The 576716-nt window shown below is 44.4% G+C and overlaps 6 protein-coding genes and 1 long non-coding RNA gene across 12 annotated transcripts; 4 read left to right on the top strand and 3 right to left on the bottom strand.

Annotated features, from left to right (window-relative positions):
* Positions 1–4958: 4958 nt before the first annotated feature.
* Positions 4959–40574, bottom strand: TTC21A (tetratricopeptide repeat domain 21A). Of its 2 annotated transcripts, XM_035129909.3 has the most exons (29): positions 40340–40574; positions 38928–39057; positions 38473–38586; positions 37777–37943; positions 34420–34542; positions 33386–33543; positions 29983–30067; positions 29503–29601; positions 29010–29205; positions 28216–28313; positions 26523–26720; positions 25428–25557; positions 23948–24105; positions 20678–20890; positions 18402–18640; positions 16377–16449; positions 16004–16114; positions 15241–15379; positions 14318–14424; positions 13790–13978; positions 13059–13169; positions 11781–11862; positions 11356–11506; positions 9914–10078; positions 8482–8677; positions 7721–7945; positions 7463–7583; positions 5634–5701; positions 4959–5132 (listed from the first exon to the last, which is right to left on the bottom strand). In XM_035129909.3, the coding sequence occupies exons 1-29, from the start codon at positions 40364–40366 to the stop codon at positions 5055–5057; spliced, it is 3951 nt and encodes a 1316-aa protein (XP_034985800.3). In that variant the 5' UTR covers positions 40367–40574; the 3' UTR covers positions 4959–5054. The 2 variants fall into 2 exon arrangements, with proteins under 2 accessions (XP_034985800.3, XP_088509592.1); XM_088653466.1 differs by lacking the exon at positions 37777–37943 and having other exon boundaries at positions 40340–40392.
* Positions 40575–40717: 143 nt separating this feature from the next.
* Positions 40718–58985, top strand: GORASP1 (golgi reassembly stacking protein 1). Its single transcript, XM_035129913.3, has 9 exons — positions 40718–40878; positions 47054–47134; positions 49005–49208; positions 49845–49931; positions 50993–51123; positions 52763–52907; positions 53358–53493; positions 54045–54194; positions 54977–58985. Exons 1-9 carry the CDS (start codon positions 40816–40818, stop codon positions 55246–55248), a joined length of 1269 nt encoding a protein of 422 aa, XP_034985804.1. The 5' UTR covers positions 40718–40815; the 3' UTR covers positions 55249–58985.
* Positions 57908–92392, bottom strand: WDR48 (WD repeat domain 48). 3 transcript variants are annotated; one of them, XM_088653467.1, is made up of 20 exons: positions 92319–92392; positions 84436–84576; positions 83190–83268; positions 82678–82760; positions 81926–82055; positions 80834–80922; positions 79066–79167; positions 78405–78629; positions 77141–77215; positions 75060–75162; positions 74368–74465; positions 73269–73376; positions 71389–71485; positions 70309–70404; positions 69225–69330; positions 68650–68736; positions 67285–67372; positions 62046–62122; positions 61739–61931; positions 57912–60182 (listed from the first exon to the last, which is right to left on the bottom strand). In XM_088653467.1, exons 1-20 carry the CDS (start codon positions 92364–92366, stop codon positions 60087–60089), a joined length of 2121 nt encoding a protein of 706 aa, XP_088509593.1. In that variant the 5' UTR covers positions 92367–92392; the 3' UTR covers positions 57912–60086. The 3 variants fall into 3 exon arrangements, with proteins under 3 accessions (XP_034985802.1, XP_088509593.1, XP_034985803.1); XM_035129911.3 differs by lacking the exon at positions 68650–68736 and having other exon boundaries at positions 57908–60182; XM_035129912.3 differs by lacking the exons at positions 57912–60182; positions 61739–61931; positions 62046–62122; positions 68650–68736 and adding an exon at positions 66610–66715.
* A 9772-nt stretch (positions 92393–102164) lies between these two features.
* Positions 102165–145635, top strand: LOC118092094 (sodium channel protein type 5 subunit alpha-like). The gene is made up of 25 exons (XM_088654246.1): positions 102165–102219; positions 103578–103812; positions 104351–104479; positions 105511–105602; positions 106199–106399; positions 107485–107551; positions 109793–109943; positions 113245–113439; positions 115637–115822; positions 116243–116345; positions 120655–120884; positions 122520–122678; positions 123604–123996; positions 125622–126002; positions 126287–126391; positions 130801–130915; positions 131596–131750; positions 133475–133648; positions 134683–134814; positions 135659–135898; positions 137454–137510; positions 139512–139653; positions 141519–141619; positions 142978–143248; positions 143800–145635. Exons 1-25 carry the CDS (start codon positions 102165–102167, stop codon positions 144927–144929), a joined length of 5199 nt encoding a protein of 1732 aa, XP_088510372.1. The 3' UTR covers positions 144930–145635.
* A 26384-nt stretch (positions 145636–172019) lies between these two features.
* LOC118092095 (sodium channel protein type 5 subunit alpha-like) lies at positions 172020–219536 on the top strand. 2 transcript variants are annotated; one of them, XM_088653465.1, is made up of 25 exons: positions 172020–172127; positions 172807–172935; positions 176143–176234; positions 181641–181880; positions 183435–183498; positions 183956–184097; positions 185346–185543; positions 186118–186297; positions 192030–192431; positions 193357–193483; positions 194372–194610; positions 195507–195716; positions 197633–197986; positions 199400–199849; positions 201054–201188; positions 202012–202132; positions 202417–202571; positions 206886–207059; positions 207326–207448; positions 209267–209551; positions 210862–210915; positions 213135–213272; positions 215104–215208; positions 215902–216172; positions 216772–219536. In XM_088653465.1, exons 1-25 carry the CDS (start codon positions 172030–172032, stop codon positions 218001–218003), a joined length of 5718 nt encoding a protein of 1905 aa, XP_088509591.1. In that variant the 5' UTR covers positions 172020–172029; the 3' UTR covers positions 218004–219536. The 2 variants fall into 2 exon arrangements, with proteins under 2 accessions (XP_088509591.1, XP_088509590.1); XM_088653464.1 differs by lacking the exon at positions 206886–207059 and having other exon boundaries at positions 201057–201188.
* A 5148-nt stretch (positions 219537–224684) lies between these two features.
* LOC118091630 (sodium channel protein type 5 subunit alpha-like) lies at positions 224685–520126 on the top strand. Of its 2 annotated transcripts, XM_088653462.1 has the most exons (28): positions 224685–224974; positions 307636–307961; positions 309544–309662; positions 319345–319434; positions 326829–326957; positions 338718–338809; positions 357988–358212; positions 370303–370366; positions 377363–377504; positions 381548–381745; positions 384716–384895; positions 386696–387082; positions 397320–397452; positions 401430–401668; positions 402641–402814; positions 404294–404650; positions 432245–432712; positions 458217–458363; positions 462551–462674; positions 471378–471532; positions 472076–472249; positions 489077–489199; positions 504138–504419; positions 511436–511489; positions 512383–512524; positions 515784–515884; positions 517359–517629; positions 518309–520126. In XM_088653462.1, the coding sequence occupies exons 2-28, from the start codon at positions 307695–307697 to the stop codon at positions 519532–519534; spliced, it is 6063 nt and encodes a 2020-aa protein (XP_088509588.1). In that variant the 5' UTR covers positions 224685–224974; positions 307636–307694; the 3' UTR covers positions 519535–520126. The 2 variants fall into 2 exon arrangements, with proteins under 2 accessions (XP_088509588.1, XP_088509589.1); XM_088653463.1 differs by lacking the exons at positions 224685–224974; positions 307636–307961; positions 309544–309662; positions 489077–489199 and adding an exon at positions 488100–488222 and having other exon boundaries at positions 319350–319434.
* Positions 511272–529296, bottom strand: LOC118091631 (uncharacterized). Its single transcript, XR_004693414.3, has 3 exons — positions 529163–529296; positions 515459–515546; positions 511272–513975 (listed from the first exon to the last, which is right to left on the bottom strand). It is a non-coding gene; the product is annotated as an uncharacterized LOC118091631 (long non-coding RNA).
* Between the last annotated feature and the right edge of the window lie 47420 nt (positions 529297–576716).

Genomic DNA, 576716 nt, shown 5'->3' with positions numbered 1-576716 from the left:
CAATATACAACCTTGTCGTACTCCTTTCCCAATTTTGAACCAATCAGTTGTTCCATATCCAGTTCTAACTGTAGCTTCTTGTCCCACATAGAGATTTCTCAGGAGACAGATGAGGTGATCAGGCACTCCCATTTCTTTAAGAACTTGCCATAGTTTGCTGTGGTCGACACAGTCAAAGGCTTTTGCATAGTCAATGAAGCAGAAGTAGACGTTTTTCTGGAACTCTCTAGCTTTCTCCATAATCCAGTGCATGTTTGCTATTTGGTCTCTGGTTCCTCTGCCCTTTCAAAATCCAGCTTGCACTTCTGGGAGTTCTCGGTCCACATACTGCCTAAGCCTGCCTTGTAGAATTTTAAGCATAACCTTGCTAGCGTGTGAAATGAGCGCAATTGTGCGGTAGTTGCAGCATTCTTTGGCACTGCCCTTCTTTGGAATTGGGATGTAGACTGATCTTCTCCAATCCTCTGGCCATTGCTGAGTTTTCCAAACTTGCTGGCATATTGGGTGTAGCACCTTGACAGCATCATCTTTTAAAATTTTAAACAGTTCAGCTGGAATATCATCACTTCCACTGGCCTTGTTATTAGCAATGCTTTCTAAGGCCCATTTGACTTCACTCTCCAAGATGTCTGGCTCAAGGTCAGCAACCACACTACCTGAGGTGTACGAGACCTCCATATCTTTCTGGTATAATTCCTCTGTGTATTCTTGCCACCTCTTCTTGATGTCTTCTGCTTCTGTTAGGTCCTTACCACTTTTGTCCTTGATTATGGTAATCTTTGTACGAAATGTTCCTTTCATATCTCCAATTTTCTTGAACAGATCTCTGGTTTTCCCCATTCTATTGTTTTCCTCTATTTCTTTGCATTGCTCATTTAAGAAGACCCTCTTGTCTCTCCTTGCTGTTTTTTGGAAATCTGCATTCAGTTCCCTGTATCTTTCCCTATCTCCCTTGCATTTTGCTTGCCTCCTCTCCTCCGCTATTTGTAAGGCCTCGTTGGACAGCCATTTTGCTTTCTTGCATTTCCTTTTCCTTGGGATGGTTTTCATTGCTGCCTCCTGTATAATGTTACGAGCCTCCATCCATAGTTCTTCAGGCATTCTGTCCACCAAATCTAAATCCTTAAACCTGTTCCTCACTTCCACTGTGTATTCATAAGGGATTTGATTCAGATTGTATCTTACTGGCCCAGTGGTTTTTCCTACTTTCTTCAGTTTAAGCTGGAATTTTGCTATAAGAAGCTGATGATCTGAGTTACAGTCAGCTCCAGGTCTTGTTTTTGCTGACTGTATAGAGCTTCTCCATCTTTGGCTGCAGAGAATATAATCAATCTGATTTCGATGCTGTCCATTTGGTGATATCCATGTGTAGAGTCGTCTCTTGTGTTGTTGGAATAGAGTGTTTGTGATGACCAGCTTGTTCTCTTGACAGAACTCTATTAGCCTTTGCCCTGCTTCATTTTGAACTCCAAGGCCAAACTTGCCAGTTGTTCCTTTTATCTCTTGATTCCCTACTTTAGCATTCCAGTCCCCTGTAATGAGAAGAACATCCTTCTTTGGTGTCATTTCTAGAAGGTGTTGTAGGTCTTCATAGAATTGGTCAATTTCACTTTCTTCAGCACCGGTAGTTGGTGCATAAACTTGGATTACTGTGATGTTAAAAGGTCTGCCTTGGATTCGTATCGAGATCATTCTGTCATTTTTGAGATTGCATCCCATTACAGCTTTTGCCACTCTTTTGTTGACTATGAGGGCCACTCCATTTCTGCTACAGGATTCTTGCCCACAGTAGTAGATATGATAGTCATCCGAACTGAATTCGCCCATTCCCTTCCATTTTAGTTCACTGATGCCCAGGATGTCGCTGATGGAGTACTCTGTTGTAACTGTAAAAAATGTATAAATATAAAATATAAAAAGACTCTTAATTTGGCTCTCACTTTTTAATTTTAGGATTAGGAATTAATGGGGGTCCTTGTCACAATAGTGGCTCAATGAGGGGTCCTCGATAAAATTTTGTTGGGAACCCCTGTGCTAGGGCACTAAAAAATGACTTTACTGTAATCTAAATCTCTAGCCACATTCACTAGATTTCAAGCCCTACTGCGATAAGGAGGTTCTTCAGGTCAGGATTGATTCCTTCAAGGACACTACTGAGAGCGCAGGGGCACCGAGGCCTCACTTTTTTAAAAGATGGATTTGAGGGTGTCCAGTAAACATCCTCTTAATCCATTTAGAGCTGACCAGTTACAAATCAGATTTGGGAGAGTCCACCTTTCACTAAATATTATCAATCCTGGGATCATATTTGGAAGCAATGCAACGAATCCTCATTAGTTCAGTTCCCCATCATTCCCAAACACACAGCAGTGGAGTAAAGTATAACTCAGCGTGGCACCTGCATAGATCATTCAGTGTTGATGTTTCTATTTTATATTAATATTTAAGATGTACTTTTGTGTAGTGACATCTCCACCTAGTGGCACGAGTTGGAAAGGGCACCCTTTTTTCACGCTATGCAGACATTTGTGCGCATCATCTTTGAAGCAATTTTAGTGGGTGAAAAAGAATAGAAAAACTGTTTTGAGGTGTTCAATCCTTTCCCCAACTGCTCTCTTCCCACTCCAAACTGCCCTCAAGTGATTTTAGCTCCCATGTGCTTTAAAGTGTGTACTTGCCCTTGCAAGCACATTTCTTCCCCCTCCCCCAGCCCCTGCATGACACATGGCTACTTCCCAAAGCAGGTTTCTGAGTTTAAAGAGACATAAGGGTACTGCAGCATGTGGTTTGGCCTTTAGAAAGCCTTAAACTGTAAAGCATGGGTAGGCAAACTAAGGCCTGGGGTTAGATCCAGCCCAATCGCCTTCTTAATCAGCGTGTTTTTACATGAGTAGAATGTGTGCTTTTATTTAAAATGCATCTTTGGGTTATTTGTGGGGCATAGGAATTCGTTCATCCTCCCCCCCCAAAAGTCCGCCCCCTCCACAAGGTCTAAGGGACAGTGGACTGGCTCCCTGCTGAAAAAGTTTTCTGACCCCTGCTGTAAAGGTTCTGCGACTGGGATAAATGAAACCACTCAGAAAAATGTGCAAAATGTTATCATGTTTGCATAATTTGTTGGGGTACATAATTTATTGTGCAATCTAGAATTTGATTCAGAAGGAAATCTCTGACTTCCTGAATGGCAGGTTGGGCAACAGATCTAGGGAAAGAAAAGAAATGGAAAAGGACTGGGACCTATGCTAACGCACAAACTTGTGCATGCTTACTTGGAAGTAAGGTACCTCAAGGCAAATCCACTTTTTAAAAAGCAGCTTCGCTTTATGCAGTTTGGAAAGTGATGGGGAAAACGCACTGAAAACTGTGGAATGAATTAATCATTAATTGGTTTGGCTGGTAAGGCCATTCTTCTAAGATTTTGTAACTGTCCACCTAAAAGTGTGAATGTGATTAACAGGTGTCTGAAAATGCATGTATCTTACAGGTATGTTTATTGAAGAGATGGGATTGGCCACAGCCTCCTGTATACTTCCTGACAAACATCAGTTGTTGTAGTGTACTGTGCAGAAGGGCCTTTGGTATGCTTGGAGAAGTGAATTTTCTGCTTTCCAAATGGCCCCCGTGCTCAATTCTTAAAGCCAGAAAGTAAAACAGCAAGAAAGCGGAGCTTAATTTAAGGGCTGAGAGCCGCCTCCTGTTGGATTCCAATGGCATTGCCTCAGAGTTTGGGGACCTCTGGTTAAGAACTTAATTCGTTCCGGAGGTCCGTTCTTAACCTGAAACTGTTCTTAACCTGAAGCACCACTTTAGCTAATGGAGGCTCCTGCTGCCGTCGCGCCGCCAGAGCACGATTTCTGTTCTCATCCTGAAGCAAAGTTCTTAACCCGAGGTACTATTTCTGGGTTAGCGGAGTCTGTAACCTGAAGTGTTTGTAACCTGAAGCGTTTGTAACCTGAGGTCCACTGTACAAACAACAATCTCTTGCAGCTTTGGGCCCCTAAAGCTGCCATCTGATTTCCTTTTTAACAGATCATGAGAGGATTGCTCAGGCTAAAAATGAAGTTGAATGGCCACACTTAATATCAGTCATGACAAGTTTGAAAGCCAGGATCCAGTGCCAAAGCATTTGTCCTCTTTGGCAGTGATGGTTATAATGTCCAGTGGCGTAGTAATGGGGGATGGGTGTGTGTGATGCCCCGGGCGGCAGGCTGGGCGGGGGGCAGCAGGCTGGACAGGGGTGACCACCTCCGATGGCCACCGCTGCTGCGAGCGCCCCTCGCTGCCCACGTGGAGGCGAGGCCGGGGCGCGCTGATTAAAGAGCTCCGGTGGCTTCCGAGCCCGGCTCCTCCACGTCTCCTCCCTGCTGGAGGAGCCACCCTCTGCCAGCAGCGCAGCCCTCACCCGCCTCCACGATGACCCTGAAGAAAGCCATGCAGCAGGCGAGCAGGACCAGCCCCATCAGAGCCAGCGCAAACTGGCTGTGAGGAGAACTGCCTCGAGCGCGGTGAGGACGGGCAGAGGGAGAGCCAGAGGGAGAGGGGGAAGCCTGCTGGATGCAGCCTGCCACTGCCTGCTGTGTCACCACGCTGCCGCATCGTATCCCTCCTGTGCGCGCATGTGTCGTGCGTCATGACGCACAATGGACACCTTGCCCCCCAGCGGGGTGCATTCGGGTTTGCCTAGGATTCTTCAGGGAAGTCATGTGGTTTAAATGTAAGGTGTGTATGGATCATCAGCCAGCTTGACAGGCAAAATCAGCCAGCTTGACAAGCAAAATGCAAGGCACTCTGCCACGGTCATTGGTCAGGGGACCAAGGCAGCCCATTCAGACAAAAGTCACAGTTTGAATCCTAATTGGATAGGCTTATTTAGCAATCGTAGCTAAAGCCAATTTCCTTCCCAGTAAGCTACTTTGGCAAAGGGCTACTGCAGCTTGTAATACTACCAATTAAGCTGCTTTAAACTGCACAAGACAACTTTATTGAAAATTATGGTGTTATGTTCAAACTCCACTGACAGTTTTTGATAGCGCAGGAGTGATGTAATCAACGCTCTAAGGTTTAATTGCTGTTTGAGCCTTTTCCAAAATTTCTTCTCTAATTTTTGGATATTCTGGGCATGCCTTCAGAACCTTTAATAAACAAGAAATTAATGATTAGCTTTTAAAAAATGTTGTAAATAAATATATTAATACATTTTAAAAATTCTCTTAATATTAATCAACCACAATTTGGCAGCTATCAAACTCTGTATCTGATCCAGGCTAATCTCCATGAGATCAATGGAGCAAGTTAGTCCTGAATTAAGTCTCACTGATATCAATGACAACTAAGTGCAACTTACTCTAGATCCAGCCTTGTGTTCCTAGGAACACAGAAGCTTGCAGTTTTTCTCAAAAAGATCAAGGAAGGCAGACTAGCTCCTTGAAAGTTAGTTTTCCGCAGTTATGTGAAACTGCAAGAAAGTGTTGGACATACCCTCAGTTTTGTGCTGGGCGGAGGGGTTCCAGAGCAAAATCATAGTGGTTTGCATGACTGCAAAATCAAGAGCAATAGGGTTGCCCTGAGAGTAAAAACTGAAAATGCTGGTCTATAGCAAGCACTGCTTACAGATTTATGTTTGGAGAACTTACATCATGGCACACATCTATTGCTTCCACGTATCTCTTATCTTTTAGATAGTTGAAAGCAAGTTTAAATCCTACAGCAAGAGAGGAAAAGGTTAGTGTTCTGCTTAATATCAATTGCTAACTAAAAACAAAATAGTATATGATGGACGCAGTGAAATGATTTTGTGGGAAGGTCAGGTAATGTTTTCAGTGCTTTTTAAAAATAATCTGAAGATAATTGCTATGAATAACATCAGAAACCTATACAATGACTAGTTAATGTTGCAACACACGGTTGGGAGCTGGGCTTTACTTCAACCTAGGTATACACAGGATTGCACTGTAAGAATCATAAACCTGGCAAATTAAACAAACAGAAACTAGATCAAAATAATATTTTATTAAACTGGAGAGTTATAAAATGTACTGTTCAATATGTATATATACTTTCAAAATAATTACAACCACATAATATTAGTGCATACACCCCAGTTCTCCATGCAGTGAGAAGTTTCAGGAGTGCAGCACTCACAAGGGATGGGTTTCCTTTGGAAAGAGGCCACAGGAGGCTGGTGACAGTTGTAGCGTTTGTGTTTATTTACAAATATGTAGTCTGAGCATAAAAGGAGACACACCTTTAACAATCTGAGGGGTGTCCCAAAATCATCTTAGATTTCTAGGGGAACAGCTTGCATCCTAAGATGCTTGCAGAGCTCAAGCTCTCTCTTCTTAGTCTTCCTTTCTCCAAAACTGCTCCAACACACACACACACACACACCCCCCACACACAGAGGACATCATCCCCAGTCAAAGGGCAGGGCCGGCTCTAGGCCCACCCCGGTGGCGTAGGGCGCCAGGCCACCAGGGGCGCTGCTGCGCCCGCTGAGAGGCGCGGCTGAGGCTGCCCCAGGCGCGCCTCTGCTGTTCAGCGGCTTCAGGCCGCTCTCTGGAGGCGCGCGGGCCTGGGGCCGCCTCCGCAGGGGCATCGCAACAGGGGGCGGGCAGCGCCCCCTGGCCCAGGGCCGGCCCTACGGCAGGCTGGGTGGCGCAGTGCAGCAGCGCCCGCCCACCCACCACACTGGGAAACGGGGCGGGGGCGGGGCACCGGAGGGATCCGTCGCACCACGACGCCAGGGCGCCGGGCATGCTTAAGACGGCCCTGTCAAAGGGGGTAGGTGGGAAGACATGTCCCCTTCCAGAACAATCCTGTCCTATGGCCTCCTCATTGACAGACACTAAACTGAGATCAACCAGGATTCAGGGTCTAGAAAACACCAGCTGAGATTGAGGAAAACTTAGTCCTCTTCCCAACTGTGCAGGAGTGGAGAGGCGAGGGTGCAAGTCCAAGGCTCACTGTAGCTCTGTTCTGTCTGCACACATTTAGCTATGCTTGCTGGACTTCCCTTTTCTACGTAACTATTTCAGGTGCAGGAACCAGGGCCAGCCCTACGGTCAGGCTGGGTGGCGCAGGGCGCCATGGCGCTGGCCCACCAGGGGGGCGCATCGCAGCTGTGCCCACCCACTGGCCGCTCTTCCGCGCAGCAGTGCCCTCGGCAGCACTGTGTGCTGCGCCTGCCCACCCGTCGCGCAGCAGCGCCCTCGGCAGTCGCGCTGTGCCTGCCCGCCCGCCTGTTGCGCTGGAAAACGGGGCAGGGGGGGCGCCGGAGGGATCCGTCGCACCACAGCGCCAGGGCGTCAGAGGTGCTTAAGACGACCCTGGCAGGAACCGTGTCCTCCTTTGCATCTGGGTATCCTAACTCCAAGCACTCTCTGCAAAGGGAACTTTATAAATTCAATCCTAATTGCTTCAGCACACAGAGATATAGAACCAAAGCAATAACTTTTTTACTTACCAACAGTAGGATTTGCTTGGTGACTATGTTTCCAAGCTAATTCATAATTGGTTGCAGCATCTTTGTAGGCCTTTTCCTTTTCTGCGATATATCCCAGGCATTCATAAGCTTTAGAGCACGACTTAAAAGAAAAAAAATTCAAGTGCAAAAACAAATCACTCCTGGGCTGTTAGTATTTTCTTTAAGCATTTTTTTCCTCTAAGAGCACAATCTAGTGGGAAGTGCTTCTGCCACTATACTAGACTCCCAGCCTCTTACCTTATTGTGCCGCAAGCAGCGCTTCACTAGCTCAATTGCACAGTCAAACTTCCCACATGCAGTGTAGCTGTCTGCCAACAAAATCCAACACTTCTCTAAGTCTTCAGCTTCTGTCAAACTCCATTTTGCTTTCATCAAGCGCTTCAGCTGGTTCCTGGCTTTGAGTGGCTGCTTAAGAAGCATGTATGCTTGAGACACTGCTAAAACGGCTGAAACGCTGTCCCTCTGATTTAGATATATAAAAGACAAGATTTGTTTTTAAAATGAACAATTCAACTAACTGTCATCACTTTTCTTTTATAATTACAGATCATTTTGCATATGAAATCTATGAAGTAAGAGAACACCAGTGTCTCGGCCTTCTAACAGTGAGGAGCCTACCAGACTATGGGTAGCAACAGATTATGCATCCCGTCTGAATAAACTGAAGATTTAGGTGCATTACGTAAATGGGCATAAAGTGGTGGTGTGAAGAAAATATATGTGCGGGGGAAATACAAAGTTGCTGACTCACGCTAAAGAAACTGCATGGTGCAGCTTGTCATTATACAGCAGCCTTCCCCAACCTGAGGCCCTCCAGTTATTTTAGACTACAACTCCCATAATCCCTAAGGAGATAGCAATATACTACAGTTTCTGGTGTCAAACATCCATAGGAATATCCAGTGCTTTTTTTTTTTTACTGTTAGCCAGCAGCCACTACTATGAATTTAAATGGCCCCTCCAAGTTGCTTACCACACATGGAAAAAACTACTTTTACCTCATTTTGGCACATTTCAGTAAATACTTTCAGGGCCTTCTCCACATTATGTGTCTCTCTCGTGGCCATTAAGCAGTAGCTCTGTAACATCTCTACTTGATTCTGCCCTTCTTGTGAGTGAGGATAAAACTCCTTGAGAAGCTTCTCGGCTGTACGTATGCCATGTTGTTCAGATTCCTTCTTTTCCTTCAGATTACTAGCAAGAAGAAAACAATTTCGGTTTCCTAGGCTATCAAAGACCTCCTCTTTACTCTATAAGAATACAGTGGTGCCTCGCTTAACGAATGCCCTGCTTAATGAAATTTCCGCTTAACAAAAGGATTTTTCGAGCGGAGGTTGCCTCGCTAGACGAATTTGTTTTATGAAAAATTCGTCTAGCGAATTGCGGTTTCCCATAGGAATGCATTGAAATTCAATTAATGCGTTCCTATGGGCAAAAAAAAGTTCAAAAGAATTTCAATACATTCCTATGGGATTCGCTAGACGAATTTTTCGTTATAAGAAAAGACCCGTGGAACGAATTAAATTCGTCTAGCGAGGCACCACTGTAGTATGACCATTATCTGATTTAGATTAAAGCATTTACATACACCTATATCCTAATCCAGGGAACTGCTATGAGTTCAGCAGAAGGCTACATACAAGTTGCTTCCTCCCTCTCCCAGTATTCTGTTACATCTATTCATCTACAAATGAAATGCATACGAAAAAGGAACACCAATGCCTCCGGAAGGCAGAGGAAGCCCCAAAGAGGCCGGAGGTGCAACGGGCTTTGTTTAAGCTGCTCAGCATCCCCACCTAACAGCCGCTTTCCCATGCAGCCTCCAGCCAGCCCCAGCAGAGGCATAGGAAGGGGAGTGCGGTGGGTGCATCCGCCCCTTGTGTCATGACTGAGGGGGGTGACAAAATGGCAGGTGAGTGGGCGGCACACCTCGCGCCCGGTGGCAGCAGCTCTTCTGACCCGGCGGCAGAGAACAACACTCCTCAGCAGTGGCGAGGCGCACCCGGTCGTAGCAGCTCTGTTGCTGGGTCATATCTGACCCGGCTGCAGAGAGCAGGAAGAGAGTGAGCAGCAGCTTCCCAACCCCTCTCCTACCCTGAACTGTGGGGCGTGGGAGGGCACCTTCGATGCCCTGCCCCCCTCGGGAGCGCGCCAACCCGGGGCAGTGTGGGCATATGCTCTGCCGCTGGGCCCCAGAGTTTTCAATTCTAGTTTTGGATATTTTTGAATACAGTATTTTTGGTATGGATTGAAGAGGGAGCGGCAGAGAGGGCTTTTAAAGGGTGTTTAGAGGTGCTCCCTACTTTACATGATTTCACTTAAGTGCACAGGGGTCCAGAATGGAATCCCTGTGTAAACGAGGGGATGCCTGTACTTCAAGTTGATTTTAAGAATGTGATTTTTATATTCTGTTACAGGACTTTTCCTTACCTAGTATCCATTGTATTCTGGTTTCCTAAAGTCTCTCTGCCTATTATGTCATTGTCAGGATTTAGGCATATCTGAATCATATGGCCAAGGGCTTTCTGGCCCCAGTCACTATCCTTACGTGCTTTGTTGAAGAACTTCAGTGCCTGATTGGGTTGCATCATGTGCCTGTTTGTGGGGAGAAAGTATTAAAGACCTGGGTGAAATATGAAACCCTTAAACCAGGCATCCCCAAACTGCGGCCCTCCAGATGTTTTGGCCTACAACTCCCATGATTCCTAGCTAAGAGGACCAGTGGTCAGGGATGATGGGAATTGTAGTCCAAAACATCTGGAGGGCCGAAGTTTGGGGATGCCTGCCTTAAACTATCAGTCTTGTTAACAAGCATATACCCACATATTCTTTTCCCCTGCCAAATCCAACCTAAGGGTTTAGTGCAAGGTGATGGCCTCAATTCAATAAAGAGTAAAGTGTAAGCTGCAAGCAATCATAGGACTCAGATGCACTTAATTTTGTGTTAAACTGGCCAGAAGAGGCAAGAAATTTCCTATTGTGGGACCATGAGAAAAAAAAAGGAGATAGGCTTTATTTAAGCCAAAGGAAATTCTAGGCACAACAAATTCAGTGTGTGCAATTGAAAAGTTTGTAAAAGTAAGAGCCGTCAAAGTCTCAAGCATACTTCCTAAAACAAGTGGGGAAACAAAGTAGCTCACAAGTTTGAAAAAACAAAAAGGATACATTTATTAAGGAGACTGTACAATGAGTTTCCTTGGTTTATTTGTGCAGAGCTATTGCAGAGGATTTAAGGACCGTATCAGATGATGCACAAGAGATTCATAGTTAGGAACTTTCACAATAACAAAAACATAGCAGTTGCAAGGACCTGGAACTGGAACCACAGCACAACTTTTTAGAAAACAAAACATCTTCCCACCTGTACTATTTTTCTGATGCAAACCACCCCTCCCAGCTCTCAGGTAAGGATATTTCTAGACTGGTTTGAGGGCTTGTCAATCCTTAAGCATGCAGTTTTTTCATAGCTTCCACAGGACAGCCATTGGGCCTCAAAACACTGGCCATTCTTCCCATTTAATCCAGATTTATCCATTAAGTTTTTTATTTATTTAACCAAACTTGTGGCCAACTACCCATTTGCGAAATCATGACTCATTTGCATTCTTAAGCCCAGGTCTGGAAGCACCCTATGTTTTCACTCACAGAAAGAGGACAAATAGCAACTTGGAGATGGAGAGTACTTGCAGTGCAGAACAGCACAGGAGGAAAGAGCCACTAAATTGTCTCCCACAATGCTATGGTTTTGTTCCAAATTCCCTTCTCCCAAGTAGCTTCTAAGCAACAATATATCTTTATCATGGATCACCCTCATCATTTCTGGTTGGGCCCTTGGTCTGTGACTCCCATTAGTACTGGTTTCTATGATTTACCAGCAATAAAGTCCCATGCAGTAGTTATAACCGGGATCCAAAGCTGTTCGAGGTGATTTTCTCTTGGCCAGTTCAAAAAAGTGTGTTGCTTCATCAAGTTTACCACTTCTTCTCAGTAAATCAATCAAATTCTCCATGACTAAGAAGTTATCTAAAAGCACACAATTTAAATATATATATATATTTCCAACTTATTTCACAGATAATTTGTTCACATATAAGAGTCTGAAAGAAGCAAGCAACACTCTGGTGAGAAATAAATCTGCATTTTGTCATGCACCCATGCAGACACACAGACACACACATACCCTTTCATCAAAATGCTCCTGGTTTTACTGTATTTATCTCATGAGATGCTTTAGAGGCCCTTTTTATGGCCACCCCCCAAAAAAAACACCCCCCAGTATATAAATGCGACAAAATACCTGGAGATTTCTCCAGAACATTCCGGTATAGACTTATAGCTTCTTCGTATGCCTCTTTTCTGAACATAAGGTTGGCCATCATCTAGAAAAGGAACAGCTATTTCACACTCAGACAAAATGGTATCAATGCTTCAGAAAGAGTAAGATTTATGACTTTTCACAAGTCATAAATATGTTCATGAAAATCCAGCCTTCCAAGATGGAGATGGAACAAGGAGGACTCTTAATCTTAGCCCTGTGTTAGTATCAGGGTGATTCAAGGGATTAAGGGATGATTCAAATGTGATCAATTTCTTACATGGACAGCACTTCTCAACTGTAAAACAAGTGAAAACCATACACATTCACGTGTGACAGGTTCCACTGCTTATACACATATTTCACTGCTTATACACATAGAATGCATGCACAACATACCCAGGAAAATATGAATGTTGTCACAAAACATGAAATACAGTAGCTCAGTTAGTTAGAGCACAGTGCTCAAAATGCTAATGTTGCAGGTTCTGTGCCCATATGAGGCAGCTGCATATTTGGTTGGACTAGATACGCAGGGTCCCTTCCAATTCTACAAGTCTATGATTCTATGTGGTTTGTATTTTTCTTCCAACACATATGCTATCAAAGTAAGTTGTTCATCATGTTTACAAAGGCCCTAAGTTCCCATGCGTATGTGTGACAGACTTGACCATGTTTATTTATGCTTGTCTGTATGTATTAATTTCTTCTTCCCCACTCATCGCCCTTATGATCTGAAAGTGTATTTCTATAACTCCATCTGCAACCCCCATCCTTAGCTGCTGATTGGCAACCCACCAATAAGTCTTCTCTGACCTGCCATTTTCATACATACAAAATGGACAATACAAAATCAAATTAAATATCTCTTTAGACAGTGATTTTCTTCAGTAGTGGTTCCCTGCACTGTTAAGGGCCTTTCCCAAAGCAAACTCTGACATAAAATAGCTCCTCCTGCTCTTTAAAGCACCTGTAATAGATGCATGAGGTGCAGTATCCAGGAAGGGGAAACACTGTTTGGTATTGGAAAGACATTACTATGTTTGAGCATGCTCTGTGTCACTAATATGTTAGTCAAAATTGTGCAGTTTAAGACCGATGTGAATCCTTCTATCCCTTCCACACAGCAGCATAGGTGTGTAGAAACAGTTGGGCTTTACTTCAGAAGCTTTTCAAAACCCCTCCTACCTGGTGGCTCATAAAGATATACAGTACACCAGCAAAGCTTAAGTTTAGTGGAAGGCAGAATAACAGTGTTACCATTGTTCCAATTTCATTGCTCTCATCATCTTGAAGCAGGAGAGTACAATAGTGCTCACACTGTTCTGTATCATCTTGCATCAAATACAGCCGAGCTAATTCCAACATTATCTGAAAATAAAACGGAAAAGTATTTTAAGCAGCAATGGAACTTTGGTAATGATAATTTTGGTACTGATCATTGTGGCAGATGTTTGTAGTCCTCATTCCATAGAACTCACTGTCTATAAAATGGGGTTTTTCAATAATAATAAAAAAATAAGGACAGATAACTGGTGATCAGCATCAGTGGGCCTCAGCATGCCAGTATCAGCCCATTTGCCAATGCCCCCAACATCTGACACTCTCTGGGTGGTCACTGCAGGGCCCTGGACTTGGGTCTGAAGGCTTAGGCCTCACTGTTTAGAATTTGCACCTTCAGTCCTATGTAATCCAATGTTCCCTGTTTGATCCACTAACATGTTTTGAACACACACAATAGGACTTTGTTGTAAATTGCTTTGAGTTGCCTTTGGCAAGAAAAAGCAACCAATACATTGAATAGATAACAAGATGAATCCTAGTCTCTTTGAAAGTTGAGGCATAGATAAGCCGTGTTAAATGTTCTGGAGCATGCAGATAATCCCAAAAACCAGAAAGGCTGGGTAGGCAACGCTTTACTCAACCTTAGTACAGACATTCCTTTGCATTCCTTTCAGTTGGAGACTGAAGATCATGTTTACCATGTTTACCTTGCTATCAGTTGGAACGCAGGATAGAGCTTCCGTGTAGTACTTCAAAGCTTTTTCATACTCCTTTTCTGCTTGGTAGAACTTGGCAAACTGTACACAGATCATTAACAACACCTGTTTCTGGGAAGGAATCAATTCAGGCTGCTCTACACGGACACGCTTCAGTATCCTTTGCTGGATGTCATATGCCTTAAAAATGAACAAATATATCAAGTGAAGGCATTGTGGGATGTACCCATCCTAGAATCTTTATAAGATATTGTATACAAGAATGAGGACTGCTGAATAAGCATTCTATTTAGTGCTTTGTACTACTTCCTTCCAGTTGGTCTACTTCTGTATCTGAAGTATACTGTAAGATACACAGTCTTAAGCTGTATTAGAATTAGTTAATTAGTGCAAAAAGTTACTACTTAATTTAATCTTGGGTTAAAAACCCAAGTCTATTTATTATTTATATTTATTTCAGTAACCACTTTAGAATCATCCCCAGGAGTACATGAGGCTTATACAACATTGGTTTTCTACCGTGTTCAGAGTATCCAGAACAACTTCTCCTCTTTTAGTTGTCTCACAAATCTTTGCTAGTAACATCAGGTTCCTAACATCCTTCTTCATTGATGGCAGATCGTCAACTGCAAAATTAAACAAAGCAATCATTATTTTATACCGGTATGGTGTTTAGACCAGGCACCCCCAAACTTGGCCCTCCAGATGTTTTGGGACTACAACTCCCATCATCTCTAGCCCACAGGACCAGTGGTCAGGGATGATGGGAATTGTAGTCCCAAAACATCTGGAGGGCCGAGTTTGGGGATGCCTGGTTTAGACCATCAGTAAAACACTGGCTATGATTTTCTACTGTGCAAAAGTTTAATGACCAACAATACTCCTAGGCAGTAGCTAGAAAGAAAAACATTTTACTGGAATTGTTATGGTTTAAGGGCCAGACAAGTAATTTTGTACAGATGTGCTGAAAGAACTGGTGACACCTTAGGAAACTGAACTGATATTGCCTTGGAACATAGAAGCCAACTTCTAGGGGCTGAGGGGTCTTTGCCCCCCCCCAATAAAAGATTTGAGGGGGCTGCTCCCACAAAGTTGATGGGCATTGCCATTCAAATGGTGTGTTCTCTCTAGAGAATACTTGCATCGTTAGCATTTGACTGGTGTCAGGCATACCCAAAAAGGAGTAATACCGCACACAGTGACATGAATTATTATTCATCCCTTGTGGAACAAGTGTCAACGCACTGCTCTGCAAACAGTAGGGTTGTTTAATATGTGGTCATAAACAAGTGGCCAACCAGGATCTTTCAATGTGACAGCACTAGGGTGTCATTTTGCTGGGGCTGTTCCTCTCCACATGTCTAGGCATGCAGAAAATATGTTTATGCTTTAAGTCAAGATGAAAGCTCCAGTGGAAGATTCCAAGAAAAGAGAGATGTTACCAGGGTCATGATCTAGTGCTTGGTTTAGAACTTTCTCTGCTTTGCCAAATTTTTTGAGCTTCAACAGGAGATCGGCAAGATCATGGCACAAGAAGTCCTGCTCACTCATCTTTAGAGCAACTTCGTAGTAATTGACAGCCTGAAATAAATTAGTACATGTGAACAGATTAACTTCAACTATGAGCTACAAATAAAAAACATATTTTGTGATTTTTTGCAAGTCTTAGAGCTGTGCTATACAACCAAGAAAAGTGCTGCTCATACTGGTTTGTACCATTCTGCTGCAGATTTAATGCTCTCCAATGTAAGAAAAACTTCCTTCATGGGAAAAAAAATCATATCACGGAGAGGGATAGGTTAAAATACATCTCCCTGATAGGATTTTTAAAAAGGGAAAGCATTCAAACACACAGCCACCTACCACTAGCCTGATGTGACATAGCCCAGTAAGAGCTATACCAAATTCTTCTGTTTGTGTAGCTTAGATCTATTTTTTATTTTATTTTGAAACTGAGTAGACACCCCCATTTGTCTCCTGGGATACACATACATAGTTGAATCAATGTATAAATTCCTTACCTGGCACCTTGGAACTCTGAAACCAAGCAGACTGATCCCAGGCCATGTCTCAAAATACACATCTGAATACGGACCCCTATAAAAACTCTATTCATTGGACAGATCAAGAGAAGACAGCAGGCTGCTTGCTTCCCTGGCTTGGACCTGAACAATTTTTAGCAAAAAGAACAATCTATTTCTCAACCTTGTTATATTGATGGGTGGACACAAAGGCTTTCCCAATTTTCCTTGCTACTGTTGCATCCAAAGGATTCTTCTTCTGAGCTGCTTCATAAACTTCCAAAGCTTTCTCAGGCTATAATAAGTGACAGAAAAATTGCAGTTATTTTTGTAATATTAATAGTTATTTTTGGAATTTTTTGTTTGTTGTTCTTCAGTGATGAGTAGCTTGATCCTATGCATGTTTACTTGCAAGTCAGGCCTACTGAGTTCAACAGTTGTAACTGTCAAGTAAAAATGCACAGGACTACAGTCTTAGTTTCAATTTCATTTGGGAGTTGGGGTAGCATTTTAATTTGTTTAGGTATAAAATTTGCATTTTATCACTGTACACTAACCTCTTGAATATTCATGTAGGCATCCCCCAAGAGAAGGCTTGTATGAGGACTTGGCATATTTTCACACAACTCACTAGATTAAAAAATGGAATGTCATTTAAGAAATGACAAACAGACTCAGTATACACAAGATGATTTTAGAGCTTCACACTTTTAAATTGGCACAGCAGCTTTAACTGTAATAGTCCCTAAAATGGATACAGCTACAGATTATGAACCCCCAAACAACACCAGAATAAAGCTAGTGAATTACTCTTCAAACATAACCTGTGTTTGCAGGATCAGATATATGTGAGGTCACTTTGCACCACATCCTGAGGAAGTGAGCAACTGGTGCTCCACTTATAGTACATTAAAGCCTCATTCATATATGCATATACATAATTCCACTTCCACCTGATGACTGTCTGCTGAATATGTGAACTGACTCTGGGGGAAAGTGTTATGTTTAAGGTCATACAAAAATGATCAAAGGGCTGCAGCACCTCCCCTTTGAGATGTCCCAACATTTGGGACTTTGTAGTTTCAAGGGGTCACAAAGAGTTGGACATGACTAAATGACTAAACAAGTTTCGAGGGGGGGGAATAAAGATGGGTATATGATAGAGGCACTGTACTCTTTTAAGCACTAGCTAAAAAGCATTCTTGTTTCGAGAAATCTATTCAGATGCTAACAAAGTTGAGGTGAGTTTTAAACTGCTTTAGTATTTTCACTTTTTATACATTTTAAGTATATTTTTCTTTATTTTATTGTTTTACCTTTTTGTAAACTGCTTTGTGTGTGTGTGTTTTTATTTACAATCAAGCAATATATAAAATTTATGAAATAAAAAAAATGATAGAGGGGTATAAAATTACACATGGTTAGGAGAAAGTAGGTACTGTAGAGATAATTTTTCTTCCTCTTTAATAATACTTGAACCAGTGGTCATCCAATAAAGTAAGATATTGTGGGACCCAGGTGGCGCTGTGGTTAAACCACTGAGCCTAGGGCTTGCTGATCAGAAGGTTGGCGGTTCGAATCCCTGTGACGGGGTGAGCTCCCGTTGCTTGGTCCCAGCTCCTGCCAACCTAGCAGTTCGAAAGCACATCAAAATGCAAGTAGATAAATAGGAACCGCTACAGCGGGAAGGTAAACGGTGTTTCCATGTGCTGCTCTGATTTGCCAGAAGCGGCTTTGTCATGCTGGCCACGTGACCTGGAAGCTATACGCCGGCTCCCTCGGCCAATAATGCGAGATGAGCGCACAACCCCAAAGTCAGTCACAACTGGACCTAATGGTCAGGGGTCCCTTTACCCTTTACCTTTATTGTAAGAGTAAAAAAGCACATATTCCTGTTTCCCAAGTGCTAAGAGCTCCTAGCAATGGTGCTGAATCAGAAGAAGGCATATTTGAAAGGTAAGCAGATGGGGGCTTTCCTCCCTAATACATTGCTGTGTTAGGAATAGAGGTTTGCCTGAAGAACAGATAATGTTTTTCCTCTTCATCACACATACTCTCCAACATTTCTCCGCTGAAAAGAGGGACGCCCCATTCCATGTTGTTGTTTAGTCGTTTAGTCGTGTCCGACTCTTCGTGACCCCATTCCATAATTTTACTGTTCGTACCCAAACCATCTGACTGGGTTGCCCCAGCCACTCTGGGCATCTTTCAACATATATAAAAACATAATATAACATTATTTTTTTAAACTGTCCCTATACAGGATTGCCTTCAGATGGCTTGAAGGTCAGATAACTCCATACCCTCCAACATTTCTCCAGTGAAAATAGGGATGTTCTAAGGAAAAGTACATTCCGGAATCAAATCAGAAACTGGGACGGCTTCTCTAAATCAGGACATCTCTGGAAAATAGGGACACTTGGAGGGTCTGCATCACAGTGCTGTACTTGGAGAAGGAAAAATCTTATAGTCTGATAGTCTCTTGAATAAGCCTTGCTCTAATGCTCTGTATTCATTCCTGCCCCTCAAGCAAGATATGAAAAAGAATACTTGCAAAAAGCAAAATTAACTTGAAACATTACCAATAGCATCCAATATACAGTCTCTTATCCTTTCGGACTTGAAGGTATATCTGAGCCATTTTTTCCTTAACCTCAGTGTAATACGGCTGGCATGGTGTCACATTCCTCAGCATAGTTAGGGCTGAATCCACTTCCCCTTTGCTGAGAGCCAAATCTACATTAGCAACCATGACACGGGTTTCTTCTGAAGTCCCATTAAATTCAATAATGGCATCTTGCATTATCTTAGTAGCTTCATGCTAGAATGTTAAAACAATACATGGAAATTCTTCAAAAACTTAAATGCTACATAGAAAAGGTGATGCTACTGCTGCTAATAATTATAGGAATTAACATTTATATAGCAGTTTTTGAACACTCAAAACCCTCCATATACATTAATCTCAGTCAACTTTACAACAACTCTGTAAAGCAGATCCGTATTACTATCATCATATTGCAGAGAACTGAAGCTGAGAGTGGTTTACCTATTATTTTTATCATTGTATTCCTTATATGCTTTCCCCTAATACCAGGCAATTTACTGATCTATTTGAGTTCCATGAGCAAAGGCTCAAATATTCAGAAAGAAATCATTTGACTCCCTTTCATGATAGTGGACTCTCCTTCATTGGAGGTTTTTAAGCAGAGGTTGGATGCCCACCTGTCATGGATGCTTTAGTTAAGATTCCTGCATTGTAAAGGTAAAGGGACCCCTGACCGTTAGGTCCAGTCGCAGACGACTCTGGGGTTGCAGCGCTCATCTCGCTTTACTGGCCGAGGGAGCCGGCGTACAGCTTCTGGGTCATGTGGCCAGCATGACTAAGCCGCTTCTAGTGAACCAGAGCAGCACACAGAAACACCGTTTACCTTCCTGCCGGAGCGGTACCTATTTATCTACTTGCACTTCGTGCTTTTGAACTGCAGGAGCAGGGACCGAGCAACGGGAGCTCACCCCATCGCAGGGATTCAAGCCGCCGACCTTCTGATCAGCAAGCCCTAGGCTCTGTGGTTTAACCCACAGCGCCATCCACGTCCCGTATCCTGCATTGTACCAATCTGCAATTCTATGGTTTTGTCTAAATTGCTGCCTTTTGAAATGGGAGTTCCAAAAGACAATGGTATAATGAGCTGCCTGACGGAAGTCCTTCCCGTTCTGTTCTGAATCTGCTACCAGTGAATGGGCTCAGGACAGATAAGCCCATTAGGTTTTGAATAAAACTGCAGGATCTGATTCAACCTCTTGCAGAAATCATTTCCAATAATCTTCCCTTCAAAGAACATAAAAGAACATCTGAAGTTATGTAATTGCTAGTTTCTCCAGTTTATTTTTGACCAGTTTACTTTTAAATTGAGTGAGTTCATCAGGTTTGCTCTTTACCCCAGAGGGTTTTGCTTCCTTTAAAAATATTAGACACTAGCTGTACCTGGCCACGTGTTGCTGTGGCTCAGTCAGGGCCCCCGTTTCCCAGGAGAGGTGGATGATGCAACAACACCCCTCTATCTGTTGCCCCCGGGAAGTGACATCATCTTTCCCCGATGCCATGTCAACCTCCACCCCGACCCCTCTCTTCCCCCCCCTCACATACCTACATTTTGGGGAGGGTCTGGGCGGTTCCCCTGCCGGATCTTGATGGGTGAGGGGGTAGGTGGTCGAGGTGTAGTCCCTTAGGGGAGGTGGACATGCCAAGGGCGGGGGGGAGAGATGAGAGGTGGCAGTGGGGAAGGGAGAGGATCTGGCCCCCGGTCTCCCAGAAGGAGCCGGCCAACGTATGGAGATGTTGGGGGGGGGGTCTGTCCATTTTCCCCACCGGATTCCAGCGGCCGAGGGGGCAGGCAGCCCAGCTGCAGGTCCTGACCGAAGGCGAACATGTGGAGGCTGGTGGGGAGAGGCGAGGCGCCGGCGGGGGAGGAAGAGGATTCTGCCCCCGCTCTGCCAGAAGGAGCCATCGGCCACCCGCTCCCAGCACGCTCTGCAAGCTGGCGTCGGAACGATGCCATCGCGTTCCCCACAGCGTCCTGGGAGGAAAGAACGTACTATAGGGTCTGTTCCTTTGACGTCCAATAGAGGGCGCTATTTTTACACAAAATCATGTTTTTTACCTGTGACAGATGTGACATCTATACAATCTAAGTATATACAAACACTCCTGTATTGGAATGCAACATTGTGTCAAAATTTCAATGCAATCATTCAAGCGGTTTCGGAGCTTACTGTTCGTACACACAAACAGACATTTACATTTTTATTTATATAGATTACATTTACTGAGTAGATAATATATAGAACTTCTTACCAGTTCCCCATTTAATCGAAGAGCTTCAGCGAGTTCCAGATAGATGGAGACTTGTTCACTTATAACTATACGGGGGCCCTGGCCTTTCTTAGCTTCCCGTTTCATTTGAGGTAAACTGATAAGCATTTTTAAGACTTTTATGGCTTCAGGATACTCCCCAGCTTTATTCAGTGCTCTAGCCCTGATGAAGTGATACCATGGAGAATCACGAAGCTGCCCAAAATATGAAAAAAGTGACATTAGTAAGAACATCCAATGCAAACCTCATCCTGAAAGTATTAGTTTTCAAATGACTCAGTGGGTTTGTGTTAGGGATGGTGAAGTACCGTAGTTTTGCTTGCAGTGACTGTCTGGGGTTTTTTCCATACTGGCAGTGCTTTTTTTTTTTATGTTTAGCGTTACTCACATTCCATCTGAGACTCAGGAAACACTGTGACAGGAAATGAGGCCACCATCGGGGTTAGCTGCCCAGAGTGGCTGGGGAAACTCAGACAGATGGGTGGGGTATAAATAATAATAAAATTGTTGTTGTTGTTGTTGTTGTTTTGATGATGTTGTTATAGCAACGGAACTGATTATTCACCATGCTATTGAACAGAACTGACAATTCACTGTGCTGGAGAAAAAACTATTTTATTTATTTATTTTTTAAAAAATAGTTTCTTCTCCCGTTAATATTCACAAAATGTTTAGGGGTATGGGTACCCCTGCGCCCCCTCAGAAAAAAAGCACTACATACTGGTTTTGGTTTACTTAGATTTTTTAAAACATGACAACATATGACTGGGGAGGGCGGGGTATAAATAAAAATTTATTATTAGTAGTAGTAGTAATAGTAGTAGTAGTACCGTAATACTAGTAGTAAGTTACTGTTAAGATCAACTGCTATGATCAACTTTTGATTTAAACTGTCTGCTAACTGGGTACTGCTGAAATGTGAATTCTCTTCAACTTGGTCTCATTGTTGAAGTGATTATGTCATTAACAACCATTAACATTCATTGTTTAACAGTTGATCTGCCTTTCACATTTTTGCCCCGAGTTAAAATGGGAGTCTCATGTATATAAGATCTGCAATAACATCATTGTTATTGTCTGTATCTGAAGAAGTGTGCATGCACACGAAAGCTCATACCAAAATAAAAACTTAGTTGGTCTTTAAGGTGCTACTGAAGGAATTTTTTTATTTTACTTCGATCCAGACCAACACGGCTACCTACCTGTAACATTATTACAGTATAACATTATATTAAACGGCCAATTTTCCTAGCATCGTGTTTATACATTACTTCTCATTATTAATTTTAGTTTTGAATGTTGTTGTTTTTATCAATAATTTTGTTTTATTCTTTCTGCAAACTGTTATGCTGCCTTTACCACCAAGCAGTAAAAAAGTTGTTGTTGTTGTTGTTATATGATGTGATGATGATGTAATCCATGCAAAAAATACAAACTGCATTCATTTTGTTCATTTTTCTGAGCAAAGTGAGTAAGTTGGGGGGGGGGCGGAATCATAAGCACACCATGCAAACTATGCTTTGAACAATGTGAACTGCGTTTTGTGGGGTATGGCGGAGCATTCATTTGTTTGAAAATATAAATTCTATCCTAGCTAGCTGGCAATGAATAAAATGACAAAGAACAGGAAGGGTAGGGAGTGTCTGTCACATCCATCATCACTTGAACATACAATAACCCTGGGTCAGGGTAAGTACTTCAATGGGCAATGAGTTTTCAGTCAGCTCTGAAATCATTATTAAAAAAGTAAACAATAACATTATTTTTGAATAGGTTAAGGACAGACAGGAATAGTTTAAAATCGCAAAGTGAGAACTGAAGCAAAACAGTACAGGTATATTGAACTGTAATCTGAACTGGCACCAAGTATCAGATTACCGGTACATCCGTAATGTGTGTGCATCTGCAAAGTAGCCCAATTTCTAGAATAAACCATCTCTGTCACTTGAGATTTATTCTTCTTGGTTGATTCCACATCCTCACTAGAGCCTGTTCAGCAAAGGTCCCTAGAAACATCAATTAGAAGCTTCCTCCTGTTCAGCGGGGGACTGAACATTTACTGATTAATTGTTCCTTTAGGCTTTAGGCACTAGAAAGGAATGACTGACAAAACTACTGGAGATGGCAAAACTATTGGAGATGGCAAAGTTAATGTGTTTAATTAGAGAAAAACCATTAGTGACATTTATTAGAAATTTCTTACGGACTTTTTGCATGAAAGAGAAAATGAATATCTGGATTTGAAGATTGAAAAAATACTGGCTTATAGAATATAGTATGCTTGGATCTTAATGAGTAAATACTATATTTATCTTTCTTTAATCTCTTTTTTCTTTCTCTCTCCTCTTTGGCTTTCCTTCTCCTTAATTCTTTCTTTTCGTTTTCTTTTCTCCTTTCTTCTCTTGTTTTTTTATATTAAGTAGCTGTTTTATTTCAGTATATTTTAAAAAGATACTTTGTAATGGGTATGTATTTCTGCATATCATTAAATCACTATCAATATATAACAACACACACAATAAGAACAATTAAAAGCAGAAAATTCAAACTATGTGTGGCGCACAAAGTTACTAGTTTCTTTTTAAAAATGGGCATTTCTTTTAAATTATGACATAACATAAAGGGGAAAAAGGAGAGAAAATCAGAAATTAATTTATTTCACCCTCCTGGGAGCAGGAACTAAACCTGCAATCTTAATCCCATTTACCTAATCCTCATTGAATTATATAGGTCTGTCTTCTTAGCAGACATAGGACTGTGCTGAAAGTAGCAATTAAGAGACAATTTATTATTCATGTTGTGTTGTACTGAACAGGAACATTTAGTTGCAGAAGCCACAAGAAGGAAACTTCTAAGTAAAAGCAAAGGTGCCCCCAAAAGCTTCTGTAATGCTTTGCCAGTCCATATTAAATTAGCTAGCACGGAGGTTGCACTAGAACATGATGATGGGGAGTCACAAATCAGTTCTCAAAAAAGATCGGAGAACAGGACAACACTGAAAACAATGGAATACAAAGAGTTGGCAATTATGTTTTTGGGAAAGGAAGTGAATGCAGAATTATAATTCCAGAAAATAGTGCCCAAACTACCTGTCCTCTTTTTTGCACGTGTGCTGGTCACATGCATGTAGAGTAACAAGGAAAAGGCTTGTAAGCTTGGTACTCACAAGCACAGACCCACAGGCAAGGCCAGAGTAAAGGGGAAGACTGTTCTCACAAGCATTTACATTGTTCCTTTTGGGCTCCATCTTACCTGAAAATTGTAGCTGACTCCTATTTCAAGTGAATGGACACATTCTTTGATGTTTCCTTGAGAGAGGTGGATCTGGGCCATAAGAAGATTGGCATCTGTTGATGTTGGATCCAATTCTAAACAACGCTGCAGAGTACCCTGGGCAGTTTCTAGCTCTCCTGCAAAATAGCCTAACATGTTGTTTTGCTCTCAACATGCCATTTTTTTTTCAAAAACCATGTTATACTTTACTTAATCTTATGCAGGCCTTTCTGAGCAAGCACAACAGTTTACTAATTTGATCCCATGCTATTCAGTGTTGTTAAGGTGAAGACAGATGGAATATTTTTGGAGCAGTAATGAACAATGGTGATTATAATATGGACTGTTTCGTCTCCCGAGATCTGAAAACTTGGTTCTCCATGTCTGTAGCATTTTCAGTTTGAACTAGAGTAAAAACATAGTTCCTATGATATCACCAACCAACTCCTGGAGCAGTTTTGCAACTGTTTTATAAACATTTACAGGTTTTGTTTTTAATAAAGCAAAGAAAAAGTTTGTAAACAAATATACACTTTTGTTTAAAAAAAGTAGACAGCCTGCTCAAAAGCATGAGGGAGCATGACTGATGGATGAACAAGCATCTTATATAGGAAGCTGCTGTACATCCAATCAGATCAATGGTCCATCTAGCTCAGTACTGTCTACACCAGACTTCCTCAACCTTGGCCCTTCAGATGTTGAGACTACAATTCCCATCATCCCTGACCACTGGTCCTGCTAGCTAGGGATCATGGGAGTCGTAGGCCAAAAACATCTGGAGGGCCGAGGTTGAGGAAGCCTGGTCTACACTAACTGGCCGCAGCTCTTCAGGGTTTAAGATAAGAGTTTCCCCCTCAGGTATTGAACCTGAGACCTTATGCATGCAAAGCAGATGTTCTACCACTAAGCTACAGTCCTTACCCAAATGGCATACATAAATACCAGGTTAGCTGGAATGACATGCAAATTACAAAGCTGGGTTCACACCCTGAGTGCTCTTTTAAATACTGTCTTCTTCATATTTATTGTTCGTGAGAATTGAGATTTGTGCTATCCCCGCTCCAGTAGTGCAAGGTGAGCTGTGAGCTCTCAGTTGGGAACTGGACCAACCCCTCATTTTTAATGTTGTTTTGTTCTCTTGGGGATTGCAAATCTAGTGTATAGCTCTGACTCTTTCCCTTTGTCTTTGATCTTTGTATCCCCAAGTCAAGGATCAGAACCATTATTGCTTCTTAGCTTAATAAGAAGCTTGGAATTTTTAATTCTGTTGTACAGGTAGTTAAATTGTTTTAAATTGTTTGTAATATTGTGTCTTAATTGCTATAACCCACCCTAAGGTGAAGGGCAGGAAACAACAATAATAGTCAAAAGCTCATTCCCTGCAACCAACTCCCAGCAACCTAAAATCCAGAAGCATTTTTTACTTTTTTCTTGAGTAGACACTCAGAACTCAATTTACCTGATAAATATTTAACCTGTGCCATTAGATAAAGAGGCTCGATCATTCCAGGGGTGGCTTTCACAAGTGGATTCAAAATTATAGTTACTTGCTTAAGAAGTGAAGATAAAACTTGACCTGGTAACCGAGGCTACAGAGAGAAAGTGAAATTGCAATATTTTCCAAAAAAATAAAATACAGGGTAAAATTAATGTATTCGGTAAACAATCCCAAGTCTAGCCCAGGGGTCATGCTACTTATGAACTTCAATCTGCCTACCCATTGCATAAGATTTCTATGAACATATCCGAGTGCTTATGGGAACATTTATATAGTTCCTGCTGCTGCTATCAGTAATAATAATAATAATAATAATAATAATAATAATACCTTTGTTATCAATGTACAACCTGTGTACACCCCCCCCCCAAACACTCAATCTCATTGCACTCTGTAATTGTTATGTAGTGATTTGTTATGAGTTATTGTGTTGTCATTTTTAAAGGGCTGTGCCTTTTTATAGATTCTTTTTAGCTTTATTTTTGTTGTAAACCACCCTGTGGTTTGTGAGAATTGTAGTACAGTATATAAATTATCTAAGTAAATAATTATGGGCACCCCACAACTGCTTGGGAGAAGTGGGGAGAAACAGCAAGGCAGCTGGAATGTAGCCAGCAAAGGAAACAGAAATCTCACAAGTATCAGACTGGGAAAGATGCAGTTTTTACCTCCTGTTTACTGAGAGTAGTGGTGCGTTTGTGAATCCTAGCACAGTCTGCCTGCCTCGTGCTGGTAAACAGAGAGAGGTTACAGTGCTCAAGTGCCTGCCTCTCCCAACTCCACAAATAACTCTGCTCTGGACAGTACAGTCTACATTTGTAGCGTTTGTACAATCTTGCTTTGCATAGCATCCTGAAATTACAGGATAATTTTAGGTGTACCTGAAAAAGAAGCAGGATGGCACCCCACACAATCACATCCTACTTCAAACACTGACTATAAGTCTCCAGCTCTCTTCTCACAAGCAAATCCAACATGTAAAAGGCTGCCACCTTTCAACCCCCAATAAATCCTACTACTTAGCAAAACGGGGAGTGCAAAACTCAAGTTTTCTACCTGCTTGGGACAGAAGACCAAATATTCTTTCACAATTTCAATCATAAACATGGGATTCAGCTTTTCGTAGTATTCAATGCTTAGAGGAAGTCCATGCAAAGCAGAGCAATGAAGTTCTGCAGCTTCGTTGAGAAAGGCACAGGCAGCCTGATCATTGTTTTTCCTTGAAGCAATCACACCTTGAAGATAAGCTAGAAGCTGTGAGAAAACAGCACACAAAAATTTTAATGAACAAGAGATTTATTTTAAGATTAACCCTTTAAATAATCTATTAGAATCAGTGCAGAACTGCAGATGTACAAATAAACTAGGGTTTGGGAACTGGGAGGGCAGGATCAGCTCCCTCCTACTTCATGTGTGGAGAGGACCCAACCCCTCTCTTTCTGGCTTAGGTTGATGTGTGGCCATCATTAGCTCAGGCTGGATTTTAACTCAGGAAGCACCTAAACTTGCTTTGTTGAACTAGTTTCAATCATGGTCCTCAAAATGAATTTAGAAGCATCCCTGTGTTCTTCTGATCAAGGTTGGCAAAGACTGTAAATATTAGACACTTTCCCAGTCCTTAGACCAGGGGATCCCAAACCAGGGCCCTGGGGCCGGATGCGGCCCAATAGCATTCTAAATCCGGCCCGCAGACGGTCCGGGAATCAGCATGTTTTTACATGAGTAGAATGTGTCCTTTTATTTAAAATGCATCTCTGGGTTATTTGTGGGGCCTGCCTGATGTTTTTACATGAGTAGTAGAATGTGTCCTTTTATTTAAAATGCATCTCTGGGTTATTTGTGGGGCATAGGAATTCGTTCCTATTCCCCCCCCCAAAAAAATATATAGTCCGGCCCCCCACAAGGTCTGAGGGACAGTGGACCGCCCCCCTGCTGAAAAAGTTTGCTGACCCCTGCCTTAGAAGCTAATATGTTTTACATCCACACAATCATATATGGCAAAGTCATACAAAAGTGCTAAACAGCAAATATACTTATGGATTTGTCATTATGCACATAAATGCATTTACTGTACAGCAGCCTACCTACAGTGCCACCTAAGATGCAGAAATTATTGTGTGACAAGAGTACAATTTGAGGGATTGCAAAGCAGGCATTGTATCCATCCAAAAATAGCAGAGAATGTATTTGCCATGCTATGGGGAAATTACAACTCTAATAATGTACTGGGAAGACTAGCTGAGTGGCATATTTTCTCTAAAAGAAGCCAGTGATGAGAACAAGATCATTCCCTGACCCACCAATTAGGCTATTCTAGCATTCCTTTACATCTTGCTGCATTTCAGCAAACTAATGTGCCAAGCCAAAGAGGTGCTGGGAACAACTGCAGTACTAAATGATCTCCCCATGGTAGGACTTCTGAGCACAGCCAACAAGAAGGGAGCTGAAATGCAATAGAACAACTTCTACCTAATAAAACTGGTGACCTGAGGTAGGTGGGGATAAACATGACCAGTGGCATTCTTTGACTAAATTCATCCCAGGGTCTGCTAGCTGCCAACCCTTCTGAAATTTTTGGAGCCTACCGGTAGCAACATTAAGCAGGGTGGAAAATACAGTAGAAGAGACTGCAGTGACCACCACCTGAAGAAACACACAATTACATGGGGTTGGGCAGGCGTTCACCTGCATTTGACAATTCATGATAAGCGTATACATAAGACATCAGAGTAAATAAGTGTAATCTAACTGAAGATTTTCCCGTAGACTGCTGAACTTCCTTTAGAAACTCCAGTTGATTCTCTGCTTCTTCTATTTTTCCTCCAAGCACCTGGCACCATATAGATCCTGAAAAGTAATTATCAGCAATAAATTACACATTCATAAGTATGATTAAGTATGTCTTGAGCTATCAGTTGTTGCCAATTTACATATTACTGCCTATAACAGCTGGGCAGGTCTGAGCTAGAGGTTGTAGCCAAATTACTGTACATATTACTAGCTTCAAGTCCCATGTCCCTGTCTGGATGAATCACACTCTTTATACATACTGAGCTCTTCATTAAATGCTACACTCTCATTCCAGCCTTTCTCCATCCAAACTATAAAGTGAGAAAATTCTCAGGAGAGATTGCTATGGTCCTAACAAGACGGTCTATGTCTAAGATCATAAATCTTTCTGGGCAGTGGATCTACTTTGCACAGTGGGTGAACAAATGCATATCCTCCTCTGCCTCCAGCATGCACATAGTGTAGCATCTCTGATGTGAAAAATCTTCATGTAAGACTGTATGGGAGAATTATCAGGCCAACGCACATATGGCCCCACACACTGAGCATCCCATCAGATGTAACTATTGTATATAGCAGATTACAGATGTGTATCCACTCCTCCAGAGTCCAGGTAACGCCATGCACCAGATCTAAAAGTGACTTGAGGTTGGCACATGGTCCAAAGATTTTTATTTTTTTTAGGTTGAAGAAAGACAGATACTAAATTAAATTAAACTAAACTAAACTAAAAAAAAAATCTCAACAGCCTACCTGTCATTGAATCTGCAGTGTTTTCATTCAACTCTGAGGCTTTTGCATACCATTCAGATGCTTCCTTCCAGCTCCCTTGAAGGATTAGGAGATATCCTAACTCATTCGCATAATGTGCATTACTAGATATTAGGTTGCTACCTGAGTCTTTAACAAACTCATACACTTCCCGGAGAATATCTTGATTCTTTCCGCACTAAATTTAAAGGGCAAAAAATTAATGTCATGTTCATGAAGTATATATATGATCAAAAATGCCATGTGGTGGGATGGAAGTATTGAAAATGCATAATTACATTTGTTCATTATGGGGGGGGGGAACTAAGCATTATCAATTTATACAGCTAGCTAGTAAATTAGATTTCCCCACACATTTGTAAGATTTTCTTGGGGGGGGGGCATCCACTTCAAATGGTGAAGGCACCAAAGATAGGAAAGAAAACAAATTATTGCTAAGCAAGATAGGTCTTAGTAATGGTAAACATGCCCTTACCAGTCTGCTGATTACAAGGATTTTTTGAAGGTGAAGTTCGGGTCTTTGGGGCTCCTTCAACTCCAAAGCAACAATAAATTCTCTAAGCATTTGCAGTGCCTGCATTAAAAAGTTTAATATTTTAAAATAAGAGACACTGCCACTTATGTTATAGCTAATACACTGAATGGCATAACAAGTAGTGAGTTAGCCAAAGGTGAAAAACTATGTACACATTTTAAACATGTTAGGCACTTGATTTTAAAAACAAAATCTGGGATTTTGAGCCCAATTCTTCACATTATGCTACATATTAGTATCTATGAAGGAAACATATCCTCAAGTACAGATATGCTTAATATAAAGAGCACAAAAAGGCAACATTACTAATGATACACATGACATCATTGCAGGCAAAGAGCACCATGAAGACTATGTCTGCTTTAAAATTCTAGGACACCAATTTTATATTCCAAATGTCAAAAAATATATAATACTCACCAAAACTTTATTCCCAGTAATAGCAAGATGATTTACAACCATGTACTGGAGTCCATCTATATCATTTGGATCCTTGCTTAGGATTCTTAAACAAGAATTTGTTCAAAAGTATTAGAGAGAAAGGTAAATTATAGCATAAATGACTTATTTATGCTATTTTACTTCCAAATGTATTTGATGTTATAAAACTGAAAAAACCATATAAAACACAAAAATACAATACAAAAAATTCACATAAAACACAAAAATACAAACAAAAAACAAAAAAGGCATGTGTCCTGACATTTTTTACTTCCTCATGTCCCTCCTTGCTGCGTTTCATTGTATATCATCCTTAGTAATTTCTATATCATACTTCAATCATCTTATTTTTACCTTAACTAACAAATTTCACCTCTTTTTAATTCCTTAACAGCATTTCAATTCTTATTTAACACTTATATCTATATCTAAATCTTAATATACTACAATACTTCTACAAATCCTCCTCCTCTACAACCTCCCTGTACTTCCAAATCTTATATTACACATTTCCAATATTGCAATTATTTCTTAAACTTTGAATTTCTTCCAATCTTCTTCCACCAACTCTTCTCTCTGGTCACAAAGTCTCCTTGTCAATTCAGCCAGTTCCATAAATTCGATCATCTTCATCTGCCATTCATCCACTGTATGTAGGTCTTCACTCTTCCAATTCTTAGTTAGTAAAATCCTCGCTGCTGTTGTGGCATACAGAAAAAGCGTAATATCTTTTTTTGGTAGTTCCTCTCTGACTATTCCAAGTAAAAAAGCTTCTGGTTTCTTAATAAAGATGCTTTTCAACACCTTTTTCATTTCATTATAAATCTTTTCCCAGACGTTCTTTACTTGGGGGCAGGTCCACCACATATGGTAAAAGGTTCCCTCTGCGTTCTTGCATTTCCAACATTTATTATCATGCTTGTGATAAATCTTAGCTAGTTTTACTGGTGTAAGGTACCATCTATACATCATTTTCATCATATTTTCTCTTAAGGCATTACAAGCGGTTAACTTTATATTCTTCTTCCATAACCTTTCCCAATCCTCCATCATGATATTATGACCCACATCTTTTGCCCAATCAACCACAACAGATTTCGTTTGTTCATCTTTAGTATGCCATTCCAATAATAAATTATACATCTTTGAAAGATTCTTTGTTTTAGACTCTAACAGTTCCGTCTCCAATTTAGACTTTTTTGTTTGAAAACCTATTTTATTCATTTTGAACATTTCATTTATTTGATGATATTGTAACCAATCATTTACATTATTCTTCAACTGTTCGTATGTTTTTAACTTAAAATTATATTCTTCAACCACCAATATATCTTTATCTTTAACCACTTGGTTTCCATATTCAATTTTTTATGTGCCTTAGCTTCTAAAGGTGAAATCCACCTGGGTGTTCTCCTTTCTAACAAATCCTTATATCTATTCCACACATTATATAATGATTTTCTGATAATATAACATTTAAAACCTTTGTGAACCTTAATCTTATCATACCACAAATATGCATGCCATCCAAATGCATTGTCATGACCTTCTAGATCTAATACGTCGGTATTGTCGAGTAGGAACCATTCTTTCATCCAGTAAAAGGCTGCTGCTTCAAAATATAACTTTAAATCTGGTAGGGAAAAACCTCCTCTATCTTTAGTGTCCCTTAACAATTTGTATTTAATTCTTGGTTTTTCCCCCTGCCAGATAAATCTTGATAACACCTTATGCCAGACTTTAAAACACCCTAGATTATCAATAATTGGTAATGCTTGAAACAAAAACAACATGTTTGGCAATACATTCATTTTTATCACAGGTATTCGGCCCATCAAAGATAATTTCAAATTAGACCATGTCTCCAAATCTCTCTTAATTTCGTTCCACAATTTTTCATAATTATTTTAAAACAAATTTACATTCTTCCCAGTCATATTTACTCCCAGGTATTTCAGCTTTTTAACAAACGTCAAACCTGTGGCATCCTGTAAACTATTTATTTCTTCTGGTGTTAAATTTTTATCCAATACTTTGGTTTTTGCTTTATTCAGTTTGAACCCTGCAAGCTGTCCGAACTCCTGAATTATTTCCAGTGCTTTAGTTGCACTGGTCTCCGGGTCCTGTAAAGTTAATACTAAGTCATCAGTGAAGGCTTTTAATTTATACTGTTTTGATCCCACTCCTATACCTTTCACCTCTTTGTCTTTCCTTATCATATTCAGCAAGACCTCCAAGACAGTTATAAAGACTAGAGGGGAAGGTGGGCACCCTTGCCTGGTACCTTTTTCAATTCTACTTTCCTCTGATACCACATTGCTCACAATGATTTTCGCTTTTTGTTCTGAATAGATTGCATTTATACCATTAATGAACCCTTGCCCAACCTCCATATTTTCCAAAATTTTTATCATAAAATTATTTATGCTATTTTAATTTCAATTAGGCCTATTATTGAAAGAAAGAAAATCTATTATTAATTAAAAGCTACATACTTATTGCTACAGAGTCACACTCAGATAAAGGAGAAAACAAATTTAAGGTTTAGAAAGACAAAAAAAATGGATTTTGTGACTTATCTGCTGAAAGTGGAGAGTTAGATTTAGAAGACTCAGGAGCACCAGGAAGGCACAGAACACAGTAGCCAACACAGTCTGTAACTGTGTAGGTACTGGGGACACCTACTGGCCATTATGTTAAACATCCATAAGAAGAGGTATCTGAAGAAGTGTGCATGCACACGAAAGCTCATACCAAAATAAAAACTTAGTTGGTCTTTAAGGTGCTACTGAAGGAATCCATAAGAAGAATTATGATTATATTTTAAATAGCCACTTTATAGGGAAAGAACTAAAGGTCAATGGAGGAGCACAAGCTTTGCATGTAAAACATTCCAGGTTCAATCTCTGACATCTCTAGGACTAGGAAAGACTCCTATCTTCCCAAACTGCTCCCAAACAGATGCTTTAACTGACAGCTCTCATCATCCCTGACCACTGCCATCTCTCCTATTAGCCAAAGACATGGAGAAGCAGGTATGTCTCCTGTTGCCAGCCATGGAGATCCTGAGACTCCCTGGTGAAGCTGCTTCCAGAGGATTCTCCAGAAGGGTCCTCAGGGTGGGTTCCAGCCTGAGTGCTAGCAGATAAGCCCCTGGTGGAGTCTAAGGGAAACATCAAACCACCCACCAGGCAGGAGTCTAAAGATTCATACCCAGGCTGCAGGGTCACAACCAAGTATGTGCCTGCGAATCCAAAGTCACCGTGCTAGTCAGTAATACAGGACTCAGTGAGAGGCAGCTTCCTATATAGAGGTTGGCCAACCTGTTTACAAATGAAATGGCACGTCTCAGTTTCTTCCATTGCTGAAAATCACCTCCTACCGTTTACTTTCTTCTGCAGTTTGCTCCCAGTCCTGTGATGCTAAATGTAGTCTCATCTTGATGACAATGGCTGGTGTAAATAAAGGGAAAGTAACTACTAACTGGCTAATTATTTCCAGAGCTCCAGAGTAATTCTGTTGCACCATGAAATATTTTGCCTACAGAAAGTGGGAAGGGGGGTGAGAGAAAAAATACATATCATTTGGAATAGGCACTTGAGTGGATGTATGCCAACACTGTGGACAGTTCATAATGGAGTCACATCACATTCACCTATCCTGGATTTTGCCAGCAAAATCAATCCAATACAGTTTTGTAGTCAGAAGACAGCTGCCCAGTGAGAGATGCCTATGGCAGAAGTTTCCTTTTTAAAAAACGAGTATGGAGTACACATGCTGTCACCACTGCATCTGAAGAAGTATACATGCACACGGAAGCTCATACCAAAGACAAACTTAGTTGGTCTCTAAGGTGATACTGGAAGGAATTTTTAAATTTTGTTTTGACACAGAGTTAGTGACAGATATGACCACTGATTTCAATGGGCTTAAAGTGCACCTAGCTCTGCATAGGATCAAGTTAAAGGATTTTGGAGTTGGATTTGCAATACCCCAAGCAGGGCCGTCGTAAGCATATCCGGCGCCGTGGTGCAAAGCTCCCTCCGGTGCCCCCGTTTCACAGTTTTTTTAAGGGAGGACAGCACTGCCGGCGGGGCTGGAGGAGGCGGGCAGCGGCTGGAGGGCGGCTCCTCTGGCAGGAAAGAGGTGAAGGCTGGACGCGGTGCCTCCCTGCTCAGCTGGCCGCTTTGTGCCGCAGTGGCCACATCAGACAGAGGCTCTGGGCACGGTATTGCTTTGGCATGGCGAGCGTCCAGTCTCCGCCTTTTCCCTGGCACCCTTCAGAATTTGGCACCCCGGCACCCTGTGCTACTAGCCTCTATGGGTAAGATGCCTCCAGGGGTATAGTTCTAACCACTTGGTTATCCTCTCTAAAAGGAGAGAGAATGATAGCAAAGCTAAAAGTAAATTATCTACCTTTCCCAACATCCCAAATATTTCTGTATTGTCTTGAATCCCTTCATCCAAATATTTTATAGCCTTCTTAGCAGCATGAGCTTTGTCACTGGTAACATATATCCATCCTTTCAAAACTAGTCCCTGCAGAGGTGGAAAAAACAAACACCTCCTCAGCAAAGTAATGAAACTCTTCAATTACAGCATTAGTATGCCAATAGAATGTCAATTTAATAGTTCACATACCATTACTTTTTTCAGATACAAAAATTAAACGCAATTAGAAACCAAATATATAAGAAACCTTAGGGCACTGGTATTTTCTGAAAAATGTAACTATGAACAAATACCATCCTTTTGCCAAGACAATTCACATTCTGCTGTTTCCCCACCCACCACCAACTGAGCAGGAAGAGTGTGATACACATGTTTGGAACACACCGATAATTAAGGTTGTAGGTTTTGTATTAGAAAGTTCTCCCTCTCCCAGAACCCAGAACTAAGATTTGAAAAGTTCTTGGAGCCAGAGGCCACAAGACTCATTAGGACTTATCTTTGAATGATTCCAGAAAGCAATCTTGGAAGAACATAGTACTGTGAAGACCTCTACTAAAGCAGCAGCAAAGCCTTCATTCCCCCATATTACCAACCCCTGTACTTGCTTCCCTTCCAGCATCCTCAGATCCAAAGGATACTTTCTAGAATTCTCCTGCATCCTGCTGTCATAGAATTATAGAATTGTATAGTTGGAAGTGACCCTGAGGGTCTTGTTCAACCCCTGCAATGCAGGAATCTCAACTTAAAGCATCCACAACAGATGGCCATCCAACCTCTGCTTAAAAACCACCAATTAAGGAATGTCTGTTCCAAGGGAGTCTGTTGCAGTCAAATAATGGTTACCTCTGAATATGGTCTGGCAAAGGTGATACCCTTTCTGCACTATGAGCCATACAAGGATCTCAGACAACAAAGCCTAACAACCTACTGAGTAGTTGGCTGTATACATCATATCAAAATAGTCACATCACTTTTAAAAGTATTGAAATGTTTTTTATTTCTTTTACATTGCAGTCCTATGAACATCTATCCATAATTTAGTTCTACATAGTTCAATGGGGCTTACTTCCAGATAAGTGTGTACAGCACACTTTTTTGGGCTGTTGGGGGCTGCATGGATGTGCCAGAGCCAGTGGTGGAAGAAGCCGTTCAAACTCACATATAATTGTGGTGGGGAGGAAGGAGCACAGGAAATAACTTTCCCCATGCTGCTTCCTCATCACAACTGCACCCCTAGCACAGCTGCTTGGTTGGCTGAGAGTTATGCAATTTATATGAGGAACACACATAGGGATAACTGTGGCAGACTAGGGGGGATTTGGCAGAGACAACAGCTTGGGAGTTTGGACTGGACTGGACTGAAGACCTATGAGGGCCACCGGCAGGTTGTGGATTATCCTTATCCACATGCGGTATAGAGGATTGCAAACTATAAACATTTGGTGATAAATTACTCTTATTTAACTTGCACAGGAAACAAAATCTCACTACAATACACAGAAGCAAATCCACAACAATATACAAAGTGCCCTGAGGGATCAGATCAAGGGTTCCTCTGAAGCTGCATTCTGGGCTAGTCAAAAACACTTGGAAGTCCATAAGCAACTGCATTCACCTCCTGTATGTTCCCAGCCTTTAGGAACTTTAATGTTTCGTTTAGCTTTTACAGCTGGGTGATAACCATTGATAAATGGTAAATGCCATTAATTTCCCCAACCCCTTTCAAAGCTAAGTAGAAAAAGGGGTGTTTTCATTTAACAAACAAAACCAATTTTAATTTAATTTGCTTTTGCACCAAAGTGGAGAAATCCACTTTGTTAGATTGGGCTTCATCACTTTCAGTCCAATCATAAGCTGTCTAGTGAATCTAGGGTGTTGATAGTTAAGATTTTTTAAGAATGAAGGAACTCGTATTAAAACATGGAAGTATCAAGTTGTTATCCTCCTCTGCACACTTGACAGGGAGTGTGCATTTAACTCACTGGGAATTACTGCTGTGTATACGTTAATACTAATACTAATAAATTTTATTTATACCCCGCCCTCCCCAGCCAAGACCGGACTCAAGGTATATACCGCATTTTTTCGCTCCATAGGACGCACCCAGTTTGGAGGAGGAAAACAATAAACATTTTTTTGCTTTCTTGAATTGTCCTAGGCATAGCAGCCAACTCCTAGAGGCCTAGGTGCCTTTGCCCCCCCCATTAAATATTTGAGGAAGCTTCTTTTGCAAAGGGGGAAAGCTCCATTTTTTAAAGGATCAGCTCAAAGTTGTGCATCTTTTTTGCAAAGGGGAGAAAGCTCCATTTTTTAGGATCAGCTCAAAGTTGCTGAGTTTCCTTGCAAGGGGAAAAATCCTGTTTTTATGGGGTTCAACTCACAGTTCTGCAGCTTCTTCTATAGGAAAGGAACCCATTTCTAGTTTCCAGACAGATAATCTAATCAGCCAGTCACATGTTTCCCTCTGCAGACAACAATTGAGGCCTAGGCAAAGGGCTGGGAGGGGCCGGGAAGGGAGCTAGCTCTCTTATCTCCCTCCCCGATCTCTTGCAATCAGCTGCTGAGCCATTCCTTTCAGCTCATTCCCTCTTGTTAGCCTTTGGCTCTTTCTTAAAAAAAAAAAGCACATCTGCCTTTAGCTCCTGGGCAATTTGGCTCCAGGGACCATGCATTCGCTCCATAAGACACACAGACATTTCCTCTTACCTTTTAGGAGGAAAAAGGTGCGTCTTATGGAACGAAAAATAGTGTTCCTTTATAAGATAATGCAGTTTATCGACTGATTCACGTTGATGCGAAAGAACAGGTCGGATTTCACAATAAGCAATGAGAAACACAGTGAAGATTAGGTAGTACACTGGCCCCAGTCCAGAAGGCTGATCACATATATTTCAACTGACTTCCTCAACTGAACAGATGGTTGGCACTGTCAGCTTTGCCAGCACTGAACATCTGTCACACTGGGAAGGGTGAAGGAGATGTCTAGAGTCACTCTCTGGCCTTCCTGAAACAGAAGTGCTGACAGTTTGGTGCTGTCAGAACTGACAATGTTTACCATCTGTTTGAGAGCCAGTACACATTCCAGGGTGACTATGCATACAACCTTGAGTTCTGGATGCAGATATGTCCCTTCTCCCAGCTCCTTTTTGTGTGCTTGAGTCCTTCTGATCCAGAAGGGCAATGCATGAGGAAGTCTGTCTTTGAACAAGGATGACATTTGCAAGGTTATAACTATTCTTTTCTGGCATACATTCTATGGAGTATTTAATAGGTCTGGCACATTTCAATGTTCAGTGAACAGCCTGATCTACTCCACTTTACCTCTCTTGCTCCATTAGACACTTTCAGCATTCTGTCAACATACTCCTTTGCTTTATCATTTTTATTCATTAGCCACATAAACATTCCACCATAATACAATGCATTACTTCCGGCGATCTTCCGCGCTTCCTTTAATTTGGTTTCCAAGTCCAAAACAGCAGAGGTATCTGAAAGTAAACAGGACGGGTGGTGGTATATGCTACCTTGTTATCCACTTGTCTGGTTTTCACGTATCACACAAGATGGGCCAACAAAGAGGCTCCTAGGGCTGATTCAAGGAAAACAATTTGGGGATGAAAGTTACATCATGAAGTGTGCAAGGTATGAAATACTTATAGAATTGCAGGTCTTTTTTCATGTTATGTTCTAAACGTGAATTAAGTCAAATTGCATTTGAAACTGATGGAACTTAAAACTCTAGGTCTTGCTTGCTATTCCAAAAGTGTACTTAGGGTAATTTTAAGTGTAACTTGCAAAACTGTGCAGTGAAGTTTTCCAGTTCTCTCCAGTTCTTCTGCCAGCCTTCCATACTCAAGACGGCAGGATCATACCCTATTTTTGATTTATTTTTTCACTACCCCCCACCCTCAATTTTTGTTTGATTGATTTTAATACTTTTAATGGAAATACCAAATCTCTCATTTCTGGCAACTTGTAATGAATGGCACAAAATGTATTTAATAGCACAGAACTTACCAACGTTTTCACATCTTTTGTGTGCATAAATGATACCCATGAGGCAACATAAGGAAACATCTACATGGCGCTTCCGGGCATTCTCTAGTAGTACAATGCCTTCTTGAATTCGGCCTGCAAGGATGTAATACAATTGACTCATGGGAGTGCCATATTTTTAGGGTGGGTTATTAGAATGGTAAAACAATACCAGAGATATATGCAAGCATGGTGCACTTTCTGTTTTCACTTGCACACCACAGTCTGGGGTCAGTTCCTAACATGAAACTTAGCGTTTCCTAGCCTTTGATATACTCAGGTTTCATCTTTTTTAAAAGTTTCCAGTTCTCAAGTTACCTCAGAATGCAGAACTCAGATGCATTAAAAAAAACCTCATTTAGCTCAATTAGGCTTTTACACTGTATTTTGTTTTTAGAAAGATGTACTTTCAAAGTTTATTGATTTAAAGTATTTACCAAGAAGAATTGTTGCAAAACCCTTGAAAAACAGCAGCACTGGGTCATTAGCATGTTTTGCCAGTTCAATGTTTGTCACTTGAACAACATAGTTGAAGTATTTTTCTTGAGCATAGTATAGAATTTTAGCCTTGAGGGGGAGAGAAAGAGAAAATCATTGCTTGCTTGTTTATTATGCATTTCATAAAAATTATATGCCAGTTTTGTAAAATTCCTCAAAGCAGTTTAGAAAAAGAATAAAACAATAACATTATTAGTAAACAATTAAAGCTTTCAAAAAATTAAAACCAACATTAAACTAAAAACACATCAGCATTCTAGATAACTGGGCAGGCTTGCCCAAACAAATGTGTATAGTATGTGCTGAAGAGTACAGTGAAGGCACCTGCCCAGTATCAATAGGCAGGGAGTTCCAATGTGTAGGTGCAGCCACACTAAAATAATGATTTATTACGGATGTGGAATGGGTATTATGTGGCACCTGTAACAGTGCTAGTTCCCCAGACTGTAGTGCTTGACAAGGCAAATATAAGGTGTTCTCACAGCTAACAGGTCTCAAATTCTTTAAGGCTTTGTATACTAAGGGTCCTGACCCTGTAGCAAATTGACAACCAGTGCAGATCTCCGAGCACAAATGTTATATACTGGGAAGGTCTCACTCCTTTCAGCAATCGCACTGCAGCATTCTGCACAAACTGCAGCTTCAGGTTATTATTATAATTAATTGAATTTATATACCGCCCTATACCCGGGATCTCATGGTTGGTTTCTGCTTGAATCCAAGGTTGTGGCTATGGGAGGAGCAAGACCTTTCTGTTGTAGGCTCAGGTTGTATATGTGTGCCAATAAACGGTGTACAGTCATACCTCATGTTGCGTCCGCTGCGGGTTGCGTTTTTTCGTGATACGCGCGTGCATGCGCAAAAGCATTCTGTGCGCTTTACGCATAAGCGCTCTATCGCGCATGCACGAAAAACGCCACTCGGGTGGCAGACTTTTCGGGGTGCGAATGGCACCCCAGAACGGATCGGGTCGCAACCTGAGGTACCACTGTATCATAAAGACACCGCAATCTCCGCTGCCCCAAAGGCCAAGGAACCCAGACCCTGGGTAATCGTCTTGGACCGCTGGAATCTCGCCCCGCTCTGGTGGGGAGGCTCAACACAATGGATACAGGAAAGTGCATGGTGTAAGCAGTGCTCCCTCTTCACTTTAACTTCACAACACCCCTGTGAGGTAGGCAAGGCACAGCAAAGGAGGGGGCGGGGCGGCGGGCTAAAGTCCGCGTAAGAGCCATTTGGTGATCCGTCTACAGGAAAGGCAGGAGTTTAAACCTCCCACGAATTAATAACGGGGGCCTGGCACCAGCCACAGCCAACCAGCCCTCTCCCTTTGGGATGGGAAATGGAGTACCAAGGCCTGAGGGTCTTCGTCAGCCATGGCCGCCGACAGCAGCCGCCTGGGGGACGTTCGAAACGCCAACCGCCGCCACGGCACGCGCCGCCTTCCCTTCTCAAGACGAACACCTCGAGCAGCCAACCGCCGCCCGGCGTGAGTGGTTACCTGCGGCCACGCCCCTTCCCGCTCCCCGTTGCTAAGCCGCGTCTCGCCCTCCGGATCCTCCTCGTCATCTTTCTCGAGGCGCGAAAACCCCTCCCCTCCCTGTGGTAGCCTGTCCGGGCGGGCCGTCACGTGGAGGGGAAGCCCTCAGCCTATAGAGCGCGAGCGCGTCGGCTACTCTGTGGTCAGCTGCGTCCCTCCACCAACCTCCCGCCCTCCCTGCGCATGCTCAGTCGGCGCTGCAGCGTTGGAACTTGGCGGCGGCGGCGGCTGGGGGAGAATGAGGATGTCGTCGCCGGTGTCGCCTCCGAGCTCCTGAGGTGGCCCTCATGGGGCTGGGCTCCAGCTCCGAAGTCCCCGACGGGGGCTCCGAGGGATATCACGTGCACGGGGTAAGGGCGAGCTCCCCGGACGCGGTTGCTGAAGCAGCTGGAGGAGGAAGGAAAGCGAAGCTCGGCTTATATTCGTGACGGGGCGTTCGCCTTCCTCCTCTCATTTGTTGTCATTCGGTATTATTACTCCCTTATCGCACGGAGCTCGCAGGCTCCGTCGGCGGTTTGTTACGGCCAGGTGGAACCTCCGCACGCAGAGGCAGTCTATCTGAGCGCCAGCGTCATAAGCGGAATCCTGCTGGAAAAGACCCCCCAAGTAGTAGTAGTAGTAGTAGTAATAATAATAATAATAATATATTATTTGTACCCCACCCATCTGGCTGAGTCTCCCCCAGCCACACTCTGGGCGGCTCCTAATCGAGTATTAAAACAATATAGTATTAAAAACTTCCCTAAACAGGGCTGCCTTCAGATGTCTTTTAAAAATAGGATAGCTGCTTATTTCCTTGACATCTGATGGGAGGGCGATCCACAGGGCGGGTGCCACTACCGAGAAGGCCCTCTGTCTGGTTCCCTGTAACCTCACTTCTAGCAATGCGGGAACCGGCAGAAGGCCCTTCAGCGCTGGATCTCAGTGTCCGGGCTGAGCGATGGGGGTGGAGACGCTCCTTCAGGTATACAGGACCGAGGCCGTTTAGGGCTTTAAAGGTCAACACCAAAATTCCAGCATTCGACTTCTCACAGTGACCAACCAGAAACCCACAAGCACAGGGCCAGGCGGGTAGCACCTCTCTCCCAATGTTCGTTCCTTCCTTCCTTCCTTCCTTCCTTCCTTCCTTCCTTCCTTCCTTCCTTCCTTCCTTCCTTCCTTTTCCTTTCTGTGGTTACTAAGGTGGAGGCTTCATGTAGCCATTGTGGTTGGTAGCCATTGACAGATGAATCCTCTTGAGCACTCCCCCACCCACCCAATACCCCTGTAAAGTCATCAGCCATAGCTGTCTCTTGTAGTGGTGAAATTGTTTACTGATTTCCATTAGTTATAGGCTGGCCTATAACATTAAAAAAGGTCTCTGGCTCACGGAATAAAAGCAATGCAATAACTGCACTAAAAATACAACTAGCGCAACATTAAAACATCCCCCAATTAAGATGGCCATGCATTTCTTGAATTCCATGTGAATTCCACACATGTTGTCTTGTGTAAAAGAAACATGTGCTTTTATCTCTAGTAATTGATGGGTGTATCTTGAGTTGTGAGAAGTGTTAGAAACTGAGATGTGAAAGCTAGGAGCTAAATGGCACCTTAAACCTAGGTTATGGACACAACAACAGAATGTCTAGACATACTTTTTTATAACTAGAATACAAAGCTGAAAATGAATGAGCTGCACCTAAAATCTTACATTCATTTTTCACATGGTCTAGTCCTCATCTGAGGACTGCAAAAAAGCCATGCTTCCTTTGCCCCTCCCCCTGCCCCCCAATATTCTTAAGAGGGTCTCTTTTTTCTGGAGGGAACCTTTAAAACATTTTAAAAATGGGGAATAGGAAAATGCTTTCACTAGTCAAGGGATGAAGTGCTATTTCCTTGTCCAGCACTCTCTTCCATAGTTAATTATCTTTGCCCAATGGCACCCCTTGGTACATAGCCTGACTATCCAGTTATGATGCTCTTTCCTCTTCCGTTTGTGTGCAAAACTATTTGGTTCCTTTGGAAACTAAGAGCTCTGGATAAAAATAAACTGTTAAAAATAACTTCATGCAGATGTGCATTGCATAATTCTAACTGAATGTATATTCCCAAAGGAGCTAAGCCTTGCCCCTATGTTTTTTAAAAGTCTGCTGAAAACACTGTTGCTCCAGTGGCCATTCTTAAAGTAAAATCTCTAAATGTGGGTGTTCATTGTGGGATTAGTGCTCCTCATGCATGCAAGTTTTCTTTTTTTGCTTTGCAGTGTCCACACAACATTGTTTGTATCAAACTGCCAACCTGTATCCCCCCTTCACAGGGAAATTCTGGTATTAAAAAAACAACAACTCTTTGTTGCCAACATGCCATTTGGAATATCTCTCCACTACTCATTTGCAGTATTAAGTCCCTGTTTGGAAGCACTGTATATATTAACCTTCCAGCTGCTTTTACTACTTCAAAATGGTACATTCTGATTCTTCTCTTACCATTCACTATACCTTAAAACAAAATCTGTAAGCCAGTTTGAATGAATGTTTAACATAGAAAAATGAGATATAAATACATTGTTGTTGTTGTTTAGTCGTTTAGTCGTGTCCGACTCTTCGTGACCCCATGGACCATAGCACGCCAGGCACTCCTGTCTCGCACTGCCTCCCGCAGTTTGGTCAAACTCATGTTCGTAGCTTCGAGAACACTGTCCAACCATCTTGTCCTCTGTCGTCCCCTTCTCCTAGTGCCCTCAATCTTTCCCAACATCAGGGTCTTTTCCAAGGATTCTTCTCTTCTCATGAGGTGGCCAAAGTATTGGAGCCTCAGCTTCACGATCTGTCCTTCCAGGGAGCACCCAGGGCTGATTTCCTTAAGAATGGATAGGTTTGATCTTCTTGCAGTCCATGGGACTCTCAAGAGTCTCCTCCAGCACCATAATTCAAAAGCATCAATTCTTCGGCGATCAGCCTTCTTTATGGTCCAGCTCTCACTTCCATACATCACCACTGGGGAAACCATAGCTTTAACTATACGGACCTTTGTCGGCAAGGTGATGTCTCTGCTTTTTAAGATGCTGTCTAGGTTTGTCATTGCTTTTCTCCCAGGAAGCAGGCGTCTTTTAATTTCGTGACCCAAGAAAGTAAAATCTCTCACTGCCTCCATTTCTTCCCCTTCTATTTGCCAGGAGGTGATGGGACCAGTGGCCATGATCTTGGTTTTTTTGATGTTGAGCTTCAGACCATATTTTGCGCTCTCCTCTTTCACCCTCATTAAAAGGTTCTTTAATTCCTCCTCGCTTTCTGCCATCAAGGTTGTGTCATCTGCATATCTGAGGTTGTTGATATTTCTTCCGGCAATCTTAATTCCGGCTTGGGATTCATCTAGTCCAGCCTTTCGCATGATGAATTCTGCATATAAGTTAAATAAGCAGGGAGACAATATACAACCTTGTCGTACTCCTTTCCCAATTTTGAACCAATCAGTTGTTCCATATCCAGTTTTAACTGTAGCTTCTTGTCCCACATAGAGATTTCTCAGGAGTCAGATAAGGTGATCAGGCACTCCCATTTCTTTAAGAACTTGCCCAAGTTTGCTGTGGTCTACACAGTCAAAGGCTTTTGCATAGTCAATGAAGCAGAAGTAGACGTTTTTCTGGAACTCTCTAGCTTTCTCCATAATCCAGCGCATGTTTGCTATTTGGTCTCTGGTTCCTCTGCCCTTTCGAAATCCAGCTTGCACTTCTGGGAGTTCTCGGTCCACATACTGCCTAAGCCTGCCTTGTAGAATTTTAAGCATAACCTTGCTAGCGTGTGAAATGAGCGCAATTGTGCGGTAGTTGGAGCATTCTTTAGCACTGCCCTTCTTTGGAATTGAGATGTAGACTGATCTTCTCCAATCCTCTGGCCATTGCTGAGTTTTCCAAACTTGCTGGCATATTGGGTGTAGCACCTTAACAGCATCATCTTTTAAAATTTTAAATAGTTCAGCTGGAATATCATCGCTTCCACTGGCCTTGTTATTAGCAGTGCTTTCTAAGGCCCATTTGACTTCACTCTCCAAGATGTCTGGCTCAAGGTCAGCAACCACACTACCTGGGGTGTACGAGACCTCCATATCTTTCTGGTATAATTCCTCTGTGTATTCTTGCCACCTCTTCTTGATGTCTTCTGCTTCTGTTAGGTCCTTACCACTTTTGTCCTTGATTATGGTAATCTTTGTACGAAATGTTCCTTTCATATCTCCAATTTTCTTGAACAGATCTCTGGTTTTCCCCATTCTATTGTTTTCCTCTATTTCTTTGCATTGCTCATTTAAGAAGACCCTTTTGTCTCTCCTTGCTGTTTTTTGGAAATCTGCATTCAGTTTCCTGATATAAATACATACAATACATATAATAGAAAGGGGTTGGGCCACATTAATTTCACATAGGCCTTATTAAAATCAATGTGATGGGTTGGTTGTGGCTTAAGTCCCATTGGTTTTAATGAGAATTAAAGGAAATCAGTCCTGAGTGCTCACTGGAAGGTCAGATCCTGAAGCTGAGGCTCCAATACTTTGGCCCCCTCATGAGAAGACTCCCTGGAAAAGACCCTGATGCTGGGAAAGATTGAGGGCACAAGGAGAAGGGGACAACAGAGGACGAGATGGTTGGATAGTGTTCTCAAAGCTACCAACATGAGTGACCAAACTGCGGGAGGCAGTGGAAGGCAAGCGTGCCTGGCGTGCTCTGGTCCATGGGGTCACAAAGAGTCGGACATAACTAAACGACTAAACAACAACAATAACAACTTATGTGCAACTGGATCCAATCTCTGTAGTGCTTAGCTATGCTTGCAGTTTTTTTCTGGTTATCACACAGTCTTTAGCAAATCACATTTGTACACGTTGTCATTCAGTAAATCTACCACAAACAGCTTCTGATTGTAGGTGAATAATCTCGAGAGCACAAGAACTACATTGTTTTATTGTTAAAGCTGAGCACGTCTTTCTACCTGACAGTTGGTGTCTGGCTGAGAAATTACTTGTGTAAGCCACACTGTGCTTCCTGTAGGTGCAATAAATATTGGTATTTCCTGGTTGCAGTTGGAAGCTGGTGGGCTGTGCATTTCTTTGTAATGTCTGCCCAGCCCATCTGTGCAACAAAAGGCTTATATAGATAAAATTGAATTGTGAGGTAGACCAGTCTGGTGCTCCCAACTTTGCCTGTAGAGCCTGAAAGCATATCAAGCATGAAGGCAGCAGCAGATTGGTATTTCCCAGTTGGTGTTTTGTACATAGTTTATACCTGGTCTCCTCTTTGAAGGAAGAGCTTAAAAGTTTCTCCCTGTGACTTGCACTGCATAGTACCGTACTCTCTCTCTGCTGTGTACTTTGTCTTCCATAGGTTACTTCTTTGACTGTTGTGAAACTGCATCTCTTAGGTGCATGCTTTATTTGGGGAAGTGATGTAACTGAGTGGTGGAGTGTAACGGATTAGCCCCAGGATGGAAGATTTATTACACCCTGGATTAGAAAGAGTTAATCCACCTCCAGTTTAACTGAAAGCACATCTTTAGGAGGCAGGACAGTGCCCGGTTTGGCCTTTGGAAGAGGGAGAGGGGGAGTGTGGTGACGAAGAGGGAAGAAGAAGGGTGTGGGGCCAGAATAGTGGTGGTTTCGGTTAGGCTTAGGATAACTTGAAGTTACAAGTCTGACAGAGTTAATGTATAACTGTAACTAAGCTTGTAAACTTATGCATCGTTAAGAAAAGAAAAACCTATGTTCTCAAGAAAATAAAATTCATCTTCTTTTTGTGCCAAAGAGTATCGTCTTGGTTATTCCAGCAGCGTATTAAAACTCACAGAGGTGGAGACTCAGAAAAGGGCAAAACTTACCTAAGGAAAAGGGGATAGTTTGTGTCCTAGAGTCACACGGGAAGGGCAGTATGGTGAAAACCTAGAGTGCCACAACTTTGCCAGGGTGATATGGCAGACTGATACAGTGGGGATGTGAGATCAGGCCACGAAATCTGGAATTAGACTCTCTTTACTGAGAAGCCCAGAATTGAGGGGTTTATTTTAAGGCGAAAGGAATTGAGTGGGGATTGCTTTACTCCTGTACCCTTTCATCTCATAATCTATTGGCAACGTCGGCAAGGGGGTTCGTCGCATGGAGCACCAGTTTCAATTCCCAGCATCTCCAGGTATCACTGGGAGATACTCCTGTCTGACACCCTGTGGAGCCACTGACCATCAGGGTAGACAATACTGAGCTAGATGGACCGAAAGTCTGCCTTTCAAAATTCCTTTTGGCTTCAGTTTGGCTAGGGAGGAGAGGGGTTCTGAGCAATACATCTAACCTGTTTGTTAGGATGGTTGGTTGTGGTATTTTCCTTTTGCTCTAGGCCAGTATAACCTCTCCCAACTGCCGAAAGACAAGTCTCTTATTGTCAGCTCATAAGCATGCTTGGTATGAATACTTTTTGCATTACATAATTTAGAAAACGTGTGCTTACACTGACATTTTTTTCATTTGATTAATCTACTGTATATGTAAAACTCTGCCATTTTTCAGGTTCAGGAAAACTCCCCTGCTCAGCAGGCTGGACTGGAGCCATTCTTTGATTTCATCCTCACAATAGGACACACCAGACTGGTAAGTAGCTAAACAAAAGTCACTGGTTTTTTTTTAATGCTGAGCTCTAGCAGGTAAGTATGTTGCTGATGTACTATAAATAAATGCATCCCAAAGCATGACCTGAAGGTACATGAAGCTGCCACTTAAGCTAAGTAGATCTGCTCAGTGCTTGGATGGCAGATATCTGCCCCCCCCCCCCAAAAAAAAGCAAAAGAAGAGGAAAAGCATGATAGCATGTATTCAAGATTGCCTTGAACTCTGTGGTGGAAGAAAATTGGTGCATATGTGGAACTAATGAATTAATAAATGAAAACTAGGAGTCAGCAAGTAGAACTGCCGGATAGGCACAGACCACTTGGGAGATATGGGCTGCGGTTCTGCCCAGCTGCTCATGTTTCCCTCTTGGGAGGCCCTTCTAAAAACATAGAAGGACTGTACACTGTTGTAGGTTCATTTGCTTGGAAGTTTAGTCATAAGGGAGGCTGCCCCTATGCAGGGCTTGGTTGGTCATAGTACCTGTGACTCAGAATGGCAGAGTGCGAACTTGCAAGCAGGTCCTTCCCACTGTTGGCCATGGAAGCATCTGAAATGTCTGGCTGTGAGTGTCCTGTATGAACAAAGGTTTCAGGTTTTTTTACTAACCTGTGCTTGTGAGTTTGCATGAGATTAAGGGTGGTTCTGTGATTAGGTTTCTTTAAAAAAATCCGAGTAGCAGAATTCCATCCTTTACATATGTCTGTTTGTCTTGGAAGTTCTGGTCGTGGATGTAACGGACAGGCCATATTGGGGTCTGGATTGGAAAGGAGATTTCTTCCGAAATCAGATATGTCCCAACTTCTCCTCTAGAAAATGGCTGGGTACACTTGCTCAAGTTGGGATCTGTGCTGCAAACATCTCTAGTTCATCAGAGCTGGTGGGTGTGTTGCACTGTGGAGGGAAGGGAAGGAGGGTGTTGACCTGTCACCATGTCACAAAACTAGTTTTCAACACTTGTTCAAATATCAGCCTGTAAATAATTAACATGTTTGAAGCTGCTTGGCCCACATACATTATGGCTACAAAACATACTTTATGTTTCATTGGATAAAGGCATGGCAAATGGTGGTGCTTATTTTTTTGCACATTTCTTTTATGACCTAATCATGCTTGATTAGAAGCAACTCCTGTTTATTTCAGAGGGATTTGCTTTAAAATAAGTACCTCTATTGTTAAATGTCCTAAACGGTGCATGACTAAAAGCTCACAAATGGGGCATAAAGGCCACAGCCCTCCTCCTGTTGTAATCCCCAGAACCTGGTATTCAGAGGTACTGGTAAATTGCCTTAGCTATATGGGACCTTTGTTTTCAGTTGGAGGTGTTCTTTTAAAAAGTACTTTCCAATAAACTTAACAGAATTTATTGCCTCAGGAAGTGCTGAATTTATTTTTATTGCTGTTCTCCTCCTCCAGTGCATTCTTTTGGAAAAGCAGGCAGGAGATATGTTTAATGAATTAATAAAATAAATTCATCTTAAGTTAGTGGCCATAGCACATCTTGTGGCTGTCAGTTCCATAAGGTATTAAGAAATATCCACTTTATGGAAGGCAAGTTGATACTTCAACCTCAATTTCTGCAGCTGCTGGCCTGTCCCTCCACATAGCCTCTGTGAATCTTTAAACTGGTTTCAGCCCTGTTTAGGGAAGTTTTTAATGTTTGGTGTTTTATAGTGATTTTGCTATTCTGCTGGGAGCTGCCCTGTGTGGCTGGGAAAACCACTTATAAAATCATTTTAAAAATTAACAATTTATTTTGTTGTTGTTGTTGTTGGCAACCTAGCGGTCTGTTGACTACTGCCCAGAAGCAAACCTCTTACATTTCCTTTCCTTCCTTTTTTTTTTTTTTTTTGAGAACAAAGAAGGGGACATCTTAAAAGATCTGCTGAAAGCCAATGTTGAGAAGGCTGTGAAACTGGAGGTGTACAACATTAAAACGATGAAAGTGCGTGAAGTGGAGGTGGTCCCCAGCAACATGTGGGGAGGGCAGGGACTCCTGGGAGCCAGTGTGAGGTTCTGTAGCTTCCAGAGAGCCAGTGAGCAGGTGTGGCATGTGCTGGTAAGTAGGAAATGATGGTTGTGCGTTGTCACTTCCTTACTCTGTCACTTTGAATTTAGGGTTTGCATGTTTTATCCCAAGAAAGAATCCTTCAGCAAACAGTTTTGTGGCACCTTAAAGACTAACCAGTTTTATTGTACAATATAGTGTTAGCCTTTAAGGTGCCACAAGACTCTTTGCTGTTTTTGCTGCAACAGACTATCGTGGGAACCCCTTTGGTGAGCGGATTTTGAGATGGTCAGCTCTGGGCTTATTTTCTTTGTCCCCCTCCCCTTTCACAATATTTTTTGAGTAAAGGCATTGTTTGTCAAACTTCCTCTCCTGCAGGGAAACATTTCCACATTGACTTGTCTGCACATTGCAGAGCATTCTAGGGTGCACCAGATGGTGCCCATTTCCCCCCCCCTCCCCAAGAAAAAGCGTTTTCCTAGCATGCACTCACCTCTGCCATGATGAGTGGGTCTGGTAACAGTGGACAACTTTCCTGGAATTGGTCTGCTATTATCTCATCTCCTATTGAAGATGAGCTTGCAAGGGTTTCTGGGAACATTGTTTGCAAACAACTGGATGTAGGCTTTTTTGCTGCTTGATTTGTTGACTAGGCGTAGGTAACATAACTGATCAATGTCTCTCTAGGATGTGGAACCGGCTTCCCCAGCAGCCCTGGCTGGCCTGAAGCCGCACACTGATTATATTGTTGGATCGGATCAGATACTGCAGGAGGTAAAGTGAGTCATCAGTTGCACCATTGGCTGAATGGGGGGGTGGGGCTAGACAGTTTTCAGTGATTGCTGCTGCAATCTCATAGGCACTTACCTGGGAGAAAGCCCCATTTAATTCAGTTTCAGAGTAGATATGCCTATAATTGCACTATGATCATTGTAGCAAGTATTCCCCAGGCTTAAGCCATTCTAAACATGCAGTCTCCTTCCCAGTTTCTTTGCTTTGGGACTAGATATAAATTTCTCTGTGCAAAATGTGTAGCTCTGTCTTTAAATATCCACCCACTTGTTCTCAAGGGTTTGGAAAGGAGCCAAATCGAAAAAGCACTGAATTCAAGTTGAGGTTGCAAAGGAAGAGTTCAGAGTTTGTTACCAATCCTCCCATTTGAATTTGGCTTAGTCTGTCTTGCACTTGACGTCCGGTGACAGCATGGCTTGGCTGAAATGACCTGGCACACTGAACTAGGCCCATGGGCTGGGGAGTTCTGCACAGCTGAGCTAACGGTGTTTTGCACAGAGGATTGATGGCAATAGCGGAGAGGAGTTACATCCACTCCTGCCCAGTACCATTTCATGGGTGATCTTCCTACTTTCTCCAAGCACCTTCTGCCCCCCTCCTGCATTTGCACTTGTGGTGTCAAACCATTCTGCCCTACACAGCAGTAATGGTGTAACCTGTGGCCCTCTAGATGTTGAACTCCAGCTACCATCAATCTTAACCTGCATGGTCAGTGGTCAGGGATGAGAATTGTAGTCCAGCAACATCTGAAGGGCCACAGATTCTGGCTTTAACTGCTTCAGATCTTGTCCTCTTTTCTGCCAACCATAGCACATGGAAGCTTGACAGATTAATGCAAAGACCTGTTTCCTGCTGCTTTGTACTTTGGCAGCTACCTATAGGAGACCTTGTGAGGGGGATAACCAAATAACATGCTGCTAATTCTAGCTAGTCATTCTTTGTCCTACACAGCAACAGGACACCTGGAAAGCATGTAATGGCGGGCAGGGAGAGGTTCTAGAATGCAGCTGTTGGGTTGATGAGTCTTTCTCCCCCACTCTCAGTCAGAAGATTTTTTCTCACTGATTGAAACCCACGAGGGGAAGCCGTTGAAACTGATGGTCTATAACACAGAAGCTGATTCCTGTCGAGAAGTATTTGTAACCCCCAATGGAGCCTGGGGTGGAGAAGGAAGGTATGGATTTGTGAGTGACAGGATAGTCTGTAAATGAGGTCAAAGCTTACTTATCATAGTATGCTTTCCTGTACATTGTTGTGAAGATGTTTAGCTCCATGGGATCTACAGTATGGGAGAATTATGCACCCTAGAAAGCCATTACAGTTTCTGTGTTTCGTGTTATCACTGTTGAACACTTGCCTTGGCACCAACACAACACAGAAGCAGCAGTTCTCACCCAGGGGTTTACCTTCTTTGCATTTTAATGCAATGTAAAAGACAGATGAGGGTCCAAGGTGTGTGTTGATTGATGTGTCAGGGATGGAGCAGAGGAGGGTTAGCAGGCAGCCTAGAAACAAAATCTGAGGTGGTGGTTCAATAAAAGGTAGGGTGGTAGTTCAGAAATAGACCAGTGATAAAGATGTGCAACCGAGGGGCCATATTTTCTCTACCGGTCATAGCAACTGCACCCGGGCCCCTGATCCTAGCTGCCATATTTCCTTATGGTCCTTTCCATGTGGTTCAGGTGTGAGCTAATTCACATTGATACTGAGCCTCAAGCAGTGTGGAGGGACCTTTTGTGAAATACAGGTGTGTATGAACTGCCCCTAATGGTTCCCCACCCCACCCCACCCCAGTCCCTGCTTTTGAGCTAAGAGCCAAGAGGAAGTGTGCATGTGCTGGATTTTGGAGTTTCTACCCCCTCATCTACCTGTAGTTTCCTGCAAGTTTAGGGCAGACTGTCTCCTTTTCCTATCCTTTTGCCATTCAGGCTTCAGTAAGTAGGGGACTCGGTTCATGAATATGTACTTTAGTTCTCTGTGAATAACCAAGGGGCAGCCTGGCACCCTTTATAAACAATTCCAGTTTACTCAGCTTTCATTTCCTAGGTTACTGCAGTACATGAGCTGAGGGAAGTTTGTCATCCCACAAGGGAGTTGGGGAAATCTGGCAGTAATTTTAACACTTGATGCCCATTTCCCAAGGTAAACAGCACCTTTATTGGTTATGTGCCACTCATTCTATTGACTGGACAGAGCCACCTGTCAATCAGAACACACTGGGTCAAGAGTCTTTAAAACTGGAATGTCGCCAGCATTCCATTGCCCCTCTGACCATCCACAGTGCTCTGCTACTTGGGAAGAGTCCTTTTTGTAAGTTGCTGCATAAGGATAGAGAGACCTGAAATGTTTCTTTCGTGCAACATTCTGCCTTTTCCCTTTTGACACCCTAAAACCTTAACAAAAAATCCTATTTAAAGTGGCTGCTGAGGTCTGGTGTGATTGCTTACCAGACACCGTCCCTCCCCGCAATGCCTAGGTCTCTTTGGTGCCATGGTATTTATTTGTGCTGAGGGAAAAGTGGAAGAAAGCAAGCTGCCCTACTTCCTGGGGGCGATTGCGGACTGGAAGCTTCGTAACTAATATACATCACTTATAGCCTCAAGACTTGTCTCTGCCCCAAAGTTAGAGGGACCAAGGAGGGCTGCACGCTCCAGTTTAGAGAGATAGGAGCTGCTCCTGTTCGCAGGGGAGGGGTATCTCTTGGGCTCTCCTTTATTCTACATGAGTCAAATGGGCGTCTGTCAGTTACTTTGAAAAAAAATATTCAAGGGTACAAGCTTGTTTCTTGTTCTTTCATTTACCTTCTTGTACAGTTTAGGGTGCGGCATTGGATATGGCTATTTGCACAGAATTCCAACACAGCCTTCTATACCAAAGAAAAAGGCAGAAGCTGGTCCCCCTTCTCCTTTGCCCTTGGGAGACACACCTCCTGAACCACCAGCCAATGGCTATACAGAGGTAGGCATTTCACAGTGAAAGATGACTGCAGGGTTTGTGGGTGCTGCTATTTTTAATATGCAAAGGGAAGGGCTCAGCTGCTGTAATACTCCCAGGAATTATGGGCAGCTCACATACCTTCTCTCCACCTACTCACTTTTGTTCCTTTCTCCAGAGGGCCATGACGTGTCCCACTTACCTGCCTGGAAGCTAGGTTACATTCTTCTTGAGCATCTGTGTACACCATTGTGTAGGGTTTGCTGGGCTGATTGGCTTGCATTGCACTTCTGGGTCAGAGGGTAAAGCAGCCTTTCCTCCTTGGAAACTCTGCCTAGGGTGAGGTTATAAGCCTCTGTGGCCCTCTAATGAGGTCATGTCATCTGCCCCCTTTGTAGTTGCTTTGCTTAGGGATAATGAATGTGTTCCTTGTTCTGAAGCATGCAACTCTTTCTCTTTTATAAATTATTTCAGGCTCCTCTGTTAGCACCAAACTCCCAAAGCGAAGAACCTGCAAGCTTAGAGTACAGCACAGATCAAAGTGTAAATATGTATTCAGTAGAAAATTCTCTTCAGCCTCCTCCTCCTGTGCAGAGAGTCATGGATCCAGGTAATCTGTTCACCTGTTGACCTTTAGAGCATAAAAGTTGAGTGACTGGTTTTCATATGCAGGTTCAAATGTGCAGAAATTCTGCAATGAAGAAGAGCTGTGTTGACTATGACTTTGCAGATTGTAGTCTGCTCATGGGGAGAGGAACAATGTAGGGCACTGATGGGAATACTAACTCGACGGTGCTGCTATCCATCTCCTGCAGTGACAGGATCCTTAGAATCTCACCTACCACCCCATGAGTCATAAGCCTACGAACAGAGATGGCTGTGGGAGGTTAGGAATACCTTTGCCCAAGGCACTTATCAAAGTAAGAATGACTTCATGCCGTGCTTCCAGAAGGGTCAGATAACACCCTCCACTGATTCCAGCATATTTGTATCAGGCTGTTCATGGCTAACAGAGGGGTAAGCAGAAGTCTCTTGGTGGCATTCTAAGTTACAAGGCATTTTGGTGGTAGCTAGGAACAGGAAAGAAATTTCACCTTTAAACAATTTATTTCTCTTGTAAATTATTGGCTGTACTTTTCTCTCTTCCCCATTGCTTTCCAGGTTTTATAGATATGTCTGGAGCTTCTTTTCCTGAACTAATTGACTTAGTGAAAACAGTCAAGGTGCCTTCCTCTGCTTCTTTCAACTTGCCAGACACTGTTGCAGCAACTGATAGCTTAGTATCTAACAACGGAATTGATTCACACTTTGGTAAGCAAGCACTTTGGTAATTCAAACACAAACATCATTTACTTTAAATGTTTGTGTTTAAACACAAAAGATTGCAGCATTTACTACATGATCTTAGTAAAACTTGGCAATTTTTAGTCTGCTTTATAGTGTTTATAATGAGAAAGTAAAGGTAAATAAGAAGTATGCAAATCCACAACCAACATATTGATTGTGATCAGCTTTAATACGTCCTTACTAAATTCTGGTTACTGACAACAATTTTTTACAAAAATAAAAAAAGAATCTTGTGGCATCATAAAGACAGGACAATATGAAACATTAGTGTATTCAGGGTAGCCCTGTTGAAATCAATGTTAGAATCAGAGAAGAAAAAACAAGGGTGCCTCTGAGACTAGGGATTTGTTTTCAGTGCCAGGATCTAACTGAGCTGAATATTGTTTCATGCAAAAGTGCACTTCTGGTTCCTTTCTTCATTCCAACAGATCAATTTAGCTGAGAATTTTTTTGTTATAGTTAAAAACCATGCCCATCTTCTGCAAGTCACAGAGCAGTCTACCGGTACATTCATCCTGATCTGCTGTCCTATTTTAAATAAGCTAGTTAAAACCTGGTCTGATGGTTGGGTAAGCATGGAAGAAGACACAATTGCTCATAATTTAGCAGGGTTAATTCTGGCGAGTACATGGTAGCTTAGTTACTGGTTTCATCTTGCTTTCTTCAGTCACCTGCAGGGGCTTCATGTTTTGAGAATTACAGGCATTGTTTTTTTCTGTAATTAGATTTTGACTTCTGCTTTTCAGATCAGGCCTCTATTCCAGTTTCAGAAGATTCAATCTCTTATTCAGAGGGCCCGAGTCCTCAGCCAGAGTTGGATGCAGCGCATTCAGTTTCTGCTTTGCCATCCCTTCCTGCGGATATCTCTGTAAATGCAACATCTAAAGCTGATGGTGGTGCTCGAGAAACACTTATGCTTTTAGATGGGACTGAGAGCCTGCAAATGACCAAAGCGTTACAACCTGACAGTGAAGATGAAAAGGCCAAGGAATTGACAGAAGAAACTGTACAGATCTAGAGCTAAAAAGTGACAGCACTTGCTATCAGCTGTAAGGATATTGGTACCAGACAATAAGGCTTTTGATGCCCAGTGACACCCATTGTGATAGCAACAGTAATACTGCAAGAATTCAAGCTGTTTCCAGGGGCCTTGAGCCAGCCTGTCATTGTCTGATAGGTTTCAACATCTGCAACTACTGCTCAGCAATAACACTGATTATTTGACTTGGAATCAGTTCTTTAAAAATGCTGTTTAGTGTGAGGTTTGCTGTCTGCCCAAAAGCTAACAGCAAGACTTTTAGTTTAGTTTTTGTTTTGTTTTTTTAAAATGCAGCTAGTAAGCAAACAATGGCTTGATTTTAGCAGACCCTTTTAGCCCTCTTTCTAGGTTTCAGTTTTAATTGTGACAACTGTTCACCTTGATTTTATATGTCAAAATATTTAATGTTAAAAATTCCCAAATAACACTTCACAATTTGATTCTCTTTGGGCACCCATGTAGAAGAGTCTAATGTGTTTGCAACTTTCATGGCCATAATCCAGCACTTTCCTCTCTCCAGGTTACAGTGCTTCCTTGCAGAAGAGCTGCTGCAGTACTCCATCCCTGACACATGCAGGTGGGCTGGCATAGCCCCCACAATCCTCCTCCTCTAGTCAATGCCACATTAAAGTTATCTGGGAGACAGGGAGGTGCATGCAGACCTCTCGACTATACACATGCCAAAGAGGTAGGAAATGAACCCAAGCAGCTACTTTATTCTCCTATTAGGTACCTTACTTGTTAGAAATCTCTCTTGAAATAATAGTTTCAAGGTGAACGTAAGCAATTTATAGTTTTACACTTGGGGTTAGATGTGGCTGAAATATTTCTTCTGAGCCTCTGCAAATTAAAAGTGGTGATTCTAAACATGCATGCATGGTAAAATAATTGAATTTTAATTTTTGTTTTCAAATTAAGTGTGTTCTAATGGCAGGTATGTGTTGACTTGAGCAAATAAGCTACTATCATGTAGGTCTGCACCCCTGATGGCGAGACTGTTGCTTTTCAGGGAGGCTGATTCCTCTCCTGAGCTCTGAATATGGCTTTATTCAATATGAATAACTGGTGTTCTATATCACACTAGATGTGTTGAATGGTATATTTCAAAATGGTTTTTGATTCCCTGCTTCTGTTTGTTGAAGATTAAAAATAAACCATTTTTGGAAAATACCTGTTAAAAGTACTCCCTGCAGAAGTGAAGTTGCCATTTTGGTCCTGCTTATTATTCACTAGCTCCCAGAATAATGTGCAATCCAAACTCTCAATCTGCCACAATAGGTGTCTTGATGTAGCTCAACCAGAGCAAGTCCCCACCCACTGTAACCTCAGTTGGTGCAAAGTCATCACCCCCAAGGAAAATGACATTGGCAAGGAGATACATCTATTCCAAACCCTTTTCAGGTCAGTCTCGTGACCTAGGGTCCAGTCCTCAAAACTCCCACCCACACCCAGCCAGCAGTAGCACCTTCCAAAGTGTTCTATTCAGAGTTTGGAATAGGAACAACAACTCCTTAGAGCCAGGATTGCCTTGCACACCTTATATTTCATGGTTACAGAGCTTGGAGAACTAGGCAAAGATTTTTATTTTAAAAAACACCTGAGAACAAGGAGCAAACTTTGGTACTTAATGCAATAAGTTCCTTCCCTGTAGAGGAACGGGATCCTGTGTGGGTTGTCAATGCTCACCTCTCAACTGGCAGGAAGCCAAAATTTTGAGCAGGTAGGTGGTATACCTGGTGGGCAAGAGTAGACCCTTTGCCAGTTCAATTTGTGCTTAAGCAAGTAACTAGTCAAAAATAAGCAATAGAAGAGGAAGAGGGGAAAAACAAGTCCCAAGAGGCCCCCTAATGGTTGGTGTTGTAAGGGTAGCACAGATGGAGAAGAGAAAAAACCCTGGTATGGGCTTAGGAGTAGGAGGAGGTGGTAGGGAAATTGGGGTACGGGAGGTTGATCCTCAACTACGTATCCAATAGCTCCCCCCCAACTATCACTTGGGAGGGGTCACATCCAGAATACTGTTGAGGTAGCTGTGCTCCTGGTGAAATGGGATGTGATGCCCAAAAGAGCCACTAACCCAGGGCCCTGGTAAAGAGTGACCTGCAGTTGAACTGGTGAGGGGGTTGCTCTGCGCACCAGGCATACCCCCTTGAAAGTTTGACTTCCTGCCAGTGGAGAGCTGGGCACTGACAACCCACACAGGATCATCTTCCTCCACTACTGAAGAACCAGGAAAAAAAATTAAATGGATGGTCCCAGTTGTTGAGCTTAGTATTTGCCAACACAGACTAGCAGCGGCTCTCCTGAAATTGTTGGGTCTTTCCCAATCTATGTAGAGATGCCAGAGATTGGACCTGGGACCTTCCGCCTGCATAGCTAGTGCTCAAACACACAACCACAGTTGAAAAAAGCAGCACAGCAACAAACTTTGTAGCCTTACTTGAGGACTAAGCAGAAATACTCAATATACATACATATCTGATAATGCAGTGCAGTTGATAGGGCAAGTGTGCAAAAGATCCACAGTTGTTCTGTGCGCTAATTTTGGTTTCAGGAACTTTGAAGAGCTTTCTGGCAATACCTCTTTTTTTGGCCAAGGAATTTATGATCACATAATTAAAACAAAAATGACCAAAGCTGCTTAGGAATGTTAGCTAAAGTTTTTTATTATTATTTCTATACAATTGTTCAATACATGTTCATCCTTTTGGCATTACAGGCCCTCTGTCAACCTTTCCTGAAACTACATTGCTGGGATTGTAGAAAATAAAAAGTTTAGAATCTTGGCTGATTTTTTAAAAACACACACAAAAGGGAGGGGAAGAGGGGAGAATTAACTTTCAGTGAAGACATGGAGAGCACAAAATTGAAAATTAGATCTATAAGAACAAAGCCCCTCTCCTCCAATATCAATCAATTCAGGACAAATTTACAGTTGTTTAAACCAATGAATTTACCAACTTCACTAAAGTGTGCAGTGTAGCACAGAGGTGGCAAACTAGATTGCTGTACACACAAATGGGATTTACAAATGGAAAATGATGTCAAGCTGGGAAAGGTGCATGCAAGCTTAATTCATAACCAGACCTTGTTTAGAGCAGTGCTTTGTGTCATCTGGAACACAAGCGACAATGGTTTAGGGACAACACAAAGCTCATCTTTTTGTAACATGGCAGTTGCTTTGACAATCTGATGTGTATAAAAGCAAGTGCTCCATGGGGTACTTACCACCCCAAGAAAAAAACGAAGAGAAAAATGTCCAAAAGGTGCTGTAACGTTGCACTTTGTCTTTCTACCACAGTTGGCGTGGGAGGGTGGGGGAAAGGACACACATAATCCTCGAAACACCCATAAAAGGCAGTCAAATGACTCGTAAGTATCAGGCTCTGGATATTTTCCTCTTGGTTGGTGCAAAATTCATTTGTGGATAACTACCAAATAGCATGGGAAATATTCACAGCATGCCACCGGCCTGCGTGTTGCTCAATTTTAAGCAGCTCCCATGCTGCAAAAACAATGCTGGCATTAGGGCTTCCAGTTGTCTTTCAACAGTGAAGCAAAACCAAGATGTTTTGCAGGCTATAGCTTACATCTAGCTGCCACCATTAAGGAAAAGAGGAGTGCTCATCTGCTAGCAGGCAGGGACCTAAACTTTACTATACTGCCTCTTTTAAAAAGGCACTTGTGCTTCTGTTTCAAATAAAAACCACTTTACAATATTTTGTTATTGGGATGTTTGTTTTCCAGTTGAACTTTGAATTCAAACTCAGCTTTTCTTGCCCAGAAGATCGAAGTGTTCCCCTGCTCCCGCTTACAATAAGTTAGATTCTACAAGAGTATGAGAATATGAAAAAGCTGTAAAATGTATTTATTTTTTTTAGAAATGGTTGAAAAGAAAAGCTAAGCTGTATACAGCTTGCAACATCAACAAAAACATCCAAAAAATGCATATAAAAACCATAGGAGGAAAATCTGCAACTCCTTTTTTCCCCATCACGACGATTACTACAAGTTTCTAGAATATGCCACGATGTTAAAATGTAGAGCACAATTACTTGGAATTGTGATCAATGAGCCACCTTAGGGGGGAAAACGGAACTCCAGAAGTTACATATTTAAAACTCTAGTTAAAGGGCTTGAAATATTCCATTATGATGCACTGCACCATTGTACTGACCCTATAATCGCACAACCTACTGATTTTTGCTCCGATCACAGCTGAAAGACAATCAACAAGCCTCAAGGGAGTTAACCCTTTTGGCTTACGTTACAGAGACTGTTCTACTCAACTGTACAATAGAGTTTTTTTCTCTAGGAAATCTGTCTCGAGAAGTGTCCAAAACTGACCCTTCATGAAAAAGTATGCACTGTATACATGGAATGTATTAACAAAGTACAGCACATGCAGTTTTTTACACGGTGAACGAGTTTAGCAACGGCTGAGAAACCTTTTTCACAACAAGCTTGAGCGGATGACGGTATGATAAACCTTGGAAATGAAAACCGAAATAAGAACCCCCACAGACAGCTGCACTGGATCACCTGGTTGCTGTACACCTCACAAAACAGGAACCACTCAAGGGCTTCCCATGCCACTCCCACTTGTACCTTGGTAAGGACAGGCTTTAGTTTTAGGTCATAGAGATTTGTCTATATTACAGATTTATTAGTCACTTCAATTCATGTAGATTCTGTCCACACTGAGGCATTAGAAGTGTCAGATCTACCTTAGGGTTTCCGTTGGCTTCTAGAGCGCTACAGCTGGAACCAGGACAGGAAGCTCAAGTAAGTTAATAAACTGGTTGGGCCCGCCACTTGGCTCACGTCGACTTCTGGCGGTAGTGGAGAGTCAAGTCGCCACCACTCTTCCATATGAAGTGTTTGACGGTTCGAAGGTCCATATTTGGATCCAATACCTGTTCACAACAAAACCAATTCGGTTTTTCCATGAGACTCTGAGTTTCCCAACACATATAGACATCCATTCTCTCCCTCCCCCGCCCCCCTTATGCATCACTTGGATGGTATACCTGTATGTAGCTAGGCATACAAGCACAGGCTTCAGGATAGCTCAGATGATTAGAGTGGTGCTGATAACACCAAGGTTGCAGGTTCGATCTCCATAAGGGACAGCTGCATATTCTTGCCTTGCAGGGGTTGGACTAGGACCAGGACTGGCCAACTCCCAAGAGACTGCGATCTACTCACAGAGTTAAAAACTGGCAATGATCTACCCCCTTTTTGGGGGTTCAGGTCAAAGTTGTTGAGTTTTTTCAGGGAGGAGGTAAAATGATGAGCTTTTTTAGGGGAGCCACAGTTGTTCAGCTTCTTTGGGGGGAGCCAATGTTCTAGCAGTGATCTACTGCAGACATCCCGTGATCTACCGGTAGATCACAATATACCTGTTGGACATGCCTGGACTAGGTGATACTCAAGAGTCCCTTCCAGCTCTATGAATCTATATCCCACCATCTGTTATGAAAGTAGCAAATATCCATGTGTTTCTCCTCTCAAGCATGCATCTTTTATTTCCCTGTCAGCCATTAGAAGGCTTGTGCTAGGGCTGCAGCCCAAATTTTGGCCACAGAAGCTCATTTTATGCGCAAGAAGCCCCCAAATTCAGCAGTCATCCAGGTACAAAGGCTGTTGGGGCTTTGCAAAAGCAGCAACATCATCTTCCTTATGACAGGTTTTTCCTGTTAAGGTTGCCTATTTAGGCTACATTACATTACCCAGAGGATGTACAAAGGCATTCAGATTCCCAAGTCTGCTTTAAGGCAGCAAAGCACAAACTACTAATAGCCATGGATGATGAATGTAAACTTTAAGACTCTTGGAGTAAAGTTCACACATTATTCAAAATGGAACTTGCATCATGGTAGCCAAGAAAGATGAACCATCATTTCTAAAGCACACAACTAAAGGAAAATACTTTGCAGTATGAGAAATGTACTGACAGAGGCTGTCAGACACCACACCTTGTCTACTAACTACTTGTGTGAGACCGAGGAACTCTACTTGAGGATTTCAAAGCAGTTCTCTGAGTGCCTTTGGGACTCCAAATTAATTTTACAAGAGGGAATTTGCCTTTTTGGGTTGTTTCCGCCCACTTGATGGCTGAGGCTCTCTACTGCAAGATGACATTCAAAGTGAGGTGTTGGTACCCACTGGAGAATCTTCTCCCACCCTGGAGCAGTGGATTATTTCAACCACTGGGAGACAACACAGGACAAAAGCAAACCTGTTTTTGTTTGAGCCAGTTTTTGAATTCTCAGAATGTGACAGGTTGTGTGCTCCAATGCCACAAACACAACCCCGGCTTTTCTTCTCCAAAATCATTTTATAGGACTTCAAGACCCCGCTACCAGCCAACATATCCTGCCTTCCTTCCAAGGAACTCAGAATGGCATACAAAGTTGTGTTCACTACACTGAATTCTTAAAACCACCAGAAAGGTAGGCAATGGGGATACCTGGTCCTGGCACAGAAGTTCAATTTTCTCTTCTGCTAAAACAGCAATATCCTCCTCTTTTTCTTGTTCCCCGGCCTTTTCATTATTGGAAGAGCTAGTTGTCTGAGATTCATTGTCCAGATTTATTATTTTTTCATAAACATGCTCCATCACCTTCCTAACTTGCAACATGTCACTGGCTGACAGTCGATCCCTGTGGAAACAAAGTGTATTTGGAGTTGAGACATGAAGTCTTAGCTGATTGTGGCTCCTTATTTCATGCTCCTGGAAACCAAGAGAAGTTTTGTAATTTATTTTATATACTTACTTCTTTAACGTTTTTGCTCCAGAAGAGGAATGAGGTTGGAGGTAGAAAGGAATCTTATTAAATTTTGGCATATTCTTCTACAAAATAAAAAAGCAGAAACTGTAACAAGCACAAATAACAAGCACATAAATGTGTAACAAGCACATTTACTTACGCCTTAAATGATGAATTAATCTTATTTGCATGAGTTTTTCTATGTCATTGTTCCCCAGCTTGTTTTTTTATAGCTAAAACTAAACGATGTTTCACTGCCTTAGTTAGTCACAAGAGAAATTTCAGTAGCATTCCTGCCAGCTTAAGCGCAACTCAGCAAATGGAATCATTTTGTTTACTTTTGGATAAGGAAACAAGAGAAATAAAATCACAACTAAAGCTGTAAATAAGACGCATCATTTTTAAACCTGCAAAATGCTCTCAGCATATTCCACGTATCTGAAACAGAAACATGGCCTTTAACAGTCAATGCACAAATACAGGAAATTAAGATTTGTTTCCTTGGTTCTGCTTAGCATAGAGATTAATCTGATTTTGTTTTTAACAATTTTTCTTTTTGTGGTTTTTTTCTTCCTTTTTTTCTTTTCTTTCTTTCTCCTTTTCCTCTTTTTCTTTCTTTCCCTTTTTAAAAAAATTTCAATAAAATAAATATGAGTCTAAGAATTATATCATGGAATATAAATGGTTTAAACAATAAAAAAACCGGAACAGGGTGGGACATTTCTTAAAAAAACAAAATTATGATGTAATTTGTCTTCAAGAGACACACAAAAATAAAAAACATCTGAGGGTATTAAAGAATGAAAAATTAGGAATGGAATTCGTGACGGCAGATGCAAAAAAGAAGAGAGGTGTCGTATTTTATGTTAAAAAGAAATGGAAACCAGAATAATAATGAAGGTAGAATAGTGATGATAAAGACAATCATTGAAGGTGAAGAGTGGGTCTGGGTGGGTCTCTACGCACCAAATGGGAGTAAAACAGCCTTCTTAGGAAAATTAGAATCTCAATTAATGAATTATGTTGAAAGCAAGATTATAATAATGGGGGATATGAATGGAATAATCGACCCAGAATTTGATAAAAGCGGAAGGAATATGAAGAAATATAAAATGAAATTACCTAAGAAATTTATGTATTTGAGTAAAAATCTTAATTTATTAGATGCTTGGAGATATAAAAATCCCATTAAAAAAGAATTTACGCATATTTCAGCAAGACATCAGACCACAAGCAGAATAGACATGATTTGGATATCAAAGGAATTATCGTTAAGAATTCAAAAGGCAGAAATTAACCCCCGAACTTTATCGGATCATAACTCAATGACTTTAATATTAAAGGAAGAAGAAAAAGAAAGAAATTGGAGATTAAATGTTTTTATGTTGAAAAACATAAATGTAAAACAAGAGGCAATTAAAAAACTTAAAGAATATTTCAAGCTAAATAATAATGGTGAGGTGGACCCAAATATAGTGTGGGATGCGGGGAAGGCTTTTATGCGTGGGTATTTCATAGAGCAAACAGCCAGAATCAGGAAAGCCGAGGAATTAAGGAAAGAAAATCTATTGCAAGAAATAAAGAGAAAAGAAAGATCCCTTTATAAAAATTATGATAAGAACATTGAACAAGAATTAAGATTATTGAGAACGGAATTCGAAAGGACAATTGATCAAGAGATTGAACGGAAATTAAAATTCTGGAAATATTTTGAGTGGGCAAATAAACCGAGTAAATTATTGATGTGGCAGATCAAAAAGAGGAAAAATGAAAGAATAATAACTAGAATTAAGTCAGAGGGGAAATTTTTTGACAAGACTGAGGAAATTATGAAAATATTCCATAAATTTTATGAAACCCTATATCAAAAAGAAGAGGTATGTAGCCAAGAAATTGATGAATTCTTTAAAAAATATCAATTACCACAAATCCCACCAGAAAAAATGACATTCTTAAATAAGGAAATTACATCAATTGAAATAATAGAATCAATAAAATCTATGAAAAAAGGGAAAACCCCTGGTCTAGATGGGCTCCCTATAGAATATTATAAAGAATTCCAGGAAATAGTATTAATTCCGCTCAAAGACTTAATGAATAAAATACTGACAAAGGGAATGGTTCCTAAATCTTGGACAGAAGCACAAATTACATTAATACCCAAAGCACAAACAGACACAGATTCACCTAATTATAGACCGATCTCTCTTTTAAACTGTGATTATAAAATCTTCACAAAAATTTTAGAAGAATTTTAGAAGATTTTAGAAGAATTAATACATAAGGATCAAGTCGGATTTGTAAAGGGAAGGTCCGCCAAGGACAACATTAGAAACATTGTAAATATTCTGGAATGCCTTGAGAATAGGAGAGATAAGCGGGCAGCTCTCCTATCTATTGATGCGGAGAAGGCCTTCGACAGAGTCTCCCGGATATTTATGATAAAAACAATAGAAAATCTGAATTTGGGAGAACAAATGGAGGAAGCAATAAAAGCAATCTATAAAGTCCAAGAAGCCAGGATATTAATAAATGGAAGATTAACCGACAGGATAAACATCGAGAGGGGCACCAGACAAGGCTGCCCCTTGTCACCTATTCTTTTCATATTAACATTGGAAATTCTATTAAAAAATCTGAGAGAAGAGGATAGTATTAAAGGAATAGTAATTGGCAATAAAAAATTCAAAGTAAAGGCTTTCGCAGACAATATAATTATAACCACCGAAGATCCAATTCAAAGTATACCTTCAGCAATTAGTAAGATAAATGAATATGGCAAATTAGCGGGTTTGAAAATAAATTATGAGAAAACAAAAATGTTGGTGAAAAATTTGGAAGCTAAAGAAAAGCAGGAACTTCAAGAAAAAACAGGTTTAAAAATTGACAAAAGATTGAAATATTTGGGCATCCAAACAACAATAAAAGGGATAGATTTGGTACAGGAAAACTATAGAGAAATTTGGAAAAAGATAAAGGCAAATTTGGAAGTATGGAGAAAATTGAAATTATCATTAATGGGCCGAATTTCATTGATTAAGATGTCTGTCGTCTCTAAAATGAATTATCTATTTCAAAATTTACCGATTTTGGGGAAAGAAAAAATCTTCAATGAATGGAAAAAAGACATTGTGAAGTTTATCTGGGATGGGAAAAGACCGAGGGTAAGATACACAATCATGATAGACCATAGAGATAGGGGAGGCTTTGGACTCCCAGATCTCGAGATCTATCACAATGCGGCGGCTATTGCATGGATCAAAGACTGGATGGAACTTAAGAACACAGATCTTCTAGACTTGGAGGGCCAAGGGCTGGCATTCGGCTGGCACCGTTATCTGATGAAAGATAAAATAGAAAAAAAGAACATCTTTATGTTTAACATAATTAGGAAATCCCTGTATTTAGCGTGGCAGAAATATAAAAGGTTTTTTGAGCCTAAGACCCCTTGGTGGGTCTCACCTTTAGAACTAGTTGCTGTTAAAAGGACTAATATGGATAGTAATTGGCCCACATATAAAACTTTATTGGAAGAAAAAGAGAGAATTTTAAAATTAAAAGAATACTCTGAAATAAAACATCACCTGACCACCTGGCTGCAATATTTTCAAATAAACCAAAGATTGCAAATTGATAGGAAATTGGGATTCGATAAGGAAATGTCAAAATTGGAGGAGATACTATTGGTGAATAAGAGCAAACATATAAAAAATTTATATCAGATAATTTTAAAATGGAGGACAGAAGAAGAGATGACAAAGGATTTCATGATTAAGTGGGGTCAAGACCTGGGAAAACCTATCCCAGTACAGAAATGGGAAAATTTATGGAAAAAAGATTTGAATTTTACCCCCCAATTATGATTTGAAGGAGAACATCTTGAAGATGCAGAATAGATGGTACTTGACCCCACTTAAAATGTCTAATATATACCCAGGGGCCAGTAATTTATGTTGGAGATGCAAAAAGGAAGTCGGATCATTTATCCACATGTGGTGGAATTGTAGTGTAATTAGAGAGTTTTGGAAAATGCTATATAAGGAATTAAAGAAAATGTTGAAATACTCTTTTAAAAAAAGGCCGGAAATGTTCCTCCTGGGAATGATACCAGAAGACATCCAATCAAATGATAGATGTGTAGTCAGCTATGCTGTAGCAGCGGCTAGGTTATAAGTCGCAAAGAACTGGAAAACCCCTGGAATCCCAAGTAAAGAAGAATGGCAAATAAAATTGTTTAACTATTATAATTTAGCGAAAAACTATGAAGAAATCAGAGGAATGAACTCAGAGGAAACTATTAAAATTTGGAAATCGTTTATTAATTACATTAGGAATAAATTGGAAAGACTGAACATTATCTCAGATGTCTAACGACTCTGTCATGAACAAAGGATCGATATAATATGTAATTACCTTAGTGCAGTATATATATGTATATATACGTACAACTGAATGAATTATGGTATGTAAATAATATGTGGAACATAGGGATAAGCTCAAAACAGGATGAGAAGTGTCAAGGGAGGGACATGAGGGAGGGAAAGAACAGGGGAAACGACGCAACACGATATTTGTATAGCGATGGCATGGTTTTATTGGTTTTATTGGTTTGTATTTTGTTGATTTTTTGTGATATCAATATTTTTTTTCAAAAAAATTTTTTTTGGCATATTCTTCTACAAAATGAAAAAGCAGAAACTGTAACAAGCACAAATAACAAGCACATAAATGTGTAACAAGCACATTTACTTACGCCTTAAATGATAAATTAATCTTCTTATTTGCATGAGTTTTTCTATGTCATTGTTCCCCAGCTTGTTTTTTTTTTATAGCTAAAACTAAACGATGTTTCACTGCCTTAGTTAGTCACAAGAGAAATTTCAGTAGCATTCCTGCCAGCTTAAGCGCAACTCAGCAAATGAAATCATTTTGTTTACTTTTGGATAAGGAAACAAGAGAAATAAAATCACAACTAAAGCTGTAAATAAGACGCATCATTTTTAAACCTGCAAAATGCTCTCAGCATATTCCACGTATCTGAAACAGAAACATGGCCTTTAACAGTCAATTTTTTATTTTATTTTTAATGAAGAACAAAACTCTACACCAGTTTTGGTCTACAACTCCCACCAGCCCCACTGAAGTTGTAGTTGAAGGCACATGTTGAAGGCACCAGTTGGCGAAGGCTGCTCTAGATTCTCTCTCTCTCTTTCCTGCAAGTCTGGAATATTGAAGAGGAACTTACATCCACAGTGATGTCAATTACCCATTGTGGCACTGTTTCGTTAAGGAGCATGGATTCAGTCTCACCCCCGGAATCCCGACATAGCAACCTAATTGGAAAGAGTTTCAAAATTTGGTACATTGATAGATTAATGGGGGGGTGGGAAAGAATCATTTAAGATGTCATCTCTGCACAAAAACCAACAGCAAGTGTATGAAAACAAGGAAATACCATTGGAAGTAACAAGGTACATAGTCTGATAGACAAAGGCAAATGTGTTTTAAGATATACTGGGATGAATTTGTGCCCGCGGCTAGTGGCACATGTCTTGCATTGAATTATACTTGGGAATGCTTGAAGTTACATGTCTGAATTCGCTTCCTTAGCACAGGCAATTAAAATCCAGTCCAAAACTACCAACTGCCTCATCTTACTAAGATACCTTGAATTGACGTCAACTTTTGGGACAAAGAGCAAGGTTAAGTCTAACAATAAATTTTCCTTCTTGGTCAAGAATGGGTTAACTCCTGTGGTATGTAAGAAGACAGCACATAAAATGTGGTATCAAGAAGGGAGGGAGGGTCCCACTCCACAGATTTTAATTTTGGCTTCTTAGAACCTATGGAATTCTTCAAATGTTAGCTTGTACCTAGAGTCCATCTGCATGGCTACATACCAGTGTGAGAGATAAAACAAAAACCAACAGTTAAAGGTGAATAAGACATCCCCAGGAAGTCCTAAAATAAATAAGTAGCCAAGCAGGGCATGCAAAAAAAAAAGTAGAAAAACACTTGGGGTATCATAAAGGAACCAGTATTCTCCTGTGACAAATCCTTCAGTGGGACAGACAAAAACAAAAGGGTAGCACTCTTTAACAGAATAGTCCCTTTCTTCAATGCGGCAGAATGGAGAGAGATGCTAGATGAATGGATAAAACCTTGGCTCCCCTCTGCCTTCCTCTCCTTTCCTGATGGGATCCACGCCACTGGGATCTGGATCAAGTATTCTCATCTACTACCTTTACTAACTTTTGCTGGCTGGGAGCTCTCTGGAGCAGTGAGCAAGTCCAGACCATCAGCTTCATTAGCTAATCAGCCTTGCGGCTGAAAGCCCTCCCAGTGACAACTTGCTTCCCTATTATGTCCTTTCACGGCTCCTGCTACAGAGGGGGTGACTACTGAGAGGCACACTATTTCCCATACCTCTCCTGTTGCTTGGGGAGGGAATTAAGGGGTTCTCCCCACTGCACAAATTGTGCGGATCAGAAATAGTATTTCACTAGAGAGAGAGGGGAAAAATTTGCTTCCTAGGAGGCTGCAAAACTGCTGATTTCCAATGAGGTGTCAAGAAGATTGGAGAGGGAGAGTGGTTGTGGCCACTTCTTACCTCGTGAGGAATAGTCTGCCTTCTGACATGGGAGCACAGGAGGAGAACTCATTCTTGACTTCTTGTGTAGTGAGAAAGGGTGCGAGCCTTTGGGATGGCACCATGAACAATATCTTAATAAAGCGTTTAAACTCCTTGAGACAATTTATGAAAACATGCCTTGCTCCTTCACCGTTTATATGCAGAGAGAATAAAGGACATTTGAAGAGAGGAAAGTGCCCTTGACAATCAACTTGCTTTGGGTTTAAAAGGTAATGCTGCTTATTATATTTTTTCTTAGTGGTCCTTACAACAACCCTGTGAACACAGATCCCCTATGGCAGATGGACAAGCGGAGGGGCTGACTGTCTGTGGCTCCTCTAAGGCCATCTAATGGCAGAGGTGAGATTGGAGTCACAGCACTGTCACTAAGTCGCACTATCAAAGAATTCAAGTTTCCTCATCATTTGCTTTAACTTTTCCAAATCCTGTCGCACGGTTTACAACTAATAAGCCAGCACCCTAAACACAAGACGGCAGATGTGCTCCCCTCTCCACCCCAACTTCCCCAGAATTCTTTTTCAGAGTTTTTGTACCTAAACAAAGTGCGTCCTCCAGCTTCGCCAAAAATAACTGGCGTGTGTGGTGGCACTTGGAAGTATCCGTTTCCTTTCTGTACTCTGTTCTCCTGCTCGCCGTTCACTATTATAGGAAGGGGAGAAATGGACCATACTGTAATAAGACCATACAGTAATTCAATTCAAAACAAGCATATTCCATTTTCATCACCGCAAGAGATTTTTGAAATTTGTTTCATTTTTTTTTACTTTACAAGATTTATGCACCGCTTAAAGCCTCAAAGCAATCTACAGAAAGAATAAAACAAAATTATGAGCAATAACAGTTAAAAAAAACTAATTAAAACATTTAAATAAAATAAAATCAAGGATCGGCTAAAACCAGATTAGCACACGTCAACGTATCCGGATAGACTTGCCTAAACATTTTTTTTAAAAAAAAAGCAGGAGCTAAAAGGAGTACAGTGGTGCCTGTGTGGTGTCACTAGGAAGGGAGTTCCAAAGTGCAGGCTCTGCTACACTAAAATATCAATTTCTTACAAAGGTGGAAAAAGTATTATGTGGCACCTGCAACAAGTGTCAGTTCTGCAGAGTGAAGCAGTCAATTGGGTATATATAAGATAAAGTGATCTTGCAAGTAAACTGGTCTTATATACTAATAGTAAAACCTTGAACTGTAAGCAAATGGGCAAGTCTCTGAGCGGATGTGTCATATGCCGGCAGGGTCTCACCCCTGTTAGCAATCATGCTGCAGCATTCTGCACTAGCAGCAGCTTCCGGATCCAGCACAAAGGAAGCCTCACATAGAACACAGCGCAGTAATCCAATCCTGAATTAACCATTGCACAAAGACTGCTGTGGCCAAGCTCTCATACCAGTTGCAGCTGTGAAAAGTGCTTCTAGCCACTGGGGCTATCTAGGTCTCTAGCGACAAAGCTGGATTCAGCGGCCAAGAACTGGCACCCACCCACCTTTTCTCTTGCTAGTAGGATCAGATATGGATTATACTTCCTATTTACATATCAAAGCTTACTATACGTACAGGAAGGCATTGAGAAAGGAAAGTCTAACCTTTCCACACCGCTCACAAAGAAACACTCACCATGGTTCATCTCATTTTCATCTTCATCCATAGGATTGATGTGGGTTCTAGGCCAATACTCTAAGAGAGCTTGCAGTAAGAGCCCTCCCAGGTTCACTGCATTTTGTAACACAGAAAGGAAAGAAAGCAAGAATTTGTCACCGATATTTATAAAAGTGAGAAATGAATTTTTTAATTAAAAAATTAGCATGTTGTTAGTATTAGTTACAGACATTTTAAGGCTGCCATCCAAAGAACCATGCAGCTGGTTCCACATACCCATGTTTTTGCCTTGTTTTTCTGGACAGAAAAACAGCCCCTCCCAACATAAACCTCTCTGGAAACCGAGGGAACTTTCAAAAGCAGGTTTATGATATAGCATGGGACTTTGCTATTCAAAGAGGCAAACCCACAGGACGTGCTCAGGTCCTTGTATGCACTGAGGTAGCTATTCGGTTCGGGACCTTAGTTCATCCTTTCTAACTGAAAGCTCAAAAGGAGCCTTCATTGAAGGGCGCTTGTTGAAAACTGAAGTACTGATACTGCAAACTGGTTTGCCTGCAAGATCAGGGTAATGGCTTGCATCCAATGAAGTGCTAATTAACTCACTCCACCAGCGCAAGGATATATGCTTGTGCAACAGATTTTCCTCCTCCCCACTAAATCTGTTCAGGGGGTTCCTCCAACCGTCTGGAGCAGATTTAGCGAGGGCACTGGACACACACAGGGGGGAAGAGGGGGTGACGTGTAAATCCCCGAGCTTATGGAATGAGTTCATTGAATACCACCCCAAATTTCCAGTCCTTGCAGAGGATGAGCTGGTGACAGTCTCACAGAATACACTTCTAAAAGTAGTGCAGAATTGTGGACTAAGACAGGCTAGGCAATTTGAGCCTTGCAAGGGTTAAGTTTCCAAAGAAAACCAAGCCAAGACAAATTACCACAGCAAGAAGTCTAAATTAAAAAGAAAAAGAAAAAAAATATCTCGAGCATTTGATGGGGCATAGGGAGATCGCCAAACAGGTTTATATACACTTTTCAGAAACATGGTAAGTACAAGGAGTTTTGGTGTTTAATGAAATAATGTCAACGCACACTCACATTTTGGATCAGAGCCATCTGGACTGCTAAACCCAGCATCTTTTGCTGAGACCCAAGCTGCAAAGCAGTCACTCTCATCTAAAGTAATTGTCAACATCTGTCAAAACAAGACAGTTGGGAGGAATGCAGTATGAATACTGTATTAAGAACAAAACCTACACATTCAAACCTACAGAAAACTTTGACAAGCACACTTTGAATATACAAAGATTACATGCAGATGACAACATCTGTCATCTCATCATTACATTAGTATCTGTGTATTAGTTTTACAAGGCCATACAGCAAGTTCTTTGAACAGTTGTGCACTACATTTCCACAATAATTAGTATTCATCAACATACTAAATACAAATTCTCAAACAAATGTGTGCCTCCTTTTCAACTGCACACAACAAAAGAAAAAGGCTTCAAACTCTAATGCTGCTGAAAATAAAAAACAAAGACATTATCAATCCCATGGGGATTGGTCATCCAATCCCTGCCAGAATTGAGAGGGAAGATAATGGGAAATGATGTCAAGCCTTGCTTTTGGCAAGGATCTTCCTCTGTAGCCCAACTTAAACCCGAAAGAAAAATGGTATCATAGTAATTGACAGGTGATTTGATAAGGAAGTTTTGAGATTAAAAAGTGCTCGTGTAAGACATTTTGCACACCTTTTGGAACTAACAATGCAGACTCCAAAGAGGAGTTACTTTCAAGAGAACTCCCATCTCAAACCAAAGGCATATGACCAATGTGCTTCAAACCACCACTCTTCCTCAGGGACTCTCTTGAACATCAGATTGCAAACTGGTATCTGCACACTATTTCAACCTCTGCTTAATTTAAAACAGACACTTTTTTTCTTGAGCACCTAGACATTTTGTCCCTTCCCGTTGGAGGAAACACATGTATACACTATGCATAATCCAATTTCATATATTTAATGTTAAAATTGAAGTGACTGTCACATGCCATATTAGTTTTGAAAAAAGGGAGAGCCCAGGAGCACATGATAAGAGGTGTGTAACATTATGTATAGTGTGGATTGGGAGAAGTTTTTCTCCCACTCTCTAGAATTTGGGAACATCCAACTAAGCTGAATGCTGCAAGATTCAGGACAGACAGAAGACAGTACAGTCGTACCTTGGTTTTCAAACAGCTTAGTTCTCGAATGTTTTGGCTCCCAAATGCTGCAAACCCAAAAGTGATTGTTCCGGTTTGTGATCTATATTTGGAAGCTGAACATCCAACGGGGCTTCCGCAGCTTCCGATTGGCTGCAGGAGCTTCGCACTTTGGTTTCCAAAATTTTTGGATGTCGAACAGACTTCCAGAATGGATTCCCTTCGACTTCCAAGGTACGACTGTACTTCCTTCTCAAAGCATACAGTTCAACTATGAAATTCGCTCCTCCACGATGTAGTGTATGTCATCGACTTGGGTGGCTTTAAAATATTCATGGAGGACAAGGCTATCACTGACTACTAGCCATGATGGCTATTTTCCACCTCCACTCTCAGCAGTGTGTCTCGGTATAGCAAATGCTGGGTATCACAAGAGGAGAGAGAGAGCTGATGAGCTCACGTCTTGCTTGCAGGCTTCCCAGGGGCACCCGGGTGGTGAATGTGAGAACAGTAAGCTGAACTACATGGGCCTTTGACCTTATCCAGTAGAAGTCATTTTAAAAAGGTGCATAAGACTTTTGCCGAGCCTAATTAGGCCCACAGTCTCCTAACCACAATGTCTCAGCCCAATGTAACACATAGGCCTGTTCTAAAAATTACATTGTGGCTGTCACCATATACCATATACTGTATATATATTGCCTTAAGCTCCAAAGGAAGGATGAGATATAGATCACCTCAACAACACTGAAATTAATTAAAGTGTGCCTTACCCCAGTTTTTAAGTCTACTGAAAACCAATTTGGCACGTAAACCATTTTAAACCTTTTCTTAATTTCTTCTTCAAAGTCCACTTTCCCAAGGTCTTCTACTTTACATGCCTGTATGTAAGACAACAACGACAAAAAAGGTTATGCAGCACAGACGTAGCACATATCATCATCAAACTTGCACTCCCTGGCAGAGAGTTCGTTTTGAATGCTCTCTCATGTTCATTATGAGTTGCATCCAATTGTGCCACTCAGACCAATGGCAAAGAGCTCCATTAGAGGAATGGGGAGGAAAGGAGCTTTCAACATTTCTTCCACTCCCTTGTAGCCCTCTGAGTCCCCAAGTCAGGTCCGCAATCCTCCAAAATAGTTTTATAGAGCAGGCACATGCCCTACTTCCAAGAGACTGCGATCTACTCCCACTATAAATAAACTGGCAGTGATCTACCCACTGGATTGACCAAAGTTGTTGAGAGCTTTTTTGGGGAAGGAGAGCAATGGATCAAAATTCCTTTCCCCCACCCAAGTTCCCCTGATGGAGCCGCCTTGCTGTCAGTTGAGTGATACAGGTTGATACAACCACACATTTCCTATTTCTTTAAAATACACACCCAATGGGGCTTCAAGAAAAAGCAAGGAAACCTAGCTCTCTTAAAACACTCTAGCAGTTACTGTAAATTACTGCTATAAGAGGCATCACTACTGACCTTTCTCCAGGAATTTACTGCCTGATAGGTTGGAACGGTGGGGTTTATTGAAGGAGAGAGGAAGAAATGTGCTCTTAAGATAATTTAGAGCTTCTGTTTTTAAGCAAGGGATTAATGAGTTTATTGATTTAATCAGGAAGTACTTCTCTTTTTACAAAAGCTAATGGAGATCTATGAAGAAGCATGAACTATAAAAAGGGCCAAAAACCAGCTGTAAAAGATGTCTCCACCCGAAACGGCCCTTTTGTTTTTCCAAAGCAGCACCTGGTGGATCCCATCCTAAAGGGGATCTACCAGCCCAAGCTACATGGGAAACATGGATCCACTGTATATGAAGAAGCAGTTAATATAAGACAACCTAATCTCACATATTTGACCAGTCACTTGGCACCTACCTTCAACACGTCCCAGTACGCCACATTGTTGTTTGTGTCTTTGGTTAATATGTGTCTTTTGTCATTGAGAATGTGGCACTGAATAATACTAGCACCCCCTAGGGAAAAAGAAAAAAGAAAGGGAGGGGGAACCCAAGTAAATCAGACCATCCATGCAGATCTCTCAGTCTGTAAAAGTGTGTAATTACAGAAAGACACACACAAAGCCTGTGTGGGAAAGAATCAGTCGAAAGAAAAAAAAGAAGATGCCATTTTGAATTTTTCATTACTCAGATGGAACTGGAATAATTAATACAGTATTCTGCATCTCTGGAAGCATCATGCAGAATTTTATATGGAGTCTGGGTGCAGTACCAGGTGCCTAAGCCTGAATTGGCAAGTTTTTACTTTAAAGTTGGGGGGGGAGAGAGACACACACAGAACAAAACAAGGTTCCCATCAGTCATAGTGAGAGATAGTTTCTGCCTGACATGACCCAAATGCCGAAGAGCGGTACTTCTGTACTTTGCAGGACTCTCTAGCCCCTTTTGCTTAGTCCCAACCAATGTAGATGACAAAACCCCTGATGCTTAAAGGAACAGATTGATCATTTACACAAGATTTTGCAGAAATACTAAATCTGGATCAAGTATTGTCGTCTCTGCCAGCCCCAAAGCACTACTTTTAAGTAATTCCCCCACTGTTAATCGCACCTTTAATAACTTGGTCAGGCTGTGTACAAAGGGGTGTGATTGGGTTGGTACAGTCGTTGTCATAGTCCCCTGAAGCTCTAAAGTTGTGAATTCCTTTCAGAGTCTAAAAAATAAATAAAATGAAAGCAAGGGGAGAAAAAGTAAAAGGATCATAATTAGATTCCACTACACAACATGGCCTATGCCCCTTCTTCAAAGGATCTTTCTCCACCTTGGGGGAACTATTTGTCCAGTTTCCATGATGGCCCTTGTGAAAAAACTACAAATATTCGGACAACACCATGCCACAAGTAGAGGTCCTGATGAATCAAGGTGCAGAACTGTTCCAGAAGGCAGAAGCAGCAAGCTTCACTCATGCCACACTCTTCTATGCAAAGTACTTAAAGCAGATGAGTCAGTAGGTAAAATCTAATGTTAGTCAGCCTCAGAGTAGGCCATTTATTTAAATGGGTCTACTTGTGAGTTTGACCAACACTGGATATTGCCCAGTGATGGGTGCATGTATATTTTGGTAGGGTGGAGAGAGAGTTCCATTTATAGATGAGGGATTCCACAACTTTGCTCAAGTGAGCTTCCCAAGATTATCAAGGAAGGATCAACTACCGTGTTTCCCCTTTTTTAAGACACCATCTTATTACTTTTTTTTCCTCAAAAAACCACAGGGTGGCTTATTTTTGGTGGGATGTCTTACTGGTATTTTTATTACGAGTCTGAGGGAAGGGAGGTGTGTGCGTCCCTGGCGCAGCCCTCTCTCCCCGGCCCTGGGATGTTCACGAAGGGCTGCTCTCTCTCTCTTCCAAGGTGGGGACTCACTTAATAGCAATCTGCTACACTGGAGCTTCTTAAATCTAAACCAGTATAATGGGGTCTATCTGTGTGATACAGTCCTAGCAGTAGCCTATACCTAAAGCAAGTAAGGATCTCTACCAGCCAGATGTCCAAGACTTAAGTCCCAACAGTCTGAAGTTCCAACAATGTAGCACTTTGTAGTGCTACGGTATCACTGATAGCAAAGAAGCTACCTGCTGAGAACAAAGAAGCCAGCTAAGCAGCAATTAAGATTGCTGACTTGGTAAATGGTAGCAATTGAGAAGCAATTGAGCCAGCGAGGTGAGTTAAAAATTTTGTGGGTAAAGGAAGCACATGTTGTTAGGACCGGCAGTTTAACTTTTGTGTAGGGCAGGGTTTAGCAGCTCTGTTTAGCAGCTCGCAAACAGTGAGAAGGAAAAAGTCCTTAATAAAAATAAAAGTCCCCAAGGCAAGGACTGCGATCCAGACTACTTACAAATCCTTAAAGTGGCAGCTCCACAGACAACCAAGCAGCATAAGGTAGAAAGAAAAAGAATCCTCACTGCAGCAGGCTTTTTAAAAGGCTGCTTTATGCCTTCGGTAAAAGCAAGGAGACAACAATCAGACACGGGAGATTCCCATTAAGAGGAAATCAACAGGCAACTCATGGGTGGGCACATTGAATGGAAGGGAATTTAGGGAAAGGTGGGGAGAAGCGAGAAGTGGGCCGTGTGTGTGTGTGTGTGTGTGTGAGAGAGAGAGAGAGAGAGAGAGAGAGAGAGAGAGAGAGACAGACGCGCGCACGGAGGTCTCTCCCTAAAAGGGAAAACAGCCTTTGCATTCTTCAATCACCCCTCTTTTCTTCCTCGTGCCTTCATCTCCTCCCCACCCCACTTTTCTCCTCTTCACCAAGTAGAGCTTACACAGCTTGGCTAAAAAAAATATTTCCGAATCCTTTTATTTAAAAAAAATGCTCTCAGAAATGGGGAGGGAAAATCACGAGGCTTCGGCAGCCAGCAGCTACGGCTCTTCATGCATTTTTACAAGCTTTTAAAGAAAATATGTGTCTGTGGAGCGACAGCAAAATGGGGAGAGATTTTTAAGGGGGGGAGTTGGCTGGCGGGAGGGGGGTTATTGCTATCAGTATGTCTTATTTTCGGGGATAGCTTGTATCACGCAATTGCTTAGAAATCCTGCTACGGCTTATATTATGGTTACGTCTTAAAATAGGGGAAACACGGTATGTACAACTAGGCATATGTAAATTTACACAGGTTTAATTCATTTCTTACCCACTTATTCACAGATGATTTTGTTGTTGCAACCCAGAGTGCTGGAGGAGGGTCAGCTGATCGATCTAACTCCATCTGAACAATGAAGAAATAAGAAGTGTTAAATCATCTTTCTATTGCTGCACACCCATACAATATACAGCATACTCCTTTATACCAAGTGGAACATAGAATCATAGAATTTTAGTGCTGGAAGGGGCCACATGTTTCACTAGGAGTAAGAAGGAACAGAACCCAGGGCAGAACTAGGCTTCAGATTAAAAAAATATATATATAAAAAATCAACAGTTCCAGTACAATTGGCAAATTTGCTTTTGAAATTCAGGTGTCAGGTTTCTATATGCATAGTGTACAGATGTATTTAAAAACTGAATTTACAGATGAGATTTATCACAACACACAGTACTGTTCTAACACCTACTATATGTTCCTGCTTATCTTCCTCAAACTTGAAAACCCATCTCACAGAGATAAAGGCTCCATCTCAGAGGGCAGCATGATATTTTTTAATAAAGCTTTACTTTCTAGATGTGCTTTCCGAAGACTGAGCAGATTTCAGCAACCCTGTATTTCTAGTTTGGTTGTACACTGTCATTACTCTATGATGGTGAGTTAACATATCCAAATTTAGAAAAATAATAGTCTATATTTAAGCCACAGCCATAGCAAAATTATTGATTTCATAAAACAATATAAATAACACAACACTTGTCATTAAAAAAAAATCCACCACATGTTTATGTTAAAAAATGCCCAGTATTTATGTCTCATCTCCTTACAGATGAAAACAGTGAGGAAGGTCCCCATTTGTGGAATACTCTCTCCAGGGACGTTTGGCTGGCACATTCATTATACACCTTTAGGTGTCAGGTAAAAACATTCCTCTTTAACCAGGTCTTTGGCTGGTTAACATCCTCAACCCTTTTAAATGTGTCTGTGGGAGGGGATGGGGGAAGAGGGGGGGGTTACTGTTTTGTTGTTCTTATTTTTATTATTTATTTTGTGTTTTTATCTTGTTTTTATGCTGTGGACTGCCTTGAGATTTATGGATTAAGGATGGTATACAAACTGAATAAATAATAACAATAACTATAACAATAACAATAACTCTTCACAAATGATGTGCCAAGCTGTATTATGCATCTGTACAATTGCCACCCAGAACAGTCAAGCTGTACCTGATGGAAACAAAAGTAGGTTGCAGCTGTACTGATAGTAAGTTTCACCAAGATCTATATGGGGGGAAAATGGTTATGTATATTACCTTAAGGACAGGTGCCTTTTCTTCACAAATGAGCACTCGAATATCAGGATTTCGTAGATCTGTACAGTATATCTTTCTGTCTCTTCCACCTGAATATACGTGAGTGAAGGCTTCATTGACTTGAAGTGCCCATACACCCTCATCATGGACTCTGTATGTAGCTATACATCTCTGCTGACCAAGGGACCAGAGTCTGATAGTCCCATCAGAGCTGCCAGAAAGACACTGTAACAAGAATGGTTGTTCAATTTAAAACAATTACATATCCAATAAAATAGTGAGTAAATGTTTAGCTCTCTAAAGTCAACATGCAAGTCCAGTTTTCCTTCCGTTCAATCTGTTTTCCCTATAGAATGTTACAGTTTCATTTGGCAACAGAAATAACATGCAAAAAAAACTTATCCATGCCAACAATTTTTTTAACCCCCCCCCCCAGTTTTAGCTTGTTGCTTCTAGCAAAGTATTTAAATACAATTGATATTTGCTCAAATATGAAACAAAAATGCATTGTGTTTGTTTCAACACATTTCTTATTAAGAACTCAAAGCCGATCTTGCAGAATAAGCAATGCAAAGGGCTGGGAGGATATCATTGCACCACAGAGAGAAATCTTCCCCATACAGCTAGTTGCCTTCACAGTAATGTGATATCAAATGCATACCTGTGTGCCATCTCTGTTCAATAGCAAAGCTTTAACATTGTCTGTGTGCCCCTTGAGTTTCATAAGCTTTGCACAGGTTCTTGGATCCCAAACCCTTAATACCTGTTGATGAGAAAAAAAAACTCTGATATGTTACGATAGTATTGTGATCCAAACTCATTTTCTCCTGCCGATAAGAAACTAATTTTTACAGGGCCTTCAAACTAAAGCCGATTCAATTTAGTTTTCTTGAATAGGCACCAGACTCTTTCACTCTTTTAGAAAGTACAGTGGTACCTTGGGTTACAGACGCTTCAGGTTACAGACGCTTCAGGTTACAGACTCCGCTAACCCAAAAATAGTACCTTGGGTTAAGAACTTTGCTTTAGGATGAGAACAGAAATTGTGTGGTGGCACCAACGGGAGGCCCCATTAGCTAAAGTGGTATCTCAGGTTAAGAACAATTTCAGGTTAAGAATGGACCTCCGGAACGAATTAAGTTCTTAAGCCGAGGTACCACTGTACAACAATGGCAGGCTCCCCACTACCCAAAATAATAGCCTCACGATTCCCAATGCCTGGAAGGTAGGGGAGAGAAAGAATAGCTGGGTTCTGCTAAATGGCCTCGTACTATGACAGAGGTGGGGAACCTCAGGCCTGGGGACAGAATGTGGGTCTCTCAATGTGGCTCTCAATATGCCACACCATCATGGGTCCAGATCCATGCCTACTCAATTGCTTTTGCCTTGCTTGAAAACAAGCTTGAACTATGATGATGCCTCCTGCTTGCCTAGATGGAGAGATGGGTGGGCAGGTGTAGAAACCTCTGACAAGTGTGCCTGGAATGTAGCATACTGTCCATAGGTAAGAGTCACATCCAATGATCTGCACACCTTGGCCTCACCCACCACTGGCATGAGGCTCCCAGAAGGTCTCCCGCAATGGAATGGAATCCTATAGCAGAAAAGGGTTTATTATCCTTAACTGGAGGCAGCAGGGGTCAGCAAGATGTCATCCTCAATAGTTTCTAAATGACTACTATTCTGTGGGTGTTTATATGTGTGTATGTGCATGTACATGTACAACGTTGGCATCCGCCTGTTTCGAGAGACAATGGAGTGCTCTTCCGGCAATGAAGTCAAACCACTGTGTTAGCAGCACTGAAGTGACCTTCCCAGGGGGCAAGCCTGGGCAGTGTGCATGGAGGTCCTGGGCTGCCCAGATGACAAGATCCCCCTCTCGGCCTGGCTGATGTGGTCCAAAGGAAAGCAGAGCAATACATTTGGCACAAGATTGGCTGCAGGAGTTGCCAGAAGGTGTGCAAGGTGCGTTCCACCATCTTAGGGACTCTGTTCCAGATTTTCTTCCTTTTCTTTTTCCAAAGATATCCACAGACATGTTTTGGGGTGTGTGTGTGTGTGTAGGGATAACAATTGTACTGTAACTACTAAACTCCCCTCAGCCCATTATATTGGAGGAAGACTTTCAGAAGGAAGAGGACCAAGTGCAGGCACTTCAGCACCAGCATATGGGATAAACTTCTCCAGCAGCTTAGTGGAATAAGGCTGTATTATAAACCCTCCAGCTCCAATAAGTATCCTGTTGGATTAGACAAAATGCCTGCCTAACAACATCAAGTGCAGTCTTCCCAGAGCATGGGAATGTGTAATAAAATAATTGTTCAGGACAGATATTCCTGTTCATACATTGAAACACTGAAAGATTTGAAATTTATATAGAAGTTGTGTGCAATCTTTTCACCAAGCTAGTGTGTCTGTGTCTTGCTTACCTTTTCAGTGGACCCTGATACAATTACTGTTCCCATCTGATTCATGGCAAGACTGTAGATAGAATCTTTGTTCCCACTGAGGGAAGAAGCTATTGAAAACAAATCAAACATCATTTTGGATGAATATTTCAAACTGAGAAAGAGCAAGAACTTGGAGTAACCAGATTAAGTAGTGTCCGGCATTAAGAATTTACATTTTGCTGCCACAATACATTTTTCAGCCCATCATTTCCTCTCTTTATAATGGTCACATTATACTTTGAAATGATCTATTGGGCTGCTGTTAGAGCAACACAATACCCTCTGCAATGTGTTTTCACCATATTAAGGGCTGTAATTTGAGGTAAACGTTTTAAAAATCCAATTATCATCACACATGGTAAGATAGCTGAGAGCTAAAAGGTTGTACACCTTTACCCCAGTGGGAACACTAAGATCCCAACAGAGAACTTGATTTTCTCCCATACAAGTACAGTAAGTGGCTGACAGACACTACGACACACTGAAACAAGTGCATTTGACATTGTTACAAACTCCCCCAACCCACCCACTCTCAGGTGGCCTGGCATCTACTCAAACAGAGGCCCATGAAACATTGTAGACAACTTCTGCCCAGGTTCCAGGAATATATGGGTCCAGCTAGTGTCCCTGTCATTAATGGAAACACTGACTTGTATTTTATTTACTTCCTTCTATTTATATCTCATCTTTCTTCCATTATGGGAGCTAGGGTGGAATACATTCCATTCCTGGGCAGTCACCCACCCAGGTACTGACGTAGCTTCACCTCACGTGTCTTCAGAACGTATCCTTTTATATCACTTAACTGATATTGTTAAGTTTAAAAACTGACTTTTGAATGCTGGCTGAAGCAATTTCTAACTGCCTGTTAAGGCTTACTATGTCAATTTTGTTTCAGCAGTGAACTATTGCTCCAGAATATCTATACTCATCTGTTTTCAACCCATTCTCTCTACTAAAATCAGTTGTTCAAATCAGCTGTGGGGTTACAAAATATCCCCCTCCATGGCAGTAAAAAAAAAAAAATGCTTTGCACAGCTCAGCATAAGCTTAAATCCTCTGGGTACTTACTCGTGACAGTGTTATTTGAGGCAGTCAGTGCTGTTAGCGTATTTACATCCCAGAGGAATATCTGTCTGTCCAGCCCAGCAGATGCCACCAATTCTTTATCTTTTGCATACGCCAAGGCTTTCACATAATCCTAAAATAAGTAAATGGATATGACAAAAAGGCACTTTAGAACACTGGCACTACTGATTTGACACTTGCAGTTATTACCGTATTTTTCCGCCTATAAGACGCCCCCCATGTATAAGCCCCCCCTATTTCGGGGGACTCAGATTTATGAAAATGGCCTCAGCACTATCTGTGTATAAGACACCCCCTAATTTTTGACATTATTTATTAGGGGAACGCGGGTGGCGCTGTGGGTTAAACCACAGAGCCTAGGGCTTGCCGATCAGAAGGTCGGCGGTTCAAATCCCCACGACGGGGTGAGCTCCTGTTGCTCGGTCCCAGCTCCTGCCAACCTAGCAGTTCGAAAGCACGTCAAAGTGCAAGTAGATAATAGGTACCGCTACAGCGGGAAGGTAAACAGTGTTTCCGTGCGCTGCTCCGGTTCGCCAGAAGTGGCTTTGTCATGCTGGCCACATGACCTGGAAGCTGTAGGCCGGCTCCCTCGGCCAATAATGCAAGATGAGCGCCGCAACCCCAGAGTCGGTCACGACTGGACCTAATGGTCAGGGGTCAGGGGGAAAAACCTAGTCTTATACACAGAAAAATACGGTATTTATTATTTATGGCATTTCTATGCTTCTTGTTACCTTGTGGGTCCTTAGTGTTGACATGCAAAATCCCTTATGTGCATTCCATACTTTAACAGTAGTATCGGATGAAGCAGATATCACTACAAAGGAAAAAAAGTTGCAACAGGTTATGTTTCTGTGGTAAGTAGCAAAGAGAATCTGTCCATCCTTCAAGAACTAGAATTTCCTTGATACAAGAGCTGGTATATTCATAGCTCTGGAACTCCCTCTGGTGGGACCCACAAGACCACCTCCCGTCATAGCAACTGGTGCCAGCTAAACATGTGCCAGGCATTTTCCTATTGATTTTAATTAATTTCCTATGATATTTCTGCCATTTCATCATTAATGTACTTCAGTTCTTTTGTAAAGCAAGAGTCTATAAACCTACTAAGGTACTTCACAGGGTTGTTGTAAGATTACTAAGACAGTGCATGTCTTTGAGAACACAGAAAAACACCATATAAATTAGGATTTACCAATATATATGTAACTCAAAAGAGTCATCTAGTGTTTTAAAAGGCACTTACATGTTTTGCCATTGCAGCAGAGTACAATATCATTCACCCAGTCCGTATGATGTTCCATAGATGCTATATAAGGGTCTTGCTAGAATAAAATACAAAAGAAAGAAGAGCAGTAATTAAACACTAAATCAAACCATGAACCATAACTTTGATCTCAAGATTACTAGATTAAGGAAAATAATTAATATGATCTAGCACAGGCATAGGCAACCTTGGCTCTCCAGATGTTTTGGAACTAAAACTCCCACGATCCCTGACCACTGGCCCTGTTAGCTAGGGATCATGCGAGTTGTAGTTCCAAAACATCTGGAGAGCCAAGGTTGCCTATGCCTGATCTAGCATCACCACCAGATTTCAGTTACAGCAGTGGGAGGGGAGGAGAAATCGCTCATCATTTGACAATTTTGCTTTCAAACATTTCATTTTCTCTTGCTCAGGCATAGAAAAATAGCTTGTATGTTATTACGGCATCCCAGATTCTTAAAAAACAAAACAAAATCATTCTGACAGGGTGGGGGTGGTCAGAGCAATTATTTTAACAGCATAATTGAGTTAGTGAATCTCACTCAGGATGCTCAAGAAAGAAGTCAGAATTTAGCTCTCAACAAACCACTCTAATTATTTTTTAGAAGCTATGTGCTAAAACTCCAGGGAATGAGAACACCTTTTGTGTCACCCCAAGTCCTTTGGTCTCTTCACTTTCTGGATGGGACTGGACTAACTCACTATTAGCCAGGTACCAGAAGTTTGGTAAGACCACAGCAGATAACAGGAAAGTAAGGAGTGAGGCAATGGGTCACTCAACCAGTTTCAGAAATAGGACAGCAATAGTGGAAACTTGTCAATGTACCTGTACTTTGAGAATTTTAGTTGCAAGTCACTTTGGGAGCCAAAATTGGTTGAAAGGGGGTATATAAATACAAACAAGGGAATTTTGTTTTACACCAAATTAGGCAAATGTTATTGTGACTGTGCTTTCTTGTCTAAAAAAAATGAAGATGCTAATGTATAAAATACTTGGTAAGAATGATTTGCAGTGTTTGCCGATACAACACAAGAGGTGTCCTTTAACAGTGTAAGATACTCTTCATTGGCTGCATCTAACATTCTATGCCCATCTTTTAAAGCAAAGCTTCTGTGTTTGAAGAAGTGTGCATGCACACGAAAGCTCATACCAAAATAAAAACTTAGTTGGTCTTTAAGGTGCTACTGAAGGAATTTTTTTATTTTACTTCTGTGTTTGGTTTACCTTGTGCTGGTTGACGCTCCATATCCTGATGATGGAGTCTCGGCCTGCTGTAAAAAGTCTGTTTAGCGCTGGGTCCAGCTGCAGTGCATTTACCCCATTTCGATTGTATTTCTCCACCTCATCTCTAATTACATAGGAGACCTAAGATGTGTTGACAGAAATCCAATTAAAGCATTAAGAAGCCTCAGATAGAAGTATGTTGTTTTGCCCACTCATTTTCAACAAAACTTTCCATTAATTTAAAAAAACATCATCAGGAACACATCAACATCCAATGCACCATACACAAACAACTAAGATATTAGAGAAACGGGAGACAGAGAAAGAGAGCGCCTTTGCCCCAAGTCCATTAAATAATACTGGAAGAGGGAGGAAAGATTATTCCTCATCTTTCTATTATTTATGGAAATGACATAATGGAGCAAGAAAAATGCATGTGCAGTTGACAACAGCAAACACATTATATTTAAACAGAGTTAGCAAATGTTGACTGGTTTTGCACTACTATATGATCACACTGCTCAGCTCTTCTGAGTGGGAGAACTGCATACACCAAGGGAGGTAGACTTCAAGCTTGTGCGATCTACCATGTCTTTTCATTAGAATCCAAGGTCCATTAATTTGATCCAGCTGCAAAATAGTGACCTAGCCAAGTGGATATAAGTAAAGAATTAAGGGCCACAATGAGTCCTGGAATTTGCAAGCAGTCCCAGAACTAAGCTCTCAAATCCTTTCACAAAAATATCCACACCTGGTTTCCTGTGAAGCTTTCTTTTCCAGCAATCTATCTTAGCAGTGGTTTTCAACCAGTGTGCCGTGGCACTGGGTGCCTGGAATGATAGTCAGGGGTGCAACAGGCAACACTGGCCTCTGTCCCTCTTTCCTTCCCTCCTTCCTCTGATGCCCTCCCAAAGGCTTGCACAGCTGTTTGCTGCAGCAGTCCTGGCTACAAGCTCCCCAGGCGAATGGTGCCTCTGGGGCTGGCCAGGGGGTGCTTCCTAGACCCCTGTATGGCAGTGTGGGGAGGCACCTCTCTTTGGGGCAGAGGGGGGCAGTTCAGAGACTAGAGGTGGCAGCTGCGGCTACCCAGAGGACTCCCAAAGAGAGGAGGCTAAGGGGAAACGCCACAAGGGAGGATGTTTGAAAAAGGGTGAGAGGCTGCCAGAATGTAGTTGGTCAAGGGAGCCATGGACTCAAAAAAGTTGAAAACATTTGGCTTAGGGAGATTTTTTTCTGTTGTTGCTAGGGTTAGACAAACCAGTAGATGCTGATCTACCTTATTGTCACCCTTGGCTTACAACAACAGTGATAACTAGACTAAGACACTTCTTATGCACGCTTATTCAGAAGATTCACCCAGTTCAACAGTTCTTACATCCAACTTAAAGCATAGAGGATTACAACTCAGAAGGTTGTAATCCTTCAATAAACCTTCTTCACTGAAGGTTTCTAAGCAGAGGTTGGATGGTCACCTGTCATGCAGATGACAGTTGAGATTGCTACATTGCAGGAGGTTGCATTAGATGACCCTTAGGGTCCCTTCCATCTTTGCAATTCTATTAGCCTAAGACAATTCCACTCACAAAAGCTAGCTCATTGTTTTCCACAAGAAACTGAGCATTCATGTCAGGTCTACAACTTGAATGCTAAATGTACTACTTACAAATACTGTATTAGGAATAATCAACCCCCAAAATTGAGTCAAGAGCACTAATTTCAGCCCAATGACAGAATGATTTCAAGCGTCAAAATATGCTTGTGTGTGTGTTTTCCCCTCTGGAAAATTATACAAGTTATAACTTTTGTGCAGTAAAAACAGCTCACCTCTGCAGGAGTTAGATTTCAAAGGATGATTTAGCATTTTGCAAGCAGATGGTACTGGTACATAAAATATGTCGTTCACACAAAGTTGTACACTAAGTTTTGCAATTCATATGCCTGAAGTATTCCATACTAGTGTAGAAAACAGATTATTGTTATCCAGGATTAAAAATTGCAAACTCTACTCCTTTCAGCTTTGAGAACAGGCAAATAATATGCACCAGAATCTTGATGAGTGCCTCTCAGTTCAACTTTCATGGAAGCAAAGGCACACAGGGGGATGAGAACCAGGGGACAGTTCTCAAATAGAAAACTGCATCTAGGTTCTATGTAGCATAGGTCAACAAGAAGTATGGCTCATGAGCATTTTTTTTGCTTGGGGCTCAGACAGGTAAGTGAACAATCCCCTAGAATCCATCTACACAAATGTTGCCCAGAGTTGTATGCAAGGATCAAGAAGAATAGACATTTCTGCACATTCATCAAGATTGTATTAACTGAAACATCTAACCACAGAGAGAAAGACATTTGGCTGTTTTTTTTTAAACAACCAATTGCTAACTAAGGGCTCATACAGCATGGTCTGGAGGCACATGAGGCAGCTACCTTGCCCAAGCAAAGATAGGATGGGTCTGATTGACACCTGGATGGAAGACCATGTAGGAATCCCATGAACGCTACTTTGAGTTCCATGACTGAAGAAAGGTGGGCTATACATTGAATATATATAAAAAACATCATTGGGGCCCGTTCACTAAAGCCTTTTCGGTTATTCAGTAGGCAATTTAATTCAATAAATGATATTAATCCTATTCCACCATTTGCAGTTAACCATTGTTGTTAAGAAGCCACACAGAGAATACCAACATTATAAAGGGCACTTCACCACCCACAAGTACAAAGAAGTACTGCTAATTCTGAAAGGTTGGGAATATAAGTAGCAGCAGGAATGACCATGCTATGCAACACTGGTTCCACCGTGTGGGTGCAATGATAATCTCATGCAATTTGAGAGAGGTTGAAGTCTCAATGCAATTGCCTATTCCCCCTCTAATGACTGGGAGATGCCTTCTTCATGGAAGGTCATGTGTACTGCAGCAGGGATGGAAAACCTGCTCCCATTAGCCTATTATCTACTGCACTTTGTTGGCTTCTACAGTGGTACCTCTAGTTATGAACTTAATTTATTCCGGAGGTCCATTCTTAACCTGAAACTGTTCTTAACTAGAGGCATGCTTTCACTAATGGGGCCTCTGCCGCTGGCACATGATTTCCGTTCTCATCCTGGGGCAAAGTTCTCAACTCGAGGTAACTCTTCCAAGTTAGCGGAGTTTGTAACCTGAAGCGTTTGTAACCTGAGGTGTTTGTAACTCGAGGTACCACTGTATTCGTATTTTAAATTGTTGTTATCCACTCTGAGATAACTTATAATGATACAGATTGTTTAACTTTTCTCTCTCCTTGCCACCTAAAAATATGGGAGAAAGGGGGTGGCAGAGAGAAAAAAATGAATGCCACAACCTCTATGAGCTCCACCCTGACCAGCATGCAGCCTTTGACAGATTAGTTACTTTTGAAGCAATATGGTATGGCACATGAAAGGTTCCTCACCCCTGCTCTCTAGGTTTACCTGTCTCAAAGCTGAGAAACTTCAAAACAAAAAGGATCACGGGGCATTAGGCAGGTCCTCACAAGCATCGGTTTGCTTTGATCACAACATCTGGAGTAGTTGAAGATATGTGCCCATGTGGTCTGTATGCTACCATTATTTAATTCCTATTTTATTTATTACTACATTTATTTTCCACCTTTCCTCCAAGGAGCTCAAGGTGATGTATCAGTAGATGCTTCCCCCCTCTCCTCATTCTATTCTCACAATATCCTTGTGACATAGGTTAGGCTGAGAGAGGGTGACTTTATGGCCAAGCAGGGATTTGAACCTTGTCTTCCAGGTCCTAGTCCAACACCACTACACCATATGGGCTCTTATTGAAGGAAATGCAAATGATCTAAATCTTAGCCATTTCACACAATTTCCAAAATCTAAAATTTGCTGATGGATTTAGCAATTATGTTTTATAGTTACAATTACTACTATAATGGCATATTCCGTAATAGGGAAAGAAGCCATTAAGCCCCATTTACTTCAGCGTAAGTGTCTGAGAATTGTAGCAAATTGCTGGTGCTGAGAATATGCATCAGTAATGTGCAATTTTCTTATTATTGAGACCTTACGTCACCTGCTCATTTAAGGATTATGAGAAAGATATTTTAAATACATTCCTGTATTATCCAAAGCTTTGGTTAGTAATCAGATCTGCCAGAGCGCTAGAAAAAACGGCTAAAGTAAGACCAAAGACTCCAAATGCCACACTACTACAGTGGTACCTCGGTTTGCGACCGCAATCAATTCTGCAGAGGCGTTCGCTCACTGAAGGCACGCTTCTGCGCGTGCGCGAAGCACCGATAGAGCGCTTCTGTGCACGCGCACACTGCACAGATCACTGCTGCGCATGCGCGAACTGCGCAGATTGCTTCTGCGCATCCAACGCCGCGGAACCCAGATGTAAACACTTCCAGGTCCGCGGCATTCGCTCGCTGAAGCGTTCGTAAACGGAGGTAGTTGTAAACCAAGGTTCCACTGTACTTCAATTCCTCTAGCATGTGCAGATGGTTCTGGAGAGAGGCAAGAATTTATCTCATTTGTGCTGTGGAAGGAAACAGTAGGAATAACTCCTGTAATTTCTCATAGGAATGCAAACTTTGACAACGAAATGCAAGAAGAAAAGAAATTTTAAAGGAATTTCACTATATTGTTTTAAAATATTAATAAAAAATATGTTAAGTACTTCAAAAGCAGAATACAGTCCAAACTGTGTCCACAGCTGGTTAAAGACAACAAAGGAGTTAAAGATCTGTTAAAGTAGAAGGAGATTTACAGAGAAGCCAAATGATTTGCATCTGTATTCACAGCTGAACGTATAGGGCAGATACCTATGCCTGATCTGACGTTCTTAGGGAATGTAAAGAACTGGGATGAATGACAATTCTTAAACTCTAGGCTTTATCAACAAATAAAAAAGTAAGATATCATTGAGTTCATATGAGAGTTCTTAAAGAGCTGAAATGTAAAATTGCTGATCTTTTAACAAAAATATGCATCCTGTTCCTAAGATGGCTTCAGTGCCTGATCACTGGAAAATGGCTAACATAGGTAACTACTTTTATAGCTGATTTTATATATGCTGTAAGCCGCCCAGAGTGGCTGGGGCAACCCAGCCAGATGGACGGAGCATAAATATTTATTATTATTATTAACCATACTTAGCATGGTATGTACAATTCAGGAGCTGAACTTACAGAGGTAGAAACAATGCAGAAAAGGACAACTACAATGCTGCAGCAACTCCATTATAATTAATGTACTACTTATATGCCAAAATGACTTTGAAGTGGTTTCCAACCACTTCAAAACAATGCATTATTAAAATATACAATGCTATTAAAACACCCTTAATTAAAATATATAATAAAACAGTTTAGAATCTTAACATTACAATTAAAACAGTTAAAAAACAGTTAGAACAATAAATTCACAATTAAATTCAGGGTAATGCTTGGCTAAACAGGTGCGTTTTCAGGAGCTGGTAGAATGTCAACATTGATGGTGCCTCTTGTATTTCAGCAGCGTGGGCATTCCACAAATACAGTTGCTACCAGTGAAAAAGCCCATCTCTATGTTACCACAAGCCAATGATAATCAGGTCATGGCAAAACTAACTGGGCTCCATTAGCTGATCTCCTTATGTGCAACCTCTCATGACTCGGGTGTAATGGAAAAGCAGAGCTGACATCAGCATACTGATGACACTGTGACCCAAACCTCCTGATGACTGCTCCCAATGGCTTCATATGGATGTTAAAAAGCCTTGGGGGCAGAGGTTACAATGTTGGGGTGAGTTTTGGATTTAGAAAAAAAGATAGAGGTTTATAATTAATTAATTAATTAATTCTTCCCTTAGAACCAGGGATGACTCAGGACCACAATACCTCAAGGACCGCCTCTTCCCATATGAACCTAACCGGTCCCTGAGATCATCTTCCAAGGTCCTCCTTCATGTGCCTCCTCAAGAGGTCTGGAGGGTAGCAACACGAGAACAGGCCTTCTCTGCAGTGGCTCCCTGTCTATGGAATGCTCTCACCAAGGAAGTTTGCCTGGTGCCTTCATTATATACCATTAGGTGCCAGGCAAAAATGTTCCTTTTTAACCTTTGGTTGATCTAATTTACATCCTATGCCCATTTTAAATGTGTGTGTTTGGGAGGGGGGCTATTGGGTTATTGCTTTTGGTTACATTTTATATGTTGTGGTCTTGTGAACCGCCTTGAGACATCCGGGTATAGGGCGGTGTATAAGTGAATGAATGAATGAAGAATAGAAGCAGAGGTCATCCAATAAAGCTGAATGGTGAGAGATTAAGGATAGGCAAAGGGAAGTACTTCTTGAAACAACACAGTCACACTATGGAATTTGCTGCTACAATATGTGGTGATGGAAATTAACTTTGACAACTTTAAAAGGCAAGGGGCAAAGGAACACATCCTTCTATATCAAGGCATTTCAGTTTCTAAAAACTCATTGCCATATAGGCAACTGGATTCCATATTGTGATGTCACTGTGTTGTTGGAAGGATGACGGATAACTGAGCCAGTCATGGCCAATTGTTATCAGCTATTGTGCTGCATGGCAGTAAGGATTTGAATCCAGTTCTCCCTGATACTAGCCTAGCCCATTACATGACAAGTCTAGCCAGAGTGGATCAACAAGGCCCACAGCCCACATTAGCCAGTCTCTGTTTCCATCTGCTACAGAGGTGTCTGGAACTTATCCCCAACACATATACTTAGGAAGCTGCCTAGTAATAATCACATTATTTGTCCATTTAACTTGGTATTGTCCAAACTGACTGGATTTAAGACAGGAGTCTTCCCTAGTCCCACCTGGAGATTGTGAGAACTGAACACAGAACCTTTTGTATGCACACCAGATGCTCTACCACTACTGAGCGACAGTCTTTTCCCCAAGCTACAACTGAAGCCACATTTCCCCTCTGTGTAAATTTTAATTGTAAGTCATCTCTGAGGAACCAATCTTGGCCAAAAAGTACAGTGAGCCCACAGACCAACACATAAACACTACTCAAAAGGAGATAGTAGACATTATTGGTAGAATTCCAAACTGTAGCCTCAAACTGCCAGCAGTAAAGATCACACCTTTTCAATGCTCTCAAAATTAAAGGACTACCTTCATGTAATATTTAATTAACATTTAACTTTCACCTCTACTCCAAGGAGCCCTGGGGCATGTACATGGTTCTACTCACCCCCACTTTATGTCACAACAACCCTGTGAGGCAGGTTCGACAGGGACACAGTGACTGCCCCAAAGCCACCCAGTGAGTTCTATGCCCAAGTAAAGATCTGACCTTGGATCGTCCCAGCACTAGCTACTACACCTACACGGGCCCTAAACCTATTCGCTACGGTGTGCGGAGAAGGTGTTTGGGCTTTGGTGTTTTTAACACCTGGGGCGCAGCTGGCGGAAATCGCGCGCTGAAATACTAACACCCACAGGCAGAGCCCTGAAGCGGTAAAGGCCAAAAGCATCACAATCTCGTTATTTCCGACGCGCGGGACAAGACGATGACCACGACGCCAAGCACTTCGCAAAGGGGTTCCCTAAAGCAGCTTCTTCCGTTCTCTTCCGCCGTTAAAGCGTCAGCAGCTGAGGACGGGGGGGAGAAAGCCAGGGTCTTGCGGCAATTTCTCTAGTTCCCAGAATATCTTTCCCAAGATGAGGCCGCTCCGCCCTTCATCCCTCCCCCACCCGGCTTCTTCCCGCGCTTCCTCCAACCTGTCCCCTTCCTCATCCCGGCCCACGCGTTTATCGCCGTTCTCCCCGGCCTTTCTCCCTCCAGCGAGGCCGCGGGAACCCCGCGCTCTCCTCCTCCGCCCTTCGGCCAAGCCTCCCCCTCCAACCGGCACCGTTTCACTCCCTTCACCTGCACTTTCCGCCGCCCCGCCGTGTTCTGTCGGTGATGAGCCGCCATCTTGCATGTTGACACTCTGTCGTCACGTCCGAGCAGGGGGTGGACAGGGAAAGGAGAGGCTGGAGGCACCCCGGAAGTCCCGCCTCAGGAGGCTCCTTCTGCTGCTGCTACTGCTACTGCTGCAGCCGCACCCCTTTCAAATCTCGGGCAGCCAGGCGAGTCACAGGAGGAAAGGGACAAAGGAAGTTAGTGGAAGGGGCGTGGCTTGCGCGGTTGCCATGGCAGCCGTTATTGTGAGGGATGGCGACGAACCGGGCGAGGAGGGTACTTGGTCTCGCGAGATTTGCGGGGGCTGGTCTAATCAGTAGGGAGAGAAGATGACAGTTGGAAACGTTGCTCGCGCTGCTCGTTCTCTCTGCCCCACCCCCACCGAGATGATAAAAGGGCGCGGGGTTCGGCTGTGTGGTACCTCAGTCAGAGCTCGGCTTTCCCGGGCTTTCTCACGTTTGCCCATTTCAGACATATCACATTCCGTTCCCCGTTGCCCACACGTTATGGTTATTCACCTGTACGTTGCTGGGTGCATTGATTCACCTCAGAACCAGCAGGGCGCTGCACGCTTATGTATTTATTTTGGTGTACAGTATTAATCGCCCAACCCCATGCCTCAGGATGGGCAAAACAAGCGCCCCTAACAATAAAGTTAAATTGAACTCCTCGAAGTTGCCTCACCATTTCATTACTTGAGTACCCAAAGGTCAGCACAAAGTCACCATAAAATAACTCCCCAATATTATTGCTCTTTGCTGACTATACTGTATTAACATTATTGCAGCAATTATTAAGTCACTTTTTACAGTGAAAAGGCTGTGTACACATTACCAGTTAGAAACACAGCTAGCTCGTTCTTTTTCCTCAGATTAGATTGAAGCTGGTTTGGAGAAGAATGCACCGAAACAGTAGTTCAAAAAACCACAAGATAGATACAGAATATGGCTAATTGTACACTGCTTTGCAAACTAGCTGACTTGAAAGAAATAAAAGACAACAGTTTAAAATTGGGGCGCAGGGGTAGAAGAACCATGACAATGCAAAAGAGATAAAATGACCATCCAGCAGCACTTTAAGAAGGACCAAGTTGTTCCCACCACACTAAATGATGGAACAACACCATAAGAGGCAACGTTAATTAACCAAAGGCCAAAGCAAATATAGGTCTTAGCCTGGCGTCCAAAAACTGACAAATATAGAGCCAGCCAGGCATGTCTCCCTGGAAAGAGCATTCAACAAGTGGGGCAGCCACAGAAAGTGCCACCTTCCATACATCCCTCAGGTGGGGCATGCAGAGAAGGGCCTCTGATGAAAACTTCAGGGTCAGGGTTTGTTCATGGGGTGGGAGAGGCAGTCCTTGAGGTATTGCGGTCCTGTGTATGGTGTACTGAGAAGGAACCCAATGCAGGGCAGGAGAGGGAGGCAGTCTTGTGGCATCTTAAAGACTAAGAGGTTGCCAACATAATGCCCACAAGGTCCCCTTCCTTCAACAAAGTGCAGCTTGTCAGAAGCACTGGGTTGTAGCCAAGACAATTAGCTGCAGTGTGTGCTTGGTTGTCGGATACCCACAAAGGTTTCTCCAATCTGCAAGTGGGCTCCAGAAGATTGCCCACCCCCAGTTACTTTCGGTATAACCTTTCACAAATCTTCCACCAGATGCAAAGTTGAGGTATTATAAAAGATAAGAATAAGAATAATTTATTATTGGCCAAGTACATTTCCCAACATACTTGGAATTTGTTTCGGCTACATTGCAATGGAAACATACACACTGTTCCACTCACAATACAAATTAGCAAAGAAACCCACCCATAATTGACCTCCCTTTCAGCTTGTTGTTGTCGTTTAGTCGTTTAGTCGTGTCCGACTCTTCGTGACCCCATGGACCATAGCACGCCAGGCACTCCTGTCTTCCACTGCCTCCCGCAGTTTGGTCAAACTCATGTTCGTAGCTTCGAGAACACTGTCCAACCACCTCATCCTCTGTCGTCCCCTTCTCCTTGTGCCCTCAATCTTTCCCAACATCAGGGTCTTTTCCAGGGAGTCTTTTCTTCTCATGAGGTGGCCAAAGTATTGGAGCCTCAGCTTCATGATCTGTCCTTCCAGGGAGCACTCAGAGCTGATTTCCTTCAGAATGGATAGGTTTGATCTTCTTGCAGTCCATGGGACTCTCAAGAGTCTCCTCCAGCACCATAATTCAAAAGCATCAATTCTTCGGCGATCAGCCTTCTTTATGGTCCAGCTCTCACTTCCATACATCACTACTGGGAAAACCATAGCTTTAACTATATGGACCTTTGTCGGCAAGGTGATGTCTCTGCTACACATCTACAAATTTAACAATTTAATGGCACAAGGGAAAAGACTGTTCCTGTGCCTGGCTGATTTTGTATATGAAGACCTGTAGCGACGTCCAGATGTCATTAGCTCATACCAATGACAAACTTGGGGAATGGTCACTCACTCCTAGTGTCCAGGGAGAATGAAATGCATTTTCTGATATTATTTGTATAAAGGACTGACCTGTTTTTGCCATGCAGAATGCGGAAAGGCATAACTGGGTGATTATGACATATTTCACAATGGAAGAGGAGCAGCAGGGTAAATCCCTGATTTGGATGACATCACTAGATCTCTACAGCCACAGCAGACACTGCAACCTTCTAATAGTTTGACTTCATCCCCAAATGCTTACTCCTCCATTGTCTCCCAAGACAGATGGATGTCAACAATTAGATCCTGTAACAGTGTTGCCAACTTGAGATAGGCCGGACACAGCTTAGAAGAAGCTTCCTTCTTTTTGCATACAATGAGTTGCTAATGAAAAGGCCTCTTGCACCCTACCTCACCCCATTTAATCCTGCATAGAGACCATGAAAAGGGCTTAATCTACTGATTTTAAGGCATCTACTGATCTTACGGCATGGGCAAGAAGGCACTGCTGCACCTTGCTCACTAGAAAGAGAGTTACACAAGCAAATTACACTTCTGCTGTGGCACAAAAATAGGTTAATCATTAACATATTTTTTTTTTGGAAATAATTGTTTATAATACCCCATAGTTTTTTTTTAGTCATATTTGCATTTCTGTAGCACGGCCGTGATTAATTTGATGTTTAGAACATTAGCCATGGACTGAATGGGCACAAAGAGATGGCAAGGATTATTGTGTTATGCAAATTTTCCCATTTATTAAGTGCATATTTGTCCATTTAAAAGACCAAAGAATACTTTAATGCATATTTGTCTTAAAATGCAGCCTTAATGTGTACTTGTCTTAAAAGCTGTTCACATCCTGTTATTCTCTAAACAGTTAGGCATTTAAAATATATACCATCTTGCATCTTTGTATGGTACAATGGAAGGAAACAGGAACCACTTTTTATGCTGGAACATACTTTATCAATTAAAGTGTAGATAAGAGTCAGGGTTTATCATCAGCTTATCCGGGAAATCTTTGTTACTAACTTCTGTGGCCATAAATGCCAGCAAACATTTGTGAGCATTATGGGGGAAACAAAAGCTGTGTTCTCTATTCCAAACATGTTTAGAAACAAACTCTCAAGGAATGTGGTATTTACCATTTCTGTCCATATAGATCATAATTTTTTATTAATATGTTGAAGTCAAATTAGTAGACAAGATTATGACTAAAATAATAAGATGCAACAGTGTAAACTTTTAAATCACCATCTTATATATAACTGTTCTCTTTTCCCCATCTAGGTTCTAGGCCAGGCTTCTCAACCTCAGCCCTCCATATGTTTTGGCCTACAACTCCCATGATCCCTAGCTAGCAGGACCAGTGGTCAGGGATGATGGGAATTGTAATCTCAAAACATCTGGAGGGCCGAGGTTGAGGAAGCCTGATCTAGCATAGCTGCCAAGTTTTCGCTTTTCTCGCGAGGAAGCCTATTCAGCATAAGGGAAAATCCCTGTAAAAAAGGGATAACTTGGCAGCTATGTGATCTAGGCTATGGAAAACAAAGCAGACAATTTACTGTAGTTGGGTCTGTTGCCTGCTTGTGGGAGAAAAGGACAAATCAAGGGGATTGTTCTAAGAGAGAGTCTTTCAAGTACACAATACCCTACCCACTTTCTGTTGTTTTTTCTTTTATATTTACCCCATGGTACTTACTAATATTGCACTGTATTAGCAACAAATAGCAAAGTATCAGGGAACCATAGTCTTCTAAGAACAAAAATAAAATAGCAAGGTATAAACAGAAACATAGCCTGTAATTTTATCTTGGTTTTCAAAGACATTATGTCGGGCTACTGTGCTTGCTGAATGACCAGAAAAAGTGCTCTAGCTTGCCTCTTTTCCTAGCAGGGGTTTATACAAAAACCAGCAGGTCCATATTTTCATGTTATGGAGCTAAAAACAACTGAGTAAGACAGCAACTGAGTCCTATTCAAGGGCTGGAGGCTATTCAACAAGACAAGAGTTGGGTGATTCAATATCCATATAGCAAATGATGTGTTTATTTTTTGGTAATTTTCTTAACAATTATATATATTGCAATCTTGCATTCTAATCCATGGTCTCAGCGGAATTTACATTTCGTTATGTGTGTATAGGATTGTGTAATTAGTTTATATAGTGCTGTTAATTAACAGTTGAATTGCAGTGTACCAAGCCCAATGTAAGAAGCAAGGCTCTATAGACGCTTATGGGTATCTCCTGCCATGCATTCAGAACCACACTTACAAATGAGGAAAGGTTCTGCTCAGCTCTTTAAATCTCATCCTGCTACCTTCCTTCTATAGCATACAGATTAATCTCTATATACATCAAAGAGATCTTTTAAAGCAAGAAAAGAAATATTCTATTAAGATCAAAGTAGTTGGAATGGCACTGAAACTTAATGTTACATAATAGAAAATATTGGCTCACTAAGTACATACAGTACGGTATTTAGGAGAGTGCAAGACAGAATGTTACCTAATTGCTCATTTCCCTTGGTTCTGGTGAGCAAAACCTTTTTGTGTCATTAGCTTCACAGTGTTTCAACAGATGAAATAACTTGTGCCTTTTAAAAGTTGATAATGTGGAATTACTACCATCTCCATTTACTTCCTCGTATTATTTTGTTTCCTGTATAATCTCTTGGGATCCGATTTATTTATCTCAAGCCAGAAAGCATGCTCCTCCTTCACATTCCCATTCCATCACAAGTCTGTACAAATTACAGTTTCAGCATAAGAGAAAGCAAGGAAGAAATTTCTAAAGAATAATGTGGAATCTGACAAAGTAAGGTGAACTGTTTGCTATTTTGGAAAAAGATCAACTTGGGGGAAAGTCTGTTATATTCTATTGAGATGAAGTGAATCTGATGCTGTTACACAGAAAAATGTAAGTAATCATGTTGGCAATGAGAACGAACTGGAAAATGTGAGAAAATTACAGGAAACTGTTGAAAATGTCTTCATTTTTTATTTCATAAAAGTATGGTTATTTGGATCTGATAGGAATGCTGCTATTATTATTATTATTTTTAAAAAAGTTCTTGCTTAAGAAGAATTATGTAGAATTCTGAGAAGGCAGTATGAATTCACTGATTCAATGTATGCCTTACAGGCATGGCACATAAATTTTGTGGTCAGGAATAAAACATCCGGGAAACATGCAACTGGCTGTTCTGCTTTCATTGTTTGTGAAGGGTTTAGAGTTGTACTAAATTGTACAGATTTACTAGATTCTTACAGTAAGAAAGAGATGTGTTATTACTGTCCACCTGCTCTTGAGCACATATCCTTTTCCACCCCTATAGTTGGCAAAACACCCTGGCTTTCTTATGTTCAGCTGTAAACTCTAGGATTAAAGCTGAATCCATCGTATTGGTGGAGTACTAATGCATCTCTCTGCAAGCTATCTTTTTCAAATTCATTGCAAAAACATTTATTCTTGGTTTTTACTCAAAATTATTTTATGTTTTGGGACTCAGCTTTTTGTTTTGAAGCCTCTCTAAGAATCGGTGGCTGAAGCACACCCATTCTGTTGTGTTTTTTTAATGCATTTACTCTGAAGTATATTATTCTCAGGGCCGGCCCTAGGAAGAGTTCCAGTGGCGCGGGGCACCAGGGTGCTGCGCGGTGAAGCCGCGCGAAAGCCATGCTGCGCCCTGTGAGGGCGGGGGGCGCCAGAGCGATCTCCGCCCCTCAGCGCCAGGGCGTGCGACCTGCTCGAGACTGCCCTGATTATTCTGTCCCCTGTTTCTGAGTTGCCCCTTGATATGCATCTGAGGGGCAAAAGATAACAAGGAAGAAATCAAACCAGCATGCCATTTCAAATAGAAAGGTGGCATGTCAATCCACAAGTGTGTTTTACGTTTTCATGGGTGCCATGCTCCAACTTGCTGTTTTGAGTATTCATTATCAGTCTTGGTTTTCTGAAGTATCATTTAATTGTTTTACCTGAAAAATTGTTTTTAGTTTACAGCAGGGTGGTCCAACACATGACCCAGGGGCCACATGCAGCCCTTGAGGCCATTTTTTGTGGCCTTCAACCTTCAGGACTTCTTAAAATGGCTCGATTAGCCGTCCTTTTTTGTTTTTGCTGTGAGGTGCACATGAAAACAAACAGCAAAGGCATTTGTAATGTCTCCCTCAACCCCAGGCTATCCCTCCCCGCCTCTAACATTGCCTGGGGCTGCTCTGTGTATATATAGGCAGCAACAAAATAATCATAGCAATAATAATGTATTAATGCAAGAGAGGTATTCCCCCCACACTGGTATTGGACAACTGGATACCTCCACATATATATTTAAGGCTACAGACTGCACAGTATGAATTTACCTGGGAGTAAGTCTCTGCGAATTTAACAACATTTTCTTATGCGTAGGCACACATAAGGCTTGAACATTCTGACTTGAGCAGGGCTTAATCCCAGGTCAGCAGGCACAGAGTTGTGATCCTGTTTTACAGATCACAGCCTAGCAACCTGATTTAGTGCATACATACGGTACTAGGGAGTAGGTTTAAGAGTGCATAACCTTAAATATATTTATTGCTTATACATTATTATGTATTAACTATATCGTGAAAACTTTAATTAACAATCTGGAAATTTAATTCAGTGTGTGGCCTGCCAGGTTCTGTGTCAAAGTACTTTTGTGGCCCACGGGGTCAGAGAGGTTGGACCACCCTAGTTTACAGTAAGGTTTCTCACCAGATAATGTGTGCCACTAATTCTAGTGTCAAATTATGTATAAGTCTAGCAACCACATATTCTTCATTACTTATCTGCCTTGTTCACATGTAAAATGGTGGTGAGGCCTGATTTTCTTCCATAATGGTAGGTGCAACATTTTTTCTATGGAAATTTTCTACTACTATATTGCTCCACAAAAAAGTGTTTTTAACTCAGCTGCTGGTTCTCTCCCTCTGGAGAGTGTGCAAAGCCTCGCATTTTGAATCTAAACACCCAGCTGATACTTTTGTTAATTACCCACACGTGTGTCAGATCTATTTTTCACCTTCACATACAAGTCTTCAGATGCACACGAAAGCTCATACCAGTGACAAACTTGTTGGTCTCTAAAGTGCTGCTGGAAGGAATTTTTTAATTTTGTTTCGACTACGTCAGACCAACATGGCTACCTACTTGTATTTAAGCTGGGAGTTTATCCAGCTAAGTCATATTCAGAGTAGGCGCTTTTACATTAATGGACTTGTTACAGTACTAAAGTTCTGAACTAGCCTAATTCAGACATCTTTAGTTATTATATAAATATGCATGTGAAATGGGAATGGATTGGAAAAAGTGGTGTATACATTTTAGAAATAAATAATTTGCACCACTCTAATGTATTGTGGGGTCCATTAAATATTGTTTATCATCTGTGCAGTTTTGCTGATACCATGGTATCAACTGACCCTCCCAAATCTTCTGTTATTATGGGACTTTTACTATCTGTGTTATTCCTTTTGTAATCAGAATGTTTGTTTGTTCCCAGTGCAAAAAGATGCCCAATTTTTCTTTTTCAACGGCTAATAATTTCCTTCGGTTTACTCCTGAGACCTTGGATCAAATTAAAAAGAGAATTGCTGAGAAGGAAGCAAAGCATGCCCAGGCCACAGAGGAGGGCAATAGTCAAGAGCAAGAAGAAAATATTCAACCACAGCTTGACCTGAAATGTTTTAAAAAGCTACCTATTCTATATGGAAAACCCCCTCCTTGGCTCATTGGAGAACCACTGGAAGATGTTGACCCCTATTACAAGGATCGTGAGGTGATAAAGTTTCTTTAAAGTAAATTGTAAGAATGTTTGTTACATAAAACGTTTTCGTTAAACCAAAACCAAAAAAAAGCTGCAGTTTCTTCTTGTGTAGCAGTCAACGTAGAAACTACAAATGAATTTCAGAACAGGTCTGAAAACATTAATTGATTTAATAAATATGATCAAATCTTTAAGCATTGTATCTGGGATTTAATTAAAAAGTCTATTTGCTATAAATGTTCATGCACATCTTGGACAGAATACCCATTTAAATGGTACCATGTGCACATTAAAGCAGATCTGTGGACAGGAGCCTAAATGTTTCAAATAACAAGCTGTAGAAATGTTTACAGTTATGAACATTTAACTTTTAATTTTTATGGCACTTACATGCACTTCATTATGTTCAACATTACAGCCAGTAGACCCAGGCAAAATATATTTTTCAGTGAACCTGCTATGAATAAGCATACACAAGATCACAGTCAGAATGATTTGCCGTGCATTTGAGATAAACTGCATACAAAATAATCTCTGCTGAAGTGCTCCATTTGTATTAATTCATCAAATTAAGATTTTAATGGAGGCAATAAAATCAGTGTCTTTGTTATTGTAATAATGCAGCATATTTGTCTTATGCTGGATGAGACTGTGTGCATTCTCCCATCTGGTACGAAATGAGGATGCAGTGTCACCTTATTTCATTTGTAGCCGTGCCTGCTGTTTTTGTTTGCTATCAGCAAGCAGAAGTATATTCAACCCACTGGCCTCTTAATAAAAATAGAGGTAGAATCATTCCATAACTTAAGCAAATGAATAAAACAGCAGAGCAACATCAACTTCCAAACTCCCATTATTTCTTTTGCAAATGAATTCCATGGCACAACCCTGATCTGAATCAGGGGCTAATGGTTAATTTCATTGGAAAAAGCAGCAAACTGAGATCAAATCACTGATGATCTATGTCATCCTTGTGTGTTTAGCCTTCAGTGAATGGCTACCACTACCCAGTCTTTTATGCATGCAGCTCCTTGTCATAATGATGGGTCTCCTGAGTGATGTATAAATAGAATGAGTTGTACTTCTGTGTTTGTCTCCTTTCATCTGAAGTCCATATTGTTCTCCCCAGTCAATCTTTATGAGGTTGCAGTGTGTTTCTATTTATAGACAGCAGGTCTATCATGAGCATGTTATATTTTAAAAGCATTTCCATCTATTTTACAGACTTTTATGGTGCTATCAGCCAGGAACAGAATCTTTCGGTTTTCTGCCACCAAAGCCTTGTTTTTATTCAGTCCTTTCCATCCACTGAGAAGACTAGCTGTGAAAATTTTGATACACACATATCCTTCCAATGTGTTTCCTTCATTCTAAATCTCTTATACAGAACCACAGAGAACTGTTAGTTATGTATATAAGCTTTAGATACCTATTTGGACTGCCTGTATTAATTTATATGTTTAAATCAGGATTGATGGAATATTATTATTGTTAATGTCACCTGACGATGTTTTTTATTATTATTTGCTTTTCTCTTTTTTCTATTATACCTCCAAATTAAAAACTGAAATAAAAAAAGAAAATGAGCTGGTGCAAATGCACCTTTAGGAAAACTGACCACCAGCCATTCTACTGTGGTGAGTCCATACAATATGAGAATGAGCCACTTTTTTAGCTGGCCCTGTATATTAAGATCCCTTGTCTTGCAGTCATGTCTCATACTATAGCTAAATGATCAGAGCTAGTGTAACATGATCCCTTCACCTCAAAACAAACAACCCAAAATTATAAACAGCAAATGCCCCAAGTGTGCAACTGTAGGCTAGAAATTGGTTTGCTTATGCAGCTTTGTTCCATATTCCCTTCGCTGCACCCAAAATAGCTATCTTTAATATCTTGGTTTATTCTGTACTGGACACACTAGCCCTGTTTTGAAGGTATGAAATGTGTAGGTTGAACTCATAGAATCATAGATTTGGAAGAGACCACAAGGGCCATCCAGTCCAACCCCCTGCCAAGCAGGAAACACCATCAAAGCATTCCCGACAGATGGCTGTCAAGCCTCCGCTTAAAGACCTCCAAAGAAGGAGACTCCACCACACTCCTTGGCAGCAAATTCCACTGTCGAACAGCTCTCACTGTCAGGAAGTTCTTCCCAATGTTTAGGTGGAATCTTCTTTCTTGTAGCTTGAATCCATTGCTCCGTGTCTGCTTCTCTGGAGCAGCAGAAAACAACCTTTCTCCCTTCTCTATATGACATCATTTTATATATTTGAACATGGCTATCATATCACCCCTTAACCTTCTCTTCTCCAGGCTAAACATACCCAGCTGATAAGGAGGGGAGCTTTCCTATGCTCAACATCCATACAGGCCTGAATGTTGTGGGGTTGGGCATATGGTGAGCTGGCCTGCTTTGGACTATGACTAAAAGTGGCAACCATTGCCCCACTGGCGTATGAAGGGGGGGCACCATTTGGGGAAAGGGTGCAATCGCGGCCACCCCCCCTGGGACGCACGGCGCACAACCGTGGACGTGCGCCATGCCCAGGCGGGGTGACACGCCACGCCCCCGCGATGCTTGCCACGCCCCCGCGTGCAATGCGTCACCCCTCCCAGGTGCGCACCAGCCACGCCCCCGCGGGCTATGCTCCCGGGGCTGCTGCATGTTGCTCTGCCACTGCATTGTCCCCCTCCCTAAATCTTCCTTTGTACCTTCAAGAGTTCTTGTTTGGGTTAGACATGGATCTTGTTACCCAGAGAATAAAGGGAAAACTGTCTACTATTAAAAGGGTGAAAGGAGATTTATTCCAATCAACCTCAAGTGCTTGAAAATGTGCATGGGAACTACCTTGTATCAGGCCTGATGCTGACTATAGCCTAAGGTTCATAACAGTTATTATGATAAATAAACAACAAAAAAGCAAAGTTAAACTAAAGAAAATGCATTATTTTTAGATTTTTCCTTTTAATTTAAGAGCATGATAGTAAGTAGCATTAATCACATTTATTTTGGTTACTCATATTTTACCACAAACTGTTGACTGTTTATTTATTTGTTTATTTAATATACCACCTTATACCTGGAGGTATACCCCTTATTTTTCAGTGAAACACTATTTCCTTAACACACAATGTACATTATTCATAGCATTCATAACATGTGTGGTTCTCGTTAACTGTATTTTTATGACTTTAAACAAGCAGCCAGAACATTACCATATCGCTGAGTAAGTATCACTCCACACTTCATGTACAATCTATGAACTGAATGAGAATCAACCCATTAGAAGGCAGGAATGAACACAGAAGGGATGCCTGCTTGTAAGTGGGAAATACCAGAGTTGTACCTGATATTCAGATATGTGCACTGAGGTCTACTCAGGTGTAACTTGAGTGGGGGCGAGGAAGCGACTTAGCAGCAAAATAATGCTCATTTGTGCACAAGCCATAAGTCTCCTGTTATGTTGTCTTGCTTTGGAACTGCAAAAGTAAAGGGAGGGTGAGTCAAATAGCAGCTCATATGTGACTGGTGGGATGTATTTTGTTTTCTGGACCATACAATGTGCAAGCCTTATCCAGCAGTTGGCTCAGAGGTGGAAATAAATAAATATTACAATCGTATAATGAAATCTAACCACACCTTTGCCTATAATGCTATCATAGCGCTTCAATTTCCCCTTGGGCTTCATGTGGGAAGTAGCACATGAATAGCCTTGATCCCCTCCACACTGCTAATGATTTTGCTTCTCTGGCTTTGATTTTCAGGTATATTTTCACAACTACTTATACAGTTGAATTTGCAATAAAAATAGTTGCAAGGGGATTTGTTTTGAATGAATTCACCTATCTTCGAGATCCCTGGAACGCTCTGGATTTATTTGTTTTAATTATGACGTAAGTTTCAGTGTTCTTTCTTTGCAGTTTATAATTTTTCATACAGGTGAAAAACTACAGCTAGAATTCTGCTAGCTTCGCATGTGAAGATGCTGCTGACCTTGGGAGCATTTAAACATATAAGGTGGGAATCGCCTAACAAGTTCTGTCATTGCAAGCCCCGTGTGAGGGCTTCTGCTTGCGTAACAGGGCTTTCCCTTCCTTTCCTCCTCCTCCTCACAACTCTGATGCACCCCAAAATTGGCTCAGGAAATCTGGGGAGAACCCCAAAACAGTGGGGGAGGGGAAGGAGAGGAGGATAGTTACGCCTGGCAACCTGCACTACTTGCATTGACAGAATGTTCACCATAGGATGATGCTGAATTCCACCCATTGTGGGTGTAGTTTGACTTGTTAATCTACTAATTCTAGCTACTATTACGACTTCATGTTGTGCCCTTTTGGATGAGGAGTGTATTGGACTTGTGTCAAATTTTAAGTATATGTTGTGGAAATATCTGCACAATTTTGAACAGTTTATGAATGGGCCAGTCACTTAAACTATATATGGAGGTTTGTTTCAGTATAGGCAGAATGCTAGTACAGCGTGTGGTGTGGTGGAATAGAATGGTCTGTGGCCCTGCCGTCCCTGAGTTTGCATACACACAAAATGGGACTTTGTGCATGCACTTTACCACTGAGTGAGTATGGCCCTTTCCCAAAAAACAATATATACACATGAAGCTTCTTTATCCTAAATCAGATGATAGGTCTTACTAACCCACTGCTGCATGCTCTTGGCAAGCAGTAGCTCTGCTTGAGTTTCCTGCTCCTTGAGATTCCCCCCCCCCGGAAGTGTGGGAGATTGAGCTGTGTACTACCACACAGTTGTAGCCCACAGGACACACTAATAGCCCATTGTATAGGGGAAACAGGGATTGGCGGGGGCAAGCAAGAATATGTGTGCAGAATACAAACTATAGCTACCAGTAGCATTGTCTTATAAAATGATTAGTCTGTCAATATCTTTTTTCATATTTTGTAATTTTCAGGTACGCAGCTTTGGCTTTTCCTTTTAGTAGCATTTCAGCTATCCGAATTTTCAGGGTTCTGAGAACTTTAAAAGCTGTTTCTGTAATCCCAGGTGAGAGGGTCTTTTTCTTGCTTTGTCTATTTGTTTAGTTACTAAATTTTTATACCACCTTTCACTCAAGGAATTCAAACTAACCCAAATAAGAAACAGTTAAAAACAATCTATTATGAAAATTCAATGAAACAGTAAGTCACAAAAGAGAAAAGTTCTGACAACAACACAATTTATAGATTAAGGTTAACAGATTTTTTTTCCATGAATCCAGGAACACTTTTCAACTTCAGTAGGAAATGGAATGATAGGATTTTGTCAGGGGGCTGATTTGTAAATCCAGGAACTGTCCCTGGAAAACAGGGATGTCTGGTAACCTTATTATAGATCAAAGCTGAACTTTAAATGGTACCAGAAGACTGTTCAAACTCTGGTGCACTTCCAAAAACAAATCAGGAGACAGACACTATCAGAAGGTGACACACTATTATGCACTCCCATCTCCCCATCCATAAAGCACATTGCAAAAGTTGGACTTCAGGGCTGCTTTCCAAAGCATAGACCCTAAAGATAGTAGCTGAGAAACATAATTCAAAAGGGCTGTAGTTTTTGTCCTCTCTTATCAGTCTGTATAATATTTACTCTTCTGTTCATAGGCCTGAAAGTCATTATAGCTTCACTTCTTCAGTCTGTCAAGAAGCTTGCCAATGTGATGCTGTTGACAGTTTTCTGCTTGGCTGTCTTTGCCCTGGTTGGCCTCCAACTCTTCATGGGCAACTTAAAACATAAATGTGTCCATGCTTCTTACTTGACTAAGAACATCAGCAAGGAGGAGTCATGCACATTAAAGGATTCAGGTAAAAACACCCCCGTTTAAATCTGTAGCATATTGCTTTCATAACCCTGGTACTTTTTGTACTGCCAAAACAGTGTTTTACTTTCAGATCATTCCTAAACTGGCATTTATAAACTGATACAATAGCATCCCATGCACCATATTATTAGGTGGTTTTGAAGTTTCATCAAACCATGTTGAGTCAGATTTAGACTTTATATTTTGCTAGCATCTTTATTTGTGTAAGAAGTAATAGCAACAACAATAATAATAATGCTGTCATATGACTTGAGCTGAATTCTGTACGACACACACAGACCAACAGCACAATTCAGCCAAACATAGACCTGGATTATTATTATTATTATTTTTAATGGTTCTGGAGAGAGAGTTCTAAAGTTGTGGAGCTACCACTTAGAAAGCCCTATTCCTAGTACCTCCCCAGATTATCTGGGCCTTGACATTCATTGGTTCCTCAACCAATCCTCCATCTGCATCTTTCTAACTCAGCCAGCCCATGACATAGCAACTTCCAGCTTGATTTCTCTTCTCTTTCATCCATGTGGGATATAAGGGGGAAGGATATTGGAATTCACTTATTGAACTTAGTCTATCTAGCCTTGGCATGAGTAACCTAGCCTTATTGATGAACTCCTCTGAGGAGTCAAGGACCCCAGTGCACCCCATGGTAGTGATTCTGCCTCTTTTGGAGCAATTGCCTTCAGGGAGAATGAAAGAGAGTTTCAGGAGACATCATGAGGGGCAATCAGAACGCTACTGAGATGGATGACACTCTGGTGAGGTGGGGCCTTCTTCTGGCTCCCTCCCCAACTGGTGACTGAAGGCAGATCTCTTCCCTCCACTCCATGGAGAGTGAATTTTCTTCTTCTGTCTTTGGGACTGGTGCTCTTTTGGGGGAGCCACCTGGGCTTCAGTGTTGACTTATGTGAAACAATGCAAGTGTATGTGGGTTGGTGGGCCAGATGCAGGTTAGCCACCTGATTGGGAGTTTGTTATTTAGCTGATAACTGCATCCATTGTATTGTGAGGTAGGAAGAGACTTTAAATGACCACTATTACTTTTGCTTCCAAAATGTTTGCTTCCAGACGTATACCAGAAAACGAATTCTTCTTCTGATGTATTGCTGCTGTGTGGATACACCTCACACCCCAAGTAAGTGTATCTGAGGACCAAACTAGACAATATGTTAATTGTTAAAGGTAAATGGCCTCAGCCCTATATGCTTAAAGGAGTGTCTTCACCTCCGTCATTCAGCCTGGACACTGAGATATAGTTCCGAGGGCCTTCTCGCGGTTCCCTCACTCCAAGAAGTGAGGTTACAGGGAACCAGGCCTTCTTGGTGATGGCAACCACCCTGTGGAACACCCTCCCATCAGATGTCAAGGAGATAAGTAACTATAAAACCTTTAGAAGGCATCTGAAGACAGCCCTGTATAAAGACGTATTTTATGTTTGAAATTTTACTATGCTTCTGTATATGCTAGAAGCCACCCAGAATGGCTGGGGCAACCCAGTCAGATGGACAGGGTACAAATAATAATAATAATAATAATAATAATAATAATAATAATACAATTAACAATTAAAACAATTAACATGCTTAGTTTTAAAATTTAAACAGCTGCCATGCATGACTGCCATGCATTTAATAATTTCCTTCTATGCTGCAGACCTGATAAAAATCACCCCGACTCTGTTGGTGGAGGAGTATATCTATAGTGGATTTTTCCTTCATTCTGAAAGGCAGAATTTATGCAGATGAAGACCCCCTAACAGTTCTAGTCCCTGTCTTCATTGGCCTAATAAGAGTAAAAACAAAACTCTACTCCTTACCCCAATTCTTAGCTAGGGAGGAAAGTGTATCAATCATCTCTTTCCCTTCCCTTCAGATTCTGTGTGGTGTCCCCTTCTTCCTCTTCCTATCACTGAGCATAGGCAGCTGCTATCCTTTGCTCACCTTCGGTTGGTGGAAGGAAACAAAATAAACTTTGTGCCTTTGAAAATGGTCCATACTTTGCCTGTGGTCCATTCTGGAGAAGCACCAGGGGCTTCCCTGGCAGGAAGGGGTCAAGAAAACTGATCCACCTCCAACACACTCCACGTAATCAATGTAGCTTATTGACAAGTCTCCCCCTTCAATAGTAGATGGATCTGACTTCTGAAAATGTATTAGAAGCAAAGGAAGAGTGATGCTAGATCAGGCCAAAGGTCTATCTAGAAACAGAGTCCAGCATGTCTTTCACAACAGCCAACCCAATGTCTTTGGGAATCATCCTCTCCTGAACTGTTTTCAGAGGCATGCTGCCTCTAATACCTGATGCAGGAGAGCCATCATGACTAGTGATTGGGTCAGATCTTCCACTGGGGAGAAAAAGGAAGAGGAGGAAGTATGTAGGAGAAACTTTCCTTGTCACTCTCATCATATCTAGAAGAGACTCTCCAAGAATGTGGAACAGGCTTCCTCAACCTCGGCCCTCCAGATGTTTTGAGTCTACAATTCCCATCATCCCTGACAACTGGTCCTGCTAGCTAGGGATCATGGGAGTTGTAGGCCAAAAACATCTGGAGGACCGAGGCTGAGGAAACCTGATCTAGAAGAACATTTACATGTCACATCTATAAAGTCATCTGGACAGTCTTCCTAATACAGTATGGTAAAAGTGGGAGAAAGTCTTACACGCCAAAGCAGGTTTCAAGGAACATGTTATCTTTGTACAAGCAAGCATTCACCAGAGACTATCCCCAACCACTCATAGAAAAGCCTCTGACCTTTTCTTGGTCCTCTCAAAATAAGGTCACAGACCACTCAGTTTGCCTACCTTTATCTTTTCCTCAGAGGTGCAACACAACTTAACTCACAAGCAGTGCAAAGGTTCCCCTCATGGGATCTCCACAAGCTTATTCTGGGCTTTAGGTAAAATAACAACACCTCACTGAGCCACTGAAATAAGTCTCTCAAGGTCACTCCTTATCACAATTACATCTGCCAGGTGATTGTTAGAACTAGGGGTACTGTCTATTAAGAAGCAAATCCTTCACCCAGACCCTTTTGCCTCCACCCTTTATAGTTACTGCTCCCACATGGACTTTGAGATAGGATGGTCTAGTCTCTGTCCTATGCCATTATGCCTTTAATAGCTTTCTCTGAACATATAAAACTTTTCTGTAGCAGGGGAATAAAATTATAACTTATCACAGGGGCCAGCAAAAATGTTGATAATGTTGGTTTGATTTTAATAAAATCTGTTCAGTATTGATGTTGAGGTTGTAACAAAGCCTAGAAGATTAAGTATGTTTGAGAAAGATATGAATGTCCAGATTCCGCTTGTGAGGTAAACAGAGAGATCTTTTACTTGAAAGTTATCAATAACATAATGTATTCTCTTTTATTAGTGAAACTGAATGTAAAAACGGAACCTATTATTGTGTGAAACATGGAGAAAATCCTGATGGTGGATACACCAGTTTTGATCATTTTGGATGGGCCTTTCTATCATTGTTCCGACTGATGACACAGGATAGTTGGGAAATCCTCTATCGGCAGGTAAAACTTTTTTTTTTAAAAAAAGTACAGTACTATTGGTATCTACTTGAAGGGTAGATGTCCTTTAACATAGCAGGGATAGTTGGGTTATGGCTCCACCTTCTGGTCAAGTCAGAAATGAACACTTTGTAAGTAGACTGGAAGTACCGTGATGCTTCCATGGACTTGCCAAGTGGGATACAGGAAACATACCCTTCAACATTTCTCAGATGAAAATAGGAACATTTTTCACTCCCTCCCACAACTGACCCTTCTCAAGCCCCTGCCCCCATTTTTTGTGCCTCCCCCCATGGAGAATTTCCTATCTGAAGAAGCGTGAATGTCAGCACCACTACACCAACAGGACACAGCACACACACATACACACCATCCTAAGAAAACACCTTAATCCATTTTTTTTAATTTTTTTATTCTTTGGTGGAGTTACAAAAAAACCCACACACCAATAAATACATTTTAGAAAAGGGCAAGATTAGGCACAGGTGCGCAAAGCTTTAAAAATCATCATCACCATCATCATCATCATCATCATCAATACCCCTTGTGCCCCACTCCTGCCCAGGACAGCCATGCCTCAGAGCTGGCACATCACACAGGGCTGAGCCTTGGTGGTGGCAGCCTTTTCTCCACTTCTCCCATTCTCCAGCAGCTGCTATGAACTGCACAAAGGAGGAGGCTGTCAGTGGCAGCCAGGGAGAGGCAACAGGGTGCTCCTTCATAGCTGCCACTGCTGCCGCCACCACCACCGCTCGGGACAAACACTGGCTCATTCTCCTCTCCGAGCTCAGCCCTCTGAGGATATAGGAACACTAGTATCATGAAGCCCGTTAAATTAACGGGTGCTAGAATTAATTAGCGGGCTCCCCCCCCGTGACTCACCCACCGCCACCACCTCAGCCCCTCACTCAGTGCCTTTCCCGCCCCCCACCCCAGCCAGCTGCCTCCTCAGCTTCCTCTCTCCCTCCCCATTTCCCACCCTCTTTTTCTACTCCTCCCCCCCCCTCTCTCTCTCTCTCTCTCTCTCTCTCTCTCTCTCCCCTCGCTGGTCCCAGCTGCAGCAGCCCTTCCAACCCCCCCCCCAAATCCACACACACTTCCAGGGACTAATTCCCCCTTCCCCTGCGGGTGCGTCCGCCCTCCCGCCCTCCTGCTTTCGCCCCTCAGTAACAGCTAAACAATCCTTCAGCCCAGCAGCCGCATCACTCGCGGCTCGTGCGCTCTCTCTATCCACACACACCTACCCTCCCTTTCCCTTTCGCCGGCACACGCCTGCCCCCTCTCCTTCCCCTCTAACGGAGAAGAAACCAGGAGGAAAGAGAGAGATCCTTCCGTAGCGCAGCAGAGGCAAGGGGAAGCCGTGCACTTTTTTTTGTATGGTTGTGTATATGCAAGCATGTAATCTCTCTCACGGTCCTGGTTTATCCCGTCCAAAGTCTCTGTGCTCCAAGTCCCAATGGCTGTCCGTGGGGCACATGCACAGTAGCGCAAACCCACGGACACAGGGACTGGATGCAGAGACACTTGCATATTATTATATACTAGTGTATTTCAGCCCGTTCAATAACGGGCGCTAGAACATCCTGGGGTTCGGAGAAGCGCTTGCACAGCGCTTCTCCGAACCCTGGGACCTGTCCTTGCTGTCGGCGGCAGGGGGACAGGAACAGAGGAGGAGAAAGCGCTGCTTTCTCCTCCTTCCTTCCTCTCCTCCAGCCGCCGACAGGAAGGACGCGGGACACAAACGCCTACCTCGCCGCCGCTGCTTCGCGGCCTCCCGCCGCTCCTCTCACGGGCCAGGGAGGGTTGTGAGGAGGAGACCTCCGCCGGCCTCCACCCTCACTTCCCTGACGTGCCCTGCAGTGATGCGGTGTCCGGCCGGGAGCGGCGGTTGGAGGAGGCAGAGGGGGGGAGAGTGCGCGCGTGCAGTCTCTTCGTCCAATCCCTGTGTCCCTGGAGCACATGTGCATTAGCGCGGAAAACAGGACACAGGGAATCTGGACGCAGAGACACTTGCACTTTATTATATAGGATAGGAACAATCCAGGAAAATTGGGACACTTGGTGGGTATGAAACATAAGCCCAGGAACTTAAGGAGAAACTTAGAAGCAAGCAATAGAGATCAGCAACAGAAAAAAAAACCCATCGGGAACAGAAAGCCTACTTCCAATACTAACACTGAACAGTTTAATAGGGGGAAAGACTTATAGTCTTTTTTTTAAGCGCATACAATTTACATTGAAGGTAAACTGAAGGAAATCTATGCTTCATGTTGGTACCAACCATGCTATTTCACTTTGGCTAGCAGGGATGGTATGTTGGGACACAGCATAGCTAATCCCAATAGGGTGGGCCCCTTGACTGCACCCGTGCGTAATTTATCATGGAGAGACCTGCTGCAGGACCCTCCTTCCAAATCCAGCCTCTGCCTATGCATAGTTATCAATTGTGTAGCGATGAATGAAAGTGTTTGGAGAAGCCCATGCAGCTTCTGTACAAGCCTTATGTAGTGAAAACCGCAGAAGCAACTGCAGCCCTAGTGGAATGAGCGACCAATCAAAGGGTGGCTTCTGTAAAGCTGTCAGAATCTTATGAAGGGAACCTGTGTGCCATGGAAGGACACTTCAGCATAGCACCTCTAAGAAAACATTTAACTAGAAGTATAGATGGAAGGAGAATTAGGTTAAGAAAGAATAGCAGAAATGGCTACAGCCTGCCTCTTCGTGGTATTTGTGTGAAGGCCCTTCCAAAGGCCATTTTGCAGGAATGATAGTCAGCCACAGATGTCCTCTTAACAGATACCTTGTTCTTGATGCACCAAGCACGAAGGATGCAAATGCTCAATGCCAATGAACATCATGACTGACAGTTGAAATGACCTCCTATGAAGTCACTGTACCTTTCCTTCTTCCTTCTCCCATATCATCCATCCCAAGTTTTGTGGTTGATGTTAGGGGGTTAGGGGGAATCCTTCTCATATCTTTGGTGGGCTGGGCCTGCTATAGGATGATGCTTGAGGGAGATTTTTCTGTTGTTATGTGCATGTGTGCGTCCCCCAACTCAGGATTCCCCTTTTCACGGAAGCCTTGATTGCAGAGACTTTGATGGGTATCCACTGGCAGGTAAAAACAATTTTATTATCTCAGACTTTTGGAGTTAACTAGGAGACAGCAGTGGTTTCTTGGCCTTATGCCTTTGCTCTATTATTATTCTATTAATTGGATTATTTTAACATTTGTTTTTATTCTCTAATCATTGTTTTGCTGAAAGACAATACACGATGAGTTATGTATTTCATGTTTGCAGGTTATCAGAACATCTGGAAAATCTTACTGCATTTTTTTTGTGATAATCATCTTTCTGTGCTCATTTTATCTATTTAATTTAATCCTGGCTGTTGTAACAATGGCATATGAAGAGCAAAACAAAGCAACACTTGCACACACAAAGGCAAGGGAGATGTTACTTCGTGAAGCAAAAGAATTACTAAAAAAGGAAAAGGTTTGTAAAACTTTTTAAAAATTATTATTATATACTTAGCCTAATTGTTTTTATTGTTGTTGCTGTTGTTAACAATAGAAATAAAATATGTATAATTCTATTGTTGAATCTTCAGCCATGATAATTACCACTTAATTATGGCTGAAGTTCCAGTAACAGAATTTAATATTTAATACTTATTAAATTTCTTTAGGGGAAAAGGAAAAACATTGTAACATTAACATGTGAATTAAATGAAATACATTAATAGTTTTTATGATGGCGGCAGTAAAAATATTGAAAGCTCTTGACTGCAATTGGTGATACAATGGTCTGGAGTGTGATTCTCTACTTTGCACTCTTTTTGCTGTTTGTCATAGACTGCCCTTTTTATCTATTTACTTAGAAAAATAAAATATTGCTTTCAAAATAAATATTTTCAGAAATTTACATAGTACAGGATGGCTTGCAAACATGGGCACAGAGCAATCCAAACTCTGGGTATAGGGTAGTATATAAATTCAATAAATAATAAAACTACAGGAAGCCCAATGAACTGTTTAAACCCATGTAATCTAAGCCAGGGTAAATTATGCTGGTGTGATTTACCCTTATTCTAAACAGCATTCAGGAGTGGGGCTATGAGCTGGCCCAAGCCTAGCAGAATGAAAACAAGCTTCTAAATTATGCCAATGTAACTTCCACAGGGTTGCTAGGTCATGTGATAGAGCTGAATGGATTTTGGAATGCCAAAAAATATCGCCTTTTCTGGACTTGCCTCAGCCAAACATTGGCTGAGCTATATCTCTGGCTGAGCAGGGACGAGGGATTTCAGCTGGCATAGCTTTGCCTATTCCAAACTCTGCTCATACCTGTAGATCTTGGGTTTGTATTTCTTGCTTAATTAAGCAAAAAACTTTAAGAATACAAAAATATGCCTTGAAGAAATATCTTCAAGGAACGATATGCCTTCTAAAGTTTAAAAGTATCTTCAGGAATTCAAAAATGAAAGTTGTTTGGAGGAAATATCCAATAATTCAAAATGAAAACTTTAAATTCAGGGTATGAAGTTTGAAAGTAGCTAGCTCAATATCGGCTTCAAAGAATAGTAACTAGCTCAATATCGGCTTCAGATGCCTGTAAATCAGAGGTGGGAACCTTTTCTGGCCTTTGCACCAAATTCGTATCTCCTTTCCCTGTGGCAGACAAAATCTGACAGGTGGACAGGGCAACTATCTGTCAATCAGTACAACATCAGGTCACGACAATATCAGGTGATGTTGTGCTTTGGAGTCCCAGTTCTTGGGACTACAAAGCACAGAGCAGCACTGTTTGAAAGCATGTTTGCTCTTTGCAAAAGGGGTTTTGAGGCATTTCCCCAGTCTCCTGTTTGAGCATTCATCACAGTAGCTTTTAAAGCAGGAGCGTGATGATGTCTGATAGCCTCTTTGCTGTTTGTTCCCTGCTTCAGTTTGAGCCTCTGTAGGAAGTGTGCATGCACACAGAAACCTTAACCACATCTGGGAGTGATAATATCCAAGTTAGAAGGTCCAAACTGCTCCTACCTCATGGTTCTGGTTTCTTCAGAGCAGGGGACTTAATTAAGTTGCTCTCCTCCATTGCTGAAGTTAGTGGTGGTTCTGACTATCTTGGTCTCAGTGGTGGAAAGAATAATCTGTCCCTGAATGCACTCACCTCCAGAGCAGCAATAGAATAAATAACACTATCCCAGTCAGGTAATCAAGGCTACATCTGTAATATTATATGTGGATTGTGATAGGGCCTCTTTTGCAAACAGTAGTGCAAAAAGTCTGTATACTGCTCTTGGGTTATGTTCTTAGGTAGTATACTATAAATGCTCTGTTTTGGAGCAGAACTGGATATTGTTGCTGAGATAATGTTTCCAATAGTCTTAAATGCTCACAAGTTACTTACTAACAGTTCTTACAAACATGCACAGAGCCTGTGTTGCAAAGATTGAAAAATATACGCCTGATCACAGGGGCAAAACTATCAGTGACCTCCTCTAAAAGAGTGTTTTCTTCTCGATGTTGGTTTGGGGAAGGAGATTTTGTCTACAGATTTGGTCTCAGAGGAGGCCTCTCTCCATGCTAACTGCCTTCCTATTTTCAAGAAGAACAGGCTTTACAAGATAAAATCCTCATTTTGATTACCAGTTATGGAGTAATTGTGCTTACTTGAACATGGTCTATTCCAGGAGTTGGCTTTCCAAAGACAAATTGCATCCTTGGATGAAAACACTGAAATGTCAAGTGTGGAATTCAAAAAGAAAAAAATGGGGAAAAGCAAGAGGAAGAAGAAACCGAAAGACAAAGAGCCAAAAACTTATGGAGAAGATGAAACCCTGTTTTATACACCACCTGATAAAAGTCAAAAGGAGCTTGTAAGTTTTAGCTGCAACAGCTTTGGTGGCATCTTTTTGTATGTAAATTGTATGTAAATTTGGAAGTGCCTAATAGAGCTTTATTAAATACAAACCCCAAAATTTCGGATCCCCTCCAAAACTGATGCTAAAAATTTCTACTCATTTTTGCAAGTTTTTCTCTTCTAGCATTTCCATGACATCAGAAATATAATGTTGCACACCGCCCCAATCATAACAGTAATTTACAAATTAGCTAACTCTGGCACTAGCTATTTTGAGAAGGACTTATGCTGTTAACCAGCTTTCATTTTTAGATTTCTTTAAGGGCACATTATTCTATCTGCTGCTACATTAATTCATTGGGAATTGTTTAAGTAAATGGAGAGATAATCGTGTCACTTCAAATATTCACTTTGGATTTGTTTTCTGCACCCAAAGAAGGAGCTGTTGATGTCCTATCACCTACCTGTTGACACTCTTGATGATCCATTTCAAAGACAACGGTTAACAAGTGCTGCTAATGTCATCAGCAAAACCATGGGTGAGTTAAAAATAAATAAAATAAAGTTTTAAAGAGGTTGGGGTAACTTCTTCAGTGTTTTTAAGTATTTTGTAAAAGATAACCATATCCAAATCAGTATTCCTTAAAACTTGAGAACAGTATATATTGAAAATTATGCTGAAAAACTAGGAGAGTAATTGTCTCAGGAGTGAGGGCCACTCACTGGAAAGCCCTGGTTCACACTGCCCCTCAAAATCTTCACATTTAAATAAATAATGAAAAATGTTTGCAAATTGGGGTTTGTTTTTGCTTTGCTGAGCCTTTAGCATTTATTGTCATCATATTTTCATATTAATTTCAACAGTCAGTAGAATATATATTAGCACTTCACTCATCATAGTTTGGACCAAATTTGGGACTCATGGCTTTTCTTAGCTTAGTTTGTGTTCATGGTTTTTGTTGTTTACTTGGTTTATGATGACACTGAGATTGTAACTCCCGTATGGGTATGTTTTGCAGCCTGGAATGTCAACAGTGAACTTGGTTCTGATGTTGATCTTTACTATTCCATCTGAAAAATTGGCCTGCAAATTCAAATTATCTGCTCCCAGAATAAATGACATAACAGAGGTAGTAAGGAAACACTAGCTACTTTAAATGAATTCAGATCTCCAAGGCTGGATGAGCTGCATCCAAGGGCACTAAAGGAGCTTGTGGATGTAATATCAGAGCCTTTGTAATCTCAGACCTTTGAGAATTCTTGGTGAACAGGTGAGGTCCCTGCAAACTGGAGGTGGACAAATGTAGTCCCCACCTTCAAAAAGGGGGAAAAAATAAGACCCAGGTAACTATTGATCAGTGAGCTTGACATTGATACCAGGAAAGGTCCTAGAACAGATAATTCAACACTTGGTCTGTGAGCACTTAGAAAAGGATGATGTGATTACTAAGACCCAACATGGGTTTCTCAAAAATAAAGTCATGCTAGATGAATCTCATTTCTTTATTTGATGGAGTTACAAGCTTGGTGGATCAGAGGAATACTGTGGACATGTGTATCTTGGTTTCAGTAAGGCTCTTGACAAAGTCCCCCATGAGAGTCTTGCAAGGAAGCTGATAAAATGTGGGTTGAATGAGGTAACTATTAGGTGGATTTGTAGCTGGTTGACTGACCAAACCCAAAGAGTACTCATTAATGGTTCCTCGTCATCCTGGGAAAAATGTGGCACCACAGATGTGAGGGACAGGGGATATCGCGAAGTCCCTCCCCTCCTGAGTTCAAGCCCATCCCCGAGTGCAGGGGAAAGCAGGGAGAGTTCCGATTCCAGTGGGGAAGCAGGAAGTCGTGTCCGAGGCTCAGACAAGGTAGCGGAGCCAGGGTCCCAGGTGGGACAGGAAGGGGCAAGCAAGGGGGGCAGACCCATCCCCCCAACTCCGGAATTGCGCAGAAAGCGGAGAGGGAAGAGGATGGGTCTACCAAAGTTGTTATGTTGGAGAAAAACGCGCCAAACGCCATTCGGAGGTTCTGATTCAAGCTGAGAAGATGTGTCCTTGTAAATAGCATTGCCTTCAGCACTGTAAATACGCAGCACCAATAAAAGATAAAATGCAGAGCTGTGTAGAGTCGTTACTCTGAAGTAGCCCGCTCCGGCCACGGTGACAACAGGGTTCTGTTTTGGGCCCGCTGTTCAATGTCTTTATAAAAGACTTGGATGAAGGAACTGAGGGGATGCTCATCAGATCTGCAAATGACACAAAACTGAGAGGGGTAGCTAAAGCTGCAGAAGACAGAATCAAAATTCAAAACAACCTTAACAGATTGGAGAACTAGGCCCAATACTTTAATTTAAATAGGGACAAATGCCAGGTACTGCATTTATAGAAAAATATATCACCAAGGACAAGTGCTCCACAATAAGTATAGACAAGCAAACAAATATGGAAGTAGTATTTTTCTTTACAATCACTCATGTATTTGATAGAAGTAACATCAACTCGTAAACACCTGAACGCTGTTCCGGTAAACTCATTGTTTCGTCCCACAAGGGGCTTAATCATCAAGCTGATAAGATAAAACAAGATTATAGTCAATATCTATTTCTGTATGGAATGGTTACATTTAAATGAGAATACATACATATTACCTGTACAATGAGGTCTAGGTAGTAAACAATCAATAGCTTAGAAAACTGGGCAAATCTATAAAGACAGAACAAAATGACAAAATTATTAACCTAATCGCAAAAGGTGAAGTTGTATGGAAAATCTGTAGAACATACCTGTTCCTGTATTCATATCTCCCAATAGAAGAACAGAAAGAGGCTCTCCAGCCTTCTATTTGTTAACCTTCCTTGGGGAATGTTGGCAGGGCTCACATATTTAAAGGTAAAGTGGGGAACCGCCCACAGGCTCAGATGAAGTCAAATAAATCCTGCAAACTCTGAGGTTGAATTTAAACCCTCTTTGCTTGTCTATACAGTGGTACCTCTAGTTAAGAACTTAATTTGTTCCAGAGGTCTGTTCTTAACCTGAAACTGTTCTTAACCTGAGCTACCACTTTAGCTAATGGGGCCTCCCGCTGCCACCGTGCCGCCTCCGCGCAATTTCTGTTCTCATCCTGAAGTAAAGTTCTTAACCCGAGGTACTACTTCCAGGTTAGCGGAGTCTGTAACCTGTAACCTGTTTGTAATCCGAGGTACCACTGTACTCCTTATTGTGGAACACTTGTTCTTGGTGATATATTTTTCTGTGACTTTGCATTGTGCTATTATGGTATATCACCACCCTGTGTCTTGTCTGTTAAGGTACTGTACTTAGGCAGAAAGAACCAGAAGCACAAATATAAGATGGGGGATACCTGGCTTACTAGCAGTACATGTGAAAAGGATCTAAGGGTCTTGGTGGACCACAAGCTTAACATAAGTCAACAGTGTAATGCAGCAGTAGCAGCAGCAAAAAAACCAAAAAACCCTTATGCTATTTGAGGCTGCATCAACAGAAGTATAGTGTCCAGATCGAGGGAAGTAATAGTACCACTCTATTCTGCCTTGCTCAGACCACACCTGGAAGACAATGTACAATTCTAGGCACCACAGTTTAAGAAGGATGTTGACAATCTGGAATGTGTGCAGAGGAGGGCAACCAAGAGGATCAAGGGTCTGGAAACCAAACATTATGAGGAACGGTTGAAGGAGCTGGGTATGTTTAGCCTTGAAAAGAAGAGATAGAGAGGAAATATGATAGCCACCATCAAATATCTCAAGGCCTGTCACATGGAAGAGGGAACAGGCTTGTTTTCTCCTGCTTTGGAGGGCAGAAATTAAACCAATGGCTTCAAGTTACAAGAAATGAGATTCCAACTAAACATGAGGAAGAACTTCCTGAGTAAGAACTGTTCAGCAGTGGAACAGACTCCGGTGAGAGGTGGTGGACTCTCCTTCCTTGGAAGTTTTTAAAAAGAGGTTGGATGGCCATCTCTCATGGATGCTTTAGTTGAGATTCCTGCATTGCAGGGGGTTGGACAAGATGACTCTTAAGGGTCCCTTCCAACTCTACAACTCTGATGCTTTGATTTGCATTCAGCACCTCAACATCTACAAGAAATGCATACCTCTCAGAGGCATGACTTTTGCCCAAATTTATTGTGCAGTGTAGTCTGGAGTTTTTCCAATGCTTTCTGGGGTTCCTCTGTTCAAGATCACTCTTCTACAGTGTGCAAAGTTTCTTGCACACAATTGTGTGTTCGTACAGTCTGCTGCTGCATGTTAGGATTTGTAGGATGGTGGTGTACTGTAGTGTATCCCAAACTGGCATGAGAAATCCAACAGAACAGCACTATGTCATCTCAGTCACAAGTTCTATTGAATTCAGTGACTGTCTTAGGCATGCAGGGTTTGGATTGTTGCAGAGTAAAAAGAAAGAAGAGAAAAAGATTGAAAGAGTGAAAGAGAGGGATTTGATGGAACCTGTGCAGATGCTTTTCAAGTCAAGCCAAGAAGAAAGATGTGGTCCCCTTTAATCAATGGACTGACAGCACTTGAATGGATTGCTTATAGATGCAGACTTTGTTTGGATAAATACGAATATTCATATATGTAGTAGGACAATAGTATTACTTACATATCTGTATAATAATGTATGGAAGTGTGCATTTAGTGTGCTTCATCTTTTTTCTTATTGCACTTTTTATTTGCCCTTTTTGTCTTTTCTCTATTTTGTACAACTGACATTTCCTTAATATTTTTTTTAAAAAAGTCGTGTGAGTGTAAAGAATTACCTATGTTTTACCTGAAATTGTTCTCATTTCATAACTCAGTGTGCCTGTAATTATGTTCCTTTTGTTGTTTAGAATGGGAAGAATCAAAACTGGAATTCCCTCCATGCTTGAAAACTGCTGCCCATAAGTATCTCATCTGGCAATGTTGCCCACTCTGGTTGCAAATAAAGAAAATGGTGAAGAAAGTAATGATAAATCCTTTTACTGAACTATTTATTACACTGTGTATTATAGTGAATACTGTTTTAATGTCATTCGAAAGAGTTCCAAAAACAGGCAAGATGGTTTCCACAGGAAACAAAGTAAGTGAAAACAAATCCTTATTAAGCTACTGTACATTGCAAGAATTACTTTTTTATTCTTTTACTGTTGGAGAATTTTGGAGTGCCTTTGAACTAAAATTTGTGCCTAGAAATTATGTTTTGTGCATACCTAAAGAAAAGTGTTCATACAATTCCTTTCTTCTCTAGTGGGTACTAGGACACCATTCAAGTGGGATTGTGTTTCACCTATTGCTTGAGGCAAGAAAAGCATTGGAGGATGGATGGCGGCTAACAGATTGAGATTGAATCCTGACAAGACAGAAGTACTGTTTGTGGGGGACAGGAGGCGGGCGGGTGTGGAGGACTCCCTGGTCCTGAATGGGGTAACTGTGCCCCTGAAAGACCAGGTGCGCAGCCTGGGAGTCATTTTAGACTCACAGCTGTCCATGGAGGCACAGGTCAACTCTGTGTCCAAGGCAGCTGTTTATCAGCTCCACCTGGTACGCAGGCTGAGTCCCTACCTGCCCACTGACTGTCTCTCCAGAGTGGTGCATGCTCTAGTTATCTCTCGCTTGGACTACTGCAATGCGCTCTACGTGGGGCTACCTTTGAAGGTGACCCGGAAACTACAACTAATCCAGAATGCGGCAGCTAGACTGGTGACTGGGAGCGGCCGCCAAGACCACATAACACCGGTCCTGAAAGACCTACATTGGCTCCCAGTACGTTTCCGAGCACAATTCAAAGTGTTGGTGCTGACCTTTAAAGCCCTAAACGGCCTCGGTCCGGTATACCTGAAGGAGCGTCTCCACCCCCATCGTTCTGCCCGGACACTGAGGTCCAGCTCCGAGGGCCTTCTGGCGGTTCCCTCACTACGAGAAGCTAAGTTACAGGGAACCAGGCAGAGGGCCTTCTCGGTAGTGGCACCCACCCTGTGGAATGCCCTCCCACTAGAGGTCAAAGAGAACAACAACTACCAGACCTTTAGAAGGCATCTCAAGGCAGCCCTGTTTAGGGAAGCTTTTAATGTTTGATGGATTTCTGTATTTTAATGTTTGATGGATTTCTGTATTTTAGAATTTCTGTTTTGTTGGAAGCCGCCCAGAGTGGCTGGGGGAACCCGGCCAGATGGGCGGGGTATAAATAATAAATTATTATTATTATTATTATTATTATTATTATTATTATTATTATTATTGAGTCTCTTACCCTCTCCCTTGGAATGTCAGCTGAAATATCAGTTCATTTCCCTGCCTCACTTGAAGCAGTTTTATATTTCCCTTGCACTCTATTCTGGCCTGTTATTTCACTCATTGTTGTTGTTGTTATTATTATCTGTCAGTTCTGTCTGTGCTTGTAGGTTAGAGTTTCCGTGTGAATCTCATAGTAAATTGGAGAGAGTTAAATTCTGCCCCTGCCATTATGTACTTTGATGTGTGTGTCCTTTTTCCTTCATACCTTTTCACCCTTAATTAATTACATTTGTGATCAGCCACTATTTCCCACGTTAGTAGTTTTCTAGTGCTGGTTGGGGCTAATGGAAGTTGGATTCCAGTATCATCTGGAGGGCCACATATTAGCCACCCCTTCTCTAAAGGCATAACGGGTAGCTTGAAGGATTATGAATTTAACATATGGCACATTTATTGTGTTCTGACATAATTTCTCTTGTAGGTTTTCACTGCTATTTTTGCAACTGAAATGATCCTCAAAATAATTGCACTTGATCCCTACTACTATTTTCAAGAGGCTTGGAATATTTTTGACTCCCTTTTGGCTATTTTAGGCATAATAAACTTGGTCACGAGGCTTCCCCTATCAATTTTCAGAATGGTAATGATGAATCTCCTGTTATAGTCACTATTAATCTTCCACATTAAATCTATGGAATCTAGGGCTTACTTTCCTTGACACGTTTATTTATTTATTTATTGTGAGTATATGTGGCAAAATCAGTAATTTCAGTAAATTATGAGCAGATGACAATCAAATTGAGGAAACACTTATAGGGTTTGTCATGAAATTTCTGAGATGCTTTAAAATACATTTTACCTGTTCAAGAGAGAATAAAACAGTAAATTATATTGGTCACACCCATACTAGACATTTACATCACACTATTTCTCCCAAAGAATCATGGGAATCGTAGTTTATAATTCCCAGCACTTTACCAAACTACAGTTCCCATGATACTTTGGGAGAAATCATATGCTTTAAATGCATTGTATAGATATGACCATTGTAATTTAAATCTCATTTTCTGCTTGGTTTATTATAATGTGTGACAATGAATCCTAAAACAACATTTTATTTTAATGAAATAAAAAAGGAGCACAATCATAGACACACCCTTTTAAGGGTTTTCTTTTGAATACAGGATTGTCATGAAATAAGTCTATTTCATTAGAGATGTGTTCTGTGAAACAGAGTGCATGCTTGAATGCATCATACTTTAGAAGAAGAAATTTGCATGTTGAAACAAAGTTCCATCCTCCTTCTTTGGACCAGGAACTGCAAATTCGATGCATATTAGATGCATATTCAAATTCAGGCTTCATCTATCTGCACTACATTATTTTTGAATGGTCGCACATCAAAAAGTGTATTTATAGCTTCCTTTTGATGCAAATAGGCTTAATTACATACAAATCATGCTGGTAGAACAATTTCTTAATTTTTAATAATACTGGAAATCAAGACTTAACTTTCTCCCTTTTTTGCTGCTATTCTCTCCCTATTCTCTGCCCCCACCCTACAGCTGAGAATTTTCAAATTGTCAAAGTTTTGGCCAGCATTAAATAAGCTCATGAAAATAATGTGGAAATCAGTGGGCCCACTAAGCAACCTCACACTTGTTCTGATTTTTACCGTATTCATTTTTGCTGTGGTTGGCAAGCAGGGCTTTAGCCAAAGTTATAAAACATTTCGAGAAAGATGTGAGAACGAAACTGAAACCTGTAACAGTGACATTAATGCCACCAATAAATGTAAATTACGATGGCATATGGAAGACTTCTTACATTCATTCCTTGTTATATTCCGAATTCTTTGTGGAGAATGGATCGAAACGATGTGGGACTGTATGAAAGCTGCTGGTGAAGGATGGTGCATTTTTCTGTTCATGCTGGTCCTGCTTTTAGGAAACCTAGTGGTAAGTTTTCAAAGAATTTCCTTATTCTATGGGACCTATTTAAAATTATTTCTTCAGTAGGATTGTTTTCAAGAACGTTCTACACAATTTAGCTACATCAGGCAGTGGTAAAACCACTCCTTAAGAAACCTTCCCTGGATTCAGAAAACCTAATTAACTACTGGCCAGTTGCTAATCTCCCTTTCCTGAACAAGGTTCTGGAGCGAGTGGTCGCAGACCAGATCCTGCCGCTTTTGGAAGAAACTAATTTTCTGGATCCATTTCAATTGGGGTTTAGGCCCGGTTTGGGCACAGAAACTGCTTTGGTCGCCCTGTATGATAACCTCTGTCAAGATAGAGACAAGGCATACATGTCCCTGTTAATTCTTCTTGACCTCCCAGCTACTTTCAATACCATTGACCATGATATCCTTCTGGAGCGACTGTCCAAACTAGCGGTGGGTGGCACCACATTGCGGTGGTTCCGGTCCTACTTAGGTAGACATTTCCAAATAGTGCTGCTTGGGGAGTGTTCTTCAGCCTTGTGGAGCCTTGTGGGGTTCTTCAGCGTTCAATTTTAACCCCTATGCTGTTTAGTGAAACACTGAGCGGAGTCATCCAGAGGTTTGGAGTATGTTGTCAGCAATATGCTGATGACACACAGTTCTACTTTTCCTTTATATCTGCAGACGAGGCAGTGGATGTGCTGGACCATCGTCCTGCCTCAGCAATGGATTTCAGTGGTCCTCAACCTTGGGCCTCCAGATGTTTTTGGCCTACAACTCCCATAATCCCTAGCTAGTAGGACCAGTGGTCAGGGATGATGGGAATTGTAGTCTCAAAACATCTGGAGGCCCAAGGTTGAGGACCACTGGATTAGATGAGAGCCAACAAACTGAAGCTCAATGCAGATGAGACTGAGGCACTGTTAGAGGGTGGCTCCCTAGACACCCATTTTCCTGTTCAGGAGATCAGCTGATAGCAATGCCATTAAAAACACAAAGAGAGTCAAGTACTGGGCCATTAAAAACAATTCACCATACAGATGTTGTTGGCCTTTTCCCCAGCTGAGAAGTGGACAGAAACAGAAGACTTGAGAGGGGGAGGTTGGCATGGGTAACAGGGGACGTGATGTCACCACAGGGAAAAATATGTTGTTTTAAAATAGAGGTTTGGGAGCTGAGATTTTGGGAGGGGGGGGGGCAGAACTCCATGCAGCATTGGCTGGAGGAAGCTGCATACAGAGACCTGGGAGCATGATTGGCTGTTGCTTTGAACCCAAGCTTGCTGAAGCTATGGGAGAAGCAATGAGAGGTACTGCCTCTGTTGGATATTCACCATTTGATGGATTGATCCATCACCCTCCACCAAAACTCGGATTGCAAATGTGTGTGAAATAAACCATATTTCATAAAGACATGGCAATCTCCCCTGTGCCTCATTCCCAAGGAACACAAACCGTGGTTAAGTGCCAAGACCCATGGAATCCTCCTACCGCTCAGCAGAGATTGGGGTGGCCTGTACAATACTGAATGAGTGGGAAGTCCTTTTCCCCTGGGAAAAACAGGAAGCAGTCGAAATGTGTTACTTTCCAAAATATCCTTCCCACTCTCATTGTTTGCTTCATCTGGTCACTTTTCATTCAGGTCCTCAACCTCTTTATCGCTTTACTGCTGAGTTCCTTTAGTAGCAGTGATTCAGAAACTGAGGTAGATGAAGAGCAAGCTAAGCCTCATGTGATCCTTGCTCACAGGGGGTTGCAATTTGTCAAACATCTGCTGTGGAATCGATGTTGCAATGCGCTTGTGCAAAAGCTGAAGAAAGCAAGAACCAAGACCAAGGAGGTGACCATCCAAAAGGACGGTGCCACAGAGCCAAGAAAAGGGATCCAGGAAAACTATGCTAGTGGTAAACGTTTGGTGAAGCTGCCAGTGGATCATTTTATGACAGACATTAATACATTTGCCTGCGCTCCCCTTGCTGAAATGGAGACTTTTGATGAGGAAGGAATTGATTGTAGCAAAGAGGTAAGAAACAGGCCCCAGACTGCTGGCATAGATAAGCCTAGCCAAGAGGGTTGGCTATGGTGAATAAATCATTCCAAGTATACACCATTACTATATGCCTCCATTGTGGCTGATCCATGTTACAGATATTGGAAAATTATACATTATTAAGTTTATAAATGTATTTGTTAACTGATGGACTGTATTCCATTTCTGTTTGTATACAAAGGCTTTGAAAATTAGTAGTCTAGCTTCTTGTGTGAGGGGTTAGGAACAAAATATTTTACTTTCATACTTTTCCCTAGGAGAACAACTTGCAAAAGAGAAGAGAGAAATTCAAAACGTCAAGACAAACGCTGTCTTCTCATATTTCCGAAAGTACCAGTGTTTGGTCTTTGAATGTTCCTAAGGTAAAGCAAATGAAAATTATCATTACAGCTCTATGGCTTGCTGAGAGTGGCATTCTGCATTTCCAGGAAATTGGTATATTCTACTTTTTTATAGTGTATTCCACTTTTATATTGCAGAAGTATTTTTGCTTCTCCCCCTGAAAAACAAAGGAAACCTAGTTTGGGGGTAGGTCCTTTCTCTGAGGCAGGGAAAGCAGTCTTCATTTCTATGTCTGGAGAAGGGGACTCACTGCTTGATCATCCTGTGTTTGTATGGGTTGGTGAGCTGTAGAACAGCTCACCATATTTTATAAGCTTTTGGCAAAAAAGGAGCATTTCTCCTAATATGGACATTTTTGTAAGCAACTTCACCATATATAATGCATTTTTATATGCTATTTTCACAAATACAGTCGTACCTTGGTTGTCGAATGCCTTGGTACTCAGACATTTTGGCTCCCGAAACCTGTAAACCAGGAGGTGCATGTTCTGGTTTGTGAACATTTTTTGGAAGCCGAACGTCCGACGTGGCTTCTGCGGCTTCCGATTGAGTGCAGGAAGCTCCTGCAGCCAATTGGAAGCTGGGCCTTGGCTTCCCAACTATTCCAGGAGTTGAATGGACTCCCGGACTGGCTTAAGTTCAACAACCAACACTGTATTAGCAGTGGAGGAAGCTGCTCGGGCGCCTGGGGCGCTGTGCCCAGAGGCGGCGCGAGCTGCACATAGGGGCAGGGTGCACTGCGGGGCCTCGGGAGTCTGCCTACCTCCTCCCACTCAACCACCCTACAGCTGGGGGGGAGGCAGGGGGCAGACCGTTTGGGAAGCACGGAGCCTGCATGCGCCTAAGCCACCGCGTCTCTCCCAGGAGCGCACTGCAGGTCCCGCAGTGAGTGCTGCCCGGCATTTTGTCACCCCCCTCAGCGGTGACACCTGGGGTATTTCGCACCCACTGCACCCCCCTTCCTCTGCCCCTACATTGTATATGCATTTTAGTACACTTATTTTTGGTTGGAGAACTGCCTTGCAAAATTTGGAGAAATGTGAATTTACTGAAACCTGATCTGATAGGAAAAAATTACCTGAAATCACACACAATGAACAATAATGATGGAGAAACTCAGAAAATGATTACTAGTTCGACAGAAACATACCATAGCATCTAAAGGATTGAAAGGAGAGGAGAGACTGGGAAAGAAAATCAGATGGATGAAAGGCAGGAAATGGACTGGGGAAATATAAAGCAGAACAGTCCTATTTCTTTGAATTTGCATGCATTTCCTGCCTTTGGATGTCATGTGGTAATGATAACGTATAGTTAAAGCTATGGTTTTCCCAGTAGTGATGTATGGAAGTGAGAGCTGGACCATAAAGAAGGCTGATCGCCGAAGAATTGATGCTTTTGAATTATGGTGCTGGAGGAGACTCTTGAGAGTCCCATGGACTGCAAGAAGATCAAACCTATCCATTCTTAAGGAAATCAGCCCTGAGTGCTCCCTGGAAGGACAGATCGTGAAGCTGAGGCTCCAATACTTTGGCCACCTCATGAGAAGAGAAGAATCCTTGGAAAATACCCTGATGTTGGGAAAGATTGAGGGCACTAGGAGAAGGGGACGACAGAGGACGAGATGGTTGGACAGTGTTCTCGAAGCTACGAACATGAGTTTGACCAAACTGCGGGAGGCAGTGCAAGACAGGAGTGCCTGGTGTGCTATGGTCCATGGGGTCACGAAGAGTCGGACACGACTAAACGACTAAACAACAACAACAAAATGATAACACACTTAATGGACTGTCATCCAGTGAGAAGGTCCTGTGCTTGACCTCCAATATCGCCAAACTGGGCTGGGAAATCGTACTCTTTCTAAAACTCTGAAGAGCTGCTGCCAATCTGTATTAGCCAGAATACTTCCTGGTGAAGTAATAGGCCATTAAGAAAACAAAGCAAGTGGCTCTGCACCAGTGGCCTAATGGGTGGTGCCCCCTCATTTAACTGGCTGGTTCTTAGGAAGACAAAGGCGAGAGTTGAGAGTAGAGTTATGTGAGCTAGAAGCTAGAGGCTAGAAGCAGCAGGCTAGGAAACCAGAGGGAGAGTCATGCCTGATTTCTGTTTGAATCCGTGAATATGGCTAAGGGAGAAGCAAGACTCTTGGGGTGTCGCTGCTATGAACATTGTAGGCTGAGGTAGTAAATATGTGTAATTAAGCCATATATTGTAAAGACACCACAGTCTCAACTGTCCCTCATCTGAAGGAAACACGGACCCAGCTATGCGCCTGAAACCCCTAGAATCTCACACTGCTCGAAGATTGAGATGGCTTGCAACAGTATTACTATTTATTCTTCTTTTGTTGAAATGCAGCCTCGGGGGAAACAAATTTGATTGCACCAGCAGAATTGGGGAAAGGGAAGCTTAACCTTCTCCTGCAAGCTTTTTTGCAATCAGCTTATTCATTAAGAATTATTCTAGAGACCATGCTTCATCTACAAAAGATACCAGGATGAAGTATATAAATATAAAACATGTCCAATATAAAATAATTAAAGATAACCTAATAATAAATAAAAGCACTAGAGACAGTTTAAAAAACAAGTGGAACAGACAAACTTTAAAATGGCAGGGCCATTAAGTGAGTTTTGAACTTAAGCCAAAATGTTTGTAATAGTTGTGCCAGTTGTACTTCAATAGGGAGAGGAATTTGTTTGGATTCACATTGAAATATGACTTTTAATTCCTGAAACAATACATGCACCAAAACACAGCTATCCTTTGCACCTCTCAGCATCTTGCCTTAACGACCATCTTTCAGTCAGCAGCAACTATAGCAGCTCTGTTGACAAATGGGGTATCATTGAGAAATGCTAAGTGTCTGCTTAGTCCACACCTGATACTTACCAAGCATTACTTGTACCCTTTTAAAATGTGGCTCTTTTATTGGGGGGGGGGGTTCTTAGTGGATTGTTGTTTTTCTTCTGATTATATAGTATGTTGTGATCTTTTCTGTGAACTGCCCTGAGACCTCCGGGTATAGGGCAGTATATAAACTCAATAAATAATAATGGTATTATTATTACTAAATAGGCACATGCCTCTGTTGAGACATCTTTTGGTAGGTGTGTTTTACAGCATGTTGTCCTGCAGACCTAAACAATGTAGTTTCCCCACCCACATTGCTTCTGCTCTTATGCATCCCACTTGATGGACTATCATCCAGAACAGGGGTCGGCAAGGTTTATCTTGCCTGGGCTGGGTTGGTCCCACAGAGATCCCTTCATGGGCCGGATCGCTCGTGTGCCCATGATTTTCGACATCTGCGTCTGTGCAGTCACGATTTCAGGCGCCACAGAAGTGAGTCCCTGTGCTGCACTGAGGCAGTTTAGCACAGCGCACGAGCGGGCATCTCATTTTGGGGACGGCTCGTGGGCCGGTCAAACGGCCTCCACGGGCCGCTTCCAGCCTTAGGTTGCTGACCCCTGATCCAGAGAGAAGGGACTGTTGGTCTCACCTGAAAGGTGTTTCTCCCGGATAGTCCATCAAGGCCTCGTCCTACATGTGCAAAAGTGTAGAAATAACGGAGGACAGCATGAGAGTTGAATGCATGTGAGCTGTGCAGGAGCAAGCAAGCAAGCTGCCGGCTAGCCTTGCAGAGCCTCTTTTTATTAGCAGAAGTCAGCAATTGGAAACAGTAGTGAAACCACCCTGAACTTAACATATTTCCAGCAAGCCACATTTCCAGCGTTAGCAATACACGTGCCACCCAGGTGCTTCCCCCAAATGTTCCCCTGATACTCGAAAGTCTGCTTCACTTGCCACGCTCCAGCCAAATGAAACATTAAGCAAAGCTTTCTGTGAGGGAGGCAAAGGTCAGAGAGTGGGATGGTGGCTGGACACACTGTGGTGTGTCTTATGCTGAGGTGGGGGGGTGCCCCCACGCTGCATCCGCATCCCCACACAAAAGGGCAGCTGCCAGTCTGCCATTTATTTCTGCATTGCTTTTAATTTATTATTAAACTGGTTGAAGTTGTTTGCTTAATGCATTTTTTTTACTCTATATCATCAGCATGTGTTACTTTAATGTATTTTTTATATTCAGGATTAATTTTATGTGCATTTTGTATTTGTGCTTGTGTTTTCTCTTTATTTTTCTGTCCTGTTTTGAGTATAATACATGCTTCTGGTCTTGTTATGAAATGTACTGGGAAGATATAGAGCTGAGCAGTCCTACTTCCTCATATTTGCATTCATTTCCCTTCAGATGCTAGGTGTTGATGATTGCCCACTTGACGGACTATAATGCTAGAGAAACACCTTCAGATGAGACCAGCGGTCCCTTCTGCATGCAAAGCATGTGCTTTTCCATTGAGCCACCACCCTTCCCCATCACTGGTCAGTTACATTTAAAGGATGCTGTTTTTTCTTGTTTTGTTTTCAGGTTCAGAGCGTGGATCTTGAGAGCAGCTGTTCTGAGGCCAGCACGGTAGATGAGAGGTCTCCCATCTGCATTTTGCCTGTAACCAAGAAGGAGCCTGTGGCCTGTTTTCCACAAGGTGACAGACTAGCTTTTTTTGGCATATAATATGATTTTTTAATTTATAATTTATTTGTGATAGCCAGTTCTTTTTTGGGCAAGGTGATCAACAGAGCAGTAGCTGCCCAACTACAGATGAACCTAGATGAAGCAGATTATCTAGATCCATTTCATTGTGGCTTCAGTCCTGGACGCAGTACTGAAACAGTCTTGGTTACTCTGATTGATGAGGGAAGAGCTAGGTTCTATCTTGTCCTCTGTGTGCTTAACATCACTCAGAAGCCACTGGGAGGAGTCATCCAGGGATTTGGGGCACAAAGTTGAGGATATGAGGATGACACTTATTGGGATGGATCTAAGGAAATTCATTTCTGATCTACTCTTGATCTAATTATTCTGGCCTTTATATAGGGACCAGCCATTGGCAACAGGGAAGCTGGTACTTTTTTGCAACTTTATCTTCTCATGAGCAAATATTCCAGTGTATTAGTTCACAAAGAAACTCTTCCTCGGCACTCTTTGGATGTGCTGCTTGTACTAGTTACATAGAAGGCCACCAACAGAATGTTCCAGGGACAGGAAGAAAAGAGGAAATAATTTGCTATTTTCTCCTGCAAACATGCTGAATGATAAAAGACTGGTTTCCTACCGATTCTCAGAACACTGATAATTTCTGCATTTGATTTCTCTTTATTTCAGTGTTGGTCAAGTTCTTCCCGTGTTGCACAGTGAATACTGCTAAATTTCCAGGCAACACTTGGTGGAAGTTTAGAAAAACCTGCTACAGAATTGTAAAACATAATTGGTTTGAATCTTTTATCATATTTATGATATTACTGAGCAGTGGTGTTCTGGTAAGCTTACTATGATATCCTCAAAATAAGAGTAATATTAAGTTTTTGGCCTTGTGTTCAGCTCTGAATTTTCTTTTTTCCTATAGTTGCTAAAATCTGTTTAATAGGATGATAGGTGATTTTTTAAAAAGTATTTCTTGATATTATATAATCATACCTAGTGTATTCCATTTTATTGGTGGATGAGTAATAGTGCAAACATTCTTAGATAAACAATGGCCAAAATCCCAAGAACCATGCAGCTAGCTCCAAGGGAACTTTTGACTTGTTCTTCTTGAACAGTAGCCCTTCATTTTACATGACAATCCATTTTTTAAAGTGGATAGGAGGTTCTATCAGACAAAATAATGCTGGGCACTTAAAGCAGCTCTTTGGATTCCAACTGATAAAAGTGAGGCTTGCTTGGTTTTTTAAAGTATTTTTTTAAAATATATGTTTATATTTTTAAGAGTATTTTATAAAAGATCCCAGTTAATTGATTGCTGGGATTTTGTTCAGAACTCTCCAGATATACTGCACTAGGTTTCACTGGTATGATCTAGCTGGAATCTTTACTAATGGTATAGAAACTCAGGCATGCTGGGTATAAAGCAATAAAGCATTTTTATTCCAAGCCCCCACAACAGACTTGGCATATGAAAAAAAAGTTCATTTATATGGGCCATATATGTAAACTCAAATGGATCTCACCTAGTCCTTAGCTTCTGTTGCATCGAAGAGTGGTATGCCACACCCAAACTTTGTACAGTCTGGTTTGTTCCTCCAAATCAGGATTTTATATAGCCACTAGCCAAAGTCCAGTTGGCCACATGGACAATCTGCTATTTCAAGATACAGGTAGGTAGCCATGTTGGTCTGCCGTAGTCAAAACAAAATAAAAAAATTCCTTCCAGTAGCACCTTAGAGACCAACTAAGTTTGTTATTGGTATGAGCTTTCGTGTGCATGCACACTTCTTCAGATACTACTCTTCTAATGTGCTACTCGAGGGATTTTTTTTATTTCAATATAAACATCCTATTGGTAAACAACTCCATATTTGTGGATCATAGTATGCTCAATTTTGTAGCTTGAGATGTCCATATAAGGGATTGTGGCATGCTTCAATTGTGTGCAAGGCACATGATACAATGTTCCTGTTATATAACAATCTAATGCATACTTACCCCTTAACCTATATTTCCCCCAATTATTCAATCTTTGACACATAATCCCAGCAATTATGCAATGCTCATGCCTTCTATATATTGCCTATTAGGCCTATGGGGCTTTCCAGTTCATGACTAGGGTTTTTCCTCTTGCAGGTATGTGTAATCAGTTGGGTTCAAAGCAATGGAGAGCTATAGCTAGATTCTTACATCCAGTATAGGCATAATTATTAAAGACCCCTAGGCCAATGCTATGGTCCTAAGAATCATCTTTGATGTCAAAATGTCAAAATGCCAAAATGCTACACTTTGACAAATAATTTAGGCCTACGATTTCTACATTGTCATTTAATTTTACTACATACTTGGCAAAAAATGTTGTTGAATCTTGAACATGGGAGCAGGATTCACATAGTGAACCTCAATGTTGCAGTACTTCTTAAACTTTAATCAGCTGGAAGAAGTCCTCCTCCAATGAATGCCAAGTGAGTGGGCTCCACTCTTCTTCGCCACATTGCACAAATTTTAAATACCCCACTACTGAATTCTAAATCGCATCTGATTTCTGAAATACTAGATCTTTGAAGACATCTACCTTGTTGAGAGAAAGACCATAAAAATCATATTGGAATATGCAGATATATTTTTCTTCTACATCTTTTTCCTGGAGATGCTTCTGAAATGGGTGGCTTATGGCTTCAGAAAATATTTCACCAATGCTTGGTGTTGGCTTGATTTCTTTATTGTATGTGTAAGTATCAGATTTAATCTTACTGTACTGCATGTTGCTGTAATGTACAGTTATGTGAAGTAGCTACTGCCTCTGAGATGTAGTAAATGGGGCCAGCCTCACAATTGGGTGAAGTGAGCAAGCCACCCCGGCAGGGGCGTACCCAGGATCAAAACTGGGGGGGAGCGCAAGAGAGGGGGAGAGAGAGGGAAGGAAGGAGGGAGGGAGGGAAGAGAGAGAAGGAAGGAAGGAAGGAAGGAAGGAAGGAAGGAAGGGGTGAGAGAGAGAGAGAGAGAGAAGGGAGGGAGGGAGAGGGAGAGAAAAAGGAAGAAAGAAAGAGGGGGGATGGAAGGATGGAAGGAAGGATGGAGCTCCCATCCGCCCCCCCAGCTCAGGCTGCTCCTCCCCCCTCCCACGTTCCTGTCACTGGCTGCAGCCGGGGAGGGGGCGAAAACAGCCTGATTTCCATAACTCGCAGCGACTTTTCCCCTTCAGTTTTTGGAGGGAAAAAGTGCGGGTTATGGTCCGTAAAATACGGTAATTTTTTTTGCTTCTGGGGGCCCCAGCTGCCCCCCTGCCCCTCGCTGGGTACGCCCATGCACCCTGGGCAGCTGAGCTTGGGATTTTGTGCCTCAGGTAGCAAAATAATGTGGTTAGGCCTAGGAACACTATGTATTTTGACTTGCTTAACTCCACATCAAGAATGGCGCGTGGGGAACCACTTAAACAAAATTGTATCCATTTGGAAATAATTTGTATAAATGAGTTAACATTTGAAAAATCAATAAAAATGATTGGCAAAAGAAAACCATAACTCCAAAGATACGTTTTACAAGTAAACACACGGCAGTCTTGAGCAGGTCGGCGCCTTGGCGCTGAGGCGCGGAGATCGCTCCGGCGCCCCCACCCTCGCAGCGCGCAGCATGGCTTCCACGCGGCTTTGCCATGCAGCGCCCCGCCTGCCGGCCCGGCGCCCTGATACCCCGCGCCACCGGGACTATACCTAGAGCTGGCCCTGAGTAAACAGCCCGTGTTTTTCCTTTTCCTTATCACAGGTTTCCTTTCCTGCAAAAACAATTGGAACAAAGGGAAGAGATCTGTGTGATAGCCGTATCTCCACAAAATCTCTCAGAACTTTAAGAGCCTTGAGACCTCTTCGTGCATTGTCCAGATTTAAAGGGATAAAGGTACTAAATACAGTTTTTCTGTTACATGTCCCACAAAGCTAAGGTTGTGCTGAGCTGGTAGTAGGGATGGAAAAATATATCCCATTCTGTTCCATTCTAATCCATCCAATCCCAGTCATATGTGGGTAATCTTGAATTATGTTATACCCTGCTTTTCCAGTTAAAATATAGAGTTTGGGATATACTCGCCATATAATAAATACGACCTGGCGTATAAGGCAACCCCCGACTTTTGAGAAGATTTTCCTTGGTTAAAAAGTAGTCTTATACACAGGGATATACTGTATATAAAATGATCTAAATTCCCTTTTAAAAAATCAACACAGGAGCACAGGAGCAGGGTATAACATAATTCAAGATTACCCACATATGGACTGGGATTGTAGTATTTAGGACTCTGTTTTTCCTGTTTTAACACTATAAAGCTGCTTGGACATGAAGTTATTTCCTGCATCATTTCAAAAAGTGTTTTGAAGCTTCTCCAAGCACACACAATTGGTAAAATGATTGACAGGCATCTTGCCTGGTACCCCTACTTTAAAGGCGGTCTTTTAATTTTGATTTTATGAATGGAAAACTGAGTTAGTGACTTGCTCAAGACTACCTATTGACCTGGGATTTGGACCCACTTCCCCATAGCAAATTCTAGCACTCAATTCACTCTAGCACTATTCACTCAATTGGTGGTGCTCATTTGTAAACCAGGAGAAAGATCCATACTTAATTGTGTAATTGTCACGTGATTATCAGATTGCTCAGTTATGTGCTATCATTGCTTAGAGCCATTGGTAGTCTGATTCTATTCACTGAATAACTGATTGTGTGTTTCATTTTCTCATTTAAGGTTGTAGTGAATGCACTCGCAGGAGCTGTCCCTTCGATCGGGAATGTGCTGCTTGTCTGTGTTGTGCTCTGGCTCCCATTTAACATCCTAGGAGTACAACTGTTTGGAGGAAAATTTTCGAAATGCAGTGATGCAGCTTTGAAAAATAAAAGTGTCTGTGAAAGTCAGAATTCCAAATGGACTAATATGAATGTCAACTTTGATCATGTTGGGATGGGGTATCTGGCTCTCCTCCAGGTGGTATGTTCAATCACACATAGTTTCTTTGGCAAGAGAACAACCTTGGAAAGCCACATATGTGTAGTCAAAGAATAACAGATTATTGAAATTAGAAGTGATAGAAAATTTCTAAAGAATTCAGAATTTGCTTTTGAAATTCAGTTTTGAAGGATTATTTTTAAAAAAGAAAAAACACACACGAGAGCAACCTTAAATATTAAGAAATATTGCTGATAGCTGTTAGACTGCACATTGAGATTGCCAGTTTGAAGCTAATCCATGATCTGAAGCTGAAACTAGCTCCATGATCCAGGGCTTCACAATGTCTGTGTTCTAAAATGCTACAGAGGATGCAGTACGTATTATATTTCTGAAGTATATCTCTCTCCAATAGAAGACCAGTACAAACATGAAGTGTAGAGTATGCTCAAGGGGAGGGATGGTAGTGTGAGCATGCTAGCTCCGCCACTACTCCAGTGTTGTTCCTTGATTTGTGAAGGGTGACTGTGCAAAGAGGGAAGGCTCCTGTATCTGGAGGCTCTCAATGTATTTTGGAACCCTCAATTTTCAATGTTCCAAAATGTGCATTTTGAAGGGGATGTTTCCTCTGGTCTGGTATTTTAGGGACAACTAAAACCACTGAGCCTCTTGGGCTTGCCAATCAGCTCGGCGGTTCGAATTCTCGCAACGGGGTGAGCTCCCATTGCTCAGTCCCAGCTCCTGCCAACCTAGCAGTTCGAAAGCACGTCAAAGTGCAAGTAGATAAATAGGTACCACTCTGGCAGGAAGGTAAACAGCATTTCTGTGCACTGCTCTGGTTTTGCCAGAAGCGGCTTAGTCATGCTGGCCACATGACCCGGAAAACTGTCTGCGGAAGCGGACAAACGCCAGCTCCCTTGGCCTGTAAAGCAAGATGAGCACCGCAACCCTAGAGTCGTTTGCGACTGGACTTAATTGTCAGGGGTCCTTTACCTTTACTTATTATTATTATTATTATTATTATTATTATTATTATTATTATATTGACAATGGAAAGTCTGTTTCTGTGCCCCTGAACAGCGTAAGATAACAAAATAAAAATATATTTTTATATAGGCAGGCACCTTCTATGCCAACTTTTAAATGCTTGCTGAAAACCTTTTATTCCTCCAGGAATTGCCTATGCAGGAAATTAAAAGTTGAATGGATAATAACATAGCAAAATTGACTTGCGAGGTGGTGTGTTGTTCAATAAGAGATTGAGTGTTTTTTTGGGGGGGAGGCTTGTTTAATTTCATTGTACACAGGTTGTAGAATGACAATAAAGGTATTATTATTATTATTATTATTATTATTATTATTATTATTATTATCTCCCACATGCTCTGTTGGTGTTTGTACAGTGTCTTTATCCATGTATGAGGTAGGCATGTGGATAGACAAATATGGCTGCACCTGTCAAGTCTAGTGCATCCCTTAGCATACTCCTCAGGAGAGGGTGGCAAACCAAATATGTGTTAGACTGTCAGACAGACTAGGAAAAACAATTTACAGAATACTTCAGTAACTTGATTTGTTTATATACATATATTGCCAGGCAACCTTTAAGGGCTGGATGGAGATTATGTATGCTGCAGTAGATGCACCTTCACAAGTAAGCCATGAAAAGTTTCAGCATTTGTTCTTTTTAGATGCTTTGCTGCATTTTTATCGACAGGTTGTATCATTCTATGTACTTTTAGAATTGTTGCAGCTTTCACCCCAAAGAACCTTGGGAACTGGAGTTTGGTGAGGTTGCTTACAGTTGCAAGATAGAGATGGGATGGAGGACATTTCTCCTTGCAGACCACATTTTAAACTGTTTTTCTCCCAGTGGGTGTTATTCCAGCCTGAATTAAAACACCTCATTTTTACACTCAAAAACGTCGTTTTTACACTCAAAAATGCTTACTTTTAGTTTGTGAAATTAAAATTATTCAGCCCTGAAAGAAACATCTCCCTGCATAATTCTGAGCAAGCTTCCTGAGTAGAAGGAAGCAGGCTCAGAACAGTAACTCCTGGAGAGATGTTGTAGACAGCTTTCTCTGATAGTGAGTAATTGCAAAATCACAACCATGAACTGGAAGTGCTTCATCCTCTGATGATTATAGCCTTTTTACCATCTAGAACAGTGTATCTGAAATTTTGCCAATACCCTCGCAGAAAGGAAATATTAGTTTGCTGCTGTCACCATCAATTCCTCTGCCTGCAAATGGGTTCTGTGGTATAATTAGTCAAATTTTCTATGACTTTTTTATTTTAATTTCAAACTGTCTCATTTCCCCAGTAAGTTCCCCAGTAAACCAAGTTCTACATATCTACGGGAGAGGACACTGGAGAGCAACTGCCAATAGCCATATTCAGTCATCCATTCCAGAAATCAGGGGTGCCAACTTGAATAAAATATGCAAAGTAGGGCCCTGCCCTGTATAATCAATCACATGATGCGGTACTTGAACACCACTTGAATGGCAGTGCCCATCAACTGGGGTGGCAGCCGGCAGCCCCCTCAATTCCCCTGGCTCTCTAATTCCCCAGGTTCATCACCCACTATTCCACCATGCATCCCGAAGCATCCAAATAAATACCTGTCAAGCTAAAGACCTATATTGCTTCACTGACTTCTGCAAAAATGACAACCCCATATCAACACAGGAAATACCTGTCAGGAGTGAACATAGACCATTAGTACCAAAATGTATGGGAAACCGCCCTATTAGAAAAGTTAACCAACAAACTTAAGCTAGCACAGGGGCAAGCAAAGGAGGACGCCTTCACCCCACTGTGGTACCCCCTTATCACACAGCACAACAAGACAATGACCTATGCCCCCCCAACAGCATATGGTTAACCTGACCCAACAACCTACCCTCACAAACACAAGCACAAACAAACAAGCCCCACTGCAATCAACTGAATGCAACCAACCTGGGCTCTGGATGCCAACAAAAACAAATAACTATATAGATAAAGGACCTACTATATAGATAAAGGAGACGCTGACACAAAAACCGCGCACAAACACTATACAGCAAAATGAAAAGATCATTATCTCCCCAACCCTCTCCCTCCTATCTTCCCTCCCCACAATGCCTAGTACAATAGTGTCTCATACTGAATGTAAATGAACTGTGAAAAGGACTCCATAAATTGAAAGTGAAGATGCTTTATGTACATTTCCTTGCTTATTTGTTTTCTATCACAAAAAATATTCAATAAAACCTAATTTAAGAAACACGGACACATCTTTCACATTACCTCCTGAATCCCCAGAGCACCTGGGAACCCAGCAGGCTCTGTAAATCTCTGGAGGTGACCCATTGTAATTGGTCCTCCACCATTTTGGATATAGCTAGCTGTATGTCTAGTCATGATTACCTTATTTCAGTAACCAGAGTATCAGGGCACTAGTTCAGGTGTAGAACAGTGAATAGTTCAGCATGTGTCCTTTTATACATTGCCTACTGTGTCTCACAAGGTGTATCTCATTACATAGCATCCATTTATGCTTTTAAACAAATCAAACAGGGCAATGAAATAATCATTCATGATAAATTAAGAATTGACATAATTAAGTCACAAACAAGACGTTCCTTGTCTTTCTACTTTATTTCAGGAAAATGAACAGCCAAGTTTTGAAAATAGTGTGTTTGCATATATCTATTTTGTGGCATTTATCATATTTGGATCGTTCTTCATGCTAAACCTCTTCATTGGAGTTGTTATTGACAATTTCAACCAACAAAGGAAAAAGATAAGTACACACATGAGTTACAAAATATTTCACTCCCATAAAAATTGTATAATAGTTGGATAGAAATGGTGAAAGCTTTGTGTTCAGTACAGTGTTGTAATAGACTGCAGCGGATAATGTCCAAGACATTGTTAGTCTAAGGCCAAAATCAGAAAGAACGTAATCCTCAGTACCACTTGTCCTGGTCAGGAGATATCAGATTACATTACATGGGAACCAGAACAGAATCATAGAATTGTAGAATTGGAAGGGATCATGTGGGTCATATAGTCCAACCTCCTGCAATGCAGGAATCTTTTGCCCAACGTGGGGCTCAAACCCATGCCTCTAAGATTAAGTGATTAAGAGTCTCATGCTTTGCTGACTGAGCTACCCCACAGTAGCTTGCCTGGCTGGGTCATAAGGAAATTCTTTATTACATTTATACCTTATCTTTCCTCCAAGGTGCTCAAGATTGTGTACACTGTTCCGCTCCTCCCTATTTTATCCTGTGCGGTAGGTTAGTCTGAAAGATGGTGGATATCTCAAGGTCACCCAGTGAGCTTCATGATTGAGTAAGGACTGACACTAAAAAATGGATTTCCTTGTGACTGATTAACAGAAATCAAGAAAAGTAGCTTTGTTGCTTAGTCATTTAGTTGTATCCGACTTTTCATGACCCCATGGACCAGAGCACGCCAGGCACTCCTGTCTTCCACTGCCTGCCGCAGTTTGATCAGACTCATGTTCGTAGCTTCGAGAACACTGTCCAACCATCTTGTCCTCTGTCGTCCCCTTCTCCTTGTGCCCTCCATCTTTCCCAACATCAGGGTCTTTTCCAAGGATTCTTCTCTTTTCATGAGGTGGCCAAAGTATTGGAGCCTCAGCTTCACGATCTGTCCTTCCAGTGAGCACTCAGGGCTGGTTTCCTTCAGAATGGATAGGTTTGATCTTCTTGCAGTCCATGGGACTCTCAAGAGTCTCCTCCAGCACCACATTTCAAATGCATCAATTCTTTGGCGATCAGCCTTCTTTATGGTCCTGCTCTCACTTCCATACATCACTACTGGGAAAACCATAGCTTTAACTATATGGACCTTTGTCAGCAAGGTGATGTCTCTGCTTTTTAAGATGTTGTCTAGGTTTGTCATTGCTTTTCTCCCAAGAAGCAGGCGTCTTTTAATTTCATGACTGCTGTCACCATCTGCAGTGATCATGGAACCCAAGAAAGTAAAATCTCTCACTGCCTCCATTTCTTCCTCATCTATTTGCCAGGAGGTGATGGGACCATGATCTTAGTTTTTTTTATGTTGAGCTTCAGACCATATTTTGCGCTCTCCTCTTTCACCCTCATTAAAAGGTTCTTTAATTCCTCCTCACTTTCTGCCATCAAGGTTGTGTCATCAGCATATCTGAGGGTGTTGATATTTCTTCCGGGAATCTTAATTCCGGCTTTAGTAAAAAAAAAGTAGCTTTAGGAAGGAGTATTCATAGACCCTGAAAAAGAGGGTAAGGGGTATCCATCTAGAACATTGAAACTTCTGGTTCTCTCATTGTTTTGCCACAATTGTGATGCCCTACAATTCATGGCATAGAAAACTTGTGGAACTGTTTTCATTTCATCTGGACCTTATATTTTAGACAGTGGTGCTCATAGTTGGTGGTGGTGGTGGTGGAAGCCCCATGAACCACCACTGATTTTGAAGCATATCCAGTCATAGTCTTCACCATGAGCCTCCATAACTGTTACTACAGATGGTAATGTAGTAAATAGCTTTACCAGTTAAATTTCCTGTAGTGCTAGAAAGTACTTACAGTAGTTGGATTTGCATAAAAGCTTGATATCTTCAGGCAGAAAGATGCATTTTGTATTTATTTCCTTATACCTAGGTGGAGAACTCATTTTTATGTCAGATGAACAGAAGAAATATTATAACGCATTAAAAAAACTTGGTAGCAAGAAACCACATAAGCCCGTTCCACGGCCGCAGGTAAGACAGCCACTAACAATAAGTGCATTTCCTTGTTTGGTTTTGGAATTAACTTGGAACTACCTTTCAAAATCTAGTATAACAAGTTATTTAGTGGTCAACATTTTGCCTTTTGCTTTCATAGTGAGAATTCTTTACTCAGTTCAATAGGTTTACTCTGTGTAAGATTAAAGAAGTTAAGCAAAATTAGAAAAATTGTTAAATTTTGCTATAGTAGCGAAGAAAATGCATTTTTAAACAAAGGCTCATATAACTTGACTTGCTCTTTTAACAAGCATTATATCAGTGATTGCTACCAGTTTTATTTTGTTTAAAAATGTGTAATGCAACCAGATAATTCGCCACCATCAAAATATAAACAGGAAAATCACATCAATTTTATCATTACGTTTGTATGCTTGGCAAGTAATCCCCAGATTCCCAGCTTTTATTATTTTTTGAGGAAGTTTCTAGGATTTTTGGAATCTGAGATATGAGGCACAATGTTCAGACACTATTCTTCTCATTTTTTATTAGCAATTTGACTGCTCCACCTTTTCAGGGTTTTGCTTCCTCACCCTCACCCCCTGGAAAAAAGCGGGAGAGATGTACTTGTGGGATGTGGGTACTTTTCCTGGTACTGGGGAGTGCTCTCTGTTGTTAGACAGTGGAATCAATATTGTGTATGGGAAAGCAGTACTATGCGGACTTCACAGTCAAGACCAGCAGGACATAGCTGACTCCACATGTTAAGCCTGAGGTTATCTGGGGTGGGGAGGAAGCAGCAGCAGTGACGGTACCCTTATTTTGTGTTACGTCATGTCCCCCCCCCCCATGGCATGTTGTGCTATGCCACATTCTAATGGCAACCATTTTGTGACTGGTGCCCCAAAAGTGCCTGCTCGTCTGAAAAGGTTGTTGATTCCTGCAATAGCCCCTTTTCATATTAACCCACACAATCCAGATATGAGAGTCACAAGAAGAGAAAAGGACCGAACAAGGTATTTAGTCCAGAATTCTAGCTTGTGCAATTCAATAAATAGTGAAATAATGCAAACTAGGGAACTATATTCTACATGTAAAACATGTATCTACATATCTTTATTGAACTACAAGAAAATTACTTTGCTCAAGCATAAATCTGTCCCTATAGCCTCTTAAAAGACAATTTTCTGGTTCTCTTGCAAAAGAATCCTTCTCTCTTCTTCTTTCACTCATTGCTATCAATTAGATTATAATATAAGCAAATACAAGTTAAAGCAAAATTTTAAAAACCTCTGTGAGAAACAGCCAAAAAGTACAGTTATGTCATTTGCCTCAAAGAAAAGGGGAAATCATTAGTGATGCCAATGCTTCTTGCTTTTCCCCTTTTGCCACAGAACATGTACCAAGGACTTCTTTTTGACATTGTAAACAAGAAAGCATTTGATATTTTCATCATAAGTCTAATTTTACTGAATGTGGTGATCATGGCAGCAGAACATGAAGGCGAAGGGGAAGCTGTTAAGACCCTTCTTGAAAATATAAATCTTATATTTGTCGCTATTTTTACTGGAGAGTGCATCATCAAAATGTTGGCTTTGAGACTATATTTCTTCAAAGACGGTTGGAATATATTTGATTTTGTGGTTGTGATTCTTTCAATACTTAGTAAGTAAAAAAAAAAAGTTCATGTACAACAGGGTTATTTCTTGTCAACAATAAGCAAATGCAAAAATGTGAGCTTGGGCCAAGTCTGCATACCTAAGAAGTTGCCAATTGTATTAAATTATGGAGATCAAGGAATCTGTGTGGTTGCAAGAATGTCATGTGGTGACCGTGTAGAATATGGTCTGAGAGATGGGTGTCCAGATTGAGTAAATAGAAAAGCTCCATTTGCCGAATCCTCATGCTTGCTCATGGATCCAGGGCCTGCCTGCTCATGAGATGGGCTAATACAGGTGGCAGAACACCAAGATATGTTGACCCTATAGCATCCCAGATGCCACTTGTAGTGGTAGTGGCAGGAGATCTTGTGTACTTTGTAAGATCTTGCACATCTCGCTGGAGCCAGCCATTGTTGTCCTCTAAACAGGCATTCAAATAACTATTATTTTAGCACGGCCTAAATATAGACCTAAATATTTAAGTTTGGCTTAGCTTAAACTGGAAATAAAAATGCATTGTTGCTGGATTTTTCAAAAAAATTATTATTTTAATAGGTTCTGCAGCTGGACAACTTCGAAAAGCACTTGATTTCCCTCCTACAATCCTGAGAATAATTCGAGTAGCCCGTGTTAGTCGACTACTGAGACTTATCAGAGGAGCCAGAGGGCTTCGGACCCTCCTTTTTGCATTACTGATGTCCCTCCCTTCTCTCACTAACATTGGACTTCTCCTTTTTCTGATCATGTTTATTTATGCTATTTTTGGTATGTCTAACTTTGCCTGTGCAAGTTGGCAAGGTGGGATTGACAACATTTTCAACTTCCAAACCTTTGGCAGCAGTATGCTTTGCCTCTTCCAAATAACAACATCTGCTGGCTGGCATGACCTCCTCAACCCAATGCTGATCACTGACAACATCACTTGTGCTCCCAATTTAGGTGGAAATGGTCCCTGCGTAAACAGGAGTGTGGCAATTGCCTATTTTGTAAGCTACATCATTATATCATTCCTCATTGTAGTCAACATGTACATTGCTGTCATCATAGAAAACTTGAATGTTGCCACGGAGGAAAGCACAGAACCTCTAGGTGATGATGATTTTGAAATTTTTTATGAGATTTGGGCAAAATTTGATCCTCGCGCAACCCAATTTATTTCTTACTTCGCACTTTCAGACTTTGCTGATGCTCTGGCAGAACCCTTACGCGTACCCAAACCAAACATGCAACAGCTGATGTTAATGGACCTTCCTATGGTGAACGGAAATAAAATCCACTGCTTGGATATTTTGTTTGCTTTTACCAAGAGGGTATTGGGGGAATATGGGGACATGGGTCCACTGGAGACCCAGATAGAAGAAAAGTATCCAGAGAAGATTGCCAATGAACCCATTGTAACGACTCCCAAGCGGAAAGAGGAGGAATCGGCTGCCATTATCCAGAGGGCTTTCAAGATGTATCTCCTTCACCGTGCAATGAAAGAAGTCTCTCAGGAAACCCCCTTGGAACGCATACATGAGGAGGAAGGTACCTCTGCATTCACACTTAGTGAAAACGAAGACAGTCAGTCGAGTAACTCCCACAGCCCATCTCCCGTATCTATTCCTCCATCTTACAGTAATGTCACAGGCACCACTAACGACAGTCTTCAAGTGGAAATCACAGACACTAGTGAACCCAAGTGATTTACAGTCCGCTATTTTTCTTGTCGCAATATAATTTCCCAGGAAGTGTAATGCTACAAAAATATTTCCATCATCATAGCCACCTTTATTTAACACTTTTAACTGTGAAGCTTACCCATTTGTGTATCCTCTTGATGCTCTTAAAAGGTAAAGGTAAAGGTACCTGTGATCTTAGGTCCAGTCGCGGACGACTCTGGGGTTGCGCACTCATCTCGCTCTATAGGCCAAGGGAGCTGGCATTTGTCCGCAGACAGCATCTGGGTCACGTGACCAGCATGACTAAGCCGCTTCTGGCGAAACCAGAGCAGCGCATGGAAACGCCGTTTACCTTCCTGCCGGAGCGGTACCTATTTATCTACTTGCACTTTGACGTGCTTTCGAACTGCTAGGTTGGCAGGAGCTGGGACCGAACAATGGGAGCTCACCCCGTCGCAGGGATTTGAACCACCGACCTTCTGATTGGCAAGCCCTAGGCTCTGTGGTTTAGACCACAGTGCCACCCACATCCCTCTCTTGATGCTCTTAGCAGGAATAAATATTGCAACTGGAAAGTCTTCAATAATATTTAAAGGAGAAAAGATTTGTATGTTTAGCTTTATTAACGGATTAGTTAGCATGTTATTTTGGTAGCTGTTGGGGCCACCATAAAAAAAAAACACATGAGCCATGGGCTCCTCTTTATCTATGAATGCTTTGCGGTCCCCCCCCCCCAAATTCAAAAATACATTTTGGAACCAGTAAAGAGCCCATTTGCCCAGAATAGTTTAGCATGAGACATGGGCCTCGTGGTGCAACATGGCTACAACAAACTGTCCGATTCAGCTCCTTTGCAGAGAAAGATAAAGCAAAGGTGACCTGTAGCCAGTAAAAGCTAGTAAACCATACCTGGAGGTTTTTGTACAGATCAAGGAGCATCACCTGACTCTATTTTGTGACTGGACTCTCCTGTTCATTATTTGGCCAGCCACAGCTTGCTGGTAGTGCACAGATTCAATCCCTGAATGACATCCTTCAGGTAACGAGTTCAAGATATGTTGTGGTTGTTTAAGACTGAGCTTTGTTTTAAAGAAGTATGCGGAGTCGGCATGGTGAAGTCAATCCATTTGAGTATAAATTAATTCTTATTGAATATATCACGGCTACCCCTCCCATTACATGCCCACACAGGGAAGTAATTTTTATACCACGTAACTGTTAAATTGTGTGTGGGAAATTATAATTCCTGCAAAACACTACAGCGACCACATATTTCTACTCATACGAGTCTGGCTGCATGTGTTCACACAATGTTTTAAAATAAGTGGGATTACTTACATCAGTGTGATACATATGTATGCATACTGCACAAGTAAGCAAACAAATGTACCTGCCTAATGTATATTATAAAATGATATTTCACAAACTATAGCAATTAAATAAAAACAGTTGGATTTTCAGATTTGTCGGCTGTTCTTGGTGGGAAATGTAGGTGCTGGTAACTCTTGTTCATATACTGATTCACACAACATTGTCTGGGGCAAGGGGCAGGAGAATAGCAAGGTTACAGAGTCAGATTTCTACAGAGCCCTGGGTGTACATGAACTAGATGGTCTGGAGACACAGACTTACAAGGGGTATGGGGGAGCTGTCCATTTAGAGAAGACTAGCACTAATTCTGGAACACAACTGCTGAAACCATTTGAGAAGCTTTCCATACAGATAATAAGCCAAGAAACAAGGAGCTGGATAAGACAGATGTTGCACCAGCGAGGCAACAACTGAAGCCTCTTGTATTAGACCTTGCAACCCAAGCTTTGCCGTTGTATCAGTTGGCAAGTCCTGACAGTGGGGGAAAGTCTATTGCCTGGGGGAAATGACATCCATAGAGTAGCTCCCTCTTACAGCATGAGCACATCCTTCATTTACTTCCAAAGTCCCTTCTTAACTAACTGCACTGGTTTTGGAAGCAAAATGAAGCAAAATGCTCCAACTCTAATCTTCTCCACCAGCAAGTAGACACTGCCTGTATCACTTCTGTGTCTGAATCCCAACAGTTTTCAAAGCACAGTCCCCTCTGACCCTTCCAAGGACTTTGGGATGCTCCAAACCTGCTATATGTGGCCATATGCTTTTTTCCACCTTTCAAAAGTGGTTGTTGAGTGCTTGCTGTGAAATATGTTGTAAAAAGTGACAGCTGCACAACAGTCAAAACACCTTTAGGTGGCAGTACCTTCTAATATTTTAAAATATTAAAAGCTTTTAGTGCCCACCACACCACACAATTTCCCAATTGCTGAAATAATGATTTGTGAAACTTTTTGCTCCACCACTGATTTTGGTAGTGGTCGCTGCATTTATTTACTAAACTTGAAAAGTCCCCAAGAGGCAAATGTCCCCACTTCCATCCTGAAGTCCCCTGCACTAGCTACACCCATCATTAAAAAATAAGACATATTTTCACTACAAAATTATGCAAATTTTATATCACTTGCATTTTAATTGCTTCTCTCTTTATAATTTTTTTCAAATAATTTTTATTGCAAAGTAAATACATCAGTACCAAGCCATACATCCTATATAATAAAGTCCAAGTTGTCCCTGCGTCCAAGTTGTCCCGTGTGTCCCTGGGTTACTGCGCATGTGCGCCAGGGACACAGGGATTGGACGGAGAGACAGGACGCACACACGCGCTCTCTCTCCCCCCCACCTCTGCCTACCGTTTACTCCGCTTTGTCGGGGCGCTCTGCTGAGCCCAGCTGGGCAGCGGGCGCCCAAGAAAAGGCTGTGATTCGGCCTCTTTCTGTGGCGGCGGCGCGTGGGGGGCGGCGGCTGGCCCCCCCACAGCCGCCACTTCGTTGGGGTGCTCTGCTGAGCCCAGCTGGGCAGCGGGCGCCCAGAAGAAGGCCGCAATTCGGCCTCTTTCTGTGGCGGCGGTGCGTGGGGGGGGCGGCTGGCCCCTCCCACGGCCGCCGCTTCGGCGGGGCTGCACACCCGTTCCTCTCTGCTTTGCACACTAAAAATCAATAAAATCTGTTCTAGCGCCCGTTTATTTTAACGGGCTGAATTCCACTAGTAAAGAATAATATAAAGAAAAAGAAATAAAGAAGAAAAAATTCAAAGAAAAGTAGACAGTAAAAGAATAAAGAAAAGTATAATATTTCAATACAATAAACACTAATTTACAAAATAATAGTAATAGACTTCCATCACTCTCACAACACTTCCTTTCACATTTCATATTTTATCTGTATTTCAGTATTATTTTCATCTTAATATATAGATAAGTATATATGTCTGTTTCCCCTTTTCCATTCATGAGGTCATTCTAGACATAGCCAATTTTTTAATTGCTTCTCTCAATGAATTTTGGGAAATGTAGTTGATTAAAGGTTGAAAATTCTTTGCTGGTTCCATAGTACCAGAATTTTGGTGGAAAGAGGAGATAACTAGTAAACATAGTAGAGTTCATGGATAAGTTATGAACTGAGAAATTCCTGGCCGATAGCATCTACATGTGACACAGGAAATCCATAATTCACATCTTCCAAAAAACAGTCTGTCTGTCTAAGAATTTACATTCCACCCTTCTAATGCACCATACAGGGTGGAATTTAATGCTAGTTACAGCCTTCTAGAAGCAGGCCCTGATCCAGGAGTGCAACCTGCTAAATTCATTTCTTTAGTTATGGTCATCTGTACCCCAAACAGCATGTTATCTGTAAATGTATGTATGTCATGGCAGTCTGACAATTCGTTTCATGGGGCATGTGTGGCTTGCCTACTTTAGAGTGGATGCAGGCATCATGCATATTACACTATGGATACAATGTCTACTTTAAAGGAGGCAATCAGAAGCAATATGCAGAGCGTAGTCCTTTCCCCCATCTCTCTTATCTCTTGCCAAGAGGATTGTGCTGCACAGAAACGAGCTGAACATTTGTTTCTGCCCTTTCCTGAAAGATTACTCAAAGGGGGGGGGGTCCAAACCATTTATTGAAAATAGGGTTGCCAGCATAGCTGCCAAGTTTTCCCTTTTCTCGTGAGGAAGCCTATTCAGCATAAGAGAAAATCCCTTTAAAAAAGGGATAACTTGGCAGCTATGGTTGCCAGACTCAATAGAGGACAGGACTTCTGTGCCTTTAATTGCCCTGCTCTCTTTTGAGTCTGGAAACCTTAAAGAGAAACCAGCAGACCCTTTGTTTAATTTCCAAGCAAAGGGTCTGCTGGTTTCTCTTTAAGGTTTCCAGACTCAAAAGAGAGCAGGGCAATTAAAGGCACAGAAGTCCTGTCCTCTATTGAGTCTGGCAATCCTAATTGAAAACGGGACTTCTGTTTCAGCATAGGCATAGAACATTGGCCTTTCCCCTGCCCTTTTAATTTATTTCATCGCATTTATGTAGCACTTGATTGTAAACAAACAAACAAACTCAAAACAGTTTAGAAAAAGAAGTAAGCAATAAAATTAACAGTAAAAAAGTTTTAAAAACTATCTACCCCCCCAAAAAAAAATTCAAATCAATTATACACTAAAAAGCAGGTTGAAATGTCAGCATTCTACATATCTGGATAGGCTTGCCTTAACAAAAATGTTTTAGCAGGCACTGAAAAAAGTAGAGCGAAGGTGTCAATGGGCAGGGAGTGCTGCTACACTAAAAGATTGATTTCTTAAAATTAGGTTTTACACAAAATAATTGGAAGCTCTCTTTCAATGTATCATAGCTGTGGCCTGTTTTACACACATATGTTCATGTGATCTCTTGTTCTTTGAATGCCTGCTTCCCCTACTACCGTACTAGTATTATTATTAATTAGCTTCTGTATGAACAGGAAACACATCTTTCTCTCCTGGAAGCTATTTGCACAAAGAAAATCAAGCCAGATCCCAAGATCCTCTCCCACAGATAAATGCCCAGGTCTTTGCTTTTGGAACCTACAAGCCTTTCCAGTAACCTGAACATTTCATTGGCGCATGTTTGATTGTTCTGGAGTCACATTGTTTCAGTGGTACTTTTGTTCTTCGAGGGTTTTTTGGGGGGGGGAGCGTAAGCCATCACAAATGGACAGGAGAGGCAGGATATAAATGTTTTAAGTGACACCTGATGAATTTAAATGTGATTTTAGAACTACTGTATGCTTCAAAGGGTTGCTTGATGCTTCTCTTTAATCCGCACCCAGCCACTCACATTGCCTTACCGTATCTCTAAAGGGTCCCTGATGCTTTCCTGACATGCAATAGATTGCTTTCCTTCTCTAAGAGAAGGAAAGACTCACCCCTCCTTGCTGCTTTCTGCTTAAGTAGGTGTTGAGCAAATTACCCCACACTATTTTAGCATGCATTAGGCCATTAAAGAGCTGAGCATTCCTTTTGTAACCAAATGATTTCACCTTGCGTTTGTATTTCTCATTTCCTGTTACTCTTTAAAGTGAGTTCCTGTTATCCTGTACTTAAAATGGTTTATATGCAGATGTGTAACTTCTGCGAATGAACATACAGTGGAACCTCGGTTTATGAACACCTCGGTTTATGAATTTTTGGTTTACGAACGCCGCGGACCCATCTGCAACGGATTAATTCACTTTCCATTACTTTCAATGGGAAAGTTCGCTTCAGTTTATGAACGCTTCAGTTTATGAACAGACTTCCGGAACAAATTACACCCATGCTTCGGGTTAAGTACGCTTCAGGTTGAGTACTCCGCGGACCTGTCTGGAACGAATTAATCCACTTTCCATTACTTTCCATGGGAAAGTTCACTTCAGTTTATGAACGCTTCAGTTTAAGTACTCCGTGGACCATCTGGAACAGGTTAATCCACTTTCCATTACTTTCAATGGGAAGGTTCGCTTCAGTTTATGAACGCTTCAGTTTATGAACAGACTTCCGGAACCAATTGTGTTCATAAACCGAGGTACCACTGTAATGCGTGTATAAATCAATTCATTGGAGTAATAAGAATAAGAATAAGAATAGGAATAATGTGATCAAATCACTTTCTGTACATTAGTAATAAAAGGTAAAGGGACCCTTGACCATTAGGTCCAGTCGTGACCGACTCTGGGGTTGTTTCGCTCATCTTGTGTTCTTGGCCGAGGGAGCCGGCGTACAGCTTCCAGGTCATGTGGCCAGCATGACAAAGCCGCTTCTGGAGAACCAGAGCAGCACACGGAAACGCCGTTTACCTTCCCGCTGTAGCAGTACCTATTTATCTACTTGCACTTTGACGTGCTTTTGAACTGCTAGGTTGGCAGGAGCAGGGACTGTCACGGTCCGGGCTGCTTATGAGCGAAGTCCCAGCAAGGTGCGTTGGGACTGGGGGCAAGATGGTAGGCACAAATGTCTGAAGAGCAGAGGTCCAAGGGTCAAGAAGCACAAGGGAAGAAGTCACAGTCCGAAGGTCAAAGCACAAAGTCACACAGTCCGAGGGTCTAAGCACAAAGTCACAGTCTGAGAGTCAAAGCACAAGTCACAGTCCAGGGGTCAGAGCACGAAGTCACAGTCAAAAGGTAAGGAGGCACACGGCGAGGCAGAGAGCGTGTTGCTGTGGCAAAGAGCTGAGGGGAAATGCTGGCCTTATATCCCCGGCTGGCTCTTGCCACCAGGTGCAGCGAACAGCAAGTGGCCTCACCTGTGCGGCCGTGCCGTGCCTCTCCGGAACAAGCCGAAGAGGATCCCAGTCCTGCAAAGCCCTGCTGGTCCCAGGGCCTGGCTCCTGCACCAACTCCTGACAGGGACCAAGCAACAGGAGCTCACCCCGTCACGGGGTTTCGAACCGCCGACCTTCTGATCGGCAAGCCCTAGGCTCTGTGGTTTAACCCACAGCGCCACACGTGTCCCTAAACTAGTAATACTAAGAACAATTTCCATTTAAGATCTATTATCCTTTTTTGCAACCAGATTACATTATTTTTGTCAAGTGAGCTTGATATTGCTTTCTTATTTTTGATTCTCAGAGCTCTTAACATAATTCAATTAAATCACCAAGTTGAGCAGAATAAAGAAGGGTACTGTTTTCAACAGATGGTAACGGAGAGCAAAACAGGCCCCACAATTCATGATGTGTCTTATTATAGGGAGTTTATTACTGAATGTAGCCGGCCAGTTTCTGATGAAAGTCACTTCCAACCAGTTAGCTTTGTAAAAAACAGAGTTAGAAGATTCCACCCCAGTATGATTGGTTATTGCTGTTATTGTTTCTCCATTACCTTCCTCATCGTTGGAGAGAAAATGGGACCCCCATCCTCTACTCCCTTACTGGACGAAGAACCTGATAAATTGCTATACTGTATATAGTTACCTCCCAGTTATTCCAAGAAACCTCCCATGACATACTGGTAGTTTATTGAAGTTAAATAGACTAGAAGAAGTGAAACAGAGGGACATATCAGAGGCAGGTGTTTCCCACCTGTGTGGACCAGAAAACTGCCTGCTAAAAAAACAGCAACTACAGATGCTGCTAAAACTTTTATAATCTCTGACATATTTACAGAGTCCTTTGGGCGAGGAATGTATGTATGTATGTATTTATTTATTTATTTATTTATTTATTTCAGCATCACTCCTAGTTTAGATGGGGGTGCCCAGCATCGATTTGGAGGTGGTTTCCATATTGGCCAGGCCATCCTTTCTGCAGGAACAAGCCAAGTAGTACTTGCAGTGACATTATTTTGAGAGGCTCCTTAGTCATCAAGGAGAAGAAGAGAAGACTGCCCTTTCCCCAAAACCATCTGCTTATATACATTATTTACACAATGGGCTTTGCGTGATTGGCTACTTCAGGGCTACAGCTGTGGGCCAATCAGTTTGTGGATTGACTTCTGCCAGCAGCCTGATTGGCTGCTCCTGCAGGCCAATCAGGTTGTGGATTCACTTCTGCCAGCTGCCTGATTGGGTGCTCCTGCAGGCCAATCAGGTTGCGGATTCACTTCCACCTGGAATTGGATTGGGTGGCTCCTGCGGACCAATCAGACTGCTGATTCTGGATCCTATTGTTCTATGATTCACATAGCTGCCAAGTTATCCCTTTTTTTAAGGGATTTTCCCTTATGCTGAATAGGCTTCCTCGCGAGAAAAGGGAAAACTTGGCAGCTATGATGATTCAGCTCAGTACATAACAACTTGGGATCCCCGGCAATCTTGCAGAGGATTCCCGGGGCATCCTTCCAGTTTGGGGTGGACCAACCTATTTGAACGTATCTTTGGAATGCATTTGCCAGTTGACTGACAACTCAATTCAGCTGTAGAGTGAGATTGCCAGCAGAGGCCCTTAGAGAAATTAAGAGACACGTGGATTCCGACTGGGGGACTTGCTGGATATAAGACTCATCGGAATATAGGAAGCTGCCTCATACCATGGGCATAGCCAGGGGAGTGCAGGGGAAGTAGCTGCCCCCCTAAATCAAGTAAATAAATAAAAAGATTTAACTCAGTTTTGCCCCCCTCCCCCATAAATCCTGGCTACACCCATGCCTCTAACTGGCCTCTCTCTCTCTCTCTGGCATTTGTATGCCACATCATAATGCAAAGTACTCTGAATGCTTCCATATTTTAAGGGAAAACCTGAGTTATTGAGAAGGACTGGGTGAACAAAAAGAGTATTCACTAAACAAACTACAACAAAAGGACCAGGCAAGGCTCTCATAGAAGGAAATCCCATAACTGGGGTGGCAACATGGCAAAGGCCCCCTCCCTTTGTTTTGGCACGGGCACTCTGAGCACAGCCTCTGAAAAGGATCCTAAGGTTCAGGTACGTACGCGTGGGAGAACGTAGTCTTTCAGGTAATCTGGTCCCAAGCTGCTTACAGGTTTAAAGGTGAAGACCAGCACTCTAACTTGGGCCCAGAAATGGAACGGAAGCAGTGCAGCGGACAAAGGAGAAGTATAATATGGTCAAACTGCCCAATCCCACAGAATAATCTTACAGCCGTATTCTGGATCAAATGCAGTTCCTGGACTATTTTTGAAGGCAGCCCATATGCATATATTGAAATTGTGTAAAAGGGAAGTATTGGCTCTTCAGCATCTGACCTTGGCATCTACCTATTTTGGCTCATGGGGTCTCAGGCAAATGTCTGTCCCATCAACTCCTACCTGATCCTTTTAACCAAGGATGTAAGAAATTTAGCTCAGGACCTTCTGTCGTCACTGCTACATAGTCCACACCACACATTACATAGCAGAGACGTAATTTGGATCCCCCAGTGCTTAGCAAACCCTTAATTAGCTAGCAGCAGCAAAGCTAAGAAAGATGTGTCTTCAATCTTTTCCCCAAGTCCTTTTTGCAATCTGGCAGCAGGAGAGGGCTGTTGCCTTTTGTGCCTTGTTGGTGTGATCCCCATAAACACCTTGGTCTGATGCAGAAGGCCATTTCTTATGCTCTTACTTTTCTTGTGTTTGCATTTGAGAAACCCTGCACTTTCAGAAACATCTGGAATGGCTTTATCTCTGATAGAACTCCATAGCTTTCCTTTGTACGGGCTTTGCTGCAAATAGCCATGCATTAGTTTTAATGAGCCCTGCTCTTTGCAAGCAGTAAGCATATACTATACAAGACTGAAAGGTTTCCCATCTTTAAGAATTAATTCCCCTATCAAATGTCCATTACCATCCATTCAGTATTTACTTGGTCCATTTCGTTTAAGCTGCTCTCTGTGCCATATCTACCCCCAAAGGGGATTGCTTAGCCTTTTAGAGTCGTTCCTCTGTTCCTGCATTCTGCAAACTCAACCCAAAATGTCTTGCTCTCTCTTTTTGTTGGAGTGGTGGAGGACAACAGTTGGCTCATCTCCGTTGTCCAAAGATCAGCCTTATTAATATTTGTAGTTCCCTGTTCTCAGATATATGCTCCTCAGGTATACCCAGATTGCGTCCTTCAATATGTGTCTACTTGTACTCTCATTTCATCAGCGGACTCCCTGCTCTGTAAATTCTGCCATCTAACATTTGGAACAGAGCATGCAAGACGGGACTTTTTTGGCTGTGGCACCTCAATTGTGGAATGCGCTGCCTCTGAGGCTCACTTGGCTCTATCACGGTTTGATTTGTGAATTGTGAAAATATGCAAGGCTTTGGGGAAATTACTGTAAATCGGAATATACAGCCTGCTGTTGTTGTTTTTCCTGCTGGCCATCTTATTACTGTGGTTCTTCAATACTCTCATTGCAATATGACACCATGCAACCATACCTTCATTTTTACACTTTTAAAGATATTCTGTTCAGGCTGTGATTGCTGTGCTAAATTCCACACGCAAAACCCCCATAAGAATGCCAGTATCTGGCATCAATAAGAAGTATGGTGGGGATGGTTACATCACAAAGAAGCAAATCTGATTGAGCACGTTGCCAGGGCGCCCGGCACTATAGTGCCACAAAAGCAGGACCAAAAAAACCATCGCCACCCAACTCCTGGCACCGATTGCTAATGAAGCAGTATGACTGCCCTGAAACTTTTGCAAGTATTGAATGCAGGCAGGGCCAGCCCAATGCATTTTCGCACCTGAGGCAAGCCACAAAATGGCTCCCCCTCTCTGCCAGGGAAGGGTGAGTGAAGATCTACGTCAGGGAACAGGGGAAGAATAACAAACTACATTGGGGTCTGCTTTCTCTGTGGCTTCTGCTGCTTGAGGTGGTCGTCCCACCTTGCCTCATGGGCGAGCCAGTCCTGAATGAAGGATCACATATAAGTACCCTAATAACACCAACAACACAAATAATCATGAAAGCACAATAAAAAGGATGTATAGAGGGACCCTTAATGTTTCTTCCATTGACTATTACACGTGTACCTTGTTCTTCCAAAGAACTCAGCACAACGTGCAGGGATTGTTTTATTTTATCCTATAATAACAATCCTGTGAAGGTCACTACAGTCATACCTTGGTTTAAGTACGCTTCAGTTTGAGTACTTTCAATTTAAGTACCCCGCCGACCCATCTGGAACAGATTAATCCACTTTCCAACACTTTCAATGGGAAAGTTCGCTTCAGGTTAAGTACGCTTCAGGTTAAGTACAGTGGTACCTCGGTTTATGAACACAATTGGTTCTGGAAGTCTGTTCATAAACTGAAGCGTTCATAAACTGAAGCGAACTTTTCCATTGAAAGTAATGGAAAGTGGATTAATCCGTTCCAGATGGGTCCGCGAAGTACTTAAACTGAAGCGTTCATAAACTGAAACATGGGTGTAATTGGTTCCGGAAGTCTGTTCATAAACTGAAGCGTTCATAAACTGAAGCGAACTTTCCCATTAAAAGTAATGTAAAGTGAATTAATCCGTTCCAGATGGGTCCGCGGCGTTCATAAACCGAAAATTCATAAACCGAGGTGTTCATAAACCGAGGTTCCACTGTACGGACTTCCAGAACCAATTATACTCATATAGTACTTCGGGTTAAGTACGCTTCAGGTTGAGTACTCCACGGACCCGGCTGGAACGGATTAATCCACTTTCCATTACTTTCAATGGGAAAGTTCATTTCAGGTTAAGTATGCTTCAATTTCAGTACTCCGCAGACCGTCTGGAACGGATTAATCCACTTTCCATTACTTTCGATGGGAAAGTTTGCTCAGGTTAAGTACGCTTCAGGTTAACTACAGACTTCCAGAACCAATTGTGTACTTAAACCGAGGTACCACTGTACATCATTTTTGATTGGGGATTTCAACCTGGGCTACCCTAGTCCAAATCTAACCACCATATTGGCTATCCAGTCATCGAGTTCTCTGCATTGTTGCTACCCATTTGGAACACTGGGTAGTGTTTTTCTGCAGGGACTGAATTAGAGGAGGAGTCACCCAAAGAGTGCTGAGCCACACACCCCTCTGAACCATAGTCTTCTCTCATCTTTGTACTGAGCTGTAAACTCATGGGATAATTGCAATGAGAAGCCAATTTTATGCCGGAGAGAAAAATCCGCAGAGAATTTCTCCAAAGAAGCCTTTAGACCTGTCCCTTATTCAAAGGCCTATATTCATTATTCCTTTTCCTCAAGTTAAAAACACTTGCAGAGATAATTATCCAGCCAATCATGCAATCAATGCACCATCAGGCAATTGCCCAGTTTGTCATTACCTGATTATAATCACTTTCCAAGTATGGATGCAGGAACAATTAACAGCCAGTTTTCTTCAGTTCCAAAGTTTCAATTCCCAAACATGCAGACAAAAATAGTCCCATGAAGTACTCCTTCTTGTTGTAGCAGCATAAGCCATAGCAAGCTGGCAGTGCCACTCATGAGAACAGCATCGGTCTGCATGCTTGTGTATCGGGATTGAAACACACAAAGCTTCATTCCGCTATTAATCTTTCAGGCTGAATTCTTTAACCATGATAATAAATGTTGGAGATGTAATAAAGAAGTAGGCTCTTTCTACCATATGTGGTGGATGTGTCCACTAGTGAATGACTTCTGGAATAAGATTTATAATGAACTCAAGAAAGTGTTGAAAAACACATTTGTTAAGAAACCAGAAGCATTCCTAGTGGGCATTGTAGGAAAGGAGATTCCCAAGAAGAATGTATCTTTTTTTACGGTATGTATGCCACCACAGCAGCGAGACTTTTGATAGCTAAATACTGGAAGCTACAAACATTACCAACGATTGATGAGTGGCAGACGAAGATGATGGAATTCATGGAACTGGCTGAGATGACCGGACGAATCCGCAACCAGGGAGAAGAAGCGATGGAAGAAGAATGGAAAGATTTTAAATTGTATTTAAAAAAACATGCTAAAGTAACATTTTAGACTAGAAATTAAGTTGTAAATAAAACTGTGGAATATGTGAAGATGTTATTTAGAGGGAAAGAAGACGTTTTTACAAGGTGAATATTTTGATATAGAATTTGCTACTTAGAAACGTATATAAGAACCACAGGGACGGGAACCCGAGGAGGTCCCAATATACATTGTGAGGGAGATAAGATATAATGCTTTATATGTTTTTGTTTCTTGCTCTGCTTTTGTATTTGTATTCTTTTTTCTATTTTGCTTTTCCCCCCTTCATTGTCTTTAATGTTTTGTTAACCTTTTTTCTGGAAAATTAATAAAATATTATTATATATAAAAAAGAATTCTTTAACCTAAGACTGCCAGAATTTCAGGGTTCTAGATTCAGGTAGGTAGCTGTGTTGGTTTGACGCAGTATATAAAATGTCCAGTAGCACCTTAGAGACCAAGTAAGTTTGTTCTTAGTATAAGCTTTCGCGTGCATGTATAAACTAGAAAGCTTATACCAAGAATAAACTTAGTTGGTCTCTAAGGTGCTACTGGACTTTTTTAAAAAGAATTTCAGCAATCAGCAATTGCTTACTAAAACGTGTTCAGATTAGTTCAGTGGGGCTCAAGCCCCACCAACGTGCCTAGATCTTGGTCATCTAGCACACAATCTGCAACGAAAAATGCCTGAGTTAATTTCCAGCTTTCTAGTTTAGGAAAACAAGGTTAGTAAAGGGATGTGACAGTGGTATATAAAACGGTGTGGATGAGAAACTAGAGAGGGAAATGTCCACCTTCCTCTCTCATAATGCTAGAACTTGGGTGCCATCTGATGAAACTGAATGATAAAGGATTCGGGACAGACAAAAGAAGTACTTCTTACACACAGGACATAGCTAAATTATGGAATAGATGCACAGACTCAAAGGCCAGTCAAGTTATTTTGACACCTAAGGCAGAAAATCCCACAAATATCTCTCCCCTTCCTGACACTAAATGTATGACAATCATAAATGAAGCAACTAATAATTTGCTATCCCTTTCATTACACCACAAAAACAACTGTATGGAGAAACCTTCCCCCCATACCTAATTAGGGCTGGCCCAGATAAGGCAGCTTCTTATGTCCAGGCACACTGTAGGACGCTACCACTTGGAACCATTCTTCTGTAGCCACCCAGAAGTCAGATTAAAAAATTGGGTAGCTAGAACTACACCTTGAAAAGGAGCAAACTGAATATGGCCAAGGAGTCATTTGATTGGTCTGGTCGTGCTGCCTCTTCTGGGTGCTCTTAATTTGACAAAATATAAGCCAAGACAGTGATGCCAAGTGGCTGAGTAAATCTATCTCAATGCCGTGTGGATTAATTCAGCAGCATGGTCGAGGTTTCCCCAAAGCTTTCCTGGAGCATCAGTCCAATCTACCCTACAACGATACCTGTGGAGAAAGTGTGGTACAGCGGCCAAAGTGTTGGACTTTGACTGCAGAGAACAGGGTTCAAATTTCTGCTAGTCTTTGAAGCAGGCTAACCTTGAATAACCCACTGTTTCTCAGCTTCACCTCCTTCACAGGGCAGTCATGAAAACAGGATGAGACAAGTCTGGGTACCTCTCACCTCTTTGGAAAGCCAGGAGTCAAATGTGAAAAATATATCCAGAAGTATTGATGCCCCTCCCCAAGAGAATGGTCTTCATCTTCAACCACAATGAACCCTAAGCAAATGCAGCCAGTTCAATATTTTCACTCCCATTCTCCTTTCTCCTCTTCACCCCATGGACTGCAAGAAGATCAAACCTATCAGTTCTGTAGGAAATCAGCCCTGAGTGCTCACTGGAAGGACAGATCCTGAAGCTGAAGCTCCAATACTTTGGCCACCTCATGAGAAGAGAAGACTCCCTGGGAAAGACCCTGATGTTGGGAAAGATGGAGGGCACAAGGAGAAGGGGACGACAGAGGACGAGATGGTTGGACAGTGTCCCCGAAGCTACCAACATGAGTCTGACCAAACTGTGGGAAGCAGTGGAAGACAGGAGTGCCTGGCGTGCTCTGGTCCATGGGGTCACGAAGAGTCGGACACGACTAAACAACAACAAAATTAGAATTTAGGTCCACATTATCCCGTAAAGTGCCATGCACAGCAAGGGTGAAGACTCATTTGCCCAGTCAGGGATCCTAGAGTCTTATCTAAAATGGTTGATGATCTAGTTTAGTATCCCAGCTCAATCATCCTTCCTTGAATGTTTGCTGACCTGAATAATGAATCCCAAGGCTCCGTCATCCCATTTCTTTTCCTCACATCCCCAGATGTACTTGCTATGAAACTGTAAGTTTTGTTCAACTTTGCCAAATGGCCAATTCACACAATTGGTTAGTGTTTGCCCCTTATCCGCTAGATGTTCCATGGTCCACACTGCCATGCTTAGTTTTCTTTAGAGGAGAGAGTACAGTGGAGATGTAAGGAGTTAGCAAGAACAAACTTTCTAAATCACATAATCTTTCTGATCTTCAGTTCTCCTTTTCTTGAATGTTCACACCTTGCGCTGTCTACTTTCCTCTTCTTGCACCCTGGTTCACCAATGGAAGGGAGTCCAGTACAAGATATTGTGAATTCCCTAGTGTAAATATACTTTGTTAAATTCATTTAACATGGTAGGCGGGCGATATAAAGAGATTTTTTGTGGCTCTTGTGCATGCCTGCATGACTTTCTTCATTTTCTTTTGTTACCTGTTTAATTTGCCCTGAGCTTTGGAAATGATTTGTTGAATGGTGCAGGAATCTGAAGCTGGTGAGAGACTCAAAGAGCCCAAATGTGCTGAAGCTCGTTGCTTATCCCCTTGGATCCTTGGGTGTAGAATTTTGAAACATTTCAAAAATTCCAAAAGCATGCTTTCTAATGAGCTTGCCTATCCTTTTAAAATAAACTCTTTAAAAAAGATCCATTGGTGCAAGGCGATGGTGTATAGCTCCATCAAAAAAGAGCCTCACACTCTGCAGGTCTAAAATAATGTCTCCAAGGAAGAGCCAAAGAGGAGCCTTCCCAACTCTGCTTACTCAGGTTACAGTTTTCCCCAGGAGAATGTGCAAAACCGCATTAGCCACTTTCAGCATCTAAACAAACACTCACTCTTCCCTCCCTTTCTCAACACACACCCCACAGACAAATGACTCTCTCTCTCTCTCTCTCTCTCTCTCTCTCTCTCTCTCTCTCTCTCTCTCTCTCTCTCTCTCTCTCTGAGCTCTGACACAGTGGAGAAGAAATTGCTCAAAGAAAAATGGTAAAAAGGTTGCAGCAACAATGAATGGGATTTTTCTCATCGTTGGGAGACACTGGGATGAAATTGGTGTCCATTTGGACTTAAGTAAAGCCTAGAGACCTCATTTAGAAAGCCAGGAAAAACATGTAAGTCTCTTTTGTGGTTTATAATTTCCCTCCTTTCCCCAAGAGGGATAGGGGATGTTTAGCACCAAGAACCTTTGGGCATTTTGGCCCATTTTCGATAACCAAAGCTCTTTTTAGATTCATCTGGGGTGAATTCTTTATTTTCTTTTTAAAAAACCTCCAACTGTAAAAAACTTCTTTGTTTCATGGAGGAAAGGAGAGAGAGAATCATAATTTGCTTTTGAATATAGTGTTATTGATTTCCAGTTCCTTGGGGTTGAATTAAGGATTGGAATAACATGTAATTTCCTTTACGGGTGAGAGGTAATCAACTAAATTAATTGACCTATTGTTAGAATTTGGAAATCTGATACCACCGGGTCATTAATGGATTGATCTAACCAACCCAGAAAATGTTCATTATATATACCTATTAAACAGTAGACTATTATTATTATTATTATTATTATTATTATTATTATTATTAAAATGGGTTTATTTCAGGAGGCAATAAGATTGAAAGGTGGGGTGAAAGGTCAGAATGTTATTTTAATGTGTAACTCAAAGTATACTGTGAATTTAATTGTATGTGGTTCTAGTGTTAACAAGAGTAAGAATGAATTTTTGCATGCTCTCCAGCTCTTCAAAGCATCTTTTATTAAAAGAAAAGAAAAGAAACAACCACAACTTCAGAGTGTTCCATGTGTAGGTACACCATAGATAAGCTATTATGACAATTGCACTTACATTTTCATCAGTTGTCTAATAATTCCTAGCATAGAGTATGGTTTGTCTATTGCCAGTATTTATTGGGTGACATTATCTGTGAGCCTCTACTATGAACCCAATGTATTGATCGTAGATGGCTACAATCAGTTCCAACCTAACTGATGTATGTGTGAACTTAGATATTCTCTTCCAGAGTTATGCAATCTCTTTCACTGAATTTTCTTTGCTGTTCTGTTGTACGGTCACATGTTTGGAGAGATTCTTTTGGGACTCTTCACAATATGCTTGGGATTACACCAAACAGAATGGTGCTGTATTATTTGTAAAACTGGCTAACTCATGGGTGAACTCTCAAGTCCAAATTGTTTAAGAATGTGTTTTATATCGCCACGCCTCATATAAAAACTTTTGCTTCTCTCCACTACGAACACTGTCTGTTTAACCACACTTTCTGCTTGAAGCTTTGTAACCAATTATTGATCCCTAAGAGAACAGGACCTCTTATGATATGACTGTTAAATCTCAAGAATTTTTGCAAGTTTTTTTTTTTTAAATTCCATCCCCAAAATCAAAGTGTATGCTGTCTGTTGGAGCACACGTAGAATTCTAAGAGGTTGATGAAGCAGGATTTCCTTTTAATTTACTTAAAAACAAACTGGAAGGAGACCATACCAGCAGAACACATAACCGGCAGAATGAAACAGCAATGCAGTTGTTTGCCCATTGATCCTTTTTGGCAAGGATTTAATTAACACGTTTTTTGATATGTGTTATGAGCAGTGGCACGTGAGACAGCATGGCAATGGCAGCGCTGAGTTTATCTGGAAAGGTATGGTGTCAGGTGAGATGGTGGCATAGGACCTCTGGGGTGGTGGCCCCCAGGTCACCACTACCAGCCCTGCTGGGAGGATTCCACTGCCTCTGGCCACTCCCTCCCAAAGCCACTGCTGGTTATAGCCTTAACAATGCTTCCTATTGGTTTGAGATAATGCACAATTGGCTGAGAACTTTGGATATACTGTTTGAGCACAATGGCTTAACCAGGGCTTCTGTAAATGAGAATGTTGGTGAGAAATATAAATTTGATAAAGAGGTGTCTGTAGCCAAAAATAATAATACCAGAAAAGCCATTCCTCTTAACAGCAAAGAGGAAATAAGAATAAGGCATCAAAGTTCATGATCTGTTTACCTAATGACGAGACATTCCTAAATTTCAAGGAGTCAGCATCTAATGCAAGTGTTGTCAACCTGGTCCCTACCACCCACTAGTGGGCATTTCAGGATTCTAGGTGGGCAGTAGGGGGTTCTACGCCACAAGCTGAATCCTCCATCCATCGAGCACTGGTGGGTGGTAAGGAAATTTTACCATCAAGAAAGAAGAAGAAGGATTTGGATTTGATATCCCACTTTATCACTACCCTAAGGAGTCTCAAAGCAGCTAACATTCTCCTTTCCCTTCCTCCCCCACAACAAACACTCTGTGAGGTGAGTAGGGCTGAGAGACTTCAGAGAAGTGTGACTAGCCCAAGGTCACCCAGCAGCTGCATGTGGAGGAGTAGAGACGCAAAATCGGTTCCCCAAATTACGAGTCTACTACTCTTAACCACTACACCACACTGGCTCTTGAAATCTAATGCATTCTCTCTGAAAGATGCATTAGTGGATGGTAGGTACAAAAAGGTTGACTACCCCTTCTGGGTCAAATTCAGCCTGCAGACAGTACCAAGTCCAACAACTGTTAACTTATGTTCCTTCTTCTCCTTGACCTTTTGCACGAATCAGGCAGCAAGAGGAGGGGCAAAGGAATTATAGGTGTAAAATGTACTCACTGAAGGGCATTGCCAGCACATTTCACTGTGATAATTTGAGTTTGGGGCTCTTAGCTTATCAGCCCTAACAGCTTCTTCATAATGTTCTTTATCAGCAAGCTAGTTGTGAAGCAATGTGCAATTGCCACATGAATGGTAGAACAAGAACTGTTCAAATTTCAACTGCTGAAAGTCGAGTAAGCTAGAGATGATGGTAGACCAGCTTTTCTATGCCATGTTACCACATATTGTTTAGACAGTCAACTTTGTTCTGATCTCTGGTTTATTCTTCTGAGCTGCCAAATCATTCGTTAGTAAATATTCTAAACCAGGGGTGGCCAACTCCCAAGAGACTGTGATCTACTCACAGAGTTAAAAACTGGCAGTGATCTACCCCCTTTTGGGGGGTTCAGGTCAAAGTTGGTGAGCTTTTTTTGGGGAGGAGTAAAGCCCCGTTTATAAGGGGTTCAGGTATTCAGGTAAAAGTTGCTGTGCTTCTTTAGGAAGGAAAGCCCTGGGGGGGGGTTCAGGTACAAGTTGTTGAGCTTTTAATAGGGGAGCAAAAGTTGCTGAGCTGCTTTGGGGGGAAGCCAGTGATCTACCAGTGATCTACCACAGATGTCCAGTGATCTACCAGTAGATCACGATCTACCTGTTGGACTTGCCTGTTCTAAACATTCCACTTTAGAATCCGAAGGTCCTGAACAGCCACGCAATTTCATCTTCTGTGTCTATGGTTCACTTTAGAGGATGACAAATGCTCAGCCTGCGATGGGTTTTCAAAGAGAAAAGCTCTTAGAAGAGGCTGGCAGACCGAGATGATTGCTTCGTAATTTAGCATCAGGTTTCCCGAAAGGTTTCCGTGCTGGTGGTGGCTCTTGGAGATGGCAATCTAATTTTGTTATGGTGAATCAGCATAGAATAAGCAATCGCATTTGTATTTCATCCATCCTTCCTCCAAGAAGTACTGCAGAGTGGGTTTCCCTATAGCACAGGTGGGGAGCCTGTGGCCCTCCAGGGGTTGCTGAACTCTCCCGTCATCCCTCACCATGGGGCAGGATGACTGCGGCTTGTGGGAGTTGGACTCCAACACCATCTGGAGGGCCTACTGGAATTCTTTGGGCCTTGCTCAAAAGCAATTCAATGAAAGTGATTGCAGCTGGATAGGGAAAGCAGGGTCTTCTCTCTTTTTTTTCTGATAAGGCTATGGGATGATGTTCCAGAAGACATTCCATACCATACTTCCCTTCTAACTTGTCAAAACGTTTATGAAACGTTTTGGAGGCTATTTGAGATTAGGCTATTTGGTTTTATTGTTGCGTCTCGGGGTTTGGCTTTCAAATGAGATGATGCTGATGTTCACTGCTATTTTTCCTGGCTTGCCAGGAGCACATGGTTTTAAGGGTGTAAATAGAGAAAGGCAACTCAGTCTGTTTCTGGTCCATGTTATTTTTGCATGTGTTCATGAATGTTCCACCCCAGTTCTACATTAATTTGTGATAAAAAAAATCTTCATGAAAATTCATTTATAAAAACACATTTTAAAATGATTTTCTCCCAAAATATGCATTTTTGAACATTATTCTTTTGAGTTGAGAACTAATTTAGGACATTCAGGAAGTATGAAAGCTGGTGGGTAATTGAGTTCTGAGCTGCACATTAGTTTGGGAGGTGCAGATTGAGAACATACCTATCAAGAAAACCTGGTTTCTGCACCCTGCATAAATTAGGTATGGCAAGAATGACTGCTGCTGTGTGCTTTTTTAGTGTAAACTCCATTGCCTTACATATTTAAAATACTCTCGCCACCACAAGAACTCTTACATGGAACCACCTCTTTCATCCTGAAACCCACCCATTATTTGCAAACTTTATCCTTTAATTCCTTTAGTTCTCAACTTCATCCAAAACAAAGTTTTTTAAAAACTGTATTGCTCTCTCATAATCCTTGCCACTTCCATTCCATTCCATTCCTCCTCCTGCTGTTTTGTTAATGATGCTTTCACCTACTTCCTTTGCATATCCCTGTTGCACCCTCTCCCACTATCTGAATATAGACAGATAAAATTGTTTTTTTAATTACTGTAAAAGTAAACCCCAGCACACCTCACAGAACTCTGTATGCATGGGGGCCCTGCTGTCCCAGGGAGTTCCCTGGGACACCTTTCTCTCCCTTCCTCTACTTTTGGTTCTGAGCAGATATAGCAGGGGTTGGAAGGGAGATATGGTAGGAGATAGGAAATACGGAAGAGAGTGCCCAGACTGGGGTTGGAAAGAAACTTCACAAGTGAAACAGCCCTTCAACGGACAGAGAAGATTGAGTGCTATCTCGAGACAATTAAACAATTGTATTAATATTGAAGACAGCAAGAAGTGCTTAACTGTATGGATCAAACCACTCAGATTTCACATGGGGTAGAGTGAAAACAACAGTGTCCAAGTATTGAAAATCTAGTGAATTTCCCCATTTTGCTACTCAAAAATTGTGCAGAATTTGTATTCATAAGTGAGGTTTAACTGCAATGTTTCAAGTACAAGTGCTTTTAGCCTTATGGACTTTTTCTTGATTATTTTGGCAGGCATGAAACATTAAGTCTCTGAGCTGCCAAATACTGTCATATAATAAATCCCACTGTATACGGACTATCTAATGCTGTCAGACGCTAAATGCCACTGCACGTGAATTACTAACTGCTGTCAAATAATGTATAGGATTACATACCCACTATCAGTTACTGTCAGACATGAAATAAGGAACTCAAATACAGTACAACAGAAGATCCAATGTAGATATCAACTACTTGGAGCATATGCAGCAAATATTAAATCTCTCGGATGATAGCAAGAAAATATTTAACATAGGAGAAATGTCAGGGAGTGAATTTATATCATGTCAAAAACCACGATCATCGTGTTTTGTACTGAACTCAGGTGCCCCAGTCTAAATATTTAAGGGGAACAGTATTTTCAGAGCACGTCCTTCTGCTTGCCAACAAATCACTGAATTCATTTTTAAATTGTATTGAAATTATGTTTTCGATTATAAAAAAAACTATACTGTATTTTACTTTTTGTGAGCCTCCCAGAGAACCTCTGTTATTGTGTGGCTGCATAAATGAAGCAAGTACAGTGGTACCTCTACTTACGAATTTAATGTGTTCCAAACACACATTTGTAAGTCGAAAAAAATTGTAAGTCGAATCCCATAGGAATGCATTGGGAGAAAAAATTCGTAAGTCGAAGCAACCCTATCTAAAAATTCGTAAGTAGAAAAAATCCTATCTAAACCGCATCCAAGATGGCGGACGGAGCTCCATTTGTAAGTAGAAAAATTTGTAGTAGAGTTATTTGTAAGTAGAGGTACCACTGTAAATTAATAAATTATTGGTGAGGGTTGGGAAGAGATCCTGAAACATGAAAATGCAGGAAGCTGGAACAGACCTTTAACCCAGCATCGTCTTCCCTTTAGTGGCCAGAAAGTTCAAGGAAGCCCACCATCAGGCCATGAAGCTGGCAGGCCTCACCTAATGTTGAGTTGCTTCCCAAGAACTACATCTTTCTTTAAAGGTACAGTGTTGATGAACATGGAAGTACCATAGAACTATGAGGCTTAGTAGACCTCTCCTCCTCCATGACCACCTAACTTCTTCTTTCAAGTAATTTAAGCGGCTGGCCATTACCACGTCATGCAACAGCAAACTGATTATGTGATGCATTAAGAAGCACTTCCTTTTATTTGTCAATAATGGCCTACCAGTCAGTTTCAATGGATGATCCCTTCCACCCTAAGTTCTAGTACAGGCATCCCCAAACTTCGGCCCTCCAGATGTTTTGGACCACAGTTCCCATCTTCCCCGACCACTGGTCCTGTTAGCTAGGGATCATGGGAGTTGTAGGTCAAAACATCTGGAGGGCCACAGTTTGGGGATGCCTATTCTAGTATGATGGGATAGGGCATGTGCCTCCACCTCCTCCGGAAAGCTGCCCAGAAGGCAAAGATGGTTCCCCAATTCTCCTGTGGTGTACAGAGAGAATTCCCTCTCTTAGGCCCTCTTGTATATTTAGCAGTGGATATTATGTGTGTAGAAACAGCAGGATCAAGGGCCAAATGTTTCCTTGGTGTGGCTTAATGGGCTGCCAGACTGGGAAGGCTCTGGGAACTCTATTTTCCTCTCCCCACAAGGAAATAGTGTGGTGGACTATAACCATATGTTTTTACCAAGACAATAGCTAAGTTCCTCTATTTGATTTTTTGCTGCCAAAGTACATTACAGGACCCTGCCCTTGCTGGAGACCCACAGAAGTGAAATAGATTGCTTGCCTCTTCTTCCCTTTGGCAAGTGACTGTACTGTTGAAATGGCGACGAGATCGCACTGGCCTATTTATTTTGAATGTTTGTAAGTTATACCAATAAAGGTTTGATGATGATAAATATTGTAACCTAACTTTACATGATGGTTCTTGAGATCAAGGAGCAGGTTTTCCATCAGTGTTTGGATACAGCTGGATACCATTTTGAATTAAGCTGGTGGACGGAACTTTTCAAAACTGCCCTGGTTATTTGGTTTCTTAGAAATCCTGAGCAATGCTGGGTATAAGGCTGCTAGCGTATGTTATAATAGTGTACAGTATAACATGTTGCCTGGCAGGGCTCTTCGCATGAGACAAAAATGCACACTAAGGTTCTCAGGGTGCTAAATTCTGCATCCAGTATTAAATGTCTAGATCCATGTGGCAACACTGAGGATTCTCAGAGCAAAATGACATTGTTGTGCATATGGTTAGGTTTTCAAAACCAAATTGTGACCCTTTTATGCTGGGCATGCTTTGACAGAAGCACCACAGCTGCTAACAAGCTACTATTGGGCAGGTGCCTGCAGCATTTGGCAAAGGGTGCAGAGCAGCAATTATAGTATTCCCTATGTGCTCTGCGGAGGAGTGCTATCAATCCATACATAATTCAAACTAGCTTTCCTTTGCCCCCATATCATTTGTCTCGAACAATGGGAACAGCAGTAAATCTCAACAGATTTCCTTGGTGGTTGTATTTGGAAGAGGATATATTCAGGGCTGATGTAATATGCACTTGAAGAAATATCAAAACAATATGCCAAGGAAACCCAAATTTTGCATCCAGAGAACAACATCTCTAGAAAAGTGTAGTCCTTTCTTCTTTTTTTGAGGGTGTATGCAATTATTTCCCAAACTTCCACAATTCTTTGCCTTTTTGTTTCCTGACTGATAGTTGCTTTGATACCATTTTTAATTGGTCTATATCTTAGGAACTTTATTCCCAGCCAGTCAGAAATCCCATAGTGAACATGATGTCATGGTTAGCTTTTAATCCATGACAAAGTCAGTCAAGAATGAGGGCAATCTTCGATCAGTATAATCCTGGGATTCAGAAGTATACCGCCTCTAAAGAGGGAAATCCCATTGAGAGCTCTTGATAGAACTACAATGACTTTGTTTAACCTCTTTTTAAAGCTATCTAAGTCACTGGATTGGGACCCAGGTGGCGCTGTGGTTAAACCACTGAGCCTAGGGCTTGCTGATCAGAAGGTCGGCGGTTCGAATCCCTGTGACGGGGTGAGCTCCCGTTGCTTGGTCCCAGCTCCTGCCAACCTAGCAGTTCGAAAGCACGTCAAAATGCAAGTAGATAAATAGGAACCGCTACAGCGGGAAGGTAAACGGCGTTTCCATGTGCTGCTCTGGTTTGCCAGAAGCGGCTTTGTCATGCTGGCCACATGACCTGGAAGCTATACGCCGGCTCCCTCGGCCAATAATGCGAGATGAGCGCGCAACCCCAGAGTCGGTCACGACTGGACCTAATGGTCAGGGGTCCCTTTACCTTTACCTTTAAGTCACTGGATATCACTTTTGGGAGTGTGTTCAATGGGACTTATTTGCACCTGAGTCATTGTCTTTTATTGAGATCAATGGGGATCTTCCAAGAATACCTCTGGGGTATGAAAGTTAATTTCTGTGGCCATTTCTTTCTTTCTGATCTTTTTACACTTTACGGGAATTGTTTATAGTCAGGATAACATTTGAGGCTTCCCCTTTCTGCAATGAAAAGTTTCCTTTGTTTTATTAAATTGTAAGCGAATGTGCACTTAACGTGAAACAATTCCTTCCTATGCCACATTAACAACACTAAACCACTTTTTATGACTTTAAGATTTCAGTTGGTCTCCTTATCTAGTCATCTCCTGCTTTGCTTTGCTGTTCAGAAAGTGTTTCCCAACCGTGTGGCCAAACACAGATATAGCTCAACAGTGAATTTTGCAACGAGGAGTAAGCTTTGCTTATGAGAAGAATGCAAAAATGGCTGACTTGACATTGCTGGGAGCTAACAACTTTCGCCGCTTCACTCCCGAATCCTTGGTTGCTATTGAGAAACGCATTGCGGCCAAGAAAGCATGCAGAGACCCACCCCCTGCAGAGAAGCCACGCCCTCAGCTTGACCTACAGGTATTCCAGAAGCTGCCTGCCCTGTATGGAAACCCTCCTCTGGAGCTCATTGGAGAACCTCTTGAGGATCTTGACCCCTACTATCATGATCATAAGGTGAAGAAATGTTTAGTGGCTCATAGGCTTTGGTAATATAATGAGAAAGGGGCAAGGGGGAAACCGCATTATTGATTGGATTTACTTGAAAGAAACAAGGTGATTGTAGGAAGGTGGAGAGTTGTGTGCTTTTAAAATAATTCTAATAGAGCTTCATTAACATTGCAGATTTCCTTCTGACAATGTATTCTCCTCGATTACTAGCGCAGTGTTGAGCAGGCTTTAGCCTTAGCTGATAACTACAATCCTGGAGAGAGACTGAGAAGAACCCCCTATTGGCTGTCACAGGACTGCAGCATCACAATTTAGTTTCTCCAGTTAGCACTGATCAATCTGCAGTTATTCTACTAGGTTTTCATTCGCTTTCCTGTGCTTTTTTATAGTTCCACCCTGTCATTTTTTAAAATATGTTGTAAGCTGCCTTGCACATGGTTTGAACTTTGGAAAGACGGCATACAAATAAATGATCGATTGTAACATATCCGTCCCTAGAATCCTCCTAGCCCTTCAGGGTGAGCAAGTCGATATGAAGACAGGGGAGCCTATTCCTCCAACAGCTTTCACAAGTCTCCTGCTTTTCATGAACAATCTCCAGACACTTTTTTTGTAGCCTACTTTTTTTTTAAAAAAACAAACACCTCCCAAATTCATTACCCTTAATTGATATACTTAGGGACAGAGCGCATCATGTGATATTAGCATTAACTGTCATAGAACAATGTTTCCAGTTAATGTATTTCCACCCACAGACATTTATGGTGTTGAACAAAGGGAAAGCCATCTTCCGATTTACAGCCACGCGTGCTTTGTACATCTTTAGCCCTTTTCATCCAATCAGACGAATGGTAATTAAGGTTTTGGTACATTCATATCCTTTACGTGAAGAAGAAGTGCAAGAGCAACAGACCTCTCCTGTTCATTGTCCCTTAGCAAGTGCAATTCAGAGTATGCGGCCTCTGACCAGGAAACATCCATTTATCTCTCATGGCTACTGGCTATTCATGAACCAATCCTCCATTCATTTATCTCTTTTCTAGCCTTCTGATCCAGAGGCCACCACGTGGCAATGGATTCCATTATGGCAGGGTTAACCAACAAGGTGGCCTCCAGATGTTTTGGACTTCAGGTCCCATCAGTCTCAGACAGCATGGCTAATGATCAAGATTGATGGGTGCTGTAGTCCAACAACATCTGGAGAGTATAACATTGGCTAACCTTGCATTAAGATGATGGTGGTTTGTGTGTGTGTAAAGAATCCCTCTTTGTTGTTGTTCATGACAAATGTGCATCTAACCAATTTCACTGGGTGGCCTTGAGTTCCAGTATTGGGAGAAATATCTTCTCTCCCAATGTCACATGGCTGCCATTAAGTCAAATTCTGTTGTAATTCAGGAAGAGAGACATGACGTGTATCCACACCTGGAATACAACTCCTTGTAAAGCAGTCTTCCCTATAGCATGATATCCTCCAGATTCTTTAGACCAGTGTTTCCCAACCTTGGGTCTCCAGCTGTTTTTGGTCTACAACTCCCATCATCCCTAACTAGCAAGACCAGTGGTCAGGGGTGATGGGAATTGTAGTCCAAAATCAGCTGGAGACCCAAGGTTGGGAAACACTGCTTTAGACTACAACTTCCATAATCCCCAGGGCCTTGGCTATGCTGTGGTGGGGCTGAAAACATCTGGATGGTACTATGTTGTGGAAGGCTGTCACAGGGTGTGTGAAAAGTTGTGCTACTTCTACAAACCTAATATTTTTATGGGGATAATACTAGCAGTCTGTGGGTGCTCAACATTGCATCAAGGGAAGGGTGGGGGACCCCCCCCCACATTTGAAGCTGAAAATCCGCAGCAAATGCTAGTGTGAAGTTTTTCAATTGTCATTTTCCTTAACTCCTGTTACTTACATTGTTCACTATGTTTATTATGGTCACTATTTTCACCAATTGTGTCTTCATGGCTCTTGCGGATGTGCAGTCAAATAGCAGCGAGACTTCCTCCACGAAGTATGTTGAGTAAGTAACTTTGGTGATATCGTTCCCTCTATTTCTACTATATTCTCCTAATACAGGACCTAAAAATGCAGAACACACTGTGGGAAAATGTGTCTTATGCAAGGATTAATTCATATGCTCCTCGTCTGAGTTTATTTCAGGGACTATTTATCTAGGGACTATTACACACAGCTAGGGTTGTCAGAGAATTCTAAAGAAAATGGAAACAGGAGCAGAAATAGCTAATGTTCGCTTATTCAATGCAGTGAATATGACCAGCATTGAGTGCTGTTGCTGCTTTCAGTCCACAAACAATATGTAATGGAAAAGCGACTTCAACACTGATTTTAAATTCATAATCTAAAACCATGTATCCAACAAAGTAATATTCAGAATTCCCTCTGACCAAGCTGCTATCACTTTTTTTTTGTAGCAAATTGGTTTACTCTTAGTATGCCTTTGTTAAGGTCAACCCACAGTCTTTTTCTATACTTAAACAAAAAAAGAGTTATTGCAGTTTATTAGTCCCTTATAATGCCTTGAGACAGAAAAGGACCAAATATCACATGAATGCTCACTTTCCATTATTCTATGGGGAGTTAAAACTGAAAACATTGGGGTAAGCCAGAGGAATATACCTTATGATTGCTACCTTACTTTCTGTGTTGACCTTGTTTCCCTGTATACTTTCACTCCCCAGGTATACTTTCACGGCCATTTATTCCTTCGAATGTCTAATCAAGATATTGGCAAGAGGCTTTTGCTTGAATGAATTCACCTTCCTTCGAGACCCATGGAACTGGCTGGATTTCAGTGTTATTGTGATGGCGTAAGCATCAGGGTTTGCTGCAATTAAATAATTTCCTTTCAAGAATTTGGACAGTGGTGGCTAAAAGGGACATTTAAAAAAAACACCCAACATAGCATGAACTTATTCCCCTTCCATGTTTAGAGTACTTACTATATTTTCCTATGTATAAGACTATATTTTTCCTCACATTTTTTAAGTTTAAAATTGGAGGTTGTCTTAGACACGGAATGTTGCAATTAATTATTTCTTAATTTGGGGCTCAAAAAATGGTGGTTGTCTTATACACGGGGGCGTCTTATACACGGGAAAATACAGTAAGGTTAGTCTTGACTCTGGTCTCTGAGCCTAAAAGAAGTTTGAATTAATTTCTGGGTAAAAAGCACATATAAAAGCGTTTAGAGGAAAGAGAGAAAGCTCTTATCGAGGCAGCTGCCATTCATATCACGAAATGCTTTCTAGTCCTCTAGATTTCGCTCATAAAGGTTTTGTTGTGTTGCTGTAAAACTTGGGGTTCCCCCAACCGCTGTAATCGTTATTCATCAGCTTCTGCAGCCTAATATTCTTGCAGGCATTAGGACCAGAGATTGGCTTTCTCAGGAAGTTGAATTTTGTTCCCCATTACCACATTCTGCACTCTCTGTATATTACAGTATGCCCGGTCCGTCTCCATGCAGCTCTAAAAGGACAGTGCTTTGAGAGCCTTGCCTGCAGGCAGCACTAACACACCATTAATTGCAAATGGCTCCTAATAGAGGATTGCAGCTCCCTGGAGGAAGCGTGTGTCTCGCTTCCATCCTGTTTGGTACTCAGCAGGCGGAGAGCTGATCCAGTCCGCTGGTCCACTCTCCTCTGAAGATAGATACTTCCTCGCTGACTCCCATGTTTCTTGAGGTGTTAGAACTGGTAATTCTACCACAAACTTTGCAATCGTCGGCCCCAAAATGTGTGGTGAAATTATCCTCCTCACCATTGCCTTGCTGCTTGCTGAGGTGGTACAAGTGACCACGCTACCCTGCAGTAGGGGATTGGCGAACCTGTCAATTTTAGTTTCTCTCAAAACGCCAGGATATTGGTTACTTTCCCCAGAGCTGTCCTTTTGTGCTGAGAAATGGTTTCATATTTGGACTTCGGACTGTGGAACCATATTGTAGTTTAAGCCCAGAAGATCTTCTGAGGGGAATAAAAGGGAGCACGAGCAATTTACAGGCCTCAGCAAAATCTGCTCATTGTCCCTCAGCCTGAGGTAAAACTTAAGTTCTGAGCCTGTCTAATACCGAGACAGGGCCATGATTGGCCAGGAAGTGCCCAGAAATCTTTGGAAAGAGATGTGAAAGTAGCAGTATTCCTTTATAAATCTGAGGTAAAAGGCCACCATCTGAGCCTAATACAGGCACCCCCAAACTTCAGCCCTCCAGATGTTTTGGACTACAATTCCCATTTTCCCTGACCCTTGGTCCTGCTAGCTAGGGATCATGGGAGTTGTAGGCCAAAACATCTGGAGGGCCGCAGTTTGGGGGTGCCTGGCCTAATACCTAAAATAGAAGACTGCCCAGGAAATGTCCCAAGCTCTTGATAGGAACGCTGGGGTAGAAAAGTAAAAAATACATCAGTAAAATAGTCACATGTCACTTGAATACACCGAGATAAAGGCCACTGTCTATGGATAGGCCTCTGTGTGGGCCTGAAGAAAAACCAAAGTTCTGGTCTTGACTACATGGAAGATTGCCTAGATGTCTTCTTTTGAAGGAAGGGGTGGCCATGGGGAGAGAGAAAGATGAAACGAAAACAAAATCAGGCCCCAAAGGCTACCTCCTGCTATAGGCCTCAGCCTGAAGTAAGAGCCCCTCAAAAAAAGGCTCATGTAATGATTACAGCGGTACCTTGGTTTGCATATGTCTTGGTTTGCATACGTTTTGGATTACAAAAACGTCAAACCCAGAAGTGCGTGTGCTGGTTTGCAACCTTTTTTGGATTACCACCCATTTTGGGGGGATTATGAACTTTTTTTTTTTGAGGCCCTATTGGTCAAAGCGCGCCTTGGGTTACAACCTGTTTTGGTTTACAAACGGACCTCCGGAACGGATTATGGTTGTAAACCAAGGTACCACTGTATTTGCAAACATTTAGCAGAAATGAAACTAGCCCTGGCTAGGCTGAGCCAAATTTTTCCTACCACCTCCAAACTGATTGTTGCTAATTAATATGAATTTTAAATTAAAATTGATTTTAATTTTAAATATTAATTTTAAATTAATATTAATTTATATTATATTATATTATATATATATTGTTGCATACACAACAAAGATCCTTCCGGATCTTTGTTGCATATACAATGCTTTGCACAGTAGAGACGCTAATGCTGTAGACAAGCTCCTGGATTTTAAGCCTGCATTGCAGGGGGTTGGACTAGATCAGGGGTCAGCAAACTTTTTCAGCAGGGGGCTGGTCCACTGTCCCTCAGACCTAGTGGGGGGCCGGACTATATTTAGGAAAAAAATATGAACAAATTCCTATGTCCCACAAATAACCCAGAGATGCATTTTAAATAAAAGGACACATTTGACTCATGTAAAAACATGTTGATTTCCGGACCGTCCGTGGGCCGGATTTAGAAGGTGATTGGGCCGCATCTGGCCCCCGGGCCTTAGTTTGGGGACCCCTGGACTAGATGACCCTGAGAGCCCTTTCCAACACATCAATTCCATAATTCTAAGGACATACTCCTCTGCTTCTGCCAGGCCATTGGTTTTATGGAGAGTGAGAAAAAACTTAATGCCCCCTCCCCTTGCTGATGCGATGGCTGCATCAGACTTCATAGGGGGCGTCCCTGTGCCAGCTCTTTAGAGGGCATTTTAGCCCTGGGCAGGTGGCAGTGCCACTTTTGAATGGCAGCTAATTGTACCTGCAGTGGCCATGTAATCGATTGCGATGTTCATTTACCCAGAATGTAAGGCCTCCCCAAGTTATACACCTATAAGCCAGGACATGAATTTGGGGGTAAATGTAAGATGCTAAACAGCTGCTGCAAACTGGAAGCCAGGCTCTGCTTCCATTCAAAACCAGCTGTCTGCCCGCCACTAAAATGCCTTTCATGGGCACAGCGAGGAGTATGTTGAGCAGAGGTACAGTTGGGTCAGGCAGGTTAGGGGACCAGTGTTGCTGCTGTAACCGCTCCCCAAAGTTTGTGTTTTTTAAAACTTATTTCACATTTTGATTTTACAGACTTTTGGGAGAGTTTATTGACATGGGCGGTGTTTCCGTTCTTCGGATGTTCCGGGTGCTGAGAGCTTTAAAAACCGTTTCCATTATCCCAGGTATGGAAAATCTCTGAATTATTTCTAACAGCGATCAGGTTGTATTTGCCCTTGCAAAGTTCAAATCCATGGGTCAATGGCACATCAAATGCATATATTTCAACGTTATTCATTTATCAGAGACAACAGCATTGCCGCTGTTCTTTTGGGGGGCACATATATGAAGGCTTGCTAGCTTTTTGACTGTATGAGTTGCTAGAGTTCTCATTTTCCAAGCTTGAGCCTCACCCCATGCCCATTTCTCTAGAGGTGAATCTCTAGGTGAGGGATGGTGCATCTTGAGTCCCATGCATATGCATCAATGCACCTAGATGCATTTTTCTTATTGTAATGCATTTCAAACTGCTTTTAATGTTCTGTTTTAAATGGTTGTAGCCTGCCCTGCAACCTAAGGGTGAAGGATGACTTTATATTATATTATAATAATATAATAATCTTGTAACGCACCCTGGGACCTGTTGGTGATGGGCAGGTAATAAATGTTGGGCATGCACATTCATTTCACATGCTGTACCTGCCGATGATTTTGAACTGTTCATGAAATATACTCGGAGTCCTGTAGTGACTTCATGCTCTTTATTGCAGCTTGTGAAACAGTGAATGAAATGTCAACCCCCCCCCCCAACCTCAGGCATTTATATACATTATTTACACAATGAGTCCCATCTGATTGGCTGATTCTGCTTCCCTCCTGGAGCCTGATTGGTCTTTTCCTGCAGGCCAATCAGTTGTTGCATTCTAGGATCCTACTTGCCTATTTTTCTAGGATCCAAGCTTAGTGCATAACAGTTCATATCATAAAAGAATAGTGTTTCCCTAGAATATCAATAATGAAAAGAAAAAAAACACTCTCTCTACTTTGAAATTAGTGTAGCAAGAGAGGCAATCTGAATGTTTAATACAGGAACATTGTGTAATAGTGGGGGATAAAACTGGACTTGACATGATTTTTTGTATAATAGACATATAATATGTTCACAAGTGTACCTATTTTTATCTGTGAAATACTAGATACATAAATATACATGTATCCTGTACTGTGTTGCAAGTTGCTCGTAAACTGAGATGCTTCCAAACAGGCTTAATTTGCAAATGGGGTATTGGCAACTGTTTGTTGTTGGGTTGTTGTTTACTTACTTACTGGATTTTTCCTGGAAAGGGAAAATCTGGAATAAATGGGAGAATTATGGGTTAGCCAATGACATTATGCAGACACTGAGGAAAAAACACACACCCCTGCGTGGATGAGGAGCATGCTGGGGACGGGGAGGAACCTGAAACTTCCATGAGGGCAAAACCAAAAAGACCTATCGTATTTTTCTGTTCACTTCAATGTGAGTGGGTGAGTGAGCTGATTTTGAAAACACCCCTAAAATGTTGTTTTGAAAACTTCCAAATACAGATGTCTCGTAGGTTATTTTCCTTAAGCGGATGAAATACCTTCATCATTTGAAAGTTGTTGTTGTTGTTGTTTTAAAAAAGTTTGCTTGCTGTACCACCTGTAGAGCAAATCAATTGCTTCATGTCCTGTTGCAAACAGTTATGGTTAGTGATTGTTCATTTGATATTATTTTTATACAAAGCAAAACATACTGGCTGGCTGCCCATTTATAAATCATACAAACTGTGCTGAAAATTCAAACCCACTGATTACAGATCTGGATGCTGTATAGGTTTGCTACCAACAATGAACAGATTTTCTCTGTTCCATCCATCTGTTGTTTTTATTTATTAAATGGAGCACATAAAACAATTTACTAAGTGCTGTACACAGAATATTTAGAAAGCATGGGTTTATTTGCACGACATTCCACTATATTTCACTTTGAGTTTATCTCAGATAAGTTCTAAAATTAATATCAGAACTGGTGTATGCTTGTATCGTGCATTGGTGTTTGGCACAGTTTTCACTTCACACTGAATGTGCATTGATAATAATAATAATAATAATAATAATAATAATAATAATTTATTATTTATACCCCGCCCATCTGGGTGGGCCTCCCCCGCAACTCTGGGCAGCCTCCAACAAACATCAAAATACATCAAATATCACAGATTTAAAACTTCCCTAAACAGGGCTGCCTTTAGGTATTTTCTAAATGTCAGGTAGTTGTTTATCTCTCTGACCTCTGATGGGAGGGTGTTCCACAGGGCGGATGCCACTACCGAGAAGGCCCTCTGCCTGGTTCCCTGTAGTTTTGCTTCTCGCAGTGAGGGAACTGCCAGAAGGCCCTCGGCGCTGGACCTCAGTGTCCGGGAAGAACAATGGGGGTGGAGACGCTCCTTCAGCAACATATATGCATATTGATTATATCAGCACCATCTGAATCAAATATACTGCTGTAATTTAGGGGGCAATCCAAACCCCATATGTTTACTACAGGGGCAGGGCTTAATGGATGCAAGCTGTAAACCATAGCAAATTGTGTATTTGCAGCAATCTGAACAGTATCCAGAGTTCAGAAATGAAAGGATGACAATTTGTTAATGCACAGTGAGGAATTTTGGTTGGAGAAAATTAAATAATGACAGCTTTAATGTGGCAAATTATAAGCAGTCTAGTCATTCGTCCCATTGGTTGGATAAAACAAAGACATGAATGGACTTTTTGCTATCAATGTCATGGCGCAATCCTGGGCATCTAATTACATTACTTAATAATTTTAGTTATTAAAAACAGCCCGCTAATGCCTATAGATCACTTACTATCCTGCACAGCAATTTCTGCTTTCAGAGTATGACACACCAAAGCTGTGTTTATATACAGTATATATATTTTAAAAAAACTACCAGTTTTGTACTCAGCCATTGCTTAGGAATTCTAAGAAACAAAAAAGTAGTTTTGAAATCAGTGGGTAAAATCAGTGCAATTTTGAAAAGTTCAGCCTGCCATCTTGATTCAAAATGGTCACCAACTATATCCAAACATAGACGAAAATGTGCTTCTTGATCTCAGAAACCATTGTTTCATTATTTTTAGAGGTGCCCAAATGCATAGTGAACAGACAAGCAACTTTCTAAAAGTAAACAGTGAATGAACAACATTGGGTACATGTCAACATATATAGACATATTTCAGACAATAAAGATGGACATGGCAGTGTATTATATTTTACTATTACTAGCAGCTTCTTTTTTTAGTTCTAGGGTTTATAAGGTGTTTTTGAGAAGCATACTTGCTGTTACTTTATTCCCTTAAAAGATACCTCTTTGTCCCCTCAAAACATAGATGTTTTGAAACTGAGCTGCTTGAAATTTGCTCAGACAACCCTGCCTTCCCCCAAGCGGTATCCATAATACATTTTCTTTCTATTTGTTTTTATCGAAGCTACCAAAAACAACAACAATAATAATAAATAATAACTTTTTATTTATACCTGCCCTCCCCTGCCAGGGCCGGGCTCAGGGAGGCTAACACCAAATATAAATTACAATAAAACATAATAGAAAAAACAACAAACAACAACAACAAACAGTTAATTAAAATTCAGCTTAAAATGCAGCCTCATTTTAGTAGTAGCCCATAAATCAAGACCATAAAGGGAGGAAACATCAGATATTTACCTGAGCCAGCTATCCATGCTCGTCCTACATGGGCCAGCAAAAAAGCCAAGGGAAAATTTATATACCAAATCCCATATAAGGGGTCAGAGTGAGTCTAAGCCGAAGGCCAGACAGAACAGCTCCGTCTTGCAGGCCCTGCAGAAAGATGTCAGATCCTGCAGGGCCCTAGTCTCTTGTGACAAAGCGTTCCAGTGCTGAAAAAGCCCTGGCCCTAGTGGAAACCAATCTAACCTCCTGGAGGCTCGGGGCCTCCAAAGTGTTGTTATTTATGGACCTTAAAGTCCTCCATGGGGCATACCAGGAGAGGCGGTCCTGTAGGTACAAGGGTCCTAGGCCACATAGGGCTTTAAAGGTCAAAAAGCGCTTTATATTATCAGATATAAAGCGAGTTGTGGAAGGGCTGGGAAGAAGTCCCTTGAGGTGTTGGGTTGAGGCCTAGGCCTTGTTAGGAGCTGATTAATGGGGGGGGGCATGGTTATTTAGATAGGCATAATTTGATTGGCAGGAGGGCCCCCATTTAACCCAAGTCTCTTTCACTTTTGAGCCACTCTTGCATTGGTGCTTGAATCTCCCTCCCACCCGCTGCTTTCTTTCTTGCAGGTGTTAGCCTGACCTTGGTTTGCCTGTCATGGGGTCGCCTGTATTCAGAGGCCCAGTAGGAATTTTGCCATTTGGCTGATTAGGTTTTAGCCTAAAAAGGTAAAGGTAAAGGGACCCCTGACCATTAGGTCCAGTCGTGACCGACTCTGGGGTTGTGCGCTTATCTCGCATTATTGGCCGAGGGAGCCAGCGTATAGCTTCCAGGTCATGTGGCCAGCATGACAAAGCTGCTTCTGGCAAACCAGAGCAGCACATGGAAACGCCGTTTACCTTCCCGCTGTAGCGGTTCCTATTTATCTACTTGCATTTTGACGTGCTTTCGAACTGCTTAGCAAATCGTCACAACTTGTTAGGTTGGCGGTTAGGCTTTTGGTTATTGAATTTGGTGGAAGGAGGGGTGTGGCACTCGGATGCCTACCCCCCTTCTTAATGTTGCTCCACAAAGAAGTATTCCATTAAAGGAATCCTGGGGCTTTCGCTCTAGTCCTTACATCCCCACCATAGCCGGGGATGGTGGGCCAATTACAGAGTACGAGCCTTGGGGAACATTCTTGGTCGAGAGGGGTGAATGTTTGGACAAAGCTACCTCCTTTCCCCATGGGTGTTTACTTGACTTCCCTATAACCTTGGGGAAGTCGGAGCTGGTGCTGTCCCAAGTGGACAGATGGTGAGTCCTATCCCAAATGGACAGGTGATCTGAGTCCTGTCCCAAGTGGACAGATGATGTGAGTCCTGTCCCAAGGGGGCAGATGAATATGGTCCTTCCCAGAGAAGGACAAATGGTTAACCAAAAGCCTAAGGCAACACTCTAATTAAAATTGTATTCAAATAAAGTTGTGGCCAAAATAATGCCAAAAACCCAAACCTAAAATATTGTGTGTGTTGTGAGTTATTGGGGGATTTCTGTCAGCCTCGTCACACAATCAGCACCTTAAACCTGACCCTGTACTCCATCGGGAGCCAGTGCAGATGGTAAAGCACTGGATGAATGTGATCCTGCGGCAAAGACCCCATAAGGAGCCTTGCCGCAGCATTCTGAACCCGCTGGAGTTTCTGGGTCAGCTTCAAGGGCAGCCCCGCGTAGAGCGAGTTACAATAATCAAGCCTGGTGGTGACCATCGCATGGATCAAATCTATCACATAGATGAATGAGGGGCAAAACTAACTCTAGGTCCATTTGGACACTCCAAATTGTTTTGATTTTGGAATTCATATGTCATTCATTTCCCCCCTCTGCAGGTCTGAAAGTCATTGTAGGTGCCCTTATCCAGTCTGTTAAGAAACTTGCGGATGTTATGATCCTGACTGTTTTCTGCCTGAGTGTGTTTGCCCTCATTGGTCTTCAACTCTTTAAAGGACATTTGAGACACAAATGTGTCAAGAACTACACAGAATATATCAGTCAGAGCATATCCAATGAAACATCCTTTTCATCTAAACAGAACTTGACTCCGTATGAGAAGTTTACCAATAGCCCAGGTAAATGCTGTCCTCGGGTATTTGCAAGATAATGGATTTATTCCATCTTCTGTCTCCAGTAAACAAAACACATGAGTCTGCCACTTCAGATGGTTACTCCTAAGAACAGTAAGATTTATAATTATCAGATAAGTGCTTTGGTAGGTTTGCCATGTGGGTGGCATTGGGATAAATCCTTTTTGGATTATTGCAATCTTACTTTCAAACTCCCAAGTGTGCTTACATGAGTGTTGCGATTGTAGCTGAACCCCATGCCTGAACTTGCACAGGATGGGAGTCCAAGGAATTGAGGTGGTAACTGATCAAGTACTAAGTCATACTGACAAATTAAAAATGAACAAATCACCAAGTCCTGGTTGCATCCACCGAAGAGTTCTTTAACAATTCCTACGTAAAAAGGCTATTGTCTAACAAAAATAAGAACATAAGAAGGAGGCCCCTGCTCAATTGGGCTTTCAAATTTCAGTGGCGCCCTGTGCAATGCCGAAATTCAGCATTCCCTGCCTCTTGCCTTCTGTTCTAAGTCATTATTGCAGCACCCTCTTGGCTCAGTAGCCAGTGTGGGTGAACCTGTCTTGCTCCCCTAAATTTGCCTCTGCCATGCTGGATCAGGCAAAAGGCCCATCAAGTCCAACACTCCGTTCTCACAGTGGCTCACTGTGTAACTCTTAAGTGCCTCACTAAGTGTAACTCTGATACCCAGCAACTAGTATTTACAGGCACAGTGTGCCTCCAACAGTGGAGGCAGAACATAACCTCATGGCTAGTAGCCATCAAAAGCCTTAACCTCCTGAATTGATCTAATTCTCTGTTAAAGTCATCCAAGTTGGTGGTCATCACTACATCTAGAGTGCGGGAATACCATAAGTTAACTATGTGTGAAGAAGTATTTGTTTTGCCCTGCCTAGAATCTCCCAATGTTCAGGATGCTAGTCATCCAAATGTGCAGCAGTTGTGTCAAAGGCAAAGGTAAAATCCAGTATCATAATGCCATTATTCAAATCTGTGGCGTGACCACACTGGTAACCATATTGTGCACAAATGATGCCCCCTTGCTTGCCCCCACTGAAGCCTCGCTTACTGGGGTTGCATGGCTGCAGCTTCCAAGTTCTGACAATATTGCATGGAGGCAGTGTTGTTGTTGTTGTTGCCAATTTTCCTTAAAATTAGCTCCAAAACGTCCTTGTGATTTTGCCAAAGCTCAACAACTTAACAACTTTGGCCAAAAAAGCTCAACAACTTTTGTGTTCAGATTTTCACTTTTTGAAATATGGCAACCCTAGTTTAGTTTAGTGCACGAGCAACAGGAAAGCTTGGGCTCCTGCACTCTTCCTTTCCCTCCCCTCCTTTAGCACAGATGTGATTAGAAGCACCTACTTCTGGTTTTAAACTAAACCGTTTCACATTATATCAGAAATGGAGGAATCGTGATTAGTTTAAACTGTGGTATGTTGATGAGCCAGGACGATAACCATGGGTTTTGATAAAACGACTGGCTGTTTTAGAACCTCTACTTATCTGGAACCATATTTATCCTTGACTCTTTTGTTGCAGTGAATTACATATATAAGAATGGCACTGAAGAGTATTTATTGTGCAGCAATGCTTCAGATGGTGGGTAAGTTTACATAATACCTGTTATGAGTGTACTTAATATCTGTTATTCACTCTGTATATTTATTTACTTTCTGCTTACTTACCACCCTTCCTCCCAGAACTGTGGCCCACATTCTCAATTCAATTTTTGTGTGTTCAAAGTCAAATGTGACCTTCTCATCATTTTTGCATGTGGAACTTTGTGAATGTGCTCCTGTGTGGTGAGATCTGAGATTTACCATTTTCAGTTCAAAGCTGCAGTTCTGTTGCAAGGGTGGGGAATGATTTCCAGCCCGAGGGCCACAAATTCCACTCTGGCCAACCTACTGGGAGCCACAGCTCTGTTGAATATAGGAGCCATGTTTTTGAAAGAAAAAAATATACACATATTTTCAAGTTTCTCCATATATTGGCGGAACTTTCTCTTTCTCCATTAATGCTGGAGAATTTTATCACTGAAACAAAGTTGTTATCTGCAGCTCCTGCCCGCCAAAATACGTATGTCTGAAGGTTGGAGAAAATCCTGACTTTGGGTACACAAGCTTTGATACGTTTGGCTGGGCCTTTCTTTCCCTGTTCCGCCTCATGACGCAGGATTACTGGGAACGCCTCTATCAACAGGTATATGCTTCAATTCTTTTGAAACAAATTGCATGGGGAAAACTGCCATAGTCGTTTGAAGCGGCTTGCTCTGCCTACCTTTTACAGCTCCCTTCTTAGCTATATAAGTAGCAGAATGATATGCTAGAGTCTACCAAGTGGAATTCTGGGACGATAATATGAGATGGCAATGTTGTCACAAAGTCCTGAGCTGGTAGAATAAACTGTGCCACCTTAGAGCGCAGAAGGGGGGGTCACAGTTATGAATGTTCCTTCACATAAAAACATGTAAATATTTTTAGCCATCTGTCAAGGTTGTTGTGACTACTCCTGAGTAACGACCTTCCACATGCTTGTCTTTCAGAAGGTTTTATTAGTGCACATTATTTACAGTGTAGCGAGCTGCTGGTTTCATGTCTCCTCATTCCGAATCAGAATCCGGCACTGCCCCGTTCCGCGATTTGGACCAACATAAAAGCCTCGGGACAGTGAATCTCCTCCCTTTTCTCCTCCTCCTCAATTCAGGTGTCGGGGGGGGGGGAAGAGTCTGCGTCCTGCCTGATTCCTCTCCTCTCTTTCCCTCTCCCTTTCTTCCTGCCTGTGGAGCAGGGGCTCTTGGATGTTGCCAGAGGTCTGGCACTCCCTTTCCGTCTCCTGACTTTCCTCATCCGCCCCTTCGCTTTCATGACTGCTTGGAGATGGGCTGCTTCTGATGAGGGGGGGGGCTGTTCCCTATAAGCCCTCCCCCTTACACCATCTAAGGGTTCTCTTGGGTCCAAAAGGCAGGAGACTGAGAGGAGATATGATAGCCACCTTCAAATATCTCAAGGGCTGCCACATGGAAGATGGAGCAAGCTTGTTTTGTCTTGCTCTGGAGGGTAGGAGCCGAACCAGGGTATTCAGTTTACAAGAAAGGAGATTCTGACTGAACATCAGGAAGAACTTTCCGACAGTAAGAGCTGTTCAACAGTGGAACAGACCACCTTGGGCGGTTGTGGACTCTCCTTCCTTGGAGGTTTTTAAGCAGAGCTTGGATCATGTATAGCATAGAATTTCATGTGTCATTTTTAGATTTAATGTTGTTTCTTTTGTCATCTTTATTTTGGTTAACAAATTACTGTAATTTTCTTTATAGTGTGGTTCATGTTTTCTATATGGTTTCAAAGGCCTTTTCCCCTTTAACATATGGAAAACTGGTGATGAAAACCTTAACATTTTGTGTTAACATCACAACCAAAAGAATGATTAATATATTATTTCTGACTACAGACTCTCAGAGCTACTGGGAAGATCTATATGCTGTTTTTCATATTGGTCATATTTCTGGGATCATTCTACCTGGTCAACTTGATCTTGGCCGTGGTCACGATGGCCTACGAAGAACAGAGCACAGCCACTATTGCTGAAACAGAAGCAAAAGAAAGGAAATTTCGTGAAGCCATGGAGATGCTGAAGAAAGAGCAGGAGGTTCATATATTGCCCCATTGCTAATCTACAACTACCTCCATTTCCCCAGAAACATAGTTTATAGCAGTAGTTATAGATAGTATGTATACAATAAAACATAAAACAATACAAAATGATAATTAAAACTACCAACTAATCAATTGTTTTTTTAACAGCTGCATAGGTCTGCTGGCATAAAAAAAAGTCTTTAGAATGGGGAAAGCATAAGTTGAACATGGGATGGGATCTAACATGGTCAAAGCAAGAACTTGCCACTTAATTATGATGCTTCCATAGGAGGTTAAGCACCAGCTTCCATGTTTCATGTGTCCAAAAACTAGGAACTTAGACTTAGACTTGAAACATAGCTAACACCTACTGGGCAAGAAAAATTATTTAAGAGAAAAATCCTTTTAGAAAAACACTGTGATTAACTTTAAAATCATGAAGCTTGTGAGTAATTTGGATATCCATTGCAAACTGTTATCTGTGAATGGGAAGTTGTCATACCAAAAAGTATTTTTATTTTATTTTATTATTATCTCATATGAAGACATAATGGTACAATGCCCACTTCTCTTTTTCTTCATTCTAGGAATTAGCTGCGATAGAAAACGACAGCATGTCTCATAGCTCATTTGAAGTGTCACCTATAGGTTCTAAAGAGGTCAAAGAACGAAGCAACAGAATGAAAAAGTTGTCTTTGGGGATGGAAGATTATGGGGAAGATCCCAAAACCCCAAAGTCACAGTCTAGTGACAGCTATTGGAAACCGGTAATTATTTCATAAGGCTTACACCAACCATTATTTCTTTTCACTTTTTAATTGCATTCTAACTTGTCCTCATAGTTGGAGGAGTTTAAATGAAGGAAGAAAAAAGGTTTTAACTAAGACACTTAATTATAAATCAGCATTTCCCAACCCAAAATCTACATGACTGTTTTTAGAAAAATTACATTTTAGAAAGTATATATATTCTACAACAGTAGGAAACTAATCTATGCGTAAAGCTTTATATGTGATGTATTTGTTTTCTTCTACTCTTAGCAGTTCTCAGTAATAGGTCACTAGTAGGTCGCAACAATAAAAAATAGCAAATCCAGCTGTGACAAATTGAAGCACTTTTAAAATGTTTATTTCTGCCCAGCTGGCAAAGAGTTAACCCACCTCCAGCCTGACTGGCATAGAACTCTGATGGGGGCGGGACTGTGCCCGGTTTGAAAGGAGGGAGTGTCGGTTTGGTCAGTTAGGAGGGAGAGGGAGGAAGGTGTGGTGTGGTGTTATGTGGTGGCTTGTATGAAGACAGTTAAGAGGCTAGGAAAACTTAAAGTTAAATGTTTGACTGAGTTTATTTTGTACAACTGGAACAAAGCTAATTAATAAATGACACGTTAAAGAATCACTTATGTTGTTAACACAATAAAACTTCATCTCTGTTTTTGCCAACAAGAGGTCCGTCTGTATTTTTCCAGCGAGGTACCAGGACTCACAGCCGTGGTGACTCAAGAGAGGGCAAAACTCACCTCAGGCAGGGAGGTGGCAGTTTGTGTCCTGAAGTTACACGGAGGAGGCTTAGACGGGTAACCTGAGGTGCCAAGGAGTTGCCAGAGTGCATAGGGCAAACTTCTACAGTGGGGAATCCAACTGAGGGAGACCCTGTACTGGAGGCAAGAGGTTATTCCTGGGGGACAGCCTAGAGTTTCTTAAGGTACCAGGTCACGCAGGCTGGAAGGCTCTCCTTACTTAGAAACCCATTAGTAAAAGGGGTTTATTTTTGAGGCGGCAGGACCAGAGGGTGGGTGTTTTCCCCTCTGGATTCCTGTGTCGCAGTGATAGTAAGGCAGAGTGGGACCAGGGTCGTCACATTTTTGGTGGCAGCGTCGTGATCGAAATTCAAAGCTCACGCGCCTAGTTTGGTTTGAGTCTGTCAGGATTTTCCTGTGAGGAAAATGACTCACGTAAGAAAACCCAGAGAGGCAAAAGGAGATGAAAGAACGGAAGGGGCTGAGGGAAGCCCAGGTTCTGAGGTAGAACTGATGAAACTACGAATTGAGATGGCCCGAATTGAAGCTGAGAGGGAAAAGATGGCATCTGAGGAGAGAATGCAGTCAGAGAGGATAAAGGCACAATTAGAACAGGACAGAATGAGGCTTGAAGAGATACGTTTGCGATCAGAATTAACTCAGAGTCCAGTTAATAATGATAGTATCGCAATTAATTTAAAAAGGTTCCCCAAATTTGGAAAAGACGATAATGTTGAATCGTTTCTATTTACCTTCGAACGCGTTTGTGTGGAATTTCAAATACCTGAGGAGAACTGGATGCTTTATTTAAGACCTCAAATTTGTGGAATACTAAGTGAAATTTATGCTGACCTGAGGGAAGAAGAGCTGTCAAGTTACCAAGTATTTAAGCAAAGGGTCAAGGTTCGATGTGGGCTCACGGCTGAACAAAGCAGAAAGGCTTTTCGTGAGGCAAAAAAGGAACATAAAGAGACTTATGCCCAACTAGCTAGCCGCTTAGATAAATTACTTGACAGATGGATTCAAGGGAGTGGAGTGAAGGACTTTGATGAGTTAAAACAATTAATTTGTTTAGAACAATTTTTTAAGCAAATCCCTAGCAATTTACGTTGGTTCTTGAGGGATAAAAAACTGAAAACTGTGGCACGGGTTGCAGAGGTCTTAGATGAACTACAAGGAGATTTCAATGAAATAGCATTCCCAAAACACTCACAGAAGGGTAATCCATGGAGAAACAGAGAAAATAAAGACAGGCAAGAAAATTTTCCTGTCAGGGAATCAGTTTCTGATAAGACAGGGTCAAAGAAAATCACTTGTTTTTTCTGTAATCGTGAGGGCCATGTACGTGCCAGGTGCCCCCTGCTGGTTAAGACGCAAACTACACCTTCTGCAGCTAAACAAGTAAAACTGGTAATGCAGTCTCAGGAAAATAGCTCGCCTCAGACAGAAGACTCAGAGAAATCAGACAGTCCAGCTGAGACTACTTCTAAGGTCTTACAGGTCTGGAGGGCTGAGCAGGAGTGCAACCAAGATTACATGGAGCCAATTGAATTAAATGGTCAGTTTTTTTTAGGTTTGAGGGACACAGGAGCAGAGGTCTCACTGGTCAAATCACAATTTGTTCCAAAGGAGCAGTACCTCAAGGGTCAGTCCTATAGTTTAAAAGGCATATGGGGCCCACATTTTGAAGTACCATTAGCTGAAGTTGATATTACCTACAAAGGATTTTGTGGCAAATGGAGAGTAGGAATCCTAAATGAATTGGAGGTACCCTTTTTAATAGGGAATGACCTAGCTAGTCAGAAGCACCGTATTCAAGTGATAACTAGGTCACAGTCTCAAGTCACTGAGAGTAATCCTCCTGCAGTTATAGAGTCACCCATAGAGCCTGGTGAGGGTGAAGGGCTGATTAGCGTGCCAGTGGTCCAGGAGCACGGTGCCCAATTCTTGAGTGATCAAAAAGAGGATGAAACTATAAAAGAGCTGTGGGGTAAAGCACAAAGTCCTACTGCAGAAGTAACTGTGGAGAACCCCTGCGTATTTACCACCATTGAGGGAAGACTGTATAGAATTTCTAGGAGGAGGAAAACTGCTGCTGTTTGGGAAAGGAAGAAACAGTTAGTGTTGCCAAGAGCTTACCGGTTGCAAGTGCTACAAATGGCACACGACGCACCCTCAGCAGCGCATCTAGGCATTAGGAAGACTAGTGATAGAATCCAAGCAAGATTTTACTGGCCTGGGATGGGCAAAGACATCAAAGAGTATTGCAAGTCCTGTGTGATCTGCCAAAAAGCAGGCAAAAGAGCGGACAAAACGCGAGGCTTGTTACAGTCTATTCCCGTAATTACTGAGCCCTTTTCCAGAGTAGGAGTGGACATCCTCGGGCCTATCTCCAGAGTTACAAAAAGGGGGAATAAATTTATTTTATGCCTCGTGGATTATGCTACGCGCTATCCAGAAGCAATACCTCTAAAGGACATTGACTCAAAGACTGTAGCAAAAGCCCTCATGTCGGTGTTCTTAAGGCTGGGATTCCCCAAAGAAATTATAACAGATTTAGGGACATCCTTCACGTCCAAGACCATGGAAGAGCTTTTAACTCTTTGTGGAATTAAGCATGTTAAAACTACGGCTTATCATCCACAGTCGAATAGCTTGACGGAGAAATTTAACTCAACCCTGAGCCGGATGCTGAAAACCTATTCCATCAATCATCCTAACGACTGGGATGAGAGGCTGCAACACTTCCTATTCGGTTATCGCGAAGTGCCGCAGGAGAGCACAGGGTTCAGTCCTTTTGAACTCCTATTTGGACGACAGCCACGAGGACCCCTAGACTTGATGAAAGCAGCGTGGTCAGGGGAGGAGCAGATCGACAGCCCTGATGTTGTGACGTATCTACAGGAGCTGCAGAGCGACCTTCAAGAGCTACGGGAGCAAGCTGCTCACAACTTGCAGCAGGCACAGCGTCGACAGAAGCAGTGGTATGATGCACACGCAAGAGACAGAACTTTCCAGCCTGGTGACAGTGTGCTCGTGTTAAGAACAAGACGTCGAAAGAAGTTGGAGATGTCGTGGGACGGTCCCTTCAAAGTGGTCGAGAGGATATCAGCGGTGAACTATTTGGTAGAGTTAGATGGGGAAGGGAACCGATGTAAAAACTTTCATGTAAATTTACTTAAGCCTTATTTTGACAGAAATAAGTTGGTGTTGCAAGTAAAGGGGAAGGTGACACAAGGAATTCATCTAACTGGGTGGGGAGAGCTGAGTAAGGGCACAACTCTAGCAGAGGTGTCATTCGATGAAAGTTTGACCCCAGAGCAAAAGGAGCAGTTAAAATTAGTCCTTGCTCAGTTTGCTCAGATCTTCTCAAACATCCCAGGGAGGACCAGCCTAGCAACTCATGTAATAGACACAGGGTAAGCACATAAGTGGGAAGGAAAACATCATAGCGGACGCTTTATCCAGGTATTTTTGTGAGGTATAGAATGGTGCAAATTATTATATGAAATGGTGGGAACCCTAGCAAGACATTTGTGCCAAGGTGTTATAATCTAACACATGCCAAACATGGTTTATCTGTGTACAAGTTTATGAGATGTTAATTTAGTTGACTTTGTAATATGAATGTTAAAGAATGCATTGATGTATTTTTAACCCCAAGCCCATTGCTTTGGCATTGCTCTAGTTAATTAAGAGCAAGCCGACGCAATGTCTTTGTGGTGGGGGGAGATATGTGACAAATTGAAGCACTTTTAAAATGTTTATTTCTGCCCAGCTGGCAAAGAGTTAACCCACCTCCAGCCTGACTGGCATAGAACTCTGATGGGGGCGGGACTGTGCCCGGTTTGAAAGGAGGGAGTGTCGGTTTGGTCAGTTAGGAGGGAGAGGGAGGAAGGTGTGGTGTGGTGTTATGTGGTGGCTTGTATGAAGACAGTTAAGAGGCTAGGAAAACTTAAAGTTAAATGTTTGACTGAGTTTATTTTGTACAACTGGAACAAAGCTAATTAATAAATGACACGTTAAAGAATCACTTATGTTGTTAACACAATAAAACTTCATCTCTGTTTTTGCCAACAAGAGGTCCGTCTGTATTTTTCCAGCGAGGTACCAGGACTCACAGCCGTGGTGACTCAAGAGAGGGCAAAACTCACCTCAGGCAGGGAGGTGGCAGTTTGTGTCCTGAAGTTACACGGAGGAGGCTTAGACGGGTAACCTGAGGTGCCAAGGAGTTGCCAGAGTGCATAGGGCAAACTTCTACAGTGGGGAATCCAACTGAGGGAGACCCTGTACTGGAGGCAAGAGGTTATTCCTGGGGGACAGCCTAGAGTTTCTTAAGGTACCAGGTCACGCAGGCTGGAAGGCTCTCCTTACTTAGAAACCCATTAGTAAAAGGGGTTTATTTTTGAGGCGGCAGGACCAGAGGGTGGGTGTTTTCCCCTCTGGATTCCTGTGTCGCAGTGATAGTAAGGCAGAGTGGGACCAGGGTCGTCACACCAGCCCATAAACCAACTAGCAGCCATAGAATAAATCAGCTGCATTGTCATCTGTCTGAATAAAGGTGTTACAAAATGGTAATCCTACCTGGTGGTCCTGGTAGGTTCACATGGTGGTAAGTATGAGAATTAACAGAGGCTTATAAATAGCAAGTTCTTTGGTTCCTGTGACTGGTAAGGAAGCCATAAGTGATTAACGGACTTATGTACTAGTGGAAAATTTTGTGAAGTAGTTAACTGGGAGACGGGAGTGTATGTGCAAGACTGAGATAATGAGAAGCAGACTATCACTCCTAACAAGCTGCCACTTCTGAACGCAGAGTGCTCTTTATTAACAGGAAGTCACAAAGCCAATCATAAGGTTTTCTGCTGCACTTGGTAGGATTTCTGTAAGTGACTCTTACACCCAACATTAAATGCATTTAGTACAGAGCATGTCAAAGTCTGCATCACTCTTGCTATTTTTTCCTTCTTTTGATCCCTGCAGTCTCTCATTAGCCACAATTACGGTCCTAGTTCAAACCCAACCAAACGCCGACCAAGCCATGGAAGTGTATTCAATTTCCTTGTATCTGGCCGAGATGCTGGTTCAAGGGCTGAGTTGGGGGAGGATGAATCTAGCAGCACTGGGGAGACGGAGGTCCAGCACAGCGCACTGCTGGCTGCACGAATGGGAAGGCGTCCAAGCATCCAAAGTCAAACCAGCTACAGTCCTCGCCTGCCAGCTCCAAACTACATGCAGCCCGGCAGATGGGCCACTGGAGACGATTGCAATGGGATGGTTTCATTGATGGGGGGCAGTGGAACAAGGCCATTTAACATGGATCCCATTTCCAGTGAAGGGTCATTACTTCCTCCGGTTATGGAAAATCCTGGCAAAGGGGATCCGGTGAGTTGAGAATGTAATCAGACAGGTGCAATTTTCTGATTGGTGGCTTCCCCCCAGTTGTCTAGGCTGCAGTAATCAATTTTTGCTATACAGTATATGTTTTCTGTACCTAGAGGAGAAATGATTCCACCCCTAAAAATTATCCTCAAATTACTTCCCTACAGATGATGGTGATTTAAATTTCTTCCCCAGCCTTCATCATTAGTCCCAGGGCAATTTGCAATGCACACGCACACACACACACTATTAAAAAAAGCCCCAAACAACAACTAAGATGATTATCCTCTAACCACTTCTCTGGGAGTAAACCTCATTGAACTCAATGGGATTTACTTCCAAGTAGGCATTCATAGAATCTCACTGTAAATGTATTTGTGAATAGTGGGCATGGAGGGTGGGGAGCATTACCAAAAGGTTTGGGGGCAGGGGAAGACCTAAAGAAGAAAGAGTAGTAAGAGCTAAGAGGTGTGAGCCCTGTGGTATGAATAACAGCAAGTATTTTCTTTCTGCACCATGGTGCATGCATTCTCTTTTAGCTAAGGACTGCTGTGCTGCTCTAAAGCTAAGATTCCAAAGGGACATTGGCACACACATATTGAAGACCAACAAATGAATGATGACAGAAGCTTTCATGGACTACTGTACAATCTGCTTCATCGAATGCATGAAGTGTTGTCCTGAGTTGCATGTAAAATGGTTGAGGAAGGAACTAATACGGTAAATAGTGAAGTGAGAGGAAAATGAAACATAGAACTGAACAATAATACTCATTGTCACTCGACATTTCCCCCAGATGTATTAACGCTGTGTGGTCCACTGAATTTTGCAATAAGCATATTCACGTTCATATCTGTTTCTCTTCCTGCCTGAGATCAAAGCACCTAAAGGTTCCATAACTAGACATGTTGTTTACATCTTTAAACAGACTGCTTCTTGTGATGAAGCCAACAAGAGGTTCCAGGCTCAGCGTCTCTCAGTAGATTATTATAATCACCCACTTCAAAGACAAAGGGCAGCAAGTGCAGTCAGCATCATTACCAGTGCGCTGGAAGGTATGTTGTTGCATATTCATGGGTGCCAATATAGTGGTTGGTTACCAAGGTTAAGGACATGCTTTAAATGCCACAAATGGGTGGATTTAGCACTTGTACCTGGGTCTATGTATTGTTTCTGTGTTGCATATCACCTTTAAATAGGAATTCAGGGCTGGCCCACCCTTGAGGCAAGATGAGACAACTGCTTCAGGTGGCAGGAATCACGGGGGTAGCCGATCCCAATGCCGACCTTTATTGCCCCTTTGTTCCTGATGTGGGAGTTGGGGCTATGGGTTTGTTTTGTTCTGGTTCTGGTTTTTTATATGAATTTTGTGTTTTTACTTTGTATGTTTATGCTGTAAACCGCCCTGAGATTTTCAGATAACGGGCAGTATACAAATTTTAAAAATAAAAACCAATAAAATAAAGTTAGATCTTCTCTCACGCTTTCCCCCCCGGTAGGGCGGGAGGTGCCATTTAGGGATTTTCAAGGTAACTAGCTAGCACTTTGGGACCAGAAACAGATAGGAAGCTAGTGAAATTGGAATAGCAATACAGCCACATGAGCTGTAGCTCAGTGCATGGCCTCTATGTGGAGAGCCCCAGGTTCGTCCCAGGTGTCTTCATGAAGAGCTAGGCAAGACTCCTGAAAGCCACTGAGCCTGCTGGACAAAGCTTCTGACATTATAAAATAGTTTCCTATGGTCTTACAAAGAGCTGGCCCATGAGATCAATTACAATAGTCCTTGATCATACATTTTAAAAAAGAATTCTGCTGGAGCATCAAAAGATTCAATAGGAGTTGTTATCACAAGTGCTTATTGATCCCATTTCCTATCATAGGCGTGTGTTTTTAAATCTTTTTTTATGGGGGGGGTACCTTACTTTATTGTGTTTAATGTTTAGAACTTGAAGAATCCCATCAGAAATGCCCCCGCTTCTTGAAGAAATTTGCTGCAAAGTATCTTGTGTGGAACTTTTGCCCATTGTGGTTGAAGATAAAGAAGAATGTGGGCGTTTTTGTTATGGATCCATTTACGGACCTCACAATTACAGTTTGCATTGTGATGAATACTCTATTTATGGCGCTAGAACACTATAAAATGTCCCCTGATTTCGAGGCCATGCTTGGGATAGGTAACAAGGTAAGCGAATTCTGCCAAGCAGGATGTTCTGTATCAGCATGTAATAAGCTTTTATGCATTTGTTATTATTATCATATTGATTTTTTAGAGCATTCACCCTTCCTTAAAGGGTATAAGGTTCAATGACTCTCACCTATCACTATCTGAAGAACATTCTTTTATTAATTTATTTCTGTTAACTATGACAAACTGGTTATATCTCTTGGTATTAGCATACCTGGATATTTAATAGATTCGGAACAAATCCGGAATTTATATTCCTTGGATGAATGTGTAATCAGGTATTGACTTATTGGCATCAATTCTGATTTGGACCAATTAATAGAGTAACCAGATACTTTACCAAAAGCATTATTGTTTGCATCAAGATGGGAATACTAGCCTGAATAGTAAGGAATAAACAAAAGAATATCGTCTGCAAATAAAACTAATTTATATTCAATATTATGAATCTCACAATGTCGTCTACGGTAATAGCGCAAGCCAAAGGAAAGGTGGCAGACATACTGCCATTCACTTTGACTCTAGGAGTGGCTGCCAGGACAAGCCACATGCTCTTCTTATATGCCCAGGGAGCGGACTGAGCCCACGTCCCAGGAGTGGCCTGCCCCCTTGCCCACTCACAATTGGCTGATTGAGTGAGCTGGCAGGATCTGTTGCCTGGGCAGCAAGCTCAGCCCAGGGACCTCCTTTGCTGCCCAGGAGGCAGCCCAAGGGGCCTCCCTCATCTGATTGTGAAGGGTGGTGGAGGGAGTGCCAGACCACAATAGCGCCCACCGGGAAGGGTTTGCGGACTTCTCAACGTGCCTGTTTGTCATGTGAACTGTCCCTAACCCAGCATGAGGAGAGAGGATTCTGGAACATACCGATTTGACTTCTCCACTTCTATTTTGCAGATTTTCACCGGAATTTTCACTGCAGAAGTGATCCTGAAAATCATTGCGCTGGATCCCTATTATTATTTTCAGCAGCGCTCAAATATCTTTGACAGTGTGATTGTCTTCATAAGCATCATTGAACTGAGCAGTGAACCCAAAGAGAATAAGGCATCAGGGAAAAAAGGCAGCAGGAAAGGAAACTTTACAGTTTTACGGACCTTGAGGCTGGTAATTCCTCGCTCTCTCTTTTTCTCTCCCTTCCTATCTTTTTCCATGGACATATAGGACAGGATTTCCCGCGAGCTACATCTCTTGCAGAAGATCACTATTGATTATACATCTGTGGAGCACTGTGAGAGAATTAACTTGCTAATCTCCAGATGTGCCCTGTGTGAGGGATGTTATTTTCAGATAGATGAAATGGAGGGCAAGAAGCAGCAACTTCCCCAAGGCAATCCGGTGCATTCAGGACCAGGGAGGGAGTTGAAAATACTTGCCTAAGGCCTAGTCCTGTGCTGTGCTGCTTGGGAGAGACATGAAGGAGACAAGCTATCAGTGGCCACTAGCCACGATGGCCAAATATTACTTCCAGCATCGCAGACAGCATGCCTCTAAATACCAGTTGCTAGGGGGAAATGAGTGGGAGTGTGTTACTGCATTCATGTTCTGCTTTGGGGCTTCCCATAGGCATAGCCTGTTTGGCTGCTGTGGGAACAGGATGCTGCACTAAAAAGACTTTTGCTTTGATCCACCAGGACTCTTCCTATGTTCATTTATTCCTGGAACATTTATGCAGCATGGCTGCTGCTTCAGAACATAAGGAGAACCCTATTGGATCAGACTAAAAGTTCATCTAATCCAACATCCTTCTCTCTTCAACGGCCAACCAGAAGGCGATAATCCTCTTCCTCTCCCACCCCAATACCTCACATTGAGTGGCACAAATTGCCACTTTTTCTTCTTCACTAGGCACCCAACTTGGAATAAAAAGGTGAGAGGAGGCCTCAGGAGTTGAGATGGAATCAGCCATCACTGATTACCAGAATTTTTAAGAGCAAGATCTTGGTTTTGTAAAAAAATAAAAGCTGTCATGCAACAAGCTCCAAAGTCTGATTGTTGTTGGGGTGTTTTAATTAGCTGGAGAAAACCTAAATTCCAGATAATCTTCTGTACCTCCTGGCCCCATCGCCATGGCTGCAACCCAGCAGTCTTATTAGGTTAGGATGCCCATACCTTTGCACTCAAACTCACCCTTTGCAACTAAAAGTCTTGGGCTCAAATCTGCAGTTAACAGTGAACAACCGCTGTGATAGAAACTTCAGAGAGTCACTGTCAACCAGAATAGACAGTACTTTGCTAAAATGTCTAATCCAGTATAAGGCAGCTTCATATGTTGATGCAATTTATAAACAAAGTTTTAGGTAAGAACTACAACTCAGTGGTAGAGTTCATGCTTTGTGCATGGAAAGTCTTGTGTTCAGTCACTGAAAGAGTTGGGTATTAGGGTTAGGGAAACTCTCTGCTGGGATTCTGAAGAGCCAGAACACACTGAAATTGTGCCCCAAGAAATGCAGATTTAATTTTTTTTTTGCATTCAGAAGGTCCAGATTCAATCCTTAGCATCTCTAGTTTTTGTGTTTTTAATTGGCACTTAGCAGAGCTACATACAAGTAGAATAGAGGACAATGGATCACATGGACCTGTGGTTTGAATTAGTGAAACACAGTGGCTATATTTGTATGTCATGGTAAACTATGGTTCATTGTGATATGAGTAAGCTGTAGCAAGTCTCATGATCAACTGCAAGGACCTAGAAGCTTCTGCTTCTGTTCTTGATCAACTACAGCTTGTCATTCTGTTTGAACCTTAACTGTGGTTAATCATAACTATGCTCTGTTTGAAACAAGCCTACTTCAAATGATGAGTTTTGAACATGGCTTTTAAAAAATAATTGTACTTACGGTTAGCACAGTTTAGGAGTCGGACATAATAAATAACAACATGTTTAAAAGAGAACAAAAAGGCAAGTTGAAGCTGAATAGAAGGATAAACAGAGTTAGAACTGAAGGTTACAAAAAAATAGAAACTGCCAAACTGTTCTGTCCTTTGGTTATCTAACAATACAATACCTTCCTCCCCAACAGATGCGAGTCTTCAAGTTGGCGAAGTCTTGGCCAACCTTAAATACCCTTATTAAGATAATTTTAAACTCAGTGGATGCTCTGGGCAACCTCACCCTCGTTCTGGCCATTATCGTCTTTATCTTTGCTGTATTTGGAATGCAGCTATTTGGGGGCAACTATAAGACTCATTGTAAGAAATTGGCCGATGACTGCAAACTACGATGGCATATGCAAGATTTCTTCCACTCCTTCCTTGTTATTTTCCGAATTTTGTGTGGAGAATGGATTGAAACCATGTGGGGTTGCATGGTAGTCAATGAGCAATCACTGTGCTTACTTGTCTTCTTGATGGTCATGGTGATTGGAAATTTAGTGGTGAGTTTACAGATACCTTTTGGTTTCCTTCCTCTTTTTATCAAAAATTTGCTTTGCTATTAATGAAATGGGGAAATGTGTTTGAAAAGTCCATCCTCATGCTGTATCTTTAAAAGAAGTAAACGAAAAATTGCAAGAACTCGGGCCAGAAAGGATAATTTCAAAATTATCCTTTCTGGCCCGAGTTCTTGCAATTTTTCGTTTACTTCTGGACTTTACCAAGAACTCCAATTTCTACTGTATCTTTAAAAGAAGACAAGACAAGTATGTGGAATGGTAAAGGTAAAGGGACCCCTGGCCATTAGGTCCAGTCTTGGATGTCTTTGGGGTCGTGGCGCTCATCTCACTTTACTGGCCGAGGGAGCCGGCGTACAGCTTCCGGGTCATGTGGCCAGCATGACAAAGCCACTTCTGGCAAACCAGAGCAGCGCACGGAAACGCCGTTTACCTTCCCGCCAGAGCGGTACCTAATTATCTACTTGCACTTTGATGTGCTTTCGAACTGCTAGGTGGGCAGGAGCTGGGACCGAGCAACGGGAGCTCATCCCATTGCGGGGATTCGAACCGCCAACCTTCTGATCGGCAAGCCCTAGGCTCTGTCCTGGGCTTCTTCTGCCAGGTTCTTGGAATCACAAGGTGTGTGTGTGTTGTACTCAGGTCCTGCTTGCAGGTTTTCCATGGGCATCTGGTTGATTACTGTGCAAACAGGAGGCTAGACTAGATGGGTCATTGACCTGATCTAGGAGGGCCCTTCTACTGTTCTTATGTTCTCACATCTTTCAGTCTTTTCTCAAGCCATTGGGAAATGAAATGAAATTTCATAATACAGTAAGGAGACAGGAGAAGGAAGTAAAGCATCTTTACCTGCCTCTCACTCTTACCTGGCTTTGTAGGGAGATTTTCTGTTCCAATTTGTCAATATTTGTTCATTCCACCTATGCTCTAAAACTAGTTTGGGAAGAATTAACAAGAATGAAAACAGAAGTATCATTTTAAGAGTAGACAGTGCATACAACTAGGGTAAAATGTGCATTAAAAAGCATATGTTAATTAAGCTAACATAAAAATGCATTATATTACAGAAAATCGATTTCCAGAAATGCATATATTAGGCAAAATTGCATACAAAGTGTGTATATCACAATAAATTTGTGCTAAATTGCTGATGAATTTTCATGGTTGCTGTTTTTAAGTAAACCCCCCCCACATGTCAATTGATGTGGAAATGTGGAGAACTGACGAAATGAGAAACTGGGAGAAACCAAAATTGACAAATTTTGCCCACCCCTGGCTGTTGGTTAGTTTCCTTGTCACGGCCACGCCAGAATTGGTTGTTTCCATCTCTCTTCAGAAAAAAACAAAACAATCATGCTAGAAATGTTGTTAAACATTTGCTCTTCCTGTTGCTTTGAGGTGCTCAATTTGTTCATTGCCCTGCTGCTGAACTCGTTCAGCACTGACAACCTCCTCCAACTCCCGGAAGACGACCGAGAAACGAACAACCTTAAAATTGCCTTTGCTCGGATCCATCGAGGGTTGCATGCAGCAAAACAGGCAATGTTGGCTTTTTGTTTCAAAGCTCTTGGGTACAAGCGGAAGGCCGCTCAGAAGAAAATAAAATGTGAATCTGAGAAGAACGGGCTGGAGCTTAGAAAAGATCTCCCGAACTTCAAGGAGAGTCATGGTAACAGAGAGATCGAGAAGAATGGGGAGAGGTGCTCAGTTATTATCCCGGATGATTTCATCAGCAACCCCAATGTGTTCGTCTGTGTTCCTATTGCTGCCCCTGAGTCCGATAGCGAGGGTTCTGAAGATGCTGGTGAGAAGCAGGGGGCAACCATGGAGACGGAATATACTGAGAAGGTAAGGAGTCAGCTGAAGGCCATATTTCCATGTTCAAGGAAAGGCGGACAAATATTGCAGCAGGCAGAAATGGAGACAGCAATATTAATGTCAGTCCTCAATATTCTGTCCCACTTTCTGAACATTCTGTCACACTGTAGAATTAATGAGAAGCAGAACCAATGATGTGATTGGGCTGGTAGAAGGTCACCTCATGAGGAACAAGAAGCTGGTTTAGCTTCTGCCCTAACAGTGTTATCAGCTGCATTCCCTCAACTTTGCTCATAGGCTGTTTCAATGCAGTCCTGTGTGCCATTTTCCTCCTCCTCCTCCTCCTCCTCCTATCATCATCATCCCCGTATTTCTTTCAATATGGAATACACCCTTTTTTGCTCTTAATTGTTCACGTCATTTCCTAGCACAGCTTCCCTGCACCCCCGCGCATCCCCATGAAATTTGACTGATCACATCCTGAAACATCACGACGCTAATCTAACCTGGTAACTTTTGTAAACAAAACCACATGGGAGGCTGCAGCCAATCAGATTAAGAGGCAGTGGCTGAGGATCAGGGCGGAGAAGGAAAATGGCACTGAGAAGAAGCAATAACCAGGGAAACAGAAGTGCCTTTCTCTTGTGTGCTGTAGTTACTCCACCTAGAGACCTGGTACAGGCCACTCATAGACAATGTGACCCAATAGGCCCACCACAGCTCACCAACAATGAACCGTGGTTCAGGAAGTGCTTGATAAAGCTGTTGGCTTTGCTGCCTGCCGGAAGGCCAACTATATGTGATGTTGGGAGATCAGGGGCTGTGGGGATTCTGATAAGGAATGTAGTGGGAGGGGAAGAGGCCTTATCCTTTTCCTACATGCTTGCATGAAAATGTCCTCTTCCAGTGCTATTTGCCCTGCGAGGCACAACATACAACTACATTATGGTTACCTGTATGTTTCCCTCTGCAAGGCAAATACCAGCTTGGGCAAGAGGTTTTCACTGGGAAATGGGTGCGGGGGGGGGGGGGAATCACAGTCTGCCACAATTAGAATCCACTCTCCTACAGCTGACATTAATTTTGTTTGAGTCACAGAAATACATCTCTCTTTAGCTCCCATGGCTTTAACTAACAGTAGGAGGGAAAGGTCTCTCTCCCCCCCCCCCTGAAAAAACAACAACAAATACAAGTGGCATGGTCTTGAGTGCAGATGAATGTGGCTTATCTTCAGCAGGAAAACCAGCTGCGATTGAGAGGAGAGCGGAGCAAGAGTTCCGATGCCTGGAGCCGAACATCTGAAATCTCCTCTCCTGGGGAAATAAGTATGCATTGGAAAGCTGGGTCCTCAGCACCAAAACAAAAAGAGGTAAAAGTTATTCACCAATACGAAAGGCAAAAGCAGATAATGATAATCCAGATGATGAAATGCCCTGATTGCAGAACTGGGTAAAAAAAAAGGTTGCATTGAAATTGGGACGAAACAAACAAAGTCACAACTCTAATAGAAACGTCACCATTCAATGTGTTGAATTGAAACTCAAGCAGGTTGTTTTGAGTATCTTCCTTTGACTGTGTGCATCTGATGTTTGGTTAGTTAGTTAGTTAGTTAGTTAGTTAGTTAGTTAGTTAGTTAGTTAGCCTGCCTGCTTGTTTTGAGGGGTAAGGCATGCTGATTCAGGGCCTCTGAACCCCTCTTTTGGTGCTGAAATGGATATTATAGATCAGAAATTTATATGTGTTACATTAATACACAGCAAGCGTGTCACTGATTTTGTTTAATTTAATACCAGGCACCAAAACCATACCATGTGGGGAGATGAGGTTTAATCCTTTAACCCTTATCATTGTGGCAAAAATACATCCCTCCCAGTGCAAAAATTAGCCATAGGGGAAACAAATCCTCCTATTGACTCCGGTGACTCCCGGTAATTGTTGCACTGTGGTACAGGGAGGATGGGTTTGGTCAGGATTTCACCTAGGAATTGAAAGGTTAAATCTCCCATTCCCATGCACCGTGGTCCTGATGTGAAAATCACTCCTCCCAATATGCCTAACATTAAGTTTCTTAAAATCCACATGTGGCTGCTAACTACATTAATATACAATTCTAGCTGCACTCCTGTTAGGCAAAACCCACAGACAATGCCTGGTAAAAAAAGAAAATTCAAGGCTATATTTTTCTTTTGCAGAGAGCTGACATTATCAGTTGCTCAGAAGGCAGCACTGTGGACCTAGCAAACTCAGAAGAATTCCTGAAGCAGATCCCTGAACTAGCTGAGGACATGGAGCCAGATAATTGTTTCCCCAAAAGTAAGGATGCACTTCATCAATTTATTCTAGGCAGGGCTACATAATTTCAGAATCACTGGGCTGCAACTCAAAATGGCCAGCCTGTGCTTCTTGTCTTCTCTTGTATGCTTCCACTTGTTGACAAGGATGTAAGCGAGAGCAGTGATGGGGAAGGGGGATCACCAGCTTTCATTAATTGCTAAAATGTCCAGCTCTGTCAGCTCCCTCAGCAGTACTGTTTAACTTGTACAAGGGTTGTACCAACCCCATAATGCGGGTTATTATTTATTGTGTGTCTCTTTCAGAATTTGCTCAGCGTTATCCTTGGTGTATGGTGAACACTGAAAAGTTTCCAGGCAGATTATGGTGGAACCTAAGAAAAACATGTTACCGAATTGTAGAGCACAACTGGTTTGAAAGCTTCATTGTGTTCATGATTCTGCTGAGCAGTGGAGCTCTGGTATGTTAATCTGATTCTCACACGCAAAAAAATGTGGCTTAAGTGGCACACTGGACAGAGCAGAGAAAAGAAAGATTATATTTCTAAACCACCACCCCATTCCAAGATGAAATAATGCTGGCAAAACACAGGGGGGCACATTTTGTTGATTTGGGGGTTGGAGCTCTAGCCAGATGGTCACCATTGATCGGTACAATCCTATGTATGTCTGCTCTGATACGTCCCACTGAATTCAATGGGAACTCACTTCCAGGTAAGAGTGCATAGGATTGCAGTGAGAATGAAGCCTGACTGGGTGCTTAGATCAGGTTTTCAGTTTGGGGAAATACTCATGCAGCTCTATCACCACCACCACTGGATATTTATTTAATCTTATTAGACTGGGAACACTGTTTGGAGAGGGACCCAGGTGGCGGAGAGGGACCCAGGTGGCGCGAGAGGGACCCAGATGGCGCTGTGGGTTAAACCACTGAGCCTAGGGCTTGCTGATCAGAAGGTCGGCGGTTCGAATCCCTGTGATGGGGTGAGCTCCTGTTGCTTGGTCCCAGCTCCTGCCAACCTAGCAGTTCGAAAGCACGTCAAAATGCAAGTAGATAAATAGGAACCGCTACAGCGGGAAGGTAAACAGCGTTTCCGTGTGCTGCTCTGGTTTGCCAGAAGTGGCTTTGTCATGCTGGCCACATGACCTGGAAGCTATACGCCGGCTCCCTCGGCCAATAATGCGAGATGAGCGCGCAACCCCAGAGTCGGTCACGACTGGAGCTAATGGTCAGGGGTCCCTTTACCTTTACCTTACTGTTTGGAAGGCCAAATTTACCTGAGATTATGGTGGACCCGTTATTCTTTTACCAGCATGGCACATGCCACCATATCAAGATTCCTTTCTGTACTGTATTTCACCAGTCAAGTGTTTTAGTAGTTTTAATGTGCTCATTATTTTAATGAATTATATGATCATGTCACCTGCTGGTTAGTTGTTGTATGTAGGGCTGCCTATACGTCTGGGTTTCCCCGGACATAGTCAGGATTGGGCCCTCGGAAATTGTGTCTGGGGAGAATTTCCGATAAGGGGTAAAATGAATGGGAAAACCCAGACGTATGGCAACCCGATGCAGCCTCCCCAATAGCTCCAGTCACAGATGCAGCAGCGAAAGGAAGGCAGAAAAGGAAGCAAAGTCCTAAGTGAGGGGGGAGGGGGGGGACACACATGCCTGGCTAGAGCCTGGCTGGGCAGGCGCCCCTCATTTCCGTCGAGGCAGGCGGACCAACTCCTTGAGGGGACCCACACATCCAATCTGGCCCTTCCCTTGCCCTTGCAGAGTGCTGAGACAGACAGAGCTGCGGGCAGGGAGCTCCTGGTGGGGCTTGGGGTCCCTGCAGCTCCTGGGAAGGTTGCCTCAAGTGAGGGTTTCTGAGAGGGGTCGGTGCTGGGACACTTCACTATGGGGAAACTAGGAGACTCCAAATGTGTGCACGCCAGCCTTCAGGGAAAAAGGAGTCCAGCTGCAGTGCCACGCTCCACTTTGCCCACCGATCAGGGGCAGATGGGCCTTCTTTGCTGGCTGCCTCACTGGCCCAGGACGGCCTCACCCCGGCAGGCAGCCCGAGGCCCCTGTTGAGCCTCCCTGTGGGACCGCCGAGAGCACCCTGGCTGTCCTTTCTGTGCCCTGTGCCAGACTTAGCCACATGCCCGGCTGGAAGCGCAGCAAGGCAACCTGGTGAGGAATGCAGAGGCCTGGGATTGGCTGGAAATTGTGCCCCATCCCATCTCCCTGAACCCCAAACAGCTGGAGGCTCTGGGGAGCTGTGCTCACCCCATGCCGTGCTTGTGCCAGCAGCGTGCTGGGGCAGCTTCGGAGCGAAGAGGGCAGCACAGTCTTGGCGCCTCGGCTGAGGCCAGCGCGCCAGTGGCCGCAGCGGATTGCCTCACCACAGGATGCAAGTCAAAAGTCAGGCAGTCCCTGCCAACACGTATACCATCAATTTATTTATGGCAAATTCCCCCCCCCCCCCAAGCTCATCAGCTTTGGTGTCTGGATTTCCCCCTTTTTAAATATGGCAACCTTATTGTATGCCACTCTGGAATCTTCAGTGAAGAAGAGCAGCCAATAAATACAACAAATAACTAAATAAATATTGATGAATACATGTGCACATTCTCCTCCTGGAGAGGAGGAAGGCATTACATTATAGAAATGTAGAATTGGAAGGGAGCATGAGGGTCATCTAGTCCAACCCCCTGCACTGCAGGAATCTTTCATCCAATGTGGGGCTCGAACCCACAACACTGAGATTAAGAGGCTCATGCTCTACCGACTGAGCTATCCCATATAATGGCTGGAAAGAACTGAAAACCACTAAAAAATGTCACATTGGCAGTGGTCCAGGCGAAATCTGGAAGTCAGCATGGAAGAATAGCAGGTTTTTGCTAATAGATTGGTATTGTTCCACAACCTGGGTAAGATAGTTTGAAACAAACAAAATCCAGGAAAAATTCAGGTGCAGAGAATTTTAAGTATCTCTACTTTATTGTAAGCCACCATGAGTATTTCATGTTATGGGTTGCCAGTATTGTAACATGCATTTAGTACATGATTGCCTGGGATCACTCATTTGTCGTGTCTGTGCCCCCCAGTTCTCATGGAGATATATACCGTGTTTCCCCCTTTTTAAGACACCGTCTTATTACTTTTTTTTCTCAAAAAACCACAGGGTGGCTTATTTTTGGTGGGATGTCTTACTGGTACCGGTATTTTTATTACGAGTCTGAGGGAAGGGAGGTGTGTGCGTCCCTGGTGCAGCCCTCTCTCCCCGGCCCTGGGATGTTCGCGAAGGGCTGCTCTCTCTCTCCTCCAAGGTGGGGACTCACTTAATAGCAATCTGCTACACTGGAGCTTCTTAAATCTAAACCAGTATAATGGAATCTATCTGTGTGATACAGTCCTAGCAGTAGCCTATACCTAAAGCAAGTAAGGATCTCTACCAGCCAGCTGCCCAAGACTGCAAGACTGTCTGAAGTTCCAACAACATAGCACTTTGCAGTGCTATCACTGATAGCAAAGAAGCTACCTGCTGAGAACAAAGAAGCCAGCTAAGCAGCAATTAAGATTGCTGACTTGGTAAATGGTAGCAATTGAGAAGCAATTGAGCCAGCGAGGTGAGGAAGCACGTGTTGTTAGGACCGGCAGTTTAACTTTTGTGTAAAGCAGCGTTTAGCAGCTCCTTTTAGCAGCTCGCAAACAGCGAAGGAAAAAGTCCTTAATAAATAAATAAAAGTCCCCAAGGCAAGGACTGCGATCCAGACTACTTACAAATCCTTAAAGGGGCAGCTCCACAGACAACCAAGCAGCATAAGGTAGAAAGAAAACTGCAGCAGGATTTTTAAAAGGCTGCTTTATGCCCGGTAAAAGCGATGAGACAACAATCAGACACGGGAGATTCCCGTTAAGAGGAAATCAACGTGCATTGAATGGAAGGGAATTTAGGGAAAGGTGGGGGGAAGCGAGAGGTGGGCTGTGTGTGTGTGTGTGTGTGTGTGTGAGAGAGAGAGAGAGAGAGAGAGAGAGACGCAGGGGGGGGGGAGAGAGACAGGCGCGCGCACGGAGGTCTCTCCCTAAAAGGGAAAACAGCCTTTGCATTCTTCAATCGCCCCTCTTTTCTTCCTCGTGCCTTCATCTCCTCCCCACCCCACTTTTCTCCCCTTCACCAAGTAGAGCTTACACAGCTTGGCTAAAAAAATTATTTTTGGATCTTTTTATTTAAAAAAATGCTCTCAGAAACGGGGAAGGGAAATCACAAGGCTTCGGCAGCCAGCAGCTACGGCTGTTCGGTGCATTTTTACAAGCTTTTAAAGGAAATACGTGTCTGTGGAGCGACAGCAAAATGGGGAGAGATTTTTAAGGGGGGAGTTGGCTGGCAGGAGGGGGGTTATTGCTAGTGGGTGAAGGGTCTATCAGTATGTCTTATTTTCGGGGTATGGCTTGTATCGCGCAATTGCTTAGAAATCCTGCTATGGTTTATATAATGACTACGTCTTAAAAAAGGGGAAACACGGTACTGTATATTCGTGCGTATAAGACTACAGTACTTTTTAACCCAGGAAAATCTTCTCAAAAGTCGGGGGTCTTATACGCCTGGTCGTATTTCTTATACGGCGAGTATATCCCAAACTCTGTATTTTAACTGGAAAAGTTGAGGGTCGTGTTATACGGTTTGCAGTACATTCACACAATTAAGGAAAGATTGTAAAGACGTCTGCAAATTAAAAATTCTGCTTGAACAGTAGCAAGATACATCTTAACTTTCTTATTCCAGGCATTTGAAGATATACACTTGAGTGAGAGACCAAATGTTAAAACCATGCTGGATTATGCCGACAAATTGTTCACTTACATCTTTATCCTGGAGATGCTGTTGAAGTGGGTGGCTTATGGATTCCACAAATATTTCACAAATGTTTGGTGCTGGCTTGATTTCATAATTGTAGATGTAAGTGTTGCCTTTGAACCATTCTGTGGAATGGGTGCCGTTAGCTTCCAAGGTATAGCGACTGGGCTTTCTTGCACTTTCCTTGCCTAAAGGGAAGCCCTGCAATTTCTGTAAAACGGTTTTATGCTTTCATTTTGAAGCAGTGCTTTAGCATGTATGAAAAATGTTTGTGCATGGCAAGGAGGCAGATTAAGATACTTACGGTAGTGAAATTGTTCCTTTGTGCTTTTGCTACTTAACATCTCCCCTCGCTACTTTTTCTGCAGGTCTCCTTAGTAACCCTCGTAGCAACTTTGGCTGGACAATCTGATATGGGTCCCATAAAGTCTCTCCGAACCCTAAGAGCTTTGAGGCCATTAAGAGCCCTGTCACGATTTGAAGGGATGAGGGTAAGTTGAATGAACGCCACCACTGAACATTAGCCCTATGAAAAGGCTTTTGGTTTGTAAAATGTTTCTTTTGAAGGTGTGAGGGACAGGGGATACCGGGAGGTCCCTCCCATCTTAAGTACCAGCTCATCGCCAAGTGCTAGGGAAAGCAGGGAGAGTTCCGCCTCCAGCGGAGACTCAGGAAGTGGTGTCCGAGGCTCAGGCAAGGTAGCGGAGCCATTGACCAAGGTGGGACAGGAAGGGGGGGAGCAAGGGGGGAAGACCGATCCCGCCGACCCCGGAATTACGCAAGAAACGTCGTGGGAAGAGGTTGGGTCTTCCCAAGCTTCTTTGCTGGAGGAAAACGCGCCAACCTCCATTCGGAGGTACTGACACCTGACTGACAACATGTATATAGATCGCTCCGAGCACTGTAAATAATCAGCACTTAATAAAAGCCTAAAAGGACTATGCTGTGAGGAGTCGTTACTCTAGAGTAGCCGCATCAGCATCTCTGACAGAAGGCTATTGTGATGAGGGGGTGGTAAAGGAGATTGTAACAGGGATTCACATTTGGCACATCAAAGATTTCTGGGAGTCATGAGAGGTTTATGAACATGTTCTATATTGTTGTCAATAGACAGGGCTTTTTTCAGTCAGAACTCACCAAAACTCAGTTCCAGCCCCTCTCAGGTGGGTGCCGTTGCCATTCTTAGAGAACAAGGAAGGCGCTCATGGTGAGTTCCAGCACCTCTTTTTCTAGAAAAATAGCAGTGGCAATAGATGCCCAGGAGACATCTTTGTTATCCACAACACAGTAGTTAACTTTGACGGTAAATAGTATGGAAACATTAGAGTATGGGGACCATGGGAGTGGATTTAAGGCTGCAGAGATCAAACCATGTTCTTCAAATTACTTAGAAAATCAGATTTACTCCAAGGGGAAGAGCAGCCTGTTGCTGTGATACAGAAGACATTCATGCTAGCACACATTTCAAAATGGCACCAAGTTATCTCCATGGATTGTAGCACCATCACATTCTTGAAATAAGTCACCTCTTTACTGAGGTGTCCCATCACCTGCAATAGCTCCCTACTGTGTTCTGTGTGCAACACAGGGTGCTATTTCTCATCTCTAAAGCACTTTACCACTTGGTTCAAATACTGTATACCTAAGAGACCACTCCTTCTCTATGCCCCATCATGATCTCTAACACTGCATGAGAACACTGACTTGTATCTATCATGCTTGGACTGAGTCTAGATGGCAGTGGCAAGGACTAGTAAACTTATTAAAGTGCCCTTTCAACATGAACGTGCTTTGTTGAGATTAAATATACTTCTGCTGATCTGATCTGACATAGCTTTCCTATGAATGGGTTTGAGTAGGGGCATTCAGTGTGCACTCTGAATCCAAGATTTATATTTGGGAGTGTGTGTGGGAGGAGAGAGGTTGAAAGGCACAGTTTATTGCCCTGGAATTTTTTCCCCTTCTTGTTATTTAGATATATTATGGTGAAGTTCACGGTTGCTTTTTTATTATTATTATAAGTTGTGTGTCTTTGTTTTGTATGTATTGTGGTATTTTATGCATTGTGACTTGCTGATATTTTTATGGATTATAATTTGAGAGTTATTTATTACAATTGTTAAGAGTGAATCTCTGTTTAAATATTGTTTGCTGATATTTAATTTCATTGTGTACTATTATATTCTGGTGGATTATTGAATATTAATTTATTTGAGGTAAGTTGTTCATTTTAAAGTTACGTTTTTATTATGACCTTTAAAAAATCGTTTCATTCACTTTCTCTTTCCCTTCTTCCCCACCTTTCAAAGGTGGTGGTCAATGCCTTGGTGGGCGCCATCCCATCTATTATGAATGTTCTTCTGGTCTGCCTCATTTTCTGGCTCATCTTCAGCATTGTGGGAGTCAACTTGTTTGCAGGAAAGTTTGGAAAATGCGTTAACATGACTGAGGAAAATGCCAGCATAAATGAGACCATAATTACTAACCTCAGTGACTGTAAGGAGCACAACAGGACCGATGGGATATTATATTGGACTACAGTTAAAGTGAATTTTGATAATGTTGGCTCTGGCTACCTGGCTCTTCTCCAAGTGGTAGGTCTTATAGCACAATGCATCTGTCTCCGCATTCTATGATACCCATTCTCTCTTTTCTTTCTACCTTCACTGTTGGTGCTGTGGCCTTCAGTGGTACCTAAAAGCAAGACTTTTATGATAGCTGCAGTTGCTGCAATAACTCCCTCAGATCCTTGTTTCAAAATCCATTCTCTTTCTTTCTAAGTAACACTTGTTCTTCTGTGATAATAACTATAGCCATAAGTTAATTATGTGTATATCACATAGAGAATTTTGTGACTGAATGGTCTAGAAATCTTTATGGCTACAAACAAACAAACAAAACAAACAAACAAAACAAACAAACAGCTACTTTCTAATCCTTTGTTTTGTGGCAAGTTGTTTAAAAATACATGTTAAATATTGAACATACTGTGCTCAAAACATTAGTAATATCCTCTAAGGACTCCAGGAATGCCCTTTGGACCTGGTGGCTTGTTACTTTGCCTATTAGCTCTCAAACACCACCTTTTGTCAACTCTGCTTGATTTAGCCAAACCCATTTGGAACAGCACTGCCTACTCTGACTGGCAGTGGCTCTCCCAAGGTCTCAGGTGAGGGTCTTTCCCAATTTTGCAACTTAAGTTTATCAACTGAAGATGCCAGGGACTGAATCAAAGAGTCTTGTGTGCAAAGCATGCTTTCTACCACTGACATTTGGCTAGCTCATCAATGCTGGTGCTTCACAGCTTGAGCCGAGCAGGGCTGGCGACATACCGATATCTAAGAAACCAGCATCCTTTGGGTCAATGGCCTACGTTTACTCAAAGGCAGGTGTGGATATCTGCGCAATATATTCTGAGTGAAGACTGATGCAAAGAATTAAAAAAGATTCACTTGGTTTCCCCCACCCACCCTCTTTCAGCACACCTATTGACGTACTTTAAAGGTAAAGGGACCCCTGACCATTAGGTCCAGTCGTGACCGACTCTGGGGTTGCACGCTCATCTCGCATTATTGGCCGAGGGAGCCGGCGTATAGCTCACAGGTCATGTGGCCAGCATGACAAAGCTGCTTCTGGCGAACCAGAGCAGCACACGGAAACGCCGTTTACCTTCCCGCCAGAGCGGTCCCTATTTATCTACTTGCATTTTGACGTGCTTTCGAACTGCTAGGTTGGCAGGAGCTGGGACCGAGCAACGGGAGCTCACCCCGTCACAGGGATTCAAACCGCCGACCTTCTGATCAGCAAGCCCTAGGCTCAGTGGTTTAACCACAGCGCCACCTGTGGTTTAATCATATTCATAGTACTTTAATCATATTTATATTAGCCTGTGTTTTTTTCCTAGGCAACTTTCAAAGGTTGGATGGATATAATGTACGCAGCTGCAGATTCAACTGATGTAAGTCACAAAAATGTACATGCTCATTCTTCTCTTCTTTTCATCTGCTCAGTGGTGAATAGGAATGTAAGGGAACCTGCTCAAGAGTCAAACTAAATTAATGTCAGTGTGTGGCATGTTGCTCTGAGAGGTGGTTCCCTCACAGTGAGAAGTGAAGTTACAGGGAACCAGGCAGAGGGCCTTCTTGGTAGTGGTACCCTCCCTGCGGAACACCCTCCCATCAGAGGTCAAGGAGAGAAATAACTATACAACTTTTAGAAGACATCTGAAGGCAGCCCTGTATAGGGAAGCTTTTTTAATGTTTCATGTTTTGTTTTTGTATATGCTGGAAGCACATACAACCCAGTCAGATGGGCAACCCAGTTAGATGAGTGGGGTACAAACAAAATAATAATAATAATAATAATTATTATTATTATTATTATTATTATTATTATTATTATTATTAATGGCTGTCACTGAAAATGACAGTTGTGTGTCTAGCTCAGGCTTATCCAGTCTAATGTACTCTATTTCTCTCAGTAACATCTAGTAGAATTCACCCTTTTTTGCCATCAAAGTGTTCTTTATTACCCGGAACCACCCACCATGGCAGCCAGTGATTTGGAGCAAGGCAGGGTAACATTTAGCACAACATGATCTAATGTGGCCCTCAGAGTGCCTAAGTGTGATCATTTTCATAGAACAAAGCTGTAAATAAAGGGGTTAAATTGGGCAGACAGCCTGGGAGGTTGGCTTTGTACATAGCAGTCTTGCTCCTGCAGTGTCAATTAACTGTAATTATCAAACACTTGCCTTTTCAAGACCCAGCAAAAGACCCTGGGTGATTTAGCCTGCCTTTAGCACAGGCAAAAACTCGAAAACAGTCTTTCAAGTATTGTTAAGGAAAACCCAAACAGGAGACAAAGCAATTTAGTACCACACAGTATGAGATCCTGAAGGGCCAATTCAAAACAGGCCTAATGGAGCTGTAAAGTTCTCAGACAGGGGTTGTACTTTTATGTGAGGCACTGCCATTTCCCTAAATTCCAGTATAACATGGTTAGGCTTTCCCACAGTGATCGGTTTTATACTGGGGTGGGCTTTCCAACAAATCTGTTGTGTGTAGGGAACCAAACTACCGTAGGTTTTGCACAAGAGCTCTGTAAAAAGTCTCTCTTGGAAGTTGTGACTGAGAGCGGCAGCAGCTGCTTAAGGCTCCTCCCCACAGATTTCCCATCTGTAGTGGGGAAACTGGGAAATTTATATAACATTTCCTCCACGGGGGGGGGGGGGGGGAGGTCCGGGAGGGGAATATGACACAGATATATAAGGAGGGTAATGGGTAGCCAGGGCTGAAAATTTAAGTTGCTGTTTCTCTCAGTTTCTCAGTTTTCCAATCTTACGTTCTGTTCTTCATATTTCCACATAAGTTTCCATTTTTTGCAGAATCCTCCTGAAAATTCATCAGCAAATTTCTCCTAATGTACCCACGTTTGCGTGCAAGTTTGCCTAAGACATACAGTTTTGCAAAGCAATTTCCCCAAATATAATGCATGTTTGTATGTTATTTTAATGAATATAAGCATTTTTATATTATCAGTTTAACCTAGTATGTGCATTTTTTTTTACACGTGTTGGAGATCTGTATTGCCAAATTTGGAGAAGTGTGAATTTTGAAGGATGGCTGTGTTTCAGTTTGCATATTGTTTGGGAAAGTGCAAATTACAAAGGTTTGCCTTTAAATGCAAACTGAACCAACCTTTTCCCCCATCCGCAATAACATGTTAAGCTTTCCTTCCCCCATGAAAGGTACATGGCACAGTTCTACTGCTGCAGCAAAAGAGGTTTGCTCCTAGAAGCAGTCTGGATGGGAGCCTCTCTGGGCCTCTCCATATATAAACTGCTCTGACTGTCTTAGTGAAAGAATGAGCTATAAGCAGATTCATAAGTGACTTACTGTGGCAATGGGAAGAGATTTATAAATGAGCCAGAGGGCAACTTCAGTGATCCCATGATAAATGTCTACTTCCCTCTTGCAAACCTCTCCGAATAATTGCTCAGAGACAGGGCTGTAGCTGCTTAACTCCAAAGGCATCCACCATCTCTTGGTACAGCAACCAATGAGAAAAATGTTAACAAGGGGTCACCACAAACATACCCACTTTAATTGCCTTTCTCTCTCTTTTTTTTCATTTCCTTTTCTCAATCATGTTTCATTGTGCTTTTCATATTTGCAGGTGGAATACCAGCCCAAATGGGAAGCTAACAAATATATGTACATCTATTTTGTGATTTTTATCATCTGTGGCTCCTTTTTCACTCTGAACCTTTTCGTTGGCGTCATTATTGATAATTTTAATCAACAAAAGAAAAAGGTAAGTGTTTCTGTTTCCTTACGCCTGTTGAAAGTGAACCCTTGAAGAATCAGACTAGTTAGATGGGTACCTTCTACTGGACCAGCATCTATTAGTGAAAGAAAATTCATGCTTCTGATGGGGAAACTCTGACCTTAATTAGTCTGAATTAGACCCAGCAGGCCTTTCTGTTGGGCCCACAGGCTGTTTTGGGAGAACCACGCCCACCTGCCAGTCACCTGACAACATATAACAGCTAAAAAGATCCTTTATCTCTAACCTAAGCACTGAAGCTTAGGGACGCAGGTAGCACTGTGGGTTAAACCACAGAGCCTAGGGCTTGCTGATCGGAAGGTCAGCGGTTCGAATCCCTGCAACGGGGTGAGCTCCCGTTGCTCGGTCCCAGCTCCTGCCAACCTAGCAGTTCGAAAGCACCTCAAAGTGCAAGTAAATAAATAGGTACCGCTGCAGCAGGAAGGTAAACGGCGTTTCGGTGTGCTGCTCTGGTTTGCCAGAAGCGGCTTTGTCATGCTGGCCACATGACCTGGAAGCTGTACGCCGGCTCCCTCGGCCAATAACGCGAGATGAGCGCCACAACCCCAGAGTCAGTCACGACTGGACCTAATGGTCAGGGGTCCCTTTACCTTTACCTTTAAGCACTGAAGCATTAAGATAAGATATAAGCCTCTTATCTAAACCTAGACAGCATCTTAAAAAGCAGAGACATCACCTTGCCGACAAAGGTCCGTATAGTTAAAGTTATGGTTTTCCTGGAGTAGTGATGTATGGAAGTGAGAGCTGGACCATAAAGAAGGCTGATCGCCAAAGAATTGATGCTTTTGAATTATGGTGCTGGAGGAGACTCTTGAGAGTCCCATGGACTGCAAGAAGATCAAACCTCTACATTCTTAAGAAAATCAGTCCTGAGTGCTCCCTGGAAGGACAGATCATGAAGCTGAGGCTCCAATACTTTGGCCACCTCATGAGAAGAGAAGAATCCTTGGAAAAGACCCTGATGTTGGGAAAGATTGAGGGCACTAGGAGAAGGGGACGACAGAGGACAAGATGGTTGGACAGTGTTCTCGAAGCTACGAACATGAGTTTGACCAAACTGCGGGAGGCAGTGGAAGACAGGAGTGCCTGGCGTGCTATGGTCCATGGGGTCACGAAGAGTCGGACATGACTAAACGACTAAACAACAACAACACAACAACAACATAAGCCTCTCTGAGGAAAGAAAACAGCAGAAAGATTAGGGATGTAAGAAGGCAGTGATTTCCATTCCAACCTATATCCCTCACATTCTGTGCCATTTCTGTTCTACTGCAGTTCAGTTTCTTCCAAATTCTATGTTATTCCTCTTGCTGCCCACTCACATTCATTTCAATGTAAAGGAAATGAAACAATGTTTAGGGAAGTTTTTAATGTCTGAGGTTTTAATTCTGTTAGGAGCTGCCCAGTGGCTGGGGTATAAATATATTATTATTATTATTATTATTATTATTATTATTATTATTATTAAAAATGCAAACAGACACCAATTGAATTCGTTGACTGATTTCCGTTTCTGATCCCAGGTGAATGCATGAAACTAAGCCCTTTACATTTCTTCTTCCTTTTTTGTTGGAATTCTCCAACATCCCTAGAGCATCTGTTATCCCAAATGGGAAATCAGCCCTGTGCTTGCTCTTTTGTGGCAAAAGGCAGCATTAGAACAGGAGGTGCCTGCTTCTGAGCACCAGTTGTGCAGGAAACTGCAGGAGGGGAGAGTGCTCTGGTGCTCAGGCCCCTCTTGTGGCCAAACAATATATAATCTGCACCCAATAATGTTAGTTGTCTTATCTCCTTGCAGTTTGGTGGAGAAGACATCTTCATGACGGAGGAACAAAAAAAATACTATAACGCCATGAAAAAACTGGGGTCCAAGAAACCTCAAAAACCCATCCCACGGCCACTGGTGAGTACATGTCAGCTGTTCTAGATGAAAGACTTTCAATAGGCGAACATAAATGTAAAAAGGAATAAGGCTGCTAATGTATGATTAATAGACTGATTGATGCAGAGCAAACTTAGTTGGCGAATACAAAGTTTAATCTTGGGACTGAAAATTAAGAGCACTCTGGTATGTTATTGCAATAGGGAATTAAATGGAAATATTAAAGGCAGTGAGTGAATGCTTCCATTGGATAAATTGTAAGTAATCTCACATTTCCTTCAGTATATTGGAAGCAGTGACGGGACTCAGGGTGCTTCCAGATGTGAGTTTATTGTGGAATCAATGCAGCCCAGTCATGCAAGGATTTTCATGGCATCAGCACTGCATCATTCTCATTGAAATGCCAGAATATCCTCTCTTTTTTTACATTTAACTCGAAATTCCACTTGCTGTGGAAAGGCCCCCAATAACAAATGAAAGACACCTCTTTCCACTTGAAAGGGATATTTGATCCTTCCTTCCTTCCTTCCTTCCTTCCTTCCTTCCTTCCTTCCTTCCTTCCTTCCTTCCTTCCTTCCTTCCTTCCTTCCTTCCTTTTTGGTTTAAGCAAATTTTGATATACTGTAAGTTGTTGTCTGACTAAATTATTGAAGGATAACATGATGTATTGATTCTACATCAAATCCTGGAGAATCTTTCTCCCCTTGCCTCTAGAACAAATACCAAGGATTCCTCTTCGACATCGTAACTCGCCAAGCTTTCGATGTTGCCATCATGGCCCTCATATGCCTTAATATGGTCACGATGATGGTGGAGTCAGATGACCAGTCCGAAGGGAAGACATTTGTTCTTAACAAAATAAACATCCTCTTTATCGTCATCTTCACAATAGAGTGTGTTATGAAGCTGGTGGCTCTGAGATACTACTACTTCACCAACGGATGGAACATTTTTGACCTGGTGGTCGTGATCATGTCAATTGTTGGTAAGTCGCTACAGAACAATGTGCTCTTGCTTAGCTCTTAGCAACCCAACCAGAGTTGAAGCATTTTAAACCTCATCACATACACCACACATTTGAATTACATTTCAAGCACACGACTTCCTCCAAAGAATCCAATACACGGTAATTTGTTAAGGGTGCTGGAATTGTAGCTGTGCCAGGGGGCAAACAACAGTTCTGATAATTCTTTAGGGACAGCCACATATGTCAAATGTATGGTGTCCCAGGAACACCTGGGAGCTGTGGCCAAAGAGGGATTGTGTCCCCTGAGGTTGCCATATGGAGTCCACCAGAGAGGAAACCCTGAGAAACTGGATTTTTAAAGTGCTCAACTCTAGCTGAACTGTGCCCAAAATTAATTACATGGCATTTTAGAACTATGACTCCCCCTTCCAAAACTATGTTTTAAAAGCCCCCAGGAAGGAATCAGAAACCAGCAACAACATTTTATTAGGAATACAATAGAAAATGCAGAAGTGACCCCTAGCTGGACTTCTTTTAACTTTAAACAATTAAGGATTAGCCTGTTGAGCAGCCATCTAGTTCATTCAAGATTTCCGTTGCTTATTTCTCCCCTTCAGGCAGCCTGCTTTCCGGCATTGTGGTTTCATTTTCACCTACGCTTTTCCGGGTGATACGTCTGGTGCGAATAGGGCGAATACTCCGCCTGATCCGATCTGCCAGAGGGATCAGGACCCTTCTCTTTGCCTTGATGATGTCCCTCCCTGCGTTGTTCAACATTGGCCTCCTGCTTTTCCTAGTCATGTTCATTTACGCCATTTTTGGCATGGCCAACTTTGCCTACGTCAGAAGGGAGTCTGGGATTGATGACATGTTCAACTTTGAGACCTTTGCCAACAGTATGCTCTGTCTCTTCCAAATCACCACGTCTGCCGGCTGGGATGGACTCCTCAACCCCATATTGAACACTGGGCCTCCATTCTGTGACCCAAACCTCGGCATGACGTCAACTTTCTCCAAGGGTGACTGTGGGAGCCCAGCTGTAGGCATCATTTTCTTTGTTACTTACATAATTATATCCTTTCTAATAGTTGTAAATATGTACATTGCAGTTATCCTGGAGAACTTCAATGTTGCCACAGAAGAGAGCACTGAACCTTTAGGTGACGATGACTTTGAAATGTTTTATGAAGTGTGGGAGAAGTTTGACCCTAAAGCCACCCAGTTTATTACATTCTCCGAACTTTCTAACTTTGCTCATGCTCTGGCAGAGCCCTTGCGCATACAGAAGCCAAACATGCTTGAGCTGATGGCCATGGATCTTCCCATGGTATCTGGGGATAGGATCCACTGCTTGGACATCCTCTTTGCTTTCACCAAAAGGGTTCTTGGAGACTCTGAGGGGATGGACACCCTTAAGCAACAAATGGAGGAGAAATTCATGGCAGCAAACCCGTCCAAGGTTTCTTACGAACCAATCACCACCACGCTCAGGTGGAAATACGAGGAGGCGTCTGCCGCTGTTATACAGAAGGCCTTCCGGCATCATTTACTCCAGCGTTCCATGAAGCAGGCCTCTTTCTTACACCGACACAAAACCAGCGATGGAGATATCCTTGACGAAGATGCTCCGGAACAAGAAGGTCTCATTGCACAGCTAATGAATGAAAACTATATTACAGACACAGACAAGTCCCACACAACATCCTTGGAATCTATTCCTCCATCCTACCGCAGTGTTACTGGAGAACTTGATGACGCCTTTGAGGGGGAAGCGGCAGTGTCTCCTAAAAGTGACAAAGCTAGAGATGGCCAGCTGTTTACGGACAAAGGCAAGAGGTCTAATGTGTAGATGCTCGCCAAGCACACAGTGTCACTCAGACACCAAGCAATGGTTCTCTTATTGAGGAATCCAAGGAGACTCCACCCCTCACATTATGAACACTTGCCATTTTTTTTTTACCATACCACCTTTAGCACTGCTCATTTTTTTCTAGCTGCATGAATAGGGAAGGATCTATGAAAGGTTATCGTAATCTTTATGTTAGAATCATCTCTCAGACATGGACATCATTGCTGTGATGACTGTGATTCTTTCCTTGCTGCACTGAAGTGAGCTTAAGCCCACGGAAAATATAACTTGCTGGCCCCTATGGGACCAGAGTCTGGCTCTTTCTGGTCTGGAAATTGAGGGCTCCTTTGATGCACCAGCCAAGAAGTTTGGCAAGCGTTTACCTTTCCCCCATGTTGGTGGTTCACGCAGGTTCTTATTGGTTCTTATTTCAGATTTCTAATTTGGTGGGGAGTCTTCTATACATCTCCTGGAACCTGGGGATGCAAACGAGGGCAGGGAGTGCTCATTGCCAGCAGGAAGCATGAGAAATGGGCTTACCAGTGCATTCTGGGTCAGTGGATTGAGCCAGGGAAAATGAAGAACTGCATTCTTCCTGTCTGCATTGGAAGAGCATCCAGACTTTAAGGCTGAGCCCTCCTGCTGCCAGAAGACTTCCTTCCTGTCCAATTAAGTCTGGAAAGTGGGTTTCTTTGTGGGGTGGAATTGGGGCCTGGAAGGCCTTTGGGCCCCACCCTGCTGCTGATTGGGCTGCAGCTGTGTTCAGTGGGTCTGAGTTTAAATTGTTTCATTCTAGCCCAGTCTCAATGGATCCCAGTTATCCTAATTTGAGGTAGGCCTGTTCTCAATTGAGGCAGAAGGGTTGCTCATCTAGGGTTGCAGTACGTCCCAAATTTCCTGGACATAGCTGGAATATGGCAGCTGGAAACAGTGTCCAGGTGGAAGTGACTAAAATGTCTGGGGAAATCTGGATGTACCTATGTTGGAAGTCTACATTTTGGTGAATCTCTTTAAACATAGCTAAAAACTTGATGATGATGATTTTGCAAAAGCAGCTCAAGAACTTTGGGCAAAAGTTAAAAAAGCTCAACAACTTTTGTGTCCAGATTTTCACTTTTTGAATCATGGCAACCCTAGCTCATGGCTTACCTACAAGCACAAACAATGCTTATACAAAGTCATAACTCAATTGCTCATCTGGAAACGATACATGAAAAGCAGAAACAACTGGATAGAAAGCTGTTCTATACACCACTGTTATTCTTTATGTAACATATGTCATGTACATGGCACTTTGCAGAATAACAGACATAAAACCACTGGTTGCTGCCCAAACAGGAACTTAACACTTTCGACCTCCCTGTCTGACCAATATAGCCACTGCATGTTTTGTTGATACAGCATCTTCTGGAATATGATAAACATATCAAGAATCACCATGATGTGTATATATTATTATAGCCATGTTGCTGCCATTGCTATAATACAATAAACAGACCAAGAAGCAATCCAGAAATATGGATGTAATGCGGAAAGAGCATGGGTTGTGTTTATAGCATTGATTGGTTTATGCATATTTTCCTGGGGATGGAATTCCGAAGATGTGGAGTCAGCACTAAAAAGCCCCATCTCTGGTTGCTGCCTATCAAAGATAGTCTAGTGGTGGTCTAGAGAACAGGGTCTCTGAAAATCCATTTTACAACCTAGGCAGGTTCATATGGATGCAGCTGGTCCTTAAGACAACCTGCTCTCAAATTCTTTAGGGTGCTAAAGGTGAAAATGAATACCTAAAGGAATAGGGCAACCCTAGATTGCTTGTAATGTGTGAAATGGCCCTTAGAGTTGCAAGAATTTTTTTAAGGAACAAGGAAGATGCTTTGAACCAGGGTATTAAGGTGGCATTTCTCTTCTGTTTAATTTGCCTGGGCAATTTTTCTAGCCATGATTTCCTAGAAGCTGATGGAGAGATTACTCTTCGCGAAGTCTGATGATGTAACAGTAATTTAATCCTAATTGTACCAACCCCAAATGTATCAAGGGCTGATATACAGACGATGTATTGCTTTAGAAGACCCTGGGGAGGAGAACGCCAAGGATGCTTTCCACAAATCACTTACGCTGTAGAAGTCGCGTGGAATTTAATAGGGCTCCTCCAGAATAAATGCAGGTGGCTGTGCCCACTCTCACCCTAGAGACCCCTGTTCAAGGTAGACTTTGCCATTGCAATTCTCAAAGCTTTTATGCATTAAAGAGCTGATCACTGCTTTGAGTCAGCAGTTGCAAATGGCTTCAACGTAGCTGGATCTGTTCTTGTTGCGTGCTTAGCCTTCCGTGTTTTTACTGCGAACTGACTTGGAGAAGATCTAATTCCTTTTAAACCTGTATTCTTTTGGAATTGCTCAGAAGACTAACCCTTCCCTTAACATTCAGCCATTACCATACCAAGGCCTGATTCACATGCACTAGGTTTCTGTACACTTGCTTTGCACATGGTTTCCAAATGTGCACAGTTGTATGTGTGCTGTTTCATGGGGGGGGGGAGCCTGTGGGCGCAATGCTGCAACCTCATGCCCATTCATTCTACATGTGAAGGAGACCTGAGGGGAGGCCTTGCTGACACAACACCCAAACGCTGAACTGACTCCATCTAGGTGTGCCGTAATGTGTTGTCTTGGGAGTGAAAAACCCTACCTCCCATTGCCACTGGTGCACTTGGGGCGATGACATCCCCGGCTTGAGATGCACGAGAAGCCTCTTGTGAGGGGCGATGGCCAACCTGATAACATGAACATGCACGGCTCAAACTCTGGGAGGACAAGAATTTCTCTCAAGGGCTTGGAGTCCTTTGGCGTTTAGCTGTGGCTTGCAACACTCTCCTTAAAGACATAGAGATAGCTCCTTCATCCCACTCCAAGTCTAGCAGCCAGATTGGAGCTGGAGGATGAGGACTAGAGTGGAAGCAGCAGTTAAGAACATAAGATCAGCCTGCTGGATCAGGCCAATGACCCCTCCAGCCCAGCATCCTTTTCTCAGTGGCCAACCAGATGGTGCCTGTGGGAAACCAACAAGCAGGATTTGAGCACAAGAGCACTCTCCCCTCCTGTGGTTTTTTTAGCAACCAGCACTCAGAATCATCGCTGCCTCCAGCTTTATGGCTAGCCATAGATAGCTCTCTCCTCTTTGAGTTTGTCTAATATTTTAAAGCCTTCTCGGTTGGCGGCTCTCATTGCCTCTTATGGTAGCGAGTTCCACAGTTTAGCTATGTACTGTGCAAATAAATCTTGAATATTCCAACATTTGGTTTCGCTCAGGTAAAGGAAGGGATAAATGGCTGCAGAATGGGACCCTCTTTCGCTCTCATCTCCCCTCTGGGGGGAAGAAGACCCCTCCCTGCCTCTAAAATGTGGGTGGAGCCCGCCTTGTAAATATTCTTACAAAGGTTGGACACCACCCCCAACCTCTGCTGACCGGTAGCGAGATTCCAGGGGCATTTCAGTAGGGAATTCAGGCACACCAGAGAGTGTTGTTTTAAGATACATGGTTTATTTTACACCTATATACACCTGGATCTAGGTGGAGGAAGAAAGTTCACAGCATTACATCCCGGGGGGTGGGCTTGTTCCCCCAAGCAGTGCAGCACTAGAGTCCAAGGCATTCTGCACACCATGTCCATGCCTCCCTCCCAGCCTGCCAAGATGGTTCTGCCCCACATGACCTCTGCCTCCAATTCTGGCACCTCCTATTTCCTCCCTAAGAACATTTGCTAGGGGATGCATTTTTCCTGCAGGACACCATGCCCCCCCCCCGTAACCTTGGCAACCCTATTTTGCACAGGTCTGTCAATCTTTCTTTGATGTGTTGATGAGTCACCATCCTTTCATAATGGCTTGTACTCAACTGGCCCAGACAGGCTAAACCCAGGAATTCCCATGCTGCAGCCTGCATTTTCCCTTCAGTATCCCAAATATGATCTAAATCCTACCATTTTACCGATTTTCTAACGTTCACTAACTCCAGCAGTTATAGGCGCCCTTGCACTCCTAAATAATGTTGTCAAGACCCTGTCTGTCTCAGGCCCTGGAAGGAAGAGGCTTGGGGGTCTGTGGAGAGCCCTGCTGCAGCTGAAGACTTGGAGGGCTGGGGGATCCTGTGTTTCCTCAACTGGGTTTCCTCAACTGGGTTTCCTCAACTGCTTCCCCAAGAACACTTCAACCCGCATATTGAGTCCAGTCTGGACCCCCAGTTACCTTATTCCCCCTGCCCCAGGCCTTGGGAAAGAAGGCTGCAGTCGTCCCACCAGGTTGGATGGCCACATGCCATGGATGCCTAAGTTAAGATTCCTGCATTGTAAGGGGTTAGGCTAGATGATCCTTGGGGTCCCTTCCAACTCTAGGATCCTATAAGATGTAGGGTTTACGGTACAATCATTAGCAAAGGCTTATCTCGTAACAAATGCTCACATTTGAAACACTGTCTCGAAGACAGCATGTGGTCACAAAGAGCATGCCATGCATTTTTGGCACAGTATCCCAGAGATGGGAGCTGCAGTTCAGGAAGGTCCTCTGGAATAAGCTATAATGGGCAGTGGGGTGTAGTGGTTAAAGTGATGAGTCCTGGGGAGACCCAGGTTCAAGCTCACAAGGCAGCCAGTCTCCAGAGGCCAGTCTAATCCAGCCTTCGCCACAACCCTCTCCAGTGGGGATAGGGCAGGACTGGGGACTCAAAGGAAGTCCAGGAGATAAATGTAAGAAAGCTGCAACGGAGCCATAGGGTTTCTATGTGTACAGAACACTTGAAAGAACTTGCAATGAATTCTGGGTTCAAATGATATAAGGGGTGTGTGTGTGAAGGAATCCATTATAAAGAAAAAACAAATGTAATTGGAGCAAGTGCTCTCAGGTGCATAGGTCCCAGGGCTTAATTAGCCTTTGAAGCATCAAATGAAAAAAAATAAAGTTGGACTTACAGTACTGTAATTAAATGTCCCTGTCCACCAACCTACTCGCTGCAATATCCTCTTCGACCAGCAGAGGGGGGTGTTGCCTAAACTGTGAAGATTACGCAACGAACTTCTAGTCTTTTGCTGTTCAGCAAATATCTGGAAGGTTATCCAAAAAGTTCAGCTTGCTTGCTTTCTTTCCAAAGAATTCTGGGAGCTGTGGTTTGATAAGAGTGCCGAGGGTTGTTAGGAGACCCCTATTCTCTTTACAGAAGTATAAGAGCGAAGAGTTCCAGCGCCTCTTTTTTTTAAAAAAAGAAAAATAGCACTTGTTAAACCACTTTGGGAATTGTAGCTCCAGAAGGTGCACATGAGGTCTTCTGGCAGCTCCCAGCACCTTTAGAAAGTACAGCTCCCAGAATTCTCTGTGGGAAGCCATGACTGTTTAAAGTGGTTATCATAGTGCATGAATGTGGCCTGGTTCAGGTCAGCTGCCTCTGGGTCTTCATCCTGCAAGGACTGTCTGCAATAACCGAGCGCGTGACGATTCTGTGCCAGTCCCAAAACTCGACACACACAAGAGTACGCGCGCTATGGCCCCGTACTCTGCAATCTCATCATGAGAGTCTAGGGATTAATCTGCTGGGTTTTAATTAACCGAATAAAGCTTAAGTAAATTTTCTCAAAACTCTGCAGCGGTGCCTTGAAGGAAGCATGTGCTTTCTTTTGTCAATATCAAAACCACTGAAAGCAACGACTCCTTGATTTCCCTCATCACTTTTAATTTTATTGCATAGCTTTTCTCTACAAAGTGCGCTCCGAGTGGGGGTGCAACAGAAATATTACCCAGGACTGTTAAGTCCCACAGAGCTTTCTGCGTGCTTACTCAGCAGAGTGTCCTGCTGAGTTCAATGGGAGGGCGAGCCGAGGTACAAATATATTATTATTATTACACTATATTTATTGTGGTCCGCAGCCTAACACAGAATCCTAGAATTGTAGAGTTGGAAGGGACCCTGATGGCCATCTAGTCCAACCCCCTGCAATGCCGGAATCTTTCGAACCCACGACTTTAACATGAAGAGTCTCGTGCCCTGCGCAATAAGCCGTGGTAGAGACGAAAGCAAAGCCGTCCGTGTTGGAGGACGGAACCAATCAGCCACTGGAATAAAACCGCTGCGAAGAGCCTCCAGCTCAAAACTGCTTTGAAAGCGGAACAAATTTGGCCCCCGCCGGTTCCCTTCCTGCCTGGAACGCTGCGAGGTCACTGCCAGCCCGTGTCGCCCACACTGGCTCCGACGGACTTGAGGCCCTGACTCGCGTGTAAGGCAGCTTCCCACGTTCCTGCTGAGGAAGAGGCAAGAGCGCCTCTCCGCCTGAAGTCTAACGCTGAGGGAAGCCGAAAGGGACCCAAATCCCTTCTCCTCCCCAAACCACCAAAGTTTCTGGAAAGTTCTCTCGGCGCCCCAACCCCCACCCCCATCACCTCCCCTCGCCCCCCTCTGGGGTTTTCTTTTTTTCCCTCCCCCAGCGCCTCTGGCGGCTCCGCGCGCGGCCAGCAGGGGTCGCTGCCCCACATCTCTCGCGCCTCGCAAGCGCTCCTGGCGCCAAGCGAGCGGAATGGAGGGCGAGGGCGCAGAAAGAGTGCAGCCAGCGAGCGCCGGGGAGAGGCGGCGCGTGCGAAGCTACCGCCTCCCTCTGCTTCCCTCGCCTGGACCGGCCAGCCTGCTTGCCTGCCTTGCCAGCCTGCCTTGCCAGCCAATCTCTTCGCATCCGCGCGCGCGGAGGCGGCGGTGGCACCCGACTTCCAGCATGCCCCGCCGGGAGCTGCAGCCGCCTAGGATGGAGAGGGGTCGCCCCAGGGGCCGAGGGGCGCGGCGATGAGGGGAAGGGGCTTCTCCACGGCGCTTTGGAGCTATTAAACCGGGACTTAAAAACTTAACTCTGGAATGACCCTGGAAGTCTGCCTGGGCAGAGCAGCGGGGAAGTCCTACTGAAAACAAACACACACAACAAAAAAACAAACGCCACAGTAAGTTTCCTTCTTTATCATCATTGGTGTTTGATTTGGGAAGACGGGGGGTTCTTCCTTAGGAGGAGGTTTAAAAAAGAAAAGAAAAGAAAAGGGAAAGAAGTAATTCCTGGGAATGGATCTAAGGAGGAGAAAAGCTTGCGTGGACCCGTGATCTTCTCCTTCCCGCGGATTCTAAAGTTTGCTCTGTAGGTACGGTAACCTAATTATATTTTGCAAGTTAATCCCTCCATTCTCACGCTGGCGTCATGGTGGGTTTAAGTGGAAAGGGGAGAAATAAGGATTTATTTATTTTTTAAAGATCAGTCTTAAGTTGAAGTGCTACTAGACTATCCTGATGGTGGTGGGAGCAAAGGGGGTTAATAATAATAATAATAATAATAATAATAATAATAGCTGGTTTAAAAGCAGAAATTAAATGAACTGCAAAGTTTGACTTCTTGTTGTGGGCCCAGTGAACTAAAAAAAATATGAAGCTGTCTGCCTAAAAAAGAAGAGTTGAGGATTTTAGGATGGTTTTAGTGAGACATCTGTTGGGGGAGGGAGCAAGGGACCCATTTCCCCCCTTGTTGGAATGAGAATGGATGCCTCAATTACCACCGAAAACCCCATGTTTTATATGTATATTGTTCTAGCTTCCATTTTCCAAAGATCTTTCTTAAAATTTATGGATCAAAAGTTTGGTGTCTGTTCAATATTTTTATTCATTTATTACACACACATACCCCCATTTTTCCTATGAAATAAATAATGAAAACTATGATTGTGCACTTACGGCTACAGTCTTACAGTGTGTGTATGTGTGTGTGTGTGTGTGTGTGTTTGAGGGGGGAGGTGAGTAGAGGAGAAGTAAACAGTGGTGGGAATAAAAAACACTTTCAGCTTCAAAAAAGAGTGATGGGGAACGAGGACTGAAAGTGAAAGGTGAGGAACTTATCTTTATAATCCCAGGCAACAAGTTTGCCTTTGTCCAAAAGGTGTAAGGCAAAAAGGGCTCCTAGTTTATGTTGACAGAACCTATGAATTTCCTGTGGTATCTTCTTCCATGCCTTTCACATCTCAGTCATGCTAAAAAAAGAAATCCCTCAAAATCTGGGGGACCCAGTTTGGCTCGCCAAAAGAGTGATGAGTAACCCTTCTGAAAGACAGGGCATCCAATGGAATAAACACTGCATGGTCCAAAGGGGATTTGTCAATACTAAAAATAAACAGCCCCGTGAATGTCTTCAACAGGCTCCTGTCCAGTTTCAACAATATTTCAAGAATGATTAACAGGGTGTGTTGGCTTCTTTGTTTTTTAAGCACCAGCTCTGTCCAAGGTTCTGAAGTTAGTGGCGCAGAATAGTGCTCTATTCCTTTCTGTAGCATCTAAGTGTGCATTTCTTTGATGAGTTCTGGATTCTCCTGCTTCGCTTTCCAAGGTGGTGTGACTGACATGGGAAGGGATGGGGCGGAGGGAGAGAGAGGGGTGGGGGGAACGGGGATGTGTTTTCAAACACGTATAGCTGATCCTTGGTTTTGGCCTGTGAAACCAGGGCAGGTGGAGCTGCAGATGGAACAGGCAGATCCCATAAGCTTTTGGGAGCTAAAAGGTCAGCCCAGCGAGAAAGCCAGAATGCTTCCATTTTATTCCGAGAGGACAGTGGAGTTTGGCAGGGGGGCAGAGGAACTGAGCTGTTGAGGATATTTTGCACTTTCTGGGGAAGTTATGCTGGAGAGTCTTTGGTTGGGATGGGAGGGGAGCAAAACAGAGCTGGCCTTTCCCCTGGCAGATTAAGAATGACCTTTGCACCCCTAGGTGGTTCCTTCCTTTACCTTGCACTCAGCACGCCGCATTTCTTTAGGCAACAGGCTTGACCACGAAGCAGATTTTAAATGCTGGCTTGTGGCAGGAGCCGTGATGTTTTTAGATTTGCACATCAAAAGGTTTCACGTTAAGAAGTTTCGAGTTTATGTAACTCGTTCAACGTGACCGGTCAAAGATAATGCTATGATTAATATTTACACACATGACACTGAAGTAAAAGAGACGATTAAATGTGCGCATGGAAAAGCTGCTCTGCTTTTCTGCCTCTCCCTTCCTTTCTGATGCCTGATATTTAGCAAATTATTAACAAAGTTGAGTGTCTTCTCCTGGAGGATCTAAAAAGCATTTGGGTGAAATTACAGGGACTGCCAGAACACGCCGACAGTGAGAAGGACCGCCCAAGGCACCACGCAGTGCTGAATTTGCTGAGCAAGTGTGCTTTATATTTGCACGGTCCCTTCTGCTCCTGCTAGCAATGGGGAGCAAAAGAGAACCGGTGAGGTATAGTCAGTGGTAAGGGATTTGCACCAGGGAAGCCTGGGATTATCGGCACCACGCTCTAACCAGCTGAGCTCAAAGCCACACAATGGCCCCTAGAGCTCACCGGCTTAACATTGGGCCAATACTTGTGCCTATTTTCCATTGGGACAGGCAGAGTGGATGGGAGGGAGGCACAGCCAGGGTCAACTAAATTTAGTTTTGTCCCCATCTTCCTGTCTCTCGAGTTTTACAAAAGCAGCACTATGGAGGAGGAAGCTGACGGGCAGATCCATCCCCTGAACTGACTGTGAGTAGCAAGGCAGGCAGGTGACAGCTAGCTGAGGAGAGGCTGAGAAATGTGGGGCAGTGCCCCATCCTCCGTAATCGACCAACCGCTACTGCATTGGGCTCACCTCTCTCTCTCTCTCTCTCTCTCTCTCTCTCTCTCTCTCTCTCTCTCTCTCTCTCTCAGCCTCTCATGCTGGTTGTGAGGATAAAAGGAAGTAGCCCCCTCTGTCTATGAGCTCTGTGGGGGAAGGGTGGGATATGAGCAATGCAGAATAAATACGGTATATATGGGGAGGGGGCAGCTACCTCTTTTGGGGAATTGGCACTTATTTCCATCTGTACCTCAGCCCTTGCAAAGAGTTTGCCAAGAGCACCAGCAATTTCTGGGTGGGAAGAGTATGATAGACAAGAGAGCTGATTTCTAAATAGCTGCTCGCTGTTTGGCTATGGCAAGACAAAAATTGTCTCCAGGTGGGGGGACACTGGCGAAAGGGGTGTTCCTCTTTTTTTTGTCTTTGAGCCTTCCAGTAGCTAATTGGCATGCACGAGCTGGCAGGCTTGTAAAATTGTTTCTGGGCTTGCCACTTTTTGCGCGCTGTGTAAAGCTTAAGAGAAATCAAGGTCCCAGGTTCAATCCCTGGAAAAGGCTCCCATATGAAATCCTGGAGAACCGCTAGATAACTCTGAGCTCTGTAGGCCAAATGTTTCCAGTTGCAATAAGGCAGCTCCCTATGTTTTTATGCGGTAGAGAAATTAAAATGGCCATGGGACTGCTAAATGGTGGCTGGCGCCAAACCTTGGCTACTGGAAGTCCAGTTGCTTTTAGGAGGGTTTGCACACTACCCATCCAGTCTTTCTGTCTGCAGGCTCAAGGGGAAAATACCAACCTTTGCTTTTCTCTTTTCATGTTGTGAGTATAGACCCATCCCCGGCCTGGTTCACACCTCTACCTGCAAGCACATCCTGTCAATTTTTCTGCACTGTGCGAACTGAGGGAGGGAAAGGATTGCATGCTGAGGTGACGATGCAGTAATTCTATTTGTGGTTCCGTATTTCCGCAACAGCCTGTTCACAAACACAAGTTGCCACTCGACACTGCTGATGCAGTTAGTACGCAGGCTTTTGTGAACCAGTTCCTAGAAATTCTGTTATCTGTATCTGCCGCTGTGAGATGCAGCGGCTGGGGGCAAACCATCCCATAGTACTTGTGCAGTAGGTCTGTTGCGGAACTCAGGAATGAAAATGTAGCAGCAGTTGACCCGGCTCCTCCGGATTTCTTGAACCAATTGGATACAGTCACCTGTGGAAGGGCTGTAGCTCAGTCGTGGAACACCTGGAAATGCCAGAGACCTTCTGTAGGTAGGGCTGGGAATGTCTGCTGTCTGGAACCCCAGAGAGCTGCTGCTGGTCAATTTCTACAATACTGAGCTAGGTGGACCAGTGGTCTGAGTGGATGGAAAGTACTTTCCTATGTCCTTGTGGGGGCTGGTGTTTTTTTTGGCTGGGAGTATGTGTGTGTTTGCCTGTGGTGCTCAGGTTTAATGTGGCTGCAGGGGAAGAGACCATTAACAGGTGAAGCAAATAGAGAGGAAAGCTGAAAAAGAACACACACCCCCACTCTGTGGCTCCCTGTTTAGATGACTCAAACAAGGAAGCCAAAGACCCGTGCCAAGCACGATGTGGTTCTGAAAGTTTTCATGCAAATTCGGCATCTGTTTCTTTCAGCGGAGGGCAATAGTGAAACACATCTCAAACTATGGAGGAATCAAATACCAAGTGGCAGCTTTGAATCTCCTTCTCCAATTTCGCCTGAATTCCTCGGTCTGCCTTGGGGCCTTGTTCCCCAATGCCCCCACCCCTTGGTGGCTGTCTGGAGCCTATCAACTCCCTCCTTGTGGTTCTGACTCACTTTGTCACACACCTCAAATGTGCGATTGCAAGCCACCTTGGTGTGGGTTGAGTAATACCAGGGCAAGCAGCAGCCTCTGCTGGATAGTGGGTTGACCCTTTCACCGTGAGAAATAACAAGCTGTTTGCCCCCTACTCCAGCCCCACTGCCCCTGTTGCGGTGAATGCCCGTCATGTTGTAAATTTGAGCAATGATCAATGGCACACTATTCAACTGAACGCATTTCCTGATTCTTTCCTCCATCCTAAAAAACTGCAGATGTTATTTAGGAAAAACTTATGAAGAAACCAACTCTGACATCTAGGAGATGATAAATGATAGGTAAAGAAGTTCAAAGTTATTCTTGGAGGGAGTGATTGGCAAAACCTGGAATGAGTTCTGAATGATGGGCGATCTTCCAGGGCACTGCTGCCAAAATTATGCCCTCGCTACCCATGCAGACTACTCCTGCTGCTCCATGATGAGCCAGCTTCAAAGCTGTTGTGCAATAACTTTCTGGTGCTTTCAGATCAGTGGGGAGATCGAGTCACATATATTTTTATTCCTTCCTTTTCCTTGCCCCTGTGTCCTCCACCCACTGCACTGCCATCAGCATTCAGTGCCTGAATGTGCTTTACTGTGCTAGGCTACAGGCATGGAGCTGGTGAGCAGTGTTAGAAATTAGCCAGGCACCAGAGTGCGTTTTGCTACTGGTGTGGGTCCACGTGTGGAGATCTCTGGATGCCAAGTTGGTGACTGACATCTCCATCTGTCTAGCCCCTCCAGGTTTCTTAAGCAGGTAAGCAGACGAGTTTCTTCATTGCATTGCCTTCTCTCCAAGGAGTACATGGTTTACCCTCAGTTAATCCCTACAATGGTAGGGACCCAGGTGGCGCTGTGGTTAAACCACTGAGCCTAGGGCTTGCTGATCAGAAGGTCGGCGGTTCGAATCCCTGTGACGGGGTGAGCTCCCGTTGCTTGGTCCCAGCTCCTGCCAACCTAGCAGTTTGAAAGCACGTCAAAATGCAAGTAGATAAATAGGAACTGCTACAGCGGGAAGGTAAACGGCGTTTCCATGTGCTGCTCTGGTTTGCTAGAAGCGGCTTTGTCATGCTGGCCACATGACCTGGAAGCTGTACGCTGGCTCCCTCGGCCAATAATGCGAGATGAGCGCGCAACCCCAGAGTCGGTCATGACTGGACCTAATGGTCAGGGGTCCCTTTACCTTTACCTTAATCCCTACAATGAACCTATGAGGTAGGCTAAGAGGCTGTGACTGACTCCAAGGTCACCCAGGATCAGCGAGCTTCATGACCGAGTGGAGATTTGAACCCTCATCTCCCAGGTCCTAGTCCGACACTCTAACCACTATACCACACTGGCTTCCTAGAGTACTTCTGCTATGGGTCAGCTATATAAATTAAGCAAGTAAATAAATAAATATGGGGAAATCAAAATGTCACTTAGAGAAGGATCTGAAGTGTTTTCCTTGAAATTTGAATTCGTTCTGGATTGTTTTATTTGATGTTTTAATGTGTTGTATACCACTTTGAGATTTTTTTTTCTTTAAAGCAGTATAGAAATGATGCTAATTCCCACTGCAATAACAAATGGTGACCTTCTGTTGTGGTGACTGTAACCTAGGTTTAAGGTGCCACTTGGTGATTAGCTTATAGCAGGCATCCCCAAACTTCGGCCCTCCAGATGTTTTGGACTACAATTCCCATCATCCCTGGTCCTGTTAGCGAGGGATCATGGGAGTTGTAGGCCAAAACATCTGGAGGGCCACAGTTTGGGGATGCCTGGCTTATAACATATCTGAGTTTCTAACACCCCTGGTGAGAAGGGGCATCGTGCCTCTCCCCCTGGCCAAGCCTCCGAATTTCCAGCTTTCTGTTGGCCACCTTGAAGGCACACCTGATTATTCCATACTGAAAAGAAAAAAACAACGTTTTTAAGAAAACCTGCCAATGTGCTATGTGCCTTCACTCTTACCTGAGGCTGGCGCTTTTGCCATTCCACCCCAGCTACACTCCTGAGGAAGACTGCGAATGCTACGAGGTCTTCTTTCTCTGCTCCCTTGAGGGAGTCTGCACTCAATAATATATTGAGCTTTGTGATTGCTCCTGTAGGTTTTGTTGCTCCCTGGCTCTATCTTTCCAGCACAAGGAGATTTCAAGGGCGAAGTTAGCCAGCTCGTTCTGTGTGGGATCTCCCTCTATTTCAGTCCATTTATTTATAGACGCATCTGTATACCGCTGACTCAGGTGTAGCATCAAGGCGGCTTACAGCAACATACACGGGTGCAATAAAATGAAAAGATGCTGTAGAAACAATAGAAAACAGTCGTGGAAAGGACTGGCTAATCGAGAAAGCTTAAGCACTTATGCAGAACTGTCAGGGTAAAAGGTGTTTTGCAAAAGATGCCAGGAAGTCAGTAGTGATGATGCGTGGGGAATCTCTGCTGGGAGAGTGCTCCACATTATGGAACCAACAACACTCCATGCCTGACTTCTGGCTGAGGCTGGTTGGGCCTCTGTAACACGGGGGACAACAAAAGGTGCTCCTCCAGATGATCTCGGTGATTGTGTCAATATATAAGGGCTCAGGCAGGTCCTAAGGTATCCTGGACCTCAGTTGTTCAGGGCTGTGTATATTAACACAAGAGCCCTGATCCTGCCCAGCAGCATATGGGCAGAAAGTGCAGATGTTTCAGAAGATGTGCCTTGTGCTGTCAGCCGTCTGCCCCCATCAATAGTCCAGCTGCTACATTTTGCATTTGCATTTGCTAGAGCTTCCAGACTAGACCCAAGGGCAGCCCCACACAGAGCACATTGCAGTAATCTAGTCTGCAGGTTATTGTTGACTACAATGCCAAATACCGTATTGGCCTGAATATAAGCCGCACTCCTCCCCCCCCAAAAAAATTCCGACCGTGAAAATTTAAAGTGCAACGTATATTCGCAGCCTTACAGTATGCAGCCAGGAGCATGGGGCAAACAGCACCTGCCCCACACATAGTCCCCCATCCAAGGCCGGGAAGGTAGAGAGCAAGGAAGGGAAAAGGCCGTCGGCAACGCAGTGCCCCTGCCCAGCATGCATCCAGGAGCAGCAAGGAATAGAGTGGCTTATATTCAGGCATTTTCTCTCTCTCCCCCCCAATCAATTTTAAAGGTGCGACTTATATTCAGGTGCAGCTTATATTTGGGCCAATACGGTAATACAAACACTTTTGTATTATTATTATTATTAATTAAATTTGTGCACTGCCATTTATCAGGGCGGTTCACAACCCTAATCCAGGGTCTGTATCAGAGTCTCCCTAAGCACTTAGTCGCTGACTACTGTTTCTTGCATGCATTAATTGCCCTTTGTTAATGCTCCTGTAAAAGGCTCCTGCCTTTTAACAAACACTTGCTGCCCTGAAATCTTAATGGCTTCCACATTGCAATGGAACGGTCTCCCTCTGGAGGTTGTGTACTCTCCTTCCTTGGAGGTTTCTAAGCAGAGGTTTGGATGGCCATCTGTCATGGATGCTTTAGCTGAGGTTCCTGCATCGCAGGGGGTTGGACTGGATGACCCTCGGGGGTCCCTTCCAACTCTACCATTGCCGAGGGAGGTCCTGAGCATAGGAGCAAATTCTCTAGAAGCAGATTTGTGGGAGATATGTCCATCAATGGCTACCAGTTATGCATAGCTGCCAAGTTATCCATTTTTAAAGGGATTTTCCCTTATGCTGAATAGGCTTCCTCGCGAGAAAAGGGAAAACTTGGCAGCTATGGTTATGTTGGAGGCTATGGTCTGCTTCCAGGGTCAGAGCCAGTCATGCCTTAGAACAGGGGTAGGCAACCTAAGGTCCATGGGCCGGATGCGGCCCAATCGCCTTCTCAATCTGGCCCACTGAGGTCCGGGAATCAGCGTATTTTTACATGAGTAGTAGTAGTAGTAGTAATAATAATAATAATAATAATAATAATAATTTATTTGTACCCCGCCCATCTGGCTGAGTCTCCCCAGCCACTCTGGGCGGCTCCCAATCGAATATTAAAACAATACAGCTTTAAATATTAAAAACTTCCCTAAACAGGGCTGCCTTCAGATGTCTTTTAAAAATAGGATAGCTGCTTATTTCCTTGACATCTGTTGGAAGGGCGTTCCACAGGGCGGGTGCCACTACCGAGAAGGCCCTCTGTCTGGTTCCCTGTAACCTCACTTCTCGCAATGAGGGAACCGCCAGAAGGCCCTCAGCGCTGGATCTTAGTGTCTGGGCTGAATGATGGGGGTGGAGACGCTCCTTCAGTAGAATGTGTCCTTTTATTTAAAATGCATCTCTTGGTTATTTGTGGGGCCTGCCTGGTGTTTCTACACGAGTAGAATGTGTGCTTTTATTTAAAATGCATCTCTTGGTTATTTGTGGGGCATAGGAATTTGTTCAACCCCCCAAAGAGTCTGCCCCCCCCAAGGTTTGAGAGACAGTGGACTGGCCCACGGCTGAAAAAGGTTGCTGACCCCTGGCTTAGATCAGCAGTTGGTGGAAACCATAGGAAGGGAGAGATGCTCTGTTGCTCAAGTCCAGCTTGCCGGTTCCCCATACACATCTTGTTGGCTACCATGAGAACAGGGCGCCATTGGTCCTGATCCATTAGGGCTCTTCTTTATGTTCTTAAGAGCAGGTTGTGGACTGGGTACGAGATCTTGCACAAATGTTGGGATCACCTTGGTGCCAGCTTTTAATGGAGTGCTTATGAGTAGGTGTCATGTATGCTTAGAAGGCCTCTGAATACTTCATGGCTTTGCTGTTCTCGCTGCCGTTCCTTCTATTCTTGATGTGCATGCAATGAGTGCCATTGCTTAGGAAGCCAGAACAGCACACTACCCATAGCCAAGAGAGAGAGAGAGATACAAGTGGCCTTTAAGGAACCCCACGTTTGGCAGAAATACAGAAAACTGTTGGAGAGGTAAGCTGCCCCCACCCCAAATAGTCCAGAGAAGACTGTGCAATGCTCGGTAGCCAAGGAATGCCAATTGATTGTTGGGGGAAGGGAATGATTGGACTGAGAGTAGCTCAGTCAGAAGAGCATGAGACACTTAAATCCCAGGGTTGTAGGCTTGAGCCCCATATTGGGCAGAATATTCCTGCGTTGCAGAGGGTTGGACTAGATGACCCCCGAGGTTCTCTCCAACTCTACAATTCTATGATTGTCTGGAATCTAGGATCACAGCCACACCATACATTTAAAGTGTTATTATACCACTTCAGCCGTCAACAGAGAGAATCCTCGGTCTGTTAAGGGTGAAGGGAATTGTAAATCTGTGGGGTCTTCACCCATAACGAACTACAGTTCCCATGATTCCCCCTCCTATTACGGGTGGTATCAGAGAGGGTATGGTGTGGATGCAAACAGAAGCACTCTACGCTGCAGCATTTTGTTGCAGGCTCTCCCTTTTCTCTCCCCCTTTTCTTCACTCTGTCCCTTTTGCGTGATGCATTTTAAGCACTACAAATTTAGTGGTTCAAAGGTTTGTGTTTGTATGTGGGGGTGGAGGGAGGGAGGGAGAGAAAATTACATGTTTTAAAAACACGATAGGCACCAAAGATAATCTGAGGAGTTCACATTCTGGTGCCTGTAATGCACCAGGTTCCTCTTGCCTGGAAGTGGAACTGTGCGCGCCCCTTTCTCACCTTCTTGCCTGGCAAATTGCAGCTGCTGCAATCCCATCTCCCACTCTCTGCAACAATTAAAAGGTGCAGAACCCCCGCCCAGCTTTGCACCTGCTCGCCCAGAACACCCTCATCGGTAGACAGCACAACAAGAGTTTCAGTGTTTTCTCAAAGCGGTTACACTTTCTGGATTGGTCTTTGCCGTTTAGCAAGCATCCATTCAAGCAAAGGGAAAGAAGCAGACCCTGGATGGAGGAGAGAAGGGAGAATATTGGGAGCAGGTGTTCCGTGCCAAGTGGGAGGGCAAGGGAAGGAGCTGAATTGGGGTCTGAGTTCCAGGAAAGAGGGGTGGCAGAAGGGGAAAGGACCGTGGTGGGGGTGGGAAAAGGTGTTGAGCCTTGTGTCCTGCTGCAGCCTGACAGGTTTCTCTGATTTTCTTTTTAAAACGTTTGGGAACCTTTGGCCTTTGAGAGCCAGTGTGGTGAAGTGGTTAAGAGCGGTAGACTCGTAATCTGGGGAACCGGGTTCGCGTCTCCGCTCCTCCACATGCAGCTGCTGGGTGACCTTGGGCTAGCCACACTTCTTTGAAGTCTCTCAGCCCCACCCACCTCACAGGGTGTCTGTTGTGGGGGAGGAAGGGAAAGGAGATTGTTAGCCGCTTTGAGACTCCTTCGGGTAGTGATAAAGTGGGATATCAAATCCAAAACTCTTCACTCTTCTCTTCTTTCAGATGTTGCTGAGCTATAACTCCCAGGAGCCCCTGCAAGCATGGCTATTGATCAGGCATAGGCAACCTTGGCTCTCCAGGTGTTTTGGAACTACAACTCCCATGATCCCTAGCTAACAGGGGCAGTGGTCAGGGATCATGGGAGTTGTAGTTCCAAAACATCTGGAGAGCCAAGGTTGCCTCTATGCCTGCTATTGATGGTGAGAATTGTAGTTCACCAAACATGGTGGGACAAAGGTTGCTCACACTTGTATTTTTATTTTATATATTTTTTAAAAAAATTCCAAGCCTAGGATTTCTTTAATTCTTGCAAGACATAAGAGTCATAAGAATTGGGGTAGGGTGGGGAGACTGTTGAAGTCATCTAGTCCAGCCCGACTCAATGCATGTTCGGAAATGCAGGAGGCAGTGCCTCCAGAAAAGCAGGGTCCACCACCGCTTCCTCTTCCCCTGTCACAGCAGCTCTTACCGTTAGGGTGCTTCTCTTACCATATAAAGTGTTGCCCAAAATCTCCTCCCCTGTCATTTACAGCCATAGGTTCCAGACCTGCCTGGCAATGACTCCTAAGGTTTTTGGGGGCGCTTTTGCGGGGCATGCTCACTGGAAGCTTGGCTTTTGGGGTAAAATTAGGGCAATTGTGATGTAGTGGTTAGGGGTGGTCACATTAAGTTTGAGGAGAGATGCAGGTTCAGGCCCTTCCTTGGCTATGCAGACCGCCAGGTGCCATTGAGCTGGTCACACGATGTGACTGTCAGGTGAGGTCTGGATATGCTGTGAAGCTTGCTGGCCGACCTTGGGCTAGGCATTCACACACAAACTCTTGGTTTGACCTACCTCGCAGGGCTGTCGTGAGGATAAACCGGGCAGATGGGGAGAGCCAACTCGAGGTCCTTGGAGGGAATGAGAGATGGGAATAGGATAAATAACAATAAACAGAACACAATGTATGGGACCCACAATCGTGACCTCCTGCAGTCTTTAAATAATGAATGGGCAGCGCATCTGCTTTGAAAATTGAGAAAGTGGTTTTGGCCGAGGGGATGTTTAACCCTTTCGCCGCTACAGCTCCTGAAGTGGGTATTAGTTGGGTTACCCCCGTGATGTTAATAGCAGCCCTGGGGATAGGGGTGGGACCTCCAACTCCCGTCATCCTTGACCATTGGCCCTGATGGCTGATGAACCCAATCACATCTGCGGTGTCACAGGGTCTCCATTCTAGGACTGAATTGATTTATTTATTTATTACGGTTCTTGAGCAGCACACATAAATATGCAATACATAAAAGAATAAAAGAAAAATAGTAATAATCTAAAAGTAGGCAATAAATATAGGTTTTAACAATTGTTTAAAAGGAAACTGATTAAGAGGAGTCATAAAAATTCGGTCTAATCTAATTAGCAGTGTCCAAATATCTTCAGAACATCTTCAGGACTAGCTAAAGAGGGCACATTAATTGCTGTAGTCTACCTCCCTAAGTAGTAACACTAGGACTGAATGTTTTAAATGTTTTGTGGGAGCGGGGATTATTGGTTTTGCTTTGTTCTTATTTTTATCATGCATTTTGTGTTTTTTTAAAAAAAATATTGCAATTTTATGCTGTAAACTGCCCTGAGTTCTACAGATGAAAGCCTGTATACAAGTTTAATAAATAAAAAATAGAATAACAGCAGAAGGCAGGTACCCTATTATCCCATGCCTTCAAGGCAGACATGTGTGTGTGGGGGAAACCCCAATACAACCAAATGCCCCAAACCATTGGAGTTCCTGCTCATAGGATCTCATGCGCTGTGCCTAGCTTGACCCTCAGAAAGGCTGCCTTCTGGATTTTGACTGACTGTAGTGTTTAAAAGTGCAAAAGCTTTCTGAATTCATTTGCAAGGCTTTTTGTGTGTGGGTAAAACCCAGCTTCTAATCAAAACATGGCACATTTGCAGCAATTGTCTTTAGAATGTTTTATTCGTACTTCATGGAATGCTCTTTGGGTTCTACCTGCTGGGGGCTTCTGGCTCCACAAAAGGGCGGGGGGAAGGTGTTTAGAGAGGAATGATTTTGCAAAGGAAAAGCGCTGAATTGCAGTCATGGCCAAAGGCTTGCATAAAACGATTGGTGATTCCGTTTTATGGCTTTTGGGCCGGTCCACCAGAATAAGCTCTTGCATAAGCTCAGCTGGAACAATGGGAGTTGCTCAAAGGGACTGAGTTCTCTGCTCTGCACCATCCTGCAAAGCTTTCTCTACTCTACGCAAGCTCTAGTAATTTATTGTTGTTATTATTTATGGTGGTGGTTTGTTTTTCTGCTTTCCGTCAAATGCTGAAGGCAGCTTATAGTGTCACATAATTTCAAATCATATACTCAATTTTTAAAACAACAACAACAACACATTATGTCCTGCTTTTCTTCCAAAGAGGTGAAGGTGGCATGTATGGCTCTCCTTCCTTGTTTTATCTTCACAACAGACCTGTCAGGGTGAAATCATGGAGCCATAGCTCAGTGGTAGAGCATCTGCTTTGCATGCAGGAGGTCTCAGGTCGAATCCCTACCATTTCCCAGTAGAATTGGGGGAGACTCCTATCTGAAATTCTGGAGAGCCTCTGCCAGTCAGTGTGCAGACAATACTGATGGAGCGGTGGTCTGATTGGGCTTAATATGACTTCCTATGCCCTGAAGACACTGAGTAACCAGAGATCACCCAGTGAGCCTCATGGCTGAGTGGAGATTTGGATTTTGGGCCTTCTAGTCCTCATCCGACAAGCAACGAATAAGTTCCTTAGGGCCCTCTTTTAACAAAGCCCAGATGATTTCCCGAAACATCGCTGCACCCTGAAAGACCAAAATAAAAAAATTCCTTCAGCACATGCACACGAAAGCTCATACCAAAATAAAAACTTAGTTGGTCTTTAAGGTGCTACTGAAGGAATTTTTTTATTTTGCTTCGACTCAGACCAACACGGCTACCTACCTGTACCTGAAAGACCAGTGATAGTGGTAGACTTGAAGACCACTTTTTTGGGTGTGTGTGTGTGTTCTGTAATGTGGGTGCTGCAGTTGAAATGGGAAGGTAGCCCACTTTTGCTTTTTGCACAACACTTTGAATGAAACGGATTGTTTCCCTTCATTCTTGAACTCCTTCGCTCTTAACCGACATTGTTTGGATGAGTTGTGAGTTTCTGCAGCCCAGGGACGTGGGTGAGATGCTTGCTGTTGTTTGACCCAACCACAGGCTCAAGACCTCCTTTCCCTTTACTTAAACCTTGCCAAGAAAGCCTGGCTGCTTCCATCATTTCCGTTGGCCCCTCCTTCCAGGAAGACGTGGCAGCCCTCCAGCCCTGCGAAAGAGGCTGGAGTGAGGCCACTATCAATTAAACCATCAGTCGTGAGCTTGTCGTGAGCCAACATCAAATTTGCCGTATTTGGGCAAAGCGGGAGAGCAAGTGGTGGCAGTTCAGCAGCGGGCACTTCTGGGTGAAGCTGGTTATCAGACCTGGCTTGGGGACAGTGAATGCCTTGGTCACACTCTGGTAGATGACCTTTGCTGAGAGATAGGCTGGGGAATGTGAGCCTGCTGACTTTCCTGGACGTCTTGGTGGCTTTTGACATCACCGTCCGTGGCATCCTTCTGCACCACGTGGCCAGAATGGGGACCTGGAAGCTGTGCAGTTCAGTGGAGAAACATCTCCTTTGAATGCAGAAGATAACGGGTTCCGTCCTCGGCATCTCCCGGTAAGGCTGCCTGAAATTCTTGAGAGCTAGGATTAGATAAGAGCATCTTGGCTTGATCATGAGTCTTGAAAGACCCACTTCCTGCCTTGCAAAGACTGCTTCCACCTGACCTGGAAGGCGGGGCCCCGACTGACTCCAGCTACAAAAGCTGAGGCTGTTCAACAGACTCTTGGGCTGGGGTGTTGTTTTGGGGTTCTTGTTGGGGAGGGGTTCTTCCTCTTGGAGTTTTGTATCTTACTTCTTCTGAAGTAAACATCTATAGCAGGCTTCCTCGACCTCGGCCCTCCAGATGTTTTGAGACTACAATTCCCATCATCCCTGACCACTGGTCCTGCTAGCTAGGGATCATGGGAGTTGTAGACCAAAAACATCTGGAGGGCCGAGGTTGAGGAAGCCTGAACTATAGGATTGCGCTGTAAGCAAGACTGGCCTTTTTAGGAAGATGCCTGGTTCATTGGCTAACAGCCCAGTCCCATGCATGTATTCTCGGAAGAGTTCAGTAGGACTTACTCCTAGTTAAATAGGAGGATTGCAGACGTAAGCGACTTTTTGGGTGGTAGCTTTGAGGAATGATCTATCGCAGAGTTGGTTGGAAAGGATCTGAATTGCCAGCTAGTCCCAGCTCTATACAGAAAGCCCACCACAGCGGCATCCTTTTAGCATCTTTGCTGGTTTAGATTGGATGCCCTTAGCTAGCAAACCGCTTTGCGTTGCTTTGATGCTGCAAGACAACCTTCCCCTACCTGGTGCCCTCCTGATGGGAGTTGTAGTACAGACGTCCAGAAGACATCAGTTTGGGGAATGCCCATGAGAACTCAGCATTTGCAGGATATCAGTGCAGTAACAACAACAACAACAACAACAACAACAACAACAACAACAACAACAACAACAACAACAACAACAACAACTCTTTACTCTTGTGCTGTTCCCCTTCACTGGTAGATTTTATATATAATGCATTATTATATGCCTGTTATTGGTGTGCCTATCTCATCAAGGTGTGCCTATCTCATCAAGGAATCCCCCCTCTGCATTTGATTTTAACAGCAACCCCATAGTTAGATAGCAAATACCCCAAGATCATTCATTGAGCTTCATGGGCAGGTGGAGATTTGATCTTGGCTTTCCCTGATTTCCAAGCGATTATTGTTTTAATGTTTCCAGTTTTAGACCCCCGCATTTATTTATTTTTATTGTACTGGGGCCCCTTTCTTCTTTCCTCCAAGCCTTTTCACACACACACACACAGAGAGAGAGAGAGAGAGAGAGAGAGAGAGAGAGAGAGAGAGAGAGAGAGAGAGAGAGAGAAAGAAATTGAATCCCTTTTGAATATTTGGGGTCATTTGTCTATCTAGAGAACCAGTAACTTGCCCATGGGGGCCCTCAGGTCAATAAACGTACACGAATGCCCGGTTGGCAGAAGCAAGTATGAATTTATCCTGACGTATGACGTTAAAACATGCGAGGCTTTGTTGAGTCAGAATTTCCCCATGTTTTAAAGTTAAAACAACTGACCCAGGAAGTTCTGGACTAAAAATAAAACTCCGTGTGGTTTATGAAATCTAATCCAGCAGTTGCATTAAAGAGAGGCGGAGAGAGAGAGAATTTGCTGGCAGCCCTGTCTGAAAGCTTCTTCGCACATCTGATGTTTTTGGTGTGTTCCTCAGGTACGAAGGTAACAACCATGCTCTCAGACACATGTTCAGGTAAACACCTAAGCAGTCTCTTCCCGTGGAGTGCAAGCTCAGTAACAAATCTGGATTTGCAGCCACGTGAAGTGTGAAGTTGTCCTTGGAACCAGGACTGCACCGGCTGCTTTTGATTTGATCCAACAGGGCTCTCCATGTGTCCGTATTCCCATGGTAATCGCAGTTCAAACAGATCTGTAGATCCCAAGGATTGGCAACAGCTTCCCCCGCTGCTTATTTCCACTGACATTCCCAGTAGAAATGCACGAAGGAAGACCAGCTGGTGTTATATTCATATCTGAAAGCGTTGCATTTTCATGTTGAAACCTAGTGTAAAAAAGAGATTGTTGTTACTTGGGGGGGGGGAGAGGGGGGAATCTGTTTCCACTGGAGTGTAACCTCCGAGTAACAGGGACTGTGTGGTTTGCTTTGCTTGATGTTGTCATTGCCGTGTCTTTAATTTAATTTGTGCTGTTGAAATCCAAGCTATGGGCCCGCATGGAGCCAACAGTGTCTCTCTCTAAGCTTATCTTGCCGAGTGACGGCTTCTAAATCAGGCTGGAAATCAGGTCACACATTTCCTGCTCTTATAGGGATTTATCTCATTTCTGTTCTTTCAAAGTAATTAGAGTTACTAATAAGGAGGACAAAATGGTAAGATCTGCCCGGACTGAAAATATACCTTAGCTCCATCTCGTAGGATAGGTTCTCAGAGACGCCACTCCCCCGACTGGTGCCCTCCCGATGTTTTGGGCTGACGCTATGGGAATTGTAGTCCAGGCAGGGGGGCACCAAGTTGGAAAACGCTTGGACAGAAAGTGGGTTCGTTGACGTGACCTGTGGAAATAGGCTAGCAGGCAAAATTTAAGCCCCGCATGGTTTTGCCAGAGTACTTCTTTTTGGCAAGAAAAGCTAACATTTCATTATTTGAAAATGCCTAAGGCTCAACATAGCTTGGGGATTGACTACTTCCTTGTTCCCTGTTATTACCTGTTAACATAAGAACATATGGCCCACGAAAGCCCACCTAGTCTACCATCCTGCTTCTCAACAGTGGGCAGCCAAGAAGCAGGAGACCTACCAAGGGCATGCCAAGTTCAGATACCAGGGGGGCAAAGAGAGGTGTTCTCAGTGGCTTCGCCCACTCCAGTTATGGTTTTGAGATCATCATCTCTTCCAAATTCCAAGTGTGTGCACTTTTTGGACAGTATCACAAGACCCGTGATCTTGACTGGTGTTTATAGCTCAGGGTTCAGTTTGCAAAGTGTGTGTGTGTGTGTGTGTGTGTGTGTGTGGTTTTAACGGCTCACTTCAGCTGTCATGCCATTGGAAACATGTTTGGGGCTCCCACCTCTTTCTACAGTCACTCATATTCTCCAATTATCTCCTGCACAACCATAGTTCGCTGTGACAGCCGAACTGGGAAAACTGTGGTTATAGCTAACCATCGTATGCCTTCAAAGCAAAGTTAGAAACCATGGTTGGGTTTCACGCTCTGGTTTGGAGGCAAATGATGGTTTGCAGTAACTATATTTTTTCAGCCGCCCTGAGACTTTGAGTTGGGGTGGGCTACAAATCTAAATTAATAAATAAGCCTTATAATCATGGAGTTTGTGTGGGGAGGAAGGAAGCATAAAGAATTTAAAAAACGAATATTTCTTATCGGAATATAAGAATATATTCCTAAACAAAAAATCTAAAATGAATGGAAATTATTAGAGGACTATTTTAAAAAAGAAGGGATAAGAGCGAATTTGGTGATCTGCTTAAATTAAAGAATGTATAAAGAGGGAATTCCACTGGATAAGTGAAGAAGGTACACCTATGTTAGGTGGTTTAAAAATTAATTGAAGAAGAATGCAAGTTAAATACGTAAATAAGAGTAAGCGGTTAGTCCTCAATCGGAAGTGTTTTAACTTTAACTGTATTTTTAATTCTTTTTTTCTTTTTTTCTTTTCTCTCCTTTTTTCTATTTAAGTTTCTAGTTTCCTTTATGTTTGGTTGTTAGTTGAGTAATTTGAGTTATTTGAGTTGTACTTGAGTTGTGTTATGTTAAGTTATGTTATGTTTATGTATTATTAAGTCAAGTTATGTTTTCTTTATATTTTCAGATTATTTTATGTTATATTTCTTTTGTGCGTTATGTTATGTTATGTTATGTTGTTATGTTATGTTATGTTATGTTATGTAATGTTTTAATAATTGAAATAAATAACTTTTTACAATTAAATTATTTTTTTTAAAAAAGAATTTAAAAAAACGACACCCCCGTCTAAAGGCTGAAGTAGTGAAGTCCAGAATGGCTTTAACATGTGATGTGCATGTAGACTAGAACGAGGCGATTGAATCTTGGTGGTAGAATGGGCTGCACAATTTTAACCTGCTGGTAGGGGGTGCCATTGTTGAATGCTATCCACATACAAATGACTTGCAAGTTAAAAGAAAAAGGGGGAAAGCAGAAAGAGAAAGCTCTTGCACAACCCACTCCTTACTGTAGCAAGGTTTTCTTTTCCTTGCAGGAAGATACATGAAGAAAACAGAAAGCAACAGAGTAGGAATAAATGGACTGTTTCCCCAAATGGAGTGATGTAGAAAGCGAAAAGCCCAAGTTGGAACTACAACAGATGAGATCATTAAGTTTGTAAGTGAAGGGTTAAAATCTATTAGCGCTAAAGTCAGCTAGCCAAGAAGGGGGACATGTGGGGTATTGGTGAGTAACCAGGCAAAGTGACATGATCTTGTCTGAGGTAGCACATGCCCTGATTTTGTCCTTATGAAGGAGTTCCTCCTTGTTATGGTTGATTGAATGTATTCCTGCCATGTACAAGGCTTGAACTAAGAAAGTCAAAGCCTCTCTGCTCCTTTCTCCTCAAACTATGCATGTTGTTGTTGTTGTTGTTGTTGTTGTTGTTGTTGTTGTTGTTGTTCAGTTTTGCTCAGTTAGATGGTGTCGGGGTATATTTTCTCTCTGGATCCTGTCTGTGTTATTTAAGTGACTCTTCCAACACCCCAAAGACCTGTGTTTTCTTAACTTGTTCATAAACAGCAGAATTAGAGGGCAGCTCCACTTGGGTTTGGCTTCCTTTTAGAGGAGAGATGATGGGTGGCTTAGATGTTTTTGCAAAGAGAGCAAACAACGTGTGTCCTTGCAAGAAGCAGGTCCCCCGCTCTACCTTTGATCCTCCAGAGCATGGATGGAGAGCCTCAGGCTTGGGGGCAAAATGTTTTCTCCCCAAGCCACATGCCCAGGCCACACCCCTCTCCTCAACCATCCTCTGCACCCTCCTTGACTGTTTTTGCCTGGCTGGAATGAATCCTTGAACTCTTCTTGTTTGTCTGGGTGGAAGACAGGTGTGTGTGTCTGATTGTGCCCTGCCGTGCAAAGGCAAAATTTGCACTAATTGCTTCACTCACTCCCCCCCTGCATGTGGCCCCCAGAAGAAGGGGATGTGGCCCTTGGGCCGCACATGGTCCCCCAACCCAGCCCAGTGCAGAGAGAGAAATGACTGCACCCCAATATACTTCAACTAGAGCTGGCAACTAGCTGGCTAGCTCTCTCAAAACAATCTCCCCTTTCACTTTTGCTATTCTCGCTTGCACACACACACAACACCTTCCCCCTTTTGGTTTGCTGGAGGGGGCATCACAGCGCCCAAACTCCTGGCTGGCTCTGTTCAGAACATCCTGGGGGGAATCTCCCAACCATCAGGAACCGGTAATGTGCTCGGCAAGAAAAGGTACAGCCCATCCCACATTCGTGAAATTGTCCTCAGTTTGGTTTGTTTCCCAAGGAATGCTTGGGATGTGTCGCTCTGGGAAAACACTCCATGTCTGAGCTGGCCCTTGATGAGTTAAGGCGCCCCTGCATGTTGTTGCGCATGGTTGCTGCAAGGTCTCATCAAGAGCACCCCTTCAAATATTTGCAGCTGCCACCCAAGATCAGATCATTGGGCCGCCTTGCCCCGTCTTCCGTCTCTCGGGGTGGAAGAAACTCCACCGTAGGCTTTTGATTCATGGACCAAGTTACCCACCGGGGAAAGTTACTTCCTAACCTGCTGTTAGTCATCGGTTGCTTAATGCTCCCCGAAGCTTGACAAACCCTCTTTGCCCCCTGCAAAAAAAATAAAAAAATTGTTTTGAACTCTGAATCTAGGAATCAGCCCATCAAATCAACTGACTTGTCGTTTCTGCAGACGGGTGGGAGAATGGGTTGTTACCTTATAAATGTTCAGGCTTCTTCAATTTTTTTCCTCTTGTGTGCATATAGAACAGCGATGGGGAAGCTCTGGCCTAGGGATTAAATGTGGCTCCCTAGGCCCCCCTCTCGCTGGCCTGTGGGACTCTCCTCAGGCCACACCCCCTCTCATCAGGCCACACCCCTCTCCTCAGGCCACACCCTTCTCCCCAGGCCACACCCCTCAGCAGTTCTGCTTTGCACACTCTGTGAATGTTCTTGCCCACCCAGAATGTGTTATTGAACTTTGCAATGGAAGGGAGGAAGATAATCAAAGGCTGTGTATGGCCCGTACATACAACCCCCCCCCAAGAATCCTGGGAACTGTAGTTTTTAAGGGTGCTGTGAATTGTAGCTCTGTTGGGGGGGGGGGGGTAAACTACATTCCCCAGAATTATTTTATTTTTCTGGGAGGAAGAATATGCTTTTAATCTGCTTTACGTGTATGGGTATGGTGTATAAGCAGCCAAATACGCTGCTGTCAGCTCTTTGTAAGAAAGGTAAGGTGCAAATGCAATAAATTAATGTTGGGGGAGCCCAGTGAGAAGCCCCAGGTGCCTTTTCGTCAAGGCTTTGCGCAGTCACTGAGCAAGAACCAAACTCAGCCATGCTCCTGATCCTTTGGAAGAAGATTGCTGAGTGGTTCCTGAGCTATTTTGTAAAGGATTTTTTTTGTGTGTGTGTCAAATTTGCATCTGAAACATTCTCCCCTGCTGAAAAATGCAAAAGCTGAAGTGTGTGAAAAATCAGCTTGGCTCTAATCTTGGATACAGATAGTTTATAGCAATTCCCAGCTGGTAAAAAAAATAAAATAAAAAAAATGCCAGCATAATTGTAGGAATCGTTGTGGGGGGAATGGATCTGACAATTTTGTTAGCAAGGCATCATTTTTGAAATTTGGAGCATTATTGCATTAGGGAGCTATATTTGGGGATGGCTGGCTTAAGCGCAGCTTTCTTAGTTGTTAACCCATCCACCTATGATCAACTTAACTCTCCCACTGAATGCAAATCCAATGTGTGCATCCCCTCCCCCCCCTTTTTTATCTCGTAAGCACCGGAGGCTTCCCTCTGTGAAAGCAGGCGACTCTCTTTTGACTCTGATGAGTTCTAGTAACAGTTACTAAGGGGCCTTAAATGGATCTGTAAATCAGACGGGCTCTTGCCGGCGAGATTCATTGCTGGGAAATGCCCGTACGAGTTGACTGGCAATATCTGGAATAAGGAGTTGAGCAATGAGGCGTCGGAAGCTGTTACGTAAGGCACAACAGCTACCTAAACAGGGGAGGCAAACGTGTGTTTGTGTGTGGTGGCAGTGAGGAGGTTGGGCCGGCGATTGCTGACCCAAACAGCTCATCCTGGTTTAGAAAGGAACAAGCTATGTGTGTCCTTTGAGTAAGTTGCCAGGTGCACCGCACAGGGATTCTTGCTGCTTTGGCAGATGTAAACTTTAGGAGGATTTTATGAAAAGAAAGGCCACCTAAATAGAATCCAAGTTATCTGGGACTGCTTGGAGCATAGCTGCCAAGTTCCGGCCTGAGAAATAAGAGACTGGACCGGAAGTAGCAGGCCGGAAGTAGCGCTGCCGCCATTTTGGAACTGGGCGGAGCATGCTCAGAAGCTACTTTTGATGCTGCTCTGCCCTGTTCCAAAATGGCTGCCGCACCAGAAGTCGCGCTGCAGCCATTTTGGAACTGGGCAAAGCAGCATCAAAAGTCGCTTCTGAGCATGCTCCTCCCAGTTCCAAAATGGCCACCGCGCCACAATAAACCGGGGAAAAACAAAAAATCCGTTTTTTTTGGCTGGGAACAGCTGGAAAAACGGGGGTTTCCCGGGAAATACGGGAGACTTGGCAGCTATGGCTTGGAGGATGCAATCCATCGGTGCCTTTTCAGATTTTCACAGGGGAAGAGAAGAGACTTCAGTAAGGAAGAGGAAGATTCTCCGCATGTTTTAGAAATCTCACACTAGGATGTATTTAGTGTTATATATGGGGTGGCGCAGACCGTTTTGCCACTTGAGGCAAAACAGGAATGTGCAGCCCAACTCCCTTGCTGCTTCCCTACTGCCGGCACCACCCCTCTCGTACCTGCGCTGCATGAAAGCATTTGCAAAGCACCGTCAGCCGCGCGGGCGTCTGGTGAAATCTTGCAAGATCTCTCTGGAAACCAGTGCTGCCAGCGGTAGAGGCTAGTCCACCACCTGAGGTGGCTGCCCCACCCTGCCCCATCTGTGGGCCGGACCCAGTTATATATTGAATATGTGCAACAACTGGTGGGGTGTGTGTGTGTAGTGGTTAGAGTGTTGGACCAGGACCTGGGAAGCCAGGATTCGAATCCCCACGTGGCCATAACGCTCAATGAGTGACCTTGGGCCACTCACTGCCTCTCAGCCTATCCTAACTCACAGGGTTGTTGTGGAGATGAAATGAGGAGGGAAGAAAACATGTAAGCCAAGGTGGGATATGAATCCAGTAAACAAACAAATGTTACATGGCAAACAATAAAAATCAAAACCAAAAGTTCACAAAAGCAGGGTATTTTATACCAGTCTTGTAAATAACAACTTGCCTCTGGCAAATAAGAATTCCTTCCAATTCAGCAGCCAGATGTATTTGCAAGGCTGAATTAAGAGCATTTGTTTGGTTTGTTTGGTTCCTTAAAAAAACACCATACCATACCTTACCATACCTTACTATAAGGGCATAATTAGACCCATGACTGACTTGCTTTCAGTTTTTAAGAAGTCCAATAGCAGCAGCTGATTTGAGTGGTGGTGGTGGTCTCTTTCGGTCCGAGGCGATGTGGGAATATGGATATAGGCACCTTTATGTTTCACCTAAGGGTCAAGTAGTAGGCGTGGAGGGCAATTCTCATTGCAAAAAGGGATAACTTCCTTCCCAGTGTGTCTGACGGTGTGCAGGAATTAGCCTGCTGCAGAAAGCCGGAACTTACATTCATTGCCCTGCCCATGTTCCCCTCTGGACCTGCTCTCTACTGGCATGCGGCCCTTGGAAAGTAGCTCAGAAGCAAATGTGGCCCTCGAGTTGCAAAAGGCCCCGCCTCCTTGACCTAGGCCCCTCTTGAGTGGGTCTGTTGCATCAGCTCCCGAGTACACAAAAATTCTACAGGAGAGATCGTCTGGGGTCTTTTGGAGTAAGCTACTTCCTGCATGACAAGGGACGGGTTTTTTGTTTGCAAATGACGCAGATGTTTCTGCCCCCCTCCCCTTCCCAGTGGCTGAGCTTTGTGGCTTCTCCGGTATTCTCTGCACACAGCTGACATCTTGATTTGCAGTCTCCCAGAGACGAGGGCATCGCTGCTCTCGGACACGGCCCGGCGAGGCGACTGGGCTGTCTTATGCTCAGTTTGCTGCTGGCAGAATCGCCAGCCCGTGAAAAGGGACATTCCTGTTTGGATATGCTGGGGATGATCCAGTTCCCCGATGTTTCCCTCACGCACACGCACGCCCCCCCCCCCAAAAAAATCTGGCTTTTATTGCACAGGATTCCCCTTCTGTCAATTTCTCTCTTCCTGCCGGCCTCCCCCGTTACACGTGCTCAGCATCGGCAGTGCCTACCAGAGCAGAACGAGGAGGCATATTTTAATGTTTAGCAGGAAGCGCCAGATAGGCCTTTGAGATATTAAAAAGATTCACAGCCTGCCTTTCACTTTTGCAGCAGAACAGCCTCTGCACGGTGGCTTGCGACACTTGTAAAAACAAGAATCAATGAAATGATTTGCAAACATCCTGGCTGTGGAAACTAGCACAGCGAGAGTAGCTGGAAGTAGGTTTAGCTGCAAGCAAGTACACACCACCTCCAGCTCGGTGGAATATCTCAGTGAAAAGGGGCAGGGAATCTCAGGCCCGGGACTGAATACGGTCCTCCAAGCCTTTCTGTCTGGCCCATCGGTCTTCTTTGTGCAGCACCTGGTTCAACTATGGAACTCACTGCCGCAGGAGGCATCGATGGCCACTGACCTGGGTGTCTTTGAAAGAGGATTGGACAAATTCAGGAAGGCTATCAATGGCTGCTAACCACAAGGGCTATTCTCTGCCTCCATGGTTGGAGGGCAGCCATGCTTCTGAATGCGGGAGGGGAGAGGGCTCTCGCGCTCACGTTCTGCTCCCCGGTTTCTCACAAGCATCGGGTTGGCCACTGTGAGAATAGGATGCTGGACTAGACTGGTCTTTGGCCTGATCCGGCATGATCTTCTTGTGCTCTTATTGCCCAAGGAGATGGAGGAAGGGAGCCCTTGGCTGTGCTGGTGTCCCAATCACACAGAGCTCTCACGCTTTCAATACAGAGAATCACATGTTGGAAAAAAAGAGGACCCAGCAGTGGTAATGGGGCTAAAAGCGTAGCCCCCCCCCTAGTATACTAGGGTGTGCCCTAATGCATACATAGGGCTCATAGGAAGAAATTCAATGTAATGCTGTAGAGTCATGAAATCATAGAATTGCAGAGTTGAAGGGATCACGAGCATCACCTGGGCCTCTTCCCCATGTTCTGTTCTGGGGCTTCTCCTGGCTACTCTCCCCCAGAGCTAATTTCAGGGGCTGCACAGGCAGGGGCGGAGCTGTGCACCTGGGGGCGGAGCTAGCCACCTGTGGGGGCGGGACAAGCATCCCAGGGGGGTAGCATGGTGGTGTCACCCCCCTCAGGGATGGCACCTGGGGCAGACCGCACCCACCGCACCCCCCTTCCTCCGCCAGTGTGCACAGGGAGAGAAGAGTCCTTGTTCTGGCTTATGCTAGTGGAACTGATTAGCTGAATACCACCCATAACCTTGATATTTGGAAATGGGTGATGCAGAGGATCCTGCTTGGCACTGAGGGGAGGTGGGGTGGGGTGGGGGGTGGGAGGTTGCTGTGCCTTTTCAAGCTCTTCCATTTCCGTCAGCCAAAGCGTCACGTGACTACGAATACACCCCAAAGCGCAGAGTGGTAAATTGCAATTTGCATTAGTGCCCTGTTAAGAACAAAAAAAACCAGAGGGTGATTGTGTATTTGGGGTTATTTAATCCTGATTAAAATCACAGTGATTCTTGAGAAGGTGCCTGTAGGCAGCGGAACATCTTAAGAGGTTGTGCTGCTCTGGCTTGCCAGCCCCCCCCCCAAGCGCAGTCAGGGGGAGTCAGTGCGCTGAGCTTTCAGAGCAGGCGCTCAGACAAGAGCCCGACTTGCTCTAAGGCTTAGGTGAATTTGTTACAGTTTTAACAACAATAAAGGGCAAATTAAGAGGAGGAGAGGGGAGGAGGAAATTAGCTGGGCAATTAGAACTGGTCCTGTGAATCCTGATTTTGGGGGAGGGGGATTGATTCTGTTTTCATTCAATTCAATCAACCTACCTGGATCACATTTCCTGAAACCATACGTGAACTGAAACACAGCCACCCTTTGAAATCCACACTTCTCTGAATTTTGCGCTGCAGTTCTCCAACCAAGTAATGTGTAAAAAAACAAACGCACGTACTGTAGTGAAGTGTGCATTAAAATGCATATATATTGGTGAAAATAACATGCAAGGATGCATTGTATTAGGGGGAAGTGGCATGCAAAACTCCATATCAGGCAAAATTGCACCCAGAGATGTGTACATTAGGAGAAATTTATAGTAAAATGTGGGTGACTTCTCATCAGGATTTTTTAAAAATAAAAATAATAATCACAAAACTGATGTCAAGAACCGAAAATAAGGAATGGAGGTAAATGCACATTAACAGCTTCACCCACCCCTAACCCTGAGGCGTTGGTAGCTGCAGACTTAAGATTGGTGGCCACCTCCTTCTTCACTTACCTCTTGGTGTATTTGGTGAATACATGGAAGTAAGATTGCCAGGTCAGGAGAAGCCCAGACTCTGAAGTTCCAGGGCCCAAACATGAGACCTAGGGGTGGCCCCTGTTGATGTCATGGAGTGGCCCCTGCAGATGCGAGGGAAGGAGGGCAGACGCGAGTGCCTGTGCTACAATATGCAACCACCTACTGCCACTCTGAAGCTTGCAATAATTAAAGGCACTCTTGCCCACCTGGAGATTCAAGCCCCGCAACCACCACCTGGAGGGGGCCTGGCAAACCTGGAGACATCAGGCCGGACCTGGAGGTTAAGCAGCCCTACATTGAGCGGGGCAATGTGCTCTATGCAGTCAGCTGCAAAGTGGACTGGGTTGGCCTTGCCTCTATGAGCCCTGATTGACAGCCATGCCATACCCCTGGGCCCAGCTGAACTCCATGCTTAGCCTGATGGGAACTGTAGTCCCAAATATCGGGTGGGCACCAGGTTGGCCGAGGCTGCACTAGGCTGCCTCCATTTCTACCTTTCTCTTCTGTTTCTTTTGCAATGCTAAAATTTCTGGGTTGCTCCTGGAATCCACCCAGGTCTGACTTCCGAGACTGCAAGCATGGCAAAGTACTTTCCAAGCACTCGTGTATATATTTCCACACTTGGTTATCTCAGCACTCCTTACAACATCCCTGTAAGGTAAGCCCTTTTTGTGGACCCTTTCCCCCTCAACACTGCAGACTGGGCCAGGGGATGGGGCTGAAAAATGAGATAAAATAGGGGCGTTATTGTGACCAGGGTGAGATCTGAACCGTGGGCACGCTCTCTTTGCTAATACCCCGCTGCAGAGTGGATGGCATGTTTGCTGCCACTGCTAATGCTAAAAAATCAAGCCGGGTGCTCTTGGTTTTGCTGCGAATTGCTCAGCTTAGAAGCTTTATCTCTGTTGCAGCTGTTCCTGTGGAGGGTCTGACTTGTTTATCAGGATCACGAGGATTTTTTATTTTTTTTAATGTTATCTTTAGCCTAGGTTCAGCATTAGGCCAGTTGACTGTGACAGTTTCCCCTCAGAACATTTTTTCAGAAGAGATTTCCATCTCAGTGGGCGACTCCTAAGTTGCGGAAGGTGGTATGATGTTTTCCTCTCTGGAGCCTTTCTGCCTCCATTCTCTCTCTCTCTCTCTCTCTCTCTCTCTCTCTCTCTCTCTCTCTCTCTCTCTCTCTCTCCACCCCCATTCCCATCCTATGCCCTAATGTGCAGAACCCTGACAGCAGAAGACTCTGCAGATCAGTCATTGCATTACGTGCCTTGAGAAAAGACGGCTGTGTTGTCTAGTGCAGGGCTGTGCGTATTTAAGTGTGCAGGCTCATCGAGCATAGAATTCAGCATCCTGAGAATTTCAGCTGCCGCTCTCAAGATTCTAGCCCTCATGTATTCAGCAGGTGACTTGAGCGAGCCCAGGAAGTGGCACCCAGAGTGGCTGGGGAAGCCCGGCCAGATGGGCGGGGTATAAATTATTATTATTATTATTATTATTATTATTATTATTATTATTATTATTGTTATTATTATTATGCAAGCTTATAAACCTGGATAGTGGCTTCATAGGCAGGACTGATCCCAGGCCAAAGGCCACACCCAGTCAAGAACCACCCACGGTGCCCCTCTCCCAATTGTCCAACGTCTGAACCTTACTTTTAAAAAAATGTTTGTGCCTCATTTCACAACTTGGGTGCATGATTTCTCCTTGTCATATAAGGCAATTGCATTTGCATGCATAGCTCTAATCTAGGAATGGGGGAGAAAGTTTATTCAGTTCACATTTGTATGCAAAACCTACTTAATTTGCACTTTCTGAACCGAAATGCACCCATTCTTTGAAATTTGCACTTCTCCTAATTTTGCAACGTGGTTCTCCAGCCAAGTAATGCATGCACAAATGCACATTACTGTGATAAAATGTGCATAGAAATGCATATTTTAGTGAAATGAGCATTCGGAAATTGCATTACATTAGGGGGACATGCTTTGCAAAAAAAAAAAAAAGTATATATGCAGCAGGATTGCATACAAAGATGTGTGCGTTAGGAGAAATTCACACTAAAGGGCTGGTGAATTTTCTTGAGGACTTGAGGATTTAAAAAATTAAAAAAAATCACAAACAGATGTGGAAATGTGGAGAGCTCTGGGCATAAGAGTGAGTAAGTGAGAGAAACTGAAATTCACAGAAACTGAAATTTGAGAGGTTATCCCATCCCTACTCTGATCCTATCCCCACCCCCCGTGCATGCCATTAGTTGAAGGAACAGTGATGTTCCCCACTGCAAGTTTAAAAGGCGAAAGCATATGAACATGATGCTGACCAAGCAGATCTGTGCTGCCTGGCTTTCATGAGGGAGGATGAGCTTTTTTGTACTACTTCCTTCAGCTGTTGGGTGGATCTTTCTGTATATCAGGGGTGGCCAACTCCCAAAAGACTGCGATCTACTTACAGAAATAAAAACTGGCAGTGATCTACCCCCGTTTTTTGGGGTTCAAGTCAAAGTTGTTGAGCTTTGTTTGGGAGGAAGAAAGCCCAAATTTTAAGAGTTTTGGGGGAGAAGGAGGAACAGACACTGACCAACAGATTGCTGGGGAAACAAACAGCCTCACTGAGAAAACTCTGCCCTCCATTCTGCAGATTGTGCAACAATGGAGGGCGGAGCGATGGGGTGGGACTGGATTCAATATTACCAACACTAAGGAAAGGAACCCAGCAATCAACTGTGATCTACCAAAACCTCCCAGGGATCTACCAGTAGATTGCAATCGACCTGTTGGACATCCCTGGTGTAGATAGTCCTTCAGGGAGGAGTAATCAGGGAAAGGTGATCAAGGCAACCTCCTGGGATGCCAAGCTTGGGCTATTAGAAAACAGAGCTTTGTTTCCCACCAGAGTTTGTCTTCTTCTTGTGCTGGGGTGTGGTGGAAGATGCCATTGCTGTTGTTGGGGTCAGCTGCTGCAGCTTTTCTTTTGTTTTCCTAATCTCAAGATTTCTCAGCAAGTTTTCCCTTCGATGAGCTTGTGCCACACACCCTGGAGCCTAGATTGCATAAGATGACCCACGGTGCGTGAACAGTAGAGTTTGGGGGCAGGGGTGACAAAACTGGGTGTTGAATCAGGTGGAGAGAACTTGGTTCAAGTCCCCATCCTGCCACAAGACTTTGGGTCAGCAACGTGCTCTCAGGCACTTCACGCCAAGCTCCTTTTGAAGGAGGGTTAATAGCACATGAAAATTAGCGAACCCATTGGTGCGCTTTTAAAGTTGGTGAGAAAAGTGTTGGTTCTGGTACTCCCGATGAAGATCATTTCTCTTGACCCAAAAGGCCCCCATCTCCATGCCTTCTGTTTCCTTATAAAATAAAAGCAAAAGCAACCTGGATATATTGTGTTAGTCATGCTATCTTATGCCAAATAAGCAGTCTTTTTGTGACTCGGTGGTTTGTAATGTCTGTTTTCCAAGCATCTGGAGTGAAGTAGCCACAACTGCTTGCAGTTCTGCAAGTGTTTGAGATTAGCTTTCTTTCTTAGACATGGCAGGCTTCAGAGGTGCTGCTGTTGCTTTGGGATTGTTGCTGTTGTTTAGTCATTTAGTCATGTCCGACTCTTCGTGACCCCATGGACCAGAGCACGCCAGGCACTCCTGTCTTCCACTGCCTCCCGCAGTTTGGTCAGACTCATGTTGGTGGCTTCAAGAACACTGTCCAACCATCTTGTCCTCTGCCATCCCCTTCTCCTTGTGCCCTCCATCTTTCCCAACATTCTTTTCCAGGGAGTCTTCTCTTCTCATGAGGTGGCCAAAGTATTGGAGCCTCAGCTTCAGGATCTGTCCTTCCAGTGAGCACTCAGGGCTGATTTCCTTCAGAATGGATAGGTTTGATCTTCTAGCAGTACATGGGTCTCTCAAGAGTCTCCTCCAGCACCAGAATTCAAACGCATCAATTCTTCGGCAATCAGCCTTCTTTATGGTCCAGCTCTCACTTCCATACATCACTACTGGGAAAACCATAGCTTTAGCTATATGGACCTTTGTCGGCAAGGTGATGTCTCTGCTTTTTAAGATGCTGTCTAGGTTTGTCATTGCTTTTCTCCCAAGAAGCAGGCGTCTTTTAATTTCGTGACTGCTGTCACCATCTGCAGTGATCATGGAACCCAAGAAAGTAAAATCTCTCACTGCCTCCATTTCTTCCCCTTCTATTTGCCAGGAGGTGATGGGACCAGTGGCCATGATCTTAGCTTTTTTGATGTTTAGCTTCAGACCATATTTTGTGCTCTCCTCTTTCACTCTCATTAAAAGATTCTCTAATTCCTCCTCTTTCAAAAGGGCAGAGGAACCAGAGACCAAATAGCAAACATGCGCTGGATTATGGAGAAAGCTAGAGAGTTCCAGAAAAACGTCTACTTCTGCTTCATTGACTATGCAAAAGCCTTTGACTGTGTCGACCACAGCAAACTATGGCAAGTTCTTAAAGAAATGGGAGTGCCTGATCACCTCATCTGTCTCCTGAGAAATCTCTATGTGGGACAAGAAGCTACAGTTAGAACTGGATATGGAACAACTGAGTGGTTCAAAATTGGGAAAGGAGTACGACAAGGTTGTATATTGTCTCCCTGCTTATTTAACTTATATGCAGAATTCATCATGCGAAAGGCTGGACTAGATGAATCCCAAGCCGGAATTAAGATTGCCGGAAGAAATATCAACAACCTCAGATATGCAGATGACACAACCTTGATGGCAGAAAGCGAGGAGGAATTAAAGAACCTTTTAATGAGGGTGAAAGAGGAGAGCGCAAATTATGGTCTGAAGCTCAACATCAAAAAAACCAAGATCATGGCCACTGGTCCCATCACCTCCTGGCAAATAGAAGGGGAAGAAATGGAGGCAGTGAGAGATTTTACCTTCTTGGGCTCCTTGATCACTGCAGATGGTGACAGCAGTCATGAAATTAAAAGACGCCTGCTTCTTGGGAGAAAAGCAATGACAAACCTAGACAGCATCTTAAAAAGCAGAGACATCACCTTGCCGACAAAGGTCCGTATAGTTAAAGCTATGGTTTTCCCAGTAGTGATGTATGGAAGTGAGAGCTGGACCATAAAGAAGGCTGATCGCCGAAGAATTGATGCTTTTGAATTATGGTGCTGGAGGAGACTCTTGAGAGTCCCATGGACTGCAAGAAGATCAAACCTATCCATTCTTAAGGAAATCAGCCCTGAGTACTCCCTGGAAGGACAGATCGTGAAGCTGAGGCTCCAATACTTTGGCCACCTCATGAGAAGAGAAGAATCCTTGGAAAAGACCCTGATGTTGGGAAAGATTGAGGGCACTAGGAGAAGGGGACGTCAGAGGACAAGATGGTTGGACAGTGTTCTCGAAGCTACCAACATGAGTTTGACCAAACTGCGGGAGGCAGTGGAAGACAGGAGTGCCTGGCGTGCTATGGTCCATGGGGTCACGAAGAGTCGGACACGACTAAACGACTAAACAACAACAATTCCTCCTCACTTTCTCCCATCAAGGTTGTGTCATCAGCATATCTGAGGTTGTTGATATTTCTTTCGGCAATCTTAATTCCAGTTTGGGATTCATCCAGTCCAGCCTTTCGCATGATGAATTCTGCATATAAGTTAAATAAGCAGGGAGACAATATACAGCCTTGTCGTACTCCTTTCCCAATACGAAGGCATACGAATCCAAGGCAGACCTTTTAACATCACAGCAATCCAAGTTTATGCACCAACTACCAGTGCTGAAGAAAGGGAAATTGACCAATTCTATTAAGACTTACAGCGCCTTCTAGAAATGACGCCAAAGAAGGATGTTCTTCTCATTATAGGGGATTGGAATGCTAAAGTAGGGAACCAAGAGATAAAAGGAACAACTGGCAAGTTTGGCCTTGGAGTTCAAAACGAAGCAGGGCAAAGGCTAATAGAGTTCTGTCAAGAGAACAAGCTGGTCATCACAAACACTCTTTTCCAACAACACAAGAGACGACTCTACACATGCTTTGGGATTAGCCAACACTTTCTCCCTGAACACTTGCAACCTGCTCCACTTATACCCTTGCACATTTCCTAAAACTGCACATATGCCTTGACTGTCCTTGTTTAGCCTTGCTGCTTCCTGGGTTGCCTCGGGTCAGGCACTCTCACCCCTGATCCATGTTGCAGGGTTGTTATCAGGACAAAGTGGGAGAGGGACATTTAATGCCTCTGAATCCCATTACCATAGCATTCCTTAGTTGTCATAGCATTCCTTAGTTAAAAGTAGAAGTTGACAAATGTATCCTCTTCTTTGCTTTTCAGAATATGGCAACCCTAACGCTACTTCACTCAGGTCCTGTCTGCAGGCTTCCTATAGGCAACTGGTTAGAATCATAGAATCATAGAGTTGGAAGAAACCACAAGGGCCATCCAGTCCAACCCCCTGCCAAGCAGGAAACACCATCAAAGCATTCCTGACATATGGCCGTCAAGCCTCCGCTTAAAGACCTCCAAAGAAGGAGACTCCACCACACTCCCTGGTAGCAAATTCCACTGCCGAACAGCTCTTATTGTCAGGAAGTTCTTCCTAATGTTTAGGTGGAATCTTCTTTCGTGTAGTTTGAATCCATTGCTCTGTGTCCGCTTCTCTGGAGCAGCAGAAAACAACCTTTCACCCTCTTCTATATGACATCCTTTTATATATTTGAACATGGCTATCATATCACCCCTTAACCTTCTCTTCTCCAGGCTGACCACCGTGAGAACAGGATGCTGGACTAAATAACAACAAAAAATTATTATTTGTACCCCAGCCACTCTGAGCAGCCTCCAGAGTGGGCCATCTCTGCTGTAGCAGGGCTCTTTTCAGGTATTTATGTTCTAATTAAAGGTAAAGGTAAAGGGGCCCCTGACCATCAGGTCCAGTCGTGTCCGACTCTGGGGTTGCGGCGCTCATCTCGCTCTATAGGCCGAGGGAGCCAGCGTTTGTCCGCAGACAGCTTCCGGGTCATGTGGCCAGCATGACAAAGCTGCTTCTGGCGAACCTGAGCAGCGCACGGAAACACTGTTTACCTTCCTGCTGGAGCAGTCCCTATTTATCTACTTCCACTTTGATGTGCTTTCAAACTGCTAGGTGGGCAGGAGCTGGGACCGAGCAACGGGAGCTCACCCCGCCACAGGGATTCGAACCGCCGACCTTCTGATCAGCAAGCCCTAGGCTCTGTGGTTTAACCCACAGCGCCACCTGTTGTAATTAGATTTGGCTATTAGCATATAAAGCCTTAAATGACGTGGAACAAAGTACCTATGGGAGCATCTTTCCTGCTACCAACCCAGGTGCTCTTTCTTGTTGTCCAGTCCAAAGAAGCCGCTAAGAGGGTAGTGAAACAAAATAGGTGATGATGGTGCCACAACTACTGAACTCCCTCTCAGGTGGCATTTAGCCTGCAAAAATCCAGGTATCTTTGAATGCTTTGCTTCAGATTTGCTCCCTCCTAGGCATTGTAAAAGGAGATGTTGCAAATTGATATAGTGTATGCATTGTTTTATTATTATGGGCTGCATACAACAGCAGCAGCAGCAGCAGCAGCAGCAGCAGCAACAACAACAACAACAACAACAACAACAACAACACAATATCAACAATTTATTTCTTATACCCAATCTCTTTTTTCTGGCTGTACTTACTGTAACAACTTCATGGTGAGTACCAGCACATTTCCCCCCCTAAGAAATAAACCACAGGACAACCCTAACATATCTATCGTGTGGATGGGGAAGGGGAGAGAGAGAGAGTTTCTTTTCCTCAAAACCATAATTTGAGATTACCAGTCAATCCATATGGAAGAGCCGTGGCAGGAAATGAGCATTTGGTCCCCAGATTTGAAATGGTTTTCGCTGCGATGCTCAAGGTGATAATAAAACATGCCCTCTATTCAGTCGCAGAGGGGAATAAACAAGGCAAGAAAGAAGAGAGCAATGGAGGAAGAAGGAAGGAAATATGTTGGGGCCGATCAGTTCACATAAGCATCTGATATTCACATGCCTCTTTTGGCCTAGAAATCATAACGGAGATTGCATAAGATTGGGCATTCCTGCAAGAGTTGCATTCTTATTGTTTTCAGCTGTGACGGCCTCTCTGGGCATATTTTGGTCCTGGGCAAAATGCCATTGGTATGGAGGGAGGGGGGGGGAGAGAGAGAGAAGCATGAAAGCATCATGTGTTGATGACAAAGGCTCTTTGATGTCATCAAGGCATTTTCTGTTTTCTTTAGCAAGATTTATACAGTCATACCTCGGGTTACAGCCGCTTCAGGTTGCGTCTTTCCGGGTTGCGCTCCGCGCCGAACCCGGAAGTTCTAGAACGGGTTACTTCTGGGTTTCAGCGCGTGTGCAGAAGCACTAAATCATGCTTTGCACATGCGCAGAAGTGCTGAATCATGACCCGCTCATGCGCAGACGTGGGTTGCGAATGCTGCGGGTTGCGAATGTGCCTCCCGCATGGATCACGTCCACAACCCGAGCGTCCATACCACTTGATTGGAAGAAAGCCTGTAAGCGGTTTACGACGATATGAAATGAAGCATTGAAATTCTCAATAAAAGAACAGTTTAAAACGGGTGTTTAGAAACACTGAAAAGATAACAGTAGCCCCAAAGAGAAAACACATCTAATGTTTCTGCATGCTTAGGAGAGGCTTGGCTAAACGAACCTGCTGTGAGCAAGTGCCAAAAAGAATGCAGCAAAGGTGCCTGCCTGGTGTCAATAGGCAAACTGCAGATGTTCCCACACTGAAAGATTCTAATAGAATCATAGAACCGTAGAGTTGGAAGGGACCACGGGGGTCATCTAGTCCAACCCCCTGCAATGCAGGAATCTTTTGTCAACGTGGGGCTCAAACCCATGACCCTGAGATTAAGAGGCTCATGCTCTGCTGACTGAGCTCTCTCTTGTAAGTGCATCTTGTAAGTGCAGAGTATTATGTGGCCCCTGCTACCATTTCCACAGCTGAATGGCCATTTTATGTTTTCATCCATCTGAACAGGCCTGTCACCCTAGGGGATTTGCGACCCCACTGTGGTCCTAATCCACATTGGACACCTTTGGTCTCGGGGGGGGGGGGGATAAGCTGGATCTACTTTGCACTGTCTTTTCAACAGCAGTGAAAACCCACTGCCGCAAAAACAAAACAAAACCTCACCTTGTGTAAACCTTGTGTAAACTAACCAAGGAAGACGCACCACCACAAAATGGCCACTAGGGGAGATGGCCTTGAAAAGGGGGGATATGACAGATTTCATGCAGGGTAATCCTAATAGGGCTCTGTTTTGTTTATTTATTTAAAAGCATTTATAAACCATATACTCTTGCTAAAAATCTCTAGGTGGTGTGCAGCATCAAAACAATAAGTGAAACTTGTCAATATCATGATGCCAGCCTGGACAAGTCTTTGATCTCACCCAGCAGGCCTCCTTTGCATAGCTGCCAAGTCTCCCGTTTTCCCCGGGAAATCCCCGTTTTTCCAGCTGTTCCTAGCTGAAAAAACGGAATTTTTTTTTGTTTTTCCCCGGTTTATTCTGGCGCGGCGGCCATTTTGGGACTGGGTGGAGCATGCTCAGAAGCAACTTTTGGTGCTGCTCTGCCCAGTTCCAAAATGGCTGCAGTGCGACTTCTGGCGCGACGGCCATTTTGGAACTGGGCAAAGCAGCATCAAAAGTCACTTCTGAGCATGCTCCGCCCAGTTCCAAAATGGCGGCAGTGCGACTTCCGGTCTGCTGTTCCCGGCCCGGTCCCTTATTTCTCTGACAGCAACTTGGCAGGTATGCTCCTTTGGTTTCCAGGTGTTTCCCTTTCCTCTCAAGTAGGCAGCCAACTGGGCACTTTGTCAGTAGCCTTGAAGATCCTGCCTAGTTCCCTTGTCTCCTCTCTTCCTGTGTCCCTGGAGCAGCCGAGGGAAATCTGAGAACCAACCAGGAACCTGGATTGCTGGTGTGAAGACTTCCGGTCCTCTTGGGGCAGTGACCTCACGATTCAGTGGTTCTTTGAGGTCGCTGGAAGTGTGGACATCTGCTGGAAGGGACTCCTGTTCCCCCAGCTCTTCCTCCAAGGAGACCTCAGGGTCCAGGATTGAACTCTAGCTGTGAGTTTTTCCACCAACTATACACTCTAGACCAGGAGTGGCCAACTTCCAAGAGACTGCGATCTACTCACAGAGTTAAAAACTGGCAGTGATCTACCCCCTTTTGGGGGGGTTCAGGTCAAAGTTGTTGTGCTTCTTTAGGGAAGAGGAAAGCAACATTGAACTTTTTTTTTAGGAAGGAAAGCCCTGTTTTTGGTGGTTCAGGTCATTTTAGGGGTGCAGGGCAAAGATGTTGAGCTTTTTTAGGGGAGCCAAAGTTTTTTAGCTTCTTTGGGGGGAGCCACTGATCTACCGGTGATCTACCACAGACGTTCAGTGATCTACCGGTATATCACGATCTACCTGTTGGACATGCCTGATCTAGAAAGCTTCTTGCAGTGGCATCTCCCTGATAGGCGTACCTGTCTGAGAGTCCTGCTTGCAAATGGATATCTGTGGCATTCACCTGTTAAGTGAGCTTAATACCTGTGTGCACAACCCTTAAACTTGTAACGTCTGAGGGGACTGTTCAGTTTTGCATTGTGTGAATCTAGCTTCGGAAGTCCATTGGTTGGGTGGGGTGGGGAGGCAGAGGTGTGGGGTCGGAAGCCTCCCTGGACCTTTGTAATTCTGCACACATCATGTTGCCAGCACATTTTCTTTCGTAAGGGTAGCATTCCAGTTTGTGCCCTGGCACAGCTTTCCTGAAAAAAGTAATGCATCCATATTGATCATCTTTCTATGCTTTGGCTACTAAACAGCCTGCTAAATATAGAAGCCTATCATCAATATCAATGCCCAATTAATTTCCATCTGTGGAGTCCAGTTGGAAAGCTGGAGGAGTGCTTTCTGGACAAACACCAGTGGTCAGTAGCTTAGAAAACAACAAAGAAGCAAGTGAGTTTATCTGGCAGCAGTGTGTTTGTGTGAGAGAGAGGTAGTGTGTTAGGATTTGTGCTATGTTTTAGTGTCTCAAATTTCAAGAGTGAAGTTTCAGGTTTTTCTTTAAATATTTGGTTTTATACAATAATGTTTATTCTCATTTCTGACAAATTTACTTATAAATTAAGGGTGTCTCAGGGAGCAGCTAAACCCATGGATTTTGTCTTCATTTGGAGATCCTTTTTACTTACATGACAAGCCAATCACAGAGATGGCAAGGCCCAACGAAATGTGTGGGTTTTTAAAATCATTATTCATAATATCTGCTTTGGACTCTTGTTGTAACATCTAATTCAATGAGTAGCCTGTTGAGAATGGCCTTTATTTTATGAGGTAGGGGCTGTGAACCCTGGGGTTTCTGGGGGCGGGGGAATTGGTACTTCTCTCTCTCTTTTATTTCCTATTTCCTATTGGATTGTTACTTTAACTTCTTAATAAAGTCTGGAAAATTAAAAGAGAGAGAGAGAAAAAAAGAATGAAGTTCATGCATTCTTCCAAATGTGGAATCAGCAGTGCCAATCTACGAGGTTCCTGAAGAAAATGTTAACTTGTTGAATGATCCTTGAGGATTGTGGTTTCTTTCAGCCAGAATGGAAACAAGGTGCCCACGGTCTCAGCCCAGAAATTGTAGTTGCAGGACTCAGGCAAATGATTAAACGTGCCACCATAGTGAAGGAAGACACTGCTGGCTTGCCCTCTGCTGCAGTGCAGCGCCCCCATCATAACAGATGGCCAGAGGGTGGTACTGCAGCCTGGACCAGCCCTACCATTAGGCAGAGGGAGGCAGGTATTTTGAGCAGCAGGTGCTGGAGCTGTTGCCGCCAGCCCACTGACTGTTCCCCCGTCGCCTGTGGTTAATGACTACGCCACCCTCAAATAAAAATGACTGTCCCTCCCCCAGTTAGACCACTTAAGTGAAGAAAGCTTAGGGTAACTAAAAATAAGATCTTTGTATTGAAAGGCTGTGAAGGCAGCTAGTACTGAAAAAACAGAATGAACCCCTATGCTCAGCAGCTGTGCCAGGGCACCATGCTCTTTGCCCATGGATCTAGCTGATGGGACTTGGGGTTTTTGCTACACACAAACTTGATTCCTCAAGCCCTGAAGTCTTCAGTGTCTACCTGGTCAACAAGGCTGGAGCACTTTAAGCAGGCCCAGAATATCCCACTCCTCAACAGTGGGCATCCTGGGATGTTTTCTGCACCCCTTTCCTTGGTGTGAGTTTTCTTTCTCTCTTTCTGTGATGTTGATGTAAGAACTCTAGTATGGAGACAAGGAATTCATAGGGCGCTGGTTTAATGTTGGTCGCTAGTACTGTGTTTCTCGCTAGTACCGTCTTATATTTATTTTTCCTCCAAAAAACACACTATGGCTTATTTTCAGGGGATGTCTTATTTTTCCTCCTCCTCCTGCCGCGGCCGGCATTGCTGCTGCGCCTATCACTATGTCTTATTTTTGGGGTATAATAATAATAATAATAATAATAATAATAATAATAATAATAATAAATTTTTATTTATACCCCGCCCTCCCCAGTCAAAAACCGGGCTCAGGGCGGCTAACACCAACAGAATTACAATAAAACATAAAAACAATTAAAATACAGATTAAAAATACAGTATTAAAATTTAAAGTGCAGCCTCATTTCAAGTAGGCCATAAATCCAAATAGCCATGAGGGAGGAAAACACAGGGGTCAGGCTGAGTCTAACCCAAAGGCCAGGCGGAACAGCTCTGTCTTGCAGGCCCTGCGGAAAGATGACAAATCCCGCAGGGCCCTGGTCTCCTGGGAAATAGCGTTCCACCAGGTTGGGGCCAGTACTGAAAAGGCCCTGGCTCTAGTAGAGGCCAATCTAGCCATCTTATGACTCGGGATTTCCAGAATATTATTATTTGTGGACCTTAAGGTCCTCCGCGGGGCATACCAGGAGAGGCGGTCCCGTAGGTACGAGGGTCCCAAGTCGCATAGGGCTTTAAAGGTCAAAACCAGCTTATATTCCTTGAATGCTTAAAAATCCTGCTACGTCTTATTTTATGGCTACGTCTTATTTTCAGAGAAACAGGGTAGGAATGGATGAATCTACCAATTTTGGTTTCTCTTAGTTTTTCTTCTTGCCAACGTTAACTCCTGCTGGTCTCATTTCAGCATAATTTGAATGAATATTTGTGAAAGGTCTGCATAAAAATTTGCATGCATTTTAACTTCTCCCAATAGATGCAGTTTTGCCTAATATTAATAATTTTATTATTTATACCTCCGACCATCTGGCTGGGTTGCCCCAGCCACTCTGGGTGGCTTCCAACACATATAAAAACATAATAAAATACCAAACGTTAAAAACTTCCCAATACAGGGCTGCCCTCAGATGTCCTCTAAAAGTTGTGCTAGTAATAAACATTTCGTGCAAGCAATCTCCTGAAATACATTGTAGTGTTGCACCTTATTTTCACTAATACGTATGTTCTTGTGCCCCCTTTTTCGTCGGAGGACTGCATCGCAAAATTCAGAAAAGTATGTGTTTTGAATAACAGCTGGTTTTTCAGTTCACTTATTGGCTCAGGAAGTGCGGGTTACTGAGTGAATTTCTCCTCCATCTTTAGCTGATGGTTTGTTAAATTAAATGTTACTTTGGAGGGGAAGTAGGGGGAAGAGTAAATATGCCCAAAGGAACAGAAGGTTTAGTTATTGTTATTTTTGTGCTGCCACCTTGGAGGCGTCTCTTCTTGCACGGAAAATCCCTTGCCTGAATCTCAGGAAATCATCTTAAAGCGCTGCAGGGAAAAAAATATATGAAAAGGGTAAAGGGAAGGACATGAAGCTAAACAAATGGAAGACTAAAACAAAAGCAAAGCAGCTGAAAGGCCCGGCTGTTGCGATCTCTAGTCCCCAAACGCAAAGCAAAAACAAACACGCTAACTCCAGCACTCAATGCAAGGGCTCTTCCCAGCTTGCCATAATGGATACCGTATCTGCCTCTCCGCCGCCCCCCAGGCTATTTGTTGCATTAGCAGTAAAACAGCAGACCGGAACCAAAGGGATTGGCACATCAGCTGTCTGGGCAGGGGGTAAAGTCTGGGGCTCCCTTGCCTCACGCATTGTGGTTTCCAGCAAGGAGAGGAAAGGCTGGCTTCGCCGTTCGTATCCAAGGCAGCTCAAGACTCGGTACTCCCTTGAGCTGTTGTGGTTATTGGCTGCTATCCCTCTTCATCTCTCTCTCTCTCTCTCTCTCTCTCTCTCTCTCTCTCTCTCTCTCTCTCTCTCTCTCTCTCTCTGCTCCAGTATTTAGAACTCTGTCAGGATTCATCATCAGGATCTATCAACATCACCAAAAGAAGCAGCAGGCAGAGTGTGGAGCGCCCTTCCTTAGGTGCCTGATTCACCTTAGAGCCCCAAATAAGTTGTTGACCTTCCCCATCATTTAGCAAGAGCAATTGTGTACATTTGCCTAATTCTTACAAGGCCTGGTGCAGATGCTGGTTTGTTTTCAGCCAGGTGTGCGCTCAGCAGTTGGATGCAGGCGCATGTTTTTCCTTCTCTGTTCTTCTATTCCCTCTCGGTCGCTGGAAGAAAGCAGGATGCCCAGGACTTCTACCGAGTTCATGTGTGCCTTTGAACTCAGGATGTTCTTGAGCACTGGATTAAGCATTCTAAGGGATGTGGGGAATCTCTGCCAGGAGTGGGCCAGGACCCCGAACGTGGCCCTTGTAGCTTCTCTATATGGACCTCAGAACTCTCCTTGAACTCTGGTTGTGTGGCTGGAGGATAAGAGGGGGTTGCACGGGTGGGTGTAGAAACCAGCCTTCTAGAAAATGGATTCATTACTTCACCCGTTTTTGGCTCTGGCTGCATCCCCCCCCCCGGTATGTGGCCTTCAGGAAGTTTTCCCCAGAAAGGGAATGAAAAGGGTTCCCCACCCCTGCTCTAAGCAGTTGCAAAGAACTTTAGCTCAGCAGAAAACTGTCTGTGTGCAGAAGATCCCACGTTTAATCCTTAGAGAGGTGCTCTTGGTCAATGTAGTCCAGGGGTCGGCAACCTAAGGCCCATGAGCCACAAGCGACCCACACGGGTCGTTTAACTGGCCCACGAGCCGCCTCCAAACCAAGCTGCCTGCTCGGCGAGTCCCCGCACGCTGCACTAAACTGGCGCTGCACAGCACCAGAAATCTCGTCTGCGCAGACGCCTGGAATCGCAGGTGTGCGCGATCTGGCTCACAGAGGGATCTCCGCTGGAGTGAACCGGCCCAGGTGAGGTAAACCTTGCCAACCCCTGATGTAGACAGTACAAATGTGGATGGAGCAGTGGTCCAGCTCAGGGGCAGATCCACACCATACCTTAAAAGCACATCTGAACCACATTTAAAGCACACAACTTTCTCCAAAGAATCCTAGGCACTGCAGTCGCCATTTCCCCCCCCCCCCAAGCTATAATTCCTCCAGCACCCTTAAGAAACTAAAGTTCCCAGGGCAACTTCTCATGCTCCTGTATTTAAGACTGACACGTGGCTGTAAATCTGCTTGGATCAGGTTTTGAAATATATGAAAGACATGCAGGAAGGTAGATCTGCCTTCCCAATTCAACCTCCCCCTCTTTTTGAGTCACCCATGAGAAACGTGCTCTTGTCTATGAACCGACAGATTTGTCACTGCTCTTCTCTGGTCTCTTGTGAATGTTGTTATTGTTTTGTCGTTTAGTCGTGTCCGACTCTTTGTGACCCCATGACCCAGAGCACGCCAGGCACTCCTGTCTTCCACTACCTCCCGCAGTTTGGTCAAACTCATGTTCGTAGCTGTCCAACACTGTCCAACCATCTCGTCCTCTGTCGTCCCCTTCTCCTAGTGCCCTCAATCTTTCCCAACATCAGGGTCTTTTCCAGGGAGTCTTCTCTTCTCTTCTCTTCTCATGAGGTGGCCAAAGTATTGGAGCCTCAGCTTCACGATCTGTCCTTCCAGTGAGCACTCAGGGCTGATTTCCTGAAGAATGGATAGGTTTGATCTTCTTGCAGTCCATGGGACTCTCAAGAGTCTCCTCCAGCACCATAATTCAAAAGCATCAATTCTTCGGCGACCAGCCTTCTTTGTGGTCCTCTTCTTTCTTCTTGTGAATACTCTTGTGAATACTTTTGCTTGTTTGTCCCATCAGGGCAAACACCAATCAGGGCTGCTTGGTGCAGCTTTTAACAATTTATATATATATATACATACAGTGGTAAAATTCATTGCTCAGATTAAAAATTCATTGCTCACATTAATGTTATATCAGTAGTGTTTTTGTTTGTCCTCTGCCTTGGGAACATTTCTGTTGGAAGGTGGATTAGAAATATAGTTAAATAAATTGAACTTTTATTCTTTTTTTCTTCTTAAAAAGGTGATTACCAAATTTTCTAAGCAGCTTACATAAAAAGTACAAAAAAGCATACAGTTGATAACATCTATTAAAATTACTGTATTTTTCCGTGTATAAGACGATATTTTTTCACATATTTTTAAAGTTTAATATTGGGGGTCGTTTTATACACGGAATGTTGCAATTACTTATTTCTTAATTTTGGGCTCAAAAAAATAGCGGCCATCTTATACATGGGGGCGTCTTATACACGGAAAAATACGGTGATGATAAAAAAAACAGAGTCTTCCAACCATCACTTTCCCCCCAGAGTTGTGTCCATTTTGGATGTGCAGTTGTCATCATCTCCCTCCTTCCTCTTCTCTTTTTACAATTCTGACTCTCTGCCTTGTATGAATACATCCGTTTCATCCCTATTGACAGGAATGACACAGGTACGGTACAATTCCTCCACCTTACCCAAATCTTACCCAAATCTGTGGGCATCTGCACGGTGCCCTATTTCTTTCACTTTTCCTTTCCTTTCTGTGGGAGAACTGACAACTGGCAAGATTGGGGGGAAACCATGTCAGTTTCACTGGAGTGTCATTGGAAGGGAAGGTGGTGAAGGAAATGGCATTTGGATAAATGGGCAATGCGACACAGAAACGTTACACACACTGTCACCAGGTGCATGATGACGCATTGCATCTGGGTCTAGCCGCCTAGGAGCGTATGTGCACACACCGTACACTTAGAGCACATGACCTCCCCTTCCAAAGAATCCTGGGAATTGTAGTTTGTTAAGGATGCTGGGAATCATAGCTCTGTGAGGGGTGAATCACAGTTCCCAAGTTTCTTTGGGGGGATTTTTCAGGCCTGTCTCCAGGGCAGGCTGGGATGGAAGTTCTCTCTCACCAGAAAAGGAAATGCAAAACTGGGGACACCACAGATTAAGTGGAGGAACGATTCCCAAGTGATCAGTAAAAGGGCTGGAATGTGCACTTGTGATCTCAACCTTAGAGATTAGAAGTGAGGTCCAGCCTCCCCCTTCCCAATTTTTTAGCAAAAGACCCAACCGCTTCTTGGACATCCCCTTGTGAGAAGAGTAGCTGAAGGCATGCCTTCTCCCTGGATCAATTTGCCTTAGTCTCTTGGATCTGTTGGTAGTCCCATGGCTCGGGGGGTGGGGTGGGGGAGATATGTTGGGTGGTGACACGAGGTAGTGCCTTCTCTGTGGTGGCACCCCAGTTATGGACTGCCATCCCCTGGGAAGTGAGACCGGCCACTGACCTTGTTGGCATTGTGACACTAGGGAAAGGCCTTTCCAAGGTATTAGCATGAGTTGCTGCTGTGGTTGCAGTCATGTTGGCTGCACAAGATGTTTCTTGACCATCTTTCAGTTGACTTTAGGTGCAGGTTTAGGCATAGCTGCCAAGTTATCCCTTTTTTACAGGGATTTTCCCTTATGCTGAATAGGCTTCCTCGCGAGAAAAGTGAAAACTTGGCAGCTATGGGTTTAGGTGCTACCGGATCATTTCATATTTTCCATTTTATATTTACGTGTTCATCGTTGTAACCGGCCCTGATATTGTGAAATGGAAGCCGGGATAAAAGTACGTTAAGAAAAACAAACAGGGATCTAGTTTATATTGCATCTCAGCTGCCCTTTTTTGATTGCAAAATGCTGTTACACATTCAGTACCGTCTGCCAGTCCTAGATTCTATGCTGTAATTAGTTAGTTACTTTATCATGTCCATTGGTGCTTAATTGCACTTGTTTTCTTAATTATGTGGTGTGAGACTAGTTTGACCTTAACGTGGCTGTGCTTGGAGGAAAAGAACTTCAAAGGTGGAACTGCAATGTGAAACCACTGAATCGCAGTTGATCAGGATATTCAATCCTGCCACTTGCGTCCTGAATCGAGATTAGGGATTGTCATTGCACTGCATGTGTTAACTAGTTTGCCAGTGCCAGGATGCTTGCGTTACCATCAACACTGCCTTGTTGTCACTGTAACTATTTTGCTTTTCCGTAATGATCACTGTCCTTATTGCAGTCTTGTTTCCTCCTCTCCACCACACCACCCCCTCTGCTCTCCCCCACAGGAAATATGCACCTGTCTATTTGCGTACCAATTTAACACTACCTTTCGTGTGTCTGATGAAGTGGGCTTCAATGGGCCACTATAGTCTTTAGGTTGGCACCAGGCTCTTTCATCATTTTTGCTGTGGAAGGCTAAGTGCAGACACACCTCTGGAAGTTGGGTTTTTGTTTGTTCGGTGGGGAATGTTTACTCTTCCCTGTGCCACCAGGATCATAACAACCGCTGGCTTACACTTTTGATAAGAAAGGGCTGGATCTATGCATTTCCCAGCCCCTGCGTGATTCTGGAATGTCTGGACCTCGCAGCAGCAGTGCACATGCCTTGCATGCAGAAGGTCTCCCTATAGCAGTGTGGTGTAATGATTAGAGTGTCAGACCAGGAGACCGAGGTTGAAATCCCCACTGGACCACGAAGCTCACTGGGTGACCTTGCACCAGTCGCTTCCTCACAGGGTTGTTGTGGGGATTGAGCAAGGCAGGAGAGGACCACTTATGCCCTCTTGAGGTCCCTGGATGGGGGGGGGGGAAATGCTGGGATCTAAATGCAGTAAATATAATGAAATCTCCAGCATCTCCTGTTTAAGGACCTTAGGTAACAGGGCTGGAAACCACCTTTGGCTGACACCTTGGAGAGCAGCTGTTAATCAGAGCAGTAACTAGATGGATCAATAGATTGATTCAGTTCCTATGCTCACCATTTAACTCACCGTTTAACACTTATCCTCCATGTATCTTGTGACTAGGTTCCTATAGCCATTTCCCTGCTTCAGGAAGGCTTGGATGCTAAGGCAAATTCCTGGATGAAAGGACAAAAGATGAATTGACAAAAGAGGTGATGATAAAATGGGCAAAAGATTTTGGGTATAATATTGAATACGATGCGTGGTTGAAATTATGGAATCAAACATTAAAATTTACTGCATGTACCGCCTTGAAAGAAAATGTTTGGAAGATGATATACAGATGGTATCTAACCCCAGTAAAATTATCTAGAATGTATAGAATGAGTAATAGAATGTGCTGGAAATGTAAGGAGAAGGAAGGAGATTTTTATCATATGTGGTGGAAATGCGATAAAGTTAAAGAATTTTGGGAAATGATACATAATGAATTGAAGAAGATCTTTAAATATACTTTCCCCAAAAAACCTGAAGCATTTTTGTTAGGAATGATAGGTCAAGAGATTACTAAAGAGGACAATATCTTATTTCTGTATGCGACAACCGCGGCTAGGACATTATTAGCCCAAAAATGGAAAACCCAGGACTTACCGACGATTGGAGAGTGGCAGACAAAAATGATGGACTATGCAGAATTAGCGAGACTGACTAGCAGGATCCGGAACCAAGGGGAAACAAGGTTTCTAAGAGACTGGAGTAAATTTGTGGACTATATGGAAAAGAACTGTAGAAGTTTAAAAACACTTGCAGGACTGAAATAAATCCTGAGAATTGACTTTAAAGGGAAGATATAAAGGAACTGCGAGATAAGAACTGATTAGAAAACCTATTGAGGGGAGGGAGGGAAGTCAAGCTCGGCGGAGCACTGTTAATAGAAGATTGTGAGAAGGGTAAAAAGAGCAGTGTATGGTAGTGTGTTGTTTTGAATGTTTGTTTGTTTTTGTTTAATGTTTTTAAATGTGTTTTATTTGGAAAATTTAATAAATTGTTTTTTTTTAAAAAGAAAGGGCTATAGAAGGCTCCTAGCCATGATGGCTATGTTCTGCCTCCGTGGTTGGAGGCAGCAATGGTCCTGAATATAAGTTGCTGGAAACCACGGGAGGGGATAGGGCGCTTGTGCAATACCTGGAGGGTCAAAGGTTCCCCACAACTGTCCTGGGAGCCTCCCTGTGTCAGGGAATCCAGCCCTATCAGGGGCTCTCGGCTGAAGAAAGGCTTCCATGGATGTCCAGATGAATGCAGGCAGGAAGAAGTCCTCTTCAGACCTTTGCACTGAATGTCTGAAGTGGAGCCTGTGCATGCAGGGATATTGGGCATGGGACTTGCATGTGCACCCACCCACACAGACCCAGCCACATTTCTAAGCCCTCTGGTAACAGGAGTTGCCTTGCATGTCATTAGCATGGAAACTTCTTGGTGTTTTGCGCTATGACTTACATCAGCCACAGCCCACAGGCATCGCAGTCTGGAACATCTAGGGCAAAGGTTCCTGAACATGGATCTCCAGCTGTTTTTGGACTGCAACTCTCACCAACCCAAGCTAGCAGGACCAGTGGTCAGGGATGCTGGGAAGTGTAGTCTAAAAAAAAATAAAACAGCTGGAGATCCAAGTTTTGGAAACACTGATCTAGGGGGTGCCAAGCTGTGAAAGGCTGGCTTAACCTCTCTCATGAGGTTGCTGAGGAAATATATGGAGTGTGTGTGTGTGTGTGTGTGTGTGTGCACGCGCAGAGTCATTCATTTCAGGAAGGGCAGCTGAGTAATTGAACAACCCCCTTGTGTATCTGATGACCTGTGCAGACAAATTCCTGGCTGTTCCCAGCTTGTGCACTTACTGGCTGCTGCCTGAGAGCAGCATTTCAGGCAGTGGAGGGGAACCACAAGCCCTTGACTCACACCTGTGCAGAGTTCTGCCACATCTGCACCGCATGGTCACTTTGGCTGGCAAATGCCCAGGCTCGCTGCTGCCCCTTCCTCCTGTTTCTATTTTCTGCCTGTGTGCTCGGTACCAGAGTCCGGGAGGCACAGCACTAACTACGGTCGTTGGCATCTGATGACATCGCTTATATAGCCCCTGAAACCTCATGCCTACAATAAAACAATCAGTCTCCAGGGTGCTGCATCAATTTTTCATTCGTCTTCTCGGTTCCCATCTGTAGGTAAATTTAAAATACCGGTAACCTCTATGGCATGAGAAGCAGGAGGACATCCAAGCAGGGTGTGTGTGTGTGTGTGTTTGCATTATCAGAACAGAGAAAGGGTGCTTAACTCTGCAGAGGCAGGGAAGCAGCTTGCAAGTGAAAGGGAAGAGGTTGCAGCAAATTGAAGCAGACTTTTTCTTAGCCTCTCACTGCTGGCCTATGCCCAGAAGGTCTATGCAAGGAGGTCCCCAGCAGCCCTCCTTAACCTTGTGCCCTCCAGGTGCATTGGACTGCAACTCCCATCAGCCCCAGCCTGCATGGACCAATGGCCAAGGGTGATGGGAGTTGAAGTCTGGCTGCACCTGGTGGGCACCAGGGAGAGAAGTAACTAAACAACCTTTAGAAGACAGCCATGTATAGGGGAATGTTGGAGGGTATGTCAGAGGCCCTTGATATGTTTTTAGGATTCATATTCCTTTAAGGTCTCAGGGGACTACATTCAAAAAGTGTTGTGGGGTCTACAGTGCTGGCTCTGGGTTTTAGGGACCCCTAAGATGAGGTGTTGCTGGGGGCATTGGAGGTGTGTGTGTGGGGGGGGTCTCAGCAGGTGCCTGACAATGGCCACCAATGGCATAGACCAGGCACCCCCAAACTGCGGCCCTCCAGATGTTTTGGCCTACAACTCCCACAATCCCTAGCTAACAGGACCAGTGGTCGGGGAAGATGGGAATTGTAGTCCAAAACATCTGGAGGGACGAAGATTGGGGATGCCTGGCATAGACCCTTGTTCTACCAGTTGGTTGCCGCTGACTCAGCTGAAAGGCTATTGTGTTCCTGAGTGCTTGATGGCATCTGAAAAGCAAGATTTCTCTGTGTGTGAGAGATAGTGAGGAAGACGTGCCTGAGGTCAGGGTTTGACCTAGAAGGTTTGGGGCTGGAGCTGTTTGCATGGTCAGTAAGAATATCAGGCAGTGTCAGAGACATATGGCAAGTCTACTTACTAAGCAGAGTCTCCGCATGTTTAGGAGGGATAGAATTCTGATCCCAGCTGTTCATCAGGCAGCCTGCCAGGGTCACAGACGCACCCGCCACTTCTCCTCATCCGATGACTGGCAGCTAATTTTTTTTTTAACCCTCTTTTTAAATAAATAAATGCAGCGGAGGCTTTGGAACATATTGCATTTGTCACATTGGTGGAATGCCATCACCGTTCTGCATGTCTTCGGGGCACCAGCAAGAAACTGTGCATGTTGTTCGGGTTTTGCTTGTTTATGCCACAAATGTGCACCCGGTTACATGGGCTTCCCCTCGTGGAAATAAATGAGATTAAGCAAGCGTAACTAGAACCAAGAGTCTGCAGCCATGGACTTTCATTTTGTACATGTGGTTTGGTTATTTATTTATTTATTTAAAAAAACAACAACCCCAAAATGTTTACTGTGCAATCTTCAGGGTTTGTAAAAACGCTTACTATGAAATATTCCCAGAGGACATATGTGAATTTTCGAGTGAGGGAGGCAGTTTCGATAGCACTTTCAGTGCCCTCCAAAACACCCATGTATTCCAACACCCACTGCTTTCTGGGATGAGGTCTGGAGTGGGGGGAAGAAAAGGTTTCAGGGCTGCAAATCCCGGAAGACCTGCTCCCCGCCTAGCAGGCCTTTTCCCACCTGGCCTGGGAGGGCAAGTCTCTGATTGACTCCAGCTGCAAAAGCTGAGGCTACTGAAGAGGCCAGAGGCCACCTTGGATGTCTCCTAGTGCAGGCCCAGGTCATTAAGCCTAAGCTTCCACAGCTGCCGCCCTCCATGAACCACCATTGGCACAACTGGCAGCAACAGCAGCAGATATATCCTGTGCTTATTGGTACTATTTTATTCTCTTGCTAATTATGTTGTTTTAAATGTGCATTTTATAACTGACTTCCTTTAGTAATGTTTCCTTTTGAAATGCTTAAGATATATTTTTTTAACGTTGCTGTATTAAATGTGCATTCTGTAGTTGACCTCCTTTGCGAGGCTTTATTTGGAAACCTTTGAATCCTTTGAATTGTAGTCCAAAACATCTGAACCTTCAGATAACATTTTAGTTTCCTAATAAAAAAAAAAGTCCAGTAGCACCTTACAGACCAACTAAGTTTGTTCTGGTATAAGCTTTTGTGTGCATGCACACTTCTTCAGATACCACGAAAGCTTATACCTGAACAAACTTAGTTGGTCTATAAGGTGCTACTAGACAATTCCCCCCCCCCCCCAAGACCAACATGGCTACCTTCCTGAATCTAAAATTTTAGTTTCCTGTTATTTAATGTTGCTTTGAATGTATAATTTTATTTGACTTTCTTCAGTAATGTTTTATTCTGGATAGTTTTATTTGACATTTTGATGTGTTGTAAACTTCTTTGGGACGCGGGTGGAGCTGTGGGTTAAACCACTGAGCCTAGGGCTTGCCGATCATAAGGTCGGCGGTTCGAATTCCTGCAACGGGGTGAGCTCCCGTTGCTCGGTCCCAGCTCCTGCCAACCTAGCAGTTCGAAAGCACATCGAAGTGCAAGAAGATACATAGGGAAGGTAAACGGCGTATCCATGTGCTGCTCTGGTTCGCCAGAAGAGTCTTAGTCATGCTATACGCCGTCTCCCTCGGCCAATAACGTGAGATGAGCGCCGCAATCCCAGAGTCGGTCATGACTGGACCTAATGGTCAGGGGTCCCTGTACCTTTAAACCTCTTTGAGATTTTGTTCTTAAAAGCATAAAGCAGTATAGTAATGAAATGGGTGATAAAAATAATTTAGTTCCAGCTGCAGAAGAGGCAATACGGTTTGGTTAATACTTATGACTTCACCAATACTCCCATCTCTCCAAATCCCTGGAACAGTTTTGCACTTAAAATAGTTGCACTGTTTTTTTCCAGTATGCTGAAGGGATGAACATGTAAATTGTTGACGATATATACACTTCTTTTTTTAAAGTGGAAATCCCACTTGATTGTAGCTAGACCAGGCATCCCCAAACTGCGGCCCTCCAGATGTTTTGGCCTACAACTCCCATGATCCCTAGCTAACAGGACAAGTGGTCGGGGAAGATGGGAATTGTAGTCCAAAACATCTGGAGGGCCGAAGTTTGGGGATGCCTGAGCTAGACTGAGATGGACACAACTTCTGACATTGGAAAGGCAATCAGGACCTCCACTACAGAGAAGTCCAGGGCTTCCCTTGCATGCATGTGTTCTCAAAATGTAAGATGCAAGCCTTAAGTTTTTTTTATTTCATGTGGAGAACTTTTTGCAGACACTTTTTTTGAATGGCGCAGCTGTTTTCATCCCTATGGGCACAAGAGACCCCAGGTGCCATCTAGATGCCCTGACCCCTTCTCACATTTGCAATGAGGCAGACCTTGAAAAAGACCAAGGCTTAGTTGGCTCTATGGTAGTTGGTGGGGAACCTCCAGCCCATGGGCTAAATTTACCTTGGCCACAGATTCATATGTGACATCAGGTGTGGGGCAGACAGGGATGCAACCAGTTGCTGCAGTAAGTCGGGTTGAACACACTTCAGATGATGGATGGTGAAGTCAACCCTGCTTGGTAGACTTCCTGAGATCCATGCTGAAAGTAGCTTTGCAAGCACAATGCCAAGTGCTTTCTGGGCATAGTCGACAAAGCCCCATGCCCCGTGGTTCCCAAGCACGCAGCAGCCAGCTTGCATTCACTGCACAAGGGACCTAGACAGATGGGCGGAACATAATAATGTTTGGTTATTGTCCTGACCCCCAGGCCCAAAGGAGGGCCTATGCGAGTGGTTTGATGCAGGGATGCCAAGCAAGGCTGTCAAAAACACCAGAACGGCCAGTTCTAGTGCTTTTATTAAAGAAACGCCCCACTGTCCTTACAAGATGCAGGTTGGATCACTGTAGCAGTGAGAGGTCATTGCGCCCAGGAAAACATTCATTCATTACTTGTACAAAAAGACAGCATATGTCAGTTTGGCCAGAACCTCACATCACTCCACCTGGCTGATGGGGGCATAGGTAGCAAATACCCAAGTCTTACAGATGGCTCCCCTCTCTGGTCCCAGAGCCCAGCATCCCAAGCTAATCCCTACTGAACATTCCTGGGTGACCCACATATTCCTCTGGTTCTACAGATCTTCTCTGGAGGCCCTGCAATATGTGTCCCCGGCAAGCAAAGTCAGGTGGGTGGCTACAAAGGGAAGGGCCTTTTGAGTGGTGGCTCCCAGGTTATGGAATAGCTTTCTCAGAGAGCTTCTCCTGGTACCGTCTTTATGGTCTTTTTGGTGTCAGGTATAGAATTTTTTATTCACGCTTGCCTTTTAACTTTGTATTAAAAGAACAGCCCTTCAGCCTTTGGTATTTTTAATATACAGTGGTACCTCTACTTACAAATAACTCTACTTACGATTGTTTCTACTTACGAATGGAGCTCCGTCCGCCATCTTGGATGCGGTTTAGATAGGATTTTTTCTACTTACGAATTTTTAGATAGGGTTGCTTCGACTTACGATTTTTTTCTCCCAATGCATTCCTATGGGATTCGACTTACAATTTTTTTCGACTTACAAATGTGTGTTCGGAACGCATTAAATTCTTAAGTAGAGGTACCACTGTAAACATTTCACTACCTCCATTTTTTAAACATTGTTTAAAGCTTAGTTTTTTACACGCACGCACGCACACACACACAAACACACGGTCTGTCTGCTATGAATGAAGGTTTTGTTAATATTTCTTTAATATCATTGTTTTTTGCACTTTTTTAAATAGCACAGGAGGCTTGTTTGCTGTTCCACTATGCCAACCATTGAGAGCATTTGTGTGTGTGAGAGAGAGAGCTGCCATATCAATTTAAACAAATAAATAGCACAGTGATTAAATAATGGTGACCCTATGCATGCATATCCTTAATCTGGTGCCTTCTTGTCACTTTGCGTGTGTGAACTGACTCCACACTCAGTCTTGAGTTGACAGGCAGGTCTGATACCTGGCGGGTGTGTGTGTGTGTGTGTGTGTTGCTCACGTAACGTGTGAATTGGGACTTGATGTTGCCTTCACCCTTGGCCAAGCGAAGGAACTGGGTTCGCTTCACTCCTGCAGCGATCCGAGAGCTTTTTTTCCTCCTGGAGAGCGGAGCGTCTGAGACACTCAATTACAGGTTGTTCTTTCAGAAGTCGAGGCTTAGCCGAACCCATTAGGCAGGCAGCTTTCTCTGCAAGTACCGTTCTGTTGCTAAGGAGTTCATAATTTCAGCTTTCGAAGGCGGGGGGAGAACACGGGAAGCCTCCCGACATCAGGAGGTGTCGTCTGGAGAAAAGTTTTGCTGGCATCCCACGCCTGGGGTTCCTGCCTTCGCTGTCTGCCCCCCCCCCCACCTACCTGCTCACCCCCCACTCACCCTGCGATCAAGTGCTCTTAACAACCACCCCGCTGTTCTGAAAAAGCAGCATTTCAAGAGGGTTCGCATTAAGCTTTTCATCTGGGAGGAAGTTGCTGGGAGGGGAGCCAGTGGCAGTTACAGGAAAGTGTGGCGTGTGGTGGGGAGAGAGGAGCACAGAGGGCTGGTAGGAAGAACACACACAAGATGAATCAGAGGAGGCAAAGCTCACGTACGCGGAGGAAGGCGTAGGCTTTGGACCTGATCAGCCAAACGGCCAAGCCATTTTAATGCGTTGGCTTTGATTTGCATTGGAGGAAGCCAAATGTTTCTGCCTGCCTGATGTAACCTTGCGAGTGGAGCCCAATGCCGTTCTGCATGTTACCAATCTCCCCCACCCCCGGCAAAAAAACACAGGTTGCCAAGAAGCTACTCAGATTCATTCCAAGAAATACCTAAACGGGATGTCCTTGGCCACTTCTGCAAATGAGCATATAATTGTTGTGTGGTTGGTTGGCATCCATCTGCCTCGGAAGACAATGAAGGAGTGCGCCTCTGGGGGTGAGGTCAAGCTGTTGCAAGGTTGCTGTGCCTGTGGAGACCGATACAGGAGAGACATGTTTTGTTGCAGCTGGGGCAGGTGAAGGCGTCTGGTTGTGCTGCTGCAGATGCACCACGGCGTTTCTTCTCTCTGCCCTCCTCCCAGATGGTGGGGACTCAGGTGCCATCCTGGTGCCCGGGCATCTTCACTTGGTTGCAAGTGGTTGAAAGGCAGATGCAAAATGTACCTGGCACTTGGTTAATTTCGAACACTGAGCAGTTTGGGTTGGGCTTTGGTGGAGAGTCACAGATTGGGGGCAAAGCCAGGTCAAAACTTGGTGGGTTAGCAATTGCACCAGAATGCAGCTGGGAAAATCAGAATAAGGGGACAGAGGGCAGAGCAATGGCAGGCAAGGGCTATCGGTATCTGTCTGTCTATCTGTCTTACTGCCTTGTGCTGCTGTTATTTCACACACCTATAATTTATTTCCATTTCTGTATCGTTTTAATTGGCATTCGCAAGCTGCCTTGAGATAAGTGAGGAATCAGTTACACACATAAACAAGTCACGAAATCGGAGGGGAAATGTACATAAAATGTGCTAATCACAACGTGCAAACATTTCTAAACGTACACAGACCTAACTTTCCAATTCCGGCTAGTTCCTGAGCTGTGCAGCTCTTTCAGAAAACAATGCCCAGCCTACATGTTACTAATTAAGGCAGGCATAGGCAAACTCGGCCCTCCCGATGTTTTGGGACTACAACTCCCATCATCCCTGACCACTGCTCCTGTTAGCTAGGGGTGATGGGAGTTGTACTCCCAAAACATCTGGAGGGCCGAGTTTGCCTATGGCTGTATGAAGGCCAACAACCTATGCACACTTACTTGGGAGTAGCATCACAGAGCTCAGTGGGACTTTCTTCTGAGTAGACTGGCCTAGACCAGCACTGTAATAATAATAATAATAATAATAATAATAATAATAATAATAATAATAATAATTTTGATATCCCGTCCTCCCCAGCCAAAGCCGGGCTCAGAGCAGCTAACATCATACAAGTAAGACAATGCATAAAAGCAAGCGATCAATAAATTATTATACATCCCACAATTAATTCAAACAAATTAAAACTGGACAAGTGGCAATCTTCAGGTTAAAATTAAAGGCAGTTAAGATGCATCTGTACCAGGAATTGACAGCTGGTGACATTGGAAGTCACAGATCAGCCCTAAATTATGCAAGTAGTATTATTATGAACTAGACATCAATTGACTGGTCCAACTAGCAAACTTCCTGTTTGGCATCTGATATTAGAATCCGAAAAAAAACAGTAAAATTCAGATCTGGACTTTTTTATGATAATAAAAAATAAAAAAGTTAAATGACATTAATATATCCCATGTCTGCAAAAAAACTTAGTATCTGAACTGGTTTGTGGAGAAAGACTGGGATCCTATATAAGGGGAGTAAGCCCTGTGGTACAAATGGGCCTTACTTCTGAGTAGATATGACAAGTAACACATTTCATTATGCTCGTGGTGACGATGATGACAATTATCATTGCGAGTTGGCATTTGCTTTGCATTTTGAGTGCTTTGCATGCATTATTTGAGTTACCCTTGTACAAATCATGTAACGGGGGGGGGGTCACCGTTGTTTATATCCCCACATTACAGAATGGTGGACCGGGGGGAAGGGGAGGAGAGAGGAAAGATGCTCTGGAACAGAGGTTTGCCCCAATCTACTTAGTGTGCTTCATAGCAGAGGTGAGATTTGAAATGTTCCCTTTTCAAAAGCTTCCATGTGCAGAACCCTTTGGCCAGGGAACTGCAACACACCAGCAGCGGCTCGGGTTTAAAGGAGTGACACAGTGATTTTTCTTGGCTTTTTTTTGACAGCGGCACAAGATTCCATCCTGATGTGTGTCTCTTCCTATTCCCTGCCCTGTCCATTGTCAAGCTCCACACAGTGTTGTTTGTAATCCTGGTAAGGGAGAAGTGAATTCCAGCACCCACACAGAGCAAGAGAGGGAGAGCTAACAGCTGCCAAACACCTGGAATTGCTACCTGGGAACGGGCATCATGGGTTGCCCGCGTAATCAGAGCATGAAAAAAATGCTTAAGAGACTGCCTGCATCTGCTCATTCATAGGGCCGCCACCTTCCCCCAGGGGAGGGGGGGATACCAAACTGTCGCTCCTTTGCTTTAAATAATGCATTCAAATTATCATTTTAAAATAAAAAAAGCTCCACACTCTAACCTAGAGGTTGATTGCCTTGGTTTGTTTTTTATTATTATTATCTAGAAATCCAGATTATAACAGGCTAAAAGTAGGCCAGTCAGCCAATTTAAATGAAAACTTCTTAAAAGTGTGAGGCCATCGCTCAGCGGCAGAGCACATGATCTGCCTGTCAAATACCCCAGGTGTCTCTGGGTAGGGCTGGGGAAGAAACCCTGGAGAGCTGCTGCTGGTCAGTGGCAGCAATCCTGAGATAAAACCATAGAATTGTAGAGTTGGAAGGAACTGTAGAGAGTGATTTGCTAATTGTATTATTGAGCTAAATCGGATCCTATAGTTTGCATTGCTTGCATTGTATGAATTCTGACTGTATGGCTGTAGCCCTGGGATGTCTTGCTTAGAATTCTTTCAGTGCCTCTGTGTCTCTGCACCAAAGTGTGTCAAAGTGCAAAGCAAAAGGAACAGGATGCCCAGCTCAAGGCTGGATGATGGCTGGCTATGTCTGATGCGTAGTCTTACTCAAGGCTGCTGCTTACTCAAGGCTGCTAGTTTGACGTGTAAACTGAAGGCTAAAGGCTTTGTTGAGCCAGCATGTGTTTAGAGTCTACACCCAGAGATATGAATTCGACAGTAATTGACAATATGCATAGATGATGTGAAGGGGGGGGGGGAGATGCGTAAATCACCATTGTCCCCTATAGTCCTGTTTACCCCTGCCTAAGCCAGCATGTGTTTACGCACAGGACGTGTACTAGTGACCCCCTTGTGTGCGTGACCCCCTTGCATGCGCACATTTACAGGGAGGGGAAAAGAGCCCAAAAGAAGGGTATAAGAGAGCTTTGCAATTTGTGTTTCTTGACTCTTGTCGTGGAACTAACCACCTTGAGTCTCTTATTAATAAGAAATAAAATTCTTTCTCTGGAAGAACTCAACCGTCGTTTTGGCTATCTCTGCCCTGCTTGGGGCAACTTAAAGGACCCTTAGTAGCTGATAAGGCTGCAGAACCACGAGGACCACTTAGTCCAACTCCCTGCAATGCAGGATTATTTTGCCCATCATGGGGCTCGAACCCACGACTCCGAGATTAAGAGTCTTGTGCCTAATCATCACCATCACCATCATCACCATAGGGTTTTGTGCAATACATAAATAAATTCTGGCAACTGGACAGAAAGTAATGTCAGATACTGGATCTAGTATCTGGAGAGGATCATGTGAATGGATGCCGACTTGTGCAAGACCCTCCTAAGGATCTTGAGATCTCTTAACCCCGTGGGTTTATTTATGTAAGAAGAAGAAAACCCATCATACGCTTTGCCTTGGTTTCCAGAGAAAGAAGAGAGCTTCCTGTCCTCCCACAGCCTTATTAATTCACATCCCCAAACCTGACACAAAGAGTCCTGTACAAATCTTGCCTTTTGCTCACCGCTCCTAAAAACGATTACAGCGACTGTCAATCTTGAATGTTATCTCTGAGATCTCGCTGTTGGAAGGCACCTGTCTATGTGACCACCGTAATAAATCAGCTCAGGCGAGGCTTGCCACATGGAAGAACCTCAGGATTGCTTGAGGTTTAGCATAATCCAAATGCCCGAGGAAGACATTGTTTGCAGCCTGGGAGAGCAGGAAGCCTTGATTAATGCTGATCTGGCTGTCTCAGCCCTAATGCTCGCTCCAGCCAGGTGGACGTCTTGATAATCGCACAGGGCCCAGAGGCCACAAACTTATAGACTGCCAGAAGATCAAAGCGCCATCACTTCCCATAAATTATGTGGCTGCCTTTGTGTTAATGGATGCAGGAAAGGTAAACAAAGCCACAGCGATCGGAAGGGGAAGCTCTCAAATAAGTTTCATATTGCTTTTTTAAAAAGCCCTCGGGAATATCCATCATCATTTTGGTGCGCATTTCCCCCGAGAAGCACATTTTTGTATGCAGTTTTGACTAAGGTATACATTTGTGGAAGCAGTTTTCCTTAGTGCAATGCATTTTTAAAATCTTTTTTGCATCATTTTCTCTAGAATCTTCACACTTCCCCATAATAAATACATCTTTGTAAACAGTGGTTGGTTGGGGAACTGCACTGCACAATGTAGAAAAATGTGAATTTTGAAGGATGGCTATGTTCCGGGTCACACATTGTTTTGGAAAATGCAAATTTTTGCCGCTGTGCATTGATGGCTCTGGTTCCACCGAGGTTGGTCACACCACCAGCCACTGATTTGGGGGTCGTGAGGATGCATTTGCGACCCATGATATAGTGGTGTTGTCCACATGATCTTAGAATTGTAGATTTGGAAGGGCCAGGGCCATCTAGTCCAACCCCCTGCAATGCAGGAATCTTTTGCCAGATGTGGGGCTCGAACCCGCAACCCTGAGATTAATCAGAGTCTCAGGGTCTACCGACTGAGCTATCTGCAGTGATGATGTCCACTATCAGGCAATTAATGTAGCTAATACCTTTCTGGAGGAGGTGCAATTCCCATGGATCCCATTGCATCTACAGGATCCAGCGGGGGGGGGGGGGAGAGGATAGTCCTGTTCAGAAATGGATTAGCTGTGTTGACCACAAAATCTTACTTTATGGAATTTGGGGGGGGGGATATCCCCACAAGGGGCTCAAGGCAACAACTGTGGCAAAGGCACCTGAGTGCCAGGAAGGTCACTTGGCTGAAAGTTGAGCCATAAACCTTTGGAAGCAATTGAGTAAATATCTGTGGAGACCACATACCAGCAGAAAGGTACTGATCCTGCTCTGACACCAGCACCCAGTTTATGGTCATACAAGCAGAGAAGTGAATCCATGTGTGCTCTTAGAGGTCTGTTGGAATAGGAATTGTTTTTCCCATTGTGCGCAACTCCTAAAATAAAAAAAATATGAAGGAGTAATATTGTTCCAGCCCCAATTTCCTTTCCCCTTTCCTTTCCTCTTCCCTTTTTCTGTTGTTGTTGTTGTTGAGGATAAGGTGCCTGGTGCCTTTTCGATCCACAGAAATCCTTCCTGGTGGCAGTAATTCGCATGTTTCATTGGAATTCAGGTGCTTTCAAAAGAGTTTATCAGATCTTTCCGCTCTTCCTGCATTAGCACTCAAGATTCACTTCAGGATAGCTTTCAGCCTTCCTCCTTGAAGCTGCTGTTCATTAAGGAAAGGCTTGAGTGATTTGTGATAAAATTATTTCTGTGGGATGTGAGTGGCAGCAGTCCGGTGGAGAGGAGAGCCAGCCAGAGGTGGAGAGCAAGAGGAGAGGGGCTGCGGCGGCGGGTGGGTGGAGAGGGAGGCTGGCCAGGGGCGGTTGACATCTTTTGTAGAAGCTGGGAGGTGGCTGGGGTGAAGAGAAAGCCTCAGAAAAGCTCCCTTGGGGCTTAAAACAATGCTGCTTTCAAAGGCTGTCAACCTGGTAGGCTTTTACTGTCCCAGGCAGAATCCCATCTCTCTGCCCAGGAGAATGTGAAGCCAAAACAACGAAGCATGGTCAGTGTTTGCATCAGAGCATAAGGAGATCCTTGCTACCGTAGATCAACATTGCTGGATTACCTAATAGGACAGCGCCAGCACTTTGAATTGCCCATGCATGACACACATGATTTGCTTACGTAGGTATACAGCATAACATTTGCAGATTTTGCCTGTGCATTGTTGCTAATGCAGGCCAGGTTCAAGGTTGATATACAAACCCTTGAGCAACATGCGCAGAGGGCACCTTAATGGCCACCTGAGCCCTTGTCTATCTACCTGCCGGATCAGAGATCATCCAGAGGAAAGCTGCCAGTTGCGCAACACCCCCCCCCCCCACGTTACAGAGGCCTGCCTGACCTCAACTAGAAATCAGGCATTGAGTGTCACCGCCTGTCCCATTCTGTGAAACGCTCTCTTCCAGCAGAAGTTCAGCAGGCATTCTGCTCTTCTGGAATACATTTTTTATTGCCGCTAAGCCTTTGCAGCTAGTTAATTATCGCTTTTGATCAGGCACCTTGATTATTACCTGTATTTTTAATTCTTTGAATGGTGTTTCATATTTTACCCTGCACTGGTATTTAATGATATGAGATGGTATAGAAATAGTTTTATATAAATAAAATAAAATAAGTGTCCGTTATACTCGCATGCGCTGCGTATTTTTCACGTGGCCAGGCCTTCACTGTGTCTGGCTCCTTTGCGTTTAATTTTTAATCCACGTTGTATTTACTGGAGTTTGCTGTAGTAAGAAAATTGCCTTTTAAAACCCAGTGGTCACTGACCCTCTTATGTCCCAGACCAAACCTTTCCTTCTCCCTGCCCCAGAAATAAAGTTATCTGTGCCCTTTGCAGCCTAGCATCCATTCTGGAGTTCTTCGGGGACCAGAACTTTGTAGTTGCAGGCTCCATCAAATCTTTAAAGAATGGAACTCGGTGCATTGCACCCGCCTGTGTCAGAGAGAAACAAGAGAGACCCATAATTTCCCATTTCTTTAACGTGATCCTGATTATCCTTCTTCGTAACTACTGGCCTGCTCACTCCACTATCTGTCTTTCCTGATCTCTCATTAGTATCTTCAGCTTGTTCTCTGCCCTCGTCTGATCCTGTTACTTGTCAAGCCATGAATCTCTATTGGCTTTTACCCTTCCTTCCTCTGATCTGAAGTGTGCTTTACTGAGTCAGAATAACGGTCCACCTTCCTTAGTATCTATGGCGACTGGCAGGCAGCACCTCTCCAGGGTTTTAGGTAAGAGGTCTTCTTTCCCAGTCCCATTTAGAGTAGGGTCGCCAGGTCTGATTCCAAAAAAATAGCGGCCAAGTGGGGGGGTGGGGTTGAATTAAATTAAATTATATATTTTCTTACAAACATTTTAACGCGTATTAAAATAATCACTTCAAAACTTTACTTAAAATTCAAAACATCAAATATATTATAATAATATGTAAAATATTAAATTACATTTTACTTTGCTGTCGTGTGTATTTTTTATTTGACTGCGCAGCTTTGGTCAATTCTTTGTGTTTAAGGAATATTTCTTTAATTTCAGTACAACGTTGAGAAATATTAAAAAATATACAAAGTTCACTTAATCTTAGGGTCATGGGTTCGAGCCTCCATGGGTTCGATTCCTGCATTGCAGGGGGGTTGGACTAGATGATCCTCGTGGTCCCTTCCGACAACTCTACAATTCTATACTTCTATGCTTCTTAGGGATCCTTGGGGCAAAGCTACCCAAGTTCCCAACAGGGGTTCCTTCTTACCGTTCCTGTATTAGGGAGGCGATCCTTGGGGCAAGGATCTCGCTCCCTCAGGTTGTTGGGCAAGTCTCCTCCAATCCCGCCTCCCCCCCCCGCGCCTCTACTGCTAGCTGGTTTGCTGCTGCTCCTGCGCGTCAGGAACAGGAAGAGGCGTCTTTTTCTTTCGCGCCTCTCCCTTTTGTTCTCCCCGCGAGTCAGGAACAGGCAGTGCAGAACTCCGGCAAGAGGCGCCTCCCCCCCCTTTTTTCAGGTCTTGTGAAACAATTGAGTATGATTAATAATTTTTCCGGAAAATCAAGTTCAATGGATATTCGATCTTTGCCTCATTCTTACTTATGAAAAAAAGAGACAAAACGTGATTCTCCTATCCTTATTCTCTTAGACTGTACAGCTTTAGATTACGTACCATTTCATCATAAAGCTTTTGAATAAAAAAAATGTCCACTATTTTGTGGGAAAAAATAGTGAACATAATGTGAAAAAAGCGGACTGTCTGCTCAAATAGTGGACACCTGGCAACCTTAATTTAGAGATTTCGGCAATGGACCTGGGGCTTACTTTGCAGGCAAAACAAATGTGCTGCTGCTGAGCACTTTTTTAAACAACAACAACACAACAACAACAACAACAACATTTGTATACCACTTTACTGTAAATAAAACTGCTACGCAGTTTACAAGGCATATAAAATATACATTATACTGTTGATAAAACCCAGCATTAAAAACAGGTTTATAACAAAGAATAAAACCAGCAGCCAGAAGTATGCAGATCAGAAGTATGCAGGTCAAGGTACATGTCAAACAGGTAGGCATGGACCACCTCCTCCCTTTAAAGATGGACTTTTAAAATGTCCTCATGTACATTCTGCTGCTATGCCTGTTTAACTTTAAATGCTTGTTACAACCTACATCTTTCCCCAGCTCTCCTCCTTCTCATAGCTATCTTTATGCATGATGACTGACAACAGGTTCCATCTACGCTATATATTAGGGGTGTGCATGGGCCCTAAATTTGCCTTGCATCTGTTATCTGTGCATTTTTAAAAATCCCAATCTGTTTCTGAGTTGCTCTGTGTCTCTCTGCTTCAATCTGCACTCCAGGTTCCAAGCCACTCTGCATAAAATGAGAGCTCTTCATTCCTCCGTGCGCTAAAACATGGAATCTAAACATGACTATAGCTTTCTTCCCTTTTGGCCAAAGTGGATGAAATTTACAGACACAGTAGCCCGTCCAGAGTTGTTTAAGCCTGCCGAGTTGCTGAAAAATAGGTCTGGGGCTTTTTTGGGGAGTTGAAGTACAAGGGGCATTGCTGTGAGTGGCACCACCAGATTTAGGGCAGTGTGGGCAGTTCCCCTAAACAGGGAATCGAGCTCTGGGGGTGGAAAACCGAGCAGATCCATAATTGGAAGATTCATTTGAAGGCACAAAATTTTCGCCTTGCACAGGCGAAAGATGAGCAAAGTCCACCCCTGTGAGTGGGGTGAACTAGGAGGAGTCAAGAGGGCCAGACACAGGTGCTTTGAGGGCCACATTCCTCCCCAAATCCCAAAGGCCCCATACTTCTGACCTAGTTGATTGAGCCGATAGATGGAATTGATCAAATTTCACAGCCCTAATGCTTCAGATAACTCGTTTACTTCTGGATCAATTGTAAAAGCTATGCAGTTTTTGCTTCCTTTTTTTTATATGAGAAAAATGCATTCCTTCTAAATGCATTCAGCTGTCACTTCTGCCTTTGGTGGTAAAGGACAGGGAATGCCATTGTCATCCTTGTTCTTTCTGGCAGCAGCTTTTTCTGTGTTTGAAGGCTATTATCACGTCCCCCATCATCTTTTTTTTCTAGTATGCTGAAGATGTCTGCTACTTTCGACCTTTCCACATATATCTTGCAATCTCAACCCTTTATCATCCTTTGTTCTCTGAATTCTCTCTCATCTTTTTAATCCCCGCGCATTTTCACTAGAAACATAGCAAAAGAAAAAAACCACACACACCCAAAGCAGCTTCTGTATGCATTACCCAGGTGGATAAAAAGGGGGTTTCTTTTTTAAAAAAAGAAAATTAAATCTCATACCAATGTATTTCTTTAAAATTAGACAGCACTTAAAAAAACCCATATGATTTAAAACCCAATCTGAATTCAATGCAATCAAACAAAGAAGTTAAGATTGAATCGTGCCCATCTCTCAAACAGATGGTGTTGAAAGCTGCCTTTCTGTGTAAAAGAGATTTGTGTTTACATTGCAAGCAGGTGGCACTTCTGAGGTTGAGCATTGTAAACGGAACAATAAGGCTTGCAATCCTCTATACATTTATCTGGGAGTAAGCCATATTCAACTCAGTGGGGCTGAGTAGACAGGTGTAGTTTGCACTGCATATTCTATGGGAAGGACTGTAATATCAGTGGTTAGAGCACATGATTTGCATGCAGTATCCGGAATTTCCAGGTAGGACTGGGAATGGCCCTTCCTCGAAACCCTGGAAAAACCTCAATAGCACCGAGCTCAATAGAACATGGTTTAAGGCAGCTTGACATGCGTCTATGTATAATATCTGTTTCTGTGGGTTTCCTACTGGTCCTAGGAATTAGCATGTCATTACAAGCACCGGGAGACATCATCATTTATCTCTCCAGCCTCATCTGGATATAGTCCAGGTCAGGTAGGGGGCCCAGATGCAAAAGCAGACAAGGCTTCTGGACCTTTAAAAAAGTAAAGGGCCCCTGACGGCTAAGTCTAGTTGCAAACGACTCTGGGGTTGTGGCGCTCATCTCGCTTTACTGGGCGAGGGAGCCGGCATTTGTCTGCAGATAGTTTTTCCGGGTCATGTAGCCAGCATGACTAAGCCGCTTCTGGAGAACCAGAGCAGCGCATGGGAACACTGTTTACCTTCCCGCCAGAGAAGGTACTTGCACTTTGACGTGCTTTCGAACTGCTAGGTGGGCAGGAGCCGGGACCGAGCAACAGGAGCTCACCCCATCGTGGGGATTCGAATCGCTGACCTTTCAGTCGGCAAGCCCAAGCGGCACAGTGGTTTAACCCACATAACCCACAGCGCCACCTAAAAGAGGAAATTTCAGAAGGTGAAACGGTGTCCAGAGCTTGGGGCTCCACCTGCTGAAGCTCCCTCTTCTACACCACAGTTAATGATGCAGGAAAGTCCTTCCCTCTTTCTCTCTATCTGTCCATGCTAATATGGGATGATATTCCGTTCCTTTGTCAGGCCCTCCAACTACTTGACCTCTGCCATGTGTTTCAGCTCTTAATTTATTAATATTTATTGCTCCACTGACCAAACAGCACGGACATTAACTTTCCATCTCAAAAAAAGACTTACTGTTTCGCTTAATAATTTACAAGCCTTGTTTTCAGAAAAGTTCTGGACATTTAGCCTTTGCGTAACCATTTGATTCTGGTATCTCTGCGGGCATTGAAAGGCTGCTAAATAAAGAATTGTCTCTCTTAAGGGAATGTAATTCTGCAGTTCATGTGGCTTGCATCTATTAAGGTTCTGTATAGTTGCAAACCCAATGTTCTGAAATGTTATAACAACCAGTTGTTGGTTCAGAAAATATATCTTTATTTTTCCCCCAGCTGCGAAGGAACCCTTTTAGGCCCTGTGAGCTGGATCATTATCTCCCTGCACTCTGTGGGGCAACTTTGACAGGCCAGTGGGACCACCCACCTGTCGTAGTTGGCCTATGGGAGTGGGGAAGGTGGGCTGAGAGACTGAGCAGGATTGAACACTCCCCACATCACCTGATGAACAGGAAGTTCTGTCCTGTTTCCTGCAGGCTCAGGTCTGCAAGGGAATTCTCTGCGGGGATTCCCTCACACAGTCAAACTGAGCAGGATTGAGCCCCCTTCTCACCTATCAGCTGAATGGCAGAGGGTTCAGTCCTGTTTCGTACAGGCTTCAGGTACATGAAACAGGCTTTGGGTCCTGGTATTGTTTTTTTCTTAAACAAAGAAAAGAAAGCTTAAAATGTGTCCTTCAAATCTGTCCCCAAGAACCACGTTCTCCCTCATTTCCATCCCATTCTGCAACTTATCATGAACACACCCAACAATAACAACAACACATCTTCTTTCCCCATTTATCCCTGGCCCCATTTCCTTCTCCTTCCTCTGTCATCTCTCTTCTGTTAGGGTCAGGGGTCTATGCTCACACTGATGAAGCTGTATAAACACCGTTTTTCTTGTCAGAGATTTCAAAATCGTAGAGGAGCTGGAAAATGGTATCAGTGGTCTTGATTTTAAGCCAGCCTATTCTCTGTGGTCGCCCCTTTTGATGGAAAACCCACGCAAGGGAAAATGCCATTATATACTGCATCTTGAAGTGGAACAGTCAATGCAGGAGGTTCATAACAGTGCATCCTACATACTTGAACTGGGCTGGAGTGCTGCTGATGGCTGGAAGGAGATGCACCTGTGCTTTGGCTAGGACTGGAGCCCAACGCCAATAAACCAGGTGAACTGCTGTTGGTGCCATCTCTAGACATGGTGGCTACGTTCTCCTTCCACTGCTGCCTCTGAATACAAGTTGCTGGGAATCGCAGGTGGGGAGAATGCTCTTGCACTCAGGCCCTGTTTTGCAGGCTTCCCATAACCATAAGCATCGAGTTGGCCACTGAAAGAACAGCATGCTGGGCTGGAGGGACTTTTAACCTGATCCAGCAGGACTTCCCTAGTGTTCTGATGGTTGCTTAGTGTTCTTGAAGGAGATGCTTTGAGGAGTGCCTCTTAAAATAGCATTTGACCTCTCTGGTCTTCCTCTCAAACTCTCTTTCAGCGCCACAGCTGCTATATATCTGTGTTAGAGCTCCGAAGTGAGATGTTTTCATAAAGACCATTACCTATGCTTAATCAAGTATTTTATGCATATGTTTTAATCTACGTTTGGTTCTTGCTCCCGTTTATTTTATAGTTAGAGATACTGTTGTGCTATTTATTTAGATGTTTTGCTTATGCTGGTCTGTGACTGTAATAAAGTAAATTCATTCATTCATAAAGACCAAGGGTGAGGAATCTCAGACCTGGAGGCCAAACGTGTCCCTCCAGACCTCTGTACCTGGTCCTCAGGACTCTTTGCAGGCCACACTCTATTCTGAGCCCTACTTTGCACAGTCTTTGGATATTTTTGCCTGGCTGGAACATGCCCTCGACCTTTGATAATGTGGGAATCTTCAGGGTGGCAGGAGAGGATCTATTGTTTATTAATATCCTTCCTAACTTGCGCTAGGAATGCGGGTGGCGCTGTGGGTTAAACCACTGTGCCACTTGGGCTAGCCGCTCGAATGGTTGGCGGTTCGAATCCTGGCAACGGGGCGAACTCCTGTTGTTCGGTCCCAGCTCCTGCCAACCTAGCAGTTCGACAGCATGCAGTGCAAGTAGATAAATAGGAACCACCCCGGCAGGAAGGCAAATGGTGTTTCCGTGCGCTGCTCTGGTTTCGCCAGAAGCGGCTTAGTCGTGCTGATCACATGACCTGGAAAAACTGTCTGTGGAAGCGGACAAATGCTGGTTCCCTCGGCCTGTAAAGCGAGATGAGCGCCGCAACCCCAGAGTTTTTTGCGACTGGACTTAATTGTCAGGGGTACCTTTACCTTTTAACTTGCGCTAGCAAGTTCCTTTACTTACCAGAGTGCATTCCCCTTTACACAGCAAAAAAACTAGTTGCAAACTCGTGTGAGTTTCTTAAGACAATACGCAATTCAATCTGGCTTGTCCAGATTGAAATGTGTTCTAATATTTTCCTGGTAAGACCCCTTGAATCCCTCCTAAAAGAATAAAGACACCACGGTCTTATTCATAAGCAACAAAAAGAAAGTTTACTTGTGATCAGGCAGAGCACAGTGTGATCCCTGAAGGCAGGCTTAAGGCTTAAAGTTACCAACGTATAGAAACAGGTTTACCCCATAAGGGAGATGACCTGGGGGAGTGCTTGGCTGGCAGCCAGCAGTTCAATCCAGGAAGTTCGCAGGATGAAAAGAAGATGGAAAAGAGAGAGAGTGGCAGAATGCCTTGTCCTTTTACCAGGTCTGGAAAGGTCATGCCCACCCACTAGCCACATGCAAGGAAGGATGCTCCAGCCAGGTATAACAGGAAGTTCAACTGGCTGGACCAACATCCCCTTGCATGTCCACTCTAGGAAAACAAGGAATGTTGTATTTGACTGCTCCCAGTGGATTACACCCCACAGATAATGCCTCTTGCTTGTCTGGATGGAGAACAGGGAGGGGGGCATGAGTGTTTGTAGAAAATAGCCTGTTGTACAAATGTGAAATTCACACTAATGGCTCCGCCGCTATGCACACTACTGGTATGTGACCTCCAGAAGGTTGTATGGAATAGAATGCAGTCTTTGACCTGAAGTAACCACACCTGATTTTGGTGCATTTGTACAAAACCAGCATTTTATTTTATTTTTAATTAGAAAGGAAAAAAGGGAAATCATGCTAGATGAACAAAAAGGCAATAGTGCAACCATGCCCTTAGAGATTGTGTCATCTCCTGTGTTCCATTGCACTTCTTGAAATGAACTAAGGCTCTGATACTACACACAATTGCTTGGGAGCAAACCTTGTTGGACACAGTGGGATGTGTTTCTGAGGAAACATGCATAAGATTACACAGTGAGAATCTGTCCACTCTGACTTCGCAGTAAAGGGAACTCCCCATTTACATGGGGGTTGTGTTCTGAGGCAGGATGCTCTTAAACTTGGCCTGTCCTGTTCCACCCCTGCCCCGCCCCCCTAAGTGCCAAAAATGGTGCATGTGGCCGTGGTCATGCACATGCCAATTGTGCACAAATGGGGATTTGCCTGTATTTCTCGGCATGGCTTTCTTGGTGGTGCTACTCTGTTCCGTGGCTGCTCTCTTAACTGAGAACATAACAATAAGCAATAATGGACTATTACCAACTTCCACAAAGCCTTCCAGTTTTTTTTAGTTAAACCTTTCCTTAAAGCCCATATAGTTTTTGGATGAACTGATGGTTTAGACGCTGATGATTGTGGATCTCAAGGTGGGTGCATCGCTTGAATAGGCTGTATTGATTTTAAGCTGATTTTCCATTTTGATGTTCTAATATATTGTAGAGGGCCATGCTTATAGACATGAAGGAAGCTGATGAACCCAATAAATCTATAAATATCAGCCTTCTCCAAAATATGAGTGTGGCATCACCCCAACAGGATCTCCCATGGAGGCTATAGTATGCAGGCGTCTCCTCTGCGTGTGTAGTTTGTCTGTTAGCATCACTCGGCACGCTCCATTTTTAGATGCACACATCCATTGTTTTATGTAAAGTTCCTGAGGGCCAACCCATGTGAGTCAGCAGCTTTAGGCGGTGGATGTTGTGGAGGGCCGGGATGGCCAGGGGCGGCTTCTGGGCTGTTCTTCCCAACACCCCCCCCCCAAAAAAATTCATATTCTTCTGAGCCAGCACCTCACCAGTGGCAATGTTTGTTTGGTGCTGGCCAAGGCTGGCAGCTGTTTCATTCACCGTCTTCTCCCAGTGTGTCACAGACAGCACTCTTGGGAATAGCCCCCAACGGACTTAGCAGGCGGAGAGATAGCCAGCTCAATCCACATGCTCTAGCAGGCATTTCAGATAAGCATGCATCACTTTGCTCAGGCGATGCATGCTGCTGCTCTTTTAACGAGGAGGGACAGTATGCTGAAAGTGGAGTAGTCCGTAAGTAGCCAAGTCTAGTGAGGCAACAGTAAAAATCAAGTTCTGAAACTCTGCTGCCCTAGATTTGTGAAGCCCTGCGTGTGCTTTTTAAGAGCTGAAGTTGCTTTCATTTACAAATTTAAAATATTAATTAAAAAACACACACGAAAACGTGGAGCAGGATCCCTGTATGGAAAGGCAAGTAGGGGGTCATAATCAGGCCAATCTAGTGGGGGAGGGGGGAGGGGATGTTGTGGGGTTGTTGCTGGCTAAGGTGCTGAATGTGTAGTTCAGGGGCGAGAAACATGTGGCCCTCAGGATGTTGCTGGACTCCAACTCCCATCAGCCCCAGCTGGTATAGTCAGGGATGATGTGAGTTGTAGTCCAATAACATCTGGAGGGCCCTGGTACAGGAGTACAACCAACTGGCCATTGGGGGCTGATAATGCATTTGATAATACATTTGATCCCATTGGTGCAAATCAGATCATGGTGTGTGTGTGTGTGTGTGTGTGTGTGTGTGTGTGAGAGAGAGAGAGAGAGAGAGAGAGAGAGAGAGAGAGAGAGAGAGAGAGAGAGAGAGAGGAAGCTGCCATATCGAGCCAGACCATTGGTCCCTCCAGCTCAGTGTTGTCTACACTAGTGTCTCCCAAACTTGGATCTCCAGCTGTTTTCAGACTACAATTCCCACCATCCCTGACCACTGGTCTTGCTAGCTAGGGGTGATGGGAGCTGTAGTCCAAAAAACAGATAGAGACCCAAGTTTGGGAAACGCTGGTCTACACTAACTGGAAGCAGCTCTCCTGGGTTTCAGACAGGTCTCTTTCCCAGCCCTGCCGGGAGATGCTGGGAGATTGAACCTGGGACCTTCTGCATTCAAAACAGATGCTCTACCAACGATCCTTCCCCAAATTGGTTTCAGGAAGCTCATCCAGGTAAAGGGAAACTGTTCAAACAGCCCTAGACAGGAGTCTTGGCAGGGATGATACGAATACCCACAACCTTCCGCTCCCAAAGCAAACCCAACATATCCGATATTGAAGATCCAAAGCAGGTTTGTGAGTATTGTTTTCAGATCCAGGAAACCAAAAAGCTCAGTGGTTTAATTATGCAAGCTGTTTCACAATTAAGCTGGCTGCACATGCGTTCTGCAGCCAGCAAGAGTGATTCAGATCGTCATTAATTTATACATTTGTCTGTGCTTCTGGTGGGGGAACATGTTCCTTCCCCAAGCAACTGGGCAACAATGATTCAGCTGTATGCTGCTGCCTGTGTTTTTTTGGAGTGGGGAACAAGATGTGCAACCGCAGAGAACAGTAGCAAAGTGATACTCACTATTATTTGGGTCAACTTTTTGAAAATCGCATTATCTGCTTGCGCAGGTGACTGTATCAAATGTGGAAGGCTGAAATATACATGAAAGCAAGATTGACACAGAGTCCTAGCCCAGCATGCCGCCTCCTACCTGGCCAGGCTATTTGTCCATCTAGCTCAGCATTGTTTTCTCTGGGCTGGTGGTCACTCTCCAGGGCAGGCATGGCCAAACTTGGCCCTCCAGCCATTTTGGGGCTACAATTCCCATCATCCCTGACCACTGGTCCTGTTAGCTAGGGATGATGGGAGTTGTAGTCCCAAAACAGCTGGAGGGCCAAGTTTGGCCATGCCTACTCTAGGGTCTAAGGCAGAACACTGTAGCTCAATGGTAGAGCTCATGCTTCGGTCACAGGTTCAATCCCTGGCATCTCCAGATAAAACTGGGAATGACTTCTGCCTGAAACACTACAGGGCAGAGGTGGCTTACTTGTGGTGCTCTGCATGTTGCTGGACTACAACTCCCATCATCCGGTTGGCTACACTGGCAGTGGTCGATTGTAGTGGAGAGGTTCAGATTAGCCACTTTTCCTGTAGAGTCACAGCTAGTTAGTGTAGGTAGTACCAAACCAGATGGACCAATGGTGTTATTCCGTATAAGGCACCTTCCTTTGTCACTAGGATGATGTGTGATTAGTGATGGCACAGGCACTACCCAATAGGTGCATATGGTAAATAGTGTCCCATGCTCCTATGTCTTTCACATAATCTCCTGTTTCTTTTAACTGCTAGGCGCTAGAGATTGAACCCAGAACCTATGCTAGGCAATGCATGTGCTCTACCATTGAACCTACGAGCTTGGATTTCTGTACGCAGGGGGTCACTTTTAAGGGTAGGTGAGAGGCAAGTATAAATCTAAGCAGGACCTTTTAGGACAGGGATGGGGAACTTGCAACCCTCCAAGTTGCTGAACTACTGGAAATGTCTTGTTTGGCCATATTTCTCAGCTCTTGGTTCTCTGGAAAAGAAGTGGAAACTGACAGTAGGGAAAGAGAAGAGGAAGTTCTTAGAAAACTATTGATCGAATTGCAAACACTTGCCAACAGTGGCAGATATTATCATCAGTTGTCTTTATTCATTAGTGTAGAAATATAGACCTTGCCATGTTGGATCGAAATTTTACATTACCGACAAATGTCTGCCAGACAGAGCGGTTGATGTATGCATTAATGCTGTAGCTTGGAGAAATATACATTGACTGGTGAAATGCCCATGAAATGCAGATGTGCATTTGGGCCAGAGCAGAGTAGATGGCAAGTCCTGATGGCTTCCCCCTTCTGTGTGGTTGTATTTACTGTTGAATGGGGAAACGCAAGAGAAACTCGTGAAAGCGCCAAAATCTATTGAAGCCAGCATACAGTGATTGATGGATTGAATTTATATACTGCCCTATACCCAGGGGTCTCGTGGCTCAGAAATACAATGCCTTTATCGAGAAGCAGTTTAAAACACATTAGAATTGTAGAGTTGAAGGGGACCCTGAGGTCCAACCCTCTGCGACGCAGGAATCTCAACTATGGCCATCCAACCTCTCCTTAAAAACCTTTATGGGAGTCTGTTCCACTGTCAAACAGTACTGTACTTGCAGTCAGAAAATTCTTCCTGATCTTTAGTTGGAATCTCCTATCTTGTAACCTGAATCCGTTGGTTCACGTCCTAGCCTTCAGAGGAGGAGAAAACCAGCTTGTTCCATGTGTGCTCAGCTTGGAGGCATGATGAAGAAAGAGGAGGCTGCCCAGGAAGGGGGGGGGAGTATGTAGTGTTACAGCTACCTGCCAAGGAAGTGAGATCGCAGAATTCTCTCTAGCAAATTTTACATGAAAGCTCTTTGAGGCTCAGCCTGTCTGGAAAAACATGAATTGCACGTGGAGTCCCTGTAACCCAGGCCTAGAAATAAATTCAGACATGACTCATGTTTTTGGTTTGGTTTTTGGCAGAATTTAGGCCACCACTTTATTGATTACAAATCGAAGTGAGTGGTTGCATAGGCTCTGGTTCCAAAGCTACCTAGAGTAGCGCTAACTCAGGACACACCTTGAGTCAGCATCCAGGTTCAGACCCAGAACCGTGGCGAGGGCACACCCCACTTGGGGGAATACCAACCAGTAGTCCAATAGGTTCCTTTAAGAGGAATATCCGGGGATAGGGTGGTAAGGGCTCATTCCTCCCCTATCAGCATGAACCAGAGCCTATCCGCCAACCTTACAAGTTGTGATGAATTGCTAAGTGGCAGGCGAAACCAATCAGCCAAGTGGGGAAAATTCCTGTCGTGCCCCTGTCCCAAAGACAGGTGACACACGATGTCGTAGCAACGTCAAGTGCAAGCCCTAAAATTAGGGAGTGGTGGGTGGGGGTTCCGATGCATGAAGCCGGAGAAGAAGATTCTCTATGGCTCGTGCAGGGGATATATAGGTGGTCCATCTGCCTCTTTGATTGACATGCCCTTAGTCCAATTACACCCTGCAGATGGACCACCAATAGGGTGTTGTGGCTGCTCCAATTGTGCCCGCCTCAACACCTAGTCCTGGTTGTTGGGCCCGCTGCAATGCATGCCCTCTCTTGCAGTGAGGACCTGATTTGTTGGTTTGACTGCAATAATTCCCCAGGGAAACTGGGCGATAATGATCCAATATGGTGGGATTCAGTGAGGGCTTTTTTTCAATGGGGGATCAAACTTACAGAAATCCATGCATTATGAAGATAGCGCCTTTAAAAACAACCCTTTATTTTTAAAAATAAAATGACTAATCACTTCCCTAATGCAGGTTTTGTTTTTTAAGGTAGATGGGACCTTTATCTAAGGTGAAAGAGTACAGGTTACCCAATTATAGGCTATTATTTCCTGCTCAGTTCTCAGGCAGCACGACCCACCCCCTTGCTAGAAAAGCATTTCAGGAGGAGATGGTAAGCAGACTGGCTCACAGAGGTCTGAGACTTGGTTGTTGTTATTACAAGTCACGTAAGATTTACAGGGATATTTGTTTGTGCACGTTTTGTTCCTTAGTGGGTGGTGTGAGCTGTTAAGAGAGGAGGTTCATTGGGGATGTGAGGTTATGTTCTTAGACGGGTTGGCAGGGCAGGGATTTAGGGAAAAGAAAGCACACCAGTCCAAACTAGGTGAGATGCCCTTCGTGCAATTAACAATTACAAGAATAGCTTTTTGTGAAAGTCAATAGGAGCCCGGCATGGATGGGAGAAGGCTTTCCCCCTTTGCTCCCCACCCCCTCGCACTGGGGTCTCCCAATCCAGACTGGACACCTGCTATTTTTGCATTGAAAGAAGAGCTTTTATTGACACGAATGGGACCTTTCCTCCCCAATGCAAATTGAAAGCAATCCTCATTGGGATTGCAGTGGCAGCATAGGGTCAAGGCCCCCTCCACATCCCTTGCCGAGGTGGTGCTGATCCAAATGGGGTCCCCGTGGGCCTGCTGTTTGCTGCAGAAAAGCTATTCATGTGATTGTGAATTGCATGAATGATGCCTGGCCCTTTTCCTGCCAGTGTGAGTAGTTTTAAGGTCTTTCCTAGACAACCTCTTTATTGTGCATTCACCATGATTTGTTACAGAAAGTTTGTGCAGGGGTTATATTGTGTGGGCTCTTTTGTTTTGTTTGCAGAAGGTATGTGACAGCCAATACTGAGTATTTATCCTGATTTGTTTATGCAGGTGTTAGTATAATAGAATTTTAGAGTTGAGGAGACCCCAAGAGGCATCTAACCTAACTCCCTGCAAGGCAGGAATCACAGCTAAATAATCCCCGGCAGATGGTCACCCAGCCTCTGTTTAAAAACTTCCAAGGAAGGAAAGTCTGGTCAGAACTCACCTGGAATACTGTATCCAGTTCTGGGCACCACAGTTCAAGAAGGGTACTGACAAGCTGGAACGTGTCCAGAGGAGGGCAACCAAAATGGTCAAAGGCCTGGAAACGATGCCTTCTGGGGAACAGCTTAGGGAGCTGGGTATGTTTAGCCTGGAGAAGAGAAGGTTAAGGGGTGATATGATAGCCATGTTCAAATATATAAAAGGATGTCATATAGAAGAGGGTGAAAGGTTGTTTTCTGCTGCTCCAGAGAAGCGGGCACGGAGCAATGGATTCAAGCTACAAGAAAGAAGATTCCACCTAAACATTAGGAAGAACTTCCTGACAGTGAGAGCTGTTCGACAGTGGAATTTGCTGCCAAGGAGTGTGGTGGAGTCTCCTTCTTTGGAGGTCTTTAGGCAGAGGCTTGACAGGCATATATAAAGAAAGCTTTGATGGTGTTTCCTGCTTGGCAGGGGGTTGGACTGGATGGCCCTTGTGGTCTCTTCCAACTCTATGATTCTAAGTCCATCGCTTTCCAAGGTCATCCAATCCACCACTGAACACCTCCTAAAGCTTCTCCTTTCTTGTAATTTGAATCCATTGGTTCAGATCCTACTTCCTGTCCATTGATGGTTACCCCCACACTTCCTAGTGAATTTTCCCATCACTTTACAACCACAGCAGATACATACCTATCATATTCACGGGACCTGATTTCCCTTTGGACATGGGACGAATAAGCAAACATTGGCAACCTCCACAATGAATTTACGTCAAAATTCCCATCATCTCTACTCACCATTTTATTTTTTTAAAAAAAATACTCTTTACTGGATTTTCTGACTTCTGGCTTCAACTGGAAGGGCTGGCGTTGACTTAAAGCACACCCACAGACCGCCCTACAACTTGGGACCAAGGCATCCTAAGGGCTTTTGGCTCCCATATGGTCTTGCTCACCCTGTAAGACTGTGGCTCTCAAAAAAAATTCTCTGGGTCACACTTTAAGAACAGTAACTTGCTCGTGCCACACCATCCCCCCCCCCATTTATAAGAAATACATTGGGAATCAAAAGGAAACAATTCCTATCAGCACTTGATTTATGACATAGAACACACCTGCCTAATAATATGATCACGGGACGTCCAGAAAGTATAAAACAATGCAGCTAAATAGGAACACGAATCATTCCCAAAATAGAATTCCTTCAGTAGCACCTTAAAGACCAACTAAGTTTTTATTTTGGTATGAGCTTTCGTGTGCATGCACACTTCGTCAGATACACTGAAACAGAAGCCACCAGACCCTTGTGTATATACAGAGGGTGGTTTGGGTGGGTGGGAATGGGTGATGGGCTGATAGGAGTGGTAAACCTGTTGATGGCTGTTAACGACTGCTGATGACTGCAATTGGTCCTGCGGGGAAAAAGCAAGGGCTGAGGCGCTAAAGAAAGCTTGATCATGAATAATGAGATAAGAATCCAATGTCTTTGTTCATCCCAGGTGGTTCCATGGTTTTAAACTTGGTAATGAGTTCCAATTCAGAAACTTCTCTTTCCTATCTGTTTCTGAAATTTTTCTGTAATAAAACAGCTGTTTTGAGATCTTGTATAGAATGTCCTGGGAGATTGAAGTGTTCTCCTACTGGTTTCTCTCTCTTGTGGTTCCTGATGTCAGATTTATGTCCATTTATCCTTTGGCGTAGGGTTTGGCCTGTTTGTCCAATATAGAGAGCTGAAGGGCACTGTTGGCATTTGATGGCATACACAATGTTAGAAGATGAGCAAGCTCATACCAAAATAAAAACTTAGTTGGTCTTTAAGGTGCTACTGAAGGAATTTTTTTATTTTGCTTTGACTCAGACCAACACGGCTATCTACCTGTAACTCAAAATATAATTATAAATGAGCCTCTTGCATATACACTTTAAGTATGTATGTAAAGTCAGTGAGTTTGATTGTCAATGAATTTCCCGCACACTCACCATCCTTTCCTGCCGCACCCTTTGGGAACCACAGCGTGTTAGATCTTTTCTCTGGGTGCCTTGGCTTTCTGGCATGAGGTGGATGGGTGTCCTGAGATGGAGCCCTTTTTGGTTGCCCCCTCCCTCCTTCCCATTGCAGAATGCCCTCCCCAGGGCCATCTTTCTTTTGCCTGCTTTCAGTCTTGTAGCCGTCGGATAAAAGCAGGATTGTTCTCCAAAGCTTTTGCTTGACCCCCTGTTCTATAAACGTGTAGGGTGCACTTCTGTCAAAGACTGCTAGAGAGGCTCTCACAACAACAACAACAACAATAATAATAATAATACAATAATAATAAAAATACGGATACCAAACTAGATACTGATTTTAGCAATTTTGTGTCGCTTTGTTGTTGGGGCCTGTGCTTTCACTGCAGCCATTCTTGCTTTCTTCTTGTGCCAGCAAACAATTCCCCCCCCCTCCCCTATTTTTCTTTCTCATTCTTTGACTGTTGGCTTTACCGCCATTTCAGTATTATTTTTCTTTTGCTATGAATTGGCTGTTTTAACCTTGTCATCAACCTCTTTGTAAACAGAGTTGAAAGGTTGGAATATAACTATTTTAAGTAGACAAGGCGGACCCAGATTCCATAGTAGCAGTGCCCTTTGAGGGAAGACACAGGGGCAATCATCCCACCGCCTGTATTTCGGATTGCATGCAATTATCCTTCGGATGCGCCTCTGTTCCTTTCAAGATAGTGGCCTCCATCACATCCACTCCTTCAATTTGGAGCTCGTAGCTTCCCCCCCAAAAAACCCTGGGAACTGCAGTTTACTCCTCGCAGAGTTACAGTTCTCAACATCCCTAGCAAATGATGGCTCCCAGGATCCTTTGGGGATGCCATGCCTAGCTCTGACCTTGTGAGAACATAAGAAGTGACCTGCTGGATCAGGCCAATGGCCCATCTAGTCCCCCATCCTGTTCTCACAGTGGCCAGTCAAATGCTCGTGGGAGGCCCGCAATCAGGATTCAGGCACAAGAGCATTTATCCCTCCTGTGCTTTCCAGCAACTGGCTGTCATTGGAGCATGACGGAGTTAAAGTTGAAGTTAACTCTTACTAGCAAAAACACCCTCTCCAGTGTCAGGCTTAATGAGCACAGCAGCTAATCCCCAGTGGTCTTCCTCCCTGGAAATCGGTTGCTGAGACTGAAAGTCTGCACCTCCTCACAGCCGTCTTCCAAGCTTCTTCCAAGCAATCATGGGACTGAAACTGCCTTGGTGGCACTGGTCGATGATCTCCGGTGGGCTAGGGACAAAGGTGAGAGATGTTTCCTAGTTCTGCTGGATCTCTCAGCGGCTTTTGATACCATCGACCACAACATCATTCTGGACCGTCTAGAGGGGCTGGGAGCTGGGGGCACTGTTATACAGTGGTTCCACTACTTCCTCCTGGGCCGTGTTCAGAAAGTGGTGGGGGGGGATGAGTGTTCAGACCCCTGGGCTCTCACTTGTGGGGTGCCTCAGGGTTCTGTCCTCTCCCCCATGCTTATCAACATCTACATGCAGCTGCTGGGGGAGATCATCAGAGGGTTTGGGCTGGGTGTCCATCAGTATGCGGATGGCACCCAGCTCTACCTCTTTTTCAAATCAGAACCAGTGAAGGCAGTGAAGGTCCTGTGTGAGTGTCTGGAGGCGGTGGGAGGATGGGTGGCTGCTAACAGCTTGAGGTTGAATCCTGACAAGACAGAAGTACTATTTTGGGGAAACAGGAGGTGGGCAGGTGTGGAGGACTCCCTGGTCCTGAATGAGGTAACTGTGCCCCTGAAGGACCAGGTGCGCAGCCTGGGAATCATTTTGGACTCACAGCTGTCCATGGAGGCGAGGTCAATTCTGTGTCCAGGGCAGCTGTTTACCAGCTCCATCTGGTACGCAGGCTGAGACCCTACCTCCCCGTGGACTGTCTCACCAGAGTGGTGCATGCTCTAGTTATCTCTCGCTTGTATTACTACAATGCGCTCTATGTGAGGCTACTTTTGAAGGTGACCCGGAAACTACAACTAATCCAGAATGTGGCAGCTAGACTGGTGACTGGGAGCGGCCGCCGAGACCACATAACACTGGTCTTAAAAGATCTACATTGGCTCCCAGTACGTTTCTGAGAACAATTCAAAGTGTTGGTGGTGACCTTTAAAGCCCTAAACGGCCTCGATCCAGTATACCTGAAGGAGCGTCTCCAAACCCATAGTTCTGCCCAGACACTGAGGTCCAGCTCCGAGGGCCTTCTGGCGGTTCCCTCGCTGCGAGAAGCCAAGTTACAGGGAACCAGGCAGAGGGCCTTCTCGGTGGTGGCACCCACCCTGTGGAATACCCTCCCACCAGATGTCAAAGAGAAAAACATCTACCAGACTTTTAGGAGACATCTGAAGGCAGCCCTGTTTAGGGAAGCTTTTAATGTTTAACAGACCATTGTATTTAAATATTTTGTTGGAAGCCGCCCAGAGTGGCTGGGGAAAACCAGCAAGATCGGTGGGGTAGAAATAAATTATTATTATTATTATTATTATTATTATCATTATCATTATCATTATCATTATCATTATCATTATTATTATTAAATCAGAGACTGCGCCGACATACAATCAACCTCTCCCTTGCCCTTTTCATGCCTCTTCTAGTTCTGGGAGGGGAGCTTGTTGCAACAGGAGGGGAGACACCCGTGACTTCACCAGCCTGCCTCCTCCTGTTCTCTTGCTTCAGCTTCTGCCTCTAATTCTAGACTCCTCTCTGCCACAGACTCTCCCAGCTCACTAAGCCCTGTTACCCTCCAGGTTCCGACACCTCATCTTCCCAGTCTTCTCCCTCTGGCCACTCATCATTGTCCCACCACCAGCAAGGGTTGCCTCCATCACATTCCCCCTTTTAATTGTCTCTTTGTTTTGTAGTTTTCTCCTCCTAGTGAAGACGAGGTCAACTGTGAAGTGAAATACAGGCTAGGTCTGACTAAAAAGGGTGGCATCTTGTTTTAAGTCCAGGCCTATGTGCGACTCATCGTATTCCTACACTGTGTTGAATTTGGCAGCAAGGCAAAGTGCTTCTTCTTTTTATTTTAAGGGGATGGGTATGGAAGTTGTTTTCCTGTGATGTTCCTGCGATCAATAACAATGTAATGAGTCCGTCGTAAAACAAAGTTGGAACGGGGAGAATTGGCAATGTGAAAGGATGCTCCATTCACATAAATTGAGTCAATAAATACTCCCTTTGTCATGCTGGGATCAGTTGAAGCTTTGTTTGCTGACAAACGTGCGGGTGTTGAAAAGAATAACGGCCTTGAATTATCTAGGAACTGCTCGCTAAACACCAGGGACCACAGTCCTGCCACCACAAGGCCTTCCAGGCACAACTCTCATAGAAGAATGCAGAGACTCCAATGTGTGTCCATATGACTAGTTTTTACAAGGAAATGTCACCATGAGATGCGTGAAGGCCAGGGGTGGCTGGCTGCCAATGGGAACCGGTAGAGTGTATGGCAGGAGGCCAACACTAGGTGGAGCCAGAGCCAATGACAAGAGCAACCACACTTCTCGTTGTTGTTGTTTAGTCATTTAGTCATGTCTGACTCTTCGTGACCCCATGGACCAGAGCACGCCAGGCACTCCTGTCCTCCACTGCCTCCCGCAGCTTGGCCAAACTCATGTTATTTTGTCCATGGAGTTTTCTTGGCAGGGATACTGGAGTGGCTTGCCGGTTCCTGCTCCAGGTGGATCACATTTAGTCAAAACTCTCCACTATGACCTGTCCATCTTGGGTGGCCCTGCATGGCATAGCTCAGGCATCCCCAAACTGCGGCCCTCCAAATGTTTTGGCCTACAACTCCCATGATCCCTAGCTAACGGGACCAGTGGTCAGGGATGATGGGAATTGTAGTCCAAAACATCTGGAGGGCCGAAGTTTGGGGATGCCTGGCATAGCTCATAGCTTCTCTGAGTTATTCATGCCCCTTCGCCACGACAAGGCAGTGATCCAGGAAGGAGGCAGCTCATTCTAGGCACAGCCAATTCTAGTTTTGACCCTGTCCTTCTCCCTGCTGAGTTCTACATTGGGACAACACTGACATTAAGGAGAAGGAAGCTGACATTTAGTGCCACCCCAGGCTGGTGGTAAGTATGAAGCTAGGCAGGTGGGGTGGTTGAAGGCAGACCGAGATTGGTGGGGCATTGCACCAGTTTTACCCCATGGAGGTATTCCTGCATTGTTGGGGGGGGGGGTTGGACTGGATTACTGGATTTCCCTTGCAGGGTCTCTTCCAACTCTCCAGTTGTGTGATTCTATGACGGACCTTCGCTGGTGAATAAGGTTCTTTCAGGCCTGGCAAGTGTTAGTATCGAGGACAAAGCAGAAAGGGGGAAATGTATGCTAATTTGGGGGTATTTTTTTGTACACATGACCACCCCAATCCCCAAGTGTTATTCACATGTGTGTGTGTGTTGTTTTGTGTTGTTTTTTGGGGGAGTACATTCCTCTCCATTTAAAGGGGGAACTATATTGTGTGAACAGGTAATTCTAGGAACCATTTGGTAATAGGAATTGTAAAATTCCCAAGTAGGTATGGAGTCTTGCAGGTCTGCCATTCCTCCACCATTGCATGCTTAACAATTCAAACCTGAGTTTTATCTGAGTGTTCACTGATACAGGGAATAGCTGCTGTATGAAATATTTTCCTTAACCAACCAACACCCCTGACAATGCCATTTTCTTACCTGTAGTAGCCTTCCTCACTAAGCTCATGTTGCCCCCATCTATATGGTTACCTGCTCCTTGCCAGTAGACAGGATTTCAGTCTTTGCCAACCTGGTGCCCTCCAGATGTTTAGGAATACAACTCCAGGGCCGGCTCTACATAGACCCCCGGTGGCGCAGTGCACCATGGCGGGGGGCTGGTAAGCCTGGCACGTGTGGAAACCAATTGCGCCCTGCGAGGGCGGGGCGGGCGGCGGAGCGATCTCCGCCCCTCAGCACCAGGGCGCACGACCTGCTCAAGACGGCCCTGTACAACTCCCTTAGGCTGCAGCCAGAAGGTTGAATCCCTTGAATGCCTTAAATTCTTATTCTGTGAGCTGTTCAACTTTCATAGAATCATAGAGTTGGAAGAGACCACAAGGGCCACCCAGTCCAACCCCCTGCCAAGCAGGAAACACCATCAAAGCATTCTTGACATATGGCTGTCAAGCCTCTGCATAAAGACCTCCAAAGAAGGAGACTCCACCACACTCCTTGGTAGCAAATTCCACTGCTGAACAGCTCTCACTGTCAGGAAGTTCTTCCTAATGTTTAGGTGGAATCTTCTTTCTTGTAGTTTGAATCCATTGCTCCGTGTCCGCTTCTCTGGAGCAGCAGAAAACAACCTTTCTCCCTCCTCTATATGACATCCTTTTATATATTTGAACATGGCTATCGTATCACCCCTTAACCTTCTCTTCTCCAGGCTAAACATACCCAGCTCCGTAAGCCGTTCCTCATAAGGCATCGTTTCCAGGCCTTTGACCATTTTGGTTGCCCTCTTCTGGACACGTTCCAGCTTGTCAGTCTCCTTCTTGAACTTTGTTGCGGGATATGCAAGTGCCATTTATCCCGTCCCATACATTTGCTGGCACCGACCTGATCACACTTCCTCATTGGCACAGCATTTCTTTAATGGCCACAGGTGTTGGCCATTGCCCAGCAAATTTTGGAGGGGGAGGGGAAGCAACATTATCACAACAGAAGTAGCCCATGTATGGCAGTTTTTCTGGCTTTACAAGCGAAGGCGAGCTGTTTGTATTATTTCATTTCGGCTGGTGAGTGGACAGACAAGTTAGATAGCCTGCAACAGGTGCCCACATCCCCAGCCAGGTGCCCCAGGCAGTCACCTGGCTTACCTCTTCCTAAATCTGGCCCTGCTTAGCATCACCATGCACAGACCCTGAGCCTGTCCTGTGCCTTTAAGGGCCACCTGGAAGTGACTATCTCCCATCCTTTATGCTGCAGCCAGAGGAAGAGATACACCCGATGGAATTGTTGTTTTTGATGGGTGTCTGCAGGATTTCTCCAGGGAGGATCAAAGTGGAAAAACGCAAACAGGGGAATAGGCTAATCTCTCACAATACATGAGAATAGCAGAGTCTGTATGATTTGTCTACCTCATGTTAGTTGTATGCACTTCGCGCAGCATATATAGAGCTCGCTCCCCCAAGAGGCAACTTGGATGGCTTTAAGAGAGGTTCTCCCAGTGAAATATACTCGGAGTCGAGAGTGAATTTCATGCTCTTTATTCAGCTCATAGTCATCAAGGAGAAGAAGAGAAGAATAGCTCTGTTCCCCAAACCATCTGCTTATATACATTATTTACACAATGGGCCATGCGTGATTGGCTACTTCAGGGCTACACCTGTGGGCCAATCAGGTTGTGGATTGACTTCTGCCTGCAGCCTGATTGGCTGCTCCTACAGGCCAAACAGGTTGCAGATTCACTTCTGCCAGCCGCCTGATTGGCTGCTCCTGCAGGCCAATCAGGTTGCGGATTCACTTCCACCTGGAGTTGGATTGGGTGGCTCCTGCGGACCAATCATACTGCTGATTCTGGATCCTATTGTTCTAGGATTCAGCTCAGTACATAACACCCAGCTTCTATCCTGGCACTGACCAGTCCACCCCCCTGGCTGAACGCACAGCCTTCCTGACTAAGTGTTGTCCCAACAACTTAAGAGCCTAAGAGCCTGTTACCAAGCCACCTTTGCAAATGACTGTTGTTAAATTGTTTGCCATTTCTTGTTTATCTGCCTAACATTGCCCTTTTTCTTCTCTTTTCTTTTCAGGTTTTTTTTTTTTACTTTTAGGAGTAAAAGCCAGTACAAAGAAGTATCAGGATGAAAAGATGGCCGACTTCTTGTTGCCACTGGGTTCTAACAGCTTCCACCGGTTCACGCCCGAATCCCTGGCTGCGATCGAGAAGCGGATCGCGGAGAAGATTGCAAGGAGCGTCAAGCAGGAATACAGGGAACAGTTGGGCGAGGAGGAGATTCTGCGGCCTCAGTTTGACTTACAGGCCTGCAAGAAGTTGCCCGACATCTACGGGTCTCCTCCATCGGAGCTCATTGGGGAACCTTTGGAGGACATTGACCCTTTCTACAGCGATCACAAGGTCATTCCCACCTGCTCTGCGCTTGTTGTTAAAGATGGCAGAGGGGGGGGGAGCAAGAGCGGGAGGTAGCGGGGGAGGCGTGGATCCCCCCCTCTTCTTCCTCCCTGCCCCACCTCTTTCCCCAGTGGAAATATTTCCTCCTTCGTTTAAGGATGCAAGAATTAGGATTTCGAAACTCCCAGAGCTTAATGTTTGGAAAATGGATGACTGGGGTTGAGGGTGGAGATGTGGGCGTCCGCAGGATATATATATATATATATTTGGAGGGGGGGGGAGGTCAAAAGTAAAACACGGAGCAGTCTAATGTCTTACCAGCAATAAATGCGAAGGATACTGCCTGTATATTTTGTCTCATCTATCCGGTTCCACAAATGCTTCAAATTCACTATCTTCTTTTTCAGTGAAATCTGGAAATCTGGCGACTTTATGTCATTGGGAAGGGAGGGGGGAGTGGCATTAATACTAAAAACTGTGCCAGGATCCTGCCTCCTCTGAACGAGGGGCACGTGAATTTAGCATTTCACTTAATCAGTCATATTAATCAGTCATATTACATATTAATCAGTCATATTACAGGAGAAGGGCAATGCATTTGGCTAACGTGCTATTAAAAACTGGGTGAGAGTAGAGATTCCAGAGGTCCAGAGTTTTTTTCTAGGCATGCAGATGTAGCGATGATAGAAGAAGGCTTAACCTGCTGGATTTCTACTTGCAACTCTGCTTTTAAATTCGGAGGAGACCTGCAGGGGGTATAGTGGGGAGTGTTGGCAATGCCAGTGAAGCACGTGTTCCAAAATATAGCCAGTCCAGAATGGTGCATTTAGGGGGTTTGCGGAATTCTCCGTCCAGATCCTAATGCATGGAAGGTAGGTGACAGCAAATCACTCTTCTTCCCCCTGATCCTGGAGTGGAAATAGACCGTTGCAGTTGAGAATGAGTGTCCCAAACAAGCAGTTGGTTTAAAAATACGGTTTTTTCACTGCTTGGGACGTAGAGAGGACTATGCAAAAAATAGGTGTTACACAGTGGAAACAATTTCATAGAACATGGTGAGCCTGCCCTTTCTGAAAAGAGATCCACGTAGAGCAGCCATCCCCAAACTGCAGCCCTCCAGATGTTTTGGCCTACAACTCCCACGATCCCTAGCTAAGAGGACCAGTGGTCAGGGATGATGGGAATTGTAGTCCAAAACATCTGGAGGGCCAAAGTTTGCGGATGCCTGATTTAGAGTCTGCTATTTTACATGCAGCGCATGACATTTTGCACTCTGTAGCAATGGGTAGACTTGACCTTGCTCTACATATGTGGCAATGAGGCACACAGATATTTTTGCACATGCATGCTCCCCCTGGCTATTACGCATTGTCCTTGAAGAAAAGCAGCCTGAACTATTGGGTTTAATTCTTTTGCTTGGGCAACAATGCCTTTATCTCTTCGTTTTCAAAGAGGAATGGTGGTGCGATCATTTGGCATGTACTTTATGAGTAGGGAGTGCAATAGCATTTGGTTTCCGGAGGGCCCTGTCACGTGAGCGTTTAATGCAGACCTTAAATGTTCTTTCACTCTCTCTTTTGTTTTCCAGACATTTATAGTACTGAACAAAGGGAAGACAATCTTTCGATTTAGTGCCACTCCTGCCTTGTATATACTTACTCCTTTTCATCGAATCAGAAGAGCAGCAATTAAAATTTTGGTACATTCATATCCTTTTGATTGGGTTGTCTCCACCAGACCTCTGAATGACATGTGATTGCATTCTGAGCATGTGGCTCCTGTTCATCGATATATACGTGAGGGCTGGTACCAACTGAAATTAGAATTTAGAGATCTGTAGTTGTGGGGAGCAGGGTAGTAATGTACATCACAGGAAAATGAAGCAAACTCTGCAAATCTTAAACCAGCCTTCCCCCAAATGGATGTCATTATGCCTGACCATTAGTCATGCTGGCTGGGACTGATAGGAACTGCAACACAAAATATCCTGAAGGCACCAGCTGGGGAACACTGTGTATGTGCTCTTGCACCAATATATTTATATATAAATCCTGCATCAAAACACGCTGAATTATACATGATACAAATGGAACACCTTTGCATACTTTCTCGGACTTTGCATAATTCGTTCTGGTTTTCCTTGGTTTTGGGGGAAAAAAGGGAAATCATAGCACTGTGAATGTTGTTCAACCACACCTCTGATGCTTGGGATACCTGAAGTCACAACTTTAACTCACAAGGGCTAGAAACCCGTTTGTTTTGTTTATAAAAATATTTAAGATTATTATTATTATTATTGGAAAGCTGAATTTTGCGGCCATTTAGAATAATAGAATCATAAAGTTGGAAGAGACCACAAGGGCCATCCAGTCCAACCCCCTGCCAAGCAGGAAACACCATCAAAGCATTCGACATATGCCTGTCAAGCCTCCGCTTAAAGACCTCCAAAGAAGGAGACTCCACCACACTCCTTGGCAGCAAGTTCCACTGTCGAACAGCTCTTACTGTCAGGAAGTTCTTCCTAATGTTTAGGTGGAATCTTCTTTCTTGTAGTTTGAATCCATTGCTCCGTGTCCGCTTCTCTGGAGCAGCAGAAAACAACCTTTCTCCCTCCTCTATATGACATCCTTTTATATATTTGAACCTTCTCTTCTCCAGGCTAAACATACCCAGCTCCGCCTAAGCCGTTCCTCATAAGGCATTGTTTCCAGGCCTTTAACCATTTTGGTTGCCCTCCTCTGGACACATTCCAGCTTGTCAGTATCCTCCTTGAACTGTGGTGCCCAGAACTGGACACATTTCTCCTTTTTCAATTGCCAGCATGGAGTGCTGGAACTCGTGGCAGCCAGAGGCTACATCCTTTGTCCTGGAGGCTCAGTGTCCTAGTCCCAAGATATCACACTCATTGTTTACCGCTGAAGATGGCATACAGCGGCAAAGAGAAAACTCTCTGTGCATGTTCAGGGGGCACCTCCTGCTGTTATTTCAGTGAGCTGTAAAACTGGAACAGGTTCTGGGTGCTCCTTCCCCCTGCCCTGTTTGGATTATCTGTTTGCCCTGCAGTCATCCTTCCCACCCCCACCCCACCCCGCTCCCCTTTTCTTGCTGCCTTGGTTCCCCTTGACCTGCTAGTGATCCTGTCTGTCAGCTTCCTCCCCGTCTCTCTGCATGAAGTTCACTTAAAGATCCGATGCAAGGCTTTCAGGCCTCCAAGCAGGTGGCTTCTCTGATGAGGCCAAAGCTTTTCAGAGTCACTTTATTTTACCTTCAGCTGCGCTCCTTCCAATTAGAGGAATGTCAAACCTTGCTAGGTTTAGAGGGCCATCTGCAAGGAGCGTCCCGTGGTGAAGATGACAAAACAGAGGATGCTTTCTCAAAGGGGGGGGGGAGGATCTGTTATGGGAACCTCCCAGCCCAGCAAGACATTAGACTCCTATCCAACACTCTTTTTATTTATCCCGCCCCTCCCCCCGGTATAATATTAAGGCATCCAGGCTTCTTGCTGTAGCCCATCAGAGAAGAAAGCTATCAATGCTTGCTGCTCTGCTCAGTGCCCTTGTTGACGGTGGCCAAGACTCATATTGCAGATGCCAGTTTAGCAGGGGGGCAGGGATCAGCCATGTGAGGAGTGGGCACCAGGAGAAGTGGGGCTTGGACTCTGACCTGGAAAAGGGAATCGGCGATCTGGGGGAGCCTGTAACAGCTAGAGGACGCGAGTCTGAGGCAGGAGGAGGTGCAGAATCGAGAGCTTCCATACCTCCTCCTCCCTCCTGCTCCACCTCTCCTGTCCCCCTGTCTCCCAGGACCAGAAGAGTATTGGAGACGGAGGAACAGAAGCCGGGTTACACGCAGATGCAGTTTTCGCCTGTTTGCACACAGCTTGGGTGGGGTCAAGGGCGGAGCCTCTCTTCTGCAGCAACTGCCTTATCGGGTACACACCTAGGAGGAGCTGAGAGAGGCAGGACAGAAGGACATGCCTTTTTTCCCCCAAGTGCACTTTTGACAACAAAGAATGAATTCCTCATTCTGGACGTTCCTTTGCCTGACAGCGCCGTGACAGCAGGTGATGGAAGAAGTCCAAAAGGGTTGCACCTGGCTTTGACTTGCCTGACTCTGCCAAGAGATGCCGGGAGGAATTTGCACGTATGGCAAATTCTCCACCATGGTCCTTCACCTAGAATCAAAGAAGCAAGCCTTGATCGTGTTTCGCCAGTGCCAATGTCCAACACCATGACAAAGGCCTCTTGAATTATCTTATTCAAGAAAGAGGCTTTTCTGACCTTGCTGTGGCACTGGGCGTTCAGCTGGGCTGCATCTGTTTCTTTTCTGTGAGCAGGATGGTCCCTCCCCCCCCCCCCACTTGTCCCTCCAATGAAAATTAAACCCTGCAGAACCAGAGACACTTAAGAGGGCCTGTGGTACTTTTCCGTGCCAGGAGAGCTGTGAAAGTTTGACATTGCCTTGGAAGGTAGTGGCCTCTCCTTCATTGCAGGTTGGGTGGCCATCTGTCTGGGGTTCTTTAGTTCCGATTCCTGCCAATTGCAGTGGGTCAGACTGGATGACCCTTGGGTCCCTTTCAACCTGATGCTTCTATGATTCTATGACATTGGGCGCAGGAAGTCAAACGTGGGGGAACTTGTGGTGTTCCTCTTGGAGAGCCAATGCTGCCATTTTTATTTGGCGTTTTTGGCGTTGCTCTGCGCTGCCGGGGCCGAGGGTCAGATTTCTCGCCCCCAGCCATATTCATTGGCCACAAGACAAATACACCTCATGACATTTCCTGGGAGTCCTTGGGGCGGCGGCTGCTTTTTTGCTCTACGGATGCTGTCAGTGCAATCAGGCTCAGAATGTAAGGCAAGGCAAATGTCATTCTTTATCCACATTTGATGGCCCGGCATTTTCAGTCTCTTCTATTTCCTAAGTACATTTTGGAGTGAATACACTGTTTTGAGTTTTTTATTATTATTTTTTTAAAAAGTAAGTGTGGGTGGGTTTTTTTTATAGCAAGGATCGAATGTAGTTGCTCTGTTCAGCTTGAAAAGCTCAAACACTTTCGGGAGCATTTATTTATCCAAGAGAAGCTTAGCTACCTAGCCTGCTTCTGCAGCCTAACTGTAATATATATGCACAGATCTGTATGCAAAAGCACAGGCTTGATGGCTCTAATTCAACAAAGTGCTTGCATTATGGGCTGCTTTAAACAGATTATTAAAATGCATGTCACTCATGACTCAGCAAAGCATGCTTTCCGCTTCCACTGCCTTTGATGCTCTAGCAAAAGATGGAGCGCATGCAGTATAAATGTGTATTTAATGAGTCTGCCTTATATTTCAAGAGATACAAGGGGAAACCGGGGGCCCTGGGCTGGGTGGCGTGTCATGTAAAACAAACGGAAGAGCTGTAGCAAGTCAGACTGAACCTGCAACCTGTTGAACCTTCTTAAACCAATGGTTTAATGGTTTGGGGGGCATTTTACTGCCCCCAACCAAATTCTGGTGCTAGTAGAATTTGGGGTAGTAAAATATCTCAAAACAAATCAATGTGTGCTTAAGTCTTGCATTCTTCGATCAATATTTGTTTCAAGAACTCCAGGGCATATATATTTTTTTATCCTAAATTTCTTTGTAGTATAGCTTGGGACAAAAATGCACTCCAATGACAGTCTCAGTCTTGATTAAAACTCTGTTTTGCGCTTATTTCTGCCTGCCTGGATCAGGTTTCATTGGATGACTTATTTATACCCAATGTGATTTCTTGAGATGCTTTATGTCCTGGGTTTTGAGAACTTTTATGTCCTGGGTTTTGTTGTGGTTTACAGAAAGAAATTATGAGTGGGATAACTGACATTTGGGGACATTTTTGGCTACCGCTCAGGTGAGTGTTCTAAAAGGGCCACGTGGTAATTGTAGATTCTTCCCTAAAGTGCACCTGAAAAATGTTGCACTATTACTCTTATTCTACACCAGGCATCCCCAAACTCGGCCCTCCAGATCTTTTGGGACTACAACTCCCATCATCCCTAGCTAACAGGATCAGTGGTCAGGGATGATGGGAATTGTAGTCCCAAAATAGCTGGAGGGCCGAGTTTGGGGGTGCCTGTTCTACACCAATGTTTTTACCGTTTAGCAGAATAAATTATGCTAATCATAGAGAGCAGCAAGGAGCTATGTTTTAGCTTCAGCCTCTCTGGCTAGTGGAAATCTTTTTCAAGTCAAATGTACCCCCCCCCTTCTGCAAATGCTGCAGTCTAAAGTCTTTCAAAACAGATATAAACAGAGTAGCTATTGCCACTCTTGATTCAGAAGCTCCTCTGAGTTCTCAAATATTACTAGACATTGCCTGCACACTTTGTGGCCGGTATTCACAATCATAAGGACTAGAAATTCACTTTTTTATATTAAAAAATTGAAATTGGAATTTTACAAAGCTGAACTAGTCCCCCCAAGACCATGCCCAATTTGTACACTAACACTTCCATCTGTGCCCAGATTTGGGCTTGATTATTCCCCTGCCCAGGCTCCTTGGATACTGCTTCCAAAGTTTTTCAGAATTTGAATTTTGTTTGGGGAGAAGTATTTGAAACTAAAGCTTGGCATCTGTATTATTATAGACAATCCACTCTGGAGTAGGCCTAGTGGTCTGTTTGGCTTTGGAGAAGGGATTCCATGCAGTTACCACTTTCTGGAGCATATGTTTTCCCAAAGGGGCTCTGTCTCAGAAAGTGTTGCTCCCTTAATGCCAGAGGTTGGCTGAAACTGATGGCTGACATGCATTTAGGGCAGCAAGATGCAGCAGAGGACAGGGTCCCTCTGCCTTTCGTGGCTGTGCTGAAGGGTGGAGCAGCTGCGAAATTGCATAACGTAAAGTCCCTCTTAAAACCCTGCTTCTGCCATAACCCTTTGGCAACCCACTATCCCAGAACTTCAGCTCTCCATGCCCTCCATTTCTCTTAACACGGGGATAATATCTTGCAAGGTTCTCCTGAACACCGAAGCATGCACATGCATTTACTGTAGCAGTGCCGTTGTGCAAGAGGGGGAATTTCAGAGATTGTAGCTCTTTTCTCTTTGTATGCCAGTCCTTGCAATGGGCATGGCTTGGTAAGAGGGGGTGTGACCAGGGGAGAGGCCTAACGAGAGTCCCAAGGGCTGGACAGAGAGGCCCGGATGGTCACCTGTCTCCCCTGGGCTTAAGGTTCTCCTACCCTGTATTTAGAGCAGGGGTCAGCAAACTTTTTCAGCAAGGGGCCAGTCCACTGTCCCTCAGACCTTGGGGGGGGGGGCTGGACTATATTTTGAAAAAAAAGAAAAGAATGAATTCCTATGCCCCACAAATAACCCAGAGGTGCATTTTAAATAAAAACACACATTCTACTCATGTAAAAACACCAGGCGGGCCCCACAAATAACCCAGAGATGTTTTTTAAATAAAAGGACACATTCTACTCATGTAAAAACACGTTGATTCCCGGACCATCCGTGGGCTGGATTTAGAAGGCGATTGGGCTGGATCCGGCCCCCGGAACTTAGTTTGCGTACCCATGATTTAGAGGCACAGAAACCCTAGGCTCTGAGCGCAGCAGGGTTCAGACATGCTATTTGCAGAGATGATTCCTGGTTGGGACAGTGTCCTGCATAACCCCAGCCAGAACTGATTTCCTAATGGTGGCCCATATTTTGGAATGAGCCACACTACACCATCCTTCCCCAAACTGGTGCCCTCCAGTTGTTTTGGCCTGTAACTCCCAACCATCGTGAACAGCAGTGATGGCTCTAAACTTTTAAGACATCTCTTTTTTTCCATTCCTGCTTATACCTGTGGGGGAAGTCAGAATCTGGCTGTGGGTTCAGAATCCTTTGCTGCTCATACTGTAAGGAGCTGCCATCAAATACCCTTGGCTTACTTGGGAGGAGGCGGATCGGTGTTTATGTTCATCAGGTAATAACAGCAGAAAATGAGGCTTGCCATCTGCTATTCTCTGCAGCCATTCATCGGGAGGAACACGTCCCAGTAGTGGAAAATGTTTTTGAATCAGTCTTTGGATGACTAGCCCCTCGAGTCCAATTACTAGTTTCTTAAGTTTTCATGTGGGAGTAACCGGGGTAGTTAGCAACCGAGCTGATTTTTTATTTATTTCGGTGGTGGTGGTGGCAGTAGATGTGGAGAAACTGTCCCGTTTTCCCCATAACAGAAATGGAGGTCCTGCTTAAAGTTTTATGCTACTTGGATGTAGGGCATGCTACAAGTTGATGTCAGACAACAGTCCCCTATAGCCTCATCAGGAAAAGATTGAAGGCATGTCCAGCAGGCTGGCATTTCCTTTGACGATCTGCCTCTGGTAATGAATCAGAGTGCAAGACATCCTGGGATATGTCACCAATTATTAGGATGTATCACTGCATGGTTCCCTTGTCCCTCCACCTATACTACCTTGAGCTATTTGAAGGTCTCCTCCCTCCCTTAGAGAGGCCTCCACCCGCTTCTCCTGTGATGGTCCTTATGCCTTGAACTCCCCCAAGAATAGCTACATCAGCCTTTGCCAACCTGCTGCCCTCCAGATGTTTTGGACTACAGCTCCCACCAGTCCTATCCAGGACGGCTGTGCAAGCTGGGGGTGATGGCAGAGGTGGCCCAAACCATCTGAAGAACCCCTAGTTGTTGCTGACTGAGTTACACGATACCACCTCTTTGCCCTTCCGCCTCTTCCATGAAATCTTAGACTTAACTCCCTTAGTCCTCATCTCCAGCTAGAACAAACCCTAGGTGTTTAAATATTAAGCAGCATTTTCTTGCCTCGATCTCTCATTGTCTTGCTTCCCTCTGCTGTCTCTCTCTCTCCCCCCTCCCTTTCTAAAGATAGATTGTAACCTCCTTGGGGCAGGGAGCTGTCACTTTTGCTTATACTGTAATACCCTGCAGAGCCCTATGTACTCTGATGAGACGATTGTTTAGTTTCCTACTTCCCGGCATTTGTGTAAGCAAATCTTTGTTCAGCAAGCTTCCCTTTGTGTGGTCTTCGCAAACAGCTTGCAACATCTCTTTTCCCAGGCATTTTCTACGCCTTTCTTCTTTAACGGAGCCTCTCTCTCTCTCTCTCTCTCTCTCTCTCTCTCTCTCTCTCTCTCTCTTAAATGCTGAGTTTGCACCATTGCACCTGTGCTCCCATTCAACGTGGACCCTTTTAAAATTTATTTTAAGAGAGGCTTAGCTTGGCTACTTCACAATCCCATCTCTGTGGGGGCCCCTCTTTCCCCATTTCACATGTATTTCTCCCTCTCAGTATTTTTTTATCTGATTATGTATTTGTGGATACAATCCCCACCCATACACTGTCTGGGGAGCGGGGGGGTGGGTGGGTCAGAATTACATTTCTAGCAGCAGGGAGAGTGTATGATTGATTATTGAGCAGTTATTGCATTTTAATATTTCTGTTTCTTCGAGGAGATGAGGGCAGCATACGCAATTCCTCCCACATGATATCATAACAACAACCCTGTGAGGTTAATAATAATAATATAATAATAATAATATATTATTATTTGTACCCCGCCCATCTGGCTGAGTCTCCCCAGCCACTCTGGGCAGCTCCCAATCGAATATTCAATCAGTCAATGTTTATTATGGCAAACAGCCAGCATATCAAACCAGAAATTCTGCATAATTCTCTACATAAACAATAAAAAACAACTGATATGGGGTTTTAACGGTCAATATACTAATTAAATGTACAGTACTTAAAATACAGGTCCAGAGGAATAAAACACCATAAAAAATAAGAGATTTAACTAAAAATTGTAGCAGCAATATCATCGTCGGAGGGCAGGACAAATTGTTATAATATGTTATTCAATAAAAGAGATTTACATTTTTTAATAGCTAAGGTGCAAAATTTGGCCACAGCGTAGGATACTGAGCTCAAAGAATCTTCCAAAAGGAATTTACGTAATGTTTCGGGGGGAGAATTCTTGATAATATTGCAAGGGTGTGAATTTTGATAATAAGGGTAAAATGAATCGAATATTAAAACAATACAGCATTAAATATTAAAAACTTCCCTAAACAGGTTGATTAGGCTGAGAGGCCTTGATGGGCTCAGTGGCCAAAAATGGGACTTGAACCTGGATTTCTCCAATCCCAGATCGCCATTCTGTCCCCTAGACCAGTGGTCCTCAACCTTGGGCCTCCAGATGTTTTGAGACTACAATTCCCATCATCCCTGACCACTGGTCCTGCTAGCTAGGGATCATGGGAGTTGTAGGCCATAAACATCTGGAGGCCCAAGGTTGAGGACCACTGCCCTAGACTGTGCTGGCTCTTGCTGAGGTCCTATAGAGGGCAACCAGAAGGTCAAAGGTTGGGGAAGTGCTGCAGCCCAGTGGCAAAAGATATTTGCATGCAGAAGGTCTCGGGCTCAACTGCTGCTGCTGGCCAGGCAGGGATGGGAAATTCTCCTGTGTGAACCCCTGGAGAACTACTGTCAGTCTGTGTCAGTGATACCAGCAGAAAGTCGAGGGCACCGGGTTGATGGCAGCTGCATTAGGAGGTGGCTTGCCGTGTTTCTGACCCATTTGTGGCCCTGGCCCCACTGCATTCCAGAGGGTGTCCCACTAGGGGCAGTCTCTCCATCTTCCATGCCTCTCCATCAGGTCCTCCTCGGTTGTTTGATTGCTTCTGACACAGACAAACCCTGCATAGTCGCTTACACTGAAAGGAAGAGGAGCAGGTTTGACTGAGTGGGTTTGCCTTACTCTGGGGAGGTGGACCAGAGCTTCGTGGCAGAGCACCTTCTCTGCGTGCAGAAGGACGCAGGGTCAATTCCCAGCACCTCCAGCTGCAACAGACCGCTAGGAGGCAAGTAATGCCCCAGACCCTGGAAAGCTGCTGCCGGTCAAAGCAAGCAACACCAGACCAGATGGAGTGTGTCAGCCTCCCTGTCTATGGGTTGGAAGACTAGAAACATGGCACTTGAAACAAGCCAGCGTTTGCCCAGAGTAAACAGCAGAGGTGGCTCCATCTCTCAGGAGTTCTTCTGACCTTCCTTAAGAAGAAGAAGAAGAAGAAGATGTATTTAATGGATGACCTTTGAGTTGACTGATCTGTTTTGCACAGCCATTGTATCACTCACACACTCAGAGCATTGGTTTTTGTTTGTAGAAGGATGCTCTCTTGCCGGTGGAAGTTCGGTTTATGAACTTGCGGTGAATTTGCTCACTTAAGGTTTCTTGCACACCCTTCCTCACTATGCATTCACACTTCACATGGGAAAGATGAACAGAAACAAACCAGGAAAGGGTTGTGATGTTGCTGGTAGTACAAAGATGTACGGGCTGGTGTGTTTTTTTTAAAAAAAATATTCATTTAAAATACTTTCCTTAACTTGTTGTTTTACATTATTCAGTATGTTTATCATGTGCACTATTTTAACCAACTGTGTGTTCATGGCATGGTCTGAACTCCCTCCTTGGAATAAATACGTTGAGTAAGTATTTTTCTGGTTTTTTTTCTCTCTCTCCCCCCCCCCCTCTTTTCTGAAACCTCCCATTTGCCATTGACTGCTTCGTGTCAGAACCGCTCTGCATGTTCATTTGCGGGACCGGGGGCATTTCTTGGCATGCATGCGCCCTCTCGAAACAGATCCGCTGGGAGAAGGTGTGTTTGCCTTGCTCTAAATCACAAACCAGAACATTTAAAAAGCATTGTGTGCAAGGCAGGTGCCCAAATGTGTGTCTGGGTGGTGTTTTCTTACCAAAAATGCGGTCTCTCACACACATGTAGTGAGCAGAAAAGAACCGAAGGAGCTGCGTAGCACAATTGTGCAGCCTCTGATTCTGGAATTAATTTTTCTAGTTGGACTGGAATTCAGGAAAAGCAGATATGGGGGCAGAGTCAAAGAAGTGGAGCCACCAGTGGAATGAAGTGTGTGTGTGTGGTAGTTGTGGTTGATACTACAGCAGATCAAACATACTGTGCAGTTTGAAGGGACTGGGTGCCTAAAAACTGACTCTTTTTGAAACGAAGCATTGTCCAGACACATTAGATTGTTCAAAACTTTACCTGTAGAACTTCCTTCAGAACAGATGTATCAAATGATACATCCAGACAGTTCCATAAGACATATGGCAGGCAAAGGCTAGGGTCGGCATCTTTCAAAATATGAAATAATCCCAACGGACCCAGAAACAGAGGTCTGTCTCTCCCCACAGCCTGTGGCTGTGTGCTCCTGCAGAGCTTCATTTACACCCTCACTCTTACAGAGCCTAGGAACAAAGAACTCCAGCCACCACCCTTCCAAGATGATGAATTTGCTATTCAATACCTTCTCATGTGATCTAAGGTTAAGGCACCACATCAGAGCTATCTGAGAACAATAACTGTTAATTATCAGCCCATCATGGCAGCTCAGAGAGCTCCTTTTTGCAATTTACCTTCAGTGGGATTTTCATGTTAAACCAGGCATAGGCAACTTTGGCTCTCCAGATGTTTTGGAACTACAACTCCCATGATCCCTGACCACTGGCCCTGTGGATCATGGGAGTTGTGGTTCTAAAACATCTGGAGAGCCAAGGTTGCCTATGCCTGTGTTAAACCCTTTCACCATTGCATACAGGTATTCCCATTTCGGTGTGAATTAAACCAGTTATACTTAACAGATACCAGCTTTGGCCTTCTGTGAGCAGTTTTTTTCCAGATGCATTTGATTTCGTTTGCCCCACAGAACATAACAGGAGCTGTAAAGAACCAGCCCTCCTCCTGAACATGTGACACTGCCATAACTCACTAGAGGAGCCTCTAGAGATCATTTCCCAAACGTGGGTCTTTAGCTGTTTGCAGACTACAGTTCCCATTATCCCTGACCACTGGTCTTGCTAGCTAAGGATGATGGGAGTTGTAGTCCAAAAACAGCCGGAGACCCTGTTCTCACAGTGACCAACCAAAAACACCTGGAGCCTAACAACATCAGGAGGGCCACGCGTTCCCCGGAGGGTAATGGCACTCGGGGAATTGGCTTTTGATTATATAAATGTTTCTGAAGCTTAGCTGGACACCTCATTTAGGAACACTAGCCGAGTTTCCATCGGCCTGGGAGAGAGCGGGGGCGGGGGGAGATATAATCCCTGCTTCCCTCCCAGGCCTGCTATTTAAAACAAAATAAAATTAAGCAGAGCAAGTTTGCATCCCTGCAAGTTCTTCCTTGTGAAAATAGATACCAGATGCAAAAGCTTAAACTAAGCGCAGTGCATTAAACAATTAGTGTGGCTCATTGAGCCAACCAGAACCCACTTTTTATTTTTGACTGACGGATGATAAACACGGCCATCTGCTCCTGGTGGCTGGCGCCGGAAGAGAGGATGACAAAGATGCCCTTCTTTGAGTCAGGCTCGTGGGGAACACGCAGGCCGCAACTTCCAGAAACGCTGAAAATGCGGTGCTATTCTTTCCCTCCCTCCAAATGTTAAAACCAGGAGCAAGGGATTTTTAAAAATTTATTTATTTATTATTTTTGGCAGCTCAAGGGCCACATTCCCTCGTGAGCAACCTTCCTTGCGCTGCATGGCAAGGAATATTCCCTTACAGGAAAAAGCACTCCAGAACAGTGTTGGAGCAGTGGCGGTGAGAGATCTCAGCATGTGGAGAGAGAGGGTGTGTGTGTTTGGAGGGCTACCTGCAGTCCTTGGCTCTGAGGTTCCCCATCTTTCTGCTAGACCAGGAGTTCCCAAACTTGAGTCACCATCTGTTTTTGGACTAAAACTCCCATCATCCCTAGCCAGCAGGAGCAGTAGTCAGGGATGATGGGAGTTGTAGTCCAAAAACAGCTGGAGACCCGTTTGGGAATCCCTGCGCTAAACCTATCAACAGCAGCATGTTCTCTTACCTCAGGGTGTGTGGCTTGTAAAAAAACCTTTGCATTTATTTATGAAGAATAGTTTGTGACATTTTTATTAGTTAGTAGTAGTGGTAGCAGAACTAAAAGTAGGGTTTGTCTTAATGTTTCCCACACATGGAAGTTCTGTTTAGGTGTCAGGACTGGTAGCCCATAATAGGCCTCCATGATTTTGTCGTAACCCCTTTCTCCTGTTTAAAAACATTTAGGCTTGTTGCCACCACTGCATCTCACGATAGCAAATTCTGCCACAGGAACACGCTGTTTTACATTTGGTCTGGCTCTCATTTGGGGGTTCACTGAGGAATTCTGCCCCAGGTCAAATTGTTTTCACCTCCTGTGGGGTGTGTAGTCTGCTTCAGGAATTTGATATCCGTGAATTCCAGTGGGAACTTACCTGACCTGAACCCCCTGGACTAATGTGCAGATCAGAATTGCAAAATAATGCTCGGGATTTCACCGTTCTTTTGACTTTTTAAAAGTCTTAAAATGCATAATTTAGGACAAAACCCATTTAGAAACATGTACGTTGAGATAAAATACATATTTAAATAGCCTATGATGAAATGCCCATTTAAGTATTATTGAGATAAAGATATCCATGCAGTTTAGTATTATTTATTATAGTAGTTTAATGAGTAAACAAGGTGGAACAGACTTTGGATCCAACACGTGCAAAATGGGCATGCACTTAGAAATGGACTGAGACCTCCTGTCTCTCCGTGTGGCTTGACTTGCATGCATGAATTGCAGCGAGCTCCCCTGGAGATAAAACAACATGGAAAATCCCATGCAAATAGCCACTTAAAGCACAATGCAAAATTTAAGCTAGAGAAATGAAGAGAGCCAGCTGCCTTCATGTGGCTCTGTCAGCAGCGGATTTTTAAAAAGGCTTGCTGTGGATGCTACAGTTCTTTGCAATCTTCACTGTGTCCCACAAAATCTCACTCCTTTATCATTTCCATTACAGCAAAGTACACAAAACCCAGGGACTATTAAGCAACTGGCAAATTATGCACAGGTGGCGAGCGTGCATATTTGGCATGTACCTGGCATCTCCTGTATGCAGTGTGCAGGATGCTAGTCCTTGTGAACAGATCCATCCCCCTTGTGCCTCAGGCCTATATCAAACACATGCTGGAGAATCATGTGCACAAGTAAGGATTTCTCAAACGTACCTGAATGGGAACCAGTCTCCTGTGATGAGATAAAGGCCCTTATTTATGGCAGGAAATCAAATAAAGCTCCTGGAGAGGATATGATTCCACTTTAGAATAGTGGGTTCCTATCCTGGTTGGCTCATTCACCACCATAAACAACACAGGCCAAATGCCCTCTGGGTGGAAAATGGGTATTTTGCCGATTTATAAGAAAGGGGGTAGGAAGGATTCACAAAACTATCACCCAGTTAGCTTGTTAGACATCTCCTCCAAACTATATGCATGGTATCGCCTTCGAAAAATGACCCGACCGTTGCAAAATAACATTGTTCATGAAGAAGAAGTGGAATTCAGAGGAGGACCCGGTGTCATTGATCACTGTTTCACTCTGAACCATATTATAAGGAAATATACTAAGAACAATCTTTATGTAGCCTTTATTGATCTTTCTGCTGCATTCGACTCTATTAATCGAAACAGGCTGCGGGAGAAATTTCAAATTGCTAACATCGACTGCAGACTTCTCCTATTGACCCAAGAACCATACAGAAATGAGGGTCAGAGTAGGTTTAAGTGGCGGTATGACTGATGCTTTTAAAATGTCACAAGGAGTGAAGCAAGGTTGCTTTCTGGCTCCCATTCTTTTAAACTTTTATATTAATGATTTGGTGCCATGTTTAGCCAATGCAAACGTTAACCCTATCCAGTAATTAGGAACAGGAAGATCTCAATATTTGATGTATCGAGATTATTGAGTGCTCCTCTCTCTTTCCTGATTATGCCTCAAAATTTATTGGAGGCATTCAGTGCATACTTTCTATAAATTATTATTAGAATCATAGAATCATAGATTTCGAAGAGACCACAAGGGCCATCCAGTCCAACCCCCTGCCGAGCAGGAAACACCATCAAATCATTCTTGACATATGCCTGTCAAGCCTCTGCTTAAAGACCTTCAAAGAAGGAGACTCCACCACACTAATTGGTAGCAAATTCCACTGCCGAACAGCTCTTACTGTCCGGAAGTTCTTCCTAATGTTTAGGTGGAATCTTCTTTCTTGTAGCTTGAATCCATTGCTCCGTGTCCGCTTCTCTGGAGCAGCAGAAAACAACCTTTCTCCCTCCTCTATATGACATCCTTTTATATATTTGAACATGGCTATCATATCACCCCTTAACCTTCTCTTCTCCAGGCTAAACATACCCAGCTCCCTAAGTCGTTCCTCATAAGGCATCGTTTCCAGGTCTTAAGACCAATGTTATGATTTTTAGCACAGGCCTAGGTATAAATGGCGCTTAGATCAGAAAACTACAGTCGGTAGAGCATGAGAACAGTTTTGCTCATTTAGAAAACTGGGCGTCTTCTTTAATGAACCCTGTCTTGGAAGTGTCATACGGAGGCAGTGAAAGTCAAAGCATGGGGCATTGATAAAGTTCTATTACAATAAAGGAGGGCAGCTGATTGGACCTTCCTTAAAGATATTTGGTAGCAAAGTGCTTACCCAAATGCTCTGTGGGGTTGAGATCTGGGGCTCTCGTTTGAACTCCATTAAAGGTTTGGAAACTGTGCAGAATCATTTCTTTTGGAAGCTAAGCTCTCTGCCTTCATTCAGGAACACCAGCGGCTCCTCTTCGTACAGAATCTGGGTGGCCACAATTAAGGCAGGAGGGGACCGCACTCAGTTAAAGTATATTTTAAAAGTTGCTACAGTGCCCGTTAAGCATTTTCCTGCACTGTGCTATACAGAATTGGGTGATAACCAACTCTGGAAATCAGCTTGTCAAGATGTTTAACACTATTATTATTTTCCGGAACTGAACTCTGCTTTGACATTGAATCAATGCCAACTAAGGGATTGGCTCTTCTGGATACAATCCAGAAAAGACCTTCAACTAATTTGAAACACCAGGTTTTTCCCCTTGGTGTCCATTCTTGAGAACAGAGCATTTTAGAGCTAGTTATCTGACCAAACACTCACCAGTTTCCTTAAGAAATGCCTTTATTGAACTGCGTTTCCAAGTGACGCCCACTGCAGTCTTGGATGGCTGCTACAACCAAGGTCCTGTACGTAGACAGACTTTTTATTTGTGGTCAACCTCAGGTGGAAGACATAACTCATTATCTGTTAGCCTGCCCCTTATATAGATATCCAAGAGATCTCTTTCCAAAACCTTTGGTCACACAAGCTAGCAGGCACACCCTGGCAGAAATGATACAGTTTCTTTTGAGTGACAATACTATATGGTACTACAGTGGAACCTCGGTTTATGAACACCTCGGTTTATGAATTTTCGGTTTATGAACACCGCGGACCCATCTGGAACGGATTAATTCATTTTCCATTACTTTCAATGGGAAAGTTCGCTTCAGTTTATGAACGCTTCAGTTTATGAACAGACTTCCGGAACCAATTACACCCATGCTTCAGTTTATGAACGCTTCAGTTTAAGTACTTCGCGGACCCGTCTGGAATGGATTAATCCACTTTCCATTACTTTCAATGGGAAAGTTTGATTCAGTTTATGAACGCTTCAGTTTAAGTACTCCGCAGACCCGTCTGGAACGGATTAATCCACTTTCCATTACTTTCAATGGGAAAGTTTGATTCAGTTTATGAACGCTTCAGTTTAAGTACTCCGCGGACCCGTCTGGAACGGATTAATCCACTTTCCATTACTTTCAATCGCTTCAGTTTATGAACGCTTCAGTTTATGAACAGACTTCCGGAACCAATTGTGTTCATAAACCGAGGTACCACTGTATATGCAGTACTGTACAGTACTTGCAAAAAAAGAGAGAGAAAATCAGGAAAAGGGAGTTAGATGGAATTGCTAAAAATTGTTGTGGCGATTTGCGGATTTAATCTTAAATCAAGCTATATTTGAGTTTGTTAGTGTCTCTGGTAACTTACATCATGGATGTTAGCAAATTAGATTTTTTAAAGGTGGAATAATTTTAGAATTGGAGCTGTGTTTTAATGCTCAGGGGTGTGGCAAAGTCCCTTTTATATTATGGGTGTATGTTCTGTATTATTTTATTCATGTAGTTGCCTAATATAAGTTTGTCATGGCCTTTGGCCGGAGCAATAAACTCATGAACATGATCATGCAGGTACACCATTGAATGACTTGCAGTAGCACGGGTGAACTGCACCCATCGGAATGCCATGAGTTTGAGGCAATGTTGGATGCTTAATTAATAATAATAATAATTTATTATTTATACCCCTCCCATCTGGCTGGGTTTCCCCAGCCACTCTGGGCGGCTTCCAACAGAAAAATGAAATAAAATAACCCTCGGATGTCTTCTAAAAATCTGGTAGCTGTTTTTCTCTTTGACATCTGATGGGAGGGCATTCCACAGGGCGGGTGCCACCACCGAGAAGGCCCTCTGCCTGGTTCCCTGCAACTTGGCTTCTCGCAATGAGGGAACCGCCAGAAGGCCCTCGGTGCTGGACCTCAGTGTCCAGGCAGAACGATGGGGGTGGAGACGCTCCTTCAGGTATACTGGACTGAGGCCATTTAGGGCTTTAAAGGACAGCACCAACACTTTGAACTGAAATAAAATGAAAAAATGAAAGCTTTTGTGGTGTTTTGACCCCTGTGCCCTTTTCACACATGCAGATTGTTGTCAGTTGTTGAGTGATGAATGGGATACTGTATATATTACCACTCCCCACAACTACTGACTCTCTCTCTCTCTCTCTCTCTCTCTCTCTCTCTCTCTCTCTCTCTCTCTCTCTCTCTCTCTCTCTTTCTCTCTTTCTCTTTCTCTTTCTCTTTCTCTCTTTTCTTGGACCTTTTAACACTCCCCCACCCCCTCCTTTGCAGGTACACCTTCACCGGCATTTACACTTTTGAATCATTGATAAAAATTCTGGCAAGAGGATTTTGTATGACAGAATTCACCTTCCTCCGGGACCCATGGAACTGGCTAGATTTTTCTGTTATTGTCATGGCGTAAGTAGCATTTTTCTCATTCCTCTCCTAAAAGGTGATGGGCTAGATCAGGACCGAGGTTTTCTTCCCTTGCTCCCATAAACTCCCTGTGACTTCCCTGCTATCCTAGCAAGAAATTCATGTGCTTTAACGGTCCTGGAGCAAGGAGGTTGGTATGGGATTCTTTTGTTCTTCCTCAGTTGTGCAGGCAACTCATGTCCACCCATTTAACCCAAGCCAGGGCTCTTGCTGGAATGGAATCTATTAACCACATTTTATTGATGTAGTAGCCCCAACACATGGGATACATTGCAAGTCCCAGAGCCCAGGAGAGCATTAAGGACAATCAAAAGGGCATCAACAGTGATTTAGAATAAGTTGGAGACTTAATCAACCCAGTTTATGGCTCCTGGGAAATCTGCCTCAAATAGAGGTCCTTCTTCAGATAAGAAACAGTCCATTGTTGGGAGTGTAGTTTCGACTACTTTGACTGGACTCCCAGGAAATTCCCAACCTGCTTAGAAACTAGTTACAGGTAGGTAGCCGTGTTGGTCTGCCGTAGTCGAAACAAAATAAAAAAATTCCTTCCAGTAGCACCTTAGAGACCAACTAAGTTTGTCATTGGTATGAGCTTTCGTGTGCATGCACACTTCTTCAGATACACACTGCGTTTGTGTAGCCATGACCAATGGCATGACTGTAAAGGTAAAGGCACCCCTGACCATTAGGTCCAGTCGTGACCGACTCTGGGGTTGCGCGCTCATCTCGCATTATTGGCCGAGGGAGCCGGCGTATAGCTTCCAGGTCATGTGGCCAGCATGACAAAGCCGCTTCTGGCAAACCAGAGCAGCACATGGAAACGCCGTTTACCTTCCCGCTGTAGCGGTTCCAATTTATCTACTTGCATTTTGACGTGCTTTCGAACTGCTAGGTTGGCAGGAGCTGGGACCAAGCAACGGGAGCTCACCCCGTCACAGGGATTCGAACCGCCGACCTTCTGATCAGCAAGCCCTAGGCTCAGTGGTTTAACCACAACGCCACCTGGGTCCTGTTTGTGTAGCCATGACCAATGGCATGACTGTACCGCAGACTTAAAGTGGGTAGGATAGGGATCCGCTCTCCTCAGAGAACCCCGGGAATTGCAGATCCATGAAATGTGGAGGATCTTGGAACTCCAGCCATCTACAAGTCTTGTGCTTTTCTCTTGTCAGAGAATCCTGGGAACTGTGAGGTAGGGAGGAGGATACAGGATCTCTAATAACAGGCTTCGATTCCCATTATCACCTCTGGAATGATCTTGTGTCATAATTTGGCATTATCCATTCCAAGGGGCAGAGAGAGAGAGAGAGAGAGAGAGAGAGAGAGAGAGAGAGAGAGACGGAGGGAGGGAGGGAGGGAGGGAGGGAGAGAGAAATTCTGCCCCCTCACTGGCAGCTTGCTTACCATTCCCATCCCAGAACACCCCTCTAAACGCCCTGAAATGCAAACTAGGGGAGGTGCATTTCATTTACTTACTTATAAATGTTTATTAACTGCTCGATATTTCAAAAAAGAAGAAGAAGAGAAAGACCATTTAAGCAGTTTTCACTATGTGCTATATAAGATGAAACAGTAATACAACCTAAAACTGATAAAACAGCATTCCTGCATTGCAAGAGGCTGGCCTAGGGACCCTTTGGGTTCCTTCCAGCTCCACAGTTTTATGAGTATAAAACGCATAGAAGCCAATAAAACGGAGAACCAGGGCATTCAGACACATCGAGCAGGGCTTAGTCTTACGGGTCAAGGAAAGCCTGGGTCAAAAGTTACGTCCTTACAAAACCTCTGAAGCAGGTGGTGGTTGCTTCTTCACATCTGGCAGAGGGGAGGGCATTCCACAGGACAACGGAAAATATCCATTTTGGGTTCGCCACCCGGTGACATTCTGTAGAGCAGAATTTCCCCAGGCGATCTTTTGCCTGCCACTTTCACAGCGAATGCTTCTCCCCCACCTCCAAAACTGGGACCGGCCAGCTGAAATTTCAGCTCGCCTTCAGCAAATTCTTCTTTTCTTCATTGCGTACAGCTGTAGTTTTACCTGTGTGAACATGCTGAAAGCCTGCACGGCCTGCCATTTCCCTTGGCAACGAGGCTCCTTTAGAACCGCTGCTGGTAACAGATCGGAGGAGAAATCTTAAGGTTCCTCCCCCCCCCCAGCATAACTTCAAGATCAAATGCCCACTTTGGCTTTCAAACAGCGGAAGCTACAGCAGAGTAGTTATTTATTAATCAGAACTGTTTATACCCCACCTTTCAGGATGCAGGGGCTCTCAAGGCGGCTTCAAAGTGCACTTCAAACCACAAGAAACAATATCAACACATAGGGCAGGTCATTGGGATCCTTTCCCACGGGGCAGCTGATGGTAGATGGTCCTTTGTGGGGAGGAGACAGTCCATCTGGACTTCTTCCCTTATCTCCCTCCATCTCCTGGAGTTCCTTCCTCCTTCCTCCTCTTTCGCCTCCAGTTCTTTCCACCGCTGGCTGCTGGAGAGGGATAATGGCTCAGGGCTTCAGCATCTGCTTTGCATGCTTCCAGGTTCAATTCCCAGCAGTTCCAGGTAGGGCTGGGGCACCCCGTGTCTGAAAGACAGCTTCTGCCAGTCAGTGTAGGCAATACTGAGCTAGATGGGCCAAAAGCTGGACTCAGTATAACACAGCTTCTTAATCACTTGGGGGAAAGGCTCAGTGGCAAGGCTTTGCACGTAGAAGGTCCCAGGTTGCAATTGCTGACATGTCCAGGTGGGATAGCTCAGTCAGTAGAGCATGAGACTCTTAATCTCAGGGTCATGGGTTTGAGCTCCACGTTGGGCAAAAGATTCCTCCATTACTGGGGGTTGGACGAGATGACACTTTTGTGGTCCCTTCCGTCTCTACAATTCTGTGACCAGGGGGCCTGAAATTTATTGTTTATTTTATTTATTAAATTTGCATACCACCTTTAATCTATAGATTTCAGGGTGGTTCACAACATAAAAATACAATACGGAAACATAATAAGAACAACAACAGCAATTTATGATCTGTATGCCACTCATCTGACTGGGTGGCTTCCACCATATATAAAAACAAGAACAAAAAACCCTACAAACCAATAACCCCCACACACCCCCAGACCCTCCCCAAAACGCATTTAAATGGGAAATCCTGGAGAGCCACTGCAGTCAGTCTAGACCAGGCACCCCCAAACTGCGGCCCTCCAGATGTTTTGGCCTACAACTCCCATGGTCCCTAGCTAAGAGGACCAGTGGTCAGGGATGATGACCACTGTCCTGCTAGCTAGGGATGATGGGAATTGTAGTCCAACAACAGCTGGGGACCCAAGGTTGAGAAACAATGGTCTAGACCAGGCATCCCCAAACTTCGGCCCTCCAGATGTTTTGGACTACAATTCCCATCTTCCCCGACCACTGGTCCTGTTAGCTAGGGATCATGGGAGTTGTAGGCCAAAACATCTGGAGGGCCGCAGTTTGGGGATGCCTGGTCTAGACAGTACTGAGCTGGAACGATCAAAGATGTGAGTCGGCATTATTATTATTATTATTATTATTATTATTATTATTATTATTATTTCATTTATACGCCAACCTTCATCATAAGATCTCAGGGCAGTTCACAGAATAACATACAGGATAAAAACAGATAAATAATTAAAACAATACAGCAAAACAATAACCCCCTCCCTTTACATTTCTTTTAAATGTAAAGATACATTTAAAAGGCTGTAGAATATTAATCAGGTATGTTACAACTTCCTATGCTCCTATACTGATCTGTTAGTTTTCCCCACTGGGATAGTGTGGTGGACTTGCATGGTCCCGCCCTACCAATTCTTTCCAAGTTTTGGCACCAACAGTTGTGGTTTTTTTGTTTTTGTTTTGTTTTTTAAAAAAGCCTTGCACAAGGACAGCATCCTGTTGGCCTGTGCTTTGCAGAACCTGGCAGTATCGCTGTGAGGACTCTAGTCTAGCATGGCAGAAGGAAAACCCACATGGCTGCCGTCCCAATTAGGTCCAGAGTGCACCGCAGGGCTGGAACCCTTTTGCTGCAGTGTTGGGTTGCTCCCCCCCCCCCGGCCAATCGGCAGTTTCTGGCAACCGCCTGGGCTTGCCTATTAGGTGGACTGCCCGCCTGCTCTCTTGGCAGGACGGTGGCTGGCCTGGCAGCGTGCTGGCTTATGTCTTGGCTGGGCTCTCGTCTTCTGTTCAAAGCGAATTCTTAATTATTCAGCCCTAAGCCCGCTCCCTGCAAATGAAAACAAATAAGGATCTCCTGTTCAGGACAGCTGCTGAGTTGACTGGCCGAAGGGAACCGAAATAGGAGCATCCAGAGCAAAGAGCAAATTAAGGTATCGCAGGCGACAAGGGCCGTGAAGGCACACGGTGGGGGGGGGCAGTCAATAGGCGCTGACATTTTTTATTATTTTTTGGGGGGGGAAAGAAAAGTAATTGTACTGGAAATACATTTTTAAAGGGAAGGGAAGCAACGGCGCAGAAAAGGGCATTGCCACGACAACCAGGCAATTCCGCCTGAGTTTAAAAATCGCGTCAATCCCCCCTTGTCTTGGCTGCACTTCCTGCAAGTACCTTAAGCTTTGACTCCCACTGTCATCACAAGTATGAAATTGGCTTTTATACCCTGAACTCTGGCTTCACTGGGTGTGTGCAAAAGAAAACACAGTTAAAAACAACAAAATCAACTTTTATTTAAAAGTCTAAAGGCCCCTGCCTTTTCCTGTTTCTTTAATAAAGTCTGCCTTTTCCTGTTTCTTTAATAAAGTCCTTTCCGTGAAAATAAAAATAAAAAATAAAAAATAGCATTCTGACCCTAGGAAATTAACTTTTCCCATGGCACCTTATGCCCATAATCTGGGGGCCTGGTGTCTGGCTGGAAAGTCGCAGGACTCCTGGCCGAAATGGCCTTGGGAGACCAGAGGCCAGAGGTTCTCCATCTCTTGTCCATTTTTATGAGAGCATTCCTCCCTCACTTACAGGTGCACAAGCTGCCTGGGACTTCAGTCCAGGAAGATTCATAAACGAACCCTTTAGATCTGCATAGCCCATCCCATTTAATGGTTGCCTGGATTAATTGGGCTGTTATCAGGTGATAAATTTGTTAAGTTAAATGCTGGCTCCATCAGGAAACCGTGGCAAGGCCTCATTAGCTTCGCTGCAGCTACAATGGAAACCCACTGTGCTAATAAGCCCACATGAAGGGTTGCCGTCTCCAAATGTTAGGCTATCCTCTAGGCAGGTCTTTCAAGCATATGGTTAAGCGCCAATAAAATCTTAACGCTTCTAATTCCCATTGGGTTTCATAACCTAACACAGTCGCACTTGCAAGGATTTCTCCGCTTGCCGTGAAAGCTGCAGGTGCCACAACCGTATCCTGTTTCTGGAGAGCTTGGAGAGGCAAGGGAACATTGGGAGTGAGTGTGCCCTTGTTTTCCTTAGTTACCAGAGGTCTTGAGTGCGTAACCATTGGGGAAGAAGGCATGGAGCATCCTATTGCAGTGGCCTTTACAGTGCAATCTGACACATCGTGGAGGAAAAGGCTATCATTGGCCACTAGTCACGATGGCTGCAGTCTTCCTCTGCAGTTGAAGGCAGCAATGTTTTCAAATACCAGTTGCTGGAAACTATCAAACTATGGAACTCACTCTCACAAGAGGCAGCAATGGCCACCAACTTTGGATGGCTTTTGGACAAACTCATGTAAGATAAAGCTGCGCTGTGCCTCCATGGTCAGAGGCAGTAATGCTTCTGAATACCAGTTGCTGGAAACCACAAGAGGGGAGAATTCTCTTGTGCTCATGTTCTGCTCCCTGGTCTCCCGCAGGCATCTGATTGGCCCCTGCGAGAACAGGATGCTGGACTAGATCATACCTGCCAAGTTGCTGTCAGAGAAATAAGGGACCGGGCGGAAATAGCAGACCGGAAGTCGCACTGCAGCCATTTTGGAACTGGGCAAAGCAGCATCAAAAGTCGCTTCTGAGCATGCTCCGCCCAGTTCCAAAATGGCTGCTGCGCCAGAATAAACCAGGGAAAAACAAAAAAATCCGTTTTTTTAGCTAGGAACAGCTGGAAAAACGGGGATTTCCCGGGGAAAACGGGAGACTTGGCAGCTATGGACTAGATGGGTCTTTGGCCTGACCCAACAGGCTAGTCTTACGTTCTTATCAGAGAGGGAAAGAAGTGCCACCCCCACCCCACACTGTCTAAGAACAAACTGGTAGGCTTCTGACATATATTAGTGTGTTTGCATGGGCATTGCACACTAAAATCACCCCAAAGGGATTTGCTCTCTGCTTCCTTTTGAGAATAGTAATTGCATTGGTCTGTTGTACTAAACAACAACAGCAACAGCAATCAGTATGTTTATTTGAGAGTGACCCTGTCAAATCCAGTGGGACCTACTTCTAAGTAGGCTTACGTAGGATTGGGAATTCTAATCTGAGGCAGCCACGATGAAGAATGAAGCAGGCCAGTTTTTATTCCAAATTAGTCGATCTAGAACAGTGTTTCCCAAACTCAAGAGCTCCAGCTCTTTTTGGGACTACAATTCCCACCATGCCCTGACCACTGGTCCTGCTAGCTAGGGATGATGGGAATTGTAGTCCAAAAACAGCTGGAGATCTGAGTTTGGGAGACACTGATCCGAAGCATTTGTGTCTCTGATTCCACCCATCTTTGACTCTGTTTCCGCCCACCAGGAGCATGAAGCATCCAACAGATTACCTTTGAGAGAACGTCACTCTCAACGGGGGCAGGGGGAAGGCCTTGGGAATAACAATGCAAATTATATTCGTATGTATTTGGCTGCACCTATTTCTGTAGTGTTTGTGCACCCCTTTCCTTTTGGGGTTGCCACTGAAAACAGCAGCAGTTCCCAAGCTTTGTAGGAGTGAGGGCGAAAGCAGAATATCAGACCACTGACCCATCTATCACAGGACTGTCTGCATTGACTAGCAGTGGCTCTCCAGAGTTTCAGGCAGGGACCAATTCCTAGCCCTCCCTGGCAATGGGTTGAACCTAGGACCTTCTAAATGCAAAGCAGATGCTCTCCCACTGAGCTATGGCCCTTCCCTGTGTTTGGTATTGCTAGATGTTATCAGGAGGAAGAGGTGGATGAGACGCAGAGCTCCTGCTCTAGGTGGCAGCCACACATCCTCCATTGCATCCAGTTCTGCCCTTTGGTTCCCACCTAGTTAATCTAGTGGGATGAGGTGGGGATGCAGTATCAGCACGAAGAAAGATGCTCTGGCTTTCTTTGAGCTCTCCACCAGAGTTTCTAGGTCATGGTGTCTTGGTTCTTGCTGGTAGCAGGACCAAGAACTCTGTGCACCATGTTCCTTGCACAGACAAGGTGAGCTACTATGAGCAGATGGCAGCACTTGTACATCTCTGTCACGTTCTTAGGTAACGAAGAGAACCACTAGCTCTTCTTTTATCAGTCAATACTCTCTTTGCAAGCAAGTGGCCCTCCAAACACGGAAAAATGTGTGCTGTGCTATGGATCACGTAGGATTTGGCTAATGTGGTAGCTGAGTTTCACATGGTTAAGATAAAGTTCCCCTGCAAGGTCAAAAGCTGGGTAATGCAGGCAAGCAGCATTATCACAGTTCAATGACATATTCCAGCAAGGCAAAAAGCATCCAAGGAAGGCATGTTGAGGGTTGTGGGGAGAATCCTGAGGGCCAGATAGAGAGGATTGGAGGGCCACATTTGGCCTCCATGCCTGAGGTTCCCCACCACGGGGCTAAACCATAGCTAATGCCCACAAGAAAGGGGATGGGAGGGATTTGCACTGGAAAGGGAAAGAGACAGGTAAAGGGATGGATGAATCTGATTTTGGCCCATTGGGAAAACACACCTGTTTTTGAATCTGAAAGGGATACCCATGTTAGCTTGTTGCAACAAAAGCAAGGAAGGTCAATCAATCAATCAATCAATCTTTATTGCGGTCAAAGACCAGACAGAAGGTTCATGTGGCACCTTAAAGACTGATCAGTTTTGGGGTGCCATAAAAGTTCGCAGACTAGAACCCAGTACACCAGATGCATAAAGTAAAAATATACATGAGTATTAGGGGGCAGGGGCAGGATGGGTTGTAAACAGTGTAGTCAAAAGGCCATGAAACATAAGAGATGCTGCCTATGACATTTCTATGCAAGGCTCAGATATTAGGGCAATGCCTTGATTGGGCCAACCAAAATGTCACAAAACAGTGCCCAAGCTTTCATGTTCTCCAGATAAGATAATTACAATGACCATTTGCGACTGCAGGAATTAGTGAAAACAGAAGCATTCTAACTGAGATATTGCATTACTTGTTTTTAATCTTTTATTTGCTTATGTAACTTAAATATTTGGGTGAAATAGAGAAGATATTTTAAAAGGGTCACTGAGCCCCATCCTGTTCTCTCTTTCCTGCCCCCACCCCATTTAACACTGGCCTGGTTCACACACAACACTAAGCCATGGTTTGCTTAGCCAAAGCGTAGCTTATCTGAAACCCAGCCCAGTAAACTAACCATGGACGTTTCCTGGCAATGAACCACAATCTGAAACTACGGTTTGTGGTTGACTCACGAACTGTGACTTGGTTTAGCATTGTGTCAAAATCCAGCAACCTTGCTTTGCTATGATTTGCTTGAACACACACCAAGGATGCTCACTAAGCAATAGAAACACAAGGCAAAACAATCTGTGACTCGTTTGATCATTTGTGAGGCTACTTGTGGTTTATTGAACAATCCATAGTTAAAAGAAACTATGGCTTAGTATTATGTGTGAGTGTACCTACTGTGTGACAGAAGCTACCTATCTCCCTATCAATCTTAAACCAAGCCTTGCTTGGTTTTTAAAAGGCGTTTGGGTTTTTTGTATTATTTCCCCCCCTTTAAATCAGGGGTAGGAAACCTGGACTCCCAACCATACCTGCCAAGTTGCTGTCAGAGAAATAAGGGACCGGGCCGGAAATAGCAGACCAGAAGTAGCGCTGCCGCCATTTTGGAACTGGGCGGAACATGCTCAGAAGTGACTTTTGATGCTGCTTTGCCCAGTTCCAAAATGGCCGCCGTGCCAGAAGTCGCACTGCAGCCATTTTGGAACTGGGCAGAGCAGCATCAAAAGTAGCTTCTGAGCATGCTCCGCCCAGTTCCAAAATGGCCGCCGCGCCAGAATAAACCGGGGAAAAACAAAAAAAATCCATTTTTTTCAGCTAGGAACAGCTGGAAAAACGGGGATTTCCCGGGGAAAACGGGAGACTTGGCAGCTATGCTCCCAACTCCCATCACCCCAGACCATTGGCCATGATGGCTGGGGCTGGTGGGAATTGGAGTCCAGCACATCCGAGTAGACAGAGGTTCCTCGTCCCTCCTTTAAACAGTTGGAAGCTGCCACAGGAGGATTCAAATCCATGAACAATATTTGTGGTTTTAAGGAAATGCATTTTCCAGACGAAGCATTTGGAATGGTCCATTTTAAATGGAAAGATTAAGTTACCGAGTCTCATGATGTCATTGTCTGTCTGTTCTCACTCCTGCTGCCCCAATGAAGAGAAGAGCTGGTTGGGTCTGTATTCATTCCAGGCAGAGTTCCTATGGAGGCAGCACTGAGCTTTGCTTTCATTCATTTTAATATCTCCTCCCCCAACTCCCCACCCCAAATTGCTTCCCTGTTGATGCATTTTAACAACTTAGTGGGATGGTTTCCGCTCAAGAGCCCAACTTCAAAGATGAAATAACTCAGCTACATTTTAGAGCTCACAATTTGAATTCAAAACGTTCCCATAATTGCATTTGATTAAGGTTAAGGTTAGAGGACTTAGTTGTAAGTTGCCACATTCAAGAAAGTTTTGCACCTTGTTTCTGTCTCCCCCCCTCCCCCCCAAAAAAAATCCCTCAGTCATTTAGTACAATATAATTAATGTTGAGGAAAATATCAAATATAAATACAAATGTATGGAAAACACATTAAAACTAGAAAAATTTGCATGAGAATTTCCCACAATACCCCTCTCAGCTCTCTTGTATAGAGCTGTGAGACTGTGTAAATTAAGGCTGCTTGGATGTTCCATCTTTTGACTTTGAAGTCTCTGTCTCCATCCAGCTGCCCAGTGCTTGATCTATAAAGTTTTGAGGTCGTAGGTTTCCTCATTCATCATTTTTTTAAAAAACCACTCAGAGACGCTTGCCGTAGGAATGATACTCTTCCAAAAGCAGAGTTTGTGCAGTACTTCCCAATTATTAGAACACATACACACACTCACAATCCTTTTACAGCAGCCTTCAGATGTTTTGGGCTATAGCTCCCAGCCAACATGGTCAGTGGTCAGGGATGATGGAAGCTGTAGTCAAGAGGGCATCTGGTTGGGGAAAACCAACATAGCATCATCACCATCATCATATTAACTATTTCCAGTCCCCTTGAATTGACCTTCAGCTTCAGATACAGTAGATGTGTTGCTTTCTCCAAGAAAGCTTTCTCCAAGCTTTCTTCTCTTAATGCCTACCCGCTCCTTAAGCGTTCAAACCTGGCTGATTTTATGTGATCCATGCCCAAAAGCTCAATAGTTGCCAACCTTGCCTTCCCCTTCTGGCAGCTCAGAGATGGGATTCCACTACGCTGTGCAGCAGAGGTACACACACACACACAAAGACACACACACAAAGACAGACAGACAGCCACACACACACACACACACACACACACACACACACACACACACACACACACCACCTGTCTTCCTGCTCCATGGCACTCACCAATGGCATTATTCAGTTGGCCTACCAAATCTAAACCAGTCGTCAAAACCCATCTGTATTCAGGAAGATGATTGCCGCTCCGTGATTCCAAGACCAAGTCATGATGACTTATGTCTTTGTCCCAAGTCTGTGGTTTTCCAGTGGTGAGATGGGCTACCTTGGGAGCATTATCAGAGGTTCCTCAATGAGAATACCAGTAATGGTGGGCAAGAAAGACGCTTCGCCCACTAATACTGATCTTGCTCGGCAATGCATTGTTGCAGGATATTTTGGGTTGAGTTCCAGGATGCCCTCTGCATTCACAACAGGGCACTATAGCATATGGTGCATGGCACAAGGTGCAGCAGCCTTGCTAAGGCTATGTATATCTGGGACTGATCAGTGCCTGGAAAGGAGACCGTGTTGGGAACCCTCTGCACGCTGTCTTGAGCTCCATCCCAGAAGAAAGGTGGGCTGTAAATTAAACTCATGATGCCTGATGCTGAAGCCCGATAGCCCTGGCTAACATGCCACGTAAGCTACCTCTGTGCCCCCAAACAGATCTCATAAGCTTCCACAATGCACAGAGCTTCTGCAGCAGGGAAAATAAGATGGGGCGGGGCTTCCCAAAGGCAGGAGATTTGAAACCCACCACCCTAAGCTAAATGAGCCAATGCGATGTTCATGCAATCTCCAGCTGCATGTGTATTTCCAAATAACTGTGGTTTAATTCAACAGGTTTGTAGGAGAATTTACAAAACTAGGCAAAATTTCCGCACTTCGGAATTTCAGGGTATTGAGAGCTTTAAAAACTATTTCGTACATTCCAGGTAAGAAGCCCTGATCCTTGCATATCTGCTCTCAGCTACAATTGACTTTTTTCCTGTCCCTCCCCAACCCCTTCTTTCTCTCTTCTCTCTCTTTCTTCTGCTGTCATTACTTTGCTGGCGTTGTTGTCACGGTCTTCTTCTTGTGTGTGACTTTCCCTTGTTTGCAGATACATAACTGAATTTGTGGACCTGGGCAATGTATCAGCCTTACGAACGTTCAGAGTTCTTCGCGCGCTGAAAACAATCTCAGTCATTTCAGGTGAAAAAAACAATTTGAGGTTAAACACTTGGGCTGCGTGCACTCACAGAAGCTTATGCGCCATTCCCCGTAGCAAAACGGCTGTCGTTAGGACACAGCTTGAAATAATGAACGGCACTTGGCCTGGGAATGGATGAGTGTGGGGAATGGGTCCTGTCAATAGAATACTTTTTTTTCATATGTTTACCCCACTCCCAGTAATTTTTGGTGGTGGCATCAAAGGCTCTTTGGGGGCTCTGAAATTTCCCGGCCCATGACAACCATGAGCCAAGAATGCACCTTGCAAAGTTGTCTGCAGCCCTGTTTTCATACAATTTGGGAACGGAGTCCAACATTTCAGATTGGCTAGTTAGATATAAACGGCTAAATCTGAGTGGGTTGCTTCCCTCCCCTCTCCCCCCCTTTAAATAATAAAATAAAAATCTTGGGGTAAATGGCAACATATGAAAAAAAAAAATCAACCGCAAGAAAAAATTGCAATCATTTTTTGTCAGTGTGCTGACCTACCTGGCTAAATTAAAACTGAATGCCATTTATTGCTTTGTTTGGGGTGGAATAAGGAATCTGAAGGACCTGTTGTGGGCCTGCCTCGCCGTTATCATTCGACCTGAGTTAATTCTGACTCAACCAATCAATTGGTAGCCCAGTGTAGAGTGAGTGTGGGCACGATTCCGCCAAAATGCTTTTCTGCACAAGGGCCACTGATATGAATGGCGTGGCGCTGCTGTCTTTTTATGCGGCTCCTTTTCATTCCATTGTGAAGAATATTCCAGTAGATCATGACGTTTGGCGCCCTCTCCCATCCCCCCCCTTTTTAAGCAAAAGATACATGCAGTCCCCGTTGCCTTTGTTAGCATTTAAAGATGCTTATTTACAGTTGCTTTCATCTCTTAAATGGAGGACGGTGTTTTCTCTGAAAGTAGATTGATGGGGGAAACAAGCAAATGTGGCCTCGGTGTATCTATGGACAGGTCTCATTCAGCCTCAGTGTTTAACATTTTTGACCTGCATGGCAAGGTAGAGAAGGTGGCAAAACAACCCTGTTGCATGGTAGTTCCTGTAGATGATTATCCTGAACAGATGTTGGCAATTACAGGTCAAAAATAGTCTAAAGAGACTGCTTTTAAAAAGGGGGTGGGGGTGGGGTGGGCGAGGAAAATCAACAACATCCATTTAGGAGATGGGAAGATTTTTTTCACTCCATTAGATGGCAAACATTTTCACTGTGGCGCTCTCTCGGTTGAAACAGAAACACCAAAGCAGCAGCACACATTATCTGCACCCTTAGTATATTTTTTAAGGTATGATTTGCTGAAAATTTCTCCCGTATGTGTATTTCCCCTCCCCCCCATTTCCTATCAGTTTTTGAGAAAAGAAATTGCATTTGGAAATGATCAAAGGGGAGAGAAATGTCAGTGAATTTTTCACAGGTGGGGTGCAGGTGCCTGCCTGGGAATTAAAGCCCAGGGGAAGACCTAGCTCCTCTCGGTGGGCTTTTTCAGATCAGGAAGTGTGGGCAGCCAGGAGGGCTGCAGAGTGCTGGATAAATGTTTACTGGGAAGAAAAACACATGTGCGCACACCCCACCTGTGGCCACCTTGCAACGATAACTTGAGCTGGAAAACCAGCACCTGAGAATGAGGCAGAAAAGCAGAAGCCTCCTTCATGAGGGAGAGAAACTTTTAGGAAACTAGTGGGCAAATATGAGCACAGCATAGTGTGAAGTCTCTGGTTACCGTAGTCTTGCTTTGTCAGAAGGGAACGTGTTACTACTGAAGTGATTTAGAAATGGTTGTATGTGGGGGAAATCAGTTACAATCTCGCCCAGAACAGATTCATCCCCATACAACCATTGCTACATTACTTTAGTTCCTGTTCACGTTACAGAACTGGTGTAATATGCAACAGCATGACACCATCCCTCTGAAATATGTGGCAAGATTTTATAGATCTAGATCTAATAATAATAATAATAGCCCGGTCAGAACCAGGCTCAGGGAGTCTCACACCAATAAAATTACAATAAAACATAAAAAGCAATTAATTGAAATACAGATTAAAATACAGTATTAAAATTTAAAATGCAGCCTCATTTTGAGTATTCCATAAATTCAAGCCATGAGGGAGGAAATCACAGGGGTCAGACTGAATCCAACCCAAAGGCCAGGCGGAACAGCTCCGTCTTGCAGGCCCTGCGGAAAGATGACAAATCCCGCAGGGCCCTGGTCTCCTGGGAAAGAGCGTTCCACCAAGTTGGGGCCAATACTGAAAAGGCCCTGGCCCTAGTAGAGGCCAATCTAGCCACCTTATGGATCTAGATTGATTGATTGGTCTAGGCCAGGCACCCCCAAACTTCGGCCCTCCAGATGTTTTGGACTACAATCCCCATCTTCCCCAACTACTGGTCCTGTTAGCTAGGGATCATGGGAATTGTAAGCCAAAACATCTGGAGGGCTGCAGTTTGGGGATGTCTGGTCTAGACTCATCTACTCTTGTTATGCAAAACTCTTGGTTCACCCCAAGGTTCTTCAGGGCTAGTCTTAACCCAGGCAGCAGAAGGAGTTGTGAGGGGGGGAAATGGATTGAACTGCTTCGATAGAGCTTTTGAAAGCAGAAGCTTTCAAAAAAGGGGGTGCCCTCTTGCACTTTGAAGTGCAAATGGAAAATGCTCTGCCAATGAGAAATGGGGGAAAGTATGCCCTCCTGTAGTCTTGAGTCATACAACACACTCGGCCATCTCATACCCCTCGGATGTTCCGCCTCAGTAGGAGCTGCTGAATTCACGCTGAATTTCACCAGCGACAGCCAAGCGATCGGCAAAATAGGTCTTCCCACTACGCCCACAATCAGACATACGCAAAAACGCTGCTAGTTTTGTTAGTGCAGCTCACCTGCTTTTTCTCAGTTTCCCAGGTTAAAAGGAACGAGGCTGAATTGTGCGCACATTGAAACATAACACAGAAGCGGGCTCTCCACCATGCAGTGTGTTTGATGGGCTTGGCATGTCTTGCCAACACAACGCGGTGTACATTTTGGGGCTGGTTTGCAGATGAGGCGCACCACCCTACATAACTAAGCGATTCCGCTGAAATAATAACAGAGAATAATAATTGTGTGAGGTAGAAGTTCCTCTGAGGAAAGGTTTAAACACAGGAAGACCTGCCGTAACTTTAACCGGAGTGCTGAGCGCTGTGATTTAGAAAGAGCATATGAGGCAGCAACCAAAATAAACTTCCTGTGCGTTCCTGTTGCCTCTGACTCGAATGCTAATCAGAAAGTACTGGCTTCCCCCCTGGGCAAACACTTCAGCTTCCATCTTGTCTCCATCTTGAGCCGAGCTGAGACGCCAGGACTGGCCTGACTGTGTAAGCAGCCCAAGCGATATGTGAACCAGCGTCGCAGCAGAGCATGCTGGGTATCAGGGGTTGCTTGCAGAACTCAGCCTTCAGTGCCATGAGCCAGAACTACTTTCAGAAAGTAGGACAAGGCAAGCCTTCATGCACCAAGTCCCGTCCCCCAAGGGTGGCCAGATGCAAAGGAGGACAGAGCTCCTGTACCTTTAATTGCTGCAAAATACAGTGGAACCTCGTGTTGTGGATGGGATCCATTCCGGAGGCCTGTCCGTAACATGGAACTGACGCAAGCTGAAGTGCCGCATCTGTGCATGCGCACAGCACGATTTAGTGCTTCTGCGCATGCGCGAGCGGTGGAACCCGGAAGTAACCCATTCCAGTACTTCCAGGTTGCCGTGAGATGCAACACGAAAACATGTGTAACCTGAAGCAGATGCAACATGAGGTATGACTGTATATGGGATTTGCACAACAAGCTACACCTGCTGAAGCTACCCTCTTCTGCACAACTATTAAAGGTACTGGAATCTCATCCTCTTTTGCATCCTGCTACCATACCTTCCAACAGGTTGAGGCTGAAAACTGGGACGTGTGTCTACCTGGCTGTGCTCTCATGCAAGTCACATGACTCTCACGAGACAACAGAGGCAAAAAAAATTGTGTGTTTTGGGTCTCCATGGGATGTCCCAATTTAATTGGGGCAGAGGGGTATGCTTACTGCTCTATGTTCCCAAAGAGAGACAGGCCCTGGTGCCTCTTGCAATAATCTGTTTATTTAGTTCAACTATTTGTTTAGCAGCTCGACATTTAGGAGGTAAGCCCCCTTTGTCAGGAGCTACGCACAATACAAATCATGATAATGCTGAAAGTAATACAAAAGTGCAACATTAGTAATAATAAAAGCACAATAGTGTGTGTGTGTGTGTGTGTGTGTGTGTGTGTGTGTGTGTGTGTGTGAAAAGTACAGTGGTACCTCGGTTTAAGTACACAGTTGGTTCCGGAAGTCTGTCCTTAACCTGAAGCGTACTTAACCTGAAGTGAACTTTCCCATTGAAAGTAATGGAAAGTGGATTAATCCGGGTCCGCGGAGTACTTAAACTGAAAGTACTCAAACCGAAGCGTACTTAAACCTTTAAAAGGTACCTAAAAAAGACAAGTTACTGTGCATGATTTTTTAAATCACTTCTAATGTGCATGGTTTTGTACTTCTAAGCATTAGTAAAAATGGTATATTTTATGCTAATTTTAATGTTATTGTTGTTGAAGCTAAATAAGCAGCTTAGTGCTAACTGTGGGAGGCAGTGGAAGACAGGAGTGCCTGGCATGCTCTTGTCCATGGGGTCACGAAGAGTCAGACATTACTAAACAACAACAACAAACAGCTTAGTGCAAGAAGCACCAGAGTTGGGCTCCCTTCTGCTCCGCCGATCTTGGTGCTTTCCCCGTCTCCTTGCTTAACCTATATCCTAAGCACAAAGTTTCTAGCTGTCTCATCCAAACCCTTAGGAGCTTCCTCTGAAAAGGCTTGAGCTGGTTTATTCTGAGCAAGCCCCTCCAAATTACCATTATTTAATTTATTCTTTAAAAATGTATAAACGCTGCCCCTCATCATAGTTCAGTTAACATTTTCAGTGAAAACGGGTAGGACATGCAGACCCCAATCTGTCACACTTGAGGAATTCCTTTAGTCAGGCATAGGCAAACTTGGCCCTCCAGATGTTTTTGGACTACAACTCCCATGATCCTTAGCTAACAGGGATGATGGGAGTTGTAGTCCCAAAACATCTGGAAGGCTGAGTTTGTCTATGCCTGCCTTTAGTCTTCTTGGAGATTCTTTTTTTTCCTTTCCCCTGAATTATCCAGGCGCTTTTCATTAGTGGGAACTCCCAAGAGTCGCCACGAAACTTCGCTGTAGCTGCAAATTAGCAGGGTGTTCCTGTTGTGGCACTAAGCCCAGCTGATCTCTGCCTCTTACAATATGTCTTGGCCACCACACCAGGCGCCGGAGCCAATAGGACAAATCTCCCCCCCCCCATATAAATAGATAGATATTGATAGAGATATAAAATAGATACAGATTTACAAAGACTTTGCTTTCATTTGTTTAAAGCAGGGAAGAGGCCGAAGATAGTTCAGGATCTACCGGTAGATCTCTGAGTAACAGCAGAAGCAACTAAAAACCATGCCCCCAAATTAGGAGGCTGAAACAAAGAAAGCTTGGGGGGAACCCGGACTGGATTTTTGTCCCAGACTTAATTCTTAGCATATGCCTATTTTGCACCTTAGTTTGGTTGTTGGGCCTCTGGGTCCTAGAAAGAAAGAAAGAAAGAAAGAAAGAAAGAAAGAAAGAAAGAAAGAAAGAAAGAAAGAAAGAAAGAAGGCACCGTAAACCTAAAATCTATTCACTTTTGTTTGTTTGTTTGTTCATTTTTAATGCAATAGCAGAGTCTGGGAGTATCCCATTTTGCCAATGGGTTTCTAAGCCAACACCTTTTACTTCTGGGCTCTGAATTCCTATTACTGTAGCTGTTTCACCACTATTACTGCTTATTGATTTAGGTTGCCTTTCTTATCTTTGTAAAATGCTGAGCAATTTTGATTGCATTCACTACAGCAGTTGGCCACCATTGCTTTCCTTTAATGAAGGGAGAGATATGTTTGTGTGTGTGTGTGTGTGTGTGTGTGTGTGTGCGTGCGCACACACACACACACACACACAAAACAATCAAAAATCCATACGGCAGAGGTGGGAATGGAACCTCTACCTGCCAGGTCCAAGACTAGCTAGCTACCCACTGGGCCGTTAAAATAGTCAAGATCTCATAATTAACTCTCATGGTCAGACATGAGAGGAATTTTAATCTATCAACATCTGGAGCATCACAGATTTCCCACCTGTTATTTCGAGAGTGATGGTGATGAATGGGTGTGCCTTTTCCTTTCTTTCTTTTTAATGCCATCAGATTTTGCCACACTGTACCACTTAGGTTAGAGGTAAGTGACTGTTTGCAAATGCTGCCAATAAGTTGTGCTCCAACAGCTTCCGAAGGGCCACACCCCCCCCCCCACATTTGCCCCAGTCTAATAGGGATGGACATGGGTAGAATCCTCACCGAAACTTCATCCAATGTGGAATTCATTGAGAACGTTGTGAGCCAGGAGTCAGCTCCACCTTCTGAACAGCAGCCTGAAGTGGGAGAATACGGAATGACCTTCTCTTCCTGTCCTTGAAGGCTGATCAGCTGCAGGTCAAGTCGTTCCACCTTTCCCCCGCTTCAGGCTGCTGTTCAGCAGGTGAAGCTGACTCCTGGCCCATGACAGGGTCCTTCTACATGTGAAACATCTGAGGCACCAGAAGGGGCACCAACAGAGTTTTGGTAGGGCTTGTGACATTTCTCATTGGGGTCCCACAACATATCTAAGTTGCCAAAGTGAATATGAACTTCTTTCTCAGGTGGAACATGTGAGACCTGTCAAAGGGGGGGGGCTCCATTTTTAGACAGTAATAATAATAATAATACCTAATGTAATGTTACAAGGGGACGTACATGCATCTCTATGAGCCCCTCGACAGAGTAGGGATTGGGAATCTGTGGCCATGTAGCTGTTGAGCACCAATTCCAGGAGGCATAGTCAATGACCCTGAGTTGATTGGTGTTTTACAGGCTCCTCATCCCTACACTGCAGTAATTGGGCAGGGCAGGAAAGATAAAATATTGACAAGATTGAATGAACTTCTGGCCCATGAGTTCCTCCCATAACTAGCAATGCCACACATTCACTGGAATCTATTATTTATTTCTGTGGCGCACACACTTGCCCGACTCAGGAAAACACTCTTCCATTAAAAAAAGAAAGAAAAGGGAAAGCCTTCTGTACGGAGATGAGACTAGACAAGGTGCTAACAACCACAGTGCTAATCACAGTTTCCTCTGCATCTCCAAGAAACAGGAAGGAAAAAAAAAAGTTTGATGTGTATCTTAGCTGATTGCCAACATCTGGTACGGATGCCACAAAGAGCAATAACACAAATAACGTGTTTGGTTTTCGTAGGAGAGCTGGTGTGGTGTTGAGGAATGCTCCCTGATTTCCAAAGCTCGGTATTGCTTGCCGTTTTTAATGCTGCTTCCCCCCCCCTTGATCCTCATTTGCGGTTGGATGCCAGACTTAGAGGCATAGCTGCCAAGTTCTCCCCTTTTTTTTAAGGGAAATTCCCTTATGCTGAATAGGCTTCCTCGCGAGAAAAGGGAAAACTTGGCAGCTATGCTTAGAGGCAGAACCCACCTGGAAGTCAGCCTGGGCACACTAACAATTAAAACAAATGAAAACGGTGTAAGACCGCACAAGTCCTGTTTATTTCAGTGGTGCTTGTGCAGGAGAACTTCCCAGGACGGTTGTACCATGCAAGAATGATTTCTGAAGATGTCCTAAATGTGCGTGACTCTGATAATATTAACAGCTTTGATGTAGAGCGCTGCTAATTCTTTGTTGCACCAAAAGATTGAGACGTGCCAGTAAAACTGGTTGCTTTGGTATCACCGAGTGTGTCGGAGTTAGAGCTGTGTTGGGCCAACTTTTGGACAGGCAGGACAGGGTGGGAAACTGACTCTGAAGGTGCTGGAGAAAGTTACTGACAATTTGGGTTGGTTTACCTTAAAACAAGATCGCCTAAGGGCCTTTTTTTTTTTTACACGTTAAAAGAAAGATGCATATTTGCGCCAACCACAAGCCATTCTAGCAGCTGTCCTGGCTGTGATTCCAAGCTCAAAAGGTCCATGGGGATGGTGGTACTTTGTGTCATTTCCATTAACCATTATAGAATTGAAAAGGCAGCCAGTGGGATGCCAAGTCTAATAAATAATAATAATAATAATAATAATAATAATAATAATAATAATAGCCACCTTGGCAATCTTGTCTTAAGGTATATCAACCCCACCACCTTCAACAAAAATATGTGAAAATTTTCCAGCTACCCAAAACCAGCCGAAAATCCCCGCTTCCCATTCACAGGAGGCAAACGGCTCTGTGAAATTTTTAGATTTTTGGTCATGGCTTTAGTGTGAGCATTAATTGCAAGGTTTCTGGTTTACTGACTGTTGTTTGCTACTTTAGTCGTATTACAGCTTATAATGGAGCAGTGTCTGTCTGCATGCAATTGTATAGACTGCCTGACTTTACAACCCACCGAGCTGAACTCAGCTCAACATCTGCCAGTGGCATCGTGCCAGGGACTCTGTAAAAGTTCTGGTCTGGCTCTCTCTACCTGAGGGTCAGCCTGAACACGGTGCTAATTGTGTTGATGCAATTAACGTGCACATCTTTTAGTTGGGGACTTGGCAGCCTCAGGGTTAGGAGCCTGGTGGGTGGGAGGAGAGAAAGGAGGTTGAACCCATTCACTCCTTGTCATCGTCCCAACAAAAACGTGTTCTCTGGAGCTGCTGTTTGAATTTCAAGTGAAGCCTTCATTGGTGACTACCAATGTTACAAAAAATGGGGGGAAGAGATGGCATGCTAGTTACATCCACACAATTCATGGCATATCTAGTTTGGCTGCAAAAAGCATTGCCAAGCAGCGAGCAAGCCACATCCCATGATCAGTGAGCTTTACGGATCGCAAGTTAGGCAGTTCTGGACTACAGCTTCTCCCTGTGTGGCTTTACATGCAAGCACTCTGGCTAATTCAGATGTTATCCTTCCACGATGTCACTGCTCCTACTTAGAATGTCTGATGGTGCCTTAGACCAGATCAACACAGCTCAGTTTGAGCCGCTGACTGACAGCATCTCTCCAAGGTCTCATCCAAAGGCCTTTCCCACCCACCACCTGCCACCAGATCCATATAACTGCATTAGACCAGAGACCTTCTGCATCGAAAGCATGACACCCATCACCGAATTATGGCCCTTTCCTGCACATACACCCACCACATGGGCCTTCCTGAAGTAACTTGTCAACAGACATAATAACATAAGGAGAGCCTGCCTGCTGGATCAGGCCAAGGGCCAAAGTAGTCCAGCATCCTCTTCTCACAGGAGCCAGCCAGATGCCAGTGGGAATCGTGCAAGCAGGACCTGAGCATAACCGCAGGCTTCTCCCCACTGATGATGCCCAGCAGCTGGTTTTCCCAGGCATGCTGCCTCCAACAGTGGAGGCCGGGAATCATTTTCCCTACTCCTTTGCAACTGGAGCCAGTGTAGTGGCCTCTAGAAGTTGCTGGGATACAACTAACCCATCATTCCTGAATATTGGCCATGCTGGCTGGGGCTGATAGGAGTTGTAGCCCAGCAACATCCCATTCCTCCTTTAGAAAAACGCAGAAAAACAAAGAAAAGATTGCCATAAAAGATGCGTTGCTGGCCCTTGTAGCTAGCACATTCTCCTAATATGGCTGGGCATGTTGAAAGGTTTCACATCCAGTGTGATTTCAGACCCACCTGTGCTTTTGAACAGGCAATCCTGCCATGCCACAGACCGCTTTTGATATCCTCTCCAGGTCCAAAAGTTGTTTGTCACGTGGCATGTAGAGCTGTTGAGAGACGCGAACCCAGAGCCCCCGTGGCACGTGGAAGCAGTTGCCCGATTCTGTGGATTATTAGAGGTGTCCCAAATTTTTGCCTGTGAATATTTTCAAGAGCCCAAAATGAAAACACCTTTCCATTTTTAACTTTTTCATGTCCCCTCCTTTCCCCATGGTTCACAGCAGTTGCTTCCTCTTTGCTGCTGTTATAGTGCCATTTCTTCCCACTGATTGCCCTCCTTACTTGAGCGATCTCAGCCAATTGGGGAACTCATTTGGCAAATTGGATTTGTGTGGTGTTGTCACAAAGCCAATTCCAGGTAAAGGTCAGGCAACATTTCTGCCTTCGTTCTGTTTGGGGGGCGGCTTAGAGTGAGGGAGCCTCACTGTGAATGTAAGAACGCAAGAAAAACTTGCCAGATTCGGCCACAGGACCATCTAGTCCAGCATCCTGTTCTCACAGAGGCCAACCAGATGCCTATAGGAGACCCGCAAGCAGGATTTGAGCACAAGAGCCACTCTCCCCTCCTGCGGTTTCAAGCAACTAGTATTCAGAAGCATTGCTGGGTCCAACTGTGGAGGCAGAATACAACCAGCATGACTAGTAGCCATCAATAGCTCTGTCCTCCATGCATTTGTCTAACCCCCCTTTAAAGCCATCTAAGTTTGTGGCCATCACTGCCTCGTATGGTAGCAAGTTCCATTCAATACTTTAATTTTATTACTCCTGCTTCCTCTCCCCCCAGAAATCACTGCACTTTTTAATGGTGGTGGGCACATGTTCGTGAAGATTGCTTCTTTGACGCTTGGCCCAACCTGTAATATATCTATAATTTATTTTAAAGCATTTATAAATGGAGATATATATATACATATGCAATATTGTTAGAACAGAAATGCAACACAAAATAAGAAAAATAGTAATATAAAGGCATATAAAAACAGGAATTCGAGAATATGTAGAGATGAGGAAGAATGTCAGTTTTGGTTTCTCCAGGCAAGAAATGCAAATACTAAGGTAAAGTGTGCATAAAGAAGCATTTGTTCGTAGTAGTAGTAGTAGTAGTAATAATAATAATAATAATAATAATATACAAGATGCATTATATTAAGAAAATTGCTCTGCAAAAATGTGTATATTAGGGTAGGGTCACACTAAAATGTCTGTGAGTGATCAACATAGATAGATAGATAGATAGATAAATAAATAAATAAATAAATAGCAAAGTGATGTGGAAAAGTGGAGAACTGAACCTACATTTCAAAAAAGAGAAATTGATAGATTTACACATTCGTGACCTGCTGGACAAAAGCGCTCCCTTCTGTGGCTACCAATTTACCTACATTTTCTCTCTCCCCTCAACCCGGCTCTGAAAAATCACTGAAAGGGGCCTCTTGCAATTTTGCCTCTTACAAATGGAGGAATGAAATGGGAAGGGTGGGGTAACATTTCAACTTGGCCTTCTTTAAGAAGCAAAATAAGCAGTGGGGTAAGCATAGCATAGCACTTCTCAAAGGAACTAATTTCCAAAGGGCACCTCAAAAATGCCACAGAAGTTCAGGAAAAAGTCGCCCCGTTGGCCATAAAAGGTCTTTCCCCTCGGGTCTAACGAGCAAATTTGCTTCCACGCAGTTCAATTTTATGCTTGGATGGAAGGAGTTAAACCGATGCCTTTGCAGCTCAGTAAACAGTCCATCCCGTTAAGCTGTAATGCTGTTGCTTTCCATTGGCATCATATCAACGATGGATTATTTTCCGCTGCAGATTGAATCGCAGCTGAAGTTTGAATACATCTTAGCAATCACCTTTCAAAACATGGCAGCTAGCTCTGGGGAGCGCAGAGACCTTTAAGCAAAGCTTTCTCTTCTCTCCTTCCTCCTCTGCCCCCAATACCTGAGATACCACCTAAAGACCATTTAGGAAAAGGCTAGGGTGGCCAGCTGTAATTTTTACTTCCTCTGCTCTTATGCCTGTAGCAGCATCCTGACAGGCAGCTATCAAGCAGGTTGAAACTTTCCTGCAATGCTTTTATTTCTGTGGTTGGAAAGCCTTGACATGCCTACTTTCTGCATGGCAGGATGCAGTTATAAAAAGGATAGGAGGAGGACAACCAGGAAAGAAGATGGCAATTCCTGGGTATGGCCTTGCCAAAGGTAGCGAGAGAGATTTAAGGACACAATTCACCCTTCACCCAGTGGGACATTACTTACATACAATATTGGTATCCCCTTTCAGGCTCTCGGACTGGCCTGACATAAATCGGATCTAAGCCCCGGGCCCTGTCCTGAGGCTCGCAGTATAAGAAGTCATGACATGGGAGGAAAAAGGGGAATGGGAGGGAAGAGAGGAAAGCAAGCTCTTCAGTTTGCAGTCGATGCCAGTGGCGGTTCTGGCCGTCTTGCCCTGAAGGAGCGTCTCCACCCCCATCGTTCTGCCCGGACACTGAGGTCCAGTACCAAGGGCCTTCTGGCGGTTCCCTCGTTGCGAGAAGCCAAGTTGCAGGGAACCAGGCAGAGCAGACCCTCCCCTGAAACATTTCCCCACTCCCCTCACTCCCGGATCAGAGCCAGGAACAGAGCTGGTGACAACATCCAGGCCAGGAAGATAGGGAAGTTCCTGTCACGCAGCTCTTCCCTCAGACAGCTGACAAGGGCAGTCAGAATCAGGGGCCTGATTGGGTCGCCTTCCTCCCTCACTGTTGTCAATGGCGGTTTTGGCTCAAAACGGCTTTAAATCCTTCTGGATTTATTTATTTATTTAAACAGCATTTCTAAACAGCTGGATGTGTTGTTGTTTCTTAAATCTCTTAAGAGTACGATATACTCATAATATAAAAACAATATTAGTTAAAAACAAAAATGCAGCCTTAAATCAACGAAACGGTATTAAGACATACAAGCAAAAATAACAGGCGCAGGGGGACTATATATATATATATATATACACACACACACACACACACACACACACACACACAGTGGTACCTCTACTTACGAATTTAATGCGTTCCGAACACACATTTGTAAGTCGAAAAAAATTGTAAGTCGAATCCCATAGGAATGCATTGGGAGAAAAAAATCGTAAGTCGAAGCAACCCTATCTAAAAATTCATAAGTAGAAAAAATCTAAACTGCATCCAAGATGGCGGACAGAGCTCCGTTCGTAAGTAAAAACATTCGTAAGTAGAATTATTCGTAAGTAGAGGTACCACTGTATATGTATAATGAGGCAGAAGCAGAGTTAATTTGAAGAGAAAGTTACACTCCCAGCCGTTTTAGGGGTGGGTTGAAGTGACTCAACACAAAATTATCTGGAACCCTTGTAAGTAATTTCAACACTAACAGACACACATTAAAATGGCATCCGTATTCCTCCCCTCAAGTGAAATCTTTGTGGGCGAAAATACTTTAGTTGGTCATAACAATAAACGATGTCACTTTTCATGCAGCCGGCAAAGATCTTACTTTTCAAGAAGTGTCCTGCTAAACGGCAGAGGATTCTTTCACGCCAGGATCCTCCGTAACATGTTATCCGCCAGACAAAATGGCACCCATCAGTCGTGTATTGTTTCCCGCCATAGCCTAGGTGGAGAAGGTGGAGTCTCCTTCTTTGGAGGTCTTTAAGCAGAGGCTTGACAGGCATATGTCAAGAATGCTTTGATGGTGATTCCTGCTTGGCAGGGGGTTGGACTGGATGACCCTTGTGGTCTCTTCCAACTCTATGATTCTATGATTCTACTCAGGACCATTTGCAGTCCCAGGCAGGTGGCAAGCAAAGACGTTTTGAGCCTGGAGGGCCTCCACACAATCATACTAGGTTGGTGGTTTGTGCTTGCTTTAATAGGCAACACATTGCACACACACCTGCCTGTATGTTGAAGATCACAGGCTGCAGAGAGGGGCCGGTGGGTTATAAGAAGCAAAATGAAATGTTCTGATGCCTGAGAAGATTAAACATGAAAAAAATCCAACACTGAGGGGATTATATTTCTATTTAAAACCATAATAACTGGATGAATAGAACACAGTTTGGAAACTGACCTGAAAAATTAGTAATATTAGGGCTGTATCTCCCATAAACCTACACCGGGTGAACAACTGCTTTTTGATAGTTTGTTTTCTATAAATATAAAAAATAAGAAAATTGCTTACTATGTTCCTGTGTTGATTCGCGCCCCCCCCCAACACTTTTTTTTTTTGCAAGTTTCGGTTGGATCTTTAATCCTCAACTGATTAAAAACGCTGCTTCACTCACTATGCATTGCTGCGGTGATTGCTTGAAACCCCTGATAAGAGACCTGGCATATTAATACTGTGATAAACGTGAGACAGGGTTAGGACACAGAGTCTGTCGCTCGATCACATACAGCAAATCCCTTAATAATAATAATAATAATAATAATAATAATAATAATAATTTATTATTTATACCCTGCCCATCTGGCTGGGTTTCCCCAGCAACTCTGGGTGGCTTCCAACAAAATATTAAAATAGGTACAATAGTCTGTCAAACACGAAACCTTCCCTAAACTTACAAGCTTACAAGCAAGGGACAGGGTTATAACTGTGGTTTAGCTATCTCTCCTTCCGTAACTATATCTAACACAGCAATTGCAAGAAAGGAGTAAGAAATAAAAAAAATAATGTTAATGGTTTATACACATATTTATTACACCCCCCACCCCTCCTCACAACAACCCTGTGAAGTAGGTTAGGTTGTGGAGTGGCGATTGGCCAAAGGTCATCTAGCAAGCTCTATGACTGGATTTGAACCCAGGTCTCTCCATTCCTCCTCTGACATTCTAGGTACTATATAATGCACTGGTTCCAAATAGTATATATGGGCAAATCACACTAATTGGGACAAGCTGGCAGGTTTTTATTGGTTTATACCAAGAAATCCTGCATGGTATGTCTTGCATAGGGCACACTTGCACACAAATCAGCCCGAGAACAAATGTTATTTTAGTCTCTTTAAGTCACATTTCCCCATGATGCTCAGTCCACAAACCTGTGGTTTAAGGGCTCCCTGCTAACCAGGATATGAAAACTGGTGAACAACCATTTCCCATTTCAAGCATCACCCCATAATTGCCATTATACCAATCTATGGTGCCACCACTTTTGGAATACTATGTAAAGTTCTTCTTGCCTCACCTCAAAAAGGACATTGCAAGGTTGGGGAAAGGGTTCAAAAAGCAGCAACCAAAATGAGGAAAGCTTGCAGCATTTGCGGCTTTTTTCGTTTAGAGGCAGCAAGTAAGAGGCGGCATGCTAGAATGGTATAAAATTATGCAGCATGTAGAAAGTGAATAGAGGAAAGTCCTTCTCTCGCTCATAATGCTAGATTGCGCTGACATCCATTGAAGCTGAACGTTGGAAGATTCAGGAGAGACAAAAGAAAGTACTTATTCACACAGCATATAATTAAACCGTTCAATTCACTCCCACAAGAAACAGTGATAGCCCCCAAAAGAGGATTAGACTAATTCACGGAGGACAAGGCTATCAATGGCTACTAACTATGATTGCTATTTTCTACCTCCACTGTCAAAGGCAATATGCTTCTGAATATCCGTTGCTGGTAAACTACAGGAAGGGGAGAGTGTTATCGCTCTCAGATTCTGCTTGCATGCTTCCCGGTGGTTGGCCACCGTGAGAACAGGGTGCTGGGCTGGATGGACAGCGGAGGCCTGATCCTGCAGGGCTTTTCTGTTTTTCCTTAACTAGCATGGCTTCGCTGAAGCCTAGCATCCCTGGGGAGAAGAGAACGAAAGAAGTGAGTGAAAAACTGGAGGAGGGAAGCAAGTTGAAAGAACGGAGAAGCGTGGCTCATCCTTATTTTGCCGTATTTGGCCTTAGTTGTATGACTTGTCTCAGTTAGCTCCCTGCTCCTGAGGTCCTTGACATTGCAGCTGCCCAAATGGTGCCTTGTTAACCAGGTACTAGACTGCTCTTGATACCCCTTACTTACGTTTGGTGAGACATCTTCTGGTTGCCCCCTTATTCCCAGCTGTTGTGTTATATTGCCTTCCACTACCAGAGCCTTTTCAAAAAGCACACACTGCCTAGAATATTATTTTTAAAAAGGCTATTCATATGTGCTAAACGAAATAGAATGTTTCTGCCAGTTTTACGCGCACCTGCCCGTTTGTGATGGATGATTTCTGTTAAGCAGGTCTTGTTTAGCTTAGTTCATTTCTGCCTCTGCTCCCCCTTCAAGCTAGTTCACAATCCGCCGAGACATCTTCATACATTGGTTACTGGTGTGTGAAAGGTGGCGCACAGCTATTATTTGTGCTTGATCATCATTATTCTCTGAGAGAGACTGAGCCCACAATCCCGGGAGGAGGAAACATAAAGACTAATCCAGGAACAATGAAGACAGAGTGTGAGAAGCAAGCCAGCTTTTAACAAACTGCAACAGGAGGAGGTCTGGGCTGGACCTGCCTTTAGAAACAGGATCCAAATGGATTTCTAATTGATGGACTATTTGGCTGCTCTGTTCTGTTGAAATAGAATAATTAGAAAGCAGATCTGCCTGCCTTTTTACACCAACCTTGTTGCTGTGTGCCTCTGTGAGAACATTCCCTCAAGGCAGTGGCTTTCAAACTTTCTGCCTGCACAGAATCCTTCCAAACCAGTTATGCTGAGAAACCCATAGGTGCTTGCTATGGAACCTTTTTCTCTTGGGGAGCATCTTAGGGTGCACACAGCTCCTCTTGGGCCTTCTCTGCTAACACATGTGAATGGCAGATGCTCTTGAGAACACATCCAATGCTCTTCCGTCTCCAGCAGAGATCTAATGGCATTCACCATGACAGCTCTCATAGCAGATGGGAGTCCGAAACGACATCTGAAGGCAGCGCTGTTTAGGGAGGCTTTTTAATGTTTAATAGATTATTGTATTTTATTTTTCTGTTGGAAGCCGCCCAGAGTGGCTGGGGAAACCCAGCCAGATGGGCGGGGTATAAATATTATTATTATTATTATTATTATTATTATTATTATTATTATTAATGGACGTAAACCCAAAGAGCAGCAATACACTGCATAAAGCTCAGTTGATTAGGATCAGCATGAATACAATCCTGTGCATATTTTCCGTGGAATAAGCTCCATTGAAGCGGGTGATGCTGCTAAATGATTGCATTGGTTCAGCTTGTAAAACACATTGAGCTTTACCAAGAGATCTTCAGCCCGCTGAAATGCAACCGATAGCATTTAATTAAAAACACAAACAGTCTCGCAAAGAAGCGTTACCATTAAAATGCTGGCAGGAAGTAGGAACTTCATCAAAGGAAAGAAAATTAAGCATCCTGCCTCTGCTTGGTTTTCCTCTGTCTTCCTCTATGGTGATAAGTCACAAACAAACTTGAAAGCTTCGTTATCCCTTCATTGGCTTGCATTCAGAGTTTGCATTCATGACGGTGTCCAAGCAGATGACTCCATCTCTCCTGCTCTAAACTCCCCCTTCACTGCACCACTGATCTCCAGCAGAAATATTATTGTCTGGGACCTTGGAGAGTGCAGTAAAGGCAGTCGATGCTGGGCTGCCTGGACCTGTGTAAGTGAAGAGCTCTCTATTCATCTACAGGAAAATATCCACAGATCACACGCTAAGCACACGCTTCACATGCAGAAATTTCCTGCCTTCAGTTGCCAACTGAAAAGGACCTGAGGTCACTGGAGATGGGAAAGATTCCCATCTAGGTCTTTGGAGAGTTGCTGCCAGTCAGAGCAGGCAGTACCGGTCTAGATGGCATTGAGTGGTGGCCAAGCTTTCTATCCAGGAAGGTTATTTGCCATGACTGATCTTCTCATTGAGGAACTCCCCGCCACAAGTTTCCAGTAGCCATAGGGGTTTCCTGAAAAGTGTGTGCTTGAACAACACGGCATTAAGGAATTTGCAAATTTGGCAACAACTGCCTGTCAACACACAGCCAGCCAAACCAACCCACTCACCTGAGCACCTGTTTTTCTTTAAGAAGTTGCTACTGCGTTTCACCATTGGGCCAGTTTCTTTGGCTGATTACCTCTTGCATACCAAAATCTGGTCCTATCGAAGTTGAGCACTAGGGATTTCCTCCTACCCAACCAATGAAACACTAGAATCAAAGCCAAATTTTATATGCATTCTAATTTTCCAAGTTCACCCCTAATGCTGAAATCCAAAATGCTGAGAATCCAGTTGTAAACCTTTACATTTCTGGGCAGGGGGGTCTTACATTCAGCCACTGTCGAAAATTCACAAAGGCAGCTATCCTATAAAGTACCTGGTGTTAAGTCCAATTGAACTCAGTGGCACTGACTTCTGTAAAAGTACAGGGAATTTAGAATGTTGGTTTCTGGTTCTCCAGAGTCATTTGTTTGAGAACTTGAAATCACACACACACACACACACACACACACACACACACACACACACCAGAAATATAAAGTTTATTTGAGTATATGTGTACACCCTATCTTGTTGGCTTGGAGCTTAGTTTCAGCCTTTTCCTCATCTTAAAAAGCACCATTTATTATCAGATGTTCTGCAAACATACACACAGAGTCAGTGTGAAGGGGTGGCAACACTCAGGAATCTGCTGATGGCCCACACTCCAGGTGGAGTCCCACTGACAAGAGCCCCCTGGACATGCTGGATTGCAGAGGTAGTTTAATTGAGGGATGGGAGCCCATGTAGGAGAACTTGCCCAAGGCCTTCTGAAACCTTGGAGCTGATGACATATGCATAACCCCTTGGCAGCTATTACAAATATAGAACCAGCCATTGTTCTTGGGTTTCACCAGTTTTGACCCTGCTTCTTAAAGCATTTCATTGATCCCCATGTGGTTGAGGACTGGAACCTTAATACCTCATTTACAAACAACATCGGGTGCAAGCCAAACCTTCTGGAATTAACGGCAAACGTCCCATTGAGATTATCAGAACCACACCAGATTAGTAGGGGGGGAAAACGTATGGAAGAAATCGGAATATAAGGATGGAGCAGTCTTTACTTTCACATTGCACAGAGAGGGGCAGACTCCCTGCCTCATTTCACTAGTCTTACCGGAATTATTTTCATTTCCCTCAGACTTCCAACAGATGTTTTGCCTGAGCTGGAGCCTCCAAATTCTCTCCGAATTTCACTACAAGTGAAATTCGATGGGAACTCTACCTATGCCATGCATTCACAACTGGGAGATACTTGGGGTGGGTGTCTTGTAGATGCTACTAGTACTGACTTTTAATACCCGTACAATGCTCTTGCACTTTCGTATCTCATCCTATAACCTGCTAACCTTTGTCTCCTTAGGTTTGAAGACCATCGTAGGTGCCCTTATCCAGTCAGTTAAGAAACTTGCCGATGTGATGATCTTGACCGTTTTTTGCTTGAGTGTTTTCGCCCTCATAGGGCTCCAACTCTTCATGGGAAATCTGAGGCAGAAGTGTGTCCGGAGGTTTAACACCACCATTAACGGCACATTCTTACCGGACGACGCAAGGTGGCCATCCTTAGATGCTTTTTTAAATGATACAGGTAAGCTGATCTCTTCGCTTCTGTGTTTTTTTTTTTTACCAAATGCAAGTTTCTTCATTTCCATTTATTATGAAAATAAATAAATCCAAGTTTGACACCATGGGAAGCTCAGAGTTCTGTGCCACGAAGGCTCAGCATTATGCTTGGAAACATTTAAAAGGCCAACTATCAGCCTTTAGCAGTGTTTGTTTGTTGGGATACTTCCAGAGGTGCCTTATCCTATATGAAGTCTCCTAGATGCTAAGATCTTCAGAGAATGTTTTGTTTTGGGTCCTTCTGCTGTCTGGGCTAAGGTGGGATAAGGAGTGATAAGGAGCAGGGCCTCCTCTGTGGTGGCTTCATAGCCAAGGAAGCCAGTTGGAACAGCTCACTAGGGATATTTAGGAAGCTGCTGAAAACTTTTCTGTGAGGGCACATTTTTGGGAGCAGAATGGTTGTTGCTGCAACATTATTAGCATTTGCAGAGTGCCAGGGGTCTTGAACCAGAGACTCAGGTGAAGCTGGCCTCCAGTGGGAGAAACAACCAGAGGATGGAACTGAAGATACCAGCTCAGCAAACGTCAGGCTACGAACAGGACCAGTGGAATTGTACCAGTTCCCATAAATGCTTCTGATTCTGGTCTTGTGCCCGAGGAATTCTGTTCCCTGGCTGTATCTTTCCCCACTGATCTATTATCTGGCTTCACTGCCCTAGTGTTTGACTGCCTCACAGTTTCCCCAGGGTTCTGTTCTACAGGAACCCAAGGCTGCCTGGGAGAGCTGGGCAGTGTCCCTCCAAGAGGCCGAGGCAAGAGCTCAAGGCTCACAGAGCACCTTCAGGACCTTGGAGAGCTCCATAGTCACATAGAGGTAGCCTGGTGAGCTGCTGCCTCTAGGAGCACCTTGCTCAAACTGAAGCCTAAAAGATGATGTCTGGATTGTAGTGAAGCAAGCCCCCCTCCCCAGAGGAGGGGACCAGCTGTTAAAGGGCTCTCACCTAATTATGTGAGACACCTGTGTGGCTGAAGAGATGCTCCTGTATCAGACGAGGATAGTATGGTTGCATCTTCTGGTTGGAAAAGTGCTGAAGTTGGTCCTGGCAGTTCTTCACCCAAGAGCCTCGTCCTCCTTTGTGTCCATTGATCCGTGCCTGGCCTCTGGGTTGTGGGTCATGACACTCAGCTTTAAAACCTGATTGCGGCTGCATGCCTCCAAGCTGCCACCCATTGCCATGCGATCTTGGCTGCCGTGGTGTTTATTGGCTTGTTGGTTTTAAGATGTTTTCTGATATGATTGCTGTATTGTAGATTTGAGTCTTTGTTAGCTCCCGTGAGATACTGCTTATAGGCTAGCTGGCAGGGCTGTAGCTTTAGGATGAATGGGTGAATGAAACAGTTTGAAATCTTTCAGGATTTGAAGGCAGAGCAAGATGGCAAGAGGGTTAAACAAAGGGCAATTAGTTCACAAAAGAAAGCAGCTCAGAGGATCAAGTATTTGTATCTCGCTATGGCCCGGACATTAACAGAAGCCAGTAGGCAAGTTAGTTGCTCCAAGCCCTTGGGATGTGAGTCACTCCTTGGTTGCAGGGCGGGGGCTGAAATGCTGCCTGTTAGGGTTCAAAGGATAGATGAATCAGAGAAACTTTGTCAGAAGTGATTTAAATATGGGGATGCTGCTGTTGCTTTGGGATTGCAGCCCAATTGAGCATCATAAACCACACTTTGGGTGGTATCTAGCAAAGTAGCTATGTTCACACAAGGATTTCCATTCGGGCAGTGGAACTTGCCTTGTCTTTCTCCAAACTCCAAATCTGCACTGAAGGATTGAGGAAACCCCAGAACAGATTTAAATGGTGCATGAGGATGGGGAGGGGAATTTCCATGGCACAGCCAGATATTATTGTGCTAATGTTACCGCTTCATTGGCTCTCACCCTTCATTTCTCTGCCTGCGATAAAACCCTTCTTGTGGCTTTTTCTTTTCTTTTCTGTCCATTGCACGTACCTGTAACTGAACCAGACATGATTTAATGCAAAAAGGGGCAGGGATATAAACGTTTAAGATAAATGATGATAAGAAAGTGAATAGTAGCATCCTTGTCACTTCAAAAATACATGGCATTACCTTCTCCCAATCAGTGGGAACGCTGCGTTGATTACACTGCTGCCTATCTACAAACTTCCTGGCCAGCAACAAATATGCAATTCCAGACTCTACATCTAGATCAGTCCCAGTTTTATCAGGACAATGAAACAAGCAAACAAAAGCATTAAAAAGATGCATGTCTAGGCAGGCGTCTTGTGGAAGGGTAAAGAAATCAAATTAATAGATGAAGGATTGCAATACTCTGCTACAAAACTAGTCTGTGCAGGGATCCTGAAACAAGAGAACTATTGTGAGAGTGAGTGTCTGATTTAAACAGGAAGTCAGGGCTGGAGCAATAATAATAATAATAATAATAATAATAATAATAATAATAATAATAATAGAGATTCCCTGCTGAACCATGTCTTTGAGGTTTCAATCTCATATCTGTTACTTTCCCTTTATGAATGTATTTAAGAGAGTTGCTGCCTTTAAAAAACAAACAAACAAACAAACATTGCTTCTTTTTAATGGCAACACATTCATCCAAACCTCAACAGGAGTGCAATTCCTGGCATGCTAGAAAGGGTACATCTGTTGAATTTCTGCCGTTTGTGCAGCTGTTTAAAAGACAACAAGCCTGGGAACCTTGGGTCTCTAACTGGTGGTTCAATACCAACAATTAGTGGATAGCTCAATGAAGATGTCAACTCAGCATGCAGCCACCATGAAAAAGGTGAATTCCATGCTAGAGATCAATAGAAAAGGGAGCTGAAGTAAAAGCTGCCGATATCATCAAGCCAGTATACAAATCTATGATGCAACTGCTTTTGGAATACTGTGTGCATTTCTGATTGCTGTACCTCATAAAGGATACTGTAGAGCAGGAAAAGGTGTAGGAAAGGGCAACCAAGATTATTGTGGCAGGAACAACTCCCCTGAGAGTAAAGGTTACAATATGTAGGACTTTAAAAGTGTTTTTTTTCCCTTAATGAATGTAGACTCACTTCCATGAACTTGCAGCTGGCATGCTATCACCACACACCACGGAGTAAGCCCCATTGAATCCAGTGGTGCCTAATTCTGAATAGACATGCTTAGGAATGTGCTATGCAATGCTCTGCCATGTAACACTCACAGCCTCTCAATACCTATGCTGGAGAGGCTCCTTCTGAATGGTTGTTAGCCAATTACAGGACAGTGTTTTCCTGGCATTTCATTAACCAAAGGAACAGAACACCTGCTTTGCTTTTGAAACAGCACAGAGCAATCCACTACAGGGTGAATGGATACAGCAGCCAGCAAGCACGGCATTTTTCAACATGGAAACTAAAGGGCTCAGGCAACAGCCCTTGGTGTAAGAACTGGGATAGAATAGAATAGAATAATTTATTGGCCAAGTATCAACCATACTTGGATTTTTGCTTCGACTACACTGCAATGTAAAGAAAAAACGTACCTCATACAAACACTATTCCCCCCACAATACAACAGCACAGCGAAAAGGCCCCATACCACCAACTGGCCTCCCTTCCGCCCACAACTACAGATGCAACATTTTGATGGCACAAGGAAAAAAGGCTATTCCTGTGCCTAGACGTTTTTGTATATGGAGTCCTGTACCGACGTCCGGATGGGAGTAAATCAAACAAGTGATGACCAGGATGCGAAGGGTCTACAGCAGTTCTCTCTGCTCTCTTCCTGACTCGAGCGGCATAAAGTGTCTCTATTGGAGGCAAACTAACAGCTGGTGATGTGATGAAACCAGGTCCTGTTTTCACCCGTGAAATGTTAGAGAGTATGGCATCTGTCTGCCTCGGGAGACAATGAAGGAGTGTGCCTTTGGGGGTGAGGTCAAGCTGTTGGAGGACTGCAGCGCCTGCTGTGGCTGTAGAGACCGATGTGGGAGGTACATGTTTTGTTGTAGCTGGGGCAGGTGGAGGCATCCAGTTGTGCTGCTGTAGACGCACCATGGTGTTTCTTCTGTCTGTGCTCCTCCCAGTGGCCATTCCTCCTCTGATCACTGCTGTGGATACATGACTTGCCTGCCTGTCTCCAGGCACTGTGGTCATCTGCAAGGGATTCCCACATGGCAAGGTGGATGTTGCCAGCCTTCATGCCATGTTTGCAGGCACCTTTGTAAATCAGAAGAAAAATTAGGAGAGAAAATGGGCAGAGAGTCAATATGCACATGGTCAGGAGTTGCGGAAGGGAGGGCTCGCACCCTGAACTGGTTAGGCCATTTCATTTCTTATTTCCCTGGCTTTAGTGCTTCATTGTTGTCATGTGGTTGTGTGTGGGGGGGAACAACCCAACAACCCTTTAGGGCAAATATAAGTGGCGGAGCTGAGGAATCAATCATTTTGTAAGTATTGTGTGGAGATGAATGACTTAACATCATTTGAGGGGTATTGATCACGCTACATAATAAGATTCCGCATTTCAATTGCTTGAAGATTGATGTCGCGAATGCAGATAAAGCGAGGATTAGGGACGCTAAATTCGATCAAACGAGGACTAGATTAAGTAAAAGCCTGCCACTGTTCATTAGGAAGTGGTATCTCAGACAGAATCCAGGGAAATGTGAAGAGATGCCCATGCTTGCTCAGGGGATCATGGTCTATTCAAAGAAAGCTAGCATGGAAATAGGGGCCAATGAATGAAGCATCTGGGGCAGACTCCAAATGAAATTCCATAGGGCAATAGCCTTCCCAGGGGACTCAGGTTCAGCCCCAGGGGTTTGTGGGCTTCTGGGAGGAGACCTGGGGTGGGCCAGGTGAATTGTGCTCGGAAACGTACTGGGAGCCAATGTAGATATTTCAAGACCGGTGTTATGTGGTCTCGGCGGCTGCTCCCAGTCACCAGTCTAGCTGCCGCCTTCTGGATTAACCACAGTACCCCTTTACCACAGTACCCCTGCCACAGTGGAGTGTTGAGCATCAAGGAGTGCACTGGGGGGAGGCAATGAATGTAGGTGCAGGATGGAAGACAGAGAGATAGGCAGGTCAATGGATGAGCAGGTGTTGGGTGCTCACTGGAGCTTGGGTGAGGGAACAGAGTCTTTCACGTACCCAGTCATTTGGTTTTTCAAGCCCAATGTGTGGGAGTGTGTCACTGATCTCCCCCTCCCCCATCAAAAGTTGTTTTGGTCAATTGTAGTCCAGCAATATTTGGAGGACACGAGGTTGCCTAAGGCTGTCCTAGGATATTGTCACTTGCAAGGCAGTAAGTAATGTTCCTAAATTTCTTCTACTTACCGCTTATAGTTTTAATTCTGTAAATGCAAAATGCTTGGGGCCAAAACAAAAACCCACCCTCACAAAATCTACCCATTCTTTGCCATTTGGGTACTTTTTTGTCTCAGCCAATGTCCCATGCTGGGTCCCTCCCCAACCTGCTCTTTTGAGGAAAACCCAACCCAGAGAAGCAGATAAGTGTCCCATCTTCAAACACACTTCACCTGGCTTTTTTTTGAGGGGGGCAATACCACCCCCAAGACACATCTGAATCCAACTTGAGGAAGAAAAATACCCCCTAAAACTGCCTATGTCAGTTTCTTACTTTGTATTTAAAAACTAACGTACTGAGGTTATAATACAAACAGCTATTAGCCTCTATCAAGTTTTTAGTTTTCCTGGATGAAGTTTAAGACGCAGGACTTTAGAGGATCAATCAGCCATTGCCGGCATTAAGATTCTACACGCTATTTCCTGAACAGAAGTCTGAATGTATATACATCATTGGCTGGCTTGGAACTAATGATATATATATATATTGCATAATATTTGAAGAAGAACAATGTTTCGATGGTCAGAGGGGAAATAACACACATACTATATATGGATCCTTTTGTGTGGGTAGACATTACGGTTCTAGGAAAGAAGCTTACAATTCCTGGCCTGCCAACCTGACGATGGAAAATACATCTTGATTGAGATATTAAGGGTACATTTAGTAATAAAGTGGAGTTTAAGATTTATGACTCAGCCTAGATTTATGAGATGTAAATAGCAAAAGGCAAATATGCTGTTTGGCTTAGAGGGAAGCAAAACAGATCAATAGCTGGATGAATCTGAAGTTTGCCATCATTTGGGGGGGGGGGTTACAGGGATTTTAAACCCCCAATTGAACTATTTTTTGGGGGGGAGTCCCTCCCAATCATAGCTGCCAAGTTTTCCCTTTTCTCGCGAGGAAGCCTATTCAGCATAAGGGAAAATCCCTTAAAAAAAGGGATAACTTGGCAGCTATGCTCCCAATGCCCTTGACTGAATAGCCACAATCTAGTTTTGCTGTGCAAAAGCAGCATCCCATCCTGTGACCTGTCTATATATTGGGTTCAAGATACCTGAAATATTGTTCCAACCATTATATACTGGGGCTGTGCCCTTTGTCACCTGCCCTGCCCTGGATTCATTCAGTTTGGGGACAGGGCTAATGGTTTTTTTAAAAGGTTTTTTAAAACCTTTAAAAACTTGATTTGAACCCTAGTTTAAAATTGGTTCAGGGAAGGAGTGACACAGCTCCTTAGCAAGTGGCTTCCCCTTTGTGCAGTGAAGCTGCTCGCGAAGGAGAAGTCCCATGCGCAGACTGATTTCCCTCACCATGGTTTATGCTCTGTAGTACATGTGAACGAGACCATTAATTAAAAATAAAACAGGCCCTGCACACAAGTTTGCAACCTAATCGTTCGCAGGGAACGTTGTCTCAGTGATCGTTGAAGCAATTCTGAAAGGTTGACCGGTATTATTACAGGTAGCTGTGAGGGGAAGGAGAGCTTTTCTAAGGTCACTCAGTGACTTCATAGTCAATAATGGTTGAGGGAGACTCTGCTAGTTCTTTTGACAAGTGACAGGAAGTTTTTGCCTGTGATTGTCCTGCGATGGGAGTTTCTTTGCAATCTCAAAAGGCCATCTGGCCTCACCTACATAATTTCCTTCCTGGCATCTTTTCTGCATTGCATGAGGCAGTCGAAATCCTTGTGACTAAGGGTTCCTTGTCGTTTGAAAGGCTGCCTTTCGGATCCAATTATTCCGGCTAGAAGTGCCAGCCAGTTTTGCACCTTGGCTTGAGACGAGGCTGAGATACCTGCTGGAGGGGATGAGCGTTTCTTGATCGGTGGGAAACCTGTTTCTGATAAATCTGTCTGGAAAGGTAGGAGGCTTTCTGCAACGCCAGAAGTGGGATAGGAAGTCAAGGAACATCGAGGGTCTGGCAACTGCTGGGTAACATCCCTGTTTGCTCAAATGCTCCCACATCACAAGTCTGACGGCTGGCCTTTAGCAAAGGAATCTCAAATCATATTCTTGGAAACTGTGCATGTCAAGGAGAGAGAACTTGCAGTTGTGCAACACTGGTTACGCCTTTTTCCGCCAAGGGAGTTTATGGTAGCTGAGGCTGGTTGAGGCCTTGCTTTTAGAGAGAGGTTAGTCAAAGCGAATTGAAACTGCTCGATGCCTGTTTTTGTGGGGAATTGTGGCAACCAGGATTGGCTGAGGCCTGTGTGTATGTGTGTGTTGTAGTTGAATTTGATATAACAAACCCTTACAGACGCTCCAATAAGTGTCCCTATATTCCAAGGAAAGTTTTGGATCTACAGAAGCTGCCCTGGTTTCGGATTTGATCCCACAATGCCCTGCTTTCCCTTAGGGTGTCCCTATTTTCACTGGATAAATGTTGGAGGGTATCCCCTTAACGTGTTCACAAGAGCACATGGAGACTTCAGCTGCAGAGGAAGAGTTGTGGGCACCTGCAAATGCCCATCCTGGCCCCACCCCAATGCCCCTGCAGAGCTGGGCCTGAAAGGGGCTTGCAAACGTGTTTAGCTGAACGTGCTTATAAGCCTTTTCCTGTTCAGGAACCATTGATAATACAGGAGTCGTTCTCACAGGGAAGGCTTGTAAGCGCATTCCCTTCATGCACACTTCCAAGCCTCCTTTAGACTTTCTTGGTGAATGCAGGAAACTTGGGGTGTAGCAGGGACTTTCCTGTTCCCCTCCCATCCAGTTTAAGCCCTCATGATCTTTTGAATGGACGAATACAGTGTTGGTTTAATGTTGCCCTATCTGCAGCATCGGTTCCTGACCTAAAGGTACATATACTAGGCTGCCAAGGAGACAAGCAATTTGCAGGGCAGAACTGCACACATGGGGTGCGCTTAACCCTTCTGTTGCCAGCTGCTCATTGGTTACAATCCAGCCCACATCTCTTGCTGGGTTCTCGGATCTTTGTCTGCCACCAGATGCCATAATATTTCGACCAACCCATTATTGCAGAATTAGGTGAAAGGCTAACATAGACGAAATTAGGATCGCATCATTTTGGACTGCAGGTTTGTCTCATTCTGCAGCGTTCCCCCATGATAAAATCCAATCTAGCACGTCATGGAGAAATGTTTGTCATAGCCCCCTCTGATATTCTCGTTAATTTTTTCTTGTGGGAGAAGCACTGGAACTATGACATCGGCGCACTTGCAGGTGCAATCCAGATTTCTGCTGTCTCAATCTACCACATTCTGTGTCGTGCAGGGGTTGGCAACAGGGTGCCCTTCAGATGTTGTTAGACTACAAGCCCCATCATCCTTGCCCCCTGGCCATGCTGGCTGGCGATGATGGGAATTGGAGTCCAACAGCGTCCAGAGGTTCCCCTGGTGTAATATATAGATCGGCTTAGAGCCAATCTTATACATCTTGTTGAGTGAGGTAATAGAACCCTGCAATGGTGGTAGTGGACATCAGCGCAGGACAGAGGTGATTTTCAGTTCCCCAATGCAAGAACTAGTGCCCCAGGAACAAAGGTCTTTTTATATAGATAATGTTTTATTAATTTTCCAAAAATAACAAAAATAAAAACAACAACAATGCAAAAAAACAAGCAAATTGACTTCCCTCTAGTCCCTTCCTTGGTTCTATTATTTATCAACATACTGCATGTCCATTGTTAAATTTAAAATCTATTTAAATTACCTATCATCCATTCATAAGAAATTCACGAGTAATCTTAAAACCCTGCTAATGTATTAACCTGTGTACAATGCTTCTGTATATATGCAACAAACATCTTCCATTCTTCTTTAAATTCCTTGTCGCCTCTTCCTCTTAGTCTCATTGTCAATTTTGCCATTTCAGCATATTCCATTAATTTAACTTGCCAAACTTCTTTAGCTGGGGCACCTTCTTTTCCCCAATGTTGTGCTAATAAAATCCGTGCGGCCGTAGTTGCATACATAAACACATTCTTTCAGAAACAAAGGTCTTGACTGTGAAGTCTGTACCCTTCATTGCTAGCTTTCTAATTCCAGAGAGGTTTGCTGTTTTGTTTTGCACACTAAAGCGGTACAGTCTCTTTTGCCACCCCAGGGCTCTGCCACTTCATTCCGCTGTGTTTTGTTGGCAAGGCCCTCATTCAGCCCATAAGTGGAAGTGTCCCCAAATAACAGCCCCTTGTTTTTGTGTCGAGCTAGAGTGATTCGCCCCCTTTGAATGGAAGGGGGACAGCTAGCACTGCCGTTTTATCTTTTATCTCTCCCGTAGCTGGTATGAGGCTACTTTCTGAGCATTCCTTCCTGCCGCGGTCATGCTGTTATGCTTTATAGGCGCCTTGCTACATCCAGAGACAGCTAAGTTCCACTCAACACCATCACACCCAACATCTAGCTCTTTGCGGGTGGGGGAATGGATGGGAAGAATACTACTAAAAAAAGAAGAAGTTGTTTGTTATTGATTATGAAACAATGCAGCTTATCTGGAAGCAAGTTGCTGTCCGGGTCCTTTTGTATTATTCATTGCTGAGATGAAAGGCTTTCTTCTTTTTAGCAGAACCTTCAGCTCAAAATGAGGGTGCAAAAGATTCCCGAATTTTTCTTTCTTGCTCATTTCACTTGCATCCCAGCATTTAGTCTGTTGAAGGCCCACCATTTTTCCATGAGCCATGGGCAGAGTGAGGGCAGGAAGTTTGGCCTTCGTTCTGCCCGGCTTCAGGATGGCAACCCATGAAAGTGTAGTGTTATTCTGAAGCCAGTCAAGAGTGAGGGATTATTTGTCACGGTCCGGTCGGCGGGCGATTGAAGCCCTGACTGAGGACGTCAGGACCAGAGGCAAGATGGTGGTGTAGAAGCAGGAACAGGTGCAGGGCTGAGGGTCCAGCAGCAGGCAGTCGCAGGGTCAAGGAGAAAAGCAGAGGCGAAGGTCTGGGAGTCAAGGAGCAAGGCATCGGCAAGGCGAAGGTCCAAGGGTCGAGGAGCAAGGCGTCGGCAGGACGAGGGTCCAAGGAGCAAGAGGCCAGATGCAACCAGGCAGGGATAGCGTTGCTGTGGCAAAGAGCTGAAGGGAAATGCTGAGCTTTTATCCCTCCCAGCTCCTGCCACCAGGTGCAGTGAGGTATCAAGTGGCCTCACCTGAGTGGCCACTCCTTGCTTCTCCAGCACAAGCTGAGGCCTTCACCTGAGTGGCCACTCCTTGCTTCTCCAACACAAGCTGAGGCAGGCCCCAGTCCTGCAAAGCACTACAGGCCCCAGAGCCTGACTCCTGCCCATACTCCTGACATTTTTATTTCTTTAAGAAAGGCGAGCGAGGACATTGCTCTCAGGTTGGCACCCCCCATGCAACAGCATTCTGAAGACAGAGTGAGGACAGCAACTCCTGTCCTCGCTCCGCTGGGGGGAAAATGGCAGCTGTTAGCTTTTAAGATGCCAGGAACTACTATAGGAAGTTCACTCCCCCCTTAAATATTGTTCCTGCAAATGGATGGTGAAATATGGAGGGATAGCATTTTGGCTTAGCCCTAACTAGTTGGTGATGGAAGTCATGGGCCAGAAGAAATCCTTAAGAAATGTCTCTGCGGGCTTTTGTTTGTTTGTTACATCTCTTTTCTATTGACTATGCTATGAAGGCAAGGAAAAGCCAGGTATTTCCAAAAGTAGGCCAAAGTGTGGATGTGCGCAAGGGATGACACCAAAAGCAGAACTCTCTTTCCCTCTTTCTTGCTCTTCCTTGGCTGGGCAAATGTGCAAGGCGAACTGCATCTGAGCATTATCTTGCATTTCGTTTCATTTCCCTTTTAATTTGTATGCCGCCTTTCTGTATTACTACACACAAGGCAGTTTACAAGCTGAAGAAACAACAAAATAAACAGCAAAAATCGCACACCTAATAACAATCTGATCCGATACAAAAAAAAAGTCACAATAGCTTTAAAATAAGCAACTCATATCAAATAAAGCAATGTTCAACAATCCATTAGGATATAATAATAAACAGTAAAATTAAACATAGCAAATAATCATTGAAGACTTTACACTTAACAATTACAATAAAGAATTACTGAACTATAATCAGTAAAAATAACGGCAAGCCACAATGCATAAAATACCATGAAACATGCAAAATCATGTAAAAGGATCAAGTTGAGAAACAAGAACGCACAGCTTATAAATTTGTGGTTTTTTTTTTTTTAAAATATCCCTGCGTTCCCTTCTTCCCCACTGCTTCTGCTGTTCTCAAAGTCATGGTCTGGGAAAGGCTCCTAGGGCTGGAATGGGTGGGGAAAGGCAGGTGGAAAAAGCCTTTGCCTGATGGACAGCATCATTGTATAGAGGCCTCACCTGTGTTTCCCCTAGAAATCCAGCCCCTCTCCTTATCTGCAGAGCCATCTAAGCACCAGGAGTCTGTGTGCCAGAATCTTATGCAAGGCACCTCTATGGGGGCAATGGACTGGGAACTGTAGTTTAGAGATTGCGGCTGCTGCCTTCATAAAAGGGACCGCCCAAGGTATAGGTTCATAGGGTAGATGTTGTGGTATTGTTTTCATATGGTCCTCCACGTTGACAAAATGCACCCTTACGTGTAGAAAACTAGTACACCTGGGTGAAAGATTCTAGCCCGGTGCTAACCTTCTGTGTTGCAAGGAGTTTTGCACCATTCTCCGCCTACCGTAACCGGGCCAGTGACAGATCTCAATTTCTCCCAAGCTTGCTGCACCTTTTGTGAAGGAAACATGCTGGAAATAAACGCTGACTCTGTTTGTGTTGCAGATAACTACTTCAAAAAAGAGGGCACCATGGACGCACTACTTTGTGGCAACAGCACAGATGCTGGGTAAGTAATATTTGATTATAGTGTTTTGTTTTGTTTTTAATTTAAAAATTATCTTTATTTAATATTAAACATATTATCCATAAAATCAACATAAAGGTAAAGGGACCCCTGACCATTAGGTCCAGTCGTGACCGACTCTGGGGTTGCGCGCTCATCTCGCATTATTGGCCGAGGGAGCCGGCGTATAGCTTCCAGGTCATGTGGCCAGCATGACAAAGCCGCTTCTGGCGAAACCAGAGCAGCACATGGAAACGCCGTTTACCTATTTATCTACTTGCATTTTGACGTGCTTTCGAACTGCTAGGTTGGCAGGATCTGGGACCGAGCAACGGGAGCTCACCCCGTCGCAGGGATTCGAACCGCCAACCTTCTGATCAGCAAGCCCTAGGCTCAGTGGTTTAACCACAGCGCCACCTGGGTCCCAAAATCAACATAACTCAACATAAATCAATAGAAATCAACATAAGTAAAATACAGGTCAAAATTATACAAAATTATACAAAAGAACCAACTTATAATAAAACAGGGGAAGGAAAGAAGAAAAAGGAGAAAATAGAGGGGGGGGGAGAAAAAAGAAAAAATACCACAAAAAACAAAACAAAAACTGAAACCAAAACAAAACACCAATATACAATAAAAAGTAAAAGAAACTATATTTGATGATAGTTAAGCAAAACTTAGTATTATTACACCTTTTTAAAGAGGTAGCACTTCATAGTTTCTATGTTGGCACGGGCATTCCTTCTGTCTAAATTATGTCTTTAAAACAGTAAAATACAGCCTCTATAGGAATGTTGTTAAAAACGGAGCAACTGAAACATCCATGTTAGGGCTTATTATATATATATATATATATATATACATATAATATATATAGCCCCTCCCCCCTCAAATATAGTTATTAGTTCAGCTCTGTCCTACTTACAGGAGAATGGAGATTTCCTCTTCTAAGGGTCAGCAATAATAGACATGGCGGTGGTGGTGAATCTTTCAGGCATGATAATGCAATTTTCCAAACAGTGGGGGAGGAAGAGTGATGTGTCTTGCCAGTTCAAAGCCGCATTCTTTCGGAGTCTTATTACCAGTTCTTTCTATAGCCATTCATTTCTTTTTTTTTCCTTCTGGAAACTTGATAATGTGTTTGATGTTGTGGATTAGTGCCTTTTTTTAAAAAAAAAATAATAATGAAAAAATATGAAAGAAAAAGGGGTGGGGGGGGATAAAAGTGAAATGTGGGAGTGAGACATCAGAAATACAAGGGAGAGACTGATTGATGATTAATTCTAGTGTTCTCCCTCGGGAGACGAGGGAACAGGCTTGTGTTCTTTAATGTCCTTTGGAAATCACTGAAATGGCAGCTGATTCTGGAGGTCTAAAAATTGTGGCTGCTTCGGAGACCGGCAGGTGCCCTCTTAGAAACATAGGGAGCTGCCATGTGCTGAGCCAGACTGCTGGGACTAGCCCTGTGTTCCCTACACGGACTGGCAGTGGCTCGCAGAGGTTTCAGGCAGCAGGTTTTTCCCAGCCTGTCCTGGAGATGCTGGGGATTGAACCGCAGACCTTCTACATGCAAAGCAGATGCTCTGCCCCTGAGCTACAGGCACTTGAAGGCTCCTCTGCATGTTCAGTGAAGGAACTTTGTGCAAGGAAGCATTGCAGGAGCAGACTCTGTCCTCACACTACGCATGTTCCTCAAACATCTTTAATATGTCTTAGTATGTGTAATGCAATTTCATTCACAAAGAATGGATGGTACTGGAGAAAGGAGGTGGCAGTTGGAAATTGGCAGTTGGGAATTTTTCCTATTAGCTCTATCCTGACTGTGAAGATGAGAGCAGTTTGTAAATAATACTTGTTGTTCAAGGGTTGGCAGCCTGAGAAGTAAAGATTTATTTTCAACCATTTGTGTAAGGCATATACAGTGGTACCTCGGTTCTTGAACATCTCAGTCGACAAATGTTTTGGCTTTCAAACGCCATAAACCCAGAAGTAAATGCTTTGGTTTTTGAACATGCCTCGGAAGTCGAACATGCCACGGGGCTTCCATATTGAGTTTTCCGTTTTGAGGCTTCCGTACTGAGTTTTTGGTTTTTGAATGTTTGGGAACTCGAACGGTCTTGCAGAACTGATTACGTTCAAAAACCAAGGTAGCACTGTATATATTTACAGTGGTACCTTGGTTCTCAAACTTAATCCGTTCCAGAATTCCATTCCAAAACCAAAGCGTTCCAAAACCAAGGAGCGCTTTCCCATAGAAAGTAATGCAAAATGGATTAATCCGTTCCAGACTTTTAAAAACAACCCCTAAAACAGCAACATGAATTTTGCTATCTAACGAGACCATTGATCCATAAAATGAAAGCAATAAGCAATGTACTGCAGTCACGCAGTCAATCAAACAGTAGCTGAACTGGGTTCCACACAGTCACAAAAATAAAACAAAAAAGAGCCACAAAAACGTAAAATACAGTGGTACCTCTACTTACGAATTTAATGCGTTCTGAACGCACATTCGTAAGTCGAAAAAAATTGTAAGTCGAATCCCATAGGAATGCATTGGGAGAAAAAATTCGTAAGTAGAAGCAGCCCTATCTAAACTGCATCCAAGATGGCAGACAGAGCTCCATTCGTAAGTAGAAACATTCCTAAGTAGAGTTATTTGTAAGTAGAGTTACCACTGTAAATAGAAAAAACAGGCAGACCTCAGCGTAACGCTCAAAAGGGAAGTGCAGCACTCAAATCGGAAGCTTAACACTCAAAATGGAGCACGTTTGGCTTCTGAAAAAGGTTTGCAAAACAGAACACTTACTTCCGGGTTTGCAGTGTTTGGGTTCCAAGTTGTTTGAGTACCAAGGTGTTTGAGAACTGAGCTACCACTGTAACATGCCTGCCAAGTCTCCCGTTTTTCATGGGGAAACCCCCGTTTTTAAAGCCGTTTCCCGCTGTTGTCCCGAATGGTGAAATATCCCATAATTCCCCCGGATTTTCAAAAATTGGGCAGAGCAGCACTGGAAGTCACTTCTAGATATGTCCAGACATGTGTAGAAGCGACTTCCGGTGCCGCTCTGCCCATGTCTGGGCACCGGAAATTGGGCAGTGCCAGCACCGGAAGTCGCTTCTACGCATATCTGGACCATAGCTGCCAAGTCTCCCGTATTCCCCGGGAAACCCCTGTTTTTCCAGCTGTTCCCAGCTGAAAAAAACGGATTTTTTTTGTTTTTCCCCGGTTTACTTACCGGCCAGGGGAGGCTCCTTCTGCGCATGTCTGGAGTCTCTGGACATGCGCAGAAACGTTTTCTGGTGCGGTGGCCATTTTGGAACTGGGCGGAGCATGCTCAGAAGCGACTTTTGATGCTGCTCTGCCCAGTTCCAAAATGGCGGCAGCGCTACTTCCGGTCTGCTATCTGCTACTTCCGGTCCGGTCCCTTATTTTTCTGGCAGGAACTTGGCAGGTATAGTCTGGACATGCATAGAAGCGACTTCCAGTGCAGCGCTGCTGCTGATCCCGGATTTTTCAATCCGGGAGTTGATGGGTATGCACTGTAATCACAAATAACTAGCATTATATGCTTGGCACCTCCCTCCCTACAGTCAGGGACTACCCTGCACAGATATTCATTGAAATGAAAGGTGGTACCTACACCCATGAAAGAGCATGTTTAAAAATGTAAACAATATGTGGATTTCATTCATGCCTGGTCTGGCCTCTCAGGGTTGCCACCTTTTCTGTGGCAAGGCTCCTGGGCCTTTCACAGCTGCAGGGCACGCAAAAATTCAACAGGTGAAATTCCCACTGGCAGGCCTGCGTACCTCAGTTGGTTAGAGTGTTGTGCTGATAATGCCAAGGTTGCAGGTTCTGTTCCCATGCATGAATTCATGCATTGCAGACTACATGACTCTACAGTTCTACGAGTCTAGTTTTTTGGCATTTTGCCACAGTTAAAAGTGCAGGAGCCGTACTCTTTACAGGAGGGGAATTGCAACCTGGAAACCTGTTTCTATGGGCACTAGAGAGGCATTTGCCTTCTGCCCCTTCTGAAATTGTCAAGAAAGCTCGGTTGGCAAACCCCAAGGAAAGGAATGAAGCCACTGGGGCAACTTGAAGATGTAACAAGAGAGCACCTTTGGCAACGGCATCCTAGCTATGGTTGCTATAGAAACCTTAATTGCCATTATCCTCTCTTGGACCCTCATTTTCATTTATAGATTGAGACCAAAGTGAATTTTATGTTCTATAGGATGGAACATCTTTCTTCCTCGGTTTCAGATGTATTGTTTCACCTCAAGTTTATAAATACGAGTAATTTAGGAGGAGAATGAGGCCTTAGAAAATTCTCCAGTGAACCTCAACGTTATTTTTAAAACCTCTTTAGGGAACTATTTCTGTTGTTGTTGTTGCTGCTGCTGCAGCGTTTCATTAGAAAATCCCTATAAGCACATTAAAAAAAAAAAATCAGGCACCTGTTAGACACTCTGCAGAGGTAGAATTAAAGAATTGCTTTTTGCAGTTTGCACTAAAAGCCCTCTTGGAATTTGGTGTGTAACTCAAAAGAGAGAACTTATTTGTTAAGAGTAGCTAGCCATTGATTCATCAGATTCTGGTGCCTGGAGGCAGGTTGAAGGGTGACTTGGCGGGTGGAGCTGGGCGGATTCAGGCAGGTCATGTGAGTAGGGATGCTTGAGAATTCGTTCTTTGCAAATTCCAGCATCCTGCTGGGTTCATCACATTCTGTTGCTGTTTGTGATCAGCCAGTTGCCACCAAGGAGCTCACAAACAGGGAAACAGCTGTCCCCTCCTGTTTGTCCCTCGTAGTACTCGGGGATACAGTGCGTCTCAACATGGAAGTTCCACTTCGCTATTATGGTTAATGGCTATTGAATTTGTCCATGAACTTGTCTAATCCTTTTAAAAAGCCATCTGTGCTAATTATGTTTGCCTCATACAGTAGAGGTTGATATCAGGGATATACAATCTCTGTTGCTGATTTGACTAAAAAAGCCTTTTTTGAAAAAAGTGTCCAGCCCACATTGTTGAGTACAGCCTGATGGATGGGTGGGCAGGCTGATGCTGTTAACTGTCCTTAATCAATAGCACTGTACTTTTTTTATTGTGATTAATTGTATGGTGTCCTGTGGATGTTCTTCTGGAAAGATGTAAAAGGAAAACGTTCGCATTGCCACTCCTTGTAAATCAGAAGATTTTGATAACGTGACAGGCTCGTCCCTCCCCCCCCCCCCCCCCCGGCGTATAAGTTGTCCAGAGTATATTTGCTAGAAAATCCAAAAGCAGAGACTTGGCTAAACCCTTTTGGATTCTGTAAAAAAGAGCAACAGTTTTCCAGCTGCATTCCAGGGAACCTAGGGCTTTTGCAGAAGCCTTTTGAGGGTTCCTCAGTGGAAACATGATTCCTGAAAGACAGATTGCCCAGTCTCTACCAGTGTTGGGTTATTCTGGCTCATCAGTCTCTGTCATTTTTGGACCTTGAGCCTACATAACTCCAGCCTACAGAACAGAAGTATTCTGAACTGCTAAATGAATGGGGAGAAGGGACAGAAAACTATGTCCACAGCATCCCATCCATCCACTTGAAACAAAAATGAAGTGTCTGCCCCAAATTGCTGTCTGCGAACTGGAGTTTTGATACAGCCCTACATGAATTAGAGAAGGGGAGGAAATTTGATTTTCTTTGCACTTTAATGAGGAACTACCTCATTCACAGTTTTCGAAGCAGCAGGATAAGCAGAAAAAATTATCCTTTGAGATTCGCATACTCCAGATTTTGCAGTGCAGTTCTCCAGTCAAATATTGTGTACAAACATGTATCTATTAGGGCAAAATGTGTATAAAAATACATGCATTTGAGAAAACAACATACAAGATCCATTATATTAGGGGATATGGCTTGCAAAAAAAAAAGTTGGGTGTTGGGATAAATTCTCACTAAAATGCTGATCAATTTTCATGATAAAAGAAGTAGTCACAAATTGCTACAGAAATGTGGAGAACTAGTATTGGGAAAATGAAAGAAATCAAAATTGGCAGATTCGTCCATCCCGATATGTGACCTGAGTGATATTTAATGTTCTAGGGCAGGGGTCCCCAGACTATGGTCCGCGGGCCAGATGCGGCCCAATTGGCCTCCCAATCCGACCTGCGACGACCCCCGCCGCCCGCTGCCACCGCCCGCTCTTGCGGCGCGCTGCGAGGCGGCGCGATTCCAGATCTGAAAAAAATCACTGAAAATTGTTTCTGCGCATGCGTATGAGCCTCTCCCGACCCAGAAGAGGTCATTTCTGGTGCACTTCCGGGTCGTGGGAGGTGCACTTCTGGGTCGGGGGAGGCCCATACGCATGCGCAGAAACAATTTTCAGCGATTTTTCCGGCCTGGAAGCGCGCCACCGCGCCAGTAAATGGGTTTGCGCATGCGCACTGGCACGCACTCCCCCGCCCTCCGGCCACCGGCCCAAAAGCGGTCACCGGCCCAAAGGTGGGTAAGTCTGGGGACCCCTGTTTGGGCGGCCACCGGCCCAAAAGGCGGGTAAGTCTGGGGACCCCTGTTCTAGGGCCCTTGGATAGAAAACAGATCACTAGTTGAGAGGCAGTAGAAAATGATGCGGTAGCATGATAAGATGAAGCCATTGTTACATACGGGTCAATTCAGAACTCTAGCAGGGGAGGGAGGAGTGATATCTTTTCTGGGACTGTCCAGACCATGTAGCCAGCAGGTGGCAGGTTGGTTCAGGTGGCAGCATTTAGGGGACAAGGGACGTCAGGAATTGTGGTTGCTGCAGCGAGACAGACAGGTATTGGCTCTAGCATGGGAGGGTGAGTACCATTTGCGGCAAAGTTTTGTGTGCTAGTGCTGTCGGGTTTTTTAAATTTTTATTTTTTAAAAAAATATTATTCAATGACTCCGTTGCACATCAAACCAAACCTCCAAACTGAGAATTTTCCCCACCAGTAGCCTTTATTGCTTATTGCTTCTCTCCCTGCAGTTCATGTCCGGACGATTACATCTGTCTAAAGGCTGGTGATAATCCTGACTTTGGGTACACAAGCTTTGATACCTTTGGCTGGGCCTTCCTCTCCTTGTTCCGCCTCATGACGCAGGATTGCTGGGAACGCCTCTATCAACAGGTAGAAGACTGATTTGTCTGGTTGCTTTTGTTTCTGGATAACCTTCTCCTTTAACACATCACAGACTCTATGGGCTTTCCATTTAGGAAAGGAGGAAACTTGTCTCCCAGGTACAAATTATTATTATGCTATTTATCACCCACCCTTCATACTAAGGTGGGTTAAAACAATTAACACCCAATATAAAAAAACAGTTTTAAACAGCTTACAATCACAAAAATAAGGTGGGTCCTAAAAATATACATTCCAGGTGTCAAAGGACAGGTTAAAGCGGTGAGCCTTTAGCCTTTGCCAGAAGCTGTATAATGAAGGTGCCAGATTAACCTTTCACAGTTTAGGGGCCAACACAGAAAAGGCCCTCTCCTGGGTTGCAATCTCCCCTTCAAGCTTATGAGGGTGGTAGACCAACCAAGAGAGCCCCCTCCACTGAACTTGGCACCCTACAGTCTGTAAGGAAGGAGACGGTTGTTCTGGTATTTGGGAGCTAAGTCACTTATATCATGTCCTAGGAAAGTTGAGACGGGGGAAATACCTGGAACAGCAATTTTTTTTCCATTTCCACCATACGAACAATGTCAAACTCAAATATGAATTTCCCAACGTAGTTTGTGGACTACATTTGTTGTTCCTTCAGTATCATTTCCCACAAGATAAATCCCACAGTATATGTTCTTTCCAGCCATTTATTTTGACTTGTTGACTCAGTCATAACAAACATGAAACCATATTGTGTCGCTTCATAATAAGACTGGAAGATCAGGTGCGTTTAAACCTATCTTATTAACCAGCCTGTAAATTAAATCTGAATTGTTAGCTGCAATGTAAACCCTTGAATATCTGAAGAATCGTTTGTTGACATGTGACATATCATCTTTTTATAGTCCACTTTATAAATTGAGAAGGAAAAGGCACAGTGGTGAAATCAGCCAGCTTTGGGTATTTATCAAATCATGAATTGGCTCCATTACAGGGTTGCAGGGGCTGCTGGTTTCCTGCGGTGTAATCCTGCGTGGCTCTATGTGATTGTCACAACCACATAAGTGGAGACAGTCACACGGACTTTTCTAATCGGCACCCACCCAGGATTAAGGGTGCCAGTTGGGTGAGGAAAACCCATTAATCAGCCTCACCCATATAGCAGCATTGTTCGTGGGGAAATGGCTCTTTTTGAAGGTAGCCTCAGGTCATGCAATAACACAGGAAGCAGCCCATATGCCAGGCTTCACTGACCCCAAGGACCTCCATGCAGGCAGCTATTTCCCCATTTTATGCACTGGGGAGTATTTTGCACACACAAAAGTGAGGCCTCAAGCATACGTGACAAATGGGCCAGCTGCGAGAGCAGAAACAACAGGCCTTCTTTCGCACCCATGGAATTCCATGTACTGTACGTACCAGAGCTCAGCAAAATGTAAAGTTGTGGCAACGATAGATGCATTGATTCGTGAGAGCAGTTTAGTCCACACCACTGGCAAGTGTTGGGCACATCAGTGTTAAATTCCCTTGTGAGCATTGCCATGCTTCAGTGAGAGGCCCCACCTCTGTGAGAGAATCTGCTTTGCACACAGGACGTCCCAGGTTCAATCCCCAGCATCTCTAGGTATGGCTGGGAAAGACCCATGGCTGAAATCCTGGCTAGCTTCTGCTAGCCATTGTAGGCAATATTGGCCTATAAGGACTGATGGCCTAACTCGGTGCAAGTGAATTAGTGACCAACTTTCAGACTATGCTGCCTTCACCGGTATCTGCCAGTGATTGATGCTTTGTAAGCGGAGGCTAAGTGGATTTGCTTGTAAATAAACGTTAGTGTTCCTGTGGAAATAATAATTTCACTTCCTTAATTTTATCCGTTCTTTTGTTTCAATAAAATATTTTTAGGTTGCCAGGTTGAAAAAAAAAATTTCTGGTTGGCTTGCTAGAAGCATTAAAACAATAAAATATACAGACCTGTAAAAATAAATGCAATACTGCCTGTGCAGCTAACATTCATTTCAGAAAGCTTTAAACAAGCTAAGTGGCTGGGGTGTTAGTCGTGACATGTGATTCTATAACCAGGAACCGATCCCTAAGGCAGGGGTGATGTAACTCCAAGCTTGCGGGAACTACCGTGTTTCCCCCTTTTTAAGCCGTAGTCATAAAGTAAGCCATGGCAGGATTTTTAAGATTTTTAAAATATAAGACATACCCCGAAAATAAGACATAGGTCTACCTGCAGGGTCGGTGCCCAGCAGTGAAGGTGTTAACGGGGCCCGAGGACGCCTCTGGCCAAAGTTTAAGGGGGGGTGTCGGGAAGTTCCATTTGGGTGAGGGAGGGAGACGCCGCTGACCGGGCTTGTTGCCTCTTTTTTCTTTTCACGTTTGTTCCTGTAAAATGGCAACCCACGGGCCAAAGCAATTGATCCTCGCCTCCGTCGCTTTCCAGGGTGGTGGGAGGGGGAAAAGAAAGAGGGAAAAGGTGTCGGCAGGGAGAGAAAACGGCTGTTCTGTCATTAGAGACGTCGGCTCGATTGCTTCAGCTTGCCTGCAAGCCGGCTAAGCAGGAAAGAAAGGGGAGAGGACTCGCACATTTTCTCTCCCCGCCGACACCTTTCCCCTCTTTCTTCCCCCCCCCAACCCTGGGAAGCTTCCTCGATCTGGTGCTGGGCACCGACCCAGCAGGCTGCTTCCTTGATCTGGCGGCCTGTCGGGTCGGCGCTGATCGGCGCTGCGCGGAGGACCAGATCGAGGAGCCGGTCTGCAGAGTCAGCGCCCAGCAGCGCCATGCCGGATTGAGGAGGCGATGCTCCGTGCGGCGCTACTGGACGCTAACTCTGCGGACCGGCTCCTTGATCCGGTGCTCTGTGCGGCGCAGCAGCCGAGCGCAGCGCGCCGAGCCGGCCAGCGCCCTCGCCACGGGCACAGGCACGGGGGCATGTCCCCTGCCGGCGCCAGCCTCAGCAGTAGCAGCAGCAACAACAGCAGCGACGCCCACATGCTGCAGCTCAGCCCCACGGCAGCCCCTGCGCTCCCGCTACAGCCACCTGTGCGAGCCATGCTCTACGGCCTCGGGCCCCCGCTCAGCACCGCCAGCAGGTCTACCACAGCGTCAGGGGAGGAGGGACTTTTCTGCCTGTGCCATCCGTTCTCGGCTTGGTTTGCTTAGGGTCACCTTTGTCATATGCCAACATTGACGATGATGTCCTCCGGTTTCACAGAATTGTGGAATTGGAAGGGACCACGAAGGCCCTGCAATGGAGGAAAATTGTGCCTCCAACTCCTCCCCCCCCCCGCCAAATGAAACTTCCCGACACACACACACCCTTAAACCTTTGGCCAGAGGCGTCCTCCTTGCTGTGCACCCTGAGCCAGCGGGACCCAACAGCAGCAGTGCTGGCCGCGGTAAGGAGGGGTACTTACAGTAATAATATTTTTTTAAAAAGACACCCCCTGAAAATAAGCCATAGGCTTATTTTCTTGAGTAAAATTAATATAAGACGGTGTCTTAAAATGTGGGAAACACGGTACTTTGTATTTTCTTAGACCACTTTGTATTTTCTTAGACCCACCAGAGAATCATAGGATTGTAGAGTTGGAAGGAATCATGAGAGTCAACTTGCCAACCCCCTGACGTGGGGCTCAAACCCACAACCCTGAGATTAAGAGGCTCATGCTCTACTGACTTAGCAATCCTAGCTAAGTGCAAAATAATGGCTTAGAAAGAGAGGCAGGCATAGAATTCAGCAAGAGGACACATTGGAGTGCCTTTCAGCTCAGGACGCTACCAGAACTGAGCTGCAGCGTTTTGCTCCTCCTGACTTGCCATATAATGAACTTCCTCAGCCAACCAGGCCAAGGAGGACCAATACACTGCATGGGCTCTTGACCTATCGCAAGAACAGAAATGAAAAAACTGCTTGTCGCTCCCACCAACCAAGCTTTCTTCATTCCACCAGCCTTATCTGAGAATGCAGGAAGAGTTGCTTTTGATAAACACAAAAGGTTAAAACTAGCATTTCATTTTAATAATGAACTCCCCCCTCCCCCTCTCTCTTGGTCTTATTCAGACGCTTAGATCTGCTGGCAAGATCTACATGCTGTTTTTCATGCTGGTCATCTTTCTGGGCTCCTTTTACCTGATCAACTTGATCTTGGCTGTGGTGGCCATGGCGTACGAAGAGCAGAACCAGGCCACCATTGCCGAAATGGAAGCGAAGGAGAGGAAGTTTCAAGAAGCCATGGAGGCTCTCAAGAAAGAGCAGGAGGTCTGTAATCATTCCAGGGGGTGGTCTTGGAGGAACCCATGTGGTGTTGTGTTCCCTTAATCTTTCTTTTGACAGCTGAGTTACGTAATCGGCAAAACCACGTAGCTCCAATCCCTGCCCCTTCATCCAGCCCCTCTTCCCAGTCTTCTCCTCTGACCTCTCCCACCACCAATGCCCAGGCTCTGAGCCTTCATCCTCTGGGGTTTCCCTTTGGGGTTCCCCGGCTGGCTCCTCCCACCACTCCTTGTCCTCTAGTCAGCCCCTGACAGCACTCTCCCACATGCAAACCTCGCTCTCAGCCATTCCCACCTACCTTACCCACAATAACATAGTTAATTCCCAGCCAACCGCTTGCCACAAAGCAAAGTCTGACCTTCAAAGAATCCCTAGCAGCATTAAATGTAATTTACAGCTCTTAACCCACCTCCACCTAAAGCAATACAATGCTGTACACACAGCAACATAAAGCATGCCTCCCGCCCAGGTAGAGCCTTTCTCTCTTTCTGACTGTTCAGTCTCTCACCCTGAGTTGTATCAAGCATCTTTATAACATGCACAAACCTCACAACCCAGGCTCCCTCACTCTGGGCATTGCCCCTGCTCTTTCTTTCCTATCTGTGTGCAAAATACGTTGCCGGTGGAAGCAGCTCTCAGCATCCCGCTACAATGCCATGTGTTAATTGGCAGTGTGTGTGAGTGTGTTTGTGTGGAACACAATCGGAAAGAGCCAGTTGGTTTATTATTATCATCATCTTTAAAGATATTCCCATGCTCAATAGAAGGAAATTAATGGCTCTTCATTCAATATTTGCTGCCCTCGCCATTAGTTCAAGTTAATTAGCATTCTTTTCAGATTTGCTGTATTGATCTTGCAACTTCAAACAGCCATTAGTATCCCATTATTCAACAAGTGGAATAATAGACGGGGTCAGCTGTTTAAACACTGCCAATGCCCTTCTTGTGCAAATAAAGAAGCTCGCCAACTGTAGGCCAGGAGCACTGCTGCTGAGTATAATACTACAATGGGTCTGATTAGCGTGAATGAAGCTGGCGTCAAGTGTTGTGGGATGGTTTGCCGTTTGTTCCTGTGGCTGCTGTGGGTGGCTGTTAATTAAATCTGATTTCTCTCGGGGGCGGGGGGCAGAATCCCTCAAACCTTGGAGGTGAGAACATGTTCAGTGGATCAGATCATCTTTCTGAAGATGCAATTGTCCTGAAGACCCAGTTTGTGGTATCATGAGGTATAGCCCTTTTGAGACTGTACCACTTCATACTTCAAATGAGTGATTTGAATGTCGCACCACCTTAATTTTGATATTAGTTTTGGGGTGGGGGGTCATTCTAGATGTAACCCTGATAACCTTCCAATTCTCAGGATCCTGTATCAGTGGGTAGAATATATAAGAGCAAGCTTGCCGAACCAGGTTCTTTTGACAAGGTAATGGTTTGGGCTGGCTAATTAAGTACCAAATTAATTAACCAAAGAGCTGCATTAAACCTGGGTTCAAATCCCTACTTAGCCGTAAAGCTCATGGGCAAACTTTGGCAACCTCTCAGCCTGACCTCAACACACAGCATTGTTGTGAAGATGAAATTGCAGTGAACAGGATGTTGAGGGTAGTGGTGGTGGGGTGCTCATCACGCTGAGCTCCTTGGAGGAAGGGTGTAATAGGTAAATAAAAATAGGTCCTCCCCAACAGCAGACAAGTGGGTACAGTCCAGAATGGTGCAATCTCTGTCTCCCACCTCATTTTACATAATGGGAACATTGGTGTGTGACTGAGGGGGGGGCAAGGGGAGGGCTATGACACAGTTAAGGATGCAATGCTGACCTCTATCCCAAATGTGCATTTTATTATCCTTTTCCTAGTTATTGGCTTCCTTTTTCATGATTATCGCGGGGTGGAGGAGTTGGTTTCGTTTCCAGGCTGTGTTGTAGCATTATTATTATTTCTCTCCCTCTCCCTCCCTCCCCCACCTAATTTGGCTTCTGCTCCATTTCTAGCACCTCTTGGTGTTATCAGACTTTTCCTGCAGCGATTTCTCTAGATAGCTGGCGCAGAGGGCATGCTGTCCAGGCATGCAGAGGAGAAAAGTCTATCTTATCTGTGTATTATGTACGTGTGGGCTGGTGTGTGTGTGTGTGTGTGTGTGTGTGTGTGTGTGTGTGTGTGTGTGTGCTTTAAGCCCATGGTTTGTGTTTATCGCTCTGGATCCCTGGTCACAGCAGGTTCTGTCACTTTGCAGGATAAGATTTTGCTTGCAAAAAAAAAAGAAAAAGAAAAATCTGTATCAGCAGAAATAATGTGGGCTGTTGCTTCTGCTTTCTTGGGAGAAGCAGAGATTTCACAGAAAGTCCAGCTCCATTGCCCTCATGGTAGGGTGGTAGGGAGCTTTGCCTGTGCTCAAATGCCTCAACATTATCAATGTTGACTCATGACTCTTCAACATGGTTTTTTTCTGGGGGGGGGGGCAGTCTGCCTGCCTCACACTTGATAATCATCGCAGTAGATGATGGGATGGAGTCAGGATTCAAGTTCCAGCCAAGACACAGGTTTTCTGAGTGCCCTTGGTCATAGTACCACTTCACCCAGTTCAGACCATTATTGGGCCAGTGTGGGCCGGTTGTGTAGTCAGGGAACTTTGCAACTCTCATTGAATTTCAAATTGAAAACTCAGGTCAAACTGAATTAAGTTTCCTCTTTAATAGGTAGGGAAACATTTTCTAAGCACTATTGTGATTTAAGGATTCTGTGAAACCCACTGTGTGTGGGGAAATCACTAGCATGTTGAATCGTGTTTAGTTTTCTTCAAGTTTTGCTTGGCAAGGAATGCTGAAATTGGTTTGAACGAGGCTAACTCTGTAAGTTAAATCTCTCTCTCTCTCTCTGCTAAATATATATATAAAGTGTTATATAAATATAGTTTTAAAGGTAGCATATTTCCGTTTCATTCCTCTGCCCCTTCCAGGCTTTAGCCCGAGGAATTGATTCGATGTCACTTAGCTCATTTGAAATGTCACCTTTGGCATCGAAAAATTCCAAGGAACGAAGAAGCCGAAGAAGGAAGAAGAAATCCTCAGCGGGAGAAGAGGATGGGGAAGAACAGAAGGGTCCAAAATCTGAATCGGAGGATGGTCAGCAGAGGACGGTTAGTCTTTCTAGGGGTAAAACTAGGCCTTATTTCAAACCCAGTTTGGCACACACACACCCCACAGGATGGGAGGGGTGCCCCTCTGAAGAGTTCACCTGGGGCAAAAAATCCTGGCTAGCCCCCTTCCCCCGTAGCTACAGCTCTGAGTCTTTCCCAAAAGTGGCAATAAAGGGGAAACTCCTCTCGAAAAAGAACCACTCATCCTGGAGATAGGAAAGGATTTCCCTCCAGGCTGGATCAGTACAAGGGTTGCCAGCCTTCCTAGGCCTGTGGGCATGTTTGGATTTTTCAGGATGTGCCCTGGGTGCACCCACCTCTCTGGTCACTTCTCTTCCCCCTCCTTTGGATCCGCTCACTTTAATCCTTGACCTCCAGGAGAAGGAGTTCCAGTCACGGGAAGTCTGTACTAGGTGAGATGGATCAGTGGTGTGATTCAGGATAAGGCCACGTTCCTGTGTTCATATCCACAATCCCACAAGCTGGACCTGTGCAGTATAGATAGCGCTGTGAGACAAGAAGAACAAAGAAGACAAATAGCCATGCTCTGACATGTCATAAAGACCACCGTACCAGCGAGCTTTAGAAACTCCCTTTGCTGTGCATCCATCTCTTTCCCCAGGTGTTCCAATTTTCTGAACTGGACAAATTAACAGAGGCAGTCTGTGTAAAATATCCAGATTCTTAGCTGTGAGTGGAGTTAGCACTAAAATCAATCGGCATGCTGAAAGCCCTGCGAATGTTGGACATAAATTTGATAAATAGGGATCACACGCACACGACTTTGAAAATCCTCCCAGAACTACTGCTCTGTCTGTGATATATGAATGGGGTTTTTTTCCCTGTGTTTATTTTTCGAGAGCCTTCATTCTTGTTGCTTAATTGAGTGGGTTGCCTTGCTAATTACAAGGTTGTTAAAGTGAAAGCAGGCTGTGTGAGCTGCTCTGCTCTGCTCTGAATGGGTTTTTGGCATACTGAATGCAAAGGGGGGGGGAGAGTCAGACTGGATGTGAAACAAAGCAGCTCGTTTCTCAGCATGTTCCTCCAACTGATGAGTCGTCTTTTTCATTCTGCATCCAGCAATTTGTCATCTAAGCAAAGAACGCGACAAGGAGCAGGGCTGGGCAAGGAGCAGGCATTTCCTTTGTGAATGGGTGCTCAGCACCTTTTGAAAGGGGTGAGGACAAGTTGTCTTAGTGCAGATCAGTTTTGACCCAACCCCGTTCCCCCAATTGTACTGGCAAAAGGAGTGGCTGTTTCATGGGAACCGGATTGTTTGCCCCTGAACAAGCAGAAAGATTCGCTTCTCCTTCTATGCCATCATTCTGTTCCATTCCCTTCCCCCTCTTACTTCATTGCATCATGGGACCAGTTCACGCAGTTGTGTTGGCCACTAAATTTTCTCCAAATATTCCATGCGTACCTGCAAATGTGGAAGTAAAACAGTGCCTATTGTGTTAGAGAAGAGCCAAAGTTTCTCGGAGACAATGTCTGTGGTTTTTATTTTATTTTTTCCCTTTCCCTACCCTGGGTATTCTCCAATGTCCCCTTGTGTCAATTAGTCTTGGCTCCAACAGGAAACTGTTTTCAAACCTGATTACATGCAGAGGGTGGGGAGATGAGGGAAGACCTCCCATGTTCCACGTCTGACCTACTGGCTGGCAATTGCCCACTCTTTTGTTCTAAACTATAGCGGTAGAATTAGACACCCTCTCTGACTCTATGTAAATGCATAGTAACATTTGTTTCTTTCTACTCCACCCCTTGTATTTATTTCTTTCCCTCTTTGGCTCCTTCAAGACCGTGCTGGGTTTTACTTCTGGATCCATGGAAAACTCAGTGAAGCGCAAGGCCAGCCACGGGAGTGTCTTCAGCTTCCGGTTGCGCAGCAGGGACCTTGGCTCGGAGGCGGACTTTGCCGATGATGATATCAGCACCATCGGGGAGAGCGAGAGCCAGCGTGGGTCCCTGCTGGTCCCCAGGAGTGGAAGGCGGCTGAGCATGCAGAGCCAAACCAGCCACAGCTCTCCAAACTACACGCAAAATGGCAAGAGGAACAGCTCAGTGGATTGCAATGGTGTGGTTTCGCTGATTGGAGGAGGAGGAGGAGGAAGCGCAGACCCAACGACTCCAACAGATATGCTGTTGCCACCAGTTATTACGGAGAAACCTGGAACGGGTGACACGGTGGGTCTACTTATCATTGTATGTCGTGTTCAGATTCTCTTTGTCATCCACCAAACCAAGCACAGCCATGTGCTGCGTTGCAACTGCTTGTCATGCTGGCAGAAAAAGAAACAAGAAGTTTCTAAAACCTTTGGTGGGACACCATTCATGGCTGCTAAGGTGTGTTAGGCTTGATGGACCAAAATATGTCAACAATTAAGATGCAGTCCTGGGCAATGTGTTACTGCAGCTACTAGCGGTTGAAAGTGAGAATTCCAATGGCCTAGTGTCCCCAAACACACATCTCTGTTGCAATGGGCCCTAGACCCTTAGGGTAGCATAAGCCAATATGGTGTTTTCCAGATGTTGTTGGACTCCATCAACCCTAACTAGCATGGTCAGTAGTCAGGGATCATGGGAAATGTAGTTAGCCCAACAACAACATCTCAAGGGCATCATATTGGCTACCCTTGCCTTAGAGATATTTGTGAGCTTGGCTAGGATGATATGGGGATTAGTGGCTGTCTATGCTAAAAAATTCTGAAGCGTACCTCTGAGGGCCAAGGATGCAACACCGAGTAAAAAAAAAAAAAAAAAGCCCCTCTTAGCATCCTTTTATCCAGGGTACCTTCTGCTTGTTTTCCCTGGTGTTTCCTCTCTTACTTTTGCTTTTGGTTCTTTTCCATCCTTCAGCTGATCTTGCCAAAGTTTAGCTCCCGAGCCCTGATCTTATAATGCCTTGACTGACTGTCCAGATTGATATTGAGAGTTCCAGGATTTCTTTCTTCTTGGGGGCTGGGGCTGGCATTGGGAAAATTATTATCCCATGATTACTTGTAAGTTCCATCAGGCTTGTGAGCTACTTCTAGTTATTCCATTGCTGTTGCTGTTATTATTATTTTTAAAAGGTGTTTATATAAACTTCATTGGAAGTGCATCAAAATTAAAATGCTCATGCTCTCTGTCTGTCAAGTTCCATATTGACTTATAGCACCCATATCAGGCCTGGGACTTGGCTCTGTAGCAGGATGCAGTAGATCCTTAGTCTGATACAAACAGGTGATGGCCAAATGGTAGAGGCAAGAGATGTGCTCAGGATTAGCCTGGAGTTCATGTACAATGGTACCTTGGGTTACAAACGCTTCAGGTTACAAACTCCGCTAACCCAGAAATAGTACCACAGGTTAAGAACTTTGCTTCAGGATGAGAACAGAAATCGTGCTCCGGCGGCGTGGCAGCAACAGGAGGCCCCATTAGCTAAAGTGGTGCTTCAGGTTAAGAATAGTTTTAGGTTAAGAACGGACCTCCGGAACAAATTAAGTTCTTAACCAGAGGTACCACTGTACTGGGCTAGGCAGACAGGAATCAAGAGCTGGAGTCAGGAGACATGGCCATGGGTGGACCGAGGTCAGATACCAGATCTAGCAGGCAAGTCCCCGAATTTTTGTTGCTACTCAGTGCAATGAATTGTTGAGGAGCTAGCTTAGAAGGAAGTCTCACAAGCCTTGGTGGGCCTCCATTGTCATGTTAGCTCAACTGGGATCAACTGATGGACCAGTACTGAAGCCTAGGGGCATGCTTAGCTCTCAGAGCCCAGGCTGACTGAGGAACTAAGGCAGCCTTTCCCAACCTGGTGCCCTCCAGATGACTTGAACTGCAACTCCCAACAGACGTAGTCATTATGGCCAATGGTTGGAGACTGAAGGAGTTGTATTACGAAACATCTGGAGGACAGCAGACTGCAAAAGGCTCTGGATTAGAGCCTGCTAGCAACTCACTCTGTCTGTGAAGTTTACTAATAACTTATGAGCCATCCTTTATTTATTTGTAAACTCATTAACACGGCTTCTGAACCATATCTGAAGAATGCAAGCAGCTTAGCGATGGTAATGACAGTTCTTCAGTTTGATCATTTACTGCTGTTGCTCCTGAAAGCTGAGAGTGCTGCTCTCGACTCCCACTTCAGTCAGCAGGAGATGAGAACATTCAGCCTTTCCAGGGGTTCCGGTTTCCGCCTGCAGGAATGGCGGACCTGTTTTCCATCTCTCTGACCTTCGTAAGGAATTTGGCGGTTGCTAGGGGAGTAAATGGCAACCCCCTACCCTCTCCGGGGGTTACGGAGAGGGGCCGCTGGCCCGCGATGCCCCCAGACCCACTCCGACTGTTTTTGGAGTGGGGGGAGCTTGGGCTGAGCACTTACGAGGGCCAGGACTCCCGGACGCTAATCTGCATGGCTGGGATTTCCATGGTTAAAGAAGATAATTAGGCTTAAATCTATGGACATACTTCAGAAGGAGGGGAAGAAGCGCTGTTTACTGCTGAGAAATTTATGCTGCTGAAAGGAGAGGAGTCAAAGATTGTACTGCATCTGGAAGAAGGATTGATGGGGACGGAGCGATAAGGGAAGTGAGTTTTTAATTTTTTTCCTTCATATTGTTGCCTCGTACCTTCCCGGACGCGATGTCCTGGCTTGTTTGGAGTGAAAGAGAAGCAAAAGACTGTGTGAGTTGAACTTTATAACTGTTGTTACTGAGCATATTTTTTTTAAAGATGTGGAGTTGCCGATGAGAAAAGCCTCCCCCTAGTCGGGCGGAAGGAGTTCTGGACGCGCTCGGAGGATTTATGAGTTGTGACGCACTTTAAATTGGAGCAGCGACCTGAAGCTAAGTTCAGCTATAGGGCAAGGAGATCCATTAATTTACCAAGAGTTTATGGTTTGATGTTTGGGTCTCCTGCCTGAAAAAGCTGTAAATTCTATAATGATCGTGAATCTTCATGGCTGTGAGAGAAAGCGAAAGTGATTTGAGCTTTTTGAGATGGCGCTGCTTCGGGCTGCTTCGACGCAACAAGGAGCTCCATTAAGAAGATTTATGGGGAGGCTGGACTGATTAACTCACACAGGAGAAAGAACATCTGTGAAACTTTGTTTGATATTTATCTCAGCGGCTGGGAAACAATCGGATGAAAGTGGAAAACATCTATGTGACTGTAAGGGGAAGATATGGATTATTATGAACTTGGAGGACGATTTGAACTTTAGAAAAAAGACGGCAGTGGACAGTTGCGAGGAATTCCCAATTTCTTGAAGCATGGGAACCCAAATAAAAAATTCTTTAGATGATTTGGCATAACATTCGGTTTGATTGATATATATATGTGTATAATTTGAAATATTGAATGTGATATAATTGATTTTAATTGGAAAATTAATAAAAAATATTTTTTTTTAAAAAAAGAGAACATTCAGCCTTTCCAAAGAGGTATATTGGTCTAAATCTTGCAGAAGCTGATGGGAAACTTCCTGTTACTTTTCACATCAGCCCTATCCATTCCAGACCTTGAAACTATTGCTTCTCCCCTGGTGCTACTTTCTGTAGCACCCCACCTTTTCTTTTATTTTTTTTACAAATGTCTGTTGAAAATTGGAGTGGGCAGCCAGCAGAAGACACTCTTGGCACCTCTGTGGCCGTCTAGGAAATTTCACCGAGGCACTATAGCAACAGATGCTCACTTTGGTGATGCAGAAGGAAGGGGGTTCTTGCTTCTATGAAGCACGTTTGGAATCTAATCTATTGAGGCCATGTGAAAGGAGCTAAGAGCTGCAAGCTTGTGGCTTTGTACAGTTACTCTTGATTCAAATAATCCTACTGAAAATGGATATAAATGAACACATGAGTGTGGTTCAGTGTTGTAGCGGTTGTGGTTGAATTGTTTTTAAGGACTTCCTTCCACACTGGGAGTAGCTCTCCAGATGTTGTTTGATTACATTGTCTATTGAGGAGTAGTGAACATATTGCTTTCCAGATGTTGTGGACTAGAACTCCCATCACCCTTTGCGATTGTCCTTGCTGGCTAAGGCTGATCGAAGTAACAGCCTCAGTTGCTGCCCTTGATCTTCATTCTACCCATATCAGTTTGATACTAGTTGAACCATCATGGCTTTACATCAATTGAACTGTCACAACGTTCTCCAAAGAATTCTGGGAATTGCAGCGTAGGTATGAGTGTGAAGAATTCTCTGTTGGGGATCTCTGGCCCTTCCTAAAACAAACAAACCCAGAGCTCCCAGGGATCCCTGAAGAGGGCATTTTATTCATAGAATCATAGAAATGCAGATTTGGAAGGGACCATGAGAGTCATCTATTCCACCCCATGCAATGCAGGAAATTTTCACCCAACGTGGGGCTTGAACCCATGACCATGTGATTAAGAGTCTCTTGCTCTACTGACTTGAGCTATCTTGAATATTTGGAAGCAACATTTTCACCACAAAGATTCTAGACTGCTGTGGCTATCGGAGTTCTGGAAAGTGATTTCATAGACTTTTCTCGAGCGAAGTTGGATGATTGTCATCTTGGCATGAGTCTTAGCAAATTTTGTGATTAGGTGATTAGAATAAGCTCCAGTTCTTGCTGGAAATGTTCTACTGCATGTAGAGCAGATACAAAGGGAAGCATTGGATAGTTGCATGGGAGTGTTGAGGGAATGATAATTTCCAGCTGGGACTTAACAAGGCACAACCAATGCCACTAGCCTCACTCTCATAGCCGATCCTCTTATTTCAGCAGTGGGAAGGTGATCCATTTTGTTCTGCTTTCTCAGCATAGGAGGCCATGACAAGCCTAGAAGGGGTGAGAAGTCAAGCCAGGTGAAAACTGAAAGGGAGTTCCCCAAGGGTGTGTGTGTGTGCTCTATAGCAGTGTTTCCCAACCTTGTGCCTCCAGCTGTTTTCAGACTACAATTCCCATCTTTCCTGACCACTGGTCTTGCTAGCTAGGGATGATGGGAATTGTAGTCTCAAAACATCTGGAGGCACAAGGTTGGGAAACACTGCTCTATAGTATATCTTCAACCATACCAAAGTACCATCATTAGCTCCTGGGTGCAGAAGGAGCAATTGCTATTCACAATTCCCTCTATGAGCCCTGTGTTGAGTTCCCTTCCACTTCCCTGTTGTGTGCAGCTATGATACATGCCATAACATCGTTATATTGCATGTTGCTCCGCCTTTGACTGATGGTTGCCAGTTTTGTGGACTGGAAGAGGGTGCAGAGTTGCTGTTTCTCAGATGCAGTCTTAAGAATTTTATCATGTCTAAATGGGGTGTGTGTGAAATGGTGTTTTTTTTTCTTTTGTTAATTTAATTTCATCATTAAATATATCAGCTTTCTTATTTATTTGTTCCAGTCCAACACTTTTTGGTGCTTACCTTTTAAATCTGTTATTTTGCTGCTATTCCTTGTGAAAGCAGCAGCAGAGCTGATTTTAGCAGGAGCTTCTGGCAGTGCCCATTTTATTTTTCTAGAGTACTCTTGACGTTTGACTGTTCTGGAGCATTGTTGGAGTGTTGTGCGTGCATCATAGGGCGAGGGGGTAGCGGTTGTCACTAAAAACGCCACCCCCACCGCTGCCTGCTCCCATTCTATCCAGAAATGACCTAGGAAAAAAATACAGTGTCCAGGGCATTCTTTCCCTAGATACCATGCTGGTAAGCTCTTCATTCTTTCTGAAACCAGATTTGTAACCATAATGTCTAAATCCATTCTGAGATTTCATTTATGAAAGACATAGCTTGGATTCTAATGACATGCACAGTATCTTCTTTGAAAGCTCATTTGTTGGTTCTAATATGAGATATTATTTTCCTGACCCTGTGAAATTTGTTAAAATGGACCAATGGTATCTGATTTTAAGTCACACATAGAAAGAGAGAAAGGAAGGAAGGAAGGAAGGAAGGAAGGAAGGAAGGAAGGAAGGAAGGAAGGAAGGAAGGAAGGAAGAACGAACAGTGGGATATGGCGGGCATTTTTCACATAACCCTGGATCAGTCCATGTCAGAGCTCACCCACTGCATTTGCTGAAAGAGTTAGCACAGTAGTTCTTCACAATTCCTCTCTGCATCTATATATGTTTGGGTGGCGCTGAGTCTACCCCCAAGCTGGTTTTGCCTGCTTTCTTGTGGAGATCATTTCTAAGCCACTGTGGAGTTAAATGGTCAGCTTTCTTTTGTTACCCCAGGAGTATCACCTGCTCTGCCAGGAGCCTGTTCCTTTGAAAATCAAAACTTGCCTATTACAGATTTGTTCCTACCACGGTCGCACCTGTTGGTATCTGTGTGTCATTTAAAAAACATTAATGGAGATCAAAACAAGGAAAAACAAAGCTTGCCGGCTTGCCTAAGTTGACAGGTGGAAATGTTCAGCATGTGCTGCAGGAATGTCAATTGTCAAAACCACACATGGACTGGAAGCAATGTAACTTACCTCATTCACCCTCTTCACTAATGACTTCCGGAGGGGTAGCTGTGTTGCTACAAAAGTTAAGCCCATTGGTTTCAGTGGGTTGACTCTGTGACTAGCATTGGGTCTCACCCAAAGAGTCTTGTAGAACAAAGAAGAAGAAGAAGAAGAGGAGGAGGAGGAGGAGGAGGAGGAGGAGGAGGAGGAGGAGGAGGAGGAGGAGGAGGAGGAGGAGGAGATTTATTGTGGCTAAGTGTCTGTGGTCTGCAGCACATCTCCTAATGGGTTGCTAAGGATACATAGTGACTTGCCTAATGGGTATCCTCCTCTGAACAAGAGCCTTGTAGTGTGAGACTTTGATGTTTTGCTTTCTTTTGGCATCTTCTGATTGGAATAGTATGCCCTATGCTCACAGAATATATTCTGGATTGGGTTGTCTTCTGTGGATAAGTAGTCTAGCCTTGGACCAGGAGATTGAACTTTGGGTTTTTCTTGCTCTGTAGCTAGGCAGGCTGTGTGTGTGTGTGTATCAAACTACTGCTACAAACTGGAAGGATCCAGCATCTTTGCTTCTGCGCTGCCAGTGCTGTGAGTCAACAGCTATTCTGGCAGATTGAGCTCTGCACTTCTGGGGTAGCACCTAGGCTGCAATATCAGTCCTGGCTCCGGAGGCCTGATTCCTCTTTTCAAGGTGCTATTTATGTCCCCCAATCTTGTTCCTCAGTTTGGGCAACTTGTCTCAATGGAGAGAATCTCACTTGGCCAATTCCCCTCTCCCTCTAGTGTTGCCCTTTTGAACCCAACCCCCCCTGGTTGCCTGCCTTGGATTCCACAACCTGCCTCTGTCCATTTGAACCTTTTAACGGCTGCCTTTGGCATGCCACCCCTTGCCCACCTTGGGGCAAGTCCTAACAGGAACAGTTGAAAGCACTGGGTCTGCTTAGCCTGGGGAACATAAATTTAGTGGGGGAGGGACATGATAGTGATCTTCAAAAATAAGAAAGGCTGTCATGAAGAAGATGGAGGAGGCCTGTTCTCTATTGCTGTAGGGGGCAGGATTAGACAAATGAATGGACTGGAGGGGTCATTGGCCCGATCCAGTAGACTCTACTTGTGATCTTATGACTCCTCTTCCTTGTCACCCCCAAGGCTTCAAGAGCAAAGGAGGGCGGATTTCAGGCAAGAGCTTCAGGCAAAGTACCTGGCTAGGTGTATATGCGTCAACTTGGGAGGAGAGGGAAACTCATGTGAACACTTGCCTGGATCAGGACCTGGATGAAAGCCTGGTAGAGGTGGAGTCTGCATGTCCTATAAAGCTCTCAGTCTAAACAGAAACAAAAAAAAGTGTGAAGCTCCACCACACAGCCTTTCCAGAACTAGGTAACACACAAGTTGCCATTAGATTTTGCCCAAAGCAAATGCAGAGGGTGAAGTTTCAGAAGGAATTAAGGACAAGCAAGAAGGGTTTTGATCTGGTTGGCAAAATTTATCAGTGTTTGGGGGGGGGGGGTGTGTGCTTCATTTCTTTGCAGAGAGAACTCCCTGGTGATGACATTCTGGGATTTAATCCTACATGTTCGAGGCCAATAGTTCATTATGCTACATCCCGAGTCTCATCAATTTCTTGTGCTTGTGTTGCATTAGGTCTGTCATTTACATTGTAGCCTGCTTGAGCAATCTTTAATGCTTTAAAAGCTCCCGATGTACATGGCAAATTAAAGCTTTGTCACTGATGGGCGAGCTTTACCTGGCTCACCTCATAATGACTTTGCTTTTTCTGAGCTTTCTTGGAAAATTCCCAGAAAATGTTCAGAGTCTTTCTGAGTTCTGGAAAACCAAGCTCAGAGGAGATTGATCTCCCAGCTTCCCCTGCTAGTCCCTGAACAGTGGGCATTGTTAGACTCATCCTTAGGGCTTGAAGCTGCTTAACATGCTCAGAAGTGTTCTTCCTTCCTTCCTTCCTTCCTTCCTTCCTTCCTTCCTTCCTTCCTTCCTTCCTTCCTTCCAGGCCCGGCTCTAGGGGTAGTCTTGGTGGCGCGGGGCGCCAGGGCGCCGGGCCGGCAGGAGGGCACTGTGCACTGCGCTCACCCACCAGGGCGGGGGCGCCGGAGCGATCTCCGTGCCACGGCTCCAGGGCTCCCGACCAGCTTGAGACGGCCCTCCTTCCTTCCTTCCTTCCTTCCTTCCTTCCTTCCTTCCTTCCTTCCTTCCTTCCTTCCTTCCTTCCTTCCTTCCTTCCTTGGTGCATGGAAGTTGTTGTTGCCTACCTGTTTAATGTATTGTGCCAGGAATTGTACTGTGTACCCTTGCAACAAACGATGCTCTTGAAAAATTCCCCGGATATCCATGCCCAATTTTTATCAGTCCTCCCCAAAACCACTCCCTGCTTTCGTAAGGGAGGGCTGGCTGGTAGCAGTGTTGGACCTATTGTGGCTCAGACCTGAGCTTCAGAGGCTCATAATGCAGGCGAGGGCTACAAACCTCCACTCTTCTGAAATTTGCTTCCACCTCTAAGATGCACCAGTGCCCAAATAGCTTTAGAGTGCAGCCTCTCTCCTTGTTGCCGTACTTTCCAACCGCAAGCTCTCAAAAGACAGATGCACTTGATAGTGCTATGGATCTTCATTTACATGTAAATTGTAAAGCAATTTATTTGTCTCCATGGTATTAGACCAATTCAAGTGGGAAACGTTTTCAATCAGTCCAAATGGAGAGAGATGTGGTCCACTCACTCCCTGGTGTATTCCCCCTCCTCTAGCTTCTTCACACTTTTCCTACCTAGGTTTCTAGTCAATCTGTAGGAGGCTAATAGATGAAGCAATGCACCTTTGGGCACATTTTCTTATGCCAAGAGGCAACAGAACTGTCCCTTGGGATTTGTGGGCCTATTTTAATTCCTAGGTCATGTTTCCTTCCCTGCCCTTCCCTCCTTAGTTGTATATCTCACACTTGATTCCCATCTGGCTTCTGGTCCATTTACAAACAAAATTGGGAGTGCTGGTGCTTACCTTTAAAGGCCACAAACAGCTTAAAGACTAAGGTCTCTGGAGGAACATCAGCTCCCATGTCAACTGGAATTTGTGCTGAGGTCATATTGAGACCATATTCTGCCAAGTGCCCACTAAGGGACCCCTGACCATTAGGTCCAGTCGTGACTGACTCTGGGGTTGCGCGCTCATCTCGCATTATTGGCCGAGGGAGCCGGCGTATAGCTTCCAGGTCATGTGGCCAGCATGACAAAGCCACTTCTGGTGAACCAGAGCAGCACACGGAAACGCCGTTTACCTTCCCACTGTAGCGGTTCCTATTTATCTACTTGCATTTTGATGTGCTTTCAAACTGCTAGGTTGGCAGGAGCTGGGACCAAGCAACGGGAGCTCACCCCGTCACAGGGATTCGAACCGCCGACCTTCTGATCAGCAAGCCCTAGGCTCAGTGGTTTAACCACAGCGCCACCTGGGTCCCTTGTGCCCACTATCCTGCCACTATTCACAATAAGGCAGGTGGCAACCAGGAAAGACAGAGCCTTTTCAGTTGTGGCAGCACTCTTGGTGGATTTCCCTCTCCAGGTAGGCCTGCCTGGCACCAGCATGGTTATCCTCTAGGCACCAGGCAAAGACTCTCCTTCCAGGCTTTATAAAGCATCTTATTGTATCTCCCCTCCTGCTATCAACGTGTTGTTGTACACAACTGCAGCTTAAAAGGCTGAGTGAGCACTGACTTCCTTAGAACTCACAGTTGGAAGGGACCGCAAGTGTCATCTAGTACAACCCCCTGCAGTGCAGGAATCTTTTTGCTCAAAAGTGGGGGCTTGAACCCACAACCCTGAAATTAAGAGTCTCGTGCTCTACCAACTGAGCTGTCCCATATGATAAAGGCACATAAAAGGCTAGTCTCCTCGAGCATATCAACCGATGCCTCTGCTTCTTTTGGAAGGGCCAAAAATGGAAACCAGCCGGCAATTTAATAAAACAAATCGGGGTTCGTGTGTTACTAACTGGATGCATTTGTTGAAACAGACCACTCCATCTGAAGAAGTGAACAAGAAGCAGCTTCTGTCACCCCACCGCCTTTCTGTGGATCAATCCGAGGGACGTTTCCAAAGGCAACGAGCTGTGAGTGCCGTCAGCATTATTACCAGTGCCATGGAAGGTAAGACATTAAGTCCAGCTGCTCTCTCTAAGTACAGTCAGAGAATCTTGAGAGAATGGCAGGCCGTGGTCCATCTAGCTCAGTTGCTTCGCACCGGATAGGACCTTTGATATGGGAGCATCTGCAAGAGATGGCCGTATAGCTTCCCCTGTAACTTTCCATGGAACATGACTGTGATTGCGCTTTGAACTTCCTTCCCCAGACCAGTTCTAAGCCTTTCCCTCCCACACTCCCAAATTTGATGGCATCCTCCTTACTTCTCTCAATTCCATGGAAACCTGGTATCTAGCTTTGGGTACTTGGCAGTGCAATCCTAGGCACGCTTTCTCAGAAGTCAGTGGGTTCACAGCCTGTATGTGGCCATTTATTCATTTTCATTCATTTATTATATTTCTATGCCACTTTCCGCTCACACGAGTCACAGTGCGGCTTACATGCAATAAATAAGAACACAGTGGAACATCAGAAGTTAAAACAACCACCTTCTATAAAACACTGTTAACAAAACAGTTTAAAAGCAGGCTAAACAGCGCAACCACAAGAAGAGTCATGTTATAAAATTCACAAAGCATTATAGCACTCGTAATCCGCAAAACAATATTGTTTCCAAAACTTGGGTCTCTAGCTGTTTCTAGACTACAACCCCCATCATCCTTAGCTAGTAGGGCCAGTGGCCAGGAATGATGGGAGTTTTCCTCCAAGAACAGCTGGAGACTGAAGTTTGGGAAACCCTGATTTAGAGCTTAAAGGTTGTCCAACCCATTTTGGCCAAAAGTCTTCCTTGTGGAGGCAAAGCATCGTCAAAAATATATTTCTTAAGCCTGTAGTTTTAATTTAGGTATCAGAAGATCCTTTCTTCCGTCTTCCATTTAATTTTAAATATTATTTATTGATTACTGCTGTCTGGTTTTCCTGCCTGCATCTCCTGCCCAACTTTGGGTGCAAGGATCTGCCCTCAGAATTTCTCCTCCAAGGTTTGCTTTTCTGTAGAGGGAGCTGATAGATGTGCTGTGCTTATCAGCACTGCATGAATGCTGCTAATTATGAACTTACGAAGGAAAGAAGCTTTGCACACCCACACAAAAATCTCCAAAATGGAATCTGGCTAAGTGTCTGAAATTTCTGCTATTATTTGGAAGTTCTTGTCTAAGACTGGTGTGTGCTGAACTGGCTAGTGGACTGCGTCAGTTCAAACACCATGTGGGGAATAAAACATTTATTTTATTTATCTTCTTAACCTTTGCATCCTGCCTTCTACCCACAGAAAACGAACATATAAAAAATGGAATATGAAACAGAAAAATGTTCTCATCCAGCAGTTTGCCTGCTCTGCTGGCTTTCTATGATTCTATTTGCAAGATTTGGGGGTTTGCTTTTAATTTGGGAGCTTATTTAAAATTGTGACTGCCTCTCACACACACACCCTGCTCTATATTCAGAAATGATGTAGTGCATTGCCACCTTAGCCTTATGCTACATATGTTGGACCAGGCCTGAGAAGAATAAGATGCTGTGGTTTGGGGTTGGGGGATTTTTTATCTAAACAATCCAGTGATTCCTGACCTTGCTGTGCTCGAGAGAGAGAGAGAGAGATCTTGTTAAATTCTGTATCAACCACGAAGAAATGTAAGATGGCAGTGGCCCAAGCATTTCTGCATGGGTCACCTTTAACAAAGGCTGTCAAGACTGCCGTGGCTTTCAGAAACGAAAGCTAGTAAGGAACAGACATATAGCTGATGCGGTTATTTGCCATGTCACACTGTGGTGCCAAAGTTGGCCAAGCGGCAGGAAGCAAGGTCATTTGGACAAGGTTGGATTCCGCTTTTGTTTACAACAACCGATAGTGGGATGCAGGAAACTGCCGTTGTGCACGTCAGGCTGTTTGACCATCTGTACTTTGACTGGCAGCGCCTCTTTAGGGTTACCGGCAGAGGTGTCTGGCTTCACCTGCTGGCTGGTCTTCTCACTTGGATGCACCAGGGTTGAAGCTGGACCTTCTGCTTCTAACACATGTGCTCTGCAACTGATTTATGGCTCTTCTCACTGTATTATATGCCTGTGTTGTTGCGCGCGTGCACGCACACACACACACACACACACCAGATATGGACGGGGTATTATTATTATTATTATTATTATTATTATTAAGATTAGCACACATGTGACTGATCTTGCATGTCTGCTTCAAAAAACTATTTGTTGTCTTTCTTCGGCTAACGCTAGCAGTAATTCATGTCTACTGCAAAGAATAAGGTCATAGAATTGTAGAGTTGGAAGGGACAACAAGGATCAGCTAGTCCAGGCATAGGTAAACTCTGGCCCTCCAGATGTTTGGGACTACAATTCCCATCATCCCTAGCTAAGAGGGCCATTAGGAAGAACTTCCTGACAGTAAGAGCTGTTTGGCAGTGGGATTTGCTACCAAGGAGTGTGGTGGAGTCTCCTTCTTTGGAGGTCTTTAAGCAAAGGCTTCACAGGCATATGTCAAGAATGTTTTGATGGTGTTTCCTGCTTGGCAAGGGGTTGGACTGGATGGCCCTTGTGGTCTCTTCCAACTCTACGATTCTATGATGGGAATTGTAGTCCCAAACATCTGGAGGGCCGGAGTTTGCCTAAGCCCTGAGCTAGTCCAACCCCCTACAATGCAGGAATATGCAACTGGCCCATATGGAGATCGAACCTGCAACCTTGGCGTTATCAGAACCACGCTCTAACCAACTGAACTATCCAGGCTCCAGTCCAGATACTGTCACAATTTTAGCCCTCTTCCCTGCCAATGGATGCTTTGGGGTGGTTTTGCCTCCATTCTACTGAACTGCAGAGCAAGTGGCAGGCTTTTGAATGTCATTTCTGTGGTATGATTCTGCAGAGAGTTATTATAGTCTCTGTTTACTGTATTTTCAGCAATGTGTTGGTTCTAAGGCTCTTTGTAAATATGGGTGTGTGTTTTTAAAGTACAGTATGCTTCTGTTGTAAGCTGCCAAGTGTTCTCTATCCAAAGCAGGGCAGAAACGAAGGCATTTAATGAATAAATGAATCAAGCATGTGCTCTGCCACTTGCTGTGGAACTTAGTAGACAATATATTATTATATATATTAATATTTGATATCATAATAGGGAATAAATCCTAGGTTGCTATTAACTAGCATATCACTGCCGCTGTGTAGATCAGTGCGTGGCGGCAGTGGCAATATCAATAGCAGATGATCGAAATGAAGCAACGCACCTGAAGGTGTAAGTTGTCCTTTTGAAGAAATATAACTGGGTTTAAATCAGAGATGGGGGGCCTATGTAAGCCTGGTGGCTGCATTCCATTTTGAGCAGCCTTCTGGGGTTGGGGGGGGCACTTGCCAGTGGTGGATAGGGCTGGAAGCAATTGTGAGCAGAGCAACAGATGTAACTGCTACTTTGGCTAATAATAATAATAATAATAATAATAATAATAATAATAATAATAATAATTTATTATTTATACCCCGCCCATCTGGCCGGGTTCCCCCAGCCACTCTGGGCGGCTTCCAACAAAACACTAAAATACAGAAATCCATCAAACATTAAAAGCTTCCCTAAACAGGGCTGCCTTGAGATGCCTTCTAAAGGTCTGGTAATTGTTGTTCTCTTTGACCTCTAGTGGGAGGGATTCCACAGGGTGGGTGCCACTACCGAGAAGGCCCTCTGCCTGGTTCCCTGTAACTTGGCTTCTTGTAGCGAGGGAACCGCCACTTATGCTGCGTTGCAGCCATGCAGAATTACAGCCACATCCCCACAGTTCAGGGACATATTCCAACCAGGCAAAAAAATGAAGGTGCAGAGCCATGGCAGTTTGGAGGATGTGGCCTTGGGAGAAGGTGTGGTTGGGTAGAGAGTCTTGACAGCTGAATGGAGAAGTTTAAAAGCTCAATGGAATGTGTCTGTTTCCTTGCTTGCCTGCCATCTGCTCACCTCTGCGTCGTGTGCCTTGCTCCTTCTCACTTAGAGCTTGAGGAATCCCAACAGAAGTGTCCCCCCTGCTGGAATCATTTTGCTGTCCGCTTTCTCATTTGGGAGTGTTGCCCGCTGTGGCTGTTGATCAAGAAGAAAGTGAGGTTCATCATCATGGACCCCTTCAGTGACCTCACAATCACCCTTTGCATTGTGATGAACACTCTCTTCATGGCCATGGATCACTACAAGATGACGGAGGAATTCGAGAACGTGCTCAACATCGGTAATCTGGTAAGCAGGTTCTTCTCAACATGGATGCAGTGTTTTCAGGCAAGGAGAACCAGAGCAACAAGGGCCTGTCCAGGCTAGCATCCTGTTTCCAACAGCGGCTGGCCAGTTGCCTGCGGATGCTCCTCACTTACGCAGTGGAATCTTGAAGTTCCTTTTAGCTAACATGGCTATTGACTGTATGGCATCCAATCTTCTGTAAATTCTTTCCTTACTTCACCAAACCATTTTTAGGCATTACAAATATAGGCCATAAAAACAACAACACCCATATATAAAATTTTAAAATATATACAAATAAGCAGCTATGTAAAAATATGTAATAATAAGGATTTTCATTGGAGCTTCTTCCCGCCAAATAGTGCCATTCAGCACTCTAAGAAATACTATTGGCTAAAACTATTTTGTAAAAACCCTCTAAGACTTAGTCCACCCTCGCAGCAAAATAAAGTGGCAGGATCTTGAGGTGCTAGACTGGACTGGACTGCTTTAGGCTGCAGGTGGCATTATGGGCTGGGATGCCATTGTGGAATGCAGCAGGGGGTAGACCATGTCTCACTGATATGCAACATATGTTCTTTCCAGAAGGTCTCAAATTTGAGCCGGTCATTCCTGAACCCTTTCCACTCCCACTTCATGCTTCTGCATGTGCGGAGTGAGCCCAGAAGGGATCCAGTTACTCTCCTAGAATTGTAGAGTTGGAAAGGAACCGGGGAGGGGGCAACCCCCTGCAATGCAGGAACTTTTTGCCCAATGTGGGGCTCACACCCATGCCCCTGAGATTGAGGGTTCATGATTCAAACAGCTCAGGTGTTTGTCTAATACTTTAAGGCATCTAGCGCCCTGCAGCAGGTGAGAAAGGAAGTTTTGGGAGGAAAGCACCCCTCTTCCTCCAGCTGTGCTCTCACAATTGCAGGGAGCCACCTGGGATGGGAGAAGCCTGCTTACAGGTTAGCATTCTGTTCCTTTCCACAGGTCTTCACTGGGATTTTTACGGCTGAAATGGTCTTCAAACTCATAGCTCTGGATCCCTATTACTACTTTCAGCAAGGCTGGAATATTTTTGACAGTATAATTGTCACGCTAAGCCTGATGGAACTTAGTCTTTCCAGCATGGGAAATGTGTCTGTGTTACGCTCCTTCAGACTGGTAAAGTATTACGTCTGCTTGTCTGCTTGTCTGTCTGTCTCCGTCTTGCACACCCATTGCAACACCTTTTACCAGTTTTTAGAGGGGATTTGTTTAATCACACGACTCTTTCACCTGAAAACTGCGGCTCTGTCATGCATTATTTAAAAAATGGCTTCTTGTTTCTCTTTTTCACAATAAGACCATTTGAAAGTAACAGTTTTCAGACTACAGGGTAACCTGCTATGGCTAAGCTGAAACGGCTTACTTTTGTTTGGTGTCTATTGGTTCATATTGCTTTGATGTGCTTATTCTCAGCTCTATTTCCCATTTTCTACATGGCTCTTGCAGTCTTTGCCCTCAGTTGTCCACACTGACATGTCACCCAATTGGCCTTGGTTGGTGACCCACATGGCTTTGCCAGTGTCACACAGCAGCGGTGTGATGATGTCTCAGAAGCTCAAAAAACAAGAACCTCCACAGCCAGACCTCGTTTGTGGGCAAATGACGCCGAGGTTTCTGAAGGCATAGAAGAAGATGGATAATAGCACCAAAAAGCAGCAGCACTCATAGGGCAAAAGGGTGCTGAAATGTACCTAAAAGACAGGAGCACTTGGCAAGATTAATAATTTATTTGTCTGTTTGCTTTTTTTTCAAAGCAAATATCAACACTGTGGAGAATAGATGGGACAGATATGGAAGAGCCAGTGGTTTTTACTATTTGCTTTAAATATGCCGGGGGTTCCAGAGGCAGGCCATGACATATAAATAGCTTAGATTATGGGGCCCTGTTAGTTTGCTCTGCTTCTTGTATACCTCTCTCTTGCCCAAACACACATATCCTCTTCTGTAACAGAAGATGCTCTAGGACAGGCATAGGCAAACTCCAGCCCTCCAGATGTTTTGGGACTACAATTCCCATCATCCCTGACCACTGGTCCTGTTAGCTAGGGATGATAGGAATTGTAGTCCCAAACATCTGGAGGGCTAGAGTCTGCCTATGCCTGCTCTAGGACTAATTGGGTAAGGGGAGAGGGGCGTTTCTACCTGTTCTATTCTACTCTCTAAAAACTTTCCATCGCAACAAAATCAACCCAACTGGTACAGCAAAAGGAGTCAGGCAGCCCATTGTATCCCTTTTGTGAAGTAACCCATTGGGTTCTCTGCTCTGTATTGGGTGTGAGGAATGTCAGAAGCTGCCTTATAGAGAATTAGAACATTGAGCCATATAGCTCAATATTGTCTACACTAACTGGCAGCAACTCTTCAGGGAATGAATCTGGGATCTTTTGTGGGCAAAGTGTATGCTCTGCTGCTGAGCGGCAGCAAAAGTGTTTCAGCCTGGATCCCAGCGCAGTGGATTTCTAATCAAATCTCCTTGTGCGGTTTAGCATTTTGAATGCATCCTCCTGTGTTTTTCTTGTCCAGACGCAGAATTGTCTTGTGTGTTTGTTTATCTGCAAGTTCTCAGTTGTTGTCTTGTGTTTTTTGGGTTTACAGCTGAGGGTCTTCAAGCTCGCGAAGTCTTGGCCAACCTTAAACACTCTCATTAAAATCATCGGAAACTCTGTGGGTGCTCTGGGGAACCTCACTCTCGTTCTCGCCATCATCGTCTTCATTTTCGCCGTGGTTGGCATGCAGCTCTTTGGGGACCTGTACTACAAGCACGTCACGAGAATCAGCACCACGGATCGGTTGCCCCGCTGGCACATGAACGACTTCTTCCACTCCTTCCTCATCATCTTCCGCATCCTCTGTGGCGAATGGATCGAGACTATGTGGGACTGTATGAAAGTGGCCGGGCAACCTCTGTGTCTTCTGGTCTTTTTACTGGTCATGGTGATTGGGAACCTGGTGGTAAGTATGACAAGGCATTTTCTTCTTTTGGAAAGAGTTTCTCCGCCGCCATGCCATGCCTCCCCATTCACAACAGCCGCTGGTTTTCAGGGTCTCCAGGGCTCATGTTTAGGACATTGTGGCTTTTGAGCCTGGAACCTAGCCTAGAAGGTGCCCTCCACATGTGTTATTCCTCATGCAGACTCATTGTGTATGTCACAAGAAAACCTATCAGAGAAGCTCACAAACATGAAATCCTCCAGTCGACTGTGTGCAAAGTTGATCAGAACAAAACTCAGCCCTGCTCAGAAGCAAACAGATTAGAGTTGTGTTTTCAAAGACCCTTGAGTAGCCGTTATTGCTGCTGCCTCCTTCCTTACCCTTCCTCAGGGAACACACCTCAGGCGGGGAAAGGCAGAGGTGATAGCACTGGACACAGAAAATGCTCTGTGCACCAGGACACTGAGACAGAAACCCTCGGGGGCCTCTTTTCAGTATCCTCAACACGCAGCACAGGAGCTTGTCTTGGCAGGAACTGGAAGACTACAGTCATGTTCTAGATTCAGAGGGTGGTAGTGCATCTCTTGTGTTGCCTTTTCAAGTGGTGGTGTGGCAGGGAGTTGGGGGTCCATGGATCTCTTTTCAGGTACCATGGTTCAAAGGCTTGTGCTCTTGAATTGGTCACACTGTGTTGTGTACCTGAGGCTGAGACATAGCATTTGCCTGTGTGTGTTATAGCTCCTGCTCTGAAGATGTAGTCTTTGCCCAAAACCTGGAATGCCAGCCTTCATACAGGCATGCAACCACATGGAAACAGCTTCATCTGAATGGTATTTCATGCAGTCTCTCTCTCTCTCTCTCTCTCTCTCTCTCTCTCTCTCTCTCTGTGTGTGTGTGTGTGTGTGAGAGAGAGAGAGAGAGAGAGAGAGAGAGAGAGAGAGAGAGAGAGAAATGGGACCATGTAGGCTACCACCCAAGTTTCTCATGCAATTGTACCCATGCACATCATTGCAGAATTCACACACATACCCCACAGCCATGTAGGGTAGCACAAAAGAGAAGCAGCTCACGTGTATGTGTGAGAAGGAGACCTTACAATCCTCTATACTGGTACCCTCCAGATGTTGTTGGAATTCAACTCCCATCAGCCCCTGCCAGCATGGCCAATGGTCAGGGATAATGGGAGTTGTAGTCCAAAAACTTGGAAGCCACCCCAAATGCGATCCTTGCTTATCCAGCCTTTAAATGTATTGCTCTATTGAGATCTATAAGCTGGTTGTGTTTCTACAAAGCTCTCCTAGCTAGCTAGCCAGGCCTCGGTAGAATACTTCCAGTATAGAATAACTTCATCTTGGCTTGAATTTAAGATATGAGTGATCATCTAGGTGTTAACATCTGTAGCTGGAAAGGCATGTCAGCGATTCCTAAGCCTTTGGCATTATCTCATACTTCCTGAAATGCATTCTGGCACATTGCAGTACTATGGCGAGGCTGCCAGTTTCCCATCAGGTTATGTTATTCATCCCTGCGGAATTGAATATCTTGACCACGGCCACCAAATTAGGGTCTGCATAGCTCTCTTTAGCACCGTGATGATGATGCACAACTGTAATCTCATTGCATTTGGAGTGTCGTTGACAAATGCCGTCAAGGGTCTGATAGAATCAGGGAATGGGTGAAATGAGCCCCACACACTTGCGCCGAAATGGTTTCGGGACTATCCACCCTTGCATAATGCTGTTTACGGTTAGGTCTTGCAAAATGGCTTGGCGCATTTCAGATGGAAATGAAGGTCACGGGGTTAATACAGCAAACTGTGGCTTGGCAAGTTATTAAGGAACGATGGAGTGTCTCGTTAACGGCACACTGTCAGGAGTCCCAGCGATTGCCAACAAAATGTAATTGTACCCCTGTTGCATCATGTGAGGTGACACCAAGGAACCATGTGATGCCACCTGTCACTCAGAGGGGAGTTTTGTGGTGTGTGATTTTGAAAATTCTTAACGTGCTTGCTTGGCAGTACAAATCTTGTTGCCAAGAGGGAGGGAGAGAAATACATTAGGAGCTCTGACCTCTAAAACAGCTATGCTGAAATTTCGACCCTGAGATGCAGGGCTTGTGACCACATCGCTCACTTTAGTTCTGAACAAGACAGTAGATGAATTAGGTCACCTGATACATTTTATCATGAGAGACAGTCTGGAATTTACTGTGCCACCTCTGAAGAGATATTCACGTGGTTTCATACCTTACTGGAAGGTCAGATCCCGAAGGCATCCCAGCCAAGAGTGTCCCTTGCAGAAAAGCCACACAAGAGCAACCAGCAGCTAGCTATCCATGTTATCTGGTGATATCATCAGAATAAAAGATCTGGATGCTGTGTCAGTGTATAGTCCCAGGGGTCTTGAGCCAAGGACTTCAGAAATAAAACCCAGGCACTGTTGTTGTAAGGGGGAGGGCTTATAGAGAACCCCCCCCTTCATCCAAAGCAGCCCGTCTCCCAGCAGTCATGAGAGCGAAGGGTCTGATGGAGGGAGTCAGGAAACGGAGAGGGAGTGCCAGGGCTCTGGCAACATCCAAGAGCCCCTGCTCCATAGGCAGGAGGAGAGGGAGGCGGAAAGAGAGGACAGGAATCGGTCAGACAGAAGACCTGTCCCCCCGACACCGGAATTGAGGAGGAGGAGGAGGAAAGGGAGGCACTTCTCAGTTCCGAGGCTTTTATGTTGGTCCAGAACGCGGAGGGGGGCAGTGCAGGAATCTGACTTGAGCGGGTAGACATGGAATCAGCAGTTCGTTACACTGTAAATAATGTGCACCAATAAAAACGTCTGAAAGACAAGCATGTGGAAGGTCGTTACTCAAGAGTAGTCACTACAACCCTGACAGTTGTCATGGCAGGAAAGGGAGCTGCCAACCTGCTCTCCACTATTCATCAAGACTTGATGACCCAAGAGGTGATATTGCTGGTGTCAGCTTAGCAGGTGTCAGGTGACGCAGTGGACCAATAGGGTTCCATCTTGTCTTATAACCCTGCTGATCTTAGTTCTTCAGTCTTCTGGTTCACCATCACCAGCCTGCTTTCCAGACAGATCCAGACGGATCACCACCTCCGTCCTCTGAGATATGGAGCAAGCATTTCCCGGCCTCTTAAAGAAGCAACATGCTTTTAGCTTGTGATGACTGAATGGTACTCGGCATAATAAGCTCAGGAGTTCAGAGATGCCGAGGGCTGAGCATCTAGATTTGGCGGTTGGAGGTTGATCCTTTAGGGCGAACGAAGCAGTGCCCAACCAAATTCAGTCTGTCCTCAGCCAGCCCCCTACCTGCCCCCCTACCTGCCTACCATCTTACTGGCAACCAGTTTAGGAGGCTGTCCTGTATAGCAGCTTCCTCCGCCTTAATCTCTAAACAACTCTGCAGGGAGGAAACTAGAATTTGTCGACTCTGCCTGTCACTGGTTCTGGTGCCTCCTATTGTTGGTCTCCCTGGCTTCTGCCATGTCAGGGCCCAGTGGCACTGGACAACAGTACGTCCTATTCTCTCCCTGCAGCAGCCTGACCAAATGTCTGCTGTCAGGTGGCAGCTGAGGAAGGATAGGCCCAGTAAAATTGGTCTTTTAGCAGAACTGATAGAGTGGTCTGGCCTGCTTACCCTCTGATGAAACCTGACAAAATTCCTGCTGGCAGGTGACAGCTAATGTGAAAATAACCAAGAGTCCAGCAGTTACATGTTTTTTACATTTCTTGTGGTTAAGAGACACTATTTTATCAGGGGCTAGGAGATGCTTCTAAAGTTCTCCGCATTGGAATTTCTACCCAGATATTGGGATTCCCCAGGTTTTTCAGGGGAAGCAATGCATTCCAAAGTTCCAGTTTTAATTTCTGAATTTCATATACACAACTGTGCATAAGCAGTTTGCTGAAGCTTTCACTTCATTCATGTCTCCTTCCATGTCTCTTCTCATGCCCCCTTCTTTATTGGGGTGCCTGTGCACCATGATAACTCCACAAACAACAACAACAACAAACTCCTCTAAATAAGGTTGCTGTAGTTACAACTGCATTAATATTCTTGTTGTGCTGTGTTTTGTCAATGCCCAGGAGCGGACGTACGCATAAATAGGGCACAAAAAGAATTCTGATGGAGTCATGTGTACAACTCCCTGATTATGTGATCCTACTCCCCTATACCTATGTGGGCCTAGAAAGGATGTTATCCAAACTCAGCAAATACTGTAAAGAGGAGCAATTAACCACAAACTGTTTGAAAACCAAAGTGCTGGTCTTTGGAAAGAAGCCTCTCAAATTTCACTAGTCAGTAGATAAATCATGCAATTGATCAATGTCAGGTCTTGAAATACCTCACGGTATGTTTCAGTGAGGCCCTTCCTTAGAAGGCTCATACAGAGAAAACTAAAGCTTTCACCACACTGAGGCTGAAATTCTGCACACAGTTAACTAGAAATAAGTCCCTTTTAATTCGACAGGATCTTCTTCTTCTTCTTCTTCTTCTTCTTCTTCTTCTTCTTCTTCTTCTTCTTCTTCTTCTTCTTCTTCTTCTTCTTCTTCTTCTTCTATTTATACTCTGCCTTTTCCCTGCCAGGGACTCAAGGCCACTTACATATAAAATAAGGTTACAGGTAGGTAGCCGTGTTGGTCTGGGTCGAAGTAAAATAAAAAAATTCCTTCAGTAGCACCTTAAAGACCAACTAAGTTTTTATTTTGGTATAAGCTTTCGTGTGCATGCACACTTCTTCAGGTATCTGAAGCTAAAGACACAGAAGAAAATAATAATTAAAACATTAATAGAATATTCACACTAAATAATAATTAATAATAATAATTTATTTCTACCATGCCCATCTGGCTGCGTTTCCCCACTCTGGGAAGCTTTCAACAGAACATTAAAACCAGTATAAAACTTCAAACATTAAAAACTTCCCTAAACAGAGCTGTCTTCAGATGTCTTCTAAAAGTCAACAACAACAAAAACAGCATGGCACCAGCCCCCTCATTAAAAGCAGCCAGTTCCCAAACCCTGTTGGAAGAGGAAAGTATTCACCTGCTGGCAGAAGGACAAGTCTAGATTCTCTAGGAATGGAGTTCTAAAGTCTGGGAGCAACAACCGAGAAGGCCCTCTCCTGTGTCCCCACCAAGTACCACCTCAATAAGAGAACATCTGTCTCTACTGGAAACACGGGGGTTCCTCTGGAATTTTTATCCCTTATGGGACTTCCATCTCCAGGGAAAATGAGAGACGCCCACGTAATCACCTTGCAAGGATGCTGACCTGTTCCAGTTTTGAAAATGTGTCACTGTCATGCATTGTATTGTTGTTAATGTACAGTGGTGCCTCGCTAGACGAAATTAATTCGTTCCACGGGTCTTTTCTTATAGCGAAAAATTCGTCTAGCGAATCCCATAGGAATGCACTGAATTTTTCCCGACTTTTTTTCCCCCATAGGAATGCATTAATTGAATTTCAATGCATTCCTATGGGAAACCGCGATTCGCTAGACGAATTTTTCGTAAAGCGCATTCGTCTAGCGAGGCAAGCTCCACTCGAAAAATCATTTCGTTAAGCGGAAATTTCGTTAAGCAGGGCATTCATTAAGCAAGGCACCACTGTACTGGCGGAAAGATGATACATTAAGGTCTGCTGTGAAATAAAAATGTTGGCGAATATTCGAGGAGATTCGTGCTTGTGGCTCTTGAGAGGTTGTGGTTCTTGGTTTTGTTTTGTTTTTTGTGTAACCAAAAAGCTTCCGTTGAATTTTGTAAAATGCATAGCGGAGAGGCTGCAGCTCAGTGGTAGAGCGTCTGGCTTGCGTGTAGAAGATTCCTGGTTCAATCCCTGGCATCTCCAGGTAGGACTGGGAAAGACTTCCTGTCTGAAACCCTGGGCAGCCACTTCCTGTCAGTGTAGACAATACTGCGCTAGACAAACCAACAGTCTGACTTGGTAGAAAACAGTTCCCTATATCCCATCTAGACATGTAGGCGAGGCTTTGCAATATGATTACCATCCAGGCTGATGCTAGCATCTAAATATAAATATTTTCCCCACAAGAAGCAAGCCTTATGCATACAACAACAGCAACTTTGAAATACTAATTTCCTTATAATTTGGAGAGTCAGGCGAAAGCAAAAGCTGCAATTTTTAAACATTGTATTTCTGCTAACTGGTTTCCCCAAAGTGGATGTTATTCTTTAATCAACAATATCCCCTGGCTTCTAAATATTTATCAGACACAAAGTAGTTAAGAGTGTATTTATTCAAGAGATCAGGAGCATTTTTTTTTAACAAGCACAGTTAACTACGAGAGGGATTAGCTGTTGGAGGCAGGAAGTTCTTTCACCCTCGGATAAATAAAACATCTGAACTCTGCAGTGTTATAACCCAGAAAAAAACCCCAGAATTATTCCAAGGATGAGAATGCACGTCAGCCTCTGCGGTATCCCAAAATCCCATAGGAGTGCAAGATTAGAATGGGGTAGTCGGTGCAGTCTCTGCCTTCTTCAGAATCTCACCCTAAACACACACACACACACACACACACACACACACACACACACAGAGGGAGAGAGGGAGAGAGAGAGAGAGAGAGAGAGATGTTTCTAGTCCTTATGATAACAGAAATATTCTGGAAAGCATATAGGCAATGGCCTGCTGAAATTTCAAAGCCACGAAGGTGGCTGAACAAGATTTTTGGTGGTTGTAGGAGAAGCTTCAGCATCCTTGCCCCTCCCATAGCTTGCAAAGCCACAATATATTATGTAAAATAGCAAAGATGAATCAGTTATGCAAAAGTATGTAGTGTAGTTTACACTGGTCTCATAATTCAGATTTTAAATTGCAGGCCAAGATGTGTCTTCCTTCTGGTGCTGGACATGCACATTTCAGTTCATAATTGAGAAACGCTGAAGTACAATGTTTGGGAAATCTTTATTCCTCACCCACCACCATGTGTTGGGTTGCTACCTGGGTCGCCCTGACCCCCATTAAAGTTTAGAGAGTGAAAGTACACAGTCTCCTTTCTGTTCCTCTATCGCAGGGCTGTAATTGCTTGACCTTGTTACACTCTTTTCAAAATACAGTATTAATCGCTTGCTTCCAGGGCAAAAGCTCCACCAGCGTTTGACCCATGCGGATTCTGCTCTTGAGTCTGACTGCAAAATTCCTCCCGTGCCTGTGAACAATATTCTATGTTGTGTGAAAGGGAAAATGGCAAAGGCTTTGTAAATGAAGCGCTTCCCTTCTATTCCAAATATATTGTCCCAAGGGTTAACCTTGATAGGAGGACTGCTAATTCTAGGGCGACAAGATGCAAAAGAAGATAGGGCTCCTGGACCTTTAAAAGCTGTGCAGAACATGTCCTGAAATGCAGCACAGCAGTTTTCCCCCTATAAAATTGAGCAGTAGCCATTCATTTATATGGGAGAAAGTAAATGAGTACATCAGGGATATTTGGGGGGTAGGGGTCAACAAACCTCCCCTCTAGCAGCCTGCTTACACATTGAGACTCAATCCTGATTTGATCTGCATGGACCCACACGATATCTTGTTTCTCTTGCAAAATAGAAAAAAATTCCTTCAGTAGCACCTTAAAGACCAACTAAGTTTTTATTTTGGTATGAGCTTTCGTGTGCATGCACACTTCTTCAGATACACTAGAAACAGAAGTGCCAGACCCTTATATATATACAGAGGGTGGTGGGGGTGGGTGGGTGGGAATGGGTGATGGGCTGATGTGAGTGGAAAACCTGAGATGGCTGTTAACGACTGCTGATTACTGCAATTAGTCCTGGGGGGAAAAGCAAGGGCTGGAGCGCTAAAGAAAGCTTGATCATGCATAATGAGATAAGAATCCGATGTCTCTATTCATCCCAGGTGGCTCCATGGTTTTAAGCTTGGTAATGAGTTCCAATTCAGAAACTTCTCTTTCCAGTCTGTTCCTGAAATTTCTCTGTAATAAAACAGCTGCTTTGAGATCTTGTATAGAATGTCCTGGGAGATTGAAGTGTTCTCCTACTGGTTTCTCTGTCTTATGGTTCCTGATGTCAGATTTATGTCCATTTATCCTTTGGCGTAGGGTTTGGCCTGTTTGTCCAATATAGAGAGCTGAAGGGCACTGTTGGCATTTGATGGCATACACAATGTTAGAAGATGAGCAATTAAATAGTCCTGAGATGGTATGTTGGATGTTGTTGGGGCCAGTAATGATGTTGTCCGGGTGTATGTGGCAGCAAAGTTGGCATCTGGGTTTATTGCAGGCTCTGGTACCAGTGTCCGTGTTAAGTCTGGTGGTTGTATTATTGTGGGTGAGGAGTTGTTTAAGATTGTTTCTCTTGGTCACACTAGATGTTAGGAACGTAAGGTGGGGGGGATGCTGTTTCCCTTTTTAGACAGACAAGACAGAATTCGAGCAGAAATGTAGGAGTTTTTTTTTTTTTTGCAAACGTGTATACTTTGTAGATGAATTATATCTATTTATAGAGAGGACTTTAGCTCTCTTTTTACCTACTGTGACTAAGGGCTTGTCCACACTTCTGCTCGTCCCCTAGAAAGCACAGGTCCGAGCGGTTTCCCCCTTGCCCTGCGCCTTTCCCAGGGAAACCCCACTGCTTTGCTCTAAGTGAGAGCAAATGGCAATTTGTGGAAAACCCAATTGCTGTTTGCTCTGATTGAGTGCTAAAGAGTGGTTTTCCATGGGGGAAAGCAGTGAGATGAGGAAGTGTAGATAAATTATAGGAGCAATTGCTATGTTCATGGCTGTACCCAGTCCCCCTTTTAAAGCATTGCCCAAACTTGTGGCCATGAGTCCCATACATTAAGCATGCACTGGGTGAAGAAGTAATCCTCTTTCCACAAAGTGAAACCTCCAGAGTTTTATATGGCTTTGCTAAGCTGCAGGCTCATGCACGGTCAAACTTTACTTTCTTAAGGACTAGAGGCTTGCTTAGATTTATAGAATTGAGAAGCACAGGTTCTTGTGATCCTGAATACTGGGCCCCAGTTCCAGTGTTTCAGCTTCTCCCGGCATGATTGCAGAACAACACACACACAGCCATAGCTCTAGGAAAGCGCCTTAGAAAGAAAGTTGGGAAGCAGCCAGGAAGCCCAAGGCAACGTCTGAGATAAGGAGAGAAAAGTCGGAGTATATTACATCACCTTGGACACCTCATTAAGCAAAGTGAATTCATCTCCAGACACATCCTGCTTAGCCAAGGAGAGGAAGCTCTAGTCTAGCAGATGAATAAGCACATTCTGGGACACAAGCGAGCACAAGAGACTCAAAACAATTGTCATCCCATTTGTAAGCTTGTTTGCTTCTGTTCTGCTTGCAAAGATACTAGCTAGTGCTGTGTTAAGGTTCGGTTTTAAAGCTCCCCATCCCCAGTTCCTTCCAAATTCCATTATTTTATTTTATTTTTAAAAATGTTTTAGAGAGAGTCAGTGGTTTTGTAAGTTGCACTTAGAGCATGGAGATCTCGATTTCAATTCCCCCCAGTCAGCTGAAAGCTTACCTTATCCTTTGACCACTAATTGCCTCTCAGCTTTACCTGCCTCACACGGTTGTTATGAAGATAAAATGTAGGGTGGGATGTACATTGCCCTGTGGGAATCGGCCTAAGAGATGATGAAACAACTTTACAAAGCAATCTACAAAAATCTAACGGTGCATCTAGAGTTTAGTAGGTTCAAAGTGGGCAGGATGGTGTTGTCCAACTTCATTCTGGTTAGTAGCGAATTGCTCACCAGATGGCAGGACTGTGTGTTGTATCTGAGTTTTAAAGATGGGCTGCAGCGGAGTTTGAGTTGCTGTTTCTTCTCATCTGATGACACCTTTTGCTTGCTTTCTTCCACTTTGTAGTTGCTTCCTCTAGGGTTGTCCCTCTTTTTGTGTCAGGGTTCCTGTGCCTTTAAAAGGTATACAACTGTGGCTATAGCTTGACAGTTCCAATTTTCCCTATCGCTGTATCTGTATTCTTTGAAATGTCACAATTGTATGGATCCTTAGGCTGCTGCTGCCACACCAACCCTTATCTCTGCATTGAAAGAGCCTTTTCCATGCTGCTTTTTCGAGGAAGAGGGAGTATTCTTCCCAGGTGAAAGGCCACAGTTTCTCCATGACTATGATCTCCCCTTCCTTTGGCTTTGTGGTGGTGCTTGTGTCAAGTAAAGAGATTCAGGAAGAGGGATAACATTATTTTAGAAGGTTGCCACAGCAATTTACAAACCTTTTCGGAAGCCTTACTTCATTTTTACTACAGCAGTATTAAGCAGGCTTGTTGTTGTTGTTTAGTCATTTAGTCATGTCCAACTCTTTTTGACCCCATGGACCAGAGCACTTCAGGCACTCCTGTCTTCCACTGCCTCCCACAGTTTGGTCAAACTCATGTTCGTAGCATCGAGAACACTGTCCAACCATCTCGTCCTCTGTTGTCCCCTTCTCCTTGTGCCTTCATGGATCACTGCCTTGTCTTCGTGAAGGGGCTTGAATAACTCGGAGAAGCTATGAGCTATGCCATGCAGGGCCACCCAAGACGGACAGGTCATAGTGGAGAGTTTTGACTAAACGTGATCCACCTGGAGCAGGAACCGGCAAGCCACTCCAGCCAAGAAAACTCAATGGAAAAAACCAACAGGCATATTAAACAGGCTACTACAGTTAAAAATATAATGAACTGGGTTGAGGAACTGAAGCTGAGGGAGATAGCTGCTGCCCTTGGATTCTCAGAGAATGCTTTCAAATAGGTGTGGATGCATTAAAAGTTATCGTGAGGGAATGTTGCAGCTCAGGGTGGATAGGGGAGTCTGTTTGTCCAAAAGCATCCTGTTCCAAAGTCTCCTTGCTCTCTTTCTGAACCCAGGAAGATCTTAATGTTGAAGGGTCTTTTCATCAAGTGAAACCCTCTGTGCATTCTGAGGTGCTACAGTTCTGCAAGAGGACAGTATCAATTGATTTCTGTGTCTAGACCAGCTTTGCAGCAGAGGAAAGATAGAAACCCGAGACCTTATATGTCCACAACTTTCTATCCACAGGATCACACTGGCACCAATCTATTGCTTGTCAGTACGAATGACATCAAATTAGAACAGCCGTAAAGCCCAACTGGGAGAAAGTGAAGGGGGAAGTTTCTGAAAACCAGATGGATACAAAATTAAAAGCGAGTCCTTTCCCCTCTCCTTTCATTCTCAAGTAATTCCCAAGTTGGATGTGTTTAATTAGGGGGGAGGGGGAATCCTCGCTGTGGCTGGCATTCTTATTTAGATTTATTTATTTCCAGGTGAAATAAAATCTGCTTGAGTTTTAATGTAATAAAAATACTTTCCATTTACTTGCTCACTGAATATTGTCATATATATTGCCTCAGTAATATGTGTAACAGGCATGTATGACACAGCTGGCAGGGGCTGATGGGAGTTGTAGTTCAAGACACCTGGAGGGCGTCCAGTTGGGGAAGGCTGTTCTAACTGCTATGGGAGATTGGTTGTGGATGGAATAAACAGTGACCCCAGTAGCGCATCCACTACTATTTCTGTGTTGTTTTATAAAACACTTTGGACAAGCTTATACTCCATAAGGTTATACTTTGTAAGAATCAAGTGGAAAAGCTCTTTTCTAGATGGTGCCACCTTAGGCCACAAACAAGGGAGGACTACATGTTTGAAGGTTTCTCCACTGGGGTGGTGGTTGTTGGCATCTGTCTGTCTCAAAAGACAATGGAGTGAGCCTCAGGGGGTGAAGTCAAACCACTGTTTCTACTGCACCGAAGTGACCTCCTTGGGCAGTGTGTATGGAAGTCCTGGTCCGCCCAGGCAACAAGACCTCCCTCTGGGCTTTGCTGATGTGGTCCAAGGTAAAGCAGAGCAATATGTTTGGCACTAGCTTGGCTGCAGGAGTTGCTGGAAGGAGGCGTACAAGGCACCATCCAACCATCTTAGAAACTTGACTTCCGGATTTGTGTATGGTTTAAACCTTGGCCTTTTCTTCCCCCAAAGATGTCCCGCAAGGGTTTAGGGTCAAAGTTTTCCTTCTCCTAGATGGGCTACCATCCCAGGTTAATGAACCCCATCAGCCCTTTTACTTCCCAGTACAGCATGTGCAGAAACCGCCTTCTTGACTGCTGGATCCACTATTGGTCTCATCTGCTCAATCCGCCAGAGCCTGTCTTCACATGCAGGGGAAGTCCCTAACTCACCGAGGGTTTGAGACTCATTGGCTACCTCTCCTGGTTTGGCGGCCAGTTGAAGCCATTCCAGGGATGTAGCTGCTGTCACATGCTGACAGATTGACTTGCACATGTAATTCAGAAGCCCACCAGGCTGCATATTGACCATTAGCTGTCCTGATGATGAAGTCTACGCTTGCTCGTTTCCTGTTATTTGAGGTCATATCAGTGTTTCATTGTTTGGACTTCACTCCTCAAAAGTTGTACGGCCAGGGTGCCCATCTAAATTCAAGTCTTGGCCTTTTGCTTCTGCCCCCGGTTTTGTAGCCTAACCCCACGTCTGTCATTTCCAAAATAGGCAGGGGAAAACCTTGCTGTGGAATCCAGAGGTTCTCTGAAGTGGAGGACCGACAGAGCCATCTCCTTATTGGGGTTGGAGATGGCTGTGGTCCATGCTTCTCTGCATTTATAAAATGTTTACAAAGTGAAGGAATTTGTTATTGATTTCCAAATAGCATTATGAGAAAGAGGAGACACTATGTTCTGGAGGTAACACAGCGTGAACCAAAGCAGTGGGGTTTAATGTTAGCCATCCCTTAAAGCAGAGCTCAGATACATTTCACATTGAAAAATAAACCAGTGAGAGTGGCTGCCCACTGTTTCTTCTTAGCCCTACGCTATCTTCAAGCGAAAAGCAGTGATTGCATTGCTTTAAGATATTTGCATTTAAGCAGCTTGGTTAAGACATTTGCAGGGCTATGTTGTAGGGATAGGGGAGAAATTTACTTGGTTTGAGTTTTATTTGATCCACACACACCCCAAAAAAGGTATGCAAACTAAAACTCAGCTAACCTTTGAAATTTGCGTTTCTCTGAATTTTGCAATGCAGTTGTCCAGCTAGAAAAGTGTACAGACACATGCATATTAGAGGGGAACATGGATAAAAATGCATATACTAATGGGGAAATGTGCAGTTTTTCACTAGTAGTACATGAACATCAGTGAGATTGAATGCAAAAATGTGTATCTTAGGAGAAATGCATGCTTCTTACCATATGGGGTAAAAAGTTAAATAATGGATCCCCAAATGTATGTTTTGGGTTTAAAAGTGGCCCCTGCATCTGAAAATGTTGAAGACCACTGTTGTAGTCCACAGCCAACAAGAAATTAGCATCATAATCTCCAGTTAAAATGTAGTCCTCCGAGAGTTCACGAGCAACATCCATGATTATGATTGAGTTGTTGTTGTTTTGTTGTACAGTAGTACCTTGGGTTACGAACTCGATCCGTTCCGGGTCGCAGTTCGTAACCCGAAACGGTCGCAAACCGAGCGCCGCTTCTGCGCATGCGCGGGACGCGCGTGCGCCGAAAACACTTCCGGGTTTGCGGAGTTCGTAACCTGAACTGTTCGCAACCCGAGCGGTTCATAAACCGAGGTACGACTGTATTTGACTTTCTAATCACTCACAACTTACACCCTTGATGTGGATTGCACTGTAAGTTACGGTGTCCACCATTAATTCTGGTATGTGCTAATATCCCCAGTCGGTAATGCACAGCTATGAAGGCATATTGATATAAAATGTTCAGAATCCCTGAACAGGATTCTGTGTGATAGAAGAGGTTGTGCCGCCGATTCAGTGAAAGTTAATTGTATCTCATTGAAATCAACGGGAGACTGTTAATCATAATGGGAGTGCAAGTTCAGTTTTAATTTTATTTATTTATCATTTGCATTTATAATTTGCCTCAGAAAACAAATTATGTAGACATCATGGGGAGACCCTTAAAAAAATAAGCTTACAAATGCATTAAGTAAAAAGGAACATACAAACACCAGTATAATAATTTTCAAAAAAAAAATTAAGAGCTAAAATCACTATCAAATACAGGGGCTAAAAACTGCTAACCTTACCACAGAGTCTTAAAAACAAGATATTTAAAAATTAGGGAGTTTTAGAATTCCATGGGTGTTTAAGTTGGTATCAGGATTGGAGTGAAGGCACCCTAAAACCTCCTAGCTACCGTGTTTCTCCTAAAATAAGACGGTCCTCAAAAATAAGCCATGTCAGGCTTTTCGTTAGTAGAATAAATATAATACATCCCCCGAAAATAAGCCGGGGGTGGGAGCCGCTTGGCTGCAGGTGAAGCCCGGGATCTGCGTGGGCGACTGGGGACGAGCGCCCTGAGTGCTGCGGCGGTAGCGAAGAGGCGCCCGATCAGCTGAGAAACGGGCTGATCGGGCGCCTCTTTGCCACCGCCGCAGCGTTCAGGGCGTTCACCCCCAGTCGCCCACGCAGATCCCGGGCTTCACCTGCAGCCGCAGCTGCCTCTCACCAGGCTCTTCGCGCTGCGCTGTGCTCCCCGAAGCGGCTCCCGTGCAGCCGCCTCTTGCCGCGGGGACCGTGCAGCCGCTTGGACTTGGATCGGATTTCACAGCGTGAGTAGGCACCGGGCGGGGCGTGAGTGTAGCTTTCGCGCATTTTCCAGCCCAAGTGCCGGCGGAGAACATTAGCTGCGAATGGACAATCGCTGCCTGCCTCCTGGCGCCCTATCAGTCAGCCCCGTGTGCTGCGCGCGAGAGCTGAGGGCTGTTGCCTGCCGGCGGCACGAGACCTTAGGGGAAAAGAACAGACAGCTCGGCTCGCTGTACACAAAGCGAGGGCGGCGGGTGGGAAGGGGAGAGATGTGTGGGGAGAACCCTTTCGCTGTTTGGAGCAAGAGGGGATGTATGGAGGTGTACTGCGGAAGAGGCAGCTGCTGTCGCCGCCTTTCCATACTCCTTTCTGTGCAAAGGGAGAGCGGGTTTCTTACAGCCGCCGCGTTTCTTTGGGCATTGCTTACGAGCGCCGAGAAAGAGCCCTGTGTCATCCTCAGCAGAGCAGAACAGACAGTGCTGGCTAAGAGAAAAATGACTCGCGGTGCCCTTGTTGCGCCCAAAGTTATTGCTCTTGTGACTCTCTCCCCCCTCCGCAAAGACAGCAAAAAAAAAATAAGACATCCCCTGAAAATAAGCCGTGCTGTGTTTTTTGGGAGGAAAAATAAATATAAGACGTGTCTTATTTTAGGAGAAACACGGTATTTTGCTTTCCCTGGTCCCTGGGAATCTAGACTCAAATTATCTAGACTCAAATTAGTACAGCAGAGATGAATAAGTTTAAAGTTTGATAAAATCTACTGAGGACACACACACACACACACACACACACACACACTGCCTTGCACAACCAGACAGAGGTGGCAGATAAAAGGTTTCTCATACTGTACTTCAAAAGACAGTCTTCTATTAGTAAAGGTGACCTCTCAACCTGAGATCTCGCATGCTTCAGAAGATACCCCCAAAGATCACAGTCCAAGCCCAAGACAATCACTCCAAACTTATCTTTCCATTCCTTTTTTTATGCAGCTGCTTCATAGTCCAGCTCTGAACTTGTCTCCCCCTGATTGGCTCTCCCCCCTTTCCCCCTTTCCCTTAATGTTGGGGTTGATGGGCACCCCCAAACATTTGTCATTTGCACACCGCAGATGTCATCCACATGTTCTGCCCATGAGTCAAAAGTTCCAAACAGTCCCTAGATGTGTATTTTGATTCTTTCCATTTCTGTCTTTCTTTGTGTCATGTTGTAAATGCCCAAATGAACTCTAAATCTCAATTCCCTTGTTTGGCTTGTTCCACACGAGAAAATATTGCCCTTTTTCTTTTACCCTTCAACAGTGCAGATGGACTCCCATTTGGATGTTCTTTCCCTATTCTGACTCCATCCTAACTGCAGGCTTACCTTAGTTGGTCTCTAAGGTGCTACTGGACAATTTTTTAATTTTAAATTTATTATGCAGGCTTACCTGTTATGGAACACCTAGCTTCTTCCCATGAACTAACCTCCCTCCCTCCCTCCCCATTTTCTATCTTTATCAGCCTAAGCTTGTGATGCCATGCAGCTGGTACAAATTTGTTGGTATTGATTTCTCCTACATAAGCCTTGTGGCTCAGGTGAATTCTTTACGGAATATGTGAACCTTGCTGGATCCAACCAGCGGGCAACCTTTTTCCAGTCAAGGGCCACGTTCTGTAAGGTTCAATCTGCCAGGGGCCTCATGCAGATTTTGGGTGGCGCTGAAGCTAAGCATTGCTTTCTGCCACCACCCATCGCCATCTCTGCCCAGCAGGCTTGTGAGAGAAGAACAGAGATCTTGTCTGGGGTCAGTGCGGAAGGCTTTTGAAATTAGGCCAAGGACTGCATAGAAAAACAGGCTAAGATGTTGTTGTTTTTCCTGTGGGAGATAAAGGTGGGGTCTAGTTAAACAGCTGCTGGCACAGTTGTGGCCCAGAGGGACTATGAGTTGTTGACTAAGGGAATTTACAAACAGCGGAGAGTGTAGGATGGTAAGTAGAGGAGACAGAACTCATTTTTAAGTCAGCAGCACGATATGCCTGTTTGTACACTGAAGCCTTTGCTCCTTTTGGGGTTGCCTTTATTTCAGGGTATGGAATGAAAGTAGCTTATCAAACTTGCTAGACAGGAATTGGCATTGGCTGTGCAGGTGCGTTGAGCAGGTGGGCACACCTTTGCATGTCCCAAATTGCAGCTGCTTTTCTCCCCTGGACATTTCCTGCTCTTCAGGGTGTATGCTCCTGTCCCAGATCGAATATGTGGGAAGCCGCCATATTAACATACCCGTCAAAGTGCTGTGTTCTAGACAGTCATGCCCCCGTCAAAGGAAATGGGCACCTTGTGTTCTAGAATTCTTATTCAGGCTTCTCGAGCCTGTGAACCACCCAAACAGAATGCGGACTGATATCCAGACCCACATGGAAGTGCTCCTGACCATTTGACGCACAGGACACTTCACAGCATGCACATCCTATCCCCAGAGCTCTCCTTTGACTCAGATTTGGAGAAGGTGAGAAACAACAAGCATCTCTTTGAAGCACTGGGGAGACACCTGATGTTTCTTTTCTTCGTGTCTTAGCCAAGGGCAGTGAAGCAACATGGCTGAGGAGGGACCGCTGCTACTGTGGTTCCCCTTTAGTGGAGCCACCTTCCATTGCAGTTTCTCAACATACACCTGAGTGGTGCTATATCAACTCTGGAACCCTGTGGGCAGTTATAGTGGTGACCACCCTGCCTGCACCCTCGCAACTCCTCTTTGGTAAACTCACCCACTCGCTTTCCCCTCTGGTGGAAATACATGGGAGGGGTGGGAGAGACTGCCTGGCCGCAGGGCAGGCACCTGCTCAAGCTGAAGGTCCACTCAACCATCAGAGGTTTCTATGCCAGTGGCCTCCTCAAAGCTGCAGCCTGTCCAGGCCACAGCACAAGACCCAATGCTTCTCCCAAGCCCTCTATCAGTATCACAGATGTACTTAATACCTTTGCACTGGGATTTGGAGAAGATTTGGAGAAGAAGATTCCACCTAAACATTAGGAAGAACTTTCTGACAGTAAGAGCTGTTCGGCAGTGGAATTTGCTACCAAGGAGTCTCCTTCTTTGGAGGTCTTTAAGCAGAGTTGGAGTCTCCTTCTTTGGAGGTCTTTAAGCAGAGGCTTGACAGCCATATGTCAAGAATGCTTTGATGGTGTTTCCTGCTTGGCAGGGGGTTGGACTGGATGGCCCTTGTGGTCTCTTCCAACTCTATGATTCTATGATCTACAAGGGCAGGAGTCTCTCTGTGCAAAGGAGAGAAGTGTCTGCCCCAAGCACTTTGCACATGATGGGGAACTCAGAGGAGGAGAAGTAATTGGTGGCAGTCACATAACAGGTAACTAGTAGGCAAGCTTTTTATAGCTGTTGCTAGCCATGCTGGGCTCTCTAGGAAGGAGGGCAGGATACTAGAATAAAATGGCAGCAATACTTGTAAATCTCTGTCAAAAGCCATCTACAAGGGGGTCCAGTCCTTGTTGCTTGCCTGGGGTAGTGGCATGTGGGCCGTGGTTTACTGTTGTGGTTAGGCACTGTCCCACTCTCAAATCCCTTTCCTTCTACTTCTTGGCTTTTCTTTCTGCTTGGCTGTAAGGCTCACTGCCGGCTGCTTGAAGTTGTGAACTCTCTGTCATTCCAGCATCAGCAGCATAGGATGTCAAAAGCATGGGATTATGACTTCAGCACAGGATAAAGAAGGAAGTGGGCTGGGAGGGATGGAATAAGCCTCTTAGCCCAGCACAAATAGCTGAAATAACCCAAAAGGGAACAATATAGCAGATAACTGGTCATGTAAATTGCTTTCGGGAGGAGTGCGTCCTTTTATAAACTTTACTCCGGGTTTGACAATATTACAAAAGACCTAGGAAATATACCCCTGTTACAAGGAATGATTCTCTGTTGGCACAGAGGAGATGGATTAGATAGCAGAGTCTCTGGCTTCCTCTTGGAGCTGCAAGATTGCTGATTCAATGAAATTGCCTTTCAGTACTATCTCCGTTTGCAGCCTCTTTGGCTTCAGCATTTCAGGCATGAATTGATTCAGTGTTTCGCCATTCCAGAAATTAGAGAGCCATGGTAGTATTCTCACCAAGGACCTTATCTAGCATATTTGCCAGGACTGTGTCTACATTTGTACCCAAACACACTCAAGTTCTGCAACATGATAGCCAGAATTCTGCACTGCGGTATGTCCAGGTTCTGGGATTGGAATAAATTATGCAAATGACTGTCTGCTGGAATCTGATCTGTTTGTGCTGGGCATAGGCAAAGCACAGGTAGACCTGCCGATTGAAGCTATCCCAGTCCCACTAAGTCTATCAGTTTTAGTAAACAAGGCCAGATATGTGACATAAAGGTTAGAAAGATATGCTTGCCATCCACTTTCTGGCTATCAGTTCTACTGGCCCAAGTCCAGAGTAGCTATAGCTCAGTGACAGATCAATTCCTAGTATCTGTAGCTAAAGCAGGGGTAGGCAAGGAGGTGCCCTCTAGCCATTTTTGGACTCCCAACTCACATCAATGCCAGCCAACATGGTCAGTGGCAACGGGTGATGGGAGATGGAGTCCAATATCATCTAGAGAGGATGACCTTGACTACCTGGAGCTACAGGACCATGCAGCAGGTGATGGGGAAGACTTCCATCCAAAACAGAGGAGACAATAACCTGACTTGGTCCTCAGGCAGCTGCAGAGAGCCTGCTAGTGTTTGCTCAGGATTGGGTCCACACACACACACAGCGCTCAGTCTTTATCTTTGAATTTCCCACAAAGCTTCGAAGCAATATACACATACAACACATTTAGAGCAATCAACCCCTCATGTTACTAGAGCATGGATGACTGTGCCCAGGCTGTCTCTGTCCAGGAAAGACTGCAGTCAGCTTGCCAGCCTAAGCAGGTGAAAGGCACTTCTTGCCCCAGGGGTTAACTAACCCTACAATAAGACAGCTGAATCCTGTGCCCCCAAGCTACAAACGTCTTCCTTTGCGGCAGGAGTTGTTAGCCTTTGGCCTTTCAAATGTTATTGGGCTGCAGCTCCCATCATCCTCGACCATTTGCCCAGAAGAGTTGGTGTCCCACAGTCCTGCTTTAAGAGAGCAGTGCAACCTCATCTATCTAGTACCAGTGGAGCAAAGTCTCTCTGATCAGAAGAACCACAGAGCCCCTGTCTTCGCAGGACTGAGTTTTCTTTATTTTTTACACATCCATCCCTTTGAGATGCTGCCTTGAGTCCCCCAGGCTGATGCTAGAAAGGTAGATTGTAAACGTTTTCAATAAATCAACAAATAAGAAAACACGCCTTCAGATTTTGAGGGCACATGCCGAGCAGCCCCGGTACTCTTTAAAAAACATGTTGCTGTGTTTCACTCTCACCCCGCGAGTCTCCCTGAGCCAGGAAAATCCATTTTCTTGATGACACGCCTCTCAAACCTACAAGAGGATTTTCTGCCTCCAGCGACCCCAAGCAAGGTGTTGAGTGAATGCTGTCAACACTCGGTATAACCTCTATGATTTCTGAGAGACGGGGACCTCTTGGCAGGAAGGGGAGGGGGGAACAGGAGGGTGGATTTATGCATTGTTTGGTGTTGTAGTCAAGAAAGACTCTTTGTTTGAATGTAGGTTTAAGTTCTCTGCTGGCAAACTGCAGTAAAGGAAATGGGGAGCAAAGAATAAAATGCACGGCGATGGAAGCGTGTGGATTCAGATTTGAAATGCATGGTTGTACAAATAATGGTAGTAACCACAGCAACAGAGAGGTTGCACCTGCTCTGATTTGACAATGTAATTCAGGTGACAGGGCTTCTCCCCCTGCAAACTCAGGTTGTTGAACAACGCCGGGCTCAAATCGCAAACGGGAAAGTGTGATGCCTTGTTATTGTGGTGGACATTGATGGACAGGAGCAGCTCTGGGTATCTCCTGTTTGTGCATTTCTTCCTGAGAGATGTCAAAGGAGCCTGGAAGGGAGAAATGGCTTAATAGCTTGCCTTTTCTTCCATCCTGGAACTCGAGGCAACATAGAGGTCCCCCGTCCAAGTACTGACCTGAACCAGACCTGCTTAGCTTCAGCGGGGTGGTAAGTGTAGGTGCCTTCAAGACTGCACCATGGAATCTGTCATCCTCGGACACATCTTTGGCCAGGTTTTACTCACCTGGTGCCCTCCAGAGGTTTTGCACTACCGTTCCCATCAGCCGCAGCCTGCCAGCACAGCTGATGAGAGTAGTGGTCCTAAACATCTGGAGGACACTGGGTTGGTGACCGCTGGCCTATTAATTTTGTGGCCATCCAGCAACCTTCTGGGAAATTAAATCTGTTTACTTTGGGTTGATTCCAAAGTAGACCTGTGCACGTCCACCTGCTGCTGATTGTTGTTATGTCAGTAGCATCACAGGAAACCCAGTGCCAATCCATTTCACAAGAACAGCAGCGTCCAAACAGCACGGAAGGTTGCGCAGGATCTGAGCGCAGGAGCTAATTCATCACGAGGCATCCCTGTATTGGAAACACAGATGCAAGCACGCCCTGGGTATTTTTAAAGATCTTTCACAGTAAGAGCAGCAGAAGAGACAATATAAGCAAAGATATAGCAAGCAAATGGGCATTGCATATAAAATGGTTTGGTCTGTCTAAACACTAGACTTCATGACTCCAAGGCAGGCTGTTCAAAAAAAGCACAAAAAAAAGCATCGGCAAACAATGATAACTGATGTTTACTTTATTCTGGTTAAAAGCATGGACTTCTAAGTGTGCTGCATCTCTCTCTGTGTGTGTGCTTGCGTGCACGTGTGTGTGTTGTAAAAGGTCTATAAGAGAACGCAAATAGCCTATGATAAATGATACCTAGAATGAAAAAGTACTCTCTATGCAAGAGTGCAGGTGTGCCAGGATAAAGTTACGCAGCTATGAAAAAGGGAACACTTAAAAGACTCAAATAAGGAACATGTCGGAAAGAGATTTAGAGGTCCTCTGTGTACCTCTGTGTACCTGGGTGTAACTAGGTACCTGGGTGAAGGGGGTCACCTGCTTGAAATTGGGTGCAGATGAACTGAGTGGCTGCCTCCAGCTAGATAAATGAATAACTAAAAGGCTGCTGGGAGCCATAAGTGACCTTGAAGTCTGCTGTCCATGCTCACAGCAGCATTTAGTGTAAGCATGAGAAACCTGTCGCCCATCAGATGTTGTTGGTGTTGGACAGGCATCCCCAAACTTTGTCCCTCCAGATGTTTTGGAGTACAATTCCCATCTTCCCTGACCACTGGTCCTGTTAGCTAGGGATCATGGGAGTTGTAGGCAAAAAGATCTGGAGGGCTGCAGTTTGGGGGTGCCTGGTGTTGGACATTATTGCAGTCAAACCAACAATTCATGTTTTGCCAGATCGGCACATGAAGGGGCTGAGGCTTACAGAGTTCTCCTGTAAAATTTGCTAGAGAGAACTCTGTGAGATCACTTCCTTTGCCTTGGCAGGAAGCTGTAACCTTCCTTCCTTCCTTCCTTCCTTCCTTGGTAGCCTCGTCTTTCTTCATTATGCTTCCAAGCTGGTCACATTTACATAGCTTTTTGAACTTAGATTTTGTATTTTCACAACTTAGATAGTTGTTATAAACCTGCCTCCATGTTTGCTGCTGTAACTGCTGCTTCATGACTTAGATTATGCAAGTAAACATTGCTTTCATTTCTTCCCAAAACAATATGTGTGTGGTGGTTGTTTTTAAAGGGGAGAAAAGGGGCAATAACGGGAAAACCCAGTCCACATTAAAGCATCCTGGATTATTGTTTCTAGAAGGTTAAATCAACCTTTGCTTCCAAGTTTAAGCAATAATAACTAAACCTCTCCTAGAGTCTAGAATCCATTTCTTGGGTTCCAGCTCCCACTAGCATGACTAGTGGTCAGATATTATGAGAGCTCTAGGGTAGATGCACACCATACATTTAAAGCACACCGAGCACACATTTAAAACACATGACTTTCTCCCAAAGAATCCTGAGAACTGTAGTTTGTTAAAGGTGCTGTGAATTGTAGCTCTGTGGGAAGAAAACTACTGTTCCCAGGATTCTAAGATAAGATAATCTTTATTGTCATTGTCCCCTTTTGGGAACAACGAAATTACTCGGTTACCACATCCACTCAGATAAAGCATTCCACATAATCCAAAATTACTACAAAATCCTAATTAAAACAGTGCAATATGATACAATATAACAAAATAAGATGACTTCAAAGTCCAGACTTTCCATTTAAGGCCAAAATCGCTGTAGAGATGAAACTGTTCTTGAGATGGCTCGTTCTTGCCTGCATTGTTCTATATCTCCGTCCCGATGGCAGGAGCTCGAAGAAACGTTGACCAGGGTGCGTTGGATCTCTTGATATGTCTTGTGCTTTTCTATGGCACCTGGTGGTATAGATTTGTTCTAAGGTGGAGAGTGAGCATCCAATAATGCTCTCTGCTGTTTTAATAAATCTGCACAGCCCTGCTCTATACTGAGAAGAATAGCTTCCATACCACACACATAATTCTTTGAGGGAAGTGATGTGCTTTCAATGTGCATTGGATGTGCTTTCAATGTTATGGTGCGAAACTGCCCCTAGGGAAAGACCTGGATGGCTGCAGCCACTGATTACTTCCTTATCCTCCAGCTTTGTTATGAGACAAAGATCTCTGAGAAAAAAGTAGGGTAACACCAATTTCCCTACCAAAACTGACAGGACTGTCACTGTAACCCTGTTCTCACCCAAAAAATAAAAGCTTGAGCGGACCAGGTAATTGCTAGCAGTGGATATACCATAGTACTGTGATTGAGGCTTTTTGGAATATGAATGCATGTACCACAAAAGGGTCCTCTCTCGAAAGTTGTGGACATTTGGCTTTTTTTTTAAGCTTTACCTGTTGGTGAACTTTAAATGTAGAAAGTTTGGGGGTTCCTGGCGTTTCTTCAGAGATGGTTGAAATTCAAGTATAACTGCCTTCTCTTCCTCCTCTGTAAGAAAGAGGCGGCTTCATTTGCTTCTTCCCTCTCCCTCTCCATGCCATAAAGCTGTGGTTCCTCCTCTGTTCCTTCTCCTTACAGAATGTGCTTGGTATGGCAGAACCTGGAAATGTGGGAACCTGAATTCCTGGGGTGGAACGGAGCCAGTCACTTGTGTTGTGTTCCACATTAGGCATGTATTAGGTGGCTGCTCACTCTTGTACCCGTAATGCCATCCCTGCTGTGAAGCCATTCTACACCGAACATGAAATTTACAGGGATTGAAAAGGTCACTTTACTATTGTGAAATTAGCTTTTTCCGTGCCCCCCCCCCCTTTTTGGATTATGCTTTGGCCCATTCACTGAATTCGAGCAGCTGTCTGTTCAGTTCTGAGGCCCGACGGAGGTTATTTCGGCCGGACAATGGGATATGCACCATTGATGCCAAAATGCATTCATGCTAATCATGGTGATTACGGTGAGTGCCTGATGGATTAATAATGACAGGATACTTCAGATCAAGTGGTAGCGGTGTAATTAAGGTCGTGCTGGCTTGCAAGAGTTCTTAGGCACGGATTTTCGTAATTAAACTGAAAGAGACCAAGAAATGCCAGGAACAGCAGTCTTCTGCTCTACCGGCATGGAATGCCACATGGAATTTGGTATTCAGACACCTAAGGATCTCTGCTTTCGTAGACTTCATAGGATGTCATATGGAGGAGGGAGAAAGGTTGTTTTCTGCTGCTCCAGAGAAGCGGACACGGAGCAATGGATTCAAACTACAAGAAAGAAGATTCCACCTAAACATTCCACCTGACAGTAAGAGCTGTTCGGCAGTGGAATTTGCTACCAAGGAGTGTGGTGGAGTCTCCTTCTTTGGAGGTCTTTAAGCAGAGGCTTGACAGCCATATGTCAAGAATGCTTTGATGGTGTTTCCTGCTTGGCAGGGGGTTGGACTGGATGGCCCTTGTGGTCTCTTCCAACTCTATGATTCTATGACTTCATGGTTCAGGGAAAAGCTGCAAAATATATTGTCCATACCTTGGTCACCCCTAAACTGGACAGTTGTCATGCACTTAACATGGGGATGCTTTTGAAGACTGTTCAGAAACTCTAGCTCAGGCATCCCCAAACTTTGGCCCTCCAGATGTTTTGGACTACAATTCCCATCTTTCCCGACCACTGGTCCTGTTAGCTAGGGATCATGGGAGTTGTACGTCAAAACATCTGGAGGGCCACAGTTTGGGGATGCCTGCTCTAGCTCAAGCTCCCTCAACCTGGTGCCCTCCAGATGTTGAGGACCATGGGGGTGCTGGCTAGGGATGGTAAGAGTTGTAGTCAAAAACATGTGGAGGACACCAGGTTGGGGAAGGCTGCTGTAGCCGGTTCAGAATGTTGCGAGCCAATGACTAACTGTGACTAACCACAAGGACTATATTATTTAATATTATTTCTTTATTATATTTGTTAGTCGCTTTACCTTGTCCAAGGCAACTCAAAGCAATTTACAGCCATATTACACCTATTCTGGGAGAACTGCCCTGGGCCACCCCTGGCAATTCCAGGTGCTGATATTTAAAGTCCCAGGTATGCTTTGATGTCCCAGTCAAGCTCTCAGGGAATTCCCCTCCGGGTGGAGACCTTCTTATGCACCACAGTTGCTTACTTCTACATGAACCAAGGCAAAAGAAAGGACTCTTTCAGGCAGTCTCTCAATTAGCAGACACATAACAGTGGCCAGCAACAAATTAGGCACAGCTGACATAAACAAGATAATTGTGGTATACTTTTAAACCCATATTTTTCTGCCAATGGAACATAGGAAAGTGCCTTGGCCCATCAAGCTCTCTATCATTGACACTGACTGGTGGCAGCTCTTTGGGGTTTTAGATGGGAATTTTTCTACAGCCCTCAATAGGGCTCTCAATAGATAAATAAATGCTCTCAATAGATATCCTTTTAGCATAATCCAGTGTGTGCCTACTCAGAATAAAGTCAGATTGTATTCGGTGGAACTATCAGCCAGGGAAAGGTGTATAGCAGGGGTTCCCAAAATGGCTGGTGGACCACCAGTGGTCCATGAGCTTCATTCAGGTGGATTTTTGGTAGAAGACAGGAGATGGCATGGCATATTCATAGTTGTTTTTAATTGTATTTTTAATGCTACTTTAATTTCTTATATTGTATTTTATTGTCTTACAGTATGAATTCTGCAGGATACAGTATTGCTATGAGTTTGTGGGCACCTTGACTCCCCCAAGTTCCTGGGTGCCAGATCCTCCCCTAAGTTCCCGGAGTTTAATCAGTGTTTGGAGTCTTAAAACGGGCTGCCATATGCTTAGCAAGGTGTTAGAATACAGGCCAAACCAGTTTCTGGTTCAGTAAATCACCAGGGAGAAGAGCCATTATGGAGAACAAAAGGCAAGGTGATGAGCCATTAAGAAGGCAAAGTCTATGCCAGTCGCCCATCCCCTCAGCTCTGGGTTAGTTGGCAGGACAAATGCCAGAGCTGGAAGGAGAGTAATTGTTTAGGATTGCACAGGGATGTGAGCTGAGAAAGAAAAAGTGGCAGTCTGCAAAACGCAGCAAATTGGAGCAGAGAGACAGGGAGCCATGGCAGATTTCTATTTGGATCCAAGGCCACAGCCATGGGAGAAGCAAGGCCCTCTTGGAGTGTTAATGCTGTGAGACCCTCCATCAGAGGTTCAGGTTATATATGTGTGTAAATAAACCATATCTTGGAGACTGGAGTGGCTTGCAGCAATATATAGGAAAGAAAAGAAGCAATAGAAATGCAATTAAAAGCCTTACAACATGTGGCACAGTGCAATACAATTGCTACAATAGGCAGAAAAATCATTAAGTGGTCCATCAAGACCTTCAGAAATTTCCCAGTGGTCTGTGGAATGGGTTGGAGTATAGGATTGCAGTATTTTGCTTTCCTGCAACTTTGTCATCTTTGTTTTCTGCCGTTTTGGTCTCTCTGAATTTTCTTCTAGCAGTTGGTTGGAAGGCTGAATCAAGAGCCTGAATTGGCAAGCTGATACCCTCTTTTCCTCCAGCCAATGGCAAGTGGAAGTTTAAGGTGGCATTTCTGCCAGCTAGTTGAGAAGGAAGTTAGGGCCACCTCTGACAGCTTGGACAAGGGGGCGGAACAAAGCTGATGGTCTCCCTTCCCCAATCTCTAGTTAGACCCATGGCCAATTAGAGCACTCCTATGGAAGGAAGTAATGAAACTTCAGCTAGGGACACAGTTGAGGAATGTGTGGCTGCTGCTGGTGGAATTCCCCAGATCCAGTGACTTGAATGTTAGGGGGAAATGCCTTCCCAGCTATAGTCTGCTGTAGGGAGTTTTTGATGCTATAATAGGGGAGATGGGCTCTGCTTCTCAAGATGTGTGAGAAGAACAAGGGGACACTCTGGAGGTCCCTCCCACCTGGACTCTCTTGATCTAAGACATTTACATTGAAAATCCAATAGATCCGAAATAACTCATTCCAGATAACTGCATGTGCAGTCATGTCGTGAGATATAAATATAACAAAAACAGAATGCGCCTTGCCCGCCTTCCCCCTGCTCTTTTCTTTTAAATCACCTAATTTTGGAGGCACTTCTATTAACTCTGCAAATTAAGAATGAGCACAGTGCGAAAGGAGGAATGTTATTGCAGTGGTCAAAGGCGTTCTCTCGCCATATGTCAGGGTTCCCCTTAAAGTAGGTCATTCAATTCCCAAAATGAATTAAGCTTGGGCAGGTTTTCCCTTCTCCTGTGTGAGCAAATGAGTATGGGTGAGGTGTGTATAGTATGTATTCTGTGTGCTGTGATAAAATCTGGGCTTGCCGCATGGAGGGTGGGCTCAGGAAGCCTGTCCCAAGCTTGTTGTTGGACTACAACTCCCATCATTCCTAGTAATCAGGATCAGTGGTCAGAGGTGATGGGAATTTTAGTCCAACAACACCTGGAGGCCCAGGTCTAAGAAACACTGTGTCTGCCACTTGAGGTATGGCCATTTCCCAAACAAAATGACTGACACCCCTTCCTTTCCTTTCAGGTGTTGAACCTGTTCCTTGCCTTGCTGCTGAGCTCCTTCAGTGCCGATAACCTTTCCGCTCCGGATGAAGATGGGGAGATGAACAACCTGCAGCTCGCCCTTGCACGCATCAACAGGGGGCTCAGTTACGCCAAGCGTGCCATGTGGGATTTCTGTTGCAGTGTCCTCAGGCAGCCGAAGGCAACGGCTGAAAAAAAAGCCATGATGAAGCTTGCGGCTCAGAACCCAGCCGTCGTCCACAACTGCGTCAACAACCACACTGGCATGGAGTTTGGCAAGGAAGAGGACCACCACAAGGAGAACCACACCACCGGCGGCGGCGAGGTTGAGGGAAACCGGGAGAAGCAGCAGGTGGACCACAACGATGACTTCATGACCAACCCGAACTTGTCCATCTGTGTCCCCATTGCTCCGGGAGAGTCTGACATCGAGGATGATGAGCAGAGCACATTTACGGAAACGGACCAGGTAAGCTGCTCATCCTTCAATAATTCTTTGATGTGGTGAACAACTTTTGGGAGCCTGGAGGCAATGCAGTAGACATTGCTATTGTCGCACATGCTATGTGGCTTCCCACGCTGTGGGGTGGAGGTTTTCTCTTGTCTTCTTAGCCCTGTTGCTAGCAGTGGTGCAGCACTGGGGGAAGAGGCTGCAATTTGATCCTGAATCTATGGTAGCCTCACAAGCCCAGGCCTACGCCACAAGTGGCACCCTAACTGCAGGTTGGACATCCAGGGGTACAACCATAGCATCACCCTTGGCTTGGCTGGGTATTATAGTATATTTGAAGATACATTATAGCTGAATATAATTTTTAAGACCAACTCCTCTTTGTATATTACTGGGCTTGCACCTCCTGGTAACAACAGGGATGTTTGTCTCTATTGAAATGGGAGCCAAATAATGTGTTGGAACTTTTTGGTATGCAGAGAGTTCAGTGTATGGCTTGTGAATTTGGCTAAAGAGTAGACGTTGCATGTTTCAATTGCATGCACAGAGAGATGCTTGTAGAATAAGAAAATACAGTGGTCCCTCGACTTACGAATGACTACTTACGAAATATTCTACTTACGAAGGGGAAAAATGGCCGCATGCTAATGAATTTTTTCGACATCCGAAGGGAGCAGGGAGCGTAGCGGCGGCGAGGGCAATGATCCGGCAGGAGGCCGGCAGGGCAGCGGCGTTGAAGAGGGCCGGATGAAAGGCTCCCTCGAAGAAGCAGGAAGCGCAGCAGTGGGGGGCGAAAAGTGGAGCGCTGAGATGCGACTGCCGATCAGCTGTTCCGCGGCTTTAAAGCGGTCTCCCTCAGCGAAGCTGGCAGAGCGGTGGCGGCAAGGGCAATGATCCAGGCAGCGAGAGGATCGTTGCCGTTGCCGCCACCACTCTGCCGGCTTCGCCGAGGGAGACCGCTTTAAAGCCGCAGAACAGCTGATCAGCGGTTGCATCTCAGCACTCTGCTTTTCATCCCCCACCGTGCCTGCCGTGCCACCGCGCTTCCTGCTTCTTCAAGGGAACCTTTCATCCGGCCCTCTTCACTGCCGCTGCCCTGCCGGCCTCCTGCCGGATCATTGCCCTCGCCGCCGTTGTGCTCCCTGCTCCGTGGTGCGAGACTGCTGCACCCGTTTTTCCCGCGGCTTTGGGGCTTTTTTCTAGGCTCTGGAACGAATTAATCCGTTTCCAATGCATTCCTATGAGAAACCGCGATTTGACTTACAATTTTTTCTACATACAAATGTGCATTTGGAACGGATTCAATTCGTAAGTCGAGGTACCACTGTTTATTATAGGAAATACGTAACTCGGATTTTAAGCTAGCTAGCTAATTTGGAGAAGGGAAAGGCAGCTATGCTTCTTTTGTTTCTAGAGGATAGAGCCAAGGTCCCAGAGAGAGGTATGAGGAGGAGGAGGAGGAGGAGGAGGAGGAGGAGGAGGAGGAGGAGGAGGAGGAGGAGGTTGCATACTGGATGAAACCTAAGATGTATCAGTCTAACTGTAAAGACATAGGGAGGTCAGCAAAGAGACCGAAGGTCTAGGAATCAGAAGGTCCCTTGTTCTATTTGTTTTAATTCCATGCAAACTCCTCTCAGCAAGCTTCCAACGATTTCTGTGGCCTACAAGGACCTATCACTATACTCCTGGCTTAATTTTAGCTGTCATTCCCTCTCCCTAGGGAATCGTGGGAACTGTAGTTCTGTGGGGCATCTAGGGATCCCAAGCAGAAAATTCTCAGTATCCACATGAAACTACAATACCTAGGATTCTTTAGATAAAGCCACAACAGTAAAAAGCACACAAAACTGGTGCAGCTTTGTAGAATAGATGTATTCTAAACGTCATTTCTGCCTGCGTTGTGGTTGCCTTCAAACCTTGGCAAAGTACTAGAGATGGGCTTTTATTCAGGCTTTGGAGTTTAGAGCGGGGAGAATGTCCTAGCATGACTCAGTTTCTTATACCCTGTGAATGCTTTTATGTTTGAAAGTGATTACTATAAAAATGGCTGTTGATAATGCAAGTTATAAAATAGAAGAGAGCCTCTTTGTAAGAAGGTTGTAAAGTTTCTTGGTTCGATCAGCCTCGCCGAGGCCTCAATATTGTGTATCTCTTTCTGAGGAATCCCAGAGACGGAAATGTTACTTCGGGATGATATGTAGGGAAAAGGGAGCAGCATGTTTCTTAGGAAGACAAGGCAGTAAATGAGTTCCTTATCTTGTCTCCATTTTTGACATCTTTATGTCCTTTTGATGTCTTTGGGGCAGTTGGATAGGGTCTTTATCTGGTGCACTGAAGTGGGTGTTTTCATGGCATTCCCATTTTTCATACAGAGATTGTGTGTGTGTGTGTGTGTGTGTGTGTGTGTGTGTGTGTGTGTGAGAGAGAGAGAGAGAGAGAGAGAGAGAGAGAGAGAGAGAGAGAGAGAGAGAGAGAGAGAGACTGAATGAATGAATGAATGAATGTGTGTGAAACATTGCCAGTTGTGAGCATGTAAAAGACTGAGGAGAGGACACCGGAAGACTCGCTCTCAGGCCTTAGGGTCATGGTTGTGGGAAATTTTGAATTGATCAATGACTGAAAGGGCTAGCAGTATTTGGTCTGCTCACAAACTCCTGTCGGAGCCAAAACTCTCTGGTTAAGACCGCTGTTTCCTCCAGCAACAGAAGCTTTTTTGGAGTCCTCTGCGTATTATGCCCTCTTCACACCTTTGCTTCTGTTAGGAAGTGGCTGGCTGTGCCGCATAATAAAGGGAAGCAAAACTTCTGTTCCATTTCCCCCACACTTCCCCATTTCCCACCAAATTTCCTTCCTCTTCTCCAGCTTTCTAGGCCAGCCGACCTACTGATTGGCAGCTGCCATTCCACTGCTTGCTTTTTGATATCACCAGGCATTTCCTTTTGATTTCCTCCGGAGATCAGCTGCCGCCAACCTGCAGCCCTATGCATAGGGGAAAGCAGATGAGGGGTACAACAGAATGATGAGACGGGAAATGGGCTCTCACTGAGAAGCCTGTGGGGTCTGAGATCAACGTGCAGCTCATCAGCTGCCTAGCCCAATGATTTTCAATGCTGCTTCCCCCCCTTTTTTTTAACCTTCGGGGAATCCTTCCTATTTGGGGGTCATCTCCATCAGGACCTCTGTGCACTGCAGGGAAGAGAACGCCTTAGGATCCTTGCATGGTTTTCACATAGCAGTGGCCCAACAGATCTAACTAGGTGCCCCATATGAACTATTGCAGGCACGTCCAACAGGTAGATCGTGATCTACTGGTAGATCACTGGACATCTGTGGTAGATCACTGGTAGATCAGTGGCTCCCCCCCCAAAGAAGCTGAACAACTTTGGCTCCCCTAAAAAAAGCTCAACATTTTGGCCCTTCACCCCCTAAAACGGGCCTTCCCTTCTCCCTAAAAGAAGCTGAACAAGTTTGACCTGAACCCCCCATAACAGGGCTTTCCTTCCTAAAAAAAAAAGCTCAGAAACTTTGACCTGAACACCCAAGAAACGGGCTTCCCTCTTCCCTAAAAAAAGTTCAACAACTTTGACCTGAACCCCCCAAAAGGGCGTAGATCACTGCTAGTCTTTAACTTTGTGAGTAGACTGCAGTCTCTTAGGAGTTGGCCACCCCTGAACCTAGACATTAGGCAGGAATCCTTGTTTTAGACACCAGCTGAAAACTTTTAAAAATAAATTTCAGCAAGCCTATCCCAGCATATAATTTAGTTACTATTTTCTGTCTGTCTGTCTGTGAATTGTTTTGAGGGTTTGGGCTGCATTGTATCTTTAATGTTGTCCTGTGCATCAGTTAGAAATCTCTGTAATTAAGCAGTTAATGAATCTTTCCAGAAAAATGAACGATAAACTGTGAGTGCCAAACAAACACCAGAAAGTCACAAATGATGCTTGGCTTCTATGCCATTTATGATCCTTTCCACCACGAAGCCTCCGCTGAACCTGTCCATCTGGGTCCCATTGCAGGGAACCTCTTGATGAATCCAAGGGAGTACAGTTTGAAGACTGCTCTCCTAAATTCTACAGTAATGGATTACCATAAATTATTCAGCTCTGGGCTTGATTTCTTACAGCTTGCAACCGACACAGATCCAAAGGCCCTTGATCAAATCCTTTATCTGGGTTCAAATTGGAGTCCATTTCCTCCTCCACCCAGCCTTTGTGAAGAACATTCCAAAAGCTGTGCATATCTAATTGTTATTCCTCTTGAAGGAATTATTCCAGCTGGAGGAATAATTAATCAACTGTGCACAATTTAGACCTAGACTGACAAAGATAGGCAGGACAATACTGATGTTTTCAGTGCTGCATCAGTGGGGTTTTTGTTGGTGTTATTTCTCCATCCCTTAAGCAAATGCTGCTGCAACCTTACAGGTCCTCATCTGAGTGGTTCCTCACCGTTTTCACGCTGCGCCTCCAAATATTTAGTTAGTGGTGGCTGTTTGATGATGTCGCAGATGCAGTGTGCAATCAGGTTCATTGAAGAATGAGATCAGTTGGGTTGATATCTTTCCTAAGCATGTAGAGACCACCTGATAGAATAGCCTTGCAAATAAATTTGGAAATGTTTCCAGCCCTGAAAATATTTTACTTGAATACTTGACTACCCACACCTGTATTGACCACTTTTGACCTAGAAGGTGCCAGCTCACGTAAGTGGTTTTTAACAGTCTCCGTCCAGAGAATGTCCTCCCATGAGGACAGCATTGCTGGATCAGTACAAAGGTCCCTCTTGTTCACTATAGGAGCAACTGCAACTGGGTAGGGTGCAAAAAGCTCTTGATTCATAGAACTGTAGAGTTGGAAGGGTCATCTATTCTAAGCCCTGCAGTGTAGGAATATTTTGCCCAACATGGGGCTTGAACCCACAATCCTGAGATTAAGTGTCTTATGCTTTACTGACTGAGCTATCCCAGGTCCACAGCATCCATCTCCACCATCTTCAGGTAGAGCTGGGGGGGGGACACCCTGTCTGAAGCTCAGGAGGACCACTGTCCATCATCTGATAATCCCCTACTGTTAATGATTTCTTCCCTTTCAAACATCCACTACCACCTCCTTCCCTCAGAACAGCTACTGCAGGAGACCCTTTGTCAAGGGAAGCCCAGTGGCTTTGGAAGGGGTGATTGTGTTCTCCTAACTAATTTAACTAATATTCCTGATCAGACAGAATCCACGTGCCTAAGGAGCTGGCTTGCATCTCAACTATTTTCTTTTAAACACTTCTTTTTTAAGTTGGTTCTGGGAGTTGGAGCATGTTGTCTGGGTAAAGAAAGCTCATTCTTTCCGCTCATCAGTTGTCCCAGGCTCATTGATCGTTGGCCAATACGCATTTTCTGCACGGCATTAATTCATTCTTCCCAACCTTCAGCAGCGGGTTTTCTCGGTAGTTCTGCGTCTGTCTGATCAAAGAAACGGATCTTTCTTCTTGATTGCTCTTGCTTGATTAACTTTGTTTGTTTTTGTATGGCTCTATTAGCAGATTTACTTGTGTTTAGTTCCTGGCAGTGGGAAGAGGCGGGCGCAGAGCCATCTCACAGAACTGCAGGAAGAGAAAGAAGTGTTATCAGAACAGAGAGCAGGAAGTGTTTGTTGGTTGGTTGGTTTGCCGAAAGTATTTACCTTCTGCTCTATTAGTCTGAAGACTTTCAGAGCAGCCTACAATAAGACCTTCTTAGAAGGCATAAAACAAAACAGCCACAGCAGCGCTCTGTCCAATACAGCGGAAACAAACCTGAAAGGCGAAAGAAAAAAGGCTGGGCTAGATAAAAAAAAGTCCTTTCAGCTGCCACCACCACCACAAATAGATGCTAGGCAAGTTTCCTTGGGGAGGGCATTTCAGAACAGAAGGAGCCCCGGTGGAAAATGTCATTTCCTCCATCACTGGGTTCCTTACTTCAAAGGCAGGAGAATGCAGAGCAGACCATCTTGTTGTTGTTTAGTTGTTTAGTCGTGTCTGACTCTTTGTGACCCCCATGGACCAGAGCACGCCAGGCACTCCTGTCTTCCACTGCCTCTCACAGTTTGGTCCAACTCATGTTGATAGCTTTGAGAACACTGTCCAACCATCTTGTCTTCTGTTGTCCCCTTCTCCTTGTGCCCTCCATCTTTCCCAACATCAGGGTCTTTTCCAGGGAGTCTTCTCTTCTCATGAGGTGGCCAAAGTCTTGGAGCCTCAGCTTCAGGATCTGTCCTTCCAGTGAGCACTTGGGGCTGATTTCCTTCAGAATGGATAGGTTTGATCTTCTTGCAGTCCATGGGACTTTCAAGAGTCTCCTCCAGCACCATAATTCAAAAGCATCAATTCTTCGGTGATCAGCCTTCTTTATGGTCCAGCTCTCACTTCCATACATCACTACAGACCATCTTAGGATGATCTTAATGTCCAGGCATATTTGCGTGGGAGACTCTGGTTCTGCAGTTACCCAGGTTTTTAGCTGTTCAGCACGTAAAAGGAAAGAACTGTCATTTTGGAGAGTGCTTGGAAACAGGCTGGTATCCAGGGTAACTGTTTCAAACTTGGCATGATGTGCTCCCATCCACTGGCCCTATTAGAATTGTACCTGCTGTGTATTGTAGCAGCTGAAGTTTTGGACTAGTCTTCAAGGGCAGCTCCTCTTGCGATGCATCACAGTAGTCCACGTGTGTTGTTACTGGAGCACAGTGTGAATCCTATCTCTGTCTAGAAGAGGATACAGCTAACTTGCCGGACTTAACTAGTGGGAAATGCTCTAGGCCACGGGAAGCTCCATACACGTCTCCAAATATTGTGATGCAGGTTCACTTATTTTCAAAGAATTCAGCCTGATTGCAACATGCCAGTGGCAGGAGAAGGCCAGAGGCAAAAGTGAGCAGAGCAATAGATGTGACTCTTACCTTTGTACCATTGGGTACATTGCTTCCCTGCAAACGCCAGAGAATTCTAGACACCCACTTCTCTCCATTCTCCAAGCAAGAGGCAGTGCCACACTTCAAGGGTATGTTCCAGCTAGAGGAGGGTGTGGAGCAGGGCCCATGAAATGAGTGGCATGGGAAAGGAAAGTCCTGAGGGCCAGATAGAGAGATTTGGAGGGCCACATGTGTCCCTCCGGCCCCGAGGTTCCCCACCCTCTCCTAGGAGGCTATGTCTCTGCCAGCCTCCAGAGTGACTCCAGGAAAACTAGTTTGGGGGAGCAAATGGCTGCCAAAGGCCACAATTAGGAGAGCTAAGATTTTGGTATACACATTAAAGCACAAGTGTGCTGTGACTGAGGTCTGGGTTGAGCGAATGGGGCAGCAGGACCATAGCTGCCAACTCTCCCATTTTCCCCAGGAAATCCCCATTTTTCCAACTGTTCCTAGCTGAAAAAAAGGATTTTTTTGTTTTTCCCCGGTTTATTCTGATGCGGCGGCCATTTTGGAAGTGGGCGGAGCATGCTCAGAAGCGACTTTTGATGCTGCTTTGCCCAGTTCCAAAATGGCTGCAGTGCGACTTCTGGCACGGCGGCCATTTTGGAACTGGGCAAAGCAGCATCAAAAGTCACTTCTGAGCATGCTCCACCCAGTTCCAAAATGGCGGCAGCGCTACTTCCGGTCTGCTATTTCCGGCCCGGTCCCTTATTTCTCTGACAGCAACTTGGCAGGTATGAGCAGGACAGCTTTGGGGAGGGAATGTCCTCTTGCCCATTGCTACCCCCTGGAGTCCTCCCTGCCCTGCTTCCTTTGCTATGGTTGCCTCCTCCATTGGTTTGTTTCCCTGACCTGCCCAGCTGTATCCTGAATAGCCCTCAGCTGCCCCATCTGACCCACAAAGCACCCTGCCCACCCATAGCTGCCAAGTTTTCCCTTTTCTCGCGAGGAAGCCTATTCAGCATAAGGGAAATCCCTTTAAAAAAGGGATAACTTGGCAGCTATGCGCCCACCCCACCTGGCATCTAGGAGGCTGGGCCTCTGCCCAAGAATGCCAGAGGGCAGAAAAAGCAGAGATCGCTTTCAAAGAAAAGGCAAAGACATAAAGACAGCATGGGAATACAATCAAATGTTGATATAAAAAAACCCCTTACAGTCAATCAATCTACCGATAATCTATTCAGCTGATATTTAGCCTTCACAATATGACAACTACACTGGCTCTCTGCATCACTTCCCTCTGTGGGTTGAATTTGATGTCGTTCACCCAAGAAACACGGCAAAGGCAGCAGATGGGTCTGTGTTCCTTAATGAATATCCGTGTCTGACATCCATCACAGGGGGGAACCCACCATTCTGCCCCCATATTTTTCCTTGGGGGGGGGATTCCTGTAATGAAGTAGATTTGTCTCGGGAGTCGCTGCTGATATAAATCAGGGCAAGCAAAGGGAACTCGGATACATGTGACGGCAAGTCCGGAGCAAGACAACTATTCCCTCCACACGCACAGGAACCCATCTCATAACAGGGCCGCTTGCCAATGCGATTAACCCATTGGGCTGGGAGATAACTCGGAATGTTGACATACATATTTCTGCATTTCCCCAAAGTGCAGTTAACGTAATGGATCCGATACCAAAGTCCACTGAAGAGCCGAGCAGTCAGTGAAAAGCGTGGGGCCTTGCATGGTTCAGCTTTGTGTAGGATCACTTGAGGCGATTGATTGAAGCAGTTATTGTATTCGTTTCTTACTATGTTATGCATGATTGTGTTTTCATTATTTAAAGTGCCCTGTGATCCTCAGATGAAGGACGGCATAGAATTGTTGTTGTTGTTGTTGTTGTTGTTGTTGTTGTTGTTGTTAGTTCTCTCACTACCCTGCCACCCAAAGACTCGGGTGGAAGATTGTTGTGTTTCGGAGACTTTTGCCTTGGGGTCTCTTAGTCCAGTGTTTCTCAACCACTGGCTGGTGTGCCGCGACGTGCGGCGACGAGAAGGGCGATTTTGCAGCTGCAAACTCCACCTCCCTGGGCGTCCTATTTCTTCGCCCCTTCTAGTTTCCACAGACCAATCAGCTTTCATTATTTCCATTTCCCCCATGCCTCACGTGACAGGATCATCCCAGAATCCTTTAGCCAAGATGGCAGCCCCCAGCAGCTAATAGTGCCGCACGTGTGTCTCTTTTTTGGAAAATCGAGCGGACTTCAAGTAGCTACTTTTAAAATATTCAATCTCCATCATTCAAAAGGTAGTTTGTTGCTAATTCACGGAGGCATGAAAACCAAATCGTCCTCTCACAAGTCCGAGAACACGCACAGGGTAAGATACGGGACGGCGGGGTCGGGTGGGGTGGATCAGAAACCCGGATCTTTTAAGAACTCGGCAGCGCTGACCCGCCGGAAAGCAATATTTGGCAAGTGTTTCTTACAGTTATAATTATAATATAGGGCGGCACAGAGTTAATTTTTTTAACTTTTTAAATGGTGGTGTGCCTCGTGATTTTTTTCACGGAACAAGTGTGCCGTGGCCCAAAAAAGGTTGAGAAACACTGTCTTAGTCGGTGGGTCTCTGTGTGGGTAGCACAACATGGCTGTCAAAAGTGCTATGGATCTCAGCCTGCAAACCGAAACTGCTTGTTTTGTTACCCAGGGAGAAAAACCAATCCTGGAACATGCAATCTAACACAAAATTGTATTATAACTTCCTTCCCTACACATAATGCAAGGGAAGACAATGCTTCGTACCCTCAGTATGAATTGCCTTTTGTGTTGATGCCAGATATAACTCATCAGATTTGATTAAGTGAGGAGCCGCAAAGCCAATTCAAAGTGAGGACAGTGTTCCATTCTCTGAATCTGAATTGGCTTCACAAAGTTGCCACATTGCCAGATCTGATTAGCTATATGCCATCACATTTATTATTGCCAGTAGTACATGTGAAAAAGATCTTGGGATCTTAAGTAAGTCACAAGCTACTTAAGTGTGATGCAGCAGCAAACAAAAAACAAAAAAAAACCTAATGCTACTCTATAGGCTACATCAGCAGAAGTATAGTGTCCTGATCAAGGGAAGTCATAGAACTCTGTTCTGCCTTCGTATGACCCCACCTGGAGTACTATGTCCAGTTCTGGGTGCCATGATTTGAGAAGGATATTGGCAAGTTGGAACATGTGCACAGGAGGGCAACCAAGATTATCAAGGGTCTGAAAACAAAACATTATGAGGAATGGTTGAGGGAGTTGAGTATGTTTAGCCTGATAAAGAGGAGATGTGGTAGCCATCTTCAAATATCCCAAGGGCTGTCACATGGAAGATGGAGAAAGCTTGTATTCGCCTGCTCTGGAAGGTAGGACCTTAACCGATGGATTCAAGTTACAAGACAGGAGATTCCGACTAAACATCAGGAAGAACTTTCTGACAGTAAGAGCTGTTCCACAGTGGAACCGTCTCCCTTGGAAGATTGTGGACTCTCCTTCCTTGGAAGTTTTTAAGCAGAGGTTGGATGGCCATCTTTAGCTGAGATTCCTGCATTGCAAGGAGTTGGACTAGAGGACCCTCGGGGCACCTTCCAATTCTACAATTTTATGATTCTATGATCCGTTTTCTATACTGTACCAACTAAATTTTCCTGGCTTAAATTGTGCAAACCAAGCACACCTGCATAATTTCTCTTAACTTTATTCCATGATTGTTGCAAATGAAACCTGCAATTCTCAAAGAGCCGGGTTCTGCACCCACTTCCCCATTCTATGCTTTCCCCTGACATCCCATGAAGCCATGCTGCATCAAGCACTGTATAGGAGTTCCTGTCCTAATAATAATAATAATAATAATAATCTTATTATTTATACCACGCCCATCTGGCTGGGTTTCCCCAGCCACCCTGGGCGGCTTCCAACAAAATATTAAAATACAGTAGTCCGTCAAACATTTAAAAATAATAATAATTTATTATTTAAACTCAGTTAAAGGGGGCTGTACTTGATCATTGCCCTTCATGATCTTGTATAGTAGAGAGAGACAGCAAAGATTAGCAACAATGGCCACTCTTTTTCTTTTCTTTTGTCGGGTACTAGTGTTCCTGAGCTCCCACTGCAGTGAAGAGCTCATCAGATAACAGTCTTAACAACAACAGAAAAAGTCCAGGAATTGAGTTTGGGAGATGCCCGGAGGACTTCAAGAAAGCAGGGTGCATTGTGCTTTTGAGCACAGCAGTTGGAAAGTTCAGATGGTGAGATAGCATTTCCTCCTGCTGTTGAGTGTTGTGTAGTTCAACTGAGCAGAATTTAATTTCCATAAGTATTTCTCTATTACACTGGGCAACATCCACCTTTGCTGAGCAGGGACCAGTTTTGAGCAGTGAGTAGAATCATAGAATCATAGAGTTGGAAGAGACCACAAGGGCCATCCAGTCCAACCCCCTGCCAAGCAGGAAACACCATCAAAGCATTCCTGACATATGCCTGTCAAGCCTCTGCTTAAAGACCTCCAAAGAAGGAGACTCCACCACACTCCTTGGTAGCAAATTCCACTGCCGAACAGCTCTTACTGTCAGGAAGTTCTTCCTAATGTTTAGGTGGAATCTTCTTTCTTGTAGCTTGAATCCATTGCTCCGTGTCCGCTCCTCTGGAGCAGCAGAAAACAACCTTTCTCCCTCCTCTATATGGCATCCTTTTATATATTTGAACATGGCTATCATATCACCCCTTAACTTCTCTTCTCCAGGCTAAACATACCCAGCTCCCTAAGCCGTTCCTCGTAAGGCATCGTTTCCAGGCCTTTGACCATTTTGGTTGCCCTCCTCTGGACACGTTCCAGCTTGTCAGTATCCTTCTTGAACTGTGGTGCCCAGAACTGGACACACCTCTGAAAATATCCTGTGCCTAAATAGGAAGCTCTGGGAGAGGAAGAGCAGAGCAAAAAGTACACATCATTTTCCCTTTGATGTTTTCCATGGCACCCAAATATGGCATCCATTTGGGCGATTTGTCAACCCTCTTTGTGAAGCTTGCAAGGACGGCAGAGCATCTGGTACATCATGTCTCTCGCTCCTCTCATTGGAGAAGGGCCATGATGTCATGATAGAGCAAACCTTTTGCATTCAGAAGGTCCAAGACTCAGAGCATGGCAGACCTGGAAAGAATCCTGATTGAAACCTTGGAGAGGCATTACCAGTCAGCGCAGACAATAATATAATAAATAGAACAGAATGGAATAAATCTTCATTGTCATTGTACCCTTGTGGGATCAACGAAATTTCTCGGTTGCTATATCAACTCAAATAAGACACTCCACATAAATTAAAATACTAATAAGCACAATACAATACAGAACAATATAACAGATAAATAAGATGACTTCAAAGCACAGAGTTTCCATTTAAGGCCAAAATTGCTCTAGGAAAGAAACTGTTCTTGAGACGGCTCGTTCTCGCCTTCATTGTTCTATATCTCCGTCCTGATGGCAGGAGCTCAAAGACGTGATGACCAGGATGCAATGGGTCTCTTGATACGTATATCTAATGCCTTTCTGTGGCATCTGATGGGATAGATATGTTCTAAGGTAGAGAGTGAACAGCCAATGATACTCTCTGCTGTTTTAATAATTCTACACACCACTATCCTTTCCCGAGAAGTGCAGCTTCAGTACCACACACGGAATGAGCAGGATAGCTTCAGTGTAGGGCATTCTTATGTACTGTCTAGCCCAAATGTAGGATTTATTGGTTCACATCTAATAGCACTCTGTTGTAGGGATCATAGAATTGTAGAGTTAGAAATGGGGGAGAAAGTTCCTTTGTTCACTTCTTCCAGCAGACTGACCTCTTCTGAGCTCCCGAAGTCACCAATGGGTTGAAGTGCAGCTTCCAGTTTGTTGTTGTTGTTGTTGTTTAGTCATTTAGTCGTGTCCGACTCTTCGTGACCCCATGGACCATAGCACGCCAGGCACTCCTGTCTTGCACTGCCTCCCGCAGTTTGGTCAAACTCATGTTCATAGCTTCGAGAACACTGTCCAACCATCTCGTCCTCTGTCGTCCCCTTCTCCTTGTGCCCTCAATCTTTCCCAACATCTTTTGGGTCTTTCCCAGGGTCTTTTCCAGGGAGTCTTATCTTCTCATGAGGTGGCCAAAGTATTGGAGCCTCAGCTTCACGATCTGTCCTTCCATTGAGCACTCAGGGCTGATTTCCTTCAGAATGGATAGGTTTGATCTTCTTGCAGTCCATGGGACTCTCAAGAGTCTCCTCCAGCACCATAATTCAAAAGCTTCCAGTTACATCACATATTTCTCCAGATTTTGAAATCCATTTTTGGCACACAACATTATTCTCAAAAAATAAGTGCTTTACATAAATGTTTGTACAAAATGAAGTGCATATTGGTTTTAAGAAGAAAAAAAAGTGCATAAGATGTATACAATGGCACAGCACAGGCTGGAATAGAATGCCAGGGATGGGGAAGAAATATGATTCAGATCGTGTCAAAAAAATGAACCAGCCCAATTCACACTTTGCAAAACAATGCAACAACTGAAAACACAGCTGCCCTTCAAAATTCACACTTCTCTGAATTTAGCAGTCCCGTTTCCAGCCAAGGAATGTGTACAAAAATTACATCTACTAGGGTAAACTGGGTTAGGGAAAATTGCTCAGCAAAAAAAACCCTTGTGTTTTAGGCAAAATTGCACACAAAAATGTATATTTTGAAATCAGGAATGGGAAACCCTTGGTCCTTCAGATGGTAGTTGTAGTCAAACATCATCATCCCTGACCCAACAGGTGAGTCCCACATCTGGAGTGCCAGACATCCCTGCTTTAGATAGTTGCTTGGGACGCGGGTGGCATTGTGGGTTAAACCACAGAGCCTAGGGCTTGCCGATCAGAAGGTCGGCGGTTCGAATCCCCACAATGGGGTGAGCTCCCGTTGCTTGGCCCCAGCTCCTGCCAACCTAGCAGTTCGAAAGCACATCAAAATGCAAGTAGATAAATAGGTACTGCTACAGCGGGAAGGTAAACGACATTTCCATGTGCCACTCTGGTTTGCCAGAAGCGGCTTTGTCATGCTGGCCACATGACCCGGAAGCTGTACGCTGGCTCCCTTGGCCAGTAAAGCGAGATGAGCACCGCAACCCCAGAGTCGGTCACGACTGGACCTAATGGTCAGGGGTCCCTTTACCTTTACACATATAACCCCCCCAGGTAGTAAGGCTGACTTTCTACCACTATCAGGGCCTTTTCTTGGGTGACTGGAGTTGTTGAATGCTGTCCACTGTCTCTATGCACCCCTTTCGCCATTAGCAAGAACTGTTTCATCCCATTGGACACTGGGGGTTTGGCGAAGATTCTCATTGTTTTCATATAATTTAAACTCTTTGTTTTTATTGTTTTTGACTCTCTTTTTTTTGCATGGAAATTTTATTATTATTCAATTCCTGAAGATGACCCGTGACCATTCTCTCCTGAATGGCAGTCTAGAAATACAGTGGTACCTCTGTTTATGAACACAATTGGTTCCGGAAGTCTGTTCATAAACTGAAGCGTTCATAAACTGAAGCAAACTTTCCCATTGAAAGTAATGGAAAGTGGATTAATCCGTTCCAGACGGGTCCGCGGAGTACTTAAACTGAAGCGTTCATAAACTGAAGCATGGGTGTAATTGGTTCCAGAAGTCTGTTCATAAACTGAAGCGTTCATAAACTGAAGCGAACTTTCCCATTGAAAGTAATGGAAAATGAATTAATCCGTTCCAGATGGGTCCACGGCGTTCATAAACCGAAAATTCATAAACCGAGGTGTTCATAAACCGAGGTTCCACTGTACAGTATGGGTTTTTTGTTTCTTTGAAGTAGCTAGAAATCAGAATTTTGATGTGCATACACAGAGAGAATTTAGTGTTATAGCTGTTTCATTGCTGCCATTTTTGACCGAGGCAGCTTTTGGGGCGGCTGTTCTTCACTGGCATCCTTTGCAACGCAGCACACAGGGACTGTGCTAAACCAGCTTAAACTCGTCTTCGGAAGTTGCCTGTATACATTTGTTATGATGGGCTGACTAATTGGGTCATATGGACATGAGTGAGCTGCCTGCTGCTGCTGCGAGGGAAGCCTTTGCACTTATCTGAAGCACCCAAATGTAACTTCTAATTTTGACACACACACATCCTTATTTTAAGCTGTGCTCCGTTCTGCATCAGATTTGAGCCACGGTGATTCTGCAGAGCAGAGGAACGCAATGGCACGGAGGAATCTGCCATATTTTGAGCAAGATCATTGGCCCACCTAGCGCGGTTGCTAGTCTCCTACTGACTCTTGGGTGTTTCAGGCAGGGGTCTTTTCCTAGTCCGACCTGGAGATGCCAAAAATTGAACCTGGGACCCTTTGCATGCAAAGCATGAGCTCTGCCATTGAGCTACAGTGCAATAAAGAGGGTGGGAGGGGGGTATGTACAGTGCTGTGTTTGGGTGGTCCACAGGGTAGATCAAAAATTCCCCTCAGCCTAGAGTCAAGGCAGGAGGGAACGTAGGTCAGCAGGAGTCCATCGGGGCATCTAGACAAAACACTTACAGATCTAACACCACTCATATGCCCCTTTCAGACGTTACTCCATTTAAGAGGTCTCACTGTGGTCTAAGCCAAGGGACTCCTGCCACATGGAGACCAATTCATGCATGAAAGGGGCTCTAGAAGTTACCTCTGCCCCAGTGCTGTTTATTGACCCCATTCACATAGATGATGGAAATTTAACCTGAGACCTTTTGTATGCAACACATGTGTACTGCCATTGGTCTACAGCCTTTCGCTTCCAGCTGAAGCCCTTGACTGAACACTTTCCAGTCCCAAGGGTGCCAAGTCTTCGGAGTTATGAACTCTGTGCATTCCCAGCTTGATGCCTTTGCCCCTCAATAGGTTCTTGGTGAATGATGAGCTTCAGAATATACCACAGTGCAATAGAAATATTAGATTCTACACCTGCTTTGCAAATCACAACACAGGGTTTAAGATTCTCTGTCCACCATTGCCAGGTGGGAAGGATCTGCTATGCTAGCTTCCCAACAGGTGAGTCATGGTTGCTTACCAAGAGGGACAGACGGAGGGGTGTGGAGGTCAGTGCAGTGCAAATTGGTACCAGATTGGCTCCTGCCAATGTGTTTGCCCTGTGCTGACCTCATAGAATCAGAGAATCCTAGAAACATAGAGTTGGCCGTGATCCCAAGGGTCATATAGTCCCAATACCCCTGCACAGCAGGAGGTTTGGACTAGATGACCCTTGAGGTCCCTTCCCACTCTGCATTTCTGTGATTCTGTGAGGTCAATGCAGCTCAAACATATTGGCAGGAGCCAGTCTGGTGTTCTTGCATGGTAGCTTCACCCCACACAATGAGCTGCTTCTGCCGCCTCTCTCCACCCCAGAGTCTTCAGTACCCCTGTATTCCTATGCCTGCCCTCCTTTCAGTTAAGACCTGGTCATTGTTTTTCCTCCCATCACTTATTTTCTCCAGTGTAAGGGACGCTGTCATAGACACGCTTACCCCAAAGATTTCTGAGTCGCTTATTCAGGACAAGGTGCTGTAGTATGGCACCTAAGGTATGTGAAGCAGTAGAAGACAAATGTAATAAACCACTAGTAGTCACAAAAATCCATAGCTCTCGAATGAATGATTTCAGGCATTGCTCATTTGACAACATGCATTTGGACAAATGCTCAGACTTTGGCCTATATGTCACTCATGGTCTGCTGGGTAGTATTTCAAGGCTCCCTCTTTCACCCCCAGAGCAAAAACTCTGCTCTTAAATGAGCATTTCACACAATTTTTGCTTTTGGGGAGAAGTCACACTGCTACTCAGAAATAATCAAGGTTTTTTGGGTGGGTGTGCGTGCATGTGTGATTTGAGCTGTTGGTGCTATCCTGGAGCCACAAACCAAGAAACACTGAATAGATGCCCAAGACCTAAGTATGTGGTTCTTTCCTTTTTAAACTCTCTAGATTATCAGAGCTTTCATTTCATTTGCAGAAGTAATCTCTTGAGTATCTGTCATATATTGCAAGCTTCTGGGGCATGTATTCAGCTGCCCACTCAGTTCAGGCAGGGTTCACAAGCAGATTTATTGGATCCTATCATTTGCTGTGCTCATGAATGCACCAAACTTTCTTCCTGCAATGTTGGCTAAGGAAGGTAGACAGCTGTCATTGGCAAAGTCTGCTGGATCTGACCAGAGGTCCATCAAGTCCAGCATCCATCTCAGTGGCCAAAGGGATGCCCATGGAAAACCCTCAAGGAGGACATGGATATAACAGCCCTCTCTCCACTTGTGAGGGCTAGACAAATTCATGAAAGGCAGTGGCTACTAGCAGTGATGGCTATGTACTTCTTCCACTGTCAAAAGCATCAGGCATCTGAATACCAGTTTCTGGGAATCACAGGTGGACTGGACGGGCCATTGGTCTGATTCAGCAGGCTTGTCTTACGTTCTTATGGCTTGGCTTCCTTTCAGAGTAGAGGTGGCTGGATAATTTATGGTGGTTTTGTAATACTGGTCTTATTTGCAAACATATACATAGAGCACAGGTGACAGTAAGCAGCATCGGCACTCCTACAAGGCAGGAGCCTCCAAGTTCTGCCGCCCCAAGTTGCCTTCAGGTTACAGCTCATAGCCCAGTCCTGTCTCCGCTTCTCCCTTTCTCAGAGTTCTTTGATTTTTACGTATTGTTGCACATAGAATCACACAAATCTGCCCCCCTCCCTTTAGCTCAGGTTTGAAGAAGCTCAAACCTGGAGACCAGATGTGTCCCTTCAGGCCTCCAAGGCATCATCATGAAGCTAAGCTGGAGGTAGGACTGTCCCTTATCACTCTGGGATGGGCGAGTTTGTAAAGAAAACTGTGGCAAATTGTTGTTGGCATCTGGCTATCTCAACAGACAATGGAGTGAGCCTCTGGAGGTGAAGTCAAACCGCTGTGTTTGCAGTTCTGAAGTGACCTCCCTGGGGTGCAAGCCTGGGCAGTCTGCATGGAGGTCCTGAGCTGCCCAGATGACAAGACCTTGCTGCTGTGGTCTAAAGGAGAGCAGAGCAAGATGTTGGGCAGTACCTTGGCTGGAGGTGTTGCTGGAAGGAGGCATACAAGGCGCTATCCATCAATCTTAGGGAATCCACTCCAGATTTGTGTAGGGTTGAGACCCATTGGCTACCCTCACCTGGTTTAGTACTTGTGCAGATGTCCTGAAGAATCACTGAATTTGGGAGCAGGAGAAGTGTACTCGTCATAGTCCACAACCTGAGTGGTTAAAATGCCACTTTGGCTCAGCCCTAGAATATCTTACAGTTTTATATATGGTTTTGGACAAGAGCACATGAGCCTGAGGATAGCTTCTGATTGCAAACCACAGTCCCTGCTCCAAAGTCATTCTTGTGCGAGTTCTCTGTTTTTCTTATGGGTTTCTCGAAACAGTGAAACTGCAAAGCTGCGCTGGCTTCGGTTGATCTGACACCTCTGACTGCTTTGGGTGGACGTGATGGTACGAGGCTTTCTCAATCAGGGTGAAAATGTACGAAAAGCCCTAATTGATTGAAAAGCATCTTCTGCGGTTATTTCAGGCAGTGCCTGGGAGCGGACGGCAATCGGCAGCGAATGTTAGAAAGCGCACTCCAGTCTTTAAGAGACTGTGTTTGTCAACCTATTATGTTGTAATACCTGATTCTTCGTATTGCATTGTGGAGAGAGCCCAATTACCAAGAGGAAAATAAAGTGCACGCTGATTAAAACATCGTCGGCGGGCAATTTCTGCTAAAGGTAGTGGCTTTGGGCTCTGCACAATGAACACTTATGAAGCACTCTTGTGCCTTTTGAACTGATAACAGGAGAAATTAGCATTGCCAATGCTGCCCTTTGCCAAGTTCTCCCACTTACGGCTAATTTTAAAAACAGAACCCTTAGAGGAATGAAGTTGTGTATGTTTTAGAGGAAATAAAGCTGGGCAGGGAGATTTGTATGAATTTAGGGATTGAAGGTGCACTGAATATTCATCATTGTTGATGGGAAAGGGGGTTGCTGAGTGTTTGTGTGTGTGGGGGGGTACCTCCCAAACAGGGATTTACAGCCTGTTATTCTCCCCTCTTCCTTTGCTGATGTTTTACTGACATCTTCCTTTGCCTTGACATCCTTCATCTTCTAGTAATCCCATCAGGGATCCTGTGCAGAACGTAATGGCATGGCAGGACCTTGTAACCAACCTGTTTGGGTTGTGACGGTGTCCCAAAGCCAGTCTTTTATCCTCAGGTGTTCCCTGTTTTGTCATGCTGTGGGAAGCTTAGGAACATAGGAAGCTGCCTTATACCCTATTAGTCCATCAAGCCCAGAATTAATTACACTCGTTCTGGTAGGGGCTCTCTAGGAATCTTTCCCAGCCCTGCCTGGAGATGTCAGGAATTGGAGCTGGGATCTTCTGCATGCACATAGCACGTGCTCCACCACTAAGACGTGACCTCTCCTCTTAATAATATTAGTTAAAACTAACTTTGTTCCTGATTCAGATGTTCAGAGCACCGTCACCCACCTGCATGTTGAACTGCTGCTGTCAGTGTTGGAAAGGAAATGTGCACAGGTAGGGTTTATAAGCTTTAGGTGTGCTTCCAGTTTGCACCTCTACAAACGCTCCTACTCAGATATAGCAATAGCCATGAGGTAGGGGCATATCTGCAAGGTCTGGATCTGCATGGAGATGGGATAACAGGCTCTTGCCTAGCACAAAGGGTTAATTAGCTGGTTGCTGCCTTCTAGTCTGATCTACGAGTCAATGCCAGACAAAGTCAATCCTAGGGAGTGTTGTGTTGAGCTACTCAAGTCAGTGCTTGATGGTTCTTAGGCAAATGAGTAAATTGGGGTGGAGAACCTTTTACATCATGGGCAAATCTCTGGGGCCTGTGTGTCAGTGACGTTGGTGGTGTCAGAGGTACAATTCGGACTGGGGGGTGGGAGTGCAGAATCAATTTATAATAACTTAAAATATGCATTGAGTCCCCATGCCCTTTGCAACAGGAAAACAACAATATGATTTCAAGTAAATTTACTGACAAACCATAGCAGTGTTTGAAGGCGTGTAGTTATAGTATGAACACAACAAACGGAAAGCATTTTATTTTATTACTGCAGTCAGTGACGACCATATGTGAACTCGCCTTGAGGATACATCAAATGCCCTGGGATGTATGTTATGAAGAGCCGTATAGAAATTGGCTTTAATAGATAAATCAGCCTTCCCCAATCTAGTGCCCTCCAGATGTTTTGGGCTACAACTCCCATCAGCCCTCACAATTGCCTGTGCTGGCTGGGACTGGTAGGAATTGGAGTCCAATAACATCTGGATGGCCGAACTATATATTTTCATGAGTAGGGTTGCCATATTTGAAAAAGTGAAAATTGGGCCACAAAAGCTGCTGAGTTTTTTTTAATTTTGCCCCAAAGCTGTTGGGTTTTTAAAAAATTATTTTAAACGAAATTTGCCAAAAAATCTACACTTCTAAGTCTTTCTAAATCTACATTTAAGCAAATTCCACCCGGACACTGTTTCTGACGGCCAAATCCCGGCAATGTCTGGGAAATTCCAGACATATGGCAACCCTACATGAGTCTAAGCAGAAGCCTTAAGTTCTCAGTTCTTATTTAGACAGGAAAAACTGTATCTGGGCTGCAACGCTTCACAGTGCAGGTGTGAGAGCTCCTTCACCGGATGTTTCTCAATATAGAAATGTCCTTGCATATGAAAAAAAATGAGATATCAAGGTGAATGCTAGGCTAGAATCCTCCTCCTTAAGATGTGCAGGGAGGGAACAGAGGGTTATTTCATGTAAACTATGTATATCTCTCCTTTCTGTATGGTAAGGTACTCAGCCTTGTGAACTTCCGCCTGCAGCCTGAAATGGCAGGGCTGGAGCACAAGGAGAGCTCTTCACAGAGAACGAGGCTGTAGTTACACAATTTAAATCCCTGTCTCCAAAAGCAGCTCATGGAAAGCTACTCTCACACCCCAGTTTCCATTTGTATGCATGAATTTATTGCCTCGCTTGATGTTTCCTACTTTATAAATTACAAAAACCACTGATTCAATAAATATTAGTATGATGAATACTGCCTTGGCAACTCAGCGCTTGACATAAAACAATTACAAACAGATTACATAAGCATCCCGCAGTGGGGAATCTTTGCTGTCAATAAAAGTACTATTGTTGCAGCAAACATAATGAATTGTTTGGAATTCAAAAGGAAGTTGTGTGTGTGTGTTTGCACACATATACATACACATGCATACAAATCTGGTTGAGCAGGGAACATGCCTGACAGTTGTCTGTGATGTAGTTATTTCTTTTGGAAAACAGTAATCCATTTTCTTTGTTCTACTGATTTTAATGCAAAAATTCCTGCCCATGTGTTCTCAAATTCTGTATATTATGCTCGGGGGTGGGGGGGGGGTGAGTTCAGTTCAGTTCAAATTTTAATGCAAACCTTCCTAATTCGTACTTTGCAACCCAAAATAAAGCTTTCCTTTGGAAACGACACTTCTCTGAATTTTGTGGTGCGGCTTCTCCAACTGAATAATGTATTCAAAAAATGTGTCTATTATAGAAAATTCTGCATAAGATGCATGTTTGTGGGAAAACAATGAATTATGCATTATATATGGGGAAATTGCTTGCAAAAGTGGATATGTAAGGCAAAAATCCTTGCAAAAATGTGTACATTTGGATACGATTGCTCTAAAACGCTGAAGTTCAAGAGAACTTTTTTTTGAGGGGGTGATTACAATGTTACAAATAAAGTGCAATGTTAAAAATGCTGTGGGAAGGGGGTAAGTAGGATTTATTTATTTATTGCCTTTGTAAACATAGAACCTTGCAGAAAAACTGGAGTGGATCTCATGCATTGAGTTGGTTGACCAACCCAGAGATTTAACTCCTACAGGCTCTGAGAAAGAAGTTAACTGCCCCCCACCCCAACTCCTTATGCAGGAACAGTTCCTGAGATGTGGCAATTCGGTCTCCACTTCCCCTTTCCAACTGGATTTAGGGCTGCAATCCTTGGCCCACTTACCAGGGAGCAAGCCCCACTGAACTCGATGGTGTACTCAGAGCTGAGTAGACATGTATAGGATTCTGCTGTTTTGTGTCATGTTACATTTCATTGATTATGCAAAGTGCCTCAAGTGTAAATGCTGCATCTTATTGTCTTTTGCATAAAGCCCCAATTAGTGCGAAAGAGCTGTATGAATAAAATTATTTGTATTATGCTTCCAATTCGTTTGGGGGTGGGAATGTCGATTTTAAAGAAATGAAAAGTTAATGCGGCTGATTTCTTGCCCTGCTTAAGGTTCTCCCTTGTCCATTATGGACTGTTTTTGATGCAGACAAAATTCCAGCTCTCCCTGATTGTATCAAAGTGATCTTTTGGCCTGTGGAGAATTGATTAAAATACATGCCCAGCATTTGCTTGCAGCACTTTCTTAAGCCCAGAGTACAGTTTGGGGCTGGGGGGGGGCGGGGGCGCGGAATCAATTTGTAGTAAGTTAAAATATGCATTGAGTCCCATGCCCTTTGCAGCAGGAAATCAGTAATATAATTTCATATAAATTTACTGAAAGATCATAGCAGCGTTTGAAGGGGGTGGTTATAGTGTGAACTCGGCAAACGGAAAGCATTTATTTCTCCGCCTCCAAATTACTTAGCCAAAAAGCATACTTTTGTCTTTACTGCTATTTCAGTCTGAAATGAAACATTTTTCTCTGGTTCTGCTGTGCTGTTCCCTGCAGTGAGGGAACTGTCCAACCATGACAGGTGGGCTAATAACCGTGACATCAATAATATTAGGCTCATCAAGCACGGGCAGTAAAACATGAGGATGTGGCATGAGCCAAATGCAAAGAGTTGGAAATAACCATTGTTTAAAAAAACCTGTTCTGCTTGTAATTGCCTTTTTAAACAGCAGGGAAAGCCCCTCCTCAAAGCTCTCCTTAGCAAACCATTGAAACCAGGCAGAGCGATGTTAATGTGTTTCAGTAGCAAGGGGAGTTAAGGCAGCTTGATGCAGTTGTACAATGGCCACGCACATCGCCCAAAAAGGAGAGCCAAAGAGAACCTAGATTTTGCATAAAATTCGCACATGCTCATTTGTATGTGTCGGTGCAAATTTAGAAGCAGTTATTGTAATTTAAATAGAAATGCAAACTATCTGATCATCGTGGGGAAGACTCTGATCAGGTAATCTGCATGCCTGCTTAGTCTATACTCCAGGTGCCAACCGTTGACAACACACTTCAAGGCCCCTGCTCTCTCTCCTTATGTTTTTTAATCTTCAAACTATATTTGGACCAGGCAGCCCTGTAAAGAGAGGGCAGCCCTCTTGACACACAGCCACTCTGCAGAGTTTGCCAGAAAGACCTGTGCAATAAGAACAGCTTAGGTGTCTGGGCACAAATCTGCTTCTCTTTTGGTTGGGAGCATGGTGTGGAGGCTGGCTCCTGCATTCACTGGACTTGGGCCTGGAAATAAACATGACAGTATGTTACTTGGGTGGTGCTATGGTCTAAACCACAGAGCCTAGTGCTTGCCGATCAGAAGGTCGGGGTGAGCTCCTGTTGCTCGGTCCCTGCTCCTGCCAACCTAGCAGTTCGAATGCACGTCAAAGTGCAAGTAGATAAATAGGTACCACTACAGCGGGAAGGTAAACAGTGTTTCCGTGCACTGCTCTGGTTTCACCAGAAGCGGCTTAGTCATGCTGGCCACATGACCCGTAAGCTGTACGCTGGCTCCCTCAGCCAATAAATCGAGATGAGTGCCGCAACCCCAGAGTCATCCGCGACTGGACCTAACCTTTATGTTACTCCCAGGAGAATGAATGTAGGAGTGCACTTATAGCTTACCTCAAAGGTGAGGTGCACATTAGAGGCATTCAAATTCTTCTTTGGCTCAGATTGCATAAGGGGTCTTCTGTCCTTCAGCCCTGCTTTGAAGGTCTGCCTCTAGGAAAACTTGGGCCAGAGCCCCCCAGAAAAATTCCATGTGGGATGAGATGGCCACCTGCAGGAATATGCTTTGGGTTCCTGCTCCCAGTTTTCCCGTGGGCCAGTTTTTAAAAACTGCCCTCACAAAATAATGGAGATATGTTTCACCGTGACTAGTGGAGAGCTCTGAAGAGCAAATATGTATTGGTTCAGCAATTAATTGCTTGGGCGAGAAGCAGTCTGTTTCACTTCCGATCTAATGTGAGTTGTGAGCAGTTCCTCTGTCTCTAAATGCTGGGGACAGCTGGTTTGAAACCGACCCTCTTTCCTCAGGCTACCATGCCCGAGCGGCAGAAGAAAGGAAAGGGCATGGAGCAGTGGGCCAGTCTTAATCTACACTGTTCACCCTTATCTACCCACACCCAACTAACTCATCAACCTCCTATCCTCCTCTTGAGGAGCACAGGACCTCATTCTGCACAGGGTTTAGTCCCTAGCAGTTTTAACATGCAAACTTGGGAGGTCTTGTCTTGGCTTAGCACAGGGGTGAGGAACCTCAGGTCCAGGGCCTGAATGCAGCCCTCCAGGCCTCTCTGTCTGACCCTTAGTCTCTGACAAGAACACATCACTTCCCCAGACAAACCCCCTAATGGCCCTGCTTCCACCCTCCTTAAGAGATTTTTGCCTGGCAAGAAAATGTCCTTCGCAACCTCTGGCCTCTTCTACAAAGGTAATATTTATGTTTAGTGCTCCACCTCCTTTTTTCTCTGCCCCAACCTCACCACTGGCAAATGGCCCTCAGGGAATGCAGGCCCTCCCACATCCCACTGATCAAAATGGGTGGGGCTGGGTTTTTATTTTTGTAAATCTGGATTAAGGGGTTTTCTCAGGACGGTGGAGGGTGTGTGTGTTTTGTCCCATTGGAGTAGCCCTTCTTCCGATAGGAAATGCTCGGCGGCGGCGGCGGTGGGGGTGTCCAGGAGGCTCAGTTGCAGGGAGGAGTGAGAAATGTGCCTATTTTCTCTGGAATCTCTCTATTTTCTTCTGAGGGATGTTAGAGGATATCTATTAGTGAGCAGGTTAGCCTGGGGTATCTGACAAAGGGCAGTGAGGCCAGAGGAAAGGGCAGGGACTAATTAAGGAGCAGACTCCGCCATCTTTGCGAGATGTGTGTGTTTGTTGTTGCATAAAATCCGTGCTGCTGACAGGAAGGGGAGGTTCATGAAAGGGCTGTGACCAATCCCAGAGGAAAGCATGGAGTAAGGCCAAGAACCAAGTAAAAGCTGCTTTGGCCAAACGAGGCCACGAGTTTCCCAGAGAGCTGCTGTAGCTCAAAGGTCTGTAGTTTGAATTTGCCTGAGTCTGATGACCCTGTCAAAGTGCAATGGAAATTATTGTAAAAATTGCACAGTTAATTAAATGCAATCTTGTTCCTTCACCCTTTGCTGCCCCGAGGTGCCACTTTTAATGAGCATATTTGACGCTGATTTTCTGTTCTTACTGGGGCCTTATGTGTCTGTCTGTGTGTTCTGCTTATGAAATGAGCATGCTGGAAAAAGGGGGGGAATAAACCCATTTAGGATTATTTCCACCAGGACAAACAACAGCAACTGAAAGGGCAGCGCTACAAAAGCCCAGCTGTTCGGAGTCAGGCCTCTGAGATTTGCGAAGAGTTAAGTGAGTTGCAAACGGACAAACAGTCAAAGGACGAGGCTCCGGTCCCGCCAGTAGGGGAACAAGAGGTAACCGTTTGCTGCCTGCTTTTTGCATGCCGTCCGTTGCTGGAACTCTGTACTGCATGCAGTAGAAATTGGCAAGGCTTGCATGGGGCATGTGGGCGGTCATTTCCTTTATAAATGAGCCTATCCAGTGCCAAAGAAAAACAACGCAGAATGGCCACTATAGCTGTGGTAAGTATGGAGAGAATTAAAAACAGAGAATTCATGCAATGTCCAGGAATGGAATTCCAGGATGCACCATTTGGAAAAAACAAAAGCTGGTTACAACTGCGAGTTTCAGGCTCAGGTTATGAGCTGGGTTCTCTGCTATAGCCTGAAATCATGTCTATCATTAAACTAGAGGATTTGGAGGAAATGCTGGTCGTATAGCAGTTTCCGTCCTAAGCATAAATTCAGTTGCACATAGCATACATTCACAAATGCAACCACCCTACAGAGCATGGGGGAGGATATTGCATAACTGGAGGTGCCTGAAGTTTCTCCTGGCGGTGGAACCACACATACGAGTTAACTGAGGCAGCAAGCTGTTTTTCTGCTTAAAAGGTACCTTGCCTGCTCTGCCTGTCATAGAAGCATTAAATATATCGCCAGCTGCATACAGAGCACATGCATATAACTTTGTTGAATTGCAGGCCACGTTTTTACAAAGTTGAATATTTAGTAGTTAGGGGGATGATTTACCACATACAGCATGAGAATCAATGCACACTGACTAAGTGAACAAGAAACTCAGACAAAATGCATTGACTGGGAACCAGGTGCACTCTATACGAAACAAAGTGGGGAAAGGGAAACGACATGCTTCCATTTCAAGTCGAACTTTCTGAATGGCCTGGTCATAGGAAGCAGCAACAGCAACAAGCTTGCTTTCCTCCTCCACCTTTAAATGTGCGCAGAACACAAATGCCATCTCCAAAGAGCACAATTAGATTCTATTTGTGACTGTGTAAGAGGGAGATCAAAGAGCATGGCACCTGTCCATGGAGCAGTGAAAAAATGAGGCAGAAGTTCATGTGAGGTGACAAATGCCAGCAACAATGCCCAAACAATGCTATTTTTGAAGACTTAGCTCCATGTGGGACATCGCATGCAGCTGGACCCACAATTTCATGACCAAGCCCTGGGAAGCAGGCAGTGGCTAAACTGTCTGGTGGCTCATATGGCAACTAGCTCAAGTGCATGGGGCGACCCAGGAAGTATGCCAACAGCTTTGTCAAGCCGCCAAGAGAAGAGTTGGGGGCAATGCAGAAATCATAAGCAGAATTCACAAGGAGAATCCTATGCACTGGAGTTAGGCCAAGCAGAAAGCTCCAATTTCTGAACTTTTGGCTAAAAGTTGCAGAACAGGGGTGAAACTGAGGCCTAAATAGAGGAGGGACAAGCCCAAATCAGCGATCCGCACCACCAGCTTCTTGATATTTTCCGTACCACAAACGTGTTTCACTGCCCCAGCCCCCACCTCTGTTTATATGGATGACTCTAAAATGGCTCTCAGATCGCTTGCAATGCACTGTTGTTGTGGCTTTTTTAATTGTGCTGCTTCATTTCTGGTTCCTCTCTCATCCCTCCTGCGGCTTTGCTGCTGAGTTTTGCAGATATTATAATCTTTCCTTTTGTCACTGTCAGGTTATCAGGCTGGGGCTTATGCATGCTGATGCAACAGCGAATGTATTTTCTCTGTTCACCTGCTCGGTTAATCTAATGTTTTCTTTTTGGAGTCTCTGCTTCTCCTTTCCCCAAAACCTGATACCAGGGAGGGACTTTAAGGCTGAACCATATGAGAGGTGGGGGGTCTTGGTGCCTTTTCCTTCTCATTTTGAAGCCTGGCTGAGCTGATTTAAAGATCAGAGACACAGTGCTATTAGAGATGGTACTTAACTCTTTCCTCCAATGAGGCGCCCCTCAGTGTGCTGATGTGTTAATTTGGGGGGTGTTGTGGGGATGTTTTCTCCGATAAGCTGGGGAGGGGCAGGAGGGATCTGAACTGGAGGATGAATTTGAGCACCAAATCAAATCACCATCTTCAAAGCAGGCCCTCGTTATCAAAGCAAACATTGCAAGCAATCCTGCATTGCCCGCCTTGTGTCGAGTTTACTCCTTCTTTTCAAAGTGTGGTATGGTACTTCCAACTCCCCCTGCCTTCTTTTCAAGCATTTTAAGAGGAGAAGACAGACAAACAGCCATCCTGGGATGTTTTATTGAAATGTAATCACAGTTTCTAAGGGCATCACTAGATGAGACATTAGAGACCTTTGCAGCTCCTAGGGGCTTTTGGATTGGGACCGCAGTACTGCAGGGGGTTAACTACCCCACCACTACCACCACCACCACCATTCAACCCAGAGCTATTATTTCCCCACTAAGAAAAACTTAGGTCACGCCACAGAAAAGCACATTGCTTTCCAGCAAAGAATCCTGGGAGTTGTAGTTTGTAATCTCTCAGAGCTACAGCACCCATAACAAACTGCAGCTCATAGCTGCCAAGTTCTCCCTTTTTTAAAAGGAAATTCCCTTATGCTGAATAGGCTTCCTCGTGAGAAAAGGGAAAACTTGGCAGCTATGCTGCAGCTCTCCCATGATTCTTTGGGGGAAGACATATGCTTTAAATGCATTTTTTTAAATGTATGCAGCCTTTGTTACTTCTTGTCTAGTTTGGGCTGTAGTCATCAGTATAACTTGGTTTACCAAACCTTTTATTCTTGGTCTCCCTTCATAATCAATTTTTGAAACAGGATCCCAGTTCCTGAAAATGGCCCCATCATTCTCACTGTATATGTTCCCAGGAAGTCTGCAGCAGCCCAATAATCAGCTGCTCAGATGTTTTCATTTCCATCGCAGAAGGTTTTTTTTTTTTTTTTTAAAGGAGCGTTCTTCACGTAAATCTCTAGAGAGCTGTTATTTCTGCCCTTAATCTCTTCTTCTGAAGGTAGTGCTTTCTCTCTGTCTCGTGGATTCATTTGAATTGGGGCGGGGGAAGGGGCGGGAGAGAAGCAGGGGGCTGCAATTAGCCACAAGGTAAAGATCATCTCTTCTCTCAAACATTGCTGAAGAGGCAGATATGTCCATATGGAGTCAGTTCCAGATTGCTCTTTGAAAGCTAGGTGGTTGATATTTCTTCCTTTTTATCCTGGAACCATGCAAGCAACAACAAACCCAAAAACCCTTTGTGCTTTGGCAGCACAGGAGCTCATGAAAACGTTTTAAAAGACCAAGGACGCAATAAGATTCGAACCGCCAAGATATATTTATCCGTGGGAGCGGTAAATCTTATCTGCCTCTACTTGCTGAGGAACCTATGAGCACATATTCCAGGAATCTTGCCCTCTGCAAAGGATTCTTGGTCGTACTCTAGAAGGTGCTTTCAGATGGTGGAGGGCTCTGGCCATGTTGGTAGGCCTTACTGTCACCATAGGTGAACAGGGAGTGTGTCAGAAAAAACATGCCTGAAATATGCTGACCTAGTTCTACCAGTGGGGAAAGGTGTGGCTGGATGCTCCTAACTGCACCAAGAAAACCAGATGTTAGGAAGAAGCATTCTAGACTTCTCCCAGACATGCTATTTTCCTCTGTAGTTGAACCTTTTTTTTTTCATGGAGGACCAGTTAGGGATTGGTGGGTAAATTTATTCAGTTCTTGGAAGAAGAACCTGCACCCATTACTTGTTATAAGTGGGATAGGGAGGTAAGTCACATGGCATGTTAGTTTTAAATTTCTGTATTTCTATTGGGAAGGGCTATATATTAATAAAAAAGTACTTTTTAAAAGTACTTTTTTATTAATATAAAAAGTACTTTTAACCAAAAGTATTCAGTTCTCATTTTAACACACTCTTACAAAATTAGCATTTTTCTGAACCTATATGCAAACGGAAACACAGATCTCCTTTGAAATTGGCACTTATCTTAATCTTGCCCGTTGCTAAGCAAAAAGTCGCCTTTATTACAAAATGCTGCTGTGCAGTTGTTTCATTTTTACATATTTCGTTCATTTGTGGTATGCTGCATCCCTTTTGCAATGGTCATTGGGTGTTGTATGAAAAGGCATGAGCAAACCTTTTCTTCCTTTCATCCTCTCTCCAGCTGGCTGAATCATCCATCTCTGGCTCCTTCTTGAAAGCACAGCCACTTCCGTTAAGAGGAGACTGATTCATGTTCTTCCTCTCCTCACCTTTGCCCCTGTTTCTCCCCTAGAAGTTTGACGAAATCAGTCTGTCGGAAGGAAGCACAGTGGACCTGGCAATCCCGCCAGAGCTTCTGGAGCAGATGCCTGAGCTGGCAGAAGAGATGATGGAACCGGAAGACTGTTTCCCAGAACGTAAGGATGGGCTGCTTTCATTTCTTTTCCTGACTTTAAGCTAGAAACGCATTATCAGAACTGTCGCATGGGGCAGCTTTCTTGGGCTATTCCACTTCAGGTTGAAGCTGGAGAATCACAGAAAAGAGGGCAGAAACTTGCTATCTGCTGCTGCCCCAGAGGGCAGGAGTAGATCTAAACTTACAGGAAGGGTAAATGTGGGTTGAACATTACATGAAAACTGATGGTGGCAAGAGTAGTTTAATTATAGAACTACAGTGGAACCTCGGTTTATGAACACCTCGGTTTACGAATTTTCGGTTTACGAACGCCGTGGACCCATCTGGAAAGGATTAATTCACTTTCCATTACTTTCAATGGGAAAGTTTGCTTCAGTTTATGAATGCTTCAGTTTGTGAACAGACTTCCGGAACCAATTGACACCCATGCTTCGGATTAAGTACGCTTCAGGTTGAGTACTCCGCGGACCCGTCTGGAACGGATTAATCCACTTTCCATTACTTTCAATGGGAAAGTTCGCTTCAGTTTATGAACGCTTCAGTTTAAGTACTCCGCGGACCCATCTGGAACAGATTAATCCACTTCCCATTACTTTCTATGGGAAAGTTCGCTTCAGTTTATGAACACTTCAGTTTATGAACAGACTTCCGGAACCAATTGTGTTCATAAACCGAGGTACCACTGTAGTTACCTAGAAGAAGGAATCTGGGAGAAACTTGATTCCATTCACACTGAAAGATGAACTTACCTAATTTGTGCTTTCCCAAACAATATGTGAAACAAAAATCTCACATTAATGAAACCATCATCAAAGCACAGATCACACCCGAGTCCATTGACTAATCCACAGAAATCAAGTGTCCTGCAATCTCCAGCACAGCCATGGTGCAAAAAACATACATCCAAGGCACAAATCCTTCTGGGGTCCCGGAGGCCCTTGGGATCCAGGAGGCTTGATGACCCCCAAACTAGGGGAAGGGAGAAGCTGTTGTGAGGCTGTCCCCTCCACCTACTGGCCCCATGAAACACACACACACACACACACACACACACACACACACACACACACGTAGCTGCCCCAGTTCCACCCTTGCTTCTCACCATTGGATTGCACCGAGCCAACTCTCACGGATGTTTCCTGTAACCTTGAGCTGATTGCATCAGTCAAGATGCCTTTTTTACTCTTAAGATGAAAACATGCCTGTGTTTGGTAAACACTCAACTCCACCTGCCACTGAAAAGACAGGGATGCAATGTAGATTTTTGCTGCCTAATTCTCCAGTTAACAAATGCAATCACTTGACAGCCTTGAGTCTCTGTTGCAACTGATTGTTCCATGGGGTTCTTCCTGATGTGTTGGAAGGTGGGGAGGGAGGGAGGGAAGAGATGGAGAATAAGGTGAGTTAAACTGTCTTATATCCATGAGCGTGCATATCCCAGAGGATTATTTAACTCAGAAACAAGCCTGCTTAGCGGGGATCAGAGGGGGATAACTTGCAAGAAATGCAAGAGCCCCTGCAGTCAGCAGAACGGTATTTTGGCATGTGAAAGATGACCAAATGAGGTAGCAGAACCCCAGCAGGGCACGGGGATGTCTGTAGTTCCCAGGCTTTTTCTTGGTAGCTCTGCTTAAATGCAACAACCCAACATGAATTCACTTGTCAGAAAAGGGTTTGGTATGACGATGCAAGCATTCCAGTTTATGCAATTCTTCAGTTGTTTGTTTCTAGATGCCCCCTGTTTTCAGTACCGGTACTTTTTTTTTTAGTATAGCATAATGCACAAAATAAATAGTTCAGTAAGACAATGACTTAAGCATTCCACCCTCTTCTCGGCTCCAGAGCCATTTCAATCCAGCTTTGGCTCTGATTTTGGGAAGGGAACGGCCTCTGTAGATGACCTATTGCCAGAAACTGGACAGGGGGAATACTTTTCTGTTAGTTGTGCTGGACCTCTCAGCACCATGCCACTGAACAAGGCACACTTCTAGACCAGTTTCGTTCTAGAACTTTCTGGGTGGCTTGTTCCAGATGGTGGTGCTCAGGGCTTTTTTTCAGCAGGAGCTCACCGGAGCTCAGCTCCAGCACCTCTCTGGTGGGCGCCATTGCCATTCTAAGAGAACATGGTGAGCTCCAGCATGGGGATTCGTATTCCATACCTTAACAGTTGCTCTTTGGGGTCCTACATGCCCCTACTTTGTTCCCCATGCTTAATATTTACATGTAACCACTAGTGGAGGTGATTTGGGCTTTGGCATCACCAGTTTGCACCCCTTCATGGATCAATGCCTTGTCGTGGCGAAGGGGCTTGAATAACTCAGAGAAGCTATGAGCTATGCCATGCAGGGCCACCCAAGATGGACAGGTCATAGTGGAGAGTTTTGACTAAACGTGATCCACCTGGAGAAGGAACTGGCAAGCCACTCCAGTATCCCTGCCAAGAAAACTCCATGGACAAAGACAACAGGCATATAAAAGTTATGACGCTGGAAGATGAGCCCCTCAGGTCGGAAGGCGTCCAACATGCTACTGAGGAAGAGCGGAGGACAAGTACAAGTAGATTCAGAGCTGATGAAGCGGCTGGGCCAAAGCCGAAAGGACGCTCAGTTGCAGATATGCCTGGAAGCGAAAGGAAAGTCCGATGCTGTAAAGAAAAATATTGCATAGGAACCTGGAATGTAAGAACCATGAATAGAGGTAAGCTGGATGTGGTCAAAAATGAGATGACAAGAATAAATATCGACATCCTGGGCATCAGTGAACTAAAATGGAAGGGAATGGGTGAATTCAGTTCGAGTGACTATCATATCTACTACTGTGGGCAAGAATCCTGTAGAAGAAATGGAGTGGCCCTCATAGTCAACAAAAGAGTGGCAAAAGCTGTAATGGGATGCAATCTCAAAAATGACAGAATGATCTCGATACGAATCCAAGGCAGACCTTTTAACATCACAGTAATCCAAGTTTATGCACCAACTACTGGAGCTGAAGAAAGTGAAATTGACCAATTCTATGAAGACCTACAACACCTTCTAGAAATGACACCAAAGAAGGATGTTCTTCTCATTACAGGGGATTGGAATGCTAAAGTAGGGAATCAAGAGATAAAAGGAACAACTGGCAAGTTTGGCCTTGGAGTTCAAAATGAAGCAGGGCAAAGGCTAATAGAGTTCTGTCAAGAGAACAAGCTGGTCATCACAAACACTCTCTTCCAACAACACAAGAGACGACTCTACACATGGATATCACCAAATGGGCAGCATCGAAATCAGATTGATTATATTCTCTGCAGCCAAAGATGGAGAAGCTCTATACAGTCAGCAAAAACAAGACCTGGAGCTGACTGTAACTCAGATCATCAGCTTCTTACAGCAAAATTCCAGCTTAAACTGAAGAAAGTAGGAAAAACCACTGGGCCAGTAAGAAGATACAATCTGAATCAAATCCCTTATGAATACACAGTGGAAGTGAGGAACAGGTTTAAGGATTTAGATTTGGTGGACAGAGTGCCTGAAGAACTATGGATGGAGGCTCGTAACATTATACAGGAGGCAGCAACGAAAACCATCCCAAGGAAAAGGAAACGCAAGAAGGCAAAATGGCTGTCCAACGAGGCCTTACGAATAGCGGAGGAGAGGAGGCAAGCAAAATGCAAGGGAGATAGGGAAAGATACAGGAAACTGAATGCAGATTTCCAAAAAACAGCAAGGAGAGACAAGAGGGTCTTCTTAAATGAGCAATGCAAAGAAATAGAGGAAAACAATAGAATGGGGAAAACCAGAGATCTGTTCAAGAAAATTGGAGATATGAAAGGAACATTTCGTACAAAGATTACCATAATCAAGGACAAAAGTGGTAAGGACCTAACAGAAGCAGAAGACATCAAGAAGAGGTGGCAAGAATACACAGAGGAATTATACCAGAAAGATATGGAGGTCTCGTACACCTCAGGTAGTGTGGTTGCTGACCTTGAGCCAGACATCTTGGAGAGTGAAGTCAAATGGGCCTTAGAAAGCATTGCTAATAACAAGGCCAGTGGAAGTGATGATATTCCAGCTGAACTGTTTAAAATTTTAAAAGATGATGCTGTTAAGGTGCTACACCCAATATGCCAGCAAGTATGGAAAACTCAGCAATGGCCAGAGGACTGGAGAAGATCAGTCTACATCCCAATTCCAAAGAAGGGCAGTGCCAAAGAATGCTCCAACTACCGCACAATTGCGCTCATTTCACACGCTAGCAAGGTTATGCTTAAAATTCTACAAGGCAGGCTTAGGCAGTATGTGGACCGAGAACTCCCAGAAGTGCAAGCTGGATTTCGAAAGGGCAGAGGAACCAGAGACCAAATAGCAAACATGCGCTGGATTATGGAGAAAGCTAGAGAGTTCCAGAAAAACGTCTACTTCTGCTTCATTGACTATGCAAAAGCCTTTGACTGTGTCGACCACAGCAAACTATGGCAAGTTCTTAAAGAAATGGGAGTGCCTGATCACCTCATCTGTCTCCTGAGAAATCTCTATGTGGGACAAGAAGCTACAGTTAGAACTGGATATGGAACAACTGAGTGGTTCAAAATTGGGAAAGGAGTACGACAAGGTTGTATATTGTCTCCCTGCTTATTTAACTTATATGCAGAATTCATCATGCGAAAGGCTGGACTAGATGAATCCCAAGCAGGAATTAAGATTGCCGGAAGAAATATCAACAACCTCAGATATGCAGATGACACAACCTTGATGGCAGAAAGCGAGGAGGAATTAAAGAACCTTTTAATGAGGGTGAAAGAGGAGAGCGCAAAATATGGTCTGAAGCTCAACATCAAAAAAACCAAGATCATGGCCACTGGTCCCATCACCTCCTGGCAAATAGAAGGGGAAGAAATGGAGGCAGTGAGAGATTTTACTTTCTTGGGCTCCTTGATCACTGCAGATGGTGACAGCAGTCACGAAATTAAAAGACGCCTGCTTCTTGGGAGAAAAGCAATGACAAACCTAGACAGCATCTTAAAAAGCAGAGACATCACCTTGCCGACAAAGGTCCGTATAGTTAAAGCTATGGTTTTCCCAGTAGTGATGTATGGAAGTGAGAGCTGGACCATAAAGAAGGCTGATCGCCGAAGAATTGATGCTTTTGAATTATGGTGCTGGAGGAGACTCTTGAGAGTCCCATGGACTGCTAGAAGATCAAACCTATCCATTCTTAAGGAAATCAGCCCTGGGTGCTCACTGGAAGGACAGATCGTGAAGCTGAGGCTCCAATACTTTGGCCACCTCATGAGAAGAGAAGAATCCTTGGAAAAGACCCTGATGTTGGGAAAGATTGAGGGCACTAGGAGAAGGGGACGACAGAGGACGAGATGGTTGGACAGTGTTCTCGAAGCTACGAACATGAGTTTGACCAAACTGCGGGAGGCAGTGCAAGACAGGAGTGCCTGGCGTGCTATGGTCCATGGGGTCACGAAGAGTCGGACACGACTAAACGACTAAACAACAACAACATCACCAGTTTGCAGATAACACCCAACTCTATCCCAGTTGTCCATCTCATTCAAGTGAGACTGTGGAAATCCAGAACCAGCGGACTGGATGTGGGAAAACAAGCAGCACCTTAATCCAGACCAGGCAGAGGTGCCCTTGGTCAGTACATCAGAAGAGGGGTGGGTCTTCCCTTGAAAATGCAGGCACATGGCTTGGACCTGGCTTTGAATTTTGGTGTACGCTGTACGCCGGCTTCCTCGGCCAATAATGCGAGATGAGTGCCACAACCCCAGAGTCGGTCACGACTGGACCTAATGGTCAGGGGTCCCTTTACCCTTTACCTTGAAATTTGGTGCTTTGCCCGGCTGAGGCTGGTGTGCAAAACACACCCATTTCTGGAGACTGCAGTTCTGGCCTCAGTGAAACATCTTTAGTTACATCACATCTGGATTAATGTAGTGCGCTCTGGATTTACTGGCTGACTTTGAAGAGTACTCAGAAGCTGCAATTGGTCCAAAGTGCTCTGGCCAGGTTGTTAACTGGGGCCGCATATAGGGAGGACACAACACACACACACACACACACACCTGTGAAGCAGCTGTATTTCAACTTGTTTCTGTGGGTAATTGCGATGAGTCTTAAAGCCAGGCTATTGTGGCTCTGGTCACAGTTAGCAAATGGATAATCAACTCCTTACACATAATTTCTAATCATTCTCTTCCTAGATGTTTAGAAGAGCCAGTTGTGCGGTGGGTATTATGCTACGATTTGTGTTAATCTCCTTAAACGGAGATCCAGAACTTTTATTCTTTTCCACAATCCCACCAGAAATGTCTATAAGTTCCTACCAGCTGGTATCCCCTCCAGCGGTATAGAATCTATACATTATAACCTCTGTGGTGTTAAGCACTGCCTATGAGCCATTTTAAATTCCATTTCTTAGTCTCTAACTGAGATTTACGGTACCTAAATGGGGATTTGCTCCATCCTACCTGCCATTTCTGTCCCTTCAGTTTCAAACTCCAATCTTGCCTTCTGTACCATTTGCTTGTAATAGCAATAAGCTATGGTATAGTCTAGAAATTAAACCCATAGCATTACTATTACAGCGTTTCACCAACCCTTCAGACTCTGAAAGTTTATGTGTTGCTTCTTCTCTTTCCACCTTTTGAATGGTAGAAAGTAGAGATCTGCCTCCACAGAAGCCATGGTACTTGTGTTTCTTCCATTTTATCTCCCCCATGTTACAAATCATGCAAATAATAGATTCCCTTAGCCCTCCACCCTCTTAGTGTGGTTTATGTGATAAAAGAGTAGATGGAAAGGCAAGGAAATTAAAGGGGGTGGGGCTAGAGCAAGTACAGCCACCTTCTAAGTCAACAGCGAAACACTGGAGAAAAGAGTGTGATATATGTGGGCTATTTTGGAATTATTGCTATTTTTTTAAAAAAAATCGGCTGCACATGGGCAGACTACGTGATAAGCATCACATCTCCTTTGGCCCTCTGCTCAAGGCTTAGAATATTTCTATTATATGTACAATAAGTTGGCCATTTCTAGCCTTTAATTCATTTGCAGATGTTTTTTCTCTGATTGAGCTTTCCTGAGCTGTGACAACCTGGAATTATCTTCCACTTGTAGCAGCAGTAAAAGCCTGCTGTTCTAGTATACACTATGCTCAGCTTGCATGCATGTACACACACAGAGAGAGATTTTATTGTGATTTAAGTTAGGATTTTTGAATGAAAGCCTAGAGCTGGGTGGGGTGGGGCGGGGGACCTGTCCACTATGAAAAGAAAATGACTGCATTCAATGGAAAGGACTTAAATGTTCCCTATTGTGGAGGGAGGTGACAGTGTCTGTGTGAATGATAAGGATCGTTTAAATGGCATCAAAAGCATTGCCGTTTCTGGAACACATTGCCCAACAGAGCTACAGGGATGCTGGCAACACTGTACCTGTTGTCAATGAGTTACATCAAACCTTGTAAGTTAGTTAGATGTTATTCACCATTGACAATAAGTATAGAAAGGAGATGAAGCTGCTGCTTTAGCTTAGGGATGGGGAACCTATGGCCCTTCAGATGCCATTGGACTACAACCCTCATCATCCCTGACCATTGGCCAAGCTGGCTGAGGCTGATTGGAGTTGGAGTCTAATAACATCTGAAGGGCCACAGGTCCCCCATCCCTGACTTAGCCAGCCTTTCCCCACAGTGCATTTCAATTCATCATTTTCATCATAGTAGAACTATTCTTTTCTGTATCTGTTTTTTGCAGAACCAAAGACTATAAATTGGGTCATAGGAACCGTGCATTTCAATAAAAACCACAAAGACTAAAATAGATAATGTAGATACCGGCAATTAATTTTACCAAGGCTATGGATAAGCATACGTTAGTTATTTGTAAACTAGCCATGAGCCCATTTCCTCCAGGTTGCATCCCATTAATGGCCTTAATGTTACTAGGGGGTAGATTTTTGTTCAGCACCAAGAGATGGACAGCAAGAGTGGTTTTACAATGGAAACACTTGCCTCAAGAAGTGGAAACCCATCTGCTGGGGTTGCTCTAGCTCTGGGTTTCTTTCATTGAGTAGGGGATTGGACCAGATGGCCTACAAGACCCCCCCTTCCATCTGTGTGAATCTATGAAACTCTGTAATGAAGTGGAAGATGAACAGAACGACAGAAATGAACTTCAGTAAACTGAAGAGACTGAAGACTGCATTCGTGCACAAGATTAAGACATTTAATAATGTTGAGGCGAGTAAGGGGTGACATGGTAGAAGTGCCTAAAATTATGCATTGCATGGAGATAGTGAATAGAGAAAAGTTTTTATCCCTCTTTCGTTGCCCAAGAACTTAAGCACATCCAATGATGCTGAATGTTGTCAGATTCAGGACAGATAAAAGTGGCCACATTGAGAACAGGATGTTGAACTAGGTGGGCTATTGCACTAGGTCAGGCATCCCCAAACTTTGGCCCTCCAGATGTTTTGGACTACAATTCCCATCTTCCCTGACCACTGGTCCTGCTAGCTAGGGATCATGGGAGTTGTAGGCCAAAACATCTGGCGGGCTGCAGTTTGGGGATGCCTGCACTAGGTGAACCATAGACCTTGATCCAGCAGGCCTTCCTTTTGTTTTTAAATTGGGACAAGGGAGAGCCCTCATAGTAGCTCCTAGCATTAAACAACTCTTTCTGGTCTTCCTTTTATCATTTCAGCTTGTGTCCGATTCTTCCCGTGCTGTTCAGTAGACACCACAAAATTTCCCGGCAAGATTTGGTGGAGACTGAGGAAAACGTGCTACCAAATAGTTGAACACAGCTGGTTTGAAACTTTCATCATATTTATGATTCTCCTGAGCAGTGGAGCTCTGGTAAGCTTAAAACTTGTTATTTTCCATTATTACTTTAGACTTTTAAATATGGGTGGTTGTGTGTTGAGAGAAGACATGCCAGCGAAGCTTGCTTTTACTTTAAGATTGGATATAAATTTCAGGCGTGTATAATCCCCATCTCTAATAAGAAGCGGGCATTAATTAGACCCTTGAGTTCTTCTCTAGCTTGGGTTAAATCCAAGCCAGGGAAGAATTGCTGGCATCTCTTGTTTAAAGGATCAATTGGGAGGTGATGGGAAGCATCCTAGTGCAACACTGCATATACCCCTCCACACACACCAGGGCTGCAAATTATCATATTTCTTGCACGGTATTTAGAACAGACAGCAAATTCATGATTTCATTGTAAAGTTTGCCACCATATGGCTTCATTGGTCAATTCTGACAGGGTAATGATCAGTATAAATATTCAGTGGCATGTAGTCATTTATTCACAGAGCCTTTTCTTAAAGAAAAAAAAATTCTCCCCAAAGACAACATCTGGAGACTGTAGCACTCTAATTCGCCACTTTGTACTTCCAGGCATTTGAAGACATCTACCTCGACAAGAAAAAGAACATTAAAACCATGTTGGAATATGCTGACAAGATCTTCACTTACATCTTTGTTCTAGAGATGCTTCTGAAATGGGTAGCTTATGGCTTTAAGAAGTACTTCACCAATGCCTGGTGTTGGCTTGATTTCCTCATTGTAGATGTGAGTATTGTGTTTTCCCTCTGGGTCGGTTCATACAGCAATGTGGAATGAGTTCAGTCTTGAACTATGTGAACACAGTTCACGGTTTGAATGTGGACTAAGTTACATTTGGGTCCTATGAAGGACAGCTTAAAATGCCCTTGTGGCATTTGGCTTTTTTTTTTTAAAAAAAGTATAAAGTGAAATGATAGAATTTGCCATTCTTTTCACTGTAAAATGAAATCTATAGATGCAAGAGGTAAGGGGACCATTCAGTGGTGACATCTGAGCTGAGAGCCCTTGGCTCAACTCCCATAGAAGAATACCAGACTGTGGGACAGTAATGATTTGTGATAGCAGTCCCCCTTCACCCCATTCACAACAAACCATTTAAAGTTGATATTTCTGCCAAACTCAAAGTACGGGAATTTTGGATCTCTCTTTTTAAAGGTATATGGCCACCTCATGCTTTAAGGATTCTCAGCAAGGTAAAAGACTTCCAGTTAGTAGAGAAGGGACACTGTTGTGCCAGAACTTCTGAAGAGGGCATTTGGAGCAATGGTTTCAAATTTGAGGGAGCTGGTTCTTAGGAACTGCTTTCACCCTAACCATAAAGCTGTTTGGGTGATGAAACTTACCAGGGCATCTCAGTGGCAGGGAAGGTTGGGGTCAAAATACACATCTTACAAAATACCATACATTCAGTGACTTCCCTCCTTAACCTTCCATGATCCATTTAATTTATCCACCATTCCTGTAGCCATTTTATTCAGTTCTTCTATCTTATATCACTCAAGTGTTTATTATACTGTTGAATTTACCTTAATGCTGCCAATGTTTTCAACTGTGTACAATTATTTTCCATATATTCAGCAAAGATTTTCCACTCCTCTTTAAATACATCTTCTTCTTGCTCTCTTATTCTTTACGTTAGACCATCTAGTTCCACATATTCTATCATCTTAAGTTGCTAATCCTCCCTAGTTGGGACCTCCCTCACTTTCCACTTTGGGGCTATCAAAACTTGGGCCGCCGTTGTTGCATACATAAATAAGTTTTTCTGACACCTAGGAACCTCTGTCTTGAAGGATTCCTAGCAAAAATGCCTGTGGTCTTTTTGGGAAGGTTGTTTTAAGCATTTTTTCATCTCATTATAAATCATTTCCCAATATTCTTTAAACTTTCTACGTGCCCACCACATATGAAAAAAGTTCCCTCCATTTCTTTACATTTCCAGCACAAATCTGATTCTACTTTATGCATCTTAGCCAGCCTACTCAGGGGGAGATTTCTGCCTCAAAAGGCCTTTAATCACTCTGGGTTTTTTTAACCAAGCTTCTCCCAGTGTCTTTTTTTTTTGGTACAGTTGCTGCTCCCAATGCTTTGGCTGTGACAAGGATGCTGAAGGAATCAAGACACAAGTGTTCCTTCTTCCCAATTGCCTGCCACTCATGCAGTTCACACGCTGCTTGGATATGTGGCCCTGGTAGCAGTGTGGCATTCCTTTTCCATGTCCCTTGCAAGTTCTTAGCTATCAAATCAGCCCTGCTGTTAGCACATGGCATTCTCCGGCAGCTGCCCGAGTCCCCAACATCCCACCAGGGCCCACTGCCGATGTTCGCCCTGAACCCCTTTTAAAACCAAGCCCAGAAGATAAGGGCCAAGGATGAGACAGGACGATGCAGCAGTCGCCTATTACAAGGCATGACATCCTGCAGAAAACAAAACAGTGGAAACATTTGAGACTGGCAGCCACTTCTTCCTGCAGCTGCAAGCATACCCCTGCACCCCAGCCCTGCCTTGGGGGACACCTAGCTTACTCTTTGCTCCAATCAATGCTCACAAAGCGTTAGACATTGCTCCTGCTCTTAGGTAGAGGGTTGTTGAGCTATCAGAAGAATGGTGCCTTGCATACCGCACTGCAATTAGCATTGCAATTAGTGTGTGGGTCATTGGAGCTGCTTTGTTGTAAACTGTTTCTGCAGCCATCGCGTTACTAAATTGGGCTTCATTGGTTTTATACCGTTGCGTAATAATTACCCATTTGTCACCAACCATGAAAAGCCCGGATTTTCTACATCTCTCTTAATTCTAGAACCAGGGGCTGACCATCCAATGAAGGTGAAATGTGGGAGGTTTCCGATAGACAGAGGGAAGGATTTGCCAGCACAAGCTGTGGTGATGGCCACAAGCTTCAATGGTTTTAAAAAGGGTCTAGACAGATTCCTGAAGGAATACTAGTTATGATAGTTGCATATAATCTTGCATGTCAGTGGTCTAAACCACTGAGCCTCTTGGGCTTGCTGATCAGAAGGTCGGTGGTTTGAATGAGCTCCCATCGCTCTGTCCCAGCTTCTGCCAACCTAGCAGTTCGAAAGCACGCCAGTGAGGTACCGGTGTGGCGGGAAGGTAGGCGGCGTTTCTGTGCGATCTGGTTTCCGTCACGGTGTTCCATTGTGTCAGAAGTGGTTTAGTCATGCTGGTCACATGACTTGGAAAGCTGTCTGTGGACAAACGCTGGCTCTCTTGGCCTGAAGTGAGATGAGCTCCGCACCCCACAGTCACCTTTGACTAGACTTAACTGTCCAGGGGTCCTTTACCTTTTCACCTTTGCCTCTGGACACCAGTTGCTGAGGAGCACTAGGGTGGAGGGTGGTGGCACTCGTGTCTTACTAAGAGGCTGCTTCCCACAGCAATCTGCTTGGCCACTGTGGGAACAGGATGCTGGACTAGATAAGCCTTTGGTCTGATCTAGCAGGGCTTCTCTTATGTTCTTATGTAGGTTTGTTTAGCAAATTTGGACATAGCTGCCAAGTACCCCGTTTTCCCCGGGAAACCCCCGTTTTTACTTACCTTTTCCCGTTTTTCTCCGTTATTTTCTCCTGCCAGCGGCCATTTTTTTCTGATCTGCCCTTCTATGGGCACCAAAAATGGCCACCGGCAGCTTCAAAAGTCGCATCTACGCAATTCCGGAAGTGCATAGACGTGACTTCCAGTGTCGCCGGCGGCCATTTTTGGTGCCCATAGATGGGCAGAGTGACACCGGAAGTTGCGTTGACGCACTTCCTGACATGCGTCGAAGCGACTTTCAAAGCCAGCGGTGGCCATTTTTGGTACCCACAGAAGGGCAAAGCGACACCGGAAGTTACGTCGACGCAACTTCCGGTGTCACACGGCTGCCGGTCCCGGATTCTTGGAAGGTAAGATTCCGGGACTTGGAAGGTAAGCCCTTCTGTAGGTCACACATCTCTCATTTCAGTAGGAAGGGGCTTATTTACACAATCCATGACATTTGTAGATGCTGCAGACTAATTATGATGTCATTGTTACCTACACACACACACACACACACACACACACACACACACACACACACCCTTTAGGGACCCGGTATTCTCCAAACTCAGCTGGTCAACATCCACCTCTTGTGCAAACTTCTTCCATTGGGTGCTGTCCATCTATTTCCTGCTTATTTATATTCTGCTGTGTCCTTAATATATTATGTGGTACAGATAATATTGTTCTCCTCATTCCAGCCTCCCTATTAATATTTTAATTTACCTAAATTTGGAAACATGGGCACTCCTCCTTCTCAACTTTTGATACCGAGAACCACTTTATTTTGGATAGAGTTCATTTTTAAAAAAAAAGAAAAGAAAAAGAAATTTTGAGCAGCATATAGGATTACACTTGGCACTTGTGGCTTTTCAAGTGTTAAAGCACTTTTCAGTGCTTAGATGAAATATGAACCCTAACACATGAGGAGAAGTTTCAGTGATTTGAGTAGAATGGAGGAAAAATTTCAGTGAAGCGGACCTACCTCCTGGCTCCAACAGAGTCCCCTTTTAGTGGTTGTTGCCTGGGGCTGAGAATTTCTTTTAAGGCACTTAAAAGTCAAACTAAACACAAGGTGGGCATTCTGTCCCCTAGTATGGAGAGGGACCAATTAGCCTTGGGGGCACAGTGCAGAGGGAGGGAGGATCTAACACATTGCTTGCACCAATTCCCTGGTTTCAATAGCTTCCCCTCCCCAAGCCTGCAAACAATGGTGGATGAAGCATGAAGACTTAAATGTCTATGACCATTAAATGTTCCCCCTCTGCAGCTTTTTGTCTCTCTCTCTCTTTTTGAAAGCTGGCAATTTGATTTGGGGCAATTGCATAGTGGCAAAATTCCCTTTTCCACAAGCCCAGTTAAAAAAAAAAAAGAGTTAAATGAAGGAACTTTTCCATCATGTGCGGTTTTACCCTGAAATCTAAAAACAAGATCAGCAACTTAAAAGGGCAGTAAATCCAATTCATTTTTAAAGTCAATGCTTGGGTGCATCCCTCCCCCTGCTCCCTCACCCACTACTTACCCAGCTCTGTGGCAAGTCTTTGACACTGATTTCTACATGTGGCGCAGTAAAAACCATTTCATCATTGTGGATTATTGAAGCAGATTCTCGCTTGCTCCCATAATCCATCAACTAAAGACTATTTTTGTCCAGTGGAGAATCCCTGAAGGCTGATCTCTGATAATGGGCTCCAATGTATCTCAAAGCAATGTGCCTCTTTCGCAAAATGCAAAAGAACCAAAACTTGAAAAAGCTGTGTAAAAATGCATATTATCTGAGCAGCCCATGCACCATAACCAGCAAAAACATATTTGAGATAAAACAAAGCAATTTCTGACAACAGGCGTTCCATCACTTTCTTCTGCCCACCTTGCCCAAAGTCAGCTCTCTTGCCGAGTGCCTTTATTTCATATTCCTGGAATTGGGCTCGTAAATAGGTTGCTGAGCAAGAATATGTCATGTCACAGTCTCTTTTCAAAAGGCGACTTCAAACATTAGCTCCATTATCATAATAGCCCATTGCATTTCAGAAAGTTTTGCCCAATAACTTGGGCTCTGGATTTTCATGGTCTCATTTCCTTCTTCTCTCATCTCTCTCTCTCTCTCTCTCTCTCTCTCTCTCTCTCTGTACGTTCCACCCTTAATCTTTCCATGCTAGCTGCCAAACTTCAGGTGCACTTCCCAATTTTGTTTCAAACTTGCCAGTTCTCCCTCAGTCAAAAATCACAGTGGTGGGCTGCAGACTTGAAACGGTGGGATTTGCTTTGTGTTGCACTGTACGATACTAAAGTTACCAAAGCCAATATTGTTGTTACTTCCACTTACTCAGCATAACTTTCCTCTGCTCTCCCCTGCATCTGATTCAGAGGGTTGGAGGATCTTCTGCAGAACAAATTTTAAATGTGTGCACAGGGAGAAGAAGGGAAAGTCTCATTGTGCTAATAGAAGTTTGCACACACAGCATTTTGGACAACCCTTGTAGCTGTAAAGCGTGATCACCTGCCACCTTTTTTTTAGGTGTGCATCAAATGTTTTTCACATGTGCACCTGTGACTGTGATAAACAGGGTGCTTCAAAAACACATGTATCGTACATTATTAGGAGAGCCATGGTCAGCTTCGATTCCCTGTTGAAGGCACGGAGAGTTCCCATTGCTGCTTTGGTGGAGCTGTAGCTGTGCCAACTATAGTGATTCTGCTCTTCCATGTGGACTGGTGTCAGTCAGCATGGTGTTGCAAGTGTTTGGTATAACCCAGTCAACAATCTTCCACTTCATCTGTAATCAGCCTTAGGCAGAGGAAACCCTCAGTGGCCCCATCATTGTGGAGCAGTGGTTCTGGATCATGAATGGTTCTAGAACAACAATGTGGTTCTAGAGGAGAAGTGGGGAACTAGATATGGCCAGACCACTCTAACACTCACCTGACATTCTATGACACCAGGTGAGTCAAAGGTCACGTTGTGGCTGCAAAGGAGGGTTCTTCCTTCACAACCCCAGCTCTTCCTTCACACCCCTGGCTTGCCTATGGGTTATCCCTTTGCAGCCAAAAGTCACCACTTTTCACAGTAAGACAGAAAGAGGCACTAAATCCAAAAAAGTGCAGACTTTTGGCTGCAGAGTAAGGATCAGGAGCTGATGTTGTGTGCTCATGATTTGCAGCTGCAGCTAGAATTCAAGCCCGGGATGCAAATAAAGATTAAATAAAGATTCTTCCTTGAACTTTCCCTTGCCTTATGACATACGAAGTCCACCACAGGAAAGGTGGCCGTGGTTTGCTCAAAATGAAACCTCTGAGGCCTGGAAGGCCTAGCTAGTTTCCCCATAGCTGTTCTAGAGCAACAGTATTTCTAGGGCACAACTCTGCATGCCCATCATTTGTCACAGGCAGCAAAGCTCTTCCCTCTCTTTGTGTGTGTGTGTGTGTGTGTGTGTGTGTGTGTGTGTGTGTGAATGCTCAGCCGCTTTCTCAAATGGTTTCCTGGAAAGCTATGCCTCTTCCAGGATTTCCCCATTAAATGTAGAATGTCTGGCTGCAGTACAAGTTTAACAAAATGCACAGACGTCTGGGCCAAAAGAGAGAGAGAGAAAGAGTCTTCTATACAACGCTTGAGTGGCTAGCAGGTTAACAACATCTCATTCAAGAATTAGACTGAGTGCCAGCCTTCTGCCAAATCGGCTTGAAAAAGAAGTTGCCGTATGGAGTAGATGCATTGATGTCTCCTAATGACTTTTAATTGTTTTCTGGATTTCTTTCCCCTGTTGATTAGCAAGATGGAGGTTTGTGTTGCCTTGGCAGTAATTGCGCAATCTGCTGTAATCAGTTGTTCCCAAACAGCCACCACCAGACTCAAATCGTATGTTGTTGTTTCTAAAAGTCTTTTATGCGAAGGTAGTGGATTTCCAATGCATTTTTGTTATAAGAGAAACAGCAGATTGCTTCAAGAACAATGTGGCACTGGATCTAGCAATAACAATGGTGCCAACTCCGGTGGAGAAGCCTTTTGCAAGTTAAGGAAGCCCACAGAGTTTGTGTGATGGTGTGACATTGTAAAAAACAAACCAGTGTATTGATCTGGTCCCCAGTGCACTTTATTGGCTTGCTACTTGGAGGGGTGGGGAAATGTATCATTCAACAATGCCCCCCCCCCAAATATCATTGGCTTATATTTAGGGTTGCCAGACTCAATAGAGGACAGGACTTCTGTGCCTTTAATTGCCCTGCTCTCTTTTGAGTCTGGAAACCTTAAAGAGAAACCAGCAGACCTTTTGTTTAATTTCCAAGCAAAGGGTCTGCTGGTTTCTCTTTAAGGTTTCCAGACTCAAAAGAGAGCAGGGCAATTAAAGGCACAGAAGTCCTGTCCTCTATTGAGTCTGGCAACTCTACTTATATTGTGTGTGTGTGTGTGTGTGTGTGTGTGTGTGTGTGTGTGTGAGAGAGAGAGAGAGAGAGAGAGAGAGAGAGAGAGAGAGAGAGAGAGAGAGCTTGGAATTGGAAGATAACCCACCATCCACTACCTCTAGAATTAACACATAACTAGCATTGCTAAAAGAGGAGAAATAAAATGTGCAGGAGTCCTGCTGGTAAATAAATCATGCTATTTTTAGTTACTTCATATGCACTAGGGTGGCTTTGGAGTCTGAGCCTAAATCATGTGAGGTACTTTCATGGCTGCCTTCTGCAGGATGAGAGAGAGAGCGTGCAGGAGGAACGGGCAGAGCTTGGGTGTTTAGTGGGAAACCACAAAATGTGTTTTCCCTGACTATCTCTTCGTCCCGCCCTCTACTGACCGGAGGAATGCAAGCAGCCATGTCACATGTTTTAACCTCTATCACCCGCCTATCTCTTTATTAAGTTAAACACATTTTTAAACCATTTAATGTTTTAAAAATCTCTTAAGCACTGCATGACATAAAAATAGGCAACTTAATTAAAACAAAAATACAGCATAGAATGGTGATATAAAAGCATATGAAAACCAATAAAACAGGAATTCAAACACACAAAACAGGCTCAGGGAACACCTGGGGCAAGGGTAGACTTTGCCTTGAGCAAAGACAAAATTTGGCGCCCCACTAACTATGGGTAAAGGTAAAGGGGCCCCTGACCATCAGGTCCAGTCGTGTCCGACTCTGGGGTTGCGGCGCTCATCTCGCTCTATAGGCCGAGGGAGCCGGCGTTTGTCCGCAGACAGCTTCTGGGTCATGTGGCCAGCATGACGAAGCTGCTTCTGGCGAATCAGAGCAGCACACGGAAACGCCGTTTACCTTCCCGCTGGAGCGGTCCCTATTTATCTACTTCCACTTGGGTGTGCTTTTGAACTGCTAGGTGGGCAGGAGCTGGGACCGAGCAATGGGAGCTCACCCCGTTGCAGGGATTTCAAACTGCCAACCTTCTGATCAGCAAGCCCTAGACTCTGTGGTTTAACCCACAGCGCCACCTGGGTCCCTAACTATGGGTAGGTACCTGTAAAAATATAGGTTGTTTATTGTTTATGTTTATTATTATTACTTTGTGCCTCCTTGGCTCAGTGCCCTGTGCAGAAGAACCACCTACTCTACCCTGAATCCAGCACTGCCTGGGCAAAAGGGTTGGGTATATTGCTTTACAAGATACCTGAAGCAACTGATAGCCGAGGGAACGGCACTCCGCACTACAGGGGGAGTAGCAGGAAATGCCCATTTCCACATCACCGCCCTATGATCTTCTTTAGGGTGGTGACACGAGCAGAATTTCCCCAGGGGATCCCATTAACCTTTCAGGTCTGTACAGGGGCAAGTGGTCTTAATGACATTTACTTGAAAGCATTATGAGTCAAGTTTTCTACAGTCATACCCAAAGTGACATGTGAGCAAAAGAGCAAAAAAACAACAACAACGCTGAACAATTTAAATAAATAAATAAAACAGCAACCAGTTACAGATGCAAGCATCAATAAAAGCAAGTGAGAACGACAGCAACTACAAAAGCATAAAATGGTAGAAAATAGGGAAATAAGTCTCATTGAATGAAAAGTAGTTTTAATTTGATTCCTAGGTCTCTTTTTTATTTATTTATTGCATTTATGAGACACCTCGTGAAATAAATTCATAATAGCATAACTGTACCGTGGTACAGAAGTAAACATAAGAGATTCCCAGCATGAAACCCCAAAATACCTGTACAATAAAGCAGTATACATCACATTAATGAAGGCTTCTCCTGAATCTATTTATGAGAAGGTATTCTTAGAATGGGGATGCGGGTGGCGCTGTGGGTTAAACCACTGAGCCTAGGGCTTGCCGATCAGAAGGTCGGCGGCTCGAATCCCCACGACGGGGTGAGCTCCCGTTGCTCGGTCCCAGCTCCTGCCAACCTAGCAGTTCGAAAGCAAGTGCAAGTAGATAAATAGGTACTGCTACAGTGGGAAGGTAAATGGTGTTTCCAGGTGCTGCTCTGGTTCGCCAGAAGCGGCTTTGTCATGCTGGCCACATGACCTGGAAGCTGTATGCCACCTCCCTTGGCCAATAATGCGAGATGAGCGCCGCAACCCCAGAGTTGGTCATGACTGGACCTAACGGTCTGGGGATCCCTTTACCTTTATTCTAAGAATGAGGCCCTACCACTATAAGCATCCCCTCCCCAAGAGTTGCCTCGTGGGATATCTTCGAGAGAAGATAAAGCTCAGGAGTAAAACCTTGTCAAATTTGGTGTGGAGTCCCTAAGGCAGTTGGATGGCGCCTTGCATGCCTCCTTCTGGCAACTCCTGCAGCCAAGCTGGCGCCAAGCGTCTTGCTCTGCTTTCCTTTGGATCACATCAGGTCTTGTTGTCTGGGCAGCCCAGGACCTCCATGCACACTGCCCAGGCTTGCGCCCCAGGGAGGTCACTTTGGTGCTGCTGACGCAGTGGTTTGACTTCATCCCCAAAGGCACACTCCATTGTCTCTCAAGGCAGATGGATGCCAACCACAGCAATATGCAAATAATAGGGGAAAATTCACACTTGCCTACAGTTTGTCATATGTGGAGGAATAGGGTGTGTGAGAGTGAGAGAGAGGGGAGGAGAGACGGCCCACTGAACGTTCAGAAACATCCCACACCATTTGGTGGGTCACAAACAATATATGTATGATATATTCTGGAAGCAGGAAGAATGCCGTGAATAATGTTGCGTCTCTCAGTCAGACAATGCAGCTTTGCTACCAAAAGAGCAAATGCACAGCCAGTGACACTAGAAGAAGCATTTTACTAATTAGCCTCCAGGCAGTACATTTCCTGCCAAGAAGTTGTTAACACCAGGTGATTCAATGGAATCTGAAACTACTCTAGAAAGTGCTTAGTTTCAACATTTACATACTTCGTTCCCTGTCACAGCTGATTAGTAATAGTATTGTTTGGTCTACTTTGCTAATGATTCTTGATCTGCATATTTTCAGTCGATTCAGAGAGATTTTGGTAAACCTTAGAATCCGCACTTCCAGTGCTTCCGCAGGATTTAATTGCCTGGGGCTCACTTCATGTCTGTGTTTCAGTTGAAAGCCCATCATCGCCTCTGTCCTCAACACCAAATAGGGGGAAGGCGGATGGCTATTATTTTATTATTATTACTACTATTAAATTTATTACACGCCCTACACCAGCAGTTCCCAGGGTGGGTTAAAACAATGAAACATTACAAACAGTCAAAACAAATTACCATCGTAGGAATAGGGTGGGCACTTCAGGTGGCAAAGGCAGGGTGAAAAGGTATGCCTTAAACATTCTCTAAAAGTTAGATGTACCTCTGTGAGGAGGGAATTCCACAGCTGAGGGCCTGCCAGGGAGAAGGCCACCACACGGTGAACTTCTGAGGGAGGTGGCGCTACCAAGAGGGCCTCTTCAGCTGATCTTGACACCCAGGAGGTTCTGTAAGGAAGGAAGCAATATCTCAGGTTTGTAGTACAGTCAGTGGTTTTTTTTCTGGAGGGACGCAGGGATACGCATACCCCTATATATTTTGTGAATCTAAGGTTTGCCTCATTGAGGGGCAGTATTTCAATATGAGTAGGAAAATGAGAGTACCCCTAAATATTTTTTTAGAAAAAAAGCACTGAGCACAGTCGTACTGTTATGGAAAATTGACCCCCAATATGATTTATAACAGTACCTTCAAAGTCGAATGGAATCCATTCTGGAAGTCCGTTCAGACTTCCAGAATGTTCAGAAACCAAAGCATGGCTTCTGATTGGCTGCAGGAAGCTCCTGCAGCCAATCGGAAGCCCCGTCAGATGTTCGGTTTCCAAAAAAAGTTTGCAGAATGGAACAGTCGCTTCCAGGTTTGCGGCGTTTGGGAGCTGAAACGTTCGCGAAATAAGTTGTTCGAAAACCAAGGTGCGACTGTACATATTTGTAGTACAATATGTTATAGAAAACCAATTCCAACAGAAGGCCTTATGATGGAGGAGATACATAGGCAAAAGATGGATGTGGAGGGAAAGTTGGAGGAGGAAAAGGCTTAGCCCCTGAGGTTCCACAGACTGTGCTTCCATGGCTCTCTAGGGCCCACACCCACACCTTACACTGAAATCAGATGGCTTCCCCCAAAGAATCCTGTGGATGTTAGTGTGTTGAGGGTGCTGGAAATCATATCTCTGAGAGGGAGTAAACTACAGTCCCCTTGATTCTTTGGGGGGGGCATCTGCTTTAAATGTGGTTTAAAAGTACAGGGGTTGACATGACCTAGGTCTATTACCTGAGTTGTCGCTTCCGATGGCTCTCGCAGGCACAGTGTTCCAATTGCTGCATCTTCCCTTGGACACAGATCTGAACGAACAGGGGACGGTCAATAATTGCCGACAAACAGAGCTCTGATGGAAATGCTCTGGTTTGTCTGGATGCCAAAAGGTATTGAGTTTTTGCTTGAGTGGATACCCAGCAACCGGTTTCCCCCAAAGCTTAACATCAAGTCACCAGCCGTGATGAGCTAAAAATGTCCGCAGCCAATGAGAGTATGAAACAGGTGGGGCCAGGATATCTATAAACGCTGAGGATTACGGGAGGGCTCAGTGTGGAAGAAGCGAGGGTAAGGGGGGCTGGGGACAGCCTGCATATTTTTGGCCTGAATTCACCTTGCGTGCCCTCTTCTCCGAGGCTGGGTGTCACATAATGCCATCTATCTGCAGCCATACCCCTGGGACAAATGCTAGGAAGCCTTTAATGATGTTTGAGCTTATCTTTCACTTGGCTCTGAACTGAAATGAATGTGGGTCTGGAACAACAACAACAACACAGCCTGCTCATTATTTATGTTCTCTGCCACTGTTCACCACCCAGTTATTGCCTCCTTTCATTATCCTCACAACCAGTCCTGGGAGGTCAGTGAAGGTGTGAGAGAGAAATGGCTGCCCCCATTAGCTCAGCAACTGAAATTGAGCATGTGACGTTAATGTCAGTTCAATACCAGATTTTCTCTTTGCCGCTGGATAGGTCAGTGGGTAAGTGCTGTTGATTCCTCGCCTTTGTTTCCCCAGATGCATTCTTGGCCCTTTATTTCCAGGACTCTTAAGCATGGCAGCCTCTTCCCGTTGGAAGCTAGGCATGCAAATTGTTCTCGGTGGAAGATGGTTATTTGCATAATGGCTGCTGCTGTCGCAGGGACATTGCTGGCTACCTGAATGGTAGTCATGAGACTCATCCCACCAGGTTTCAGTGATGCCTATTGTGTCATATTTAGTTTGCTGTACCAAGAGCTCAAGTTCATCTTGTTTATTTCCCATGCTCTGTGCATTAGTATACAGACATTGAAGACCATTGATCATTCCCCCATGTCTCTTATTTAAGGATACTTTCCTCCCACCACTAGGTCTGTGTGCTGTTTGCTCCATTTGGTCCTTGACATTTGGATGGTCATCTTCAGCACTTGATAGACTCCTACCTTCAGGGCCACTGTCTCCCTCCCCCACATAAGTCAGTTTAAAGCCCTCCTGATGAGGTTTTTGAGTTTTGAGCTTGAAACCCTGCAGAGCCAGTCAGTGTGGACAATGCTGAGCTAGATGGAGTAATAGTTGGACTTGGTGTATGCCAGCTTCCTGTATTCCTAAAATGATCAACCCCAGTGCAGTTCATAGGACCAAGGGTCCTCTCTGGGGATTCTGCCCCTTTCATCTGGAAAAGAGGCATCCAAGTGACCCTTCCCATTGGGAACTGCATAGGGGTCATGGACTAGTTTGACACAGAGGAATGGTGGGAGGAACCAGCTGGGGAGCCACCAAGCAAAGCAGGATCAGAACCTGGAGCATGGTGGTGGGATGGTGATGAGGGGTCAGAGGGAGAAGGCTAGGAAGAGGTGTTGGGAGCTGGGGATGTAACAGGGCTTAGTGAGCAGGGAGAGCCTGTGGCAGAGAGAAGCCCAGAATCAGAGGCAGAAGCTGAAACAGGTGAGAAGGGAGGCCCAGAGAAAGAAATAAGTCAGGCTGGTGAAGAGTCATGGGTGTCTCTCCTCCTGCTGCAACAAGCTCCTCTCCCCATTTGTCTCCCAGAACCAGAATAGGGCTGAAACGGGCAGAGCAGTGACAGGGTGCATGCAGGCATAGTCTCTGATTGCTTGGGGAAAGCCCTGAAAAGGAGGGGACTTAAATGGCTGTAGGGAGCCAGGGACTTTGAGTCTTGGCAACTGAATCATGGGGTACGGCCTACCGAGGATGAGCTGCTCATTAGGCCTGACACTCAGCCAAGTCTGTAAAGACTGTGTTTTTGCTAATAAAGAGTTAAGGTGTGATTTACTGTTGGCTTGCTCTTTGACAATAGTTTTATGTATCCACTGGTGTCGATGTGGCGGCAGCAGCCATTTCACTAATCCCCATCCTCCTCTCGGAGCTAGTTACATGCCTAGCAACCCATGCTGGGTTTTGCTAGCAGAATTGACCACCTTCCCCTCCACTCCAGCTTTCTAACAGTACTTCTTCCAGCTGCATTGGCAAGTAAGTTCAGGTCAGGAAGAAACATAGCTGCCAAGTTTTCGCTTTTCTCGCGAGGAAGCCTATTCAGCATAAGGGAAAATCCCTGTTAAAAAGGGATAACTTGGCAGCTATGGGAAGAAAAAGTAGTCAGCCTTGCAGCCTCACAGGGATGTTGCGCTGGGATGTTATCCTGTGCAAAAATGGATGCTTTACGCATCCAAGAGATTATGGCCGCCCAAGTTGACGTATCATTTAGAGTCTTGCCTTTACTTTCCTCTCAAAGAACTTTTGTTATCGGGCATCTTACAAATGTTGTAAACGGGAATTGTAATTAATACGAACAATGTGTGAAATGAGACCCCAAGCCTTTCCAGAGGTATAAAATCAATTCCATACAAATCACTAGAAGGTGCGTGGAAGTCTTGCATTTGGAAGCACTGCTGTGTGGCATTCTAGCAGGACAGGATAATGGGTGCAACATTCATAGGGAGAGAGAGGCTCAAGGAGATGTGTTGGAAAGAATCAGGCCTCGCTTAACAAGCTTGCATTGGGGGGCAGGGAAGCGCTCTTTGAAAAGTGCTGACTTCCGCGTTTGCCTGGGCTATGTGGGGCAGTCAGCACGGATTTTGAAAGCTGTTTGATTATTTTAAAAATATCTTCCGAGGTCACATTTAATCAAGTCCAAAGCGCCAAGCCTATACGATTGAGGTTTCTCCCATGAATAAAATTTGACAGGGAGAATTGAAATGCCTCCAAAATCAACAGCAGAGTATTTAGTCAACTCACCTCAACGCATGGACTGTGTCCAATGCTGCAAAAGAGTTGCCAGCTATTGCAGCCTTTCCCTGCCTAATCCACAGATTAGACACCTGATAAATCTATGTCAGGAGGACAGCAGCACCTGTAGTGCATTTCACGGTTTAAGTTTACAAGAGTCGTAGAGTTGAAAGGGACCCTTAGGGTCATCTGGTCCAACCCCCTGCAATGCAGGAACTGTGGGCACTCTGCATGCAAAGCAGGTGCTCTCCCACCCAGCTGTGCCTCCTTCTCAAGGTTTGGCCTTACTCATGAATGAATTAGGTGCACAAGTCAATGAAATGAGGGTGCCCCTGTTGCATCTAGTTACTTTAATCAATTCAGCTGTTGGTTTTGTGAATCGCCCTTCCTCCCAAGGGAGCCCGGGGCAAGGTACGTTAAAGATCGAAGCAGCAAAGTTCATCTCGTAAAGATAAGCATAACAAATCACCTCATAAAACGACAAAATAGCCATAAAACCAGAATGATAAACACAAACATAAACCAACCAGCAGCTGGATACTAAAACAAACCTAATTTGATTTGTAAAAAAACCTTGTGGCGGTGAGGAGGAAGAATGGGGAGTACTTGGGGCAGAAAACTGGGAGGCGGAGAAAATTGAAAAATTGTAGCGGAGGCTTCTTGGGACACCCACAGTGGCAGCGTTCTGCTGCACAATGATTTCCACCTGTGCAGCAGAACTTCCTTCCCCTCCCCTCTCCTCTCACATCTCCTGTACTCTCCCCAAATCTGCTCTGGAGGGTTGGAAGAAAACCTAGAACAAATTTGGGGGAATGCAAGGGGAGGAGAAGTTCTGTTGCCCACTCAAGAGTCCGTGAGCCAGCACATCTGCTTCTTTGGATACTGCCCTGTATTGTGTTGTGCCCGAGGCATTGTTGGGAGCAAGGAAGATGGCAGCCCCGCCACAAACACTGCCACCTATCCTGGTAGGTCCCCTGTCCCCAACCCCAATTTCTCAATTTTATTCCCACCCTCCCCAGATTTTGACCGTCCACTACTCCTTCATCCCAATGACCCCGGAGCTGAATGTTTAGCTCGGCATTCATTCCACTGCACAGCCCATTTTTAGCACTTTCGTGAGCCACGTGGCACATCGAGTCGCGGTGGAGCAGACCCTTTGTTAGAAACGTAGCCGCTGTTCGCTCACAACCTACAGCTGCACTTGTATCAAAACGGCCAAGTGAGTTTACCTGGGTTCTCAGAATCTTCCCCTGGTTGTGCTGTTCCTTTTTCTCTCTGTGTCTCTTCCTTTCTCTCTTTGCTCGCCTTGACCAATAATTTCCAATTCCATTCGATCTGCACAGATTTCAGTTATTTGCCAGATAGGATCAATTCTCGGCTATGACCACCTGGCCGCTATGAAATCCCTCAGGACGCTGAGGGCCTTGAGGCCCCTCCGAGCCCTGTCCCGATTTGAGAGCATAAGGGTAAGGGTTGTCGTCTTTCAGTGTCTATGAAGTGTGTTCACCTCCAGTAATCAGCACCTTCTCTCTCTCTCCCACAGGTTAATGTGCCATCAAGTCTTTCCTTAAGGTGCCACATGGCGGCTTCATTTTGCTAGTCCAAAGCAAGGCAATGGGCACAGTTCTTTATAGAGAAGGGTGTGACATAGTGACACAGATCCAACGCCAATTAAAACACACACACAACAAAATTGGGTATTACAGAGATACATCACAGGCTATGGCATTCTTTTTCAAAGGATCAGAATAAATGGCTGGGTCTTGCAAAGTGATTCATCTTGAGGGCACAAAATTACAGTGTTTGCATAATTTAATAATGGGAGCTGTGCCCACATCTCTGCTGTTTCCATTCAGTTAATAATAATAAAAAATCAACTGCACATACAAAAAGTTTGTGTTTCAGGAAAACATTGCCAGAATTAGACTTTGCTGGTCCTCCTTTCTTCCTTTTTCTGACCAACTTTTGACATCAGTTGGAGCTCCATGTGGTCACCTTGAGGAAAGTAAGACAACATTTAAGATGGGGGTTCCCTCTGGTTTTGAAGTCTTGTGGTTTCATTTTGCACTGGAAATCAGTGAATGGGTCTATATCCTGAAGGTCTCCTGGAAATGATTTTTATACGTGAGAATGCTGATGGGGTTGCTTTGCCCCCGCCTTCGTGGTGGGTTAATGCTATATATTTTTCCTCCTTTTAGGCTCTTTCTTCATCAGTTGATTAACCAGGCTTATCTTTACAGGTGAAAATCCAGAGAAGAGAAGCTGAATGGTAGGATTTGTGCTAATGGTTTGGACTTTTCCATTTTGTGTCTCCATTCAGGTCTCATTAGTAAGCCTCATAGCTAGTACACTTGGATACTCCGAAATGGGTCCCATTAAATCCCTTAGGACCCTCAGAGCTCTGAGACCCTTAAGAGCACTATCACGATTTGAAGGGATGAGGGTAAGATTCAGTTAAAACCACAACCCACATGACCCATCATTGAAGCCCATCTGTCCATGGACATCCACCAGCATGTTGTGAGGGCCATCCTTCCTTCCTTCCTTCCTTCCTTCCTTCCTTCCTTCCTTCCTTCCTTCCTTCCTTAGTTGTGTTTTTGTTTTCGTTTTTCATCCTAAGCTGTAAATGAAACAATCGATAAATGCCATATGTTGCAATATTCCCCCTCTTTCGCCTCCCTCCTCCTCTGACAAATTCATCCAGCTTGCTTGTAGGAGTAGAGTAGCTTCAGCTCTGACTGATGCCCATCCTGGTGGATTCCCTTATGAGCTAATCCTGCCGCATTCCTTGTCCTACAGCACTTTACAAACACATTTCAGGCTGAGCACACATCTTGCTGACAAACCTGTCTCAGTAATGAGGTGCTCCAAAGAAAACAATTTGGCTTCTCCAGCTTTAAGGTGGCCTTTTGTGCACCCACAAAAGCTGCCAGAAGGTGAGGCAAATGTCACAGAAAGGCTGCCTTTGGGTGTTACAGCAAACCATGGTTCACAGTGATGCGAAGGAGCCTAGGTGCAAGCCAGCTTCATAATCCATGGTTTGAAGTTCACATTACAAACAAGCCATGGTTAATAATAAACCACTGGTTAAGCACAAACCAGAGCTGCTCTCCTCCAGAGCCACCATAAGAAGGAAGGTGGCTTTGCTTCTGGGAGGGGAGGAAGAGTGTATAAGCCTACATCTCATTCTTGCCTTGCTAAACTATGGTTTGGTGTGATGTCCTAATTGATTGGTACACTATATAGTTCTACAGTTCATCATTCCTACCAAATCCTGCCTTGAGTTAACATAGACAGATCTCTCTTCGGCCTGCCTTCCCCCCCCCCAGCTCCTTCTTTGAACAAATGCAGAGAGCCACCCCCACATTAGGAAAAGACCTCACCTATCTAGCATGTGTGTCTCTCCTGCTTCTGAGACTACCAAATGGCCACACATTGGAAGTAATATTTGCATAGGGCCGGGAAACTGGACAGTTTCAATCCAGTTATTCTGGGCTTCATGGATGCAGGTGTTACGCAAATGTTATGTCTCAGTGTGCCCAAGGAGAGGGAATGGTGTGAGGGCACCACCCAGTTTCTAGCGCACATAACCCCCCATGCTTAGAGATTCATCTAAAGCAAGATATTTTACTACTTCAGTCTGTATCTAGACTAGTGCATGAGCTGATTAACATTTTGCTGCTTGAACTCGGCTACCGAGAAACCCCCACATTTAAATGGCAGAATAAAACTGTAGGGCACCCATTGCAAATGGTGCACATGGGTTGAAATGGGCCAGGTTCCCACCACCTGCCCTGTTGTTGCTGCTGCCAATAAACCAATGGCAAGGCAGCGTTAAGAGAAAGACTAGGCTCCCAGTGCCGTGTTTCTTCCCAAGAACCCAGCCACTGAAAGTACATACATGTGATGTCCCTAACCCACAATGTTATGCGTATAGTTCGACATTTCAAGTCAGATATTTCTTGAACCTAAAAATGTCAAATGCATGAATCAGCCATAAGCTATATAAGCTACAAAAGCCTTCCTCAACCTGGTGCTCTTGAGGAGTTTTGAATTGCCATAGGAATGCTAATACATTTGGGTGGCTGGGAGCCATCTTTTAGAAGACAATATGAAACATTTTTTCATGTTTGCTGTTGCCTGTCTTTCTGGGGCTTTTTTGTCTCCTCCACAGCATACATTTAGGGCTCGTCCACGCTTTTTGCCCTGCACTTTCTATGTACATGTCTGTGCTTTAAAGCGCTGTGTCCGAACCCATTTTTTCCATTCTTCCCAGTGCTTTTAACACTAAATTGGAACAAACGACAATTCAGGTTTCCCTGAATTGTTTTGCTCCAATTCAGCAGTAAAGAGTGTGTTTTCACGGGGAAAGCTGGGGCACAAAAAAAGCATTCAGACACAGAATTGTAGAGTTGGAAGGGACCCCCAGGACCATCTAGTCCAACCCCCTGAAGTGCCAGAATCTTTTGCCCAATTTGGGTCTCGAACCCAGGACCCCGAGAAGAAGAGTATCATGCTGTCCCGACTGAGCTACCATCATGGTGCCTTAAAGCGCAGGCCTGTGACTAGAAACGCAGCACAAAAGGAAGTCTGGATGAGCCCTCAAAGCACTCTATTCCACTTAAAGAGTTACGGTTCCCCCCTGAAAATCCTGGGAACAATCATTGGTAAGGGAGCTGAGAGCCCTTAGGAAACACTTAAACTCCAGTTCCCAGGATTTTGGGGGTGGAGGATCCATGACTCTTAAAGAGGAATAAGAGCGCTTTAAATCAGGCATCCCCAAACTTCGGCCCTCCAGATGTTTTGGACTACAATTCCCATCATCCCTGACCACTGGTCCTGTTAGCTAGGGATCATGGGAGTTGTAGGCCAAAACATCTGGAGGGCCGCAGTTTGGGGATGCCTGCTTTAAATGTATGGGGTGGATGTGGCCATAGTTTGCATCTTGGCTCTAGAGTTTACCAGGCCTGGCTGAGATTTAACACACAGCACTGATCTTTATGTAGGATTAAGGATTGAGAATGGACCCTGGGACTGTGCTGTCTTTCCCTACAGCCTCCCGCCTCTCATACACAAATTCATTTTCACACCCTTTACCAAATTTCGATTTCTAGAAACCCAAATAACCCAAAGTTTTCCCCAAAAGACAGTGTGCACTACAACTGCATTTAAATGTGAACATAAAAGAAATGTGGCCAAATCATTTGGAGGATTCCTGCTCAAGAAATGCCTGGATTAGCTGCGCTTGCCATGCATGGGCCATTCCCTGCACCTGCCTCTCCTCTTTTCCATTTCATTGCACCTGCCACTTGCCAATCCATAAACATTTGCATGCAGGTACCAGAAGCATTGGCTTTACATGATGAGTAGCACCTTGTTCATTCCCATTCATGGCTTGTGACATCCTGTGGCTGGCCTGCTGTTCGCTTGGAGCCACACAATGCGTGAAGGATCCTGCCTTCAGCTGGGAAGATGGAATTGATGGTCTTCTGCCCCGCTTCCCATTCTGTGTTTCTGTGTTTGCAGTGTTTCAAGCTCCTCTCTATTTGCAAGAGTTCTGAGCTAGATGCATGTAAATAGAGGTGATGCAAACCACAAAGTTCGAATTCGGAAACAGAAAGTGCAGGTTTCCGTTGTACAAATACATTGTCAAAAACAACAAAATGTTTTCTTTTTTGAAAAAAAGAAAAAAGAAAAGAAGCGTTTGCAATAAGCAGATATGGCTGTTTCTCCCCACCCCCCCTTTTAAAGCAAATGCTCACAAATGTGCCAAATTATCATTGCTAGCATGTGATGTTCTGTCAAATATGCAAATGTTTGGAAGAAAGAGTTTGCGTTTGCAGCCCATGGCTTGCTTTCCTACAAAGCACCTTTGCAATTGGAGATGTAGACATTAATATGCTTGTTTACGCCCTCACCCGTTTGTGAACATTGTGTGTGTGTGTGTGTGTGTGTGTGTGTGTGTGCGTGTAGGATTGCAATCCCTTCTGTATTTTTTGGTTCCCTTGTGCATGTCTGTGCCATATTTGCATATATAATTTTCTGTCTAGGAAAGCATTTGGACCAATGTTGCTTGTAAGATGCATTTTGTCAGGACTCCACAATTGCATGATTCTATGTTACTCCCATCAGCCCCAGCCTCTGGGTGCTGGCACCACTTAGGGGAAGGCTGGAACAAAGTGTTAATGTGCTCTAAAAGATATCAGCCTGGAAAATATGTCATAGGGTCAGATCAGCCAACCTGGTATACCCTCCATATGTTTAGGACGTTTATTTACCACTCCCTTTCCTTTGTTAGGCCACCTCTGTCAATCAAACACACATGCAAGATGTTTAAAGGGGGCATAATGCCTTTGTTCAGATGCACTGGTTATATGTGTGTGTCTTAGAGTTATGTTCATTTTGGTATACTAAAAGTGCAAAGATCAATGCAGAGATGATGACATGGGTCAATGCCCATTTTGCCAAATCCATTTCTTCTGCAGCTGCTTACAATTTGGGCACCCTAAAAACTGCTGCGAGGCCTCTTAGTCAGTCCTGCAGGCTCTTCTAATTATTACCTCTTAAGAGTCATCAAATTTCAGGGCTTGGGCAGCCTACACAGGTTTTCTTTTAAAGCAGGATTTCAGCTTCCAAGTAGAGTGGAGCTTAGTCCCATTTGTTATATTCTTGCCTGCTGCGAAGCTGACACTGCAGGTTTAGGCAGAAATCCTAGACATACTTCCCCAGGAGTAAATCCCACTGGGCTCAGTGGGGCTTACTTCTGAGTAGACTTACATAGGATTGCACTGTTTGCTAGTTTTTGGTTTTTTTTAGTTTTCTCTGCTTTGAGAAATCATTTGAATCAAAAAGTGAGAAGTCATCAGATAAATAAAATCATCACTTGGCTGTTCGTGTGTGTGTGTGTGTGTGTGTGTGTGTGTGTGTGTGTGTGTGTGTGTTTAAAATTAAAGGCTGCTTTTCAGCTGTTGCAATTCCTCCACCCCAAAAGGGATTTAACGTACATGAAAGAACAAAATGAAATTAAAGCACAAATTAGGTCCAGTGTTAGTTATACTCAAATTAAACACACTTAAATGAATGGACATGACAAATTTAGGCCCATTAATTTCCATAGGTTTACTCCAAGTAAAACATTGGTAATACAATCCATAAATCTTAAAAAGCAAAAGTTTAAAAATTTCAGTTGTATATTGCCAAGCCATGCAGATAGTAGTAGTAGTAGTAGTAGTAGTACAGTAATGGTTTTATTATTTATACCCCTCCCATCTGGCTGGGTTCCCCCAGCCACTCTGGGCGGTTTCCAGCACATAAAAATATACAGTAATCATAAAATGTCAAACATTTAAAACTTCCTGATACAGGGATGCCTTCAGATGTCTTCTAAACATTGTGTAGTTCAATAATAATAATAATAATAATAATAATAATAATAATAATAATAATAAACTTAATTAATTAATTAATTAATTAAGATTAAGAATGTTTTCACTGCATGCATGAATGCTACCAGGGATGGAGCTCGCACTATAGAAGGGAAAATCTGCCATTGGGAAAACACCACAAAAAAGGCCCTGCCCGGCGCTCTAACCAACTGAACCTCTGCATAATGCCTCTGTTAAAATCATACCGTATGTTCATTTTAACAAGGTATGTTCATTTTATTTAAGCAATATGGCTATAATGGTAAAATAAATAAATAACCTTTATTGTAGGTGAGCAACATGCTCACCTACATATATTTTTACCCACTCATTTAATGGTGTAAGCATGCTCTGCCATTCAGAAGAATTATTCCACTGTTGTTTTAGTTGTTCACAAACTATGCATTTAAATATTAAAATTTTCACAGCTAGATTAGTGTTAGGGTGACGAGTTACACAGCCCTGCTCAAAAAAAAAAAAAAAAAAAGCACTGCCAAAACAGAGAGCACCAATTTACATCAAATTTGCACATGATTTATATACATCAGGCTTCCTCAACCTTGGCCCTCCAGATGTTTTGAGACTACAATTCCCATCATCCCTGACTACTGGTCCTGCTAGCTAGGGTTCATGGGAGTTGTAGTCCAAAAACATCTGGAGGGCCGAGGTTGAAGAAGCCTGATATACACAGATGCAAATTTAGAAAGAATTATTATCAATTAAATAGGAAAAACAGTACATCTCTGCCTTGTTGGGAAGAGCAGCAGACCTGTTTGCCCTCAAAACAGAGGGTTGTTGTCTATAAAGTTGGGCACAGGACCACCCTAAAAACTGAGGATAATTTAGTTGTGAATTGAAGACAAGCCTCCTATTTCACCACCAAGGCAGGCAACCACTTTCTGCCTCTGTGTATGTGTTACTGCTATGGGACGTGGGTGGCGCTGTGGGTTAAACCACAGAGCCTAGGGCTTGCCAATCAGAAGGTCGGTGGTTCGAATCCCCGCAACAGGGTGAGCTCCCATTGCTTGGTCCCAGCTCCTGCCAACCTAGCAGTTCGAAAGCACGTCAAAGTGCAAGTAGATAAATAGGTACCGCTACAGCAGGAAGGTAAACAGTGTTTCCGTGTGCTGCTCTGGTTTGCCAGAAGCGGCTTTGTCATGCTGGCCACATGACCTGGAAGCTATACGCCTGCTCCCTCGGCCAATAATGCGAGATGAGCGCGCAACCCCAGAGTCGGTCATGACTGGACCTAATGGTCAGGGGTCCCTTTACCTTTATGTGTTACTGCTAGGGAGGGAAGAATCTGTCAGTTTTGTTTTTCTCCTTTTCTCAGTCTTAAAATCAACCCCCCACATTTTGCAAGCTTAAAGAAAAAACATCCTCATGAAAATTCATTAGCATTTTAGCGCAAGATTTTCCTAATGAACACAATTCTATATGCAGTTTAGACTAATGTACATATTTTTTCAAGCAAATGCATTTTTGTATGCTATTTTCACAACAAACTTCATTTTATGCACCTTTTTCCTGAATAATTGCATTTTTGCATATTTTGGTTGGAGAACTGCATCACAAAAAAGTGTGAATTTCAAAGACTAGCTGTGTTTCAGTGCGCATATGGTTTCTGAAAGTGCGAATCTGATACATTCAGCTGTAAATGTGTTACTAGTCGAATTTCTTCTCTGTCCCTAGTGCCTGCTGTGCTGGACTGGCCCCTTTTCTTCCTCTCTTGATGCATTTACTTGTTGAGATTTGAGTGGGGAATAATTCCGAACACATGCCCCAGGAAAATCAAGTTATTTCATTTTTAGTAGATTTAGCCACACTTAAACCATGGCTTACGGACAGTAAAACTTAGCATTATTACCAGCTGACGATATGCTCTAGAGTGCAGAAGGAAATTCAGCCCCCTATAAGAGATGTATGAAGTAGTTTTAATACCCAAGTACAAACACATCAAGCGGGGAAGGATGATAATAGCTCGTGGGTTCATCCTGTGGGAACACATTATGAGACAATAGCCTAGTTTTCAAGCCAATGGACTTGGAGAAACTTCTTTGAAGTTAATGGGGCCTATGATGGTGGGCTAATCAGAGCATGAGGACTGAATGTGAAGGGAACGTACCTTGAGGCAAGGGTCAAATGAAGTTTCCCCCATCCTTGATCTCTGCTAATACCTAGGTAGTCGCTCCATCCCCCCCCCCCGCCCTCCTTCCTGTTTTTATTTTAAACTCTGGCTCAGGACTGGTTCATGCAGTGGTTGGCTGCACAGTGAGGCATTGAACTGTGGCACACATGCAGTAGACTAGGTTGCTGAGGGCTATTGTCAAAACTTGCCCAAGCTCACATGGGCGTAGGCAGGGGGCAGGAGGGGGCAATTGCCCCCCCTAGAAGCAGAGCCGCTGGCCAGCCTGCCCCGCTGCCCGCCCGGTGCCGTCTCCCTTCTCCCTGGCTGGCTGTGGGGCGGGTGGAGGGAAAGCCCCAGAGCCGCGCAAAGCGTTTGGCTGGCTTTCCCTCTGCCCGCCCCACAGCCAGCAAGGGAGAAGGGAGACGTCCCTTCTAGCTGGCTGGCTGTGGGGCGGGCGGAGGGAAAGCCAAGCAACCGCTTTGTGCGGCTCTGGGGCTTTCCCTCCACCTGCCCCGGTGATTGCAGAGGGGGAGGAGGGGATCGGAGCAGCCCAATTTCGGGCTGATCCTGGCTCCCCCTGGCCCCTGCCGATCATGGAGGGGGAGGAGGGAGTCGGAGCAGCCCGATTTCGGGCTGATCCTGGCTCCCCCTCGCCCCTGCCGATCGCGGAGGGGGAGGAGGGAAAGCTGGCAAGGGAGAAGGGAGCTTTCCTTGCCCCGCTGTGGCCCCTCCCCCTGCCTCTTGGTCCTGCCCCTTGGCCCCGCCCCTTCCCCCCTGATTTTCATCCTGGCTACGCCCCTGCAAGCTCAGAGACAGCACCATGAGGCCCATAGCTGAGCTCTAGCACAGGCAGATCAGAATTCAGATTCTGGAGAGGCAGACAATGGTCCACAGACACAGAATGTGGCCCAAGTAGGCTGGTGGTTAGTTCTGGATCAGAGGGCAAAACGAGGCAGAAGTAGGAGGAGAGGCTACTTGCCACAATGGCTATGTTCTACCTTCGCTGTGATGGGAGACACGATGCATCTGAATACCACTTGTCAGGAATGGGCTGGTGGGCAGAGTGCTGTTGTACTCAACAGGCATCTTGAAGGCCACTGTGAGAACAGGGTGCTGGACTAGACGAGCCTTTGGACTGATCCAGCAGGCTCATCTTGTGTTCTTTTGGCATCGTTTAGAATGAGGAGCTGGCTCACAGCCTGGTCATGGAGGTTGGCTGACAGCATTCAGGATGGTTTTGAAGCCTAGAGGGTGTCCTTGACCTACAGAGCATAGTCTGCTTGGTTTGCTGAGTGCTGAGAATGTTGGTGTTGTGTGGAAATAAGGTTCCAAAAACAGGCTTTGGGGGACCTGTGGCTCGAGACAGCACCTGAAGGAATGCATGTGTACATTTGTAGCCATGCATGCCCAACTGCTTCAATGGGGACCCAAGTATGTTGCACATTCAGGTACAAATACATAGGCCCTGCATCACCACTCGCTCTGCTTCATTAAAAAAAACCCTTCTGCAGGGCGGTTTTGGCATTTTGTCCTGGCAGCAGAGCAGAATTACTGGCAGCAGCTGCTGCTTCGCTGCAACAGGTGGAGAAGGTACAACTCCCTACATCCAAGCAAAGAGTTGAGGTGTCATTTTCAGGGGCAAAGTAGGTGTGACATTTGTTGTTGTAGTAGTATTGCATTTATATCCAAGGAGCTAATGGTAGCATATATGGTTCTCCCACACCTTCCCATGTTCTCCTTGCAATAACCCAGATTAGGCTGAGTGACAGTGACTGGACCAAGGGTCACCCAGCCAGCTTCATGGCTAAGGGTTTTTTTTGAACCCTAGTAATTGCCCAGCATGCCTAACTATTACACACTGGCTCTCAATCCTGCTATCAGCAACCAGGAGCCTCTCCCCACTTCGTGAACTGGAGCAATGGGGATGGCTTTGTGGGGGTGGGGGTGGAACAGTGCTCCAAAGCAGGACTTCAGCAAAAGGTTAAATCCCTCGCCCCTTCTCATAGTCCCACCTAGATCAGCAGCTCTTTTATAAAAGGCCATTTGCGGAATTTCTAATCTCATGAATAAAGTAACGTCTCATTTGTCCTTCATTCAGTCAGAGCTCAGCTTGGGCTCCTTTGGCCTCTGCAAGACAGAAAATACTGAGGAAACAGATCTGTTGTTTTCTTGACACATAGACAATCGGAGAGAGCAGGTGCTTTACAATCTGCATTCTTTTCAGTGAAGCTAATGGAAAGGAAAAGAAACTTAGGTTAAACATCTAGAAGGACAAGCTTCCTTAGACTTGCAACTCACGTTGAGTCATGGTAATAACCTCACATTTTTCTAAACACCCAACTGCTGCCATCAATGGGTCTCAAAGAGAATTGTGCTTTGTGCCCTGGGACATCCAAGGAACAGTAGGATCAGCCCAAAGGTCTCTTTAGTCCAGCATCCTCCTCTCACACTGGCCAGCTAGATGCCTCTGGGAAGCCTGAAAGCAGGGCCTGAATGCCACAGCACTCCTTCCTATTTGTGATTCCCAGCAACTGGTAGCCTTGAGCATAGCTCCCTACACATAGTGAGTAGCCATGGATAACTTTGCCCTCCAAATGTTTTTGTGTCCAAGCTTTCTGTACCATGTCTTGTTACCGGTACCTGAATGAGCTTTCTTTGACGTGTTCAGAAGGCAACAGGAGAGAAGGGAGAGAGAGATCCTTTTGCTTAACCTGCATGCTTGTGTCTTGAATGCATGCATATTCCTTTTCCCACAGCGTTCCTCATTTGGAAATTCAAGTCTTAAAATATCACATGTGTGTGCCATGCAGTAGTGCATTTGCAGTAGTTCTGGGTTGGCCCACAGATGGACATTGAACAAGGACCAAATGTGCGTGGTTGCATTCACCGCACACACAGCCCGCACAAAAGATTTCGTGTTGGCCAGTATTCGAAAAGGAGCTGCTTTCTTAATGCAGTGGTACCTCGGGTTACAAACACCTTGGGTTACAAATACTTCAGGTTACAGACTCCGCTAACCCGGAAGTAGTACCTCGGGTTAAGAACTTTGCCCCAGGGTGAGAACAGAAATCGTGTGGCAGAATACGACAGTGACAGAGCCTAAGGCTAATTAGGGAGAGGCCATGACTCAGTGGCAGAGCGCATGGTTTGCCAGCTTTAATCTCTGGCACCTCCAGGCAGGGCTGAAAAGAGTGTCGCGAGATCTCGCCGGAAGCTGCCACTTATCCTTGCTTCCATGGCGTCCGTAGGGGCACATCCCTGTGAGATTCTGCTGCCCAAGGTGGCTGGTTCAGTCCACCTGAAGGGCTGGCCAGCCCTGTTATCAGCACAGCACAGATGTGCACTCTCATGGAGGCTATTGTCTATTTTATAATAATAATAAATAATAACTTTTTATTTATACCCCGCCCTCCCCAGTCAAAACCGGGCTCAGGGCGGCTCACACCAATAAAATTACAATAAAACATAAAAAGCAATTAATTAAAATACAGATTAAAATACAATATTAAAATTTAAAATGCAGCCTCGTTTTAAGTAATCCATAAATCCAAGCCATGAGGGAGGAAAAACTCAGAGGTCAGACTACCGGTAAGTCCGACCCAAAGGCCAGGCGGAACAGCTCTGTTTTGCAGGCCAGGCCCTGCGGAAAGATGACAAATCCCGCAGGGCCCTGGTCTCCTGTGAGAGAGCGTTCCACCAAGTTGGGGCCAATACTGAAAAGGCCCTGGCCCTAGTAGAGGCCAATCTAGCCACCTTATGGCTCGGGATCTCCAGAATTATGTTGTTAGAATATTGTTATGTGAGCTTAAGTGCATTGTTGCATACCCCAGCACACCTTGATGGCATTCATGACACACAGTCCAGTTCCCTGCAGCCAGGTTCAGATATGATGTCAAGCAGAAGTCTGGAGCATTCCTGAGTGGGGTCTCTACAGGATAGTCATTGACCACATCTCTCCTGTTTCCATAGAAATCATTTGTCCCACAGCAGTCCCTCCTGTTTCCTTCCAGGGATAAGCAGCACAACTTTATACAGCAGATGTTATATTCGAACGTACTAAATGAGAGGCAGCCAGTGTAATAATAATAATAATAATAATAATAATAATAATAATAATACTAATAATAATAATATTTGCACCCTGCCTATCTGATTGGGTTGCCCCAGCAAATTATTACATTGCAAGTGACCAATGTTCTATACCAACAGAACACATGGGAACTTGAGACTCTCCAGATGCTGTGGGGACTACAAATCCCATCACCCCGACCGCTGACCTGTGTGTGATGGGATTTGGAGTCCAGAAACATTCGGAGGGCCACATTCCCTCTCCCCCCCCCTTACAAAAGAAGAATGTTTGTTAACAATTAAAACAGGCATCCCCAAGCTGCGGCCCTCCAGATGTTTTGGCCTACAACTCCCATTATCCCTAGCTATCAGGACCAGTGGTCGGGGAAGATGGGAATTGTAGTCCAAAACATCTGGAGGGCTGAAGTTTGGGGATGCCTGAATTAAAACAAATGACTGCCTCATCCTTGATTTCTAAAATAAATTTTTTAAAGTCATCATCATCAGGTTTTTTCCCCAATGCACTAGAACAAATCGCCTTCCTCTGATGTATAGTCTCTTATGATCCTGCTTCTTTTCTTCTTCTTCACAGACGCTGGCGCTGCAAATACATAGCTGCCAAGTTTTCCCTTTTCTCGTGAGGAAGCCTATTCAGCATAAGGGAATTCCCCTTTAAAAAAGGGAAAACTTGGCAGCTATGCAAATATCAATGGTGAAATCAATGTTATATTATGGGCTTGTCAGAAAGTCAGACACTGGCCTGTTAGACGACAAGAAGTGATGTTTTCCATAATCTAATTCACACATCACTCAAAATGTTATCCCCTCCCCAGTTCACTGCCACTTTGTCTCAGTTTCCAAAATGTAAGCAGATTGAGAGGAAGGTTAAGTAAGATGCTCTCGGAAAAGCAGATCCTACGCACAAAGACACAAACCAAGAAGGAGGCAAATTCACAGCTGAGAAAGCCACAAAGAGTAGACCAATTATTGCATTCTTCTACTTCAGTCTTGACAAAGAGTTGGCAGTGTCTGTGATAATGCCAGATTTATAGAAGACTTTCCAAGCCTTTAATATGTCTCAGTAAGATGGAAACAGTCCAACAAAGGTTTGCCATGACTGAACCAAGCACAATTTTAAATCAATAGAACTTAAGTTAATGCATCTAAGCTCCATTCTGCTGCTGGATCGTGACTTACCTTTTGCTGGATTGGGCCCCAATGTAATGCTCTGCATGCATGTAAACCCTTTGTACCGTACATATGGTGGTTCAAAACATTGAGTGATGTGTCCGTAATTTGATGGTCATATTGTCCATTGGAATGCATGTTGCCATTACTATTTCCTGCCAGGGACGATATTATGCGTTTGCTACATAATTCATTTTTGCTGCTTCAGAACCATATTGCAAATGTGACTTTTCTTCCCTTGATGGTATTATCTTGATTGATCTATGTCTTATTTGGTCCCAAACCTTTCCAAAAGTCAATCGGCATCATTCTCACTGACATCATTGGGCTTTTGGCCGGATGGTATATTATCATATCCTTAATTGTACAGTATTATTTTGCATGCCCGATTAAACATGTTGTGTTGCTTATGATCCTCTTTACAGTCCGTGAAAAAATGTAGGTTTTAGTAGATAATAAGATGCAGGAGGTGGCAATATAGGTACAGTGGTACCTCGGTTTATGAACACAATTGGTTCCGGAAGTCTGTTCATAAACTGAAGCGTTCATAAACTGAAGCGAACTTTCCCATTGAAAGTAATGGAAAGTGGATTAATCCGTTCCAGACGGTCCGCGGAGTAACCGTTCATAAACTGAAGCGAACTTTTCCATTGAAAGTAATGGAAAGTGGATTAATCCATTCCAGACGGGTCCGCGAAGTACTTAAACTGAAGCGTTCATAAACTGAAACATGGGTGCAATTGGTTCCGGAAGTCTGTTCATAAACTGAAGCGTTCATAAACTGAAGCAAACTTTCCCATTAAAAGTAATGGAAAATGAATTAATCCGTTCCAGATGGGTCCGCGGCGTTCATAAACCGAAAATTCATAAACCGAGGTGTTCATAAACCGAGGTTCCACTGTACTGTGTACCAGGGAAATGAAAGCAAGGGTTAAATAGTGGCAGACCCAGTTGGCCACTTACAGGGTGGCAATCCAACTCTAAATTAGGACTGGAGGGACAGGGATGCACCCCTTTCCCCCATCTTGCATTTCAAGTAATATGTGAAATAGAAGCTGGTGACTAATTCGTTCCTCTTACAAAAGGGGGGAAAGATTGTGCAAATCAGCACCATGCGTATCCACCTCACATATTGCTTTAAGTCAGCCATCCCCATCCTGGTGCATTCCAGATGTTTTGAACTACAGTTCTCATCATCCCTTTCCATTGGCTATGCTGGCTGGGGGCTGATGGGAATTGGAGTCCAGCAACGTTTTGAGGGTTGTGAAAGGCTGTTTTAGGTGCAAGGTGCACATAGGGGTCTGTTCCTCTGCCACAGGACTTGGAACACTGACTGGATAGAATGTATATGCCATGGCTATTGCCACGAGCCTTCCAGCATTTCTTTGTTTTCTAATCGGTGGTGTCTTGGCCTCCAGCCCAGATTATATTTTAACTTTTAGATCGAGAGTCATTGATATGGTGATGTTGGACTACAGCTCCCAGCATCCCTGGCCATTGGTCAATATGGCTGGGGCCAATGGGAGTTGGAGTTCCAACATTATCTGTAGGGAGCCATGCTGGCTATCCCTGTCGTAGATCTTTAAGGAGCAATACTGTCCCTGTTGAAGATTATGTTAAGGTTTGGATTATGAGTCTTGCCTTCAGCCACAATGAACTAGTTTAAGCAGTTATGTAAACTGGGCTGCTTATGATGGTAGTACACCATTATGGACTTATATCATTTCATTAATTAGTCTAAAAAACACCTGCTCCATCTTAGACCTTTGAGGATCAATGGTACGCAGCACACTACTAACCAGGAGATAGCTGACAATAAATATTTTTTTAAAATAGCCAATCTATCCAAAGGACTTGTGAATCCTATACATGTCCACTTAGAAGTAAGTCTGATTGAGTTCAATGGGATTTACTCCCAAGTAAGTATGTATAGGGTTGCAGCTTGATAACCATGTATAAAGTAACATGCTTCTGACTAGCTGAATAAACTAGGAAGCCGGCCGCATTTGGCACCAGCTGTAGCCAGCCTTGAACCAGAGGCTTCGCTATTGCTCTATCTGCTCCAGCTCACCCAAACAATGTACGTATGGGTACTGTGGCTTGCATTCTGGCACTGCAGTTGGTCATTTTCCCCACTCAGCTGTAGGAAGCAGAACTCCTGTTGTGCTTCTGAATAAGTTCTCGTTTCCTTGGAGCTGTTAAAAAGCATGGGTGTCTCTGGGTCAGGAGCTGGCAACTTGATTTCCCATCAGTCATCAAAAGCAGCCCAACACATTGTACACTCAGTATTATGGGCATGGTGTTACCTAGTCTTTACTAGGCTGTGTTCATTCAGTGACTTTATCATACATAGACAGTTTAGCTGTTCCTCGGTTGAAGGATCCTAGATGAATCCATTGAAACGTATTCTACTAGTTTATCATTGTTCTTGCTATCGACATTGAATGTCATTCTGCCTTTCTATAGGAGTCCCAGTCTAACTCAGGATAGTGGGTGTAGAGTAGCAACTTTGGAGTTGTGACTTAAAGCAGAACCCCTGCAATAACTGTGTTCTTTCTTCTCATTCATCGAAGGTGGTGGTCAATGCTTTGGTAGGCGCCATCCCTTCTATCATGAACGTCCTGCTTGTCTGCCTTATCTTCTGGCTCATCTTCAGCATCATGGGAGTCAACTTGTTCTCTGGGAAGTTTGGGAAATGCATTAACAACACAATAGGTGATGACCCTATGAACCAAACATTGGTCAACAACAAGAGCGATTGCCAAAACTTGAATGACACTGGAGAGTTGTACTGGACAAAAGTGAGAGTCAACTTTGATAATGTTGGCGCCGGCTACCTGGCTCTGCTGCAAGTGGTAAGTTCACTACTACTTATTCATGTTGTTATTAGGCAGTCGCACTCACCAAAGGAATCTTAAGTCAATGTATTTATTTAGTAATGAATTCATTTATACACCACTCTTAATTTAAACACACACACACCCCGCACAGGGTGGTTCACAAGTGGTCAAATGTATAACACAGCAAAACAAAACCGTAAGACCATCTCCAGCCTTAACAGAGTAGCAAGTCAATAATCATGTGGACTGTTCGATGAACCAGACACTCCCAAGCCTATTTGGCAATAACCACAGGGAAGTCCAGGGCATTAGAGAAGAGGTACATTTTTAGCACTCGGTGAAGCTGGAGTAGACATTATGACCGGAACAGTATGAGCTGTAGATGATTGAGTGATTGAATCAATTTGCATAAATTTCCCTTTCGGGGGGGGGGCGACCCAATAGTTCTGAAGCAGGGATGGAGAACCTGTAGGCCTCCAAGGGTTGTTGAAGTCCCATGAGCTTCAACCAAAATGGCCAGTGGTCAGGGGTGGTAGCAGCTGTTATCCAGCAACATCTGGAAGACCAAAGGTTCTCCGCCCCATCCTTACTAGAATGCCTTTTCTAAGAACATGTATGGCACTTGAAGCTTAGATAGATCTGTTGGCCAATTAATTGGAGGAATCCATTTAGCCATTCGAAACAGTTTGAACTGATTAATCTAACCAATGAACTGTCTAAATCTTCCATGTCGTTATGCTAGTGTGCCTGTTCTTGGGGTAGGGTTGCACATCAATTAATTTAGGGAATTTATAAGCCACCCTTCAACACAAACAATACAATAACAGTTAATAAACTTCAAACAGGAAGCAACAGCATTGATCCGATAAAGCAGTCTGAATCATAAAACAGTGTGCAAAATAAGATGTCCAAGGTAGAGTTCAGACAAATCTGAGCCAAGAAACAGTGGGTTAGAATAGCTTGAGTGAAAATCTTTGGAAGGGTCTTTCTCACACCTCCACTGCAGCCCCCCCCCCAGATGATTCCCGAGATCTGGGGGACCCTCTAGAATAGCATGAGTTGTACATAGGAAGTTCCTTCATACAGAGTCAGGCTGTTGGCTTACACTGAGTGGTTGTGGCTCTCCAGGATTTCAGGCAAGGGTCTCTATCCCAGCCATACCTGAAGATGCTTGGGTTGAACCTGGGACCTTCTGCAGGCAAAGCATGAGCTACAGCCCTTCCCCAAAGATTGCAGAGGGAGGTGGAAATCAGCACAGAAAAGGAGGTAGGGGCTCATGGGAGTGGTTGCTCTTCATACAACCCCCTGCCATGACATCCCACAAAGAAATAACTTTCCAGTGGGTGCAAGAGGTTGCAGTGGTCAGGGAAAGTCATGTAACTTGAATTTCCACTTACATTACTCTGTATCCAGGACATTTCTCCCCTCGAGCAAATTCTCTAAACCAATAACCAGTCAGATGCCCCTGGAAAGATGGAGATAGCTGTTCCCTGTTATGTGTCCCCATCAGCAGGAACTGAGTGCTATACTGCTGCTGATCATGGAGGTTTGGCTTCCCCAATATGGCTAATGGCTGTGGATAGACTTCTCCACTGTGCCTTTATCTAACCTCTTTAAGGGATGTTCTGGAGTACAACTCCCATCAGATAGGGTGGCGAGCACATGAGACAGAGCCTTCTTGGTGGTGGCCCTGCTTGGTGGTGACTGAGGAAACCCAGCTAGATGGGCAGGGTATAAATAATGAAGTTGTTGTTGTTGTTGTTGTTGTTGTTGTTGTTGTTGTTGTTGTTGTTATGGAACTAACTCTCTTCCATTTAATATTCACTCAGCCTCTTCAGGCATTCAAGAGAGACTTAAAATATTTTTACTACTGTATAAGAGAGTTTAGCATATCAGAGTCAGGCACCTATTTCTCCGTATCTGCAAAATGCTTCATATTCTGCTGATTTAAGCTTCTGTTGTTTTTATTCCTCTTTGTGTGCCACTGTGCCATGATGGCTCGGCCCTGGAAAGCAACTAGTAAATATCTGGAATTAAGTAATAAATCTAGTTCATGAGTACAGTCAGACACTGGTCCAGGTCTGAGATGGCTAGTCAGGGTCAGGAGAAAAGCGGTGCAAGTCATTTTGTAATTTGTTGGAGGTAAGGTGTCCTTAGGCAAATATGTCACCACCTGTTCTGCTACCAGTTCAACCCCCTCAGATGCCTCCCAAGTTTTTAACATGCTTTGCTCTTATATGACCTTCGCGCTCTTCAGTGAACACTGTGCGAAGAACGTTGATGAGCTTATGCTGGAAGCTGTTGTGCCCTTCCAGACATCTCTGAGTATTCAGATCACATCCTGACTTACTTCCTACTTTGTTAGCCAATGTTAAGCCAGCGTCCCCCCCGTTTGGGCATAATGGGGCACTCTGGCTTAATGCAGACCAGAAGTTGGTGTGTAATGGGAGAAATGGAAGAGAGGGTGAAGGAAGATGACTCAAGGAGCAGGACTCAGCCTCTACACTTATTCCTGGTTTATGAATCCAGGAATGATGAGTCAGCCCAGGCCTGAATGTGTGTAGGGGAGTTCCTACTTTCAGAGGAGAGAATTAGATTGGAGGCCCCTGTCTTCACTGCTCACACCTAGTGAACCAGATGCGCTTATTAGCTTGCATGTTGAAGACTGTAGAGCAAATATATCCCTGCTTTTTCCTGTTTCTACCCTGGAAGCGAAGCTTACAAATGTGTGGTTTTTTATACCGATAGAAACAGTCTCTTTTGAAAAAGAGGGAGCATTGTGAGCTGTGTTGCAGTTTCTAACTTTCCGCTAAATTTACTAGGGCATTTCAGAGATCGATGTCATGACGCACCAAATATTTCTAGACTCTGCACAATTTGAGAGCCAACCTTTTTTGTTTTCTTTTTCCCTACTTGCAATTAGTAATATTCAGACAGGGGACTTAAAATAGCAAAGAGCACTCTAAAACAAAAGAGGAAGCAAAAAAAATTTTTTTAAATAACTTTTATTAAATTTTCCAAATAAACAAAAAACAACAACCACAAAAAACTAATTACATTTCATCTTAAGTTCCCCCATCTCAGCCTTTCGCTCAGTCGAGCTGTGACTTCCCTCCCTCCCCGTCATTCGGCTTTATTTGTCACGCTTCTCTCACAGTTCCTTTTTAAAGTGGAAGCAAAATTTGAGACATGAATTTTTGAGGGTCTGCGATGGATCACCATTTTGTGTCCCCATTAGTACTAGATGGAATTGTGGGGGGCCATAGGCCTTCTTGATGGGGAACAATCTGCCCCCCCCCGGCATTCAGTCTAATGCATGCCTATCACTGCAATCCTGCACACACTTATCACAGAATCAGAGAGTTGTAGGGTTGGAAGGGGTCCCCAAGGGTCATCTAGTCCAAAGTTGGAATTGCAGCTAAATAATCACTGGCAGGTGGCCATCCAACCTCTGTTTATAAACCTCAACTGAAGCAAAGTCCACCACCTTCTACGGCAGTCCATGCCCTACCGTCATAAGGTTTTTCCTAATGTTTGGTTGGAAGCTTTACTTATTAGGAGGTGAGTCTCACCAAACTCAGCAGTACTTACTTCCAAGTAAACATGCTCAGGATACAATGGTCGGTATCGTTTGAACATGCTCCAGCCTCACCAAGGCTGCGTACACACAGCAGTTTGTTAAGCAGGTTGGGAGCTGTTGCTCTATAAAAGGCAAACTACAGTTCCCAGGGCTCTTTGGGGGAAGTCATGTGCTTTAAATGTCCTTTAAATACATGGTGTGTTTGTAGGCTAAGTGAGGAATCGCTGTTCTTTGTATCTGTGATACAGCACTGCAGGCTGAGTATAAACTTGCACCAGTTATTGAGGCCTGATCCTCCTTCTCCCTTGATGGTCACCACGCCTCTAAGTTCTTCTCTGTATGACCCCCCCCCTTTGTAGCCTCCTGCGCAATGACACACCCCTTGCTCGCCTGCCCACTTCGCAGGATGCAGAAAGGATGGAGAGATTGGAAAGAGCATTTTGGGTTCAGCCCTCCCAGTTCAACTTCCTTGGGAAACATTGGCTTTCTTTTTTTCTTCATCCTCCAAGGAGACAGGGTTGCTTAGAAAGTGTGTGGGTGATGATGCCTAATGAAATTCCAGAAGTCAGAGAGGGGGCTGAGCAGAATTTCCTGTGGACATATGAAGCTGCCTTATGCTGACGCAGACCATTGGCTGGGACATGTAGCCCAGTACTGTGTGCTCAAACTGGCAGCTGCTTAGGCATATAGGTCTTGCTTAGCTCTGCTGCTTGAAGATACTTTTATTCAAGGGGGGGGGGTTCTTCTTAAGACCGGGGATTGCTTTCCCCCAGGAGGAGCCTCTTGGGGGCCCTGTGCTGGTGGCAGGCGAAGGCCAGCGGCAAAAGCAGGCAGAGGAATAGATGTGACTTTTGCCTTTATACAGTCAACTACAGTATAATCTTGCAAAAATCAGAGGATTTTGCAAAAGCATTTGAGTGGGGCTGGGAGTGGAGGTGCTGTCTGGAGAGAGTGCTAAGGGCCAGATAGAAAAGCCTAGGGGGCCACATTCAGCCTGTGAGCCCAAGGCTCCCCACCCCTGCTTTAATGAAGGTACCAGAGGTTGAGCTGGGATCTCATGCCTGCAAAGCAGATGCTCTACCACTGAGCTACAGCCTGTCTGTTAGGCAAGAGACCAGACCAGACTTCAGTGCACAGGAGCAAGAAACTATTCCCCGTTGCACTGGGGCAGACATAGTTCCATACCATACTATTCCTCAGTTTTCCCAAACAATGTTATTGGCATTGGAAGTAAAGTTCACAAGAGCTGAGCTTGCTGTATCAAAGTTATAGATAGCTGAGATCTAAGGTTTTGCAACCAGCTTAGGTAGGTGGTGGTGGTGATAACATTATTCATAGTAGACAAGGGGGTTGTTTGTTTCCTACACAGGCAGGTACAACAACCAGCCCTGTGATTTAGGCTTGGCCACTCCCATAGCTGGCCCATTGGCCAAAGCATAACTTGACCCCTTTCAGGCACAAACTTGAGATCCCTGCCTTCCTCTGTTGCCTATCTGGTCTGGTTTTGTTTTAGTTTGATTTAGCCACAGTCTGATGGTTCTAAGCCTCAAGTAAATATACCACACAAGCCTTCTATGCAATAGCCCAGGCATCCCCAAACTGCGGCCCTCCAGATGTTTTGGCCTACAACTCCCATGATCCCTTGCTAACAGGACCAGTGGTCAGGGATGATGGGAATTGTAGTCCAAAACATCTGGAGGGCCAAAGTTTGGGGATGCCTGCAATAGCCTAATCATCAGCTGTAAGCTTGACCCCAAGATGAATTTATCAGCAACACACACACACACACACCAGCCCATAACTAATTTCAATAGCAGACAGTGTTTTAGCTGAACCTATGTCATGCAGGACAATATCACACAACACTTCCATAAAGATCTCACCACCTTCAGATCTGGTCTGTAAGTGGTTACTAATTCCCCGTAATTTTATTTCCCTCCCAGTTACGTTCCCCACCTGCCTTTCACGATATCACCACTTCTTTGCAGAAGTGTCTTGCGAAGGATTCCAGAAGCCTAACTGAGCTCTGGATTATCTTACTACTAGGCTCCTCGGGAGTTTTTTTGGGGGGGGGGGAGCTGGATGGGACAAAACAGCTTTGTAATTGACAGCTCTGCCATCCAACAATGCCTTATTACCATCCAGATCAGCTCATGAACTGCAATTGTGAAGTTCAGAAATTGCCATGTTCTTTTTTTCCAATGCTAAACGCCCCATTTATAGTCCAGCTGGAATCTTGGCCAAATCATGCCCCCAGATGGGAATGCCATGCAGAGATGGAAGATTGCTTTGCCAATGGGAGAGAGCTGTGAGGAAAGATTAGAGCAATTTGGAGAGTGAGGGCTCCACAGAGCAAGCAGTTCAACCTCTTTCTCCTCCTCCTAACCTCTTTTGGGCAAGAGAGTTGGCTTTTAAGTGGAAAGGGACTAGAAGGGGCTCAGATTGCCACCCGCAGGATTATGGAAACGTTGGGAAGCCACTATTAAACCACCTGTAAAAGGGATCAATAGTACAGGATTAAATCCTCATTTGTTTCAGTGAAACAAGCTGCTGTATTGCCTCAGGCCTCTCAACCCTCCTTTTTCATATTATGAATCAGTCGGTTCCAAAAAGCACGCTCAGGTTTTACTGAGGGAGGCTTGTCCATTAGAGAAAATGAGGCAATACACCTCCAACCTCAGCCAGCTTTCACGTGACCTGCCTTCTCACTTACATCCAGTCCAGGGGGTGGCAATACCTGCCACCTTCCCTCTCCTCCTTAATTTCAGTGTTTCCCCTTGTGCAACTCAGCAGCGATGGGACGGAGGGATGACAAAACTAGGACTTGTTGGCTCTGCCTGTCATTGGATCTGGCTCCCCCTACTGTTGGCCTCCCAGCCTTCTCACCTCCCAATTCCCATGGAAATCAGCCAGACAGGTAGGAAGGAAGTATGTGTGCCATTTCAAACCAGGGTGCTACTTAGGGCAAAGCGGACTGCCTCTCCTGTTTCCTCCAGTCTCCCTATCACACACAGACCAGTGTTTCAGATCACACGTGATCCCCCCAGAATTCATCCCACTGCCACCCCACCCGGTCCCAGCAAGCACAATGCTGCCTCTGACCCACGTCATGGCTGTTCAGTGGGGCAGCCAGAAGAGGATGGCAGCCTTTCCTTCTGTGAACCTTCTTGAGCTAACTTGTCTTAGGACCTAAGCCGGTGCCTATTAAGTTAAAAGCTTGTTTTCAGTCATTAAACAAGCATCCCCCATAATAGAAGACAAACTGCTCAATATAACTCTGTTCCTTTACATCAGCCCAAATTCATGGGGTGTTTTTTTAATTGTATTAACAGTGAAAAATATTTTCCCCCGCATAGTAGTGCAAATAAGGTACAAAGCTATTAAAGTAACCATTAACGCAAATGCATATTATAATTGTCTTAATTACATGCATTGCTTTTCTTTTTCCTAGGCAACTTTTAAAGGTTGGATGGAAATTATGTATGCTGCTGTGGATTCACGAGAGGTGGGTAGCTCAGATAAAGGACTTTCGTCCACTAATGTCTTGCATTGTTTTATTTCTTTGTATGGTGTTTAAACCAGTGTTTCCTGCTTGCCAGTAATGAACACAATCTACTGGGAAGTTCTCCTGCAAAGCCCCGATGGGAGATGCCCAGAAACGCCAAGGTGACTCATTCTGAGCACCCTACATTGTACTAAATGGGATCTTCATAGGAGCAAAGTGATGCTCATTGATGAGGCTTGTGCAGAAGATTTTTCCAGTGAATCATTCTCACTTCTGCTCATGTTTTAGCATCAGTTTGGGCTTTTCTTCTTATATTAATATTTTTTGATGATGTGTGTTATTTAGTTTAATCATGCTTTAATTGGCAACTAGAAACACCAAAGTTCCTCCCTTGATAATGGATAAAAAGATCTTGCAAAAATGTAGGGAGCCTTGAAATTTGGACTATTTTAGACATTAACTCTTTTTAAAAAAATAGAAGAGACACATTAAATGCAATTAGCCCCATCGAAAGAAATAGCCATCAAGCTAAGATAATTAAAACTCAGTTCACACAACAAATGTGCATACACTCATCATGTGGAGCTAGTAGTGCTCAGGCCCTCCAACAACTTCAAACTGAAGGTCAGGACAGAGGTATACCCTCTGTTCTTCATGATGAGCAAATACTGTCTCATCCGAAAAACAACTTTTTAAAGGTAATTCTTTTCAGATGTCGTAGGCTATGCAGTGGGTGGGGCTTGGTATCCACCTAGTAGGCAAATAATTTCTCTGAGCTGTGTAGAAGGTGTTGTGCATTTCAAAGGAGGAAACACACACCTTGGTTTTAGTTTAGGATGTCAGTGGACGTTCATCGCCCTTTCTTTGTTTTCTCCGTGTCGCTTTTTTTGCAGCGTGAGGAGCAGCCCGTCTGGGAATATAACCTGTACATGTACCTCTACTTTGTGATCTTCATCATCTTTGGATCCTTCTTCACTCTGAATCTCTTCATCGGTGTTATCATTGACAATTTCAATCAGCAAAAGAAAAAGATAAGTAACACCTTGTCGGCCAGGCAGCCGTGAGTTGTGGAAGGGGGGCAGGGGTGTCCATAGCTCAGTGGTGGACCACAGACTTTGCCCAATATCCAATCCCTGCCGTCTCTAGCTGGAAGCACCAGGTAGCAGGTAGACCTCTTCCTGAAAGACACAAGAGCCCTGCAGCTGGGTCAGGCCAATGACCCATCTAGTCCAGCATCTTCTCCTCCCAGTGGCCAACCAGATGCCCATTAGGAGAAGCCTGAAAGCAGGACCTGAGTGCACAATGGTGCAAGATTGCCAGGACAGTGATTGGGTAGGGGTCCTCCCCCCCTTGTGATTTGGTTAATTCTTAGATGCCAAAGTACCGGTAGTTGTCCATCCAGCCCATGACGGTCTATTCCAACCAGCCATGGCTCTCCAGAGTCTCCTCCTCCTCCTCCTTCTCCCTGATCCTTCTAGCTAGAGATGCCAGGGATCGAACCTGGTAGCACCTTCTGTGTGCAATGCAGGTGCTCTGCTGCTGAGCTGTGGGCTCCTCCCTGTCACCTGTTTTCATGCAACTGCTGGTCAGTATGTTGTGATGCACCTATTCCCAAACAAATACTCGGAAGGGAAAAGACAGAGAGAGTCAGTGAACAGTATCTCCTGAAGTTTGCACAAATGACCAAAGAAGACCCCCCCCCCAAAAAAAAGGAAAGGAAAGAGGTTATATAATTACAGTGGTACCTCTACTTACGAATAACTCTACTTACGAATGTTTCTACTTACGAATGGAGCTCCGTCCGCCATCTTGGATGCAGTTTAGATAGGATTTTTTCTACTTACGAATTTTTAGATAGGGTTGCTTCGACTTACGAATTTTTTCTCCCAATGCATTCCTATGGGATTCCACTTACAATTTTGTTCTACATACAAATGTGTGTTTGGAACGCATTAAATTCGTAAGTAGAGGTACCACTGTACTTCCATTGTGCAAAATGGTAACAATGAAAGGATGGAGGAAATGCAATCAAGCACTCAGCTAATTGTATGTAGTTATTCCTATCAAACACTCTTAAGATTGAAATAAACATGGAAATCTTGTGACCAGTACATAGTCCAAACCATACCACCCTGAGCTCCTTGGAGATAAGGTGGCATATAAATGCAATAAATAATTCACTGCTGAATAGCAATGGATTCTAATCTGGTTCTGAAAAAATGCTGGCCCAGTAATCCATATCAGTTCCTCTTCTTAGGAAGGAGGAATGAATCTGTCAATTTGGGTTTCTCTCTCTTTCTGTTTTCCAGTGTAACATTCAGTTCACCAAATTTCCCATATGTCTGCAATTTCCATACCTCCCCCCCCCAGTCAAGTCCTCATGAAAATTCATCAGCATTTTACCATTCATTTCTCCTACTGTGGGGTGTGAGGGGGGGGTAGTACGTCCAGTGGGGGGACGCATCCTTCCTTCTGTGGTCCATACCCTGCACGTAGAGAAGACAAACACTTATCGTAAACCTCTGCTGCCTTGTGGGATATATTCAGGAGAAGAAAAGGCTAAGGAGTAATCCCATTACAAATCTGGAGTGGAGTCCCTAAGATGCTTGGATGGCGTCTTCTATATCTCCTTCCGGCAACTCCTTCAGCCAAGCTGGTGCCCAACATCTTGCTCTGCTTTCCTTTAGACCACATCAACAAGGCCGAGAGGGGTGGTCTTGTCATCTGGGCAGCCCAGGTTCTCCATACGCACTGCCTTAGACTTGTGCTTCAGAGCGGTCATTTCAGTGCTGCTGATGCAGCAGTTTTTAATTCACCCCAGAGGCGCACACCATTTTTTCTTGAGACAGATGCCAACAACAATCTCCTAATGTGCATGTTTTGTATTCAATTTAGCCCAATATATACATTTCGGCAATATTCCCCTTAATACAATGCATTTTTGTGTATTATTTTCACCAATAATGTGCATTTTTAAAAATTAACTTTATTAAATTTCAAATCAATGCACATAATCTCACAAATCATAAAACTTACAAATTTACAAATAAAATAAAAAATACCATCTAATACACAAATCTATTATACATTCCGATCTATTCATTTACTCGTTGTACAGTGGTACCTCGCTTTATGAACACAATTGGTTCCAGAAGTCTGTTCATAAACAGAAGCGTTCATAAACTGAAGCGAACTTTCCCATTGAAAGTAATGGAAAGTGGATTAATCTGTTCCAGACAGTTCGTGGAGTACTTAAACTGAAGCGTTCATAAACTGAAGCAAACTTTCCCATTGAAAGTAATGGAAAGTGGATTAATCCGTTCCAGACGGGTCCGCGGAGTACTCAACCTGAAGCATACTTAACCCGAAGCATGGGTGTAATTGGTTCCGGAAGTCTGTTCATAAACTGAAGAGTTCATAAACTGAAGCGAACTTTCCCATTGAAAGTTATGAAAAGTGAATTAATCCGTTCCAGATGGGTCCGTGGCGTTTGTAAACCGAAAATTCATAAACCGAGGTGTTCATAAACCGAGGTTCCACTGTATATTATATTAAATCATGTTAAACCATTCGTAAAAAACAAAACAAAAATAACATACCAAACAAACACACAAACAGAAATATCCTCACCTTCTCCCTCCATAAGATTTCCACTTATCTTCATTTCGGGTTAACTAAATTTTAATTAGTTTTTTTTTACTGCTTCCATTATCATAAAATGCTTCCCTAATGCTTCATCGTATAAATATAATTTTTCCAAACAGTACAGAATATTAGAAATAGATCCAGGTTTTTAATGTGGGACATTGGCCCAATAATGTGCATTTTTTGTGTGCACTTCCTTCTCATACACCCATTTTTGGGGCTGGAGAGCTGCATTTCAAAATTTAGAGAAGTTTGCATCTTGAAGGAGAGCTGTGCTTGAGTTTATGTATTGCTCTGGGAAATGTGATTTAGTCACAGACTTACCCCTCTGGTGATATTTCTCCTGGAATTTCATGGTCATCCACTGGCTGATAACAGATAAGGCAGACAGCACTTCTTCAATTCCGTGGAGCTGTTGAATTTTGATAGGATCAATATCTCAGTAAAAATGATTAACAAACTTTCTTCGGGATACCTACACACAGTTTTTAATTCTTACTAAAATATAATTAGATAGCTTAATGATTGTTACCAGGAATGGAGGTAAAGGAAGAAAGTGAGACCTTCAGTAATTAAAAATGGTTTTGCTTTCCACAAGCAGCCATTTCTGCCGTCCAAATTAATGTTAGTTTTATCTCCCTATACTTAGGTGGACAAGACATCTTTATGACGGAGGAACAGAAAAAATATTACAATGCCATGAAAAAACTGGGATCCAAGAAACCCCAAAAACCCATCCCACGGCCAGTGGTGAGGCATTCCGTGGATTTCTTTAGCTGATACCAACTGGCCCCTTCAAAAAAAATGTCCACCAGAATTGTATTCATTGTAGTTAACTTATTTATATATTACATATATATGTATACAAGCATTCTGTCATATTTCTAGAGAGGTTTATATAGCGCCAATCAAGAAAAACAACAACAGTATGTTAGTGAGTGTGGCTGTAAATTGAGCTCTGTTAAAATATTTTGGAGTTTTCCCATTGACTTGAGTGGAAAGTGTTTGGGATGGGGCACTCTGTCACCAAAAAACACGATGCTGTTCTTCCATTCCAAAGAATGCTTTGGACCAACACTGCAGTCCCATATGAGGGCCTTCTGGCGGTTCCCTCACTGCGAGAAGCGAAGTTACAGGGAACCAGGCAGAGGGCCTTCTCGGTACTGGCACCCTCCCTGTGGAATGCCCTCCCTTCAGAAGTCAAGGAGATAAAGCACTCTATAACTTGTAGAAGACATCTGAAGGCAGCCCTGTACTGGGAAGTTTTTAATGTTGGATGTTTTATATGTGCTGTGGGCCGCCCAGAGTGGCTGTGGCGACCCAGCCAGACGGGTGGGGAATTATTATTATTATTATTATTATTATTATTATTATTATTATTATTATTATTATTTTATTATTATTATTATTTTCATCATCATCATCAAATTGCAACGTAGGGTTGTCCACCTCTGGGGCCAACAAATACTTCAACCAACAAATATTTGAGGCAGCTGCTAGGACCACAGTCCTCCTGACCACTGCCACACTTTCATATGGTGCTGTGCAAGTGTGAACACTCACAGGAGCTGGTGACAAGGAGAGGTGGTGCTGCAGACCTGGCCTTCTGGCTACCATGTACCAGAACGGGGCGGGGGGAGGAATACCAGCAGAAGTGCTGAACTGGCTCCACCAGGGCTGATGTCGCTGCCACTCAGCCCTGACCCTGCACAGTCCCCAGACTTTCCAATTATGCTGTTGTCAGGAGCCCACCACTATGTGGATAGGTGCCCCTCCCTGCCGGCCACTGCTGAACACCCAAACTGCATAAAAGTTCCCATTTCAGGCCCAAATAGGTGCAAACATATGGCACTATCTGAGTTGGCTGCTTTGATCTATTGCAGTAGTTTGCATAAACTCACCCCGTGCCCCGTACCCTATTAAAAAAAGCATTATTCAGAGTAGTGGTTTGCATGACACACTAATAATAACACAATAAAATTAAAAACAGTAACAATTAATTGCACATTTATTCAAAATCCAATCAAAACTATTCAGTTTAACTGATGAGCTTGATTCAGGGATACTAGCTTTTCAAAGTCTGATAGTTATTTGTACCTCCAGCACGGCCCATCCCCCGCCACTCCCTTATCTCTTAGTAACCCCCAGGTAACCTCCCCCCCCCCAAGCCATACCACCCATTTTGGGAACCACTGATCTAATGTGTCTTTCTAATATCTTCCAGAACAAGTATCAAGGCTTCATTTTTGACGCTGTCTTGAATCAAGCCTTTGATGTCTGCATCATGCTCCTCATCTGCCTCAACATGGTCACCATGATGGTGGAAACTGACGACCAGAGCCCAGAAAAAGTGAACATCCTTTACAAAATCAACATGGTCTTTGTTGCCATCTTCACTGCAGAGTGCATATTAAAAATGGTGGCTCTAAGGCACTACTATTTCACCAATGGGTGGAACATTTTTGATTTTGTCGTCGTCATTCTATCAATAGTGGGTAAGTCAAACCCCCAACAAATGCAGAATTTGGAGGGGTGGATTTGCCTAGATCCACGTGGCCTGATTGGCTTCAGGGGTGAACCAGATGTGAATATTTCTCGGGAGCAGGGACATATTGGCTCTTCTTGGGCCTAATCCAGTGCGTGTGCAGCACATCAGCTCATGGCCTCTGGGCTGAACCCATGGTGCAGAAGACCCACCTGTGCTGTTGGTTTCCTCCGCAGCATTTTAGAGCACAGGTTACTCAACAAGGTGGATGTATGGGAGCCATGAACTGGCTACCAATGGCTATTAGTCATGTTGGCTATATGCTGCCTCCAGGATCAGAAGCAGTATGTTGGGAAAGAACAGGGGGGAGAGGGCTATGCTTGTGGCCTGGCCACTGTAGGAAGGAGGATGCTGGCTTAAATAGACCCTTGGTCTGATCCAGCAGGACTCTTCTTGAGTTTATGAACAAGCCTCCTGGTATCCAAAGGCCAACATGGTGAGATGCCCCTGCATGTGTGTACCGAGCCCCCCCCCAAAGGAAGGAAAGAAGGGATGCAAGAGCTCAACTGAGCTCTGTGCGGATCCTTACTCGCATGTCCTTAATTGGTAAACCTGAGATGCTACTTTCAACCAAAACGCCATAACCGTTGCTAGTTCACTAACTGGCTATTCCCTTTCCTCCCCCCAAGGCTCTGTACTTTCTGACATCATCCAGAAATACTTCTTCTCCCCTACCCTCTTCAGAGTCATTCGCTTGGCTCGGATTGGCCGGATCCTGAGACTTATAAGAGGGGCCAAAGGAATCCGAACTCTTCTCTTTGCCTTAATGATGTCCCTCCCTGCGTTGTTCAACATCGGCCTCCTGCTTTTCCTGGTCATGTTCATTTACGCCATTTTTGGCATGGCCAACTTTGCCTACGTTAAGCAAGAGCACGGGATCGACGACATGTTCAACTTCCAGACGTTTCCCAACAGCATGCTCTGTCTCTTCCAAATCACTACATCCGCCGGCTGGGATGGTCTTCTCAGCCCCATTTTGAACACCGGGCCGCCATATTGTGATCCAAGCCATATCAACACAAATGGCTCGAGGGGAAACTGTGGCAGCCCCGCAGTGGGAATTCTGTTCTTTGTTACTTATATCATTATATCCTTTCTCATTGTTGTAAACATGTACATAGCTATTATTTTAGAGAACTTCAGTGTCGCTACTGAAGAGAGCACAGAGCCTCTAAGCGAGGACGACTTTGATATGTTTTATGAAATATGGGAGAAGTTTGACCCCGAAGCCACTCAGTTTATTGAGTACGCCGCCCTTTCCAACTTCGCGGACGCTCTGTCAGAACCTTTACGCATTGCGAAACCAAATAAGATCAAGCTCATAGCTATGGACCTCCCCATGGTGAGTGGGGACAGGATCCATTGCTTAGATATTTTGTTTGCTTTCACCAAAAGAGTGCTGGGGGAATCTGGAGAGATGGACGCCCTCAAGATACAGATGGAGGAGAAATTCATGGCTGCCAACCCATCAAAGATTTCTTACGAACCCATCACAACCACGCTCAGGCGGAAACAGGAGGAAATTTCTGCCGTTGTCATCCAGAGAGCCTACAGGAGCCATCTCTTCCAACGCTCCCTCAAGCAGGCCTCATTCCTATACCGCCAAAAAGCCTGCCACCTAGGGGAGGACGCTCCCGAGAGGGAAGGCCTCATCGCATTCATGATGAACGAGAACTACGGGAGGCCGATAAACAAGTCAGAAACTCTGTCCTCCACCTCCTTCCCTCCTTCCTACGACAGCGTCACGAGGGGCACCAGCGACAACTTCCAGCTGAGGTTGACTGACTCTAGCAAAAGCGACGAGCATCTAGACGATCAGTTGTCGCCCGACAGAGACAAAGAGTCGATGGTTTAAAAAATATATATGAGTTTTTCATTTAGGACACTTTAAGAATATTGTTTACAGAATGTAACCACACAACAGTTGAAGCAGCCTTGTTAAACATTAGTTGCAAAGGACACAGGAAGGGAGGTCAGCCCTGAACCAGGGTATGTCAAGGCGCTGGCAGACGTCTAACCTTTGACCCTTCTCTTTTCAACTTTGCTCAATGTTTATATTTCTATATGCACAGGGAGGGGCCAGGGAGGGGGCCGGGGGGGTTCCAGCACAAGGTCCTGGGCTGTCCTAGCAGTGGTCTGTTTATGGAGACGCTAGACTGTAACACAGCAAGTACTTTATAACTATACACAGATAAAACCTGACCGCATACTTTCATTTTAAGGTCTTACTTATATTAGTGCGTTTACTTACGGCAATGTATGACCTTGCATTCTATAATAAGAGAGTGAGGGCGAAGAGAGAGAGAGAGAGAGAGAGAGAGAGAGAGAGAGAGAGAGAGAGAGAGAGAGAGAGAGAGATGGGTGGAGGAATCACGTAGCTCCCGTAGCAGCAATGTAACACTTATTGTATATGTTGTGAATGGTCTTTCATAAATTTATTATATTTGATATTTTTTTACTTAAAATATATATAAATATATATAAATATAAAATTGTCTCCTTTTCCATGGAGATTGATGATGCTACGTGATGAACTAGGAACCAGAGATGCCCCCCCCCAAAAAAAATGTCAGGAGTTGCTTGCCGAGGAAATTAGGTTGCAAGGGAAAATACTGAGTCAGCAACATTTCTAACCTTGTATTACCACAGAGACACCCGCCTGGAATCACCAGCCGCTTCCTGGCAGTTGATAACCAAGGGAGCGCAGAAGGAAGGAAGTGACGTCAGATAAAGCAAGACACGGGTTGCATTTTATTTTTATTTTTGTTCTATCCTGCAGGATATTAGACACTAATGGATTCTGCTTGTAAACCTGCCAATAAAAGCACTATTTTTTTACCATGCTTCAAGAATCTGCTTTGCTTCCAGCAAGGGATCTGCTCCAACTCCTTTTCTTTAAAAAGGGGGGGTTCCTGGCTTTTGAAAGTAGTTCCCCCCCCCAAAAAAACAACTACAAAAACCATGCACCATGCGGCCCAGACGCTGCCAAAGTGACCGGCTGCTGGGATCTTTTTTCACCGATAATTCCGTTTCAAGCGGAACAAGCTTCGAGTTCATCTTCATGAGCATTAAATAGTGTTGTTTTTATGAGACCAGACTGGTTAACTGATGTGGAAGAACTGCTATTGACAGCATAAGAGAAGAATTGCCTAAGGAGGTTAAACAAAGGGTTCCTCAACGGCGCAACAGAGGGAGGCTCTCCCCACGTTAAGGAAGTACCATATGAGATTCCCCCGAGTGTAACGAAACGACATCTGGCAATTTTGAGGGCAAAACACCTAATTATAAGGCTGATCCCTGCCCTCCGCCCACTTCTCTGAAATTTGATCACTGCAGTTCATTCTAGACATGATGATACGTGGTGTGATAACTGGGTACCCAGCTGCCTGATCCTGCCCGCTTCTCTATCTTGTCTGAAATGAACCGAGTGCTTCTAAATACAGCATGCAGTTATGTAATTGTGATGACTTTGTGAAAAAGATTAGAACAATTAATCAAGGATAAGAACATTCACAGCAGGGACAGGGGAGCTATGGCTCTCCAGATGATTCCCATCATCCCTGGCAAAAACTCCAGCACTAAACATTGCCTTAATTCCTTAACCAAGGTGCCACCACAGAGGAGGCCCTGTCTTATGTTGCCCAGAGCTGGATTAAGACCTTCAGAGGCCCAAAGCAAATTATTTTGTTGCCCTCATATACATCTAATTCAAAATATAAATAATAATAATAACCTGCAACATAAATTTTTATTTTTAAAATGAAACGAAACCTACAGTACGATGGGAAATGATGTTTCATTTTCTATACTTCCACTTTAGTTACATTTTTTTAAAAAAAATCTACTTTCCCTGATTGCAAAGTCTTTGATCATATCCTCAAAACTAATCTTACATAACATGCTTCTATACTTAGTAGAGATAAGGCATCCAACCCGCTTTGTTACACAGTTGTTCTGTTGGGATTTTTAATATACTCGAACATAGAAAATGAATGTGGCCAGTAATGTGAAAAATCCAACAATGGGAAATTCATGCAGTGCCCCCCTTCCCTTGATGCCCTAAGCACATGCTTATTTTGCTTAATGCTTAATCCAGCCCTGATGTCACAACTCAAAGCGTTTCCTCCAGAGCTACAAGACAAAGGGTTTCCTAGAACCAGGCAGGCTAATACTGGGAGAGGCATTCTGTACAACAGAAAACAAAACATCATTTGCTGTTCAAAACACATATACATGAGCCCTATTGATGCACGACTCGTGTAGGGCCTTGCCTTTTCAACAAAGATGCAGGACCCAGGCCCGTCCTAGCCATAGAGGCTAGTGGCGCAGAGAACCACGGTGCCGGGCGCTGCAAGGGCGCCAAGTGAGCACAGGGTTCCGGCGATCTGGCCAGGACTGCGCTCCTTCTCTGAGGACTCCGCGCTGTGCCTCCTTCTCGTTTCCCCAGCGCTGGGTTCCGCTCAGTCGAGCTTCACCACCAGCGCGCGCACAGCACCCAAGCAGCTCTTGCTGGTCCCGCGGTGCGCGCGCTGGTGGCGAAGCTTGACTGAGCGGAACCCAGCGCTGGGGAAACGAGAAGGAGGCATAGCGCAGAGTCCTCGGAGGTGGCCTCCCGCTGCTGCCGCGGTTCGCTTGGCACTCCCAGGCCCTTGGAGAGGCTCTGGAGGGGGGCGCTGGAGGGACCTAGTGCCAGGGCGCTGGGTGGGCTTAAGACGGCCCTGGCAGGACCACACATTTAGCCCTGCTCCCAACATGGCTGCACTCTGCAACAGTCCACCCAGTGTGAAATTCCAACACCTGAATAGGGGCTCTGCACGATTGGCACTGGGCCATTGGGTCCCACCCAGCATAAGGCAGTTTCAGATCATCCAACTCCAAAATCAGGAATGTAACAGAGGCTACAATAAGTAGGGCACACAATACCTGCTGTAAAAAAAAATAATGCTAAAAAAACTGCTGTATGCCATTCATTTGCCTTTTCTGCAGCTATTTGCAAACTTTGCCACCTTCAGGAAAAATGAGTCACAGCCATAGCACTGGATGAGAAGGAGAGCCTAAGACATCTTTGCTGCCTGAGGTAGAACAGCCTTTCCCCAGTCCCCAAGCCCAAGGTGCTTGGTGCCCATAGACCAAGGCACAGTCAAGTGAGACAAACAATCCCAGAAGCACCTCTTTCCACTCCCTGGCAGTAAAAACACAGTCATGATAAATTAAAGAACTAACAGTGTCCTGCCCTTTCATGTCACCCAAAATTAACTTCCTGAGATAGTTGCCACACTAAAATGGACCAGCCCTGTTGCCTAGACAACCAGGTGACCCTATCACTTCCCCTGCGGTGATCCAACTCATGGCACTGACTGAGAAGAGAGGAGGGGGCCTCATGGGTGTCTAGGCAATGAAATGATACCACTCCCTTTTTCCTGTGAACTTTGGCACTTTTTGGCAACCCCCTCCCCCCACAAAACCCCCACACACAACACAACTGTTATGTACTGAGCTGAATCCTAGAACAATAGGATTCAGAAACAGCGGGAGCTACCCAATCCAACTCCAGGTGGAAGTGAATCCGCAACCTGATTGGCCTGCTGGAGCAGCCAATCAGGCGGCGGGCAGAAGTGAATCTGCTACCTGATTGGCCTGTAGGAGCAGCCAATCAGGCTGCAGGCAGAAGTCAATCCACAATATAATTGGCCCACAGGTGTAGCCCTGAAGTAGCCAATCACGCAAGGCCCATTGTGTAAATAATGTATATAAGCAGATGGTTTTGGGAAAAGAGCCATTCTTCTTCTCCTCTTCTCCTTGATGACTATGAGCTGAATAAAGAGCATGAAATTCACTCTCGACTCCGAGTACATTTCACTGGCGACGAGGATGGGATCCTGCTGAGCTGACCGCCACCACGCACTGCACCGCAGCACCGCCACCTGCTGCACCGCTGCATCGCACCGTGCATCCAGGCTTCAGCTCCAGGACCCAAGGAACCCAGAATGGCAACCGACAGCAGCTTCTCGCCATTCAAACCAGCATCAGGAGACTGGGAAGGGTACGCTGCCCGTTTCAACTTCCTCCTGCAAGCGAAAGAAGTCACCAACGATGCCATGAAGAGGGCGACATTCTTCAGCGTCTGTGGAGAGGAGACGTTTGAAATCGCCCGGGCTCTCCTTGCACCTAGAGATGTCGCTACCGTCTCGTACAAAACAATAATGGAACGGCTGAAGGAGCACTTCTCACCACAGCCCTCGGTGGTAGCTTGCCGAAATGCCTTCTACGCAAAGTGGCAAGCCCCGGGGGAAACCATAACTGGGTTTGTGACCTCCCTCCGCCAAGCCGCCCGGCTATGCAACTTCTCAGAGTTGGAGAACATGCTTCGTGACCGCCTCGTCGGTGGCCTGAGGGACGAGATGTTGCAACGACGCCTCTACGCTAAAAAAGACCTCACGTTCCAGATTGCTCTGGAGGAAGCCCTGGCAACCGAAGCCGCCGAGAGGTCAACGCAAGAGGCACGACCGGCCCCGCCATCCCAACCGAGGGTCTACCACGAAGACCTCACCGACGAATCCGAATCTGACAGGGAGGAAGTACACCGAGTACAGCGGCGCACTCAAGCAGCACACACACCACAGCAGCCTCGACGAGAAGGAGGGAACTGTGCAAGCTGCGGGGAGAACCACGAGAGGAGGACCTGTCGTTTCCGCAACGCAGAGTGCAGGCAGTGCAGAAAATTGGGACACATCGCCCGGGTGTGTCGGGCTCGACTCACCCGTCGACAAGCATCAGATGACCGACCCAGGAGCCCCAGGTCACATGGCACCATGCACCAAGGCAACTCGACGGAGATCACGGACTACCAGGTATTCCAGTTGCCCCATCCCAGCACAGAGAAAATTTATATAGAGGTACAGATAGAGGGAGCCCCATGCCGCATGGAGCTGGACACGGGTTCAACTCTATCCATAATCTCGGCCCGAACATTAAGGGAACTGTGCCCTAATGGGGGTCCCAAACTAAGGCCGGCCCCATTCACCCTCCGGGACTTCCAGAAACGTAAGGTCCCTACAATGGGGGTGGGGACCTTCAGGGTGCAATATCGAGGGCGAAAGCAACAATTGGACTTGCTGGTAGTTAAGGGCCCCTACGTTAGCTTACTGGGACTGGCATGGTTTGGACCTCTGGGGCTAGCCGTTACCGGGGTGAACCGCACTAGCTTACAAGTGGACGTGGACGCCATATGCAAAGAGTTTCCAGGGGTTTTCGATGGGGCATTGGGACGATATACAGGACCCCCCATTGCCCTACAGCTAGACCCCGCTGTACGACCCATCAGGCACAAGGCCCGCCGGGTCCCGTTCGCCCTGAAACCCCGCATAGACGAGGAATTGGACCGACTCGTGGAGCAAGGAGTGCTGGAGCCGGTGCCCAACGCCCCCTGGGAAACTCCAATTGTCACACCCGTCAAGCCTAACGGTTCGGTCCGCATCTGTGCAGACTACAAATGCACCATAAACAAGGCTCTCACGGCCCATGCATACCCAGTGCCAGTGGTCAGCCATGTCCTCGCCACCCTGGCTGGGTCAAAAATCTTTGGCAAACTGGACTTGGCCCAAGCGTATCAACAGTTGCCTGTGGACGAAGCCACAGCAGAGGCTCAGACGATTGTGACGCACAGAGGGGCATTCAGAGTAAAGCGGCTGCAATTTGGCGTTAGCGTGGCACCAGGCATATTCCAGAATCTAATGGACTCTCTCCTTAAAGGGATTCCTGGCGTCACCCCCTTCTTCGATGATGTACTGATCGCCGGGCCCACACCAGAGGAATTTGAGGACCGCCTCCGCTCCGTCCTGCACCGTTTCCAGACGGCGGGCCTCAAGGTGAAGCGGGAAAAGTGTTTACTGGGAGTGCCGCAGGTGGACTTTCTGGGATTTAAGGTGGACGCAGAAGGGGTCCATCCAACCGGTGACAAGGTACGGGCCATTTGTGAGGCCCCAGCGCCCAAGAGCAAGCCCGAACTTCAGTCATTCTTGGGACTATTGAACTTTTACCATGCCTTTCTTCCGCATAAGGCAGCGGTAGCGGAGCCCCTACACAGACTCCTAGATAAAAGGGCCCCTTGGGTGTGGGGCCAGCGACAAAGGGCCGCATTCCAGGCAGTCAAGGACTTGCTCGTCTCGAACTCGGTCTTGGCACACTTCGACGAGAGGCTGCCAGTGGTGCTGGCATGCGACGCCTCTCCCTATGGCATCGGCGCTGTCCTGGGACACCAACTCCCAGATGGAAGAGAGGTGCCGGTGGCATACTTCTCCCAGACGCTTGCTGCAGCCGAACGAAACTACTCACAGATTGACAAGGAGGGTCTGGCAATCGTGAAGGGCGTAAAAAAATTCCATGATTTCTTGTACGGGCGGCCCTTTACCATAGTGACTGACCACAAGCCGTTGCTTGGCCTGTTTGCCCCCGAGAAGCAGACCCCCCAAGTGTTGTCTCCACGTGTCCTCAGGTGGTCAATTTTCCTTGCCGGCTACCAGTATGCACTAATCCACCGCCCTGGGAAGGCGATGGGCCACGCAGACGCCCTCAGCAGGCTACCACTACCAGAAACAGGCCCCGACCCAGCGCCTGCGCAAGAGGTTATGACCCTGGAGCTGCTTCCCGACCGACCCATTCAGGCACAAGAAGTTGCGCACCATTCCACAAAAGATAGGGTCATCTCCCGGGTCCTGGACTGGGTGTGGCGAGGATGGCCCAGCAGCAGCCCCGGGCCAGAATTCGCTGGCTACACAAACCGCAAACATGAACTGTCGGCCCACAAGGGGTGCTTGTTATGGGGAAGCAGGGTTGTTGTTCCCCAGCCCCTCCGCAAAAGGGTCCTCACAGCCCTACACGAGACACACCCAGGGGTAGTGAGGATGAAGGCCCTTGCCAGGAGTTATGTGTGGTGGCCGGGGATTGACAGAGAGATAGAGGCCTGGGTCCAACACTGCCAGACCTGCCAAGAATCCCGCCCGGATCCCCCAAGGGCCCCAGTCCAGCCCTGGGAGTCCGCCCGACATCCATGGTCACGCTTGCACGTGGACTTCGCTGGACCCTTCCAGGGAAAAACATTCTTCATAGTGGTGGATTCCTACACCAAATGGCTGGAGGTCGCACTGGTACCGTCCACTTCTACGGCGGCAGCCATCCGGGTACTACGTAAGCTTTTTGCAACCCACGGGCTCCCTGACACCCTCGTCTCGGACAATGGAACCGCATTCACGTCAGAGGAGTTCCAGACCTTCACAGCGCAGAACGCCATCCGCCACATCCGCTCAGCACCATTCCACCCTGCCACCAATGGCCAAGCGGAGCGCATGGTGCGGACCACCAAGGACAGCCTCCGCCGCATGACACAAGGGGACTGGGAATACCGCCTTGCCGCATTTCTTCTAGCACAGCACAGCACCCCAAGCACAACGACGGGCCGGAGCCCAGCTGAACTACTAATGGGCCGGCGCCTTGCAACTAGACTGGACCGACTTCACCCCGACAGAGCTCAGGATGAGGTAGTGGTGGGGAAAGGCAGGAACCCCCGGACATTTGTGGCCCAGGACGCAGTGTACGCAAAGAATTTTGGGGCAGGCCCAGCATGGGTACCCGCCACAGTCACCAAGGTGACCGGTCCCGTGTCGTACGAGGTACTAACGGAAGGGGGGCAATGTTGGCGCCGCCACTGCGACCAGCTACGGCGACGATTCCCAGGAGGAACCCGGGAGGAGAGCGGGACAGAGGGGTCCCAAGGGGACAGCAGGGCAGTGAGGCCTGTAGAGCGAGAGGGGTGGGCAGGGGAAGCAGAAGCAGAAGCAGTAGGCACAGAGGGGCGCCCCGAGGCTGGAAGGACACCGGAACCAGAGCCACAACCTAGTGGTTCAGTGGCGCCAGACCAGACAGCCCCGGCACAGCCAGCAGCCTCGGAACACGAGCCAGAACCAGAACCCCTGACCAAGGAACACCCCAGGCCACAACGCACACGGAGGCGGCCAGCAGACCTTGGGGACTACGAATGCAACTTCCCGGGCAGGACTGGAACTTAGAGGGGAGGGGTGTTATGTACTGAGCTGAATCCTAGAACAATAGGATTCAGAAACAGCGGGAGCTACCCAATCCAACTCCAGGTGGAAGTGAATCCGCAACCTGATTGGCCTGCTGGAGCAGCCAATCAGGCGGCGGGCAGAAGTGAATCTGCTACCTGATTGGCCTGTAGGAGCAGCCAATCAGGCTGCAGGCAGAAGTCAATCCACAATATAATTGGCCCACAGGTGTAGCCCTGAAGTAGCCAATCACGCAAGGCCCATTGTGTAAATAATGTATATAAGCAGATGGTTTTGGGAAAAGAGCCATTCTTCTTCTCCTCTTCTCCTTGATGACTATGAGCTGAATAAAGAGCATGAAATTCACTCTCGACTCCGAGTACATTTCAACAACCATATTGAGGAAAGTGAGACAAACTTCACAGCCCCCGATGAGGCTGTGAAACTTATATTTTGGCTAATCGTAAGCTGATACCGCAGAACCGCAGACACTGTTTTGCATCCAGGAAATGGGAGATTTGATTACATCCTTTTATGAACTGGATGCCTTCAGAAGAGGATGCTTTTCTGGTGCCAAATGGCCTGGCTGTTCCAGAAGCTGCAGCAATACCTTCATGTCTTCTTCTGCAGCTAAATGCAGGCCGCTATGGCTCTTGCATCTTAAGAGAAGGTGAATCAATGAATCCTTCCCAGGTAACCCTTTTATCGGGAGGTTAATTGCTACACTTGAAAAGGCTTGCTCTGAAGTGTGTGGCATGATCTATAGAAAGACTTCCATTAATTTTAGGTCACATTAAACTGAGCTTGTGAAGGATTCCCTCTCCCCACCCCAGCCCAGCCCCTACTCTCCAGTTGCCACTTCTGGAGATGGGGCCATGGTAGAAAGAAGCAATGAGGAGTTGATGCCTTGTTGAGATTTCAGGAGTCTGCTCTTCCCTTGCTCAACAGAGCCAAAGGGGGCGATAAAACAATAGTCCCGGTTCAAACCAGCAGCCTTAAAAGCAAGCACTTGTGAACGTATTTCAAGAGCAGCCATGAGAAAGCTAAGAAGGGGGCCTGCAGGATCAGACCAAATATCAACCTACTCCAGCACTGTGGCTCCTACAGTTGTCAACCTGGTGCCCCTGGGAAGGCCCCAGGCAAGACTGGTCCCTCTCCCATCTGGGTTTCCCACCAACAGGTGTTCGGCGGCACCCTTGCAACGGGAAATTGCAGCCAGAAATTGTTGCAACTAAGCTCTTCATCGGAGATAGGCCAGAACAACTCATGACTCGACAAGCTCGATGCAAATCCCTGGTTGTGTTTTGTGACCTGTCAGATAGTGTATGTGTTAAATAAGGAGCAAAGGGGGGTGGTGTGAGGCTGTGGAAACCGAACAGCCGTTGGCAGAGAGCAAACACAAAATAATAATAATCCTCCAACCTTGCTGATAGCCCCAGGGTGACGAGTGAAGGTGCCGGACTGCAGAGCAGTAGGTAAGCTTTTGTCAGGTCCTCAGTGTGAGCTATTTTTGCAGCTTGACAAGCCAGGAGCTCAATTACCTTCACATGCCCTGGGCTTGGACTAGTGCTGTGGGAGTGTGTGTGGAATCAATGCCATGCTTGAAAGTTCGGTCATTCTTTCCCGTGCTCTTTGTACTTGGCACATTCGCCCAGGTGCAGAGGTCCTCTTGGGCTTGGATTTCTCACTGGGTTGGGCTTTCCCATTCATATCACAAAGCTTACACGGCAATTAGATTGTATGCATTCGTGCTGATTTGCTTGCAGGGAGGTTACATGACGAGCATTCACCCCGAATTTCACTGTGGGGTTTAATACGTCTTCCCACGAATCCTTCATAATCCCCTCACATTTCCTGCCACTTTCTCAACCGTAAAAAAATTATTTTGTTTATTTTTGAAGTGGATTTGTCACAGTAACAGAGAGCTATAAAGGTAAAGGTAACGGGACCCCTGACCATTAGGTCCAGTCGTGACTGACTCTGAGGTTGTGCGCTCATGTTGCATTATTGGCCGAGGGAGCCAGCGTATAGCTTCCAGGTCATGTGGCCAGCATGACAAAGCCGCTTCTGGCAAACCAGAGCAGCACATGGAAATGCCATTTACCTTCCCGCTGTAGCGGTTCCTATTTATCTACTTGCATTTTGACGTGTTTTCGAACTGCTAGGTTGGCAGGAGCTGGGACCAAGCAACGGGAGCTCACCCCGTCACAGGGATTCGAACCGCCAACCTTCCGATCAGCAAGCCCTAGGCTCAGTGGTTTAACCACAGTGCCACCTGGGTCCCTAACAGAGAGCTATACTCCACTTTAATTGTGAAAACCTACATTTTTTGCTATATGCTTGAATCTCTCCAGCAAAATAGTGACAAGTCTGCAGGCACCCTCAGTCTGGCAACCATGCTGCAGACATGTCTCCGCCTTCGTAACATGTTCCAACATCCTCTGCAATGCGCTGTGGGGCCGACATGCGCGGCAGACAGCATGCTTGGCCACCAAACACATGTAAAAGAGGCAGACCCAATCCTTGAGAGGCGGCCTGTAATCCTTACCCAGCAAAAATGCTACACATAACACACCAGGCTAAATAAAATCCCCCCTTCCATTAGGAAGGGTGAAATTTCCCCCTCCCTGATCCCAGTCACCTGGCCCACTTTTATAGCTATGCCACAGTCCAGAATGTCAAAGCCACACACTGGAGGCACTTTGTCAGCGAATCTGAGTCAGCTACTGTGACTCACCGGCATAGTTGTACAGGCAACCTGGGTCTTCTCCTAGCAAGTAGTTGGTTTGGCTCATCACAGATACAGGCAAAGGGTTTTTGTCCCAAACACTTGTCTCCTTGCTAATCTGCTTGAAGAGTCAGAAGGTCTGCCTGTAAGACGAATGGCTTATTTATTTCTGAGTGTTGAAGATGACGCATTGCAGTCATATTCTTATAGCTGAATTCAGGCATAGACAGGGCAACCCAGAGCCCTCTAGCTGGGCTTGCTACCCTCTCCCTGTAGAGATGGACATTGTCATGGAAGGCCTAGAGGAGGCTGCCTCTCTGCTTTTTGGGGTCAGCTCCTATGTCTTTAGTAGTGGCCCAACGACTTTATCTCATGGTGGAGTTACTCTTTGGGCAATAGATTTACATTAGATTGAACATTGCATTGCACTAAAAGCACGGGGTACTGCCCAAAACAGCAGTGGTGGCCAACTTTTCACTTGCATGTTGGGAATCTCTTTGTTTGGTGACTCCCAGGGGGGCACATGACAATCAAAAAAGAAAGTCCAATTCACAATGAAAACATGTATATTTGCAGTTTAAAACTGAACAGCTAGCTAGAGCATTGAAACAACCAATGATAAAACTGTGCTAGCAAATCCATTAAGCAAACAAAGAAACGTTGCAACATTAAAACCAGATTGTATGGATGGCCTAGGCCAGGCGTCCCCAAACTGCAGCCCTCCAGATGTTTTGGCCCACAACTCCCATGATTCCTAGCTAAGAGGACCAGTGGTCAGGGATGATGGGAATTGTAGTCCAAAACATCTGGAGGGCCGAAGTCTGGGTATGTCTAGCCTAGGCAAATAAAAAGGTCTTCTCCATCAGGTTTGGTGTCAAGTGAATCTCCCTAGAGGACACTGCACAAATGAGACGTCATAACAGAGAGATCCTCCTCTCTCTCATGACCAGAAATAAAATATTTTAGAAATGCACAATCAAATTGAACAATTTCCACATAAGTCACAACAAGATATAAACTATAACAAATTCCCACTAAAATTCTGGTTCATTTCATGAGGCTTAAAAAAAAATTAAACTAAATAAATTGCAAGCTGATATGGAAATGTTCAAAACTGAACTTCAGGTTGGAAAAATGAGAAGCTGAGAGGAACTGAAATTGACATAATTTGCCTCCCCAGCTGCCATTAAAAGGCACAGGAGCTGGCTGAGATGTATTTTTCTAGCCAGTTGGCAACCATGGTGTGATCAGAGGCATGGGGTCTTCCTGCCTGCTTGCAAAAAGCAGCCACTGGAATGAACTCCACAATCCTAAGTGAGCTGCTTCATAATCCCTTCTATCTGCTTCCGTCTGTCTCATTTTAATGCTATTTGCCAGTCACTTTAAAAAAGACAAAGAAATATTTTTAGCCTCCTGACCGATCTGACATGCAGGATGTGTTTTGCAAATAATCTCACTGTCTCGTCGTTCAAGGGTGTTTTATTATTATTATTATTATCATTATCATCATCATGATGCATCGTGATTTTCATATTTTCACTTTTGTACTTTGTAGCCAGTGGCTAATGCCCCAAATTAGTGTGAGATCTCTTCAAAGGGGGCTTTGCAATGTAATCAAGGCAAAGTTGAAAACATTATCTGTGCTGCAGAAGCAACCCTGAACAAAAAGGGCTTGTGATCAAAATCCAGGACAGATAGCAGTGAGAGTCATACCATGGGCCATCTCCCGTCTCCCCCCACCCTCCTCTCTCATTTGGAATCAGGAGATGTCCCTCCTGCCCCCACCCGCAATTTTAACATATCCCAGTGCAAGCCAATTGCGGTTATATAATACTGGCTCCGAAACAGATGCTACCATGTTAGGGATGGCAGATTATAACTGGAATGCAAAGCTAATGGAAGCTTTTGGACAAATGCAAACTCCCCTGCCAGAAAAGAGAGAAAGAGAGAGAGAGAGAGAGAGAGAGAGAGAGAGAGAGAGAGAGAGAGAGAGAGAGAGAGAGAGAGAGAGAGAGAGTGTCACAGATGGATTGTCCCCTTTTGACTGTCTCTTTCTGGAAATCCAGAGAGATGGGGAGGCAATTCCATATACACCCCCACCCATTTGTCACCCTATTGAGTACTGGAATTAATTTTACAAGACTAATAACGTCCCAAGAACATGTCCCAAGGTATTTTAAATCTGAAGATAATTGTGGACGTAAGGGATAAATGTATTTTGTCAAGCCAGGTCTTGCCGCTTGCATTTGCTTTTGAAAACTCCCTGTTGAGGGATTTGTGGGGTGAGGAACACTTTAAAAAGTGCTGTACTGGACAAGCCTGTACTTTACGTTATTGATGCCCAAGGTGAAATGCGAGAAGGGGGGGGGGGGAATTCTAAAAATGAATTTTGCATTCTGAAACAAAATGCCATTTCGCCCAGTGAATGGCCATTTCACTCATGACGAAGCTTCACACCTGAGCAGACGGCGGATGAGTGGCTTTTGCCTTCCCATGGAGGTAAATGCCATCTGCACATGCACAGAGACAAGCCCCTTTATCACAGCTTCACAGCTGATTGGGTTGCAAACTGTTTTCTGGGACCCATTTCCTGTCTCCAGTTAAGTGTGGAGCCTGGCTCATTTGCTTTGGTCCTTGTCCACAGAAGGAATGCTGGGCCACTTGCCTGCTTAGCAAGAAATCCTCCCCAGCTCAACTCAGTGGAATGCATAAGCAGGTGGGGCTGGGCGGGTGTTGTGGGGTCTTATCGGAAAGCTGACGGACAGCCGCAGTTGTCCCGCCTGGGCATTTCTCATCAGCCATGCTGAGCATGGCTGAGGTGGCCTTGTGGCTCCACAGAGCTGCATATTTCTGCAGGCTCTTTCTTTGGAGCCCAGCTGCACATTTGATGGATCAAGTATCCCGCTGCCTGTCTGAGCAAGGCGGCCGAGACACACGCCAGGGGAAGCGCAATGCCCTCACCACAGAGGGAAAGGAACTTTCTGTCCGTAATGAGAAAAAGAGCACAGGAACACCATCCGGACCTGGCATCCACCTCTTCATAGAATCGTAGAGTTGGAAGGGACCCCAAGGAATGCAAGCAATGCAGGAATCTCAACTAAGGCATCCGAGACAGATGGCCAGGCAACCTCTGCTTTAAAACCTCCAAGGAAGGAGAGTCCACCATCTTCCAAGAAAATTCGTTCCACCGTCGAACCGCTCTTACTGCCAGAAAGTTCTTCTTGATGTTTAGAATCATAGAATCATAGAGTTGGAAAAGACCACAAGGGCCATCCAGTCCAACCCCCTGCCAAGCAGGAAACAACATCAAAGCATTCTTGACATATGCCTGTCAAGCCTCTGCTTAAAGACCTCCAAAGAAGGAGACTCCACCACACTCCTTGGTAGCAAATTCCACTGCCGAACAGCTCTTACTGTCAGGAAGTTCTTCCTAATGTTTAGGTGGAAGCTTCTTTCTTGAAGTTTGAATCCATTGCTCCGTGTCCGCTTCTCTGGAGCAGCAGAAAACAATCTTTCTCCCTCCTCCATATGACATCCTTTCATATATTTGAACATGGCTATCATATCACCCCTTAACCTTCTCTTAGTCGGAATCTCCTTTCTTGTAACTTGAAGCTCATGTCCTAGCCTTCAGAGCAGGAGAAAATAAGCTTGCTCCACCTTCCATGTCACAGCCCTTTAGATTTTTGAACAGGCATAGGCAAACTCAGCCCTCCAGATGTTTTGGGACTACAACTCCCATCATCCCTAGCTAATAGGACCAGTGGTCAGGGATGATGGGAGTTGTAGTACCAAAGCATCTGGAGGGCTGAGTTTGCCTATGCCTGTTTTTGAAGATGGCACCCGATGCCTCTACATAGCTCCATCCTTATTTCAGGCATCATGATGTATCGGTATATCACAATGCTTAGCTGATGATACAGCACAATGCTGAAAACCAGATATCGCCCAGCCCTACTGCAGATCCCAGTCCTTGAAAGGGGTTTCCAACTGATCCTGCATTTTAGTTGGATTCCCGACTTCAACCAGGAGACCTGGATTGGAACTTCACCAGACAAACCCTGTAAGAAAACTTGCTGGACAAAAGCTTAGCATGTACCGTCGAGGTGCTCAGATCCAGGGAGTGTCCTATGCAGGGCACCCCACATGACCTCTGCTTTGCAGCTGTCACAAAATCAGCTGCTCTTGGGCGGCACATATCTGAGCAAAGCCAGGCAGGTGCCCAGAGAATGAGCAAGTGTTGGGAGAGAATGTTCACACTCCCAAGCTGTACACAGCGGATGCTCATGACTAAGACCCTCCAGCTCTCTGGGGCTCCAGACATCCAAATCAAATGCCCTCTGCCACCCAGAGGCAAACAGTGCTCCCGTTTTAATCGCTAAGTATTTGACTGGTGTGCCTCTCTGTATGGCCCACATGCTGCTTGGATAAAAGATGGTGCATTGCATAGATTGGCAAGTGAGTCTTAAAGGAAGTCCCTGCCATTTGAATTGATGAACCAGGGGGAAACCTGTGGCCTTCCAACTGCTACTGAACTGCAACTCTGGTGATCCCTGAGCGCTGGCCGCAACAGGTGGGAATGTTTGGAGTTGCAGCCCAGCAATATCCGGAGGGCGGCAGGTTCCTTATGCTCTAGCGGGTGGAGACCTGCACATGTTTTCAGACAAACAGAGGTTTCTATCCCACCTTTCTGGTATGTTTCAGGGCAGCTTGCAGCTCTATAAACTCTCAATGCAAACACAGCGCACCAATAAAGAGCGCAGCATGAAAATGCAGCAAAGGCAGAGGCCACAAGTAAAACAACCGTTGCAACAGGTGCTTAGGCAAAAGCCTCCAAGAATAGACTTGTCTTTACCGACTGGAGAAAGCCAAGCCAGAGAAAGGGCCACTCGTGCTTCATGGGGCAAAGAACATAAGACATGACGAGTCCTGCTGGATCAGGCCCATCGAGTCCCGCATGCTGATCTCACAATGGCCAACTAGATGCCTAAGAGAAGCCTGTAAGCAGGACCTGAGTGCAACATCATCCCTCTCCCCTCCAGAGTTTTCCAGCAACTGGGATTCAGAAGCATGCTGGTGTGTGTTTTTTACTATGGAGACAGCCATTGCGACTGGTAGCCATTGAAAGCCCAATCCTCTTCTGAAGCCATCCAATTTGGTGGTCATCGCTGTTCCCTGTGGCAGTGAGTTCCACAGTTTAACGAGGCACCGTCTGAAGAAATGCTTTTCTTTTCTCTGCTCTGTATCTTCCATCATTAGTGTATTCTAATATTTCTGTTGGAAGCTGCACAGAGTGGCTGGGGAAACCCAGCCAGATGGGCGGGGTATAAATAATATATTATTATTATTATTATTATTATTATTATTATTATTATCATTCAGGTTCACTAATGTCCACAAGTTCTAGTGTTCTTCTCTTCTCTATCCCCTTCCTCTATACTATGCATAATTCTATATACTTTTACCATGTCGCCTTTTCTTTAAAAGGTGGACGTATGTATGTTCACAAGTAAATCCTCAGCTTCGGTGTTGTTGTTTTTATTATCCTGTTGTCTTGCTGAGAAAAATGGAGCTTGTACAACTACTCACCCACACACTGGGAGATTCATAGGGCCCACATGAGCGAGTCCTCTTCTGAGATGAGTCAACGTGCGGTGAAATGTGGAAACATAAGTCACTCGTTTCTCTGTGGAAGATTCAGGACAGGCAAGAGGAAGGACTTCTTCACACAGCACATGGCTAAGCTATGGGATTAACTCCCACAAATTGCTGTGACGGCCACTAATTCAGAGGTCTTTAAACCTGAATTAGACAAATTTGTGGTGCAATGACTGCTAGACGGGATGAAAGGATCTGCCAATTTTGCTTCTCGGTTTCTTTTTTTTCCCCCAATCTTAAATTCAGTTCTCCACATCTCTGCAGCAATTTGGTTATGGGTTTGTTTGTCTTTTACGCCTCCATGGCAATTCAGCAGCATTTTAGTACAATTTTTTTCCTAATAAACACATTTTGTGCACAGTTTTGACTAATGTGCACTTCTTACCAGCATTTTCCCGTAATACCATGCACTTTTGTAAGTTATTTCCACCAATATATTCATATTTACGCACTATATTCATATTTTGTAAACATCATTTGGTTGGAGAATTGCACTGCAAAATTCGGTTCGGCGCGAATTTTGAAGGGTCGCTGCATTTTGGGTTTGCACGTTGCTTTGGAAAGTGCAGATTCCATACATTCCCCTTTAAATACAAACTGAACTGGATTTCTCTCCCATCCCTGGCTACTAGCCATGATCAGAGAAAGCACGCCTGACTATGAAGACCAGTCACTTGGGAGCAAGAGTATTCTGATGTCCTGCTTGAGAGCTTCTTATAGGTATGTGGTGGGTCACTGTAGGAAGCAAGAGGCTTGTCTACTTAGGTCTTTTGGTTCTTAGATTCTTCTTACAATCTCCACCACACACTGCAAGGCATGCATCCACCCACAGTGTAGGGCAGGGCAGGGCAGGGCAGGGCAGGGCAAGCCTGGGGCCCTCCAGACATTGCTGGATTCTGTAATGTTGGAGACTCCAGATTTAGGTGGGCTTCAGTTCGCCATGGTCTGGAGCAGCTCTGGTCCAGGTCCTACAAAAAATAACTCTAGCGACTGGACCCTGAGGCAGCTAAAGACATCGATTTCTAGTAGGCTTTCCTTGTGCTTGAGCTAAGTGAAGGGTTTTGGTCCCCCTCATTTGTGCATAAAGTACTGTTGCACTGAGATCTGGGCTGGAATGCTCCAGACCTTGGTGAACTGAAATATACATAAAACATGGACTGGGCTGCCCTTTCTTCAGCTAAATGAAACCACCCACTGGCTTTTTTTTTTGAGATTGTTCTAAATAGAACATTTTGAGCTTGCTATGCTTCATGCATCTTACGGACTCCAGCACCCACCATCCCCAACTATTGCAGTAGTTGCAATAAATGAATACTGGCTACACAGTCTTGGCCTGTCTTGTGAGTTGGAGTGACAGGTTCCCCAACCCCTGGTGTTGGGAGAAAAAAAGTAAGCTGGTGCTGCCCTGTGGATGCATTCAAACCTTGGAGGGGGGGAGGCCTTGTTGTCACTGCATGGCAGGTGCTGCAGTGCTGAATAGTCCTCTTTGTGGTTAATACCCGTGGAACCTACTTGAGCGCAGGACCCTTGCGAGGCCCTTTGCAGGAGAGAAAGAGGCTGCTCTATCAGCACAGCGGAGATGCCAGCTCAGTATGGATTTCAGGTAAATGCCTTCAATTTTCCCCTTGCCTTAGGATAATATTTTAATCCCTTTTGTCTGGTTTTATGTTTGACTGGATATAGTTAAGCTACTTATAGGAATATGAGGAACATGTTTACGGTCAGGCTGTGGAGCCTTTGGGGAGCCGAGGACAGGTAGGGCTTTTGCCCATGAAAGGAAGAAAATGTGTTTAGAAACAGACAAACAAACACCCCAGCTTTGGGCCACAATCCACTGGAGAGATAGATAGGCCAGGATGGGCTGTAGCTCACTGGTAGAGCATTTGCTCACTGGTACAGAAGGCCTCAGGTTTAATCTCTGGCATCTACTTGGGAGGGTTGGGAGAAACTCCTGCATAAAACTCTGGAGAGCTTCTGCCTGTCAGAGTAGAGAATACTGCGCTAGATGGACCAAAGATCGGGCTCAGTATAAGACAAGCTTCCTATGTTTCGATTAGGATCCAAGTTCCAATGACTCAGACTGAGCTTCAGTGTATGTCGCTCTCAACTAGACTGTGGTCTTGATTACTATTTCAACATGAGATTGCATGGGCCAGGATTTTTTAAAAAAAATACTCCAGAGCATCAAAAAGCTTGCCCAGTTGGTATCTCCCCCTTCCAACGGAGATGGGGACCTGCTGTTCAAAGTCCAATGTTCCAAAAGATCCATCCTTGGGGTGTTCGGTGTTGAATGTGTAAAACAGCCATGTTTCATACTAGTGATGCCCAACCCCTAGAAACGTGGTTATGTGATTCAAATGGTCCAGTGCATTGTTCTTCAACCTTGGGTCCCCATATGTTGTTGGACTACAACTCATCCCTGGCCATTGGTTAAGCTGGCTGGGGATGATGGTTTTGTAGTCCGGCAACATTGGGCAACCCAAGGTTTAAGAACATGGGGCTATGGCACTTCTCAGGTGGGCACCATTGCCATTATAAGAGAACAAGGGAGCCATTATGAGAACAAGGGAGTTGTTAATGGTGAGTTCTGGCACCTCTTTTTCTAGAAAAAACAGTGCTGGCGATACCCATTGTGTCTCTGCAAAGGGAGGTCACGATAACAAAAGCTTCATGATGTCTGCCAGTCATAGGGGCTGGGCCTGTGCACTGTACCTTCACAGGCCTGAGGCCTAAGTACACGTAGTCTACAGTTGCTTGCCAGCCCTTAAATCAGCCTTCCCCAACCTGGTGTTTTGGACTACGATTCCCATTGGTCTTAGCCAACCATGGACAAAGGTGAAGGGTGATGGGAGCTGTAGTCCAGGGTGCCTTCCACTGAACCTATCAAGCTGCCATATACTGGCCATAACACGGCACTCAGCAATGCCCACCCTTTGACTGGTAGCAGCTCTCCAGGCTCTCAAGCAGAGGAGGTCCTTCCCATCCCCAACTACTTGAGATCTTTTAATGGGTGGTGCTGAGAACAGAACCAGGGAATTTGTGGATGCAAAGAGCAGGTGCTCCAATACTGAGCTGGGGTCCCCCTCTTCGCCCCCAATTCTGCAGCTTGTCACTTTGGTATCACACCAGGTGTCAATGCTCATCCGAATCAACCTGCACTGTGAGGGCTTTCAAATGTTAGTTGTGTTTGTTTGTTTGTTTGTTTGTTTAAACCAGGCATCCCCAAACTGCGGCCCTCCAGATGTTTTGGCCTACAGCTCCCATGATCCCTTAGCTAACAGGACCAGTGGTTGGGGAAGATGGGGATTGTAGTCCAAAACATCTGGAGGGCCGAAGTTTGGGGGTGCCTGGTTTAAACAGTGTTTCTGTTGTTGGGCTACAACTCCCATCATCCCTGACTACTGGTTCTGCTAGCTAGGGACGATGGGAGTTGTAGCCCAACAGCAGCTGGAGAGTTTGAGAAACACTGGGACTTCGACATAATAATGGCGTTTCCTCTCTCTCCGTGCAACTCATCCAAAAGGGTTTGATTTTATTTTTGCCGGGGAGCAGAGGGGGCCATGCTCTGTGACAAGGGTCACTGGACCCTGAACCTCTTGCCTCTGCCAAGGGATCGCTTTTAGCCCAAGGTGTCATTTGATATTCCCTGCCAAGTGGGATGCAGATATGTCTTGGATGCCTCTCGCCTTCGCAGGGAAGGACAGCTGCAGTCATGCGAGATGGCCCCAGCATCCTTTTCACGGATCAACGGCAGACAAGTTGCGAGGGATGGTGTGTGTGTGTGTTCGTGTGTGCACACACGCAATGACGACTTATACTGCTGAGTCAGATACAGCTCTCCATTTCCTGGCCTGAGGTTGCCAGCAAAAAGGATGTTTGCAATGAGCAAGTCATTGTGTTTCTCTCTCTTTCTCTTTCTCTCTCTCCCCCTGGAAGGCATGCCAGTGATTTACTGGTCCAGTCAGTCCCGAAAGCCGGAAAACTGCAGGATTCTGCTTAGCACCACCCAGCAGTTTCTTTTGGGGCTCCTCCTCCAACCAAACTGGGTTATGTCCTGGGTTTATGTCCTGGGTTACATCATCTTCTCCAAGGTTGTGTTCTTTAAAGTCAAACAGGGACAATCCAACTTCCTGTGAAGCCTTGTGAAAGGTGGGTGTCTTGGTAGCATACCTGCCAAGTTGCTGTCGGAGAAATAAGTGACCGGGTGGAAGTAGCAGACCGGAAGTAGCGCTGCTGCCATTTTGGAACTGGGCGGAGCATGCTCAGAAGTGACTTTTGATGCTGCTTTGCCCAGTTCCAAAATGGCCACCACGCCAGAATAAACCGGGGAAAAACAAAAAATCCGTTTTTTCAGCTAGGAACAGCTGGAAAAACGGGGATTTCCCGGGGAATACGGGAGACTTGGCAGCTATGCTTGGTAGGCAGTTATCAAGTGGGAATTAACTATTTATTATTATTATTATTATTATTATTTATTTATTTATTTATCACCATCATCATCATCATCCTGCCTTTTCCCCAGACTGGTATTCAAGGCAGACTATGCAAATTAGAATAAATGCAGACAAAATGCAAAAAGATAATAATTAAAAAGCAGTTAAACTCAATCAGAATTAAATACAACATGAAAACAAATCTGTTAAAATGCTAAAAATGGTTAAAATAAAATAAAAACAGCATAGAACTATTAAAGCCCTTTCCTTAAAAAAAAAGCATTCCATTCCCAATGGCCTGTCAGAATACAACCGTCCTCACTGTCTCTCTTCCCTACCAAGTATGCCTGCGAGGGTGGTATAGGTTGAAGACCAGGGGCTCAAGCCAGCAGTAAGAGCTAAGGGAAAGAGCAGGGGACCAAGCCAAGGGGAAACCAAGAAAACCAGCAAAGGAAAGTTTTGCAGCCAAAATGAGTCCCACCGCAAACAGTAAGCCTCTGTCTGCTGTGCACAGGGCTCAAAGTTACAGGCCTCGCAGCTTTGGCCATAGGAACCCATTTCCAGATTCCTCTTCAACCTCAGCCTTGGACTTCCAAGACTGAGGTGGCCCAGCCTAGAGCGCTTGTCCTTGCAAATGGCTGGCTTCCAGTAGAGAGGCTGAGCTAATGACTAGCAATTGTGTGCTTTTTCCAATGATGAGCCCCTGTTGGTGGGATTCCCCCGTGAGGGAGACCTGCCACATCTGTCCTGCAGTAGCTTTTGAAGCAGGGCGCATTAAGCAATTATTCCTCTCCTCCCCCATTCATTTAACAGGATGTTTCATCTCATAATGGATCTGGCTGGACTCACTCACTATCAATTACTTGCAACTTAAATGCAGGACACCTGGGAGATGGCAGTCTAGGAGAGGGCATTTTTCCCCTACTCACCTGGAAGTAAGTCCCACTGAACTCAATGGGGCTTGCTTCTGCCTTGATGTGCACAGACTTGCACTATGAATGCATGGAAGTGATTTTAGCCGTTTGAATTGAGTTTTTAAATTGTAATTTGAACTCTCTCTCTCTCTTTTTAACCTGAACTTGCATTCACATATTTTATTGTAATCTGATTTGAGTTTGTTTTATAATGAAAAACAAGGTCTAATTTATTTATTTATAAATCGAAGGAACACCTATTTTAAGGACAGTTCCAGCGCAGAGTTAACCGATGGGCATCCCCAACATATCTCCCTTTAGGGCAAAATGCGGGGAAAGGGATTTACCAGAAAGAGAGCGCACAGAAAATACAGCCTCTCCCTTGTAAGCAGGGCTACACTGGAACACAAGGTACCCATTGCTGATGGCTGGAAGGTCGGTGATAGATAGGGACCACTTGTCCCAGGAAGAGATCCCTGCAATTGATTCCTGGAGTTGCAGCAGTGAGAAAGCTATAGGAGCAGGAGATGGAGTGGCAGGATCCGATTTCTCTTTCAGGGAAAGCAAAATGATCAAGAGGGCTTGGGAACAGGCTCCCTTGCCGAAAGAGCAGAGAGCGATTTCCTACTTAAAAAGTGATTAATCCAAATGCTCTTCAATTTACAAGGCAGAGATCAATCAATAATTATCCCACTTAATCCCAACATAAATCCTTTAAAAAACATTTAATTAAAAGCAATCAAGCCCCACAAGATGTGGTTATTCGCCACACAACATTAACCCCTTGGGGCCCCGCACCCAGGCAGCCTCCACGACTGCAAAGGATTCCTCTCTGCAATTGTTTCCCAGAGCCTCTGAATCAGAGGAGTCGAGAGGGACAGATTCCAGCACTCGTTTTCACAGCCGCCATGGGAAGAATTGCTTGTTATAAATGCCCACCTAAGGCAAAGTGACACGTCTATTAGGCCCTTAATTAGACAAAATCCACAGCTGACATCCCTGTGGCAAAACCGTCTCTGTTAAACAGTCACTTAAAGTATGAATTGGATCGGGCTAACCTTGCTTTAATTAACAAAGCCGTCACCGAGGCGAGGAACGTGCGGGAGACTTAAAATCAACATGCCTGAGTTGACACAGAATCCCACTCTGTGGCTTTTCAAACTTCTCAGACCTGCAGTACAGTGTTGTTGTTTTTCTGAATAAAAGTGAAAGGCACGTTTCTTGTGGAAGAGGGATGGAGCTTGCCTCTTGCACCCGAAAAGAGGAATACTTAGAGGAGCTTCTCTATTGCATACGAAGAGACCAGGAAGTGTCATGCCTGGATCATGTCATCTATTGAAGAACAGGGAGAGACATTCTAGAAGGAGCTTCTCTATTATACCTGGGGGGGGGGGGGAGAACCAGGAAGAGGTGTGTCTGGAAGAACTATGAGCACAAAAATGCAATGGGAGATTTCTGAGAGAAAGTCATTCTAGCATGTGTGACTGGATCATTCCAATATATCAAATGAGAGCATCGATGTTGAGTAACAGAAATTTAATAAATAGCAAACCAACGAGAAAAGTGGCTTAGAGTTCTGGGCTAAAGGTGGACTCACTCTGCCATTCTTTAAGTTTGGACCACCCTACCTAGCAGTGCCAAGCAAAAAGGAAGGCCCCAAAGGCTGTGCTGTGCCAATTGTCTTTCGAGTTTCCCTTTTCCTTTCCTTCCTCATTGCTGAATGAACCCAGTTGTTGCTTCTTTCTCCTGATTCATGGGCTCCTCACACGTGCAGAAGCCCAATTCGTGTGTCAGGGTGTGGCGTTCCCATGCTCCTCAACTGCATTCCTTTGCACATGTGGAGTAACTTCCCATCGCTGATGTGAAAGAGGAAGCTCAGAGCGGCTTCACGGATAGGTGGAGATCTAGAGCAGGGGAAGCTCTAGATCAGGCATGTCAAACCTGCAGCCCTCCAGATGTTTTGGCCTACAACTCCCATGATCCCTAGTTAGCAGGACCAGTGGTTGGGGAAGATGGGAATTGTAGTCCAAAACATCTGGAGGGCCAAAGGTTGGGGGTGCCTGCTCTAGATGATTTCCTCAACAATTTGCTCTAGGCCTTTTCTTACTGGCCTCTCTGCTTCTCCAGGGGAGAAATACCTTTCCAAGCCCCGCCTAAAATGGAAGTGAGGAAAAGTAAGGAGGCCCTCCAGCTGGCACTGTGGATCCCCTGCACTCTCAAATAAATGCATAAATGGAACAGATGCACCTCTGTAGTTCAGCACCAAGAAAAGCTTGATTCTGCAACCTGTATACATTTTGCAACCTGTATACATTTTGCAACCTGTGCATATTTTGCTTCCTTTGCATAATTACTTTTGCTTTCCGCAGCTGGAGTTACAACAAGGATGGAGGAACGAATCCTACCTGAGGAAATGTACTGATCCAACCACGGTTGTATTGCTTCCCTTGAAATTCCTACAGCGAAACTTTCAACTCAAATTTTGCTGTAAGTGAAACATGTCGGCAGTACTCAAGCCCCTGACCCTTAACTCCCCCCCTCTCCCCTTGGGTGTCTGAGAATCACTGGGCATTGCCCACATGCTGCCAAGCTTAATTTCAAGACCATAGCCGTGCTCTTTTAAAATAAAAGGAATGGGGGAAAATTTTCAGGAGGCTAAATGAAGTGCCTTATACTAAATTCTGTACTTGTGCAGAATCGTGGGTATCCCAGAGAACTGAACAGCATTCCATGTGTGCTTTTATCTCAGAGAGATTCCCCCATGATTTTGATCCTCAAAGAGGAATGCTTCTCTTCTGTTACAGGGATTAGTTTTTCTGCCGACTCACAGAACAACTCCAGAATGTCACAGGGACCTGCCGGCAGCTGCTGCTGCCGCTGCTGCTATCACAGAGGAGATAGGCTGCAAACTCATTAGTCGTCGTTATCGCCATGGCGGTTTCTCAGCGCTCCGGCGAACAAGAGCTACCGTGACAACAACAGACAGTGCATTTCCCGGCACAGATTCTGGGTGGGTGCAAAGCTCGAGGGAGGGAAAGTGCAGATCTTGGGCAACAATTACTCATTTGGGAGCAGCATGAGTGCAGAAGGGAGATGGCAGCATTCTAAGCCTGCTGCAAATGCTTATGCACACTGCTAGGAACCTCAGCAGTTTGCACGCCTCTCCAGTGCCACTCGGGGCTCTGCTTCTGGAATTCTTACTGTGAAAACCAGTCCCTTACTAGCACACAACAACAAAGCACGCCAGGGGCTGGCATCATTGGGGCCCATGCTCCAATAGCGGACTCACTGTCAGCTCCTGATGCCTCCTAGCTGCCGCCCATCCTTGCTATTGCTGCCTGTTCACTTGCCCTCTCTCAGCTAGCAAGTAAGGAGATGAGCAATGAGGAGGAGCAGAAAAACTAGGCATTGATCCATGTAGTTCAATATTGCCTACACTGACCGGCAGCGGTTCAGTGGGAGTCTTTTCCCATCCCTACCCAGAGATCTTCTGAATGCAAAGCCACTCACCTACCCTGAGTTTGCCCTCTCCCTTGCGGCAGTGGTACAGACTGAGAAAAAGGTGGCAATGGGGTTCCTTTGGAAGCAGGGCAGGTGGGAAGCACAATGAATAAGAATAATAGTCATTAACAATGTAATTACAGTGGAACCTCGGTTTATGAACACCTCGGTTTATGAATTTTCGGTTTATGAACACCGCGGACCCATCTGGAACGGATTAATTCATTTTCCATTACTTTCAATGGGAAAGTTCACTTCAGTTTATGAACGCTTCAGTTTATGAACAGACTTCCGGAACCAATTGTGTTCATAAACCGAGGTACCACTGTATGTAACTTATGTCATTTCGCCACAGCAGACAGCGAGGCAAACAGTGTCGTTTTTGGCAGAAGCTGAACTGCAGCAGAACGGAAACTGCTGCATGCAATGAAACGTGGGGAAAGATGCCACATGTCCCTAGTCATATCCAATGTTAACAATAGAAGCCCATTGAAATTAATGTGGGTCCATTGATTTCGATGGGTCCACTATGAGTATGACAAATGTTGGATGCAACTCTTGTGCAGGGGGGGGGCAGGGCTTTGCTGCAATGCTGGTGGTCCTCAAATGTGGGTTTCTAAGCCACAGTTGGGTCACGTCAGCAGGCAGATGACCACCTCTTGAGAGGAGACGTAAAGGTAAAGGGACCCCTGACCATTAGGTCCAGTCGTGATGACTCTGGGGTTGCAGCGCTCATCTCGCGTTATTGGCCGAGGGAGCCAGCGTACAGCTTCCAGGTCATGTGGCCAGCATGACTAAGCCGCTTCTGGCGAAACCAGAGCAGCACATGGAAATGCCGTTTACCTTCCTGCTGTAGTGGTACCTATTTATCTACTTGCACTCTGACATGCTTTCGAACTGCTAGGTTGGCAGGAGCTGGGAACGAGCAACGGGAGCTCACTCCGTCGTGGGGATTCGAACCGCCGACCTTCTGAATAGCAAGCCCTAGGCTCTGTGGTTTAACCCACAGCGCCACCCACGTCCTGAGAGGAGACAGAGGAGAAGAAATGGAGACAGAAGAAGAAATTTAGAGAGAAGAGAACTTCCAGATTATTTAGCTACATGATGCTTCCAGATGGGTATTTATGGAGGGATTAATCCAGGTTTTCTCTTTTGGGGGAATACCAATAAGTTTTTTTAATAAAAAAAACCTGTCTCCAGCAAACCCCACCCCTTTTTAAAGTTTTAAACTGCCATGATGAAGCACCCACAGATACGATGAATTAAAAGTGCGCAAAAAGTTTCCTGTTTTGGAAAATACTTCTGTTTTGTACTAGGTTTGTAGTTTACACTGAAGCTTGCCAGCCAACTCAGGCTTATTTGGGATTCTGAATATTTTGGTACTTTGAGAATGAGATGCATTGTGAAAATATGTACAAATTTATGCTATACACACACAGACACACACACACACAAAAAAAAATGTGCGTCCTTCTGAGTTGTAGGGAAATGAGGTTAATACCTGAACATTCCTCTAGTTGCAGATTCCGCCTCCCCCCCCCCCCCGATCCTTTGAAAGTGCCCCATCTGTACTATATTAGGTCCCTAAACTTGTTTTGATCCCAGCTTCCTTGTGTATCATAGAGCATGTCAATGAAGGGATGATTTGATGCTTACTACCAGGTTACTATGGCAACCTTTGCCAATCAGGTGCCCTCTAATTTTGTTGGATGGGGCTGGTGGGAGTTATAGGCCATAATATCTAGCAGGTGATAACTGTGCTATGGTAACTAGAAACAGTGGAGGCTTGTCCATTAGGATGAATGGGGCCCTCAGACAGCTGCTGTCCTCCCTTGTTACTTACAACCAGTCCAAGGGGTGGCACTGGCTGTCACCTTCCTCCTCCTTGGGCTCAGTTTTGCCCTTGTAGAACTCAGAGATAAACTAGAATCAACCAATTCTACTGGCCATTGGCTATGGCGCCACCTACTGTCTGGCTCCCTGCCTTCCGCCCTACCAGCTCCAATGGGCACCACCAGCCATTGCCTAGGAAGCAGGTCTCCCTACATCCCAGTCTCATGAAGAGCATTGGGGGGGGGGGCGCAAACATGCATGAATGGTTGCAGCACAGAACCAGGAACTGGTGAATATTCCAGATGAATAAACCCAGGGGTGTGTGAGCAGCATTGTTTACACACACACACTCACACTCTTTCTGCTGCACCTACTTTCTCCCAAGGAATAAAGGCCCACTCCATTTGTAGCCAGGAGGCTAACACTTGAGCGATTCCACCACCACCTCCCCATCAAAGTTCCCATCATTTTCAGCGCATGAAATATTAGAACAGCTGCTGCCAATTCCACCTCTGAAAAGCAAGAACATGGTGGGTTGCTGTTGTTTCTTTCTCCTCTCCTCTTTCTCTCTCTCTCTCTCATTGCCAGTGATGATTTAATCCTCTTTGAACTCTTAAACTCCTAAATATCAGATGGTTGCTCTGTGGGGTAAGAGGCTGCATGTTTATTATTGTCTGTTCTTTGCAGGCGCTTCTGAAAGGTGAGCCAGAAGTTGGGAAGTGTATCCCGGGGAGCTGGGGAATGCAAAGGAGACGGCGACTCTGGCCCTCCGACAACGGGAGGGCAATAAAGCACGAGCCGTATCAGGTGTTAAAATGGCAACAATGCCCAAAACATCCTGGGAAAATGCTGTATGGCAGGGGGGCAGGGGAGAGAGAAAGGGGGTATTGCAACACTCTCGTTTCTTTACTAAACAAAGTCATGGTAACGCCAACTGCCCAGTAAAGGAGACCCTGGGTAGATTTGCATGAACTTTTGCTGCTTGCCTTGAGATGTGGCTTGTTCTGGGCGCATCATGCTCCGAGCACAAAGTGAAAGTGGAGCACTTTTTTACTTATTTCATCTTTGCACTTCTCTCTTCCTTTTTGGCAGAGGCAACCCAGCCTGATGGGCAGGATATAAATATTATTAAATGCAAGCCCCTACACAAAGAGACTTACTTCTTCTTCTTTATTTTTAATATTATCATCATTATCATCATCATTATCAAATAGGTTTCATCATTGTCATAATTTATTCCGCACCTTTCCTCCTAAGGAGGTCAAGGCAGTGTACAAGGAAAAAAATATTAAGCATCTCCTTCTTCGTCCATGAGGTGCCCAACAGAGGGACCAGGATGTTCTGCAAGACTTTTGTGTGCACCTGACTTAGCCCATGACTCAGGGAAACCCTGAAAGCTGGGATGGAGACATTTCAGGGAAACGATCAGCCAAAAGGATCTGGCCTCTCAGCAGAGTCAATGGGGTGAACCTCTCCCTCTGCTGCAGCCTGATGTAAGGACAAGATAATCGTTGAGGGAGAGGGACAGCAAATGTCAGCTGAACCGGTGGAGTAGCCCTGCTTCTCATCTCTCTCCCTCTCTGCTTCCTTCTTTGGTGATCACTCGTAGCCAAGTAAGATTGTCTTCCATGACAATGGTCTTAACAGTGAGTCCGTAAGTGACTGTGTAGGCCAATTCTGGATCCACACATCCTTCCACAGTGGGGACATAGGTTTCTGGGCGGGAGTTGATCACGGTGAGGGTTTGCCAAACATGCCTTCCTCTTAGCTCGTTTCTCCTTTTCATCCTGAGTTTGTGCTTCTTCAAAGTCCATGGCGCCAGCTGGAGTGCTCACAGGCCAGTGTTTCCCAGTTATTGGTGCTTACACTACACATATATATATATATATATATATATATATATATATATATATATATATATATATATATATATATATTGCCTTGTAGTGTGCGCACACTCAGAGGATGACCTCCAAACATAGCTGCCAAGTTTTCCCTTTTCTCGCGAGGAAGCCTATTCAGCATAAGGGAATTTCCCTTATGAAAAGGGAGAACTTGGCAGCTATGCCTCCAAACCATCCTAAATATATTTGCAGGAGCTTGCAGAAAGCTTGGCCTATCGCTCAGTATCCCAAAAAACCCAAATTGCTGCACCAACAAGCACAAAACAACCCCTCCACAGCGCCATAAATCCAACTTAATGGTGTAACATTGGAAAACATCAACCTTTTCCCCCTCTCTGCTACATCCTTATGGAATGGCTGCTTCCTGGTGGTGGAGGAGAGCCCAAGGCAGCTAGACTTTAAGCAGATCTGATGGAGTGGGCCCTGCTTCCATTCTCTCTCTGTGTGTGTGTTTCTCTCCTCCACCACCCCCTCCCACCCCCTGCTTCTTGTATTCTCTTGCCTTTTATAATGTAATAATTTGAGCTAGGTTGAACTGAGCCACCCAAGATCAGAATCTCACAGCTCCCCTACAAAAGATTTCCCAAGAGTTCCCTCCATACATCTGCTTCAGGGACTTTGCAAATCAATGCAAGCTCTAAAAGTACAGTTCCGGGCAATTTTTAAAATATATCTATGGAGAGAGAGAGAGAGAGAGAGATGCAAGATAAAGCCTATTCATAGGTGGAAATGGCTGCCTAGCTTTCCCTTTCATCAGGAGTGTTTCTCAGCAAGCACTCTGCTTGTGCTACTACCTTCAATATATTGATCCCACTGGACAGCCATTTCCCCACGGTACACTTTGCTCATCGAGACAGAACAGTTCTCTCCAATCTATTTTAAACAATACTTACCTTCGTATATGAATCCCGTCAGCCCATAGCCGTTTACAAAGCCTTTATGGATTTCTGCTGCAGCATCAAAGGTTGCTTAATGCAACTTTATGTTTCTCTCCCTGCCCCAAATCCATAAGCTTTAATCAAGTGTTGCAGTTGTAGCACATTGGGGTGAGCAAGCCTGTTTGGCTGACTAAGGTTCCTTGTGGGTGGGTTTTGGAGGGTGGGTGTGCCCTGCTCTCAAAGGCAGGGATGTGGGAACCTTCATCCCACTGCCCAATTCAGGTTCACCAGGGCTTCTACTCTGGCCCTGCGAGGTTATTTCCCTCCAGACCCACACTATATGATGTCAGATCCAGGGCAAGGCAAAAGCTTCCTGCATTGCAGGGGGTTGGTCTAGATGATCGTCGGGTTCCTTCCAACTCTACAATTCTATGGTTCTAAGATGGCCTGCTGCAGATGGAGGTTGTCCTGATGACTCTTCCAACTCTAAGATTCTACAATAAGGCGCAAGCTTCAGTGGGAAACGCTAGAGTCTCTTTAGAAAGGAAAAGCAAGCAGCTCCTTTTGCAGGCTCATTCCATACCCAACAAATCAAGGGCAAGACCTCTAGGTAGCCATGGGTTGTGTGGGCCAGCTATTAGCCACAAATGCAGGCCCTTCCACGTGGCTTCAACCAAGCCTAATAGCTGCGGTGATGAATCAGGCTACAGTCAGGAGACGCACAGATTAATTAAAATGCTCCTTCTGAAACCGCCACATCAGAGACCTTCTGTGTTCTTTCTGATGAAGACGCTTGAGCATCTTATCCTGCTTTGGCAGCATTGCAAACAAATTTAAATGAACTGGCTGCGCTGGAAGGGAAGAAAAAAAAGCATCTAAAATGAAGGGTGTTTATTTTTTCAGAATACAGAAGAGGAAGCCAGTCAGATTCCACAGTCCCTAAAACTGGGGTGTGGAACTTCAGGTCCAGGGGCCAAAATGTGGCCCTCGGGGACTTTCTTGAGACTCCGCCCCAAGCCACACACCCTCTGCCAGACCACACCCCCTGCCCTGCCCTACTTTGCATCCTGTTTGAATGTTTTGGCCTGGTTGGAATGTGCCCTTGAAACTCTGATAATGCCTCCCAGGATACAGGACAGAGAGGGGTGTGTGTGCGCAGAAACCTGCCGGCTGCATAAAGGTAAAAGCTACATTCCTTTCTCTGCCCACTTCTGCCTCTGGCCCCCAGAAGCTTTCCCAGAAGGGAACATGGCCCTGAAAAAAGGGTCCCCCATCCCACAGCTAATGTGACAGATTCCATGAGCCGCAACGTGATACAGCAACTGCTTGCCACCCGCTACGCATCCCCTGCGCACAGCCAGGAATCTTGCTCCACATAGTTCAGCTTGGCGTGCAGCGTACATATAGAATGCACCCTAAGTGGAGCTGATAAGATTGGTGCTCCAGAACGTGTAATACTGAGAATGCTCGCTGCCCTTTTTATCAGCCAACTGAAAAGAGAGAAAAAAACTTTCCAAAGCTTCCAGGCCATCAGCTCCAACACCCTGATGGAGACCAGACGACAGGCAGACATGATACCCAACTGCTCTGATACCAAAGAGGCTGAGAAAACAAACAAAAAAAGGACTCGCGCTCAAATGGCATGTGACAATCGGGTCATGTAACTTTTTTCCCTCGAAGGGTCGTGGTTGTTATTTTTAAAGCAAGGCAATAAGTGGAGGAGCCGCTACAGGGAAAGAAAGTGAGGGGCTTGTTGAACCCTTTCCCTGCCAGCTACTTGGTGCAATCCCACTTCTATCTCTCTCCACAGTGAGAAAACAGCACATAAAAAAGCAACTGCGAGCAGGTAGAGCCAGTTTTGAGCAAACAGGAGGGAGGGAAAGGGTCAAGCAGCCCCCCCCCCCTGCCACCAGACCCTTAACTCAAGACTGTGGGAAAGAAGACTGCTTCTTGTTTCAAAAACAGCTGTTTTTAGTTTTATACATGGTTGATATTCTCCGCTTCAGGGTTTTCAAAAGCAAAAGTAAAGTTTCATCTACATATGTAAACATGAAATAAAATTTCATAAAAGCATTTTTGCATATACAAAAAATACAGTTTAAAGATTGCTGTGTACATCTATTGACCTGGCTTACTGCTGTATTTTAAGCAGGATGTCAGATTTTATGAGTGAGAATAAAATATAAGGTTCAACATCGCCTTGGAATTTTACACGCCAACAATCAACAGACAGACTGAATTTTTCAATATATTTGTTTGGTGTGTGTTTTAAGGATAATAAGCATCAAAGGAAAAGAACTGTTCCCAAAACATTTTCTACCACGGGTGGAAATGTACCTTGGTGTTGTGTGCGTGTGCATGCGCAAAACACTAACAGAAAGAATCGCACCAAAGAGGAGCCACACATAAGGTAGTTTGGGCCCGCTGACTCCTTGTGGTAGCCAAGAATGCCCTGCTAAGAAGCTGCTGGCTGGCTGGCTGGTTTTTTTACTTCCTTTCATCCTCCATGGTCTACACAGAGCCACCACCACCCCCCAAAAATATCCTTGGACATCTTCACTATACATTGTTACCAAAACACCACTCAAAATTCCTCCGAGGTTTCCCCCAAGCGGTGACGTCCAAAGTTGTTGTGAAAGGTGAAATCTAGGAGACGACTACAGATCTTGTCAGCTTTCTGACCCACAGAGGGGTGGGGTTTTTTTTGGAGGGGTTGCAAGCCCCAACCTCCCACCAAGGCACACTATGCTGGCCAAAGGCAGGTAAGAGCCGCAGTACAACTCGGGCTCTCTATTGCTAGCCCACATCAGCTCCGCAGTGTGTTTTTCCATAAGTGTGGTGTAGTGAGCCAAATTCACACCGCACGTTTAAAGCATGATGTTACCAATTTTAAGCAGCCATGGACTTCCGCATGGAATTCTGGGAGCTCTGGTTTGTTCCGGGTGCTGAGAGATGTTATGAGGCCCCCATTTCCCTCACGGAGCTACAATTCGCAGATTTCCCTGTACTAAACCACTCTGGAAGTTGTTGCTATGTGAGGGGAATAGGGGCCTCCTAAAAACTCTCAGCACCCTCAAGAAACTACCGCTCCCAGAATGCTTTGGGGGAAGCCATGACAGTTTAAGATGGTACTGTAGTGCTTTAAATGCATGGTGTGAATGTGGCCATTTTTTTATTTTCAAGGAGGAGCAGGGGGACCTGTGGCACTCCACATCTTCGTTCTATTTGTATGCCGCCTTTCCTTAGTTAAAACCACGCTCAAGGCAGCTTACAGCGCAGAAAGATCTACATCATTGCAAACACAGGAGTCATAAACAATGAATAAAACATGTCAAAACGTACACAACCAAACTGAAAAATTTCTGCATAAATCTTGGTATCAAAAAATAAAGATGCAAAAATAATAATATCAATAACAGCAACAACAAAAACAAAAAACCAAACAATGTCCCGGCCTAAGAGCCTGTTCAGCATCCTCAACTTTTGTAGCCCTCCCAAACTAGGTTGAAAGAGGCGAGGCAAGATAGGGGAGAGAAGATCTTCCAGGACTCACGGACAAGATGGTGTTGAGCCTCCTCAGCGGCCTCAGCTTTTGGAGCTGGAGTCAGCTGGGCTCTCACCAGCCCCACCAGAAAGGCCAACGGACTCAGGGATGGTGGGAACTGGGGCCTATCAATATCTGGAGGGCACTGTGTTGACTACCCACCCCCCTTGTTGCAGCCCCATCTCCAAGTACCTATGGCCTGACAGCTGTGAATTTGACAGCCTTGCTTTCAGCACCTTGTCACCAAATCATTCCTTGCAGAATCACTTCAGGGGCTTATCCCTTCCTCTGCGCCTCCATCAGCTTGTTCACACTCGAAGGTCACATAACCTTCTATCCCAGATATCACAAAGCCCTCCTGGAGCAAGATTACAAGCGGAGCAATCAGGGGAAAGAACTCTCTCTCTTTCTTTCTCTCTCTCTCTCTCTCTGGTTTTTTTTTTTCTATAAAAAAAATCTAGCTAAAAATATAAATAAACAGGACACACACCACTGGGCCCGCAAGATGAGTTTAGTGGCCTTGGTGGGGCCTCAGGGTGCACAACAAGAGGGAGGTCATCCCAAGGCAGCCTTCCCCAACCTGGTGCCCCTCCAGAATACCCCCTAGGTGTCCCACTAGCCAACACAGCCATAACTGAAACAAACTCCTCAGCTCAGAATTATTCAACCCTACACATTACACGGGACCCAGGTGGCACTGTGGGTTAAACCACTGAGCCTAGCGCTTGCTGATCAGAAGGTCGGCGGTTCACATGACCTGGAAACTATACGCCGGCTCCCTCGGCCAATAATGCGAGATGAGCGTGCAACCCCAGAGTCGGTCACGACTGGACCTAATGGTCAGGGGTCCCTTTACCTTTACCTTTACACATTACTGGACCAAATTTGAAGTACTGGCCTTAATGTTTAAACAATATGTACAACTTTAAACAATCTGTACAAAAATTTGATCCAGCGTACTTGAAGGAGCGCATGGAAGTCACCCTGACATTAAGCTGTATGTAAATCAATAATTCTGGGGGCAAATTCTATAGATCAACTACGTTCTTTGTGGAAAAGATTGTTCTTTTGCCTGTCCTGAATCTTTCAACATTCAGTTTTATTGGATTGCCCTGGGTTCTATTATTATATATTATATGAGGAGAGAGAGAGAGAGAGAGAGAGAGAGAGAGAGAGAGAGAGAGAGAGAGAGAGAGAGAGAGAGAGAGAGAGAGAGAGAGAAGAGAGAGAAATAACCTTCTCCCTGTTCACTTTCTAAGGAGAGAGGCTCCTATAAAACCCTGAGTCTAAAACTGCAGTACTGTTCCCTCTGTCATATTTCTCTTCTCTTTGGCGATCCCTCATAGCCAAGTAAGATTGTCTTCCATAAACACGGTTTGAACAATGAGTCCATAAGTGACTGTGGAGGCCAATTCTGGATCCACACGTCCTTCCACAGTGGGGACATTGGTTTCCAGGCGGGAGTTGATCACGGTATGAATTTTCCTCTTAGCACGTTTCTCCCTTGCATCCTGAGTTCGAGTGTCTTCAAAGCCCATGACACCTTTGGTAAAGGCTGTTCTCCAACTGGAGCGCTTGCAGGCCAGTGTTTCCCAGTTGTCAGTGTTTATACTACATTTTTTTAGATGGCTGGGAGGACCCCCTTTCACAGTGTGAAGGCTACAAACTCCCTAGGTGCTTCTCTAGATGCCCATGCATGCTGGGAATCAAAAAGTGGCCAAAACCCCAGTTAATTCTGGAGTTCGCCTGCATTTCATCACCTGCAACTTTACTCTGCCAAACCACAGCACTATCTGTTTATCTGAACCATGTTTAGGGATAACCGAATCGAGCAATTTTGGTTTCCCTCTGTTTCTCATTTTTGCAATCTTAAGTTTAGCTCTCCACATTTCCGCATCATGCTGCAACTTTTCTTTTTAAGTCCTCGTGAAAATTCATCAACGTTTTAGGCTTCTAATAATGCCTTATGAGGAACGGCTTAGGCCGGGAGCTGGGTATGTTTAGCCTGGAGAAGAGAAGGTTAAGGGGTGATATGATAGCCGTGTTCAAATATATAAAAGGATGTCATATAGAGGAGGGTGAAAGGTTGTTTTCTGCTGCTCCAGAGAAGCGGACACGGAGCAATGGATTCAAACTACAAGAAAGAAGATTCCACCTAAACATTAGGAAGAACTTCCTGACAGTAAGAGCTGTTCGACAGTGGAATTTGCTGCCAAGAAGTGTGGTGGAGTCTCCTTCTTTGGAGGTGTTTAAGCAGACGCTTGACAGGCATATGTCAAGAATGCTTTGATGGTGTTTCCTGCTTGGCAGGGGGTTGGACTGGATGGCCCTTGTGGTCTCTTCCAACTCTATGATTCTATGATTCTAATATACATATGTCTGCATGCATTGTTACCTAATAATGGCTTTTGGGGGGTAAACTAAATTCCCCTAAAATAACCCATTTTTGTGCTAACTATTATGTGCATTTTTTAGGCACACATCACTCCAGTAGGTTCATTTTCCTATGCATTCCTTGGCTAAAGACCTGCATTGAAAAATTCAGAGAAATGCGGGTGTCAAAGAACGGCCATGCTTTGGTCTGCATATTGTTTCAGAAAGGGCAAATCTGGTAGGCTTCTCTTTAAATGCGAACAGAACTGAATTCATCCCCGATCCCGAGCCCATTCGCCTTTCACATGCAGTGAGTGGCCCCTCATAAGGGAAGCACACAGAAAACAGCTTCTCTGTATGGACAACATTCCTATTGTGCATCAAGGCACTGGAGCATTCGTGACTCATGTGGAAAGCCCAGTAGGGCAACGTAAGCAGATGATCTGCCCCTGCTTTACATTGCAAACTTCTGCTCAGCTGAAAACCTGTTATATATACATATATGTGAAGAAAAATACATACATTTAGCTCTGCACTCTTTAAGGCAGTAGACTACATGATTTGGGAAAGTGTGCGCACGCTTTTGTGCCGGAAGCTGTGCCAGATTTTGCCTGCAGGTTCTCCTAACCGCAATCAGGGTGCAACGTAACACATTGTGCACAGAGGCAAGGCAGGCGGGCGCTGATAGCACAGGCAGAAAGGCATCTAGAGATAAATAGGGATTTGTAAATATTAAATGTGAACCTTAATGGCCTCAAACTCTCTGCCAATGCAGTTTACAAGTCAGAGGGATTGCTATGCAGTAAACAAAGGACTCCATCCAGCTCATTTGAAACTGATTTTATTTTATTTTACTCTGCTGTGCTTGTTAAAAAAACAAAAAACACCCTTCACTATTTAGGTGTCTGGGTAAGGTAAACCTATTTACACTGCAATCCTATGCATGTTTTTGCAGGAGTAAGCCCTACTGAGTTCAATGGAATTTGGGCCCAGATAGGGACCCAGGTGGCGCTGTGGGTTAAACCACTGAGCCTAGGGCTTGCTGATCAGAAGGTCGGCGGTTCGAATCCCTGTGTCGGGGTGAGCTCCCGTTGCTTGGTCCCAGCTCCTGCCAACCTAGCAGTTCGAAAGCACGTCAAAATGCAAGTAGATAAATAGGAACCGCTACAGCGGGAAGGTAAATGGCGTTTCCGTGTGCTGCTCTGGTTTGCCAGAAGCGGCTTTGTCATGCTGGCCACATGACCTGGAAGCTATACGCCGGCTCCCTCAGCCAATAATGCGAGATGAGCGCGCAACCCCAGAGTCGGTCACGACTGGACCAAATGGTCAGGGGTCCCTTTACCTTTAGGTATGTATAGGATGGCAGCTTCAGTCATAGGCAGTGGGCACACCAATCTGTTCATAGCACAACAAATGTAGCTTTTCTCAATCCTCAACATGCTGCTTTCAACCTAGATTGAGTCTGGATCCTGCCATTCACAAAGGTGAATGTGTTTAATTGATTCACATGTGAAAATGTGCCCCTTGTTTGGTTTTCCTCCCTGCACCTGTCCCAGGTAAATGAAAAAGGAAGTGGCGATTGCAATCTTGGTATATATGCCCACCTGCCACGTCGCTGGGAAGGTGTGGATACATATCCACCCTGCTGAGACCACCTAAGTCTGTTTCCAAATGGACACACTGCAGAGTAATGCAGAACCGTGGTCTTGCAACCCCAGATTGTGTTTTACACACACACAAATCTGGCAACAAGCTGAGAGTGAACCAAATAAAAAATGGAAGGGAGAAGCTTCCCCACCCGTCACCCCGAGCCAGACCATTATTTTCCTTTGTCAGGCAACCCTACCCACTCTTTGGACTCAGATGAGAGGAACAGGCTCTTCTGTAGTCCTAGCTAAAGAACCACCAAGAGGATGTTATTGCCAGCCCATTAGAGGTTTATGTAAGAGTCTTGGTTGACGTGCAGGTGGTGGAAACATCTTCCACAAGCTGTGCATCTTCCATAGTTTGCAACTGCAACATGCAGCTGTTGGCCAGAAGTGAATTATTATGCCCCACCTGGTGCTGTGCTCCCACACTATTTAGGGTTTCCGCTGAGTCACACCGGCGATATTGGGCACTGTAAGACACCCAAGTGGTTGGAATAATTTGTCGACTTCAAGATCATACAGTCGACACGTCGGGTTGCTTTAGCAACCTCGTTAAGGTCTGGCTGAGTCATGCTGATTAGGTCCCAAGGCGCTGAACAAGCTTTCTCAGAAGGAACTAACACTACTACAATCTCCAACAAATCATTACTGCTCTTCAGCAAGGGTGGAAATGACGGCTACCTTCTATGAAATCCACTACGAATGGTGAACGATTCTGTGTCACAGCCAGAACCTGACATAATTACCATTATAACATCATCATATCTGGTCGGCCTTATGTGAAAGCACCAGCCAAGGAGAAAATTGACAAGAAATGAGAGGTTTTCCTAAGCAAATAATTGCAGAGGGATCCAAAGCTCTTATGGCTCTCTCATCAAGGATGGAGCGAGAGCAACATGTTAGGCTGAATTCACACATAAATACACATGCCTGGATGATCCGCAGATGTAAAATGGGCATCATAGATAGGATACTCTGTGTCCTATTTGTGGAAGGGTATCGTATAACCTGGTACCACCTGAGGCATCACACTTTTCAATGGAAGCCATTTTCGTCTTCCTCTGTAAGTAGGTATGGGAAGTAATTCAATGTAGTTTCGCTTTTAAAGACAAATCTACCTAAGTTGCGCTTCCTGAAGCAATGGGTGAACTGAACCACAGGCATGCCTCAAAATTTGCACTTCTCTGAATTTTGAAATGCATTCTCCAGTCAAGAAATGTGTTTTAAATTTTTTTAAAAAAATGCATATACTGGAATTAAGCTTGCAAATCAGTAAAAGTAACACAGAGAAAAATGCATTATAATAATGCAAATACAAATATCAAGGAAAATATTCAAAAGCATGCATATTGAGCAAAATTGCACACAAAAATACAAATGTATTAGGAGAAATATATTAGGAGAAATCTGCAGGTGAATTTTCATAAGGATTCTTTAAAAATAAATAAATTAAGGATTCTTTTAAAAATCACAAACTGATGTGGTAATGTGGAGAACTGAACTTAAAATAGGGAAAATGAGGAACCAGAGTTTACAGGTTTGCCCGTCCCTGGAAGGTCGAAACCACAGAGGGATAAAATGATGTAAAGTCATGCATGGATCAACCTTTAGATTCTCACAATAATTAGCATGTTCAATTAAGATTCCAGAGTTTACGGCTGCAATCCCAACCCCACTTACCAGGGAGTAAGCCTCACTGAATTCAATAGGATTTACTTCTGAGTAGACAACGTTAAGATTCTTCTGTAAATAGCTACATAGAGTTGAAATTGGTATGTGACAGATCGTCTAAAGAAGTGGGGTTCCATGCCCTGACCCGCCCCTTGACCAGCTGAACGAATTAGGGAAATGAAATTTCATATAAAGTACACCGGTTGCGGAATTCTGCATTTCTTGGCACGAAATTTGGGCTGCCTTAGTGCAGAATTCTGAAACATTCAGTGGAAACCAAGTACTGTTCTCTTTGCACTCAATCTCAACTCGTTTTAACAACAAATCTTGCATCAAGATGTGTTCCAGGATGTGTTTGTCACCCTGGAGCTTTCCTGTTAGAAGGAGTTTGTGCTTCACAGCACGCCACAATGGGAGTGTTCCCTCTATTTGCACAACATGCTGATCACTATGCAAAAAAAATCCCCACTGCCTTTCATAATACTCAGTTTTGTACCAATGGCAGAGACGTAAATCTCACCCCTAAGCAGAATTTGGAACCCGCCCACTTCATACCCCTCAAACCTAAAAAAAAACACCAACCCTCCATACAGGAAATACTGGCCTTTCTTTTTAAGAAACGGGGGTGGGGAGAGAGGGGGGGGAGATTATGAAGAGGTGGGATGCAAGGGAAATTGTCCTTGAAAGGTTAAAATTTTGCAATGCCAACCCTTCCAGCAAATGCCTTGGGTGAGCTGATTTGCTTGCAACCTGAGAATTTAGGGTAGAGTCAGACCTCAGGCTCCGTGAAGCTCTGTTTATTCATCATGGCTTTTCAGCAGAATGTTTATTATAATCAAGGAGAAGCCTATGTAGGTCAGAAACACAGAAGCGAGTAACCGCCACCCTCCCCTTACCCAGGAACGAAAAGCAGCTAAGACTGTGTGTGTTGTTCCAACCTGAACTTTTACAAATCTTGGTTGGGGTGGCCCAACATCAGGGCTCAGCAGGGTCAGGCCAGAGGCTGAACTATCCTGGCATCATGCTCTCACAGCCACCAACCAGAAGCCAATGGGAAATCTGCAATGAGGGCTCAAGCGAAGCAGCTTCTCCCTACTCGTGATCCCTAGCAACTGGCATACAGAAGCAATTCTAAGCAAGCTGGACCAGTGATTTCATTCATTTCCTAAGTCCTAAATCACAGACAGCAAGTCCCTCCTCTCCATCTTTTGCACAGGGATGAGATGTTGTTGCGACTTCCTTGGAAAGGAATGTGCAGGCGCATCATGCAAAGGTCAAAATGCGGTTGGATTATTCTTTGTTTGATTGCATGGCCCAGAGCCAACATTACCATACAGTAGAGTGGATTAATTGCTTCAGGTAGCAGCACCCAAAACAGAGTGAAAGAGCTCGGTCAAGAGTGGGGGGGGGTGAGTGGCTGAGAGATAGCAGCCAGGTTTTGCTGCAGGTACATAAAAGTTTAAGGTTATGTCACTGCCTCTTCCTAGCTAGACTACAGCTCCCATCATTCTTGACCAATAGGAATGGGACCAAAATTCAGTTTGGTTTACATTAAAATGAGAACCTACCTCTCCTTTGCACATCCTGAAACAATCTGTGAACTGAACATAAAGCTATCCCTGAATTTTGCAATGAATGCAATTTTCCAGCCCAAAAAATAAAAAAGGTCTATTAGGGGAGAACGTGCATAAAAATGCAAATATTAGTTACCTTAACATATCAAGAAGTATTGTATTATGGGAAATTCCTTGCAAAATTTCACACTGAAGCATGTAAATTAGGAGAGATGCACTCTAAAATGCTGCTGAATTTTCATGAAGACTTTTAAAAATAATTTTATTTATTGTTTTCATTTATATACATTACAGCAATTATTCAGCCATAATTCTAACATTTCAGATCCGAGTCCCTTCCCTCTCTTCCTATGTTTCTTTGCATTTATTTTCGTCTTTTCCTGCATACACCAAATTATCTTATTCTTTTATTCATCTCTTCTCATAGATATCTCATATATCAGGCATCCCCAAACTTCGGCCCTCCAGATGTTTTGGACTACAATTCCCATCTTCCCTGACCACTGGTCCTGTGAAAGCCAAAGTGGTGTTTTGGTCTCCAATATGTTTTCATATTTATCCCATATTCTATACAATTTTTTCCCTAATTATGTGGTTTGTGAAACCTTTATGTGCTTTCACCTTTTCATACCACAAATAAGTGCGCAAACCCAAAACTATTATCATGACCTTCCAAATCTAAAATATTCTTCAATGACAACCATTGGAGAATACACACACACACACACACACTGCAAATGGATGCTGAGATGTAGCAAACTAGTTTTAAGATTCGGAAAATGAGAAAGAGAAGAGAAGCTATCACTGGCAGATTTTCCATCCCGAGCTCAGCTCAGCAAGTGCTGTACCTGGAAGGGTTCTTGTCTCTGCCTTGGATGCAAAATACAGTGAGACACTGCCCACTAATGGTTACAGCACCGGCAGGAGATAAGATGCTAAGCAAGAAAAACTACCCCTCAGCGAGGGGGAAAGAGCATTCAGGGAGAGAAAGGCTTTCCAGCAATATCTGAGTGGCTGAATAATAAAAGGGAGTGATAAAAGACAGCCCATAGACAAAGCAATTTTCTCATTCTTCCTACCCTTCACTCTCCATTAGCTGAATGGCTTGGCCTAGGCTTTTAAAAAATTATTATTAAATATACAAGATTTTTCATTATAGAATTTCGTTTCCCTCATCCCCCCGGCAAATGCCCCTCTTAGGTTCTCCTTTTGTGCATTCAACAAATGGCACAAAAAGTCAGGAGCCAATTAAAACAAATATGATTTGAAAATTCAGGCCGGCTCCCGCAAGGCCAGGTAAGAAGAGATTAAGGTGCAGAAAGTGCCTTTTGGGTTGGCAGCCAGAGGAGGAGGAGGTGGTGTAACCTGGGTGTAAATCCGTGTCGGTGGCTTGACTCCCAGTTTGCTTTCTCAGGCCAAGGGCTTAAGTTCTAAAAGGAGACTCGGCAAGCATTAGTGGGTGACCATGCCAGCCGGACAGTTTTATTGCTGTTACCAGGGCGCCATCTGCACTATACATTTAAAGCTGTACCATAGAACCATAGAATCTTAGAGTTGGAAGGGACCCCAAGGGTCATCTAGTCCAACCCCCAGCAGTGCAAGAATCTCAGCTAAAGCATCCATGACAGATGGCCACCCAACCTCTGCTTAAAAACCTCAGAGGAAAATTTTCCTATCTTCTTTTTCTAACTTTTCTTGCCTTTTCTTATACTTATACTTATTCTTTCTTCCTTTTCTTTCCCCCCCTTTCTTCTATACTTTTCTTTTTTATTAACAACATTATTGAGAACTTTGTATATATGTATGTAACTGTAATAGTTTGTTTTGATTTTGTAATAATTATGCTAAATCAAGCATCCCCAAACTTTGGCCCTCCAGATGTTTTAGACTACAATTCCCATCATCCCTGACCACTGGTCCTGTTAGCTAGGGATCATGGGAGTTGTAGGCCAAAACATCTGGAGGGCCGCAGTTTGGGGATGCTGTGCTAAATTAATAAAATTAATTTTTTTAAAAAAACCTCCAAGGAAGGAGAGTCCACCACCTCTCGTGGGAGCCTGTTCCGCCGCTGAACAGCTCTTACTGTCAGAAAGTTTTTCCGAATGTTTAATCGGAATCTCCTTTCTTGCAACTTGAAGCCATTGGTTCAAGTCCTACCCTCCAGAGCAGGAGAAAACAAGCAGGCTGCCTCCTCCATATAAAAGCCCTTAAGATATGGCTAGCATACCTCCTCTCAGTCTCCTCTTTTCCAGGCTAAACATACACAGCTCATTCAAACGCTCCTCATAAGGCTTCGTTTCCAGACCCTTGATCATCTTCCTTGCCCTCCTCTGCACACATTCCACCTTGTCCACATCCTTCTTAAATTGTGGTGCCCAGGATTGGACACAGTATTCCAAGTGTCACCTGACTAAAGCAGAAGAGTGGTACTAATACTTCCCTTGAGTATACTATACTTCTGTTGATGCAGCCTAGAATAACATTAGCCTTTTTTGCTGCTGCATCACACTGTTGACTCATGTTAAGCTTGTGGTCCACCAAGACCCCTAGATCCTTCTTACATGTACTGCTAGTAATCCAGGTGCCCCCCATCCTTTCTGCAAATTTGATGAGCAGGAAGATGGCAGCCAGTGGGCCAGGTGATGGAGCCTGGCTGTGCCTGGCAAATCAAGGTGGAGCCTTATAAACCAGGCATAGGCAAACTCCGGCCCGCCAGATGTTTGGGACTACAATTCCCATCATCCCTAGCTAACAGGACCAGTGGTCAGGGATGATGGGAGTTGTAGTCCCAAACATCTGGAGGGCCGGAGTTTGCCTATGCCTGTTATAAACTGCCAAGGAATGCTCTCAAGCCAAGCAGAAAACATCTGATCTTGCGCCTTTAGAGTGGAATTGGGCTTTTAGTGTAGCGACACCCGCACTTTGGAGCTTCCTCCTGTTACATATTAGACAGGCACCATCTCTATTGTCTTTTTGCATGCCTCCTGAGGATCTTCATTTTCCAACAAGCCTTTTAAGAGTACTGGTAGATTTTCTTCCATTTTTTTAATCTTCATTTGAAATTGCTTTGACTGTTCTAATATTGTTATGTATGCTTTTATTGTTAAATCACATTGAGAAGCTTCACAGGAAGTATTCATAAATAACATGTCATCACTCTGCCCTGATGGCATGATGCTGATCCAGCAGGTTCCATTCTGGATCCATGAGAGGTGCAAGCTCCAAGATTGGAGTTTTATAGGGCCTGTTGGATAGGGACCGGCCATTAGGGTCAGCTGACTGTGTACTGGGCCACGTGATAAGGCTTCGGTCGCAGCCCAGGTGGCATCCACAACGTGGCTGCTGGGAGCTACTGGAGTCTTACTCCTTCATATGCCTATTGCATTTATATTTCATTTAGCTGTGTTTTCTTTTAAAGACACATTCACATTGTGTCTGAGAAGCAACCTCCGGCAGTTCGCAGGACTGCTGTTTTCATTCTCAGAAGGTGGAGGAGCCTGCTTCGGAAAATGCCAACAAAGTGGGTCGTGTTCCTCTAATTCTGCCCGAACTGAACTCTCATGAACTTTTCCACGGCAGAAACGCAGAGGGTATTGTGTGTGTTAGAACATGCATTTACAGCATATTACAGTTTAAGGGAAATTGTCACTGGCGTTTCATAATGTGCTTTGCTGAGCAGGCCTGGGAGAGAAGGTCACGCAGAGACAGGGGAGGGGGGGAGGGCTCTGACTTTGCCGGCGCTTCTTTCCTCCCATTTTGTGATAAATATGCTGCAGGAAAAGGAAGCTATTTGAGCAAAAGCAGCCTCTGGGGTTCTCCCATTGGGACAGGTGAGATCATGACAGGTCAGTGGGCTGAGGGCCGTGTTCCTTTCTTGTCAACCTTCCAAGGGCCACATGCCAGCAGTGGGCAGGACCAGTGGGAAAGGGGGCATCTAGTCCAACCCCCTGCAATGCAAGGATCTCAGCTAAAGCATCCATGACAGATGGTCATCCAACCTCTTCTTAGAAGTCTCCATGGAAGGAGAGCCCATCTTGCCTATCTTGATTTCAGCAAGGCCTTTGACAAGGTGCCCCATTATATTCTTGTAAAGAAGCTGGTAAAATGCGGGCAAGACAATGCTACCATTCAGTGGATTTGTAACTGGCTGACTGACCGAACCCAAAGGGTGCTCATCAATGGCTCCTTCTCATCCTGGAGAGTGGTGACTAGTGGGGTGCCACGGGGTTCTGTCTTGGGCCCAGTCTTATTCAACATCTTCATCAATGACTTGGATGATGGGCTTGAGGGCATCTTGAGCAAGTTTGCAGATGACACCAAATTGGGAGGGGTGGCTAATACCCCAGAGGACAGGATCACACTTCAAAATGACCTTAACAGATTAGACAACTGGGCCAAAGCAAACAAGATGAATTTTAACAAGGAGAAATGTAAAGTACTACACTTGGGCAAAAAAAAAAATGAAAGGCACAAATACAGGATGGGAGACACCTGTCTTGAGAGCAGTACATGTGAAAAGGATCTAGGAGTCTTGATAGACCACAAACTTGACAAGAGTCAGCAGTGTGATGCAGCAGCTAAAAAGGCCAATGCAATTCTGGGCTGCATCAATAGGAGTATAGCATCTAGATCAAGGGAAATAATAGTACCACTGTATTCTGCTCTGGTCAGACCTCACCTGGAGTACTGTGTCCAGTTCTGGGCACCGCAGTTCACGAAGGATACTGACAAGCTGGAACGTGTCCAGAAAAGGGCAACCAAAATGGTCAAAGGCCTGGAAACGATGCCTTATGAGGAACGGCTTAGGGAGCTGGGTATGTTTTGCCTGGAGAAGAGAAGGTTAAGGGGTGATATGATAGCCATGCTCAAATATATAAAAGGATGTCATATAGAGGAGGGAGAAAGGTTGTTTTCTGCTGCTCCAGAGAAGCGGACACGGAGCAATGGATTCAAACTACAAGAAAGAAGATTCCACTTAAACATTAGGAAGAACTTCCTGACAGTAAGAGCTGTTCGGCAGTGGAATTTGCTACCAAGGAGTGTGGTGGAGTCTCCTTCTTTCGAGGTCTTTAAGCAGAGGCTTGACAAGCAAATGTCAAGAATGCTTTGATGGTCTTTCCTGCTCGGCAGGGGGTTGGACTGGGTGGCCCTTGTGGTCTCTTCCAACTCTATGATTCTATGTTCTGATGTAGTCAATTCCACTGGCAAGCAGCTCTTACCATGGGAAATTTCTTCCTGGTGTTTAGTTGGAATCTCCTTTCTTGTCAGACTTAAAGGATACATTCCAGCCAGGCAAAACCTGGCTGGGCATGGAATGTATCATTGGAAGGCAGGGGCATTTTCAGTTTCGTGGGCAAAGCAGCTACCAATGGCTACTGGCCATGAGGCTACGCTCCGCCTCAATGGTTGGATGCAATAAGGCTTCTGAATAACAGTTACCGGACACCACAAGAGGGGAGAGTGCTCTTGTGCTCGGGTCCTGCTTGTGGGTTTCCTACAGGAATCTGGTTGGCCACTGTGTGAGGGCCTGATCCAGCCCGGGGGGGGGGGGGGGCACTGCCAGGCCTACCTGGAGATGATGGCAGAACCTGGTGCTTGCCGTATCTGCAAAGCAGGTGCTCTCCCACTGAGCTACAGAGAGGCCATGTCATAGAATCACAGAGTTGGAAGGTACCCAAGGCTCATCTAGTCCAACCCCCTGCAATTCAGTTCTGTATGTTTCGTCGCAACCTCCGTTCTTGTCACTTGAAGCCAATGGTTCGAGCCCTGCCCTCCAGGAGAAAACAAGTATTTGTTCCCTCTTCCACAATAGTGGAGGTCGCCTTCCCAGTCGTTTCCCCCCCCCCCAAAAAAAAAAACAAGAAGATTTCTCTTCCAGGGCAAAAACAGTCAGGAGGAAGGTAACAAGAAAGAGAACCCGCCCCTGGTAATTAGGAACAGCTGGAGAATATGAGACGGAGTGAAGGGGTGGGGGGGTGGGGAGGAGGATTCACAGAGAGCTGCAAAACAGCATAGAATATGCAAGCATATTGCCTTTCCAGACTCCTCTGGGGGAAGAATGAAAAAATTGCACAAGAGTCCTTATTCAGAAAGGCAGCTATGCCTATTTTGCTCGATTTGCAGAAGTGGGTTTAACAAAGCGCCTGTTAAGAGGTTTCTCTCTTCCGTGTTATTTAGCTAGTTGCCTCAAGGACTTTTAAGGAGGAATTCCCTACAGGTGGCTCTTGCATGCTATCAAAAGCCTGTGCCTCAATTAACACCTACACCAGATCTGTCTGCAGGCTTACGTGGTGTGCGGATGCTGCCCTCTGCTGGGTGGAATCTGAGCCTCTTGGGAGCTTGGCTGTCAGTCATAGGACACACCCACATACCCAAGAGCATTTCATTTCTGCTTGGCGGGGCTTGTATTCCTTAGGGCCCAGCTAAACCAAAGGCTTGAATGGGCTTAATGGTCATCTCTCTGCTTCAGGGAATGCTGGGTACTGTCATTGGGTTGTTTAGGAACCTCCAATAGAATTGTCTGCTGCACCAAAACAATAATTCTCAGGATCGTCCGGCAAAGCCATAACAAAGTGGGGGCAAAATCAATACTAGATGGCAGCTGCCTATTTCACATTTTATTTACCCCCCCCCCCCAAGGCAGCATTCAGGAACCCACCCCACCATTTTGCTTTCACAACAGACCTGTGAGGTAGGTGTGTGTGAGAGAAAGACTGAGTGGCTTACATTCCTCCAGTTAAGCATCACGGCTAAGGCAGGATTTGAACCTCAGGCCTCCGTTGCCCTAACTCCAAGACTCTAACCACTACACCGCACTGCCTCTTATTGGGTACGGCTAATTATTATCAGGATGGTGCGATGCGGCTGATGTTCTGCTGCAGAGGTGGGTAACCTACAGCCCTCCAGAGGTTGTTGGACTCCGTCACCTATCAGTCCCAGCCAACATGGCCAATAGTCAGGGATGATGAGAATTGTAGTCCAGCAGCATCTGGGGAGGCATACTTTCCTTTGGTCAATGACAACCAAATTAGGTCCATTAAAACCTCACAGAGAGCATTTTTGTAATCCTCAAGTAAGCATGAATTCCAAGTAAGGCTAAATGTAAAGTATGTGCCTCCCATCTGTATTCCCTAGCATTTCACATGCAAAATTCTGGTGATAGCTTGGACGTCTGTTTGCAGAGACGTACCTAGGTTCCCTTAAGGATGGATAGGTTTGATCTTCTTAGAGTCCCATAGACTGCAAGAAGATCAAACCTATTCCCTGAAGGAAATCAGCCCTGAGTGCTCACTGGAAGGACAGATTGTGAAGCTGAGGCTCCAATACTTTGGCCACCTCATGAGAAGACTCCCTGGAAAAGACCCTGATGTTGGGAAAGATGGAGGGCACAAGGAGAAGGGGGCGACAGAGGACGAGATGGTTGGACAGTGTTCTCGAAGCTACGAACATGAGTCTGATCGAAATGTGGGAGGCAGTGAAAGACATGAGTGCCTGGCGTGCTCTGGTCCATGGGGTCACGAAGAGTCGGACACAACTAAACAACAACAACCTAGGCTCCCTTGGCAAGGAGGTGCATCTGCGCCAGTGTCCCTTGCACCCCCTTTGCAAAGGAGCCTGTGCACTTCACCGGGTTGCCCGGAGCTACAGTATGTGGCCAGCGGCCTGCATTTGGGTTGCAAGTTGTGTAGGCTTGAACTAGACAGGTTCATTAGAAGAAGAAGAAGAAACGACCAAATATAGCTACTAAGTGCCAGCTCACACAGAAGTGTATTGCATTTGAAATGTGAATGAAACTTACACTCAAACTATGATTGGTCTCCACAGGAGATTGTTGGAGTCAATTGCCACCGAGAGCATTTCTCAACTAACATTCACGGTTCTTACTTGGCACAGGGTTTATGCTGGAGTTAACTTTTAAGTGATACGTATTCATAGAGACTGTAATGGTACATTGCAAAGAGGTGCCCTTTAACACAAGGTTCCCCAAATTTGGGTCTCCGTCTGTTTTTGGACTACAATTCCCATCATCCCTCACCCATGGGCCCTGCTAGCTAAATACATAAGATGGGGAGTAACACAAAGCACATGTGTGTGTGCATGCACATGTACACACACCTGATCAGCAGGTGAAATCATTACTTTAGGCACGATCAACTGGAAATGTCTTCTGGGCCATTGAACAGGATGCAACCCAAAAGCATAGGCCACAGATGGAGAACCTGGTTGCCCTCTAAATGATGTTGGACTTCAAGTCCTATCAGTCCCACCGAAGATGGCCAGGGGTTTAGAATGATTGGAGTTATAGACCCACATAACATAGGTTCCCCGTTCCTGGCACAGAGGAAGGAATTTTGCTGTGCTCTAGCAGCTGAGCTCTTGCAAAGCTTAGCTTACTAGCAGCTGAGCTCTTGCAAAGTTTCTCCTACTAACAACAGTTGAAGCTGAGCAGGAGGAGGTCAAAGTGCCAGAAGGATTCAAATGTGGATCCCAATAGTGGGAATGGTTTACTTCTAAACTAGGGACAGCTGATCATTCTGGTCTTGCCTGACCTGATTCTCCTAGTGCTCGCAAGATTCACACACCACAAATTATAAAGTAATGTCTTCCCCAAGATTATACAGAGCTCTAACCACTTCTGTGCTACTTCCCGTGACTATTTAGATGGAGGTTTCTGTGACACACACGTGGACCATAAATTTGCTCCAGCCTCTGTTAAGTTCTCCCTTCCCTCATTAACTTCTAAAATAACTGCACCAGTAGAAGGTATGTTTTTTCTGCCCTTGATATATGCATGTAATTCCCATCTGAGTTCTGCTGAGCGTTCTGACAGGAGAATAGACCCCTATTAGGAAAGGTGGCAGCAAAGAACAACACAGTGATTAAATGCAAAATTGAAATTATAATGAAAATTGGGGCACTGAAAAGAAATTTAATTAAGTAAGCAACGGCAAATCAAACAGAAATGTATTCATTATTTAATCAAGTAGTGAAGTGCAAAATCTCTTCTAATCAGGAAAAGTCTCCGAGAGCAGATAAAGAAGGAACGAGAGAAATCAAGGAACCAATTTAAAAGCAGGAGGAAAATACCACACAGCTGCAATACAAAAGACCATTTGTCTGAGAAAGAAAAGGTTAGCTCAGGGGTCTGTGGGGTTCCCCCCCCCCTTTAACCCAAACACCATGTCTGTGTGATTAACAGAGGCTTGTAAGCCTCTGTGCAATTCTCAAACTAGCAAATGTACAAGGCAGGTTGGCTAAAAAGCCCAGCCCAGCCCCAAATCAGCCAAAAATATTATCAGCAAGCCTTGACCCATGGAATATTGGTACACTAGTGTTTTCTTCATCCCTTTCCCCTCTCACCACCCTCCATGTTTCAGGCTTTGAGTTGCCAACTTTCTTTTTTAAAACTGGCACTGTTCCTGTGCCCTTAACAGCAGCCTGACTTGCAGAAATTAAGCAGGTGGGGTTTTTTTTTCTTTCTTCTCTCCTCCATCTTGCAGGCAGAAAAGCTTCACTGATTATATTTCTCTCCTTTCTCAAATGGGGTTCCCTGAATGCCTCTGCATGCAAAGCTTGCTGGGAGGGACATTGGAAGTCCTGCTTACTTCAGCGGGTGAGGGAGGCTGATGGGCCAAAGAATCACAATCTGGAGAAACATGTAGGGGTGCCCATCTTGCAGAGATCAATAGCATCCATGACCAGGTTGCAACTTGGCAGACTTACACAGGAGTGGAAAATGCCAGGATGGAGATGACAGCCTTTCATGTGGAGACTCTGTCCCTGCTTCCCCTCCCTCGCCAGGCTTGGCAGCTGCTTGTTCATGGCAAATGCACTGGAGCTTGCTCAACTGCAAGAATTTGAAAAGATCCCATGGCATCCCCCAAGCACCAAAATTCAAGAAGACAAGACCAGCCACAGCTTGTCCTTCTAGCAAATGAATCGGATGGCTGGTTTAGCTCAAGGAGACAACTGCCTTGCACACAGGAATGCACTTTCGGTATAAATATTGGATTGCCAACTGGTTTCCTACAAATCACGCATCTGAATCCTTCTAGAAGTTTGGCTTCCTTCTGTTCAGTTTCATTTGAAAGGTTGCCAGTAAAAGTAGCTTTGCAAGAGCTGAGTGGCTAGTAAACTAAGCTTTGCAAGAGCTGGAGTCAGGGATGGGGACCACAAGTTCTGTTATTCTAAATGAAATATTCTAAATGCAAAAATATCCATGTTTTGCTTTTTAAAAAGTTTAAAAATAAAAAATAAGTAAGCAGCTTCTTTAAAGACAAGCAAGACAGATGGCTGAACCAGTGTTCAAATTTTCTGAAGCATGTCTGCCATGCAAATTAACCCACTGTGGCTGCTCCTTAAATACGATGTCTCTCTTCACCCTTGCAAATAAGACTAACATACTACAGGCGTACCTTGGAAGTCGAACAGCCTAGTTCTCGGACGTTTTGGCTCCCGAACGATTGAAACCCGGAAGCGACTGTTCCAGTTTTTGAACGTTCTTTTGGAAGCCGAACGTCCAACAGGGCTTCCACGGCTTCCAATTGGCTGCAGAATCTTCCTGTAGCCAATCAGAAGCCGTGCTTTGATTTCTGAACGTTTTCGAAGTTGAACGGACTTCCGGAATAGATTCTGTTCGACTTCCAAGGTACGACTGTATTTAAAATCATATCATTCAAACAATGGCCATAAATCAATTTGAGCTATACCATACTGAAGAGTGGGCAGCAAAAATCAGGTTTCCCAAAACTCATCGAGGAGGTACAATATTGTAATGCACAAGAAACTCGTTTGAGACTTCTGGAGCTGCTACAGAAAAGGCTCGTCACCCTTTTGTCACTTGTTAGTCGTATATGTGAAACAGGCCTTGGGGACTGTAGGAAGGAAGTGAGGGAGGTGGCGTCTTAGAATTGATTCTGGGAGGAAGAAAGGCAGAGTTTGGAACCATCCTCATTTGCTTTTTTCCTAAGTTGCAATCACTTGGCATAACCAGCCGAATTGTTATACAGCAAACTGAAATCACTTCCACAGCTTCTGTAGAATCTGGATTTAAAATAATAAAAAATGGCACAACCTCAAGGTCCAAAGAGAATTGGAATTTGTGCTTCTGCAAGCACGGGCTTGTCTTCGGTTCAGTCAAGCTGAATCAAAAGTCGTTGTCCCCCCCCCCCCCCCCGCTTTTAAGTTGAGGAAAGATGCAAGCAAATAATAATTTAGCGTGCTGTTTAAGTACAGCGTGCCTGGAGCCTTAACAAGAAAACCCTCATATTTAATTAGCAGCTTAATTTAGTGTTGTGTGAATAGTGACTCACTGTTATTAAGCAAGGGAGGATGAGACTCATGCAGGCTGCCTGTGGGAAGGAAAAGAAAAGGGAGGAAGGAGGGAGAGAGAGAGAGAGAGACAGATATTTATGAGTCTAGCACAGATGAAATTGGACAAGGGTCAAAGACAACCATGACACAAATATTTTACAAAGCTATAGCATAGGTAGTGATTAGGTAGAGGAGGGGGGGGGGGGACTTTGCTGAAGGAACAAAACCACTCTCTCCCCCTGAAAAAAGGCTTTCAAGCATGTTAAAAGGAAGCAGAGCCGGCACAGCCATGAGGCAGGTGAGGCTGCTGCTTCAGGCATCAGAAGCCCCCAGGTGGCACACCTGAACAAGCTAGGGTACCCATGTGGTGCATTTGGCTTGATGGATCATAGATTTTGCAGGCCTTCCCTACTGTGCATTATAAAACACTTAAGGATTTCCAAGCAATACAAGTGTTCACCGAAGCGAATGCTCTGTTAAATATACAGCGGGAATTACACCAACCCAGGAAATAGCATTGCTAATTGTTTGCAGAGAGGATTTTGTTGAAATACAATTGCATTGCAAGTCATGGGGAGAGGAATCGGGAGATGAAGAGCAAAGGCGAGGTGGGGAAAGGGGAGGCAGTCATTGACTTTTGTAGACCTCTTGAGCAACATTGTTGTGCAAGGCGCTTGAACACTTGCTTTTCTATAGGACCACTCCTGTCTTTGATCAAGCAGGTTTTGTAGGTTCTTGCGGGGCTGCTGTGAAAACCCGCAATGCCTGTTTCACTCAAGGATGAACCAGTCAGTCATGATAGACCACCTCCTGTTTTCTTCTCCTGTGTGCGCAGGGGCTGGCTCATCCACGAGGGAAGATGAGGATCCACAGGGGTACCAGATCCAGCCTCCAAGGAAGGCATTGCCCCTGCTGTTGCCATGGTAGTAGTAACAGCTGTTAAGTGCTCCTTGGAGACTGGATCCTCATCAGTTTCCCCCTGCCACCATGGCGCTTCGGTTGCATTTTTGTATATTCTGTTGAAAGCCACCCAGAGTGGCTGGGGCAGCCCAGACAGATGGGTGGAATAAAAAAATAAATTATTATTATCATCATCATCATCATTATTATTCTACAGTAGCTTTTTGGAAAAATGGGAAGTGCTACTGGTCTCCCTGCCTCCATCCTGACCCAATGTAAAAAATTATTCCTCCCTTGTTCCTGATGTAGATATTCACACACACACTTCTTCTGGTTTTAACCTTCAAAGACCCTCGTACCTATGAGACCGCCTCCTCTGGTATGCCCCACGGAGGACCTTACAGTCTGCAAACAACACCACTCTGAAGATCCCAGGCCCCAGGGAAATTAGACTGGCCTCGACCAGAGCCATGACATTTTTGGCCGTGGCCCTGGCCTGGTGGAACGCTCTCCCACAAGAGACTAGGGCCCTGCGGGATTTGACATCTTTCCACAGGGCCTGCAAGACGGAGCTGTTCCGTCAAGCCTTTGGCCAGGGTGCAGGTATAAGAACAAGCATGAAGGAGGCCTTCCAGCCTGTTCACAGATCAGTGAAAACAGTTGGTCCTGGCAAGTATTAACTGTTCTCAATCCTAACCAGATAACTGCCATTTGTCCAGATTTGTATTTGTCTAAATTAATTTAAAGATGTATTTTAATTAATTGATGCCTGTTTTTATGTATACTGTGTTATCTATATGATTTTAGCCGCTCTGAGCCCGGCTCCAGCCAGGGAGGACGGGATACAAATAAAATTATTATTATTATTATTATTATTATTATTATTATTATTATTATTATTCCCTGGTGGTAGTGTGAGACATTTTGTGGTTTGCCTCAGGTGCCAAAATATATTGGGCCAACTCTTTTGTGTTGGATCACAAATAGAAGGCGCAGGATGTGGCTTCATACAGCTGCTCTTGTATGTGAAAACTTCTGAGCAGATCATGCCTCATGTGTACTACAGTGGCTGAATATGATCCCTTCCATTAGCCTGGAAACTGATGAAGCACCGCTCCCCCCCCCCGCCCCCCAGTTGAGGCCACTTTGAATGATTGAGCACTGCCACACTTATTCCACTTGAAGCAATGGCTTCGAGTTACCAGAAAGAAGATTCCAACTAAACATCAAGAAGGACTTTCTGACAGGAAGAGCTATTCACCGAAGGTATAGAGCTGACCTTTTTAAAAAAAGCAATTGGCACATGGATTGGATTGTTTGCACGGGTCATCGGGCAAGTGCATTTTGCGTTCCGAGTGCCCCCATCTTCTCCGACCTGAGGAAGGGCCATAGCTCAGTGGTAGAACATCTATCATGAATGCAGAAGGACCCATGTATTGATCTCTGGCATCTTCAAGTAGGGCTGGGAAAGTCTGCTACCAGAAACCCTGGCGAGCCGCTCCCAGTCAATGTAGGCAATATAGAGGTAGATGGACCAGCGGTCTGACTCAGAAGAAGGCAGGTTCCTCTGTTCTTACTGGTTGAGGGGCCCACCAATGGCCCTTTCCTGGTGGCCTCCCCACTCCTGGCTCTGTCTCGTTAGGTGCTTTTTCATTTTTTACAGTTTTGTACCCTTTGCACGTTTGCCGAGTGGCAAAATAAATGTGTTGCTGCACACCATGGGAAACGAGGCCTCTCAAACAGCTTCCAAGCCTCTTAGAAATGACCGTCTGTCTCCAGCCTTAGCTTCATGTAACCGTGCCCCAAGATTCACTGGGTGGCCTTTAGGGAAAAAACACACAATTAACGTCCCAAGCCAGCTTCCTCTCCGATATGGCTGTATCGGGAGCCAGCATTGCGCCGTCTGGCAGTCACGTTGGCACATTTGTGCAGTGGGACTTGGCCTGCATCGCTAGCCAAGGACTTACCTGGCAAGAGGACAAGAAATCACAGGAAACAAACACTCATGACAAATGGATGGGGTTCAGCAGCCGTATTGATTTTAGACGTAGAGATTACTGGAGATGGAGAGAGGCTCAGAGGCTAGGAGGATACTGTTACAGACTCTTGGTCAGGGCCGTTTCCCAGAATTCGGACACATTTGCAGCGGTGTCGTCTTACTAATCCGAAGGAGAGGACTTAATCTTCCTGAAAATGGGCTAGATCATGTCTCCTTCTGCATCTCTCTATGGATGCCCTATGCAGCCTCAGCAACAGGTAGAGGACGAGATAAGGCCCAAATGCTTCACTCTCCTTATTCCTGTCCCATGTGATGCATTTAAATACAAGGAAACTATTCAAAGGGAAGGGGAAGAGAGAGATCTGATGTGGTGTAGTGGACCTGGAATAGAGAGACCTGGGTTCAAATCCCTGCCTGGCTATGAGGCTCACTGGGTAGCTGAGAGGAAATCACTAGCTCTGCAACCAGCACACATTCATATCAAATAATAAAATGTGTATTTGATGAATTTTCATATGGATTTCTTTTTAAATCACAGATTAATGGGATTTGAGCACTAAATGCAAAATTTAGTGCTCAATTTATGCTGCAATGCAGAACATGTGTGAATGAAATTGACAGAGGTTGGAAATGTAAGAAAAACACTGGGCCCTAATTTGAATAGTAGAGTGCTTGGTGTCTGGTGGGCGGGGCTTGTGTGTTTTGCTTCGGAATCATCCCCTCCCTTCAGTGTGTGTTCCGTTAAGACTGAGCATCACTTAAGAGGGACCAACGGCCTCTTCTTGTTTTCTTGCCTCATGATGCTGTTATTTTATTAAGGTTTTCTCTCAGTTTGTTATTAAAACTTGTTTACATTTACATGAGCCACTTATTTTTCTCAACTGCTGAAGAATGGTGGAATATCCTAAACTTGGGCGAGGGAGGGGATATTCCCAGTTTCCCACATCTGCGCAACAGGAAATAGGTGTGAGGATGGATCACAAAGAGCCTTTTAACTTGAGTTGCTGAGTGTTCGTAGCAAGAAATCTCAGGTGCAATCAAAATGTGTACACACACACACACTTTTGTACTCGCTCCTCTAAAATTGTATGTGGGTTTTCTTTTTTGCATTCCAATTTCCATTAATGTGTTTATAACATCCATCCTAATGAATTGCTTACACATCCCATTTAGTGCTAAATAAAGGTCAGGCTGATCACCTATAAAGCTCTTGATTATTTTAATTCAATTAATTAATACCAGATTTTAAAATTACTAGGCGCTTAACAAGATTTTTTTTAAAAAAAAAAAGAAAGAAAGAAAAAGAAAGCAGCAACAGAAAACTGCAACAAATCTGTCTGGAGCTCTTCACATTCATAGAATCATTTTTTATTATTAATTTATCTTTTTGCAGAGTTGGAAGGGACTCCTAGGGTCACCTAATCCCCCTACAATGCAGGAAGCTCGACTAAAGCATCCATTTTAACTGAGGGTGGGCAGACAGTAGATCCAGGATCTACTGGTAGGTCTCTTGGCATCTTGAAATCAAGTAGATTGGCAAGGGCGTCTGGCTCCCAAAAGTTTAACAATGGCAGCAAAATGAATCTCAACCCACCCACCCCCACCAGGAGTGGATCCTTGCGTGGAAGGGGTCCGAACCATGCTCAGTTTTGGTGCAAATTCCTGGGTTCAGAATTCTAGCACAGCACTCTGTTCCCACAGCAGCCAAGCAGATGCCTATGGGAAAACCACAAGCAGCAATCCCCAACCCCCAGCAGCTAACATGTGGTTCCCAGCAACTGTCTCTGGGAGTGGAGGTGGAACATAGCCACTTGTTGCTAGTAGTCACAGATAGTTTTATCCTCCACTGATGCTTCTAACACGTCTTTTAAAGCCATCCAAGTTGGTGACTATCACTACTTCCTGTGGAAGCGAGCCCCACATTTTAACTAGGGCCTGTGTGAAGAATTAGTTCCTTTTGTCCTGAATCTTCCAGCATGTCCCCAGATCCTAGTAATAATAGCAGTTATAATAATTGTATTATTTATATGACACCCATCAGACTGGGTTGCCCCTGCCACTCTCACAGAATTGTAAGGGAGCAAGGAAAACTTCACCATATCCA

The sequence above is a fragment of the Zootoca vivipara genome, chromosome 11 (genome assembly GCF_965207765.1).
Source record: "Zootoca vivipara chromosome 11, rZooViv2.hap1.1, whole genome shotgun sequence".
NCBI classification, from domain to species: domain Eukaryota; kingdom Metazoa; phylum Chordata; class Lepidosauria; order Squamata; family Lacertidae; genus Zootoca; species Zootoca vivipara.
Note: the sequence above shows the minus strand (reverse complement) of the source record. Positions and strands in the feature narration are given on the sequence as shown.

Coding starts and splice junctions, on each gene's coding strand:
- TTC21A (XM_035129909.3), bottom strand. CDS start 40,366: ATGGCTGACGAAGACCCTCAGGCCTTG. Junction 33,544..34,419: donor TATTTGGGATGTTGGGAAAG/GTAGATAATTTA, acceptor CACTTTCTGTAG/GCAAAATATTTCATGGTGCA. Junction 7,946..8,481: donor CTGAAATGTGCCAAAATGAG/GTAAAAGTAGTT, acceptor TATCTAAATCAG/AGGGACAGCGTTTCAGCCGT.
- GORASP1 (XM_035129913.3), top strand. CDS start 40,816: ATGGGGCTGGGCTCCAGCTCCGAAGTCCCCGACGGGGGCTCCGAGGGA. Junction 47,135..49,004: donor CAATAGGACACACCAGACTG/GTAAGTAGCTAA, acceptor TTTTTTTTTGAG/AACAAAGAAGGGGACATCTT. Junction 49,932..50,992: donor CGGATCAGATACTGCAGGAG/GTAAAGTGAGTC, acceptor CCCCACTCTCAG/TCAGAAGATTTTTTCTCACT.
- WDR48 (XM_088653467.1), bottom strand. CDS start 92,366: ATGGCGGCTCATCACCGACAGAACACGGCGGGGCGGCGGAAAGTGCAG. Junction 78,630..79,065: donor TGAACAGAGATGGCACACAG/GTATGCATTTGA, acceptor TTCTTGTTACAG/TGTCTTTCTGGCAGCTCTGA. Junction 60,183..61,738: donor AACTTCTGTGCCAGGACCAG/GTATCCCCATTG, acceptor TGTTGTGAACAG/GTATTGGATCCAAATATGGA.
- LOC118092094 (XM_088654246.1), top strand. CDS start 102,165: ATGAGCTGGTGCAAATGCACCTTTAGGAAAACTGACCACCAGCCATTC. Junction 104,480..105,510: donor TTATTTGTTTTAATTATGAC/GTAAGTTTCAGT, acceptor TGTAATTTTCAG/GTACGCAGCTTTGGCTTTTC. Junction 130,916..131,595: donor TGTGGCCTGTTTTCCACAAG/GTGACAGACTAG, acceptor TCTTTATTTCAG/TGTTGGTCAAGTTCTTCCCG.
- LOC118092095 (XM_088653465.1), top strand. CDS start 172,030: ATGTTTATTATGGTCACTATTTTCACCAATTGTGTCTTCATGGCTCTT. Junction 195,717..197,632: donor TTTTACGGACCTTGAGGCTG/GTAATTCCTCGC, acceptor CCTCCCCAACAG/ATGCGAGTCTTCAAGTTGGC. Junction 215,209..215,901: donor AACCCATCCCACGGCCACTG/GTGAGTACATGT, acceptor CCTTGCCTCTAG/AACAAATACCAAGGATTCCT.
- LOC118091630 (XM_088653462.1), top strand. CDS start 307,695: ATGGCCGACTTCTTGTTGCCACTGGGTTCTAACAGCTTCCACCGGTTC. Junction 358,213..370,302: donor TGCTTTTTTAAATGATACAG/GTAAGCTGATCT, acceptor TTTGTGTTGCAG/ATAACTACTTCAAAAAAGAG. Junction 377,505..381,547: donor GGGAACGCCTCTATCAACAG/GTAGAAGACTGA, acceptor GGTCTTATTCAG/ACGCTTAGATCTGCTGGCAA.